This window comes from Sciurus vulgaris (assembly GCF_902686455.1).
Source record: "Sciurus vulgaris genome assembly, chromosome: 3".
Taxonomy (NCBI): domain Eukaryota; kingdom Metazoa; phylum Chordata; class Mammalia; order Rodentia; family Sciuridae; genus Sciurus; species Sciurus vulgaris.
In genome coordinates, this window is record NC_136463.1 from 115,564,267 (window position 1) to 116,140,982 (window position 576,716).

At 36.3% G+C, this 576,716-nt stretch overlaps 4 protein-coding genes, 2 long non-coding RNA genes and 1 pseudogene across 18 annotated transcripts; 4 read left to right on the forward strand and 3 right to left on the reverse strand.

The window, feature by feature from the left end:
• Positions 1-27,173: 27,173 nt before the first annotated feature.
• Positions 27,174-111,768, reverse strand: LOC306656537. The gene is made up of 3 exons (XR_013762555.1): positions 111,504-111,768; positions 111,071-111,190; positions 27,174-40,104 (listed from the first exon to the last, which is right to left on the reverse strand). It is a non-coding gene; the product is annotated as an uncharacterized lncRNA (long non-coding RNA).
• An 816-nt stretch (positions 111,769-112,584) lies between these two features.
• On the reverse strand, positions 112,585-191,944 carry LOC306656539. Its single transcript, XR_013762557.1, has 3 exons — positions 190,021-191,944; positions 159,471-159,587; positions 112,585-112,713 (listed from the first exon to the last, which is right to left on the reverse strand). It is a non-coding gene; the product is annotated as an uncharacterized lncRNA (long non-coding RNA).
• On the forward strand, positions 188,913-325,852 carry TANK (TRAF family member associated NFKB activator). 10 transcript variants are annotated; one of them, XR_013762530.1, is made up of 10 exons: positions 210,663-215,073; positions 217,442-217,589; positions 236,316-236,427; positions 237,163-237,281; positions 253,203-253,279; positions 253,911-254,026; positions 259,214-259,794; positions 285,642-285,844; positions 286,867-287,004; positions 325,322-325,852. XR_013762530.1 is itself a non-coding variant. In XM_079131806.1 (8 exons), the coding sequence occupies exons 2-8, from the start codon at positions 217,491-217,493 to the stop codon at positions 263,439-263,441; spliced, it is 1,281 nt and encodes a 426-aa protein (XP_078987932.1). In that variant the 5' UTR covers positions 188,913-189,141; positions 217,442-217,490; the 3' UTR covers positions 263,442-264,004. The 10 variants fall into 10 exon arrangements, 8 of the variants coding, with proteins under 8 accessions (XP_078987932.1, XP_078987931.1, XP_078987933.1 ...); XR_013762531.1 differs by lacking the exon at positions 325,322-325,852 and adding an exon at positions 293,210-293,574; XM_079131806.1 differs by lacking the exons at positions 210,663-215,073; positions 285,642-285,844; positions 286,867-287,004; positions 325,322-325,852 and adding exons at positions 188,913-189,141; positions 263,265-264,004.
• Positions 299,567-325,736, reverse strand: LOC306656521 (uncharacterized protein; the record flags this gene model as incomplete). 2 transcript variants are annotated; one of them, XR_013762532.1, is made up of 4 exons in its annotated part: positions 299,567-299,721; positions 301,495-301,558; positions 302,064-302,140; positions 325,318-325,454. XR_013762532.1 is itself a non-coding variant. In XM_079131835.1 (2 exons), 2 exons carry the CDS (start codon positions 325,734-325,736, stop codon positions 307,938-307,940), a joined length of 462 nt encoding a protein of 153 aa, XP_078987961.1. In that variant the 3' UTR covers positions 306,749-307,937. The 2 variants fall into 2 exon arrangements, 1 of the variants encoding a protein (XP_078987961.1); XM_079131835.1 differs by lacking the exons at positions 299,567-299,721; positions 301,495-301,558; positions 302,064-302,140 and adding an exon at positions 306,749-308,065 and having other exon boundaries at positions 325,403-325,736.
• Positions 325,687-439,543, forward strand: PSMD14 (proteasome 26S subunit, non-ATPase 14). 2 transcript variants are annotated; one of them, XM_079131827.1, is made up of 12 exons: positions 325,689-325,848; positions 332,197-332,326; positions 335,232-335,283; positions 396,261-396,332; positions 396,557-396,676; positions 398,876-398,946; positions 399,947-400,097; positions 413,004-413,111; positions 419,638-419,712; positions 423,332-423,457; positions 436,613-436,675; positions 439,126-439,543. In XM_079131827.1, exons 3-12 carry the CDS (start codon positions 335,236-335,238, stop codon positions 439,222-439,224), a joined length of 933 nt encoding a protein of 310 aa, XP_078987953.1. In that variant the 5' UTR covers positions 325,689-325,848; positions 332,197-332,326; positions 335,232-335,235; the 3' UTR covers positions 439,225-439,543. The 2 variants fall into 2 exon arrangements, with proteins under 2 accessions (XP_078987954.1, XP_078987953.1); XM_079131828.1 differs by lacking the exon at positions 332,197-332,326 and having other exon boundaries at positions 325,687-325,848.
• A 4,654-nt stretch (positions 439,544-444,197) lies between these two features.
• TBR1 (T-box brain transcription factor 1) lies at positions 444,198-452,098 on the forward strand (the record flags this gene model as incomplete). Its single annotated transcript, XM_079132708.1, has 6 exons — positions 444,198-444,889; positions 445,470-445,624; positions 446,009-446,130; positions 446,748-446,906; positions 448,109-448,170; positions 451,240-452,098. The coding sequence occupies 6 exons, from the start codon at positions 444,198-444,200 to the stop codon at positions 452,096-452,098; spliced, it is 2,049 nt and encodes a 682-aa protein (XP_078988834.1).
• Positions 452,099-489,303: 37,205 nt separating this feature from the next.
• LOC306655750 (putative gluconokinase) lies at positions 489,304-490,780 on the forward strand (annotated as a pseudogene). Its single transcript has 2 exons — positions 489,304-489,325; positions 490,209-490,780. The product of its transcript is annotated as a putative gluconokinase (transcript).
• The last annotated feature ends 85,936 nt before the right edge of the window (positions 490,781-576,716 follow it).

Genomic DNA, 576,716 nt, shown 5'->3' on the forward strand with positions numbered 1-576,716 from the left:
ACCAAAAGTAGTAGAAGACAGGAAATAGTTAAACTCAGAGCTGAAATCAATGAAATTGAAACAAAAGAAACAATACAAAAAATTGACAAAATAAATAGTTGGTTCTTTGAAAAAATAAACAAAATTGATAAACCCTTAGCCACTCTAACAAAGAGAAGACGAGAGAAAACCCAAATCACTAAAATTTGGAATGAACAAGGAAATATCACAACAGACAGGATTGAAATACAAAACATAATTAGAAGCTATTTTGAAAATCTATACTCCAACAAAATAGAAAATTTCGAAGACATCAACAGGTTTCTAGAGACATATGAATTGCCTAAACTGAATGAGGAGGACATACACAATTTAAATAGACCAATTTCAAGTACTAAAATAGAAGAAGTCATCAAAAGCCTACCAACAAAGAAAAGTCCGGGACCAGATGGGTTCTCAGCCGAGTTCTACAAAACCTTTAAAGAAGAGCTCATTCCAATACTTCTCAAAGTATTCCATAAAATAGAAGAGGAGGGAACCCTCCCAAACTCATTCTATGAAGCCAATATCACACTGATACCTAAACCAGACAGAGACTCATCAAGGAAAGAAAATTTCAGACCAATATCCTTAATGAACATCGACGCAAAAATTCTCAACAAAATTTTAGCAAATCGCATACAAAAACATATTAAAAAGATAGTGCACCATGATCAAGTGGGTTTTATCCCAGGGATGCAAGGTTGGTTCAACATCAGGAAATCAATAAATGTAATTCACCATATCAATAGACTTAAAGTCAAGAATCACATGATTATTTCAATAGATGCAGGAAAAGCATTTGATAAAATACAGCACCCCTTCATGCTCAAAACACTAGAAAAAATGGGGATCGTGGGAACATTCCTTAACATTGTAAAGGCCATTTATGCTAAGCCCATGGCTAATATCATTCTAAATGGTGAAAAACTGAAAGCATTCCCCCTAAAAACTGAAACAAGGCAGGGATGCCCTCTTTCACCACTTCTATTCAACATCGTTCTTGAGACTCTAGCCACAGCAATTAGACAAACCAAAGAAATAAAAGCGATACGAATTGGAAAAGAAGAACTCAAACTATCCCTGTTTGCTGATGACATGATTATATATTTAGAGGAACTTGGAAATTCCACCAGAAAACTCTTAGAACTCATAAGTGAATTCAGTAAAGTAGCAGGTTACAAGATCAATACCCATAAATCTAATGCATTTTTATACATAAGTGATGAATCTTCAGAAAGAGAAATTAGGAAAACTACCCCATTCACAATAGCCTCGAAAAAAATAAAATTCTTGGGAATCAATCTCACAAAAGAGGTGAAAGACCTCTACAATGAGAACTACAGAACACTAAAGAAAGAAATTAAAGAACACCTTAGAAGATGGAAAGATCTTCCATGTTCTTGGATAGGCAGAATTAATATTGTCAAAATGGCCATACGACCTAAAGTGCTATACAGATTCAATGCAATTCCAATTAAAATTCCAATGATGTACCTTACAGAAATAGAGCAAGCAATTATGAAATTCATCTAGAAGAATAAGAAACCCAGAATAGCTAAAGCAATCCTTAGCAGGAAGAGTGAAAGAGGGGGTATCGCAATACCAGATCTTCAACTCTACTACAAAGCAATAGTAACAAAAACGGGATGGTATTGGTACCAAAATAGACAGGTAGATCAATGGTACAGAATAGAGGACATGGACACAAACCCAAATAAATACAATTTTCTCATACTAGACAAAGGGGCCAAAAATATGCAATGGAGAAAAGATAGCCTCTTCAACAAATGGTGCTGGGAGAATTGGAAATCCATATGCAACAGAATGAAACTAAACCCATATCTCTCACCATTCACAAAACTAAACTCAAAATGGATTAAGGACTTTGGAATCAGACCAGAGACCCTGCAGATTATAGAAGAAAAAGTAGATCCAGATCTTCAACATGTCGGCTTAGGACCAGACTTCCTTAACAGGACTCCCATAGCACAAGAAATAAAAGCAAGAATCAATAACTGGGATAGAGTCAAACTAAAAAGCTTTCTCTCAGCAAAAGAAACTATCAGCAATGCGAAGAAAGAGCCTACAGAGTGGGAGAATATCTTTGCCAATCATACTTCAGATAGAGCACTAATCTCCAGAATCTATAAAGAACTCAAAAAACTCTACTCCAAGAATACAAATAATCCAGATGACAAATGGGCCAAGGAAATGAATAGACACATCACAGAAGAAGATCTACAAGCAATCAACAAACATATGGAAAAATGTTCAACATCTCTAGTAATAAGAGAAATGCAAATCAAAACCACCCTAAGATTCACCCCAATTAGAATGGCGATTATCAAGAATACTAGCAACAATAGGTGTTGGCGAGGATGTGGGAAGAAAGGTACACTCATACATTGCTGGTGGGACTGCAAATTAGTGCAGCCACTCTGGAAAGCAGTGTGGAGATTCCTTAGAAAACTTGGAATGGACCCGCCATTTGACCCAGCTATCCCACTCCTTGGCCTATACCCAAAGGACTTAAAATCAGCATACTACAGAGATACAGCCACATCAATGTTCATAGCTGCTCAATTCACAATAGCCAGACTGTGGAACCAACCTAGATGCCCTTCAATTGATGAATGGATAAAGAAACTGTGGTATATATATACAATGGAATATTACTCAGCCATAAAGAATGATAAAATGATGGCATTTGCAGGCAAATGGATGAAATTGGAGAATATCATTCTAAGTGAGATAAGCCAATCTCAAAAAGCCAAAGGACGAATGATATCGCTAATAAGTGGATGATGACACATAATGGGGGGAGGGAAGGGTTAGTGTTAGGGTTAGAGTTAGGGTTAGGAAGCGGGGCAAGTATGGAGGAAGGAAGGACTGAATAGAGGGAAAAGAGGGGTGGGAGGGTGGGGGAAGGGAAAAAATAACAGAATGAATCAAACAACATTGTTCTATGTAAATTTATGATTACACAAATGGTATGCCTTTACGCCATGTACAGAGAAACAACATGTATCCCATTTGTTTACAATAAAGAAAAATATATTATAAAAAAAAAAAAGACACTACTAAGACAATTTTGCCCCTTGAAAGAAAGCCCAAATGTGTTACTCTAGGTATTATGTAATGTCCTCCAGTTGAGAGAACTTGAGGTAATATCTGTGGGCATGTTTTCTGAACTGAAAAATGCTATCCACGTTTTGTTGCTGGTGTGTACTAAGGAAAGCTTTGTCATGAAAGGGGAATTGTGACTGAACTGCAATTCACAATTTCTGAAGCCCACTTCCATTTTTTCCACACTTTCATCAAATCTGCTATGTAATGGTTCTAAGTTATCCAAATACCAGGCGATATTCTTAAACTCTTTCTTCAATACAACATTAGAACAAAAACTTGAGTAGGTTTAATGCAAAAATTGACAAAGACAGAAGCTATATTTTTTGTTTGAGGCATTAAAAGACAGCTCTTTGGGGAAATGCCTATAGGGGTTTGGACTAAGCCTGAGTTCTTGGTTCTCACCAACCCCCACCCCCAGCTCCCAGCTTCTGCGCCCAGTGTTAGAGGCACTCACTCCTCACTACCTCCACTCTCCAGCAGCTTCCTCCCATGGGCAGGTCTCCAAGCCTTCAGAGGGGTCTATGGTCAATCTATGTTTAGACTCTTAGTAGCTTGAAAACTGATAAAATACCACAATAGGGTTAACAAAATTGTGGTATGTTGTCATTGTTTCCATCTAACTTAATCAACCCATTAATACACACAAATAGACAATATGACACCTCAAACTGCCCTTTTACATAGAGAATGTCAAAACTCTAAACTGAAGTTTCTTCCCATATACAAGTGAAGGCCACGTGGCCTTCACAACCCACTCCAGGTCCCTGAGCTTGCTAGTCTGTCTGCCTGACCTTCCCAAGGACTCACCATCCTGGTCATTGAGACTGTATATTGCAGCCACACTCTTTCCATTGTCATTTTCCAGGTGACAGTGTGAGTTACCAGTTTATAACTGGGAGAGCCCCATGGTCTCTTGGTCCATCACTGGCTGCTGTAGCTTTTTTCAAATTGGTTCACTCGCTTTAAAAGCTCTTTTCACTTTTCACAACACCAGAGCAAACAAACTGATGCTAAATTAGGCAATCTGCACAGCAATGCCTTGGACTAGAGAAGCTGGTGCTGCTATTTTGTCCCAGACTGTGCAGATAACACTCAACCTCCTAATGGAACGAAAACACATTGCTGTCTTAATTGGGGTGGAGGGGGACTATAATAACAAGTAGTCAGTTATCCCTCCCCAAAAACTCCATTTTGGGAAGATACATATTCTCCACAAACCCTGGTTCCTGCTTGCACATTGTAATGCCTTAATATACCTAAGAATTCTCTGACCTAACGAGATTCCTTCCAGCCCATGATTGACTCCACATGCCCTATATATCTCCTGTCTCACCATCAACTCAGCAATTTGAAGGGACTCAGAGATTAAATTCTGAAAAACAAGCCTCATCATAATGGAAAATCCAATTAACTCGAGATACAGTAGCCGCATACCAGCAACAGCACTGTAATTTTGCCTTCTATGAAAATGGTTTAGCTGTTCATTAGGTAGCATGTCAAAAATTAAACAATACCAATTATTTTCCTTGTCCTGATATCTAGCATTATCTGGGGAAATGTATTAGAAGACTGATTACTGATATACATTTTAATGAGATGTAATTCCTGGAATCTTTGTTTTTTCCTGTTTTATCTTTTCTTGTATGTCCTGGTGTGAAAGAAAATAATATCTCTGGGGAATGCAGGCTAAACCTCTTGTTCAATGGTTTGGGGATTGTGAAATGATGTTGTGGATAACGTTGATGTCATTTTTAGCTTTCCTAAGTGAAAAGTGATATTAAATAGTGATATTATCATGTTACTCTCTCAGCTGCTTTGTGAAAGAAGGAAGAAAGTGATTGTTATCCTTGCTTACAGACAGGGAAACCAAAAGGTCACATGATTTTCTCAGATTTTCATATGGGATTATTGATAGAGCTGAAAGCAAAAGCCCAGCTAAGCATTCAGCCCCTAGACTATACCTTGTCACACTGTCAAAGCTGACATTTCCTGGGTTCTTACTGCATGCCCTGTTTTTATTACTTTTTACAGATTTGACTTAGTCACATTCACTAAAAATATCTATTATTTCCCACAACATTATGAAGATAAAAATATGATTAAGACATAATCACAAAGGGTTAAAATAGCATCACAAATACAAAGCAGAGAAGTAATCAGGAGCACAGTAGACACTTCAAGAAAATTACAGTAAAGCTTTTTGCAAATAGGTAAAATCTAAATTACAGTGTGTGTATAGACATACCTTCAAGTGCATTAGAGGTATGGAAGTTAAAGATCTCATTTGGCTGGCCATAGAGGAAAACCAGGGAAAGCAAATGAGGAAAGAAGGGGAGGAAGTTTGGGCTACACTTTCCTCCCCTGAAACTTCTTTTGATTTGGTCATCATGTCCTTTCCCAGGTGGAATTACTCCAATTTAATGCTTTGTATAAGACTTAGGGAACTTCGTAAAAAGGCAGATTCCCACCCCACCCCGCCACCCCCCAACTCCCAATCAGCTTCCATGGATCTCCAGGGAGAGCCTGAAATCTGCATTTTTTTGGCAAGCTTTCCTGTGGCTTGGAGTCAAGCTATTGGATCACATATTGGGAAACAGCTTTATAATCACACCATTCATCAGTTTTAGGAAAAGAAGAACACTGACTTGGAAGATTTGGACAGTGCAGGAGTCCACAAACAGTGGTCTCTGTAATCTGTTCACATCGTGGTAGCATAGGACTGGAAGTGCAAAGGAAAGCGATGAAATGATGCAGCCTTCATATGGCTCAAGTGCACTGGGGCATAGCCTCATCTGAGTGCATCAGAGAAATCTGACTCCTAGCCATTCTTCAACTTTCCCTATCCATCTCTGACCCTCGTATTATGCTCCATCTGGGACATGGCTGCTCTCATTTTGCATGTATGAATAATATGAGGCTATATTTAGGTATTTCCAGTCATTAGGTGCCTACATTTCTGTATACAGCTTGTAAGGTTTTATTTTTTTAGAATTCAAGAAATTCATGAGAAAGAAAGCTCTTAATATTAGGTCACATAGTCAATTACCTCCTTTCCTGCCTAATGCAAGATTATTCCCCGTAGCCCTGTTTCTAGCGCTCTGTTGCCTATTTTTAAATGTACTAACTGATGGCGATTCTGCCACTCCCCTCAGGAGACCATTATCCTGGCTCACCATTTTCAGTGTCAAGGGGCTTTCCCTGGTAATTAGCTCCAACTTGCTATTTCTTCCCTTTCCCATTATCCTTAGTTATCAATTCCCTTGTAACAACATTATTTCTCTCACATTAGTTATATATTTTTAGATAATTTCCACAGTTTCATAAGCCGCTCTTTAAAGGAGCTGAGCTACTTAGTACCAACCCATATCTTAATTAGTCACATTGTTGGACGATGAAGATGGAGTTAATGGAACGGTCACTGGGTTCTTCTGTTTCTAGCAACATGTTGCATTATCTTGTGCCTGCATCTCTGTGCTTATCTACATTGATTTAATCAGTCTGAGGTCATCCTGCTCTACAAAGCCATGTCTTTTTAATCATACTATGTCTAGGTCATATGAAGGTGCATGAGAGAGAGTCTCTTCATTACCTGAAAAAAGTGGGGGGTGTAAGAATAACCAGTCTGTCATAGTGTTGAATGAGCTCAGGTTCGCAAATAACTTAGCAAAAAATCTAGAAGGCGATAAACATAATTTCTATACACCACAACAACAATAGATTTGGAAGTCAAATAAACCTCATTTTGTCTTCATCTCATCTCCTACTGGCTGTATGATCTTATCAACATTGCCTGCAATTATTTATTATTTAATATTTCAGTGTACTAGCCTGAGAATTCACTGAGGGCAGATATTTTGTCTTAGTCATCTTTATGCCCAGTGAATCAAACCTCAGTGCTGTCATCTGTGAAATGGCCATCCTGCCATCCCTTAAAGGACATCCCAGGAGCCTGGTTGCAGGAGGAAGCAGCCTTCCATCAACTAAGCAGGGGTTCTCACTAGAGAGATTTGATAATCCCAACTTGAGTGGGGATACTATTAGCATCTAATAAGTAGAGGCCATTGTAGGGTGGTGTTAACACTCTGCAATGCACAGAATAACTTCTCAGAACAAAGAATTATCCAACCCAAATGTCAATGGTACCATGTTGAGAAACCCTGACCTAAAGACTGCAAAAACCTCATCTGAGGAAGATGGCTCAGAAAACACACTCCTACCCCTCATGTTATACCTCCATCTCCTCTCATTGCCTAAAAGTGAACCCATCAGAAGGGTTATTTCTCTGATCTCTAAGTACACATTCTAAACAGCTAGCAGAAGCCTCCATTGACTATCCTGTGGTATAATAGCTATAATGATAGGAATATTTAGGTTACAGTGCCACTGCAGAGGGCATAGATGGTCCCTGCTGTGGAAGTAAACCAAATAATTGAAGTTCTGGTTTATATGGACGCAGCAGAAGCCTGGGAACAAGTATGAGAGTGATCTTGATGGTGCTCATATATGAGGTCACAGCAAAGGCTGGAGAGGGGAGGATTTGCTGACATTGGAACACTCTCCCATGACATGGGGCTTGATGTCTTAGCTAAGACACACAGAATTGGTCCTAATACACTGCTGAGATTGTTCCTTCAAAGCTTAGGTCTTATCAAAGTAATCAGATAAATCAGGCCTTGGCAGAGTATTAGGAAAGTGATCAGAATACTCAGGGAGTAAGAATGTTATTTGTTATGTTAGACCAAAGAGCCCACCACTTGACTACGTTGCCTGAGGGGTCCAAAGGACACTCTTTCACTCGGTCAATAAAGAATGCATAGTGAGGGAACTACCAAAATTTTGGAGAAGTTTGGTTGTGACTGTTGACTCTGGGAGAGGCTTTGTTTGAACTGGTTTCCCTGGTATTGGTGGAATTGATAAATTCTGAAATAGGAGAAATTAATTTGTCTTCACAGAAACAAAAACATCATAATTACTGAAATAGGCATCAAGGCCAGACTGACAGTCAGGGTGTCTTGACCCATAGAGATCTGTGGCAATTGTTAATAAATCATGAGGACAAGATGGATGGCAGTCATCTAGAGTCTTGCTTAATCAGTATGTTCGGAAGTCAAGATATGGCAAGCAAAATACTGATATCAGCCTCCACGGAAAATCACAGTTGCCCAGTTTCTAGGTCTAGGTCAATTCTCAGATCTGTAGCTCAGTCTCTGATCCAGAGCTTATTGACTAACAAAGGACTTAGTTCCCCTTCATGATGTATCCTGTAACAGCACTATAAATATATATAATAAATGTCACTTGATCCTTTGCCACAGGCACCTGGAGTTACTTGCCAGAATAACAGATGTGTACTGGGAAAGGAGGATACCCAGAAATTCAAGGAACATTATAGAGTCTGCACTAACTCTAATAGCAAGAAATCCAAGATGCAGTTGTAACCCTTCATTAGAGAGAGGCGTAGGGAAGCCAGGCAACGAGTGGTATCCTGGGCCCACTTCTATCTCACAGCAGTCCGATGGGTCCACAGACCTACTTTCTTGCTGCAATCAAGTTTGGTTCTTTGTCCAGTGGAATAAGAACCACCATGTGTTTGGAAGGGACAGAGAGACGTTCCTGAAACACCAGCACTACATCTCAGGGGAATTTCAGAAATTGGTACCACCATCAAAGACTTGAAGGACGAAGGAATACCCTCATTCGATTCACCTATTAGGCTTCTGCAAAAACCAGAGACATCATTATGAATGACAGTGACCAAAGTAAATATTCAAGTGGTAGCTACCAGTAGAATTGCTATGCCAGATGTGGCATTGTACTAGAATAGATTAGTATAGTTTCTAGCACTTAATATACAGTTTTTGAATGGGCAAATAGATTTTTCTCAATCTCCACAAATAATAAGGATCAAAAGCAGTTTGCTGTCATGTAGAAAAGGCAGTAGTATACATTTACTGACTTACCCCAGGACCAGGTCAAATCAACTACTGTCACAATAGAGACCAAAGAGGCCATTGTACTGATATTCCACAGAAAAGCAATCAACACTGATGACATCATGGTAATTGGACCTGGTAAGGAAAGGAGGAAGTTTCAAGGCCCTCAAAGTTTCAAGGCTCTACCACATGGGTGATGTTTATAAAAGTCCAATGAATAGGGCTGAGGCTGTGGCCCAGTGGCAGAGCGCTTGCCTAGCATGTGTGAGGCACTGGGTTCGAGTCTCAGCACCACATACAGATAAATAAAAATAAACGTCCATCTACAACTAAAAAAATAAAAAAAAAAAAAAAAGTCCAATGAACAGGTACATGTAGGAAAATACCCTTTAATCCACATGGCAATTTATTGCACCCACACCCCCTACTACTAAGAAAGAGGCACTACATTTAGTAAGCTTATTTGGATGCTGGAGTCAGCACGTGTGGTAACATGCTGTGTACCTCTTAATGAGTGACTTGTGAGCCTTCCATTTTTAAGTGTGACATACGTTGCCCAGAATAATAGAGGATCCCAGGACAGGTCCAAACCGTAGTGCAAACTATACTAAAGTTCAGGCAGTATGACTTAGAAGACAGATTGGAGCTAGGGGCACCTTAGTGGGTTAAGATGCTATGTAGAGTCCTTAAATCCCAACATGAAAGTTGCAGCACCAACCCCTGGGTTCTGAAGAAACATCGAACTTTCAAAGGCCATCCCAAAAGCAGCTCGTGGCATTTTTCTTGAGCCCTAGTAGGGTCTAGAACATCAAATATGACCATGCAATTGGAGCTGCCTATGATGAATTGGGATTATGAGATAATCCCAGCATAAGATACAGAAGATAATGTAGGCACAGCAGCAATCCATTGCAGAATATTGCTGCAGACTGAGTGATTTTACCTCTTTCAAATTTCACATTAAAATTCCATCCCCAATGCAACAGTACTGGGTGGTGTGGTCTTTGGGGCGTAGCTTGCCCTCATGAATGGGATTCAGTGGCTATTAGGATTGGGACTTGATGGAGGGAGTTTGATCCTCCTTTTCACCCCTTCCATCCCTTCCACCAAGGGGAAATAAGGCATTCCTCCCCTCTAAAGGATGAAGCAACAAGGTACCTTCTTGGAAGTAGAGAACAGCTCTCACCAGATAACTGAGCTTGCCAGTGGCTTGCTCTTGGATTCCCCAACCTCCAGATCTATGAGAAACAAATTTCTGTTCTTTACAAATTACCCAATTTCAACATTTTGCTATTCCAACACCAAAAGACTAAGACAGACTTAAATAATACATTTAGAATTGGGCTAAGCAGGTCCACAGAGCACAGGTAAGTCACGTAAGTAAGTGAGTCTGATTTTCATGTGTTTCTCCCCTGTGGCACTTCTGTCTCTCTTTTGACTATACTCATGTTCTCATGGGAGTTTCCCTATAACCAGGTCACAGGGGAGAAACCATTTGAGCATGGTTCACAGATAGGTTAGCTCAACATATGTATAATAGCCGAAAATGGACTCCCATCAAAACACAGTGCCTCTCAAAACTAGCCCTAAAGGGCAATAGAAAAAGGAAGTTTCCCCAGTGGACAAAAATGAGCAACACACTTGATCATACACAAGGGAGAAATTGTCTACAGCACAGATACACAAAGACTTCTAGGTTGACAAATGGCTTTGCTGATTGGTCAGGATTGTGAAGGAAGACGGAAGAGGGGAAGAGGAACTTGAAGATAAGGAGTCTGAGAAATATGTTTGTGGGTGAACCTTCAGTAAAGGGCCCAACGCAAGTATGAGTATTTGGGTCTTGTGTTAATGCCCACTGGAAAGCACTTAGAACATTCAGAAAGGCACTGGGCAGTCGGGTGGCTAAGAACAACTTCTTTAAGGGGGTGTCAGTTTCTGACCTCAGCCACTTCAGTACCTACCCAATAATCCCATTAATGAATATCCTTGGTGGCAGGAATACAGGCTGTGCACAGACTTGATAGCAAGAATTTCTCTCACTAAAGCTGATCTACCTACTGCCACTGCAGAATTTCCAAGCTGCCAGAGCAGACTCATATAGCGTGTCAATATGGAAACATCACTCAAGAAAGCAGAGAAATCTACATCAATGTTTATAGCAGCTCAGTTCACAATAGCTAGATTGTGGAACCAACCTAGATGCCCTTCAACAGATGAATGGATAAAGAAACTCTGATATATATATCAGATATATATATAGTGGAATACCATTCAGCCATAAAGAAGAATAATACTATGGCATTTGCAAATAAATGGATGCAATTGGAGAATATCATGCTAAGCGAAATAAGCCAATCCCAAAAAACCAAAAGTCAAATGTTTTCCCTGATAAGTGGAGGATGATATATAATGGGGGTGGGGGTGGGGAATGAGAGAATAATGGGAGAACTTCAGAATATGTAAAAAATGAGAGGGAGGGGGGTATGAAAAATGGTGGAATGAGACAGACATCATTACCCTATGTACATGTATGATTACACAAATGGTTTGAATCTACATCGTGTACAACCATAGAAACTAAATTATGTACCCCATTTGTGTACAATGAATCAAAATGTAGTCTATAAAAAATTAAAAGTCAAATAAAAAAAAACTATGAGAGCCCACAATTACTTATAACCATAATAAGTCAACAAAAAATAAGTAAAATAAAAAACACTGTGAGAAGTAAAAAAAAAAAAAGAAAAAAAGAAAGCCAAGAAATTATTGGTGACAGTTTAACTACATTGGATCCTTTCCATTCTAGAAGGGCAACAACATAGCCTTACCAGAATTCACACCTGCTTTAACTATTGGTTTGCCTTTCTTAACCAGGATGCCTCTGTAACTGTCATCGAAGGACTTAAGGACAATATAATTTACCAAACTAGGATGCCAATAAAATTGCCTGGAACCAATGAACACATTTTACAGTGGGGAAAGTGAGTCAATGAGTAGAGAATCTATAGATCCCACCATATACATCGGTCTGAAGAAGCCAGCCTCATATGCAAAATGAGAGAATAACCTATTAAAGGGCCAGCCAAGGAGTCAGCTTGAGGACCACATGCAAAAGTTTGGGTATTGTCCCCCAGGATTCTATACATGTACTGAACCTGTAGCCACTATGTGTTGGAGTGTCACGAGAGTATGTGGGCCTGAAAACCAGGGAAGGCTTGGTCCTCCTCATTATAGGTCCTAATGATTCACTTGCAGAATGTGTGTTTCCCATTCCTGGATCTCTAGACTGTGCAATATTGAATGTTCTGAATCCTGGCACCAGGGAGGTGAGGATGTGGAGTAGGGATAGAAGGAAGCTTCTACCAAGAACAAAGAAAAGCAGAAATAGTTCCACTGATTTAAATCCATGACTACTATTTTGTCATTTGGGGCTTCACATACTGATGGCTGAGATGGGCTATAATGACACTGTTATTAACTTGTATAGCAATTAAGAAAGATTCTTACAATAGAAGCGATCTCATATTAAAAACATGAGATTACATATTAAATACGCCTACCACAGTCCCGGGGCATTGTAGGTATTAAAACCAATTATCTCCCTTCTCTAGCTGTTATTTCTTATTGTCATCATGAAATGTACCATACATACAAAAGAATATATAGAACATGGGATGTATGGGTATAGTTTTTTGTTGTTGTTGTTTGTTTGTTTTTAATTATTTATTTATTTTTTAATTTTTTACAGACTGCATTTTGATTCATTGTACACAAATGGGGTACATCATTTTGTTTCTATGGTTGTGCACAATGTAGATTCATACCATTCATGTAATCATACATGTACATGGGGTAATGATGTCTGTCTCATTCCAAAGAAAAACAACAGAAAAAAATCTGTGCATCCTCCACTTAGCTTAAAATGCACCTGTCTACTTTTTTAATATGTTTAATTTCATAGAGAAAATTTCTGAGTTTCACAATGAGAAGGCTTTCAACTTATTTTTTATCTATTTCATTTTTTAAGTAGGAACAAATACCTGCTACCACTGCTACCCATATGAACTTGACCCAGGGACTCTATTTTCTTGAGCTTCAGTTTCTCCTTTTGATAAAAATCCTCACCTTCCCTACAAAGGGATCATGGGGATGGGAGCAGAAGGAGAATACACTGTGAAGGATGTTGTTTGAGTCAGCTTTTTTGCTGCTGTGACTAAATGACCTGACCAGCACAACTGTAGAGGAGGAAGAGTTTATTTAAGTGTTCATGGTTTCAGAGGTCTTAATCCACAGAAGGCTGGCTCTATCCCTTGGGGCTCAAGGTAAAGCTGAACATCATGGTGGCGGAGTGTGGCAGAGGGAAGCAGCTCACATCTTGATCAGGAAACAGAAAGAGAGACTCCACTCACCACTTACAAATATATACCCAAATCCACGCCCCAATTCCCACCTCCTCCAGTCACACCCTACCACTTCAGTTACCACTCAGTTAATCCCTATCAGGGGATTGAATCACTGATTAAGACTCTTACAACCCAATCATTTCTCCTCTGAACCTTCCTGCACTGTCTCACACATGAGATTTTGGGGGACATCTCATATCCAAACCATAACAGATGTGGTCAACAAATATTTAACTATTACTGTATGGTTTTACCTAAAGGAGACAACAAAAGTTCATACACTATGTTAGCTTTTCATTGCTATAATAAAATACCTGAGATAACTTAAAAAGAAGAAAGATTTTGGAAGTTTCGGTTCTATTGGTTTGAACCTGCAGTGAAGTAGAACATCATGGTGAGAGTGTGTGGTGGAAGAAGCTGCTCACCTCATGGCAGCCAGGAAGTAAAACAGAGAAAGAAGAGCAACCAGGGACCCGATATATCCCTTTCAAGGGCAAACCCCTATATGACCAATTTCCCTGTAGGCCCCACCTCTGGAAGTTTCCACCATCTCAGTAGCAACACAGGCTGGGAGCCAAGTCTTTAATACATGGGCCTTATTCACACCATAGTATATACCTAAGAGAAGCACATGGTATGTTGTCAATCCACATCAAGTGTATTCACATGGGCTAATGCCATTGATTCTGCTGAAAAGCTCAAGAAGGATCTGCTTTCTGTGAGTAACCTTTCTTTAGTTTCTATGATTGGCCCCTTTCTACTTCATTCTTTTCCCCATTAAAAACTGTGCTCATCAATACACTGTTAGACTCCTTCTGGCCTTTTCAAAATCCAGCACATGAATGAATCACCACTAAGTTTGAAAAAACTACTTAAAGGAAAAAGCAGAATAAACAAAGATATCCATTGCAAGAATCTGGTAGTAAATTTTCAAAATAGCTGTATGCAATGAACAAAATGGACTTTTCTTTATTCTTCTGGCAGTATGTCTCTGTAGAGCCTGGCAGAGACATTTAACAGAACAGGACAGAACTTTATTTTCTCCTTGCCCTGGTATGAGGCTGTCAGCCTGAGCATCTTTTGGAATGTCCCCCGTGCGCTCCGATTGTGCACTCTTTGAGCTCATGGGAGGCAGCAACAATGGCCTGCAGACTGCCTACGTGGGCAGCGCTGCGACCTGGAGCCCCACCAGCCCTGCTGGGAAGGAAGCCTGTCCGTTTATCAAGCTGACAGCGAGGCAGCAGAGGGAGCAGCTAAAGCATCCCTTGCCAAGGACAAGCATAATGCAGAAAAATACGTCACTGCTGTAGTGAATGAATATATTTTGGTTCCTTTGTTGGATCATATCACCAGTCATCTACAGGAATAGACAGTGAAGAATGACCAAGAGTTGCATCCTCCAAATAAAGCTGAAAATAGATTTATCTAAAGTGAGTTATTGGGTTGGAGTCAGACTTGCTGGCCTCACAGAAGGAATAGAATGTTTGTATCTTATTTCTAGCCTAGAATCTATTAAAGGTATCATCCCAAGAACATCCAGGGTACTGTGACCTTTTCCAGATCATGAGTCAAGTTTACCCAACTTTATATTAGAACTTGTCTTTTCCATATGCTTCAAACCATACCAGCAAAAGGCTATAACTGTTCCAATAAAATTTAGTTAAGCAAATTCTGCTAGACAATAGTGGTGATGCTAGTACTGCCTCTCTGAAAGGTAGCTTACAGTGTGGTTTTAAACAGGATTGCAAACATTGGAACTGTTTCTATCTCCTATTTCACCATCACTACAAAAAGCTATTTTGCTTGGGAAAGTCAGTATTACTACTGAACTATTAAAGGCAAAGTAACACATTTTCACATTCTACGATTTTTCCAAGTAACAGCATACTACTTAAGCATGCATCCACCCCACCCCAGAACACCCTATTCATTTCTTTCCTCTTGCATTCATTATTTTTTGTATAATTTGCTTTTTTATTTTAATTTTAATTATTTGAGGCTTCACTGGAATGTCAACTCCAGGAGGCAGGTGTTTTTCATGTTTTGTCCATTAAAGTCATCCCAGTTCATAATTATTCTAATCGATCATTCTTTCCTCTTTGAAAAACTTCTGTACCTCTTGAACTGACCACTTTTCCCTCCTTTGCTTCCTTCCTTCCTACTCTCTTTCTTACTCCATCCAGCCACATTCACCTCTTCATTGTTTTTCAATATGCCAGGGAGATCTGACCTCAGGGTCTTTGCACTTGCTGCCCCTTCTTAGTAAGATAATCTTCCACATCACTTCATGGCTCACTCCCTCACCTGCTTCAGACCTTTGCTCAGAAGTCACTCTCTCATTGAGATCTTTCCTGACAACTCTGTTTAAATTTGAATTCCAGACCACCCCACAATTCATGCATACTCCTAGAACTTGTCATGTTTCTTCCTGCCTTTTCTCCATAACACTCATCACAGTCCAGCTGCACAATATTAGCTGTATATTGGCCACCTCTCTCCTCCCTGCGCCCAGACACACGAGAATTCTAAGTTCCATGTAGATGAACATCATGTTCTTTGCTCACTGGACCTATCCCTAACATCTACAAAACCAGATTACATTTGGCACTCCATAATACTTTTTGAATAAATGAATTATCATAAAAACAATTTTTATTCACGAAACACCCAATTTTAGAATGTTCTACTTTAGTACAGAAAGCATACACATGATTATAATAAGATGTTTGAATTTCAAATAGGAAGTTGAATATGAAATAAAAAATATAATAAGAAGCAGGTGGCTTGGAAAGGTTAAGTAATACAAGGCATACATCTTTGCTTTTTGATGAATGCACTGCTACAGTTTAGGCTGTTGATAAATTTTGGCCTGAAAATCTCTTAGCAGTTGTTTGCTATCATTTGCTATTTTTTAAGGCAGCAATCAACACACACACACACACACACACACACACACATACACCCACACACACACACTAGACTTTGCATATGAGATTGCCTCTGGTGCCCAGGGAAAATGATAGGAAATGACTTTTAAATAGCTAAGGAAAGTATTCATGATTTATCAGTTCAGTGAAACGGAAGAGCAGGCGCCCATTTGACAAAACGGGCAAAACCAACCTTAACCAGGTAGACTCTGGAGAGGAGACGCATTGACCAAATGCCTGCAGTTTCAGCTGTGTGCTTGTGAATGACCCTGAGAAGCGGAAACCTCAGAGCATTTTCCTCTTCCCTTCCCCTCAGCTGGGAGACAGGAAATTCACAGGGAATAATTCTGTCCGTGTGAAAACCGTTTCAAAGTATGCATTCTCCCTTCCATCCCAGGACTCCTGGGTCTGACCAGGAAGCGTGGCAGCGGGCGCTTGCCCCCTCTGTGGTCAGTGTGGGATCACTGCCCTCATGGTGCTCTCTGAACACAGCCTAGAGGCGGGAGAAAAGAGAACTAAACTAAAACTTCCCCAGCAAATTTAAAGCAAAGATTCCAACCAAACCCAAGTCCTCTGAAGCCCCACACCAGCGTCTGCACCCACACTGGAGTGCCATTACTGATGTCGTAATTAGGTTTTCAGAGCAAGCACTTACTTCAACCCAAATTAATGCAGGTAATCACTCAAATCTAGAAAGACAGAGGGATAAACACAGATATACTAGACATGGAAAATCGATGTCATAAACATCTTTGACCTTGTTTTTTAATAAAAAGAAGAAATAAAGAAAAAAAATAAAAAGAGTCCCCATATTCTCATGGTTCCAGTCTACTGACATTTAAATCCTTATATTTTTAATTCCTTTATCTCTTTCATCACGATCATATAAATGTACTCATTTCTTGACCAGTTGTTATATATTAGGTCCCATCCTAGGTGATTTATTTATTTAAACTTCATAGTAACCCCATGACATAAGTATGATTAGTTCCATTTTATAGAGGAAGAGATGGGAGTTCAGGAAGTTTGCTCAGAAAGTAAGCAGCCTGGGTGTGGCTGGGTCAGTGTTGAAACCCAAACCTGGCAGCTCCAAGACTGGAGTTGTTTATCCTGTCCCACGCTGCATCCCCATCTTCCCTCTGGGAAATAAAACCCCAGTTTCCTTCCTTATTCAAGATAGATACTTCAGTTCTTCATGAGGACAGCTAATAATATCCCAATTAGAACTGCTCTATTTTGATAAAGATGAAATAACAATGTTAATATTTAAATAACAAACTTGATTGCAGTTTTAAACCATCTAAGATGATTTTATTTTCAACAAGCATTTAATGAGCCAGGCTCTTCAAGCAGGGAGATGTGCTTCTCCTGCTGCTAGTTGAAGATCTTAGCCTTGTGCAGAGGAGTGAGCACCTCAGTGGTTTTTCTTGTACATTGCCTGCCCAGAACAGAGGTGTGGGTTTGCAGGGGGTGGTGGGATAAACCAGGTGAGACATGGTGGCCCCTTTTGGAGTGAACAGGCAGAGCTGTGAGGCCAGTCCATGTGTTCTTACTGAGATGATGGGGTGAGCCACCAGGGCTTGGCCCAGAAATGTGGCCAGGATTCCAAGCACCACATCTCTCAGGAAAAGGGTTCTGGGGCAGGCAGAAATGTTCATACTCCTTCAGAACATTTATTTCTGTCTTCCATCTCCACCCTGGTCAAGACGAGATTTCTTAATCATGATCTTTGACAGACAAATATAAGACTTAAAGAGATCCACGGGCCCTGGCAGTTCCTGGATACTCTCCAGAAAAATAGCCCTTGGGCCCAAGTAGGACCACCAGTCAGCCAAGCTCAGAATGCCTGGAGATGGCTTTCAAAGCCCCACTTCCCCAGCTCTGGTTGGCTTCTGTATTCTCCTCTCTGGGAAATGTGTAGGGTGGAGGGACAGAGAAGGGAAGGAAGTCTCTGTGTCTGCTCTTTCGCCATCATCCCGGCGTCTGGCGATTGCCAGTCTTTATTTCATTAAACATTAAACATGTAAACAGCATTGCTTCAATTTTTTTTAACAGGATATAATGTTCCATTATTAAGGGAAAAGACTTGGTTGTTGCTTCGTTGTTTCTAAAGGAAACAACGTTTAGTTTGACTTCAAACTGGGAGATTTCAGAATGTGCAAATTGAGTTCTGCCTTTCTCGGTTAATGGACCCTGTTCTTCATTTTCCTGTTGACAAAGAATGCCATTATTGCCACACTTTTTTACTAGTTCACTGACTTTTTCTTCTGAAAATGTGAATTATAACTGGAAGAGGTACTCGGAAGGCCTGTCTATGGTGAGTACCTCCGTTGGTCACTAGAATGCTCCAGATAAGATTTCCTTGGAGCACTTTGTTGTCTATAGAAGCAATCTATTCAATGCTTCTATTGGGCTATATGGTGTCATTCATTCCAGGAGACTTCTTTTTTAATAGCGTTCACTTTGGCCCATCTTATTTCCATTAGTTATGCTCAAATGTACACACATATACAATTTGCTATTGACTCCTAGCAGCCAAAAAATCTTAAGAGGTAATATCACCATTATGTTTTTTTTTTTTTTTATTGTAAACAAATGGGATACATGTTGTTTCTCTGTTTGTACATGGCGTAAAGGCATACCATTTGTGTAATCATAAATTTACATACAGTAATGTTGTTTTATTCATTCTGTTATTTTTCCCTTCCCCCCCACCCCCCCACCCCTCTTTACCCTCTATACAGTACTTCCTTCCTCCATACTTGCCCCCCTCCCTAACCCTAACTCTAACCCTAACACTAACACTTCCCTCCCGCCCATTATGTGTCATCCTCCACTTATTAGCGATATCATTTGTCCTTTGGCTTTTTGAGATTGGCTTATCTCACTTAGCATGATATTCTCCAATTTCATCCATTTGCCGGCAAATGCCATAATTTTATCATTCTTTATGGCTGAGTAATATTCCATTGTATATATACCACAGTTTCTTTATCCATTCATCAATTGAAGGGCATCTAGGTTGGTTCCACAGTCTGGCTATTGTGAATTGAGCAGCTATGAACATTGATGTGGCTGTATCTCTGTAGTATGCTGATTTTAAATCCTTTGGGTATAGGCCAAGGAGTGAGATAGCTGGGTCAAATGGAGAGTCCATTTCAAGTTTTCTAAGGAATCTCCACACTGCTTTCCAGAGTGGCTGCACTAACTTGCAGCCCCACCAGCAATGTATGAGTGTACCTTTCTAGCCACATCCTCGCCAACACCTGTTGTTGCTCGTATTCTTGATAATCGCCATTCTAATTGGGGTGAGATGAAATCTTAGGGTGGTTTTGATTTGCATTTCTCTTATTACTAGAGATGTTGAACATTTTTCCATATGTTTGTTGATTGCTTGTAGATCTTCTTCTGTGAAGTGTCTATTCATTTCCTTAGCCCATTTGTCCACTGGATTATTTGAATTCTTGGAGTAGAGTTTTTTGAGTTCTTTATAGATTCTGGAGATTAGTGCTCTATCTGAAGAATGATTGGCAAAGACATTCTCCCACTCTGTAGGCTCTTTCTTCACATTGTTGATAGTTTCCTTTGCTGAGAGAAAGCTTTTTAGTTTGAATTTATCCCAGTGGTTGATTCTAGCTTTTATTTCTTGTGCTATGGGAATCCTGTTAAGGAAGTCTGATCCTAGACCAACAAGGTGAAGATTTGGACCTACTTTTTCTTCTATAATCTGCAGGGTCTCTGGTCTGATTCCGAGGTCCTTAATCCATTTTGAGTTTAGTTTCGTGCATGGTGAGAGATATGGGTTTAGTTTCATTCTGTTGCATATGGATTTCCAACTCTCCCAGCACCATTTGTTGAAGAGGCTATCTTTTTTCCATTGCATATTTTTGGCCCCTTTGTCTAGTATGAGAAAATTGTATTTATTTGGGTTTGTGTCCATGTCCTCTGTTCTGTACCATTGATCTACTTTTCTATTTTGGTACCAATACCATGCCGTTTTTGTTACTATTGCTTTGTAGTAGAGTTGAAGATCTGGTATTGCGATACCCCCTCTTTCACTCTTCCTGCTAAGGATTGCTTTAGCTATTCTGGGTTTCTTATTCTTCCAGATGAATTTCATAATATTTCTGTAAGGTACATCATTGGAATTTTAATTGGAATTGCATTGAATCTGTATAGCACTTTAGGTCGTATGGCCATTTTGACAATATTAATTCTGCCTATCCAAGAACATGGAAGATCTTTCCATCTTCTAAGGTGTTCTTTAATTTCTTTCTTTAGTGTTCTGTAGTTCTCATTGTAGAGGTCTTTCACCTCTTTTGTGAGATTGATTCCCAAGAATTTTATTTTTTTCGAGGCTATTGTGAATGGGGTAGTTTTCCTAATTTCTCTTTCTGAAGATTCATCACTTATGTATAAAAATGCGTTGGATTTATGGGCATTGATCTTGTAACCTGCTACTTTACTGAAATCACTTATGAGTTCTAAGTGTTTTCTGGTGGAATTTCCAGGTTCCTCTAAATATATAATCATGTCATCAGCGAACAGGGATAGTTTGAGTTCTTCTTTTCCAATTCGTATTCCTTTAATTTCTTTGGTTTGTCTAATTGCTCTGGCCAGAGTCTCAAGAACGATGTTGAATAGAAGTGGTGAAAGAGGGCATCCCTCCGAGTCGAAGTGACCCTCCTCGTTCCTCCTCCTTCTCCAGATAACCCCCCGAGTGTTCAGGAGCAGTCGCTCTGAGTGGCTCTGAATCCACGTGATCCGCAGCACGGGTCCTCTGGGCAACCGCCCGGAGCTCTGGTGCGGCCACTCAAGACCAAGCAACCCACCACGCTTCTCCTCCAGGCAGCCCTCCTGTGTTCAGGCGCTGTCACTTTAAGTCCAAACAACTCACCACTCGCCTTCTCCTCTGAGCAGCCGCCTGGAGCGCTAATGCAGTCACTGCGAGTCCAAACGACCTGCCACTCTCCTCCTCCTCCTCCTCCTACTCCTCCGGGCAGGCCCCAGTGTTCAGAAGTGGTCTGAGTCCAAACAGCTCGCCGCGCGGCTTCTCCTCTGGCAACCGCCTGTAGCTCTGGTGTAGTCACTCCGAATCCAAGCGGTCCCGCTCCTCCTCCTCCTCGTCCTCGTCCTCAGGGCAGGCCCCGGGGTTCAGAAGCAGTCGTTCTGAGTCCAAACAGCTCGCCGCGCAGCTTCTCCTCTGGCAACCGCCTGTAGCTCTGGTGTAGTCACTCCGAATCCAAGCGGCCACGCTCCTCCTCCTCCTCCTCAGGGCAGGCCCCGGTGTCCTGAGTCCACACAGCTCTCCTCTCCACTCCTCCCCTGGGCAGCCGCCGGAGCCCCAGTGGTTGCTCCGAGTCCCAGCACTGTGCCAAGCGGCCTCCTTTACGGCGCTCCCAGTTGTCCAAGTTCACTGCTCCAGCGGGGGGAGGGGCGTCTCGCCGGCAGCTCTACTTCACAAAGTTTCCTGCGTTCCGGGACCACTGTCCCATCCAGGACGCCTTCCCAACGGGTGAGAGTCACCCAGCTGCTTTGAGTTGGTCCCAAGTGTCTCAATATCTCCTCTTTTGAATCCTGAGTCCTGGAGCAACATGAAATGCAGCCACCCTCTAGGCCGCCATCTTGAAACCTCCACCATTATGTTTTTATATACATATATGCATGCATACTTATAGATCTGGTAAGGTTAGTGCACTTGATCATCTGGCATTAATGATGTATCATTGCTTTGGGGAATTCAAAATGTTATTTTTAGAAAATTTTCAGAATGCAAACATAGATGAAAGTTATGCTATATGTTATCCCTGTATTAATCAAGAGAACAACACAGATGCTAGTAAATGGAGTTCACTGTAGTTCAGCATTATTGATGTCCTTTGTTTCTTTGTTCAGCTTCTTTATCAAATTAAAATGTTTTGTTAAAGATGGTCTTGTTTAGCCACTTCTTTTCGCACTCATTTATAATATGTCCCTGTTTCCTGAATTTACTGAATTCCATCACAGGAATTTAAACATGTGTACAGGCTAAGAGAAGCATAGTGTGCTTAATACATTGTCTTCCTAGAACCATAGAATGATACTTTATCATCAAATAATGCTTAGAACATTGTGGAGCAGAAAGTATCCTCCTTATTACAGAGATAATGAGTCAAAAGAACTTGAGCAAGTTGTTCCACAGTCATTGATAAGATAGCAAATAGAACTCAAAAGTCCTATTACTGCTATATATTTCTTTCCTCATGCAGACAAATAGAAAACAATAGCAAACTTGCAACAAAAATGACTCTCGGAGAAGATCCCTTGTTCAGTCTACCACTATACTTAATGCTAAGAAGAAACAAAATGTTTCTCCATATAGATATGCCCACTTCACTCTAAATAGCTCAGACTCCTTGAGATACGTGTAGATTAAAATCTAACTTTTACTATAAAGTGCATGTGCTCCCAAAGCAAGTTTTCTGGCTTTGCGAGGCCACGAGAGCTTCTGGAGGATTTCCATCTGTGATACCTGCGTGCTATACTCAGTCATCTGGCAGTGTACCATTGCCGTGAAGATGTTTAGGAAAGACATCACTCCGTGGGCTTCCTGAACTCTTCTACATAGACTCACATCTGCTGGACCACTAGTGTGAAGAGAATAGATGCTGAATTCTAAAAAAAATCATTGAATCTGTACGTTTGAAGACATCTTGAATTTCATCTTATCCCATCACACCAAATTGACCTCCAAGCATTCTTTTTTTGTTTGTTTGTTTGTTTTTGGTACCAGAGATTGATCCCAGGGGCACTTAATCACTGGACCACATCCAGTCCTTTTTGTATTTTATTCAGAGACAGGTCTCACTGCGTTGCTAAGTGCCTCACTAAGCTGCTAGGCTGACTTAACTCTCAGTCCTCCTGCCTCAGCCTCCCAAGTCACTGGGATTACAGGTGCACCTGGCTCCCAAGCAGTCTTAGGAAGCATTTTAAAGTAAGACAATGTCACAAAATCAGGCAGCAAAATGGCAGAAACACCACCATGGCAACTATAAATAAGATGTTTTAAATATGCCAAAGAAAATGTGCTTGGAACTCAGAAAAGACACATGAAGTGGTGTTGTTTCCCTTTTCAATTTGAGCAGTTTTTAGTAATTTCCCCAATACTGTCTAGTACTTCTGTGACTCAAGGGCAGGTATTATAGATTTTGGATTGGTTCTTTATTGTCTGGTTAACCCTATTTATATAATGTTTACCATGTGAAAAATAATCTGTCAAAGTTAGTATTGACATTTAAAACCATCACTAAAGTAACTTCCATTCCCTTAAGACCTTCCACTCAAACCTTTTTTTTTCAAACCATATTTCACATGGAAGACATGGATATATTCTTTCACTTCTAAGAAAATAAAAATATTCCATAATAACAAATACTGAATAAGAATTTCTCAAAAATCATAGTAAATTGTAAAAACCCTTAATATCTCACTAGATATTGTTACCAAAATATGACAAATATCAGAGACAAGGATAAAATACCAGAGTATGGTTTAGGTGAGAATAAAGAGAATAGGGTCATGAAATCATGTGAAACTTCAAAGTAGGTGCCAAGGGAAGTTTACATTCTGTCTTACAGAAGATTATAAAAGGGCAAAGAGTGAAGAGAAGGAATTTTGTCGGAAGGTTTTCTCTGGAAATATCTGAGCTCTAAGTCCCCAGTACACCCTCCCCAGTGGGAAAGGTTGACATCACTTCTCTCCTGGGGGTTTCAGGAAGACCAGTTACAGATATCTGTCACTGAACTTGGAAGTCTTGGTCAACTGGAACCAGAGTGTTATGGTTTGGATGTAAGGAGTCTTCCCAAAATTCCCATGTTAATGCAGGAATATTCAGAGGTGATATGATTGGATTATGAGAGCCATAACATGATCAGTTCATTCTAGTTTGACTGGACTGGGTAGTAACTGTAGGCAGGTGGGATTGACTGGAGAATGCCGGTCACTGGGGGTGTGCCCGGGAAGGGTACATGTTCCCTGTGGCTTCCCCTTGCTTTCTCTGTTTCCCATGAGGCAAGTAGCTATCCTCCGTCACACCCTTCCACCATAATATGGGGCCCCGCCTTGGGCCCAGAACAATGGAGTTGACCCTCCGTGTTCTAAATCTCTGAAATCATGAGCCAAAATAAATTTTCCCTCTTCTAAGTTGTTCTTGTATATTTTGGTCACAGCAACGCACAGCTGACAACACACAGATTCACCCAGATAAACTTCAAGCAGTTCATGGCAGCACAGAGGAGGTTGCAGCTGGGATATTAATGCACTGCTCTCCGACTTCAGGTCAAAGGGGCATATCCACAGAACCAGATGTAGAGTCCATGATAGGATCTCCAGGCAGGTGCCATTCCAAATAGAAACCCGCTTAGGAAAGCAGGCTCCCAAGGTGAAGGGACCCCAGGAATAAGATCAGAATGCAAGAGGGTATCACGGGTGCTCTCAGCACTCTGAGTCTTGGATCTGTATTATAATGTCCATGTCTCTACCTTACAGACATTGAGAATCAAGTCAGTATGGTAAAAAGAAGGACTCTGCTTCACAGAAAAATAAACTAACAATAGCAAAATTTAGATATGCAGCCAAATTTCAAATCCAGAGTGTGAATCTCTAAGTATAAAAAGAGCAACCAAGTGAATAGAAGCTTAAGCCAAAGCAGTGCATGGTTTATACCTCTAATGCATGTAGAATAGGGGAAGGGGTTTTGGAGCCATGACAAGCAGAAGAGTTCAAAATTTTATTTCATGTGTGGAGAGGAACAACATGTACTGACAGAAGATGTTCCATGGGCAGCAATGGATGCTACAATGCAATGGAATGGAATTTTCAAAGCAGTAAAGGGAAGTAACTATCCATGAGTTAAGCTATGTCGAGTGAAGGAAGATAAATGCAGAGACTCAAAGAGTTTATTAGTCATGGAAGCTTACTAAAACATAGTACTAAATAACATTTTCAACAAGAATATTGGTAGACCTAGAAGAAAAGTATAGATGCAAGAAATAATGATGAGTAAAAGATTTATGTGGAAAAATGTAAGTAAATTTTGAATGTTGAATAATGATAACATTAACTAATTTGGAGAATTCCCTTCAAGAAAAATCTAAAATACTAGATGACAATTTGGAATCCAGGAAGAAATCACCATTCTAAATCCTAATGTTTTTAAGAGAAAAATACAGATTTTGGTTAATTTTACATTTTGTTAAATCAGATATACATGTTAGAAACTCAAAATGTTAAAACTGTAAGAAAGAAAAATCAAATGTATAATTATAAATTATTTGAGAGGAAGTAGAGAACATAAGATTTGACCCATTCAGTAAAAAACAAGAAGAGAGAAAATAAATGAAATCAATAGTACACATAAGCATTAATAGATGAGCATTAAATATTAAATTGGAATATTTAAAAAGGGAATAACAGGGTTTTTACATTTTAATAGACACAAATAAAAATGTGATACAGAAAGTGGTAGACAAACAACCAGGTAAATATCAATCAAAAGGCAGCTAGTGGTGCAATATTCAAATCAAACAGCAGAGAGTTTAAAGTCAAAAGGTAGACTAGAAACATAGCTATATAAGATATAAAGAACAACTCAACAAGAAAATTTAAAAATTAAGGGCGTGTATGTACTTAACAGCATAATATCAACATACATAAACTAAAAATCACAGAATCACAAGATGGAATTGACTGATCTACAATCATAGGAGAAGACTTTCATATACCTTTCGCAGAAACTTGATATATCAGGCAGACAAAACAACACAATTAAAGAGTTAATCTAAGACATACCATATGCTTGCACAGAATGAATTAAAAAGAGAAAATACACATTGTTTTTGAGCACAAGCAATATTATAAAAAAGAAAAAAAATGACTGCATACCAGGCAACACAGGAAACTTCAAAAACTATCAAAGAATATATATCATATCTATATTGTAAAAATAACCTAGTAAATCAAAAAGGAAACCACAATGAGGAAATCACCAAAAAAAAAAAAAAAAAAAACCCTAAACAATAAAACAAAAGTGTTATCTGCCAAAATTTGGAAATGCTTCTAAAGAAATACTTTAACCTTAAATGAATTTACTTAATGAGAAACAGTGAAAAAAGTGAACAAAGGATCCCACTGAAGGTTGGGAAGAAAATGAATAAGTCCAGACAAAGTAGAAAAAAGAAGGTAATAAGAATAGTAGCAAAAATGACTAAAATAAAAAACAAATCAAAATATTCCATCTGGGTCCAATAGAATCCCTCTCCATTGCTGATGAAAGATGATGCTGACCTCATTCCTCAGCGGCAGCTGGTATAGAGTAAGCACCTACAAGCACTGCCTGATAAATACACAATGTGAGCCATATATGCAATTTCAATTTTATATTAGTCCCATTAAAAGTAACAAGAAGTTGGGTGTGATGGCGCGCGCCTGCAATCCCAGTGACTCGGGAGGTGCAGGCAGGAGGATAGTAAGTTTAAGGCCAACCTCAGCAACTTAATGAGATCCTCAGCAACTTAAGGAGATTCTGTCTCAAAATAAAATATAAAATAGGACTGGGGATGTAGCTCAGTGGTAAAGTGCCCCCTAGGTTCAATTCTCAGTACCACCACCACCCCCAAAAAAATAAGAAAATAATTTTAATAATATATTTTATTTGCCAATGCATCAAAAGTAATGCCATTTCAACATATATTGATAGTAAAAATTGCAGAGATATTTTACATTCTTTTTCACATTGTCTTATATCTGGCTTATATTTTATACCCGGCACATCTCAGTGTGAACTAGCTACATTTCAATTGCTTGGTAGTCACATGCTGCTGCCCAGAGTCTATCAAATTGCACAGAGCAAACCTGTGTTCACATGGCATGCCATAAAATTTCAGACTTCTTTGGCATTTTGCAGTCAGTATTTTATTATATTTGTTTCTTAATCTGGGACAAGATAGACACCTATTGTTGTTTTAGCTGCGTTCTGGGCCTTGCAAGGTGGTCGAAGTCTTCAGCAAGTTACCTTGCAGCCGGTTTCTGAGTGTTTCTCAGTCAGATTGTCAAGTAGATTCAACAGCCAAACTAATAGGCACAAAGTTGATGGCATATCAGAAAGTTACCTAGTTCCTTTGCATATTAGTGTTTACACAACAGAGATTCTCTACAGGCATCTCTATTCCCCCACGAATTTCATGTTGAAATAACAAAATGGCCTAGATCTACCTGAAGATAAATTGCTTTAATTATTAGGCAGATTGTGAAGCACACTGTTTCAAATATCAGGTCAGGGCAGTGCCCAGCGTCCGCAGTGGTTTAGATGTGGTATTTCTCTAGGTGTTTCTACAGACCTTAATATCAATGAAACACTTCCCTTCAGGACTGACTTTATCTCTGCAATTTGTTCACTCCATTGGTAGAAGAAAACAGATCCGTTATTGTAGGATGAGATTATGCCTAACATTGCAAAGCTTGCTGTTTGACGTTTTAGTCCAAGTATCAGCATAATAATTATTATGTCAGCATAATAATAATTATGTCAGCATAATAATAATCACAGAAATTTTTTTTTAGTTCTTAGAATTGATAAAATCAAATTATATAGAGACCTATTAACTATTGTATTCTGACATGAGAGATTATACAAAAGAATATAGTGGTTAAGGCAGCAGCACATTGGACTTAACTTGGACTATGTAGGTTTGAATTCCAGCTTTACAGCTTACCAACTGTGTCTCTGAACCTCAACTCCTTAACTTTGAAATGGGTAAATATTAAAGTTACAATGAGAATTACACAAAATAACAAGATGAGCAACACAGTGCCCAGTGCTCAGAAGTCTTTATAAGTATTGGTTGGGTCATCCGCAGTTCCTAAGACCTTAAGGCATTGGTTAGATCATAAGCATTGGGTAGGTAATCAGTTAGTTCCTAAGTTTTTAAGGCAAATTGGAGCATATAAAAAAGTGACCATCTGATAGCATTTCTCCAGGTCCAAGGTCAATTCCTTTCAAAAGAAATTCCAGTTGACCTGCTTCTCTCTGAAACTTTCATCAGAAAGACTTCCAAAATTGTGACATCCTTAACTTCCTTTTTAGATAATTATTATGCAATAATTCTAATATTTTATTTTGGAAATTCTCCCATTCAGATCCCATTATCAAGAATCAAGCCAGATTAAAGCTTTCCAAACATACTTTACATCAGCTGGGGGAATAACCCAGTTTTGACGTCATTTAACTTAATCTTATCATTATGAATCAGGAGTGGGCTTTGGAAGGCCAAAGTTTTTTAAATTTTGTTTTTCTTAACTATATGATTATTTTTGCTCAGGGATAAGGGAGGCCTAGTGTGAATTGGGAAAAATGTAATAGTACGTTTATATAAGCAAAGCACTAGGATTGGAATTTGACCTAGAAGCATCTCCTCCTACCCCTCTACTATGAGGATGAAGCCCACTTTTTTGTTGTTGTTTTCTTTTAATCTCTTATTTTTTTCTTTTCACATTTTTATTGGTGCATTATAGTTGTACATAATGATGGGGTTCATTGTTACATATTCATATATGCAGACAATATAATTTGGCCAATATCACTCACCAGCACTTCCCTCCTCCCTCCCTACCTCCCCCTCTCTGTCCCTTTTCTCTAATGATCTTCCTTTGATTTTCATGAGATCCATGTCCAACCCCTTTCTTTTCCTTTTCCTCTCTCACTTCCATATATGAGAAAAAAATCATATGACCCTTGAGTTTGGCTTATTACGTTTAACATAATGTTCTCAAGTTCCAACCATTTTCCTGCAAATGACATAATTTCGTTTTTCTTTGTGGTTGAACAAAACTCTATTGTGTATATATACCACATTTTTTTTTAACCATTCATCTGTTGACATACAGCTAGACTGATTCTATAGTTTGGCTTTTGTGAATTGTGCTACTAAAAATGTGCGTATGTATGCATCACTATAATATTGTGACTTAAATTCCTTAAGATAAATATCAAGGAGTGGTATAGCTGGGCCAGATGGTTGTTCCTGTCCTAGTCTTTTTTGTTTGTTTGTTTGTTCTAACTAGTTGTCCATAATTGTTGTACTAATTTATAATCCTCCCAACAGTGTAAACTTGTTCCCTTTTTTCTGCATCCTCTCCAGCATTTATTATTATTTGTATTCTTGGTGTTTGCCAATCTGACTGGTGTGAGATGAAATCTCAGTGTAGTTTTGATTTGTATTTCTCTAAATGCTAGTGATGTTAAACATTTTTTCATATATTTGTTGGTCATTTGTATTTCTTCTTTTGAGAAGTGTCCGTTTAACTCATTTTCCCATTTATTAATTGGGTTATTTGATTTTTTTGGTGTTAATTTTTTAAAGTTTTTTATATACTCTAGATATTAATCTTCTGTCAGGAAAAACATCAAGGAATAAAACAACAGACCAATATCCCTGATGAAACTAGATGCAAAAATACTTAATAAAATATTAGCAAATCATTGTGCACCACAACCAAGTTAGTTTTATTTTAAAGATACCAGGATGGTTTACCATAAACAAATCAATAAATGTAATTCATCACATAAATATAAGTAAGGACAAAAATCAGTCATCTCAACAGATGCAGAGAAATCCTTCAACAAAATTCAGCATCCAATCATGATACAAACTCTGAAGAAACTAGGGATAGAAGGAACCTACCTCAACCCAATAAAGACTATGTGTGAAAAACCCAAAGTCAACCTCACAGTAAACGGGGAAAAATTGAAAGCAATTCCTTTAAAACATGGAACAAGGATGTCCATTCTCATCACTACTATTTAATATAGTACTAGAAATTCTAGCCAGAGCAATTAGGCAAGGAAATAAAGGGATAAAAGTAGGAAAAGAAGAAGTCAAATTTTCACTGTTTGCAGATGATATGATCCTATTCCCAGAAGGTCCAAAACCTCCACCAAAAGACTACTAGAGCTAATAAATTTGGCAAAGTAGCAGGTTACAATATCAACATATGAAAATCAATAATTTTCTTATATACCAACAATGAATCAGCTGAGAGAGAAATCAGAAAACAATTCACAATGGCCTCAAAATAAAATAATGTAAACTAAAATACCTAAGAATAAATCTAACCAAGGAGGAAAAAGATCTCTATCATGAAAACTATCAAACATTGAAGAAAAAAACTGAAGACCTCAGAAGATGGAAAGATCTTCAATATTCATGGATAGGCAGAATTAATATTATTAAAATGGCCATACTACCAAAAGCAATCTCTAATAAAATATTAGCAAATCATTGTGCACCACAACCAAGTTAGTTTTATTTTAGAGATACCAGGATGGTATACAGATTCAGTGCAATCTCTATCAAAAGAACAATGATATTCTTCACAGAACTAAATAACAGGCCTAAATTCATTGGAAGAATAAAAGATGCAGAATAGCCAAAGCAGTTCTAGGTCATAAAGCAATGCTGGGGGCATCACAATACCTGACTTCAAATGATACTACAGAGCTACTGTAACAAAAACTGCATGGTGCTGGGATAAAAACAGACACATAGACCAATGGTACAGAACAGAAGACACAGAGACAAACCCACACATCTACAGTCATATGATCCTTGACAAAGGTGCCAAAAATATACACTGGAGAAAAGACAGCCTTTTTAACAAATGGTGCAGGGAAAATTGGTCGTTCACATGTAGAAGAATGAAACTAGACCCTTATATTTCACCCTACACAAAAAATCAACTCAAAATGAATCAAATATCTAGGAATTAGATCAGAAGCTATGCAATTCCTAGAAGAAAATGTAGGGTCAACATTCCAGTATATAGTCATAGGCAATGACTTTCTCAATAGAACCCCTTAAGCTCAGGAAATAATGCCAAGAGTGAATAAATGAGATGGCATCTAATTAAAAAGCTTCTGCATAGCAAAGGAAACAATTAGGAATGTAAAGAAAGAACCTACAGAATGGGAGGAAAATCTTTGCTAGCTACTCTTATGAAGCTCATTTCTGGATACCCGTTGGGGTAGGCAGTTCTCCCCCATCTTGCTATTTAGATTTATAGCTCCTCTATTTAAGGTTCATGTTCATTAGAACCACAAACTTCATGCCCACATTATCCATCTGTTGAAATTATAGAATTCTAGAACCCAAATTTCCCTTTCAGAGACTTTTGTCAATTAATTAAGAATGCGATATAAAACTAGACAAGCTTTCACAACTTTTTCCAGTGGATCTACTTTAAGGTTAAAATATTTCACTTTGAAAATACTGGTTAATATTTAATATAGTGATGAGTATATGCTAGAAACCTTTCTATTTGCTTTACATAAATAATGATACTAATCCTCACTGTAGCCTAGGAGGGAGACATTATTATGAGTCCTACTTTATAGAGGAGAAAAGTCAGGCATCATAGTTGCCAAGTGATGAAGTCAGTATTTAAATGCAGATCTTATTCCAGAGTCTGCCTTTAACCACTAAAACCTATTGTCTCACACAAAAAAATGCACTAGTAGCATCTGAAAAATCAAAAAGAAGACTTTGTGCATTAAAAATTAAATTTGTCACATTTTAGCATATCTCTGGCACCAAAAATATTTAAATAACCCAATCTTAATTTACACATGGCTCGGAAACCATATGCTTTATAAACCACTAAGGGACACAAGCAAGACTATCAAATGCTTATGAAAATCAACAGAAAGGTCAGCGTAGCTTCCACTATGGTTACTGTGGTTTCAGTGCTCTTATTTATAAATTAGGAAATATTTTTCTTTCTCTCCTCATATACATACCCAAACTATGAAAAGGTTTAGAAAAGAACTTGGGCTTTGAGTGATGTTGAGTTGCAGTGTTTTTGTTGTTGGGGGGTTTTTTGTTGTTCTTGTTTTGTGTTTTGTTTTTTGTTTTTTGTCTTTAGCTTCAGCAGGAAATCATTATCCAAGCCCAGCCTCGTGAATATGTGCTATACACAAAACAATTTATCTACTAGAGTTCATGGGCAGCTGGATTGGGAAAAAACACATTAATTATCATTCAAGTGGAAATGCCCCCATAGACATACCATTTAATTAACAGAGAGGCCAGTATTGGAAATGAATAATTTGAGGCGAGACAGAGAGATGTGTGAGATAAACCCTTAGGTGATTTAAAGATATTATCAGTGCATAAACAGAAAAAAAAAAAAAAATGAACTATATCTCTACATTGTAAACTTCTTGCAAGCATAAAGATTCCTTAGAAAAAAGACCTTCCCCAGCCTCTTCCTTGCCAGTATTGAAAATCATCCCCTGTGAGCAGAAAGCTAGCTGTGTTCTGCAGGAACATCAATTCCTTTAGAGGCTGGAAAATCCCACTCCCTTGAATTCAAACTCTAAAGAGATGAGCGCTAAAATCAGTTCATGTAGCAGAGTTCCTCTGTCTTCGAAAACCCTTGAAATTTGTAGCTCTGCCAAGATTATAAATAGAAGCAGTATGGCAGCAGTGAATTGATCATCCTGCTAAATGTGCTCATCCCATTTGGGATGGTTTTATGAAGCATGGCGGCAGCTGGAACAGTGGGGGCTGCTCTGCCTCCAATGCTGCTGTTGCTACTACTGCAAAATGCCTTTCCACTTTTGATTTCTTTACGGAGAAAAGCCAGATTTTCCTAAAGTATTAAAAAATAAAATAAAATTTGAGCCCAAAAGTTGTTCTTTGGAGCAATCTAGGAGACCATCAAACTCTGAAATGAAATCGCACATTGACTTCCTAAAAAGAATCTCAAAATCAGGATTCTGGGACCCAGTTTGGCATTACAAGGTGGGCTGCAGTGGTCGTTGAGACATTACTGGATTTCGTGTTATGATCCTTGAAAATATCACTCTTAATAACATCTTGCTGTCAGGAAGGGAGAAGAGTGGATGGGAGGGGCCCAGTGTAGATTTTCACGTCTGACCTCTGAATTTCCTCGTGATTATCTATAAAGCAAGACAAGTTCTCTTCAATGACTTTTCCTTTTTTGCATTCTCCTTCTCCCACACACACTTTCAGCATCTCTTTAACAGTATCAAAGCTCTTAATTTAATTCAAATCAAAAAGCATTTACATTGGGAGAATAGAAATACATGCATATATAAAAAATATACACACACATGCACACAGCATCTTCATAATAAACTCTCATTACCACTGGAGGAAGAAATCAGGGTAGGAAACAGGCAGGGCATCTACATTCTGCCCCATCTTGCCAGGCATTACGTTCACCTTCGAGGCCTTTCCCTCAGGTTTTCTCCATCATCCCCTTGGTCACCTCTGGGAGTAACCTCCACACAGACAAAAGCCTTCCAACAGCTCAGCTGAGATATTTTCAGCCCAGTGTTTCAAAATTCTGTCAAAATTCTGAGAATTAATAAATGGAGATAAACTTAAAAATGCAGAAACCAAAAGAATTCACACTACAAAAAAGATCATTTGTGTCCCCCAATATTTTTGTCAGCAGGAAAACCTTTATTTCAAACAGAATTTTATACAAAGCTTTCACAGATCAAGCAGCAAATCCTGGAGCTGCTCTGTTAAGTGTAGAGGAAGGAAATTCCTCCAGGTTCTACTTTTCTATTGACCAGCTCTCCAAGGAGACCCAGAGACCCCTTGATGGAACCTGATGCAACCCTCCAGGAGTCCCCGAGCTTCACTTGAAAAGAACTTTAAGTAGAGACCTCTATGTCTTTAACACATCTTATGACCACCATATCCAGTCTCCCCGCCCCTCACACACACCTTAGTCATACCAACTCCTGCTAAAAGGTCATTCCATTCTTCTCTCCTGCACCATCAGACATGGTCTAATGCAAGTGCTCTTTCCCCTAGTGAAAGATTATAGACTTGACCCTCCTCTCAGCTGAGGCTGGATCCCTGATACAGGATGACCCAGGTCTCAAATACAGGTTCATAGTCAAACTCCTTCTTAATATAAAATAGTAGCCTCAGCATTCACATAATAATGAAGTGCTAGAGAGGAAGCAATTCCCCCACAAAACTGAAGATATTCTCATCCCCTGTAAGATGACAATGTTTTAGAGGAGACAAAAGATGTCTACCCATAAAGCAATCTGATTTGGAATAGAAAATAAAACAAGACAGTGTAAAAGAAGATTCTAAACTGAAGTGAACAAATTACTAAAAGTGCAAGTTGCTGTAGATGTTGAGAATGGGGAGGAGCAGTGATATTTGAAAGAATAATTTCAACTTAAGGTGGATGCTGAAGGAGGGACTTAGCTGGAAAGGAAAGAACATTCCCAGCATCTGGCAAACCAAGTTGTCTTCTCCAGGGAGAATGTTCGTTCCAAGGAATAAATGACCTCTTAGATCTCAACTTCACTGAGAACAAACTTCTAAGAAGAAATTTAAGTTACACGAGATCCTTGACAGAGGAGATATTTTCCCATTGGGAGGACGTAGGTGGAGCTTCTCAAATCATTTTCAGCAACCTCTAATTAGAGCTGCCTCTAATCTCTGTGTGATGAGATCTCTGCCCAAGGCATTTGGGGGAGAAATATGGAAACCTAGTAGCTTGCCTGCCAGTGTATTGCAATAATAATTTTGAAATACTAACTAGTATGTGTTCCTTCCTACTTTTACCTCTTTTTACCTTCCATCCTAGGTGTTATATGCTCACAGCTTGAGAGAAAGGATATGATTGCAGGAAGTAGAAAAGAGTCTTTTCCTGGTTGTTGACTTGTAAAAGCCTAAGTATAAGATTTGGATGAAAATGAGATTTTTCCTAAAAACTGTCCTCATCCATTCCTCCATCTTCCATCCTTCCATCTTCACAGTGCTAGAAAAGAATTCTCCAAGCTTGGGGAAGGGGTGGGAGAATAGAGGTGGGAAGCAATGTGAGCAAAAGTCCTGGAAGAGAGCATGGAGCCCAAGGAGACCAAGTTCAAAACCAGCTCAGCCTTCACCTAAGCAAGTATGTACATTATGGACTGTGCTACCTGTCCTTCCCACCAGTGAGGATGTCGCTTCCACAGCATTCAGCACTTTGGCCATTAACTCACTTGAGTTGCATCCCTGTCTTCCAAATGACACTAGATGCTGCATAGTCCAGTGACTTTTTAACATTAACGTGCATTACAATCACCTGAAGGGCTTGTTGAAGCAGATTTGGGGTTCTGCCTCCAGGGTTTCTAATTCCACAGGTCTGGTGATGGGGTCTGAGAATTTGCATTTCTAACAAGTTCTCAAATGAAGCTGATGATGCAGGTCTAGGGACCACACTTGGAGAATGACTGCCATTGGCAGTGTTGTAGGACAGTCATAAGCACCAAGAAGGGAAATCAAATTCTACAACACACTTATGACACAACAATAAACGAGAAAGTCCTCACATCTGAACTGGGAGTGTTGGTTAACAGAACAATCTTGAGATGTCCCCTGAGTTTGGGTGTAGTACAACCCACCATAAAAAAAATAAATAAATAAAAAATAAACTTTGATAAGATTTATTCTTTGGCTATCTGAAACCACATTCTCAACTATTCTCAACTGAATGTCCTTGGTCTCCCTAGTTTTTATAGCAAATCTTTGCTTCAGAAATTCTTGGAGTAGATCACTCTATATAAAGACATCTAAGGTCACCTAAGTACATGGTTCCATGTGGAGCTCTCTCTTCCAAAACAATGTGTGTGTTCACTGGGGCCTGGCTTCTTTACAACTGTGTAACACTCAGTAGAAGGAATATACTGAGACCTTGGTCTTCCCTCCTCTGCCTCCCTCAGTTTTTCAGCTGCTTCTCCCCAATTTGATCAAACTGCATAAAATGTGTTTTTCCTTTTTCCATTCTTTGCTTATTTCTTACGTGGGCGAGTGGCAGAATCTGGCCAGCTGGGATGGAGGCAGACTTCCTGGATGGGCTGCCCATGACACTTAAGTAAAACAAAATACAAAAAGGGGGGTGGGTAATGTATTCTCTACCTCATACTGTTATGGTGAAGAGTAAATGAGATGTTGCTAAAGCATTTGGCAAAGGACTTGGCTCATAGCACATAAACATTGCTGGTTATTATTATCATTTATAATAGCACTTAATAAGAGCTCCCATATCATTGTTTTCATTGTGTTCTGGCTAGTTGAATTGCCACAAAATTTGGACAGTCCTAAAAGTAAGTTGGGTATATCTATTTCTATATACATCCCCATGTCCCCAGTTCCCAAGTCCACACATTACAATGACAGGATCAAGAAATTGCCCTTCGGTTTATAATGCCTGAGGCCTGAGCTTGTATCCTTCCGAGGCTACTCTTCCAGACCCTGCTAATGAAATTTAAAGAATGTCAGGCGACAGGCCTCTGTTGTTAAGGAGAGGAAACAGGAGAAGCAGGCTCCCAGAGATGTGGTCCCAGTAGGCATTCAAAATCTCCAGTATTCTTAGCTCCTGCTTATCTTGGGTTGAGCCTTTGTTAGGATTTTTTTTTTTTTTTTTTTTTTTTTTAATTCAAGCAGTCTTGTGAAAACCAGCTTCTCAGTAAGCTATATAGATGCTTCCTGGTTACCCCTGATATGAGAATAACCTTTAAACTATTTCCATTTCTGATCCCTGCTGGAAACAGGAAACGCATGGGGTACCGCTTTAAACAAAAACAAAGGGACCAAAAGATAAACCAAATTGTCCCAGGGTTCAGAAGAGGTTTATGCTAAGTGTTAGAAGGTTCAGATCTAGTGAATCCTCCCCCACTTTCTGCCATTCCAGAAATTCCTTTTAGGGGAGGAAAAAAAAAAAAAAAAAAAAAAAAAAAGGCAAAGGACTGTACTAAATTGCACAGCACTGCCATCTTCAGGGCCAATGGGGAAAATTTCTCAGGGTCAGTCAGATAAATCCTCTTTCTGAACACTTCATTTAAATATAATCAGATGGTTAAAAATATGACAGCAGACAGTCTGGAACAGATTTTTCTACTGTTTCCAATGTTTGAAAAGTCAGTAGACACAGTTTTTTTGTGGTGTATGCACATTTTTAAAAAATATTTGCTGATTGAAAAGTCATTTACAATAAATAGGAAAGTTTAAATAGCTCAAACTGCATTGCCAAATGATGAGAGTAACACAGACGCAAACATATTGTTCTGGAAAAAAAATTCCTTAAGAAGAAAAGTATGAATCGAATGATTTAGAAGTACTGTTTGAACAGATGGTGTGATTAACAACTAGTGTGTTAGCCATCTCAGGAGCTTACAGAGAAGTAAACAAATGCAAGGGAAAATCACTTTATTCCCCCAAAGAGTTTTTAGTTCATTTCTTACAAAATTCAAAAGTCTATATTTTGAAAGTTGAATATCCTTTGGGGATAGCACCGATAAGGTGTGTTTTTTCCCCAAAAGATAATTTTATTTCTGATCAAGGCAAGTACTGAGGCTCCTAGCATGGCCTAGGATGAAAGGGAGACGTTTCGGCTGTCCCTGTCATCAAAATATTAGAGGAAGTTGATGCGGGGACAAATAGCCTTGGAGTAAGAAGACCAGATTTTCTTTCTGGCCATACCCCAGCTGCCTCCGCTGGCCTTGAGGCCATCCTTGCTCTCTGGACCTTAATTTCTTTGTTTGTAAAATAGGAGTGAGAACCAGATGAGCTGTACAGCTGTGCTTCAGAAACTTTAATATGCACCTGGGGATCTCATTAAAATGCAAATTCTAACCTGGGGTAGGACTGACAGTCTGAATTTCTTAAAGGCTCCCAGGTAATGCTGATATTGCTGATCCACAAACCACATGTTTACTACCAGGGCTCTAAACTCCCTTCCAGTGATGATACACTTATCATCCTCTGATATGCTAGGTGCTGCTCAGAGCTAGATCAAAAGAGGAAGTGCCTACCTTCCTAGGTTATAGGACTCAGAAATGTGAATGGATAAAAGTGCGTAATAATCATGCCAAATATTGCATTGATTTTCAAAAGCAAATCAAATATTTTATTTACATTATGTAATTAACAGGGATAATTAATTTTTGTAAGCAGGTCATGTTAGGGAGGAATCCTGGGGATCTGATGCAGACACCAAACATAGGGACGAGATGCGAGGGAAGTTGAGAGACTGAGTCATCAACCAGCATCCACACAGTGTTTAAGACTGATCCTGAAGTTTCATCAGAATTAAAACTTTGACTCTATTAAAAGAAACTGAAAAGAGGACAAAAAGGCTGGGAGAAAATATTTGCAAATCACATATCTGACAAAATGGACTTATAGCCAGAAAACATAAAGAATTCTCAAAACTCAATAGCAAGAAAACAAACCAATTTAAGACTGTAAAAGACTTGAACTGACATTAGCCAGAGGGGAGAGATAGATGGCAAATAAAACATGCTTCAACATCATCAGCTACTAGGGAAATTCAGATTAAAACCATGGTGAGAGGGCTGTGGCTGGGACTCAGAGGTAAAGCGCTTGCCTCACACAGGTGGGGCACCAGGTTCAATCCTCACACCACATTAAAAATAAATGAATAAACGAAGATATTGTGTCCATCTACAACTAAAAAAGTTTTTTAAAAAACATGTTAAATACCTCCCATAATGGCTAAAATTTTTTAAAAATTGACAATTCCAAGTGGTGACAAAGATGGAAAGAAACCAGATCATTCACAATATTGCTGGTGGGAAGATAAAATCATATGACACGCTTATGCAAAACTAAGTTGGCGGAGGGAGTGAGTTCCCAGGGCAGCATCAAGGAATTTGTAGGGAGGTGTAACTAGTCCACATCCTGATCCTAAAATTCATAGCATTATGTACCCCAAAAAACTCTTTTTCACTGTGTTAATTTTTTAAAAAAAGATCTGAAAAAAATTCAACAATTAGCATTTTCAAACTTTGAGAAGAGAAAATGTTTTTGAAAATAAAAGCAAATGTTTCCCTGCCACCCCCTTAACACCTGATCAGTGAACTTCTAGGTTTCCCTGCCACTTTCTCTCTTTTCACACACACATTTTTAATATTTTTTTTTAGATGTTGACAGACCTTTATTTCATTCATTTATTTATGTGTGGTGCTGAGGATGGAACCCAGTGTCCCACACATGCTAGGGAAGTGTGCTGCCACTGAGCCACAACGCCAGTCCCCACACACACTTTTGTCCTAGTCCCAGTCACTTATTTAGGTTCACAGTATCCTTTTTCTGATTATTTAAAAGATGTCAGGCCAGTGCTTACCTACAAGTGAAGGTACGATTCTTTCTGCAAGTCAGTGGTGAGCCCAGGAGTCCAGCTCATCTCTGAGGAGGCCTTGCCCTTCAAGAAACTTCAGGTTCTTATAAAAATAAACTAAGCCAGTTGATTCTGCCATTGTTTCCACAACATAATATTCCCCTAGAAATTTCACGAAAAGAACATGTACCAACAATTCTTTAAGGAAAAACAAAAAGGAATAAATAGCTGTAAGAAGGTACTCAACCTCATTAGCAAAGACCCGCAAATTAAAATGAGATAGCATTGTTTAACCTACCAGGTTTATAAAGATTAAATAAAACAAGAATACGTGGCATTGAGAAGTGTTTGGAAAAATGGAGCAAGATGCTAGACTAATTTACCTTTAAAGAGGCCAGCTTGGTAGCTTGGCAATAAGTAGCAAAAGGCTTAAAAATGTGCATCTTCTTTGGCCTGATAATTCAACTTCTAGAAGTTATCCTAAGAAATAATCAAGCAAGGATATTAGCATTGTTTTTAACAGTGAATTACTGAATGTCAGGGCTCCAAAAAAATCCCTTCAAGTGAATAAAGATTCTCTTTCATTCCCTGGCATGCTAGATCTGCACAGATTCAGAAATGGGTATGAATTAATGTGCATGAAGAACATACTTGAAGCCAAATATTGAAAGTCTTAAAGGTAAATAATTTGTGTAACTTAATATAGTCTAATCTAAAAAGATAAAAGATTATTTACATAGACAGAATACACAGACAATATATTAAAGGTAATATATTTAATATCAACATTAAAATATGTCTGTAGTTTTTGACATGGAAAGGTTTGCATGTCATGTTTTTAAGTGAAAAAAATGCAGAATGCAAAATGTCTTATTTTTAGGCAAAATTTACAAGAAGACTGAAAATGTTTTCATGGGGAAAAAAATCTGTAAGACTAAACTTCATGATGTTATTACAGTTATTGCCAGGTAGTGGATAATGATTTTTATTTTCTTCTTTATACTTTTCTTTATTTCCTAGTTGTTGTTACTTTTTTTTTTCCAATGAGGATATTCTACTTTAGGATTGAAAAGCATCCAACAAAACTATAGAAACAACTAGCAGATTAATCAGACACAATCTTCTTTATATTAACATTACTGCCCTTATCCTCTAAAAGACCATGCCTCTTGGTCTTTGGGATCCTGTCTTTCATCACAGACTGTGCAGGTTCATCAGGGGCTTCTAATCACTACCCTGTAGCATTTAGAGACACACCAGCAAGTCCCCAGTCTGTGGCACAGGGTCCCAATGTACGGATAGTATGTCTTAAACAATGGCCATAGCTACAGTCCACTCCACTTCCAGGGATTTTGCTGCCCTCTGATTTTGTCCTTCATAGCTCACAACTGTCTGCTTCCAGAGTTAATTTGGAAATGCGATTCAGCCTTCACATCTTCCTTTACAATAATTTTTTTTTAAAAAAAGGACTATGGAAATTTTTTCAAGCAGTTTTCCTTACAGCTGGTTTTCATTACAAATTTTGGAGTGTTTTTAAGGGAAGAGGGATGGAAATAGGAAAGACAGTAGAATAAATCAAATATAACTTTCCTATGTTCATGTATGAATAGACCACCAGTGAAATTCCACATCATAAATAACCACAAAAATGGGAAGTTATACTCCATGTATGTCAAAATACATTCTACTGCCATGTATAACTAAAAAGAACAAATAATTTTTTTAAATTGTAGTTTTTAATTTTTTTCAAGTAATAAAAAGACAGTAAAAGGGAGAAATCTCTTAATTCTTTTTTACTTTTTATGTGCTATTCACATTTATATTCAGGAAAAAAGAAGAAGAAATGAATTCATTGAATCTATATTTTTTCATTCATATATAAAACTTTTTCATAGTTCCACAACTTGCTGATATACTTTTTTAAATAATCATTATTATCAATCCAGAAAACTTTGTAATATGCTTCCAGAATTATTTTCTTCATCACTTAACTGCTCACCCCTAATATCTAGACCTCTTGTGGCAAACAATTTTCATGTGTTTGCCTTAGTGTCTTTAGTCAGATTTGGGGCTTTTTTAAAAAGTCATTTTAAAATCAGTCAAGATTTTCTGATCAGTGTTTGAACTTTATCCAAACTGATGTTTTTGACTTTACCCCTCTGCTAAAATGTTGGACTTAACTGTGCCATGAATACCTAAAGATTCCTTGTGAACACTTCATTAAACCAGCTCTTGTTCATGATGTGAACACTCTCTCTACTGTGAAATTATTCTACTTTGCTAGAGTTAGTCACTTGTCTCATCCTAAAACCTGACTTCTGCAATTCATCCTGAATTAGTAGCCTGACTACAGGCAGGTAGGTAACTGAAGTTTTTAACTTCTTACTTGACCTAACTTTTCAGTTTCCTCAGTTTCACTTGGAGACAAATTGTCAGCACACTGGCTAGGCACTTTTATTTTCTATTATTTTGTTTATAATCATAGTTTTTTTGTTGTTGGCGGTGCTGGTTTTTTTTTTTTTTTTTTTTTTTTTTTTTTTTTTTTTCCTGACAGAGATCTCAGAGAGAATATTTGATTAGAAAATTTTTGCTGTTGTTTCTACTGGTATTTTTCCTCACAAAGAATGATATGAGTCCCTGAACTCCAGCCGAGACATACCAGTTGTTACCCATCTTTCTCCATTTACACCAACACCACTTATTTCTCACTGCCCCTCCCTCACATACCACCAAGAATTCCATTTCATCCAGTCAATGGCTTCTGCATTTTTACATTTTGACCCATCTTTTCTCCAATTTCCCACAAATGTCAAATATCTTTCTACGGATAAATTGAACACCATTTTCCTCAAATAAATCATTGACTTCCTTTCAATGACTTAGTATCAAATTCCCTCCAGTGACTCTTATCATGTGCTTTTCTTAATGTATGGTTTTCTCCGTGGTTAGAAACTGCCTTATCAACTAAAAAAAAAGAAAAAAAATAAGAAAAAAAAAAAAAAACTTTTCTTTTTTTTTAAACCAACTTCCTGGTGTTCTTCCTCCATGACTCCAAAATCCCCTTGTAACAGCTACTATTTATCAACTATTACGTACCAATCATTTTTGTGAATTATGTCATCTTGTTAGAGCATTGGAAAATTTTTCATTTCAGTTTTACAAGATGAAGAAACTGAGGTTCAAGGGTTTAAGTAACTTTCTCAGGCAAGTTTGGCTAGGATGTGAAAGAGTTAGAATGCAAAATTATATCTTTGATACCAAGGCTGCTTCTCTAAGTCATGATGTCTTCCCTGAACCTAACACTCCCAGTCTGACCATCTTACCTGGTTCACAGATACTGCAGTATAGGTGTAAACTCTTAGCATCTTACCAGCAATGGTAACCCACACAAAATGGCATGGGACTAAAGTATATGTATGGCTGTCTACACTTCCTATTATGTGGAACCTTAAAGATCCTTCCATAGGCATTATTTTTTGTTTCCCAAGGGCTTACTTCCTTTTCAAAATTATGTGGTTCCTCAAGTTAACAACTTTTCCCTGCTTTCTAAACAAAGCTAATTATTGATTTATAACTTTTTCAATGTGGCAGCAAATCAATACACCAGAAAGCAGTTTGTCAGATGATCCAAAGAGTGCAGAACAATTATTTTCCTGGGAAAATGAGCACCAGAGCTTCCTGTGTGAGACTGATGGGTGATCCCATCTTCCTGGCCCTTTTGTTCTGGAAGAGAAAAAGCTGACTTGGTGATTACTCACATCACATTTCCAGCCTTGCCGTTCCCTTGAGCACTAACTTACTTTCTGGCATTTGAAAAGATAAACTTCCCCAGGGTTAAATTGCAATTAGAGGAACAGGTTGAAGACAACATCCAATTGCGTGCTAGGAACAAAAATTAAACATAAAAGTAATGTGGACGTAGTGAGATGGCAAGAAGGAAAAAGTTATTAATTTCCTAAGTACATCTTACAGAAACACAAAGCTAACAGTTTGTACTTGGTTTCCTTCTGTTTTTGTTACTTGACTCTAGTCAAGCAAATTTATTTACTACTTTCTGAACTGATCATCAAATCAAACTGCTGCTTGGCAGGTCCATATCCTCTGCAAATCGTCTTTGTCACTCCCTCCCCGCTGTCACTCCCTCCCCGCCACTGTGCAGGTTTAACCTACCCGGATTCCGGATCCTGCCAGTCTCCTCACCCCACCCTTTAGGAGTAGTGTTTCCACTTCCTCAGAACGTTGCTCCTTGCCCCAGGCACCTAACCTTTCCCTGAGGTCCCTTCAGCCTTTTGGGCTATGTTTTGAAGAAACCACTTTTAGGGAATCACTATTCTTTTAAGACATTTTAAACTAAGAGACTACTATTATTATAAAATATAAAGGAACTCTTTTTAACATACCAAAATTGAGATCTGACTCGTTACCCAAACACCTTAATAATAAGACTGAATCACAAATTGCTTGCTTACTCCTCACGTGTCTTAATTATCATCGCCTACATACCAGGTTCCTGGCTCCGTGGTCTCCTGTGTGTCTCATACTTCATACATTTTGTTTGTTTGTTCTGTTCTGCTACATTGTTTTGTTTTTTTTTTTTTAATATGACAAGTCACTTCAAATTGTCTTTGCAACAAAGGAAGGTATAAATATTAAATATCTGGAAACGGGCCTAGACCAGTAATTAAGATTTGGATGTTGGAATTAAGTTTGAAGGTTTTCAACAAAAAGAAATGAAAAATGCTAGAGAAGATAGATATTTTGAATCTGGTTTAAATATTATACAATGTGTACATATATCAATGTCTCATGGTATCCCATAAGTATATACAATTTTTGTTTTTATATGTCAAAAGATAAATTTTAAGTTTAGAAAAAAGATTTGCCACTAATGGCGGCAGGATCTGGAGCAGGTCACTTACATATTCTGAGTCTTGGTTTTCTCATCTGCAAAATTATAAGATTGGCAAAATGATCTCTAATCCACCCCCAACCTCCAGTTCTGACTTTGGTGTAATAAAACTGCCAGTCAAAGAAAACACATAAAAACAGAGGAAATATCTCAACTCCAGCAGGGCTGAATGCAGTCAATTGTCACCTAATATCCATTCCACTTCCTTTCACTGTGCATTTCTGTACCATAGAGGCTGCAAAGTCAAAAATTATATTCCCTAGAATCCTCACAGTAGGTCTTGTATGTCACAATAATGTTCTACAATTAGATGCACTAGCATGAAAGTTCAAAAATGGAAAATAAACTGAAACTATCTTGGTGACTTCCATTTTTTCAGTTGTTAGGAAACAATGGCATGGAAATGCCTGTGTCCAGTCTCCAGTTTCACGTGGCAGGAGGCAGCTTATAAGGGTGGTAGAAGTCAGACTCCATGTTCCAGGTCCAGCGCTCACATTTCATTAGGGGTTGTCAAGAAGCATTCGTGACAGCAGTGCTTGTGGCTACCAATTCTGGCTTTTTTAACCATCAACTTAACTTTTGTGATAGGGATTGCAGTACCTGAAGGGGTTCATATCTGTGGTGTTTTGGAAGTCACTGCTGGTCCTCTGCTAGATCCTGCTGCTCTGTTCTTCTAATGGTCTTATGAACCTCTAGTTCCTTGTATTAAATTCCTTTTCCACAGACAACACTACCCCAAAATATGCCACTGTGGCATAAGAATTAGTCATGGCTCCCTAGTTTCCCCCCATATGTTAACCTTCCCACAATTTACTACCCCAGGAGCCACCAGCCCTTTTCCTTTGTCTTGTTGCCTCTCCACAAATTAATTGCTCTTTGTTAGAACAGTATATAAACTCTCAGGCTTAACAGCTTTTGGGAATTTTTCACTTCCTAGGAGACCCTTGAACACATAGAAATAAAATATTAACATCAAATAAAACTTAATGCCTTTTCTCCTGTTAAATCTGTCTTAGCTACATTAATTTCCAGCGTGCCAGTGGCTAAACTTAAAAGGATAGAGGGGAATGTTTTTTGCCTCACCTATAATACCTAGAGCATATTTTGATTCCTTTCCTGAAACTTTTATTTATTTTTGATTTCTAGTTTCTTCTTTTTTGTTCTTGTTTTTTGTGTGTGTCCAAATATCTTTTATTTACATGATGCTAAACCTGACTAAAAAGTGAAAATGTAATCAATGTATTCTTTTGAAAGTTTCTTTTATTGTTCATTCCAGTTCAACTTTCTTATTTCTCCCAATAAAGCTAAATATTCCTTTAGGCTTGTTCAGCACTCAGTGTGATTATCCCTGACTAGAATTTTGTGCCGTGGCATGCATGACTCCAGGATTTTCTTAGGAAATTATATAAACTATTTCTATATTTTTTATTCTCTGGTTTCATGTGCTATTTTGAGTTTAGGTTTTTCCTTTTCAGATGATGAATGTATATAAATATATATATATATATATACATTCCTATATATATACATTCCTGAGGTAGGCTACTATATTTTTTAACTTTTTACTTTGAAAAGGTTATAGATTCACAGGAAGTAATAAAAAATAATATCGAGACACCCAGTGTACCCTCTATTTTAACAAATACTTTTTTATTATCATAAAGTTGTTGTTACTAACCTTCTAATTTTTCTCACATGCACCACATACATTACTTCCTTTCTCAAAAATCTGAAGCAGAAAGTAGCATCATCAAAACTGGGATAGTACTGAATTCCAGGTCTTCATCTTTTTATAAAAGCAACTAATAATGATAATTATACAATGAAAATAATTAATGCCAAAGAATTGTGCTCTTTCAAAGAGTTAAAATGGCAAGTTTTATACTATATACATATATGTAATTTTAAAAATTCTAAAGGATATATGAGATGAAAAAGCAGCTGAAAAACTGGCAAAAGTTGTCCTAATCCACATGAAGAACTCTGGAATCTAGTCAAAATGTACAACAGCCAGGGAAGAAGTAGCAGTGAAAGAAGCTGCTACATTGATATTCTGGGTTGCTCCTGTACCATCTCTTATTCCCCAGATCATTAGTGGTCACGAGGATGGTAGCATGCATTCCTGCTGCACAGGGAGCAAGATGGATATTATTCTCAAAGAATTGTGGTGTTTTGTTTTGGTCTCCCTGTAGATGCAAGGGTTTGTCTTTGTTTTACTCAACTGAGAATATTCCCAGGGCTTGGGAAGCTTTCTGGACAGCATTTTGCAACAACATTTAAAAACAAAGTAGTAGCTGGTAGAGCCTTGGGTGGGATGGTTGTCAAAACAAGCAATAGACTCGCTGAAAAACCAGGGAAGGCAGAGTTAGGGAAAGGGCATTAGTGGAAAGATAAAGGCTTCTCAGCCTGTTTAAAGCTCCTATATACTAGGGAATTGATAAGACTAGGCACTTGCCCGGATCAAGATAAATGCCTATGCAATTCCTGAAAAGACCCGGGGCTTTCACCTCTGACTGACCTTAGGACTCTGGACAGGCAGGAACTGAAAGCTAAGGCAGAGTGGAGCAATCGTCTACCTAAGCATTGAAGTTATACCCTCACACAGAGCCAATCTACAAAGACTAGAAGAATTTTTGGTTTTTTGTTTGTTTGCTGTTTTTCGTTTTCTTCCTATTTCCTTTTTCTTTTTTTTTCTTTTTTGGCTCCAGGCATTGGTGGAAATTCTTTCAAAACATTAGCCAATTGCTAAACTAACAGAACATGGATTTTGGAAGTCAAACATGACAAAGAATACAGGCTCTACAAAAACAATTTAGAAGAGTCACTGACTAAACAATAACCCAAAAGTGGCAACATTAAAACCCAAGAATGGGTGAGAATCTGATTTCCAGAGCTTCTATGCTATACTATTCAAAACATCTATTTTTAAACAAGAAAACATACACAAAGAAACAAGAAAGTGTGGCCTATTCACAAGAAAAGATATATATAAACTGTTCCTTAGGAAGCATAGACATTCGACTTACTAGATAAAAACTATAAAACAACTTTCTTAATAATGTTTAAAAAAAAAGATAAAAGACACAATTGACAAAGAACTAAGAGAAACCGGGAAAATAATCTCTCACCAAAGTCATCTGCAGATTCGATGCAATCCTTATCAAAATCCCAACAATCTTTTTTGCAAGCATGGAAAAGCAGATTCTAAAATTCATATGGAATTGTGCTAGCCAAAACAATCTTGAAAAAGAAAAGTGAAGTTAGAGGACTCACTTTCCAATTTCAAAAGTACTACAAAGCTTTGTGATTTAAACAGTTCAGTATTGTTATAGTTTAGAAATGAGGTATCCCCCCAAAACTCATATGTGAGACAATATTAGAAAGTTTAGAGGTGAAATGACTGGGTTATGAGAGCCTTAATCTAATCAGTGCATTAATTCCCTGATAGGTATTAATTGGGTGGTAACCTTAGGCTGGTAGGATGTGGCTTGGAGGAGGTGGGTCATTGGGGCAAGCCTTTATGAGTATATATTTCGTCTAGGGTGAGGGGAGCTTTCTCTCTGCTTCCCGGTACCACTTTCCTCTGCCATACTCTTCCACCACAATGTTCTGCTTCACCTGGGGCCCCAAAGAATGGAAGTGGCCATCTATGGACTAAGAGTTCTGAAACCATGAGCCCCCAAATAAACTTTTTCTCCTCTAATTGTTCTTGTCAGGTCTTTTGGTCACAGCAGCGAAAAAGCTGACTGAAACAAGTATTGAAATAAAGATAGACATATTTATCAATGGAATAGAATTGAGAGTAGAGAATAAAATCATACACATAAGGTCAGTGGATTTTCAACAAAAGTGCCAAGACCATTCAATGGGAAAAGAATAACCCCTTCAATGTGATGCTGGAGAACTGGATATCAACAGGCAAAATAATAAAATTGAACTCTGACCTCATAGCATATACAGGAACTAACTCAAAATGGATTAAAGAACTAAATGAAAGCTAAAACTATGAAATTCTTAAAAGAAGAAAACAGGTAAATCTTTATGAAAATGTACAAATAGTATACCTATTTCATAAATAAAAATTAATTTCTGTAAAAAAAAAAAAGAGAGAAAGAGAAAGCATAGGAGTAAATCTTAAAAACATTGGATTTAATAATGGATTTTAGATATGACACCAAAAGCCTAAGAACATCAAAAACAGAGAAACTGGACTTAATCAAACTTAAAAAAAATTGAACATCAAAGGATGCTATCAAGAAAAAGAAAACCTGGCTCACAGAAGGGGAGAACATATTTGCAAATTATATATTTGAAAAGAGTCTGTAACACAAAGCCAATCTCCTGCCCCTTCCGTTGCACCACAACCTAACTTGCCAGTCTGAAAGGTACTCTGCCCACCCCTTACGTTAGAGGAATTTCCGGCCTAGCTATAGCCATTTCCTGCTTCCCACGTTACATCCTAGCTTGTCAGTCTGAACATGCTAGCTAGCTATTGGTTCATCAGTGAGCTTGCAAGTATTCTCCTCTGCTATTGGTTCCCTCCAGCCTGGGAGATTCCAATATCTGGGAGAAGCGTCTGTGCCATCTTTCTCTTTCCCTTCTTTTCCAACCCCTGAGTGGGCCGCTAGTCCGCATAATAAAGTCTCTTGCGTGAGGTCCTGTGTCCCGTTGTGGATTTCTGGGAGCTCTTGTTGAGCCACAACTGAGACCCGGCATACAGAGCACCAGTTCCGTCAGAGGGGCTGGAACTATCACGGGTGGAGCTGAGCTGCATTTTTCCTTACAGAGTCTAGTACCCAGAACTTATAAAGAACTCTTACAACTCAACAGCAAAAAGACAATCCTATTGAAGAAGAGGTAAAAGACTTGAATAGACATTCCTCAAAAGAAGATACATATATAGCTAGCAAGTGCAGGAAAGGATACTCAACATTGGTAATCATTAAGGAAGGTCAAATTAAAATCACAATGAGAGACCACTTCATACGCACTAGGAATGGCTACGATTTTTTTAAAATGGAAAGTAAATGTTGGCAAGGCTGAGGATAAATTGGAACTAGTGTACATTGCTGATGAAAATGCAAAAACATCCTTCTCGTGGAAAATAGTTCGGCAATTTCTCAAAAAGTTAAACATTGAATTACTGTATGATCCAGCAATTCCACTCCTAATTACATACTCACCAAATCAAAAACAGATATTGAAACAAAACCTCGTACACAAATGTTCATGGAAATAGTATTCACCCTAGCCAAAAAGTAAAAACAACCAAATGTCCATAAACTCTTGAATGGACGAACAAAATGTGGTATATCTATATAAAAGAATATTATTTAGGCATAAAAAGGAATGAAGTATTGATAGACACTACAACATGAATGAACCTTCGAAATATACTAAGAGATGCAGACCATAAGGTCACATACTGTATGATTCCACTTACATGAAGTATCTTTAGTCACAGAAAATAACTTACCAGTCAGGAGTGAGGAGTGGTTGCCTCCTTTCAGGTGATGAAGTCTTTCAGAACTAGATAGGGTTGATGGTTGCACAACACTGAAAGCATTAAATGTAACTGAAATGTATACATGCTTTAAAATGGTTAATTTTATGCTATGTGAATTTTACCTCAATTTTAATTAAAAACAAAAAATCCTGAAGTTGTTCTCTCTTGTCTCTGGAATTAAGTATGAATGCCTTACTTGCTTTCACCATTTTCTGTTATCTGGCCCTGTCTCTTTCTAAACTCACCTCCTTGCACATCCTAATTCTACCAGCCATGTACTGTGATTGCTTGAGTTTTCTGTGCTCTCACTCATCCGAAGATTTTGTACATGAAATGTCCTTTTCTCCTTTGCTAGGCTAACGTCAACTCTTTCATGAGCTTTCCTCTCCGGAAAGCATTTCCAAGTTCCCTCCCCCAGGCTTATTCCCTAGCTCCAGCTGGAGTATAGATCTCTAACCATGGGATCCCACAACACCCTTTGCATATTACATTTGTCACACTGTCTTCTAATTTTCTCCCCCTCCAAACTGTGAGTTTCTCCAGAGCAGGAATTGTGCTTTTCACCTCTATTAATAGTTCCTGGCGGTGGTCCTGGCACACAGCACATGCTCATGAAGGGTGAATTGTTAAACTGGATCACAACTCTCTCCAGTATGATTTTTGCTCATGTGCTTCCTTGTTTGACCACCAGCATTACTCTGGGGGGTTTTTGTTCATTTGTTTGGGGATTTTTGGTTTGTTTGTAACCTCAGACCATAATCTAATATACTGTCCTCCTGCCACTGTGAGCCATTGATCACCAGGACACCAAGGGCAGTAAGTATATGACTGGATGTGACAAACACGTGACCTTTGCACAAAGTGCTCAGCATTCATGCCTTTCTCAGGAATGCCATGGACATAAAGGAAGACATGAGGGCCTTGAAGTCAAAAAATAAAATTCAAGTTCTTGTTGCACAATTCACTTGTGCAACCTTGGCCAAGTCACCTATGACCTATAGATACATTTTCTTCATTTATAAAATAGGATAAAAATAAATGCCTGGTCTTATTCATGAAATCACTTCAGGATGCATGAAATAAAACAATGTGGTCACATATTTTTGTATTTTTAATATTGTATTTTTATCATATGTTTTAATATTTAATGTTACAGCCCTTAAATTTTCTCCCACTGGTAATTTTTTGCAAAACACAAAGATGTGAATAAAATTTATAGCATGGAATGGATATGCGAATGATGATTCACCTCCTTAAAGCAGCATTATTGAGACTTATTCTTAGAAATCATAATGTTCTGGGGAGTTTCTGTCCCACATATGTGAGTTATTGAGGCAATTGCAACAAACTGGAGGATCTGGTTAATCCTGCTATCCTGGTACCTCATCAATGACTTCATTGTTGAGAAATGGTCTGGCATGAAAGAGCTAGGCCCGTGCTCATCACACAGGGAAGCTGCTTAACTCCTGCCCAGACAAGAAAAAAATTTTTTTTAAATTCTCAATAAATGCCTCCGTAGCTTGAAATTAGAGTTAAAAGTCTTTAGAGAACATATTTTACTATGATAGAGAAATGTTATTTTATACTTTCCCAATGAGTTACATTTTTTAAAACTCTATCCTTGCACTGAAATATTTTATAATTTCCATTTTGTGACTCTACCTACTGATGACTTAAGGGTCACTGTAACCTGTATATTGATCATTAAAAACTTAGTCAACCAAGATTGGCCACCTTTCCCAGCTATGGTCAGTAATTTTTTTTTCCCTCCCTGCTAATGGCTAATAAAATGGACACATTATTAAATAAGGACAATAATTAAATTTTATTATAAGGACAATAATTAAGTAGCTAATTTGGGCTTTTTTTGTATTTGTTAGCTATAAAATAAAAATTGAATCCAGTTTAAATTAAGTGATTCTTGTCATGACCTATCATGGGCACACGAAGCAGTCTAATAAAAAGTGCTAAGCCATGTGAGTCAGGAGAGCTTAATAAAGTAGAACCACTTCTACAAAGTAGGAGAAATATTGCCTTCTATTTCCAGGTACCAGTTTGAAAACTGTTCTCTTTTATCAAAACTAAGAGTTGCTTATATATCTTCCCACCTCTTCAGTCCCTATCCCTACCAACAAAGCAAAGCATAATCAGAGAGACAAAGGTAAGAAACCCAGAGGAAAATCTTTCTTGGTTTGCCAACAGCCGATTTCAATTGGCAGAGGATGTTCTGTAGGAAAGCTAACTTTAAGCCCCAGCTCTACCTGAATTTGTGAGGTAGTAAACTGATGATAGCAATATCTTGAGCAATGGAAATACAATGCGTTAGGATTCAATTAAATCTAAGTTTAGACACAAGTGTAAACGTTGAGCAGTTACTGACTCTCTGCAAAATTAATACTAAATCATTGTGTGAAACTGTACAGAGCAGGGAAGAACAATGAAGTAGAATGACCAAAGATGACAGATGTTTCTTTTGTGAATGAGGAGAAATTAGAAGTTAACATAAAAACTATATCACCTGTTATGTTTAAATAAAATGCTAAAGTAACAAAACTACGGCAGCTAAGGAAGGTTTTTCCAATTGATTCCACTTTTTTGCCTCTGACCTTCTCTCCTGGCACTCCATCCCAACCAATCTGAGTCACACTGCTGCAAAATGTGCTTTTACTCAGGGCATATCCTTAGCAAACCCCTACTTTTTCTTCACGATCCAGTTCATCTGTCATCTATTCTGTAATCCTTCTTTGATTCCTCAGACACTTCACTTAGCGGTATCCAGGACTTTAGTCACTTCTCTGTTAAAGCTCTTATTACATTGAATTGAATTTCCTTGGATTTCTTGACTTTCCCTTGTCTTTTATATCAGTGTGTTCCTTGGACTTAGCAAGCTGCTCAGGGCTGAGAAGTGTCCACAACGTTTTACCGAACAGATGAGTGACTCTCCCATTCCCCTTCTGAGCAGGCATCTACCTCCATGACAACCTTGAAATTTCAGTTCTTATTTCCTACACAAAGCTCAAGATTGTAATTCTCTCCGAGATACTAGCATAGGGGCCAGAAAGTGAGTTTGGGGTGGAAAATCTTAACAGCATCATGAACTGAGGTTAAAGAGAACATGTTAATTGTCTAGCCATTGGTAGATTTTTCTACCAGGGAATTTACATCAAACGAGACCAAAAGGTAGACAGGTAAGTCTGAAAATACATTTGTATAGGCCTTGCTCTACTCACTGATGATAAAAAACAAAGCAACTAGAAAAAACACAATACTACCCTGTATGTTTTAACATTCCTCAGTAGAATTTTATTGAAGATGTATTATAAGGGTTAATATAGAAAATGTGGAGAAGAGATAACAGATTTGTTACAAGTTCCTTTTTGAACAATGGCATGCACTCATTGCTGCACAATTGTGGTCCACTGTTGCTGAAGCACGCTCGTCCATTTCCTGCCCTACTCTCTGCCTTGCTCTCCGCCCTCGGAGGTTGACATAAATCACTGCCACCAGGTCGCCTTGCCTTCTGGCTTCTAGGTGGGTCTCACCAGCTAGGATAAAGGACAAGGACAGAGACTGGTGTCAGTTTCCACTGTGTGTTCCCACCCAGGGTGCCAGCAGTATTCTATAGTAGCCTCACTTCCATGGTTCTGGCTCTCTCCAGACCCAGAATCCTATTCCCAGCAAAGTGTGCCTTCTGTTTTCTTGGAAAAAGCCTGACTGATATACTGGTCACCCGCCCACAGCTGAAAAATATGTGAATAACAGAAATGCTGCCTGGGTGCTTCCACTTCTTGCTCTAGTATGTCTTCCACTGAGCAGTCCCTCTACTAAAACTTATGATACTAGGGGAAACTCTGAGGGTCGAGAAGGGCAATCAATAGCAAGATATTTCAGTTATAAGCCCATCGATTTTTGCCATTTTAGAAAGATCACAAGCTTTCGTAGAACAATAGACAATTCCTGCTGGTGATTGTTCTGAACATTGACGATTAGACTTCACCAGGGGCACTGTCTGAAGTCCACCTCTCACTCCTACCACTGACCTCCTCAGAGAGGAACTGTGTAACTGCAGCTCCCTTTGGTTCGACTCAATAAATCTGCTTTACACATCTTCAGTCGTTCATTATTGTCAAAAAACAAAAGCAAGAAAAGAGTGAATGTCTAGGGAGGCTTGGAGAGCCGTGTGTTTTCCGTGTCAGATTTTACTTGTGCTCTTTTGTTTGAAAACACTTAGGATTCCCTCAAGATTATTATGCTGCAGAACCATATTTTCAAAAAAAGATTCTTCACTTCTTGCCAGTAAGAGTAGCTCACCTGATCTCTGCTCATTTTCAAAATGGCTTGAGTTTCCTCGTTACTGGCACAATCCCGTCCCTCCCTCTCTGGTTGCCGAATGCTCATAGCAGATTCCGCAGGCGTAAGGAGAATGTTGTCTGTCACTTAGAAAAAGGCAGATTCTTCTGGGAGTTAAAGGCAATGAATTCCAGAAAATGTTTTTCAGATGTTTGGGATTTAATGAAACACAGGATGTGCACTGCCAGGTAGCACCAATGTTCATTTTCAAGCTTTCCTTATGTTACCATATATTTGCCCAAAACACTGCCTTCTGTTACTCTGCCTTTCTGTTTGCCTACATTTCTGTGCAGCATTCTTAAGACTACAGACTTTCCAAAACCCTTTTAAAAAATAGCCACTAACAAAAGATAGATTGGAGGGGAAAAGAAAAAAAAAAAAAAAAAGAGCCCTCAGGCAACTACATTCAGGTAGGAACAAAGAACTTAATTTGAGGCTCAGACATAATGAGGCTTATGGGAATTCCAAACATGACCCAGTATTGTGTGCTTAAGGATTCCTTTATACCAGTGATCTTGTTGTGTTAAAATAATAGTTTGAGATATAAGTGATATCTATAATATCACTTGTTTTCAGCGTCATAAACTCTGGTATTATTGCGCACAGCTGTTCTCAACTTTAAGCTTCTGAAAACCTGATTTTTCTGGAGGCTGATGTCTTCAGGTCAGCGGGTACTGTAGCAACCATTATTGCCCCAACTGCCTCCAAGGATCAGAAGACAGTTTCCTTAGCTCTTGGTCTCTCTTAAGTTTACCCTTAACAGTGCTATTAGTGTGATAAGAGGAGAAGAAGAAGTAGCACCCGCTGCCCTTGGGAACATTTAAGAAGTCAGGAGCCTTCCCAAGAGAGTCGGTGAAAGCTGGGTCCACATAAAGGCAATGTTTCCCAAAACCATTTAGAATTGTCAACCAAGAATGTGGCCTAAGGGCTCTATTGCATACTCCATACCACATGCCTGCGAATAAAGACTGGGATCAAAATAAATTTGAGTTCACTTTATCATGAAGCCCTTCTATACTACCACGGCTGGAATCATGTTAGTTTACTATCATGAGGTCCACTGGAGTCCATATTATTACCTTTCAACTACCTTACACTGTAAGTTAATTAAGCAGTTATTGAATCTATGAAATAATATCTACCGAGCCCTGTACTAGATGTCTGAGCGTAGGAATAGATATAAATAATCAAATATAGTTCCTGACCTCAAGTTTGCCACCTGGCTAAGAAAAGAAATCATAATCAAATGATCATGGGTTGGGGGGATAAATAAGTACACACCCCTACATACAAAATGACAGCACGTGTCAACTCCATTGGAGCTGAAGTAGACAACTACACTGTAGTGAGAGCGGGCTTGAGATCCAGTACCTCTGTCACTGAACCATTTGGTAGTATAAGTTGCAACTCTCAAGCAAAAGTTATCTGTGAAAATTATACCCAGACCTCTTCTAGGCCTTCCCAGAGAGGTGAATTAGTACAACTGTTCTTCATTCTTGCTGGGATGCTTAATTTAATATAAATGCTTTCTCTCTCTTTTTAAAATGATTCTATGTACTCAGAACCCAATGCCTTTAAAACCTGGTTCAAGATCTTCCAAAGCTAAGGAAATAGTTCTCAAAGTGTGTTTCAGTGACCTCTCGCAAAAAAAAAAAAAAAAATCAATTGGATGCATCCTAAAATTCAGTTTTCTGGGCTACCCCACCCCCAAGACCCATTATGATGATTAATTTTAGGAGTCAATTTGACAGGATTAAGAATTGGTAAAGCATTACTTCTAGGCGTGACTGTGAGGGTGTGTCCACAGACTGACATGTATCTATGGACTGAGTATGAAAGATCCACCCTCAGCTGGGCACCAGCTAATCAGCTGGGGCCCCAGATAGAACAAAAAAGGCAGAGAAAAATCTCCCCTCATACAGTTTTGGAGGTTGAGTTGTCCCATATGGAAATGCTGTTGTCTGGCAAGAGTCCTCTCGCTGTGTCATCCCACAGTGGAAAGTAAAGGGAGAAAGAAGGAGATGGAGAGCAAGAGAGGGCCAAACACACTTCTGTAAGAAAAACACCAAAGATAACAACTTCATCTCTCAACAGTGCTGTATAGGCAATCAATTCCCAGTGCATGAACTTAAGGGGCCACATTCAAACCATAGCACCTACTACTCTCAAATGTCTAGGGGGAATAGCTCAAGAATCTTAATCTTAATAGGTATCCTGAGTTATTAATGTGTTCCCACCATCATCAATTTAAGAAATACCAGGTTTTTGGTTTTTTTGGCGGTGCTGGGGATTGAACCCAGAGCCTTGTGCTTGCAAGACAAGCACTCTACCAACTGAGCTACATCCCCAGCCCAGAACTACCAGTTTAGAACTGCTGATTTCTGGAGTATGCTCCCAACCTTATTATTGACAATGAAGTCTGTAATAAGAATCATCTCTTCTAGTTATGTTCTTGTGTGTATGGCAGGAATTCTTAGCCCTGGGTCCATGGATTCCTATGGAATCCCTGGATGAGCTTTGTGGCATGCCTAAAGACTCTAGAATGTATGTGCACAATGGTCGACAGGTGTGTGCTCTTTTGAAGGGTAAGAATCCATAAATATCCCCATCCATATATTTGGTGGGGGGGGTACCTGGGATCGAACTCAGGGGCACTCGACCACTGAGCCACATCCCCAGTCCTATTTGTATTTTATTTAGAGACAGGGTCTCACTGATTTGCTTAGTGCCTCACTTTAGCTGAGACTGACTTTGAACTCTCTATCCTCCTGCCTCAGCCTCCTGAGTCACTGGGATTACAGGTGTGTGCCATCACACCCTGCTCTCCATCTATATTATCAGAAGCTCCAGAAGACAGAATTGCCAATCCATGCTCAACAGGACTGACAGTATACAAATTCTAGATGCCCACTGCCGAAATTAGGTTTCTCTCTGGAGTCAATACACACATGAATACTAAGTGACATAAGCAAGAGAATTCATAGGCAAAGTAATAGAATTGCCATTTTTTGACGATCCCGGTGAGTATGATGCACTGAATACATATTCATTCCCTACAACAACACTTTAGCCCTCTAGAGTGGAATGTATCATTATCTCCACTTAGGTTTCTATCCATAATAACAACAAATATGACCATTAACATTTATTGAACACTTACTATTTATCGGTACTATTCTAAACACTTTACATATAATAGCTCATCTAATTCTTACAACAACTCTATGAAGTGGATTCTACCATTACCCACCTGAAGAAACTGAAACTTTTCATAAAGTCCCCTTCTCTCTGCATTACAAATAGTAATAATAACTAGCCTTCATTGAGCTCATTATGTGCTCGACATTATTATAAGCACTCATTTTATTGAGGAGGAATCTAAGGTACAGAAAAGTAACTTGCCTAAAATCATTCAGCAAGCAGGAGGCAGAGCTAACACTCAAGCCCAGTCATGCTCATGTAGAGTTCCAGCTTCTACACTTTTTTTGATAATTCTTGATTCTATAGGCCTAAGTTGCTGTGGATACCTACCTTTAATCTACAGATTTCTTTTCTTTCCCTATTGTAAAGCTCTGTTTGCCTCACAGACTTCTGGGCATGGTACTCCATTTCCACATGCATTCCCATGGCCACCCTGTGCTGCATGTGGATCTTGGGTGACAGTTTGCCAGGCCACCCTTACTTAGCTCTGTTCCCGTTCCCAGACCACACAAGGTCAACCAGTCACTCAGAGATGTTGGAACTCTCAGTTGCCTTTTATGATCACAGACACAATAGGACCTGACAGCTCTGCTGGCTTGCAGGAGAACTGGGCAGTATCACATTTCAAATATTGCCTCTGTGTAATGTTCTGAGACCATTCAGAGCCCGGTTAAAAAAACACAGTCCTGACTCTCCTCTGTGCTGGGCTGTTGATTTTGTTAGGTGAGATCACTTGAGGAATATAAAACGCAAGAGAAAAAGTGGCAAAGAGGAAAAACAATAGACAGATATATAGGGTCAAACAAAAGTCACCAAGCAGTGAAGGAATTGCCTGACCACTGTGTTCCGCTCAGTTTAAAACTGGGGTTTCAGAACTTGAGGAATTAATCAGTTTCTACTTCTTTCAATTCCTTCCCAATCATAAAATGTTTACTTGCACAGTGGCTTTCTATTTATGGTATGTGTGTGCAAGCACGCATAAAAAAAGCTAAACTATGAATCTCTTTAAAAACCTGACAATAGCCGTGTTCCCCCACTCAGCACACACACATCACAAGGTTTTGTGTTCAAAGCTCACAGCATTTGTATGCCTAGCCATCGATTTATGCCGGGCTTTTAATGTTATGCAAGACTTCTTCCTTCCTTTACTCACCACCGAGTGACTGTGCTGATTCGACATTTTACAGATGCATCAATTTTCCTTTAGAAGCTGTGCCGAGAATGTGTGACTCCCTGGGCCAGTTTCTTATTGAAATCAGATGATGCAAAAAGCAATAGCTCACATTTCAGTGATAGACTGCCCCCTAGTGAAAATTTTCAGCTACACATTCAACCTTCAAATTTACTGTGACCACTGCAGAGGTTTCTTGATACAGAGGAGAAATGTCCTTCAGTTGAGAAAGACGTGAAAGTATTGTGTAACTCAAAACTGAACCTGTTTTCTGAGCCTTTCATTATTCTGTAGAATTTTCATTAATAAGGCAAAATGTCTCTGTTTTAAAAATACACATACAAGGGACTGGAGTTGTGGCTCAGTGGTAGAGCACTTGCCTGGCATGTTTGAGGCCCTGGGTTTGATATTTAGCACCACATATAAATAAATAAAATTAAACAAAAGATCCATTGACAGCTAAAAGTATTTTTTAAATTACATACACAAAATATATTCTTTCCTAAGGCTATAAAAATACCTTCATGGAACTCAGTGAAGGCCACAGATGACCAGTACCCTTCCCGAGTGAGTTGTGCTTTCTTTCCATTTGGACTTATTACATTTGACTATTTCATGGCAGTTTTTCCTATCCAGGAAAACTGCAAAAATGAGTAATTTTGCCTTGTCATCATTTTAAATATTTCAGTGTTCAGTGTCTCTATTTTCTGTAGATATCTGTCCTCATGCAGATCTATGAGATAAATTGTATGAAGCATTTTGCATAATCCCTTACTTGGGATTCATTCAAAATAGTCATTGCCATTATTACTATACAATTACTCATTTTAGACAAAGTTTGTGTTGTTTGTAAAACAAGAATGCAGTTGGTGTTTTGCTCACAGGTTATTCTACATTGTGTACAGAGATGAAATAATTTTCATGACAGAGTTAAACTTTGTCTTTCCATAAAAAGTTAATATTTAGACACTTGAAATCAGAGAAATTTATCCATCCCCCTCCCACCAATATAACATCAGTAGAAGATTCAGGATGTTGTCTGAATTAATCTTTTCCAAACTTGCATGATGTGTAAAGGTAAAAAATCAATAACTGTGAACAATTGTTATCAAATCTGTATGTTTGGAAACTCATTCCTCCCTTCTTTTTGCTATTTAATTTTCTATAGATGCCAACATTAGAATCAAAGGGTGCACTTCATTTTATTTTGATGATTGCTCACGAGTTTTAAGCTCTAGAATCAAAGTCTTCTTAGTTTCTCCTACTTGTGTACACTAATGAAGGTTTCCTATTTTATAGGTAGCTGAGAGCAAATTTGTATGAAACTCACGACACTGTGAGTTAGGTGTTAGTATATTCACTATAGAGATAATGAGATTTGGCTCAGAGAAGTTGGATCACTTTCCCAAGGACACACAGTTCATTATTAACCATCAAAATTGAAAATGTGGCCAATAGAGGCCAAGGCCCATGCTCTTTCTTGTCAAGGGTGCTCCATTTCTTGCCCTTGGCTTGATGTATGTTCATTCTTAGAGACACAGACTGTGTCGTCCTGATTTTAAGTAAGAATATTATGTGGAAAAAGATTAAAAAGCTAGGGAGTACATACAAGGGTCAGCATCTTGCCTCTATGTCTGTTCAAAGGCTCTAAATTAAGGGAAACTGCTATCCTTGACCCCTGGGAAGAATGGAAGAGTCTGTCTCTAAGGAAGTGAGAGAGCTGGCAGGGCCTCTCTCCAGTGAGCCTCCTCAAGAATGCACCCTTCTTCCAAGCCATGAATAAGTCATGAATGAAATTTCTCTACTTGTACAGAGTCATTGTCATAATGGAAGAAGAAGGGGACTTCAGATAGACATTGCTCGGAGCAGATGGTGTTCTCAGAAACAACAAACAAACTGCTCCTTGTGGGATTACTGTATCATGGGAACTCTTGGAAGCGGCTCAGAAGACAATATCCATAAACTGTGATTCAGAAGTGGGGAGGAAACTTCATGGCTGAAGGACTATTGGTAAGATTTTCTTCCTTTAGTTATTAAACCAGTGACTTGTTTTGTTTGGTTTTTGGTCCATTACCTACACTTCTAGGATGAATAACAAGCCAGAGTCCTTACTGCTCGAAGTTTTGATATCTTAACTGGAATGCATAATCTGCCTTCTTAAAAAACCATAGCAAGGAGATCTGTAATTACTTTTCTATTTTAAAAAATCTGAATTTACTTGTAAGAAGGAACAGTTTGTGGTCAATTAAGTAATTGTTCAGCAAATATTCACTTGCTCTCTTTGGGAAGAATATTCTTCCTTTCTCTGTGGTTGAACTTGACCATGTCATTTGCTGTGGCCAGTGGAAGGTGGGTGGAAGTAAGAACATGCCTGTGTCTAGTCTAGGCCTTTAGAGACAAAATGTTTCTCTGCTTAGCTTTCTTGTCCCTTACCTTTGCCTCAAACAGCCATTGGTCCAAGAGGACATGTTAGGCAGTCCTGTGTCCAATCCACAGTTTTCAGCCAAGCCCAACTAAACACACTTAAATTAGCAAAGGCTTAGCTGACCAACGGACAAAGAGAAATAAAGGCTTATTATTGCAAGTCACTTAGTTATGGGGTGGTTTGTTACATAGCATTATTGTGTCAATAGCTGCCTCATACAAAGCCTAACAGTACAGAGTGGAATTTGCATCCTAGTGAACTCTACTTTGTGTCAATAATACATTTACATCTCAACTGTTGGGGAATCAGCTTGGTCCCCAAGGCCACAAGTAAAGAACAGGAAGAAAGCAAAGTTGATCCCTGACTTACCAAGAGATGCTCCATAGTTTGTTCCAACATCTCATACTTTATTCATAGGAGGAACTGCTAAGAATCTACCTGCTAGTACTCTAACAGGTTTTGGTATTTAATTTTCCAGCTACTTTATCATAGGCAGGAAGAGACTGCTAGAAGCAAACTTGCAAGTAACAAGGGAAAAGATAGCCATCTCAGTGAAGGAGAAAACAGGACAAAACACAAAAAGGCAACACAAGAACCCAAAATGATAAGAATGAGTAGACTAATAAGAACACAATATGCCCAAAAGAGTTTCACAATTAATGATCAGTCAGAAGAAATTACTTCAATGGTTGCTGTAGCAGTAGTCCTCAGTGCTTTTAGATGATAGATGATTTTGGGGGGAAAAAAAATTATAAAAAATGTGGATTCCCTTATCAGAAAAATGCATGTGAGAAAAGCCAACAAAATTTTCCACGTAATTTTAGGCAGTTAAGAAACTTCTCTGAAACTAATTCTCAAACCTTGGGTCATAAACCACTCTTAAAATAATTTTTTAAAAATAGTCTTAGTTTTAGGAGGAATATAATTTGATTATCTGATTTTTTTTTTTTTTTTTTCTGGGAAATCGCTTATTCCTGTGGAACATCATTCCAGATAAATGAGGTGTCCTGGAATTCATGAAGCCATAAGAGGCTTTCCCCAATCACCACACTATGACTGGCTAGAATGACCCTGAGAGATTCATGATCTTTACTTCTCCAAAGACTCCATGGCATCCTTTACTTGTACATTCCCACATCTCTCAACTTTGTTTTTAATGAACTTTAAGTTTATGAGAGCTTGGTAATTAGATCATTCTTCTACATTCTTTTGATCCTAGCTATCATGTCACCATTTCATTGCTTGTTCGAAAAATGGAAAGTCATTGGATCCATTTTCTTCTTTTTGCTGACATAATAAGGGATTTTTTTCTCCCCACATCTGCTCCTTAGCTTCAATTCCCTCTGTGAAATATGAGATGTCCATCTCACTTTTGTTTATGGAGACCCCTAGTATATGAGTAGTTAAGTTTTTCATCTCAGATCCCTGAACATTTATTTTGACAGCCCCTTATTCCCTCATCCAAAAAGAAAGCAAAACAGCCCCCAAATGACAGTTATTGTTATAAATATCACAACAATTCAGTGTTCTGCTCCTGCAGCTGGTAGACCATAGGATCAAATTTATAGATTTTGAAGAAACAGTGTGGAAGTACAGCAATTACTCTTAATAAAACCTGATAACATGGTGCCATTACCAGTAATAATAATATCACATTGCTATCACATTTTTAAAAGTTATATTAAGAAAGATTATGAGCAATTATGACATTTTCAAAAAAAAAAACACAACATTGTGTATCTGCTCTGCAATTAACATTTAATTTGATTTCTTAAAAGACTTATTTCATTAAATCCCCACACCCCAAAGCATCTTACAAGGTAAGAATAATCATTCTCATTTTATGGATGATGAACCTAAAACCAAAACATAAAGTGACTTACCCAAGATTATACTGTATAAATAACTGTGCAAAAACTTAAATTCAGTTGTCCATTCTCACCATTATCATTATTTTTGAGAACAGAAGTGACAGGGACATTTTGACCTAAAAAGGTCAAAAAGATTGTTTTTGAAAAGGGGTTAGAATTATTCTTTGTAATCCAAAAGATGGGATTTATGACAATGTGTGAATATCATAGAAGGCAGATGTAGGTTCAATACTAGAATGTAGATGAGTCTCCTCAAATGGGAATATTATGCCCATCAAGTCCTGAAACTGATGAAAACCAACACTTCATACACAAATCTGGGCCTCTGAGACTGATAGGGTTGACTCATGATAACTATCTTCTCAGCGTCCCCACACCACCACGGCAACCGAAGGGATAGCAGACATCACAACACAACACTGGGCAGGAGAGGCAGACTCACAAGTTCCTAATGCCCCCATTAAATCGTGGAGAGCAGAACAAGGTCATCCCTCAAGGCCAACTGTTTGGACCCCGCTAAACGAGAACAGGACAGACTATGGGAACCTCACAGGCTGAAGAGAACTCTATGTTTAGGCAAGCAGGTCTCAGCTTCCCAGGCCTCCCAGGGACAACAACACCCCTTCAGGGTATCCATGAGGTTAAAATTATTTTCATAATAATACTAAGATGTTTCGTTTCAACCTGTTGATATTTTCACTGATGATGCAAAAGCAAAAGTGTATCAAGCTGCTGTCGCCTTGGTGTGGAGCAAGGTTGTGGCAGCAAAGGGTACTGGAGATTGTAGCATTCTTTCTCACTACCACATGCCCATGTTAAATCCATGGCTATTTCCCTGAAGAAGGACTATATGACACAGTACAAGTTATTAATTGCATCCATTCTGGTCTCTTGGGCATATTTTTAAATATTCCATGTGATTAAATGTATAGTTCACATAGAGCACTTAGTTGTTCAAAGAGCAGCACTTGCCTCAAGGAAAAGCAGGAGTACAGTCTTGAGTTTCAAGCTGAACCAGCTGCATTTTCCAAGGTATACCATTTTTATTCACGTGACAAAACAGACAATTGTGGTTATTCACACTTGGAGTCTTGGTAGTCTTCAGTATTTCCGTTTTCTTCAAAATGAACCAGTGAACTCCCTGGCTTGTCAAAGAAAGCAATTGACAGAACTATTTTTCCATGATTCAGTTTGACATCTCAAATCAAAAGTAGAATTCTAGAAAACTTGTATCCGCAGCTGTGAGTTTGACAGCAGCCTACTACTTAAAGCCTTTGCCCATGAAATAGATGATATTAATGAGTGTCATTTTTGGTGTTGTATAATGACATGTGTCAACACTTAAGAAGATCTACCAAACTCAACAAACCAATTTTTCAAATGACCAGTGTTATGAAATCATGCATGAATAAAAAAGTACAACAAAATCCAATACATTTTAATGTAACTGAATGTGAAAATTTTATTGCTTTGATTTCAGATTCCACATTGCAACTAACCTTTAAGAAACTAACACTTGTTGAGTTTTGGAGTAGATTGAAGAATAAATGCAGTCATCTTCAAAGCCTATTAAACATTTCTATTTCCAACTACATAATTGTATGAAGCCAGATTGTCTTTATATGCTTCAATCAAAAATAGTATTATCACAAGTTTGAATGTAGAAACAGGACAATTTACCTCTTTTCTACTAAGCCAAATATTAAAAAATTTACAGAAATGTTCTTTTAAAAGGTACTCTAGTCATTAATTTTTATTTCCAAAATAGTTGTTTTTATAAACAATGGTACTATGAGAACATTTAATAGTTCTTAGTTTTTAAATGAAGGAATAAATAAATGTTTCAAAATGCTCTGTTTTAACTTCTCACATGATAAATTTTGATAGAACACATGAAAAAAATTTATAGGGGTCCAGATGATTTTTAGGAGTGTGAAAAACTCCTGAGACTAAAACTTTTGAGACTTTCAGGTCTACATTGCTGATCTGAGATAAATGGGAACTTGGACATTATGGTGGGCGCCAGTGTGAAAGGGGCTGTGCCCAGGACCAGACAGGACTGTGTCATAGTAGGTGCCAGAGCAGTGCATTTCTCCAGCACCTGGCTCTGTGTAAGCATGCATGACCCTCAAGTCTGCCACCAGAAAGATAGAAATGGCTGAGTTTAAAACTTGAAATAACTAAGAAACCTGATTTGCTTGGTTATTTTTTCTGCCAATAGGTAGAAAGGGGACATAAGAGAGAATTTCCTATTCAATCATGGAGAAATGAAAAAAGCTATAGTATTTGCAGGCCTCAATTTACAACTTTACAATGTCTACTAGGAACCCCTTTTGCCCCTAAGCAGAAGCCAAATGACTACCCAGTAGAGATGCTGTAAGGGATTCCAGCCTGGGCGCAAGTCTACGAGTGTCCACAGTCCTTCCCCAACTCCTTAGAATTCTACATGTTTTCTTACTGGGTGTTACCAAAAGCCCTGTGAAGAAGATAAGACAGATATGATTATTACCAGAGAGATACTGAAAAAGTAAGAAAAAGCAAAGACCCAGGAGGTACAAATGTACCAGAAGCAGCCAAGACAACCAAAGTCCCCATTAATTAGACAGAAAATGTGTGATCCACTGGAGACTGCAAAGCCTGTGAAATAACTTAATTCCCTCTCACTTCAGCTCAACAAATGCTCACTCTCTACCTATCAAGAACAGAGAGAAAATTAAGATGGACCAGGATAGTCCCCAACTTGGGGAGACTCTCAGCACAGGTTAGACAAAGGATGAACCACAGAAATGGTAGAGTCTGGTGCTATAGGGACACAGGGAAAAGTGGAGTTCATTCTGACACTAAGCACTACACGTAGCTCTCTCCAGTCAGGGTTTTAACTCTCTGTTCTGGGTCAAACACAAACACATGATCACTGCTCCATAATCCTCTTCCCCATGGCTGGCCACAGAGTTGAACTGAAGATTCACACCAGTCTCATGGGATTTAGCAGAACAATGATCAGTCTACTGGTCTTCCCTGGGGGGCCCTCCACAGAACTTTACTGCAACCCATCATTCAAAGCCGCAATGACATTGGTGCCCAAGATATTTGGTGCAAGTAGTTATTTTTCTTTACATACCCATGAGAACTGGAGAAGTAACCAATTGTTAGATCAAATTGCCTCAGCAGGACATCTGTTTCTTAAGAGGACCTCAGGCTTTGTGACCCTGTGGCTGAGCAGTGTGTTCTTCTCTGAGATGAGTAACTGTTTCCTAAGTCCATCTCCCTACAAGAGGGTAACCCACTGCTTTGCATTCTGAAAATAAGTGGCCTGCCACCCGCTTGCCCACACAAAATTTGCTATTCTGTTACTTTTCCAAGTGCAATTAATATTAAAGCTATGTCATAGATGACTGATTGTATTAAGCCTTGTGTTTGGGTCTTGGACACACTAAATAAATCACAAATTTTTCTTTTGTTCACTAAGGCATAATTTGTGTTTGGAACTGAAGTCAGTCATATGAAAAATATATATGTATATATGTATTTTGCAACAGCTGTTATATATTATTTGTTGAATCACCCCACCCACCTCTACCTCTACCCCCCATGAAAGGAAAAAAAAAAAAAAACAAAAAAAACTCATGTGTCAGTAACACAGAGAAATGAAGAACATATGTCCACAGTTAATAGTATAGCAAAAGAGCACTATATATATCTGAAAAGAAAAGAAAAAAATAACACAAGCTATAGTATTTGACTTTAAATGAGTATTTGGTTCCCCAAAGGTGTGAACTATGGTTTAATTAAAAAAAAAAAAAAAAAAAAAAAAAAAACCTTCTGAGAATGGTAACTTCTTTCTCCTTCATATGTGTGAGAATCTAAATGGTTTATTTATACCAAGTGCTATGTAAATGTATTGGTTACATTATGTTGAATATTATGGGATGCAGTAAAACTTATTAACACATTCTGATTTAGTCAGGTTCTGTTTGGTGTCAAAATAATCTCTAATTTTTGAAATCGTGATGAAGAAATGTTTTCAAAGTTGAATTACATAATTGAACTATAATTGAATATTTAGATCCAACTCAGAAAGAAACTATCCAAAAGACTGTGGTAAATGACAATTGTGTGAGTGACAGTATCCTCATCCTATGGACAGACAGTACAAGAAATCAGGAGTCTTCTTTCTCCAGGTTGTGGTGACAACAGTATAATACCTTCATGGATCATCACTGAGCCCAATGCCTGAGACTCAGCACTCCCTTGGAAGGATCTGGAAACACTAATTCAGGAAGGAAGAGTAGGTGCTTATGAGGGTGGAGACCATGTTTGCATTATTTATCATTTCATCCCTAGAGTCTAACATAAATGTATACAGGGGTTGCCCAACAATTATCTGTTAAGAGAATGAATGAAAGGAACAATTCAAATGACAGAGCAACAAATCACAGCAGATCTTTGATTATGATGGTCCTAGAAGAACCAGAGATAAAGTGCTGTTAAACTCTGACCAGCAGGGACACGCTGCTATATACTGCAGTTGCCTCTTGTTAACCGTCATGAGCCAAATGTATCCATCTTTTCCCAGCTTTGCAATCAGTGACTTTAAATTGATAGCTTGAAATTAACCAAGAATAGGAGTATTTACACTATGGTTCATCCACATCGTAGTATATATCAGAACTTCATTTCTCTTTTATGAACTAATAATATTTATATATATACATATATATGCACACACACACACACATATATATGCAACAGTTTATCTATTCACCCACTGATGGACATTTGAGCAGTTTTTACGTTTTGGTTTTTGTGACTAATGCTGCTGCAGTGTACGCATGTTTTTGTTTGAATACCTATTTTCGATTCCTTTGGGTACATACCTAGGAGTGAAATTGTAGGGTTGTATGATAATTCTCTGTTTCACTTTTTTTGTGCAAGTGCGATGCCAGAGATCAAACCCACAGTCTCACACATGTTAGGCAAGGGCTCTACCACTGAGCTACCTCCCTGGTCCCTATGTTTTACTGTTTGAGGAAATGTTAAACTGTTATCCACAACATCTGAACAATTCCATAACCCCACAAGCAATATGCAAGGGCTCTGATTTCTCCACATCCTCACACATACTTGTTATTTTTTATTATTTTTTAATAGCCATCATAGTGGGTGCGAGTTTGTACCTCGCTGTGGTTTTGATTTGCATCTCGCTAATGACTAATGATGTTGAGCATCTTTTCATGTGATGATTAATATTTTAAGTCACTAAATTTTTGAGTTATTTATTATGTAACATTATTTGACCCTTGCTCCCCCAAAACAAAATCAGATGGCCCTTTCCTCATGGGGCTAATAGTCCAGACTAAATGAAACATTATAATTACACAAATAAAAGTGATAATAGAATTTAGTAAGTGCTGTGAAGGTGAGGTCTTCAGTCCTGTGAGAGCACAAATAAGACCTAAGATGGAATGTGGGGAAGGCTTCCCTGAAGGAGTAGCCACTGAAATAAGATCTAAGGATGAACAGGATTTAACCAGATCAAGAGGGAGTAAAAGGAGCATGTGAAAATGCTTACTCTGAAGGGACACTGGCAAATAGGAAGGGCTGAATGAAGGCCAGTATGACCCAAAGGTATAGGATGAGGCAAAACCACACTGAGGCCAGACTACGTGGGACTTTTAAAGTCAAGTTAAAGAATTTTACCTATAACCTGGAGAATCGGGGTACTATTAAAGGTTTTTAAACAGTGTGGTGATACAAAACAAATTTATGTTTTGAAAGAAATTGTTCACATTACAGAGTGAAAAATAGATTGGAGAGGGAAAAGAGTATAAGCTTGGAAGTTATTTAGGAGATTATTTTAGTAGCAGGAAAGAAAATCTGGGTTGTTGTGGTGAAAAACTCAGAAGATGTTTCCATAAAATCAAGTGGTCTTGGATATGGATTAACAAAAGACAGAAGAAAATATGAAAAATGACACCACAGAGTATGACTTGAGGAAAAAAGATGCAAGGTGATGTCCCTAATTGAAACTGAGGACACAGAGCAAGGATGAAGTATGGGACAGATCTATAATCTGGGTTTAGACACAATGAGTTCAAAGTCTCATGTAATTGGAACTATTAAGTAACACCTGGTGCTGAGATGAAAGCTTGTGTTAGAAATACAAATTTGTGAGTTATGTCCACGGTGGGGATAATCAAAGCCAAGGGTGGGATGAGCTCTCAAAGGAAGAGAATATGGAATACCAACAGAGAAAGGCCAAGACCGAACTTTGGGCTACCAAATATTCATTGACTATGTAGAGGAGGAGAAACCTGAAAACATCTGTTACAGAGCACTTGGAAAGATGAGTGTAAATCTGGGAGTCAGAGGGGACAGGAGAAAAAAGTGTTTGAGATGACATCAGTATTTATCGGCACAAAGGTAGATCTGAATTCAAGTCAAATAAGGGCAAAAATACGTCTATGGGTCTGTGATAATTAGGCATTAATAATCTCATCAAGAACATTCCTTGCAGGTGGTATGGTAGGACCCAGATGGGAATAAGTTGAGAAATGAATGGAAGGTGAGTAACAAACTCTCTAGAAGTATTGCTTAAGTAACTGCATCATCTTCCTGAGCACATGCATGCCAGCCACTCCCAAACCTACTGGTCAGGGTCTATTCTGAGATTTCATCTTCGAATCCAGACTGTCCTAGGCCTGTCCAGAAGACTGATGGATGATCCCACTCTTGTCCTGGGAGCAAGTAATTTTAGAATAAGAAGAGAACTGGCCTAAAAGTGAATTTCATCTAAATAGTATTTGGCTAGAAAGAGCACAGAACTCCTAAACAAAACATCATCAGTCAAATAAATTACCTTAGTATGCAAAAAATTATCTACACTAGGAAAAATTCTAGCCAAATATGAATTATCTCTATTCGTCGAATGAGCACTTTTTGTGTGTATGGTGTTGGGGATTGAACCCAGGACCTTGCTCATATGCTCTACCACTGAGCCACATCCCCAAACCCTCAACAAATACTTACAGAACATCATTACTCTATCTCCTAGGAGATAGGAATACTCATTAAATAAGACATGGACCCTTCCCCAAGGACATTATAACCTGGAGAGGAAGGCAGAACAGTAGACCAGGGGTTACAGTGTGGAGTCAGAACTTTTTTAGAGAGCAAACAAGGAAAAGCTAAATCAGTCTGAGGTTTCAGGGAGTTTCTGAAAACACATCATTCTTAGGTGGCATTTTGAATGGTGAATAGAATAAGATGGGAAGATAAAGGAGGAGAGCAGGATGGCAGCAATCTCTGCAGAAAGTACAGCTTATGCAAGGGCTCAGAGGCATAAACAGCAGGATGCATTGGGGAACTCAACATAGTAAATCAGCAGTACAGGAGATGAGTCAGAGAGGGAAGCCTGGGAAAAACATGAAGAATGTGGTAGGTACACCAGAGTGAGGCGAGAATTTTTCTGGTTTCAAGTCATAGAAAAACAACATGAATAACTTAAACAACAAAAATTGTGAGGCAATAACTTAATGACTAGAAGGCTTAAAAAGTAAATGAGTTCTCCGCTACGGCTGGATTCCTCTGATCACCAGAAATCTCTCCTCAACCCAGGCCTAACTTGTATTGACCAAACTTGGACCATCTGCCCTTCCCTGAATGGATCTCTAGTGATCTGAATACCCAGGCCTGGGTCATATGCCCATCCTTAGTTCCAAGAAATTCAGTCCAATTCACCAAATCTGGGAACTGATGATGGGACAGGAAGAGAGTACATGTCCAGCCTACCCAGCAAAGTGCTTCAAACTTTATCTTAAGGACAAAGAAAGTCAGAAGGTTTGTAAGCAGGGCAGTGGAATGATCAGATCTGCATTTTAGGGAAATCTATGTGGCAGCAGCAAAGAAAATGGGTCATAAGAATTCATAAGAATTCAGACTAGAGACAGTCATACTCCTGTGGTTGTCCAGAGGATACTGGTTAGCACCTGAGCAATGGCCATGAGAACTGGAAATTATTTGGTTACTTCCCATGGGTCACTAAAAAGCCCGTTAGCCAGACACAGTTTCCCTGCTTTTTCTATTTTCCAAATAAATTTTAGTCAGCAGGAGTCTAAGCAAGCAGAGACATAAATCAGAAATGGTTTATCTTTGCTGGCAGCCGCTTCAAAGAAATAAAACAGATTTTAAATCTTTCAGATTCCTTGACCCTGTGACATACGTGTGCCCAGGACAACTCAAGCACATACACATATGCTTTGTGTTACCAACGTGAGGATTCTTGACATATAAGACCATGGTGTTTCTCTGCACACATCTGAAGTGTTATCTTCTAATTTGTCCAATTGGAAATAGAAATTGGAGCAACTGAGAGTCATTGCATATCATCCAGTTTGCCTCCTGACTTTTGGTTTAGGGATCATCTCACACAATGCTGACTTAAATTTATGGAAAAGGCCCACACATGACGGTCTTAAATATGCACAGCATTTTCAGCCTACAAAAGTACTTTTTTTTTTTTTTGCAGTGCTGGGGATTGAACCCAGGGCACTGCATATGTGAGGCAAGCACTCTACCAACTGAGCTATATCCCCAGTTCCAAAAGTATAACTCATTGAATCTTCCCAGCGACTATATGAGACAGGCAACAGCACCCCACTTTAGACATGAAGAATCAGACAAAGGGGAAAGTGAGTTGCACAAGCTTGCACACAGTAAGTCTCTTAAGGAGGGAAGTGGGCAGTCATGTCTTTGGGCAAAAACCCTACTTCTTCCATGAAGCCTTACTTTTGAGAAATAATTGTGGGCAGACTCCAGAGTCAGATTCCTAAGTTTAAAATCACAGCTTTCTACTGGTTAGTTGGGTATTTAAAGCAATAAATTCCTATGCTTCTCTGGTCCTTAGCTTCCTCCATTGTAAATAGAAAGTTTTAAAAAATAATCTGATTCAGAGATTTGTTATGAGAAGTAAATAATTAAATATAAATAAAGAAGGTGGCCTTTCAATTTATTATCCAAAACAATATATCCCTGAAAATGAAAAGAAACACAAAAATAAGTAAAATATATACTATTTTTAAAATATTTATTTACTGACTAATAAATTTTATTAAAATTTGTTGGTGGATCTACAAAATAGTTCTATTCAAAAACTATTTCAGAAATATTTTTCTAAAACAATAGAATAATTCTTAGTTATATACATTAAAGTCTAAAATTTTTTAAACTTTATCTTCTGAACATTAAACCAATGTAAGTAGAATAATTCTTTAGGAACATATTCACATACTTTAATCACTTCCTTAGCCATACTTATCACTAATGTCTTTCTTGCAGACTGTGTCTTGCAGGTCTTGGCAGATCTAAATGGCCCTCTGAGTTGCCAGCAGAAATAACACTGTGGAGTACTTTTCCTAACACCATCCAACCAATCAGGAAGGAGTTAAGGATCCTAAATTGTTCCTGCTTGGAAACACTTTTTTAACAGTGAACATCCCAATGCAGACAATGAAAACCGTGTTATATTTTATCTTGAAGAAGATGGAAAAAAGAGATGGGTTATCTGCCAGCCGTGGTGACACATGCCTATAATCCCAGTGGCTCAGGAGGCTGAGGCAGGAGGATCTCAAGTTCAAAGCCAGCCTCAGCAACTTATCGAGGCCCTAAGTAACTGAGTGAGACCCTGTCTCTAAATATAATACAAAAAAAGGACTGGGGATGTGACTTAGTTGTTAAGTGCTCCCAGATTCACCCCGGTTTGTACCAAAAACGGACAAACAAGCAAACAAACAAAAAGAGATGGGTTATCTGGTCAATTCTATCACAGGATAGGCAAAACAATGACAGAAATACATTCTGACATACTCTCATATGATAATAGTAAAATTATTGTCAAAAACTTAAAAATTCAGGATCAATGCTAATCTGAACAGGATATATCTGGTCTTTACCAGAAAAACTACAGATGCAGTTTATTCACCTTAAGAACAAAGCTCTAGAACAGGTTAGGACATGCTTCTTTTATAGGTTTATCTTTCTTGTTGTTGTTGTTGCCATTAATATGGTACCACAATAGTACATTTATTGTAAATAATACCCTGAGCTTTTTAAATGCCATCTCGTTTCATTTTCCCCAACACCCACCTACTGTTTATTTACTCTTATATATATGTCCCTTGAAGGTTTATGGATGTATGAGTTGGCAATCCTTCATTTAGTCTGGTGTCTGAATCACTACACTATTTTCTCTTCCCTGTCTCTATTTTTGCAGTATTTTTGGTATACAGCATGATCTATTTGATGTAATCTGATGCACTAGCATATATATTCCAGCTGTTTTGTTTGTGTTACCTTGACACAAAGATTATAAATCCCTTGGGGATATGGGCCAACATGTTAATTTCCATTCTCATACCACCAACAGGAACCAATTCTGGCTAATTAAAGCAGAAAATTAATTCATTGAGATATATTACATAACTCAAAGAATGTCTAGGATGACCAAAGGACTAGGCTTAGAGTCTGTGCAACCAAGAATTAGGTCCCAGTTCCCAATAGAACTGGTTGATCCCCTGAAAACAAACTACCAGCATTAGTGGACATAGCTCTCCCAGCCTGCATCTCCATCAACCTCTTTGCTGGACACTGGACACTGCAAATAGAACTGTAATCACAACTACTTCAGAAACCTCTGATAAAACTTGAGAGTTCTGAGTTTCTTTGTTTCATTAGCTTCCATAAAAAGGTTGAATGCTCCATGTACAAATAGAGAAACAACATGTATCCCATTTGTTTACAATTTTAAAAAAAAGGTTGAATGCACCAGTTGGTAGAACCTAGTCGCATGCCCTGCTGTAGCTGCAAGGAAGGCCAGAAAAGCAAGTGTTTGGTTTTTCCAGCTTTGTTGGTGATGGGAAGCCTTGAAAATTCCTGCAAACATAGACAGGCTATGGGTACTCAAGAAATATGACCAACGTCTACCATATCCAAGATTTGCATCTCATTAGCATCCCTTTCAGAACTGAGCACCATCAAACCCTGGAGACTTACATCCCACTGACATTGTAAATCATTAAAGCAGGACTTCAGACAATGGGGGAAAATAATAAGGCAACTATTAGCACCATAGAGCTCCTTCCATTCAAGTCTCTTCGGCAATATGGGGATTCAACATAGTCTACAAAGTGATTGATAAACTGTGAACAAAAGGAGATGACTATAACTACTATAAATTGCTCTGGTCTCCCAATCTCAAGGCGATATGTGAAAAAATAATTAAAGAAGGGAAAAGATGTCTCCATATCCATTCATCAAGTGACTGCGTCCCAGTAGAACACTTGACACCTTAACAGTCATTGTTTGAGTAAGCTTCAAATCTTTCCTACCAAATCCCACTGATTTCAAGACAACAGAGTTTACAGAAGTAGATGTATGTCATCTTTAGTACCACAGTGCTGCACAAAAAACTGAAAGAAATAATGATTTAAAAAAAAAAAAACCCAAGGTCCACAAATCTAAAGAGAAGCTAGAAAAGAAGACAAACACACAAGTTGACCCAAATAACTTGAAATAAAAGGTTTCAACTTCTACTCATCAGGCCACCCACTGTTTCAATCCTGGCTGAAACATGAGAACTTGACAGGGAGTTGGGAATGGCTCCCAGACACCAGGCACCTGCTCTGAGGCAGATGCTGTTGGGTTGTTGTGATACCTGTGCTGGACTCCAAGAATCCAATTCCCCAGACATTTACGGGCCAGGCACCTTGATTGGTACTTCCATGCAAAACCAACATGAATAAAATGCCACCCCTGATGCCCCCAAATGTACAATCTTATAGGAGATGAGAAGTCAAGGCAGCACATGATGAACACCCTGAGACTGGATGAAGTGTGTACAGATTACCTGGAGGAAAAGAACAGAAAAGTCAAGAAAGGCAAATGGCAGGAAGAAGAGAACAGGAGGCCTGAAACCTCCTTCTCAACTGCAAACCGTTTTCACAGACTCTTAAAAACAGCTGAGGCTAAAACAGACTCTTCTATGGACCACCTAATGCAAACCCTGCTTTTCTGTACTTAAAGAAAGCCAGAATTGGAACCCAGGTTTCCAGACTTCAAAACCTGTGATATCCCTTTATAGTCATTAGACACTTAAGGAAAAGAAAATTTCCCCCTCCTTTCCTGTGCCCATTTACCAAGTATGTCTTACATCCCAAATATGGAGAAAGGCCATTTGATCTTGTCACTTGATGGTATGGCAGTGAAGTGTGTGTTTTGGGGAAGGAGAGGTCCCAAGGACACAGAGACTGTGAGGAAATGTGCTGGTATCCTGCAGAGACGACCGCTTAGCTTAGCTGACATGCTGACCAGACCCACTGTTCTAAAAAAGGTGCTAGGCACATAGGGCCTGGGGAGGGTCAGGAAAGGGAGAAAGACAGCCAATGTCCCATCCAGGGGACTGAACCTCCAAAGTGAGAACTGAAAAACTCAGAGCTGGCTTGACCGTAGCTCTGTCTGAGCAGGTGTGAACTCGGTGTCAGTTTTGGAGTGCTATCAGGTGGCACCTGAGGACACAGTGCAGCAGTGTGGAGTGAACAGGATGCCACACACTTTGTGCACAGCCAAGAAATCAGAGCAGTGGAAGCCTAATCAGGCTTTGAAATTAGCACTTTGTGAAGGAAAGATTGATTCTCCTTAGTTCTGTTTCCCCCCACTCTGGCAGCAGATTCCAACTAATAATTAGTTGGTAATAGTCCATATCAGTCCCTTCCCAGGAAGCTCCAAACTTGCATAAAGCCTTGATGGACTCATGCTAATTTTTCTTTTCTTCAACTTTCTGGGCATGGTGTTCTCGTTCTTGTTTTGGTTTGGTTTCTTGTTTATTATTGGTACCAAAAATGTTAGTTGGCCTCCTTAACTAATTTCATGAGGTCCTCTCTTGATTTTTAGATGTTGTCTTCCCTTCAATGTCAAGACAAAGAACCGCCTATGAGCAAGTACCTTGACCTCAGGATGGAGTCTCTCAGTCTTCATGCTATCTCTGAGCCACTTGTTGGAATCAGTAGATGCCAAAATGGTTTGCCACCCTTCGGCTTTCTGGTGGAACCTATCAAGGCTTTCTTGTGGGAACCTATTTTCTGCCAATAATGGGCCCACTGCAGTTAATTGCGACTAGTCTTCCTAGCACATTTGCTGCCCCCCAAACCACGAATGATTCTCAGAACATCATAACCTGCTCCAATTAACCCACCTGCCAGTTCCCACATCTTTAGCTACCATAAACTTTGTGAAGATGACTCTAATAATCTCTGCCCTGTGCTGATGTTCACAGGTCAAGCAAGTCTTTCTATGGAAGATCTTAACCAGGAATCACAATCGAGTTTCTTTCATGTTAATCAGATCGAGTTCAAGGAAAAAGGAAAAGCAGATTCTTTCTGAATCCTAAACATTCCTGAATTGTGATGACTGACTACAGTGAAAGAAGCAGCTTTCTGAGACAACAGTGGAACATCATGGCACCTTCTAGTTGCCAGTACTATGCTGGATGCCCTGGGAGCACCACATAATGAGATACATCCTTTGTCCTTGAACCTTGGAGGCAATCAAGAGGCAAACTGTTGGTATGACTGGTTCCGTGTCTGACAAAATGAGTGTGCCTCAGTTTCCTCTTTAATCAACTTCTCCGGGTGCAAATAAACTGAAAAATATCTTACCTTAGAAACGCTAGGGTATCTGCAAGTACAAGAACATTTCTCCTTTAGTCCATGGCAATGAATGCGTGTTCTCATGACTTTCAAAGGGAGATTGTCCAGGTTCATAGTAAAGAGGAGAATCACCAGGGTACTCCCTCCTGAGACCCTGCAGGCAAGGACAGCTTGTCTTGTTGGCAAAAGAGAGTGCACCAGCCATGTCCCTTCTCTGTATACGCTTTACGGTGCTTAGTCCCCACACTGATGCTTTTAGGGACAGCCTGATCAGAACAAGAACCAATGTTTTACAGAGTAAGTCTATGAAAGATTCTTTTTTTCAACTGCTTTGGGCCCCATTGGACACTCTTCCTTTTCATACCATTCTCAGGTTCTTCTGGGCGCTTTATCTCTTCCTACCTCCCCTCGTTCCCCATATTTCCCTTAACTCCATTTCCAACATTGTGAGTGTACTTAATAAGACAAGATGTTCTTAATCAGAGACACGGAAGAGCAAGTTCCCTTTTCCCTCCCAACTTGTACAGTCCTGCACTTGCAGAAGTTTTCAAGTCTAACATGCCATAGTCTTTCCAAAACCTACAAAGTCTCCAAGCCTCCTATTTCCTCTGCACTCTTTCTTGCAAGAGATGCCAATACCAGAAGCTATTTGGGCCTTGGCAACACCAACCACTTGGCATGACAGCAATTCTCAAATCCAAGAAGGGTTGGGGGCCATAAAAGTGCCAGGAAGTAGAAGAAATTATCATATTCATACAGATCTCAGTTCTATGTCACCCTTCCCCTTGCTCCTTGGCTTGTTCCTGGGAGTTGCCACAGAATTCTCCTGCAGGATATAGGGTAGAGGTCACACTGCAGAACACAACAATCATGACAATCCCTTGGTATTTGTTTTTTACCTCCTTCATGTAATATAGACTGGATTTAGTAGCTTTTTCTTCTTTCAATCATACATATATGAAATAAGTTAGTTTGTGTGTATACACACGTAGACACATACCCACTTCTCAAGATGAAATCACTTGTGTGGTAAGACTTGCTGCCTTCTTCCATGATTCATTTCCCCCTTTTCCATATGCTCTCTGCCTACATAATACCTTTAGCCTGTTCATTAATTCCCTGGTAAATGTATTCAATTCTTCCCTCTGTTCCTTTTTCCAACACTCCAGTTGCTTTTGAGAAGTTTTAGCTCTAACCTTATGCTCTCTGTCTCTCTAGCCCCGCAGTGATTGTCACTATCTTTCTGTGTTTCTCTTTCCTCAAAGTCTTGTAAAATATAACATACTGCAAAGCAGTGGTGTTCCTGGGATTTAGCATTTGGGATGGCAGATGGGGTGGTAACAAATCTGCTTGTGGGGGCTGGGTACATCCCCCAGCACTCCCAACCCATGGCTTACATTTCGAATTAAAAATATTAAAGATAATGGAATTAAAAACAAATTAATGTGCCATTTGATCTATTTAGGAGCAGTTGAGACAACAGATTCTTTATTAGTACTTAGTCCAACACAGCTAATATATAGCTAAACATAATCTCCTTGATTAACAAACAGATATGAGAAATTAAGCTTTCATGGCCTCACTAAACTCAGCCATTGAAGAAGAAGGCACTGGCAAAGAGGTAGCTCCAGTACAAGGAACTGAGGTTGCTGCCAACCAAATTTCTTTCAGCTCTCTTCTTGGGTCCTGGTTACCACTCCCTCTTTTTATCAAAACTTTCCACAGACTCATTATTCTAATAAGACCAGAACAGCTGTTGCTTAAGCTTAGTGCCATAACTATTCCTTTAATATACTCTCTTGAAGAACAGGACTATATAAATCTGCTCAATGGGATGCCAGTGTGCACAACAGGAAGGGAGTTATTTATGTTGACAGAGCATCTCCTATCAAGAAGCAAGATGCAGGTCAGGTCTTTCAGTGAAATGTCAATATGGAAGCTCATGAAGGTGAATTAATTTTATTGAGATCATGAAACTAGTAAGTGATAATGGATGCAAGGAGACTGTGTTCCTTACACCACACTGTGGCACTGGGTGCTGAATGAATGTACAATGACTGAGGAATAATCAAGCCAGCAAGTCTGGACCAAGGCACTTCAGATCTGCCAGCTCAGTTCTCTAATTAAACTAAAGTGTGGCCACTTAGCAGTGGATGTGAAAAATAAGAGTGTTCTGTGGAAAAAACAACATTGAGCTCTAAATTAAACTTTGCATCATTTAGATGTAAAAAATTAACAGCAACAATTCTCCATGTGAGACTTAGAAGCCACAATCCATTAAATGGAAACAGAGACTAAGAGAGACCTGGTTCAACATCATACAGACTATTGCTGTCAATCTGGAGTTTGAACCAAGAGCCTTTGAAGGCTGCATTATTTGTTCAGAAATCCATGATTTTTCAAATACTAATGTAGAATTCTTCATCCCGAGCCCTCTCATGGAAACAGTGCAAAAGGAGGAAAGCTTTATTATCAATCATCAAGTATTGAATACCTATTGCAAATAGACCATGTGTAGGTTCTATTGGGTGTTCTGGAGTAGAAAATCAGCCTACAGCTCCAAGCTTTTTTGTGATGTGACCATGGTGAAGCTAGAGAATTACATCAGACCCTACAGATGGTATAGAATATCCTGATTACAGTTTCAAATTGTACTAAATGCTTTTCTAAATTGGAAAAAAAAAAAAAAAGACAAATTAATCTAAAAGGACATATAAAATTGCTGTCATGGGGAGATAAATCTTTCATTAGTAAATCTTTCCTTTTTGCCTGACCACTGCTAAGTAACTTTTAAATTGCTAAGAACACACACACACACACACACACAATCTTCTATGGTTTATGAAAAAAGAAAAAGCATCTCCATTATGTTCTGTTTCTTTTGAAGAATTCCCTGAGGAATTCTTCTAAAGTTGAGGCAAATCAGCATACACAAATACATCCATTTACAATCTCCTTGGAAACCAGACTTGCTGGCAAATTTAGGCAGTAAGCAGCAAAATGTTTTCTCCAAGTTTACTTGAAAAGAGAAAAATATTGTGAAAAATTCAAAGGCAGGTATATATTGAGTTGTAGAGTCTGATGTGCTGTCCTCCAGGGGCCTACGTTTCCATGCACCAGGAAGACTGCTGCTTTCTGCCAAGACTACATGCTGTGCCATCAAAATGAAATAAGCCAGAGAAAACTGATAATGAAAGTGGCTACCATTTCTAGCACTTAGCAGGTACAGGCACTACACTAAGCACTTAACTTACATTGTCTCATGTCTCACAGCCACTGCTAGGAAGCCGTCTTCATTTTCCTCATTTTATCAAATGGGAAATGGAGGTCCAGAGAAGTTAAAGAACTCACCTAAGGTCACACAGCTAACACACGATGAGGCTTGGTGGACCGTAGTGCCTGTGTTCTGACACATTCCCACAGGCACAACTGTGGGGTCGACAAGGTCACCATGACTTTCCCTCTTCAGTTCAAAGTTATAGCTAAGGCCAAACTTCAGATAGATTGTCCACTGAAAATGCTTTAAAGGAACCACAGGTTTGCAGTAATGACACAGAATTGCTAAAATAAAAACACAGGAACTGTTCCCGCAATCTAATGGATCTAATGGCCATTCACTTGCCTATTCTCCATGAATCACTTCAGCACAAATTTATGCCATGAGGGAAAAATTCACGAGGAGGGTAAATTATTTGTGCTTTACCTCTAGATGGACAAAAAGATGGAGAGGCGTGCCGACACACTCACGCACACACAAGCAGAAAACACAGATTTGTTTTGACAGCCTATTACACTACAAAAATATTTATGAATGTAAGCTGCAGTGAAGTGCATCTATCTTCCAAAGGCACCTCCCGTCCCCCACCACAGGCTGCCTAGATTTGGGGAAGGTGAGAACACCCTCTCAAAATGAATTGCCCAGGGAACAAGGGGCACATGAGAGAGAAGCCTCCAGTTCTCTATTATTAGGATTTCTTGTGATGTCATTCTTTGAATTGAACACTTAGTTTTCACATCCACTGTTAAGTGACCACCCTTTATTTTGCAATCAGAGAGTCACGCTGGCAGAACTGAAGTGCCTTGGCAGCTGCAGAGATGAAACTCAACTGAACAAACAGATTCTTAAGTGATACTTAGATGGAAGAACTTGGACATGGTTCAGATTTTTTTAAAATTCATTTAAATGTGTGATTGAATCCTGCTCATTACCCTCTCGGCGGTATATTATATATTCAGCTTTTTATTGCATAATAATATTGAGAGTGGAAAATAAGAAAGGTACAATATTACCAACTCTTCTTATTATAGAAGAAGAGCAGCTTTGTTTATGTTATAAACAATAGTCAATAAATGCATATAACAAGTTAATTTTTCACAGCAATCTATACCCAGAACTCAAAATATGCTATTTCGTTCTTTGGTCCAAATTCTTTGAGACAAATAAATCCTTCTGTACGGCAATCACTAAAATCTTGGAGTCAACAGTGTATAAGAACTTGCAGATCCAGTGTTAGAATGTTGCTTAATGCAGACTGAGGCAGATGATTTTACTATGAGCTTGCCCACCACCTCTCTGACCTCGTTCCTAAGCATTTCCTTTCACTCACTGGCTCTGCTCCAACCACGTTCTGTCTTAGTCCATTTTCTGTTACTATAACTGAATATCTACAAACCGGGTAATTTCTAAGGAGGTTGTTTGACTTGTGGCTCTGAAAGTCCAAGGGATCTGTTTGGTGTCTGGTGAGGGCCTTTCTGCTGGGTCATGACATGGTGGACATGATGAGACAGAGAAAGTGGCTTTTTCAGACCTCTCTTCCTTCCTTATAAAGCCACTAATGCAATTATAGGGGCTTCACACCACAACCTCATCTAATCCTAATTTCCTCCCGTGGGCCCTGTTTCCAAACACTGCTAACATATGACTTTGGGGATTAAGTTTCTAACACAAGCAATATGGGAGACACATTCACATTTGGATCCATGATTTTCCATGAATTATTCCAAAGAATATCTGAAGGTCATTTTATTCATTATTTCCTCTGCCTAAAATACTCTGAGCCCAGAAAACCTCATGGCTTAAACTCTCTTTTTCAGATGTAAACCTCTGCTGGGATGTAAGCTTACATCTTCACCCATCATTCTCTCTCCTAACTTGCTTGAATTTTTTTCTTCATATCTTCATCATCTGATATGTATCTGGTCCTTGATCATCTTCTCCCACTCAGAGGTAACTCCTGAAAGAATGGACATTTTTTAAGCTGTCTGTTTTATCTCAACTCCCTAAGGTTTCCCTCCCAGTAATGGGAACAAAGCCCTTAAAGCTGTTCCAGGAAACAGCCCCAAACAGAGAGTAAAAGAGTAAATTGAGCCAGATAGCTAGATAGTGCTCAAACAGTAGGATTACCAGAAACTATTGACCAGAATCTACAGCCTGTTGTAAAACATTGTGAAACATTTTGTCAGCAAACCCAGACCCCCTTTGAAATTTCCTGGCAGCTTTGTTCCCCCTTTTCCCCCTTTCATGTGCGACCCCTCCCGATGTGTGGTCTCTGCCTTTATAAACCTACAAGATTTTCTGCTAGGGACTCGACTCCTGGAGTTGGGTCCCAGCGCGCTGGAATAAACACCTCTTGCGGTTTGCATCAAGTGACGCCTCCTGCGGTTGATTGGGGTTGCCGTCCATCTATGGGACAGAGTTGGGGTTTCCTTTTTGGGGGGCCTTACATTTGGGGGCTCGCCCGGGATAAGATGGCCCCCCCTCATCCGCGGAGTCGACCTTGGAGGTAAGAAGGGGTACCCCGAAGTTGTCTGTCTTTGTCTTGTGTTTTGTTAGTTGGTCTGGTTCTGTGAGCGCGCTTTCGGTTTCGGTGGCAGCCGTTCGGTGACTCGTGAGAGTGGCCGAACAGTGGCCGGCAGACGTGCCTGGGGGGCCACAGGTTGCAGCCCTGGGGGACGCCCTAAGGGTGGAGGAGAGCCAGGGACGCCTGGTAGTCTCCGTCGTTAAGGGCGCTGATGGGGTTCAATTGGTGGATCAGAGATTGGCGCCCGTCTGTATCTGGTTCTGTTGTGTGTTTGTGGCGGACAAGGTGGAGGAAGGGTTGGAACAACTGCGGGGTTCTCGGCCCGGGCTACTCTCGGGTGGACCCCAAAGGTTCCTTCTCTGGACTCCCCCTCCCGACAGCCCTGAAGGGTAACTTAGCAAAGTAGCTTCAGTCTCAAAAGTAATGAAAAATAAGGTCTCATAATTTTAACATCCAACCTGTCTGGATGAGATGGCTAAAATGCCTTAGACACAGAGTTTCTGTTCAAACCTGTTAGATCCTTCCAGATCTCAGTCAAGGCTTATATTGAAATATAAATAAAAGAAGCCTAAAGGCTCAGTAGGAGACCGGTCTCAAACCCAGGGAAAGAAAAGGTAAAAAGAGTCTTTAAAACTCCAGCAAAGTAAATGCTATATTTTTAATTATATGTTTTTTTGAGCTCATGATTTTTTGATCAGTTCTATTTTTTATTCAACTAGAGTTTTTGAACATCTGTTACACTGCAATGGAGATTCACCTATAAAGTTACAAGGGCTTGATTTTGTGTTATTTGTATGTTGTGCTGTCTGATGTCATGTTTTGTCTGTATCAAAACTGAGCGCTCCTAAAATTAAAATTTAAAAATGGATCCAGATACTTTTAATTCACGTGATTTAAAAAAGGTTCAAATTGGGTAAACTAATAAGAGTAAAATGTCTTTGAAAATAACTTGAAAGTCTCTAGGTGGTCAAGCTAATAAAATATTGATGTTAATAAAATGTCTAATATCAATTGTTTCTAGGACTTTTCAACAGGGAAGAGACAGCAAATACTGTTCAGGACACTTGTCTGATATCTTGGTTTTTTTTCAGAATAAGTGAATTAGAGTTAACATGTATGGGATTACTCTAATGTGTTTGTAGAGACATCTGATTAATTTACAAAGTTAAAATGCTAATTGTTAAATAACATCGAGTACTTTTAACTCCTTAAATTCCATGGGGTATCATACTTAAACATTATTGGTGTTTTCATAGGTTGGTAAATAAAAGGGTTTAAACTTGCTTTGTGTCATCACTAAACTAAAAACAAGGTTACTAAGAGTTATGTCCTAACAAGTGCAATTCTATATACAAAGGGTCCCAAAAGTTTCAACTGTGTTTCAATTAGAGTACTATAAACAACAGAATATTTAATCTTATTAAAATAGAGTAATTTATCTAAATTCAGAAATTTCATAAGAGTTGTTTCAGAATGTGAACAAAAAGGGGTCAACAAATAGGAAAGAAAAATAAAAGGTTCTGGGTATGGAAATATATTTAGTAAAAGGAAAAAGGAAATGTTTCTGGGTAAGAAAGTGCTTGTGTGATGAAATACATGAGGGTCTAAGTAAGTGCTAAGAAAGTCTGTGTAAGTAAAGGGCAAGTCTAAACAAGTTTGCGTGTAACTAAGTTGGTTGTATGTGTGTGAGACACCTAAAGCTATTAAGGTTTTCCTAGGGTGAAATATTAATGTTCTGATATAAACCAAAGTTTAATCTATATGGTAAAATGACAAGGATTTCTTAGAAACACTAATTTACTCTTAACTTTATGTCTATTAAGTTTTATTCTTTGGAACAATTAGTCTTAAAAATTAGGGGTTTATACAATTATGGTTAAACAACTGTTAGATTATTGTATTATGTTACAGAGTCTACATTTTTCTTTAAAAACTAAATTTGGTAAGATAAAAGTGTCAAGGTATTTGTGAAATGGTCACTAGTTGTATATTAAATGTGTTCATATTTTTCAGGACCACAAGTTTTTAAAGCAAGGAATTTTATTAAGCTTTGCTATCCTCCAGATTAAACTTGTCTGTAATGGTAATCTTAAACTTATAAAGAGTAAATTTTATTGGGGATTTATTTCTATCATTTAATGTTCTATTATAGGACCTGCTATCAATAGGGTATGTGTAAAATTTGTTATTTTTTACACTGAGATAAAGAATTTCAAATGTAAATGTATTTCTAAACATTAGAGTCTGATTTGTTTAAAGGTTAATATTGTGAAATATGAAAGAAACATGAAAACATTTTGCCACTTAATCACACAAAAGGAAAGTTAAAAGCTCTCTCAGCCTTTCTTTGATTCATGTTTTAGATACTATGTTAAATTGTGTTAATTATAAAGTTTATATAGACTCAGGAAACAGTATATGTAAACTACTTAATGGTATTTAAGGAAAAGAAGCAAAGATCAACATCAGAATTAGAACACTTAAGATCTGTAAAGAGCCACGCCTTACCTGAGATAAGGCTCTGCCTCCCACCTCACTGTGTGTAGAATAGCTCCAAAATAAGCCAGTCTTCAGCTTATTTAAAGTTATAGTCAAAAGATTGGTTCTTGTTGTAAAAGTACTGTGATCTCAAATAGGGGATAGAATGTAGTTCTCAATCAAAATTCAAGATAGCTATTATACAAGCTGAATATATTTTTACTCTTGCTAATTTCATTTTGTAAAACTGTTACCTGTTAATGTTTTGCAGAAGTAGCTGCTCCAAGAACAAACAACCTAGGTAACTTGTGATAATAAGCCATCACCTATAGAATAGATAGTGGTAACTTCTAGTACTAATGCAGACTCCAGTTAGATAAAAGGATAAATAACTGTAAAGTTATGGACATTAAAGTTAAAGCCCATTACTCTTAATTTATGACTGGTGAGACTGGCTTGCTGGATAATTAAGATCAAACTTAGAAATTGGAGTTAAATACAGAGGTCAAGAAAAGTCCATATTTGGGTCTTGCCCTCAACGTTAGCCTGAACCCAGGGAGTAAGAGAACTTCTCTAAGGAGCGTTGCAACTCTGGGTCACACAACCTCCTGATCAAGGAGATTGTTGAGACTAGAGGATGAAAAATTATCCAGTGCATCTGCTGCAGAGGAGGGTCATGGAAAAGGGGAAACATCCCTTGATGTTTCTAAAGGAAGTCACCTCATCAAGAGACCCTGCCTAATCAAAGTCACTGGTGGAGCTAAGGAGCCGCTCTTAAGTTCTGTACGAGTGACCCCTGTGGGAACTCAGCTGACTCTTTAACAAGACAGGAACTAGGTCAATTTGACCAGCTTGATCTTAGATACCCAGCAAAACAGTTAAAACCAAAATATAGCCATTCTTGGGCATTTAAAGGAAATAATAATTAAATGTAACTTAAGATGTACACTTGTATTAGCCCACTAGAATAAAGGCTGGAAGCTACAAATGAAAGAAAGATTCTTCAGCAAATGTGCCTGATAACTATCAAGAGAAACTGCCAGAGTCAGAAGTTTTTAGTCAGTTTAAGACCTTCCTAAGCTACACAGGTAGACTTAATCTATGTTTGCTAGTATGATTATCTATTCCTAAGTAACAGAAGTATAGAGATGTCTAGTAAACACAGGTTATACCAATAAAGGGATATTTTACAAAATCAGATGACCTTAAGTAGCTTAACTATATTTTCTGGGGACATCTATCACAATGTTAAAGTCCCCAAATAAAGGGTTCTCTCCAGCCTTTGCTAGGCCTAGTTATGGGAACAATTTCTCAGTTCTTCCACCTCCTGGTGAGAGATTAACTTCTGCCATTTTCATGATACTCAGTGGCATGTTTCAGATGCTGCAACATTTACTTTGTGCTAATCTCATTTCAGTACTCATGTCTTTTTGTTCTTCTATCATAGAAGCAGCCACCCCCAGATGACTTTACAACCTGCTCTTCCCCAACCAGGCTTCTTCCTGGGACCCCTTGATTTACCCGATTTTTCGAAAAGGAACTCCAAGCTGCTTGCCCCACGCCACCCACTTCCAGCTCGAAGAAGCTAGAGCGGTCATCGACCTCCTTCCCCAGCAGCATGGAGTTCCTGAGATTAGAGGGGGGAATGAAGCCAGAATTGGGAACAGGTAGTTAGTGTAGAAATAGGGGATCAGGTCAAATCGAGGAAATGGCCATAAAATCATCTGCCTCTGGAAGTTGGAGACTGCCCCTGGAAGAATGGAATGTCAAGGATCTCCGGAGCCCATTGATTACCAAATTTACCTGCCTTTATCAAGGACTGTTTATCAAGGACTGCAAACAAGGGGCTGCTAATTGGTGGCCCGCCCCCTGGGCTCTTGCCTGCCTGAAATCACCTAGTCACCTTCATCAGGGAAAGAGTAAGTGCTGTACAGGTACTAATGCTCAGGCAACAATACCAGTCCCTCTGCCAAGGAAATAGCTTTGGAGAAGAGTATATAGAGACAGAAGTTCCATGATTAGAACTTACCAGAAAAGAAAATGGGGAAATGAAAGAATGGACATTTTTTAAGCTGTCTGTTTTATCTCAACTCCCTAAGGTTTCCCTCCCAGTAATGGGAACAAAGCCCTTAAAGCTGTTCCAGGAAACAGCCCCAAACAGAGAGTAAAAGAGTAAATTGAGCCAGATAGCTAGATAGTGCTCAAACAGTAGGATTACCAGAAACTATTGACCAGAATCTACAGCCTGTTGTAAAACATTGTGAAACATTTTGTCAGCAAACCCAGACCCCCTTTGAAATTTCCTGGCAGCTTTGTTCCCCCTTTTCCCCCTTTCATGTGCGACCCCTCCCGATGTGTGGTCTCTGCCTTTATAAACCTACAAGATTTTCTGCTAGGGACTCGACTCCTCGAGTTGGGTCCCAGCGCGCTGGAATAAACACCTCTTGCGGTTTGCATCAAGTGACGCCTCCTGCGGTTGATTGGGGTTGCCGTCCATCCATGGGACAGAGTTGGGGTTTCCTTTTTGGGGGGCCTTACACTCCACTACAGTAACCCTAGCAGTACTGCAAATAATAAGTGTTCATGAGTAAAACTACAGAGGGGGTTTAGAGATGGGAGACAGAGTGGACACTGTCCAATATGTGAATCTACATAAGGGACTCAAACATCACTGGGAAGGCAATGACATTAAGAATATTTATTTTAGAACTGCTCTGAAGAAAAGTCTTACAGATGTTTAGAAAGAACACTTCAATAAACCACATGGTGCTGAGGGAAGATGAGAGTTGTACCCGGCAATGCCCCAATAGAGTAAGCTAAACTGCCTTCTAGCAAAGATGAACAGTTAGTTTTAAAGATTTTCTTTTATGGAGCAGGGTTTGCAAATTTGAGTCAAAGCACACTTGCTTGGGTCTAAGAGACAAAAACAGCCACTCGTGGTTTTCCTTCTCCCCCCTTCTCAGGAACAGTAATGAACAGTTCAGCAGCGCTGGTTTAAAGGGATGCCACATCACCAACCTTCGCCATGTGCTCACATACCACTCCTGTCCAAGAGCCGACAGTGCTTCTCAAATGCCTTTTGAAAGGCGTTCAATCTCAGCTTTGGCACTCACTTCCTGGAACTCGTGAATATGTGCCCTTACATATCAATAGGGACTTTACAGACAAAAGCGAGGTTGAGGGTGTTGGGAGAAATCCTAATTCTTGGCTGGCAGCAGTGAACTGAAAGGTCTCAAGTGTGTAAGGAAAACCTTCACGCATACAGGCCTGACAGAAAAACCTGCAGGAAGGAGCATTCTGCTTGGGCCATCTAGGAAAGTACACAACTTCCCCAAATTGACATCAGTGTTGCCAAGGGAACCAAAGGGCAGGGCTTGAGAGACCTAAAGAAAAGATGTCAATTCGGATAGGATGAAGGTATAACAGTGGCAAATGATGTTTGGTCAAGAGAACTATAAAAGTCTTGTGTACTTCCACAATAAGCAAGTTCGCAGGCTGCTCGCCACATGCCTGCTTCCTCCAACTCTTGGAGTCTGAGTCTTGACTCCACGCTGCTTACCCAGTGTCCGAGCTAGCCCAGCACAAGAAAAGCAAAATGAGGGCCTTAAAATAGGGAGTTAAGGAGATTAAGCTGGATTATCTGGTTGGGCTCAATGTTATCATCTGGATCCTAAAATGAAAGAGAAAGGGGAAAAAAAAAAAAAGAGAGTCACAAAGCTGAAGAGGAAGACATAGGAGTTACAGAAAGTGTAAGAAAGACACACCACCACTACGGGCTTTAAATGTGGAGCAGAGGGATGTGCCCAAAGAGTGAAGGTGGCCTCTAGAAGCTGAGAATAACAACCATGCTACAACCAGCAAGAAAAAAGGCATAAAACTTAGCCTATAACTGAATACAAGTCAATCCTACAAACAATCTGAATGAGCTGGAAGCAGATTTCCTCCCAAAGTCTGACTGCACTGGCACCTTAATCTCATGAGCTCAAACCAGAGAAACCAGTCGCACCCACAAAACATCTGACCTTCAGAACCGCAAGGTAATAAATGTGTGCTGTTCACTGCTACTTTTGTGGTAATTTTTATGGCAACAATAGAAAACTAATGCTATACCTTTAGCAATCTGGATTCAATTTATGTATCCAAAACATCCCATGTGAATTCTGAAGCACAAATCCACTACTCCAGCCACCCTGGTCTCCTTTCCATCCATAAACGTGCTTATTTGTTATTGAGCCCACACTGTCCCTTTACTCAGGATCTTTCTCCTACCACACCAATTCATCCCAGCCTTCTAAAATTGGGTCAGACCCAAGTCCCACCTCTTTCACCCTTTAACATGATTGTACAACAGAACTTTCCGTCTTCGGAATTCTAAGGGTCACAATATGCTTCAGAGAATTGTATAGTTTTGTCAAGTATCTTTATCATTTTATCTCCCAACAAAACTTGAAGCCCTTTATGAGCTGAAATCTTGTCTCCTTGTGTCTACCAAAACACAAAACAGTTGATGTACAGTAAACATTTCCTAAGTACTTGCTTACTTCACTTTAAAATGTCCCATTGGAATAGATTCAAACTAAAAAGCTTTCTCTCAGCAAAGGAAACTATCAGCAATGCGAAGAAAGAGCCTACAGAGTGGGAGAAAATCTTTGCCAGTCATACTTCAGATAGAGCACTAATCTCCAGAATCTATAAAGAACTCAAAAAACTCTACACCAAGAATGCAAATAACCCAATCAACAAATGGGCTAAGGAAATGAACAGACACTTCACAGAAGATCTACAAGCAATCAACAAACATATGGAAAAATGTTCAACATCTCTAGTAATTAGAGAAATGCAAATCAAAACTACCCTAAGATTCCATCTCACCCCAATTAGAATGGCGATTATCAAGAATACGAGCAACAACAGGTGTTGGCGAGGATGTGGCTAGAAAGGTACACTCATACATTGCTGGTGGGGCTGCAAGTTAGTGCAGCCACTCTGGAAAGCATTGTGGAGATTCCATAGAAAACTTGGAATGGAACCACCATTTGACCCAGCGATCCTACTCCTTGGCCTATACCCAAAGGACTTAAAATCAGCATACTACAGAAATACAGTCACATCAATGTTCATAGCTGCTCAATTCACAATAGCCAGATTGTGGAACCAACCTAGATGCCCTTCAATTGATGAGTGGATAAAGAAACTGTGGTATATATATACTATGGAATATTACTCAGCCATAAAGAATGATAAAATTATGACATTTGCAGGCAAATGGATGAAATTGGAGAATATCATGCTAAGTGAGATAAGTCAATCTCAAAAAGCCAAAGGACGAATGATATCGCTAATAAGTGGAGGTTGACACATAATGGGGGGGAGGGAAGGGTTAGAGTTAGGGTTAGGGAGGGGGGCAAGTATGGAGGAAGGAACTACTGTATAGAGGGTAAAGAGGGGTGGGAGGGGTGGGGGGAAGGGAAAAAATAACAGAATGAATCAAACAACATTGCTCTATGTAAATTTATGATTACACAAATGGTATGCCTTTACGCCATGTACAAACAGAGAAACAACATGTATCCCATTTGTTTACAATAAAAAAAAAAAAAGAATAATAAAATTATGGCATTTGCAGGCAAATGGATGAAATTGGAGAATATCATGCTAAGTGAGATAAGCCAATCTCAAAAAACCAAAGGAGGAATGATCTCGCTGATAAGTGGATGATGACTCATAATGGGGAGTGGGAGGGATTATTGTTAGGTTTAGAGTTAGGGTTAGGGAGAGGGGCAAGAATGGAGTAAGGACTGTATAGAGGGAAAAGAGGGGTGGGAGGGGTGGGGGGAAGGGAAAAAATAACAGAATGAATCAAACAACATTACCCAATGTAAATTTATGATTACACAAATGGTATGCCTTTACTCCATGTACAAACAGAGAAACAACATGTATCCCATTTGTTTACAATAAAAAATAAATAAATAAAAGATAAAATGTCCCATTGGAGATTTTCACATGTAGAATACTTTCTAATTTACTTCAGTGACAACTTTTTTTTTTTTCAGCACGGTTGATTTCAGCTCATATCACAGATTACATGAGCACAGTTCTTACAGATGTGACCCAGGGACAGGAGGCACTTAATTTCATTTATATCTATCAACTGGATAGGGAACAGGACAGAGTTCTCATCTATGCCTACTTTTCCACTTTATCCTGTTTCCATGGACTTCAGGGATAACATCAAAGTCATAATCACACCGTGTGGAGACAGTTCACTGACCAGAGAGACAGCAGCATTGTGTCTAATTGCCTAAATAACATCTCCAATTTTCATTGCAGTATAAAGACCAGAGAAACAATGACACCTGCTGTCTTCTCAAAAATAAGCTCTCACTTTTCATAATAAAGAGAATTTGAAGTTTTTACCTTGATACTAGGAGGATTTCATTTATTTTTTTAAAGGTCCAAAAAGAGTTATATTAAAACAATGGCATAAATTGGGTGGGGTAGTATTTAAAAATCAAAATATAGTATCATCATGACAAAGACCAAAAAATTTCTTGCTTTGCCCTTGAGCAACCAAGATAAATTGGAGTTTGTTTTATATCCCCCAAATTAAAAAGTGACTTACTGGAAATAACAGTGCTCAGTGCTTGCAATCCAAGTCAATATATAATTTTGTTGAATCAGTTCAAATTCAAAAACCTACAAAAATTCCTTTGTTAGAACAAGGCAAAAGAATTTATTTAAAGACAGTTATCTAAGAGGAAAGGAAGGTGTATCTTTAGTAAGAGAATTGCCCATTGTCACATGATTTCTTATGATTTTTTTTTTTTTTTTTTTGTACCAGGGATTGAACTCAAGGGCACTTAACCTCTGAGCTACATTCCCAGCCCTTTTTATTTTTCACTTTGAGACACTTTAAGTTGTTTAGGGCCTCACTAACTTGCTGAGACTGGCCTCTACCTTGTAATCCTCCTTCCTCAGTCTCCCACATTGCTAGGATTACAGGCATGTGCCACCATGCCCAGCTTGTGAATATCTTTAAAGATTGGACTTTTCAACTATTTTAGTTTTCTGGTAGCCAAATCCACTGCCTTCTCCTCTCTTTTGATGCCTGTCTTCATCGTTGTTCACGTTCATATCAACAAAAGAAGGTACCTTGAAGTGGAATGATAGCAACTTGTGGCAAATTCAAGTCATTCGTATTAAAGATCTGTTTCAGAGAAGGGGAATCTTGTACTGGTATATATGACTCATATTTTCTGGGCTGACATAGGAAGAAAGTAGTTCTTTTAGTCATTTTTTCAATCTGAGACTGAAGGTTGAAATTTTAGGCCAGGAAAACTCAAATTCACATAATGAAATCTTGAATGTCTTCAAGTAATGAAGGAAATCTAATTCTTTTGTATGCAATGAGCAAGGCATGCCCTCTTTTGTTTAAAACTCTATTTACTCACATGATGAATATATTCCTTAAGGTCATCAGGAATGTCATATTGACCCAGGAATATCCAGGCTTCCTGCTGCTACAACTAACTGAACACAATATTCCTGAATTTACATTGCAGAACTGAAAGAAAGTAGTTGTAAGCATATTTTGTTTCTGCTTTTCATGGTCAGCCAGGATGTGCAAATTAATGTTCAGCAGCAATTTATAGTGAGTGGTATTTCATGAGCTTTCAAGATGACCATCAATTTCTTCTTCTTCTTTTTTTTAAATGAATGTAAAGAACAGAAAGCAGCTCTTAAGAGCATTAACTGTTGCATTTGCTTTATCATAATCAGCATCAACATACATGGTGACTTGACTTTTCCCACAGAAATCATTACCAGGTCCTCAATTTTTCAAGTTTTTATGGCAGAAAAGAGAATGCTATGTAGGTTGGCAGAAGTTTCATAGTTTGCTGTAATTGTTCTTCAAACCCAATATCCAGTATATGATCAACTTCAGCAACGACCAGTCACGATAGGATTTTATACTGGAGTATTCTACAGCTAGTCCAGGAGTCAGCCTGGTATGGCCACCATGATGTCAACCCCATTTACAAGCCTTTGTGCTACAGCAGATCTGCTACCACCACCTACTACCAGCCCATGCGCGAACATGGGGAGTCACTGGCTCCACAAGAACACCCAAAGTCTGCAGGTCCAGCTCTCTAGAAGGTAAGCAAGCAAGAACTCCTGTTCCATTCCTGGGCATGAACTCTTAGTTAACAGTGAGTTCAACAATAGAGATGAGAAATGCCAGGGTTTGGGCACTGCTGATCTTCTCAATGCCACTAGTCAGAAGTGGGCTGACTTCCATTTCTTTTATTGCCCTTAAAATATTTTCATTGACAAAATTAGTCAGAGAAGCAAATGAAGCTTCCTCAAAAGCTCCTTTCAGCAGTAGACTGGGCACCTCATTGCCATTTTCCTCCCTGCTTCTTGGCTTCTCCATATTTTGTGTTCCTTCAGCTCTCTCTCTCTCCCCCACTGCCCGCCAGGTCCAGTATATCAGTATATTCACCATTTTCCCCTTCTTTTTTTCTCCTCTTCTTTCTCCTCCAGAGATTACACTGCTGCTTCTCTCTGGTTAAAATGGTGGATATCTGGGTTGCAATTTTTTTTTTTAACTTTCATGCTCTCCACTGTGTTTCTGGACACACCTCTATTGGGGATTTCTGACAAGCCCACATTCATCAGATACTAGGGATTTTTAACTTTTTCACCTCCCACTGTTTCTTCAGACACATCTCCACTTTGAGTTTCTGATAGACGCACATCAGAGGCACCCTGTAGCTTTAGGTTTCACTGCCACGATTTGTTCTGTTCTCCATCTTGACCAGGAGTTTCCTCAGTAGGTGAGGTGTGTTGGAGAAGCACCTCAACCTCAGAGCCACCACAGGGCTCCTCAGATGTCCAGGAGGCTTTTAATTAGTACACAAGGTACTCTGCAAGCCCACTCTATGGACCTCATGAAACAATCTGAAAGGGAGAAAGTAGTGAACTATCCTTTATACCATTCTGTATTTAAAAACATGTATCCATAATTTTATTATCTTTAGCATACTCTCACAGATGATAACCAACCAATTTAGACATCCACTCAGTATTACCTTCTTAATAGCAATGCTACTAGTTTTTATTATAAATAATGTCCATTTTAACACAGCAATTCAAGGAACATCTATGGAGTGCCTACTATATGGTTAGCACCTCCTATCAACTATGCATGATTTAATTAAGAGATTAAAATTGTGGGCTGTTACCTGTTTCCAAAAGTGGCTCCCATCAACCCCCATCACTGCCACCAGGGTTTGGCAACCCCAATTCTCTACCCAGGAAGCTCATCATGTGGTCTGACCTCTGTGACCTGGTCCATGCTGTCTTCCTAACCAAAAACAGTTTGGTCTTCTAACTCCTCAGCCTAGTTAGTTAACCCCAATTAATGTCTGGAACTCAATTCAATGTTGTCTCCTCCAGGAAGCTTCCTTGCCCCCACCCCTCTCTTATTCTTTCTTTTCTCCTCTAAAAACTATGACTTTCTTGAAGTCAGAAATGAGATCTTAACCATTTTAATAACCTTGAGGCCCAAAGCAGTACTGACACACCATTGAGTCTCAACAAATATCTGTTGAAAGAAAAAGTTTTCAAGCATCATGATGACTAAATCCTCAAGTTGCTCATGAGAAAGTCAAAACACAGTGCAAATATGAAACACCAGGATAAGCTGTGCTACAGGATGGGATAAGCGGTTTAGTTTCCTGGAGCAGCCATACAGATTGCCACAAGTGGACAGTTTAAAACAAGTCTCCAAGACCTGGGGGCTACAAGTCCAAAATCATTGTGTTGACAGGACCATGTTCCCTTTGGGGACTCCAGGGTAGGGTTATTTCCATGCCTTTCTCCCAGCTTCTGGTGGTGGGCAATGCTGGTGTTCTTTGTTTTATATCTCCATCATTCTGATTTCTGCTTCTATCTGCACATTGACTTTTCTGTGTGTCTGTCCTGAAAGGATATGCAATGGCATTTAGTGCCCACTCAGAAAATCTAGGACAAGCGCCTCCTCTCAGGATCCCACTACCTGACCATATCCTTTGCCATATAAGGTGTTGGTTTTCATTTACCATATTATCTTATATGATAAATGAAAAACACTAACCTTATGTTAGGTAAACGAGAATTAGAACGTGGACTTATGTTTTCAGGACTACCATTCCCTCCATTACAGTAGGTGTCAGTTGGTGGGAGTCCAAGGAAAGCCATGAGACATCAGAAGGTAGAGAGTACAGTGGGCCGAAGTGATGCCCACATGTTTGCAGCACTTTAAATTGTTGAGGTCATTTGTTACTACCTCCATGGCTCCTTTCAGGTAACATGGTAATACAGTTCCTTTGAAGAAGCAGTTGTGGAATGGAAAAGATGTAGGTATTTTACAGAAAGTCTCATGATGAGGACAAGATCAGATTTAACTCTCCTCTTCAAACTGACTTGTTTCCTATTCTCTTTTACCATCTAAAAAAAAAATTTAAGAAAAATTAAATGACACACAGCATCCAACCATGATTTAAATGACAGCTTTTCAGTTTTTTCATTTATTCCTGCTGCAGTTCTTTCAGTGAAGAGGTTAATCCAATTCATTGAACTAAAGACATGTGAAGCGTGGGGCATTCCTTAGTCAGCAAATACTGACTCAGCATCTATCCCAGGGAAATATTATGAGGAATATGGATAAGAATTGGATATACATTCATACTCAAGGGACTACCATCTCATAGGAGGCATGTGACCAAGTGACAAGCACAGAGCAGGGTGTCTCACAGTGGCCCTGATAGAATGCTGTGAGGGTTTAAAGCAGGAGAGATCGTCCCTAGCAGAAGTCCTCAGGACTGGCTTCATGGAGTAGGTGGCATGTAAATAGGGCATTGTAAACAAAGCACTTCAATAAATAGAACCGGAATTGAAGAAGGGGAAGTGGGCTAGGACAACTGAAGCACAAGAGAAAACATATTTTAAGAAAGGGTAGACATAAATGCCAATAAAGCATTCTAGGGAACAAAAAATATTGGGGCTTATGTAGGAGAACCATGGAAGATAAAAATGAAAAGAAAAAATTTTGTATGTGGTCCTTGACCATGAAGCCGTGATATGGACTTTATTAAATAGGCATGGAGTTGTCATTAAAGCCATTTTAAATAAGGAAAGACATAATCACATATAATCAGTTGCTTAAGATTATTCTGGCAGTGGTGTGAATAATGCATTAGAAGGTAGGGCAAGATCGATGCTCAAAAATTATTGCAACAGTCCAGACAAGAGCTAAATAAGCATCCTGATTAAGGAGGCAACCATGTGAAAGGAAAAGTGAGAACAATTTCAAAGGAAAAGCCAATAGTATGTAATGACTTCCTGGGAGTATGGGATTGAAGACACAGAGACATCAGAGATGAGTAAGATTGAAATATGGTAATGAGAAATAGCAATGCTATTGGAAGAGTTTGGAAAGTCAGGAGGAGGAACAAGTTTAATAGCAAAAGTGATTTAACTTAGTTTACAAGTGTTAAGTTTCAAGAATCAGCAGGATGCAGAGATGGTAAGAAGAAAGAACATGATTGAAATATAAATGGAAGAATCATTCCCAGGGAGAAAATAATTGGAGTCATAGAAATCTGTAACATTACAAAGGGAGAGAGAGAATGTCCTAAAGTATAAGGAATGACCCAAATTAATGAATGGTAGAGAGCAGAAGCTAGCCAAGACTAAGACACAATTTGATTAGAGAAGTAATCAGAGTGCAAATGCTGAAGTGAACAGATTGAAGGGAAAGGAGAATTTCCAGGAAGGATCATCAATATCAAATATGTGTTATCAAGCACTGACACTGCATTCGTGTTTAGAATCTTGTGTTTTTTCAATGGGCACAGAAGTCAAATTAAAAAGAAGGTCTAATTGGTAATGAATAAGGATTGTAGATAAAATCTGAAGAAGTTCAATGATGAAATATCAGAAGCAATATCAGAAAAGGAAATTGGGTCAAAAGGAAGTGTACATGTTTAGGTGTTTGTTGCTATTTTCTCCTTAGAATAAATGTTTTTTTGCCAATTGACATCTATTTAGTGTCTGTATGGTACCACTGCTCTAGGTGGTGAGATCCAGAGATAATTAGAACTTGATCCTTAATGTCAAGCAGTAAAAAGACAATTTAGTAGAGAAAATAGAAATAGAAATGCATTGGTCAGCATAGTGTAGTAATTATGGTGTAGAGGTGAGCAGAAGGCCACGGGAGAATACAGAGGAGAAATAGCTTCATCTGGGGCAAAGGGACAGGAGTGTGTTGCAGGGCCTCCTGGACCTGAGGTCCTATGGGTCTTAAAGGAACACTAGACGCTAGACTGCACAGTTAAACAAGGAGTCAGGGAGGAGAGCATTACATTGTTTCCTGGAGAGACAATGATTCTTACAGGAGGGAAAAAAACTGAAATTCATGACACAAAGAGTAAATGATAGCAGCTTAGTCCCATGTGAGTCGGGGGAGGATGAGACCCACAGACCTGTAAAGGAAATTAGCCTTTCCCAGGGGGAGACAAGAGGGAAGGAGACAAAACCTGACGAAGAAACAGGGCAATATTCAGGTAGTAAAGGAACAGGCTGAAGGAACCAGGTGTTCTGTCTCATTCCTTTGTAACAAATGGAAGGGTGACCATCTGCCTAGAGCACAGTCAGGGCTGCGGGGGCAGAGAAGTGAAGATTACTGGATTAATTGTCTTTCGTCTCTTTAATGAAAACATTTATTTAAATTAAAGGTGGTTTGGGGCTCCATCTCTTCCCAACACATCTATTGTAAGAAGCAAGAGATGCAAGGTTCAGGCTCTGGAAACAGACTGTGTTTGTCTTGTCTGTCCCGCATATTAAGGATGCTGTGCAAGTAACTTTGTGCTGTAAATAGGCTCTCTGTGCCTATGTCTGCTCAGATACAGCTCAGAAAAATAACAGTACTGACAAAATAAAACCTTTAGACAAATCAAATGTAGCAGAGTTTAATTGAGTCAAGAATCATCCACCCATCAGGCATTCCTCAGAGCCCAAAGAGGTTCTGAGAACCCTGCTCCACAATGATGGACAGCTCCTGCGTGGAGGAACAGGAAACAGACGCGAGGTACAGAAACTTATGGTGGCAGCTCTGTCTTTGCCTCCTTTGAACGTAGTTTGATCTTTGGCTGCCTGTAATTGACTAAGGCTCAGCTGCCATGGTTGGCTGAGAGTCAGTTATTTGCTACAAAATAACTTCCTGTGTTAGACTTTTAGTTAGCCTACACACTAAGATTGCATTTCATTACATAAGCTCAGTATGAGTAGGGAGGGATGAGTATGCAACTTATAGGTTTATTATAAGGAGTAAGAGAATTCATATGGGTCAAGTTCTGGAACAGTGCCTGGCACACCACAGGTACTCAAAAAAAAAAAAAAAAAATCATATAATTAATTAGACCAGTGCTATTCACTGGAGTTTTCTAAGATAATGAAAATTGTGTTGTCTAACACACCAATTACTAGCCACATATGGCTACTGAGCACTGGAACTGTGGCTAGTGTAACAGAAACTTTAGATTTTATTCATTTAAATTTAAAAAGTCACATGTTACTTCCACAGAAGATGGAGCAACCATTTTAAACAGGACTTTATTGGTACAAAAATAGACACTGAGTTCTAAACTCCAAGGACCTTGGTCTTAAAGAACTATAGAATAAGCCCAACCAATTAAATGTATGGCTGTAACTCTTAGGACACAACTTTATTTTGTTGGCACTGATAATCACAGATAGCATGGAGAAAAGATGTGCATACAATCTCTGTGCCTCCAGAGGAGGTTTCCATATCCAATAGGATATTTGTTTGATAAGACGCAAGTGGCTTCCCCCAAGAAAACAGAACAGAGGTCCAGCCAGTTCTGCTAAACTGGGTCAGTTGAGAGCCATTAAAAAGAATGGATGGAGTTCTAAGCAAAACCAAGAGCAGCAATACATCTGTTAATGTTGGATGATGAAGTGATTTCACATCCGGAGCCACAAAAATAGCCAATATCACAATCTGCAAAAACATGAAATTCACATAGTCTACAGACTGATAAAACACAAAGGGAGAGGGGATAAAGGTTACCTATGAATAATGCATTTCCTTTTGTGGAAGCAGGAGGAGAAGAAACAAATGGATCATTAATGGACTTAATGCGATTAAGTTCCACCATGGAAGGGGGACTAGCACCAGCTCCTGCCGGCAAGGCCACCAGTAAAGGTGGCTGCTATGCACTGCAGGGAAGACAGGAGCTTGTGGTGGTATTATTTGGAGTTGCAGCTTTTTCTTTCCAGCATTTCAAATCCTCTTCTTGAATCTAAGATTAGTTGTATTATCACTTTGTTTCTACAACAGAATAGTCTAGTGATGAAACAAAGTCCTAAGAATTTATGATAAAGTTTTATCACATTTGAAAAACTTAGTTAAGATGCTAGTGTGGGAAAATGAAGGATAAAGCAACCCAAATAAAAGAATGGAAAGTAATTAAATGAAGAAAAAAATTACTCTTGAACATTGCCCCAAAAAAACACATGCAAAAATTGCAAGCTGCAGTTTGCTTTATGCGGTAAAATGCATTACTGTAAAGTAGCTTGTTTTGATCTTTCCACTTAAACACTTAAAGTTCACTAATAGAAAATTAAACACTTAAAGTTCACTAATAGATTTCACCATGTAGGAAATTGTGTGTTGTATGTATATGTACATGAAAACAAACCTTTTTGATATAAATAATCATATCTGATCACCATCGCACTGCAGGTATTTCTCCTCCTGTTCTATAGAGTAGTTGCAGGCTTTGAAGTCCAGAAGAGCTGAGTTCAAACCAAACTCTACTTCTTATTGGTTTTATAGCTTGGATGGGTAAGTTTACCTCACTGAGCTTCAGTTTCCCTAATAGTAAAATGATGACAATGGTCCCTACTTACATACTTATAGGATGGAACATCAGGAGGTAGTGGATAGAAAACAGGGCTTCATAAGTGCTAGCTTCTTTCTCAGGAAGGGACTGAATTCCCTTCCTGTGCATTCTCTTTAGAGGATTCAGACTTCACAGAGGCTCGATGCAGTCAAAGGCAGAATTGACTCTAGTTCAGACACAGAAACCACAACCCTTGGTTCTAGAATTCCTGCTCCCAGGGACCCATACTTTTCCAAGTGGCTCTTTTAGATGTCTGGGATAAATTAAAGATCAAGGTGAATACAATAAAGGCTAAAACCCTAACTTCAAAGAATGCTCCCTAAGGTTATGACCCTGGCTCAAGCTGGCAATGACTGGCACAGACCTGGGACCTAAGTGACTTCATCTCCCTCCCATTCCTCCCTCCAGTGTCAGGCTAGTACCACTCACCTTGAATTCTAAGCCGGTCAACTAGGCTTATTGTTTGTCATCTAGAACAAGAGTACTGCCTAGTTCACCCAAGTTTGGGTTTTCGTTTTCAAATGTCATCTTTCCATTTTCATACTGAACAACGTGTGCTTTATACTATGAAAACAGAAATAGGTGCATGTTTTAGGGAGACAAATAGCTAGTTTTGCCTGAGGCAGGCAATGAAGATAGACAGGAGTCAGGGATGGCAGTAGGTGGCATTAAGGTTTGACATAGGTCAAAGAAGACTGGACACAGCTTGGAACAATGAGTTGCCCTGGGTAAGTGAAGTCAAGTAGGAACTGGGTTAGGACCTGACACCAGAGCAGACAGAAACCAGGGGGCAGATACTGGCCCACCAACCAAGGAAAGCTCCAGGCAGAAACAGCCCTAATTTCACCCTAGGTTTTGTTAGAGAAGTTGACCTGGAAGCTTGTCAGTCTAGACTTCTAACCACAGTCTCAACATTTTCCTGCATTAGCTCAGATTCCTCTTGTCACTCACTCTCTGGATCATAGAGGAACAATGACTGTGGTCTTTGTATTCCTGGTCTCCTGTCTGTGAAGCTGGAAGGCGGACATCTCCATGCCCCTGTGAGTTTCTGGTTTTTCGCTCAGTAGGAACAACCCTCTAGCCTTACTGAAGCCATTCAAAGAGAAACTGCATCTTCATGAAAACACATCTTCATCATTCTCAGAAGATTTATGAGCATTCAAATTTTCCCAAGCTCTCCTCTTCCTGAGGCATATTTCAGGCTAGAATTCCAACGATTTAGAAAATAGACGGTTAAAAGATGCTAAAAACTGGCTTTCTGATGTAAAACAATTGTTGGGATAAATATGGGGAGTGTTTGGGAAAGATACAGAAAGCAGAGCAGCCTTGAACATAAAAGAGGCTTCTGTAATTCAGCCATCAACATTTATCTGCGGTTAAGATGACATAACACAAGGGCACATTCTGGTTTTAGGATCTGGCCTTAACAGACAAGCACATTATCAGTGGTACAGATGGAGGGGAAGAAATTCCTCTGGTACTGATCTGTGAGGATGAAACACCGTCTTCCCATGAGAGTTCCATTAAGAAGGATTCTCTTATACTAATATAATTCACTTTAAAGTCTTGGAATTCAGTAAGAGATATAAAGACATTTGCAAGAGCTGATGTAATCATCTGAGAGTGATGTATTCCATTTCTATCCAGGGCTTCAGTATTCTTCATAAGTATCCAAAAGACCACCACCTTCCCCACAAGATAAATAAAAGAGATATTGAAGATCTAAGCTTTCTCCCATTCCCCACTTTCTGCCAGGACAATTTAATGAAAATTTGTGTCTTATGGTGATCCAACAATGAGTATCTGATCAGGCAAAAGACTCCCATCTCCCCTTTACTTTTACTATTGAAAATGCATACACAATCTCAGATGTCCTACCAACAACAACCAACAAGACCTGAGAATTGTTAAAACTCTCGAGCTCTTTGGATGAAGGCCCGCATTCCTGTGAAATACAAACAGCTAAGAAGAAATGTCCTAAACCATATCTTCTTTCCATTTCAAGAGAACTGGAACAAAAGATCACTACTTTGAAATGTTAGAGCAAGATAAGGGGGAGGGGGAAAATAACTGCCCGATGTTCTATTTCCCTTTCAGTTGTAAATGCTTACAGCCGCTCCCTAGTGCTGACTGCAGGTGAAGGCTGAATTACAATAACAGAAAACACCTGTGGGATGAAGCTTCTTAACTCTGGCCCCAGGTGGGCCTTTATGGGGGAAGCACTGGCTCTTCCCCTTTGCTATTAGAATAGCATAAGCAGATGTGGTCAAAATAATCTCCAAGATAAAATTAAAGCCTCAGGATTATTCCAAGGGTGCCTATCTGTCACCCCACCATGTCTGCAGCCTATAAATTCTTCTTTCCTCTCCTCTCTCTTTCCTGGTTTGGGTCTAAGCACAAAAGTGGACTTGTCTGGGAGGAAGAAGCCAATGACCTGGAGCTCAGAAAACATCAGTTGCTTCCCACACACTCTTCCCCAACAGAGACCATCTTTTCTCATCTGCATCTCAATCCCTACTTAATTGTATTAATCATAGGTGGTACACTTCACACACCACCTATAGGAGAGTTCCCTCAGAAAGAGCGCCTTTGATTCATTGCTCTAATTACACATTTGTTGAACATCTCTTATGACAAATCAATATATTAAAATGTTTTCTCCAAGTCTGGTTTTATAGCATACACACAAAATATGCCAGACCCACTGTCTGAATATTACTCATCTCTAAGCTAAAAGAACTCAAAACAGCTCCAAGGGCAAATGACAATTTCTTGTTCACATCTCACCTGAAAAATCTTTTTGTTTTAGAAATGAAACAGGCAATCTAGCCAGTCATTTATCTCTGAATTGAATTATGTGTTATTTACTAAAACTTGGCCCAAGTCCCCCTTCTTACATTTCTTGGCTTTGCTCTTTTATTCATTCATTCATTCATTCATTCATTTGCTCATTTTGGCATTTTCTTCTTGAAAATTATAGACACAGCAAATAGCTCACGATGCACTGAGAATCTTAATCTGGCAACAGCGTTACGGTAAATTGCTTCCCTTTAGCAAGAGATGGGGCAGCTTGCACTTGCTGCAATGGATAAAACATCCATTTTCATGCTTATTGACAATAATAAGCTGAAGCTTTTTTTTTTTTTTTTTTAACAAAACATGATGGTTTTTTCTTAGAATAACGAATGAAAACATGATGGCTTAATTTGGAGGTGGAAGAGAGAGAATCCCAACAAACCACCATAGAAAAGTACCCTGGTCAGTGTGAATATTGTGCTTGCAGAAGAGAATCATTACTTCTTCATTATCTCTCTATCAAATTATAACAATTCACTGACTAAATCCAAAAACCTTAAATTGTAATTGACGTTGAAAGACAGCCAGGGTGACTAAGTATCTGAAGACTTAAATAACAATTTTCCATATTAATTCTCTCTCTTCTGTTTCCTAATTATCTGGTAATGCCTACAGTTGAACAACTTCTTTCTGTCACTTACTATTCTCACTTAAGTGCCTGGTGGTTGCAATATTTTCTTGGCAATTGGTGATGGATTGTAAAAACCAGCCTCAGAGATCTGGATTCTTCTTGTCCTGTGCCTATTTGCCGTGAGTGTCTCTCATTTAGAGCAAGCTTCAGGAGCTGAACAAAGGACAAGACTCTTGTTCATCAAGAGCTGCACAATTTTTGAACTAAAGGTGTTCATAGCTGTGCCCATACAAAAACAAATTTGCTTTCTTTATGTGCCTAATGTAAGGACCTGGGTAACATCCTAGCAAAGGGTTCTATTGCTAGTATACACTGATTTTTAGCAGCCAGAATTTCAGCAGTAATATGCAGTTCAACAGACACATGTAGTATTTCATCCTGTTATTTTCCAAGTAGTTGATATTTTCAAGTGTGTAAGAGATCCACCTTCAAACCTTTCTGCTTGTCCTTTTTGATATTTTGATTCTGGCTATCAAATCCACAATTAGGCCACCAAAGATGAACTTGTTTCTGCTGTGGTCTCCCTTCATTTTGGGAGACCCTTGCCTGTTTTCGGCATTACTAACTGTAGATTTCCAGGTAGAAAACTGCTGGGATTTCCTCTGAAACAGACAATGCACCAACATGCAATCACTGTCCTTCTGCCCCTTTCCACAGACACTGTTTATTGCTGACCTAGTGGCACTCCCTTAGACTGCCTGTACCAGTTCTTATTCTGAAAACCAGAATCTTCACATTTCCGAGAGAAATGCCCCCTCTTGTGGTGATTGCTGCACACTGCAGTCCTAGCTTCCATCGGGAGAGCTCCAAGACTCCCAACAATTTCCTGTGGGAGATAATATGAATTCCAGCTGGCCCCATGTTGAAAACCTTGAGTTTCTTACTGTGAGAGCAGAATCCTTTCTAACTGCACCCATCTTTCAGAGATAGGCTGAAACGTGAAATTCCTGATAGCCATTTATTACCTGTAAAATGGCAATTTCATACAATTCAACATAATATCAGGCTGGGAAAACTTCATAGCCACACCCTGTGAATGCCAGCCCAACATGGAAATGCTTACCCTTCTAGTAACTCCAGTAAGAAGTTTTAAATACAATAAATAAATGTTTTCCAAGACCTAAATGCTACATACTTCACCAAGCTCTTACAATAATAATAATGCCGTCAGGTTTCTTGGTCAATTGGCAGTTATTTATAAAGAGCAGGCTTAGAAAGTTGACTTCCCTAGATCTGTCATTTACTTGTTAAAGAGCATTAGCAAATAAGTGACAGAAGTGCTCTTACTCTAGCACAAGTTGCTGGTGTCCAACAGGCTTATTTATCTGACACAAAACAAATAGAGCAATGCTTAAAGAAATGCTGTAATTCTTCTCATGGATGTAATTATTTTTGTAAGAGCTTTACTTGTTGTTTTGTAATAAGATCAATGATGTGTGATGAATTGTGTTGCTTTTCAGCAATTAGTTCATCATGCTATCAAAATTTAAAATAAAAATTTTATGTTTAATGTTCACTGTTTAAAATCATGATGTCAAATGGGAATGAACACCTGTAACTTCATATTACAGATCCTATAATAGATAAATAGCTTCTAGAAATCAATAAGAGAATCAACTCAGTATTGCAAAGGATACCATCAAACAATTCACATTTAAAACAATAGTTCTAAATACATGAAAAGAAGTTTGCACTCAGAATTAGAGCTTGGAAAATTATTTTCATCTCTCAAATTGGAAAAAAGGAAAAACCTGTTAACACATTCTTGATTAATTATGAAGATATGAAGGACAGAAACTCATAACATTTCTGTAGTAAATGTAAATGGGCATGCTTCCTAGTTAAGACAGTTTAACAAAACTGTCTGCATCACAAAAACATTCCTATAGGCCCCAACAAATTTCATGTCTGGTTATATATCCTATAAATATGTTTATACACATATTTACCACACAGATGCTATTAATCAAAGAATCATTTATAATAGCAAAAATTACAATAACCTAAAAGTCAGTCAATAAGAATATAGTTAAATAAAGTAAATTCATATAATGGAATATAATCCAGTTGTTAAGAAAAAAGCACACAGGAAGCTCTCCACGTACCAATAGAGAACACCTTCAAGACAAATTATTTGGGGGGAGAAAAGGACACAGAATATTGTGCATGGTATGCCACTTTCTAATTACAGTAGGAGAAAGAAAAATGTTTTAATTTTTATCTTATTATCAAAAAGAAACTTTAGAAGAAAGTCCAAGAAAACATAACGTTTGTCGGTGGAATGGGTGAGACCAAATACATTGTGGGAAGACAACATTTCACTATATTCTTATTTGAGGGAGGTGTGAAAGTATCACATACACAAAAGTTAAGTGGCTGGGCTTATGGTTCATTGGAGAGCACTTGCCTAGCATGTGTAAGGCCCTGGATTCAATCCCCAGCACCACAAATTAATCAATTTATTAAATGTAATAGAATAATGCACTTCAGTAAGTTTTAAAAATTCCCATTTTCTATCTTCAACAAATTTAATGAGTTACATGTTGATGTGTTGGAAAAGGGTAAGTGAAACTGTTTAAGGGCTTTATAATACTTATTTCTTAATTGTAATGTATAAAGCTGCTCTCCCGCCCCTCAGGTGCAGCCATTTTCCCCGCCTCCCAACCACTTGTCAATCTGTGAACATCCTAGCTATTGGTTCATCAGTCAGCTTGCAAGTATCCTTCTCCCATATTGGTCCCCTATTAGCCTGGCAGAATTTAACTGTTTTACTGTAGCTTCCCCGCCTTTTTTTTTTCCATTCTTCTGTCCTACTCACTTTTCTCTATCCTCCTGGCTTTCCACTCTCTAGCAGGCGCCCTTTTCCTTTCTCTTTTCCTCTCATTTTCTCTCTTACCCTGCAGGGAGACACTCTGTTTGCTTAATAAATTCCCTTATGTGATTTCTCGTGTCTGGCGTGGTTTCGTGGGAATTCCCTTACATTAATGGTGAACCTGCTGTCCAGCCCCAAACAAACTAAGGGAATCACTTATCACACTAATAGCAACAGCATTTGAAACCCAGTAGAGGACTTGACCCCAAAGTTCCACTAGGTATCTGACTTTACTTGCAGATCCCAGGCCACTTTTAGCCTGAGAACGGATGTCCCAACAGTCAGCAAATGAGTCACTATTGCTTGATTCCAGGTGGGATGAGTTTAACTAGTACTTAAATTATTTAAAAGACAGTTCTCAGTCCTTCTGAACCCCATTCTTCCTGTTACTGCTAATATTGATGCATTAATTCATTAGTATGAGCACCTAATTCTTCTTAGGTGCTATTCTAGGTGTACCCAGCTGGTCAGATCAGGAGCACCTCAGAACACAGCAACTTGAATGACAAATTCCAGGGTCAAAACTTAACCTCAGAGCTGGTTCACTCCCTGATATTGATCTTTAAGAAGTTGAAAGTTAATTATCACCAGGTACTCTGGGGCATGCCTGTAATCCCTGCAGCTCAGGAGGCTGAGGCAGGAGGATCACAAGTTCAAAGCCAGCCTCAGCAATTTAGCAAGACACTAAGCAACTCAGCGAGACCCTGTCTCTAAATTTATAAAAACACCAAAAAAGTGGGGGTGGGGCTGAGAATGTGGCTTAGTGGTCAAGTGCCCCTGAGTTCGATCTCCAGTACCAACAATAAAAAAAAGAAAGTTAATTATCTATGGATTAAGGATGAAAGGAGTGCATAAATAAACCCACCCACAGACCCAGAGAGAAATCAGATAAAAAGGAACACATCCTGAGATTACTGAGCTTGTCAAAGTGATAAATGGTTCTGGTGTCTTTTTGTCTCTAAAAATTGTAGATTTTTTTAAAGAGCACACGTGCGTATACACCACTATAGGAATGGGGCAGTCATGTCCACGCTCTGATTTTCCCTAAAAATTGAGGGAGTTGAGTTAGATCAGTGTATCTCAATATTTTCCCATTATCATCCTACTAGGCATCCTTCTTAGACTCTTCCCCCAATCACCTCCCACCCTAAGATGCTGATACTGCATATCTAGGGATATACTGCATCGATGTTTGTATTTAATGCATAAAGAGTATGTTTTTGCCCCACCCCCAACCAATGAGACTTAGTGAATCCTATCCCAAACAAACCTCAAAGAGACTTAGTGCATTCTATCCACAAGAAGGATACACAAAATTCCTTCTAGTTTAAAAATCAAGGGGATGGTGCAGTATTATGAGAACACACTCATATTTAGATTCCAAATAAGTTTGAGTGAAAATCCTGTCTGCTGCTTGCTTATAATATGATCTTGAATTAGCTATTTAACTTCTCTGATCCTGAGTATCCTCATGTATGGAACTGATGTAATGATAACGCTACAGGGTTGTCCTACAATTGACCTGAGGCAAAGTGGGCAAAACCCTGGTGCTGGACATGGTATGCAGCAAACCACCAGCAACTGGCATCTTTGCTTTTTCTCAATTTAAAGCAAATCTAGTGTGCATGTACAAGTACATAACAATAAATCTCATCAGTATGTGCAACTATAATACACCAATAAAAAATTTTCAAAAAGTGGATAAAAAACCAAATCAATACCTTACTCTGAATATTTAAAAAATAAAACACTGCTCCCAATAACATATATAATAATCAATGCTTCAACAACCTCTAGTACTTTCATTTGTGCCTATAATGTAGCCCTAAATGCCAACTCCTATTATCACTTTAAAATTCTTATGCCGCTTTCAAGATCATGATTAAATGTCCCTTGGTTCAATAAATCTTGCCTCAGTTTCACCAAATTTAAGTATCTCTATCCTTTCGACTCTCATATGTACTCTGCTTACAATACCATTCAGGTGTTAAACATATTCTGCTTTATGATTTACATAGATTTTTAAGTACCTTAAAGAACTGTTTTATTTCTCTAAACACCTCTCTCTCTCTCTCTCTCTCTCTCTCTCTCTCACACACACACACACACACACACACACTCACACACACACTCACACACACACTCAACATACTATATCTTCAGTAGATATTTTTTTGGATCAATGAATTAATGCTGCAAAGTTAGATCCCAAAGATATAATGCAACATCAGTGCTTAAAAACAAGAGAAAAAAGTAGTCTTAATTTAATATCTATGCTAGTATAATAATCTAGAAGAGTAATAACAATTCAGATAGAACTGAGTTGTCTTTCATTATTTATTCCTAAAATCATAAACAACAGTTCTAAATAAAAGTTCATCTTCTCGAATTTTAGAGGTTGGTTTTAAGAACACTTCTGGTGATGGTCAACTTAGGAGGCATGAATCTTTAAAAAGAGGCTCTTCAAGGGAGGGTTAGGCTGCTTCCTGATACACATCCAGCCTGAGCTCTGTTAAAAGTGTGTGGAATGTGTGTGTAGCTGCAGAACAGTCTGGATCTCCTACTCTGTTAACAATGGTCATTCTTTGTCATGCTTCTACCTCGATTGGGGAAATCTGTGATAAAAGAAGCACATACGTCAAATGTAATAGCAGAAAGCAAAGAAAAGCCAGAAAGAGAGTGACTATGTGAAGCATTTGTTTTTTAGACCCTATGATGTTTTAAGCATATACCTAATGCTTTTTACACATGCTGAATAACCAGGCTAATTAAAAAGCCTATACAGCTCTGGTTAAAAATCTGTTCAAATTTTTTGGAGCACCTGTTACAACAGAATGCCCACAGACTTGATAGTTTAGAGCCAAGACACCTGCTACCTTATGTCTCACAGTATGTTCAGTTTTATACTGTTAGCAAAAAAATAAACACTTTTTGACATTTAGCAATCTTATACTAGTGATGTGAAATTATCAGGAAGGAGTGATAGTTTAACCCTTCCTGTGCTGCTCTGGGAAACCACACCTTTTCTTCTCTAGAAGGAAATGTTTTCTAATATTGTCCCATGAAGCTACTGACAGTTTCTCTAATCATCCCCAACCATGCAAGGTTGGCTAAAGGGTATAGGTTATCTTTTTGGAAGTTAGAAACAGGAATTTCCTACTTTAAAGAAGTTCTCAGTGAGCTTATTTGGAAATAAGCATTTAAATGATGGCCATTTTACAAGTTAGTTTTTCAGTGAATCCATTAAAGAAGCATATTGTTGTTTTGACTTTTGTCAACTATTTATGAAACTCTACAAAAGGTTTGATATAATTATGCCTACTGATATTTTTACTAAAACTTTGCTTTCAAATGTGTCTAATTTTGAAAGAAAAATATTAGAATAATTTTCTATAGTTAAGGAATTTTCAGAATCCAGACATATGTACACAGGAACATTTGAATATATCTCATAGATTCAATGTTAGAATATATAAACAAATCTTATGAAAATGATATTAAAATGTTTTTCAAGGTATATCCTTCCTAAACAGCTGCTATTTTATCTATAATACATAAGTCCCCTGAGGTGTGGAATTATATTTTATTTAACTATGTTAACCTAGAGGTGAAAAATTGAATGAACAAATATATCAGCTCGGTTCTAAAAAAATTCTTCAATTTTATGCCATCATTCAGTTTTCAAAATTTAGCTCACGTTAATGACATTTTCATTAAGAAAATCTACCTTGGTGTGGCCACTCAACTTCCAAAATTGTGTCCAACAGCCAAGTTATGCATATACATAAAGGCTTAAATATAGGGATATAATTTCCAGGATTGTTTAAACAGCAAAATAATTTGAAACAATATAAACACCCTTTGATAGGTAATCAGGTAAATAAATTATGATAAATCAATACAGTAGATTGTGAATAAAGCAGTTCTGTATATGATAATATGAAGCCATCTCCAAGATTGGCTGTTAAATGAAAAACACAAAATGTAGGAACAGGTAGCTGAATACACACACACACACACACACACACACACACACACACACATACACACACACACACACGAAAATTCATAGCAATGTACGGTATCTCTGAAGGAAACTACAATAAATTGATAATAGTAGTTATCTCAGGGGTGGGGGGGCTCCAAGGAGAAGGGCACAGAGATAGGAAGAGTACTTATTTTTCACTAATTTTTTTTAATGTTAGCAATTTATTTCATATACATAGTAATTAGTCGAATTCTGCAAATTAAAATAGTGCTTAAATTTGGGAGGAAAAAAGAATATGTAACACATTATAAGCATACTTGAACATAGTATTCTAAAGTACCTCTGAATTTCCAGACTGTTACTGAGTTAACTCTAAATCAGTATTTAACAATATAAATCACTATTTAATGTCTAATTATCATGACGAAAACAGCTTTTGCATGTTGAATGTGTATAGCTGTATTCAAATACAAGCTGTTTTGACTTTTAACCAACATACCAGAACTAGGAGTGATTTTATTGCATAATTAGAAAACAACCTAGGATATATTTTTCTCAGATGTTTTTAAAGATAATGGGATGTATTTTTAAATGTTTAAGAGAAACATTTTAATTCCTGCACTTCTATTGGAAGAGAATTTCTATTTGTACTGGGAACCAGAGAAACTAAGGTTCAGCAGGCACTTTGTAATTCTGTGTTGGAAGCACCCCATACCTGAGACTCCCAAGGTCTAGCTCCTAAATGGACAAGCATGAACCATGTGACTTCTCCAGGATTTGCATGGTGGAGCCATATACCATGCACATTGCCCTCTAGTGGTTGTCAGGACCTACCCTGGAAAGGGGAATAGAGCAGATGACTTACCTTCACACCTCCTTTCTGCCCTGCATGACAGAAGGTTCTAGTCTTTCAGAAACAACTTTTCCATCCTCAAGAACAGTCACCCAACAACTCCCCCAAATCATTGGACGAACACTCTAAAATTAGAGTAGATTTAATGTGTATTTGTATTTTAAAGGTGAACATGAAATTATGACTAGCATTAGCACAAAGAATAAATTCTGCTGAGGAATAGCAGGCTTTAATAAGATTGGTTGGTGAGAGGGAGACTGAGACCAACTAAGCTGGATTGACTTTAAAGACTCACCTCACTACATCATGTAAACACAGTGGTATACCAATATTTCCAGATCTCCCTTTTTGGACCACACCAGGATTCTAATTTTGGCTCCCTTGCGAGATGGGATCATGTGACTATCCTCTTAAGTGGGAGAAGAGGTTATGGATGACACTTCTGGGCTGGAAGCATTCACTTGCTCTAAGCCGATGTGAGATCCTGCAGACCTCTCTTTCCCTCTGCCACAGACACCAGTAATCTTCCAAAAGCAGATGTTCTGTCAACTGGGTCCTGGAGAAGGAAATAAATTTATGTGAATGAAAAAATAAACCTGTGTGGCTTTAAGCCACTGACATTTGGGGATTATTTGTTACTACCATATAATTCACCCTCTCTTTACCCAACTTATTCTAACAGATACTTGTGAGAGACAGAGTAAGCCTCCAGAAATGACTGAAAATAGCCTTCAAGTTTACAAAGGTAGTAATTAATGACTGCTGGATTGTTAGAACTACAAGTGTAACACACACACACACACACACACAAATTGTATACAGTATTTTTCAATTGCTCATTAAAATTTTTTCAGATATTAATTTTGACTACTTCCTTATAAGGTGGTAGAATTACACAATTTAGAGAAAGAGGAAATGAGTCAGTTTCTTTCTCTCTCTCTCTACCTCTATATTTTATTTCTATTTCTTTCTTTCTCTTTCTCTCTTTATTTTTAATGAGGAATTCTCATTTTTAAAGAAGTAGATACCCAAATAATTTTTCACAGCAATATATCTTACTTATTTTTTTAACTTTCTTGTTTTAAAACAAGTCATCATTTCTTTTATTTAACAAGAACTTTAATACGGTATAATTTTTTAAAATTTATTTTTATTGTTAACAAATGGGATACATCTTATTTCTCTGTTTATACATGAAGTAGAGGCATACCATTTGTGTAATCATACATTTACATAGGTTAATGGTGCTTGATTCATTCTGTTACTTTTAATATATCTTATTTAATAGAAAATTTTCTGTTCACATGGAAAGGTTACATAATTCCGCAGTCCTGTAAATTGCTCTATTTGCCGTACTTACCTTATGAAGGAGGTCACACAACCTTGGGATGAAGTTTTGCAGTCAGAGAATGTCTAGGAAAAAATTTAGCTTGAGGTAGGACCTGGGAAGAGAAGGTTTTCCATGATGTTTGCATGTATTATCTCATTCAATTTCCACGAGAATTCTGGGGGAGAAAAATTGGTTAGTCACTTTACTTCCATTTTACAGATAAAGAAATGGAGGCCCTTGCCTGTTGCTAGAATTATAAAACTATGACTGGACTCTTGGACTCTGAAGTCCTTGCTAGGGCTCCATCTGTATATTACAGCCCCTCTGTTAGATCTGTCTTAAATGTCTTTCAGTACATAGTGAACTGTAACCCAACTTGATGTATCAACAGACTGTAACTTACTCTGTAACAAGTAACTGAATCTTAGCCAATCACAAGCAACTAACTATTCAAACTGTATTTAAATAGGAAAGCAGGTGATCTGTTCACAATCATGCTCTATCTATACCTCACTTCCATTTTTTGTATGTTATTTGATCCATGTGGTGGGATATGGAGCATTTTGAACCATTTTTGGTCCAATTTGTCTTTATTTGTAGAATCCCAAATAAAGTCAATTAAGATCTGGGAGGTGGGAAGGGCTTGATTCTAAGAGTGTCACCATCCCACATTTGCATAGCACTTTCCAATTTGAAGAGTTCTTTTTTAAATATGACCTTTCCCTGGCTCTTTATCATGCATGCAGCTCCTTTTTCTATGTATATGTCCATGCAACAACACTGTGCATTTTCTAGGACAAGTTCTCCATATTATTGGCATGGAAACCAGAACTCACTGAGTCTAAGTGAATAACATCCAAGATCTCATCAGCAATAAGTGACAGAATTAAGATTCAAAATCAGATTTTTCTGGCTAAGTCCAGGAATTCACTTACTGTTCTACTCTGCTCTGTGTAAATAAAGACAATTGAAAGAAAAGACCCAGAGGCTAAATCTACAGTCAAGGAAAGAAACTGTGTACCTGTCTGTCACTGTGTTTCAGGTTCCTATTTCTCCACTAGTGAGTGATTACCTTTAGATCTTTAGGATGGTGCTTTATGCTTGTTGAATGAGTAGGTAAATGTATTGATAAGTAAACTTGATGTTATTTTTAGATATACTTTGAATTTTTATTCACAAGAGAATGCACCTTTTCTTCCTGAACTCAGAGTCCCAGGCCTTGAGCCCAGGCTCACCCCTCCCATTTCAGAACCAAGGACAAAAATACAAATGGGAGCCCATATACAATATGACCAATTATTTTAAAAGTGGAAAGCAAGCTAACAAGCAGAGAAAATTTTATTCTATTTCCCTACCTTGATAAATACATCTTCATAATGATTTTTAAAATATTGAAGTATGTGAAAAGTTATGGACTTTTATCATTGAAATTTAGCAAAATACAAAAAATGAATGAATTGAATTTTTATCACACATATCTATGTGGAGGTCTGTGATATTGGGATAAGAAATAAAATAAATATATAATTTATAAATTATCATGTTGTTTAAAAAACTTTTTCTTGCTTTAATTTTAGTAGGATTACTAACAATGTTGTTATGAGATTTTCACATTACTTATGCTTTATTGACTGTAATGCTAAGTTAGACAAATCTCCATTCATTGTTGTTTTTAAGTAGCTTTTTATTAATTCCAGTTTGAAGAAACTGCTCTGCTGAGGCTATAAAGACAGAAATTGTCAAATTACCTAAGCAATAATTAGATTTAGAACTGAGTAAGATCTGCATATCTTGTTCAAATATTATAATAGTTATATATGATAATTTACTATCATTATAGAAAATATTTTAAAATATTTTTATTTCATCATATGCATAGCTATCGCTTTTATCACCACTTTACTATCTCTTAGGGCAATATGTGGATCATTTAATAATGTAAAGAATCAATATTCTTTACTTGCTTCATGAATTTTAAGCTTAGACCTGCATACATACAGGCCGAATATTCCTTGTCCAAAATGCTTGGGACCTGAAGTATTTTTTATTTCGATTTTTTTTTTTTTTCATATTTTGAAATATTTGGGGTTAGGACCCAGATCAAAACATGAAATTCATTCTGTTTCATATCCACCTCATACATATACCTGAAAGTCATTTCATACAATATTCTTAGTGCACCTACATTTTGACTGTAACCAATCATGTGAGTCAATATGTGGAATTTTCCATTTGAGGCATCATGCAAGATTCTAAAAATGGTTTGGGGTTTTAAAGCATTTTGGATTTTGATTTGCCAGATTAGGTATGCTCCACCTGTACAATTTGAGAAATATGAATTATTTAAAACCCAGACTTCTACAGCTTCGTGTAACTATTTCAAATGTTGCACCAGTCTACAAGTACCTCTGGAAACACAAATTAAAACATGAAGTGAAGCAAGAAAATAGACATTCAATACTACTGGGATACTTCATCATAACAAGAGTCTATTTCACTCATGTTAATTAAAAGAAAAAATTTGACAAGTTAATACATTTATATTTTCACTTCTCTAAGTGTTTACATTGCTTAAATTGTTGCCTGGATTCTAAGCAGTGTGCTTCTCCAATATCAGTGGTGACTCAACCCACACAACTCCATGCCATTTGAACAGTTGACTTTTGCTTTGAGACAATCAAGCAGATTTGAAGAAGCATTTCTTTGAGGCCTGAATGATGTTAATCTTGATCATCAGTGTTAAAGTTTACCATGTGACAGTGATATTCATGTGCTCTTTAATAAAGTTATTTAATGTGTGATATAATGGACCCTATAAAGTATGGGTCCTGGACAGGAATCCCTCTTTCAGGGACTAAGAACTGTACCCACTGAAACAATTCTGAAGGATATGCCAAATGTCACTTATTTTACTTTACCTGTTCACAAATTACTTACGGGTAAGGAAATGTAAGAAAAACAAAGTAGTATTTATTATTTAGCACATATTTTATTCTCAAGCATTGATGAAAGTATTTAAAATGTTATCATATTTTATCCTGTAAACAACCTAGGACATAGCTAATCTTACTCTTCCTCCTTTCATAAATGAGAAAACTGAGGCTTACAAAAGTTAGGTAACTTGCCTCAGGTCACAGATTTGGGAAGCAGGGAGCCAGGGGCCCCTAGAATCTTCACTCATAGAATGTAAATTGGTCACAATCTTTTCATCCCATGACTTCATCATTCATGTCTTAATTTTGACTTGCTTTTTAAAATGGTTTTTAACTTAAATTTATTTTGAACTAATAATATGAAACATAAAAATTGTACTTATTTCTGGGGTGCCATGTGATGTTTCAACACACAGATACACTGTGCAGTGTTCAGATGAAGGTAAACATATCTGTCTCTTCAAACATTTATTTCTTTATGAAGAAACCATTCACAGTCCTTTCTTCTACCTTTTTGAAATATACAGTACATAATTTTTATCTATAGCCACCCTACTCTCCAACAGCACACCGGAACTTGCTCTGGTTTAACTGTAGCTTAGTACCCAGGATCAGCCTCTCCCACCTCTCCCTCCTCCCTACAGGCCTCAGCCTTTGGCAACCACCATTCTATTCTCAACTTCTATGAGATCAACTTTTTTATATTCCACATATGAGTGAGATCCCTTAAAGGTTTTTCAAAAAATTACACATAAGGGAACAATAGAACAATGTGTTAAAACTCCTTGGCTTACAACCCCAGCTTCACCACTTCCTAAACGGGTCACTTTGGAATTCAGACTCCACGAAGTAGAAAGTCATAGTACCAACATTGTAGGTAAAATAAATATAAGAATAACTATAAAATTAATAGAAATATAACTCAAGATAAGTGAGTTAATAATGTAAAGCGCTCATAACACTAGGTATCATATAAATGTTTGCTTTTCTTGTTAAGTACAGTTGATTTTCTGAACTGCTCATTAGTACAGTATCTTTCAGAGCTTTGTTGAGCTGAACTGAGATATGGAAGACAGAACAACGCCAGACACAGAGAAAATGCTGTGTTAACTAACCACATCATCACCACCATCATTATTTTTAGCAGTAATAGTAGTAAGTGCTAGTAGTGTGCTTTCTGAGCCTCATGATGCATGAAAAAGTCCCATTTTCGTTTCTTTTACTCAGGAATGATAATTGAGCTTCATATAAGCAGCTAGGTCACTTTTTGTTTCTCAAAACTTTACACATTGGCGGGGTTCATCCCAACCTTGCTTCTACTCCTAGTGCACTGAGACCTGAGGCACACTTCCAGAAGTAGCAGTGTGTACTCCTGGGACATTTTGACACTGTAGATGATAAGAAGAAGGAACAAACATGAGAAGACAAAGAAAAGACAAAGTTAAAAATGAGAGAGAACCAAAATGGAGAAAATTTGAGGACTTGGAGGAACAGTGGAGAACAGAATTCCAAGGAATTAAAGAATTAACCTTAGAAAGAAACAGGAGCACATCACCCTTTGTAGCGCAGGGTAGCGAAGAAATGGTGAGAATGATGTGGGAAGAATACACTAAATTTACATGTTTGCTGATAGAATTTCTGGAAATTACTCACTAATGATCTCAATTTTTCCTATAAATAGGAAGTGAATTCATTTGCTCGTAGTGAGAGTTCACATGATGAGATCTGGGTTTTGCAGAAGAGAATAGAGGAAGTTTGAAGTAGCTGTAGAGAAGGTAGAGAGGCCGGGACGGCACCAAGAGCCTGAGCTGACTGTTGTGCAGTGCGTGACGTGGCCCTGTGGTTTCCTTCAGCAGTGCTCAGAAATGCCACGTGAGTGCAGGGAAGAGACAGGTGGGTGGGGCTTTGAGAGGCTGTTAAATGGAAGGAAATAGAAGTTTAAAGATATTAACAAGACAGAGGAAGAAGTGATAAGGGAGAAAGTAGGGGGAGTATGGGGATATGGGAGAAAGATGGGGAGAGTTGCCTGATGTGTCCTGTTATTGCAAAACAGGGCAACTATGGCAAGAGATTGGTAGATTGGAAGGTAACAGTTTAGAAAGTAGCCGGTCTGCATTGTGACAACATGAGAGACTACTCTGGGAGAGAAGCTGGAGAGGAAAAAATGAAGGTCCCTGGAGAACAGGAATTAGAGAAATGAGACATTAGGCAACTAGAAAGCGTATTCATTTGCTAGGACTTCTGCTTTAGTCAGCTTTTTCATCTCTGTACCCAAAACACCTGATGAGAACAACTTAAGGGCATCTTGTTGCTGGTGGGACTGCAAATTGGTGCAACCACTATGCAAAGCAGTGTGATGATTTCTCAGAAAACTTGGAATGGAACAACCGTTTGACCCAGTTATCCCACTCCTAGGTTTATACCCAAAGGACTTAAAATCAGCATACTACAGTGACACAGTCACATCATGTTTATAGTAGCTTAATTCAGAATAGCTAACCTATGGAAACAACCTAGGTGCCCTTCAACAGATGAATGGATAAAGAAGTTGTGATATATAAACACAATGGAATATTATTCGGCCATAAAGAAGAATGAAATTATGGAATTTGCTGGTAAATGGCTGGAACTGGAGATTATCAAGCTAAGTGAAATAAGCCAATCCAAAAAAATCAAAGACTGAATGTTTTCTCTGATGTGTGGATGCTAACAAACAATAAGTTGTGGGAAGTGAAGAATAGAAGTTCACTGGATTAGACAAAGGGAAGGGAAGGGGGATGGGAATAAGAAAGACAGTAGAATGAATTGGACATAACTTTCCTATGTTCATATATGAATACATGACCAGTGACACTTCACATCGTGTACAATCACAAGAATGGGACCTTAATTAGAATAAGTCATACTTCATGTGTACATAATATGTCAAAATATACTCTACTGTCATGTATATTGAAAAAGAACAAATAAAATAATTTAAAAGACAGAAGGAAATGTTTATTTGGAGATCATGGTTTTAGAGGTGTCAGTTGGGGTAGCCAACTCCATTGCTCTGAGCCCAACTGAGCAGCATGTCGTGGGGAAGAGCCCAGCAGAAGAGCACTGCTCTTCTCATGGTGGCCAGGAAGAGAGAGAGGCTGAGGAAAGGGGCCACAGGGAAGATGCACACTTCCAGGACAAGCTCCCAGTAACCGTCCTCTTCCAGCACCCCCACTGCCTCCAGTTACCACCAGGCAGTTCATTCCAATCAGGTTGGACTGATTAGGTTACAACTCTCATAATTCAATCACTTCACCTCTGAATATTCCTGCATTAACAGGAGTTTTGGGGGGACACCTCATATCCAAACCATGACAGCATCCATAATAAAATACCACACATGGGAAGGTTAAAATATAGTTCTTGTGGGTAAAACTCTGAAATCAAGGTGTCAGGAGGGTTGGTTCTCTCCTTGGCTTGTAAATTACCATATTCTTCTTGTGCCTTGCTTTTGCTGAGGCTGGCTTTGGACTTATGATCCTCCTGCCTCAGCCTCTCAAGTCAGTCTTTATTTCACAAGATGTATCTGTAAACTAATATCCTCATATAAGGACATCAGTCATATTCAATTCCAATAACCTCATTTCAACTTAATTACCTCTTTAAAGATCCTATCTACAAATACAGTCACATTCTGAGGCACCGGAGTTTTAAGACTTCAGCATGAGCTTGGGGTACACAATTCAACACACAACAGATGGGTCTTCCACAACAAGGTGGAGGGGACCCAGAAAAATGGTAGAACATAGAGATAGGGAAGGTGAATGCAGTACCACATTCTGCAGTAATTAAGGTCTAACCAGCTTTCTTCTGTTTCATAGAGGCCATGTCTTTTGCATATTATTTAAAATTCCAAACCATTTTCTTCTTGCAGCCTTTTTCTTCCATAGCCCCATGGAAAGTTCCATGTTGTTTTTCTGTTGTGGTATTAGCTTTTGTCCCCAAAAGACAGGATTTGTGGCTGGCACAAGTGTTCAGGTGTTGGGGTGATTTCTCATTTACTGTACAGCTGGAGATCTGGCTCATGGGGCGAGTTCCTGACCATGCCCTAGTCTCTGACTGACATCCATCTTATCTGACAGAGGAAGACAGGGAAAGGCCACTCCCACCCGACAGGTGGATTCTCTGACACACTGAACATAAACAGCATAAAACACAGCTGCAGTCTACACACCCACTGCTGGAACTGTTAGAACTTTCCCATTTTCTGCACTTCTTAGTCATAATAAAAATCGTGTCTACCATTTATTGAACAAAGCGTTGTTCTGTAAAGTACTATACTTTGTACTCTATATTCACTAACTCATTTAATACTAATGGCAACCCCAAATGAGGAAAATGAATAAAGATTGGATAACCTGCTTAGTCGTTCAGCTGTAAGTGGCAAGTCAATCTGTTTTTTGTTTGGTTGGTTGGGGTTTTTTTTGGTACCAGGGATTGAACTCTGGGACACTCAGTCATTGAACCACACCCCCAGCCCTCTTTGGTATTTTTATGTAGAGACAGAGTCTCACTCAGTTGCTTAGCACCTTGCTTTTACTGAGGCTGGCTTTGGACTTGTAATCCTCCTGCCTCAGCCTCCTGAGCCGCTGGGATTGCAGGCATGCACCAACACACGCAGAGCAAGTCAATTTGATTCTTAGGTCCTGTACTCAATTACAGTGCTTCATTTGGAGGGGCAGAATCTCTGTAGATACAATGACCTACCACCAATGCCACATCTTGTCAGGGTGTTTTTGACTTGTTTCAGAGTAGCTGTTCTATTCCATTACAGGAGACAAAGAATTATTTAGGCTACAAATTGTTTTTCTCCATCTACTTTTATTAAGCTTGAGAAAATGGGTAAGTTTCTCAGAAGTTTGAGCATTAGATTATCTGTTGGTTTTAGTTTTTAGTATAAGAGACTTTTGTCAATATTTCATCGACATTTTAATGGGAGATTGGGAGAAACGATATCAGGGACTGTTAATTAATTACATGCCATTAATCATAGACTCCCCCCTTCTTCCTCTTCTTCTTTTTTTTTTTTTTTTTTTTTTCCTTTTTGCAGGTGTGGTGCATGTGGTTGTTTTTTATTTTGCTTTGCAGTACTGGGGATGGAGGCCAGAGCCATGTGCATGCTAGGCAAGCACTCTACCACAGACCTTTTTATTTTGAAACAGGGTCTTGTCAGACTCCCTAGTCTGGCCTCAAACTTGTGATCCTCCTGCCTCAGTCTCCTGAGCAGCTGGGATTACAGACATGTGCCACCACACTCAGCACCCCTTTTTGTTTTCTATACGTCTTTATTTATTACCCTTTCTACCATCTCAGAAAATCACTAGAGTCAATGACAATTTGATGTTTAAATTTACTGAGCTGATTCCAGAAGGGACATTAATGTTAAGTTATAACTAGAATTCACCTGCCCATTTAAGTAGGTTTTTCCTCTTTGTTGACACTGGGCTCTGGAGATTGAGGGTAAGAAGGATTAAGGCAGAATACAGAGGATAATTTCTTTCTGTGGAAATCTGTCTTGTTAACACCTACTCTACTCATCTTGGGCTCATATTAAATAATCAAACTCACATGACACAAAAGACTTCACCAACTCCTAATTTACTCTGTTGAAATTCCTTTAAGATTCCTTTTCTTTTTTGCAAAGATTTTTAAAAATTGACTAACTGAAAACACTTTCATTTTATCTAATTTTCTACCAAATTAATTCCCAGAAATGCAGTAATGCAGTGAATTTGAAGGACTCTAACTGATCAAGAAAATCTACCAAAAATCAGACACATACATTTATCAATAACTCATTTGTGCTGTTTCACTGATATTTTTTACAAAGGAAGATATTGCCCGTGATGTGGATACTTAATTTTTGTACACATGTATTGTATGTGGGTATATACAATGTATATTAAATTGTTTAATCTATGAAGTGTGTAGCACTTTCTTTTATGGCCTCTTGTTCTCTACCATCTGTTATAGTTATTTATCTGGAAAAGTATAATAATTAAAATTTTATACATAAATAAATGCATAGAACCCAAATTTTAAAAAAATTGGGGAAAACTGTATTATGCCTTTTAAATCCTTAGTATTTTGACACATTTCATTGCTAAATAAAACTGTTTTTAATTTAAGCTAAGAAAACTAATTGGTATCAGATACTAAAAGTTCTTGTAAGTTGTTGAAAGTGTTAGTTCTGGGAATAGCATTTTTATATTTTTCATATTGATTTGCCTTTGAGACAAACTGCAACAAGAAAGCAGGTGATAAGCCTTTGTTAATGCCTCTGGGAAAAAATGCTGTAGCTACAGACTACTGTTGATAAACAGATTTTGAATTAATTAGTTCTGCATAATTATGTGAGACATCAAGTCTCTAAATCCAAATGCAACTGGTCTTATATTGTTTTACACATAAAAAAGAAAAGAAAAAATATTATCTTAAAACTTACCTCCCTTGTAGGTTTACTTTTATAAAAGAAAATGATCTAAAATTTTTAATGGTATATGTTTAAAGCATATATTAAATATTTATTCTTAGATTTATAAAATGTGATAGAAAGAAATTAGCTTTTTCTAAATTATTACCATTTGTGACAGAGTTGGGACTTGGAGAGAGCTGTCATTCCTGCCTCATACTTCCTGGAAGTTACGTTCTATTACCAGAAAATGCCAAAGTGAACATCTTAACAAAAATAGCCTGCCACTAAAAGGGCGGAACTTTTAAGAATTTTGCCCCTACATTGCAATAGTAACAACAATTAAAGAAAAGCGGAGGGGAAAATGCTTTAAAAGAACCAGCAAGGGAAACTACAATTTTTTTCTGAGAAACAAGAAAGAAGTCTTAATAAATGGAGAAATATACAAGGAAACAACATCAGATTCAATATGATGATGTTAATTATTATCAAGTCAATATATATGATTAATCCAATTTAATCAAAAGTTTGATTAGATTTTTTTAGAGTTGTTGAACAATTTTGAAATAAATTATCAAGGCGAATAAACACGAAGATAAGAAAGTTAATCTAAAGATAATTTGTTTGGAGCGACTTGCCCTATTAGAAACTGATATATTATAAAACTAATAATTTTCAAAACGTGATACTGACTAATGTAAGAAAATGTAAGAATAGCCAGAAGGTCAATGAAATAAAGCAGATGATCCAAAGACGGTCCAAACCTCTGAAATAGCCAATCAAAGAGAGTGGTTAAACAATGATGATATAATTAGTCAAGTAATGAGGTATTTTATAAACATTTAAGATCATAAATTTGAAAAAAAATAATTGTTAGGAAAAATGTTCATGAAAATATATGAAGTGAAAAATATGTGAGTCAAGGTTAAGTATGTACTTAAATGTTTTTATATCTCTATATTTTATGTATTTTTAAATATTTAAGAGAAAAACATCAAAGTATTAAAATTAAAATATTAATTTAGCTGTTTATGATATAATTGTGTTACTTTTTACTTTATTTTTTACATTAGTTTATATTTTCCAATTTTTCTGTACTCATTGGCATCTAAGAGACTTTATGTCACCTTTACCCCAATAAAAGAAAAGACTAGATTAAAATTTTTAAAACAGGTTTATTTTATTTCATTTTTATAGCTAATTTGTGGTTAACCAACTCTGTCGATACTGACTTCAGCAACTTTAAATGCAAAGTCAGATTTCTCTGCTACTTCAAATTCCAAAGAATTATAATGTCATGGTTTTCTTTAAGTACTTCATGAGTCACAAACAGCCCTTCAAGAGTGTACAGTAATTTGCCACTCCAGTTCTGATTATTGTACAATTATATTAAGCCTAGTGTTATACTTCTAAGCAGGAAAAAAGCCTACTATTTTATACCAGGATAATAATTTTCAATAAAACAAGGCCTATTTATAGTACATCTTTGTATAATTTCATAGTTATTTGGCTTGCAAAAAACAGAGATTCCCCAACTCAAATTTATTGAACTATGAGGAAATTTGTTATTCCACATAAGAAGCCTGGAGCTTTGGATGGTCTCCAAGTGGTATGCTCAATGACTCAACTATGCCAAAAGGGGCCTAAGGCCTTTCACCTCTCCATTCAGGCATTGTTAATACGTCAGCTTTATTCCCAGTTTGGTTCTCTTCCTTGGAATAAGAAGGTTTTAGTTATAAAAATGTCAAGAGGAATAAAATAGACCATCTCTCCCTGTGTCTCTTTCTTAGAAGACAAGAAGCTGCCATCAGGCTACTCAAACTTCTTTGGTCAGAACTAGATCACATGGTCCTTCTTAAACCATTACTGTCAAGCAGAAGTAAATTTACATAATCGCCATGGACAAATCAGCCTTGGGGTCAGCTTCCCCAGAAACACTTGATGGATGGCTAGGTGCACACTATCTGGCTTTGCTGTGCAAAAGGAAAGGGCAATGGAGAGAACAAGGAGGTCCATGTAGTATGAATGTTAGGTAGTCAGTCTTTCCTGCTCTAGTCCTCCATGTTGGACCTTCAGGACTGCAAAACAAGCAAGCCAGTTTATAGCTTAAGCAACTGAATGGACATTGGTACTATACACAGAGTTTAGTTTGGGACCTTGGTAGTTTGAATTACTAATGGAACATCTCAGTAGAAATGTACAATAAATAGAACTATTTTTTAAAGACTTTTTATGATTATTACCAACACTATTAAATTGGCATTAAATAGCTTCATGAAAATCTCAGCAAATAGTAGTGATTGCCAGAATATCCAAGCATTTTTTTCCTTTCTAGCTCTGACATGATTTGAGTGATACGATGAGAAAAAGTCATAGCAAATGTTTTACATGCTGACAATTTAAACTAATAGATATTTTTAGATGTTGTGTAAGAAAAGAGCTCTGGGCTAAAAATGCTGCTGACATTTAAAGGCTCTCTGTAAACTTCAGAAATGTGTAGCCTTAGACACCAAGACTAGTCATTTAGAAATAATGCTTAGCATCTAGACTTAATCCTTTTCCAACTCTGCTTTCTGTCTTGGTCTAAGACATCTGCATCCCCAAGCACTTCTAAGATACTTCTTTGGGCCCCAAAAGCCTCACTCTTGTTGGGCACAGGGTGTTTCTGGCAAGTCTATCCTTTTTAACAAGGTTCTTTGTCCCTATGTTCAAGCTCCTCCAAAAGAAAAGAGTTAAGCTCTTGTTCTCCATTAAGACAAAGGTTCCCGTCTGAAGAATATGGATAAAGATTCTTTTGATGGTTCATCCAAAAAACATTTATTTTTTTTCTGGTGTCGGGATTGAATCTTGAGTCTTGTGCACACTAGGCAAGTGTTTTACCACTGAGTCACATCCCCAGCTCGCCAAAATATATTTTCAATAATATGTTTTCTTTGCATATTTGTGTTTTAAAATTCCATGGTAGAAATTTGGAAAACATGGAAAAGTAAAATGGAATCCTAATGCTACCTCTCAGATACCAATGATTAATATTTTGGTATCTTTATAATCTTCTTTCTGTGTCTATATATAACATAAATACATGGTTTTCTTACAAATTTGAGACTATGCCCTAAATAATATTTTATAAACATGATTTTTGTTTGCCATTTATAATGATTATCTTTCTGTGTTTTTAAATATACCTCAAGAACATATTTTTAATGACTGAATTGTAATCCATCATATTGTATAACAGAAATGGTATTTACCAAGCAAATTTCCTTTCATGAACATTTAGGTGGTTTCCAATTTTGTATGATTTAAATAAAGGTTCTTTGAACTACCTTGAACAAAAATGTTTGTGGGAGTTGGGGTTGTGGCTCAATGGTACGGTGCTTGCCTAGCACATGTGATGCACTGGGTTCGATCCTCAGCACCACATAAAAATAAAATAAAGGTATTAAAAAAAAAAAGTTTGTGGCCATCTCTTTTAAGTTCCTTAGGAAATTTCCCCAAAGTTGAAATACTCGGTAAAAAGACTATGAATACTCTTAGTGCATGTTGTCAAACGCATATTGCCAGGAAGTTTTTACTGATTTATCATTCCACAATTATATAGCTTATAATACTGGTAATTCAGAGTAAATGACTGGTGTTTTCCTCTCATAAATATTGCAAGTGTTCTTTGCTATTTTATAATTCTTCATCAGCTTTCTGCAACATTGGCTAGTAAGTTCTCATGTCTTTCTTCTAAAACTACAACCATCTATAACCATTTTGGAGGAGGAAAGAGCCATTGATCTAGTACTGAAGGACCAGGTTTTAGTTCTTGCACTATTAGTCTCATAGAGTTGATTCTGGAAACTTAACTTCCCTGGCCCTCAGTTTTTTCTGTCCAAATAACAAGCCTGTAATAATAATCTCTACAGTCCCTTTTTCTAAGTAGAAGAAGAACAATAAAATTGTACAGTATCAGTAAATAATGTTGTAGAATCCGATGATCTTTTCAAAGTTCTTTCTTCAACAAGCTAACATTCTTCTTCTCAAACAAATTTTTAGGCTTAGATTAAGTCAACCCTGGAAGCAGTAGAGCGGTCAGCTACCTAGATGATCAGTTATGGACAGACCCACAAATCTGCACCTCACCTCATTTATGCCAATGTTGCAGATTTACTCTTCAAGTGCTAAGGATCCCAGGAGGAAAGTCATAGCCTTAGCCTTCAAGTAACAGAGTAGGAATCCTGAGTTCATATAAACTATTCTGAATACTGTCACAGGAAAAGGTCTGTCAATATTCAAGGGGATTTTGCAGTACAGTGAAAAGCTGCTTGATTTCATTTCTTTCCCTTTTCTTCACCATCACTCAAGCAAAAATGGTTTTCAGCCATTTTTCATCTTACTAAATTTTCAAACCTTGAACTTGTCCCCCATTTAAATCCAAAAGGCAATATCTATTGACCAAACTATCTCAGTTATGTTTATTTGAGAAATTTCATAATTTTCTTCTGGAAAAAGAAAAGCAAGTATTAATAATATGCCCACAAATGATTTAATGGTATCTCAAATGATCCTACACATAATAGGATACGAGAGAGGTTTTGTTCTGCCTTGATCACTATTAACTCATGATAAACAAGCAGAACGCAATCAAAGTCTCCTGTGACTCCTATAAGAGAATACAGGAAGAGTTTGAGGTGAAAGACAGGCAAGCATTATCATGCTGAGGCTACCCAGGCTGGATCCCTGAGATGAGCTGATCCTGGGACACTATTACATCTCAGATGTCTGCACTCGACTCAAATCTCAGTAGTTATTTAACTCTGACATAGTAGCACAAAGTTAAAGATTTTTGTTTTTTTTAAATTTCACAGTGAAAGTGAATTGTAATGTTTTTACCTAAATAGACTCAAGGAAGGTCATAGGTAGTATTGCTCAGTCTTGACTCAGTCTCTGGAATCACCTAGAGAACTCTCAAAAATCCCAAACCTGGCCCTGCATCCCCATTATGTTTTCAATATGAGATGTCCTCCAAAAACTCATGTGATAGTGCAGTGATGTTCAGAAGTAAAATGATTAGATGAGGAAAGGTGTAACCTAATTAGTATATTAACACATTTGATGAATTAATCATTTGAATGGACTACTGGGTGGTAACAGTAGGCAGGTGGGTGCGGCTGGAGGAAGTAGGTCACTGGAGGTATGCCCTTGGGAATTATATTTTGTCCCCAGCTCTTTCCTCTCTTTCTGTTTCCTGGCTGCCATGAGCTGAGCAGCTTTTCTTTACCATGTCATTCCACCATGATGTTCTGCCTCACTCAGACTCAAAGTAATGGAGTTAACCAACCATGAACTGAACCTCTGAAACTGTGAACCCGAAATAAATTTTTCCTCCTCTAAGTTGATCTTGTCAGGCATTTTGGTCACAGCAATGAACAGCTGACTGACTCAATTCCAAAACAATTGACTGACACAATTTCTAAATAATTAAATCAATATTTCTAAGAACAGGAATCAAGCATCCATTATTTTTAAGGCTCCCCAGGAGATTACAATATATAGCCAAAACTGAGGCCCACAATATCAAATTTAACTCAGGTAATTATTATATACATTTCAGTTTAATGTGCTTATTTGACCAACACAGAAGCAGAAATTATGGAAATAGTTATTAAAATTACTCCCTCTGGGAAAACCCATCTCTTTTGGCTCTTACCTTCTTCATGGGCTATCAGCTCTGGTGTTTGTCACATCACAGCCCCAGTTTCCTGCTTGGGAGTTCTGAGGTTACCCCAGGGGTTGTGAAGCATCTCACGGCACCTTTTACCTTTATCTCAGTGTGCTGTCAAATCATTAGAATTTGATTTGAGAGAGCCCCCAGTTAACACCTTCCCCTGTGACACTAAAGTCAGCTAAAATGGATAGATATAAATGGACATGAATTTTTTGAGTTCTGTTGGTTCTAGAAAGCCTTTATGGAAAATCTAGGACATGGCAACATCAAGGAATGACATGGGTTGGGGATTGATGAGGGAGAATCTCCAGACCCTCCTCAATCTTCATCTCCTTCCCTTCCCCATTCTTTGATGTAGACAATTAACCTTTATGTAATACATATAAAACATGTATCTTAATATATCTTATATGTGATGCCATTAAAACACAGTTTCAAAGTGCTAGAATGAGTCCCTTGGAGAAAAGACAAGCACTCACTTGAATCTTCCATCACCTACACCTTCTCCTTAGGTGTACATAGGTGTCACAGTATAATGTGTTGCATACTTGAATTATCCTGTTAGGATTTACCTTATGAACAATTTGAAAGTATTCATCATTATTTCTGCCCAACTGGCCTCTCAAATTCAAAGCCAGGAAAAAAAATGCTGTGGGTTATTTTTTGACTTAGAATGACTACAGCTACACCTACACATATAGGAAGCAGACAAATGTTGCTTGTGTGCTGCGATGGTGATGAGCATATTGATACAATGATTGTCAAACAAAATTTCCATGTGCAATTTTAGACAACAGACTCCAATATGTGAACATATATGACTACCTTTTTCCCACTGAGTTTTGACAAAGCAGGTAGTTAAAAACCATGTTTCACTCCTGTCCCTGTATCTCTAACAATGGGAATCTTAGCAAAACTGTTTTGCTTTAAGAACAACTTTAGATTCCTCACTCACTGAGCCCAGATTTGTAGTTGAAACTGAGTAACTCTCTATTTCTGTCTGGGCTTTCTTTTATCCTGTTAGCAAGCTGAAGTTACTGCAATTTGGGTCTCTTTGCTTTATCCCTTAATTCTATACACTGCATATACCCTGAATCTTCAAGAAATAGAAGACCAAGTTAGTCCAGTTTCTGACAATTTGCCTATTGTGCCTGTGTGCTAAATGTCATTATTTCTGGGACTGCTTGTGCTTCCATGATTATGACTTGATAAAATTACAGCTCAGTTCAGATCTTGACATGGAAAGAAGTTTTCAGGGTTTGTTTACAAGCTAAGGCTGCCATATGCTCCTCTATGAAAAAATATGCTAATTACCAAAGAAGAAATAAGACACAAAAACATGGAATTTCTGCAGACCTACTAAGTAAACAGGCAAGAAACTGTTCAATGAAAAAAAATGTGGTGAATCTATGTGTTTTTATGTCCAGTTGAGTCTACACAGAAAAGGTTAAAGAGCAAGAAAAGCACTTTCTAGTAGTGACAAATTAGATATGTAAATTGACATATTTCATATTTTAAATATAAATCCTTATTTTAGTCCTTGTTTATATAAGATCACATAATAAGATATTAAATTTTTAAAGCTGTATACAATAACAACCTGAACTGAGTAATTACAACTGCACAAGTGAAAGTAGGTTTTTCTTCTTTTTGCTGCTTGAACTTGCCGAGGTCTCATCTGGTACTTGTTGCTGTGGGAAAAACCAGTGTTTGAACTCAATTCTTCAGGGCTTTTTCTTTCCTGCAGCTGGTGTGTGCTTATAGATAAAGCTTTGTTTAAGAAAAGGGGGAAAAAAAAAAAAAGCAGAAGAAATCATACAGCTTTTTCACCCAACAACACACTGGCAGGAAATGCTGGCACGATAAGCTATGCCTTAAAGCATAGTTTTCATACCAAATCACCTTTCTCCATGCTGTGTGCACTACCCAAAGCTCTCCTCTCTTCATACACAGGCAACCACATGGAACTTCCTCAAGATGAAAACTCCAACAATATGTTGAATTAACCATTTATACCTTGGTATCCCACAAGCTGGGACGTGTGCTGGCAGTCTGTAACAAGGACCAGCCCTCCACAACATTGTCAAGTAGGAGAAGAGGCACATAGGTTTGTCCCCATTTTGCTGACAAAACTCAAACAAGGAAAATGCTAGCCTTTAACAAATGACCACTTAGTGAGGAAAAATTTCCAGGGGCTTTCTGCATTTTTTAGTCCCTTTTGCCTAATATTATAAGCAGACACTTAATGTTAACCATTAGTATTCCAAGAAGACAGAGAATTCTTCCCACCTCCTTGGGTCTCCATATTTTATCCACAGGGGAGTCAGGAGGATGCATCACTTTGGAACCACTTAGACTAATGTTTAAATCTCATTAGTTGTTAACGAAGTATAAGTCTCAGCTACAGTTTCTTCATCTTCTAAAGGGAGTTGATCATTTTGTAACAGCAGCATGATTACCTGGGAGCTATTTTCTCCCCATTTATTTTCCTCTACCCAGAAAGAGGACATAACACCCATCAAACTTTTTCTCTCCAAAAGACAGTGAGTTTGGGAAGGAACAAATATTGTTCTCATGCTGGCAAATCCAATGTGAACACTGTGTCTTCTGCATTTAAATTTTCAGTAAACTCAGTGACCCATCAAGAAGTAAAGCACAGAAGTAGACAACTGTGGCAGAGGGGAACTTGGTTTTATGTGGGGAATAGAGTAGAAATGTAAGGACTGCCATAAGGTCATCCATCAATGTTTTCTTAAATTAGGACAGAGAACTCACAGTTCTGGGCTACTTTAACCTGCCCAGATTATGAGATTACTAAACTTCAGGTGCACATCTCTTTGCTGGTCAGTTAGCAAAACAAAGCAATAGTGACCTTAAACGTGTCTAATTTACCATTCTTGACAATTCTCAAGTCTGAGTAAATTTTGTGATCAAAAATGACTCTCCATGAATTTCTCTGTCCCAGTAGTTAACAGTGTGGCCCTATAATTGACTCTTTCATGGAAGAATAATGTGATAGTGATAGAGAGGTCCAGAGAAGGTCTGATACTCTTTAGAATGTAAATTTTATTTACATGTGATTTTTACCACTGTATTCCCTGTGCATACCACAGTACCTGGCACATAGTAAATGTACAATAAATAGTTTTGAATGAACAAATTAATGGTTGGATGAACAAAACTGTCTCTGTTTTAGTCCATTTGTACTGCTGTAACAAAATACCATATACAGAGTGGCTTTATAAGCAATAGGTATGTCTTTTCCCACAGTTTCGGAAGCCAGGAAGTCCAAGATCAAAGCACCAACAAATTCAGCATCTGGTGTGGGCCTATTCCTCATAGACAAGGCCTTTTTGCTATGTCTTCACATGGTAAAAGATCAAGGAAGTTCTTTGGGACCCCTTTGTAAGGGTATTAATCCCATTACAAGGGCAAAGCCCTTGTGATTAATACTTGATAGGCTTCAAGAATTCTCCAAACCTGCCCCACATCTTAATACTATCACAGTGGGGTTAGGTTGCAATATATGAATTTTGTAGGAACATAAACATTCAGATCATAACATGGTTTCTCTTTTAATCTTGGGTAGGGTGAGTATTAGTAGCATTGAGATCAAAGTCTAAGGAAAAATTGCTAGATATCTATAGTTTCCAATATCTTTTTTTCAGCTTAATATCCAAAATGATGTAAAATGTCCTCTAAAGTAAAATAAATATACCTATCCTATGACCCCAAAATTCCATTTCTAGATATTTACCTGAGAGAATAAAATTAGGAGTCTACAAAAAGACATGCTGCAATGTTCATAGCCATTTTTGTGCAGACGTGTTCATAGTAATTTTATTTAAAATAACTAGAAAACAGAAAGAAGACAAATGTGCATCTGCAGGTGAATAGATAAACATTATGTGGCATATTCATACAAAAGAATACTACTCAGCACTAAAAAGGGATTATACTTCTGGAATGTGAAACACAATGTCTTGGACTTCCCTTAAATGGAACAGTGCAATATGCACTCTGGCTTCTCTGGCCTAACATAACAATTTGAGATCTGAGGATCATTTTCAACCACTCACATAAATAACTGTACACACCTCTTTCCAAATCCACATTCAGTGATGTCACATTGATCCTGTGAAATTGCAGGAATGTTTAGACCACGAAAATTGGCAAATACTACATAAACTGGGGCTTTATTTTTTAAAAGAATAAAGAATACTAATTGTTTATTTCCATTTTTTGAAAGTTAAAAAGAAAAAGGTACAGAAGCCCTGAGAGCTTGCACTCACTCATATTCTAATCTGAACCATCACTGAAAAGGCTGCATCTAGCCTGAGGTCCAGGGGCCACTCCTTAGGTGTCTTTTGCATGGTGGGCTTGATAGTCTTCACGAATTCTCCAAACCACCCACCCAGGATGTGTGCCTGGTTTGAGACCACAATGCTCCTAAAGACACCTAAAGACCTCAAGGAACAAAAGCCTCCGACACTATTTCCTAGCTTCACAAGCAGCATCTGTGTTTTGCCTCTAGCAGTGGAAACTTCTTGGTAATGGTGGAAATCACCTTCCCTCCCACCTTCCCCCTGCTTTGCCTTGTCTGCTTTCACTTCGATATATTTTCTTTTTTCTTCTTTTCCTTATTTCTAAGTTTTTTCAATGTGTGAAGTCAACCAATTCACATTATAAAGATCTGTAAAAATTGTCAGTTACAGCCAATATTTTATAATTGTCAAAAATCTTGCTCAAGAAATTTACAAAAAGCTTATAGTACAAACGAATTGACTGAATCAAGTATGATTTTTATCAGAAAGGGTGATTTGAATGGTCATTTGAAATAATAAACATTTTTCAGAAAAGTAAAATAGGTATTAATAAAACTTCAAATTCTAACAATGATAAAATCTACAAAAATAGTTTATTATTTGTTCTTATATATATATGACAGTAGAGTGTATTTTGACATATTACACATACATGGAGTATAACTTATTCTAATTAGAATCCCATTCTTGTGATTATACATAGAAAAAGCAGTCATGAAATTCATTTGAAAAAACAAGAGGCCCAGAATAGCCAGAGCAATTCTTAGCAATAAAAATGAAGCAGGAGGCATCACAATGCCAGAACTTAAATTATACTACAGAACTATAGTAACAAAAATAGCATGGTATTGCCACAAAACAAACATGAACACCAATGAAAAAGAATAGAAGACACAGAGACAGACCCACATAAATATATTTACCTCATAATAGACAAAGGAGAAAACCTATATCAGAGAAAAGATAACCTCTTCAACAAATGCTGCTGGGAAAACTGGAAATCCATATGTAGTTGAGTGAAATTTAACCCCTATCTCTTAACCTGCACGAAACTCAACTCAAAGTGGATCAAGGACCGAGGCATTAGACTAGAGACCCTGCGCCTACTAGAAGAAAAAGTAGGCCCAAATCTCCATCATATTGGCATAGAAACCAATTTCCTCAACAAGACTCCTAAAGAACAAGAAGTAAAATCAAGAATCAATAAATGGGATGCTATCAAACTAAAATCTTCTTCTCAGCAGAGGAAGCAAGAATGTAAAGAGAGATTCTACAGAATTGGAGAAAATCTTTACCACATCACCTCAGATACAGCATTAATCTCCAGGTTATACAAAGAGCTCAAAAACTTAGCACCAATAAACAAATAACCCAGTTGATAAATGGGCCAAGGAACTGAACAGGCACTTCAAGAAGAAGAAATATGATCAGTCAATACATACATGAAAAAATGTTCAACACCTCTAGTAATTAAATAAATGCAAATTAAAACTACACTGAGATTCCATCTTCTTCCCATTAGAATTATCAAGAATATAAGTAACAGCTGGGCACAGTGGTCCACACCTGTGATCCTAGCAGTTAGGGGAGCTGAGACAAGAAGATCTCGAGTTCAAAGCAAACCTCAGCAAAAGTGAGATGCTAAGCAATTCAGTGAGACCCTGTGTCTAAATAAAATACAAAATAGGGTGAGGGATATGGATCAGTGGTCAAGTGCCCCTGAGTTCAATCCCTAGAACCACCCCTGAAAAAGAATACAAGTAACAATAAATATTGGTGAGGATATAGGGGGAAAAGTTTCACTCATACATTACTGGTGGGACTGAAAATTGGTACAACCACTATGGAAAGCAGTATGGAGATTCCTCAGAAAACGTGGAATGGAACCACCATTTGACCCAGTTATCCCACTCCTTAGTATATACCCAAAGGACTTAAAATCATCATACTACAGTGACACAGCCACATCAATATTTATAGCAGCTCAATTCACAATAGCTAAGCTATGGAAACAACCTAAGTGTCCTTCAACAGATGAATGGATAAAGAAGTTGTGGTATATATACACAAAGGAATATTACTCATCCATAAAAAAGAATGAAATTATGGCTTTTGCCAGTATATGGACGGAACTGGAGACTATCATGCTAAGTGAAATAAGCCAGCCCCGCAAAACCAAAGGCTGAATGTTCTCTCTGATGTGTGGATGCTAATTTGATTAGACAAAGGGAAACGAAGGGAAGGGAATGGGGATGGGATTAGGAAAGGCAGTAGAACAAATGGGACATAACTTTTCTATATTCATATATGAATACATGACCAGTGAAACCCTACATCATGTATATCACTTCGATATCTTTTCACCTGGGTCCCCAGATTCTTGCTTCCATAACCTCAACCTGAATCCAAACTCTAGTCCTTGTACTCGATGCTTAACCCTTGATGTTTAACTTCAGCTGTTGTCCTTGGACTTGACTCACACTAAGAATGCACCTGAGGAGAGAGCATTCTTTTTTCTCTTGAATAATTCATCTAAGTCATATAATGAGGCCACAGTATAAGTTCCTACCCTATTGATCTAAATAATAAGAATAATTTTTACTTGTATCATCCCAATGGCATTATTTTTGTTAATGATTGGTAGTTAAGTATAAATTCACAGCTTACCTAATACTTCCTATATTATCTCCTCTAGTCCTTATAGCAACCTCAAGAAATAGGTGTTATTATTACTCTCCCTTAGGTGAGGAAAACTAGTCTGAAGAAAGGCTAGGTCACTGAATCATTCAACTAGCAGGATGTGGAACTGTCAGCAAGGCACTCACCCTGGTTCTAGTTACCATGTACCTAAACAGAAGACTGTATAACTGTTCCAACTTTGCCAAAAAAATAAATAAATAAAACGGCTTCGATTTAAGGTATCCTGTATGGTAGTTCAAGCTTATGACCTTGAAACATCTCCAAGGCTTCAAGACACCTAAATAATTAAGATCATCTGATGACAGATATTATATACTGCTGTGACAGTTCCTGAACTTTATTAAAATGGAATTGGAGGAAGAGGAAGGTTGTTGTTTTAACTATTTTGCTATAAAATAATGTATATTTGTTACTTTTAAATAAATGTAGAATTCTTCTACTTTAGTTCAATTTCCAAGTATCCTTCCAGAAAGTGTGTTTGTAATACCAAGGGTGCTGAATCACTGGCCATACCTGCTGAAATACACCTTCTAGTCTTTCCCTTTCTTACTTCCAGTATTCCTCTGAACAGCAAAGACTCTGTACTATATTTCTGAGAGAAGAAAAATCACATGGGGCAAACAGAAGGGGCTAGACAAAATACCAGGTCAGAGCTAAGGGGCAGCTTCTGTTGAACAAGCCACTTTCAATGCAAGATCCTGGCCATATTGAGAGTACAAAAATAGCCACATGGCCTCTCAAAATAGGCAACGAGCCATATTCTCTATATGGAAGAAGTGGTCTGCACCTGTTGGGCTCTCCTGGGGTTCCATGCTACCTGGCAATACTCTTCTGTTTTCAAATGGCAATTCTTCTACCTTCATAAGATTCCTCCAACCTGTTTTATTAATCCTTGTCCCACACTCTTCTTCCACCTCTACCATCCTTTAGCTGCTCTTGTACACTGCCTAGTTTTCTGTTTATCATTTTCTTATTAATTTGTAAGTATTCTTTCTATATTAAAGAAATTGTTACATTTGTAGAAGTTATTTTTTCCTAATGTTTGCTTATTAACTTTTAAACTTCTGTTCTATGCAGTTTTACTTCATTACTAGTCAAAGGTATACCTCTTTTCCTTTATGATTTCCAGATTTTGTGTCATGCTTAGAAAAGTCTTCCCTATTCTAAGATTTTTTAAATTGTCCATGTTTTTGTCAAGTGATTTTTTACTATTTCATTTTTTAATTCGTTTTAATTTGTCACAATTTATTTCATCTATAGAGGAAGTTAGTAATACAACTTTGTACTTTTCAAATGGCTAACCAGAACCCCCAAATCTTTGCCAAATAGTAGGAATTTGCTCCTATAACTTGAAATGCTAAATGTTAAATTTATTATATATTTGGATCTATCTCTGGACTCTCGTTTCTATTTCATTGGTCTGTATAGTTTCAAAAATTATTAATCAAAATAACCTTTTAATTTATTTTTGACATAGTTGTTCTCTTTATTTGTGACATACTCCATTATTATTCTTGTTTCACAATTGGATTTTTCTTCATCCCTACACTGTGTATAATCTTGCATGATGCTTGACCTCAGGAATGTAGCCATCTGGAATATGAGAGACTAATACCTGCCAATAAAGTAATACTATTTACCTTCAACCATGGACTCTAGTTTTGTTTATTTTTATAGTTTCTGAGGAATAGTAGGGTTGATATTCAGTATTGAACCTGGCTGATTATGCACTGGCTACTTCCAAGCATATTATCTAATTGTTCCTTCAATTCTTAGTAAGCAAGGCAACCATATTGAAATTAGGTCTTGGCTAAACTACATGTAGAGGAAAGTCTGAGTATATTGCTCTGCCACCACAATCCTGCTGGATAGCACATGTGGACTTGAGAAGGAACAGTTAACAGAAACTACATTTGCCACTCAAGAACTCGAGAAACATGGTATTAAGAGGAAACATAGGCATTTCGTGTTGCTCCAGGACTCAGGATTCAAGAGAGGAGATATTGGGACGCTTGGGACCAACTCAAAGTAGCCGGGTGACTCTCACCCCCTGGGGGGGCATCCCGGATGGGACGGGGGTCCCGGAAGGCAGGAAACTTTGTGAAGTAGAACTGCCGGCGAGACGCCCCTCCCCCCGCTGGAGCAGTGAACTCGGATAGCTGGGAGCGCCGAAAAGGAGGCCGCTCGGCACAGCGCTGGGACTCGGAGCAGCCACTGGGGCTCCGGCGGCTGCCCGGGGGAGGAGAGGCGGGGAGAACTGTGTGGACTCAGGACACCGGGGCCTGCCCTGAGGAGGAGGAGAGGAGCGTGGCCACTTGGATTCGGAGAGACTGCGCCAGAGCTGCAGGCGGTTGCCAGAGGAGAAGCCGCGCGGCGAGCTGTTTGGAATCAGAACGACGCTTCTGAACCCCGGGGCCTGCCCTGAGGACGAGGAGGAAGAGGAGCAGCCGCTTGGATTCGGGCGACTATACGGGAGCTACAGGCGGTTGCCAGAGAAGGGGCTGCGTGGCGAGCTGTTTGGACTCTGACCACTTCTGAACCCCGGGGCCTGCCTGGAGGAGTAGGAGAAGGAGGAGAAGGAGCGCGGCGGGTCCTTTGGACTCGCAGTGACTGCATTAGCGCTCCAGGCGGCTGCTCAGAGGAGAAGGCGAGTGGTGAGTTGCTTGGTCTTAAAGTGACAGCTCCTGAACACAGGAGGGCTGCCAGGAGGAGGAGCGTGGTGGGTCACTTGGTCTTGAGTGGCCGCACCAGAGCTCCGGGCGGTGCCCAGAGGACCCGTGCAGCGGGTCACGTGGATTCAGAGCCACTCAGAGGGACTGCTCCTGAACACCCGGGGGGTTATCTGGAGAAGGAGGAGGAACGGGGAGGGTCACTTCAACTCGGAGTGATTGATTGCCCCGGGCTACGGGTGGTTGGTGGGAGGAGGAGGCACGAAGTGAGTTTCTTGGACTCCTAGTGACCGCACCGGCATACTGGGCGGTTGTCTGGAGGAAGAGGCCTGTGGCGGGTCTCTGGGACTCAGAGCGATTGTTCGGGGCCACAGGTGGCTGCTCAGAGGAGGGGCCACGCAGCCAGGCGATTAGGTGCAGAACAGGGTCCCAGGATCTAGGAGGCTTCTGGGTGGAAGAGCCGCACAGAGACAGGCTTAGGGCGGAGCGAAGGTTCCAGGCCTATGGGCAAATTCTCTGAGGAGGGGCAGCCTAAGGAGATTCATCTGCGAAGGGTGAGGCTCCCAGGCCCAGGAGGTAGGGCCGGGCCCCTGGAAACTTTGCAGAGGAAGGCAGCCCAGCCCAGGCAGTAGCTGTAAATTGAGGGGAACCTTTAGGAGGAAACTGACTAGCGAGACCTCCCCACTGGGTGAGTCTTCCCTGCCTGGTGAGGTTTCCCCACAAGGACGGTAAAACCAGAGACACAGGCCCAAACAGGCCTTGCCTCAGCCCACAGCCTAGGTCCCCTTTGGATGACCATTGGTCAACAAGTGGAGGCACCTCTGCCCACTAGCAGGGAATATACCCCACCTGAAGGCCACCACTCCTAGAGAGGCAGCTTCCTTGTGGAGCACCGCATTATCAACTTCCTCCAAGACTTCAGCCTACTGAAGGCTAAGAGGGGATATATATAGAAATCTTCAGGGACATTGTAAATCAACAGAGGAAATCTGCAATATCTCAGCGGTCCACTGATATCTGAACAATATGAGAAAACAAGGAAAGAAAATGCTGCAAACAAATCTAGATGTTACATCAATAAAACCCAATGACAGCATGGCAGAAGAAATGACAGAAAAGGAGTTCAGAATGTACATAATTAAAATGATCAGAGAAGCAAACGATGAGATGAAAGAGCAAATGCACGCACTGAATGATGAGATGAAAGAGCAAATGCAAGCATTGATTGATCGCACCAATCGACAGTTAAAAGAGCAAATACAGGAAGCAAAAGATCATTTCAATAAAGAGTTAGAGATATTGAAAAAAAACCAAACAGAAATCCTTGACATGAAGGAAACAATAAACCAAATTAAGAACTCCATAGAAAGCATATCCAATAGGATAGAACACCTGGAAGACAGAACCTCAGACATTGAAGACAAAATATTTAACCTTGAAAACAAAGTTGAACAAACAGAGAAGATGGTAAGAAATCATGAACAGAATCTACAAGAACTATGGGATATCATGAAAAGGCCAAATTTAAGAATTATTGGGATTGAGGAAGGCCTAGAGAAACAAGCCAAAGGAATGAACAATTTATTCAATGAAATAATATCAGAAAATTTCCCAAATCTGAAGAATGAAATGGAAAATCAAGTTCAAGAGGCTTACAGGACTCCAAATACACAAAATTACAACAGACCCACACCAAGTCACATTTATAATGAAAATACCTAACATACAAAATAAAGACAGAATTTTAAAGGCTGTGAGAGAAAAGAACCAAATTACATTCAGGGGGAAACCAATACGCATATCAGCAGATTTTTCAATTCAGACCCTAAAAGCTAGAAGGTCCTGGAACAACATTTTTCAAGCCCTGAAAGAAAATGGATGCCAACCAAGAATCTTATACCCAGCAAAACTTACCTTCAAATTTGACGATGAAATAAAATCCTTCCATGATAAACAAAAGCTAAAAGAATTTACAAAAAGAAAGCCAGCATTACAGAACATTCTCAACAAAATATTCCATGAGGAAGAGATGAAAAACAAAGAAGCAAATCAGCAAAGGGAGGAATTATCCTAAAGGAATTGTCAAATAAAGGAGGAAACAAGTTGTGTCAAACAAATAAATAAACAAAATTTTAAAAATGAACCAAATGACCGGGAAACCAAATCATTTCTCTATAATAACCCTGAATGTTAATGGCCTGAATTCATCAATCAAAAGACATAGACTGGCAGACTGGATTAAAAAGAAAGATCCAACAATATGTTGCCTGCAAGAGACTCACCTCATAGAAAAAGATACCCATAGATTAAAGGTGAAAGGATGGGGAAAAACATACCATGCACATGGACTCAGCAAAAAAGCTGGAGTATCCATCCTCATTTCCGATAATGTGGACTTCAAGCCAAAGTTAGTCAGAAGGGATAAAGAAGGTCATTTCATACTGCTTAAGGGAAGCATAAATCAGCAAGATATAACAATCATAAACATCTATGCCCCAAACAGTGGCTCATCTATGTATGTCAAACAAATCCTTCTCAATTTCAGAAACCAAATAGACCACAACACAATAATACTAGGTGATTTTAACACGCCGCTCTCACCACTGGACAGATCTTCCAGACAAAAATTGAACAAAGAAACCATAGATCTCAACAACACAATCAATAATTTAGACTTAACGGACATTTATAGAATATTCCATCCAACCAAGAGTGAATACACTTTCTTCTCAGCAGCACATGGATCCTTCTCTAAAATAGACCATATATTATGCCACAAAGTTAATGTTAGCAAATACAAGAAGATAGAGACACTAGCATGTATTCTATCAGATCATAATGGATTGAAGTTAGAAATAAATGAAAGAGTAAAACACAGAAACTATTCCAACACCTGGAGATTAAACAATATGCTATTATATGATGAATGGATAACAGAAGATATTAGGAAGGAAATTAAAAAATTCTTAGAGGTAAATGAGAACAAAGAAACATCATATCAAAATCTCTGGGACACTATGAAAGCAGTACTTAGAGGGAAATTTATTTCATGGAGCGCATTTAATAAAAGAAGTAAAACTCAACAAATAAACAACCTAACACTACAGCTCAAAGCCTTAGAAAAAGAAGAACAGAACAGCACCAAAAGTAGTAGAAGACAGGAAATAGTTAAACTCAGAGCTGAAATCAATGAAATTGAAACAAAAGAAACAATACAAAAAATTGACAAAATAAATAGTTGGTTCTTCGAAAAAATAAACAAAATTGATAAACCTTTAGCCACACTAACAAAGAGAAGACGAGAGAAAACCCAAATCACTAAAATTCGGAATGAACAAGGAAATATCACAACAGACAGGATGGAAATACAAAACATAATTAGAAGCTATTTTGAAAATCTATACTCCAACAAAATAGAAAATTTCGAAGACATCAACAGGTTTCTAGAGACATATGAATTGCCTAAACTGAATGAGGAGGACATAAACAATTTAAATAGACCAATTTCAAGTACTGAAATAGAAGAAGTCATCAAAAGCCTACCAACAAAGAAAAGTCCGGGACCAGATGGGTTCTCAGCCGAGTTCTACAAAACTTTTAAGGAAGAGCTCATTCCAATACTTCTCAAAGTATTCCATAAAATAGAAGAGGAGGGAACCCTCCCAAACTCATTCTATGAAGCCAATATCACACTGATACCTAAACCAGACAGAGACTCATCAAGGAAAGAAAATTTCAGACCAATATCCTTAATGAACATCGACGCAAAAATTCTCAACAAAATTTTAGCAAATCGCATACAAAAACATATTAAAAAGATAGTGCACCATGATCAAGTGGGTTTCATCCCAGGGATGCAAGGTTGGTTCAACATCAGGAAATCAATAAACGTAATTCACCATATTAATAGACTTCAAGTCAAGAATCACATGATTATTTCAATAGATGCAGAAAAAGCATTTGATAAAATACAGCACCCCTTCATGCTCAAAACACTAGAAAAAATAGGGATAGTGGGAACATTCCTTAACATTGTAAAGGCCATTTATGCTAAGCCCATGGCTAATATCATTCTAAATGGTGAAAAACTGAAAGCATTCCCCATAAAAACTGGAACAAGGCAGGGATGCCCTCTTTCACCACTTCTATTCAACATCGTTCTTGAGACTCTGGCCAGAGCGATTAGACAAACCAAAGAAATTAAAGGGATATGAATTGGAAAAGAAGAACTCAAACTATCCCTGTTCGCTGATGACATGATTATGTATTTAGAGGAACCTGGAAATTCCACCAGAAAACTCTTAGAACTCATAAGTGATTTCAGTAAAGTAGCAGGTTACAAGATCAATGCCCATAAATCCAACGCATTTTTATACATAAGTGATGAATCTTCAGAAAGAGAAATTAGGAAAACTACCCCATTCACAATAGCCTCGAAAAAAATAAAACACTTGGGAATCAATCTCACAAAAGAGGTGAAAGACCTCTACAATGAGAACTATACAACACTAAAGAAAGAAATTAAAGAACACCTTAGAAGATGGAAAGATCTTCCATGTTCTTGGATAGGAAGAATTAATATTGTCAAAATGGCCATACTACCTAAAGTGCTATACAAATTCAATGCAATTCCAATTAAAATCCCAATTGTGTACCTTACAGAAATAGAGCAAGCAATTATGAAATTCATCTGGAAGAATAAGAAACCCAGAATAGCTAAAGCAATCCTTAGCAGGAAGAGTGAAACAGGGGGTATTGCAATACCAGATCTTCAACTCTACTACAAAGCAATAGTAACAAAAACGGCATGGTATTGGTACCAAAATAGAAAGGTAGATCAATGGTACAGAATAGAGGACACGGACACAAACCCAAATAAATACAATTTTCTCATACTAGACAAAGGGGCCAAAAATATGCAATGGAGAAAAGATAGCCTCTTCAACAAATGGTGCTGGGAGAATTGGAAATCCATATGCAACAGAATGAAACTAAACCCATATCTCTCACCATGCACGAAACTAAACTCAAAATGGATTAAGGACCTCGGAATCAGACCAGAGACCCTGCATCTTATAGAAGAAAAAGTAGGTCCAAATCTTCACCTTGTTGGTCTAGGACCAGACTTCCTTAACAGGACTCCCATAGCACAAGAAATAAAAGCTAGAATCAACCACTGGGATAGATTCAAACTAAAAAGCTTTCTCTCAGCAAAGGAAACTATCAGCAATGCGAAGAAAGAGCCTACAGAGTGGGAGAATATCTTTGCCAATCATGCTTCAGATAGAGCACTAATCTCCAGAATCTATAAAGAACTCAAAAAACTCTACTCCAAGAATTCAAATAGTCCAGTCAACAAATGGGCTAAGGAAATGAATAGACACTTCACAGAAGAAGATCTACAAGCAATCAACAAACATATGGAAAAATGTTCAACATCTCTAGTAATAAGAGAAATGCAAATCAAAACCACCCTAAGATTCCATCTCACCCCAATTAGAATGGCGATTATCAAGAATACGAGCAACAACAGGTGTTGGCGAGGATGTGGGGAGAAAGGTACACTCATACACTGCTGGTGGGGCTGCAAATTAGTGCAGCCACTATGGAAAGCAGTGTGGAGATTCCTTAGAAAACTTGGAATGGAACCACCATTTGACCCAGCTATCCCACTCCTTGGCCTATACCCAAAGGACTTAAAATCTGCATACTACAGAAATACAGCCACATCAATGTTCATAGCTGCTCAATTCACAATAGCCAGACTGTGGAACCAACCTAGATGCCCTTCAATTGATGAGTGGATAAAGAAACTGTGGTATATATATACTATGGAATATTACTCAGCCATAAAGAATGATAAAATTATGACATTTGCAGGCAAATGGATGAAATTGGAGAATATCATGCTAAGTGAGATAAGCCAATCTCAAAAAGCCAAAGGACGAATGATATCGCTAATAAGTGGAGGATGACACATAATGGGGGGGAGGGAAGGGTTAGAGTTAGGGTTAGGGAGGGGGGCAAGTATGGAGGAAGGAACTACTGTATAGAGGGTAAAGAGGGGTGGGAGGGGTGGGGGGAAGGGAAAAAATAACAGAATGAATCAAACAACATTGCTCTATGTAAATTTATGATTACACAAATGGTATGCCTTTACGCCATGTACAAACAGAGAAACAACATGTATCCCATTTGTTTACAATAAAAAAAAAAAAAGAAGAAATAAAAAAAAAGAGGAAACATATTTCTGTTCTTATTCCCAGGGAAAAAAACCAAAATTATTTCCTTGCTTCCTATAGAAAAGAATAAAGTAGATGAGCTATCCTATGAATTCAGAATAGTAAAAACCAAGGATGTGGAGAAGTTGATTTGCATACTACTATGTAGGTCTGGTGTACATTCCCTAGGACTTGGAACCATACTAGAAAGTTATTTCCTTGCTTTCTATGAATAGCATTTACAGTAATTGGAAAAGGTCAGTCTCACTAACCAAAACATTTTTTAAAATAAAGATGTAAAATTTGATTTATTTGTATAATCAGAAAATTTTATGAAATTCATGTCAAGGTAATCCTTCAAATTTTAATCTAAAATAGAAGAAACAATTTCAGAGTAGCAGCAAGTCGCACATCTGTGTAAAGGAGTTCAAAAGGCCTTTACCAGGATACTGATTTCATGCATTAAGACTGAAGCTTTGAGTCACTGGTGTTGTTATAAGCTACCAGAACTAAGACAGCTTTCCCTGCACTTAACTACGTTTTACTTGGGCTTTCTTATCACAGTGAAACAGATGGCACAATCAAAGAATTCTATTATGCCTTTATTCCCTAATAAAGACAACACTAAATAGAACTCCAGTAACACTTCACAACATCTAGGCCTCTGCTGAAGATGGAATACATACCATCTAGGATCCCCTTCTAGATTGCCTCTCATTTAAGCAATGGTTGCCAAGGAAGAATTTGCTCTCAGGCTATAGCTAGACTTTTAAGGTGACATGTAGGTATTGTTTCAAATTGAGAAAGATTCTATTCCCCTTTGTCACCTAAAGCAGAAATCAGTAGCCTGCACACATCTGAAGTTATTTAAGTCAAGATGCATGGTGATATAATCTCAAAATCTCAGTTTATTTAATACACTGAAAATCAAGTCATTCTCTATTCCGTCACAGAATCATTAAAGAGTAAACAAGCATAATTTCTTGATAATGAGGAACTTTTCATGATCTTTATGCAAGCATTCCATGGTCCCATCCCTTCCTGCCATATGTATAATTAATCTTTTGGGAAGAGACTCACAGATCCTTCCCTAGTACTTCACAGTTGTGGTCACAGTTTATTAACCCCAAAATATGTCAAGAGTCTTTAAAATACACATGCCCTATGATGCAATAATTTCACTTTTGGCATTTAATTCAAGGTACAAAATACTAAGTCTCAGTAAAATAGATTTAAATATTTGTGTATTGAAAATTTGAATATGTATGTATATATTTCATATATATGGTTTCATATATATTTCTATAAAAGAATTTTTATAGCTTTCTGCACAGAACCAGCTTCAAGTCCCTGAGCCAGCGCGGCGAGCTCCGGCCTGCAGGTTGCTTCAGGGACCAGGACTGGGCAGCCAGGGACTTCCCCAAGCAGCCCGGCTCCCTCTGGCGGGAAGCGCCTTTCTAGGCTAGCTTCTGGGAGCAGACCGCCCAGTGAGAGCCTTTCTACACAGAGCCAGCCACAAGTCCCCAAGCCAGCGGAGGGCTCCAACCCGCAAGCAGCCTCTGGGACCAGGGCAGGGCAGCCAGAGACGTCTCCAGGCGGCCCTGCCCCCTCCAGCCACAGGCTTTTTCCACGGGGCGATCCAAGATGGCAGACTAGAGGGTGACTGCATCTCCAGTTGCTCCAGAACCCAGGATTCAAGAAGGAGAGGCATTGAAAGACTCGGACTAAAATAGAGCCACGGGGTGAGTCTTCCCCACCCAGTGAAGCTCGGCCTGGGTGGCAGGCCTGGATAGGGGCGACTTATCAGAGTAGGGCAGGGCAGCTAGAGTCTTCCCCAGGCAGCCCTGCACACTCCGGCAGTGGCCTCCTCCCACACGGCCAGCTTCTCAGAGCAGGCCCCCCAGTGAGTGCCTTTCCACACAGAGCCAGCTCCAAGCCCTGAAAACAGTAGGGGGCTAGGGGCAGCTTTCTTTGGAAGCACTGCATTATCAAGTTACTCCAAGACTTCAGGCTACTGAAGACTGGGAGGTGATACACTGGAAATCTACAGGGACACTATAAGCCAATAGAGGAAATCTGCAATATCACAGAGTCCCACTGATATCTGACCAGTATGAGTAAACAAGGGAAGAAAATGTCCCAAACAAACCTAAATACTATATCAATAAAACCCAATGACAGCAAAGCAGAAGAAATGTCAGAAAAGGAGTTCAGAATGTACATACTTAAAACAATCAGGGAAGCAAACGAGGAGATGAAAGAGCAAATGCAGGCATTGAAAGAGGAGATGAAAGAGCAAATGCAGGCATTAAATGATCGCACCAATCAACAGTTAAAGGAGCAATACGGGAAGCAAGAGATCATTTCAATAAAGAGTTAGAGATACTGAAAAAAAAAACAAACAGAAATCCTTGAAAATGAAGGAAACAATAAACCAAGTTAAAAACTCCATAGAAAGCATAACCAATAGGATAGAACATTTGGAAGACAGAACCTCAGATATTGAAGAAAAAATATTTAATCTTGAAAACAAAGTTGACCAAACAGAGAAGATGGTAAGAAATCATGAACAGAATCTACAAGAATTATGGGATATCATGAAAAGGCCAAATTTAAGAATTATTGGGATTGAGGAAGGCTTAGAGAAACAAACCAAAGGAATGAACAATCTATTCAATGAAATAATATCAGAAAATTTCCCAAATCTGAAGAATGAAATAGAAAACCAAGTACAAGAGGCTTATAGGACTCCAAATATACAAAATTACAACAGACCCACACCAAGGCACATTATTATGAAAATACATAACATACAAAATAAAGACAGAATTTTAAAGGCTGAGAGAGAAAAGAATCAAAATTACATTCAGGGGGAAACCAATAAGAATATCAGCAGATTTTTTAATCCAGACCCTAAAAGCTAGAAGGACCTGGAACAACATTTACCAAGCCCTGAAAGAAAATGGATGCCAACCAAGAATCTCATACCCCGCAAAACTTACTTTCAGATTTGATGATGAAATAAGATCCTTCCATGATAAACAAAAGCTAAAGGAATTTACAAAAAGAAAGCTGGCATTACAGAACATTCTCAGCAAAATATTCCATGAGGAAGAGATGAAAAACAACGATGCAAATCAGCAACAGGATGAACTAGCCTAAAGCAATAGCCAAATAAAGGAGAAACCAAATCATGTCAAAAAACAAAAATGAGTCAAATGACTGGGAATACAAATCATATCACAATAATAACCCTGAATGTTAATGGCCTGAACTCATCAATCAAAAGACATAGACTGGCAGATTGGAGTAAAAAGAAAAATCCAACAATATGCTGCCTGCAAAAGACTCATCTCATAGAAAGAGAAACCCATAGACTAAAGATGAAAGGATGGGAAAAAACATACCATGCACACGAACACAGCAAAAAAGCTGGAGTATCCATCCTCATTTCAGATAATGTGGACTTCAAGCCAAAACTAGTCAGGAGGGATAAAGAAGGACATTACATACTGCTTAAGGGAAGCATAAATCACCAAGACATAACAATCATAAATATCTATGTCCCGAACATTGGCTCATCCATGTATGTCAAAAAAATCCTTCTGAATTCCAGAAATCAAATAGACCACAACACAATAATACTAGGCGATTTTAACACACCTCTCTGACCACTGGATAGATCTTCCGAACACAAATTGAATAAAGAAACCATAGATCTCAATAACACAATCAACAATTTAGACTTAACGGACATATATAGAATATACCATCCAACAAAGAACGAATACACTTTCTTCTCAGCAGCACATGGATCCTTCTCTAAAATAGACCATGTCTTATGCCACAAAGCTACTTAGCAAATACAAGAAGATAGAGATACTACCTTGTACTCTATCAGATCATAATGGATTGAAATTAGAAATAAATGACAGAATAAAAAACAGAAACTTCTCCAATACCTGGAGATTAAATAATACACTATTATATGATGAATGGATAACAGAAGACATCAGGAGGGAAATAAAAAATTCTTAGAAGTAAACAAGAACAAAGACACATCATATCAAAATCTCTGGGACACTATGAAAGCAGTACTTAGAGGAAGATTTATTTCATGGGGCGCATTCAACAAAAGAAGTAGAAATCAACAAATAAACGACTTAACACTGCAGCTCCAAGTACTAGAAAAAGAAGAGCAGACCAACACCAAATGTAGTAGAAGACAGGAAATAGTTAAAATCAGAGCCGAAATCAACGAAATTGAAACAAAAGAAACAATCGGAAAAATTAACACACTAAATAGTTGGTTCTTTGAAAAAATAAACAAAATTGATAAACCCTTAGCCACACTAACAAAGAGAAAGAGGGAGAAAACTCAAATTACTAAAATTCGGAATGAATAAGGAAATATCACAACAGACACGAGTGAAATACAAAACATAATTAGAAGCTATTTTGAAAATCTATACTCCAACAAAACAGAAAACCTCAAAGACATCAACAAGTTTCTAGAGACATATGAATTACCTGAACTGAACAAGGAGGACATAGACAACTTAAATAAATCAATTTCAAGCAATGAAATAGAAGAGGTCATCAAAAGCCTACCAACAAAGAAAAGTCCGGGACCAGATGGGTTCTTAGCTGAGTTCTACAAAACCTTTAAAGAAGAGCTCATTCCAATACTCCTCAAAGTATTTCATGAAATAGAAGAGGAGGGAACCCTCCCAAACTCATTTTATGAAGCCAATATCACCCTGATACTTAAACCAGACAGAGACACATCGAGGAAAGAAAATTTCAGACCAATGTCCTTAATGAACATTGACGCAAAAATTCTCAACAAAATTTTAGCAAATCGCATACAAAAATATAGTAAAAAGATAGTGCACCACGATCAAGTGGATTTTATCCCAGGATGCGAGTTTGGTTCAACATACAGAAATCAATAAATGTCATTCACCATATCAACAGACTAAAAGTTAAGAATCACATGATTATTTCAATAGATGCAGAAAAAGCATTTGATAAAATACAGCATCCCTTCATGCTCAAAACACTAGAAAAAATTGGGGTAGTGGGAACATTCCTTAACATTGTAAAGGCCATCTACGTTAAGCCCATGGCCAATATCATTCTAAATGGTGAAAAACTGAAAGCATTCCCCCTAAAAACTGGAACAAGGCAGGGATGCCCTCTTTCACCACTTCTATTCAACATCGTTCTTGAGACTCTAGCCAGAGCGATTAGACAAACCAAAGAAATTAAAGGGATATGAATAGGAAAAGAAGAACTCAAACTATCCCTGTTCACTGATGACATGATTATATATTTAGAGGAACCTGGAAATTCCACCAGAAAACTCTTAGAACTCATAAGTGAATTCAGTAAAGTAGCAGATTACAAGATCAATGCTCATAAATCCAACGCACTTTTATACATAATTGATGAATCTTCAAAAAGAGAAATTAGGAAAACTACCCCATTCACAATAGCATCGAAAAAAATAAAATACTTGGGTATCAATCTCACAAAAGAGGTGAAAGACCTCTACAATGAGACTACAGAACACTAAAGAAAGGAATTAAAGAAAACCTTAAAAGATGGAAAGATCTCCCATGTTCTTGGATAGGCAGAATTAATATTGTCAAAATGGCCATACTACCAAAAGTGCTATACAGATTCAATGCAATTCCAATTAAAATCCCAATGATGTACCTTACAGAAATAGAGCAAGCAATTATGAAATTCATCTGGAAGAATAAAAAACCCAAAATAGCTAAAGCAATCCTCAGTAGAAAGAGCGAAGCAGGGGGTATCGCAATACCAGATCTTCAACTCTATTACAAAGCAATAGTAACAAAAATGGCATAGTATTGGTACCAAAATAGACAGGTAGATCAATGGTACAGAATAGAGGACATGGACTCAAACCCAAATAAATACAATTTTCTCATACTAGACAAAGGGGCCAAATATGCAATGGAGAAAAGATAGCCTCTTCAACAAATGGTGCTGGGAAAACTGGAAAACCATATGCAACAGAATGAAATTAAACCCCTATATCTCACCCTGCACAAAACTCAACTCAAAATGTATCAAGGACCTCGGAATCAGACCAGAGACCCTGGATCTTACAGAAGAAAAAGTAGGTCCAAACCTTCAACTTGTTGCCTTAGGATCAGTCTTCCTTAACAGGACTCCCATAGCCCAAGAAATAAAAGCAAGAATCAACAACTGGGATAGATTCAAACTAAAAAGCTTTCTCCCAGCAAAGGAAACTATCAGTTATGTGAAGAGGGAGCCTACAGAGTGGGAGAATATCTTTGCCACTCATACTTCAGATAGAGCGCTAATTTCCAGAATCTATAAAGAACTCAAAAAACTCTACACCAAGAATACAAATAATCCAATCAACAAATGGGCTAAGGAAATGAACAGACACTTCACAGAAGAAGATGTACAAGCAATCAACAGATATATGAAAAAATGTTCAACATCTCTAGTAATAAGAGAAATGCAAATCAAAACTACCCTAAGATTTCATCTCACCCCAATTAGAATGGTGATTATCAAGAACACAAGCAACAATAGGTGTTGGCGAGGATGTGGGGAAAAAGGTACACTCATACATTGCTGGTGGGGTTGCACATTAGTGCAGCCACTCTGGAAAGCAGTATGGAGATTCCTCAGAAAGCTTGGAATGGAACCACCATTTGACCCAGCTATCCCACTCCTTGGCCTATACTCAAAGAACTTAAAATCAGCATACTACAGAGATACAGCCACATCAATATTTATAGCTGCTCAATTCACCATAGCCAGATTGTGGAACCAACCTAGATGCCCTTCAGTTGATGAATGGATAAAGAAACTGTGGCATATATATACAATGGAATATTACTCCGACATGAAGAATGATAAAATTATGGCATTTGCAGGCAAATGGATGCAGTTGGAGAATATCATGCTAAGTGAGATAAGCCAATCTCAAAAAACTAAAGGACAAATGATCTCGCTGATAAGCAGATGAGGACATATACTGGGGGGTAGGAGGGGTTAGCGTTAGAGTTAGGGTTAGGGATAAGGAGGGTGGTAAGAATGGAGGAAGGAAGGACTGTATAGAGGGAAAAGAGGGGTGGGAGGGGTGGGGGGAAGGGAAAAAAATAACAGAATGAATCAAACAACATTGCCCTATGTAAATTTATGATTACACAAATGGCATGCCTTGACTCCATGTACAAATAGAGAAACAACATGTATCCCATTTGTTTAAATAATAAAAAAAAGAATTTTTATAATAAAAATTAAAAACAGTGACAATGCCCAATAAGTAATATTTATTCATATGATAATTATACAACTCTTAAAAGATCATGTCTTCCAAGAACCCATATAGGGTTTTGTGCCAAAATGAATGCAGAGTATTTGTTAAAATATTTACAGAGTATTTAGGAATTTATAAAAGATGCATTAAAATATTAATATAAAATTCAAATTTCTCTAAGTCCCATCAGCTTATTTGTAAGGCCACTATATCCAAGGGATCTTTAGCTCTTGACTTCTGAATTACACATGTAGGATTTCTTCAGTTTAAGTTTGGATTCTCCAAGATGGCAAATTGATACTCCAAGATTTGGGCAGGTGTTTGTGCATTTATTGATCAGCCTGGAATTTCTATTTCCTCTTAACAATTAGCCCCTGTGAGTGGAAAGGAAACAGAAGAACAGGTCCAGGGCAATCACCCTAAAAAAATGACCACAAATTGCACATGTGAATTCTGTGCATGTCTCACTGGTGAAAACTTTGTCACATGACTACACCTAGCCACAGTGGAATCTGGGAAATGTAGTTTTTAATTGGGTCATTGGGTGTACAGGAAGAAAAGCAGAATGGATTCTGGGGACAAATCATTTGCCATAACACATGTATACAGATTTTTCTAAATACAGAAAGGAAATACACAAATGTTCTTGGTGACCCTCTCTTAAATTAGAATAGTTTTGGAAGACTTTTTCTCCTTGTGCCTTCTGAATTTAAATTTTCTGCAATGGTTAGTCCTTCACAATGTAATAGTTGGAAACTTCATTAATTTAACAGAAAAAAAATCTAAAAAATTATATGCAGTTGTCTTTGGAAGATAAACCTTTTTTCTTTTTTACCTTCTCATATTTTTTGAATTTTTTATAATTTATTTGAAATTTTAGAAAGTAGTTCACCAAATGTCTTAGTTTCTGCAGGGGCAGGTAGAAATATTGTTATGGCCTATATTTGGGATTCACGCATGGTCACAATTACAGGGTACTTCTGTCATAGCCCTCTGTTGTCTTTGTTTAAAAACAGAAAGTAAGCCTGTTTGTATGTGACTCTCAGAAAGATGATAAACAACAAAATTCTTCAAACAGCCCCCCAAAGCAACCATTTTAAGTAACTCATCTGTTCAATTCTAGAATGGAAGCGATATTCAACTGCTAACTAGTTTTCTTCAGAGCAAGTCATAACACTCCCCATCTAAGTAACAGTTCCTCACCTCCTGCTCAGCTATCCTCTTGTAACATGGATGTCACTTCTTCCATCCTTACAGTTAGCCTATGTTACATTCAAGCAGGGTTTATCTCACTAAAGTGAGCCTACCCACCTATCCACTCAGGCTTCAACTGAGGGAAACATTTACATTTTAGTGGGATAGTTTTGAAGACCTGAAGAAACTAATTCTGAATGGTTAAACCATAGGAACTGAAAGAATCAGAAACAAAAATATCTTGGAAGAAACAGGACTCTTCCAGTAACACTTAAATCATATCACAAACATAACACCTCACTCATAAGGAGAGCTGTGCTTAGAAGCATGTACAACAGGAAAAAATCAGTAGGCACCAACAGTCTGGAAATGGTACAAAATTGTAATATGTTTTTCCTGTATTTCACTCTTCTTATCTATCCATTCATCAATCTTTCTACCCTTGGAATACTCAGTACCTGAACATCACACTGAAGGCAAATATCATTGTAAACGGTGAGTAATAAAAACATTTATTATTTATTAGTATTGATAAGCATAAAAATCCCACCTTTACTTTCTCAAGGGACCAGTGATGTGATTCAGTTCATACCATGGCCTCTTAAATCTTACAATTCCCACTAAATGACTTAGTTGAAATGGGAGTGTTCATTTATTTAAGTACCTTTTTCAAGGTCACCCTGAATAAAGGAGAATGACATTCTGGGTGACTGGTATTCACCTTCAAGAGACATGGTCCATATTGACTCTTCTCACTGACTTCCAACCTGATGATTTGATGGGAAGCAAGGAAAGGAGGAGAGAGATTGACAGAAAAGAATACAAGTCTATTTCACTTCTTATCTTACATTAAGATTCCAAAGGCTTCTTTCTTTCTTATATACTTCAAATCTATTTACTGCTTTACATTCAGTAAATTACTTTCTCATTCAATTGTTCTGATACTAACAGTTCTTTTAGATTTTACAGTACTCTAATTGCTTGATCATCTGTTCAGGCACAGTCCTTTGTTCCTTTAGTTTTCCTTCTTTCTCCCCTGAGAAACAGAGAGTGTGTTGCTTCCTGGCAGCTGTTCTGAATTTCTCACTGTGAAGCCTGAGACAAAGAATTGGCTAGGTCTGATATAACTCTCAGTCAAATTACCATTGGATTTTATATTTATACCTCTATTTCACTTATGATATAAAAGAGGAAACTTTGTTTCCCTATTTCCAGTTTCCATTTTTCTGACCTACTACTATCACTTACAAAACACAACAGACAACCAAGACATAGGCAGATAATTTACTAATTTTAAAAAACAGGAAGAAGAGGAACAAAAGGAGGTGACACTTTCTAAAATATCCAGTATCTCACAGTTTTATAACATAATCCAAAAATTATCAATGTCATTGTAGACATAGCTTTTTCTAATCCTCAACCTCATATAAAATCCCCAGATCCTAGACCTTTTTGGCACTTTGAATTAGTAATTATTGTAATGTTTGTATCTACACCACTAAGCTCCCTTTAAAATGTTGGACTAAGTAGCTATGCTTAAGTCATCACTGTCTATAAAATGTTTCAAGAAGAGTTTTCATTAAAGTCTATTTCTATTGGTGCATTATAATTACATTTAATAGTTGGATTCATTATGCCATATTTGCACCTGCACATAACATAATTTGATCAATCTCGTTTCTAATATAAGTTGACATACCAGGTCACTGCCACTTTTTTACTAACTTGGAAACTTTTCTTCCTTCAAATGAGTCTTCTAGAACAGACTGTCACATCTAGAATAATGTATTTGATAATAAGTAGAGCCCATTTCCACTGTCTACCAAGGAGAATAGCCCCTATAGGTTACAGGCTACAAAAAGGCAGAGGACTAAGCATGGAACAAGGTTAAGTCATTAAGTGGGAGGCTCCTGTCTAAAATAGAAGACTTCATCGCTCTTTGTGAATAGTTGGGAGGAAGAGAATTCTTGATATAATTTTTACAAGTATGCTAAATGGTAATAAATTATTAATCAAGGATGAGAGGGGTTTTTTCCTATGAATCATGAATACAGAACATGTAGAGGAAATTCAGTTGCTACTGCCATCTGGAAGGCAAACTAGGAAGGTCAAAGACATCTAAGACCTAAAGAAATGTAGATGAGTTGATAGGATGAATAGCTGCTCCTTTTTCAAAAGCTGCTGACTTTCTTAACAGCTAGCAATTCTAGACTTTTTATTGGATGCTTTATTGATTATTGTTTATAGCAGCATATGATGGAAGGATATAAATGTGCAGACAGGTTTTGAACAGCGAATTGCAGGGGAAATGTCAAATTTTAAAAATAAATCTAAACAGAGAATAATAAATGAGATAAGTCATTTTGACATTCAAAATTAATTCCACAGTATAAAATACATGAAATTCACATTTGCTTCCATGTAACAAATACTGCCCAGATTTGCATAGCCCCAATATAATAAGATTAAGAACATTTTATCATTGTTTATTCTTTGTGATCAATTGTTTATCCCGTGTTAAACAAATATTGTGGGAAGAATAGATTGGAACAGGCTTCAAAACTATTCCTTGGATGCTCATCAACAGAAACACAGAGAGACAGCAGAGCTCAGAACTTGGACAGATAAAATCCAACAGGAAAACCAAAAGAAACTGACTAGAATTTTAAATCTTCAACAATGAATAGAGAATTGGGATTACTGGTATAAATGCAAACCTGATGCTGCAGAAAATAACTTTGAATTTTTGTTTCCAAAAAATAAATATATCAACTTGTCTTTCCAAGGAGATCCTTAATGATACATGTGCCAGGGTAATGTATGCATGCATATATATATATAATGTGTGTATTTTATATATAGTCTTTTTTGAAAAAAGCAGGAGAAAAAAAAGCATGAAGAACATATAACATATGGCACTCTCCATCGCCTCAGCTGGTGTTTGCCATTTCCTGCTTGTAACTTTCTTAATTTTACATCTTCCCCTCAATTTCAATATACCAGACATTTAAATCAGATTTGCAAGTTGGCCTTCCCACTTCTTCACTTGCTGCCCCTGCTCCTATTAATCTTTTTGTTTATTTGATAAGGTCTATTTAATTTAAAGAAGAGCTAATAATTGCAATGCCTTGGATGTCTTCATGAATAATAAATACTGTGCTTTTGTAATGTGGCTGTCCGGGTAAGAAGCACAGATGCAAGAGGCAATAAAATAAAAAACTATTCTAATATTTTAATTAAATTTTATAGGACTGATAAATGTTATCTTAGTGAGAGTGGAAATCATTGAGTGCCACAAAAGCAGCCTATGAAATCAAAAATAAAACTTACTTTGATTCTCTTAAGCATTGCCCCTCAAATTTGGGTCTCAGTTTTCCTAACTGCTATCCCTGACCAAAGCTAGGCTACCTAATGAAGCAGTCCTCTTTAGGAAAGTCAGGAAAACAAAACTTCTTTAATCTTCAGGCAAATAGGTTGAATATCTTCCTCAAAAAACTCACTAGGATTCCAGAGCATCAATATCCTATTCTTGGCTGACAAAACCTTCCTCACCAATTCCATAAGTCAAAAGTGAAAGCAAAAGTTGGGGAGAAAAAAGTGAAAGCCACTCCACAGATTCTAAAATAAATGCTGTCCTGTTCACGGTAACTGGGAAATGTTAGCAACTCAGGGTTATCCCCCATTCCAAGCTTCTTAGTACAGCCCAAAGAATGCTGCAGTCCCACAAGTTCTTCAGCAACTAACCCCTGTGTCTCCACACACTCCAAGAAGTACTCCTGGATCATGCAGAGTAACTCTTCGAAAACATGCTCTCACACTTTGGCAGTAATGCCTAAGATTAGACAATATCAGTTAAGAAATCGACATGACCAGGTAGGGCTCAATGCTGATGTTTCAGATGTTAAGCTGAGGGATCCTGAGCTAATTTCCCAAAAGTATATATACATATGCAGGGATCTCATCACATTTTCTCTGCATCACTAAGATAGTTAGCAGAGAGTGGGAACTTCACGTTATCTTAAATTTCCTATCACATGATAGCAGACTCACTCTAGAACGTTTCTTGTAACCTCACAAGGTAATGATCAGAAACAGAGAACTAGGATCTAGTCCCTTCCTTACCCTCCAACCGACAACCTGAAATGGAAAATCACATTTTAATTTTCATTTCATAGCCACGAAAATCACTAGTCCCTATTGCTAATCCATATTTCCTCCCTATGAAACAGCATAAACATACTTCATTGGTTTTAGAAATTAAAATTATTTTTGATGATCATAAATACCAGTTTAGAACTTTAAAATTTTACTCATATAAAAGACCAGTCATTACCTTATGTCAATGTAAAATTAATTTCTCTACAAAAGAAAATCAAGAAATTCAAAATTAAAACATCTCAGAATCTCACATGGATTGGAGTTCCAAAACTAGAGGTGTCAGAATGAAATTTTGTCAAGAGAATCTTTAAATCTGTGAGAAATCATGTCTAAATAATGCTAAATATAAGAATTTACATTAACAAATAAATTGGGCAAAAGGATAAAAATTATACAGTGAAGAAGGACCAAAATTTAGCCTGTCTTCACACAAAATTTAACATTCCCATTTTTTGCCCTCATGCCTTACTCTAGCTAGAGAATTCAGGCCTAAGGCCTAAGGCAATTAGGTATCACCATCTGCAATTCACACAGAAAATGACTGAAAATGTAGTATCAAAAGATGACAAGAAGGAAACTCTCATGATGAGCATTTACAGAATTCAAGAAAGAAAAAAAAAAAAAAACAGTGAAGCCAGATGTCAAAATATGTATTTAGTGACTCATAAAATTTCATTGCCCTAAAGTGAAAAAAAAAAAAAAAAAAGGAATACCACAGCTAGGCAACATTTTCAGCAGATGCCCCTAAAATACTTCTAACTTTAAAATAGTTCTTCAAATTTTCTTGAAGTACTTTATCTTTCTTCATATTTCTCTTGTTTTATCGACATTTTCTTACCACTGTCCTGCAGGATTAGGAGTGGATCCAAGAATAGAAGAAATCAGGATACACTGAATGTCAAATTCACTTGGACCCCACTTAGCCTTATCTACTCACATGTGCGGCGAATACGCAGTCAGATGGAAAAAGCTGAGGGATAAAACCAGGGAAGGAAATGGATCCCTTTTAATCATATTCCTCTCCTCCCTCTTTGTGAAAGGCAATTTACAAGACATATTTCTTACATTTAATGTTTTAACATTGTTTTATAAACCTTAAAAAGAAAATAGCAATGTGTGTTTCACACTGGAGAAGCTGAAGAAAACTTAAGCATGAGAAAAATTCCCCTTTCCCTCAGCCCCTGCCAACCTCTCTGGAAGACTTTTAACACTCCGGTAAAAGTAGAGACCAAAGGCCAGAATTGTCCACAGATACATTTTGTTAAATTAAATGCCTTTCAAGAGCTTCACTCTTGCTTTAGTACTTAGCAAAAATTGTTAATTCTTTTAAAATTTGTATCTGTCAAACTATTCTTGATAATAAGGCTGCTATTGATTATTTGCTGTTGTTATATCATAAAGGATGCCAGGAATTTAATAAAATGTTTTGTTTCATTTTAACTGATAATAGTAACACCATTAAATGGGAATTGGATCATTGTAAGGACATTGTAAATAAGGCAAAACAAGATTATGGAGGTTGGAATTTATTAGATTGGTTAGCCTCATGGCTACCAAAATTTATATGGATCAAACAGCTTTTCATTGGAGAATGTTCATTGACACTTGCCTTATTATGTTGTGCTTGTTTTTGCCAATGTTTGCCTTGCTTTCTCCCTCCACCTTCCTTAAACAGAAGACAAATCATGTCTACTCAAAAGGCCATACAAAATAAAAAAGGGGAGTTGTGGGGATTTCAGGTCAGCCAATGTACAGGGGAGTGAAAGTGCTTGATTTGAGCAAACACCTCAGGTTGACAATAGGTGCCCTGTTTGAATGGCTTAGAAATGCTCTGCAACTCTTCTGTCCTGGAGGCCTGGAGATATTATCTTATAATAAGAACATTTGGTACTAGTGAACTCTGAGAAGCAAGTTATGTGATCTGCACATGCACAAAGCTAACTACTATGTAACCTAATGTAACTTGATATGACACTGGAATAGATAATAAACTGTACTGGCTTTCCCATGGGAGTCACTTCTTGCTCTACAAAAAAAAAAAAAAAAAGAGCTTCACTCACTCTTCAACTTGCCACAATCCCTACCACTGCCTACTAAATTTCACAGGTCACATCACACATTTTACCTTGCCTATTAGATCCTGTATGTATTTCAGATGTTGGACAGGGAAGAACTATCTTCATATTGACTCATATAAACTCAGCATTAGGGAGGCCTTTAAGTACATCTTCTAGAACAATCATTCATTACCTAATTAGATTCTCTAATACATTTCCCTGTAGCTTTTTGCACATCAGAAAGAACTTAAAAGAACTTTTAAAAAATAGATGCCTGAGTCTCATCCGTCACCTACTGAATTAAAATATCGTAGGAATAGGTCTAAACACCTATTCAGGTAAACCTGAAGAGCACCGAGAAATACAAACTATTCCTTATCATATCTAATAAGAAAGAACTCACAACAGGTTCTCTTTTTTTCTAACAATGTAGGGAAGTTCTTTCCTCAGGCAAATCTTAGTGCTCAGACTAGAGATAGAGAGGAGCTACCTGCCTCTCAGCCCTGGGGTAGTTTGACAGTATATCAAAGAGTCTTGTCAAAACTCAGAGGGTTTGTTATAGAAACTAGTCTTCACTTCTTCCTCTTCCCGCCATATGCTTCATTCCCTGCTGGCTTGATGCTGAGAAAATTTTCTATCTCTATGCCCATGTGAAAGCTAAAGCTACCCATTCAGGTGTTGCAGCTGTCATCGACAATATCCTGGTGATGGGATGAAATAGACTTTGCTTCTGAAACTATGAAAGGAAAGTCAGTGTGCAGAAATGACACATTATGAAATGATGAAGTACAACATCTGGCTCAGAAGTGAGTCATACAGGTGCCATTAACAAGACAAACAGGAAGCTTATTTATTAAACAGCAAAGTTAAATTTCCAGGCTATTTTTGGACTTTCTCTATACAGGCCCATTAATCAATTCAGTAAAAATAATAGATTTGACTAGGCATTTGACCAAATTAGCTGAAATGACTGGTCACTTTAACAAAGCAGAAATTCATCCACATGATTGTCTATAGAAATTTAATCAATGTGGGTTAAAAAATACATCATTATTATACCAAGTCAACATTGAGCATTCACTCACAAATAATCTCATTGAAATGTTAATGAATTCATTTGTCAGGTGATAATAAACCCATATGATAGATGAAGAAACAGAAACTCCTGTCACATGACTTACCCAAATTCATTCAATCAGATTCAGGGCCTGCACAGATTTCTAGTTTCTCCAACTCTAAGGCCAATATTCAAGCTCTAAAGATCTTTAATCTTTAGGTTCTTAATTTACACTTGGAAGCTGGAAAGGAAAAAAAAAAAAAAACTTAACCAACCTATCAGTGATTCTGAAAAGCATGTGACTAAACAGGAAGAAATGCAGGAAAGAAAACAAATATGAGAAATATCTAGCCCTGGCAAACAAAGTGAGAAGCCTAACAGTCTTTGAATTGAGTCTTAAGGTACATAAACATCTGCAGTCGATTCCCAGGCCCATCAGGAGCCAGCTGTCAAAGTCACAAATGCAGGAGAGAGAGCAGAAGAATGAGACCGCCTTATGATTGTGCAGTACTTGCTATAGCTACATGGAAGAGATGAGACACATTTACCTATAAGATAGATACTTTGAGGAATACTGAGGCTTGGGAACACTTGTGGGCAAGAATACATGCAGTGTAGCCACATGAATTTTCTGAACCTCAGTAATTGTGATGCTTCCTGATTGTCAATCATGAAAGAGGGCGGAACTAAGGTCCCAGACAGATACTCTCAACTCAACAACGAAATGACTTCAAAAACATAGTACACAATGTGTTGTTTGATTTTGTCATATTTGGGTCAGTCCTGGTAAAATGAGGGAAAAAGTCCCTTAAACACCAAGAAGACTCAAATGCCCTGTATGATTAAACCCATATCACATAACTCTGCTATGGAATTGTTAGCAAACTCTAAATCTCTTTTAGGTTTGAACTACATGATTTCTTTTTAGTCCTAAATTTTACTAGTTTTCGGTATTGATTTTAAGGATGGGAGAACTTTCTCAAAATATTATGTATCCCTACACTAATATTTTAATATAATATACACTAAATATTTAATTATATATATGTGTGTATATATACACATATGCACACACACTTTAGGAAAAGTCAATTTAATTAAATACATATATATTGCAGCTTAAGGGAAAGACAATGTAATAAAATTCAAAATAATAAAATCAATAATTAGGAGTGATTATTTACTTTCATTACTTTAGCAAATATTTATTGGGTACTTATCAGAAACTATGTGAAACATAAGGATGCAAAGACGAGTCCAGTTTGAATACTGATTATCAGAAATGCTTGTGATAGAGTGTTTTAGATTTCTGACTTTTTCAGATTTTGGAATATTTGCATAGACTTTACTGGTTGAGCTTTCCTAATCTGAAAATCTGAAGTTTAAAATGCTCCAAAATCTGAAACTTTCTGAGAGTCATATGGGTACTCAACAATTTTCAGATTTTAGAGCATTTCAAATTTCAGATTTTTCAGATTAGGGATACTCAACATGTAACACAGGGCCTTTCTCTCAAGAAGTTTACTATGGGAGGAGAAGGAATTAAGTAGTTTAAGAAAAAATAAATGATACTCTGGGTTTGGTGGGGACACAAATCAGTTGTTAAATTTTGCGTGATAAGTAAACTTATATGCTTCCTGGAGGAATCTGGATTTTATATTATAGGCAAGGAGAATGATTGAAAAGTTTTAAACAATGAGTAATTATATTAAAATATAAATATATTAAAATCATACTTCGTAAATAGCATTTCTGCAATAGAGAACAAGAGAGATGAAAAGATGAACACCAAACATGAGGAAACCAAATAGAAAACTGTAGATGAGAAAGTTCTGGAGACCTGTTTCACAACAGTGTGAATATACTTAACAGTATTGAACTCTACATGTAAAAATAGTCAAGACAGTAAGGAGAAAGAAAGAAAGGCAAGAAATCAGACAAATGTACTCATTTCTCTCTTACCAACTTAGGATTAAACTTCAATGTGTTCTATGGTAGCAATACCTATACTGAATAAGGAAAATAAAGTCCCAAAGTAGGAGGTCAGTCTGCAAATTTCTCAGAACCCTCACAGCATCATGGAGCATTATCCAACATGGCACTGAGCAATAGAGAAGAAATAACCAATGAGGTTCATGACTAAATGGGCCCAGGAAAGCACCCTGTTCCCCAAGAATAGCATGGGACTAGGGTGGTCACAGAAAAGAGTTCAGAATGTTGGCGATCATACTCTGAGAGGTTCATCAATAGCATGGGTATGGTGACCTCTTCAGCAAAGAACCACAAAGCAACTCCTAAGCCAAAGACCATAGTCAGACCTCAGATTTTTCTCACTGCAGCTACTAAGTTGAGGGTCAAGTCAGCAAAAACCGTGATCCCCCAGAGTTCACAGGGACCACGGGCACTTCTGCAGCTCATTCAGCAAGAACCTAGAGTACTGTACAAAGGCAGACATTCCTCTACAATTGCCAAAAGGATGACTAACCTCCCCACTCAACTAGATGCCATCTTGAGAAGGAGAGAGAAAGGAATACATTGAGATGGGGGAAAGGAGAGGCAAAGCCACATTTTTTAATGCCTAAATCTTGCACAATTTCAGGAATCCTCTTTAAGAAAAAGGATACAAAATTATACTTAGAAATTGCTTTGAACTCTCTCAGGCCTTAAAAAGGGTCTAGGCAAAAGAGAGACCCAGAAGCTTCTCATAAGCTCGCCAATAGAAAGAGATTATGAAAAATTAAATCATTGCTGAAAAGAGATTGTTTTAAACAGTAGAGATGAAGGTATGTGTTACTGGCAAAGCCAGCACATTCTGACATCAGTGGAAATGAGGTCTCCAGAGCCTACTGAAATCAGTTGTAGAAAATAAAGTGAAAATATGAGACTTAGTGTATAAATTTCTACCACCTGCTACATTTTGTGCAAGTTGCACAAAAAGGAATAAACTGCTGTGAGTCATATTTGAGTTCTGTTTGCTATATGAATTTAACCCAATGCATGCCCATAACAATGAGAGGGAAACCACTTGACAGTAACATATGTGAAGATCATTAAGATCACCAGATATCCAGCTTCTTGTGAATATTTTTCACTTTTCACACATTACTATAAATGTGTACTGAGCCAAAAGCTACTCTATGACAGTGGGTTCTCAGAAAGGACATGAGGTCCTATCTTTTCCAACTACATAGCTGTGTGAAGCTGGATTTTTAAAAATATACACTTCAACCAAAACAGCATTTCACAACAGATTGAATGCAGGAGCAGACATGCAAATCCAGCTGTCTTCTATTAAGCCAGACATTAAAGAGATTTTGCAAAAAAATGTACAACAATGCCACTCTCCTCACCAATTATTTTTGTTTAAAAGTATGTTCATATATGAATCTATAATATATATAATTGTTGCTAAGCTAATCTAATAAGTTAAATGTTCACATTTCTTTGATTTCTAATATAGCAAATATTAATATAACCAACATAAATCACAGAATTTGGGAGGATCTTCAACAATTGTTAAGAATGTATCCTGCTACTAAAGTCTGAGAACTGCTGCCTATGAGAACTTAAATGTGTTTTGTACAGCAAGCTTTATTTCAAAGGAATTGGTAATAAAATACCATTTTACTTTCACAGCATATGGGACTGAGCAGAGATTAAGGAATACATCAATAGCATAGATATCATATTAATAGTGGCTGTAGGACTCAGCTTCAAGATCATCCTCTCAAAAATCTTCTTTGATCACTTCATCCAAAGGGGGTCTCTCTCTCTCTCTCTCTCTCTCTCTCTCTCTCTCTCTCTCTCTCTCTCTCTCTCTCTCTCTCTCTCTCTCTTTCTCTCTCCTACTCCCTCCTTCCATGACTTTTCCGCCTGACCCCAGTAACACACACACACACACAGTCTTATTCCTTTGGTTTCTATGTTTATTTTCTGTATTTGCTACTCCTTTGTTGCCAGGGACCGGGAGGTCTTGTTAAGCATTCTGTTCCTAGAACTTAGACAAAGATCTCACACATAGTAGAAGCTTAATTAAGCTTAATTAATATCTGATTAAATGAACTGAGTAAGTATATTAAGTACTTGCTTCCTAAGTTTAAAGTAAGCTAGGCTGAGAAATCTAGAGAACATTTTTTAAAAAAATACATTTGACCTTCTTTTCTGACATACATACAATTCTTGAATATTAAAGGACACTGTTCTCACTGTGGATTTTCTTGTGAGGTACCATGGTCTTGCCCACAGTCAATTCTTCTTGGACCTGCACTCGGAGTATTTTCCATTGGTAGAAGATGATGCCCAACTTCAGACTTGAGGGAAACTTGCTGGAGTGCATCAAAGTCTCACAGAACATAGGCTGTATGTTTGTCTCTGACCAGACTTACTGCTGATTTTTGTCTACATTTGTTCAAATAATAGTACTTTAGCTCAGATTTGAACAGAATATCAAAAAGTTCCACTCCTAAACATATACATACACACATGTGAACACACATACATACATGCATGTATATATACAACACATGTATGTGACTGACCCTGACAATTATAAACATATATTTGCATCAAAAGGACATACATGTGCTAGAGATAGACCTTTATGTACTTTCATCTAAGCAAAGGATCATCTAATGCATTTACAAAGAACTTATACTACATTCATGACCAGGATTCCCGTAAGCAGAGGATCTGATCTTTGCACATAAGGTCAGGAACAGTGCTTTTTAAATCATTAAGTTGTATCTGGGACTATTTCACTCTAGATCTGAACAGCATAGCTATTCAAAAAGTGTCCCATATTTACATTACCTAATACACATCTGTAAGCCATACTGGCTAGGAGTATGACCTTGCTTAAATTACTGAACCCTGGGCCAAGGTGTTGCTCTTTGTATAGATAATAACAGTTATTCTAGTCACTTACCCTAAAAGGATGTTGTAAAGACAGATGAGATTAGTGACAGCAGAGCTCTTTGTTTGAAAGGTGCTATTTAAATCTCAAGAGCTATTATTAGGGCTCTCTGCAATTTTTCAGCTAATGGATTATGCAACAGATGGTACCTAGAAGACGTTTAATATTATTGATATCTCCTTTGGATTTTTTTCTACTTCCCACCTCTCTTATTTATTATTTATTAAAATTCTATCTCTGATCTACATAACAACAAAAAACAGAAGGCTTCTGTGTTTGGGCTGAATTTGCGAAGATCACCTTATCCCAACAACTTAAAAAGAATTTTTCCTTCTATAAATTTGTAAATGCACTGAGGTCTTAACTGTTGGAACAAATGACACAGTTGAATTAGGCAGTTGTAAGTGTGCTAGGATTTGATGTAGATGAGGAGATGGATTGTAAGTTACTTTCCTTTAAAAACATCCTTTCTTAGAATTGGCAAGGATGTGGAGAAAAGGGAACCCTTAAATACTGCCGATGAGAATGTAAATTAGTACAGCCATTATGGAAAAAGCAAGTAGGTTCCTCAAATTATTAAAAATAGAACTACTGTATGATCCAGCAATCCCATTTCTGGATATATACTCAAAGGAAATGAAATCAATATATTGAAAAGACAACTGTACTCCCGCATTTATTGCAACATTATACACAATAGCCAAGACATGAAGTCAGCGAATGGATCAAGAAAATGTGATATATATACACAATGAAATACTCACCAGTCACAAAAGAATGAAATCTTGTCATTGGTGATGATGTGGATGAACCTGGAGGATATTATGTTGAATGAAATAAGATAGGCATAGAAAGACTAATACCCCAGTGATCTCATTCCATATGGAATCTAAAGTCAATCCCATGGAAGTAGAGAGTAGAATGGAGATCACCAGAGACTGGGGTAGTTGTGGGAGGAGAAAGAGTAGATACTGATCAAAGGCCATATAGTTACAGTAAGATATGAGGAATAAGTTCAAGAGCTATAATATACAGTATAATGTACACTTTGTGTTCTTGAAAAACAAAGAAAGTAAATATTAAGTGTTCTCATTGCAAAAATAGCCATGTGATGTAAATATTTGTTAATGAACTAGGTTTAAGTATTCCACAATGCATATATTATTCAAAATATCATATTTTACATGATAAATACATACAATTTAGTCTGTCATTTAAAAATAAATAAATGTTCTTTTTGATGATTGATGTTTGTGAAATAAAAAGGTGACAATATTAAAAGTCTTACCCATACACAAATCTTTATCTGGGATATCTAACACAAACACTATAGACAAAACTAGTAAAGTAGTAGTACCAGGCATATACCAGTCATTTACAATTTTTTGATAGAGGGAGATCAGGAAGGCCAAAAATGGGAGCATTGGCCAGCAGGAGGCAGAGGAGGTTTGGAGGTTTTAGATATGGCAGGTGGAGATATTACTGCAGGGATAAAAATGGTTTAAAAAAAAAAATAAAAGAAAAAGGATTGATAGACCTAACATAATCTCAATCTCATGCCCAGCATCCTTCACCATCAGTTTACTTTCTGCTTACGATTACCTCTGGCCAAACCAATTCCATTTTGAGAGTGATTTACTCTTCCTTTTAATGCAAGTTATTTATACAGTTAACCCATTGCTATAGTACAGCTCAACAATGAAGAATACACATAAGATTTGAGAGGGAAATGCCTTTACTTGGCTCTGATTTGGTTTAACCCAGTTGCGTAGAAGAGGATGCTGCTTCTGAAGCAAGCATCCAATGAGCAGCCTGCTGCTGGGCAGAATCTGAGGGAAAAGAACAGGTTGTGCCTGTTTATTGCTGCTTGGTGTTGTTCCCAAATAAATGGATGCTAATTGAGAGGGAGTGTGGCTTCATATTTTATGACACCCTGGGTATATGCTAGGAAGTCTCAGGAGAGGTGATTCAAATTAAAGCTAATGTTAAACTCTGCTTAATTAGCATTGCTGTAGAGGATTTCACTTTTCCCTGTTAAGGGAAGAATGTGCTATGTTACAGTTTTCCTGTTGTAAAAAACTAAACTATATGATAGAGGTGAAAAAGCAATTTGGGAACTGAATGACTTGCTGGCAAGGGAGAACCAGACAGGATGGCATTTTACTAATTAAGATGAGTGGTGAACTAACCAGATGGGAGAAATATAGAGTGGAACAATGAAAAGAAATCTTCAGAATGACACCATTATTTTGGAAACTATTATAAATCAACTGGGGTTAGGGACCTATAAGCAATTTTCATAAAAATGAGTCAGTGGCCCCTGAGCATTCTGTGGTAAAAATTATTAAGGATGTTGCATGCAAAAGCCATTGAACTCCATATAACTGATCTGTACCTGATGGAAAGATCAAAGTATAGCAGGAATGGGAATAGACACTACATTTGTGAAATACTGCCAAGCAGCACACTGAGTACTTTAATGTTGACATCCCTTAATCTCAAACTCTGACCCTGGCTTTTGTTTTGTTCTCATTTACACATTAATAGTGTAGCCTTACGCATTAGATCAAGTTCCTTCTTTGAATGCTAGGGCAAGAAATGCCATGTTGGCTGCCAGTCACCCAATCTGTTGGTGACTTCATCTCCAGTGAACTTGGAAGCACAAGATTAATTGTTTATGGAATGGCCACAAGACACTAATGTCTGACCATTGTATAAAGTACAGCCAGGCCAGAGGAGCTTCCATAGATAAATATAGAAACAACTTGACCAGAGACAGAAATTCAAACTTGTAATTATCCTACAAATGGTTAGCTAAGTGAACTGAACTCCTCAAAGAGTCTCAGGAGAAAAATTCTGAGGTTAACCAGTATTCAGCTGCCTACCTCTGCCATAGAGGACTACTGTCATCTCAGAATAAAAAGATGGTTATTCAGCTCCCTGATGCAAGTCAAAACACACTTACATCTCCTGCTCACAAGAAGCCAGCATAAAATGGGTACTGAACTGGGAGAACAGGTGTGTTTGTGCTTGGAGAAAGCAGCTAGGGATATGAAAATGACTTAGCAGCTGGTGAAAGAGAAGATTGAAGTTGTGCCAGGCAAAGGGTATTTTTTCTCTAATTATGCAAAAGCTTTAATTTCATTGATCAGTTGTTCTCTTCTTTCTCCATCTAAATAATATGAAATCTATGTAACATCCCTTTGGGGAAGTTAAAATCATTGCCAGAGGTTCTTATTAAGAGAATGAGGGTCAAGAAACAATGTTCAGTGGATAATCTTGCTATTCTCTGAGGATCTATGAACCATGGTAAGCTTAATTAGAAAAATAAATAAATAAATAAAAGATGCAATAAAATGAAATATAGTTATTAGAGCTGGAAAAAAAGTGTCAATAGAAAGAGTAACCTCAGAAAACAAGACCCAGGAAAACTGATATATATATATATATATATATATATATATACACACTATTATTCAATTGTTGACATTCATTCATTCATTTCCTCATTTAATTAAAATTTATCAAGCATGTATTTTGTACCAAGCACTAAGCTATCCTTTTAGAATGTGAGGGTTAAAATAAAAGTTTCTGCTTTCTGCAATGGCTCATGATATAGCAATGAAAATAAATCTTTCACCCTCAGTTGAAGTGTGGTTGGGGCAGCTGCTCAAATAGAACTTCATTCTAACAGAGGATGGTTAGTCTGTCCTTTCATTTTTAGGGAAAGTTTAATTTTCTACCTTGGGTCTTAATAGAATTCTTCTGAGGATGTGTGAGAAACGTGGTAGATGATTTGCATTTAGGGCAAAGACCTTGCTCACCCATGTATAACCATGTGACCCCAAAGGTCTGTGCCTTCTCATTGGATCTGGCATGAACATATTTTCAAGATATACTCACCAAATAAAGTGAATGGCAGAAAATAATAAAATCAGAAAATACCCCAACTTTTACATAAAAAAGAACAACTGTTTGAAAATGTGCTAATGACCTCACTGTCCTTAGCCTCAGTTCTCTCCCATTCAAGGAAACATGTGCCAAGCAACCAATGAGCTTAGGTTACCTTGTGACTCCACAGCTTGTGGTTGTGAACTAACATTACACATCTCTCTACACTGTCAAAAACTGTATCGACAGTCCTCAGAGCTGGAAACAGCAGTCACAGAATGAGGTTCCATGTCTCTCTGTTTGACTTATAAAATGTCAATCATTGTGTGGTCTCAAATACATTGACTTGCTCACTGTTTGGTAACATTGCAATGACAATGTGTTTTAAATATATGCTGGAAGGACAATTTAAACACTTGACAGCAGTGAGAGTCAAGACAGACCATATTTTCTTTTCTGAATCTAGTATGCAAGAGAATCTGCACATACTGCCAGAGTTTTATTGTCATTTACATAGTCTTTGAATGGAAAAGTGTTGGCTAAGCATGCATTTTGTTGGTTGCTTTTACCTTGAGAGCCTGACAGGGAGAGGTTACTAGCTGAAGAGAACAAAGAGGACCAGAGCATAAGGGACCACCCTAAAAGTTTCCTATTCATTTTGCTCATTCTCCATATACCACCTCTTTCCTTAAACTCCACACCAGACTGCTGTCTTGGAACTGAAATCCTTAAAATGATCCATGCAACACTCTAAAATTGGTCACCCATTTTTATTAGGGAACAGGATCCAAAGAGAACATAAAGATGGATGAGACATAAAACACAGTGTGATAGAATAATTTATTTAAATGTTAAATTGTGCTTTACTCTCAGATTATTTTCCCATTACAGCTCCCTTCCAGAAAAAGAGCCAAATGCTTTGAACTCCTGTGCTCCAGGTATTTCCTTCCTGACTTTGTTTTCAAAAAATTAGGAGCCCTTTGAAGATATTGTGCTATGAGGATGATGAGAAAGCAATTGGCCTTACAGAGAGAGAGGGTTCCCCCTAATCTGAAAAGAGTGAGTAGCTTGAGACCTTCACCTCCCTCCCAGGGTAGCTCCTCAGTAGAGAAGTCATGGCCAAGATTATCACCAAAGCATGAGGGTCGGCTGCTTCAAGGGGACAACATGACTTAGACAAAGTGCACGACAGGACGATAATGGGCCACACTGGTTCTGCCTTCGCTTCCTGGGAAAACTGAAATTTCTGTGAGGAAATAAAAGGAAAACAATGAAGATAAAGTTGGAGACCCACCACCTCAGCGACTTATAGAAAATAAATAAGACATTTCTTATTCACACAAGTTTATGACTCCGAATTCACAGTTTCAAATGCAAAGCAGATTAACCATATTCATTAGCAGTTAACTCAAAAACATATCTTTTTCTCCCAGAGAATATGTGGTTTCTCTTATTTATACTTTGACTCTACTTTGTGGGCCAAATGTCATAAATATTCAGTCAGAAGACCCGGCGTATACTGAGTAGTCATTGGTCAAGAACTAAGAACGCTATGATATTCCACCCTGTTGATTAAGTAACAAGTTAGGGTGGTGCATTTAATTGGACACTGGCTGATGACATAAGACTCTTGGGTCAAAGACAAAGGACTTTATAACTGATGGCACAGCAAGCAGCATGAGTAGCATGCTTTTTGTCAGTTCTTCCTTGTCCTCAAGTCCCACAGAGGTAACACAGGTGGGACCACAAAGATGCTACACTGCAGTGCAGGAAAGGAACCCTGAACTTAGGGAACTTGAATCTTTTATATTAGACAGAAAGTATGCTTGTCCTTTGCTACATAGAGAGTCACTATCTCTTCTGCCCCATTTTCTATAAATACCTCTTTGATATTTACAAAATATCAAAAAAGGAAGGTTTGAATTCCTCTCTGAAAACATATAGAATTATGAGGGACCCACAAAAAATTATCTTTCAGCAGGGCTAAGTCTGCTGTAGCACTTAAAAGGCTAAAAAAGCATGACACCAATCCCTCAACAATTCCATAAAAAAGCTCAGTCAGCTAAAGTGGGAGTGTAAGCAAAGAACTTCACTTTTCAGTGCTTCTCTTTCTGTGATTATAAAATGGGATGATACCCGCCCACTCATTGCTTATTTTGAGAAATAAAGGAAAAGAACAGTTTGACAAATGCTTTGAGTTTCATGATGGACACTCTAAAATAGGAGAACACCATATACAAACATACTGGGTTCTAATCACACATTTATTCTCTGATGCCTTTGGGGGAAGTGTGATAAACATACAGATATTTTATTCTGATAAGGTAGAAATACTGATTTTTAAAAAAATGCTGAATAAGTTTAAGCCATTAGTTCCACCAAATTATAAATCTGACTAGATATGTTTAAACACTCTTTTTATTGAAACCACTTTTTAGATTTCTTTAGAAGTCAAATAAGTTTGCTGTCTCCTTATCATATAACTTTGTGGCTAGAAAGTAGACTACAGTGTGGACCTTGAGTCCTGCTTATCACCTTCCCCCCACCCCTTGCCAACCCACACACATAGATGGCAGGTCTCCCCATCTTTTCTGTCTTCCAGATCAGAGGTATGAGCTCTCTTCTTTCTTTCAGCCTTGACTTCCTGTCTGCTGCCTGGTGAGTTTGAACATAAAGCCAAACTAGACTTGAAGTTTTATCGGTACAAAAATCACACAACTACACAAGTTGCCTCCAAAAGTTTACCTGAACGCAAGAACCTCCAGAATTCTATGGTTAATTCTACTAGCATTTTTGCTAAAAAGGTATCCTAAATTTTTCTGAAAAGTGTTTATCTACATGTGCTTTATAAACTTCTACATGAGAATGCCCACACCCCAGGTCAAATTAATCAGAACATCTGAAAACAGAGGCCAGAAATATACATTTAAACAAGCACCATAAGTGATCCCAATAGCCACCAAGGAGTGAAAAGCTCTCCTTTAATATTTAATCACCAATATAATTTTAGTAATTATATTCATTTTACAAATTTTAAGGCTGTAAGACAAAAGCATAGGCCATTAATTGAAAGGTAAAAAGCAGGAAAAAAATATTTTTAAATGAAATAGAATGATTTCCAAAGACCTAGGGTATCTTAATGAGATAGCCTTATTTCCTTTATTAAAAGGTAAAATATCTAGCTGGGTGTGGGGGTGCATGCCTGTAATCCTAGTGGCTCGGGAGGCTGAGACAGGAGGTTTACAAGTTCAAAGTCAGCCTCAGCAACTTAGTGAGGCCTTAAGCAATCTAATAAGACCTTCTCTTAAAATAAAAAGTAAAAAGGGCTGGGGATGTAGCTCAGTGGTTGTGCACCTCTGGGTTCAATCCCTAGAATAAACAAACAAACAAACAAATAAATAACAAAGAATCTAATAAACGGATTAAATATCCAACAATAAGAAAATAGTTAACTAAAGCATAGTTAACTAAAGTGTGCAGTGCAGTTACTAAAAGGAATATTTTGCAGTTGTTATAAGTGATATTTACAGAAACTATTGAGAAATATAAAAAAATACATGAGAAAAATAAACGGAAATGTAGAGCACAAAATTGCATATACATAATTGCAACTGAATATATTACATAATGGGGGAAAACTAAAAAGAAAATATCAGAGGTATAAGATTACAGATAAATCCCTTCCCCACCCCACGCTTTTTTTCCAAAACATATTTAATATATTTCTCTACCTTTAAGGTAAAGAAATAGACTATTACAGAGTTTGGGATTCCTAACAGCAGCCTCTGCCTGACAATTCGACTAAGTAGATTAACAACACTATTTTGCAAGCATGATGAAACAAGAGAATACATGAAGATGACTAATTCTGTTTACTTTGTTTTTGGATCAGGTATCGATTTCACATTAATGTATTAAGATATTTTCATTTCCCATGACCTAATATCCAGTCACTTATCAAGACTTCGTAACACACTTCTCAGACCAGAGATCATCATCTGTCCTTCTTCCTCTCCTGCTGGCCTTAAATACCTGCATTTGCCATTCAGTTTCCCCAGCAGTAGAACAAAAGTCTACCCTCCAAGACGTAGCTGCTCTTTCACCCTCTGAAAACTCTCAGGTCATTCTGGCCAAACCTTAGAGTTCACAATAAATTTTGCTGTGCAATTCAAAAGTCACTGGTTAACCTACCAAAAGTGGACATAGATTTGTTGTAGTTGTAGTTGATGCTCTTCTTAGGGATTCACATTAGGAAGAGAGAACTTTTTACTCCTACCCATGAGTTGCAACATCCAATGTAAAGACTCTCAAGGTGAAAAACACTTTCATCCCTTTATTTTATAAGCAGTACTGTACCTTGTATAAGCAGTGTCATGAACAGTTGTTTCAGGAGGTGTGCTACACAAAACTCAGGCAAAAGACTGAGTTGTGACCAACTCCAGCAGGAACTTTGCTTACCATATCTGTTCTTTTGTTGATGTAACACCTGGAAGGGATATACATTCCCTTGTTGGGAGACAAAAGTCTGCTTTAAGTTTGTGTATTTTTAAAGTTCCTGATTACTTGATAGGATAGTTTCCCCATCAAAAATACCTGCTCAGGAAATGCATCAATCTAATAGATGATCTGTGAACCAACATTGGTTCTTTGTGTGTGTGTGTGTGTGTGTGTGTGTGTGTGTTCGCGCGCATGCGTGCGCTTTTTTGACTATACCTGGAAGCAAAGGAACTGGGTCAGACCCTGCCAACACTACTTGTAGCACTTAGTCTTTTTGGTGTAGACTCCTAAACAGAGTATGGCTGTATTTCCCCATTCAAGGGTCACATCTTCAACTTCAGTAACTGTCCTACCCAAGTACAATTCTGAGAAAGCTTGGTAATAATGATGTTAGTGTCTCTGGAAATGACACATCTGCTTCAGGATATAAAGTAAAAGATGTAAGTTGGCACTATGTAGCCACAATAAGTCATTTTTTAATGAACTTTAAACTTTAGAGCTAATGTATACCAGAACATAACAAAATACCTAGAACATTTGTGTATCTAATGAATCACAAATATTATTATTGTCATTATTATTGTTTCATATAAACTCTGAATAAAGAGGAAATCAATGAATCTCGCTATTATGTATAATTACAATGCACCAATGAAAAAAAGAATAGATGAAAAAAATAAGTCAACAATTATGGTGACACAATTTTGCAGTCATTGGATATCTTATTTATTTCAATACATCTGAAAGGGGACCAAAGGAGCAAGTTATAAAATAAACACATACATTTCTTGCCATTGTGAAACAAGAGCAAAAATTTTCTCATCAGCCAGGCCCTGATCAGTCCCAACACTTTCCAGCCAACTTTTATCTTTCTAAGTTCCTAAGTTATGGATGATCTTGCTTTTTCCCAGATTTTTATCTTTTTGGCTCTAATTGGATGAAGTATGACTAGCAATATTGAGACTGGCGCAAAGGACAGGAAGCTGATTATCAAAGGAAAGGAAATGGGTAGATAGAACTTCCCCCATCAACCAGTTGCTAAGGTTGCTAACACCTTCAGGGGAAGGGAGGGATCACACTTTCCAACACAAGTGATTACCCCCTGGGGCTACTTTTTTCTGTCTTTTGGGCACGTCCTTAGGAAAGAAAGTAGGTGGTGGTCTATAAAAATGCAAGACACCCCCACTACCACCCACACCACCTCTAGATCCCTGGCTCCTCTCCTGAGGAGATTCTCTCTCTCTCTCTCTCTCTCTCTCCCTCTCCCTCTCCCTCTCCCTCTCCCTCTCCCTCTCTCTCTCTCTCTCTCTCCTGTCTCTTAAATAAAATTTGCTTTCTACTCTTACACCTTGGCATTCCTTGAGTGTTTAATCTTCAAGATTGGTATCAATATCACCAAACCCCTCTTGAGATTCTCCTTTATTGAAGGGACTTTGTTTAGCCCTGACCATAGAGAACTGGTTCTGGTTTGTGTTTGTGTCAAGACCTATGAGAAGATAGAGACCACCACCACAGCTGCAGAGGGCTATGGAAGAAATAGATGACAGCAAGTGATTTTAATGAATAGAAAGAATCCCTCTAATAGTGGAAAATACTCAAGTGTTTTTTAATGGTGATGAATGATAAACCAAGGAATTCCAGGTAGTCCAAAAGAAATAATAAAACATATTCCTCTCTTACTTATATGTATATGAGAGGAGGAAAATGCCTGTAGGTGATTGAGTGCAGTAATGTGGGATACCGTAAACACCACAGAGATCTGGACTTTGGAGAACTCTTCATGCTATTTGACAGTCAAGAAAAGAAGCAAAGGCTTTGAAGAGAAACTTGGGTTTCAATCCTACTTCTTAACACATTAGCTGTGCAACTCTGGGTAATTTGTTTAACTTCTCTGAGTGTTATCTACAAAATGGAAAGCCAACCACCAAAAATTTTAGGTTGACATAAAGATTAAACAAAATTGATATAGAAAAAAAAAAAAGAGGAAATAAGTCAAACATTAAACTGGAGGTGGAGGTGGGGAGAGCCCCAGGTTATGCACTGAACTTCAGACTAGTTACAAAACTGTATTTTCCACTTTTCTCACCCTTACCCGGATTAACAAATGCTCACACCATGTTCAGTATTGAAACCGTAGCTTGTGACTGTCATGTGTCCACACAGCTGTCCCAGACCACCACAAGACTGCTTCCATTACTGAATCCATCTTACAAATCCTGTCAACATCTTTAATCACTATATTTTATAGAATTTCTCATATTTAGAACTTTATCTAGTTCAGATCCAGCCAAACTATAACTTTTGTTTTAGGGTCCATTTCATGTAACTGCTGTCAAAAAGTTTTCCCCTAAGTCTGCCCTTAGTGATTTAAGCAGTCTTGAATACACCAAATCACAGGGAAGAGGAAGACCTAAAATGAACCTTTGAGAACAAGGTCCCATTAATAATTAAGAAATACAGAGTCTCAGGAATTCATGATGTTAACTATTGAGAGTTAAGCCTGAACTAACCTGTAAGTCAAATGTGATAGTTGTAGGGGTAAAGAATATTTCTCTTCTCACTCCTCATTAAGGTTCATGACTGACACCCCTATAACAGGAGACAGATTAACAAGGGGAAAATACACAAATTTATTTAATAAATGATTCATTAACACAGGAACTTTCAGAAATAAACATCTGGGGAAGTTTATGTCTTTTTATGGACACTCATGCAGAAATATGCTAGCGAACACAGGATCTAATCCAATGGCAATCAACTGAAGGTGGGGGCACTCAGAAAGGCTTATGCGTTCAGATTTTTCATGACTTTTTTGCCTGATATTCTTTCCCTTTAGGTGTAAGGCAGGACAACTGTCCTATAAGTGTCTTCCTTCCTACTTTTAGGGAAAGTGGGTCAAAGAATTCTTTTATGTTCAACTTTTAGAGGAAGAAGGCAGGAGAAGGCCAGTGTGATAGTTAATATTGGTTGTCAACTTGCCTGAATTGGGAGACGCCTAGAAATTTGGTAAAGAACATTTCCGGGTATGTCTGTAAGGGTGTTTCCAGAGACATTTGGCACATGACTCAGCAAACTGAGTGGGGAAGACCAGTCCTAAAAGTGGGCGGCAGCATCCAATTGCCTGGGGAACCAGATTGAACAGAAGGTGGAAGAAGGGGAAGCTCATACTCGCTCATACTTGCTCAACCCTTCTCAAGCAGGTACATTTTTTGGTTGTTGTTACTGCCTTTGTCTGAGAACATCAGACTCTAGATTCTTCAGCCTTTGCACATTGACTTGCACCAGCAACTCTCAGGGGATGAGAGTGGTTCAGCTTTGGCCTAGGCTGCATCATTCAGTCCTCTTTTTCTGAGGCTTTCAGTTTCTTGGAATAAACAGTTACTGATCTCCCCAGCTCTACAGTCTATAGACAGCCATTATGGGACTACTCAGTCTCTGATCATATAATCCAATCAAATAAATCCCCTCTTATGATCATATGTACTTCTACTCCTACAGGGAAACCTGACTGAAGGTCAATCAGCGAGTGACCTTCCTACTCCAGCTGTGATCTCAGTTTCCAGGGCACCCTATTTTGAGTTTTCATGTTCTGAGCCCCAACAGAGCCTACAATTCTATTCCAACTCCCCCTGGGTCTAACTTAAACCTCGGATAAAGAAAATGCCTCTTTTTGAACTCTTGGGTGTCTTCAGACCTGGGACCAATCTGACCCTCCACCTAAACTTCCAGAGATTACAAGGCCACGATTATAAACCAAGAAACTCCACAAGGATCTAGAAGTCAAACTAGCATTTGACATCTCAGCTGCACAGGGAAAGAAGAATGGGAATAGCCAAAGAAATAACAGAAGAAGAATGAAAGGAGATGAGAAGTGAGAAGAAACAAAGATGGCCAAAAGTGATTATATAAAACACAGCTTCTTAAAATATATTTCATACGCGATTCATGCTACAGCAAGTCCATCAGCCCTCATGAGATATGTATGAAGAATTATACACCCTGATCCTGACTTCAAACCTTGCATCTGCCCTTTATTATCTATGTCCAAATCTCTGAGCCCACATTATCTTTTGAAAAACACCTAATTCACAGAATAGTTGTGAAAAAGAAATGAGAAAGCCTAACCCAGCCCAGAATAGGCATCCAATAAAAGTTAGCTTCTTGCTCCTTTCCTTCATTGGGATTTGCAAACTAGGTGTTAAGGTAATAAAAAGAATCTCCACATTTCCAAGATTAGCCTTTTGTGGAGCTGTTCCACTTCAAGGCAGTCTAATTAACACCCATTCTTCACCTTCACCCACGCATTCATCAGTTTCAACAACAGTTAATCACTAGCAGGAGGTCGCAGAGCAGAGCAGATCCAGGCCTTAATCCCAATTTATACTTCTGAGTATCTGTTTGCTATAGGAAATTTCAACAACATGACAACACACAATACCTCATTTGTAGTTTTAAATATATATATGACCTTCAAATTCATGCTCCCCTTCATTATGGTTCCTAGCAGTAAAATATATATACATATATATTTCTAATTAAATATTTACTGTAGTTTTCATATTCATTTATATAGCATATACTTATGCAATAATAGAAATGATTTTTGTAGATTGTAAATACTTATTTTTCCTCTTCATATCTTAAAAGAAATAAAATACTGCAGAATTTGCAATGCTGATTGTACATAACAATGAACAGAAGAAAAATTTTAAATGCTGATTCTTGAAGCAGCACATCATAGCAGAAGTGTGTGGCAAGGCAAAGCCATTCACCTTATGACTAGGAAGCAAAGAAGAGAAATTGACCAGGGTCCCACAATCCTTTTTAAGGACAGGCCCTCATTGACCCGAGAACCTTCCCCTAGGTTCCATCTCCTAAAGGTTCTACTACCTCCCAATAGTGCCACCCTGGGGACAAAGCTTTTTTATACATGGGCCTTTGGGGATATATAAGATCCAAACTACAGCATCAAGTTTGAAAATTGATACCTACCTAAACCACCTCATGCATATCTTCCTTTTTAAGCTCAGTGCAGTAGATACACATGTAGATACACGGGAAGGCCAGTTTCTATGTCTTTTTGCACCATCTCATCTTCTTTCTCCTACCTGTGGCTAACATTGATAGGTTCTGTTATGTCCAAGTTATGCCAATCCTCTCTCCTATCTATAGAGGAAATGCCAGACTGAACAAAAAGAGCTTTTTATTTTTTCTGTTTTTCCAGAATATGAATCTCTGATCTCTATCAAGTTGCTACAGACAGCTTTATTCAGAGTAGGCTGCATTTGTAAGCAGCCCACACAGTATAAGCACCTAGAAGAAGAGCAAATGTCTGAGTCTCTGTCAGATCTAATTCTGCCATCTTTTAAGAAATTATGTTGACTTTGTAGAGAAGGCAAAACTGCTTTTCCCCATGTTTTAAAACTGCTTCAATGACAGTTGAGATGAAACCAAAGAAAAGTCTTTTGGAATTAAATTTGTAGATTAACTTTTGAATTGTTTACTGTTAGGCAAGCTGTGAAAGCAGAGGCAGGGTCCTTCCGGCTGAGTCATGATGGTGAGTTGAATCATAGGAGTCAAGCAATCACAAGGCCACAAACTATACAAGTCAAGCAAGGGAGGAGCAGCAATCAAGCCCAGATGATACATTCATGATCAGAAGCATGATCATTAAAATCAGGAGTAAAGCAGAAATAGCTCAGGAGCATAGGCTGTTTGAGTCTGGCAACCATAGCAAAATCAGGAAAATAGTAGATCAGAATGCCATTGTTTGGGGATCAAGAACACAAAAGATCAGAGGTAGATACAGTGCCCTTTGAGTCAGATTTCTCTGAAAGAAAGCTTAAGAAACTTTAAATCTTCTCTATCAGCCCTAGTCTGCAAAATAGCTCCCATTTCCCCAATCTATCCATTTCCCTGCCTGTGGGAAACACCCTGAAAGACTGATGAAAATGATGAGACATATTCTATTCACCAAACTAGTCCAACTGTATGAACTGAAGCAATACCTGAAGAAACAAATCCATATATCAAACTGTCTTGTTCTACTTACACATATAGCCAAAGTCTAAACTTTGTTCTTAAATTGTCTCAATAATAAAATTACTGATGTGTATAAGGATATTAGCAGGATTTTCCTGTTGCTTCTGTTTGTCATCTGAAGGCCTAGAGCAGAGAACAGTATTAAGAACCCACCTTGTCCATGAATTTTCAAAGAGATCATCCAAAAAGGCTGGTCCAGAAATTCAACCCCCAAAATAGAAGGAGGCAAAATGATGACTCCAACAGGATTATAGTGGGGGCGGAGGTTGTTTAGAGAGAACACTGTGCATTTTCCCTACCTGTCTCATGCTAGGTTTCAGAAGCGTACTCAGCATACTCACAACCCATCAGCTGAATGAAAGGAAGGGCTGTGAGAGAACCTCTGACCAGTATTTACTATCCACTCAAGTTAGTAGGGTAGAGAGACTCCTACGTAGAAAAGTTTAAAGGCAAGAAGCTGGCCTGGAGCTGATGCTGAAAACAGAGCAAAGAGAAGAGGGTTATCACAGAAATGACCCACATTGTTGAGTGCAGCAGAGCAAATTAACACATGTGTTGAAGCTCTAATCCCTACTACTTCAGAATATGACTGTATGTAAAGAAAGGGCCTTTAAAGAGGTGATCAAGTTAAAATGAGTTCATTTAAGTGGTTATAATCCAATTAGACTGGTGTCCTCCTAAGAAGAGTAAATCTAGACAGACGAAGAGGTAGGGATGGGCCTGCACAGAAGCAGCAAAAAGACATTCATCTGCAAGCCAAGGAAAGAAGCCTGGACAGGTTCTTCATTTATGGCCTTCTGTGGAAACCAACCTGCTGGCACCTAGATTTTGGATTTCCAGACTACAGAACTGTGAGAAATAAATTCATGTTGTTTAAGCTGCCCTGCCTGTGGTATTTTGGTACAGTGGCACTACCAAACCAAAACATCTAATAAGCTGGTTAATTGGTAGGAAAGAGGAATCTACTGCTTATTAATTTAAATGCTATATATCATAATTGCACAAACTTCATGAACCCTACCTCTAACAAACTATAAATTAACCTTAAAAGTCAATTTGTCATCTTTTTAAATTTTTTACTATTTTTCTAGAGGAAGAAATGAACTTCTCTATCTTCAATCTTCCATTATAAAACATCTGAAGTTTTGTAGCTTCTTATTGTATCTTAACATGTCAGAAATATAAACAAATTTTCTCTTTACATAAAGACAAGTAAACTCTTCTAGTTAACATAAATGTATGTTTTAGTCAGTTTTTTTTTTTTTTTTTCAGCTTTAATTAAAAGATCTCACCAGAACAATTTTAGAGGAGGAACAATTTTGGGGGGTTCCTGGTTTTAGAGGTCTCAATCCATAGACAGTGAACTCCATTTCTTGGGGCTCAAGATGAGACAGAACCATCATGGCAGAGGAGTGTGGCAGAGGAAAGCAGTTCACAGGATGATCAGAGACTCCTTCAGTCAGATACAAAATATATATCTCAAAGGCACACCCCCAATGACCCACCTCCTTCAACCACACCTTACCCACCTTTAGTAAATCCAATCTGGGGAATTAATTCACTGAGTAGGTTAAGGATGTTATAACCCAATCATTTCTCCTCTAAACCTTCTTGCATTGTCTCACATATGAGCTTTTGGGGGACACCTCACATCCAAAGCATAACAATATATGTTCAAATAGGAGTACTGCATTCAAGGCCTTAGCTACGTTTCTGTGGCCAGAAGAGAGAGTAATCTGGAAGTTCACCAAAATGGTTTGAAATGATGTGTAATAAGTTTTGAAAGGAAACGGTGATTAAGATACAGAGTGTCAGTTAAAGACTTCTCAATCTCTGGGAAGGATTTGCTATCTCCAATCATCTTAAGGTTCAATGGTCAATAGTTCAATAGTTATCCTTCATGAAGTAGTTACATTTTAAGTGGGGTCAAATTCTTATATTACAAAAAAAAAAAGACTAACCTATTTTAGATATTAGTCAAAGAGTATTGGGGAGTGCTAAGACTTTGGTGGGCACTAAACTCAGAAAGATATTTTACAGTTAGAACCTGCTTCACCAACCTTCAAATAATAAAGTTACTATACTTGAATAAAAACTACTATTGAGAGACATACATTATTACCCTATATTACATGTGTGACTACACTACCGGTGTGTCTCTGCACCATGTACAACCAGAGGAATGAGAAGTTGTGCTCCTCTTGTGTAAAATGTGTGAAAATACATTCTACTGTGATGTATAACTAATTAGAACAAATTTTAAAATACATAAATAAATAAATTAAATAAATTTAGGTGGAAAAAAACCTACCATGGAATGTTAATGTAGCAGATATAATGAAAACTAACACTGCATTCAAAAGTGTACCATCTAAATATATATTTCCTCCCTAATCCAAAATCATTTTTATTGTCTGCTCTGTAAAAATTGCACTGGAACAACAAAATATTTCTATTTTCTAGTGAGCACAATGTCAAGCTTTGTCAGTACAGGGAACCAAAAAGGCACTACAACTAGAATGGGCTTTTCTTCCTAGTCCTACTGTTTTCCATTTGGTTCTTGTTCCTATCTCATGGCTGCCATATGCAAGTGTGGAGTTTATTCAGCAACATTCACCCCCAACTTGCTGTGGCATGTGTATGGATGGTTTCTCATCAAATCTCAGGGGCATCCCTATTGACAGTTTTCCAATGAACCCCACAAGTACCCCCAACGTCAGCTTCTCAGCCTCAGTCCCCTTGCACTTTGAGGTAGTGTTTATTTTTTGCTCAGCCTCTATGGACCAGTTCTGGCCTGGGCAACCAAACAAACTTCTTTGCAATCTAGTGGTCCACAACCATACCTTTTCTTGAGTGATTTAAATTCCAGTCTTGAGGACAAGGGTTCTTTCTCACATTTGTTCCTTACTTGGATATCCTCTTAGGGCCCAAGAGTATTCTTTTGAGTTATCTTAATCTTTTTTATAGAACACCATCTGATATAGTTAATAACTCTTTATGTTAAACTTTTCCTCTTCAAATAACTATATGGTTTCTACCTCTTGATTGGACCCTGTCTGATGTGGGTAATTATAATTATTAGTAACTATAATTATTAGTGTTTATTAATTGTAAAAATGTATGGCTTTCAGTGTGATATTTCCATATGTGCATATATCATGCTTTGATCATGTCAAGAGTAAGTTTTAATTCATTTGTTTAAAAAACCAAAGTACACAAAGAACCAGAAAAATGGTTTGACAGTCTGCCAGTTATCTACTTCAGTATCTTGAAGCCTAATATCTTGATCACAATAAATGAAAAAGAAGACAAAAAGGCAGTAAGCATTCAAATTCTAGAAAGATAGGCTCTCATACTAATTCTTCAACCAAAAATAAAATAAAACCCTCAAGCAAACTAAAAATTCAAATCTAAGTATACAAAAGCCTTAAACAACTGTCAAGTTTAAATATTGTTGTGCCCAAATGAATACCTTCTGCATTTAGTTTTAAAAATATCTGGGGAAAGAAGGAAAGAGGAGCATTTGCTTTCTGCAAGAATATTAACCACACAGAAGATGTTGGAAGTCTTATGTCTTCAGTCATGCTTTGCACATGGTATGCGAAGTCCCACACTTAAAATGGTAGGAATGAGAATCATAATGCCAGTCTCACAGTTGTATATATCAATACTTAGGGCCAGTGCTCGACACATAGCAACTTCTCCATAAAGACTGTTTGCTTTGTATTCATGACTTCTTTTTCATTATATTGAATATTATGACATGAAGATTACAGCTGCCTATAATAGAAAATGCAAGTCAAAGAAAGCCAGTCCTGCCCACCTATGGATAGTGGGTGAAACTAGCTTTCCAAGCCGTACATAGGAAATGAAGGAAAGGAGGTAGAGGCAGTATGGAGATTACATAGACATAAAAGATATTATCTAAATAATTTAATTTCCCTTCATTTCATTTCCCTGCAAAACTTGCATGAATTCACCATATGATTTTACAAAGTCAGTGAAGAAAAATATAGCAAGGAATAAACAATAACAACAAAAACCCATTTATGTGATTTCATCATGTGCTTAGGGTTTTAAATGCTTTACGCATGTTAATTCATTCAGTTCACAAAACTACCAAAGATTTAGGCAAGTTAGTCAAGGGTACAGTCAGGATTTGTACTGTACAGCATACGGTTCCTGTACCCCTATGCCTAAGACTTCTGCTAGACAATCTCTCAACAAAGAGGTAATTTTTAATTCCTCTGACAAGCTACAGAAAGCAACACGGAGTTCAGATCTATGGCTCCATTCCCCCAAATTGATCAACATATAGCAACTGATGAATAAAGAATTAATGATTAAATAAATGACGGGAAAGAGGTATTCCTAAAAACGCTTTTTTCCCATTTGAACAATATATTAAAATTTGAAATTCAGTGACAAGAGAGACAAAGCACCCAGGCCTTTCACCAACAGAATAATTAGAAAACATTCTCCAATCACATCCCACTCAGCTTTTAAACCTTAATAGCATCTTTAGATTATAAAGCCAGAGATGATCAAGTACTTTGGAGCTAGGGTCCAACGCCACTGGAAATCTGTCAACACCATCAGTCAACTGTTTGATACTGAGAAAATCAATTAATCTCTTTTATGTTTCAGTTTCTTTCTTCTCAAAGTAAAGGAATTCAACCTGGTTATCTACAGAATAACATGCCCCCATACAAAATTGCCCCTACGCTTTTAACACTACCTCAATCTTTCCCCCCCAAACAATAGCTTGTGGTTTTAATAATGGAACCCATGTTTATTGAATCTCCCATTGTGGTTCTAGCATCCTGTTAAATATGATCAAATTAAAAGGGAACTTAACTGGTGAACCAAGAAATAAAATAACACACAAAGAACCTTGAAATCACTCTGCAAGCCTCAGCTAGTTAATCCTCTCGACATCCCCCTGGAGTCAAGCTAACAATTTCCAAAGGTCAGATCTCATCGAGAGTCTGACTTATTTTATTAAAGTCATAGAAAAACCCTGAGTTCGTGGATTATCCTTTCTGTCTCTCCCACTTTTCTCTTTTCCTAATTTCTGTCTCACTATCACTGTGCCTTAGAGGTTACAGAAGGGCTAACATTTTTTTTAATCTTCCCATTTGTGGAGAATTACAAGTATGAACTATTAATCCTGTTAATATTAGAAACTGTATCCATACTAAATCATTGTACTGTGTGTGCTCACATAGAAAATTATTGATGACCTTAGACATCTCACAGCAATTTCAATTTCATGAATTTATAAATCCAGAAGAAATATGTTTCAGATATCACAGATTTGCTTTCTATCTTTTATAAGTGCTGAAACTCTGTAAAGGGAGTTCAGTAATTTCTATTTCATACTAATATCTAAACTACTTTTCTAGGTTTCTCAGTTTAGAATAAAAATGCCTATGAGACATATTATTATGGTTGGTGGTTCTCATTAACATTATAAAGGAGAAATCTCAGTTCATAGATCAAAATAAAGTGGCTATTTGGCAATAAACTGAATGTATTGCTACCTTGTCCACTAAAAGAGAAAGTAGAATTTGTAATGCCTGGAACAGACCATTCTATCATGAGACATCTCATTCCCTGAGGAAATTCTGTCAACTTACAGAGATTTTTTATGGAAATTTGAATATTTCACCTTGTATCCTGTAGAAAGTATCATGGATTTTTTTATAAGACTTACTAAGCTATACATAATGGACTAGAAAGGAAAAGATTGAAGGATGAGTAAACCTGCAGAAACAAAATGCACACTGTCCTGTTCCCTAACAAATGGAAAGGAATCTGCTCCAAGACTGTCATATTTTCTGAAATTGACACTTGAGAAAAGGCAACAAGCCCAATTTGCTCCCTGTTTTCAATAAGAGCACCTCTTCAGCATCCCACTCCTTTTTCCTTACCATCCCCTGGCTGTCTTCAGTTGTACTACATGCTTGTTCCAAGACCAAAATGGAAGTGGTGAGAAGGAACTAACAGTGGATAACCTCTGGTCATTAATTTCTTATCAGACTGGAAGCATCTAAAACTGGGCATTAAAAGTAATCAAAGTGGTAGAGAAAATATCTGAACTTCCTATCAACTCCCTTGAAATTCTATGCTATCAGTGAATGAGATTCTGTATCCAAGTACATAATAGTAAGCATGCTAGATGCACTGTATTAAAGTTGTTAAGAGCATGAATCTTGGAGACAGATGCCAAAGGGGGGTTGTATCCATGAAAGAGCTCTACCTTTATATGGTACTTATAAAGATTGAATGAAGTAATACATGTAAAGTATTTAGAATTGTGCCAGGGCCACAGTAAATGCTATACAGGTATTAGTCATTGCTACTTCATCTGAGACTTTGTCTTTCAAAGTTCCCAAACAATGCTCATTCGTCATATTTGTCCCACAGTACAGGAAGAGGGAACTCATTACCTCCCAAGGTGATATATCTCATCTTCTGACTATTGGAATGTTGAGCTTTCTATAATGAACCAAAATTTGTTTTCCATATTGTTCCTGCTTGCTGGTCTGAGGCTTACCTTGAAGCTATAAAGAATACAATTGATATTTGAATACAGTTATTTCATACCTATTTGCTCTAGGCTAAATATTCTCTATTCCTGGAGAGACATACATAAAACATGGGTGAGTATTTGATAATAAATGATTTGTTTACAGTTTTAAATAAAGGTACCCAGAAAAGATGGATCAGAAAGCAAGACTAGTGCTTCCCTCATTCTAGTGGGAATCCTAAGGTCCTGTTGGTTTGGAGATTTTTTTTTTTTTTTTTTTTTAGCATACCTATATTACTGCCTCAAGTAAAATGCAAGTCGATTTTATGTGACTGCTGCTAAATTGCACCTCATCAACCTATTCTGCGCTCACAAATTATTTTCTGATTTTTGTTTGTTTGTGGGATAGTGGTCGGGAGGGGAGAAGAAGTAATTAGACAACTTTATCTCCATTAAATTCCATGTTGGCATCAGTCTATTATTTGAGTTGGTCAAAATATTTTTGGATTTTGATTCCACCAACCTTTGTTTCAATATATATCACTAAGTGTCCTTTTCCCTTTCAGCAAAAATACATAGTTGTCATATAGTGAGGAGGACAGAGTGCTGGGGAACCCAGTGCCACACTTTGATTCCTATTCTCAAAAGTAATAGACTTAAAGTACTTCCTAATTGCTCAGTCTGTGTACCTCATAGATTTAGATTTATTTCTTAAGCATAGATGCTGAGAGCCTTAAAATGGTGTCTATTATCAAGAATATAAATAATCAAAAAAAAGAATATAAATAATCATCTTCAATGTTAAAAAGCAAATTGAGATTTTTAGAAAAAAATTTACTTATAAAACTATGGAAACAAGCAAAAAACCATATGTTCAGCCTAAAAAACATAGTTAATTCATTAAAAATATAGGAAAAGGTGTAAAATAAATTTTTAACTCTTGATCCTTTTGCTTATTCAGTTCCTGGGCATTTCTGCATGTATAGTTCTAGCCTGGAGAACTGTTTCTCTGCCTACACAGCAACTTTTTACTCTGTACATCAGTAAGCAGAGTAAAATGTTGCTTGGCTGTGTCTTTTCCTTAAGATTGTGAACTCTTCAAGGAAAGCAAAGCATTTTAATAACCCTTCCATCCTACACATAATAAGTAATAAAGGTTTATTAAACAAATAATAGGACAAGAATACCAACTGCATGTCCCTACTAATAATATAAGGTCAATCATTATCTTAGGTTACTTGAGGAATAGATATAGTTTCCCTACTCTGCCTCCCTCCTTTCTTCCATGAAGTGGGGACACTTTTAATTCTATAATTAAGACACAAATTGTGAGTATCCCCACTAAGGAAGCAATACTTTGGCATAAATTTGTGTTAAGTCACTAATTAGTAATATTAGCTACTCTTCCCAGGGCACAGTTTATAGAGGCTGAAGAAGTAGCAGAAAAAGACTATCCATCATTTCTGCTGATCCCAACCCTCAATATAGAATAGGATCTTACATCTTAGGATCAACCCTACTGTGGTCATGGGCCAACAAAATATTGGCACAGTAGCCAACCAGCAAATAGAGCCTAGAAAATTTTGAGTTCCCATTAATACCATGCCTGGATCATGGATTCATCCTGTAGGTGCCCATTTGATCATCTGAACCAAGTTTCTCAAACACCCACCCCATACAGCCTAGCTGCACAACTCACTTCAGGGCTAGAGTCATAGGCTATAATTGCACCCCAGTCAGCAATTAAGAGGCATGGCTTCCTTGTCCTCCGCTTTCTCCAGGGAAGAGTCTGCTGTGGAGGATTCTTCTTAGGGAGGCCTTCCACCTAAGAACCCCGTTGCCCCTTAGCAGTGCTATTCTCATTGTTTGATTAGTAACCCCCGTGACATTCTTCGTTGCCTGAATGGGAACTTGACTTGCCTTCCACCCTCCACCTTGGCTTGGCACCCTTCATCCCCTTCCTGCCCTGGTCACTTTCCTCTAAACCATGCCATTCTGACTTGATGCCATTTCTCCTTCCTCTCCTCTAGGAATTTCTGCATTTCTGTCAGCTCTGGTCACATGGTTTATGACTCTGAGAGGAAATAAAGGGTAGATAGGGGGCAGGGAGTCGGAAAGGGAACCACTGGGAATAACAAAGATAAAAATTTCCAACTGCCTTACATTCTTTGCATAGAGGCTAAACTGGTCAGTGGCCTAGGTTTTACATTTCATATACTCTGGCAGAATTTCTTCAATAAGCATCTCTAACTTTAGCTTCTTTGTCATGACCTCAAGAGCCTCTCTCAGGCAATACCCCAGGAGGCTAGGGCCAACATCCCCAGGAATAGCCAGCTCTATAGGTGCTTGGATGTCAGCCAAGCCCAATTGCCAACACAAATAGCAGAGGGAGGGGACTCAGGATGAAGAGACAAAGAAAGTGGCATGGAAGTTAAGACAGGAGTACTAGTTTTTTAAAAAACTGTGCTTTTAAGATCTTGTTTATTCAAAAATGTAAACTCTTGAGAAATAAATTTTCCTTTCACCAGTGGCAACCTCATTTTTTTGTTTTGTTTTGGGATATTTACAGCGGCTTTTATTTTTTCATCTCACCTGAGAACATTTAACATTCATCAGTAAGATAGCTATAAAGCATGAAGTGATAAAGGAAATTTAATACTTCATTATATATTCGATGAGTAAATGAAACATTTAAATATATTACTCAGCATTTTAGATACTTTCAAAATTATTTTTATAGAATAATTCCGTAATAATTAGCAATAGTTCAGATTTACTTACTATATCATCAAAGAGAGGACAGTGTTTTAAAATAGAAAAGAAACTAGACTAAGAATCAGAAGTTGCAAATTCTAGTCCTTTTACTAACTGGAACTGTGGGTAAGGCCTCCTCAGACTTCTTATCTGGACCAGGCAGGAGCTGAACATAGAGAGCACTCAATTGATTGTCTTTTTCCATTTTGATGATGAGATGAGAGTGTCATACAGTAAAAAAGAAAATTGTACTTCTATTCAAAAGACTCTAATTTTAATCTAAATGTTGGTTCTGACTTCCTTTGTGACCTTAAGCATTTACCTTCTTCTGTTTCCTCATCTGGCATAAAAAGTAAGAGGAACAGAAGTGTCTAGGGATATTTCCAGCTCTAAAATTTCATAACAGAAAAATGACTGTGGGGCATATGTTGCCTTCCATTTGTATGTAAAACCTGTTGCTCTGTTCCAAATAGCCTGTGAGAAATACACGCTTTGGTAAAGCATTTCCCCAGTATGCTAGAACATGCACTCTTCTACATGAACAGTGAACCTGAGTTTTCAAAACAGAAAAGCTGCCTGCAGAGACTTCTTTGCTTCTCCCTTCTTCTGAGTACTTGAGCTCAGGCTGTGGAATCCAGTAGAAGCCTTATTTTATTAGGTTTATCCAATAAATGAAACAAGAACAACTATACTCAAATTTGGTATTTACCTGTTGCTTATAAGCATATTATTTAGTTCAAAAAGTGACTTCTTAAAGGCTAAAAAAGGCAATTATCAAATAAACTTTTCCAATTTCTTACATGAAAATGTGCTTTATCAAAAAGCATTTTTATGTTTACAGTTTCTAGCTTTTTGTTAAAATATCAGGTAGAGGGTCTTCACTTCAAAAGGAAGTCAGAGTTACAGTCACGAGTGGCTTACAGAATATTTTCTGGTAGTTGTGCTTCATTTCAATATCTTGCCATGATTGGCTGTTGATAGCTACAAATAAGGAAGTCTTGAAGTCAGGGGATTTCTCAGTGGAAGTTCCCAATTCAACACCGGGAAAGCTCAGGACAATTTAAGCAGCATTGGTAAATCCTGTGCAAACAGCTTCCAGAATGTGTAACTGCCTACATCTTTAAAGAGAAATACCCTGTGATGGAAGATTTGTAACCTGGAGAAGAGGTAACCAAATTTTATTATTCTATCAATTCTCAACCTTAGCAAGGTGGCCTGAATGTCTTCTTATGTATTGCAAGTTTATTCTACTCCTGTATTTGTTGAAAAATTTGTATGATTCAGAATTGCCTTTGTATTCATTGTCACAGTTGGAAAATTAGCCTTTAAAAAAGCCAAAACCAGAGGAAAGCTTAAAATACTGCTTTTTGTTTTCTTTCTAACTTTAAGATAAAAATTATTATGCCTCTAACTGAAATGAGTTTTTAAAATTTACATCTAGAATAAAAGCCTTATTCAATGAGTGATTTTTAAAACACAATGTAAGACTGAAAGTTGTTTGGCTTCAGTTGTATTTAGCTTGCTAGTTTGAAAAATCAATTAATACTGGATGTATTCATACTTTCTTTGGGTTATTTTTTTAGAAACCAACTCCTGCCTGATCCAGCATATCTGTTGAAACATTAACTCATTTAGCACTTTCTACTTCATAAGAAACACAAGATAATGAATATTTCATTATACTAAAGTATTAACCTTATACACAACCTGCAATACCTATTTTAGAATATTCAAACTTCTAGAATTTATAGTAATCTGATCTTATTCTGACCCTTTTATTTTCACAATAAAAATGAATGTTAAAGATTGTGTAGTATTTTCTTATTTCCTTAAGAATAACCTTGGAAATAGTGATAGTTCAAAAACATTAAGCATCAAGAACTATTATCAGTATTATATTAATAGCTATCGTTTATTGAGTACCTGCTGGAGGAAAATAGTTATAATAGCTCTTAAGTAACAGAGAGCACTTTTTCAATGAGTTTCTTTTACCACTGCCCTGCTGCCTTCTTATAATATTAAAACAGTATTTAAGGGATGTCTTACCCAAGTTACAAGGTGATGGAGAAAAAGGAAACTGACTTCATCAGGTCACAGAATAGTTACATCGTTGCTAGCAGCCATCTCCCTTCACTCTCTCACTTGTCCACTCTATCCCCTCACCCCTTCAGGGTGTACTTATATGTGTGCACAGGTGGACACACTGTCTGCCTCCGGGATGACATGGAGCTGTCCCAACCTGCCTGATATTCCTGTCCAACAGCCACTGGAGCCCTAGGGCAATGTCCAGTTATTTCTCTTAAACACGTGATCACAAAAGAGATGGATAACTGGATGATTCAAAATAAATCTGTTAAATCCCCCTGAAATAAAGTTCTGGTTGGAATTTCATGAACTTTGTACACTAACTTGAAGAAAATGATCACTCTTATAGTAGAGAACCTTTCTGTCTGTAAATATTCTATGTCTTTCCACGTGTTAAGTTTTCAGCAAACATTAGGGTTCCTTGTTTATTGTAAAACATATTCCCGTATATTTGGTTTCGTCTTCTTGTGTGGGCAGTAGGAGTGTTATCTTGATAAGGATATTCTTTCCACTCTATTTTCTAACTAATTACTGCTAACATCTTGGTTTCACAATTTTATCTTTCATCTACCATGTTATTGCTCTCTTACTTTTTCTAAATTAAGTCATTCCTATGTGATGTTAAAATAGATTAAAAATACATAAATGTATCTCCTCCCCTTTTTCTCCTCATCATATTGGCCAGAATTTCTGAAAGGGTACTTAATAACAGAGGAGAGAGCAGTCAACCTTGTCTTGTTCCTGATCTCAGTGGGAATTTCCCTTCGTGGTTAACATTAAGAATGACGTTGGTTGTTGGTTTGAAATAAACACATTAATCATTAAAAAAATAGCTATCAAATATCCTAGTTTATTAAGGATATGTTTTAAAAAGAAAATAATATTCCAGGTTAAAGTATATTTGACATCTGTATAGTTTTTCTACTTCAAACTAAATAGTGCTCTGCTGTGATACAAAACAGTAATTGCATTTTTTAAAACTCCATGTTACCAAAAATCATATTATTAATTTGATTGCTTATGTAATAAAGGTAGATTTATAGTTATAAACTGCATTTTATTTTTGCCTTGTTGAAAATAATCAATCAAACCAAACCTACACATTTCCTCTTTTTCTCTTCAATCCACATGCTTAGACGCCTCTTCTCTATTATTTTGGTTTCACAATTCAGTTCAAAACTCAAACTAACATAAAAGAATGAAAACAATGTGGCATAAGCCAAGGAACCCTATCCAAGCAGAGCAACCAGATACATAAACAAAGCAGCTGTTCCTCCGCTATGTGAAAACAGCTTTCTTCTTATTATTACAGTGTTAATTGCAGACCCCAATTCAGTTACAACCAACAATGGTATGCAAAATGTATGTCCAAATTGATTAATCTTATATCTAACTTATATTAAGAAAAGGCGTACTGAAAAAGAAATGTTTGTAATTCACTGGGAATTTCTGCATTATATTCACAAGTTAAATTAACCTGTATATCCACTTTCCAGAACCTATCATTGATGGGTTTCCATGTTAATATTTGGCTAACTACATAAAGTAAAATGCTAAAAATGCCAAAATGTTTTTTACAAGTTTAACGAAAGTTATCTGTTTCTTGAAATGTATAAAGGATAAATCCATAACACCACCTAGCCTTGAGACCCCTTTTTGGAGGGGAATTTCCAGTGTCTTCTATTTTTATTGATCTGTTCGAGTTTTATGCCACTTTTCACACAATTTATTTGTACTTTAAAATTTTTCTATCAAATTTTTTTAAATGTATTGGCACACATGGTATTGTCTTGTACTTTGTCATCTATATAACTATATGGATAACCCTTTGTTATTGCTCATTTTGTCCTTTTATGTATTCTCTCCCCACCCCCACCCCACCCCCAATGTGATGTCACAAAGTAAATCTCTTGGGTGTATCACTTTTATAGTTGACTGATTTTTAAAGAATTAAGTTTTTAATTTTTATTAATATTTTCTTAATACCTTTTCAGACTAACTTACTTTTTACTTTTCTCAGTTGGTGGGTTGAATGCTTATTTTATTTACTTTTAATTTTTTTGTTTTGTAATGAAAATATTTAAGGCTAGGAAATGTTTAGTACCATTTTAACTACATCTTATAACTTTTGACATGTCATTCTTACATTATCACTTTACTGTTTTGGTTTTCTGGGGCTTGGGAGGTTATTGTTGGTTTGTTTGGTTTTGTTTGTTTGTTTCATTTTAGGTGCTCAGGATTGAACCCACAGCCTTACACAGGCTAAGCATGCATTGTACCACTCAGCTACACTCCAACCTCTATTGGATATTTTTTAATTGCAGTTTTATTTTCTCTTTGACCAAAAAGTTATTTAGAGGGCTGGGATGTAACTCAGTGATAAAGCCCTTACCAGCATGCATGAGGCCCTATGTTTGATCCCCAGTACTACAAAAAAAAAAGTAATTAGGACAGTAAAGATATTTTTTTGTATTTGTTTTTATTAGTGGCCTTTCTGAGTAGCTTTAGATTTAAAGAAAAATTAAGCTAATACTCATGAGTGTTTCCATATATCACCATAATTCCTCCAACTAGTAGCAACGTCTATTATTAACATCTGCACTAGTATGGTATAATTGTTATAATTAATCCAAAACTTTTAGTTTCATTGATTCTTTTTGCTTTATTTTATTTATCTCTGCTTTAATCTTTATCAGTTCCTTTTTCTTACTAACTTGATTTGGTGTGCTCTTCTTTTTCTTGTTCCTTAAGATATGAATTTAGGTCATTGAGGTCATATCTTACTAGGATTCACTGTATCCTATTAAGTTTTAGTATGTTGCAATTTTGTTTTCATTCATTCTAACCAAATCTAATTCCTTCTTTGACCCATTTTTAAAGACTGTGTTGTTTAATTTTCACATATTTATGAATTTTCCAGTTTTCCTTCAGTTATTGATTCAAGTTTCATTCCATTTTGGCTGGAGAAAATACTTTGTATGATTTTGACCTTTTTTCCCCTCTATCACGCTCTGCTGGGGATTTGAACCGCGGTCTTTCTGCCTGCAAAGCAAGCGCCCTACCATTCTGGCTAATTTTGACCTTTTTAAGTGTATTAAAATTAGTGACCTACACCTTTGATCTCTCTTGGAGAAGATTCATGTCCACTTGATAACAGTTTGCATTCTGCTTTAGTTTGATGGAGTGCTGTATTTATGTCTATCATATCTACTTGGGTAACAGTATTGTTCAAGTTGTTTCTTCCTTTTTTGATCTTCTGTTTTCCTATCCTTTGTTAAATGTGGCATAATGAAACTTCCAATGATTATTCTAGTATTGTCCATTTCTCCTTTCCATTCTGTCAGTGTGTGATTCATATATTTTAAGGAACTGTTGTTTGGTAAGTAGTATAATTGTTATATTTCCCTGACAAATGATCCCTTTGTTAATATATATAGTTCTTGTTGTCTCCCGAAACAGTGTTTGACTTAGAGTCTAATTTTAGGATAGCCACTCATCTCTCTTTTGGTTAATATTTGCATGGAAAAATATTTTTTCATCTTTTCACTTTCATCTCTTTGTGTCTTTGAACCCAAAGTAAGTCACTTCTAGATAGCATATATGGTTTGATCATTTGATTATGGTGTACAAATATTAAGGTTTCACAAAACATGTCATAACCCTGTGCTACAATCATCCACAGTAATCCAACTGCCTTTGCTTTTGGCAATCACATTCATCATACAAGTGAATTTGTTCATGATTATCAAAATTACAAAATGAATCAAGGTCACTTAATCAAGAATCACAAGACCAAAGAAACTCTAGCATTGCAGGTCTAGACAAGAGGTTGCAGCTGTCCAGACATGATAACATTTGCTTAATTTATTTATAAATTTGGTACAAAAAATAAAATAAGTATCTCCTTTTGACTAGAAAACAACATTAGTAATAACTTACCATTCTGTAACATAGAATCTTCCAATAGTGCCATATTTTGAGTTGCATATCCTTGCAGCTGCTTGGTGAACCTACAGGTGTTCACCTTCTTCCAAAAAAAGTCCCTTCATACTAACTGAATCATGCCTGGAAATCTGGTGACCCAGTCACCATCCCCTTAACTAGCGAAAGCTTCTGCATGCTCTTATACCATTCTGTTCCTCACTTCCTCCCGTACCAACTTCTTTTGCACTTAATTCCTTGCAGTGTACTGTTTTATTTCCTTCTCATTTTTTCTTGTGTATTTTCAAAATGTATTTGCTTTGGTGCCTGGTCACCACAGGGATTAAGATTAATGGACTAAATTTATAACAACTTAAATTGAATTGATACCAACTTAGTTTTAGTAACATTCAAAAACTCTGTCCTATATAGTTTAATCCCTTCCTTATGTGTTGTCACAAATTATGTATGTCCATTAACATAGATTTATAATTATTATTTAGGTATTTTTTTAAGTCATGTAGGAAATAAAAAGAACAAAAAATATGATCATGCTGGCATTGATATTTACCTATGTAGTTGCCTTTACTAAAGTCCTTTATCTCTTCATATAACTACATACTATTTCCTAGTGCCCCCCCCTTTTTTTTTTCAGCTTTAAGGACCCTTTTGTCATTTCTCTAGGGTAAGTCTACTAACAACAAATTCCTTCTGTTTTTGATCAGTGTCAAATGTTTTAATTTCTTCTTCATTTTTGAAGGATAATTTTGATGGATATAGAGTTCTTGGTTGACACTTTTTCTCCAGCACTTTAAATATGTCATCCCACTTTCTTCTGGTTTCCACAGTGTCAAAGAAAAATTGACTGTTAATCTTATTGAGGACCCATTGTGCATAACGTATTACTTTCATCTTGCTATTTTCACAATTCTTTCTTTTGTCTTCCTCAATGTGAATCTCTTTGAGCTGGTCCTATTTGGAGTTTTTTGAGCTCCTCAAATGTGCAGATTCAGTCTTTTAACAAACTGAAAGATTTTTATCCATTTCTCTAAAATTTTTTTCCTGTTCCTTCTCACTTCTTCAAAAATTCCATAATGCCCATGTTGGCAAACTTGATGGTGTCCCACAAGTCCACTGGATTATGTTCACTTTTCTTCATCTTTTTTTTCTACTTCTCCAATCAGATTATTTCAATTGTCCCATCGTCACATTCTCTCTTTCTTCTGCCTGCTCAGATTCTATTGTTGGACCTCTCTAATGAATTTTTCATTTGTTTGTCTCCTCTTCAGCTCCAGAATTTCCATTTTGTTTTATAATTCCTGTCTCTAATATTCTCATTTCCTTCATACATCATTTTCCTGATTTCCTTTAGTTCTTTGTCCATGGGTTTTCTTTCACTCTTAAAACATACTTATGACAACGGATTGAAAGGTTTTTCTAGTAAGTTCATTATCTGTACTTTTACCATGTGAACTTTAAAAGACATTTTAATTGATTAAAAAGGATTGCCCATTAAATTAAAAATCAATTGTATACAAAACAGTCTGTGAGTTATAGAAATTCTCTATATTAGTCAATATTGTTTGAGTTCCTCCTATAAGTCAAACTCTATTCATGTATTATTTCATTGTCTAAATACAACCTTTGAGGCAAGTATTATTATTCCCTGACAGATGAAGATACTGAGGTACAGGGTTAGTAAAGTCATATGGTTAGTAAATGACAATCCAACAAAAAAAAAAATGAGATGATTTCAATACACAAATCTTACTTATAAAGCATTGTTTTAGCCTCTCTTATTTTTGCACTTTTGGGGGCATTGACCACCCAGGCCTCTGCTTAGTGGCTGTAAGTTTCTTTAAGATCAGTGGTAATATCTATCCTAACTTCAGAAAATCCAAATGCATATCTTGGAATTTTAAGTGTAATGCATATCATAAAGGAGACACAACACAGTGAAGTAGGATCCCATTGCTGAACCTTCAGTCCTAACCTAAAAGGGGAATCAAATGAGACCTTGCATAGAACTAGACCTTTCAGCAGAGTTTCTACAGACCAGGAAAAATGTACTGGAAACATGGCAAGGCCATCTACAAACATCTGAAAAGGACAAAAGAGGAAACATTCCAGGTTTCAAAAGAAGTTCAAAATCACTAGAAAGAAGAATCTCTGATTCTAGAGATGTAGGAAGAAAGTTCATTTCAGGTTTAGAATTTGGATGTCATACAAACCTAATGGGAAAAAAATTGAGTGATTTTTAGGTAATAAAGGGACATAATAACATTAAAATGCAAGAAAAGGATGCTGGGGGTGTAGTTCAGTGGTGGAGCATTTGTCTGGCATGTGCCACCCCTTGGATTTGATCCCCAGCCTGGCAAGAGAGAGAGAGAGAGAGAGAGAGATAATATGAGAATTTGAGAACAGTTAGGAGGCCAATATAAAAATTATGAATTGATGGTAACTTGAACAAGGAGTAGCAAAGGAGACAGAGTGGTAATGGAGACCACCAATCGTGACAACAGAGATCTAAGTATGCATCAAAATGTTGCAGAAAAGTACTCTCACATGATTTACCTGATTTGGTGACTGATTTTAAATGTTGGTAATTAAGAATTTTATATCTTTGTTATAAAGGCAATATTGTCCTTTCTTTCTTCCTTTTAACATTAAAACATACAATTTTAATACTACTTGTAGTTATTTACCTTTACATTTTAAAAAACCTAAAATAATACTTCTTTGGGTTTTATAGTTAGAATGAAATTCAATCATTTCCTTATCTCCATATATAGAGAATATGAGGAAAAGAGTAAATAGTAGAATATTTTTACATTTTGACACTTCCCTCTTACCACTTGAGTTTTGTTGCTATAATCAGAAAGTTTATACCATATTACTATCAAATTATTAAATAATTATTTTTATCTTGTATCTCAATACTTATAGTATTGTAAAACCACTATGTAGTAACTGCCTGTTTCTTGTATACATGTAATTCACTACAAATTCTAGGTTCCTTTAAGGTAGAGCTGTGTCTTGGTCATCCTTCTATCGCTAACTCTTGGCACATAGCAAGCATTCACAGTAATTTGCTGAATAAATGAAGTAACTGACGTGACATTTAATATTGGATTTTTATTAGGATAGACCAAGATGTTTGACCTCTTTTCATTGAGCCATTTTCTTCTCTAATGAAATTATTACAATGGATCAAAGTATTGCTTCAGATCTCTTCTGACATATCTTGGGTTGCTATTTCTTATCTTGACCTCTTCTTCAGAAAGAAGTTGGAACATGATCTTGCCATTATTTCATTTAATGGTTAGCATTAGTTTCCTTTCCATTCCCATTTTGGGAGAATTTTTCAAGCTTTTACTCTAATCTTTGATTTAATATTATGCAGTATTGATTTGAATCCTTATGTCTAAGTAATATTCTAATTTTGCTATTTCATGCTCTGAGTCCTTAAAACCTTAACTTATCCAACTTTGTTTTTATTTTTCCCAGTATCTAGGTCCCTCCTTATTTTAGTCTAATATCTTATCTTATATTTCATCTCTTTTTTCATGGAAAACACAAAAAAGATTCTTTATATTTACCTCTGCTTCTAGTAAATCATTTTCCAAAGTGTTCACTTTCTTTGCACTTTGAAGACTCTCTTTTATGCAGCATAGTCTTTCTTTTTTTTTTTTTTTTTTTTTTTTGGTACCAGGAATTGAACCCAGGACACTTAACCACTGAGTCACATCCCCAGGCCTTTTTTGTATTTTATTTTGAGACAGGGTCTCACTGACTTACTTAGGGCCTGTAAGTTGCTGAGGCTGGCTTTGAACTCATGATCCTCCTGCCTCGACCTCCAGAGCAGCTGGGATTACAGGCATACACCACCACGCCCTGCAGCATAACTTTTTAAAAGGATATTTTGCCTCATATTTACTAATTACAAGGCTTATATTGCCCTTACTAATTGAATGTATGGATTCTCCTTGGTTCTTCTCATTAGCTATCTGATTGCCATTATTTCCTCAGCACAGATCTTGAGCTAGCAGACAAACAGACACACAGTTCACAGTGAACATTTTGGCTTGAAGCTGGTATTTATCAGCTTTGCATGTGGGTGTTAGATTGAGGTGAGATCCCTTACCCTTACTCACTAGTTATCTTACTATGAAGAGGACAACTCTTGGTTAACCAGAAACAATTATTGGTTTTTTCCTTGATAGAAAGTAGGTATGAAAAAATTAAACTTCAAGAGAGTTAAACATCTGTCTGCCAAATCCCTTTCATTATCCATGCTTGAATACAGAGCAACACATCTATCCACTCCCATTGGGATATGTTGTTATTCTCCAAATCATACCTCCAAAGTAGGTAATAGAGGTACTAGTGGGGGACACTGAGTCACAGAGATGCAAAATACTTCTTACAGGTCCTAAATAGTAATACAGTATGATTCACTGATATATACCACAATACAGGTAGACCTCTTGCTATCCTTCAGACCACCAAGTTTTATTGCTTTCAAACAACAAAGAGCATGTTCCATTCAGCTACACTATTTTTGTGCTTGATGTAAAATCCTATCAAATTCTGGCACTAAGCTTCTTGGCAAGAAGGCCATAGCTACTCGTGTGGGACCTTTCTGTGAAGTAGAAAAAAACATTCCTCTAGGAAGACCCAGGCTGAAGGGAGCAAGCCTTGGCAAGTGAACACAGCCTGCTCAAATGCACAGTAGCCGTGGTCATCAATCCTGCCTTCTGATTTCATGGTATTATGAGTGCTCACATTATTTCACTTTTTCATAGCATTGTGGATGAAGAGTACAAGACACAAACAGCTAGGTCAGATGTCATCTTATATCAAAGGTCAAACATCTTCTATTAATAGTGTCATTTCACATCCAAGATTTGACTGAGATCATTCCTGATATTCCAAATTGTAAGTGTAAATAGTGGTAAATTTCTTTGTCCTTAGATTTATATTCAGAACCCTTAAAAATATTAGTCAGTTTTAAAAATAGGTCCCAAAATATTTTTAATAAGCCTACAGTTCCCCATTTTCATCCCAACCGCTCCAATACTGATGCTACATCTTTGTTCACTAACAAGAATTATATGTACTAATGAGTGATGAAAAATAGGAATAAAATTATGTCACTCTTTTAAGGAATTATTTGTTCAATAAATGTCTGAACCCTATTCCCAGTCTTCATTAAACACTGTATGTCAACTCTAGAAAATTAAATCACCATTTTCAGAAAAGGAAAATACAACACCATTTCAACCAAAAACTCATCCATCTAAAATAATTCTACCAGCATTCATGCATGTTTCATATTTTCCCCCTCTTCTCATCGTGACAATATCATCATGGGGATAGAAAATGCAAAAATATATATATATTTAAGAAAGTTACAGATTTTCCTTTCCTTATTAAAGGCTTTGGTGCTCTCATATTTCAAAATACCTGTGCATTCAGCCTTAGATTCTGAGTATATTATTAAATTCTATAATTTCAATCAGAAATCTTCAAAAACCTTCCTCAAATATTCAAGCATGACTAGGGAATGGAATAATGAGGAAATTTTAATTCACGGGAAATCTAATAAAGTTCTACTTCCATTCACCAACCATGCAACCTTAGCAAGTGCATTTATTGAAATTTATTGAAAAGTCTTACTAGTTGAGCAAAAAAAAAAAAAAAAAAAAAAAGAGTGCATGTTTCCCAAACAAATGGATAATGCTTCTCAAACTGCTGCTCTTAACGCCCCAATCACATTCACTTGAAGATCTATTGAAAATAGGCTTCATCACCCTGGTTCCTCTGAATCACAATCTGAGGGTTAGTTGATGGAACTACACGTTGACCTTCTCGGGTGATTCTTGTGTACTCTCATTTACAGGGTGTCAGACCTGGTTACTTATTTTAATCAAAATTCTAGCAAGACCCTAAAGAGACCTTCAAACTTGACATTGGGTTCCCTTCCACGGCTGCCGTGTTTCTTGTAGAGGAGACCGGGCGGGGCTGCGCTGGGTGGCGGGGCGGGGCCGGGTGGCGAGGCGGGGTCGGGGTAGGGGGGGGCTGGCCTGGCCTGGGGAGAGGGTGCAGTGTTAATGGCTCCGCGCGCAGGCGCTGCCCTCTGAACTGGAACGGAAAACAACTTCCGGTTGCGGTCACTAGATCAGGTACCGGCGACCTGTGGCGTGAGAGAGCGTCGCGGAAACCCTGAACTGTGAGTAAAAAGTTCGTGAGCTAGTTGGTGTGTCCGGATCCGTCGAGCATGCCGACGGAGAACTTTGTGTGCGCTAAAGGGGCGCGCTGACAGTTTGGGCGCCGCAGGGAGAAAAGCCGGAGTTGCGGAGGCAACCAGTTTGCAAGAGTGGGGAGGGATTTTGTACGAGAGAAACCATGCCGATTGGTGTTCCGGAGCCGACCCGAGGGACTTTCCGGGCCCAAGACCTCGGCGCAGCAACGGCCCCAGCCTCCCAGGCTGCAGGGGAGAAACGTGGCCCCGCCCTTTGGACCGGGAGGTGGGGACGGCAGGGCATTTGGTGTCGGGATGAGCAGTGGACCAGGTCCAGAGGGTCCCCAATCCTCGGGAAAGGGACTGCCTCTCAGAAGCAAGTACGAGAGTGGTTACTCTTTTGAAGGCGTCTCAATAGGTTCCATCTGTTGTTTTTCCCAAGGTAGTTGCACAATTTCGCTCTCTGCCTTCCTGTGGGGTGTCATCATAGCCTTGTCAATGAGAAGTTGGGTAACTTGCCAAAGGGTCACGGAGAGAATGGGCGGCTGAGGCGGAAAGAGCGGAAGCAAACCCTGTCCGTAGTGGAACCCTGACGTTAGTTAGGTGAAGTCCCCACCCGGGTGAAAACTGACTAGCAAGGAGCTACAGAAGCAAAAGGCTGCACTCGTCAAAGAAGTAAAAAGAGGGACGATACCAAACCCAAGAGGAATTGTGCTGTCCTAGGTGCTCTTGATGTTATATCAAGCAAAAGTAAAGCAGCCTTTCTGTCATTTAGCTCTTGGGAGAAGTCTTTTGACAAGTTATAAGGGAAATATGGCAATAAAGGAAGTGAAGTGATGTGAAGTAGAAGAAAAAGAAAGTGATCTTCCTCCCTACCGGGGTTGGAATACACATTTAAAGGAAAGGTAGCAGAGATGCAAATTCTGTATTCTGTTGAAGAATTGTTTCGTTCCCCCCTTTGTAAGGAGTCGTGAACTCTCAAACAATACAGCCATGTCCAGAAAGTCAAACCCTTCTAAGTGCTTTTCCCAACTATATGTAATCCAAAGCCTTCCACATCTCTCATATGTGCACTTATGTTATTTCACTTTCTTATGAACGTGAGATTTTCTGTGCATACAGTTCTGTGATCTGCTGTTTCAGAGAAAAAGATGCATAGCAGAAGTCTTGGAATATGTAGCTCTCTTTATTGTAATATTAGAGTGCTGTTCCTTTGTCTAGGTGTACCATAATGTAGTTAACCGTCACTTAATATGCCCTATTCATGCATTTTCCCCATTTTTTCACAATTATTTTTCTGTTTCTCATTAAGATATAGATATATTAACCCATTGTGAAATATGTGGTGAATATTTTTAAAGACCTAAGTCTTTTGGTTTAAAATTTCCAGGATTTTTATCTCTTATAAGAAAGCCTCCCTCCTGTCTTCTATTTTGTGTGTTAATTACTTTTTAAGCCTTACTCATTTAAACAACTAAAAGTTCTTTCTATACATTGTATAATGTAGGAATTTAATTTTTTATGAATGAATAACCATTTTTCCTGAAATAATTTGTCAAAAATCAGTTCTTTACCAACTGACTAGAAATACCTCCTTAATATAGTAAATTCCCATGTATACATGTCTTTTTTTAAGATTCATCTGTTGCTTTGATCTATTTGTTGCTTCCTGTACAAATACCAGTCTGCTTTGATTATGACATTTTTTTAGTAATTCATAGGGCAAGTCCCTCTTCACTTTCTTCAAAATTGTCTTAAATATTATTGCACTCACATTCCATTAAAATAATCTTTTGGGGATTTTAGCCATTATGTTCCGTAATATTTTACAACTAGAATTAAATGAGAGTTAGTTTATCTGTCCAACATTCTAACTATTGATTTCGATAAATTCTCTTGAATTTTTAAGAAAACAATTATTTAAATATAGTAATCTTATCTCTTCCTTTGTATTTCTTTTCTTTAGAGAATTGCTACCGTCCCTAGAACAGTGATAAATAACAAGAATGATTCTGGCTATCCTTACGTTGTTTCTTAGTTTGTAGATATTTTTACTTTGTCATAATTAAATATGAGGCATACTATTAGTTTCTAACAAACTATTTTTCAAGTAATTTTCCTTTAATATTTCTGGTGTATTAGAATTTTTACGGAGAACAGATTTTGGATTATGACCAAAGTAATTTTTTGGCAGGCATGGGAGTCTGCATTGGCTAGCACTTTGAGAACAGTTTTAAATAATAGTTGTTGGGTGCTCGTTTGGTGCATATATATTTTTTTTTTTGCATTAAGACAATGTCTTTTCATTACTCCTTAAATAAATATTTTTATCAGGAATGAAAGTTGAATTTTTTAAAATGTTTTTTTTGGCATCTGTCATAACCTATCATAATGTTTTTCTTAGTGGCCCTCTTTGAATGTTGAAATAATTTTGCATGTTTTCAATTTGAACCAGCTTTACACCTGGTCCTAGTAAAATATTTAAGTATACACTGATTCCTTTTGGCAACTTTTTATTTAAAATCAGTTATTAAGTTTCATATTTTTCTGTTATCTTTGCCATGTTTTAATAATTAAGGTAATGCTGGCTTCCTAAAAAGAACTTGGAAGAGTTCCTTCTTATTTTGCTCTAAAGTAGTTTTAAGTAGCATGAGGACTCTCCTCTTTGAAGATCTGAAAGAATTCATTCATGAAGCCACCAGAGTTTGAGAGTATGTTGTTCTTAAGATATCAACAACATTTAGCAAAGTGATTCAGAACTTAAACAAAAAACTCCTTGGAGTAAATCCAAATAAATGAAAGGGTCAGACACCAGTACTGTCAAGAACAAAGCTGTTTTACTGATCCTGGTCAAAACCACACACACACACACACACACACACACACACACACACACACACACGTAACTTTTTTATTTCAAGGAGAAATGCTGTAGGTAACTGAGACTGATAAGTAAAATGCATTGCTATTCTTTTTCTCCTCTTCTCCAGTTACACTACAGAAGAAAAGGTATTGCTTCTACATGGGCAAGTTTTTCCATACTGTGAAAGAAATCAGGAGTGAATCTTAACTAGCATTCCATCAGTTTCACTTTGTTGTCACTAGCTTCCTGATTTTGCTAGGAAATTTCTTACTTGAAAAGTAATAGCTATGCTGACATTCTATTCTAGCCAGATACCACAGGGGATTTCAAAATGAGCAGGAAAGAAAATACACAGGCTCAACATGTTTTTATTTATTTAATATGAAGTGAAAATCATTAGGACAGTTCAGGATGTGTATGGGTATGCATGTATGTGGAGTGAGATGATTTCTAAAGAATACAAGCCAAACATCTAAAAGACCACCTCTATGCTCAATGAGTAGCTTATTTTTAATACATAATTAATATTGTTAAGTAATATTTGGTGGAATTTTTAACTTTTTAAAATGATGATTCCAAACACTTTTTGGTCACTTTCAAGAGTTTGAACTTAAGCAGGAAGTATAACTTAGCAATATGTATCTGTGAACTATGAAAGCTACCTCACAACACTCAAGTTTTTGTCAGGATGCAGGCAGTATGTGAATGTTTATATATTTGATTATTTTACTTTATGGTCTATTAATGTAGCAAGTAATAGCCAAGGTGACCTGACTGGGAGTTTGCCCTATAACAAAGAAAGATTACATGTTTTTAAAAATGTTATCCATTATACAAAGGTAGATGATAGCCTTTGATTAAAAAAAAAAAAAAAAACTTTATTCTTATACAGTACATGAGCTTGTTGTCCATTTTGCCTTTCTGTTTTCCAGCACTTTATAAACATAAATATTATTGTGTAATTTAACTCATTTGTGTTCAGTTATGCTGTCAAATTTGTTTCTATTTCTTATAGGGGTTGTGCTGTGGCTGCCATTTCTCCCCTGTTATCTCCTCTGCTTGCTGCCATGATTTTGAATCATGAGTAGAGGTAAAGAGGAGGTTGTTACTCAGAATAGGTAATGAAAATCTCTTTTCAACCAAGATTATGCATTATCTTCAGGAAGAGAGGTGGTCAGTTAGTATGCAAAGTTTTTTGAACCAGGTGCTGTATTTGACAGCTGTTTAAATAAATTGAAGGGGATTGGAACAGGCAATTTATGCAATCTACGCAACTAAACAATAAGCCTTTCGGACCTACATGGTACATGTGTCATGTTTTTGAATCCCTAATCTATTGTTTTATATTGTTTTGTAGATTATAATTTACCATCTTAACCATTTTTAAGTATATAGTTCAATAGTGTTAACTGTTACATTATTGTGCAAAAAAGAAAAATGATTTTTAAAGGATTGTTTTTAAAGGAAAAGAATTTGAGGAAGTAAGTAATGGTATTTGTCTCATGGGACAATATCCTGGACAGTAAGCTGACTTTTCTTCCTCAGAGATAAACTCTCCATAATGGTACTTATCAATAGTGAGTAATGAAAGTAAACAGTTTGATTATGAGGAAACTGCAATATTTTTACTTACCTCCAGTATTTTTTCCTGTATAAGAAAGAATAGCCTACTGAAAATTGTTAACAATGAAAACAAAGTCTGTCTTTTTAGACATTAAGAAAATACCTTAAGTTGAGTGAACTAAGAAAACTAATGTGAGTTCCATTTAAATGGTTATTTAGTAAGTTGAAAGTATGAGTTCTTGAATTGTTTCCAGTAGGATGATAGGAAAATTGTTCTATTGAGAAGCAGAACAAATATAGTTGGGTAATTGTGCTGTGGAGTGTTACTGATGTAAGGACAAAAATCAAGACTTAGGTCCTTCCAAGTTAAAGGTTGTATTTTTAAATTACTAGAAGAAATTTTACTGGAATCATGTTATATAACTCTCCTGAAAGTGGGATATAATCATAAATAAATATTAGGGGTGACAGTTCTCTTCCATTTTCTTTCTTCAAGTAAGAAAAAACACACTTATGTTTTCAAATTTCTTTAAAGGTCTGTCTTAACCATCCAAGATAAAGGATGTATTATTTATGTACATGTACTATGTTATTGACTAATTCTCTGCTTTTTGTCCCTGATGATTTGGATAAGTGAAAAGGCAAACATATAGTTAAGAAAAAATATGTTTCTTTCATTCATTTGCCTTTTCCTTTGCTAATGTGCCAACTTTTCTGGTACAGAATATGAATTTTTATTATTATCATACCCCAAGAGGCTGGGAAAGGCTGATGCCTTTCTTTTCTGAGACAGAGTGGAGAGGGTAGCAATTATTCAAGGTGATTTCCTTTCCCCATCCTGAAACTACTTTAGATTTGAGTTGGCCTCTCACCACAAGTGTGAACCCTAACAGAACATTGACCCAGAAGTAGAATTGGCTTAGCAGTGGGGAAAACCCAGCAGAGGGGCCTTTCCCACCTCCCAAATCACCCCTACTTATCTCTCAGCCCACCAAAAAAAAAAAAAAAAAAAAAATAGACTTTCTTAAAGAATTACAAATCATACTGGGGTAGAGATGGTAGAAACCTTTCTTTAAAGCCTGTGGCTTTCTTCTGGCTCCCAATACATGTAACTGATCAAAGTTCAACTGTTCTGGTTGAAATGGGCGATTAGAGGTGGAACATTGTTTGGCTTCAATACCTCCAGTCTTGATGGAGCTCCTGAAGCAACACTGCTTACCCTTGATTATTACTTTCTTTACCTAGGATTGGTTGACTGTCATTTTGCAGGTTAATACTGACTTAAAAGGCAACAGAGTGAGCTAATAGCTCCTCTTGTAGAGCACTTGTGAAGCGTTTGCAGGGACCCGGATTCGGATCCCCGGCACCTTGGAAAAGAACAGAAAAATAAATAAATAAATAAAGGCAACAGAACTTAAGACACTGGGTCTATGAAATAAGAACAGTCCATTTTAAAAAGCAGGAAAGATTGGGAAAGTTAAGAGTACGAATTTAGATGATTCAGTGTCCATATAATAGGAATACCAGAAAGGGATGCAAAAATAAGAAGTGTGTGTGTGTGTTTCAAGAAAATTCTCAAGAACTGAAGGATGACTTTTCATATTGAAAGGACCCACCAAACACCCATTGCAATGAATCTAAATTTCAGAATATTCTGGGGAAAGGCAGGAAGTAGGTAGGAACCCATTAGTTTCCAAAGGGGGAAAGATAGTGCAGTATCAGGAATCAAGATGGGTCTGGCTTCACCAAAAACAAATGGAAGCTAGAAAATAGCATAGCAAAGCCTTCAAAATTCTGAGGAAAAATTAATTCCAACCTAGAACTCTTTCTCTGGTCAAACTGTCAGATCTGAAGGTAAAGATTTTCAATTATGCAAAGTTTCAAAATTTTTACTTCTCTAACACTCTATCTCAGGAAGCTGCTGAAGATTTGGGCCATCAAGTGAAAATGGAAAACAAGAAGAATTAGGATACTGAAAATGAAGGATTTGATTAGAGATAGATGGGCAAAGGAAATTCCCAAATACAAAATGAAAGTAAGTCCCAAGATTAGAGGACTTTCCATCAGACTTAGAGAGCAACTAATCTAGGTTAATCAGAAAACTCAAGGAGAGATTCATCAAAGATGAAATTGATAGGAATGTCTGAAGTGTCTTAATATACTGAGGAGTTTTACTACTGATAATAGGAAGTAAAGCAAATTAAAAATTTGGTGGGGGATAGTTTTCAGGAAGGGAAAAGCAGTCATAGGCTTATATGGCTCAGCTGTAAGCATTACGTAGTAATAAACAAGTACAGTAAAAGCCAGATGTTAATCAAAATGGGATATAGCTATTGGAAGAATGAGGAGAGTAGGAAGGAGTAGGTGTTGTGAGACAACTGAATTCTTATTTTGCATGGTAGAAAGACAAAACTGAAAAATCATTGGTGAGAATGCTACATATTATTTAGAGATACGAAGATAAATTCAAAAAAGAATCAGCCAAAAAATTGTTGCTAAAGTGAAGCAGGAAATGGGGAGGGGAAAACAGTGCTATTGTTTTTCTTAAGTCTTGAAGAGCTATTTGTCTCATTAAGATATAACTATTTGTAGCATCGGTAAAAATAAAAACTAAATTAGGCCCTATGTGCATGTATGATTATACTAATGGTGTAATTCTACATCACATACAATCAGAAGGATGAAAAGTTATACTGTTTTTGTATATGTCAAAATCCATTCTACTGTCATGTATAACTAATTACAACAAATTTTTTAATAAGAAACTAAATTGGGGCAAGATCTAAAGATTGTGATTTCACATCAGAGGGACCTGGATTTATCCCGTTTTTCCATTTTCTAATTCTAGAACCTTAGGCAACTTATTCACCCTTTTGAAGCTGTTTCCTCATCTGTAAAAGGAAGACCAAGTATGCTTCCACAGAGGGAAGATTAAATATGAGGTGGTTTATGTAAAGCACCTGGCAAATAGGCGTCACTTCCTACTCTTCCCCTTCCTGTTTCCCATGAGGAAGTAAGGAACCACTCTCTTCATTGTTGGGATACTTGCTGTTCAAACAAAAGATTTAAATTGTCCTGGTCAATGACCTTGTGCCTCTTCAAATTGAGGGCATGTCAATGAGATCTATGACCTCTCTCAGTTCTATATTAGTTTGAGAATTTAAATGGAATTGGGATGATTAATTATTGATAAGGGGAACTTCATTGCTGCTTAGGAGAAAGACTGTGGTCACACTCAAACTCTTCCACTAGACTGTCATTATTAGTGAAGAAAAAAATTTTCTATACACTGATGAGTTATGGGAATTTCATGGAAACAAAATAAAGTGCTGTTGTTCTGGGCCATCTGCCAAAATACCAAAATACTTTTTTTTTTTTTTTTAAAGAGAAGGTCTACCTTAGCAACTGCTATTTTATTTCCATAGTCTATCCTGATCTTCTGGAACAATTCAAAAACCAAATCACTGTGAAAAAAGCCATTTTATGAAAGCCTGATTTCCTGTGTTGGTACATGTTTCTGTAGTATTACAGAACTTTCCCAGCTATGTTTACATCCCCGCTTCCAACCTTTGGCACTGATTTTAAATGTCTCATAAATCCCCACACATAAAATTTTTTATCCAAAAAGTTGGAGACAGGATTTGCTGATCTAGTTTTTAAAACCACCCCAGGTGATTCCAATGTACTGACCAGTTGGGAAGCAATATCCTATAGCATGATTCTACTCCAAAAATTCTAAACCAGAGTTGATGAACTGAAGTCCATGGAAAGGATAAATGACTTGTTTACTTTCACCATAGCATCTCTAAACTGGACATGTATTCTGCATGCAGCTGATTTTACTTTTGGTTGACTAGGTTTTTTTAAATTAGACTTGAGGACTGGAGATATAGCTCATTTGGTAGGGTGCTTGCCTCACCTGTACATGGCCCTGGGTTTTTATTCCCCAGCACCACCAAAAAAAATAAATAAGACTGTAATCTGCAAGTTGTCTTAAAGAAATTAATGCATTTTACACAAAATGTAGTTTAGCTAAAAATTAAGTTTTCAGTATTTATTTTATAGCATCTTTTTAGATTTTTTCCCCCAGAGACAAAGGGAATAAAACAGCATATCAAAAATTTTAACTCTTGCATCCCCACAGTAGGATGGCATAGCAAATGTTAGAATTTATTAGATTCGAGTGTTCACATTTAAGAAACACTGGCATGGCCCTACAAAGGGTGAAAAGTCGGGTATTTCTGGCACAGACAGATATTTAAAAGGTTGTTTGTCAGGCTACCAGGGATTTGGGGTCTTGTCTTCAGGAATATTCAACAGAGCGAGGGAGTATATTGCACAGTATTAAAATATTGGATCTAGTTTTAATATAAAATTATGCTTTTAAAGTCACATCTTAAACATCCTGGGACTGATCGGAAGTAGAGATCTAGAAATCTCTGCAACCGTATTTATTGTTTCATTTGAGTTCTCACAATTACATCTAACGAAACAAGTTGTGACTTGCAAACATTTGTCCAGCAGCCTCTAAGGTGTCCTCAGGGAAATTAAAAGCAGAGGTATGAAGATCTGTGCCATTGGTCAAGAGCAGGGAGTACATACAGCTTTATAATTATGAGGCTTTTGCCTGGTCCTGTTTATCAGTGGTAATATTCTTGACCGCTCAGTAATTTATAACTGTACTTTAAAGAGAAAATAGGCTTTTTTGAAAAAAGATCCTCTATCTACTGATACATCAGTTTTTATAGAAGAACTGTCTTCTTTCAGATTCTGTCCCTTCATGATATTGTTTCTTTGTTGTTGTTTTTATTTTTACAGACTGCATTTCGATTCATTGTACACAAATGGGGTACAAATTTTCATTTCTATGGTTATACACAATGTAGATTCACACCTTTTGTATAATCATACATGTACATAGGGTAATGATGTCTGTTTCAGTTCATGATATTGTTTTGATACAGTAAATGACTCAGGAATGCTGGAGAGTCAGCTAATCTGCTAACTTAAAAGATTTTAACTACCGTTTCAAAAAAAGCTTTGCCTTTTATTAATCTTGTGCAGTCTGTGCATCTCTTCCATTATTTTCTTGTGTTTGGGGGCACTTTTCTAAGAAAAAAAAATGTTTTTTTTAACTTTTCTGGTCAAGACCAGAAGATAGATACAAATGCTACTACTCTTGAAAAATCAGTAGTGTCATAAAGTTGGTAGTGTAGAAGAGAGACTTAAGAAAAAACATAATCACCCTGATGTGACCTACTTTTCAAGTTATTTAGCAGTGTATAAAGCACAGACCAGACTGTTAGATAACATTCCTACCTATTTGATTAATTAGAGAAAAAGGAAAAAACTGTGACTGTTTGTCTCTTTCTCAGTGTTTTAGTCAGCTTTTTCCCTGCTGTAACTAAATGACCTGACCAGCACAGCTGTATAGGAGGAAAAATTTATTTGGGGGTTCATGGTTTCAGAGGTCTCAATCCACAGACTGCAGACTCCATTTCTTAGGTCTCAAAGTAAAGCAGAACATTATGGCAAAGAGTGTGGCAAAAGGAAACAGTTCACATGATGATCAGAAAGTAGACAGAGACACACTCCACTCTCCAGATACAAAATATATACCCCATAGTCACACCCCCAATGAGCCACTTCCTGTAGCCACACCCCACCTACCTCCAGTTACCACCCAGTTAATCCCATCAGGAATTGATTCCCTGATTAGGTTAAGGATATAGTCCGATCATTTCTCCACCCAACCTTCTTGCATTGTCTCACATGAACTTTTGGGAGATACCTCACATCCAAACCATAACATCCAGGGAGAAAAACAGTGCTACTGTATGTTTAGCACTGAACCAGCCAAGATAAAGATCTTCTCTTTTAGAACACCGTTTTGTGGGTTTCTAAAAGAAAACAGAACTTTTTTGGATTTTGTTTTGTGTGTGTGTGTGTGTGTGTGTGTGTGTGTGTGTGTGTGTTTTATATATATATATATATATATATATATAAATCAATTCAAACTATAAGATGTCCATAGCTGATCAGGCAGCTCCACAAAAATCAAGAACCCATGCTTCTTCATTCTTGTTGTTCCATCATATCTGAAATGTTGCCCTCACTAGGGTAATACAGGTGGTTTACCACTACAATATTCCATCCGGCTGAGAAATTAAAAAGGCGAAAGAGAGAGCTTGTTTAGGAAGTTACATCCATTTGCCAATTTGAGCATATAACCATCTGACCATACCAACTAAAAATAATTAGTACTTGTACATTAAAGAGCAAAGGGAGGACTAGGGATGCAGCTCAGTGGTATAGCACTTGCCTAGCATGAGCAAGATCTTGGGTTCAATCGCCAGCACTGCCAGAATTTTTTAAATTTAATTTTTTAAAAAAGAGCCAAGGAGAATGAATATTGTAGAACAAATACCATATTATTCATACCTGGTTTCTTTAATCTTTATAGCTCTACAGACTATGAAATGACTGATATGAAAACTGATGCTCAGTGAAGCTAAGTAAATGGCTAGAAAATTACAGATCTGGGATCTGAATTTAAAGCCGTTACTTTTTTCATCATACCTACTAAAGTACCTACTACCCTTTGGGGGCTCATACCCATCTCACAATGCAAAATGCTTTAATCCCTCTCCAGGAGCTCACATGTTCTTAATAGTTCCAACATTGCTCAAAAGTCCAAACTCTCCTGCAAGACTCAAGGAAAACTCTTAGCTGCGAGCCCTTGTAAAAGTCAAAAGCAGTTACATACATCCAGTATAAAATGACACAGAGTAAATATTCCCATTCTAAAAAGAAAGAATAAGATCATAGAGGGAATGGGACCAAAACAAGACAGAAAGCTAGTAGGGAAAACATTATGTTCTGTAGATCCACATCTGTCATCTGGGGCACATAGTGATGAGATGTGGGACCCAAAGGACCCTATGACCTTGGTTGCCAGCCACATGGCATCTTTTTTGGGCTGGCTCTGCTTGCTGCCTGCAGCTTTCCTGGCAATTGTTCCTGGCATCTCTAACTTCTTGGGATCTCCATTACATCTTCAGTTTCACATGTCACCCTCCCAGAGACTGCCCACAGGGATTCTGGCCCTGCTATACATTGTCTATTCTTGCGGGCCTTCCCCTGAAATCTCAGTGGAAGCCTCCATGACTCCCTGACCCCCGCATTTTTTCATTCCTGCTCAACCAGCACCACGTAGATGACACCAAGATCTGCTACCAGTAGGAGCAGTAACAGGGACCATTTGGAACATAGGGCTGCAGTGACCTCTAAGTGCCTGGGAAACTAAGCATTAAATCCCAAGGAAACAATTTCTTAACCCTGTGGGAGCAGGGTGCCCATGTGCTATCTTCAAAGGCTTTCAAACGAGTTTTCACTTTTATACCCTTGAACTTTTAGTGAGTGAGGTCTTGGTGATTCCTGAAGTGCCCTCAAGTCATCTTTTCTATTGTCTCTGTACAAAGTATGTGGTTCTTCTTTAATGGCACTAATTTCTTCAACAGCTACACTTTTCTGGCCCCAGTTTTAAATGTGCTCCTTTTCAGGCCATCTGCAAGTTTTTCAAGACTTTCTACTCTGCTTTTTGTTCCCAATTCTTACAGGAAGTGGCTTGTTGCTTAGGGATTTTCTTGATGCTTCCCCCGAGCAGCCACTCACTTAGCTGGAAACCTGGAATGGGAATCTGCTGCCCTCCGTTTTGCTTTCTTGCTGAAACCACTTGGTCTCTGGGTGGAAACAGAAGTAGTGATTGCTAGAGGGGAAAAGATGAGTGGGTGAATGAGCATCCAGGCTTCAGGAGAATTGCAGGGGGTGAGCCAGGGAGCTAGGGAAGGAGGTACACCCATCTAACCCAGCAACCTTCTAGAATATCAAGAGTGTCTTAATCTTTTTCTCATGTAGTAAAAGGAAACCAAATCAAACCAAGAGATGAAGTAAAATTCTAAATAGAGTGTTTCCAAGAGATTGTTCTAACTTCAGCTTCCTGGGGTTGGGGAAAGGGACTAGCCATGAGATTTGGATTTGAGCATGTGTATTGTCCATAAAAATTTGCCCTGGAGCCTGGCAAATTTTGCAGAAGACATACCAAAATGTAATTGAAATGTAACTGCTTCCATTTTGAAATTAATTTTATACTAACGAATGCTTTAAGAAAAAATGAACAAGTGGCTTAAAGATTAGGGTGTTAATATTTGAAATCTGGCTAATTAAATTAGCTGGGTCCCAGAGACTCCTTTTTTTTCTGTTCAGTGTCATTGATCTAACACCTGATTCTGTTTTTTTTTTTTTTTTTTAATTTTTGAAATGGAAATTAAGTCTATCATTTATTTATTTGTATCAACTGAAACTTATTTCCTCAGTATATATTCTTATTTCAGGAAATAGTATGCATCCATGTGGAATTTACTCAGCAGCTCCTCTTAGTGACATTTGTGTGATCTAATTCAAGGACCTGAAGTGAAGACTACACATGATTTGCTTGCATATGATGCGGCTATATTTAATGCAGCATTTACATTTTTAAAAAGAATGCACCTTCTTGATGGAACAGACATGCATTTTTAACTCACAGACTTAAGAAGTGTAGAACAAGGCAATTCCTTAAAAATCAAGTCCAAACATCTTTTTTTATACTGGAGAGAAAGAAACATGGGTCACAAAATATTTAGTGGACTTTAACTAAGGGTCAATCAGTAATAGAATAATAGAATAGAATAATAGTAATAGAATAGATGGAGTCCCAATCTTTAATTTGTCCCATATTTTAAAACCCAGGTATGATTTATATGTTCTTTGCCATGACACGTGTGGTTTTTTTTTTTTTTTTTTCTTTGCGGTATTGGGGATCGAACTCAGGGCCTTGTGCTTGCAAGGCAAGCACTCTACCAGCTGAGCTATCTCCCCAGCCCATGTGTAGCTTTTTAAAAAATATTTTTAGTTGTAGATGGACACATTACCTTTATTTATTTATTTTTTTCTGTGGTTATGAGGATAGAACTCAGTGCCTCACACCTGCCATGTCAGTGCTCTACCACTGAGCTATAACCCCAGCCTCATTTGTAGCTTTTTAAGATGATAGATCATCTAGCCACTTCAAACCTCTAATTTCTATATTAGCCTATTTTGGTATATTGTAGTCCCTATGAATACCTGTAGTTCTGTTTTCTTCCCCTCCTTGCATACTTATTTTTAATCTCTTTTATTTTTTCTAAATGACCTTACTTTTTTTTGAATGAGAAAGTAAATAAATTACTCAAAATGACACTTTGTATTACTGCTAATTGCTTGTTTCCATAGTGTCTATGACTAGGCAGAAGTTCCAACCATGTTAATTATCTTAACAGTATTTTGTCGTTTTCATTTATCAGAGGTAGCAGTGAGAACCATCTTCCCAAGTGAAATGACCAAAGAATTATTATTCCTTCAGTTCTTCAGAAAGTAATGATACTGTGATACCTATAATAAAAGACTTGAAATTCTCTTTTTTATTAAGTCTGATACACAAGTTAGAAACACATTTAAATGAAAGACTTTGCTGTGATTGAAATATTACTTTTAGCTATGTCTTTAAAATAGCATTGAGCATTGTAGGGGCTGAGGTTGTAGCTCAGTGGTAGAGCATGTACTTAGCATATGCAGGGCCCTGGGTACAATCTCCAGCATCACAAATAAAGAGAAAAAAGTTTTTGATTTATGGTCAGTCAGGTTTTGACAAGAGTGCCAAGATCATTCAGACGGAAAAGAATAACCCTTTGAACAAAGAGTGCTGGATCACCTGGATAGCCTCCTACAGAGGAATGAATCTGCTACCTCATTCATATGCAAAATTAATTTGATGTGAATCTAAGACCTAATATAAATATCAAGATTATGAAACTCTTAAAGGAAACTTATGTGAAAATCTACATGACCTTGGATTAGGTAACATTTCCTTAGAAATGGCAACAAAAAACCACAAGCAACCAAAGAAAAATATAGGTAACTTGAACTTCATCAAAATTTAAAATGTTGTTAAAGAACAATATCAAGAAAGTTAAAAGAGCTTTGTCCAGCAGTGAAGAATTTGCCATGAGAACATGCCTTTCACAGAAGATCTCCTTTTTCCCTATCCAGAAGAAACAAAAAGGAAATAAAAGAAATATCTGGTGCCAAGCCCCCTGTGAAATGCCCAGTATGCTATAAAATCACCAGTCTTTTTAGCCATGTGCAAATGGTAGTTTTGTGTGTTGATTGTTCCACTGACCTCTACCAACCTGCAACAGAGCTTACAGAAGGATGTTCCTTCAGTAGGAAGCAGCACTAAAAGCACCCTGAATCAAGATGGGAAACCATCCCAATGAACACATTTGGATATTTTTTAAAAAATGAAAGAGGACTGGAGATCAGTGGAAGATCACTTGCCTAAGATGTGAGTCGCTGAATTTGAATTATTTGATCCCCAGTACCACCAAAAAGTAAAATAAAATAAAGAAAATGAAAAAAAAAAAATACATCCTCAAAGTGGGATAAAATACTTGTAGGTTATATCAGATAAGAACCTAGTTTTTAGAATATATAAAGAACTTTTACACCTTAATAAAAAGACAACTTGGTATAAAAAATGGATAGAGGATTTGAATAGACATTTCTCAAAGATATATAAATTACCGACTAGCACATGGAAAGATGCTTGATATCATTAGTCATTAGGGAAACGTAAATCAAAACCACAATTTGGTACTGCTTCACACCCACTAGGACAGCTATGATTTTAAAAATGGACTATAAGAAGTGTTGGCGAGGATGTGGAGAAATTGGAACTGTTGTGCATTGCTAGTGGATATGTAAAATGGTATAGCTACTATGGAAACAGTTTGGCAGTCCCTCAAAAAGTTAAACATAGAATTACCATCTGACCCAGTAGTTCTACTCCTAGGCATGTATCTGAGAGAATTAAAAACATATGTTCACACAAAAATGTGTACACAAATGTTCATAGTAACTTTATTTATAATAGCCAAGAAGAAAAAGCAACTCAAATGTCCATCAACTGAGGAATGGAAAAACAAAATGTTGTATATCCATACAATGGAATATTATTCAGCCACATAAAGGAATGAATGCTGTTACGTGCTACAATATGAATAAGCCTCAGAAATAATATCTTGTGTGAAAGGAGCCATACGTAAAGGCCATATATTATATGATTCCATCTATATGAAATGTTAAAAAGAGGCAAATCCATAGAGAGAAAAACAGATTAGTCGTTGCTAGGAGATGGGAGGAGATGAGGAGAATTGGTACAAACTTTTGATAAGTTCAGAGTTTCTTTTTGGGGTGATGAAAATTCTGAAATTAGATAATGGTGATAATTGTACAATGTGGTAGGCGAAACCCGGGGCCCAGGGTTACGCCACGTGCATCTAAAGATGGTGACTGGCAGAGAGCAAACGGCATCCTGATTTTGCCTGGAGAGAGGCAGGAAGCATTTACAATTGGCTGTATGATAATCAGTTCAGCCGCCTAGCGCGTGGACAGATATACTTTACATGTATGCTTGAGCGAGTGATCGCTTGACCTTTAACAGGATTGGATGGACATATCTGGTTACAATTGCTTATGCATGAGACTGCTTATATATTGAAGGTGTTATTTGAATAAAGGGAAGCTGCTTCATGAACCTCTGAAGTGTACGTGTCTTTCGTCCAGCTGGTTGGGTCGTAAGAGAAGCGGCTGCAGAGCCGCTTGGAGCAACCCAGCTAGAAGCAGCGGTTTTCCATAAGAGCGGTGCGAGCCGCTTGCAGCAAGCCGGGCAAAGAAGCGGCAGTTCTCCATAGTACAACATAGTGAAGATATTTAAAAGTACTGAAATGCTTGCTTGAAAATTGTGGGGTTTATTTTATCTGAATTATATCTTAAATGAAAATGCTGAAATTTTAAAAAAACATTGTGTGCCTAAATATGAAATGAAAAATGTGACAGATTAGAGGCTGAGTACAAAATATTTCCCAAAAGACAAAGTAATTTGCTACCCTCCATACCAGTAGAGTACGACTGGACAGGAAGAATCAGTCAGTAGGCAGCTTTCTGCACAGAGCCAAGGAATGTGGTTAGAGATATTATGCAAACTGAGATGATAAAACCAAATTACCTCCTTTGAGCAAATCACCTGTGTTCAGAAACAGCAGGGAAGTTGGAAAACTAATAGGTAATGGAGGTAGGACAGAAGAGAAGTGATTTTTATTTTTTAATGTACAATCCAACAGCAGCTCTCCCTAGATTTTGTGCTAAAATAAGAGCATTTTCACACATTTTAATTGCTCTGTGATAACAACAGTATGAACTCCATCCACAAACATTTATTATCTATTTAATTTTGCTCTAATTTCAGTGTAGCAAGAATTCACCTTGTAAGTGGGAGTAACTGTCCATTTAGTGAAAAGAAATCCCTTCCTGTACTGCTTATCCTGTTGTATATTTCTATAGTAAAGTAGTAATAAAAAACATACCCTTTTTATCTCTATATATTTAGGTTGCATTTGTAGATTATTCTCAAAGTAGCATTTTTATGAACTAGAACCTCACTTTCTGAACTGTAGCATTATTAGATAATATTTAAAACTTCCTTATTTCCTTATTAAAGATTCCTTATTTCTGGTCAGGATTTTAGATGAAATTTCATGGTTTTTATAAACCTTGGTTTATGTTAAACCAGGAAAGACTGTTTTTAAGATACATTTCTAAAATGAGATTTGTGTAACTTAGTGACTATCTAAATTATTCCGATTATTTTCCAGACCTGCCATTTATTCCATCCTTTATAGTGATGCTACAGGACAAGAGGGAATGGATAAAAACATTGGCGAACAACTCAATAAAGCATATGAAGCCTTCCGACAGGCATGCATGGATAGAGATTCTGCAGTAAAGGAACTACAGCAAAAGGTGTGTGGTTCTTGTTTTGAAATTCGTTGTTAATCCCAGTAAATGAAATTTGAGAGCCTTTTGTACCTGAAAAATATTATATTGATAGAAACTGGAAAACTGTAATTACTGAAATACAGGGATGTATTAATTGATTAAATTATCTGTTTGTTTCATATACCTGTTTGTTATCTTTTTAAAAAATTATTATAACCTGTGATAAGAATTGATTTGATGGGCTTTGTATTAAGATGATTGTGTTCAGGAAAGATAAAGAATGGTTTGTTTCCACATACAATTTTTAAATACCAGTGCTTACTTTGTATATAAGGAATAAATTAATGTAAAAACAATTTTATGACAGATTAGAAGTTAAAAGTAACACTGTCTCTCAGCTAGTTTTGTTTTTTGGTTTTGTCTTTTACCTTCTTGTTTGGATGACAGGAAGATTGCAAATCTTAAAATATCCCGGAACTTAATGTGTTAGTCATTTATAATAGTCTTCCATTCTTTATGACAGTTAAAATAGACTATTTCAGTGGAATCTTTACTGTTTTACTATAAGTTTCAGGCTTTAAATTATTGCTGTACATACAACTTTTCTGTTTAGTACTTTCAGTGTCAGAAGAAAGTAATTTGGAAGACAAAAATCATTTAACCTAGTAGTTCCTAAGCACATGTCTATCACTGATCCATGAGGAGGGTTTTCACTGATCTGTAGCAAAATGAGAGAAGTAAGGATAATGTAATGAACTTCTTAAAATACTAAATTTATTCCATTTAAAATTCTGTCCTCTAATCTGACATTATGTTCCATATTTCTGCCTTATTAAAGATCAGAATTTTGTAAACATGCACTTGTGAAGTGATGATGAGAGGGTCATTTCCTTGGTTAGTGTCTTTATTTGGTTGTATTTCAGAGGTCCCCAGTTCTATCCACATGTTTTGTAATTCACTAGAACTCACAGGTCACAGCATACAGTCACACTCATAGCTAAGATCTACTATGGTGTCATGGTAAAGATACATACCCAGATCATTCATGGAAAAAGACATCAGGAAGAGTCTAAAAGAAGCCATGTTCCATCTTTCTGTGCACTTTCCTTCCAGTTTCACAAATTCTGTCACATTTGTAAAACATAAGGAACTTCATTTGAGATTCAGAGTTTAGGGGGTTTTGTTTTGTTTTGTTTTGTTTTTTATTTGAGGGCCGGTCACATAGATTTCCTGTATCAACCAAAATCCCAAATTCAAAAGGAAAGTATGTGTTCACCACAAATTTCATTGTGCAGTTGAATTAGGCTGGCATAATAGTCACAAACTTATCACTTAGCAAATGTTTTCAGAATTCAGGTTCTCAATGCCATTCAAGGGCCAGCCTTACAAAATAATACCTTTTTGAAGATAACATCCTGAAGATGAGCATGGTAGTAATCCCAGCTACTCAGGAAGCTGAGACAGGAAGATTGCAAGTTTAAGGCCAACTTGAGCAATTTAGCAAAACTCTGTCTCAAAATAAAATTAATAAGAGTATGAGAAATAGTTAAGTGGTAGAGCATTTGCAAAGTCCTGTGTTCAATTTCTAGTTCTGCCAAAAAAAAGTGGGGAGGACAACATCAATCCTGCCATGTTAAATGATGCAAACACTGGCTGTTGAAAGTAGGTACTCTTACATTGGTTCCCTCGTGTTAAAAAACAAAAAAGAAGAAGAAGAAGAGAAAAAAAGGATTTTTACTAGCCTACAACATTTGGAAGTCTAAGAAATATACTATTTCTTACTTGTTTCATAATTATAGTATAAAACTACACAGTTACCTTTCTCCTTTCTAGTTGATAATATACTGTTAAATGCTTATATCATATGTGCTTGCATTCCTTAGAAACCATCATTTTTCTTTGTGATTCTCCTCTTGGTTTACAAAAGAATACACATTATATTAATAAGTGGACTTATGGACTGTCACTCTTCATTACAAGTGAATAGGAGAAAGAGGGGTGTGGATACGATGAGACTTTTGAAAATTATTGCAATGAAGTTTAGAATTTGGATTTCTGTTTCTACAAGTATAAGGCATAATCACTTGTAAAAAAAAAAAAACTAAACAAACAAAAAAAGCTTTTATTCTTCTGTTTTGCAATTAGGTTAAAAAACGCAGTTCTACATGTGTCCTAGGAAAATTTTAGAAATGTCAGATTAGAAAAATAGAACATTGAGATATCTTCGGTTAAGGAAGAAAAAGAAATTTCTCTTCTTGCACTGGCCAGTGTTGTAAGCAGCTAGTAATTTAACCCCTTATCATGCCATGGAAGAAACTTTACACATATTAGCACATACCCCAAAAAAAGGAAAAGGGAAGTTTTAAATTGAAGTTTGTCATGTACTCAAGAGTGAACGAAGAAGAAAAATGTATATGCTGTCTGTTCATTTATAGTAAAGTCAAGGTAGTAGCCTTAGGTATGGTCCCAAAGAAAGAAAGAGAGAGAAAGGAAGTGGGGAGGAAGGGAGGGAGGGAAGGAACAATTATTGAGTACCTACTATGTAGTGGGACTTTGATGAAGTTTTGAAAATACTAAAACAAAAAATAATTTATGCCCTTAAGAATTGTTAAAAGTTCAAATAAATGATGAAAAATAGATATTTTATTTTATAATAAAGGATAGAAAAGATGATCAGTAGTAATTACTGAAGTGAAAATATAACAATAAAGATCAGTGCAGGATAATATATGAACATAGAGAAGAGGCACCTAATTCATTCTTTGTAGATCAGGTCATAAGCTCAATATGAGTTAATATTTGGACTAAGATTAAGAAAAGTTTAGGAAACTAGGGGACAAGGGTCCTGCAAGTGGTGGGAGCAATATGTGTGATCACTTGCATGTACCACAAGGTGGCCCAATGGCTCCAAAATGAATATGAGTATTGCAGGCAAAGAAGCTAAAGGGATAGATTATGGCCTGATCATGAGGCTATGGCTAAGTAGTTTATACTGTATCCTATTCAATCAAAAGATACTTAAAGATTAATATGTTCTTTAGAAAAGTCTGTCAGTGTAATAGACATGGATAGGATACAGAACAATGTTGAATTCAGCTCAACAAAGGTATTCACAGATTTCATGCTAATTGTTGTTCCAAGAGTAAGAAATATAAAAATATGTGGCAACCATCCATTTGTACTCTAAGCACTCTAATAATTATATTTACACAAAATTATGTCTTAATACACAATTACATATAAAATATCCATTGATACATAATAAGTATATGTACTACATAATATACTTTGGTTTGAAAAAGGAAAAAAATGGACAATCATTTCAATCAATCAAAATAAGGACCTAAATTAATTAAGCATTTTAGGAGTAAATTGGGGAGGAGCTCTAAAATTTCTTTAGGAGATACATTGAAAAGCAGGTGGCACCGGAATATAAGCCATTTCTGAGGGTGATGGCATAGACTGTAGAATGATACCTAGGAATCTAGAATTAAAGGTGGTGCTGATGACTGAAATCAGGAGTACAGAAGAAGGTGAAGATTTGGGGATGGGGAAACAACATGTATATTTAGGTTTTAGTTAATAAATTTAATTACCTGTGGGGTATACAGATGAAAATGTCCTGTGGATGGTTTAAACATGGATCTGGACGCCTAGAAAGAGTTCTGAGTTGGAGATTATAGTTGTAGTAATAAATGAATTTTTTTTGTAGCTTTAAATGTGAATAACATTTCCAGTATATAGGTTGAAGGTATATCTGAAGGACAGAAATGGAGGAGGATAAAAGGAAGGAAAGAAAGCAAACCAGTTGGCCTTCTGAATCTAGAGATTCAGAACATTAAACAGTTGAGAGGCATGGGAATAGAAGCCTAGAGAACACTAATATTTTAAATAATAGACATTTAGAAAGGGGAATCATTAAGGAGACTAGCAAAAAAAAAAAACCTAAAACATAGGAAACAAATTAGTGAAGAAGAGAGTGATATTATAGAAGCTATTAAAAAAGAATTTCAAGGATACAGTAATTAGCAGTACTAGAAAGCTAAAGAATATAGTAAGATGATGCCTAATAAGCATACATTGCATTTGACTTTATTGAGGTTATTGACATTTATGAGGAGCAGAGAAGACCGATTGCAGTAGGCTGAGAAGAATTAGGAAATGAAGGAGTAAATACACTACATACTACATAGTCAAAAGATTTGACTGTTAAGAAGATAAACAAGTTGATAACTAGGTAGAATTTTTGCTTTTTTTTTTTTTTTTCTTTAAGGATGAGTGAAAAGATGTTGGAGACCAACACAGTAAACAGAAAGTTTGAAAATAGAAGAGGAGAAAAAATAATTCATGCCGTCCTACAGTCAGTTCCCTACACTAGAGCCAGTGATTTTTTTTTTTCCCCTTTCACTACTAGCAGTTAAACCCAGGGGTGCTCTGTCACTGAGATATATCCTCTCCCTTTTTTTTTTTTTTTTTTTTTTAATTTTTTTTAAATTTTTTTTATTTTGAGACAGGGTCTCTCTAAGTTGCCCAGGCTGGGCTCACACTTGAAATCTACCTTCCTTAGCCTCCCAAGTAGTTGGCATTACAGATGCGAGCCACCATACACAGCCAGAGTGATTCTTAAAAAAGATTACTTGAATGTTAATAATATCAGTCTCCTACACAAACTTTGCATTATTTCTATAAAATAAAATTCAAAATCCCTACTTAGATTACTGTGGAAGAACAAAATTAGACCCTTGCCTGGCACTTTTTCTTTTTCTCTATGCTTTTCACAGTTTTCCACACATTAATTTCCTGCTATTATTCAAATACATTCTTTCTTCAGGGCCTTTGTGTTTGCTATTCCATTTGTCTGGAGTGGTTTTCCTTTAGATATTTCCGTGGTTTCCTCCCTTACTGCTTTCAAGTTGCTCCTCAGATACCACCTCTTCGAAGAAGCTTTTTCTAATCACCTTTTAAATGTTAAGAGCAGCCTCTGTTGCTGTCTTCCAACCCTACTTGCTATTTTCCCTCAAAGCATTTATTACTTTAACATTATATTTATTTTTAAAAATCTATTTGCCTCCTGAATAAGAAAGTAAGCCCCTATAAGGCTTGAGTCCCTGTCTTGTTCACTGTTATGAGCCCAGTACCTAGCAGGTAGGTGCTCAAATATTTGTAGGATAGAAGAGAGGATGAGTAAGAGGCAGGAAAAGAGGGTAGTCAACTGGCCTCTGCAGATTCAGAAAAGAGATTAGAAATTGACCGTGAACAAGGAAATAAACACCTATTCCTCTTAGGACTGGAGGGAACAAGAGAAAAAAAATCATAAATGAATATAAGTTTGTAGAGGTAGGGGCAGGAAATTAGAGGCGTTTTCTGTGAAGTGTAAGATGTGGTCATTTACCATCAACATGGTAGGAAATGTTGTGCCTTCCCCGCCCCCCCCTTGTTCTTTCCCCAGCATCTCAGCATAGCTGAGATATGGTTGGGAGAAGATGGCTCAGTTTCCTGGTTCTCTTCCTGAGAAAATGAAGCATAGTAGAACTTGTTTGCAGTGTTCTACTTTATCCATGGGCTGCCCAAAGAACTATTTTCTGCCTTGCCTCACTCTGAACTCAAAGATCGGAGAATGGTGGCATAGTTTGGCTCTCATCTCAGGCTAGACAGTAGTGTGCAAGAAAACAGAAGAAGTAACTCAGGCCTGCAAACACCTGGGTGTAAACAATTACCGGAGAATAAAGGATTACCATAGAATATATAAGACCTCAAGACAAAGGGAGGGTAAGATTTAGGGGAAATTAATGCCTTTATAAGAAGCAGGGACAATCCGAAGTTTAAAAAAAAGGTGTACACTTAGGTCCAAATAGGACCATGCTAGAAAAGGCCTGAGAAGACCTTAAGTCTTCATCTTGGGCTGACTTCAAGGGACAGGGACCTGCTAGTTAATGAAGGCCTGTCACATCAGACTGCAAAGACTAGGGTAGAAGAATTGACTCTTTTTCCAAATGCTCAGTTTTCCGTAGAAGATCCCAAGAAATACTCAAAACAGGGAAACAGCCCATTCACAGATTAAGAATAAATTTCCAGAAACAGTACCTGAAGAAAATCATATATTAGACTTATTAGACAAAAACCTCAAAACAACTGTATTAAATATACTTAAAATTTAAAAGAATGCATGAAGAAAGAACTAAAGGAAAGCAATGATGAAAAATGAGAACATCAACGAGATAAAAATTAATTTTAAAAAAGAACTAAAATTCTGGAGCTAAAAAGTACAATAACTGAATTGGAAGTTTCACTACATGGATTCAATAGCAGATTCAAACAGGTAAGAAAGAAGCAATGAAATTGAAAGGAGGTCATTTGAAATTATGGAATCTGAGAAGAAAAAGAACAAAAAAAAGTAAGCAGAGCCTGTAGGACTTTTGAAGCACCATCAAGTGGACTAATATACACATTTTAGGAGTCTCAGGAGAAAAAGGAGAGATAGGGTCACAGAGGTTATTTGAAAACATAATGATTGGAAACTTCCCAAATTGAGCAATAATGTGGATATAAAAGTCACTGAAAAAGCCAAAAACACTACAAGAATAAAACACCTCAGACTAACATCCCTTATTAATATTTGTCATGATTTGACTATTTGTCCACTATAAAACTCATTGTTATAATTTATTTTATAATATAACTGTTATGATTTGGATCTAAAAAAGCCCCCAAAGGCTCATGTGTTGGAAGTTTTAATCCCCTATGCAGCAATGTTCAGAGGCAGGGCTTTGGGAAACAATTGGATCATGAATACTCTTACCTCATCAGTGGATTAATCCTTGGAGTCGTAGCTGAGTGGACTAGTGGGAGGTGGGGAACTGTAGAAGGTGGGACCTAGATGAAGGGAGTGGGTCCTTGGGAGCGTGCCTTTGGGGAGTATATCTTCCCCTTCTGTTCTCTCTGCTTCCCAGCATCATGAGATGAGCAAAAGGGTTGTTCTGCCACACCCTTCCACCATGATATATTGCTTTATCATAGGCAGTTAAACAATGGAGCCAAATGACCATGAACTGAAACCTCTACAAGTGTGAGCCAAAATAAATCTTCCCTCCTTTAAGAAGTTCTTCTCAGATGTTTTGTTACAGTGACAAAAAGATAACACAATAAAAGGATTAAGAGCCAAGGCCTTTAAGAGTTAACTAATGACCTTGAAAGGGTGAGGTTGATGCCTCTTACTCACCTCTTTGCCCTTCACCACATGCTGATGCAGCAAGAAGACCCTCACCAGATGCTGGCATCTTAATCTTGGATTTCGCAGCCTCCAGAACTGTGAGAAAATATATTTCTGTTCTTTGTAAATTATCTGGTCTCAGATTTTCTGTTATAACAGAACCAAAGCAAATTGAGATAATATTTGTTATAGTTTAGATATGAGGTATCTCCCAAAAGCTCTTATGTGAGATAATGCAGGAAAATTCAGAGGTGAAATGATTGAGTTAGGAGAGCCCACATCTTAATCAGTGTGTTGATCCACAGATGGAGGTAACTTGGCAGTAATTATAAGCAGATAGGGTGTAGATGGAGGAGATAGGTCACTGGGAGCGTGCTTTTGAGGTATATTTTTTGTCCCTGGTGAGCAAAACTCTTTCTCTCTCTCTCTCCCTCTCTGCTTCTTTGTTGCTTGGTCCTAAACCACTTTTCTCCACCACACCCTTCTGCTTTGATGTTCTGCCTCACCTTGGGCCCATAACAATGGAGTTAGCCATCTGTAGATTGAATCTCTAAAACCATGAGCCCCAAATAAACTTTTCCTCCATGTTGTTCTTTTCAGGCCTTTTGGTCACAGTGAAAAAGGAGCTAACTAAATCAATATTGATGGGAAAATCCTCAACAAATTACTAGAATACTAAATTCATAGCATAGTAAAAAGATTATTCACTAAGAATATGTGGGATTGATTTCTGCAATGCTAAGATGATTGAACATCCAAAATTAGCCAATGCAGTATGCCACATTAACAGAATTAAAGAAAAAAAAAGACATAGTCATCTCAATTGGTTAAAGTGCATTTGAAATTTAACACTGTTTTATGGTGAAAAACACATAAAGTAGGAGGAGAAGGAAATGACCTCAACATAATAAAAGCCATGTATGAAAAACCCTAAGATCATATTTCAGTATGAAAGACTAAAATGTTTTTATCTCAGATTGGAAATAAAATAAGGGATATGTATCTGCATCACTTCTTTCTTTTTAATTTTTTTAGGATGTTGACAGACCTTTATTTTTATTTATATGTAGTGCTGAGAATCAAACCCAGTGCCTCACACATGCTAGACAAGTGCTCTACCACTGAGCCACAGCCACAGCCCCTTGCTTCACTTCTTATTCAGCATGGTACTAGAATTCCTAGTCAGAGCTTAAATAAATTTATTTATTTACTTACCTGTTGAAAATCCTAGAGTCCACATGCATACATGCACACCCACAAAGAGATGTACACACACATTAAAAATAAATAAACCTGTTATAATAAGTTCAGTAAAGTTGCAGGATACAATATCAACATGGAAAAATTCAGGATATCAGCAGTGAACAATCTGAAAAGGAAATCTACATTTATAATAGCATCAGAAAGAATAAAATCTTAGTAACCTTAACCAAATATGTGGCAGACTTGTGTACTGAAAACCACAAAACATTGTTTAAAAAAAAAAATAATGACACCAGTCTATAAAAAGAAATCCCATGTTGTTGAATTAGCCTACTACTTTTCTTCTTTTTACAAAAATTAATTCAAAACAGTTCAAAGACCTAAATGTAAGAACTAAAGCAATGAAATTCTTAGAAGAAATCATAGGGAGAAAGCCTCATAACACTGAATTGGCAGTGATTTCTTGGGTGTAGTACCAAAAGCAGAGGCAACTAAAGAATAAAATAGATTAACGAGATACCACTGCATATCCATTGGTATGACTGTTATGCAAAAACAAAACAAAAGTGTTGGCAAGGAGGTAGAAAAATTGGACTTCCTGTGTATTGCTGGTATAAAATGTAATATAAAATGGTATGACTACTGTGGAAATTTTTTAGAAAATGACCATACAGTGCCCCAATTCCACTCTGGAGTAGATGACCAAAAGAAGTGAAAGCAGAAGACTGGGGATATAGCTCAGTGATAGAGCACTAGCCTAGCATGCACAAGACCCTGGGTTCCATCCCCAGTGCTGGGGGGGAAAAAAAGTGAAAGTATGAACTTACACAAATGTTTATACATCCACATTCATTGCAATAATAGACAAAAAGTAGAAGCTGCCTAACTGTTCATCAGTGGATAAACAAAAAGTGGTATGTACATCAACAGAATATTATTCTGTTATAAAATGGAAGGAAATTCCTACATATGCTGCAATATGAAACTTTGAAGATACTATGCTAAGTGAAATAAGCCCAGTCACAAAAGGACAAATATCATATAATTCTGCTTATGTGAAGTATCAACAGTAGTCTGATTCATAAAGACAGTGTAAAAGGGTCGTTGCAGGGGCAGAGGGGGAGAGAGGAATGGAGAGTTGATGTTTAATGGGCACAGAATTTCAATTAGGAAAGATAAAAAAGTTCTGGAGATAGATGGTGATGATGGTTCCACAACAATCAGAATGTATTTATTGCCATGGAAGTGTATGCTTAAAAAATGGTAAATTTTATGTAATGTGTATCTTACCACAATTTTTTAAAAAAACTATTATTAAAAAATAAATCATTATTCTGGTTCATATTCTCTTATTAGCTGTGTTTTATTGTTCTTCATCTTTCATTTTTCAGTTACAAACGCATCAACTTTTACCATTAGCTGTGAATACTCCCCATCAGTTCTGCTCTTAGTTTTTCCTAGTCTACTACAATTTTAGACTCAGTCTCCTCTTAGAGTTAGTATGCTATGTCCATTCAAGAGCATTCTGTCAAGTAAAGGCACCCAAGTGTTCTAAATTGATATGAGATGTGAAGATAGGCCAATAAGTGATTGTTACAATATTGTTGGGTTTAATTTCAAAAGCATTTCATTATGCTTATTCAAAAAAAAAGTAAGTAATTCAAGATGTACAGATATAAAATAATAGTTCTCTCTCCTCAGGACTAACTTTTTTTTTTTTTTTTTTTTTACCATTCTTAGCAGTTTGGTGTATATCCTTTTGAGTATGTGAGTCATAATTTTTCAAAAATGGAATCAAGATCTGGGAATGTAACTCAATGGTAGAATTATTTCAATGGTAACTCTAACATACATGAGGACCTGGGTTTGATTTCCAGTACTAGGGGGAAAATAAAAAGCTCATAGTCTAATACAGTTTATTCCGTTAGTTTTGTTTTTATTATTGTTGTTTCTATGTTGCCTAGGCTAGTCTCAAAATTCCTGGGCTTAAGTTATCAGCCTGCCTCAACCTCCTGAGTAGCTGGAATTATGGGCACGCATCACCACATCCAGTTACTTATTCTGTTTCTTGCACTGTGTGAGCATTCATATGTGTCTACACTAAGAGGTCTTCTGTCTGTTCCAAAGTAGAGGAATCTTGCAATCTAAGTAAGCCCTGACTTAGACAACTTTTAATATGCTTACAGAATAAAAGATTATTACATACGGTATTGAGTATAGAGTAGTACAGTTGACTTAACCTCAGAATCAATTTTTGTACAGAATAAGTTGCTGTTACAAGGAGTCCAAGAAATATAGTGATGAAATAATGTAAAAATGAACTCTCTCTCTCATGTAACAGTCCAAAAATGAGTAGACCAGGGCTATTAAGGCAGCTCTACCATCTTCAAAATATGATTTCCCTCTCTGAAATCACAGTAGCTACTCTACTTGTTACCACTTCCTTTCCAGTGAGAAGGGTGAAAGAAGAAGCTAAAAGCAGCTTTCTATTAATGACATTGTCCAGTTTTTATACAGATAACTTCCATTCACATTCTGTTAGCCAGAATTTAGTCACATGAGAACACCTAGTAGTGAGGAAGGCTGGTGAATGTATCCCCTTGAGTGATCAGGTTCTCAGCTAAAGCTCTGTATTGCTAAAAGAAAGATAGTAAATATGGGAAATAATTAGCAATCCTTGCCATATCTTTAGGGTAATGAGGCTAAGTTGCCTGGAGAGTTTCAAACATCATAAGAATCCACAATGTACAATTAAATATTTAATCATTTTAATTACTCATACCACTCATTCACTGTTCTATGGGAGAAATCAAATATATTTAACAGAAACAGTAACTTCTGTTGTTTCTTTGACAATTTTTTTCAGAGAAGAATCATTAATAAAATAATATAAAACCTGAAATTTTTAAAACTTATGGCCATTAGCCAGGCGCAGAGACACTTGCCTATAATTCCAACAGCTCAGAATGGGGCTGAGGCAGGAAGATCACAAGTTTAAAGCCAGCCTCAGCAACTCAACAAGACTCTAATCAACTCAGAAAAACTCTGTCTCAATAAAAATTAAAAAGGGCTGGGGATGTGGGGATGGTGATATAGCTCAGTTGGTCAAGTGCTTGCCTCTCATGCACAAGGCCCATTTATAAGTCAACAGATTAGGTTATAGAAAACTTCCTGCTCCTGACTTCTCTTGCTGTCCCAAGGTCCTTTGCATTATGTAATCAGAAAAATATAATTCTCTTTGTTGAAAAGAAACATGAAGTTTTCTGTTCTTGCCCAGTCTTGATTAAAGGAAAAAAATTGGCATTCCTATGTAGAAAAGAAACAATCTTCTTAATTCTAGAGTAGTTCAGGTCCTGTGTATTAAGTTGCTTCCTCTTTTTTTTTTTTTTTTTGGTACCTGTAAGAAAGACAAAGGATGCATAATCAATTTGCTGAACAAGGAGCCTTATTGAACAACCAGTGAAGCTGAGACAAAGGCTTTAAATTTGGCTGTGCTCTTTTTTATCATAGGCCCTCTCTAATATTTATTTTTATTCTGACAATAAATATAAAGCAGTAAGGACTGCTTTGTTGTCAGACTGCTTTTATTCAAGAATTTTTATTGACCCACCTGAAGTATAAATTCTTAGCCTGAAGGGTTATTTTAACTAAAAGCTTTAAACATGTTTTAAAGGAAGGCATAAAGGCACAAAATACCTTTATTGAGGATACCACTTTAAAAAACTTCATGATCACTGGAGTGTAATTGACCTCATTATTGTCTACCTCCCTTCATCTTTTTCTTTATTTGTTCCCACAAAATATGTGCTATGTAAATGTTAATGGGGATAAAGCATTTTATTCTGTTTTATTTTTTTTATTTTTTAGCACATTATGGTTCTGCATATTAGTGGGGCTCATTTTGATATTTATAAATTCACATAACATAGTTTTCTTCATATCAGTTCCCAACACTTTGTCTTTCCCTCCCCTCTTTCTTCCCCCTGGACCAATTCCTCTATTCTGTTTGTCTTCCTTCTATATATTTTTAATTGATGCATTATATTTATATATAAAATAGGAATAAATTATGCAATATTTGTTCATGCACGTAGCATGATTTGCTTAACTTCATTCTCCAGTTCTCCTTTCCCTTCCTTCCTCCCTTCATTCCCTGATTCTACTTTACTGATCTCCCTTTTGTTTTTTCAAGATCCCCCTTTTTATTCTTTTCTTCTCTCTTTTTAAGGTATAGGTAGTAGATGAAGGTACTTTTGGTAGTTTCTGATTAAAGTCTTTTTTCTTTTATACTGCATTGTTAGTACTTAGCAGAACTCATTTTCTATCCATCAGAATTTAAATATTTGTATCTCTTTTTCCCAGATTTTTATTTCCATAAATTTGGGTTGTCAGAACTTTTAAACAGATGTGTAGTATATATGTCCAAGGATATTTGTTATTTAAAAATTTACATTATGACATTTATTTGAAAACATAATTGCACTAAGTTCTTAATCTACAATGATAAGCAAGTAGACACGCTCTCCTTCATAGATTGGTAGTAGTCTAGCAAAGTAGAGACTAATCAAGCAATCTCACAAATACAGTTTCAAACTTTTTTTTTAATTTTCAGTTGTAGGTGGACACAATACCTTTCGTTTATTTATTTTTACTGGTGCTGAGGATTGAACCCAGTGCCTCACATGTGCAGAACAAGTGTTCCACCACTAAGCCACAACCCCAGCCCAGTTTCAAACTCTTACAAGAATCAAGAAGAATGGTAAACTGCTATTGTAATGTCTAGTGGGGACTTGACATACACTGGGGATTGAACCCAGGGGTGCTTTACACACTGAGCTACATCCCCAATTCTTTTTATTTTTATTTTGAGATGAGGTTTCATTGAATTGCTGAGGCTGGCATCCAACTTTCTATCTTTCTGACTCAGCCTCCCGAGTTGTTGAAATTATAGGCATGCACCACCATGTCTAACAGTAATCAGAGCTTTTGTTGATTTATGATATATTACTTCTAAGTATCTTAGACTGGAGACTAGAAAGATTAAGGAACCAGCAGGCTTGGTCACTGGGTGAGGACCCAATCTCCACTTTCAAAATGCTTTTTTCTTGCTACATCCTTTAAAGGGTTATGAACACCATGTCCTCACATGGCAGAAGTGATAGAAGGGCAAAAAGAACTGAACTCTATGCAAATAGTTCTTTTTTAAGTCCTTAATCCCATTCACAAGGGAGGAGCCTCATGACCTTATCACCTCTTAATAATGCCACAATGGGAATTAAGTTTCAACATGAATTTTGGAGGGTATACATTCAAACCATGGTGTTCTGCTCTGGCCCCCCAAATTCATGTCTTTCTCAAAAAAAAAAAAAATGTGTCGGATATTTATATGTGGTTGTATATTCATTCTATCCCAAAAGTCTTAACTTATTCCAGCATCAACTTTAAAATCTTAAGTCCAAAGTCCCATCTTAATATCATCTAAATCAGTTATGGTTGCAACTCAAGGTACAGTTAGTTCATCCTGTGGCATGTACCTCTCCAGCTATGAGCTTGTGAAATTAAACAAGGGATCCCCTGTGCTTCCAAAATACAATTGTGGAACAGGCATAGCACAGACATTCCCATTCCAAAAGGGAACGGCAGGAAAGAAGAAAGGGACAATAGGTTATTACCAAATCTAAAACCCAGCAGGGCAAATACTGAATCTTGAGACTTGAGAATAATCTTGAGTCCATGTCCTATCTTCTCTACACACCGAAGTGAGAGTGGGCTCTCAAGGCTCTGGGCCACCTGATACCCACAGCCTTTGCTGCATGCAGCTCTCCCAGTTTGGAGTCACATACCTTTGACTCTTCCAGGGTGGTGTTGCACACTGGTAGCATTAACAGTGTAGAGTCTTGGTGGCAACTCTGCCCCCACAGCTCCACTAGACATTGCCCTCTCAGGAGCTCTCTGAAGTAGCTCAAACCTCAGAGCTCTTTTAAACATTGACATAGTGGGAATTCTATAAACTTTGCTCATTATTAAAGGAAAGAAACAAACATTTGCAAAAAGCTAAATGTATAACAGATATTTTATGTGTCATCTCCTTTTAATCCTTCAAATAACAAGTATTTTCATTTCAAAAATAAAGAAGTCAAAGGCTCAAAGAGGCAAATACATGAGGATCAAAACAGAATTATAGAATAAAAATAGTTGGGCATTGTTTATCACTTGGCATGCTGAGAAGTTGATGGTGGTACTGTCATGTAATAGTAAATATTCAAATCTGATATCTGTCAAATTGCAGATCGCTATTTTAGTCTTGATCTGAAGGGCAGGGATGTGCAGGGCTTAGAACCTATTAAGCAGAGGATGGTTGAAGAAGGAGATGTGTAAGTCAGGGTATATGATCTCATACTTTTTTTAAAAACTTAAAATTGAAGTTGATGATTAGCATACCAGTGTTTAGGCTGCATCTAAATTATTAGTTTTGTCTAAACTAAAATTATTAGTTTCTTTCTGTACTGGGAATAATTAATATTTATCTTCCTTAATGAATTGAGAACATTTGTAGCCAAGCAGATCCTTCAATGAACCTTTCATTCCCTTTGTTAATCTTGGAATAGTTTGAAAGATTTTTAAATTGAGTCTGTTTTTTTGATCCACTCATCATTTATTAAATTCCTTAGTAAATCATTGGAGAAAGGCCATGGTATTTTTCAGACAATTGGAATTAGTTGTTAAGGATAAGAATAAATAATATTTGAGCTATTTAGGGTATTACCAGGTGACTAAAGGACACAAACTTTTTTTCCCTATTTAGGTTATTTATAGCACTTTATAACATGAAAAATGAGAACATTCAGTGTCAGCAATAGGAAAAAAATTCAATTTATAGAACTCTATTTTAATATTATGAAACTCATGAAAACTTGAACAGCTGTATGTCCAAAATTACAGGAAATATGTTGCCTTAGTTTTGAAGAGGAAGGATTGAAATTTTGCTTTTGGTAAAAGGGCAATTCTTAAGATAAAGTTTTTGCTTATTTATGATAGTCTAGAGTATATATGGACAACCATTTTTAATAAATTTAAGGTGTATACTTCATTTGATCACCATTCTTAAGTTTTGCTTTTGAACACTAAGAAAGAATACAATGTGTCTTATGACACAAGTACCTAAGTACCTGTTTAGCTCCATAGATGCTGGTAAGACCACTTGTTTTGCTAGTCTTTGGAATTAGAAGGAGTGTCAAGTACACAGAAGCCAGAGTCATCTTGGCCAGATGGTGTTTGATACAGATGGATGGTTAGTTGTCATGCAGATCTCCTAGTTGGTAACTTGTTGCTGCCATCTGACTCAAAGAATCATTCACACACAGTGGCTGTCAAAAGCATCTTCTCTTCTGTCTGTTTTAGCTGTCATGTCTGTGCTCTGTACAGAAGTGTTGACAAGACATTGCTGTTGTACATTTTCAATGTGGTTGTTAGTGATTTTTCTGTTTTGTGGGGTCTTTGATAGTATTGGAATGCACTTGCTTCGTAATTGTATTGTTTTTCAAAAATACTGTGACCATGTAACAATTATTTGACTTTTAAGGATTTTTCAAGTTACATGTTTATTCAGATTTGTTCAGTAAACAAAATAATTTAGCAAAAATAAGATAAAACTTGTTTCACTTAGTTTCCAAACCTAGCAAATAAACTGAATTCTATTGTTTCCCCCCACCCCCCAATTTGATATAATAGCCTCTTCCAGACTTTTCATAGCCTGTGGTCAAAATCTTTATATACTTTTCTGAATATGTATTTTCTCTCCTCAAAGTACTTCCTTTATCTCCAATAATATAAGCTATCTTCCCCTGCCCCCAAATAAAAGCCTTCAGACATTGTCTATCTTTTTTATCCACTTTCTCAAACTTCATTTCTCTTTGTCTTATTTACCTACTGACCTTGTTTCTAATTTTCCTGTTTTCCTGATTGAAATATAGGCAAAGCCATTTCTCCCTCCATTCCTTCAGGTCATATCTGAAGGCATATCTGTTTCTCTTATATTTCATTAACAATTAAGTTTATTCAGTTAATATTTTGCTAAGCATTTCAATATATGCCAGGCATTGTGTGTTACTCTGGAGATATCAGGAGGAAATAGTCTGTGCCCATGAGGATTTTTGAGGGAAGTCAGACTTAGACAGATTCTAACTTCTTTATGAAAGTATATGAAAACTACAGTGGGAGAATATAGATCATTGCTATTCTATTTCCCCTACTAGCAACTTCGTTTGATTTTTTTTTAATTATTGCAGAATTAATTTGAGCTTTATAGTATATTGTCAAGGAGTTTAAGAAATAGTTAAAGTCTTCAACTTGAAATTACTGTTGATCTATTAATTTTCTCAGCTATACTAAATACATTTTTAGGATTATTCATTTATTATAATGTTACATGCCGATGTCATAAAGTATGTTTTTAAGTCAGAGTAGATGAAGAAAATTGACTGGCAGAAGCTTTCTGAGTAGGTTACAAGAGAAAATATATGATCATTTGGGTTCTTCATTAAAGTGTAAAAAAACCCATAGTAGGTTAAAAATGAACTGAGACTTGAATAACTTTAATAACGTTTATTATGGGCCTGTCTCTAACTCATTAAGTTTTTTGTACAGGTAACTTAATCTCTGGATAATAGAATGCATATCCAAGTATAGTTAAGCACAGGTACTTATTGGATGTTTCTGAAGAACTTTTGAGTTCGTTGGAGAAAGTTCTAAATGCATAGAAGTACAGAAGATTAATGTGTTTGCTGATTGTTCTGTGTAGCCTCAATAATTTTAAGGTATTAAGAATTTGCTATAATGTTTGAATCCTTTCAGCCAATTTACCCAGTCTTTCTAGCAGCTTGAATATAAATTTGTTTAGGAATAAGATGTCTTATCCTGGAAAATTTGGCCCTGGATTTGACTTGCGTAACTAAGGATCCATTCTGAGGCTCTTAATTGTTGAACGTGTGGTCCATATGGACTTAGAAGATTCATTCTTGTGTTTGTAATGATAAAATGTATTTGAATTCTTTATCTCCTTCCCCACCCCCCGTAAGCATGTATTTAACATGCTTTGCAGAGTTCTATGGGAAATGTCAAGTTATATAAGACTTCACTCAGACATGTAAAGACAACACACTACTTAGGTTACTTATCTCTGTCACTCATTTTTGAAGTGTGATACTTATAAAAGTTCACCTCCTATTTTAGTAGATGTATTTTGCTTTAATCTCTTGAATTAACCTGTATTTGAAAATCTAGGAATAGCCATGTAATTTATACTTTAGATTTATTGGTCTCTGAAAATAAAAGAGCTTCACTAATTGTGAATTTTGATTGAGTCATTTTAAAATCAAATATTTAGTACATACTGAAGGACACTTCAAATTTATTAGAACCCCTTTCATATTTCAAGGAATTTACAATTTAGTCATTTATTTATTTGTTTCTCCAATGATAGAAATTAGTAAGGATCCTCTATCATGTTTTGCTAATATATTTTTTATTTTTATTTTTTGTATAGATGGACAACAGCATCCCTTTATTTTATTCGTTTATTTTTATGAGGTGCTAAGGATCAAACCCATTGCCTCACATGTGCTAAGCAAGTGCTTTGCCACTGAGCTACAGCCCCAGCCCTTGCTAATATATTTTTAAACTACTAATTTGGGAATTAATGCAGCATTTTCAACATTGAAGACTTACAATGTCTGTTTTCTCAATACACACTTGTGTCATTTTTCATTACTTATTTTTCATAACCATTGCAATAAAATAGTAAAATGGATAGACAAGGGAAACTATGGTATTTAAAACATACAGTAATGATTAGCCCTGGTGTCGAATTACCATCACTTAGAAAAGAAGTTTCTGGTCAGTTTTATAGCACTTCTTTTGTGTTTTTGTATTCTAGAAACAGATTCAGAACTATTTGTTTGAAAGGCCTGAAATTTTAATTTTTGTAAGTTAGTGTGTATTTTTAAAGAATCACTTTAATATAACATGTTTTATCATTCATGTAAATTCAAATTACTATTAGGATTTTTATCCTAACTGAAAGATCAAAAGACACTAACATCAAATCTTGATCAAAATCTCTTTAAAGAAGATGATTTTTTAAAATTTTATGTGTTTTAAGTATCTTAAATCACTGATGTTTGTAACAATTGTGAAAGCATTCCTGGAGCCAATTTGTAACTAAATTTTTTCAATACCTGGGAAATGCAATATGGGCAATTCTTATCTATTTATTAGTAGACAGTAAATGTATGTTCATATCTGTCAGTAAGTATCAGGCTAACTGGTTTTCATGTCAGCAGACTGAGAACTATGAGCAGAGAATACGTGAGCAACAGGAACAGCTGTCACTTCAACAAACTATTATTGACAAGCTAAAATCACAGTTACTTCTTGTGAATTCCAGTCGAGGTATGTTTGTGTAGTTTTTGAACCTCTTAGAGAAAAGAAAGGTGAAAGTTGAATTTTTCTATTTTACTTTTCCATTGTCTCTCAGTAGTTGTGATATAATAAGTGTAGTGCAGCTATATGTTATGTTCTTCTAAATGAATACTTGCAGAATGTGGGGGAATGAACTCTCACATTATACTGTATGATAAGACTCAGGTTAATAGAACTTCCATGAAGATACTTTGCCACTAATAGCAAAAGTGTTTTAAAATGTCTATTTTTGAACTAAAACTTAGTTCAAAATTCCTAAGAATATGTCATTAGAAAATAATTCACAGGTGATAAAACTTGTGGGTAGCTTTTATTTTTTTTTATTTATGGCATGCCTGCATTTTCTAATTTGCCTGCAATAAGCATGGAGTAGTTATATAAATAATTACATTAAACAAGAAAATATGATTTATATAAAAGTTTAAGTGTTGATAAGAGAAAAATACAGAAAGTGTATTTCTAGTTTTCTGAGTTCTACATGTTTTACCTCTGACCTTGGAAGAGTAAGGGTTTTTGTGTTTAGTGGGAAAGAAAATCTCTAAATGGCAATTTCTCAAGGTAACTGTTATCTAAATAATTTTTAAAGATTAAAGCTTAAAATCTGTTCTTTTAAAGTTTTTATTTAGTTTTTTTTATTTTTACTTTTTTAAGTGATACCAAAAGTAAAAGTTTTCTACTGATGTTCAAGAGGTTTTTGTCTTGCAGATAACAGTTATGACTGTGTTCCCCTGCTTGAAGATGGTGAAACAAGAAAGGATAATTTGACCTTTGATCAGCCACATGATAAAGTGAAATCTGGAATACCAAGAGAAAAACAGTCAAAGGTAGACATCACTGTTAGACTTATTCCTGAAAGAAAATAAGAAATGAGAAACTGGGTTCCACAGATTTCTCGAATTAGTCAGTATACTATTATAGTTTGGGTGGGTAGGACATGGGTAGGAAGTGGACAAGATTCTTTTCAACCCTAACATTCCTTCTGCAAAAAAGAAGCGTTTCAATGCTGATATACAGTACATCTTTCTCATTTTATTTTCCTGAGGTGATCCACTATTAGAATTCTAAACAGAAGTTCAGTGTATGATATGATACATATGATACATAGGTTACTAAATAGAAAAACTGTTTTCAAGTAAATTAAAGGCTTATGTTTAATATTGCCTAATGTTTTATTTTTCTGTATCACAGGCATTTAACAAAGCATAAAAGTTTAAGGTAGATAGTAAGATACAGGTGATACTAAATTAGAAAATAACTTTCTAATTTTTCTTCTATTTCAGTGCTCAGTTTAAAAAAAGAAACTCTACCTAACAAACATAAGCAAAAGTCTTCTTCATTGAAACAGTACAGAAATACTTCTATCTGCATGTAGACATATGCAAGGATGATCTTGCTACATTGGTTAGAAACAAGCTAAACATCCCATTAAGAGCAGAAAAGTGTATCTTTAGAAGCAGTTTAGAAAATTTAAATAAACCGATGTTTATATCTTTCCTTCTAAATAAAGTAAGAGATTTTATTTAATTTGTCGGGACTTTTCAATTACTGATCCCTCAACTAAGACTATTTTAGTTATTATTTAACATCAAATCTGAGAAATCCAATTTTGAGATCTTTTTCAATAAACAAATATTTTAGAATGAGAAATTCTCTATGATATCTTTCACTTCTTTATTCTTTATTAGAAATGAGTTATTAAATGCTTCAGGATGAGGAGTATTAAATATATTTTAAAAGCATCACAGGCATTATAGATTATTGGCAGTAAATAGAAGAGGGTGCAAAGATTAAGTGATAAGGTAGGAGAGGGCTGGTATTTAATTCACCATCTGATAAATGTTAATGAAAAGTAAAGGCATTTGGCAGAATTTAGTAGTAAATTCAGGAACTTGGATATAATGGTAAAGTGAATGATAGACCATGGATTTAATCCCCAACACAAGAAAAAAAATACACATTAAGTGAATTCAGCTTCCTGAATTCTGTCATGAGAGCTGGAGATGTAGCTCACTAGTAGAGCACAGCACTTGCCTAGCATGAGTTCAATCCCCACCATCACCAAAAAATAAAAATAAATAGTTCTATCGTTAATTTGAAAGGAAGCAAATATCGTAGCCTATTATATTAAGAAAAAATTTTAAAATTCTATTATGAATATAAACTTTCCAAAGGAGAATAATAACTGAGCAGGGTTAAAAGAACCAAGAAACTGTTGCATGTTGTTACTAATTTTTTTTTTTTTTTTGTAACCAGTTTTAAAAATTGGAAATATTTGGCCAGGCTCAGTCTCAGTGGTGCATGCCTATAATCCCAGTGACTCAGGAGGCTGAGGCAGAAGGATTATAGGTTTGAGGCCAGCCTCAGCAATTTAAAGAGACCGTGTCTCAAAATAAAAAAATAAAAAGGGATAGGGTTATAGCTCAGTGGTAAAGCACCCCTAGGTTCAATCAAAACAAATTGAAAATATTTGCAGATAAGAAATAAAATTATATAAAAATGCATACCCTTATTCTTGACAAGCATTATTCATGTCTTGTTTGCAGGATAATATTTTCAGAAATAGTAACCTGTGTATATGATAGCAGTGAATTATTTTAAGTAACAAATTTTGTTCTTTACATATAAAATATTATTTTTAAATCATTTTTTAATATACTGCATCATTTTTATGATCTCAGAAATGAAATTTTTATGTTTGCTTCTGGGAGGTATTTCAGTTGATGAACTAAATACTATCTAGGTGTCTAAAGGTTTGACCAAAATTGTTTGCACTCATCGTTCTATCTGACTTTCTATCTGATTTTTATACAATATTCTAGAGTGTTTTGATGCAAGAAAATATTTAGGGAACAATAATAAGGACACATAAAAGAATTTGGTGATATTGGTAAATTGTCTTTCTTCATTCAATAATTCTGACTTCTGGTTATATACCTGACATTGCCAACCATTGGAGAACAAGAAAATACTATCCCCATCTTTTTCCATAAAGTCTTGATAAGCAAAATTGACATTACTGAATATTGTAAAAGTATTTCAGATTCTAGAATCCAAAATATGAGGTAAACATAGTATTAGTTAATTTGAATGTTTAACTGCTTAAAGATATTATGTGTTCTTGTATCCAAATAGCTGATTTTGTGCTTCATTTCTGATTATATATGTATGTGTATATTATATATATTACAAATGTACATATATTTCTAATTTATTCTTTATATATGTATTTGGTTTTTCTTCTGAGTTAATCAAAAGCTTAAAAATAGGATGAGTACAGTTGTTACTGAAAGATGCCAGTTAGACAGTTTGCAAATTTCTAATACAGCTACATTGTGATTAGATCAGCAAATTAGGTAGCTTTGAGAAACAAGATTTTGTAGGTTTAGTAAAAAAAATGATGTAGCTAGGGAGCTGTCATCAATACTAACATTAAGGAAATATGATATGCTGTACCTGGCAATTGCAAATAAATATAGACACTGACATATTTGAAGAAAGCTGATGTCTAAAAATTCACTTGTCAGTTACTTAGAGAAGTATTTATTGAACTTCTATGGCCCAGCCTTGCTAGTCATTGATAGCAATATAAAAAAAGAGTAACAACATGCAAATTGAAGATTTAGAGACCCAAAGCAATTAGTAAGCATTATAAAACAATGTGATAGGAAATTTAATCTTATATAATTTAATCCTATAACTTAATTCTGTCACATAATTAAGGCTAATATTACAAAAGGAAATCCTAATTATAATTTTATGGCACTGATAAAAGATATGGAGGACTTTAATTTAAAAAATTAATATTCCTAGTGAGCTGAAGTTAGGCTTGAGCAGGGGCAGCTCAAAATTGAGTTCAAGTAGGGAAAAGAAAACAAAACCTTATCCCAGTGAGTTGACGGTAGGTTTGAGCAGAGGCTTGAATCTTAGTTTAGGAAAAAGAAGAAAAATTCTCCTTTAACTATTTTGGTTAGCATGCATGGATATGTACATAAACTTAAATTGTCTACAAGATTTTGATAGAAAAAGCATAATCTCTAGACTAGAACCAGAATTAGTCCAGACCATTTTGGATAACAGCATAAGCCAAAAGCTAAAACTGAAGGTTTTTTAATAAGTTTCATTTATATATACATAACCATTTTAAAAATATCATGGCTTCATAGGCATTTTCCTAGTGTGTTCCTTCAGTTATGTATCCTTGTTTTATCACACAGTGTGAACTTGAACCCTTTTCTGCTTTCTGGCCTTCTGTGATTTATAAAATTCTAGTCTCAGATTTGAATCTCAGACGGTATCCTCATCCTTGGGCTGTTCATATTTCTTATGCGCTGGACTTCTGAGACAACTTCCATTTAGGGATATCCATCTGAGTTTTGGGCCACCATTGCTTCTCTCAGCACAACTCAACAGAGTCACTTTTTTCTGTTGTGAGACTCTTAAACTATATTTATTTGTTAAAGTTCGTCCATCTTGTTCAGATTCCAGGTTTTATGTACATTGTAAAAGCTTTAAAATAAAAATAGTATACAGGTATTTGATAAGTATGTTTTCCATCATTTGAACAAAGTTTAAAATTAGGCCTTTAATCAGGATATCTAACAACCAAGTGAATTCCCTAAGACAGTTAAATCTGATTCATATCATCTTAACACATTGTTCTGTATCCTTTTCTAAGAGAGGAACTTGAAATAATTTGACTGCTGAGGTTCATTACTCAACTTTTTTTTTTTAAGTTTGTACATCCCTTTAATGCTCAATTTTTTTCTTTTCATCATGTATGAGACAGAAATAGCTCTCATACACATTATCTTAACCTGAGGCTTATAGAGAACTAGAGAAAAATGTGTTTTTTGGGAATAGCACCTCAGGATCCTTGGCTTCTCAGTCGTATCTAATGTCCCATTTTCTCTAGTTTTGTTTCTAGAAACTGGATCAAATATACTCTTTTTACATATAACACTTGTATATTATTTATTATTCATCTCTTTGTAGACTAGTTTTTTATTTATAGACTCAATAATTAGAAGAGAAAAATTGTCTTCATCCAGTTATTTACTTACTAAAGATCAGAATTTGGGGTGTTTGGCTTTTTCTTCTTTTCTTTTCTTTGTTGGCAGTGCTGGAGATTGAATCCAAGATCTCTCCTAGCTAGGCAAGTGTTTTACCACTGAGCTATATCTCTAGTCTCTAGAGTTGTTGCTAAAGTGAAATATTAAAGATGAAAAAAAATGTGATACCAAAGTATTTTAATATTTACATTGAAATTTCTCTTGTAGAAATTTTGTTTTCAAATCTGAATTATTAATTCATTTTAAACTTTTCCCGCTATTATATGTCTCTGTTTTTCATTCAGTAAATGATTTTAGGGTTTTCGTTTTATTATACTGTAAATAATTCTAGGAAAGAGAAAAAAGTGAGAAGCAGCAGGTCACTTTTTTAATTTTTTCCCTAACTTACATGTAAATTTGAGTGTCTCTGATGTGACTGGTTTTTCTCCCCTTATTTTCCCCTGTTAAACCCTTTCTCACAATTCCCTTTTTTTTTTTAACTCTTTTTCAAAGTTCACAAAATAAAGTTGGTATATTCTGTTCAGCCCTGATTCCTCTTGACCAAGGCATGAAAAGCTGTATGAGAAAAATGCAGCCTCACATAAATAGTGTAGTTGGAAAGGGGAACCCTCTTTAACAACTGGATATTTTTCTTTGATACTAGACCAAAACTTGATAAGAAGTAGTTTATTAAATGTTAACTGCAGTCTGGTATCTAAAACCATGTCAATGAGGTAAATTCTCTGCTACATTAAAAGCCATTGATCTTCTTGTGCTTTGAATTTCTTTTACAACATTGTGAATTCATCATTTGGAAAATACTGGTTTAGTGAGTTTACAGATTATAGATCTTCCAAGTGTCAACTTAGTTTATTGTATAATATTTAAAAATCACATTCAACATCATTACTGATCTCATTTGAAAAGTCTTCAAGCACTGGGCAGCTGTCAAGTTTACTGTGACAGGTACAAGTTTTCCAAAATTTTAATTTTCACTTGAAAGCTCAAATTTTATCATTGGCAAAAAATTTTGTCACTTGTTTTCCTTAAAGTGACAGGCTAACTTCATTTACTTTTGAGAAAATGTCTGAATAACCATAGTCCATGTCAGTCATTCTTTCAAGTGAAAATGGCATTCTATTAAAAAAGTGACTAGTTCACCTTGCAACTCAAAGAATTACACAAGTTCTCTTCCCCAGGACAACTTCAGTATGAAGCAGCATTTTTTGTGCATACTTCCTGTTTTGTCACACCAAATATTAAAAAGATGTTAACTTGAGATCAAAAGTCAATAAAAGTAATTTTGAGTTTTATTAAGAACAGTCTTAGGTGAAACCAACCTTTTCTGTTTGTGTATTTTTTACTGAGTTTGTGGAATTAAAGAATACAGTGAATACAGTTGGATACCATGACCTTGGTAGTACTCTGGCATTGACAGTTTTATACACCATTGCTTTTGCAATGTAAATGATTTGTAAATGCCAAGTCAGTAAAAAATGCAAAAAAACATTTTAATAGTATTAAGAAAGTAGTTAACCTCTTGAATGTGAGGATCCAGAACTTCATTTTACCCTACTTAAAAACTAGTAAGTTATCAGTTATTCTTTTATGGATTCTGAATGGAAAGCAGGGACTGGATCAAAGAAAAAGGACTTTATTAGTTACAGCACAACCAGCAAAAAGAATATCATGTTTGCATTGTTCCCACCTTAGAATGACACACATGGTCCCAGATAGATGCATGCACATGCAGTGAGTTACAATGCAGTAGAGGAACCCTTCATTTTATAGCTAGAACTAAACTAGCTTGTTCTTTGTCCCAGGGTAATATTACCTCATCTTTCAAGTTTGCTCTCTGCAAGCACAACCCCAAGAAATGTCCAGGTAAAGATTAGTCAGAATCTTATGTTATTAATATGTGAAGCAAAAATGTGCAGAGACACTGAGGACCATCTCAGATATTCTTCTCCCACCATACGTCCCTTGATACAATCTTGGGACCCCCAGGGATCCTGAACTATATATTTTTAAACATTTTATACATTTATATATGTATATTTTTAGTTATTGGTGAACACAATTACTTTATTTTACTTTTATGTGATGCTGAGGATCAAACCCAGGGCCTCACTTGTGCTAAGTGAGCACATTGCCACTGAGCCACAACCCCAGCGCCTGGACTATATTTTGAGAACCACTGGTTTAACTATAATTTCCTGTTAGAAAAATCATGTTGCCTTTTTCTCAGTAAGATATTAACTCTCACCCTACTGAAAAAAAATGCACTAAGAACACCCTAGCATCTTCTCAGGGCCTTTATTTATGCAGAAGATTATAATGCTCACTTACCAGTTCTTTTCACGTTTATTGGATAATTTATTGTTTTACACATTTATACTTTAAATTATGATACTTTAACTTACTAACAGTTACTTATTGCATCTATTACATTAAATCCAGAGCAAGCTCTGAATTTTGACTAATCTGTTAAAAGACAGTGTGGAGGCTGGGAATGTAACTCCATAGTAGAGCACCTGCTTAGTATGCACAGGCCCCAGGTTTGCCCTCAGCATCACCTACAAAAAAAGACAAGCTAAAACAGGTATCTGTCTGGTACATTTCCTAATATGTTCCGCGAAACCAGAGACCTATGAAATGCTGCATACTGTGTTCTCTGGTAATTTTTTAAAGCATGAGAATTATATGTAGAATCCAAAATCAGCAGTAAGAAAGCCACTTAGCTTTGTTTAACCACAGAATCTCTAACTAATGCTTTTCCCAGTGTTATATTTTAATATCTTCTTACTGGATTTGTAGTCCCTTCAAAAGCATTGCTAGAATTTGAGAGTGGGAGAAGACTCCTTTAATTTTTCAGTTGCACCTAATATGTTTCACTTTTTGAACTTTCTTTCTTGCTTATACTTGTTATGTTACGAAAGTTGATTTTTTCCCTGGAATTTTTTTTTTTTTTTTTTTGGCCAGTCATCTTTCCATTTCCTAGAATCATAATAAAACTATTATAAACTAGTTTCCACTCATTACATGTCATTAACCTGTGATTTTTTTTTCTTCCCTGATCAGTCCCTTTTAGAAACACCATAATTCTAAAATGGTATCTTGTTTTCTTTCTTCTGTTGTGTTTATCTATAATAGTATGATTTTTGCCTTCCCAACTCAGTTTCATATAAGTAATTCCATATCTGATATATTTGTCCACTGTCCTTCTACCCCTAAGGGTTTTCACTATTTAACCTTAAGGACAGCACATTTCCCTCTACATTTCATCCTAATAATACCGAAGGGGCCACTGACTTGTCTATATCCCTTAGTAAGAGCATCTGGACAATAGTACTGCTGCTGAATGGTCAAGAGGCCATTGTAGATCTCCTTGTTTTCCTTCTTACTGCTACTAATTGAATATTTTCCTCTCCCTCCTCTTTATCTGTGCTACAGCCTGAGAATCTTCATTGCTGCCCCCAGCTCTTGTTTCTTATGTTGCTCTAAGGATAAAATGACAGCTTTTATATAAAGCTGAATCTAAAACTCCTTCCTACTTTTTGATAAATGTCCATTCCTTTTGAAATTGAAGATAAAGTTGGTGAGACCCTCAGTTTTGTTTTAAATTTTACCTTCTCAAGAACCTAATCTGTGTTTTAGGATTTCTCTTGCCCTGCATTATTGTTGTTGTTTTGTTTTTGTTTTTGTTTTCATTTTAATGCAAAAAAATGGCCTTACATTAAAGCAGAAATTAGAAGTATAAACCAGAGTTGAAGAAAGGGTGGTAATGTGGTTATATGTGTCTTAAAACTTGGTGTTCCTGGGCCAAGGATGTAGCTTGGTGGTAAAACACTTGCCTAGCATGTACAATCCCCATTTCAGTCCCTATTACCACACATACACACTCAGTTCTGGAATAGACACCAGAAGTAGTGAATATAATGTACTAGACAGATTGAAATTTAAAATGGCTATTAAGAGAGACTGGGCCTGACCATAGAGTTGATATGAGAATAGATCATATAGAGATCATAAGAAAGATCACAAAGAAAGGTAGGAGAAGGGAAGAGCAACTTACCCAGATCTGAACCTTAGAGATTTGTCATATTTATAACCTAGGAAGAAGAGGGACCAATGAAAATACCAAAACTTAAGAAGAAATGTCATGTAATTCTGGTAACCAAAAATAGTTTCAAGGAGGAGCTGGTTGGTCATGTAAAATGCTTCCAAATGAGATTCCAAATTATGCAGAATGAGAACTTTAAAAAAAATTGTTAGATTAGTGTATAAAACATCTCTAGAAAATCATGGAGAAATCTCAGAAGAATGGAAGAATAAAAAACAATTTCGGAGTTAAACTTCCATTATGGAGGGGTAAGCACCTAACAAACCCATTCTCTACTGATAACATTTACAAATCAGACAACATACAAGAAAACAACCACCTGAAAACTTTGGAAACCAAACTTGGCATATTTTTTGGAGGGGAGTAAAAAATGTGAATCAGGTAATTGGCTAAGAATGAATTTCCAGTTTTCCACGCTTCTGTCCTGATAGTGGCCATAGCTGCAGTGAAGGGACAGCAGGGCTGAAATTCCAGCAGAAAGCCAACTGTAATTCTTGCTAGAAGAACCAGGAAGGAGAATGAAACCAGAGTAACCATGGTCACTAGAAAGTGAAGGAAGGAATGAACCCCAGAGAAAGAGAACCCTAAATTCTGTTTAAACTCATTCCAAACATCTGACTCCCCCAGAGTTAACAAGACTAACTGTAGTTAAGGTTAAAGGTCTGATCTGAATTGCTGCTCACCATAGAAGTGAGTTTGGAGTCAACTAACCAAGTTTTTTGACTATAAAAACAAACATGCCTATATCATCAGCACAATGTAACATAATAATTACAGTGTTTAAGATATGATCCAAAAATACTCAATATATGAAGAACCCAGAAAATGTAACCCATTCACCAGGGAACAGATACCAATCCTGATAGAAATTGAAAGTATCAGGCAAGATCTTTATCAGCTATTATATCTGTCCAATCCTTTATTTAAACAGATAGTTGAGTAAGAATAGAATTAACAGTAAGATACTCCATTTTTGTGCTTTTTTGTGTGTGACAGGCAGGTCTTAGAATCTTAGAGCTAGTTTGCCTTGGTGCAGTATATAAATGTTACCATTCTTTGTTTCCCTTCTGGTGCTGGATAGCTAACTGTAACACTTAGCTTCTCTAGCAGCCAACGACCATGGCTGAGTAAAGACAGGCAAAAGACTTATGTTCCAGTCAAAACTACTCCATGTGCTAGACTTCCGACAAATTATTTGATCTCTCCAAAGCAAGCTAAGTTTGTAAGCAAATTTTAAAATCATATTAAGTACTTAATCTGTGAGGTTATGTTGATTGAGTTAAATAATGCATGCAGATTGATTAATAATAGCTATTTTCAAGGAGATATCTTCTATTTATCATGGTAATGGTATAACTTTAATTTTGTACTTATCTCTGGAAAGCAGTATGGAGATCCCTCAGAAAACTAAAAATGGAATCATCATATGACCCAGCTGTCCCATTCCTTGCTATTTATCCAAAAGAATTAAAATCATCATACTATAGCGACATAGTTACTTTAGTAGCACAATTCATGAGAGCCAAATTATGGAATCAGCCCAAATGCCCATCAGTAGATGAATAGATTAAGAAAATATGATATATATATACAATGGAGTTTTACTCAGTCATAAACAAGAAGAAAATAATGGCATTTGCCAGTAAATGGATAGAACATCATGCTAAATGAAATAAGCCAGATTCAGAAAATCAGTGTTGATCTTTTCTCTCACGTGGAAGCAAAGTAAGGAAAAGAAGATGGGGGGAGTGCACTATTACAAATATATAGGGAAGATGAGTGGAGTAAAACATAGAGAATGGGAGGGAGGGCAAAAGGATGGGGAAGGGAAAATATTAAATGAATGCAACAAAATTATGTTATATGCATATAATGTGCCAAAGGGATTTCATCTTTATGCATATGTAGAAAGTACCAGTCAGAAATAAATAAATGAGTGAAAGGAAGATCAGTAGAGTAGAGGAAGGAATAGAGGCAGGGTGGAGGAGTGGAAAAGTGGGGGTAATAGGGATTGAAATCAAATTCCTTGTGTGTATGATTTTGTCAGAAGGAACCCAACTACTATGTATAACTGTAATGCTCTACTTAAAAAAAAAAATCTTTTGTGGTTAAAGAAAAAAAATTTTCCCAAATCAGTTCTGTTTAAGCATAGTGTTTGGGGAAAAATGAAAGGAGTATGAGAAGCCTTACTTAAGTTGGTCACTTGAGTTATGCAATTTCTATGGAAAGCCATCCCCACAATCAATATCTATCCCTTAAGAAAATAAATTCAAAATGATATATGCAGAAGTATATGTACTTAGTACAAAGTGAAAGACTTAAAAAACATAATTTCAAAAGTATTAATCTGGGGCTGGGGATATAGCTCAGTTGGTAGAGTGTTTGCCTCGCAAGCACAAGGCCTTGGGTTCAAATCCCCAGCACCACAAAAAAAAAAAAAAAAAAAGTATTAATCTTATTCCAAATTAATGTCAGAATTAAAATCATAATAATTGAGATAGTACTGGTAAAAGATTTTACCTTTTTTAAAAAGCATATTTTATTGTATCATTGAATTGGTAGAGATTTGGGGGATACATTAAATCAGAACTCTGTAAAAAACTTGGAAGTAATTGGGGTGTTTAATTTTATTTTTATATTGTTTATTTTTTTGCCACTTCCTTCAGAACTCTGGGATGAATCCCATTTTGCCCTGGAGTTGTTCCCACACTGGCAGTGGGTTTGCCTAGCACACTGTGTCATGCAGAACAGATTTTGTTCCATGCAGAAGAGGATTTTGTTCCTCTTGCTTTGCTAGGTTTTCAGGAATGTTTAGGAGGGTGTGAGAACCAAAGATTTTGCCTGTCCATAAATTCTTATACATTAAATACAGTTTCCTTGTATTTTTTTACCTTTTGTCTTCACTTATGTTACTATGCTTTTATATTTATTCTTATTAAATTTCCTTTCATAATGTCTTTCTAGTTCTGTTTTATACCTTAATCTTTTCCTTTTCTCATTCTCCTTAATCTAGCCAAATCCAATGCTTGACTTCACCATAGCACCTTACCTCAGTGTGTGTGTGTGTGTGTGTGTATATATATATATATAACTGGTAAGAAAATATTCAACTTCAGTTTGGCCTTTATCATTTCATTCTCAAGTTTCAAAAATGTAGGTGATAAGTGAATCCTTACTTCCAGTTTATTTTTTCACTATTTATTTTAACTTTTCTGTAGTGAATTATAGCAAACTAGTTAGTTATACTCTAAGTGTTCTCAGTTTATATTTCCTTTACCAATCCATCCCTTGTTACCTTGGCTTATTTCTTGGTTTACATTGTCTAAAGTAAGAGCATAGTTCTCTTTTTTGTTTTAAGCACATAATTCTGTTGAGTATCATCCAGAATCTAAATTAAAAAATTGACTATGCTTATTTGCCTGAGCCACCAATAAGTAAGTATTCCTTTTGCATTTAAGGATCCCAACTAAAGTTAAGAGAGAGTCTTTGATATGAGCTCTGGAATAAAGTGATACGCATTGCTATAGATAGAATATGTGCCATTGAGAACTTAACTTCTTTATTTAAAATTAGCCTCTTAAGGATGGGAAAGTAGCTCAGTGACACAGTGCTTGCCTAGCAGGCACAAGGCCTTGGGTTCAGTCCCCAGCAATGTGAAAATAAGTAACTGTGGTTTTTTCAAGGTTAAGTTCTTTATATATGAGAAAATGTACATTATATTAATGAGTTTAGTCAAATCATTTTTAAAAGTTCCATAAGTCAATATAATTTTACTTTCACTTTTAGTATCAACTATAACAAAGAAAATGTAAGGGGAAATATACCTTTCTTTTTTTTGAGAGGTTGATATATACCAAACCCTGGAAGGCAACCCAAAACATTTTTTTTCCTTGTAGTGTTGGGGATAAAACTCAGGGTTTTGCACATGCTAGGCAAGTGGTCTTCCACTGAGTCATATCCCCAGCTCATTTTCCTACTGTGTTTTCCTTAACAATAAACCTGAAGTTGTGTGCAGTGGCACACACCTATAATCCGAGCAACTTAGGAAGGTGATGTGGGAAGATTGCAAGTTTGAGGCAAGGCTGAGAAACTTAGTGAGATCCTGTCTCAAAATAAAAATTTTTTAAAAGGGAGTAGGAGGACTGAAGATATAGCTCAGTGATAAAGCACCCTGGATTCAATCCACAGTATCAAACAAACAAACCTGAGCCTGCATGGTAATCTCAGCTACTCAGAAGTCTGAGGCAAGAGGATCATAAATTTAAGGCCAGCCTGGGCAACTTAGAGAGAACCTGTCTCAAAATAAAAACATAACTCAGTAGTAGAGAGCTTGCCTAGTATGCATGAGGCCTTGGATTCAATGCCCAGCGCAGAAAAAAAAAAAAGTAAATCTAGCAAAATGTTAGCTAGTCACTTTTCTCCTTTTAAATATCATTTCATATTAAACATTTATTTTATAATACTTAACACTGAAGTTTAAATTGATTTACACTAAATCAAAATTCTCTCAATTCACATAAGAGGAAATTTAAGGAAACATTTCACAACATCTTCCAACTGTTTCAGATGGGTTTATCTTAATGGATTTAGTTGAATGACTTATCCAGTGCCATACTGGAAGTGTATTTGACATGTAAAACTCATTTCAGTATTCATTCTACAAGATCCACATTTCCAAACTAGTACTTGGAACAGCTTATGATGTTAAGTATTTTGAGTTTTAGTATCTCAAAATAAATTCATTTGTTGAATGATTTAGTGCTTAAAATCTAAAATAATATTCAAAATTCTCTTGCATTCTTACTCAAAGTTAAAATAACCTCATCTTCCTGAAGTATAGGATCCACTTGGATAATATTTGAGAATAGAAAGAAAAAATTTGATTTCCTTCTATTGTTTACTTACTCTGAGATGCTCACCAAACTGAGAAATCTTCATTAAGGAAGGTAACAGCATTGAAAAGAAAGTGAATTTCTAAAAAAAGCGTTCAAGTCAACATTTACTTTATCAGTCCTAAATCCTTTGAAAAATAAATTGTTGTCTTCAGAAAGTTGTATAAGACTGCTACAATGGAAAATAACATTAATATGCTGTACCCATGCTAAATAAACACTACTTAAAAACATCTGTCAGGAAACTGCTTGCCTGTTTTTTCGGTTTGCGTTTTGGTTTTTTCCCAACTAGCTTGTTAAGAAGCCCCTTTCTAAAATTTTTTCTTGGATACCAGGTGCTCAAATTTTTCATTTGACATACATGAACAGATTAATTTGGTATGAATGATAGAAGGTGTAGGTATTGCTTAGTATAACCAGTAATGTTTTTGTTAAGTAATAGAACAAAAGTAATAGTAAGTAGAGCTATGTTCTTTATCCCCAAGAAACTGAATTTAGCCTGGCATGGTGGCCCACGCCTGTAATCCCACAACGCGGGAGGCTGAAGCAGGAGGATCTCGAGTTCAAAGCCAGCCTCAATAATTTAGCAAGGACCTAAGTAACTCAGTGAGACCCTGTCTCTAAGTAAAATACAAAAAAGGGCTAAGGATGTGGCTCAGTGGTTAAGTGCCCCTGGATTCATTCCCCAGTACTAAAAAAGAAAAAACAAAACTGAATTTAGATACTTCATAGAAATTCCTAAGTGAGTCCTGCCTTTATCCCCTGCCTGAACACCCAGGGCATCTTTTTGCAACAAATTCACCCACACTAGTTATCAAATCTAAACATCACAGAAGTAAGTTGGCACCAATTAATTTACTAAGTCAAACAAAAGTTTATTATTCTTTTCCTGGCTTTTCTTTCACCTCTCTCCATCTGCACTAGATTTTAATGATTCTTTAACTTCAGAAGCAATCATTCCTAGATTCTGTCAAAATCAGAATTGGAACCTAGGATATTATCTTTACCACTTTCTGTAATGCATCTTTAGTTTTAGGCTAAAATTACAAAGTAATTCCTTTTGGTTCTGTCTAGGTTCTAATAAAATATGGAGAATTTCCAATAGTAATTTTTCAAAGGAAGCCATTTCATTTAATATAAGCACTTTATTATAATTTAACATATAAAGTTGTCAATTATTTTTATTCTCCTAATATCTCCTTTGATTTTGTTGATGTAGATTTAGTAATATAATCGTTTTAAAAGTTTGTTTTGTTGTAGTATTCTAAGTGAATGGCTAACTTTAAAATGTTATCTTTCTTCCTTGTCCATACTAAACTCTGTTAAGTGTTCTAATTCACTTAACACCAAAGAAAAACCTTGTCTGCCACTTTTAAAAACAAACTATGATTGTGAAAATGTCTTCTGACTACTTTTATAAAATTCAGTAAAGCAGTTTTAGTCCAGAAGGCATGACCTAAATGTTTACTAGACAAAGAGTATATAGCAACAAAATGATCTTTATCTTACCTTAATATCGTGATATAATATATAAAATCACAAATTACATTGCCAAGATTTTATTTTACTAATTCTGCATGACTACAAAATAATACTCTATATATGGTGTAGGGTATTCATTTAGGAAACAGCTAGGAAATGAGAGCAATGAATATATAGCAGAATATGTTAATTTTAAGAAAAAAAAACTGAAATCAAGTCCTTGTCTAAAAGAACAAGTAGGACTCCTCTAAGAAATCAAAAGCAAAATTAAAGGGAGAGATACTCAGGTGATCAAAACAATGAAGTAAAAATTGTCTTCTTACTAATAGCAACAGTGACCTTAATTGAATAAGATCAAAAGTCACCAAAGATATGTCCTCGTTTGGATTTGAATCTTAATTATACAGTTCGGGCTGAATTATAATTTATGATTATATAATAGGAATTCTTCAAATCTCAGAATTTGTCAGTTCATAGCTTCAGAAAGTATACAAATTTCTATATACAGTTAAAGGTTTTTTTAAAATCTGAACATAGATTATAGAGTATTAACAACATGTTCTTTAATGTTGACTTTTAAAAGCTCAAAACAAATGTAATACCAGTGTAAGCCACAGGGTGGGAGTGAAAGGCAAGAACTCGTACTGAAGCAGCTTAAATATATTTTTACATGATCTTTATAAACCTTAAAAATGCTTGTTAAATAATAAGTAGCTATAGCTTGGATTTCTTTTTTCTTCCTCTATTACAGCTGCATTTCTTAGCAAAAAAATTAAAACAAAGATTAATTAATATATATAGGCCATTATTAGTATTATCAAAAGGCATTACCACACAGAGGTTTTTGGTTTTGTTTCAGTTTCTAGTCACATGAAGTGCTTGGTGTCAGAGTAGCAATTTTGACCAATAATTGAATTTGTAAAATTCCTTGAATTACCAGTCCTGAAGATAGTAATTGAAAAAGTCACCAAAATGCTTCATGTTTTATACTTCCTATCTTTATTTTCATTTCTCCTTTATCTCATTTAATGGAAAAAATTCTATTGAACATCACAATCTATTATACATTTTGTATATATCTGTAAACTGATTCAATTTGTTTTTCAATGGAGAAGATAAATGTTCTTTTGTGTTTTCTGTTAACTGAGTCTCATTTGAGTTGGAAGCAATTTAAAGTGTGATCATTTTTGTATCTTTAAGGGAAGAAGACAAGAGGTTTCTTCTCCTAGAAAAGAAACTTCACCAAGGAGTCTTGGCATTCCTTTATTCCATGAAAGGTAGTTCTGTATCCTGTTTTTGCCAACTCTTAAAAATTATAAATATTGAAATACATAATATTTTATACATATATATTTTTTTAAATTTTAGCAGTTGTAAGAAAACAACTCCCTCTTTTAGAACTGGAAGGAACCAACCCAAAGCTCCTACATGTTATAATGACCTAAATAAGTCATATAGTTGAAAGCAGAGCTAGATGTAAAAACTGAATTTTCTAAAGCTCTACTATTTCAATAGACTATGTATTATGACCACATTATTTTATATGGATAAATCCTATTGTGAACCTTATCAAAGTGAGGACAATTTCATAATTCTATTTGTGATGTTTATGGAGAAAGGAAAATACATCAAAGTTAATGTGTGAATAAACCAGCAGCACTGTGATGTATGAATAAGTAGATAGTCTGGTCTGCACTACATTTATGTATTAGAACTTTTAATTTAGCACTTATTTTGTACCTGGTTCTCCAAACATTGGAGTTGCTTTTTGGGACATTTTCTACAAATTTAAAATAACTTTCACCATTTCATTAATTTTGTGGTACTTAAAACAGTGCTATATAAATTTAATTGTGATAAAAAATATTTGAAGTTAGCTTACATTTTAAAATATTCATTTGTTTTTAGGGATAATATAGAGAAGACTTTCTGGGATCTCAAAGAAGAATTTCATAGAATATGCATGCTAGCAAAAGTGCAAAAGGACCACTTAAGCAAACTTAACATACCAGACACTGCAAGTGGTAAGATTTGATTTAACTTTCAGTTATTTTGATTTTGTTGGTTGAAATTGAATTCTTTTTGAATGTGAAATATTTGTAAATGCTTCTTAAGTGCAAAGGATCTCTATCTTGCCCCACATTCATTTGTACTTGAATTATGTGCTATTTTAAGTTCTTTAATATATTATATGATGTAATTATTGGCTTTTTTACCTCCTCTGTCTTCATTATATATGGTACTATATGGACTGAATTGAATGACCTAATTACTAGTCAACTTGATTAGAAGTCCCATCTCAAAAAAAAACAAAATAAAATATGTCCCTCAAAAGTTTTTAGTTGCTATTTGGGGGCATATTGAACTTTAACTCATATGTTAGTAAGCCACCTTCAAGGAACAGTACCATATATGAGCTAAGTAAAGTTATAGCCTCAGGTTTGTTTTTAACTTCTAACTGAAATTACATTGAACTCTATGGGTAGTTTCTGATCATTTGGTTCATGATTGAAAATGCAGTATACACATTTCTGAGGACCATTTCTATTGGAGGCACAAAATACAAATTTAGTATTAAATTCAACTTAGAAGGCATATTATTATATGTATGTGTTACAGTATGTTTTTTAAAAGCTCCAGCCTTTCCTACAATCCCAGACTGACTTCCTGGTGTTTGCTTCAGTAATTAAATATTAATAGCAAAATATCAGGGATTGAGTCTGGTAACAAGGACTTTTGGATTGAGCCTGGTAATGAGCACTTCTGTAAACAAAAGAAAAGTAAACTAATCATTTGTAATGATAAATTCTCTTTTACCCTTGTGATTTGAGTTATTCTGCAGCTAATTCCTAAGCAAAGTGATTTACAATTTTCACTCTGAACGATACTGCAGAAGTATCGACTAGCACTCCTTTAATTAAAGATCACATTCCATTTCTTATAACTCTTACATCTAAGCTGTTTAAAAATCATATTATGGTCAAAGTTTACTTTTTGCAACTACTACATTTTGTTTTCAGAAAAGCTATACAGTGTAGTGAGGAAGAAACAAAACAATCTCTATATAAATAGGCATAATTTGTTTCATCCCCTTACTTCCCCTTGTCTCCAAAAGAACTCTTAATTTCTCCATCTTAATTTTTGACGTTGTCATAAGAAATTGATCTTTTGTACAGACTAAAGATACAGTGTCTGAAGAAAACATTTTTATTTAAAATATGCTAGCTATATGGAGATCTATCTAGAATTCATAAATATGCTTTGTGAACATCAACATCTTATCAAAACATTGTAATGGTGATATATTCTTTGTTACACAGAGAACATACCCCATTATCAATGGCTTAATACTTTGACCATTTCTAAATTGCACAGGTCTAAATCTGAGTATGTATCTGTCAACTAGAATACTGGGTGTTTAACTTCAATTTCTTTCCTTCTAAAACTGCTTCCTAACATTATGCTTTATATTAGCTGTGTCACAAATAATAGATACAACATTATTCTTGCAATATTTATTTTAGATCTTTTATGCTAGAGACTCCATTGAGGTCTTGTTTGGTCCAAATAAAAACCACAATATCAGATATTATACCCTAAGAGCAAGATCAAAAGGAAGAAGAAAAAGGCATTAAAGATACCTATTTAGGATTTTCAAATATGTTTTCTACCTTGAATGAAAATATAGGGAAGGTATTCCAATATGATTTATGTAACATAGCTAGAAAAAAGTATATTTAACAGTATTGTCCCTGGGTTTTTTTTGTTAAAATTTGATTTTTACTTTAAAAGAACTGAATATAATTCATTTTTAAATGATGAGTTAATAGAACTGTACATTTCCTGTTTATTACTTTATTTTTTCTATTCATCCACATATGGCAATAGCCTTGTGAAAGGATAAAGATAGAAATGAATGTTTAAGCAAATATGTCTTCAGGAAAAATTACTGTTTGATTCAAAAGGAGTATCCTATTTCGTTGGCAATTGGGAAAGAACATAGGATTAGAGATTACGATTAGTTAATTTTTTTGCCAGTATTCATGGTAATTAGACTGAGAAGTAATCTAATGGATAGCCTGTACTCAAAATTTGGAAATTTCTTTCATCTTACTTGCTTTCCTTGAAAAAAAAAAAGTATTCCTGAAGAAATTATTTGCTCACCTTAAAGTGGTTCTCTGTATGGTGTCAGGCTGACAGATATTTTCATGCAACTCATTTGACTTTTAAGTTTTCTAAGCTTAGATTTCTAGTAGCCTTAGGAATCCTAGGTTTAAATCTCCTTTCAGTAGATATTTACTCTCATCACATGAACAGATTAACTCAAATTATTTTAATGTGTCTGAAGTTGCATACCATCTAGTTGTACTAAAAGAAAATATCTGCTTTATTACAGCTGTTAGATTTCTCCATGTTTTCTTTGCAAGGGGGGATAGGTCAACTGCTAGGAAAGTAATTCCAAGCACATTTCTGTCAATTTGAGGACTCCTTTCTATATATAGAAACCAACATGTTCAATTTAGCATAATGGTTCCGAGTGAGCACAGACTCGAGTAAAGACTGCTTGGGTTCCAGTGCCAGCTATACCACTCACTAGCTGTGTAGCCTTAGAATTAACCTCTCCATCTCCCAGTTTGTTCCCACATGAAAAAAAAAAATGAATTGGGGATAATAATAGTGCCTACCTTGAGATTATTCTGAGTACTAAATGAATTAATACAAATGTAACAATTTTAACAGTGCTTGGCACATGAAAGGACAACTAGTGTTAATAGAAATTGCCATTAGCAGCAACAGCAGATTCTAAAGCATTCACCCTGATCTTGTGAAGATCATTTGGTAAGTCTTTCCTCCTCCTCAGGTGTTGTAGAATTTGATTATTGTTTCCTAGAATTTCTTGCCACCCTCAAGTCTACTGCCAGGAAAAATGACTACTTGAGAGTTAATGGACTTTTTAAGAACCTCAGAGGTCAGAGAAGTCCAACTAAACAATCAGGCTTGCTCTTAATTACTGTACCAGTCCTAGTCACAGAGTATCCAGTAAAGTAGGTTATTATCTTAGACTCTGTGAAGAAAAGAATACAGATCCATTCAGAATTCATTTATGGAGGGCATACTATGTGCCAGGCACAGAGCAGGATACTGGGCAGGTAAGTGGGGAACAGAACATAGGTTAGGCCCTCAAAAAAATCTACTTTAGTGGGAGAAAGAAAGGCATGCCTAGAAATATAACACACAGTGTTCAGTCCTCAGGGCATCTAAGAGTCATGGGAGAACCATCCAGAGAAACTAATGTCTAAACCAAGATATGAAGAGCAAATTAAGAGTTAGGCAAAGAGTAATGGGAAAGGACAGGGAACATATCGGGCAATTTGCACAGCATGTCAAAGGTCCAAAGACAAAGAGTATGATTATTTTGGAAAACTGCACAAAGTTCATTACATCTGCAGTATGAAGTAAAGCAGGTATGGCGAAAGGTAAGAATGGAAAGGTGACCAACGGGCCAATTTTGAATAGTTATATATGCCCCTCTAAGGACTAAGGTCTTGGAGAGCTTAATTAGAAAGATAAGATGACAAGATTTGTACTTTAGAAAAACTACTCTGAGAAAGAGGATAGAAGGGAAAGTTGCAATGTAGAGAACAGTTTGGAGATGAGACAACTTTAGTGGCATGGAAGCATCCATCTCAAAGGTTGTAATAATCCAATAAGAGGCGATAGTGTGGACTGAAGAAAAGTAGTAGGTATATGACAGGATGACTAAAGAAGTTAGTTGCATATCATATCCAAACACAAGATATCCGGTGTCAGAATGTGCTTTAGCAAAGGATAGGGAGGTGTCATGAGACAAAAAGATCAGAGGAATACAGAGGAACTGACATTTGTTAGATGGCTACTAACATGGATAGACACCTCACAAGGTGCTCTCTGCAACCTGTTCATTTAAACTCACATCATTGGTCAAATCTCCATTTGTGAATGTACAACCTCCCTGGTACAATCTTTTTTTAAAATGCTAATTTTTTAAATTTTTACTATTTATCCATTGAGTAAGAATACTTACATTACCAACTTCACTGCCTTCTTAAAGTGACATTGTGGAACATAAGTTAACTTTTTCTAGTATCTGAGTTATCATTAACATGGCGAGTGCTTTGATCATTTTTCTTTTTTATACTGCAAAATAAAACTTTTTGATCCTACGTTATTAGTAGTGCTTTCTGAGATCTCGCATCTGCATTTTTGTTTTTCTTGCCTCCCATGCTTTCAGCTCTTATTGATTTCTTGTCTGCTTTAACAACTCACACCCCCCTTTAATTTGCTGTTTCAAACCATCTATGAACTAAAGAAACATCAAGCTCATTTGAATAAATCTAAAGTGAGAATAGAACTTAATTCATTTGTCTATGGAACTTGTATCTCTTGACTCCTCAGAAGTTCTTTCTTTCTACCTTTTGACTATGTCCTATGTAGCTGAATTTGTTGGATAAGTGGGTTTCTATTTAGAACTATATTAGCCTTGGTGCCTACCTGATATCTACTGTTATCCACAAACTATACTCCCCCCCCCCCGTTTTTGTATGAGAAAATCATATATTCTCATGCAGTTTTCTTAACATGCATCCCAAAATTGCATCTTTTGCCTCCATCCTCTTCCCTCTTCCTAGCCTCCACCACTACTCCCTCACATTATTGAGAGGATTATTGAGAGTAGACAAAGGCTAAACTTATTAGTCAGATACTTAGTTACACACTGATATTGGAGGGAATAACTCATCTAATTCATGTAGTAAATAATAAATATATATATATATATGGTAAGGATTTTCCCTTTTAACAACTTAGCTGTCCAAGCAAGCTCACAGTTGCGGTTTCTATTATTGACAAAATGTTTAAATGTACGCACTATAAGCAATTTTTTTTTAAGTGTGGAGCAGTGTAAAACAAAATGCAAAGCTTATAGCAAAAGACCTAGGGAAAGACAAAGTAGTTAAACTGTGACTAATAAGCTATGTTCTACTTCACCTGCTGCATGCTGCTAATATTCCTGTGCAAGCTGGTAGCAATGTAAAAACCCCAGTGGTTTTCAGATGCCATAATAACCAATTAAAAAAAAAAAAAAAATACTCATCAGTCCAAAGCTGATGGAACAAATTTTTAAGAATGATTTGAATGTAACTCTTTGCTTTTGTGTTCTTTTTTTCCCACAGAAACACAGTGTTCTGTGCCTATACAGTGTACAGATAAAACAGATAAACAAGAAGGGCTGTTTAAGCCTCAGGCTAAAGATGATATAAATAGAGGTGCACCATGCATCACATCTGTCACACCAAGAGGACTGGGCCGAGATGAGGAAGACACCTCTTTTGAATCACTTTCTAAATTCAATGTCAAGTTCCCACCTACAGACAGTGACTCTACTTTCTTGCATAGCACTCCAGAGAGACCCAACATCTTTGGTCCTATCACATCTGAGGCAATGTGCCAAGATAAATTTAATATGGAGCTCAGAGACAACACGGGAAACTTTCTTAAGACAGAAGAAACTTTATTCGAAATTCAGGGAATTGACCCCATAGCTTCAGCTATACAAAACCTTAAAACAACTGACAAAACAAAACCCTCAAATCTTGTAAACACTTGTATCAGGACAACTCTGGATAGAGCTCCGTGCTTTCCTCCTGGAGACCAAAATGCGTTATATATAAATACATTCCCACTTCAGGACCCATCCGACACACCTTTTCCCTCACTGGATTCCCCAGGAAAAGCTATCCGAGGACCACAGCAGGTAACTGTTTCGAATTAACATATTTTATTATGTGTGAACACACATTTTGCCACACGTGCACAGATATGCCTCTCTTTTAGTTTATCAGACATCCTTTTGAAATTAATAATTAGCAAAAGTTAAAGCTTTCAGTAAAACATACAAGTCTGGTGATAAACAACATGAAATTTAAAAATATGAATATGATAAAGCTCTATTATAAAATTTATGACTTGATTTTAAAATGCATGTAAACCTTGTCCATATCTAGCATGGTGTCAGTTTCTTAGTCCCTTATTTGAAATTACTCGTATCATAATAACAGAATTCATCATTAAATTTCATAGTGTGAAATGTGTTTGTCTATTTAAAAGTTTGTATGTATCATACTCATCTTTATAGAAACACAATTACCTATAAGTAAATTATTGCATAATATAGTCCTATTTATCAAAATATGTAATTGTCATTTAATACTTCTATTATATTCTCAGTTTTACAGTACATAGATCTGTAAGGTTTAGTGTTTGTTTTGGTTGCTAATCTGGCACTAAACATGCCGCCTAATACATTTTTTAAATAGTATCTGCATATGTATGGTTTTAGTCAAATATTTTCAATGTTTCCAACAAGCTTGAAGACTACTTATAGCCTACCAGTCCACTTTTACTCTCCCTTGTAGGTTCACATTCTATAACAGAATGATTTTCTTTGTTTAAAAAATAAAAGTTCTAATGCCTGAAGGCAAATGAAAGCTACATAATTGTTACAGTAAACAGAAGCTTGTAAAAATACATTTTAAAGTAAATATCTGTATAACTTGCAAACATTTGTTTGATGGTCCCTGCTTTGAGATATTTATTTTTTAAGCACTTGATTAAATATCCTTTGGTTTTAAATACTCCTATAGGTTATATACTTTTTCATCAACATGCAAAGGAAGCAATATACAAGCTGTAGTATATTTTAGTAGTGGGAAAAACTAGGCATTGCTGACAACAAGCCTTAATTTTAAACTCACTTATGTTCTACATTGTACCTTATTTCACATCAGTCTCAGTTATAGTTGCTGCTAAATGAAACAAATTAAACAATTTCATTTATTGCAAGTAGAATTCCTGCAGAGCTGTGAACTGTATCAGTTCTAATGCTTGTTACTCTTTTCTCCTTCCTCTCTCTTGCCTGTTCTTTAACTAGTTAGTCTGTGCATGCTTTTTCAGTAGATGGCACCCTGCATTGTACATTTGCTTTCTATACTGCAGCAAGGGAAACAGCTGGTATGTGATTACAACTTGATGGAAAAGTATTCAACTTAAAAAATGCAGGAGAATTGGTGTTGAGCTGTCACAAGACATGGGGCATAAGGTTAGACAATTGATATTTTGGCAGAAAAAGCAAAGAAATTAGTATGATTTGAAGGCCATGTTACAGCTTAGGATTAAAAGAATATTTCTTAAAATGGGCTTTTAAAACATTTTAATATTTCATTAGTATTAATAAAGTTCATGTGATGAATGCAAAATTCTTGAGTTGTTCATAGTAACAGAAGTGAAATTTTGGTTACATATTATAAGTTTTTACTTTATATCAACCATTACTATTAAACACCTATTTTATACATTCAGTTATCATAGCAAAGATTTTTTAAAATATCAGCTTATTTTTGTTCCATGTGATATTTCTTTCTAACTTTTGTTGAGTCAATGATTGGGCTCCTGACTAAACTCTTATGAAGAGACTAAATCTAAATTAATAGATCCTTCTGGAGAAGGACTTTGAAAATAAATTGGCAGTAGAAGATTGGCTTATCAAATTTAGAAACTAAATTACTACTAGTTAATTTCTTACTACAAAGTAATAATCTATTTGTAACCATATCAGTTTCTCATTAAACCTTTTTTGTTTAAAATTAGCTTTTTTTTTTAATTAACTCAACTAAATTTTTGCTTATATATTCATAATTATGACTATTTTTTAATCATGGAAAATGTTTTTCTAAAAAAATTATTTTGCAGGCTGGGGATATAGCTCAGTTGGTAGAGTACTTGCCTTGCAAGCACAAGGCCCTGGGTTCAATCCCCAGCACCGCAAAAAAAAAAAAAAAAAAAAAAAAAAATTATTTTGCCCCAAATTTCACATAATCTCTATTTTAAATATTACTATTCTTATAAAAAGAATTGAGCCCATGTTATTATAAGCCCTTTATACTGAATCTTGCTGCATAGACAGATTTTCTGTGTTTACATAAAGTGTGCATCTGTCCAGTAAGATGTTTATAAGAAGACAGGTCATGCTTCATTCAGTAATATACTATTTATGTAAATGATTGTTTAATTGAAATGAAGTTAAGGGAATGAAAACTATCAGATGCTGGACTATGCTGTGTTTCTTTAGAAATATATTAGTAATAGGAGCATAAAGGAGTCTTTTTAAATTGGCTTCATGGGGTGATTCTCCTCAAAGTATTAGAATTTAGCTATGTCCAGGTAATGCACCTATGTCAAGGTAAGAAAGAAGATTTTTCTAAATAATCTATATAGTTAAGGAAAGTAAGAAATTTTTTAGTCAACAACTACTATTAAGCTAAATCTTCTCTTTCTAGAAGTTTAAAAAGAAATAAATGTCGTTTTTGAAAGGCATTTAATTGCTGGTGGTTGTAATGGAAGTTGTTCTATTAAATTACATTTTCCCATAATTCTTTAACTGGACAACTATTGATAAGTTTCACTTTCTTTAGAAAGAATAAAACCAAACTATATATTAACTAACAGAAGCAAAATAAGAAGCCAAAAGAATATATCCGATGATAGATTTTGTTGAATAATTAATTTAAATATTTAAGTTTTCCCCAAAAACAGAACCATGGAATCGGTTTAGTAGTTAAAAAGAAAAAAATTTTCTTTTTGAAAATCAAAATGCTGATTCACATACATAATGTATATTTACTTATCAAAGTGCGAAATGTACATTGCTTTTGATTAAGAGCAATGTAATCACACATGTAATGTGCCATGAAAGCCTTTTTACTCAAGATTTTTGTTATAGAATATAGAATTTAATTAAAATGTCTTAAATATTGACTTGTCCCCAAACTACTGCTGTTGAGATAATTATTAAAAATTACTGGTGCTAAAGTTGCAGTGTTTTTAAATAAGTAAAGATAAAATTTGGAAGCATGTCCCCAGTTTTATTTTTTGTTCTTTGGGGTTGTTTTGTTTTGTTTTTCATGGTACTGGGGATGGAGGCTACTCTACCATTAAGATACACCCCCAGCCCAAGTGATTTTTAATTAGTTTGGTTTTGTCCTCTATGAAAAAGAATTGAGTCACGTCTTCATGCTATCTCTATGGAAAGGTAATTTGTTTTCATAATAGGGAATTTTGTATATAAAGTCATGTATACATAACTCATTCAAATACTTAAATTTGAAATTCAATGCAAGTTGATTTTGAATACAAGTAACAGAAGATATTTTTGTTTGTTTCCTGCAGCCCCTTTGGAAGCCCTTTTCTAATCAAGACAGTGACTTAATGGTACTAAGTGGCTCAGACTCAGAACTGCAAATACCCCGAGTATGTGAATTCTGTCAAGCAGTTTTCCCACCATCCATTACATCCAGGGGGGATTTCCTCCGGCATCTTAATTCACACTTTAATGGGGAGACTTAAGGCACACTTGAAAACAGACATGTCAAGTTGTGTGATGATTTCAGGTTACTAATACTATAAATACTTGATTGTAAATTAAATTCAGGATCATTTGTAGAAAAATCTAGTGTCACAGCTATTTGAATTTTTTTATTATTTTTTAAAAGATCATCTTGTATAAAACTGTAATTCATTGTATTCGTTTACAGTGTTCTTACCATAATTCAAAGTGATGTGGCTCACAGAGGTGTATAATCATAATTTATGTTTGCATCAGATATCTAAGCTTATTGCTTGGATTTCTAGTGAGAGCTATTGAATTTGATGATGTTTTGAGCCTATAGAGGGTTTTGTTTTGTTTTCATTTAAAATTTTAGATTATTTATGCTACAAGTAATGTTCTTTTTAAATAAATCTGTAAGAGAATAGTAGTCAACACAAAAATATAAGTAAATGCCAAATTCAAGAAGTTCGATGCCCAGTAATAATTATTTAAATACTTTATAGTGTTTCTAATAACGTGTTTTTAATTTTTGCTCTGTGTATAGCTACACAATGAAATGAATTAAATATTAAAAGAGTTACTTATGTTGTGATCATTAAAGTGTTCTTTGTTCCTGTGGTAAATAAATCACATTTGGGGGAAGTTTATAAAAAATCCTGTTTTCTTTTTATTAACCTAAAAGAAGGGTGATAACCGGAAATTTTATTACAATTACATCACTTTGAATTTATAAATCATTTTTCAAACTAAACTTTCTAAAAAAACATTTGCTTGTAATGGAAGCTAATATAAAAGCCTGTGAGGACTATCCATATTTATTAATTTAGATTAGAAACGTTAACATTCTTGTTGAGAAAATTGTTATTCATTGTTAGCAGCCTGATTGATGGCCACTGGAAGACATTTGAAAGAACGGATACCAAAATCAGAAATTTTATAAAATTGTTTAAAATAAGGCTTCCTTTCCTTTTTCTTCCCTATGATTCTTGCATTGAGTGTTTCTCTTTTCCCCTGATTTTTAAAAGTACTTGAGGCATAGCTTCCATTTTATGAAGCAAACATCGATTTGCAGCTCTCAAATAGAAATTTGAGCCTTCATGAAGGAAATGTTTTAACTGGAGAGTTTGGAATGGGGGGGCGGGATTGAGCAGGCCCCTATGCTACCGTGAAGAGCCTTAACTTGTGGAAGAATGAGAATGGTGCCTCGACTTCTCAGGGTGTCAAGCACATCACATTGACATCTTCCTCACCAAGGTGACATGGCGATTATTAGGTATTCACTGTGAAGGGTTCTGAGGCATGTACATCTCTTCCCTTGCCACTGGGACTGAATGGAAATGCCTAGACAATTATCCAAGCTCTTCCCTTCCCCCCTTCCTCCTGCCTCCCTCTCTCTCTCTCTACACACACACACACATACACAAAATTTAAACTAAAAACTTCCCAGTGTGTACCACTGTACCCATCTGGGGAAAAGGGGATTCTTTTTACCTCCCTTCTAGAAGGGACAATTTCCCCTCACATAGTTAAAATCTACTAGCTTGCCGATTAAAAAAAAAAAAAAAATGGCCCAAAAAAAGACTCACTGACCCCTCTTCTCCGGTCCATCCTTTCCCCACCTCCACCACTTTCAGTAAGAACTGGGAACTGTGTTTTCTTTTGGGTTCCTGCAGTACCCTAAGTTCCAACTTATAAGGCAGGCCCTTTTGGGCCAAAGAAGAGGAGTCTCCTGTCCGCTCTGCAGAGGTGGCACTGGTCGCAGCTCAAAGAGGTGGAGTGGGTACCGACCAGGTTTCTCCCTCTGTCTCTTTATTACTGAGTCGTGCAGGGGCTGCCTCTTGGCATCTGCTAAGCGTGGCCGGGTAAGAACAGCTCCCAGGTAAAAAAGCTGCACACGCAAAACGCTGAGTCTGAAAAAACCACCCCCGCCGAGGCGAGGCAGTTGTGAGCGGGATGCCTGAGAAGTGGGAGGTGAATGTCCTCGGGAGGGCCCCCCCGGTGCAGCTTTCCCCGGAGGCTGAGGCTGCTGCCAGCGGGGACATCTGCTTTCTTACACTCCAGCCTGGCTCACCCCGCCCCCTCAGCCCGGGTTGCGTGGTTATTTTACCAACACGGGAGGTGGGGGGAGCTCGAGGAGGTAGAAAAGGGGTGGCTGGAAGCTTAGAAGATTTGCTTCCCACTCCCCCCAAGTCCCCTCCTTTCTTCTTCACATCTTTTAACCTTCAAGGTAAAGACTTCATAAATATGAAACAATAAGCAAGTCCGCTGGCTCCCAGGCCCGCCTTGGGCTCTCCGGGGCTGTCGGGGGCCAGGCCTTGCCCTTTCTCCATCCACCGGGAGTTGGGCCGGGGTTCGCCTGGTTCGGCTAGGTTCGGGGGCCGGCCGGGTGCGCTCAGCCTGTGGCGCCTTCTCTCCCGGGCTGCTGCCTCGACAGCTGCTTGTAGCTACAGTAATTAGACTGTCAGTGCTTGTTAGAGGAGAGAGGGGGAAACACGCTTCTGACAGCAGATTCCGAGACTCCCCAGTTTGTTAATTTCTAAGAGATCTTTAAAGCATTAATTGAGGTCTCCCCAACTCTTCCCTCCAGTCCCTCTCCCCAGCTCCTCCCTTCCCAAAAATATCTGTAGGAGAAAATTCGCTCCGCGTGGAAGCAGTATTTCCCGCAAACTGCCAGCCCGCGTCCGACTCCCGCGCGTGCACCCTAGTGTACGTATACATATATAGGCACACGCGTATACGCGGAAGGTTAAGTCCGCCGAGGGCTCGTCCAAATAGGCACCGGGATTGCTTTTAAAATAATAGTAATAAATAAATAAATCAACTACGAAGGAAAGGGGGGGAGGGAAGCAGAAGTCGGGAAGAAAAGAGAAAAGCAGCAGGCTGATTACGAGGTGTCAAAACTGCCAGGAGCAAGAAGGTGATAGCAATCAGGGGTGAGAAGAGTGCGGCATTCGTGCGGGGCAACTAATTATCCGTCTCATTTGAGAAGAGCAGCATTTGAGGCAGCAGCGTTCGCCTGCTGAACGGTGACAGATTGGCGCGGAGGAGAGGGGAGGTGTTAAAACAATGGAGCCGGGCGCGCGAGCGCTGCTGCATGCTAATCAGCCCTCCCTCCGCCTGCCTGCCGCACTCCCTCCTTCCTCCCGGCCTCCCTCCTCCGCGCCCCCTCCTCCCGCCTGCGGCGCTCCCTCCTTTCCAGCGGGCCCGCGGCCGCCGCCACCCGCTTCCTGCTCCCTCGCTTTCCCGCGCGTCCTTCCCGCCGCTGGCGAGTGGAACTTAGCCATCGCCACCGCGTGCTTCGCGGACCGGGAGCCCCCAAGCGGCCCCCTGCGGCACCCTCCGCGGGTCCTGCCGAGTGTAGCCCGGCACCTGTGCACCCTAGGGCCCGGCCTGCGCCAAGCGCCCACTCCCCGAGAGCTTCTCGGGGCTGGGACTAGGGTCCGCGTTCTCGGTTCCACGCCTTAGAGAAGTGGCCGAGGAGCCTGCATTCTTGGGCCCACTCGCTTTCTGCTGAGGGGACCGAAGCGAATTCAGGAAGGTCACAGGACAGTCAGTGGTGGGAAGAAGTCGAAGCCAGAAAGACCCCTGAACCGACTATAGAGCCCGGCCCGGCCTGGCCCTAGTGGGGCTGCCACCCTAAAGGCTCCCTCCCGCTTCCCGCGCGCGGGGAGCTGCAGGCCCCGCCGGCCTGCAATGAATCTGCGTGGTCAGCCCCCACAAAACCTCCATGTTGCTACCCTCAGACCCAATAACCCCACCTTCCCCACCACAACCCAGTTCAATAAGCACAGAAAGGCCTTAGTATTGGTTGTGCTTCCAAAAGCCTGACCTCCTGACCCCAAGCCTAGATTAAGGGGCTCTCTGGACCTTCAGAGATAACACCATACGACTGTCGCGACTGTCGCGGGTGAGAGAGACGCCTTTAGAGAAGCGGGTCAATCTACCCCTTGCCGCAGAGACTGTGGGGCAGTTGGGACTGGGACTTTCTAGCAGCACCGCTCCCCACCTGGTTGCTGCGCCCAACCCACTAGGCAGAGAAAAGCTAGTCACCACAGTAACACCATGGCTGTCCCTTGACAAAGAATCCACCAAAACCTGGTCTACGCTGGAAAGGTCTTATAAACCTGTTGAGGCAGGCCGACCCAGTACCTGGGGTTTTCATACAATATCTTCTACTTTTTTTTAGCTTAAAAACTGATAGTTGAACTTAAAATACATTTTTATTTCTACCATTATAATATTTTTACTATTACCTATTTACATAACTATCATTAGTGATTTTAAAACGTTGATGTTCTTACTACTTGAGTGGGTTACAGAGAACCCACCTATAGACCGGTTTCGAATTTGGACCAAATGAGAGTGCAGTTTCTTCTAATGTGCTCAGTGCTATTTAGCAAACCAGGTGCCTAAATTTACATCATAAAACCCCCTTCCCTCTAACCATAGATGGAAAATGAAAGTGGCTGAAAGATAATCTATGCAGTATAACTTTTTTCTGCTTTTACCTTTGCATAATTTTACACACATAATTGCTCATTTTTTAAAATCAAATGTGAAGGTTTGATAAAGCTCAGTCATACATACACAAAGGTTTCATTTATAGTATTCTCTCTGCCCTTGGCTGGTAATATTTCACAATAAAAGTATACAGATATAAAATTAAAATGACTTCAGTGAAGTTTGACATTTTATATTGTCATCATTGGTCCTGTTCATATGAAAAACTACACAGTGCACAGAGGGAATCCTGTGCATGAGTATTAGCTGGCACTTGGAAAATTCCCTAGTGTCTGAATCTGTTAAAATAGCAACCTAACAGCAAGAAAAAATTACCTTTACATGTATTAATGTAAATTTGAGATTCAAGAACCCCATCAACATTGAAATTAAGCAATTTATTAACTATTCATCCATCTTTTCTTCATTAACCAGTTCAATTGAAGCAATGTACCTGAAGCTGTGAACCTATGGAGTTCAAATAAATTTACTGCAACTCACTCTTGTGTTGTATATTTCTAATATCTAACAAAATTCTTCACCTTCCCACAACTTGATTTTTATGAACTCAGTGTAAGTTTTTATCCATCTGTAGACCTCACAAATTTGCATTACTGTTTTAATGGTGTATTTACAGATAAGTTTTTTATTTGCACATAAGGACAAAAAGGTGAAGTGAAATTTGGTCCCAATGGAAACCTGTTAGGTTCCCTGAACATATGGCTCATTGGGCTGTTACTTCCTTTTTGAGATCATTTTCCAAGATTTTTTAATATATACATCAATTTGACACCAGTTATAAAGAAAATATATTGGCTTTGAAGATGTCTCCACCTGGGGCATATCTCTTAATAACAAACCATGTAAGTCAGGTGTACCTCTGAATTTACAGGTTTCCAATCTCAGAGAATAGAGCATAATTTGAAACCAGTCAGAACTGACAGTTGATTTACAATCTTTGAAATTAGGTGGTTCGTTGGATTCTTAGTACACTACAATGATTTGTTTAATGCAGTTTAGGGGTGACTGCCTAAAACTCTTTCAGAAGGCTGTGCTTTTGGAATCCACAGAATTACAATGATTTCTCTCAGTAGATACAAATGATGTAAGTCTTATTTGTTGAAAGTGTGTGGTGCCAGCTTAAGACTTAAGGGGAAAATCACAGTACTGAAAAAGATGTAAATGTTCAATTGGTAAAAAAGAAAGGGGGGGAGGCTACTGTGCTAAAACATGTTCCTATTTCCATTATGCTTAATTTGCTATTCAAAACAAGTTTTTCCTAATAAGCTCTATTGTTTCTTTCTGTTTTGTAAAATTTAATATGTGTGAGACAAAAACCAGATTCAGAATGTGAATGAAGTCTGTTTAGCAAAAGATTGGTGGAGCTTATGGTTCAAGAAGAGCCTCAAATCAAAAGGAACATCACCTCATATCACTGATCAAGTATAAAGAAGCAAGTTTCTGAGATCCTTTCTAGAATCAGTTACAACTATATTGCCAACTTCCTCCAGCGTCAGAGGTCCTCATGGATGAAATACTAAGTGTTCAAGTGCTAGAATATTTAAAATGATGATGCTTTGTATATTTACTAAATAGCTTTAACTTTCATTTTATTGCAGTTTTCTCTCTGAGGCCAAAATCCTCAAATAGGACTGAAGTAAATTCTTAAACATGTTACCACCTGTCCTGTGTACAGGGCTGTTCATCACATCTCTCCAGGGAATCTGCACCTGATCCTGCAATCCCTCCATTTTTAACCAGTCTCCCATGTTCGAATGTTCCCTTGAAATCTAGGATGCCTGGATAACCTGAAATGTGCCCATGTGCCCTTTGTTGTTTAGGACTCTACCATGAATACATTCGTACATTTTTGAATTCTTTGGAACAAGAGTACAAAAGATGAGTTATCACATTAATTCAAAGAATAGTCATTTTTTTTAAAAAGTCTTCAAGATGGCCCAATTTAATTTTCTTTTTGTGAGGACAAAACAAAACAAAAAAATAAATAAAGGAGAAGGAATGAGTCTCTCAAACCTACTGAAATAGCTGGCATTGAACTCAGGCTCCCATGACCATCAATCTACTGTTTCTTCTATAATAATCCCTCACCTCCAAAAATACAAACTTTTCCCCTGACTTTGTCTTTGGTTTTGTAAGAAACTTAAATCATATCCAAAGTCTGTTAACACAAAGGCACCATTATGCTAAACTACAGAATGAATTAGGGAGCCTGACCTTACCTGACAATGCATTAGGGTTTACTATTTAGCAATTGCCAGTTTATCACCACCCTTAAAAGACTCCCAGGACATTTCTGTTGGGAGGAAGAACCACCTTAATCATTGAGTGCTGAACTTTCCTCAGGCTTGCTCAGATAAGGGTATAGCAAGTATTAGAATATATATTTGTAGTTGGAGACACAAAGTAAGATAAGAGAGAAGATAAAAAGAGTTTGTACTTCTAAAGTACTTACACAGCACCATGACCCTTCAAGCCACAATGCTAACTTTTTGATAGTTCAAATTTTAAACTGAAGGATAGTGTTTGTGAAAGAAAAAACTCAAAACTGTATGGACTGAAAGTAAGCATATGTATTTTCTAAAACTATTGATCTTAATTTTTAAAAATTCTCTAAACCAAACCAAACCAAACATTGCATTTGGCTCCAGAACTGGCCTTCTCCCATATGAGATGGCCCTGCAGCTCAGAGAGAGATATCAGCATTAGATTATCTTTCTCCCATGTTGGTGAATGAACTCTGAAAACAGCTCTCATTAAACACATAATTTCTCCATTTGCAGTTGTTAAACAACACTAAGTGTTAGTGATAAAGTGGCGTCCTGTGTAGGTGCATTTGTACATCTTAAAACAATTGACTTAAAAGGCAGACCATCTCACTAGGAATCCAAAGTATCCAGAAGAGTGATAAAGCGTGCTTGAAAAATCTGTAACTGGGATTGGGGATGAAATGCAAGCAGCAGGCTTCTTCCATAAAGCAGCTCTGTGAATTTCCCTTTACCCCTACACACACAAACTTCAATACACAAAGAGACACATACACTTGAAATGCCCACTGTTTTGTACTGTTTTTTCCTGAGGTTTTACCATTGGCATTTTGAAAATCTTTTCTTTTAGCATCCTGGAGACCCTGGATGAGATTTGTTTCTAGGTTAAAACTTTAATGACTTTCAAAACAGAATTTTTCTTGACCCATCCCTTTAATGTTTTGAAGCCCTGACTTAAGAATAAACTAAAGACTAACCAGTAAAGTGACTGTAGACTGAAGATTTAGTAACAGTACATGGGTACCTTGATAACTGCTTGCAGATATGCTAAGTATGATACCCTCTACTGGCCAGGATGGGGAGGAAAGGGACTGCTCTTCTGTCGATGAGACCCTTAGGGAATGAATCTTGGCTCATTTCTTTGAGAAAAGGCACCAATGACACTGCTACTTCCTGCTAAAGATGAGGACATTTCCAAGTAGTTTCACTCATTTCGTCCTCTTCTACCCTACAATGTGCCTGGGAAAATATGCTATCGAGGCAACTCATTTTCTTTTTCAAAGCAAGGATCCAATAAAAATATACTGAATAGAATGAGCCTTGTTTCTTAGCAATTGCCAGTTTATCACCACCCTTAAAAGACTCCCAGGACATTTCATGATTTCTTCAATAAAGTATTTTTTAGTTAGAATTGCAGATTTGGCTAATAAAAATACAGGAGGCTGGGTTAATTTGAAATTCAGATAAACAAATAATTTTTTTAGTATAAGTATGCCCCATGCAATAGTTGGCAGCCCTATTTTTAACATCACATTGATGGTAAAGATATGAAATCAAGCCTTAACAGATTCTTCCCTAGTTTGGGGGTTGGGAAGTAGTTAGGTGTGGAACTAATATCCTTTTTTTCAGGCTGAAAACTGTTCTTCCTTTCTCATTCCACAGGCAGTGTCTCAGGACCTCTTAAGTATCTCTCAGCATTTGCTGTCCATACCATTCCTCTCGTTTTGGTTCATGTAAAGTTTGGTGTTGTGTTTAACTGTGTTTTTATACCGTCTCCTCCCTGACTGAGCTTTTAAACAAGAGAGAATGAGTCTCCTCCCCCTTCCAGAGTTTCTGGCATCTTTCTCACCTCTGCTTCCATGCTGCCTCAGGGGGGTTAGCAGGTACACTTTAGAATCTTGACTCTCTGACCCAGCGGTCAGGGAAACAGAGTGGGGAATAGGGCCCCTAGAGGCCTAAGGAAAGGGAAAGTAGAAGGCAAGAAGGACACTTAAGTCCCTTTCAGTTCTGCAGTGCACATTAAGGGTCACCGCAGGCCCTTCCCTGAGGCCCGGGGCTGGAGGCCTCCTCCCCTGCTCCGGGAGGGCCCTGGAGGCCAGGTACGCCCGCCCGGACTCTCGGGGCCTGCAGGTACAGTCGAAGGCCCAGAGCACGGACGACTCCAGGAACCCGGGTCCCGGCAGGCGGGAAACCCTCGCTCAGGGGCGGGAGGCGCCCAGGCCTTTGCCCGCCCTGCTGCGGCCGCCCGGTGCCTCGCTTCAGCGGGGCGATTCTTCCCCTTATTTGTTGCATTGTTTGCATTAATATGAATATCTTGTTCTGTTTGTTTTGTCTCCTGGGAGCCAATAAAGCTGTGAGTTTTTTCTTTACACCAAATGCAGCTCTACGGGCGATCAATCAATGGGTAGTCTTCGGATAATCTGTGAGAGTGAGAAATCTAATAAAGCTAGCAACTAAAAAAAGGAAAACAAAATCTATTTTTCTCTTAGGTTAACTACGTCAGGATTAGTGTGTTCCACTTCTGCTGCTTGAGGTGGGTTTAACTTGTTTTATTTATTTATTTTTTTCCAAATGGATTTGAATGTCAAGATGGGAGGGAGAAGAGCTGAGGGGAGACTGAGAAGAAAGAGGATGTTTAGGAGTCTTACATTTTCTGATATTGGCTGATTCTTGAAGAGGAAAGACAGTAATTTCTAAACTCCCAGAAAATGAAAGAGCTATCAGATTCTAATATAAAATGGACTTTGGTAAAGAGGGCCTCACTCAGTTTTCCAAACTGTCAGGAAATGTAAATTAAAGATGAAGTGAGCTAAGCAATGATAATAAATCAAGTTTTTATGAGTGTCCCTTACTACCATCACTTGCTAAACTTAGCTCCCCAAATACATTCTCTGGAAGGCCCCTCAGCTCTCCTTGGCAATGCAAGAAAGATGAGGAAGATCTGCTTGAGCTGCTGCTGTGCTCCTTACAGCACAATGCAACCTAAATCATTTATAAACAGATCAAAATAACAATCTGAATTATCTAACATTAACAGCTGAACTGAAGAGCCCAAGATTATGTGATGAATTGTTAAATTGCAGTAGCATTGTTTTGGATTGCTAATTAAAAAAAATAAGCAAACCCCATGACTCTAGATATGACAACTGAAAATACCCACAAATTATTTAATAAATGAAGCGTCTAACAACTTTAACACTTCCTGGTCGCCTTGTTAATAAATGTAATTTGAGGTAGATTTTAAAAATCTTCAATCTAAACAGTGAATTCATTACGCGCCATTCAGATCTCTGGATGCCTATGGACTTCTTGGAATTAGGTGTTAAATAGACAAAAGTGAACCAAACTGCCTTTAAAAGCACAGCATGACCATGTAATTCTTTTTCCAGTTTGTGGTAAAAAATGATGAAACTTCTTTCCAAGTAGCTATCACCCAGATTTAGTGTGAAAAGTAGTGTAATTGTAATTCACGCCATCAGGGTCTATCGCTGATAGACGATCAGCTGTTCTGTGGTGGGGAGAGGCTTTCTTTTCAAATAGGAAAGCTGCCAAGTGCTCTGCGATACCTCCAGCAAGCTTATCGGATTGAGTTCAGAGCCAAAACAGCAGCTGCACACATATGCAAATTGGCAATTAATAGTATAACATTCTGAAAAAAATGTTTAAAAAAATTTTAAAGAAAATAGAAAAGAAGCTACCTGAACATTAACCTTCACTGTAACTGGGACTTCTAAGATGAATGACTAAGGATTAATTACCCTCTGGAGAGGGCTTGCTCTTTATTACCTTCTCTTCTGCAGATCAGGTCTTTGTTGTCTTGCTGAGTTTTGTCTGTTTCATGGAACACAACAATGGGTTCTATAAGAAGTAGTTTAAAAATAATGAAAAAGACCTTATATTTTGATTACAGAAAAGGAGGAAATTAAGTCTTTTTCATCCATCATTCTTTCTGTACACAAAGATCACAAAGCTTTCGCGTCTTCATGAATAAAGACATTTTGTTCTGGGTGTCATCATCTTCCACTACAGCTTGCAATGGGAACAAACTCTACATCCTGGGGTGCTGCTTGTCTCTGTCTTCATTTCTGTCTGTGTATTCCTCCCATTGACAGGAATGCCATTTGTATGCTTCATGAAGCAGTTTGCAGAAATGCAGCAAGGTTTATGGTTTATGTTGCCCAGCGTGTATAAACATAACACTCTCAAATGGTTTTTTTTTTTAATCATATGTATTTGCTAAATTTCTTAACATCTTGGTCCCCCACTCCACCCCAATTCTCTCTCTCTCTCACACACACACAATACATTGTTATCTCTGACATAACAGTAGTTGTGACTAGGACTAGGTCGACTACCTAAGCACCAAGGACCTGGCATGTTCACAGCAGGTTCCCTCCCCCTCCCTCCATGCTTTGATTCTTCCTCTCTTCCTCCCTTTTTCTCCTTCCCTCTAACATGGGGGTGGGGAGACTAGCAAATGTTTCAGATTATCTGTGAAATCCTAATAGTCATATTTCCATGATTGAAGGCCTCCCTGTTCCTGTGATGTGGCAGGTTTCTGAAACCTTGATATTGGGGTTTTTATAGACATTCCCAAGTTCCAGGAGTTTGGAACTTGGATCAGGATCCTGATTCCCTCTAATATGTGAAGGTGGAGGAGGTTTTATTTTTCCTTATTCTTCTGGGTGTTATAGGGTGAGATTGTATCCACACTTGCTATAAAAAAATCATTCTTTTTCTTATACCTTAGGGACACTTCTCTTATAAGCTAAGTTTTTGATAATTAATGTTCCAATCATAAAGATACTGTATATCTTATTACCAATATTGGCTTTGAATCTTGGCTATTGACATTTTTACAGAAAATACACCCATGTAGACTTTAAATATGTTTGTTTATATTCCTTGGGAAAAAAAGATCTTTGGATAGCTGGTCAATTAAGCATCCAATTCAATTTGGGGTGCAGAAAATTTTGAGACCCTGATAAGATGGAAACAATTTTCTCTAAATAAATAATCATGGAACAGTAGCTTGCAATTTTCAAAATATTTATGATTAACAAAAAAAAAAGTGTTTGGGTCTGATTCCAATCAAAGCATTCTATGTCCTCAAAATCATAAAAGTATGGAAAGAAAAATATCAAGTCTAAATTTTATTCATAAGAATTGTTTTTCTTGATTTGTAATCCAACTTGAATGCATTGTTAGACTTTTCCATTTTCTTATGATTAAATGAAGAATGGTTTTAAAAGATAGAGCAAGTCAATTGAAAAGTTGCTTTTGAATAAAACAGAAAAATGGGAATGCCAACTTTCTTTCTCTATAACTTCATTAACATGGTTGTATAGACATTTGCATGTAAAATGTAGTTAACAAAAATTACACAGAAGTAAATTTAGTCATCTAGTGCCTACCTCTATGGTGAAATCAGACCATTTGGCATAGTCTGAAGTCTTCCAAGAAGCCTGGTTTCCACCTGGAAAATAAATTACTAAATTTGAATGTGTTACTTATACTATGGTGAGTTGTCTATCTGTTACATTTTATTTTAGTGCATATAGTAGAAATTGTATTTAAAGTGTTCTAAAATTGTCATCTGTCAAGGTAGAGAATTATAATAATATAATTATACCCAGAAAAAAAGTGTTCTGACTTTAGATTATTTTGGTGCTGTTACAAATATGATGCATTTTTGAAATTCAGAATGTTTATCATAAATTCATATGTTTAATTGTCAAATTTTGACATTAATTTAGATTAGCTATAGCAGAATTTATTTTCTTCCCCTTTTTGGGGGAGGAGGCTGGGATTGAACCCAGAACTTCACACATGCTAAGCATGAGCTTTGCCATTGAGCAATACCAGCAGCTCTCTTTGCATTTATTGATACATAGATAATGCTTTTACACAGGCTTCAATATAGCCTGTGTACACTATTGCAACATCTAATGGGACATAATTTTTTAATCATTAAGTGGTACTTAAAATTTTCATGTAAAATTTTTCTAAGAGTTTGATAAAAATTTATCCATCAAATCATCATTGCATTCTCATCAATCTATGCTACTGTTTTGATTCATGAATAGTATGACTCAGCATTGTAAGGATTATTTTGAGTAATCAAAGATTCTGTGTTGTCTGACTTAAAATATCATAATCACATTATTGGTAAGAAGTCATTCTCAATGAACTGATCTAGGAAAAAACAATGATTTAAAATGCCGTGGGTATACACAGGGAGGAGATGAAGAAAGGGATCATGGCTCAGTAAAAACTCATTACTACAGCTATTGAGAAGAGGATGTATCTTTTAAAAATGTGTTTGTGAGTTTTTCTTCACTGAAAGGACAGTGAGGGACTGGGGATGTAGCTCAGTGGGAAAGTACTTACTTAGCACATGTGAGGCCCTGGGTTTGATCCCCAACACCACAAAAAAACAGAAAGTCAAATCAAAGAATAGTGAATTAAAGAAAGCAATTTTTTTCTTTCTGTAATATACATTTGCTAAGTTGGGTTAACCAGAACAGATGTGAATAGAACTCTGTACTTCCAAGCTCAGAAACTTTATAGTTCACTACAATATACCCAAATATGTCTAGTTACTATATTACCTTTGTAATGAATATAATTTTTATGTTTGTCATTTATAAGATTATGAAGTGCCTTGTAAATATAGGTGAATAAATAAAAGATTCAACTTTCTATGTGAGTGAAAAAAAGAAAAACTTGATTCTTACTTAAAAGTGCTCTGAGTGATAAGATGTTAAAATATTTTCTTTTAGCACAAACTGAATGAGGAGCCATTATTTAATATGATAAAGGAGGATTAATTTTAGAAAATCATGCCTACAGGAAATCTTCATAGTTCTTGGATTAAAAATCCAAGAAATGATGATGAAAGAATAAAAATAAAATTTTTATTAAGTCTTTTCTCTATGTTAGATATTCACAAACATTCCCTCATTTGATTGTGATAACTACCTATGAGACCGACATTACTATTTTCCACTGTGTTCATGAAAATGATGCTAATTTAAGTCGCATAACTAGAAATGGATGAGCCCCTAGAGGAGTAGGACTCCTAAGTCCATGGTCTTATCATGTGATGCAGTTCGCTCTGGTGACTGAAAGATAAAGGAGTAGAGGAGTTCTGAACACTATCGCTTTCCCCTCTTAAAATTCTACTTTTCCTTTACTAAATCCAAAAGAGCCAATGAAATGGTCCAAGAATTTAGCAATGTAGTCAAGGTCCATTTGATTAGGAAGTTTTTATATGACTAGTAACAGCATTGCTTTGGCACATGCATAAAGACGGGCAATCTACACATCCATCCTCAAATTTAGCAATTCGAAGCAGTTAGCTACACGGACAGTTTTGTATGCATTGCTAAATGCAGACACAAAAACTGCATTTGCAAAAAGAGGAAACCCAGTTAAACTAGGTTGCAAATTTGGCCCTAATTTAGCGTAGCATTTGTGATACATATAGGTTAGAGTGACATTTATATAATGGTGTGAAATATGAGAAAGTTCCAATGCTAGACACAAAGACTTTTTTAAATTGCTTTTGCCTACTTTGGTTAGTTTAAGAAACAGGAGGAAGAATTTGGTTTTTCAAGTGATGGGAAGCCTTTAAGGATGTTGGAACACTGTTCAGTCCCCTGGGGTTCTGCCTGCTGTACAATTTTAAATGTCTTTTAGCTAAAAAATTGGCCAACAAGGGAAACATAAAGATGAAATCTTTTCTTCCTTATCCGGGAAGTGAGAAACTATAGGGGGCTAGCATAATCCAATTGTGATAGTCAAATAAGTGGTCAGCTTTTAGGGTCAAAAAGTCGTAATCCTCCTAGTTAATATTTCTGTCTAACTGAAGCAACTACGTACATGTTAGAATTAGTTTTGAAAATTGTGTCCGTATGCTCAGTTGTAGACATAAGTTTCAGCTTAAGAATATAGCCAGAAACAAGGCTAGATAAATACATCATGTTTCATATAAATGCCACAATCATGGTACCTGAAACTATTTTCATTTCCTCGTTGAAGACCACTGGAGGGCAGTGTTTTCTCCTTTGGGAACAGCACCTGGTGTGAGAGGGAAACTGCTTTGGTGTGTTATGCACCTTGGTTAAAGAAATGAGTTACACTTCTCATTTCAGCTGTTTGGAATTTATCTCCTGTATACATGTCACAGAGGTTATTAGTTGTGCCTAAAATCAGATTTCAAAGAAAAGATTTTGTACAAAACTTGTTATTTAAGAGTTTTTAAAGAAAACTTTCTATTAATCATTTGAGAATTTCACAAAAGTTATTTTGCTATTAGAAATGGGAAATGAAGGAAAGATATATAAATAAAAGTATGTAATTTTAACTAGTTGTTTTGCACTTAACAATTTCAATATTTCATTAAGTTTACATTAATTTTAACTTTATTTTCAGGATAATTTTATTACATATAATATGCATATGTCTTCATATCAAACCAAGTCAGCATTTTCTAGAAATAAAAAATGAAGACTTTTCCTAGATTATTTGCCATATTTTATGATATGGTTTATTTCCCTATCTTTAGAATAATAATATGGACAAAGATTTAGATTTTTTAATACCTTTATTTTATTTGTTTATTTTTATGTGGTGCTGAGGATCGGTCCCTGTGCCTTATACACACCAGGCAAGCACTCTACCACTGAGCTTTGTTGCTGAGCATTAAATTATGAAATTATACTTCTTTGTGTTCCTCTAACTTAGAAAATGAAGTTAGATAACCTGCTATAATTTAGTGGAAGGAGTTCATTTAATCCTTATTTAAAGGCATATAATGATAATTAAATTTCTAATTAAAAGAATTTGTCTTAGGCTGGGATTGTGGCTCAGTGGTGGAGTGTTTGCCTCACACATGTTAATGCACTGGGTTTGATTCTCTGCATCACATAAAATAAATAAATGAAATAAAGCTATTGTGTCCATCTACAACTAAAAATATTTAAAAGATTTTTTAAAAAAGAATTTGTCTCATTTTTAAAATGAAAATGTCATACAGTTTAGCTTTGTGACTTTAATAAAATTGCTATTTTTGCAAAATTAACAAATAATTTTAGTCTGATGATTATTTGATTAATTTTTAAAATAAAATGCCTAGAAGCTTTCTTGGGACTTTGCCAAAATAATGCAAAGAAACCAATCACTTGAGGAAAAACATAAATATCAATGTCTGTATCATAAACATTTTAAACATTTTATTTTTATAATATTATTTATGATTACAAAAGTAATACATTTTCATTGTGGAAATCATAGAAATAATTAATAAAATATATCAAAATATCACATGGTACCCCATAAATATGTTCAATTTTTATGTACTAATTAAAATTTTAAAATAATAAAAATAGTTATAGTAAAGCAAAAATCACCCATAATTCTATTATAGCCACTGTCAATCACCCCCACCACCACCGTGTACTAGTGCTGGATCCCAGGTATCCTTTGCTACTGAGTTATATTCCCAGACTTTTTAATGTTCTGTTTTGAGAGAGGATTTATTTCAGTCAAGCCTCACAAAAGTAATACTCCTGCCTCAGTCTTCCAAGTAGCTGGGATTATAGGCATGCATCTCTGAGTCCAACTACCACTGTTAATCTTTTAGACTATATACCCTGATAGCACATTTTCTTTTCTTTTTTCCTTCACTGGGGATTGAACATGCTATGCAAGCACTTTACATTGAGCTACATTCCCAGTCCATTACTGCACATTTTCTATGCATTAGTACATATTTAAAACAGGATGGTAGCATTACTTATTGTCACTTAAAACATATCACATTTTCCCATGTCATTAAATATTTTTCAACAGAGTAATTTTGAACAACTATATATTATTGTATAGTATAGATGCTCTCTGTAGTTTACCTAACAGATTCTCTGATGTTATTTTTTGGTGGTTTCTAATTTTTCTGCATTATAATGCTATGATGAGCATTTCTCCAGACATATTTGCATACATCTATAATTATCTCCTCTAGTAAATTTCTAAAAGGAGAATTTCAAGCTGAAAAAACTTTTCATAAGTTTTGATACATAAACCAAAGTGTCTTCTGAAAATGGAAATGAATGAGAATGTCCATTTACCCATGTCTTCACCAACACTAAATGTTACCAGGCTTTTAACCTTCTCCAATTTGATGTATTAAAAGTTGTTCTTTTACTTTTTGTTACTTTTTCTCATTTGAAAATTTTAAATATTTAGTAAGTTTATTTCCCATTTATGCTATTGCTTTATAGCTTGCTGATTCCAGTATATCACCCACTATTTTCTACTGGGTTGTTTATATTTTTTAAATTGATTTGTAAAAGTTCTTTATATAATAAGGATAGTAACACTGTACTACACATTATACAAGTATCTTTCCAGTATAATCTTGATCATAATTTTCTTTTATTATTAATATTTTTTTCTTCTTTTAGATATACATGACAGTAGAGTGTATTTTGACATATTATACATACATGGAATATAATTTCCCATTCTTTTTTAAAAACTTTTTTGCTATCCCCAGCACCCCCCCCAAAAAAAAAAAAAACTTTTTTAGTCATCAATGGATCTTTTTAAAAATTTATTTATTTATTTATTTGCTGTGCTGAGTCTTGAACCTAGAGCTTCACACATGTTAGGCAAGCACTCTACCACTGAGCCACAACCCCAGCCCCTAATTTCCCATTTTGGTTGTTGTACATGATATGGCGTTATACTGGTTGTGAATTCATATATAATCATAAGAAAGTTATGTCTGATTCATTCTACTGTCTTTCCTGTTCCCATCCTTCCCCACTTCCCTTCACCTTTGTCTAATCCAATAAACTTCTGTGCTCTCTCCATCCCCTTTATTGTGTGTTAGCTTATCAGAGAGAACATTTTTTTTTTTTTTTTTTTTGGCGGTACTGGGGATCAAACTCAGGACCTTGTGCATTCGAGGCAAGCACTCTACCAGCTGAGCTATCTCCCCAGCCCAAGAACATTTTTTAAATTGTCAATTTCTCAAGGGTTTTCATTAAAATTTCTACCTTTGCTTGTATATTTAAAGAACCTTCCTCTCAAAATTCAGATAAATATTCAGTTATATTTTCTACTACATATTTGATGACTGCTTTGTTTTTCTTTTTGTTTTCATTTTATACATTTAATGGTTTAATAAATCTGCCATTTATTTGGGCTTATCATGTAAGAGTTAAATCATTTTTTTCAGTCATTAAGCAATTATCCATGCATCTTTATGAATTATACACTTTTTCCTACTGATTCAAAAAGACTTCTGAATCCAGCTGAAACTTTTATGTTCCAAGATCTGCTCATGAGATTAATTTTTGCTCCACTAATTTCTCTATTCTTCCACATTTATCACAATATTGTAATTATACACTCTTAAACCTGCTATTGAGTCCTTCTTCAGTAGTTTTTTTTTTTTTCAAAAATTTCTTTGTCATTCTTGACTATTTTTTCATACACTTCAAAATTACTTTATTAAATTAAAAAGATTCACTTGAGAACATATGTTTTACTATGGAAAAATGCCCAAGATATATTAAGTGAAGAACAGTATGTGTAATATTATCCCTCTTACAAATTAAAAAAGACACAAAAAGCAGAGTGTGTGCATACTCTGTGTATATGCCTTAGAGATACATGCAAAATTTCTGGAAAAAAAATAGCCAAAAAATGTATTAACAATGATTACATTTGGTGTGAAGGCATGGAGATTATAGGCAAGAGCAACTTTTGCTTTTTACTATAAAGGATCTTTTTATGCTGTTTGGGTTTTCTACCATGAAGGAGCATTATTCTTACAATTTCAATCAAGAAAAGTCTTTTTAAAACATCTTCCCAAAAAGATATTTTAAAAGCTAACTACACTCAAAAGGTCAAATACTATATAATTCATTTACTCATTTGAAGTACTTGGAATAGTCAAATTCATTGAACCAGAAAGTGAAATGATGGTTTCCGGGGTGGGGTAAGAGAAGAGTGTAGAGTTATTGTTTAACAGTTTTGCAAGATGAAAAACATTCTGGACATGGATGGTGCTGACAGTTGCACAACAATGCAAAGGTACTTAACGCCACTGTACTGTACATTTAGAAATGGTTAAAAATGGTAAATTTCATTTTATGTGTATTTTACCATAATTTTAAGCTAATTTGATTTACCTCTGGGGAGGTAAATCTTCATGGCCTAAATTTTTCATGAGAAGCCTGTTATTTTCATAATTAAAAAAATTAATGTCATTGCTCTTTAGAAATTAATTGGAAAGAGGCTAAGGATGTTGCTCAGTCGCCTAATATGTGTGAGTAAGTACAACACCCTGGGCATCCCAAGCACCTCACACAAAAATCATTGGAAATTCAAAGTAGAATTTTCTTTACATTTACAAATGAATTCAGACATCCTTATAATATTACCATTTACCCCTATAGAAATACACTTCAAAAATTTTTATGCAAAATGCATTCTACTGTCATGTATAACTAGCACAAATTAAAAAAGAAAAACAAAAAAAATTTATGTACCTCAATAAAGTTTCAGAATTTTCTTCCTATCAGTCTCTACATAAGTTCTGTAGTTTGTTACTTTATCCTTGTATTTTATATACTTGTATCTGTATCTATAATTTGACAGAGATATAAACATACATAATGTCAATATACATATTACATAATTACTTTCATTTCTAAAGTTAGTTTCATTGAAGACTATTTTCTAGTTTTTTTCTAAAAAGTTGAAAACAACTTTCTAGGCATTGCTTCTTTACTTTTTAAAAATTTTTTTGCAGGATTGGGAATTGCCAGGCAATTGCTCTACCATTGAACCATACTCCCAGCCCTTTTTATTATTTATTTTGAAACAGGGCTAGGTAGTCAGGCTGACCTTGAACTTGTTATTCTCGTGCCTCAGTCTACAGAGTAACTGGGATTACAGGTGTATTGCACCACAGCTGGAAATTTTCTGGACTTTAACCTTTAAAAAAAATCCTAAAGTAATCAGCATTTCAAGTTCAGAATAAAATTTCTGGTTTATGTAAAACTACTCTAAGTTTAGTCAATGTAACTGCTTTCATCCAAGTGAATTTTTTTGAATCATGTAATCATGTTCTAAAAAATAGCTTTTATGAGGAATATTCTATAATATAAATGACTGCAGAATATAATGTCATTTTCTGAAAAGTAAAGCAAAGGAGTAATGAATAAAAAATAATTATTAGTATAGATAGGATTCCATGAATAATTTATGAGAACCTAGACAAGGAAGAAACAATAGACATGACCTATTTTGAGTCCTGTAGACTTTCTCATATTTGCAGAAGATGTTACTTGCTTGTATCCTTCCAAAAAGGAAAGTGTTTTATTGCTATTATTTCTGACTATAAATATATTCTTATTATAAAAAACATTAATATTATGTTGGAAAGTACTTTCTTATATGAAGATCAACAACACAAACTTTTATTTTTTATTATAAAGGACAAAAAATGACCATAAATTAAATTCAGTTTATTAAGAATTAATTTTATTAATATTTATATCACATATTTATAAAAAGGAAACTATACAGTTTTATAGACTCCCTTTTTTCTGAATTGTAATCATTACTTTTTTTTTTTTTATACTGGGGATTAAATCTAGGGGAGCTTAATCACTGAGTCACATTTCTAGCCCTTTTTTATCTTTTATTCAGAGACAGAATCTTGCTGAGTTTCTTAGAGCCTCCCTAAATTGCTGACGCTGGCTTTGAACTTGCTATCCTGCCTCAGCCTCCTAAACTGCTGGGATTGCAGGCGTGCACCACTGCGCTGGGCTCTTTGCTGTCTTTTAATGTTATAGATGACCATGATTCTGAATGGCTACCATTAAAATAAGTTTTTTTTTTTAATTTTATGGATGTTCTATAATTTATTTGGTCAATTTTCTATGATTAATATTTAGATAGCTTCAAAATTTTTACAATAAATATTGTACTATATCTTTCCACATTTGACACATTTCTTCTTTAAGAAATGTAATCCCAGTGACTAGGGAAGACTGAGGCAGAATTGTGAGTTCAAAGCCAGCCTCAGCAATTTAGTGAGGCCCTAAGCAATTCAATGAGACCCTGTCTCAAAAAATAAAAAGGGTCGGGGATGTGACTCTGTGGTTAAGCCCCATCCTATCCCCCACCCCCGCCACCAGGGGCCAGTAAATCCCATACCAAAAAAAAAAAAAAAAAAAAGGACCGAAGGAAGAAAGAAAATAAATGAAAATGCCATGCTAGATCAACGAATCTGCATATTTTGTCTTAAAATTAAAATATGTGTTATTGTCAATTGTCCTCCCCCCCCAAAAAAATAATGATTTTACTCTCAATCATTTCCTATATGGAGCATTAATATTATTTTCCTAAATTTATTACATTCTGTTGGGAAAGAAATGATATTTCACTATCCTTTTAATTTCTAGAATTTGATTACTAATGAGACTTATCATGTCTTCATATTTAAAGTCTATCACTATTCTCTAATTTGTGAATTAACTATTATTCTTGCTATTCTTTTGGAGTCTCCATCTTACTAGTATTGACTTTAAAGATTAAAAATATTAATCTTCTGTTTGTGTTATATATGTTTTTAGTGTGTCTTCAGTCTTTCTACCTTTTTATGACATTTGTCCATAGTTTTTTATGTAATCAAATTTTTAAGTTGTCACTGTATCTAATAACTCTGCTATCACTCTTAGAAACACATTCTTTATATTCATCTAGATTTTTCTAACTATCTTTCATATCTTTATATTTTTAATCTATTTAAAGTTATTTTTAAGGTATAAAAACTTAACCATTGGACTGGGGTTGTGGCCCAGTGGTGGAGTGCTTGCCTAGCATGCGTGAGGCGCTGGGTCTGATTCTCAGCACCACATATAAATACATTAATAAAATAAAGGTCTATCAGCATCTAAAAATATATTTTAATATATATTATATATATTAATATGTTTATATATTATATATATATTTATATACATATTTATCTATTTATATTTATATTTTATATAAATATTTTATTTATATATATTACATACATACATATATATGTATATATTTTCCCCAATGGTTAGTTAATATTCCTACACCATTTTTGAGTAATCCTTATTTTCTCTACTACATTCCTAGATATAAAGATATAATATGGTTCCAGATTTTATATCCTGTTCATTGACCTCTATGAGCCATCTAATTCTGAGATATTTTTCAGGTTTTGCTGCAATAGTGCTGCAAAACACCACTCCCAAATCTCAATGATTTAGAACGATTATCTATTCTAATCTAGTCAGTTGTTACACTGTAGTTTTTTCCTGAACACAATGGGCTCAAGCCAGGTTTATGAGGGCTCCATGTGTCTTTTTTTAGGGTGACATAACATCAGCTCCCTAGAACATGGTGTTCTCCTGATGGATGGCAGGAGTGCATGAGGGCTGGCTGAGACTTGGCACAATTCTTATACCTCACCTGAGCACATTCTCTTTACCATCCACATGGCGTTGGTGTGAGAAAGATCACATGGATAACCCTATGTGAATGAGGATGTAAAGTCTATTGCCTCTGCAGGGAAGGTATGGTATGGACTTAGAAAGACCAAAGACCTACAAACAAATAATACAAACTACTACCCTGAGCTAGATTTCTAAATCTCAGGTTCCTCCATGTAAAAATGAGACAATTCTGAAGATTTACTAATATAGATGGCAAACATCAAACACATTGTACCCAGCATTTGCTAATGCAATAACTGTTTATCTGCTTCCTAACAGTTTAACACTTAAGATATCTTTGCAAGACATATTAATATGTGGAAAGGTAGATTAGCTCCTGTACCTATCACTCTTTCTTTTAAAGGACTTTCTTAAACCAGCTATAGTGACTCATGCTTTTAATCTCACCTACTAGTGAAACTGAGGCAAGAGGAACACAAATTTGAGGCCAACCTGGACAACTTAGTGAGACCCTGTTCCAAAATAAAATTTTAAAATGGGTGGGCAAATGCTCAGTGGTACAGCACATGCCTCACATGCATGGGGCCTGGTTTGATTCTCAGTACTACAACATAAAATAAAAATAAAGAACTTTTCTGACTATGCTCTTCCAATTTTTCCTTCAGGTAACATTTGATTACAAAATAAGTACACTTTGGATTATATAGCACTTGTTTATCTCTTTAATAATCTGAGGAAAAGATCTTCTTGGTCATACTTTTTAGACTACTAAGCAATTTGTTCCAAAGCGTTTCCCCAGAAGGTGGAAGGATGACTCTTGGAACCCATCAACATATTTTCTGTATATTTGAAAAAGCCAAAACTATACTGTACCAATTTGCAAATTATATTAAGTGGGGGTGGTTAATATTCTGAAAAAAAAAACTGATTCAAATGAGGACAATGGTTTTATATATATACATATATATATGTATATATATATATTTATATGCTTGTAAGAAGTAAATGCAATTTACATTCATAAATACTCAATAAAAAATACTCAATGAAATATAGATGGCTCCTGACTTATGGTTTGACTTATGATTTTTTGATTTTACATATTCAGTTCCTTCAAATTTTGAATTTTGATCTTTTCCCAGGCTGTGGTGTGATGATCTTCCACAATGCTGGGCAGCAGCTGTGAGAGGAAGCTCCCAATTAGTCATGTGATCATGAGAGGAAACAACTGACACTCTACCATGTACTATAGTGCAAAGCCATGATGTCTGGCAAGTTAGGTATATTAAGTTCATTTTTGGCAACAATGTTGGTGAAAACAAATAATCTTAAATAAGCAAGGGACAATTTCTCCTCTGTATCATGTATTATTTACACTTCCATTTGACAAATATTTCCTGTTTTGGATCACATTTTTAAAGAATGTAGAGAAACTGTTGGACATTCAAAGAATAGAAACATAACGAAATAGATCTAATTTAGGTCCTTGAAGCAAGCTAAGGGAATTGGCATTATTCCATTTGAAAAAGCCAAGGTGTTAGGCTGTGGGGTACAGCGCAGTCATAGAGCATGTGGTTACCATGAAGCAGGCTCTGGGTTCAACACCAACACAACAACAAAAGCTAAGGCATGGCAATTAACATTCAATTGTAATATAGTTTCAGAGAAAAGATGCTGAAGTGTGGTTATCTATTCTAAAGAAGAAGCAAAAATTGTTGTTAATACAACAATTTATATCATATGGAAATATTGATTATTAGTAGGACCAAGGAAACACTAGAGATAAATATTAAGAAAGGTTTTAAAATTTCTATTTTCTGGGTCAGGCACCGAGGCATACACCTGTATTCCCAGAGGCTAGGGAGGCTGAGGCAGGAGGATCAAGAGTTTAAAGCTAGTCTCAGCAAGAAGTGAAGCGCTAAGCAACTCTAAATAAAATACAAAATAGGACTGGGGGTGTGGCTCAGTGGTTGAATGCCCCTGAGTTCAATCATCAGTACCTCTCCCCCACCAAAAAAACCCCTTCTATCTCTGGAAAGAGAAATATTTGATTTTATAAATAAGAGAATTAACAATTATCAGTCTGGTTAAAACTATCACTGAAGATCACTGACAGCCAGAGAACCTAACACTATGAGCCTCTGATTTTACCTCAGTCTTAATCTGCAATATTCATTAATAATTTAACTGAAGTTACCTCAAGATAAGTTGCCTAATATTTTAATCTGCAATTTCATTAATAATTTAACTGAAGTATTTATTATGTAGCTTCATCATAGCAATACATGACATGTTTATATACTTTTGCATGTGAAATAAAATTACACAGGTGCCTGACTCTAATTTCTTTTCAACAAATGACCATAGCTACATTAGGAACACATTTGGTCAGTGATTTCTATGGATCATTTGGGGCTATTATTCAAATGCATCCAACAAATGTTACTCAAATTATTCAAATTCTTTTGAGTGTTATTGTGTGTGTATGTGTGTGGTACTGGTGACTAAACCCAGAACTCTACCACTGAGTTACATACCCAGCCTTTTTTTACTTTTTATTTTGAGACAGGGTCTTGTTAAGTTGTGATCTTCCTGCCTCAGCTTCCCTAGTAGCTAGAGTTACAGACATGCACCACCATGCCCAGCCCACATTTGTTCTTGATTGTAACAGAAATTTGGGGTTATTTTTAAGCACTATTTTGATGCTTAATTTTATAGTCATATATTTTAAATTGTCCCCCAAAGACAAATTTAAAACTAAAATGTCCTTTCAAATATTATTAGTTCTAAAAAATTGAATTTTGAAAGGAGATATTCAATGCACTTAAAAAAGGGGTCTGTAATTTACAAAAAAAAAATTCTCAAAGGACAGTTGGGAGGAACTGTGACACCCTTTGCTTTCAGTCATCTGAAGCACTATTTCTTCTGTGTGTTTGTGTAGGAGAAAGAAAGAAAGGGAGAGAGAAGAGAATTAAGAAAAAATAAATGTTGGTTTTCAAAAATATAATATAAACCTGTCAATGAATCTAGAGAACATCATAAGAAATGTGTTTTGGTAGAAAGCAAGAATGAAGGGGTCTTGTTTGTGTTTAATTATCTGTCTGTGGTTCGGTGAAATGCATGTATATATATGGAAAGTTCACTCAAACTAGCTTATTCACAACTCACAATCCACTGTGTAAGTTTCATGTAAGAAAGCAGTGCATTTGTAATTATAAATGGTCAATTAATCCTTCCAAAAACAAAAAATATCCTTTCTAAACCACTGATACTATTCACAGATTTTATTTTGACCAACTGAAGGCCTGCTCCTTCTTTGTTTTATTCATCTTTACCTGATTAAACATCCTTCACTGCTTAGAAGTCTTCCAATAGTTTCTACACTTTTTATTATATTACTCCAACCATTAATAACTTCAGATCGGTGTGGTTGCCACGCCTATAATCCCAGTGACTTAGGAGGCTGAGACAGGAGGATCACAAGTTCAAGGCCAACCTCAGCAACTTAGCAAGGCCCTAAGCAACTTCGTGAGACCCTGTCTAAAAATAAGAAATATAAAGGGTTGGGGATGTTGCTCAGTGGTTAAACACCCCTAGGTTCAATCCCCAGTACCAAAACAAACAAAAAACTTCATTGCAAGACCAATAGGTTGTCAAAGTGTATTGATTACTATGTTCATTTTGAATACCCCTTGAAGTGTTCTTCCCATTGAAGCAAGAGAGATCAACCAATTTATTAATAATTTTTTTATTTACTTATTCATTTGAGAATTCAGAGTACATCACTTGACAACTTTTTTTTTTGGCCATGATCTTCTGCTAATTCCATTGTAGTGTCATCTTCTTCAACTGTGAGCAGGGCCTTGTTGCACACTACATTACAGCTGTCCTCTGGAGGCTAGCCTTGGGACACACCCACCTTCATTTGTGAGTGTCAGAGCAATCCATTTAGAGGAGAGTATAAACAAAAATGACAACTTTGCTTTCATGGCCATAGAAACACCAGTGCATGTAGAAGTATGAACAATGTGGAAATAATGTAGGATGTCTTCTATTTCAAAAGCCAGTTTAGTTTTATATTATTTTATCATTTGTGCAAGCTTTCACTACTTTTTCTAAAACAAATAAAAAATGGTATCAATGGACTCCACAGTGAGAATTGACAATGACTCCTTTCAACCCCATCTATGAGGAGAGAATCCTTATGATTCACTCACTTCCCAAAAGGATCCACCTTTTAACATTATGAATTTTGGGGGTACACCAGAATTCAACCATCACAAACCAACAAGCTTTTAGTGGTATTTACCTCTGAGACAGAGGAGGTATATTGGTGATTGTCTTTTAAGATGTGGGAAAGAGCTTTCATTTTTTCCTCTAATAAATTGGGATATTGTTTTGATTTTTAGCAAGCATACATTTTTACATTTAATAGTTAAATAAATCTGATTTTACCACAATACTTCTTTACATAGAGGAAAAATTTCCTGACAATTTTTAAAGTAAAACAAAGAATCTTTACTATCTGTCTTATTTTGCTATTCCTCCCTTTACACATTCCATTACAAAGTAATATAAAGCAAAACAACAACAACAACAAAAAAAAACTCTTAAAAACAGAAAGAGGAAAATAAATAAAGATATGCTGAGATATGTTTCACTTAGATTATGTCCCTCTCTTTGTTCAGGGACAAAAGAGCAACTTTCTATTTATCCCAGTGATAGATACTATTTTAAAAGAAGAAGGAGAAGGAGGAGGAGGGGGAGAGGGGGTGGAGGAGGAATAAAGAGGGAAGGAAAGAGGAAGAGGAGGGGAAGGAGGAAGACAGAAAGAAAGAAAAAAGAAAAACCAATGAGAAGAACCTGGAGTGTTGGTTCTCTTACTAAGGTTATAGGTGGATACAGTTGACCATTCATTTCAGCCAAAAAGGTAAAGATGAAATGCATTCAAATGTGTTTGAATTAGCAAATACATCTCATGTTAACATTTTATCTGTTGTTTTATATTGAATAATATATGGCTGGATTAATTTTCTTTTTAAGTATATCTTATTTGAATGTCAGTAGATATTGATACATATAAATGTTTGCTCTGTCTTTTTTCTCCTTTGTGGTACTGGGGATAGAACCCAGGGCCTCATATGTACATTCCCAGTCTTGTTTCCAATTTGTAATTGCAGCTCTCATACAATGTATTCTTTATCGCTGAAATTAAGTCTTATCCATGCCTTTGCATTTACAATATAAGAACTACAAAAGATATGACTGGGCAAGGTGTTGCAAACCTGTATGTAATCCCAGCAGCTCAGGAGGCTGAGACAGGAGAAACTCGAGTTCAAAACCAGCCTCAGAAACTCAGTGAGACCCTGTCTCTAAATTAAATACAAAAATATGCCTGGGGATGTGGCTAAGTAGTTGAGTGCCCCTGAGTTCAATCTCCAGTACTCACCAAAAACAAAAACAAAAACAAAAAAACAACTACAAAAGACATAACTTATCTCTTATTTCTTACCCTCTACCTTCCCATATACTTGTATATAGCCTAAAACTTAGCTTAAAATTATTTTTGTATCTATTTTATTGTGAGAAATAGTGAATAAGAAATGCTGATACATAGTAAGAAATTGCCCTCCAAAGAAAGTAAATTATTAAAAAGTTACAAAGGCTTGAATGTACTGGTTCTATGTAAACTCTCACTAGATTTTAGGTACAGGTTTTGATCTCCATTTTAAAAAATTCCGAATATCTAAGCCAAATCTGTCATTATTGTCTCTGAAGCACAAGTTACTGTTAACAGAGTTCTTTCTTAAAAAGAGGAAAGTTTTTCTTGTTTGTTTATTATGATTGAAGGGCCCCCACTTAAGATCATTTTAAGCTGACATCTAACATAGACTATTAAGAAGAAAATTCAGGCATCACCTAACCCATTTAACCTCTACAGAATCTGTTCTGGTCAGCCCAAGAACTAAATAATAACCAAGTAATCATTTCCTAAAACTTACTTCTATTTTATAAATGTAAAGGTATTTTGCTAATAAGATGGAACCAATGATAGTTAATGATAGTTCCAGCTAATGATAGTTACCCCCTTTTGCTCTAATGACTTAGAAATAGCCACCTATTTTCCCAGCAAGGAAAATTTTTAACTAAACGAAGTAGAAAATAAAGCTTCTTTCATGCATTTTTCTGTAAAAGCATTCCAAGGGAAAAAGTAAGCAAACCAAAACCTTAAAGCAGGGAAAATGCATTGAGAATTGAGAAATTTTTGTGTGTTTTTAATCATTCAAGTTATTTCTTCATTCTTTAAATCTAACCCTCTTTTACTTCTAAAAGAGTTGCATTTCTAAAGTCTATGGAAAATGGAGACATTGTTGCAGAATAAGCAATAAAAAACGCTAATGATACACAAAATGTGAAAAAGCCTACTTAGGTCTTAATAGTCTAAGGACATTGCTCTCTTCTTACATTCTGTTTTCTCACCACCCACCACCTCCTTGTTCCTTGTTTAATCAGTAAAGCCATCCTTTTTTTATTTTTTATTTTTTTATTTTATTTTATTTTATTTTTTTAGTTGCAGACAGACACAATACCTTTGTTTTATTCATTTATTTATTTTTTAATGTGGTGCTGAGGATTGAACCTAGTGCCTCACATGTGCCAGGCAAGGGCTCTACCCCACCCCACCCCACCCTTTTTTTTTTTCTTTTTTTCTTCCTGGTACTGGGATTTGAGCCCAGGGCTTTATGCATACCAGGTAAGTGTTCTAGCATTGAACATTTGCCCAATCCTTTTAAAATTTTTATTTTGAAATAGGGTCTTGCTAAATTGCTGAGGCCTTGAACTTGTGATCATTCTGCCTCCATTTCCTAAGCAGCTGGCATTACCGGCACTGGTCATCTCACCCAGTCAGTACTACCATCTTTATTGAGCACCAACAAAATAAGTGATGCTTGTAAGTGAGTTTAAGTATAGTTCAAATTTTTAAATAATTTATGGTCTTATAGGAGAGGCAAGATGATCTAAAAATGACTTCACTTAAAATAAGCTAATAGGATTATTTATTCTAGATATTTACTTGTAGGTCTGTTAACAATATAGATATTTGTGAGCATCTATTACACATTTACATATGAACACATTTGCATGAAAGGGAGGAAGTGATCAATTTTTCTGTATTAATTAAAGATGGCTTCTGAAGAAAATGTAGTTGGCTGAAAATTCCATGCTTGTAATGAACCAAAGGACTACTTGAACATTTTATTTCCAGAAACTGCAGTGTTGTCATAAGAATGTATGTTCTCTAAGAAACAACTAAATAAATACATGGATAGTATGTAACATATATAATACACTCATGATTATAGTCTGTTCACCTGAAAAGAAATTTTTCTTTTGAGTTTTTTTTTTCCAAACTGAATTCTGATGAACTAGAAGTAAGTTAATATATAAAGAAAAATTCTTTCTGTTTTCCACTTTCTTATACAGTTTGATAACTGACTTATACTTTAGGACTATTTTTCACACAAACATAAGCAATGCGTACTGAAGGAAATGTCTGTGCTGTCAGCAGGAACAGAATTTTAAATTACTAGCATAACCAGTGCTCATGTCACCTTCACTCAAAGGAGGTAAGAGCAGGATAAATGCATCCAGTTTCTTGAAGCCTACATTTATCTTTCTTTGATGACTTTGGAAATGTTATAGTTTTTAAAAATTAATAGAGTAAAAGGCTTATATTTACTTGTATGTATCATAAGAAAGAATGAGACTGAAGCTATTTTTGCTTATTTGTTTGTTAGACTTTGTTTTTGTAGCAATCGAGCTCCAATAAATCTTCTCCAAATGATTCACTTCCTGTCTTTGGTGAAGTGTGTTGGGATACCATTTTGATATTACTTCTACTGAAGATATGTCCATAGTACTTAAAAGTTCAAATGCTCTTGAAGGAGCTATCTAGCACAACTGTGGTTTAGGATATGTAAACTACCTGCAATTAAATAAGAAAAAAAAATTTTTTTAATAACAAAGTGGGAAAAGTATTCTGAGTTCCATCTGAAAGTTAGTCCATTTCTCTTCAGAATAGGATGGACAATTAACACTTTTTTTTTTTTTTTTTCAATTTTTCTGGATTAAATTAGTAACAAGCCAAGCCACCAAAGTGGTTTTCCTTTGAGAAGTTCTGTAAAGACATTGGGTTATTTTGCCCAACACTTTTGGCTGTGGTCAACTCATGGTTATACTCTGAACTTGGCTGTTACATGACCTTCATGGTCTAATTTTTAAGGTTCTGAGGACTGGAGCTTTCTCTACGTTCCAGGGAAGACAGTTCTGTAGGGTAGCCCCTCTAATTATTTAAGGTAGGTCTTCCTTTCTTTAAAATAGCTAGAATTCAAGTTTGAAAAGCAGCTACTGCGTAAGCAGGCTGACTTAAACTGACAAAAGCAAGGAAATTCTGGATCCATACTTCACCTTCCACCCCTTGACCCCACAAACCGCCATATTAGCGTGATCACACCAAAATACCAGCTTGTGTTTACAGTTGCAGTCCTCCTGATGGCGGACGGGCGCGTGTACACGAGCACTCGCTCTGTGTGCACTGAATAGGATCACGATCCGGAGAGCTGAAAATGTAAACACAAGCTGGTATTATGGTGTGACTGGCGGTTTGTGGTTCTTTGTTTGAATACTTTAAAAATGGGCACCCTGGCAAGAACAAAAGAGGCAGAAAGCAGAACTGCTCTTAAATGGCTTCTCTCGTCTTTGTCCCTCCTCAGGTAGACCCAAAATAACTTATGCATTTGATGGGGTCCCGCGGAACCATGTGTTTTTGCTTGTTTGGCTACACTTCAACGCAACAGTTTTGTTTTCAAATGCAGGTCGTTAGTACTCTGCCTTTGGTAGTTTAAAATGATTTCCTGAGTACCCTCAAGCACTGAACTTCTCCAGTTATTTGTATCAATATCGCCCATGTTGCAAATTCATTGCAAGGTTTGATGTGTTTAAGCAATAACCTAAACACCTTGTGTGGTCCATTAAGAATATTTGCAAACTAGCAATGATTCTTTTAAACAAAATGAAGATTAGTGCCAACAAAACCCTTATCAGACAACATATCTACCTACAGCTCTTACACTACTCCGGTCATTGATTTTTAAAGTGAAAATGTTGAACTCCAGAGAATTGTAAAGGGTAAAGGAGTAAAAACTAAAATTATTATTTAGTCCACTTGTTTCCTCTGCAGTGATTGTCATTACTCCATGTTAACACTAAATGAATTTGATTGTCGGCCTCTCCACTGTGAACTTTGATTCTGAAATCAATTTATCTGTAGGTTGTGTATATTCCCATATTATTTCAGGGGAAAAATTAAGATATATAAAGAAGGAGGTCAATACAGTTGTGATTACACTTGGTGGTTAACACATCGTCTTTTTTTTTTTTTTCAATACTGGGGATTGAACCCAGAGGTGCTCTGTCACTGAGCGCCTTCCCATCCCTTTTTAATTTTTTCTCACAAAGTTGTCCAGGCTAGCCTTGAGCTTTCAACAATCTGCTTTAACCTCCTGGGTAGCTGGATTAAAGGGTGCCCCACTGCACCTTGCATGTTGTCTTGTTTCTTAAAACAGAATTCTCCCTTTGGAATTAGGAATATTATGGCTACTAAAAATCAGTAGCTAAAGGAACAGTGAGTAGTTTGGCAAATCTCTTTTCTTAAATAAAAGTTACAAATTGATTTTGCACCTAGCAAAGCAACCATTCACTACTGTAAACTTATTTCTGACAACTGTTTCTTTTAGAATCAAATAAGTAATTGAAAAACAAAAGTGATTTTCTCAATACAGTTGAAAAGTAGTTAATGTAAAGACATACATACAAACAACTCAATGGCCGTAGACAGTTTTGATGTAGACTGCAGATTTAATAAAGGAATAAGAGGAATCTTAGCTTGGGACATTTTAATGAAATGCCACTCAAATAGAAGCAAGTGATTCAAAAAGTGTTGTCAGTCACTTTAGACTGAAAAGAAATAACAGGAAATAGCTTTTAAGATATCAAATAATTTGCACTAAAATGCTATACTATAGCACCTTGCCTTTGAATAGGCCTTGTTTGTTTAAAACATACGTACTTGATCACTTCATGAAACTGCACAACTTCCTTGACCTTTACCATCTTGCATCTTGATTATCTCTCCCCATGTGAGATCTCTCACCAAGACAGCTTGCACACATTTCACAAATATATAATAAAAGAACCACCTGTATATATCAATACTGACAGATCCAGATCATCTTATTTTCACATAAGATATTTTCAGGCTCAATTGAAAAAAAAAATTAAGGAATAAGTAGATTTCCTGGAAGGGTGATTCTTACACTTAAACATTTTAAGAACAACCATATGAAACTTTTAGAGATTCAGTATCTGATAATATGTTCAGATATACAAATAATTAATGTATAAAGAATTGACATTTTCCAAGGTTTATCCCCAATATAAACTCATATCTTGTGAGCTATATTTCATCTTTTGGAGAAAAAAAATCTAAGCTACAGGAATTCATAGTTGTAACCTTTAGCTTTTAGTTTTAGAGATTCTTAAAAAGTTCTTCATTTCAGATATGTGATTGAAATTTTGCAGGATGATTCAAAACCCCTATGACCCTGCATGTATCCTTATTATTCCTTGTAATTTGCATTGGTTCATCTGCTTTCCTTAGCTACCTCATCCTATTATAATCTGTTGATAATAAAATAATATAAACATGGTCTTTTAGGTTAGAAGTTCTTTGGCAAATTTATCTTGTGGAAATCCTCCAAGAGAAGTAAAATGAAAGTCATGAAAACTGCAGCAATGCTCCAACTTTACATCTCTAAACAGTAACAGTTTAAAAAAAGATGAAAAAGTTCAAGAGCTATGTAGGTGGTGATGACTGGACAACAATACAAATGGCTAAATGGTCAGTTTGACCTTATAACTATTTTATCAAACTAAAATGGGTTAAGATTAATTTGAATGAGAAATTAGGGACAAACTTTAAGAACTTGTCCTGCAAAAAGGAAAAAAAAAAAAAACAAAGAAAGAAAGTATAATACCAATGCAAACATTCTTCCCAAATCATTGGAGCAAATACTTAGGAATGTTTGCCACTGGAGCTCATTCAAACAAAATTATCATGTAAAGTAGTCAAAAGACAATATTACAATAAGATAAGATCCATTAAATATGCCTTATTCCCTCCTTCCTATTTTTTTTTTCCAAAGTGACCGACTTTTTTTTCTAGGTTGTATTTTTTTAAAAAGCCCATGCACAGAACATGTAACTTATCTGTATGACTATAAAAGTGAGAAGGAATAAAGTAAAAAGAAGTGAAAATAACAGTGCCTTAAATACTAATGAATTTTAAGTAGTTGAATTTTTAAAAGTAAACTCTAAGTCATACTTTCGGGCCTACTTTCCCACTTTTTAATAGCTTTCTAAAAAAACTCCAACCTTGAAGAGCATGCGGTTAGAAACATGGAACAGTGAGGCTAGGCTTAGTCACAGAACTATTTCAATGCGAGCTGCTTCTATTTTTGGTGTCCTACGGAGAAACAGAATTAGAATGTTCTAACCTCTGTTCATTCTGTAGGTGAGAGTATTAAGCTGACTATTTAAAAAATTGGGGGAGTGGTTCCTTTCTAGTCAGTATTTCTCATGTTTTAGTTATTAGGTGGTTATTTTACTGAACTACAGAGTATTGAGGACAATTAATTTCATATTCATAATTCACTCCAAATTCCCCAAGACAGGTTACCATGGATGTAGCCACATGTAAACCACATCAAGGATGTGGTTTCTGTCTTGTACTCATACTGTACTGCTAGGTTTGTGTCCTGGTTGCATGGTGTTTATACCTTTTCATTATCTAAGAGCACCATTACATAAATTTATAGAATCTCAGAGCCAGAAGAATTTTTAATTCACTGGTTCAAGAACCAAATGCTTGGATTTCTTCAGGTACTTACATAGCCTTAAGCATCAGTAACCCTTTTGATAACAATACTATTACTACTGTAGTACATATACTTGGGAAAAGGAGAACTAATAAGCCAGGAATAAATTATTACTTCTTCATCTTCAAAATATGCATCCTATTGAGGACGTAAAGAAATAACCCATATAAGGACACTTAGCATAGTGCTAGAAATACAATGTGTACTTAAAAAGTATTATATTTAAATCCACTTCTATCATCTTCCTTTTCTTTTTGTTTAAAGTGTCCAGTGCTACTTCATGTCATGTAGTTGTTTTGTATCTGGTTGTTGTTATTATGTTAAGCTTGGGGTTGCTGTAGTGTCCTTAGTCTAACCTTATGGCATATACCTAATTCACGTTTTTTTAAATAAAAGAAAACTGATGATTCTTCTATTATATGCTAGATTCTTGTGGTGTTAGGGATTTGGCTATGTCAATGTAAATTTGCATAACTATTTACTAGTTCATTTAGTCACCCTTACTTGCTCTAATGCTAAAGCTCAGTCAGAAACTGTAAATATCACCAGAAATTTTAGAATAAATTCTTATGTTTTCAAATGCAAGGTTCCTTTTCTAGTTCCTGCATACCTCTTGATTGACTAGATACTGGGGAGTAGGAAACACTATGAACTTGTATACCTAAAATATCCCACATCTATTTTATAATTTCATATTTTGATACCAAAACCCAAAACAAATGTTTTCTCTTGTAAAACTGCATTCACATAGGTATAGTCTTTGAGTTATGTTTTCAAATGTTCTTAAAGATTTCCAGTTCTTGCGATTGTGATTATTAAAGCAATCTGATCAAAAACAGTTTTGTTGAAGATAAATTAATTCAAATTTTGAATATGTGGCCTAAATTTTTTTTAAGTAATTAGCACTCTGGTTTACCTGAAAGATGTAGTTATCAGGAGCATGTAATTTAGTATCAGCAAATCTCTAATATCGATGTTATTTAAAGCCATACATTAAGAGTCATAAGCATCTGTAGTGACAGAAGAAGCATGCAGCAAAGTACTGAAAAACTGGAATAGAATTAATTGGTTTTGGTCTACCCACTTCAAATTAGAAAATAGCAACAGAAAAAAATTAAACACTAAATGTATTCGTTAGGCAGGATCAGCAATCATGCTGCCCACACATGATCTGCAATTAATTTGTAAATAAGAAAATTCATCACCTGGAGGATAATAAACTCTAGTTTTATGGCCCAAAAGACTAGACAAGTAAAAACCACTAATGAAGGCACTGTATAAACACAGGGGCAAAAATGTACATTGGTTGAGCAAGTGAAGATAACAAGGAGACTCTTTTTTGTTATTAAAGTAGACCAAAAGATACGTGACACATATCTGGAGATTTTTCTGAAGTGTTAACACTGCTCAAAACAGGGTCATTTAAAAGGCATGGAAAAGTGTTACTACAAGGTAAGGAGGGCAAAAGTTGATTTTTTTAGAAAGAGCATTTTTAAAAAGTAAGGATCAGTGTAAAAAAAAAAAAGCCTGAGATAGCTACCTTAATTTAAATTAATTTTTACAATTGCATATTATAAAGTCTCACTAATAAATAATAATATGAAATGACTTTAGTTTACTGCCTTCAGATGTGACTTGAACTATGAAGAGATATCCTCATGTAAGAGTTATTGAGAAAATAATATTAAATGGAATTTCAAGCATTGTTTTGCTTTGGAAGAGTCTTTCATGTGAAAAACTACATTCTTTCTTATAAATTATAGTTGTATAACACTCCTTAATTTAGAATTCAAAATAAAGCATTAAACATTTATTTAAGGAAGAATTTCTTCTTTTGTGTCAGCCCTGAGAAGCAGAGGTAAAATCTACTGAGATGTTTATTTAGAATACAGTCTTCTGAGTCAGGCATGGTGATACCCCTTATTAGTCCAGCTACCCAGGAGGCTGAAGCAGGAGGATGGCAAGTTTGAGACCACTCTGGCCAACTTAAAAAGATCCTGTCTGAAAAAAAGAAAAAGAAAAGAAATATAAAGGGTCTAGAGATATACCTCAGAGGTAGAACACTTGCCCAGCATGTGCAAGGTTCTGAGTTCAATCTCCAGTACTAAAGGAACACACACACACACACACACACACACACACACACACACGCACAAAGAAAAAACACTAATTGAAATGCAATCTCCAGAAGTGGGACCTAGGAGTATGTACACAAATGTAATAAAATCTCCTCTTGATTTGTAAGCATACTTAAGATCAAGAATGACTTTATTGGTTAATATTAATGCTTATCAGAAATTTATTCAAGTATTTCCATTTTAGAAACAAAATCATTCTTCAATAGTCATATGAAAATACTTCTGCAAAGTTTAAAAAAATTTTTAAATTATTTACATGAACTGTTCTCAGATCCAGAGTCACCTTAATGGGATCAATAATATCATTACTGATCAAATTAAAAGGAAAAAGAATGTTTTAGAATTTAATGCAGTAAATAACATTCAATTTTTTGAATGCTCCAGAAATAAGTTATGAATTACAAGTAAAACAAATATATTAAAATATATTACTTTAAAATAATTTTAACAATTAAAACATTTCAGTACTCAAAACAGATGTCATAAGGTACTTGAAACATGACATTAAAACATACAAAAGATTATACAATTCAGCAACAGGACTTGTATTAGACCCAATTCTAATAACATTATTTATTTATATTATTTGATCATAGTATTTTAGAGGTAGCAATATTTCAAAACAGTAATTGGGAAAAAATTTTCTACTAGAAATTATTTTTAAGAAGTAATATCTGGAAAAAAGGATAAATGCTTATTAAAAAGCAAGCCCCAAATACTACATTACTAAAATACTGTAAAGAAGGGGTTCAGAAAGCACAGCTATCAGGAGTTTGTTTGTTTGTTTTTTGGTGGTGCTGGAGATCAAATCCAGTGCCTTGCCTATGCTAGGCAAATGGTGTACTATCTACTAATCTACTACTCATCTGTATCCCCCTCACTTTTAAATTTTTATTTTGACACAGGGCCTCAAGAAATTGCCCAGGCTGGCTTCAAATTTGTGATCCTCCTACCTCAGCCTCACAAGTAACTGAGATTACAGGAGTGGTCTCCACACCCAAGTAGGAGCCATTTAAGGTAGGATCAAACTTTGAAATAATCTGTATGTACTTGTGTAGTAATGTAATTTGTTTTTGTTTTTGTTGTTGATTATTATTAATCATCAGGAAAAATCATTTTTCTTTCTTTTTTTGAGACAGGATCATGCTATATTTCCCAGACTGGTCTCTTACTCATGGGCTCCAGGAATCCTCCTGTCTCAGCCTCCTGGTTAGATGGTACTACAGGTCCATGTCACCTCACTGGGCTCAGGAAATAGGTTTACATTCCCTGGTTTAAGAAGTGAGAGACATGAATAGCCTATATTAGTATGATTTTAATACAAATGGTTTATAATGAATGATTCTTTAAGCATTAATAATTCTTTAATTCTTAAGAGATATGTGTCACATATCATGAAAAGTTAGTTGGATTTACATCAAAGGAAGACAACAGTTTTCCCAAATAGTTTAACTTAAATAGATTGTCTTACTTAGACATAGGCACCATCTAGTGGCAAAAAGTAATAGTTTTGGGGTAACTTTTGTTATTTCCATTTAGACAATAGGGAACTGGCTAAATTCAGAGATTTTGCTCAAAACTTTAAAATAATACCTGTTTTAAACTGCACAGATTAAACTGAAAATTGTTCACTTACCTTAAAAAATGTAGAGGACAATGAAGATCACAAAGTGAGAAAAGAGTTGAAGATAATGAAGGTCCTGTCAACATAAATAGTGATATAGGACATATAAAACAAAAATCAATACCAAGAGACTTTAAGAAAAAACTTCAGTGAATGTTGATACTTGATATATATTACAAGTAGATATTTTGAAGGGAATTGTTTTCTTACATTTTATTAATATTCCCTTATATTTTAGTAAAACAGAACAGAATTCTCTCTGATGAGGGTGGTTACATAAAACGTTATTATACATTGGCAAGTTAGCTTGTCATGAAGAAAACTGTTTTTCTGATTAATTATAGCTTATCAAAATATTGATTAAATAACTAGTCTGTGTAACTAGACAGGTTCCAAGGAACTAACAAGATTGAAAGAAAACAATTTTTTCTTATAATCTAACAAAACAGTTGAAATGAAAAAATAATAGTTATAGCAAATAACATTTAATATCTAATAGGAAAAATAATTTTTAAAACATATAACCACCAATTAATCAAAGCTCAAGAAAGTGTGTTCTGAATGGGTACAGTGGCACTCACCTGTAATCCCAACTACTCAGGAGGCTGAGGCAGGAGAATCACAAGTTTGTGTCCAACTTCAGCAACTTATTGAGACCCTGTCAAAATAAAAAAAAATTAGAAAAGTCTGGGGACATAACTCAGTGACTAGATTCAATCCCCAGCACTGCAAATAAATAAATAATGTTTTTGCTTATCCTGTGACTTGAACCCACCAAAAGAAAATAATTCTCTTAAAAGTTTACAGTGTATGCTCAGTATTTAATTTGACACATATTTATGTAATTTCTGATGCCTCTGTGTTCAAACATAAATATAAAACTAAATTTTTTCTAAAGTCAAATAGGAATTCTTTTTTAATCAGTCAACATTTTGGATTAGGAGGCAGTATATGAAATGGGAGATCTTGGAGATAGATGGTCATAGGTTAAATTCCTGTTCTTCCAATTTTTAGTTTTGAGACTCTTTGCAAACTCTGTGAGCCAAAATATTCTTCTCTAAAAAATTAATAGTGACAGTTAGGTGAAATTGTTACAGAGCTCTGGCCTTCTGGAGCAACTGAGGAAGCACAAAGACCCACTCTTCAAACCCCGATTTCTTATTATCAAGTCAAAAAGATTTCAGACATGTCACTCAGAGTGATAGGCAGGAGTTTATTGAAAAGATAGAAAAAGGGTAAGGGGATACTCTCAAGGGAGAGCGTGGGTCCTCTCAGACAGGAAAGGGACAACATGCCTCTCCTGCACTCCAGTTTTACTGGGGATCCCAGACAAGTTTCCAGAGAGTTCCACCAAGGTCCACCTCTTGACTTTTGACTGACAGGAAGATAACATCAGACTTTTAAGTATCCACTGCCATGGCAACTTTAGGTCACCTTGGGCCCATCCTGACAGATTCTAATTGGATTTTTTTTTTTTTTTTTTTTTTTTGAGTTGTAGGTGAACACAATACCTTTATTTTATTTATGTGGTACCAAGGATCGAACGCAGTGCCTCACACATGCCAGGCAAGCATTCTACCACTGAGCCATAACTCCAGTCCCTCTAATTGTATTTTTTTTTTTTTTTTTTTTTTTGTGGTGCTGGGGATCAAACTCATGGCCTTGTGCTTGCAAGGCAAGCACTCTACCAACTGAGCTATCTCCCTAGCCCTCTAATTGTATTTTTAACCATACATTCTTACAGATTTTATTGTTAGGAGGAATTATCCTTATCTCCCTGAGTTTCAGGATCTGGGTTCCCTTCCATCAACATTATCTTCTCCTGCAATAATAGGTAGTTTGCTGAGGAATGTGACATATCCTGTCCGCTTAGGCCAGGCACGGCTGCACGTAAATTGCTTCTTGGAAAAGAAAGCATGAAAGGACCGTTTTATAGAATTGTTCTCTTAACCTCATGTTCCCACCATCTTCATCTGTCTGCCCCCTAAAAAAACCATAAATAGCAATGTCTGGCTGTGGTTGGAATCAATAAGCATTGGTTCTTTTAATTCTTTGGCTTTTACATTAATATAGAAAAGCAAAGCTAGTTAATAGTAAAAAGTAAACAAGTACTGAAGGGAAATATTTCAGATGCAATATGATCAGACAAGAGAAGGATTTAAGATATTTTTAGCAAGATCTAAAAGAGAATGACAGATATAAAATGACAAAGAGAGAGCAAAAAGGCATATAAGCCAGGAGCATAAAATCAAAATTAACATGCAATATTGATGCAGAGACCAAGGTGGAGAGTAAGGAAAAAATAACATGAGAATGGCATTAGGGTTATGTAAGAAATCATCTCCTACATAAAGATTTATTATTTAAAGATTTATTTTGTATGATAGACAACAGAGAACTATGGTATTTTCTCAAAAAACAATGAAGTACATCAGTAGCTTGTTTTCCACCTTATGTTGCCATTAAACAATCTAAATGCACAGTGATTTATGATTCTAAACAAGAAAAAAAGTTAGAGGGTCAAGTATTTCCTGTCCATATGTGATCAGAAAACTTGAAGGAAACTCTTTCTAAAAGATTTCCTAAAATAGTGTTTTTCGAGACACCCACAGTACTTGACATATATTTGTAGCATTTTCTTCTCCCCATTCATTTCTTTCTAAACTTAAATCTCTATATCTTTCTTAGCTTAAATCCCTCTCTCTCTCTCCATATATATATATATATGTATATATATAATAAAATTCTTCAATCGACCTGCATATGGCCATACCTTTAAAACATTAAAACAAGAAATAAACTATCTCTAGATAAATATTATATAATTTGACTCCTATAGTTTATAATTAAACTATAGTAAATCCTGTAAAAAAGTATTCGATTCTAGTTTGTCTTCAGCAGAACACAGACATAGTTGATAATTCGTATCATTTCCTACCCTCCACAGCTGCTCTTCACACTCTTCACTCTGCTTTTTGCCCTGGGAGGCTGGTCTCTAAGAACTCCTGTGCTTGGTCTTCCTTGTCTTCTGCCTTCCAGTGAGGTTTGACCAGTTGAAGGAAAAGGAGAGAAATTGGGATATTCATTTCCCTGGCTCCCTCCCTAACAATCTCAGTTTTAAAATGTCTGAATTCCAATTAGGTCATATCTCCTATTTGATGGCCCATGTGTGACAACAGATCCCATCTCAGTTCTGGTAATTACTACTTCCTCTTGTTCCTTCAAGCCTAGGGGTAATAATGGCTTCCTGTTCGCACCATATTCTTCCCCATCCCTTGCTGAGTCCCCTTAAACTCGACCATGTCTCTTCATGAAGTCCTCAGTAAACTTTTTTTTTTTTTTAATTGACATCTTCTGAATGTGTGTTTCCTGCTGGGATTCTGACTGATATAAAACTCCGACTCAGAGTTCTAGCAAGAAGATTATGGAAAAGGAAGCTGTCCTAAGCAGGAAAGACTACACAGGAGAGGCTGAGTTTGCTATTATAATAAACAAGTCCAACATCTTAGTTATTTAACACATAAGAGATCATTTTATACATTTGCAAACATAAGATTTACATAAGGTTTTATAAATATATTTGTAAAAAATTTATTTTTTACTTTTTATAAGCCTGAGGCATTTGAAACTCTTGTATTTAAAAATTATAAGATTATTTATAGCTTTTTTTTTTAAGGTACGTCAATCCATCCAGGATGACCTTGAACTTCTGAATTCAATTGATCCCCTGGCCTCAGCCTCCAGAGTAGCAAGGATTAGAGGTGTGCACCACCACACCTGGATTATAGCTATTTATTATAGTTGTTTATAATACCCAACAGCTTGATATTATAGTTAAAAAAATTCCTTTATGCTTTGCCTCTTCCCCCATTTATTACATAAATTCATAGAAACTTCTAATGCAAGAAAAATGTTTTTTTGAACACAAAACTATGTTTGAAGGGGAAAAAAAGGAAAATCTAGAAGTTCTTGAAGTAAATAAGGAATTCATAGCCAAAACAGTAAGCCTGTAAAGTTAAATAATGGCCCCCTAGAGATGTCCGTGTCCTAGTTGCAAGAATCTATGTTCTTTTTCATGGCAAAAGGAACTTTCCAGATATTAAATTCAGGTTCCTGAGATGAGGATAAGATCCTAGATTATTTGTGTGGCCTGACATAATCATGGGGGTTCTTACAAGAGAGGCAAGAGGTCAGAGAGAAAAGGTGATGTGACAGAGGCAGATTGGAGTCATGTAGCCATGACTCTAGATACTAGAAGAGATGAGAAAAAGATGCTCTCCTGAAGCATCCAGAGGGAATCAGCCCTCCCAACACTTTGATTTCATCCCATAGAACTCACTTTGGGCTTTAGAACTCCAGAATAATAAGAGAATAAATGTGTTTTGTTTCGAGCCACTAAATTTGTGGTAATCTGTTACAGCAGCAATTGGAAACTAGTACAGATGCCAGTGTGATTGAGGGAAATAATCAGACATGAACATGGTAATATAGGATAAGAAATAGAACTCTAACTCCCTAATGGATACCAGAGACTTGGACCTGATCCCTTCCAAAGAGAGGGAAAAAAATTGAAACCATGTCTTAAAGCAGGGAATCTGAATTGCTACCCCTCCTGAATCATGCATAGTTATGTAGTCTGAATTTACATAGCTGGAATGGTGCCAGACACCATGAAGAAAGGAAACTAACACATATGAAAGATTAGAATCTGAAGAAGGAATTAGAGAACTGAAAGATAGGTATGATAAAATTAGCTAGAATCCATCACAGAGGGATTAAAACATGGAAATATAAAAAGAGATTAAAAGACTGCTATAGTTTTAAGGTGTCCCTCAAATTTCATATGCTAGAAACTTGTTCACCAGTGCAGCAGAATTGAGAGATGGGACTTTGGGGAGGTAATCCCTTTGTCCATTCATAGATTAATGGGTTCATGGGTTATTGTGTTTGTAGGTGGGTTATTTTATAATCTGGCATTTCTGTCTCACCACAAGATGGCCTCTGCAATGTTATGATGTAACAAAAGACACTCACCAGATGCCAGCACCATGCTCTTGGACTTTCTGGCCTCCAGGACCATGAACCAACTAAACCTCTGTTCTTTTAAATTACCCAGTCTCAGGTATTTTGCTACAGCAACAGAAAATGGATGAAGACATAATACTAGGTACTTTACACATATTAAGTCACTTAATCCTCACAACAACAGAATAAGAATAAGTAACAGAATAAATTACAGAATAAGTAACACCTTTGTCCTTGCTCTGGGTCCAGAACTGATGATTTAATCATTAAGTAAATATATTATGCATGTTTTATTCTATTGCAAATACAGTATATTACTATTTTTTTTTTTTTTGCAGATTGCAATAAAGACTGGAAAATGTGGCATGCAAAAGTAAACAAAAACCAAACAATTAATGTACAGAACTGAAAGTCTTTACAATTAAAAAAACAAAACAAGAAGCAGAACTGTTTGTCCTTCTTGGCCATTGGTGAATAGCAGAATGGGAAAGAAATAGATGCAACCCTAAAACTCAACTACCAGAAACTAGGAATAGATTTGATATGTGAGAATTTATAATATGGGAAAGGTGACATTTTAAATCAGTAGAATACAGACAAATTACTAGTAATAGAGGAATAACTAGGTAGTGATCTTAACAAATGAGCATTTGGATCCCTTACTTAATTTTTTATATCAAAATAAAATTCAAATACATAAAGGTTTTGGATGTAAAAGTCTTTGAAGAAGGAAAAGATGAATATTTTTAAAAATTTACATTGTGAGTCAGCTTTCCATCACTGTAACAAATACCTGAGATAATCACTTTATAAAGAGAAAAGGTTTATTTTGGCTCACAGTTTTGGAGGGTCCAGTTCATGACCAGTTGATTCCATTGCTTTGGGCCTGCAGCAAGTCAGCACATCATGGTGGAAGTATATATGTTATAGTTTGCCTCTGGAATATCCCCAAAAGCACATGTGTTGAAGGCTTTGTTCACAGCCAATAGCTGTATTTGGAAGTGATGGAAAGGTTAGGAGGTAGGGCCTAGTTGGAGGAAATAGGTCACTAGAAGTGTGTTTGATGGATATATATTGTACCTGGCCTCTCCCCAATCCCATTCTGTTTCCCAGGTACAGGTTTGTTTCACCACACACTCCCCACTGTGATGTTTAGCCTCACCTTGAGCCCAAAGTGATGGGAGCAGGTGCTCATGGGCTGAAACCTCTGAATCTGTGAGTTAAAATAAAAAATTTTCTCCTTTAAGTTGCTTTTCTCACATATATTGTCACAATGGAAAGCTAGTTATACCATGGAAGAGTAGAACTGCTTACTTCGTAGCCAGGAAGTAAAGGAGGAGAAAGGAAGGAGATGGTGTCCCAGAATTCCCTTCAAGGGCACACCTACAATTATCTTAACACCCCCCACTCGGTTCTACCTCTTATAGGTTTCACGACCTCCCAGTAGCTCTACTCTGGTCCCTGGGGATCAGGTCTATCCCTAACACATCAAACTTTGGGTGGCATTCAATATTCAAATTGTAGCATGCAAGAAAATCCTCTTCTGAATATATACAACCTAGAAGCAAAAGTAAAGGATTAATGTTTTTTAAAATTTTTACCTAGAAAAAGAAAAGGGGAAAAAAAGCATAAACATATCAGAGGGATCCAGGTTTTCCCAACTCTCTACCTCAACAAAGTAACTCTATATCTATCTGTTTCATAGATGGGTGCCCTATTAAGGTTCCATTTCACAAAATGTTTCATTGTTAGATAAGGATAGGAAGAGGAAGCCAGGTGCAGTGAGTTCAAAGCCAGCCTCAGCAAAAGCGAAGCGCTAAGCAACTCAGTGAGGCCCTGTCTCTAAATAAGATACAAAACAGGGCTGGGGATGTGGCTCAGTGTTTGAGTGCCCCTGAGTTCAATCCCCTGTATCCCCCGATACCAAAAAAAAAAAAAAAAAAAAAAAAAAAAAGACGAGGAAGAAGTGGAAAACCACTTTCTATTCCTGCACACCAAAGCCCAGAGCAGTTAAATGGCTTAAAGTAAAAAATTCAACAGCATAAGGTGATTCAGACATCTTGTGCTATTTTTTTAAATTTTTACTATCACTTTGTTAAGATTAAATGAAACTCTAGACTAGCAATAGTAACTAAGTGAATATCCTACTGATATTTTTCACTTTCTAAGTTCTAAGTGGTTTTCACCATAATTTTCCCCCTGTAGAACTGGGGATGGAACCCCAAACCCTCAGCACCCACATACACTAGGCAACAGCTCTACCACTGAGTCTCATCATTAACTCTTGGTTCTTAGTAGTTTTGATTGATTTTTAAATCTTTTGCATGTGTCTCATTATTGATTATTTAATTATATACCATAACTCTGTAGAATTGAAATATGCACAGGTTAAAAAAACTGAATAGATGTTTCAAAGAAATATACAATATGTTTTGTTGGAAGTTATTTTTAAATTCCTCTAAATGATTATAAATTCATTAGATTTCAAAGTTGAAATCTGTCATAATGTATTAAGTTCATCTTAATTTCTAAAGCATCTTATTGTAAGGTGTCTCCCTTGAAGAAATCCCATAGCACAGATCTAATGGTTAGTATTACAACTCCAGAAAGCTTTTTTGTATTCTAGTCTCATACAGTTATTTCATGAAGAAATTCACATGTATAAAATTATATATATAGTTTTGATGTTGCATTGTGTTAACATTATTTTAAAATATTTTAGTTAGGGAGCTGGGGCTGTAGTTCAGTGGTAGAGCACTTGCCTAGCATGTGTGAGGCACTGGGTTTGATCCTCAGCACCACATAAAAATTAATAAATAAAATAAAGGTATTGTATCCATCTATTACTAAAAATTTTTTTAAAAATTTAAAACAGTTTTAGTTAGACTAATACCTTAATTGCTCTTGTTAAGCATCAATAACCCAATTTTGTTTGAAAATATAAAATAATTATCTAAGTAAGAAAATAATTTATCTTTATTTATTCTTAATCAAGTGATATGTACTCTCAGAATTATGACTTTCAATCTTATCATTGAACAATGGAGATATATTTTAAAGTAACCACCTATCTGTAAGGAATTTTTTGTCATTTTATGAACACATATTTAACTCTTCTCCAGGAGTAAGCTCGTTTCACCCCAATTGTTAGGAAATTCACCTATTACACTAACATTTTCAGGTGTTAAGGTTATTGCCTAATTTATTATATCCACAATAATTACACAAAGAAATCACAAAATGCAAAGAAAATTAATATAAAGATTAGGTTTATAGTGAACAAGTCTGCATATCAATAAGTTCATTACAAAAATAGTTATACTCTAATAATAGGATTCTTTATAGACCTAATTAATATCTTTCAACAAAGATGATTTTGTTTAAACTACCTCATTAGAGGCTAAGAAAGCCTTTGAAGTTTAACTGGAGCTACATTTTCTGAGACTTAACACATTTTGATTTAATCCACATGCTTTTAAGTGGATCAAGTTTATTTTATAAAAGGATTGGAAACTTTAAGTCCTAACCAATGACTCACTAATATTTTCACTCTTAAAATAGGAACAAAGTGTCAGTTTGAAGATTTTGTAAAATTAAGAAAAATAATTTCTACTCCAACTCTTAAGAGAGTAAAATTTTATGCAAACAGTATTTTGCATATTAAAAAAAAGCAAATGATATCATACTTCTTTGAATCCTGAAATTAAAGAATTAAAGTCAGTTGGTTGGGTCCTTCAATAGACATTTGATGTAGTCAATTATCTTAAGCAGGAAGACACATAAATGGTGTCTCCAAATGATCACTTGTGTACATTCACAAAATGTCATAGTCCTGAGATACTAGGTTGTTAGATCTTCCCTCTTCTCCTTTCTTTTGACTATTCTGTACCCTAATAATTTTTGTTTTTTTCACCTACAAATTCCCCACATCATAAGTGAAAGATAAGACATTATCACTCCAAAAATTGGCTACCCCCACCCCATTCATCTTACTTATTTCAAAGCAGTTAAGAGCCAAAATACTTTATTCTATCCTTACAGTTGATACAAGCCTGTATTTATAATTAATAAGCTGTTCAAAATTATTATACTCCTTCCTCTATGGGGTAAAGAATATTCAACATTTTGGGGGGAACAACTTAGCATTCCCTTGACTACTTTTCTAGTTTTATTTTCTAGGTTAAGGGAAAAAAACAAATCATTCTCATCTTTATTCATGTGTTCTATTATTAAAACAATTATTGTTGCTTTTTCTTTCTCTTAAAATATGAAGATAAAAGTTAGATAAAAGATTCTAAAAGGGACCTAGTTAAACGCCACAAATAGGAAGAGATTACATCCCTGCACATGTCTATTAGAAAAAGAATGGGGGTTTTTCAGTAAATATGCAAATGAAAAACATGGATATTCTGGTGAGCTTCATAATTGTAGGTAGATGTAATAGGATGGAAATACATTACATACATTGGATGTGGCCATGAAAATTTCAGAAGTAGAACATTATACAGACAAGACTAACTCTTTGGAATGAGCAGAGACAATGTCATGAATCTTACCTAGCAAAATGGAATTTGATTTTTTTAAAGATTAAAATTAAATTTATTATTTATTAGCTCCTGTGTATTTGGAGTCAATCTATAGTTGTGGATTATCAATCATTATTCTCCTGACTACACTGGAAGAATTAAATTAGTTTCAACTTCATTGTAAAAACAGTTGAAATTAGAAATATTTATGGCAAAATTAGCTCAAAACTGGAACTGAATATTTTCAAATAAAAACAAACAAAATCTACCAACAGTGGGGAGGTTTTTAAATTGATCTAGTACTTTGTAACACCAGTAAAAGGGGATTAGGTGATTTTTAAATGGTTTTAAGGATTTGTTAGGGAATATTTATGTTGGGTTTTGAAACATGATAAGCAGGATCCAGTCTCACTGCAAAGTGAAAGGAGTAGATTCTGGAGAGAGTGTGAAATAGTAATCATCAGATAATTTAATTTGAAATTCTTATGAACAAAATTCTATGCAAAGGACCCAATATTATGTTAAATGGCATTTTTCACATATCTGTATATTCCAGATAATAGGCTGCCACGACTTTTATAACTATTCTGTTATGAAATTTGAACTTTACCTCATAGTTAACACCATCTATCACTTGAAATTTGGGTTATTAGGAGTAAATTTTAAATCGTTAGATCAGTTCTGCTTGTCACATTATACTTTTTGAAATATTTTTCAAGCTGAATATGCTTAATTCTAAATACTATCCTATGCACACTGCTTTTTATAAACTGTTTTTTAAATCCTCCACAAATAAACATGTAAGGTATTCCAAAGTCAAGGCAGAAGTATATAAGAATAAAAGAGGAAATGTGCTATTTTAGGAAACAGTGACCTGGGATTCAGACCTCAGTTCTCTGAATTCATTTTCATCATTTGAAAAGTGGTTCTGTTGAACTTTTAGATAATAGCTTAAGTTCCTTAACTATATATGTAACTGGTCTATTGCAAGTTCTTTGGTTAAGATAGTTGAACCCAAATTTCCTTCTAAGGTCCTAAGAATATGATGATAATGAAGACAGACACAGCCCATACTCTACGGAGCCTGTGTCTAGTACATAATAAAAATTGGCATATAGTATAGTATCATATTGAATGTTTCTGTTTTAGCCAGCTTTTTCGCTGCTGTGACTAAATGATCTGACCAGAACAATTTTAAAGGAAGAAAGGTTTACTTGAGGGCTCACAGTTTCAGAGATCTTAGTCCATAGAAGTCCGGCTCCATAGAAGGTGAAGCAGAACATCAAAGCAGAAGAGCATTGCAGGGGGAAGCAATTCACATCATTAGGAAGCAGAAACTCTACTCTCCATATACAAAATATATACCCCATAGCTGCTCCCCAATTCCCACCTCCTTTAGCCACACCCTACCACTTCAATTAATCCCATCAGGGATTGATTCACTGATTGGGTTAAGATTCTTGCATCCCAGTCATTTCTCCTCTTAACCTTCTTGCATTGTCTCACATGTGAGCTTTTGGGGACACCTCACATCCAAACCGTTTAACAGTTTCATATATGCTATTTCACTTAGTCACAGAACCCTGTGAGATTGTTAACATTATTATTTTGATTTTAAAGATGATAAAACTGAAAAAAAAAAAAAAAAAAAAAGGAGATTAAATGATTTGCCTGAGAAAAACAAGAGAAGAAACTGGGATTTGATCCTAGAACTGTCAGTACCACAGTGTGGATTATTGTTGTTTTGAGTCTTGGAGTCAGGTAGTATAAGTCCTTCAATTTCATTCTTTTTCAGAGCATTTTGGTTATTCTAAGTCCTTTACATTTCCATATAAATTTCCATATGAATCAGCTTGTGGGGAATTGATAACAGTGAGTCTGATTCAGTCACTTGCAAACAGTTTGATTAATTTTGATTAATAAAATCATGTTGAGGGGCTGGGGAGATAGCTCAGTCGGTAGAGTGCTTGCCTTGTAAGCACAAGGCCCTGGGTTCGATCACCAGCACCCGCCCCCACAAAAAAAAAAAAAAAAAAAAAAAAAAATCATGTCGATCCACAGTTTGATTCATAAAAAAAAGTTCTTGCTTTTAAGCTTTTTAAGTAGCAATAGATTTGTGTTTGGTCTAGGACTAATTATTCCCCATTCCTGAAGCATTTACCCTTGTTGGAGCTCTATCTGATTTATTACTACTAATTCATTACAAGTTTTTCTGAAGTCTAGCTGCAGGAACAGGCATTATTCCTTGGCTGCTGTTCCCCCTAATCCTTTCACATAGTTCTTTCCCCAGCCACATCCACGTACCACTCAACTAAATGCACTAGGGAGCCTCTCTGCTGATTCACTCTCAGATCTCCCAGTGCATCTCTCTCCTTTCTATAAACTGTCCTGCATACACTGCCCTGCCTCCTTGCCTTCCCCAGCCCCACCTGTCTCTTCAACACAGGTAGACCTCTGTCTAGGCTCTTTGTGAGCTCTTCCTTCTGTGCTGAGGCCTGGAAACTTTCCCCACACAGTAAACTGGGACAACTAGAGGAACTAGGAGCTCTCTTCATTTGTTTTCCATCTCTCTCTAATCTTTGTCCTTTGTTGCTTGATGTCCGAAGTCGAGTGCCCACTATAGATGAGTTTCTTTTGCAGTAAACCATTAGAATGCAAACAGAAGTGATATGTATAAGTTCTAGCTCCTGCTTTTAATATCTCCTCTTTTTCTCTTTCTACATACTACAGTGTGAGAAGATAATGGTGCACCTAGGTAGGACCCCGACTCCTGGATGACCTCATGGAACAGTGCCACCCTAATTCTCACCACCTTAAATTTTAAGATTTCATAGGAGAAAGAAACGTTGTAACTTGTTTACTAGTCGTTACTATTTTGTTCTTTGCTAGAACAACTAATGTACTAATCAATATAGCCAATGAAAGTAAATAATTTGGCCAAATTCACATAAATAGGAAGCAGTAGAGTCAATTTATGAACCCAGGTCTATCTACTATCAAAATCATTGTATAGTGTTTCCTAAATTTTCATCATTTATGTACCTTTATCATAATTTTTTCCTATCTATATACCAATTGTGTTATTTAGTTTAAAAATAAAAGTTTTTAAAAGTTATTGAGCATTGTCTCCAGCAATAATAACTGTGAAATCACAGATTGGCTATATTCTTTATATATTTTTCTATAATATATAAAAATAAATGTATCACTATTGATATAAAAAGTGTCCTTGAACCATCTAAAATTATCTTTTGTACCATCTGTGGTACTCATGACAAACAATGAGAAATACATTGTATTTTGCTTTATTTAAAAATGTTTCTATAGGTGCATTATAACTACACATAATAGTGAGATTCATTGTGACATATTCATACATGCACATAACATTTGCTCAATTTCATTCCCTGTACTTTCCCTGATCCTCCCTTCCTTCTTCTCCCTGAACCTCTTCCTCTACTCTACTTGAATTCCCTTCAATTTATTTCATATTTTGTTTTTACCTCTCTCTTCAGACAGTGAGTAGATAGATCAGAATGAGTAGAAAGATCAAGTTCATCTGTAAATCTTTTTACACATTTCTCCACTGCAGAAACTCAAGTTTCCAGGATTGTTGTTCATACATTTTCTTTATTATTTGCAAATATAATGTATGGATCTGTGATTTCTCAAAGTTCACCATAGTTGCAGTCTCCCTGAAATAACTTTCCAGTATTATTACTAGCAGCAGTAGTAGTATTACTACTACAATTTTGCAATACTGGGGATTGAATTCAGGGTTGTTCTACCACTGAACTACATCCCCAGTCCTTTTTATTTTATTTTTAAAATTTTGAATATGTTAGGGTTTAGAAATGAAGTGTCCTCCAAAAGCCCATGTGTTAGATAATGTAAAAAAAAAGTTTAGATGTGAAATGATCTGGTTATAAGAATTTTATCCTAATCAGTGAATTAACCCTCTGATCTGATAGGGATTAACTAGACGGTTTCTGTAGGTAGGTAGTGTGTGACTAGAGGAGGTGGGTCATTGGGGTGTGCTTTCGGGGTGCATATTATGTCCCTTATGAGTAGAACACACTCTCTGTTGCCTGATTGTCATGTCCTGAGCTGCTTTCCTCTGCCATTCCCTCTGCCATGATGTTCTCCCTCACTTCAGGCACACAGCAATGGAGATGGCCACCTATGCACTGAGACCTCTAAAACTGTGAGCCTCCCAAGAACTTTTTCATCCTCTGTTTTTGTTAACTCTTTTGATCACAGCTGTAAACAGCTATCTAAAACATTCTGGCTAAATTATCCAGGTTGGCCTTAAACTTGGGATCCTCCTTGTCTCAGTCCACCATGTTGTAGGGATTACAGGTATGCACCATGTGCCCAGCCAGAATACAATCTTGAGTGTCACTGAAATCTAATCTTTTACTTTTTTTTCACTTTAGAAAAATAAAATTATAACATAGAAGGAAATGACATTGTTTGCACATAAATTGTTTTCCCACACACAAAATATCACTGGTTACTATTAATTTTGACTCTATCACATTTTTGCTAATAAACTGTTTAACTGTATGACCTTTCCCATGTCACGTATCTTCTTTAGGTTTCATCTTACTGTGGTGAAAAATAAAGAGATTGAGAGTATGCAAAAAAGGACAAATAACTCCAAAGGAGAAAAAAATACTAAAGTCATGAATTGGCACTTTAAAAAAAGAAAAAAATATGAATAGCGCACAAATATATGAAAGGTGCTCAACCCCATTAGTAATAAAGAACTTGCAAATTAAAGTAACATATCATTCTATTGCCGTTAGATTGGCAAAAATTAGCAGTACAACAGCATTGATTATTGCAATATGGAATCATTTTGAACATTATATTGGAATTCAATTTGTTATTATCTAGTAAAACTGACATGTATTAAAATGCAACGATTTTGCTTCTAGGCATATATGCTTGAGAATCTCTTGGTCAGATCATCAGGGGACACCTAGAATATTCATAGCAGTATTGTTTATAACAGGAAAAACTTGGAAAGAACCCAAATGTCCATCAACTGGAGAATGGATAAATAATGACACAGTTCTACAACACTGAAAAGGCCTGGAGAAGAAATATGTACAGAAAATAGAAATGTGCAAGCCTTCATCATGTAGATGGTAATTCAGACTCTAATCCTGCCAGAAAGAAATCATCCATGGAGCCCTGTAGCATGAGAAGAGAAATAAGTGGAGGAGTGCAGAGTAAGGGTGCCTATCAAATTCTCTTTTCAAAAAAGTGGAGGAAACAAAGGCACATACCACCTTTGTTTTAATAATTATCAAATATTAGTTTCATTTTTCATTATAGATTGAACATGATTTCTGGGTCTTCCATAAGATTTCTTTCATTAAAAAAGTGGAAAGTATTTTTGCAATATAAATAATCTCTCTCAATCTTAAAACTCTACTGGGTTTCTGAATTTCAGGCAAAATAAATATGTAATCATTTGTTACTCTCTATATTCTGTGTAGTTTACTAGAATACAATAAATTAAGTTCTACAGCATCCTTGAAAACAGAGGCTTATGCTTCTTACCCAGTTGTAACTTGAATATATACTTGAATGTATACTCTTTATGGAGTCTTTTCCTTGCAGATGCTAAGGCAATTCTTCATTGAATTATTTGCTCAAACTGTTAAAAAGAACTAAGGAAATTACTCGAAATTTTATTGACATCAAGGATACTTATATCACATTGCTCCCCCACCCCAAAATTGTGGCAAAATCAGTAGTGCCTTTTAAATTAAATGACAAATTGGAAGTGTTTAACAACATATGGTCGCTTTTCCTTGACATATATGATTAAGAATATATCTTTTTATCAAAATGTAAAATACCATCTGGCAGAAGTAACCATTATTCTATTGGCTTTATACACTAAATTAATTCACTGTACTTCAGAATGTAAATATTTTCCTATTTTTTTCTTTCTCTTGTGCTGGATCTATATTTATTTATAATACTCAAAAACTGCATAACTCAAAAACTATAATTAGGTTTAACAATTATAACCAATTTTGAATTTTGAACAGAAAACAATGTGTTTCTCAAATTCTTTACAAACATATCTTAAAAATTCAAATAGCAACAGTCCTTTTTTGATATTCATAATTATAAAGCTGGGTTAACTAAAAATTTACCATAATAACTTATTAGACATGTAGTCAGACTTTGTATGTGAAAGGAGTTATCCTTAGAGCTCTTTATAATAGTTATTTTAGTAATAAACTTGATGCATTTTAAGGTTTTAAACAGGTATGTAGTTTTAATGCTACTAGCCAGAGTCATTCATTCATTTAATAAACTTGCCAGGTTCACAGAATAACAACAAATGAGCAGGCAAGTTTCTCTCTGGCAGTTCACATTATTATACAATTAGTAATGTGACCTTTTGGCAATTTGTGATTTTAGGAAATATATTAAATATTTTACAATTCTGTATGCTGTAGTTCTTTTAAGAAGACTTTGTAACTAAGAAAACAATGAATGCTTTAAGCATTATCAGTAATATTCATATCAAACACATAGCCATATAAAATTTGATACATTTTGTTATTTGTTCTTAAAGAACTGATTATTTCAAGAGGAGCTATATCTGGCAGTAAAATATTCATCTTTTAAAGTATTCTTTGTAAGCAAAATACTTTGTAAACAAAACACAAAAATATCTCCAATATTCAACATTAATTTTTAGCACCCATTATGACCAACTCATGCTCTTGGTTTTTAAGAAGTTTCAAGGTTAGATGAGAAGGCAGATAAGTAAGTTAAGGATAATAGAATAGGATTACAGGATAGGATTACATGAGCGTGAAGGAGATATAGAAGGGCTTAGGCAGCCCAGGCAAGATGGCAAGTGAGGAAGTTGGGGGCAGGTTCAGATCAGAGGAACATGAAGGTCCTCCACTGAGGTCAACTTCCTGGTTTACAAAAGTGCTCATTTACACAAGTGGGGAATGTGATAGATACTTCTGTATTTGTACACTTAAGTGGGGGAGCCAATATAGAAACGAAAATAGATGCATGAACATGGGGAATATCAATGAACAATAGAAAGGAGAGCATTGAAAGGAGAGAAGATAAGAAAAGGAAGAATTCCAGAGACCATCAAAAGAATAATCCAAAAATGTTCTAATGGACTCTAAGCTCTGGGGCTCCTTCTCTTTGGGGAAGTCTGTTGCTTTCACTTGCAATAAATCTCTGTCCTTCTGTGCCCTAGTCTTCAATTCTTTGCTGAATGGAGACAATGAACCCAAGACCTCTATAGGGAAATAAGTGTTATTGACTGACCCCTTCCCCCCCAAGTGACAGGTACAGTTTGAGGCTTGGAGATGAGAGGAAGAATGGAATCGATTTGAAGACTAAGGCACAAAAAGCGTGGTTTAACTGCTAAGTATGGCTGAAGGAAAAGGGGAAAATAACAAATTCGAGTTTTTCTTCTTTTTAAGCAACTTTATAGAGGAATAAATTATGATAAAAGGCAACCATTTTTCTCATGCAGTTTAATGGATTTTGACAAACCATTACTACAATAAAGATATTGTAAAATAATAAAAATATTAATAAATACAAAGATATTTATAACAACTCAAAAATTTCTCTCATGCCAGGCATAGTGGTGCATGCTTGTAATTCTAAACACTTTGGAGGCTTGAGACTGAGGTAGGAGGATCACAAATTGGAGGCTAGCCTCAACAATTTAGCAAGACCCTGGCTCAAAATTCAAAATGGGTGGTGATGTAGCTCAGTGTAGAGTGACTGCCTAGAATGAGAAGGGTTCCAAGTTTGATTCCTAATGGGAGGATGGGTGTCTCACCTGTTGCAGAGAAGCTCCTTCTGGAAGCTTAGCACAATTACTTTCAACTCCTAACTAATCTTTTAACAACCCATTCCTTTTGCCCAGTATTCTAAATTCTAAAGAGAGGCCTCTATAACGTCCCCCTCTGTTCTTTAGTCCTCTTTTTCTTTTTTGCAGTTCTGGGAATTGAGCACAGGGCCACATGCATGATAGGAAGTACTCCATATCCCCAGCCATTTTAAAATTTTATTATGAGACAGGGTCTCACTAAATTGTCCAGGCTGATCTGGTGATCCTCCTGCCTCAGTATTCTGAGTGGCTGGAACTTTCTTCATCCTGAAAGTTCTATGGTAAATAGCCTCCGTCCTATCATCAACTATTGCAAAGCATATGAATTAACTTGCAGAAAGTAAAGTGACAATGTGAAAAAAAGAAAAAATTCAGGTGTTGGTCCCAGGTGGCCAAAGTCTTCTGTGATGTTTCCAAGTGGATGAAAAGGAGACAAGTTATTCTAGAGAGGAAGGTCCTGGGTGTAGATTTCCTGTCAGGTGTACACCATTTTTCTTCAATAAAAGCCCTTTTCACCTTGAGCTTCTCACTAAGATAGAGATTTGAGGTAAAATGTCCCATCTTCCTCAGGGTCAGGTTTGAATGAAACTGATTCCTTCCACCACCTGTGTCTCCCAAATATGTGGTCACTCCTAGCAGCAGGCAGCACACTCATTTGATTCCAGTAATAATGCCTCTGTGCTGTCAATTTTCCCACATAACTCCACTGTGAATCACCAAGACATCTGAGGCACTGTCATTATATATATTTGATTTGTTTAGAGTTCCATTGAAGTGGTATTTTATAGTGTGTACTCTTAAGTCTCACTTCATTTTCTTAGCATGATATTTTTGAAATTCATCCATGTTGTTGCATGTATAAGAAGTTTCCTTTTTATTGCTGAGTAAGATTACATACTAAAGATCTACCACACTTTATCCACTTACCAGTTCACAAACATTTGGATTGTTTTCCATCTGGGGCTTTTATTAATAAAGTTACTATAAACTATCACATTCAATTATTGGTGTACACATATATTTTTATTTTTTGGTAAATATTTAAAATGGAGTTGGTCAAATAGTAATTGTTTCTTAAAGGTTATTTTGAAAAATGCTAGAACAACTTCTAAAGTGGTTTTTCTGATATGTATATTTTTCTTTTTTTTTTTTTTTGGGTGCTGGGGATCAAACCGAGGGCCTTGTGCTTACAAGGCAAGCACTCTACCGACTGAGCTATCTCCCCAGCCCCTGATATGTATATTTTTCTATCTTTTAAATTTCTAACTATTTGTGACTGAGTCTAAATTTTTGTCTCCTGTGGACTGAATATAGTTGGATCATTTCTTCCTAGTCCATTCTGCCTTTTCTGCCTTATAAAGGGAGTGTTTGTCCCATTTATATTTAATATGATTATATTTGCCATTTTGCTGTTGTCTTCTTTATGCCACCGTTTTTTGTTCCTCTATTCCTTCATTACTGTTGGTTTTTGTTACATTAAATACATACTTTCTAATATGCCATTTTAATTTCCATCCTTATTTCTGCCTTATAATTGGAATGTTTATTCCATTTACATTTAATGTAGTTACTGATAAGGTAGAACATTTACATTTGCCAATTTGCTATTCTTTTCCTTCCTTCTTTCAACTTCCAGTAAGTCTTTATTTTTTTTAATTTCTTTTAGATATTGATAGACCTTTATTTTATTCATTTATTTACATGTGGTGCTGAGAATCGAACCCAGTGCCTCACACATGCTAGGCAAGTGCTCTATCACTGAGCCACGACCCCTGCCCCAAGTCTTTATTTTAATACAAACCCATGACCTGAAAGGCAGTAAGCTTGAAAGTCCTTAAACATTTCTATGATTTATCCAACAAGTTTAATGAACAAATATATATTGAGATGACCCCCCAACCACCTACACACACTTAGGTCAGGTACTGCTAAGGAGATGGCAGTGAACTAACAGAAATGAACCTGTCTTCATGGGCATCTGAGTATAAATATGATGAATTTCACAAAAGCAAAAACCACAGGTAGCTTGGGGAGAAGCTGGCCTGGTGAACTTTTTGGAAACTTGAAGAAAAGAGGACTAAGCTAAGTGAAAGATCAGTAGGAAAAGGGAGAGTGGGTGTCAGAGTGCCCTGGCCAGAGGAAAAGGAATATACTTAGTTGAGTATAATGGAAGTAGAACAAGGAAGAAGGGTGGCCAGAGATGAGGGAGTCATAGCAAGGAGGGGCAGGTCCCAAATGGCGTTGTAGCTGTGGTTAGAAGGTAAAAAATTTAGACTCCATCACAAGGGCAAGTCTTTGTTTTCTTTATGTCATATATATAATCTCTTCCCTGAATTCCTTCATTAATGCTGACTTTTGTTTTAAGTACATATTTTCTAGTGTGTCATTTAAATTCCTTTGTCTTTTTTCCCATCTTTTAAAAAAATATTTTCTCAGTGGTTGTTTGGCGATTATAAAAAAGTTATAACAATCTAGTTTAAATTAATACAATTTAAGTTCAGTAGTATACAAGACTTTGCTCCTCTATAGCTTAATGTCCTTTCTCTTCCTTAGTCCTCATTCCTCTTCCCTTTGTTATTGTCTTACAAATTACGTTTTTACATACAATATACCTGTCATTTTTTTTGAAGGGGGGTACTAGGGATTGAACCCAGGGACACGTTACCACTGAGCTATATCCTCAGTCCTTTGTATTTTTAAAAATTTTGAGACAAGTTGCTGAGGCTGACCTCAAACTTGCAATCCTTCTGCCTCAGCCTCCTGAATTACTGGGATTATAAGTGTGTACCACTGGGGCCAGAAAGACTTATAATTGTTTTATGCAGTTGTCTTTTAAGTCAAATAGGAGAAAACTTATTTACAAATAAAAATATTTATATTGCCTTTTATATTTACTTATGTAATTACCTTTATCGATGTTCTTTAATTAAAAAATGTTTTTAGATATATATGAGTATTTTTTTGTTTTTAGATATACATGAGAGTGTATTTTGACATATTATACATACATGGGATATTAACTTGCCATTCTTGTGTTTGCATGATGTGGAGTTATGCTGGTTGTGTATTCATATATGAACATACAAAAGTTATGTCTGTTTCATTCTACTTTTTTTCTTTTTCTTTTTTCTTGTGGTGTGGGGATTAAACCCAGAGCCTCGGGCTTGTGAGGAAAGCACGCCATCAACTGAGCTATATCCCCAGCCCTCTACTGTCTTTCTTAGTCCCATTCCCAGTCCCATCCCTTCATTCCCCTATGTCTAATTCAGACTAATGTTGCTTATTTCACTTAGCACGATAGTCTACAATTACTGGTCAATGCCATAATTTCCTTCTTCTTTATGGTTGAGTAATATTCCATCATGTATATATACACATTTTCTTCATTCATTCATGTTGAAGGACACCTAGGTTTGTTCCATAGCTTAGCTATTGTGAATTGAGCTGCTATAAACACTGATGTGGCTGCATCACCATTGTATGCTGATTTTTAAGTCCTTTTGTTATATACCGAGGAGTGAGATAATTGGGTCAAATGGTGGGTCCATTCCAAGTTTTCCGAGGAATCTCCATACTGCTTTCTAAAGTGGTTCCACCAATTTGCATTCCCACTAGCAACTAGGTACACTAGTATGAGTGTACCTTTTCCCCCACATCCTTGCCAACATTTATTGTTACTTGTATTCTTTGAGTTGGCATTCAGTGTAATTTTAAGTTGCATCTAGTTGCTAGAGATGTTGAACATTTTTTCCACATATTTGTTGACTGATCTCATTTTCTTTTATGAAATGCCTGTTCAGTTCCTTTGCCCATTTATTGATTGGGTTAAGATATTCTTTATTCTTTCATCTAGATTTCAATTACTGTCTAGTGTCCACTCATTTTGGCCTAAAGGACTCTCCACAGTATTTCTTGTAGGGAAGATTTCCTAGTGACAAATCCTCTCTTTGTTTATACAAATATTTTGGGAATGTATCTTCTTTATTTTTGAAGTTAGTATTACTGGAACAAGAATTCTTGTTTGACAGTCTTTTTTCCCCAGCATTTTTATTGAATCATTCCACTGTCTTGGCTTTCACAGTTTCTGTTTCAAATCTCATTGAGGTTTATGCGATGAGTAGATACTCTGACTGCTGTCAAGATTCTCTTTGCCTTTGGTTTTCAAGATTCAACAGGTTGATTATAATGTGTTTAGGCATGGATATATTTGTTTGTCCTGCTTGGCATTTATTGGGCTCCCTGGATGTGGAGATTAACGGTTTTCATTAAATTTAAGGAGTTTTGGCTCCATGTGGTGGTGAATAGTTGGGAAGCCGATGCAAAAGGATCTCAAGTTTGAAGTTAGCCTGGATAATGTAGTGAGACCCTTCTCAAAAAAAAAAAAAAAAAAAAAAAGGAAGTTTTGGGGCCTTTATTCCTTCAAGTATTATGTCTGTTGCATTCTCTTTTCCTTCTCCTTTTGAGCTTCTAGTTGTGCATATTCCTCAGAAGATCGCCAACAATCCATATTGAAATTTGCTGATTTTTCTATCTGCTCAAATCTGTTCTTCAGACCCTCTGAAGTAAAGATTTCCCAGTAGTTATTCCATCTTTCAACAGCAGAATTGTTCAGGTTTTTTAAAAGTAATTTCTCATTATTATTATTATTGGTGAAACATCTTTCTCATATTTTCTTTAGACATGGCTTCTATTTGTTTTGTGAACATATTTAAAATATCTGATTTAAAGTCATTTTTTCTCTCTTGTGGTAGTGGGGATTGAACCCAGGGCCTCACACATGCTAGGTAAAAATTCTACCCCTTAGCCACATTCCCTTTAAGATTTAAAGACTTAATCTAATAAATCCAATGTGTAGACTTCCTCGGGGATAGCTTCTTATCAATTGATTTTTGTCTTGGTCCCATACTTTTATTCATTTTGAAAATTGGATATTTTAGATAATATGTGGTAACTCTGGAAATCAGATTCTTCCCTCTCCCCAGGGTTTGCTGTTGTTCATACTTGTTACAGTAGTGGGTTTAGTGACTTTTCTGAACTCATGTTTTAAAAAAGTTTGTGTTCTTTATCATGTGTGACTACTGCACAGTTAGCTTTGTGGTTAGTTAATGACTGGACAGAGGTTTTCCTAAATACTTTCAAATGAGAAGGTCTCCTAGTTTTTGTTTAGGAGCTTACTATGTGTATCTTCAAAAGTCAGCCAAGCAGTTTGCAATTTAGAGTCTGAGCCTTCATTGCTTGCTTGAAGAGCCACAAGGTGAGAACCTCGGGCCCTCTCAGGGCTTTCTTGAGTATTCAAATAGCCCTAGGAATGTGCATACCCTAAGCATGCATCTAAAGAGTATCTGCCTTCCAGGTTTCCAGGAATGTGTCATTTTTTCCAAAACCTGTATGAAATCTTATTTTACAGCTAAATACTTCAGTGTGGCTGGAAAAAAGTGTGTTCTAAATAAAGTTGAGGGTTTTTTAATCTTAAACTGAATGTTATAGGGAGCTACAGTGAATTTTAAGAAAAGAGGCATTAGTATGTATGTATAGCCCAAAAAGTTTGTCAGTGAGGTGGAAAATGGATCGAATGGGGACAGAATAAAGGTGGGGAGAACAAGATTAGTACAGTAGTAATCTAAGAAAAAGAGGAAGAAAGTATGAGTTAAGACTGAAGTGGGAGCTGGGTGTTGTGACCTACACCTGTAATCCCAGGACTGGGGAGGCTGAGGCAGGTGGATGGAAGTTCCAGGCCAGCTTTAGCAATTTAGCAAGGCCCTGTGTCAAAAAATAAAGACAGCGGGGATGCAGCTCAATGCTAAAAAGCCCTGGGTTCAAATCCTGGTACCCGCCCCCCCTCCCAAGCCCTGACACAAAAAAGTAACCAGTAGGCACACGTTTTGGGGGAAATCATAAAGACATGGATCCAAATATAACTATTATTAATGAGTAAAATAATCTACATATTTTTAGGTAGAGATATGCCTGAGAGGAGAAATTCTATGTGATCGTGTGATTCAACACAGCTTTATATCTCGACACTGTCGTTTCTCCTCACCTTCTATCCATTAGATTAATAACCATTCTTCATTTAGGAATATTTTAAACATGGCTTGTTTGTGATCTGGTACACATTTGAGAAAGGGGGCAGTCATTGGTAAACACGGCGCCCTGAACAGAGACTATATCTAGACCTAGGGTGTTGGGAGGATGAGTTAGGAGGATCCCAAGTTCCAGACCAGCTTGGGTAAGTTAGTGAGACCGGTTCAAAGGAAAAACAAAAACGAAAAAAAAAAAAAAAAAAAAAAAACCAAAGTGCGCCAACTGTACTACGGGAAAGAGGATGACTGGTTCCCTCTAATCACATCACCCCTCTCCCCTTTCCCCTTCTCTGGTCACCAAGTTAAGTGCAGTCCAAGTGAAGCTCTCCGTTTTTGAGGTCGGTGAACCGAGACGATAGGGGTTCTGGACTCCGAATACTAACAGCTCCATTTCCAAGCCAGGCTGCTTGCGCCACTTTCCAGATCTCGGCGACAGCACCGGAACGCGGAGGTGAAGAAGAGAAAAAGGATATCCGTGGGGCGGGAGCAGCCAAATTCCGCCTCGCACTCCCCTCCGCTCCGCCCCGCCCCCCAATAAAGGGACGCGGGGCGGCGGGACCGTCTGCACTGCGCGCTGCTGCCCGGACACCCGACCGACGCCCGCGCCACCTCCAATTGGCCGTCGGGGGAACGGAAGCCGAAGTAGAGTAGTGAACCCGGAAGTGCTTCACGGCAGAGGCCCGGGCGACTCTTTTGAATGGAATCGGGCTGATTCATCGCCGGTTCGCCGAGCCAGAGCCGGACCGAGTCTGAACTGCTGCAGCCGCCGCGTCACCGCAGAGGCTAGACAAACGTCCAGACCGCGACCTCCCGCCCCGTCAGCCTTCAGGTGAGGCCGAGAAGCCAGGCCCGGCACGTCCGGGGAGGCAGCCACTCTAGGCCGCCGCCAGCCCGGTGCTTTCCTGAGTCACGTTGCCCAGCCAAGTTGCCACCACAGGCCCGGGCCCTGAGGCAGGATCCGGGCTCGTTCGTACTCTTCGCTAGCTCCGCAGAGTCTCTGGCAGGGTCTGGTCTGGGTTTAGTCTCCTTGCTCCAACAGTTTCTGTTTTACCTAATTCTGCATAGCTTTCAACAGCTCTCCCCATACAGAGAAGATCCTGTTTATGGCCTCTTTGTGCTGTATCGATAGTTGCTCCTGTTTTGAAAAACTTTAAAGTACTCAGGGGAGCAAGGGCGAGAGGGTAAACTTTGCTGTATCACTTGTCCCTTCTATAGACTCTAACCCTTTCCCTTGCGTGTTAGCTTTTAAATTCTCTACAAAGCCCAGAAACCCTCAGAGACTTAGTATCTTCAAAATAAAGTTATTCCTACTGTGCCTGTAACCTATTTTTTAATGTTCTTATTGCGTAGTTGTTGGTGAAGTGATTACATTTCCTGTTTTCGGTAAAGTAGTAATCAGCTGTGTGTTACCTCTTGGAACTTAATTTTTCTGGGAACTCAGCTCAATGTCTGTCAAAGGAGTCTAAATACAAATCCAGTGATCGAACGAAGAATTCTAAAAATTAAAATGATAACCAAACATTAATAAAAATTTCATGGACAAAGACAGGAGAGACTTTAAAAATTAACTCAGAAAAATATGGTTTTAGTGTGAAAATGATTTTTTTATGTACAAAAATATGTTTTTACTGATGCTGACTTAATGCGAATAAAGCCAACACTGATATTGTTGAAATAAAAAACTGAACACAGTTTCAGGAGAGATAATTAACATTGTGGTGGCCTTCTTGATGTAAGGCTACCAAGTGGTTCATTTAACGTTTACATTACATGTTTTAAACAAATCGCACGGGTTCTTGTGCATTTGTAGACATTAAGGTATATAGTGACCTAGAATTAATTATAGTTGTGTTTAGCGAAGTGGTATTAAGTGAAAAACCTAACTATTGTCTTGAATTTGTCCCAGAACAAAATTAAATCTTGCCAAAAGAAGAAAGCTTTAGGTCTTCTTTTCCCTCCAAGGTTCTTGTAAATACTTCATTGCCATTCTAATCAAAAAACTATTGTTGATGAATCTCTGACATGGGTTCATCCCATTTTTATACTTGCTATATAAACCTTGTACTTAATATCTGTGTTCAGAATCACTTGTCTGAAAATTAGTAAGGAGAAGCAATTGTGCTTTTTTGGTTTTTAATTTTATAAGAATGTTCTTTTCATAAGTCATTGTCCACCTGTGAAAGCCTTCCCTGAATACGCATGTGAATTCTTGCTCATGAATTTCTCCTATATCTTTGTTAAACTCATTTGACATTTTATTTTGTTTTTTTGCTACCAGGGATTGAACCCAGGGGCACTTAACCACTGATCCACATCCCCAACCCTTTTTTGTGTTTTATTTAGAGACGGTCTCACTGAGTTTCTTAGGGCCTTGCTAAATTGCTAAGGGTGTCTTCTCCTGCCTCAGCCTCCTGAGCCGCTGGGATTACAGGGTTGCCTGGCTCATTTGACATTTTGTATTCTTTGTGTTATGTTGGTGACCTCTCTTGTAAAATGAGTGAATTGGTTTGAATAATCTCTTCCAGTTTTAAGACAATAAAAATAATAGTAATAACAGTAGCAACATTTATTGGGTACCTGGGAAAGTTCCACGCAGTATATTAGATAACTTTTGGATTTATTCTATGAACTTGCAAGGAGGTCTTTTATAGGTGAGATCTAGAATGTAGAGAAAGGTAACTTGATCCCGATAATATAATGAGTAGGTGATGAAACCTGGATTCAACTGTAGGTTGAGTGTTTCCAGTGCCTTTCTTACTATACACTGCTATATTTTTACTTTAAGTATTTTTATAATGTAAGAGATTATCAATGATACATTCTTTCAACTCAAACCACTAAATTTCTTGGGTGTACAAGCTCGTACTCAATAAATGTTTTACTTGAATGCTGTAATTAGACATTTAGATATTTTAATTCTATCCTCATTCTTCTAAACTGGGGAATAATCTTGCTTTAAAACCCTATTTATGTAGTTAAGTTTAATGTTAACTCTAATTTTTCCACTGAAAAAAGTTTTTAAGAGTGATAACAAAGTTTTTAATCCTTTTTACAAATCAGAACAGAGGAATTAGAAATACAGTGAGATTATAAATATGGGATAGTTTTAAAAGGATTTAGCATTAGTCAAGAGGAATAATCATATTTAACTGCAGAATGGATTGGGGAGTGAAAAATAAACAGTGAATTAGGAAACAGTGATAAGCCTGAACAGCTAAGGACATCATGATTTTGTATTATACATTTTTGGGATATTAGTATCCCTGGTAAAGAGTTTAAAAACTGAAAAATGCAGATTAATGTAATTTTGAAGCATCTGCTTTTTAGAGTTCCATAAATTATCTATAAATATTTAAGTGACTTATTTTAAACCTAGCATGAACATGAGCTAAATTAGGTTCTAATTAGATATTAATTTGAGAGATTAAGAAAAAGTGAAGAGTCATCAACATTTGAAAGTACTAATACTTATTGTGTACTATTTTTGCCAATTAGGATTCTAAATATTACCATATGTATGATGTTATATTAGGTATAAACACTTCATTCCTACTGTCTAACATTTTAAATAAAGGTCATCATATCATGAGTGATCTTTTGAGTCTTTTTTTTTTGGTGGTGCTGGGGATTAAACCCTGAGCCTCTTGCACCTCGGGTGCTCTGTTACTGAGCTATGTCTCCAGCCCAAGTTCTCAGCTTTTGGTAGATATAAAAATCTATACTTTTGTATTGCTTTTATTTCTAAGAATTGAAAGTATTCTCTTTTAGGTTATGGTGTAACATTTTGTGAACTGGTCTTTGCTAAATTCTGCAAAATGCAATTTATTGTTTCCAGTGTGACTAATTTAGTATTATGAAACATGCCTGTGTGTTTTCACATCCATTAATTGGCTAACTGTGTGAGGAAGGAGGGTCTGTCTGTACTGGTAGCTATGCTTATTGCATACTCGTGGTGCTAATGAGAGCAAGCTAATATTCACTATTCTTTTTTTTTTTTGCCAGAGATTTTGTTAAATGTTTTTCTATGTCCATTGTCTTCTTTAATCTTTTAAACAACTCTATAAGGTGATTTATTTATTTCCCTTTTGTAGATGAGAAAACTGAGGCTGAGAAAGGTTAACAGAGCTAATAAGTATTAGAGCCAATGTTTGAATCCTGGCCTTGTAAATGCAGAGTTGTAGCACCAGGGAAAATAGTCATCACCATTTCCCATTTGGGTCCAGTGGATCTTTTTTAGTCATTGTACCTTTAGGTCATTTTACAAAATACAGAAAGAAACATAAGGGAATAGTGAAAAAGTTATATTAGGAATGTTAAAAAAAAACCTTACACCTAGCAAATACAAATGTTTATTCTGTATTTTTCTGGTTTTGAAGGCATACATACTTCCAAAGGCAATATCCTTTGAATGTAATTAACTGCTTATCACTCATCGTGTATAAAATCTGGAACATATCTTTCTGGTAAAGATCAGTTCTTTATTTCAAATATATCTCTAATGTCTGGAGTAATTGCTCAGTGCTAGTGTGATTGCCTAGCATGTGTTCAAATTCCCACCAAAAAACAAACTGAAGTTCATACACATATCTGATGACCCCTAGCTTATTAATTCTGGTTTTTCTTCTTACACTTACTATACTTCATGTATGGTAGGGTGTGAGGTGTGAAACATACATCACATAAAATTTATTTTAATCATTTTTTGTGTACATTTTGGTGGCATAAAGTATATTTTCATTGTTGAATTGCCACCATCTATAAACATCATCATCACTACCATCCATCTCCAGAGCTTTTTCATTTTTCCAATTACAGTACTTTTGAAAACATTGACAGCTCATAATTTTGTTCAGTATAGAATAGCCATCATCTTTGCTCTGTAATTGCAACATTTTTATTTTTAGATTTATAAACACCAGTTAGAATTAGTCCAGTGACTATTTTCTTTTCTACATTATTTCTTTTTATTCACCTTTGTGTTACCTTCAGCATTTGTCCACACTTCAGCATTTGTCATGTGTGAACTGTAAACATTCTAAAAGATCAAAGAATACATTACCTATCTTTTTAGCAAAATAGGGGCTTGTTGCAAAATAGCGAGTGGTGAACTCTTTATTGAATGACTGACTAGGTAAGACTGTCATGTTTTCATTTTTGGTCTTAGAAATCTATTAGTGAGGGGAAATTCACATAAGATTAACTATTTTAATTCAGTATCATTTAGTTCATTCACAGTGTTGTACGATTACAACCTCAATTTAGTTTCAGAATATTTCCATAATTCCTGGTAAAATTCTGTATCATTAAGTAGTTTCTCCATTTTCCTATCTTCTCCTAGCCTCTGGCAACCACCAGTCTGCATTTTATCTCTGGATTAATTGAATATTTTATGTAAATGGGATCACATGATAAGTGGCCTTTCGTGCCTGATTTTTTATACATAGCAGAATGTTGAAGTTTCACCAAGTTGTAACATGTAGTGTTTTGATTAGTACTTCATTCCTTTTTATGGCAGAATAGTATTCCATGTATTCTATTGTATATTTATAGTAGAATTTGTTTTCCATTTATCCTTTGGTGCACATTTGGACTGTTTCCATCTTTTTTCCCTTCTGTGTTGGGAACCTAACCAAAGGTTTTGAGCATGCTAGGCAGGTGCTGTACTTCTGAGTTATACCCCCCAGCCCTATTTCTACCCTTTGGCTATTTCAAATAGTAATGCTATAAACGTGCATGTACACGTACTTGTTTTAAGAACCTATTTTCAGTTCTTTGGGGTATATTCCTAGGAGTGGAATTGGTCTGTCATATGATAATTCTGTGTTTTAACTTTTGGAGGAACTGCCAAACTGTTTCCAGCACTTTTTGGTTCTTAAGTTTGAGAAAATTAATCTAGGACATTGTCTTCTTAAAATGCATAGTTTGAGCTTTTGTTTATATCACTGGTTCTCTGTTGAAAGTGATTTGGAAATATTTGGATACTTTTTTTTTTTAATGGTATTTGGGATTGAACCCAGGTCACTTTACTGCTGAGCTTTATCCCCAGACCTTACTATTTTTTATTTTGAGACAGGTTCTTGCTAAGTTTTCCAGGCTAGGCATAAATTTGTGGTTCTCCTGCCTCAGCCTGCAAGTCCCTGGCATTATAGACTGTGCCTTTATGCTCGGAATTTGGAGACATTTTTGATTGTCACAACTGTGTGGATACTACTGGTCGTTTATAGAGATCCATGGATCCTGTATTGTGCCAAACTCTCCACAGCAAAGAAGTACTGGTTTTGAATGTCAGTAGTAACCGTTAATAAACTGTCATGTACCAACCATTTTATTGTTGTTAGTAGAAACTAGAGTGCTTTTAACCTGTTTCTGTGCCTTCACTTTGTGGTTCTTTAGTAATTGTGAACCTTTTTCTCTGTTCTCTTGCCATTATGGGTGGAGAATGAAAAAATTTGAATTCTTAACTGTTTAGTAAAAGCTAAAAGGTTACAAAATAATGTCTCTATAAAGTCTTATATCTCTTAAAAAGATGAATCAATACTTTGGGCAAACAACTAAAGGATGATTCAGTTGCTCTAATTTGTTTCCCTTTGCTTTATTGTTTTTTTTTTTTTTTTAATTTTAAACTTTTTGAGCATAGTCATGAATAATTAAGAAAATGAACTAATTCCAGTAATGATGAATAACAAGTTTTCAAGGTATAAGAAATATGACATCACTAAGTTCCCATAATACATCATAGATTTGTAATGTATATTTAACAAGTTAATTGCATGATGGAATGAATTTTGTTCTGTTTAAAAATATAAATTTTGTTCTTTGAAAGACCTCTAGAAAGACTAAAGCCATAAAATATCAATCCCTAAAGGTAATGCTCAAAAATTAAATATACAAGTAGAATTTGGATGCAGGGTTCATCACTATGTTCTGTAGCTGCTTGGGATAGTGAATCATTCCATGCTCTCAGGAAATGCTGATTAAACAATATTAGGGCTGGGGATGTAACTTAATGTTGAGTGCTTGCCCAGCATGGGTGAAGCCCTGGGTTCCATGCCTAGCACCAGGGGAAAAAATTATTTCCATTTCATTTTTAGGAATTTCGCTTCTTTCAAAGATTGTGGTATAAAATGGCTTCCTTAATTCTCAAAATAATCATATCTTTTTTTTTTTTTTTTTTTAGGAGAAAAATAGAATAAAAACTTGGGGGAAATTATACCTGCTAGAATTAGCAACGAGTTTGAAGTAAGAAGAAATTTGTCAAACTCAAGAAATTATAGCTTAACACCTTAAGAGTTATAGTTACTGAACAGGTGAGGTTTAAGAATGTATTTTCTTTTAATTATTGCAGGATATGATAAATACTATGGAAATGTGTTATTTTTAACAAATATCAAATTATGAGTATGTGATAAACAGATTTTAAAAAGTAGTATGCTTTGGAATATTGATCAATATGTTTCATTTCCAGATGTTTGTATTTTTATTAAATGTGATCATCCTTTCTTAAATGTTTTGTTAAAATTTTTTTTGTTTGTTGAGACATCTAATTTTTCTCAAAACACAAATTTGACCTGCCAGATTTTCTTTTCCTCTGCGCCCCATATGGCTCATATCTATTTACAGCATCTGGAGTTTGTGTAAAGTCATCAGAAACAACACAGAGGGAATAGATAAACTGAACACATCTGGGAATCAACTTTGGCCTCTATCGAATATATTTATTCTAAAGTTTATTGTACTTTTCTTTCCATTGGTTCTCTAATTTTATAAGCTTGTAGTAGTCCAAAAGAATTTCCTTCTTTGGTAATATATTCTAGAGAAAATGTCTTTAATTTTAAAACGTATAGAACTTTTTTGTCTTGACTGCAAGCTTTCAAAAGTGCTACATACTGTTAAGTGTGGTGGCACATCCCTCCCTGTAATTTCAGTTACTTTGGAGCCTGAGGCAGGAGGATCCCAGGGTTGAGGCCAGCATGGGCAACTTAATGAGACCCTGACTCAAAGTAAAATTTTAGAGGGCTGGAGATGTTGCTCAAGCTTGCCTAGCATGTGTGATGCCCTGGGTACTATACACATGCACACAGAAGTGCTGTGAATTGAATGCTGTATTTGAATTGAGGAATCTTAATAAGAATTTAATGGAGATTTTATTTGTATATGTTGTTGGGGAGATAAAAGTTGGGAAGAAGAAATTTTGTCTGGACTATCAAGTGTTCTTCACTTTTCATTTTTAAAAATGAATTTATCTGTTGTGAATCTCAAAAACATGCTCAATGGAAAAAGCCAGACACGAAAGTATATGTTGATTCTGGTTATGTGAAATTTAAAAACGAGAAGTAATCTGTGCTATTAGAAGTTGGAATCCCACCTTTGCAGAGTGATAAAGACTGGAAGGGGGCTTGAGAGGCATTTCTGAAGTTTAGGTAATGTTTTTTTCTTTATCTGTGTGATCCTTACATGAGTATACACTTTGTGAAGAGTCCAGGGCTGTGCCATTTGTCCACCTTCCTATATGTGGAATTTGTGAACAAAGTTTGCAGTATTATCATTGTTAAATATTAGCAAGATTAAATTGTTACTGGTTTAACAAACATGATTAGGCAGAAATATAAAAATCATAAGTACATTACTTAGTTTTAGTTTGTATAGTAGTTCCAACTAATAGAACAACATGGATAAATGACTAATCCTTTAGTACTTAATTTGAAATATAGTTCATGGTAAGACCATTTTATAAAGCATATACTTGGGAAAAAAGGAATTTTAAGGCATGATAGCAGTTTTCAAGCAGAAAAATGCTTTTATTTTTTAAAGAAAGTTGTATTGCTAGTAATTTTTATGTTTAAAAAAAAAAGTTTTTATTTTCCAGTGCTGAAGATTAAACCAGGGCCTTTTCTTTTTGGTGCTGGGGATTGAACCCAGAGTGCTAAACCTCTGAGCCACATCCCCAACCCTTTTTTTGTATTTTTTAAATTTAGAGACAGAATCTTGCTGAGTTGCTTAGGACCTCACTAAGTTGCTGAGACTGGCTTTGAACTCACAGTCCTCCCAAGCCACTGGGATTATAGGTGTGTGCCACCATGCCCAGCTCCAGGTCCTTTAAAAAACAATTTGAAAGAAATAAAGATGTGTAAGTGATAGAAATTAGTTACTGTAATAAAATGTTACTTAGGTCAGATTTATGCAGATAGAGAAACTAATGTTCACTTTGATTTTGGCCTACACCATAGTTGTTAAATAACTATGGAAAATCAGTACATAAATCTTGATTTAACAGTGCAGCTATCAGTAAAATTAGTGTTTTTCTTCCAAAGGTATTTTCTTATAGTTACTCAAAAAGACAACATAACCAAAGAAATGATAGTAATTTGATTACTTTTTGTGTATTTGAGGTTGTATAACACTTGCATTTTTTTATTGTTAATTTCTCAAGTTTATAAGAGTATCTTCTGTATTCTAAACATTGAAAATAAGTCAGATTGATATTTCAAAATTAATCTTAGTATTGATTAACTTTGAAAAAATAATTCAGAAGAGCAGCTGAATTTCCTTAGTGAAAAATATGTATATCACTACATTTGAAATAACAGAAAATATCTATGTAGGTTCTAGAACACTTATCTTAATGCACTTAATGTTTACTCTTTATTTCTTTCAGTATAATGAGTTCATTTAAAAAAAGCCTTTGATGCTAATTCAGAGATCCATAATCTGCTCACAATGTCTTTCACATGTAGTTTTGATGATAACTGACAAGCTGTAAGTTAATTAGCACAGAACTTACTAATGAGGATGTTAAAATTTAATTTAAAAGTGAGGATTTTTATTTGTACACTCTGGACAAATTGAAGGAAATTCAATCATACATATGATAAGCATTTCAGGCACTTTTTCCTCATTCAGGCACTTTATTAGATAACAATAAGAAAATATAATTAACTTAATGATAGCAAAGTTTTGAAAGTATGCTAAGATTGCTTGTCTTTAAAACTGGGGATAACCCAAAACCAAAGCAGTGAAATAAGGTCTGTTAATTAGCATGGAAGACAGCTTCTTGAATTAATATGTGGTGTTAATTAACAGGAAGTCTGATGTTGTGTTGTAATTACCACCAATATTTTTGACATACTGAGTGACTGAAGGTGAATTATATAGATAGCAATTGAGCAAACACTTTTGTGCTTAGAAACGTTTTCCTTTGTTTCTGTTTTCTAGAAATATGGACAGACTTCTTAGACTTGGAGGAGGTATGCCTGGACTGGGCCAGGTTAGTATATAGACTCTGAGTATTTCTTTGTTTGTAAACTATAAGCTTTTCTGTAGATTCAAAGGGAAAGAAACTGCCCCAAAGAAAATCACTCAACAGATAACTTCGTGGTAAGATCACCTTATTAGTGACTGCTGTATTGCAACACTAAATAACATGTGGGAAACATTTTTTACTACCTTAATTTACTTTTCTCCTAGAAATAAGAGTTTTTCAGAATTTTTGGGATATATGAGATTATAAATTTGCCTTTTAGTAAAAAAGAACTCAAAACATCTTTTTCCAAATTTACAGTGTAAACTTTAGATGTGACACATGAAAAAGTAAACATGTCAATTCTAGAGAATTGACCCATAGATTTTATATGTAGAGTCTTAACTCTGATAAATTCCTGCTGGTAATTATTATACCTAGATGAATTGATGAGTAATATCTCTTTTTTCCTTTAAATTTGGTGTATATATGATTTCTTTTATATTTTCATTAAATAAGTTTTCATATGATCATGTATTTTGTTCCATACTCTTAGGAGAGTGGCCTGTAGATTAATTTCTATCTCAGAATATTCTGTCCTCAGCTAAAGAAGAATTTTTTCTAACTTAAGTTCTAATTATCTTTCTGTTCATCCATTTCCCTAATGTTAATTGACAGAAAAATTTATATATTGTTCCTTTTCTGAAACTTTTAAGTAATTATTATTTTATGACCAAATATTAGAACTATTTATCACCCACCTTTACAGTCCTTTTTAGTTACCAGCTTTCTCTCCTTTTTGTATCACTAATTGATGACTTTATCTTCCTTTATTCTAAATGAACTATATTTACTGTAAGAAACACAATTTTATTTGAGACTTAATGAAATTTTCTGTATTTTAGAAGCACTTTTACAAGATTCTTTGATTAGGTCTATTCGTGGTGTATCAAATTGTTCCTTTTAGAAAGATGAAATCTTTTTGTGAGTCTATAATCTGCTTGAGTAGACTTTGTATTGTTTACTTTGGTTTTAAATATTCTCTCTTGCTGTCAATTTCTTCATGATTCTTCATTTTTGTAATCCATTCTCTGGCATATAAAAATGTTAGACGTGAGCTGAAGTGGCATGTAGATACTGCAAATTTACCTTCAAGTTATAGGTAAAGATAATGCTTTAGTAAAATTCTTAACAGAAGTTGTGGCATATTTAAATACCAAAATAACTTTCCTTAAGCCTAAAATCCAATAAATTATGTATTCGTCTTATAAATCTATGCTGGAAAATCCTTGACATGAAGTAACAACTACAAATTAAGCAATATTACATCTGGATGAACGTTGCAAACCTTTGTTATTAAATGGAAAACTAAATGGTTGTTCAATTATCTCTAATCAGTTTCTGATTGTTAATTGGCCCTTATAATCCTCAGTTTGTATTTTTTTTAATTAAATTTTTTTTTTTTTTTTTTTTTTTTTTTTGTGGTTGTAGATGGACAGCATGCCTTTGTTTACTTTTTTTTCTTTTTTTTTAATGTGCTGAGGATCAGACCCAGTGCCTCACACATGCTAGACAAGGGCTCTGCCACTGAGCTACAGTCCTAGCCCCCTCAGTTTGTATTCTTATTGGAACTTACAAATAAGTTGCTTAAGAACCTGACATTTCATGTATGTATTTCATCTCCCCAATTAGATGACAAACTGAAAGGAATAATTTGTGGAGTTTTTATATTTGTGGCATCTCCCGAATCAAAAATAGATGATCAATTTTTTCCCTAAAATTTGATTTTACTCTTGTGTAGAACTAACTTGACAAACGCTTAGTTTTACTTCTGTAACATGAAATGTTGTGTATTGTTTTTGAATAGAAATGAAATATTAAGTGTGTTGTTAATAAGTCAAAGATCTTTCTCTCTCTCTCTCTCTCTCTCTCTTTTTTTTTTTTACTGGTAATCTATCACCAGCACAGGTGATCTTCAGAATGCTCTATCACTGAACTACCCTTCTTAAGAACTCAAAGATCTTTGAACTAATAATAGTTTTTTGTTTTTTGTTTTTTTTTCCCCATTAGGAATACTAGGAGAAAAGGAGACACAAGTTGTTCTAACCCCTCAAAAATCACTGGGCAGTGTAATTGTCTTGCCATTTAAAGGAAAAGGCAAAAATTCTCTCACAAGGAGGGACAAGTTGCCTATCATGGTCGCGCACACCTGTAATCCTACCACTTGGGAGGCTGAGTCAGGAGGATCACAAGTTCAAGAATAGCCTCAGAAACTTGGGGAGGCCCTAAGCAACTTAATGAGACCCTGTCTCAAAATAAAAAATAAAAAGGGCTGGGGAAGTTTAAGTACCGCTGGGTTCAATTCCCAGTACCAGAAAACAATAACAACAACAACAACAAAAAAAACCACACAGAAACAAGTGAAGAACTGGGGGTATAGCTCAGTGTAGAGAGCACTTGCTTAGCATGTACAAGGCCCTGGGTTCAATCCCCATACCAGGAAATGAAAAATGGGATCATTTACCAATTACTTCGTAAATATGCAGGTTTTCCCTTCCCATTGTGGTTGTCCTCTTTTTTTTAATTTGGAGACAGTGTCTTACACTGTGATGACCAGGCCTCTCCTGAGTAGCTGGGATTACAGTTGTGCACCCTCATACCTGATTCTTCAGGTGGCCCCTTTAAAACATGGGACTAGATAGGAGCAGAATAGGTAAGGGCCTTATATAATTTCTTGAGTCCCTTAACTGTAAGAGAGTTGAGTAGACTTCTGTCCCATTTCAAGAATTATTTCCTTGATTAAAGTACAAGAACCATGGACATTACATGAGCGAATGGGCCTTATTAAATCATTATCTATATGAATAACCTAAGTTTGAGGAATAAAATGTCCAAGACTAATTTTTCAAAACAATTGGTAGAATTGTGTTTCACGCCAATTGGGAATTCTGCAATGTAGTCCTCAGGGTAATCAGAATATAACATAAACCTCCACAGAGTAAAGGCTTAGTCCTCCACAAAATTGCCCTTACTTCATATACCAGCAACACTTGAGATGTCTTCATGCCATCCACAGTTTGGACTGATAGGCTATGAATTTGGAAGTGAATACCGCTCCCCCTTGGATAATCAAGAGAAGTTTACAGAACTCAAAGAAAGTGCTGTGCTTATGATTAGTTTCAGCTAAATAAAAAGATTCAGAACATGGAAGGTCTGGGAGGAAATTCAGGGTTTCTGTGCCTTTCCCTTCTATTATCAGGATCTGTTGCCCTCTCTGGACATCAATGTGTTCACTAGCCAGGAAGCTTCACCTGCTGTAGTGAAGCCTTAGTATCCAAAGTTTTTATTGGGACCTAATTGCATGGGTATGGTTGATTAAATCATTGGCTGTGATTGAGCATAGTATTCAGCTTTTTTTTCCCTCTTGGGATATTGGGTCTACCTTAGAGTCCCAACCTTTAAAATCTCTGGTAGGTCTTTTTGGTAAGTACCTCCATCCTGAGCCACCTAGGGGCCCACAGTGAATCATTCATTAGCATAACAAATGTACTATTATTAAGGAAATTCCAAAGGTTTTTGAGACCTTGGGCCAAGAATCCAGAGTAAGGACTGCCGTAACTTATACAACAAACACTTTTGCTTTTAGCCTTGACTCCCATTATTTGTGTGGAAGTAATTCAATATTTTCTTTGAATTTTTCTTTCTTTTTTAATATTTTTTAGTTGTCAGTAGGCCATATGTGGTTCTGAGGATTGAACCCAGTGCCTTACACATGCCAGGGGAGCGCTCTTCCACTGAGCCACAACCCCAGGCCTTTTCTTCTTTTTTTTAATTGCTGGAGATTGAACCCAGAGGCACTTTACCACTGAGCTCCATCCCCAGCCCTTTTTATTTTTTAATTTTTTTTCCTTTTTATTTTTTATTTAGAGGCAGAATCTTCCTAAGATGCTTAGGGCCTTGCTGAGTTGCTGAAGCTGGCTTTGAACTTGGATCCTCCTGCCTCAGCCTCCAAAGTCACTGGGATTACAGGCTTGCACCATGAAGTCTAGTTTGTTTTATTTTTCTTATTTCCTTTATTTGGTGCTTGCTTCCTGATTGGTTGTTTGGTCAGTTGATTGATTGTGGGGTGGGGATTGAGCCCAGGGCCTCCCGGCATGCTAGGAAAAACTCTTACCACTGAGCGGCAACTAGGTTTAATACCTTTAATATAATCCAGTGATAATAAGACATTTGGATTCTTCTCTGTATGCTAATTTGTTGCATTTATTTTAAACGGAGGAATTCATAAAATACAGAAATATCAGTATTATAATCATAGTTGATACTGATATTTCCTTGTATTTGAGGTCACTTGGCCTTGATTGTTTTATTTGGGCACTATTCTTGGGTTAGAAGATAAAATGTTTTATTTGGGCACTATTCTTGGGTTAGAACTTAAATAATCAAAGTCTATCCTTTATAGTCTCCTGATGTTTTTTAAAGAGGAGGCTGCTGGTTTCTTCCAGTGCTAATCCCTTTATATCCTCTGATCCTGTCCTCTTGAAACTTTGCTTATCTCTACTGACCCCTTTCTTTTTTTATAGTTGATCAAGTGAACAAGTCTTATATTTAAAAGCTCATCCCTAAATATTTTGTTTTTCAGCGTTATTAGAGGAGTTTTTTATTTGTTCTAATTTGTTGTACGTGACAGTAGAATGCATTAATACATTTTGATAGATCATACATAAATGGAGTGTAATCTCTCATTTTTCTGATTATACATATTGTAGGATCACATCAGTCATGCAGTCATATATGTATGAAGTAATCATGTCTGTTTCACTCTACTGTTATTCCTGTCCTAATACCCTTTCCCCTTCCTTCACTCCCCTCTACCTAATATAAAGTAACTCTATTCTTTGCTATCACTCCCACCCCCTTATTGTGAGTTAGCATCGAGTATCAGAGAAAACATTTGAACTTTGGTTTTTTGGGTTTGGTTTATTTCATTTAGCAAGATATTCTCTAACTCCATCCATTTTACCAGCAAATGCCAGAATTTCATTCTTCTTTAAAGCTAAGTAATGTTTTATTGTATATATATATGTGTGTGTGTGTGTGTGTGTGTGTGTGTGTGTGTATATATACATACACACACACACACCATATTTTCTTTATCCATTCATCTGTTGAAGGGTGTCTAGGTTGGTTCCATATTTTAGCTATAGTGAATTGAGCACTATAAACATTGATTCCATTGGTCCCTTTCTCTGCCTACAGATACCCCTTGTCTAAAAAACAGAACTCTAGGACATCCTGCCAGTCATGACAGTGCTGTCATTAATATAGATCAAACACAAACTTATAATCACATTTGTGTCTTTCCACAGTGTTAGAATTTATTGACTAATAATAAATTCACAGGCTACACCACTTCCATCAGTGACAATTCACTAAATACTTGTGGGTCATCTGATAACCATAAGCTAGATAATCACATGTTCTTTTATTCCAATCTTAATTTAAAATATCTATATTAAGTCCCATACCACATTTTATACTATTGTATATATATATAGGTTACAGAAAGGCTAAGAAACTGTTAAGGCCACAAGAGTTCAGAAGGTTGAACTGAAAACAAACAGCAGAGAGCAGATATGGATGCAGAGTCACTCTAGGTGGTGAGGTAAGATTATGAAGAACTTCAGTTGAAGAACGTATTCAGGACTTCAGGGCATAGACCTGTCAAAGCATAGGAACTTATTCTAAGCCAAGGTTTAGATCATGGGCAGTTTCACAGTGTCAGCTTGAGATGTCAGCTGAGAGTGGGACTTTGATGATTATTACAGGCAAGAGTAACTATACGCTGCTAATAATTGAGGACAGAGATCCAGAGGTTTGTCACAGTGGCTATTTTCCTGAGCAAGGCTTGTGATGAGTGACCAGGTGATGGGGTCAGGATGCTGCCATGTGTAGTCTTGGCATGCCTCTCCTTTTATGGGTCTTAAGGATTGCATCATTTAGTGGATCTGGTTTTTCCTATATGAGTTTGATGTGCCCATATATCCATGTGTTTCTGATTAATTTGATAAGTGGATGATCATTCTTACTAGTATGATAAATTTTATCATTTCATGCCTACATTTGTGCCAGGCAGATGGTGGTAGTTTACTTGTACAAACAGGGTGTGGAGTTATTCCACCTCAGTCCTTAAATTCAAGATGGAGTAGCTTATGGCAAACTAGTGCTTTACAAAATGTAGTAACAAAGGTTTGGGCACAGTCTGAAAACTACTGTTTTGTATATACATCATGAAATGCACAGCCTGCTTTCCACGCTGCCATTAAACTTTTTTTCCCATTTATTTTTAGGTATTTTAAAATAACTTAAACTCATATATTACTTCCTTACCTCCATTCACTCATGAAACTCCTCCTCTTTTTTTTTTTCTTCTTTCTAGTTCTTGTTTTTGTTTGTTTGTTTTATTGTTGGTAGTATTATTAAATGCTGATCCCACAACTTCTATATAGGTGGCACATAGTGTCATAGCTCTCCAAGTAGACACCAGACATTTATTATAAAGTTGTACATCTGTTGCTGACATTAGGGCCACTCCTGGTTCCCCAGTGTGGCCAAAAATAGATTGGGATATTTCACAATCAGAGGCAGATTCTGGAGCTAGGAAATACATTTCAACCAAGCAGCAGGCACTTTCATTGCATACACAGATCTGCTCCACTTGAGCCCTATATGTTCTCCAAATCAAATAATTAAGGAGTCAAATCCCCAATCTAAAACAAGGACCCAAGGAGAAACAGAGAGGGACCTCAGGTCAAACACCTTGGCTTCTGTGAGCATATCACAAACAGAGAGAAGTTCCAAAACAAATAAGGCCAGTACCCACAAAATGACATATATAGAAAAGAGGTGAGGAATCCATCCCAATTGATTCTCAAGTCCAAGACCTTCAAAATCATCAGGAAACAAACAAACAAATACTCCCCACAATCCATAATACCATAATAAAAGATCCCACTCATAGTGTTGTGGACAAAATCTAAGAGGATTATAAAAATCTGATTAATATAAGGTTTAATGAACTAAATGAAGATGTAAGGAAGGAATTAAGAGAGCAAATACAGGAGATGAAAACCACTTTAATAAATAGAAACAATGAAAAGAAACCAAGTAGAACTCCTAGAAATGAAAGAACAATCAAATTTAAAAATTTATCTGAATGTAACAAAGACCAAAACTGAGAACCATTTGAATAGAAGAGAACATGGATATATAAACTAAAACCATAAAGAATGTTTTTCAGTGAGATAGTTACAGAAAACTTTTCCCATATCAGAAATGGGTCTTTTACTGTGTTGATATTGTTCAAATTGCCATGTCTGTTGGCTGACTTTTAGTTCTTTGACTTCAGTATTCCTTAATATCTTAAACTGTTTTCTTCTGTTCGCTTTTGTCATGTTTCTTTTTCCTAGTTCTTTATTATGGTGGTCCATTCCTCTGGAACAACTCAAAGTTTCATTTTTTGTGATACCACATTTTTTAATTTAGTACTTGAGTAGTGCTACGCTAAAATAATTAAATCTGTCTACAGTCTTATTCTTCATTATAATTTATCAGTATTTTGAAGCAGAGATGTTTTGTTAAACTATGCAAAATAACTTTAAATTTCAAATGTGTTATTTAAATTTGATTTGCCAAAGTGCTTGAATTACTAAAAAGTGAGAGACAATTGCATTAGAAACATGTATTGCTATGGTGTGGCTTTTCCATTGTCTTTTAACCACCCCATCCTAGATTGTGGCAATTAAACTAATTCTAAAAACAGAAAAAACAGCCCAAGAGGTGAGACTGGTCCAAACATAGTCTCTAGCATCTAAAAGTTTTTGTTTTAAGTCTCTGGGTCTTGTTTTAGTATTGGAAATCAGTCAAGGTAAGTTTAAAAGTAGATGAAGCTTAAGTAAAATGTTAATAATATTTGTCACCTTGTCTTCAAATTTAATTTGCTAGTAGTTTTTCTGCTTTGGGTGTTAGGCTATAGGGAATACCAAGATGAACAAGAATAGTACTTCTACCCAGGACTCTTACATTCAAGTAATATATAAGCAACTATGTTTTAAGTACCTGGCACATATTAACTACTTTCAGTGGAAACTAGTGATCATTATAAGAAAATGTGATTTGTAAGTATAGTAGAAATAGGGTTTATTTATTCCTAAAAAAGGAGGAAACAAGACTAAATGGAGATGATATTTGAGCTCTGATTTGAAATATATGTCATGGCTTATTCAGAAAGGCCAGAAAATAGTTGAAATAAAAGGAAATACTAGGAAAAGAAACAGATTAAGATTGGAGTAGATTATGAAAGGCATTAAATGCCATTCTTAGTGATTTTTTTTTTATGGCATTGTGGTTTCATGAATATTTTTTCTTATATAGTTGTGAGATAATTCAATCATGTGGTTTTTGAAAAGTAATTCTAATGGTAGTTTGAAGTAGAGGGGAAGAGATTAAAGGCAAAATCATCCATTATATGAAATATTTCTGGCTTCCAACCTTTCAGGCATATGGTAGGATTATGCTTTTCCATCATTGATGTTAGCTTTGTCATGATCTTGCCAATGGATTGTGATTGGAAATAATAGGTCATTTTTATTGGAAGCTGTAACAATCTGAGAGTTACCTGTATGGTAATCAATAAAGCATGGACATCAAACCTCTTTTAGTTGAGTCTTTGAGTGAGGATGACGTAACCTATAAGGTTTAAGGCAGATTCAGAAATCCTGTGATTTTTATGTGAAAAGCCTAGGTTTTGTTTCTCAATTACTTATTTATTTATTTAATTTTTTGCAGTGCCAGGGATTAGAACCCAGGGCCTTGTGCTTGCAAGGCGAGCACTCTACCAACTGAGCTATATCCCCAGCCCTCTCAATTTTTAAGACTCATAATGTAGGCCAAGTTAAACATGCAACAAGCCTATATATACTGCCTATATATATATATACAGGGTTGTCAGGGTGGATTTTTTGGTGGTACTGAAGTTTTTTGGTGGAGTTTCATGCATGCTAGACAAATGCTTTACCACTGAGCTATATCCCCAGCCCTTTTAAAATTTTATTTTGAACAGGGTCTCCCTAAGTTGCCAGGCTGGCTTCCAATTTGTGATTCTCCTGCCTTAGCCTCCTGAGCAGCTAGTATTATAGGTGTGTGCTAAACATCTGACTTCAGTTATGTTTTAAGTGGCCAAAATATAGAACTTTATGGTCTATGATGTAGACAGTTTATTTCAGGATTCAAAAATATGGGGAAATGCTGTGGGAGAATGATGAAAAAAGGCTCTCTGAATGTGATGAGATAAAACCTACATTTTAAGAAATTATTTTGATGGCTACACTTAAAAAATAATTCCATGAATTGAATATGACATTTTCTTTGTTATAACTCCCAGATCTCACAGTATATGGGTTTTATGAGATAGAAAGTAGTATGGTTGTTGCCAGGGGCTGAAGAGAGGGTAATGGGGAGTTATTGTTTAATGGGTACAGTGTTTCAATTTGAAAAACGTGCTGAAAATGAATTAGTGGTGATAGTTACACAATAATGTAAATATACCTAATGCCATTGAATTGTTCACTTTAAATTAGGTTGAAATGGCAATTTATGTTGTGTTTTCACCATAAGAAAGAATAAAAATTCAGTTACTATATCTTTGAAATGAAATTGACTTTCCTTACATGGTCTTTAGGATTTAATAAACTAATGTGAACATGCCAAGCACACTATAGATACCCTTCCCTGTTCCAGTTTTGTTTGAAGAAAATTTTATGTCTTTATGACCTTAGGATAGGAAAGCACAACGCAAAAGATTCATAATTTGACTTGTATTAGTAATACAAGAAAAAGACATTCATAATTTGATTTGTATTAGTAATACATCAATAAGACAAAAAAGACAACATAGAAAAAGAATGAGAAATAGGTTAGATTAGAACAGCCAATGAAAAGATACTCAGCCTCACTATGTATCTGGGAAATAAAAAGTTAAACAATTACTAGATTTTTCTTTTTTCTGGTACTGGAGAATGAACCCAGATGGGGCTTCCCACTGAGCCACAACCCCAGCCCTTTTTATTTTTCCAGCCTATGGTATTTTATGTAATGAAAATTTAGGCAAACAGAAATTCTTTTTATTTATTTTATTTTTTTTGCGGTGCTGGGGATTGAACCCAGGGCCTTAGTGCTTGTGAGGCAACTCTACCAACTGAGCAATATCCCTAGCCCGCCAAGCAACAATTCTTGTGTAGACTTTTTTTCTCATGAGAAGATGGTTATGTAGAGGTGAGAGGAATAGGTTAAGGATTGTAACTCAGTGCTTAGGACACTACCTAGCAAAGAATAGATAATAAACATATATGTTAAGTGAACACATGGAATATAAATGTTAAAATCACTTTGGAGAGCAATTGGACAACATTTAGTAAAGTTGAAAATATCCAGACATCTATGATTCAGCAGTTCCATTTATTTACTTTGGAGAAACCCATGGATTATTAGAAGACATGTTTAAGGATACTTGTCATAATAGTATTTTGAATATTCAAAAATTGCAGAATACTTAAATCTCTCCCTGTGGTAAAATGTATAATGCAATGTTATGCAGCAATGAAAATTAATTGCATTATATGTAGCAATATATAAAATAGACCATATAAACATAAAGAGAAAAATTCAGGTTAAAATTCAGAAAAATTCAGTATAAAGCATTAGTATAAATTAAAAAAAAATTTTTTTAGATGTTGATGGACCTTTATTTTATTCATTTGTTCATATGCAGTGCTGAGAATCTAACCTAGTGCCTCACACATACTAGGCCAGTGCTCTACCACTGAGCCACGACCCCAGCCCTAGTATAAATTTTAAACACACAAAGTAACACTTTTTTCAAGGGCACATAATTCTTGAGTAAACATACAGGGTCTAGAGAAGCACTGTCCAATTCAACCTTCTGCAGTGATGGAAACATTCTATATCTATACTGCCAATACCATTGGCCACGTTAACTGCTTGAAATGTGACTGGAGCAGCTAAAGAACTAAGTTTTGTATTCTATTTAATTTAACCCACATGTACCTATTAAGCCCATGTCGCTATACTTAACAGAATTGAAGAACTGGATTTGTAAATTTTATTTTAAATAGTCACCTGTAGCTACCATACATGATGGATACCATAGTGCACAGCACAGATGTAGGTAAGACACCTCAAATTCATGAGCAGGGAGGCAGGCAAAAGGGCTTCAACTTGATATATAATTTTTTTTCTCTTTTTACACAAACAAAAAACTAAAGCAAAAGAGCCAGTCATGGGATAAAACTAAATGAGGTTAAATAATAAGTTTTTCTTCTGTACATTTTTTTTTTCCCCTTTTTGTGCCATACTGGGAATTGAACTCAGGTAATTACACATGCTATGCAAGTGCTGTACCACTGAGCTACATCTGCAGCACTTTTGAAATTTTTATTTTAAGTCAGGGTCTCATGAAATTGACCATTTTTAAAGAAAAATTTTTAAAGAACCTAGGTAATCTGGAGATGAGACAAAAGAACACCAAGAATGAACAGAGACAAACAGCTATTACAGTGTTGGTGGTCTTTTTTTTTTGGACACAGGGTCTCCCCTAAGTTGTCCAGGCTGCCCTTGGACTTGCAGTACTTCTGCCTCAGGCTCCCAAGTAACTAGGATTACAGGTGTGTGCTGTGCCTGTCATGGTTAATCTTTAAACTGGTCATGTTTGAAAAAAGCTTAATTTTGCTATAAGTTTGGTGCTGTAGCATGAAAATGAGCAGGTCTTTACAAAACATTTTTATGAATTAATATTCCTTGAGTTTTTTATCTTGCCTATATTGACAGTATATTTGAACTGATGAATGTTTTTGCTTACCCTTTTTTTTTTTTAACTCTTGTTTTTCTTTAAGTATCTGATGCAGTCCCTTGTACAAAGAGCCTTTCTAAGCATTGTTTGATTAATTTGGCCATTTTCCTTCTTATTAAGTAGGGAAGGGTAAAGAAATTTTGGTAGTTTTATTCCTGTACTTCACTACAAATAACACTAATTTTGCTTTAGAAACAAAAAATACAAGAATGCTTTTAATAGTTTTTCATTTGGTACTCTTGTCTGAGCAATAATTATTTTATAATTATTTTATAAAGCAGAGTTTCTAATCGTTCTACTCATGTACTTTATCTGATGTTTCTACTGTAGAAAACAAAGAGGTCAGGTCAAAAGTAAGCTAATTAGAGAATTGTCTTTCAGGTTGCCACTGTAGTCTGAATTGATATGCTTTATGAAAAATGTGGTGCTCTTGAGATGTCTCAAATCTGTTTTAAAGGTTTCTCAAATAAATCAGAAACAAAATCTTTGGATGCATTTTAGTTAATCCGTGTCATTTTACTTGAACACTCTAGTGACAGGTCTTTCAAGGGAAACTTATGAATGTTAAATTTCACATTTGATATGAAATTACAATAAATGATTTTTTTCTAGTTTTTTAGGAGCGGTGATATATTTTTAATTACAGTGAAACTAAGAATTAATCATATTCTGATGAAATAAAATCAAAATTACAAGGAAAACTGAAATGATTAAGATTTTAATGAAGTAAAGGCTATGAAAAATATGACTTCTGATAATTTTTGGTAGAAAGAATATGTAGGCTGGTCAATAAGGGAAGATATCCGTGTTTAACATAGGAAACTAGGACATGGAATTATAATCTTAATATTCCCAATGTATGGGTGTAATGATTCTAAAATATCTAGCCTGTGTCTTTTCCTTACCCTCCATTTTTTAAAATTCTTTTTAGTTATACATGACAGTATTTTGGCAGATTACACATACATAGAGTATAACTTATTTCCTTTAGGATCCCACTTTTGTGGTTGTACTTGATGTGGAGTTTACCCTGGTTGTGTGTACAAGCTAAGAAAGTTATGACTGGTTAATTCTACTGTCTTTCCTGTTCCCCTCCCCAACCTCCCTTGTTTTGGGTGAGCAGCCACAAATCAAAAAGAACATTCGGCTGTTGATTTTTTTGGGGGGTGGGGGAGTTGACTTACTTCACTTAGCATGATAGCCTCAAGTTCCATCCATTTACCAGAAAATGCCATAATTTCATTCTTCTTTATGGCCGAGTAATATTCCATTGTGTATATATGCCCCTTTTCTCTATCCATTCATCCCTTGAAGGACATCTAGGTTGTTTCCATAGCTTGGCTATTGTGGGTGAGCTGGTATAATCATGGACGTGGCTGTAACACTTTAGTATCGTGTTTGTAAATCCTTTGGGTATATACCAAAGAGTGGAATAACTGTTACCCTCCATCTTTGACTTACTGGTTAAACTGCTGATTTGGCACACCAATTTTGGGTTTCTTATCTTAGAAGTGAATAACACACCTTCTAATTAATTTTTCAGTTCATATTACCATTTAGATAATTGTCTTTATAGCATACCCATTTAAAACTTGGACATAGAGGACTGGAGTTCTCTTGCCATAACACACATTCAAGGCGGTTCTTTGTGAGATGTTGACTGTGTTGATACCCTGAAAGCATGCTTCCAGAGCTGGGCAGTGGTCTCCACAGGGTAACCTCCCACTGATACTTTTCAAAGTACATTGATTTCACAGGCTTTTCCCTGCAGAAGGCTGAATGCCCATAAAGGGCACAGTGGAAAGGGTTAGGAACAATAAAAAGTAAATGAATGATTATCATAGTTTTACTTTTCTCTTGCTTATTGTCCCTTTTTGTATTGGCATATATTTTTACTGATATACATTCTTACCTGCCTGTGGTAGCTCCCTGTTTATTAGTTCCCTAATCCCTAGAGTTGTAAATACCAGAGTTTGAATAATTAGAAGTGAGATGTTTATCAAAAGTATATAATAGGGCTACGATGTAGCTCTGGTAGATTGCTCAACTGGCATGCATGATTATTCGGGTTTGACCCCTAGTACCACCAATAACAGGAAAACCAAAAAATAGTAGAATTAACAAAACCTAATTTTGGAAAAGTGCCCATTTTGTTTTATAGAAAGGTGACATTTCTTTTATATCATGGAAGATCACTTATTTCATTTCCTAGTAGAATATATTTCTGTAACCATAATATAGCTAGCTATATTACTATAGGGAGATGATTTTGATTTTACTTTAATTTATACGTGATTCCACTGTTTGGTTACTATTCCTTTCCCATCTGCAGATTCTGGTTATTATACACATTTTCTAATTCCTGTCTTGTAGGCTAAGTGTGGTCTTTGGATATTTAGCCCAGTTTTTCTACAAGGCTCTTCCTTGAAGCCTTTCAATTGAAATGTTAGGAGAATTTTAGACATGTAGGGAGACAGCTGAATAGGGAATGCCATGGCCATTGGAATCTAGAGCAAATGTATGACTTTATAAAGAGAAAACTATGCAAGGGTTACCCTTCAGAACTTAATAGAGGAGGTCGGGGAACCAGAGGAGAGCCAATGAACTTACACTGTGTACCTTGCATGTTCTAATGTGAGATGTTTTATGTGCTTAGTCTTCTTATTCATTCCACACAATAGTCCTGCCATAGGTAGGAATAATTATTTCCATTTCATAGGGTTCAGTCAAGAAGTGGAACTAGAGTTGAAAACAAGTCTTTGTGATAGCAAAACCTGTTTTACTTGAACAACATTTCCTCAGCTAGATAAACTTTGTAGTGTTTGCTTCACAAATTGATAAAACACGCATAGTTTTGTAATTTTTATTGAAAATGAAGATGAAGAGTATGAAGCTTACTTTTTAAATTTTCAGGAAACAAAATATTAAGAGGTTTTTTTTTTATTTTGACATGAAATACTTGGTCCATGTTTTAAGAATATTTAGGGAGTGAGTGAATATTTCATTCATTATTCCCTGTGGTAATTTATGTCTTGACATATTGATAAAGGTAGATGTTACAAACAGTAAAACCTTTAAAAGAAGGTTTGCATTTATGAATCCTTAAAACATCTTTCTTACTATTCAGAAACAGATTAGTGCTCTAATTGCCAAAATATGTTGTTTCACTAAAAAATTATTTTGGGAAAGAGGCTTCTCTTATTAAACTAATTTCACTGACCCGTCTTGTTGTACCTTGACTTGTAATAATGAAAAAAGAGGTACAGAGAGCTGTTTTATTTGAATAATAGACTTGCCAATTAGCCATCAAGTGCTTCCATCTGTGAAATTGTTGATCAGATGGGTTAGCTGGGATGTTTCCAGACTAGGGCATCATAAATGGCACTTGAAAACTGTCACTTTGATGGTGAGGTTTCAAGTATTACACTGCTTGATGCTGTGGAACCTTTTTTTTTTCCTTTTGCAGTACCATGTTTTTTTAGAACATACTGATCCCACTTATGAATTCTGTGGCATCAAGAGAACTTGGGAGACCTGCCACTGATGTAAAGTTCTGTTTAATCTGCTGCTCTGGCCTGTGCTGGGTTTAAACCAGAGTGGTAACAGCTTCTTTCATGGCCTTCAAAGTAATGTCGGTTGGTAATCTGACTGGCACAGACAGGCAGTGCTCATTGCCTGTGGGACATGGAGCTGACACACTTTGGCAAGTTTCTTTATGTGTTCCCATTAATACAAACTCATTTTCAAATGTCTCACTCCTTTATATGAATGTATAGCAGGGGCTGGGGATGTGGATTAGTGGTAGAGTACTTGCCTATGATATGTGAAGCGCTGGTTTCAATCCCCAGTGCTGCCCCCATAGTATAGTAGCCTAAGGCCGCTAAGCGTTGAGATTTTTACATGTAGTACTTGTGTGACATGATCTTGACATCTGTTTTATCCCTTTTAAATGATTTTAATTATTTATTGATAATTATTACATTTTACACCTGTTACTAATAACTTGAGTATACAAAATTCTGTAATTTTTTTTTTCTTGCAGTTCTGGGGATTGAACCCAGGACCTTGTGTGTGCTAGGCAAGTATGTGATTTACCACTGAGCTACAACCTCAGCCCTTGTCAACATTTGTTAGATACCTTTTCTCACTTTTCCTTAGTAGGTTGACTTCCTTAAATGCCTGTGGATATGATTAATTACGAGAGTCTCTGAATGACATTCCTCTGTGGTAGGACCATACTGGGCTTTTCTTCTTTTCCCATAAACCCAGATTCTTGAAATTTGGCAGATTTCCTGGTCACTGGTCTGTGTGAGGACAAATTCATGATCCTTATCACTTTGTGGACATCACTTTGGCCTTCTGCCTGAACTGGGACAGAACTCTGACCTGCCAAAATCACTGTGAAAGGCAGTATATATTGGGTAGTGATGAAAAAGAACAGGGCTCTGACGCTAGGCTAGATGTGAACAGTGGCTGGAATCCATGGAAGAGGAAATGAAAATTCAGTGTAAACGTGTAGAAAAACAGGCTGGAATCCCGTTCCTGTTCTACTATAATAGTTTCTCATATGTTAACATCACCCCCAGGTCACTTAACATTCCCAAACAGACAATCTCCTAGTGAGAGAAACTATCATTTCAAATGTAATTTGGGCCGTCTGGTGACTATTTTGTTCTGGAAAGTTTGGGTGTTGTTCCCCCATCCTCAGTAAAAATATAGTAAGTAGATTACATTGATTAAGCAACAGGTTTCCTTTTCAGTAAGGAAATTTAGGCATACAAATAACTTGTTCTATTATAAAATTTGAAAAACTCCAACATTTGGGGAAAATGTGGCTTCAGAGCAAAACTGAAACTTTTTTTTTTTTTTTTCTTTTTGAGTGCTTCTCTGTAAAACTTAAATGGAAATATAAGATAAGGAGAAGAAAAATAGATGTGACAGCATGACCTGTGTGTTGTTCCAGGGAGAAAAGGACATTCCCCAGTGTCTTTGACCATTGTCACTCTCATGCTTTCCAAGCATTTTTTTTTCTATGTTTTTCTGTTCCTTTTCCCTTAATTCCTCAGAAGTATGAACTGTGTAATATTTTTTATGGAATTCCAAACAGTTTTGTGAATAAATGAATAATTTGTGAAGTTCAGGTAGTGTTCAGCAGTATTTCTAGGAAGTTTTGGAGAGATGATTTCTGTCCATTGACTTCTACTATGCCTCAGAATTTCTAAGCCTTCTATGTTTCAGATTAACATAAGTTAGGTGGGGTTTTTGTTGTTGTTCTTGGGAAACAAATATAACACGGTACAGACTTTGGAAGTTATAAATGGGTATATGTAGTAAAAGCACATAGCGCACAAATGATGGAGGCAGCAGGTGGGAAGCAGACCTAGGATCAGCAAGCTCTTCTTGATTCAGCAGTGGAGTGAACCGGTTGAACACCTGATGTGGCTCATTTTTGGGAGTGGGGGCGGATGGGGAATGGCTGTTGTCTGCCACAAGGGTCTGGGTTTTATAAGTAGCCTCAGCAGATCCAGGTCATGGGAGGAATTAGTTTTGGCCTGCCCTTTCCATGGGCCCTCTTGGTGGAGAGCGGGCAGGGCCAGGTCGTGGGAAGAGTTTTGGTGGCAGGATTATTTAGGGCCGAGTGGAAGGACAGGTAGGTAACCATATCCTTTAGTATAATACTAAATGTACTTGCCATTCTGTTCCCTTCTCTGGAAACAACACAACCTCTGTTAAGATTTTGTCCTTATAAAGACATTCTTTATCTGTGATCTGAGGGAACATTCTGTGAGGGTATGTGTTATATCTAGCTGCTCAAAGTAGTAGCCATTAGACACATGTGACTATCAAGTCCTTGAAATAAGGCTGGTGACTGAAGAACTAAATGTTTAAACTTTATTTCATTTTAGAATAAGTTTAAATAATGCATGTGGCCACTGGCTGCTGTATTTTACAGTGCAGTATATAATACCTAATGTTTCCTGGTGATGATTTTATATATATATTTATATATATGATTTTATATAGATATATTTATATATATAAGCTATTCTGTAGTTTCAGCCACAAGTCAACATTAAACATATTTTATATATATAAAAATTATGTATTTATGAATTATATATATAAAGCTTATTTTTCTGAAATGATGGCTTGCTTTTCTGTTTCATCAAGAACTGTGATTTATTTAACTAGCCCTGTTAATAAACACTTGATTTATTTCTTATCTTTTGATTTATAATGTTGTAGTAAATGTTTCTTTGAAAACATTATTTCATTTGCATCTTCCAGAGGATAAATTTCTTTTTTTTTTTTTTTTTTTGGGTGCTGGGGCCTTGTGCTTACAAAGCAAGCACTCTACCAACTGAGCTATCTCCCCAGCCCCCAGAGGATAAATTTCTGAAAGTGTAATTATTGTGTTTGATCAGAATAGGTTTACCTTGATGTGGTAGAAAAAGTACAGTCTTGTATTTAGACCTCACCACTTAACCTTGGTTGTGTAGAATACTCTGGTTAACTACTTTGAACTTCTTCATTTATAAATAGTTACAGTAGTGTGTTAGTTTGCTTTTTGTCACAATGACCAAAATACCTGACAAGAACAACTTAGAGGAGGAAAAGTTTATTTTGTGTTCATGATTTCCAAGGTTCATTTCATGATCCAATTACTCCATTGCAAGTGAGGCAGAGCATCCTGATGGAAGGACATGAGGAGGAGCACTGCTCTGCTTATGTGGGAGACAGGAAGATGAACCCTTTTGGGGCAAACCCTGGTGACCCACCTCCTCCAGCCATGCCCCACTTGCCTATAATTACCACCCAGTTAGTCCATTCAAACTAGGATGGACTGATTAGATTACAACCCTTGTAACTAATCGTTTCAGCTCTGAATATTCTTATATTAACACAGGAGCTTTGGGTATACCTCATATCCAAACAATAACAAGTATATCCACTTTGCAGTATTAAGTTATTAGAAGTAATATATGTAATGGACCTCTCACGGTGCTAGGAGCTCATATTTGGAGAGAGGTAAGGATAGCTTCATTGTTTCTTACTTTAATGGTAATGAGTATATAACAAGCCCAGAAGCTATGTTTAATGTTGACTTGTGGCTGAAACTACAGAATAGCTTTTGTTAACTCTATTTAAGTTTATAATTATAGATGGTCTCCACCTTTTATTCATTTGACTTCTCTGAATTACATATAGCCATCTGTAAATTATTTTCCATATGTTAACTGTTAACTTCAGTTTTTTTTTTTTTTTTTTTTTTTTGTGGTGCTAGGAATCGAACCCATGGCCCTGTGCTTGCAAGGCAAGCACTTTACCAATTGAGTTATCTCCCCAGCCCTAACTTCAAATTTTTGTGTACCAACTGGCAAAACTATACTTTCAGGTTCGAATGGTACCTAGCCTGTTGAATAGTAGTTAAGTTTAAGCAGTCATACAGCACTATTTGTGTGTGAATATTTTATGACCTGTTGTTAGAAAACAGGAAAATACAAATATACTATTTAGAAGCAGCTGTAGGTCCTAAAATTATATGGATTATGGAAACATATTAGGAGCTTGGTATAATTTTTCTCTTTAGTACTTTTCAGTGATGTTGCCTAGTTGAAATAAAGCCCTTAGAATCATATGGAAGAATTAAAGTTTGCAGTCTGATTACTTAACCACAGGTGATTTTTATATTCTTAACATATAGGCAACTATTAGCTTATTTTAAGTTTTCTTGACTTTTCATTGTTTTTTTTTTTTTTTTTAGTAAACTTTAAGATCCATTTTTATTTTTTTGGCAGTGCTGGGGATTTGAACCCAGGGCATTGTGCTTACAAGGCAGGCACTGTACCAACTGAGCTATATCCCCAGCCCTTTAGTAAACTTTAAAGTCCATCGTAAGCACTTTTGATGTCATACAAGTGGTTAACTTTAGAAATAAAGAAAAATTAGATTAAAAACTTAAAATTAGTAACCTAAATTTTCACAAGTATATAGATTAAGACTCAGTTTCAAGCATGCTCTTTACATGAGCAAGAGGAAAATGTGCTCTTTCTTAAAATTTGAGTACCTAAAAAGTGTATTTGTATATGAAAGTCAAGAGAAAACAAAATATTAAACTTTCATATCTAAGGTTAGTATTTACTTCTAGAGCATATATATTATAATGAAATTAGAATTGCTATTTTTTGGTAGACATCAGTAATTAAGTTTTAAAAGTTTATTGTTAGAAGTAGTAGAAGTAAAGCTGGGCTTGGTGGCGCACACCTGTAATCCCAGTGGCTCTGGAGGTTGAGACATGAGTATCTCGAGTTCACAGTCAGCCTCAGCAATGGCGAGATGCTAAACAACTCAGTGAGACTCTGTCTCTAAATAAAATACAAAATAGGACTGGGGATGTGATTTGATGGTTTGAGTGCCCCTGAGTCAATCCCCAGTAACCACCCCCCGCAACCCTCAAAAGTAGAATTAGTAGGAGTTGTGTGCCAGGTTCTATATCAAATGCATTCCATATGTTTTCTTATTTAAGGCTCACATTAACTACTACATTGTGGTTTTTGCTTTTACTTTTTGGTACTGGGGATTGAACCCATGAATACTCTGCTACTTGGCTACATTCCTTGCCCTTTTTATTTTTTATTTGGGCTAAGGTTCCTTAAGTTGCCCAGGCCGGCCTTGAACTTGCAATCTTCCTGTCTCAGCCTCCTAAGTCCCTTGGGTTATAGGCTACCACACCTGGCACCATGGTGTGCATTAGCCCTCTTCCCAAGGAAAGGTAAGACTTAACTTTAAGCAGGAAAGATATAATCTCGTTTAGTATTTGTGATTCCATAACATCTATATCTCTCATAAATATTTTACTTTGGAAAGGGATTAATAATTTTGTTTATAGACATTATCAATTTCCTTACATACTGAATTTACAGCAATTATTCAGTGCAAATGACTGTTTCCTCTTTTTTTTTTTTTTTTTTTTTGTACCAAGGATTGAACCTCAGTACTTAACCACTGAGCAACATCCTCGACCCCTTTTTTTTTAAATTTTGAGACAGGATCTACCTAAGTTGCTTAGGGTCTTACAGAGTTGTTAAGGCTGGCTTTGAACTTGCAATCCTTCTGCCTCAGCCTCTGAGGATGCTGGGATTACAGACATGTGCCATGGCCCCCAGTTTAAATGGCTATTCTTAGTTCATGGCAATGGTCTCACAATTGCCAGTGCAAATGACTTTGAGCAGTAAGTAATGTATTTTTCAAATGTGTAAACAGCAAAATATATTTGCAGGTGATTGAGATGATGTACTGTAGCAGAAAGGGAATTGAACTGTGAATCAGGAGACACAAATTCTAGTTCTAAATGTACCTCAACCTGTAGCTTGCACAAATTGTTTATCTACGTTTATTTCCATGTATGTGTTTAAAGTATGATCGTCTCTGACTACTTAATTGTTGTAAGAATCAATGAAAAATGGTGAGACATTCTAAAAATGTTTTGTAAACCATAATACTACTCAGTAGTTCATTTGACCTAAAAGAGTGATCTCTAAGCACACAGCATCTTAGAGAGTTGTAGAACCTAACTGAAGTATCCCTAACTGGATTTGTCTTTTTAATTTTTATTATTATTATTTTTAATACTGGGGATTGAACCTAGGAGAGTGTTTAAACACTGAGTTCTTTTTATATGTGTCTCTTTCTCTCTCTCTCTCTCTCTCTCTCTCTCTCTCTCTCTCTCTATATATATATATATATAGTCATACACACACACACACACATATATTTTGAGATAGGATTTTTGCTAAGTTGCTGAGGCTGATCTCAAACTTGTGATCCTCCTGCCTCACTCAGCCTCCTGAGTCACTGGGATTACAGGCCTGTACCACCATGTTTAGCTGAATTTGTCTTTTTTTTTTTTTTTTTTGTACCAGGGATTGAACCCAAGGGCACTAAACCACCAAGCCATATCCTCAGCCCTTTATTATATTTTATTAGAGACAGGGTCTTGCTGAGTTGCTTAGTGCTTCACTAAGTTGTAAGGCTGACTTTGAACTTGCAATTCTCCTGCCTCAGCTTCCTTAGCTGCTGGGGTTACAGGCCTGGCTGTAATTACTGTGCCTGGCTGTCTTTTTGACCAGAATTTTTGTCAAAAAATTCATGGAACTATCTTTGGAATTATAACTTACAAGAAATGAAATTTTGGAAACTGCCGTGTGTGTGTATGTGTGAGTGAGTCAGTGTGTGTGTGTGAATACAGGTTCTATAATCCAGGCACATTGTAGGTAGGGCCAAGAGATTTTTGTTTGAAATCTAAAAAAACTGCTCTTAAAATTTTTTTTAACTTGGCATTTCTGAATGCATGTATTTTTGACCATGATAACTTGAATGAGCTGTTATAACAAATCATTTTATTTACTTTATATAAGCCTTTTCTCCCACTTTTTCATGTTTGCAAAAACATTTATTTTGTAATTGCTGTATTTAAGAATGATCATAAGAGATACTAAAAGCATTAAATTAAATGTATGGTATTTTTTGAATTATAAGAATTTGTAGGAATATTTTGTTTTTAATAGTTATTTTAAGATACAATTGACATAAAGTATACATATTTTAAGTGTATAATTTGATAAGTTTTAATGAAAGTTAGGCCTCTGTATCTGTGGGTTCCATTTTCATGTATGCTCCCAACCACAGATCAAAAAAATATTTGGAAAAAATTATGTCTCTACTGATTTTTTTCTTATCATTATTCTCTAAACAATATAGTATAATGACTACTAATAGTATTTACTTTTTATTAGGTATAAGTAATCTAGAGTTACACAGGAGAATGTGCATATATGCAATATATTATACCATTTTATGTAAGGAACTTGGGCATGTACAGATTTGGATGGGGGTGGTTTTCTAGAACCTACCCCCCATAGATACTGAAAGACAAATGTATGCACTTGTGAAATCATAACTACAATCAAGACAATGAATATTCATCTCCCTCAAAATTTATTATGCTCCTTGGTAGTACTTTTGCTTGCATTCCTCCCTCCCCGACAACTTCTGATCTGCTGGCACTGTTCATTAGTTTGCATTTTCTAGAATGTTAGTAAATGGAAACATATGGTAGATACTCTTTACCTGGCTTTCATTGCTATGCAGATGGTCCCCGATTTACAATGGTTCAATTTAGGAGTTTTCAACTCTACCATGGACATTTATGATAGGCATTCAGTTGAAACCATACTGCAGATTTAGAATGTTGATTTTTAAAATTTTCTGGAGCTAGCAATATGTAGTATGATACTGCTTTGAGATGCTCACCAGTGGCAGTAACCAGCAGCTCTCAGTGAACCTCCTCATCATGAGTATAAACACAGGGGCAAATAATGGATATTTTATAGTATACTGTATTGATAAATGCTGGCATTTGGTAGATTGGTGTATTAAATGCATTTTCTTTTTCTTAAGTTTGTTTGTTTATTTATAGTACCGGGGATTGAACTTAGGGGCACTAAACCTCTGAGCCACAACCCTAGCCTTCAGGGCCTCACTGAGTTGCTTAGTGCCTCACTGTTGCTGAGGCTGGCTTTGAACTTGCAATCCTCCTGTCTCAGTCTCCTGAGCTGCTGGGATTACATCCACTGCGCCCTGCAAGTTTAATTTTATTTTTGATTGACACAATAATTGTACATATTTATGGGGTATAAAATGATGCTACAGTATGCACATGTCTTGTGTAATGGTCATACAGGGATAATGAACATATTCATCACCTTAACATTAATCATTTCTTTGTGGTGTGTATATTTCAAAATCTTCGCTTTTAGCTGTTTTGAAATACACATTATTAATTATAGTCACCCTGCTGTGCAAGGGAATACCAGGACTTATTTTTCCTATAACATTCAGCGGTTAACATTCTCTCCCCAGCCTCCCTCCTGCCTCCATCCCTCCCCTCCTCTTCCCAAACTTTGGTAACCACTATTTGCTCTCTACTTCTCTTAGATCAGTTTAGCTTCCATATGTAAATGAGATCATGTCATATTTGTCTTTCTCTTCCTGACTTATTTCACTTAACACAATGTCCTTCAGTTTTGTCCATATTGTTGCAAATGACAGGATTTCGTCCTTTTCTATGATTGAATAATACTTCATTCTGTATATGTACTAGATTTTCTTTATTCATCCATTGATGATTCTTAGATTGATTCCATATTGTCTTAGTCCTTTTCTGTTGTTACAAAATACCTGGGACTGGTTGATTTATAAAGAAAAGAGGAGTATTTAACTTACAGTTCTTGAGGCCCAGGAGCATGGTACCAGTTGCTCCACTTTTGGTGGAGGCCTTACAGCAGATGGTATCACATGGTGTGAGATTGTGTGCAAGGGTGGCAAGTGTTCATGTGTTGAAGAGCCATGTGTGTGTGAGATGCTGAGAGGAGGTGTCAGGGTGACTGAATAACAACTCACTTTCAGGGTAACCAATTCAGTCAGTGAGACCTGAGAGTGGAGCCCCCATGACCTAATTGTCTCTTAAAGATCTCACCACTTCTCAATATTACATCAGAGATTCAACTTCCAGCATTTGAACCTTTGAGGGATAAACTGTCCAACCATAGCATATATCTTGGTTATTGTGAATAGTACTGCAATAAACATGGGACTACAGATATGTCTTTAACATACTGATGTCATTTTCTTGAGCGTATTACCATTGTTGGAATTGTCAGTGTTTGTGACTTAATATTTTGGTTATAATGAATTTAATAAAATATAACCTATTGTAGTCAAGGAGCATTTGTAATTATGTTGAGACTCTTCTAAGTTTATATCAATAGTTTATTACTTTTTATCACTGATCACTATTTTCATTGGATGGATAATACAGTAGAATGTACATTCACCTTTTCATGGTTATTTTGGTATTTTCTGCTTTTTGATTATTACAAATAAAGCCACTGAGAACATTGTGTACTTGTCTTTGTACAGATATTTGTTTTCATTTCTCTTTGTTAAACAACAAGGATTGGAGTGGCTGGGTCAGTAGTAGGTATATATTTGACTTATTTAAAAACTCCTAAATTGGGCTTGCCATGTAGCCAGAGTAATTCCCTAGCATATAGGAGTCCCTTGGGTTCAATTGCCAGCAGTAGGGAAAAATAGGTACAAAAAAACTGCTAAATTATTTTCTAAAGTGATTGTGCCAGTTTATATTCCCAACAGTAGTATGTGAGAGTTCTAGTTCCTTCACTTTCTTGCCGTATAGTCTTTATAATTTTAGCCATTTTAGTAGGCAGTAGAATTTGAATGGTTTTAATTTCTGTTGTCCTAATGACTTAATCTTTTCCTGTGTTTGTCATCCATGTATTTTATAAATGATCTTTACTTGTTGCTTAGTTTATTTTGGGTAGTTTATTAATGGGTTCTGTGGATTCTTTATTCTAGATACATTTTTAAATTAAATACATCATTTGTAGATTTTTTTTTACCAGTCCATTGCTTATCTTTCTACATGTTTTTGGGGGTGGGGAGACTGGGGATTGAACCACAGAATACCATCCCCAGCCCTTTTTATTTTGAGACAGGGTCTAGCTAACTTGTTGAGGGTCTCATTGAGCTCCTGAGGTTGGCCTTTAACTTGTGATCCTCCTGCTTCACTTTCCTGAGTTGGTTGAATTACAGGTGTGTGCCACTGCACTGCCTTTTTACTCTTTTAATGGTGACTTTGAAGACTAAAATTTTAAATTTTGATAAAGTCTTAATTTACAAAAATATTGTGTTCTTAATTGTGCTTTGGTGTGAGAATTATGAAATCTGTGCTTAATCCAAGATCACAAGATATTCTTCTATTTTTTTTCTTGAAGTTTTATCGTTTAGGTTTGTGATTCTTTTTGAATTAATTTTTGTATATGGTGCAAGGTATGGATCATATCGGTTTTTACTATTTACATAATTATTAAATAATAAAATGATGGGTTTCTTTGTGATTTTTTTTTTTTCCACTTGAATTTTTTTTTCAAATTGTAAACAAATGGGGTACAAGTTGTTTCTCTGGTTGTACATGAAGTAGAGGCATACCATTTGTGTAATCATACATTTACATAGGGTAATGGTGTTTGATTCATTCTGTTATTTTTTCCTTCTCCCCCACCCCTCTTTTCCCTCTATACAGTCCCTCCTTCCTCCATTCTTGCCTCCCTTCCACCCCCCATTATGTATCATCATTCGCTTATCAGCGAGATCATTCGTCCTTTGTTTTTTTGAGATTGTCTTATCTCACTTAGCATGAGATTCTCCAGTTGCATCCATTTGCTGCAAATGCCATGATTTTATTATTCTTTATGGTTGAGTAATACTCCATTGTGTGTGTGTGTGTGTGTGTGTGTGCGTGTGTATATATATCACAGTTTCTTTATCCATTCATCAATTGAAGGGCATCTAGGTTGGTTCCACAATCTGGCTGTTGTGAATTGAGCAGCTATGAACATTGATGTGGCTGCATCACTGTAGTATGCTGATTTTAAGTCTTTTGGGTATAAACTGAGGAGTGGGATTGCTGGGTCAAATGGTGGTTTCATTCCAAGTTTTCTAAGGAATCTCCACACTGCTTTCCAGAGTGACTGCACTAATTTGCAACCCCACCAGCAATGTATGAGTGTACCTTTTTCCCCACATCCTCACCAACACCTATTGTTGCTTGTATTCTTGATAATCGCCATTCTAATTGGGGTGAAATGGAATCTTAGGGAAGTTTCGATTTGCATTTCTCTTTTTACCAGAGATGTTGAACATTTTTTCATATATCTGTTGATTGCTTGTAGATCTTCTTCTGTGAAGTGTCTGTTCATTTCCTTAGCTCATTTGTTGATTGGGTTATTTGTATTCTTGGTGTAGAGTTTTTTGAGTTCTTTATAGATTCTGGAAATTAGTGCTCCATCTGAAGTATGTGTGCCAAAGATATTCTCCCACTCTGTAGGCTCTCTTCACATTGCTGATGGTTTTCCTTTGCTGAGAGGAAGCTTTTTAGTTTTAGTTTAAATCTCTCCCAGTTATTGATTCTTGCTTTTATTTCTTGTGCTATGGAAGTCCTGTTAAGGAAGTCTGATCCTAAGCCGACATGTTGAAGATTTGAACCTACTTTTTCTTTTTTAAGATGCAGGGTCTCTGGTCTGATTCCAAGGTCCTTGATCTATTTTGAGTTGAGTTTTGTGCAGGGTGAGAGATAGGGGTTTAGTTTCATTTTGCTGCATATGGTTTTCCAGTTTTCCTAGCACCATTTGCTTAACAGGCTGTCTTTTCTCCATTGCATGTTTTTGGCCCCTTTGTCTAGTATGAGAAAACTGTTTATTTGGGTATGTATCTGTGTCCTCTATTGTGTACAATTGATCTACCTGTCTATTTTGGTGCCAATACCATGCCGTTTTTGTTACTGTTGCTTTGTAGTGTAGTTGAAGTTCTGGTGTTGTGATAGCCCCTGCTTCACTCTTCCTGCTAAGGATTGCTTTAGCTATTCTGGATCTCTTTTTTCCAAATGAATTTCATGATTGCTTGCTCTATTTCTTTGAGGTACGTCATTGGGATTTTAATTGCAATTGCAGTGAATCTGTATAGTACTTTTGGTAGTATGGCCATTTTGACAGTATTCTCTATCCAAGAACATGGGAGATCTTTCCATCTTCTAAGGTTTTCTTTAATTTCTTTCTTTAGTGTTCTGTAGTTCTCATTGTAGAGGTCTTTCACCTCTTTTGTTAGTTTAATTCCCAAATATATATATTTTTTCGAGGCTATTGTGAATGGGGTAGTTTTCCTAACTTCTCTTTTTGAGGATTCATCACTTATGTATAAAAATGCATTAGATTTATGAGCATTGATCTTATATCCTGCTACTTTACTGAATTCACTTATGAGTTCTAAAAGTTTTCTGGTGGAATTTCCTGGTTCCTCTAAATATATAATCATGTCATCAGCAAATAGGGATAGTTTGAGCTCTTCTTTTCCTATTCGTATCCCTTTAATTTCTTTGGTCTGTCTAATTGCTGTGGCTAGAGTCTCAAGAACGATGTTGAATAGAAGTGGTGAAAGAGGGCATCTCTACCTTGTTTCAGTTTTTAGGGGGAATGCTTTCAGTTTTTCACCATTTAGAATGATATTGGCCATGGACTTAGCATAGATGGCCTTTACAATGTTAAGGAATGTTCCTACTATCCCTGTCTTTTCTAGTGTTTTGAACATGAAAGGGTGCTGTATTTTATCAAATGCTTTTTCTGCATCTGTCGAAATAATCATGTGATTCTTGACTTTGTTGATATGGTGAATTACAGTTATTGATTTCTGAATGTTGAACCAACCTTGCATCCCTGGGATAAAACCCACTTGATCGTGGTGCACTATCTTTTTAATATATTTTTGTATGCGATTTGCTAAAATTTGGTCAAGAAGTTTTGCATCAGTGTTCATTAAGGATATTGGTCTGAAATTTTCTTTCCTTGATGTATCTTTGTCTGGTGTAGGTATCAGGGTGATATTGGCTTCATAGAATGAGTTTGGAAGGGTTGCCTCCTCTTCTATTTCATGGAATACTTTTGAGGAGCAATGGAATGAACTCTTCTTTAAAGGTTTTGTAGAACTCCGCTGAGAACCCATCTGGTCCCAGACTTTTCTTTGTTGGCAGGCTTTTGATGACTTCATTTATTTCATTACTTGAAATTGATCTATTTAAATTGTGTATGTCCTCCTGGTGCAGTTTAGGTAATTCATATGTCTCTAGAAACCTGTTGATGTCTTCAAGATTTTCTGTTGTTGGAGTATAGATTTTCAAAATAGCTTCTAATTAGTTTTTTTATTTCAGGTGAGTCTGTTGTGATATATCTTTGTTCATCCTGAATTTTAGTAATTTGAGTTTTTCCTCCCTCCTTCTCTTTTTAGTGTGGCTCAGGGTTTACCGATTTGTTTATTTTTTCAAAGAACCAACTATTTATTTTGTGAACTTTTTCGATTATTTCTTTTGTTTCAGTTTCATTGATTTCAGCTCTGATTTTAACTGTTTTCTGTGTTCTATGTTTGGTGTTGCTCTGTTCTTTTTCTAGGGCTTTGAGCTGTAGTGTTAGGTTGTTTTTTTGTTGATTTTTTTCCTTCTTTTATTGAATATGCTCCATGAAATAAATTTTCCTCTAAGAACTGCTTTCATAGTGTCCCAGAGATTTTGATATGATGTATCTTTGTTCTCGTTTACCTCTAAGAATTTTTTTATTCCCCCCCCATGTCTTCTGTTATCCATTCATCATTCAGTAGCATATTATTTAATCTCCAGGTGTTGGAGTAGTTTCTGTTTTTTATTGTCATGTATTTCTAATTTCAATCCATTATGATCTGATAGAATACATGGTAGTATCTCTATCTTGTATTTGCTAACAGTAGCTTTGTGGCATAATATATGGTCTATTTTAGAGAAGGATTCATGTACTGCTGAGAAGAAAGTGTATTTGCTTTTTGTTGGATAGTATATTCTATATATGTCTGTTATGTCTAAATTATTGATTGTGTTATTGAGAACTATGGTTTCTTTGTTCAATTTTTGTTTGGATGATCTGTCCAGTGGTGAGAGAGGTGTGTTAAAGTCCCCTAGTATTATTGTGTTATCATCTATTTGATTCCTGGAATTGAGAAGTATTTGTTTGACGTACATGGATGAGCCACTGTTTGGGGCATAGATATTTCTGATTATTATGTCTTGCTGCTTGATGCTTCCTCAAGCTGTATGAAATGTCCTTCTTTATCCCTTCTGACTAACTTTGGCTTCAATCCACATTATCTGATATGAGGATAGGTACTCTGGCTTTTTTGCTGAGTCCATGGGCATGGTATGTTTTTTCCTATTCTTTCACCTTTAGTTTGTGGGTATCTCTTTCTATGAAATGAGTCTTTTGCAGGCAGCAAATTGTTGGATCTTTCTTTTTAATCCAATCTGCCAGTCTATGTCTTTTGATTGATGATTTCAGGCCATTAACATTAAGGGGTTATTATTGAGATATACTTTGTATTCCCGGTCATTTGGCCCTTTTTTTTTTTTTTTTTTTTTTGACATGACTTGGTTTCGCCTTTATTTGGCTATTCCTTTAGGGTAGTTCCTCCCTTTGCTGATTTACATCATTCTTTTTCATTTCTTCCTCATGGAATATTTTGCTGAGAATGTTCTGTAGTGCCAGCTTTCTTTTGGTAAATTTTTTTAGCTTTTGTTTAGAAGGATTTTTTCTTGTTGTCAAGTCTGAAGGTAAGTTTTGCTGGGTATAAGATTCTTGTTTGGATCCATTTTCATTCAGAGCTTGAAAAATGTTGTTCTAGGCCCTTCTAGCTTTTAGGGTCTGGGTTGAAAAATCTGCTGATATTCTTATTGGTTTCCCCCTGAACTTTATTTGATTTTTTTCTCTCATAGCCTTTAAAATTTTGTCTTTATTTTGTGTGTTAGGTATTTTCATTATAATATGCCTTGATGTGGGTCTGTTGTAATTTTGTGTATTTGGAGTCCTGTAAGCCTCTTGTACTTGATTTTCCATTTCATTCTTAAATTTGGGAAATTTTCTGATATTATTTCATTGAATAGATTGTTCATTCCTTTGGTTTCTCTCTCTGTGCCTTCCTCAATCCCAATAATTCTTAAATTTGGCCTTTTCATGATTTTCCATAATTCTTGGAGATTCTCTTCATGATTTCTTACCATCTTCTCTGTTTGATCAACTTTGTTTTCAAGATTAAATGGTTTGTATTCAGTGTCTGAGGTTCTGTCTTCCAGGTGTTCTATCTTATTGGTTATGCTTTCAGTGGAGTTTTTAATTTGGTTTGTTGTTTCATTCATTTCAAGGATTTCTGTTTTTTTTTTTTTTTTCAGTATCTCTAACTCTTTATTGAAATGATCTTTTGCTTCCCACATTTGCTCTTTTAACTGTTGATTGGTGCGATCATTCAAAGCCTGCATTTACTCTTTCATCTCATTATTTGCTTCTCTGATCATTTTAATTATGTACATTCTGAAGTCCCTTTCTGACATTTTTTTCTGCCATGCTGTGATTGGATTTTATTGACGTAGTATCTAGGTTTTTTTAGGACATTTACTTCCCTTGTTTTCTCATATTGCTCAGATATCTTCCTGTCTAGTAGTGAAATCTGAGATATTGCAGATTACCTCTATTGACTTATAGTCCCTGTAGATTTCCAATAACTCAACTCCTAGCCTACAGTGGCCTGAAGTCTTGGAGGAACTTGATAATGCAGTTATCCACAAGGAAGCTGCTCCTCTAGGGGTGGTGGTCTTCATGTGGGGTATATTCCCTGCTAGTGGGCAGAGGTGCCTGCACTTGTTGACCGATGGTCAGCCAAAGGGAACTAGAATATTTGCTGGGGCACAGCTGGTCTCATCCTGGGTCTCTGGTTATACTGCCCTGGTGGGAAAGCGCACCCGGTGGGGAAAACTCACCCCTTGGGGAACCTTGCCCTATGATTGAGTCTCTTGCTGGGCAGCCCTCCTCCGAGAAGCTGCCTGTGGTTCGGTCCTGCTGTCCGGGCCTGGGAATCTTGCTCTGTGACAAAGTCTCTCTGTGGGTGGCCCTCCTCTGTGATCTGGCTCTCAGGGTTCACTGCTCCAGCAGGGGAGTCTTGCTGGGCAACTCTTCTCCACAAATTTCCCTTCGTTCCAGGACTGCCACCCTGGCCGGGTTGCCTTGTCCAGTGGGAAAGACTCACCTGGCAGCTCTGAGTTGGTCCCGAATCTCTCAGTACCTCCTCTTCTTGAATCCTGAGTCTGGAGCGACATGAAATGCAGTCACCCTCTAGTCCGCCATCTCGAAAACCCAGTGTGATGTTTTCATGCATGCATATGTGCAACAAACTTTGTCATATTCACCCTCCTTGTTACCTTCTCTTACTACCCCTTATGCTGGTCCCATTCCCTTAATGTCCCCCCTTTAATTTAATGTCTTTTTCTTTTCCATTCTGTTTTTTTTTTTTTTAAATCTGTAGATTCCACTTAGGAGAAAACATGATACTTTTCTTTCTGGGCGTGACTTATTTTCGTTGGCATCATGATCTCTAGTTCTGTACATTTTGTGTTTGGCTTTTAAAAAATTTCTTTTACGTATAGATGACCAGTTGTTTCAACAGTGTTTAAAAAGCTTATTATTTTTCTCTTGTGTTTCTGCTTTTGTTGAAAATCAGTTGTCCCTCTAAGTATGATTCTTTCTGCAATCTGTATTCTGTTCCATTAACTGTTTGTTCATTGTGTGTATGTGTGTTACTGAGTTTTGAACCAGGCCTTGCTCATGCTAAGCAAGTGCTCTACCATTTGAGCTACACCCCCAGCCCAATTTGTCTATCTTTTTAACCCAATGCTACACTCTTTTCAGTATGGTAATTTTATAATAAATGTTGAAATCACATTGATTAGTCTTTTTAACTGTTCTTTTTAGAAGTATTGGTTTTGGCAGTTTTAGATCCTTGCATATTCATTAGAATGTCAGTTTTTGCAAAAAACCTGGGATTTTGATTGATGATGTTTCTGATCTGCAGGTCAGTTTGGGAAAAATTAACATATTAGCAGTGAACTCTCCATTTATTTAGATTTTCTTTATTTCAATATTTTTTGTAGTCTTCACAGTACAGGATTTATACATCTTGTCAAATTTATTTCTAATTTTTATATTTTTGATACTATCATAAGTAATTTTTTCCCTTTTAATTCCCTTAATTTAAAATAATACAGTTTATTTAATAAAGAGAAATCGGTCTCATCAGCAGTGGGAGTTAGAAAGTTTAGTTAGTAAGGACTTTCAGTAACATTTGAGAGATTTGGATATATGCTAAAGTCTCTACCATATGTCTAATTCTTGGTTGGATCCAACACTGTAAAAATCAATGCCATCCATTTCACCAAAGAGTCCAAGCAATATTTCAAAATAAATAATATTTTAATTCAGTAACCTGAAGGATAAAACTTCACATTAGGGTTAAATCTGCTTCCAATGTCTGAGCATAGGAGATGAACTTAGGATAAAAATAGAAAGTCTGTGTTGCCTTATACTATCAGTTTTCTTTAACTGATTGTTTTGCCTTTTTTTTAAATTTATTTTTATTGTAAACAAATGGGATACATGTTGTTTCTGATTGTACATGGAGTAACACCATACCATTTGTGTAATCATACATTTACATAGGGTAATGATGTTTGATTCATTCTGTTATTTTTTCCTTCCCCCCAACCCCTCCCACCCCTCTTTCCCCTCTATGCAGTCCCTCCTTCCTCCATTCTTGCCCCCCTCCACCCCCATTATGTGTGATCATCCGCTTATCAGTGAGATCATTCGCCTTTTGGATTTTTGAGATTGCCTTATCTCACTTAGCATGATATTCTCTAATTTCATCCATTTGCCTGCAAATGCCATAATTTTATTATTCTTTATAGCTGAGTAATATTCCATTGTGTGTGTGTATACACACCACAGTTTCTTTATCCATTCATCAATTGAAGGATATCTAGGTTGTTTCCACAATCTGGCTATTGTGAATTGAGCAGCTATGAACATCGATGTGGCTGTACCTCTGTAGTATGCTGATTTTAAGTCATTTGGGTATAGGCCGAGGAGTGGGATAGCTGGGTCAAATGGTGGTTCCATTCTAAGTTTTCTAAGGAATCTCCACACTGCTTTCCAGAGTGGCTGCACTAATTTGCATCCCCACCAGCAATGTATGAGTGTACCTTTTTCCCCACATCCTCTGCAACACCTATTGTTGCTTGTATTCTTGATAATCGCCATTCTAATTGGGGTGAGATGGAATCTTAGGGTAGTTTTGATTTGCATTTCTCTTATTACCAGAGATGTTGAACATTTTTCATATATCTGTTGATTGCTTGTAGATCTTCTTCTGTGAAGTGTCTGTTCATTTCCTTAGCTCATTTGTTGATTGGGTTATTTGTATTCTTGGTGTAGAGTTTTTTGAGTTCTTTATAGATTCTGGAAATTAGTGCTCTATCTGAAGTATGAGTGGCAAAGATATTCTCCCACTCTGTAGGCTCTCTCCTCACATTGCTGATAGTTTCCTTTGCTGAGAGAAAGCTATTTAGTTTGAATCTATCCCAGTTGTTGATTCTTCCGTTTATTTCTTGTGCTATGGGAGTCCTATTAAGGAAGTCTGAGCCTAGGCCAATAAGGTGAAGATTTGGACCTACTTTTTCTTCTATAAGATGCAAGGTCTCTGGTCTGATTTTGAGGTCCTTGGTCCATTGTGAGTTGATTTTTGTGCAGGGTGAGAGATAGGGGTTTTGTTTCATTCTGTTGCATATGGATTTCCAGTTTTCCCAGCACCATTTGTTGAAGAGGCTATCTTTTCTCCATTGCATATTTTTGGCCCCTTTGTCTAGTATGAAAAAATTGTATTTATTTGGGTTTGTGTCTGTGTCCTCAATTCTGTACCATTGATCTACCTGTCTGTTTTGGTGCCAATACCATGCTGTTTTTGTTACTATTGCTTTGTATAGTTGAAGTTCTAGTATTGCGATACCCCCTACTTCATTCTTCCTGCTAAGGATTGTTTTAGCTATTCTGGGTTTCTTATTCTTCCAGATGAATTTCATAATTGCTTGTTCTATTTCTGTAAGGTATATCATTGGGATTTTAATTGGAGTTGCATTGAGTCTGTATAGCACTTTTGGTAGTATGGCCATTTTGACAATATTAATTCTGCCTATCGAAGAACATGGGAGATCTTTCCATCTTCTAAGGTCTTCCTCAATTTCTTTCTTCAGTGTTTTGTAGTTTTCATCGTAGAGATCTTTTACCACTTTGATGCCCAAATATTTTATTTTATTTTTTTGAGGCTATTGCAAATGGAGTTGTTTTCCTCATTTCCCTTTCAGTTGTTTGTTGCTTGCGTATAAAAATGCTTTAGATTTATGCGTGTTGATTTTATAGCCTGCTATTTTGCTGAATTCATTGATGAGGTCTAGAAGTTTTCTGGAGGAGATTTTTGAATCCTCTAAATATAGAATCATATCATCCTCAAACAGTGACAGCTTAAGTTTCTCTTTTCCTATTTGTATCCCTTTAATTTCTTTAGTTTGCCTAATTGCTTTGGCTAGAGTTTCCAGGACAATGTTGAAAAGAAGTGGTGAAAGAGAACATCCCTGTCTTGTTCCCGTTTTTAAAGGGAATGGTTTCAGTTTTTCTCCATTAGGAATGATGTTGGCCATGGGCTTAGCATAAATAGCCTTTACAATGTTCAGGTATGTTCCTACTTTCCCTATTTTAGTGTTTTGAGCATGAAGGGGTGTTGTATTTTGTCGAACGCTTTTTCTGCATCAATTGAAATAACCATATGATTCTTATCCTTAAGTCTATTGACATGATGGATTACGTTTATTGATTTACACATGTTAAACCATCCTTGCATGCCAGGGATGAACCCCACTTGATCGTGGTGCACGATTTTCTTAACATGCTTTTGGATACGGTTTGCCAATATTTTGTGAAGGATCTTTGCATCTATATTCATCAAGGATATTGGTCTAAAATTTTCTTTCCTTGATGTGTCTTTTCCTGATTTGGGTATGAGGGTGATATTAGCTTCATAGAATGAGTTTGGTAGCATAAGTAATTTTTTTAATATTGCATGTGAATATGGAATTTTACTTCTTGCCAATCTGGATGCCCTTTATCTGACTAGAACTTTTTGTTAAAATGCTGAATAGAAGTATCGAAGTGGACATTCCTGTCTTGTTCTTTATCTTTGGGATAAAATATTAATTTTCACCATCAAGCATATTAACATGTAACTAAACATGTTTTTAATACATGTTCTTTATTGGGTTTAAGAAGTTGTCTACTGTTTCTACTTTGTTGAAAGTTCAGGATTTTTGGTTTTTTTTTTTTGGTGGTACTAGGTATTGAACCTAGGGACACTCCCCAAGCTACATTCTCCAGCCCCCCCCCCCTTTTTTTTTTTAATTTGTGACAGGATCTTGCTAAGTTGCTCAGGCTGAACTAGAACTTGCAGTCTTCTTTTCTCAGCATCCCAAGTAGCTGGGCTTACAGGCATGCACCACTGCACCTGAGTTTGGATAATTTTCATCAGGAATGGGTGTTAGAGTCAGTCAGATTTCTTCTGCATATTGATCATATTGCCCCCATTATCATAAAAAGACTTACTTTATTCCTTTTAATATTCTTTGCTTTGACATTGTTCGATATTAATGTAGGCATTTCAGCTTTCTTTTGCTTAGTGTTAATGTGTATCTTCCGTTTAACATCTTTGATTCCTTGATTATCCTATTTGAAGTATGCTTCTTGTGGGCAGTGTATAGGTAGATCTTGAGATTTTTTTGTTGATGTTGTTTAATTCAGTCTGATAATCTCAGCTTTTTAATTGAATTACTTAGGTCCTTTACATTTAAGTGCAATTATTTATTGGTGTGGTTAATTTTAAATCTAATTATATTGCCATTTACTTAATATTTCTTTCATTTCTTCTTTTGTCAATTTTTCTTTTTCTGCCACCTTTTAGATTAGTTCAATGTTTTATTCCTTTATATCTTTGCTGGATTTATGACTGTGACCTGTTGTTTTGTTAGTTTATTTTTTAGAGTTTTTAGTATACATTTTGAAGTTATATAACCTGTTAATTATATAACTTATATAACATTATTTCAGTTATATGAATATTACAAAGTTATAGTTTTATCTCCCCTCTGGACCTTCTTAACTGTAGTTGAAATGCCAAACCATATTTTTATTGTTTGCCTAGTCTAGTTTTTTTTATTGATGTAAAATATACGTAAAATAAAAATATATCATTTTAATAATTATCAGTGAGCAGTTCGGTGGCATTAGATATACATTGTTTTGCAGCCATCACCACCATCTATCTTCAAAACTTTGTAATCTTCCTTAACTGAAACTCTGTACCTATTCAGCAATTCCCCCCGCCATTGGCCCCTCATCACTGTCCCTGACAACTACCATTCTACTTTCTGTCTCTTGACTATTCTTGGTACTTCATGTAAGTAGAAACATAAAATATTTGTTCTTTTATGATTGGTTTTTATTCCTAGAATAATGTCTTCAAGGTTCATCTATGTTATAGTATAAACTAAAATTTCTGTTTTTAGGCTGAATAATATTCTTTTGTATGTTTATACTACCTTTTGTTTCTCCACCATCTCTTGAGATATAGTTGGGCTATTTCTACCTTTTGGCTGTTAGTAAATAATGGGTCTATGAACATTAATGTAGACGTATCTGTTTGAGTCTTTACTTTCCTTTTGGATATATACTCAGTAGTGGAAATGCTGGATCATATAGTGTTTTAGTTAATTTGGGCTTCTTTAACAAATTACCATAGATTGAAAGGTTTATACAATAAATATTTTTTTGTTACAGTTCTGCAAAGTGGGATCAGGCTACCAGTGTGATTGGATTCTGGTGAGGTCCCACTTCTAGGTTGACTTCTGATTGTATCCTCACATGGCAGAAAGAGCTAGAGAACTCTCGATTTCCTTTTGTAAGGACACTAATGATATTCATGAAGGTTTCATTCTCATGATCTAATTACCTCCCTAGGCAGTGAGATTTCAATATATGAATTCAGGGTCAGAGACAGTAAATCCATAATATACGGTAAGTATATTTAGTGTTTTGAGAAACTGCCATACTGTTTACTGTAGTCTCTTTTAAAGAGATTTAAGTAAGAAAAAATAATTTTAATCTATGTATTTATCTTTTCCAGTGTTGGTTTTTCCTTTGTGTAGATCCATATTTCTATCTGGTATCATTTTCCTTCAGTCTGAAGGACATAACATTTTTGTAATGTAGGTGTGCATTACAATTCTGACTTTAAGAATTCTTTATCCCTTAGGATTTGCAGATATTTTTCCCAAACAGCGACTTGTTTTTTCACTTTGTTAATGGTGACTTTTTTGGGGGTGTGGAGGGAGAGTACTGGGGATTGAATTCCCCAACACTCCCCCGCCTTTTTTTTTCCAGTTTTTAAAAATTTCGTGACAGGGTCTTGCTCAGTTGTTTAGGTTCTTGCTAAGTTGCTGAAACTGACCTTGAACTTGTGATCCTCCTGACTGAGCTTCCTGAGACACATGGAGGCATGGTGTATGCCACCATGCCTGGCTAATGGTGACTTTCGAAGCACAAAAGCTGTTTATTTTGATGGAGTCTAATACATCAACCTTCTCTTTTATGATATCTGCTTTTCATATCATACTAAGAAATAGTCTAATGGACATTTATGAAGATTTACTTTTTCTCCTAGAGTTTTATGGTTTTAGCTTTTATATTGAGTTCTGTGATAACTGTGCATGGTGTGAGGTGGGGATGCAAATTTATGCTTTTGCATATAGATATTCAGTTGTCTCAGCACCATTTGTTGAAAAGACTGGTCTTTCTCCCTTTGAATATCTTGGTCCCTTTGTTAAAGATAAGTTGACTGTTTCAGTCAGCTTTTTCACTGCTGTGACTAAAAGGATTTGACCAGTACAATTGTACAGGAGGATAAGTTTATTTGAGGGCTCATGGTTTCAGAGGTCGTAGTCCATAGAAGACCAGCTTCATTCCTGGGGACTCGAGGTGAGGTAGAACATCGTGGCAGAAGAGGGTGGCAAAGGGAAGCAGCTCACATCATCAGAAAACAGAGAGAAACTGTGCTTTCCAGATTCAAAATACATACCCCATAGCCATGCCCCAATTCCCACCTCCTCCAGGCACTCTCTGCCACTTCAGTTAATCTCATCAGGGATTCATTGATTGGTTTAAGACTGTTACAACTCCATCATTTCTCCTCTGAACCTTCCCGAATTGTCTCACATGCGAGCCTTTGGGGGACACCTCGCATCCAAACTATAACAGTTGACTTTAAATGTTAGAGTTTATTTCTGGAATGTTCAGTTCTGCTCTGTTGAACCCCCTACATATGATGCTATTTTGGTTACAATGTGCATGGATATAGTTTTCTTTATGTTTCGTTTTATAGTATTGTTTCTTCTGGCCACTGGCAGTCCTAGAGTACCAAGTCCCTCTCAGTTCACCCTCTGCTTTATCATATGACCACTAATGTTTTCATCTCAAAAAGTTTAATTTGGGTTGTGTTCATACTTTCCATGTCTCTGCTTAACTTTTTGACAGTCTTAATAACTTTAAAATGTCTTATCTGCTATTTTTAATATCTGTGCCAATGCTTGGTTTCAGTTGATTTATCTTCTCACCTTGGGTCATATTTTCTTACTGGTTTGCATGAATGGTAATTTTTTACTAGATGCCTGAAATTGCGCATTTTACCTTGCATACTATTTTTTTATTCTTATAAATGTTCTTCATGTTTGCTGTGAAATGAAGTTGACTTATTTAGATGCTCTTTCTAGCTATAGTTTTACTCTTTTTAGGTGAGATTAGAACAGTACCTTGTCTAGGACTCATTTTTCATTATTGAAGCAGTACCTCTATTCTAATTGTTGTCTTGAAGATTTTGAAAATTTCTGTTTTGGCTGGTGGAAACAAATACTGTTTCCGTTGCTATAGGAGATACATATTCTTTCCTTTAATCTTTTTTGTTTGATTCCCTAGATTTGGTTATTTCTGGGTATTTCCTTACATATGCACAATACTCAGGATCTGAAGAACTCTAGGGTTTTTCTCTTTGTAGCTCATTTATCTCTATGACTCTGTCCAGATATCTCTAGCAGTTTTGCTCTCCCAATAGTCTCATTTCTTTCTCCTCAACTCAGAGAATCTGCTAAATTCTGCCTGGATTCTTCTTCCCTCTACTTGAGCCTGGCAGGTGTTTCAAGGTAGGTAAGCTAGAAGAGTAGTAGGGCTAACCTCAGTTGTTCCCCAGTTCTCAGAGATCAATCACAGTTTTTTGTTGCCTCATCACAGTGTCTTACACACTATTTTTAATATAGTTTTGTCCATTTTTAACTTGTTTTGGGTGGGAATATAAACTTAATCCCTGTTGCTCTCTCTTGTACTTAAGCAGATGTCCTTTTTATTTACTTTTTCATTGGAAAAATTCATTCTAGATGAAGTTTTCTGTTTGGACTTCACAGAGATCAATTTTAAAATAGTAGATAGATTTTAAGAAATTTTATTCATATTGAAATAGTTAATTGAAGCCAAGTTAATAGAAAATGCTCAAAATAAAAAGAACTGGGGACATAGCCCAGTGGTAGAACATCCCTGGGTTCAATCCCCAGTATTCCTTCCACCCCGCCTCCCTCCACAAAAGCAGTCAGCTACAGATTAAAAAGATTATTAAGATTATGTAACACAATTCAAAAAGCATTAATTATCACTATATATATTGAGCTTCTGCAACTGAACAAGAAAAAGATACCTATTTGGAAACGGGCAAAAGAGCCTTGCAAGATGGTGCATGCCTGTAATCCCAGCTACTTGGGAGGCTAAGGCAGAAGGACTGCAAGCTCCAGGCCAGCCTGAGCAACTTAGTGAGAACCTATCTCAAGATTAAAAACAAAACAAAACAAAAAACTGGAGATGTAGCTCATGGGTAGAATGTCCCTAGGTTCAATTCCCATTCCTGCCACCTCCACCTCCCCCCAAAAATATAAGAATCAAAATGTTCTATAAGCATGTATAAGCTAATGGTAGTATATAACCCCTTGGAAAACATTTGGGCGGAATCTTGTTATAATAAAGATCTGCCTTTCTTACAACTGAGCAAATCTCTTCCTAATTATATTCTCCAAAGAAAGTGACCCACATAGATTTTGGAATATGCACAACAGCATTGTTTATAACAGGGCTTGGTAATCTTTTTAAAGGGTCAGATAGTAAATACTTTAGGCTTATGGACCATGCGATCTATGTCTCAGTGAAAACTACTCAATTCTACTATCATTATAGGGCTAAAGCAGCCAGAATACAAAAATGAATGGATCTGCCAGTCCAGTCAGTTGTAGTATGCTATAGATTAAAGATTGTGGTTTGCTGATCCCTAGTTTATAATATCAAAAAATCAAAAACGTTAATTGCCTATTGTTAGGAGAATGTGTGTATAATTGTGCTCAACAGTAGGATTTTGTAATGTGTTGAAAATGAATGAACTTCACATTAGCAGGATTAGTTCATACTAACCTAATGAAGTAAAAAGCAAATGGAGGAATAATAAGTTCTATATGAATGTTTTAAAATCCAGTATACATACAGGTAATGCTAATATGTGTGTAATTATGTAGTAAAAGTATAAAGAAATGAATGATAGGACTGGGAATATAGCTCAGTTGGTAGAGTGCTTGCCTTGCAAACACAAGGCCCTGGGTTCAATCCCCAGCACCACCAAAATAAATAAATATATAAATAAATAATTAAAATGCATGGTATCACCAAAATCAGAGTAGTGACTATATCTGGGGGTATGGAGTGAGGATCTAACCCATCAAGTTTGGAAAAGGATACAGTTGCTTTTGTGATACTTTATTTCATAAGCTGGGTAATGAGTTTTTTTTTATTTTTTTGAGTTTTATAAGTATTTTATAACAAATTTTAAAAGAAATAAAAGCATATAACATTGGTGAGAAAAAAGATTTGTTCACTCTAAGGTTGATTCTCATTTAACATGCTCTTTCTCTTTCCCACTGACATACCTAGCTCATTGACCTCTCAATCCCTGAGAGGCAGCTTTATACTCTTAGACCTAAGAAAGATCAGATCTCTAGGTGGATGACCCCTGTACCCAGTCTGCCACCTGATTAGTTTTCTGTCCAGTTCCTTTCTCTTTAACCTCTCATTTATTTTGTATTTTGGAGTATACTTAACTTTTCTGAGAGAAAGACTCTGAAGGTCTTAATGGAGGCCACAGAAGCAAAGGATTTTCATTCTAAGACAGTTCATATATGCCTGGCTTACAGAAGCATCAGAATGCCTGCTTGGCATGTTTGTGGTTGAGATAGTGGTCAAAAAGAAAAACTCAAACTGCATTTATTTTTAAAGAGATTGGAGAGTTATTTATTGAGCATCTTTTTTTCATGTGTTTGGTAAATTTTTTCAATTATATCCTCCTCTAAACTTTTTGACTTTTCTACTAAGTTATTCCACAAGGTAACAATTGTTGTATGCAGAGCACTGACCTAGTTGCCATGTGAAGTTACAAACAAGTAAATGCCAAACCCTTATGGAGTGTTTGGTTTAATGGAGACTTAAAGATAGGATGAGAGGAGTGTATAGTACAAAAATCTAGTGAATGATTATTTTAGCATTTGGAGAGTTTTCAAAGTAGATACTGACTTACAAGAATGAAGATATCTATATTATTAAGATGTAAATTTAGTTTTCTTTTTATACAAAGGAACTATGGGCTTCCATTTCCTTTAGTCTTAAAGGTATTGCTTATTTAAAGACAAAGAGGTGGTAACAGATTTTGAGAAAGGTGTTGGTATATATGGTAGTAGAAAATTGCTTCTGGCTTAAGCTGGTCAGAACAATTAAAATTTGAAAGGATCTTAGAACAGAAAGGACCTGTAGTTGTTTGTAAACAAGAATGCTAGATTTAGCAAATAAAAATACTAGATGCCTAGGTAAATTTGAATTTTGTTTTAATTAGCTTTTTTGTCACTGTGACCAAAAGGCCTGACAAGAACAATTAGAGGAGGAAAAGTTTATTTGGCCTATGGTTTCAGAGGTTTCAGTCTGTAGAAGGCCAACTCTACAACTCTGGGCCTGAGATGAGGCAGAAAGCAGCTCAGGACATGGCAGTTAAGAAGCAGAGAGCTCTGCTGCCCAGAGACAAAATATAAACCTCAAAGACATGCCACCAGTGATCTACTTCCTCCATTCAGTCCCTACTTGCCTACATTTACTGGCAGTTAATCCATTACAATGGATTAATGGACTGATTAGTGTAAGGCTCACAACTTAGTCATTTCACTTATAAACTTTCTTGCACTGTCTTACACATGAGCTTTTGGGGGACACGTCATACCCAAACCATAACAAATTTCAAATAAACAATAAATTTTTAATGCACATATGTTCCAAATATTGCATGAAATATACTTATTAAAATATTTGTTTATCTGAAATACAGATTTAACTCAGTATCATGTATTATCATCTGGTGATAAAACTTGAGTAATTTATACCAAGAAGGAAATAAACTAGCCCCAGTAAGACTAGATGTTACAGTGTTTAATTTTGAGGAAATAACTGTTACTCTTTTTTTTTTTTTTTGGACAGCCTTAAATTGTTCCTCTGGGTGGGCCTAAACAGCCATTTGCAGACTAGATAATGTTGATAGCTGTGTTAATTTATCTTTGAACTTTTGGGTCTTTATTAGTCAAGGTAATGGGAAGTAAGATCTCATATAATTTCTAATAAGTGTAAAAACAAAATTATTTAAAATATAAATGGATTTCATGTTCACCAGAGTGCTGTATTACAGGTGTGGTAAAGAAGCAGCCAGATTCTGGAGATTTTGGGTATGACCTGACAAGAAATCTCTGTCTTATTTAATGGTCTCAGTATTTACCTAGTCCAACAAGGCAGAATCTGCAACCATATTGTATTTCTCCATTTCCCTCACATAATTAGCCCCCAAATATTTTAGGAAGCTTTTGCTTCCTAAGACTGTCTTGAGTGTGCTGCTTCTCATTGCCTCTTCTTAATTTAGCCTTTACATAATCTCATCTGTACCCACCTTGTTGCCAGTCTCCCTTAATAATTCTTTCTACCAGCAGAAATTCTGGAGTCTTTTCCAAACTGTGGTACTGATTTTTTTTTTTTTTTAAACCAGGAATTGAACCTATGGCTCTTAACCTTTGAGCCACATCCCCAACCCTTTTTAAAAGTTTTTTTTTTCTTTTTTAAAAATTTGAGACAGGGTCTCACTTTGCTTAGTGCCTCACTAAGTTGCTGAAATTATCTTTGACCTTGTAATCCTCTTGCCTCAGCCTCCTGAGCTGCTGGAATTAGAGGTGTGTGCCACCATACCTGGAACTGGTACTGATTATTTTATTCATTTATTTGAACAACCATAAGTCCTCAGTAAGCTTTCCTGTTGTATAAAAATTATAGTCCTCAGGTCAAAGTATAATGAGTCTTAAAGAAATGGGGGAAAGAGGGTCCCCATCTTAAACTGTGTGATCAGAATCATCTGGGAATTTTCAAAAATGATGTGTGGAAGAGTGCCATTATGAAGGTGAGAGCAGTCTTATCACTTAGGTATACTAGGGCAGAAAGGTGGTCAAGGATTAGTATATCTTCACAGAATGGCCCTGTTGGCCTTTTTGTGAGTTGATTTTCTGTTTAGATTTTAGAGAAATCCTTCATGATTTCTGAGTTTTATCTCCTGCTTCAACCTCCTCATATCCAAAACTAGCCGTATTATAATACTGTATTTATAATTCCTGATAAGTCCCAAGCCATTCTGCTCATCTGTTACAGGATTTTGTATAAGGTATTTTAAATAGATGCCCTTTGTCTCTATTGTTTGTTTAATGAATTTACTACTAACTTTCCTTCCATACTCTTTAAATGATCCCTTTCTCCTCCCTTCACTAGAAGGGTCAGTGATGCTTTAGGAACAACCCTTAAATTTCAGTGACTTAGAAACACAAACTTTTCTTTTTTACTCATGCTACATGAGTAGCATGGGTCAGTTGGGTGTTTTGTTCTGTGGTATCATTAGTTTAGGATAGTGTTGACAGAACACTATCACTCAGCAGTGACTCTTGAAAAACTTTCACTGGAATGCCACAGTGAAAATTTCTATTTCATTGGCTAAAGCAAGTCACATATTCACACCTGGCTTTAAGAGGTCAGGGAAGTGCAGTCCTATTATGTGCCTGAGAGAAGGACCAGAAATATTTTGTAGATGGCAGGAATTATCACATATGGCCCAACATAGTGATTCATATCTGCAATCCCAGCTACATGGGAGACTGAAGCTAGGGGATTTTAAGTTTGAAGCTAGCTTGGGCAACCTAGTGAGACCCTGTTCCAAAGTAAAACACACAAAGAGCTGTGGATATAGCTCAGTGATAGAACACCTCTGAGTTTTAATTTCTAGTAACACACACACACACACACACACACACACACACACGGGCATTACCATGTGTCTTCAAATTTGACTAATCTATCCCTACTTCATATTTCTTTTTCCTCTCCATCTTAGTGAGTTTAAAATAAAACTCCATAGTAATTTAGAATTTGATGTGTTTGTCAGTCAGCTGTGGACCTCTGAAATTTCAAGCCAGCTAGTTGGGTGAAGTCATTCCAGTTAATTTCTTAGTCTCACAATAAAGATATCTTTTGTTTGTTTTTATTTTATAAGTCTACCTTAAAATCTGCTTGAAGTTCAGATGCTTGAACTTCACCTTAGAGTAGTTAAATCTGAGAGTGTGCCCAGGCATCAGAATTTTTTAAGTTTGCCATTCAATTCTGCGGTACAAACAGGGTCAAGAACCAACAGTTTACTTGTTCATTATTTATTTGTTTCCTGGAGTGCGCCTTTGCAAAACTGGACCTTGTTTTTATTATTTCCCTGAGGCTTATTTTTGTTCCTATTATTTTGGTTCTAAACCTGAGTTTTATATTTATTTTTATATTTACTGTGTTTTGTCTGTCTCCTGTACTACATTTAAGGACTGGCACCACATCTGATTGGTTCATCATATACCTTGTACATGTTGTAGTGTCTCTTATACAGGTTTCCCATCTTTTTTCTTTTTTTTTTTTTCGGAACCCATTCCAACATTAACCCAATATTTTGAATTCCCTCTTATCTGTATAATGTTCTCTTTTTATCTGCTTTTCCTTTATCTTCATCTTCTTTCATTAGATGAGATAAATAATATTTGAAAAATAAAGCAAAATACAAATATAACATATTTGAAAAATATACAGCAAGATAAGCACAAACAGGCAAGATTATTAGTATTCATGTTAGCACCTCTAGGGCCTGGCTTTTATGACTGCTTAGTGGCTCTAATAGCTGATCACAGTAGCATCCATTTAACCTTCAGTTCCTTTGATCATTGATCCAACTAATCCTAGTTGGAAACTCTGTCTTCTCTTCCAGTGGTACCCATTACTTGGATAACTGATAATCAACTTTTTATAAATATTATTTATTGAAAGAATATTTTGTTCTGGGAGTTATATGTTAGAACTATATTTTAAAGAGGAATGATCCTAATTCAAGATTTGAGTCAGATGTAATATTTATATAAATTCTATAAGCAGGAGAGGTACTTCATGTCACAATAATGACATCCTATTATGTTACAGACTGACATTTTGTGTGGAATAACATACCATCTTATCCTTCCAGAATTATCTTGTGACTTTATTTCTTTCAGGCATGTCATAGAACTCCAGACTGTTTGATTTATATTCTTAAGTGCTGAATATTTTTTTATAAATGCTAAGTTGTAGGTAAGGTCCATTAACTCTTACTGTCTTTAAGAGGTCTACTTTTTTTGGGGGGGGGTTGGGGGATTGAACCCAGGGGCACTCAATTACTGAGCCATATCCTCAGCCTTTTTATGTATTTTATTTAGAGACAAGGTCTTGTTGAGTTGCTTAGGGCCTCACTGAGTTATTAAGGCTGGCTTTGAACTCATGATTAAGAGGTCTACTTTTAAAGGTGACCTTTTAAAAAAAAAAAAGCCACATCTTCAAAAAAAACACCCATGAAAATTTATATTATTCATGTTTACTTCTTAGTAGCTATGATTTAGATATCCCATTTTGGAAATCTCTTAATGATAATGTATAGGTCGATTGTTATTTGTTGACTCTGCTTTTCAGTTTGTCATTTTGTTTTCTTGGAATGTCTTACTCTGCTCTCCCACAACTTTTGCTTGGAAAAGACCTGCATATTCTTCAATTCTTAGCATAAAAGGAGATTATATTAAATAGATTGCAATGAATTCTGTGCTTTATATATGCTTCTGTTTTTGTATTTTTTCTAATGTGTTACAGTTATAGTTTTACTATTTCTTGCCTGCCTTCTATATTTTTAAACTTTTAAGGGCAGAAAACTACCTACCTTTATATAGCCAGTACCTGGCACGTGGGGAGTTTTTTGTTTTTGTTTGCGGTACTGGGGATTGAACTCAGGGTCTTGTGCATACTAGACAACCATTCTACCACTGAGATACATTCCTAGCATTGGGCTTTTAAGCCTGTGATTATTGAATGAATTAAGTAAAAGTTTGCATACTGTCTCTGTGTGTATGTATCAGTGGGTATAGCATTCCATACATGGCTTTGCACAGAATGATTTAGAGGATGAGCTAATTAATGAATTATGAATTATGGAAACTTCCCAAAATAACCCAATTCATTTGTGGAAGAGTATATTTTACATTTTTTATAATTTAAATACTTAAATAAATAGTACTATATTTGAACAGTAGTTTTAAAGTGGGGGAGAACTGTGCGACTAAAAGAACTGAAACTAGTTGTAGTGTCTTAGGGAACAGATCTGATACCTTAATTTTCTATTGTAATACATTCGAGTTTCTGCTTGATTGTGGGCCCCTATTTCTAGTTATAAAAGATAGTATATTTTTGCTACTCCTAAATGTTTATAGTTATCTTATGATTCCTGAGATTTCAACGGATTCTCTGTAAAAAAAAAAAAAAAAAAAAATCCCTTAAAACAGAAGTAGTCAAATATTACACTTCTCCTTTGTTATAGTTAGAGAAGACTGCTAATCACTAAGAATGGAGTCATTTTTCTGGTGAGACAGATTTCATACGTGTCTAGAATGATTGGTCCTCATGGTATATTTCTTTTTCTCTCTCTCTCTCTCTCTCCCCCCCCTTTCCCCCACCACACATTTTTTAAGTAGGTGAAAATTGTTTCAAAGTGACTATCAGGGTTGGTCTTACAGGGAAAGAATGTCACAGTTGGGCATGGTGTACTAGACCATCAGCCCTTATGTTTCTTTGATTAGGTCTCCTTATAACCAGGTAATGGTATCATTTCCCCTTCATCCCTTCTATTACATCATCTCACCCCACTGTCTGTATCCCAATGAAATTTTTATATTCTCAAAACATTGGCTCTAGGGCAGCCACTTAGGTTTGCTGTAGTAGAGGAGTTCAGTATAACAAGGGAAAGTTCTCAGAGAAGCAAGAACTGATTTTGTCAAATAATTAGAGGACTCTAATTATTTAATATATAAATTATTATATATTATATAATATAATATATATAAATTATAATTATTTAATATAAATAGAGGAGGTGGGTGAGATGGGGAAAGGGACATTGAGAATATGGTGTAGGAATATAGTATAATTTCTGTTTCTGTCCCTTACTGATGAAGTTTCTAATGAATAAGCATATTGTTGGTCATAGTTACTCAGGAGCCCAGCTAAATTTCAACAGTGGATGAAGTTATGTCTCTACTCTCATGTTGGTAATTATTGACTGACTTATCACAAGTATAGCATTCGGTGTAGTAGGTTTTCAGATGTTTATTTCTTAACGCTGATATTGTGAATTTTTATTAAAGTCAATACTTTCAAGATTACTCAGATGAAAGATTCAGCATGTTAATTTTAATTGTAATGTTTAGAATATTGTTTATATAGTTGAGTTTTATTTTAAATTCCTATGATTAAAATACCTGGGGATATTAGTATTGATAAATGTGGCATTTGAAAAGCAGTGCACCATTATTTTGACATTTCCCTTCTTATTTTCTTTCCTTTTTGTCTTTTTTTTTTTTTTTTTTAAAGAATTAATGTGCCATCTGGAAACCTGAGATCATGCCATAAAAGGAATTTTGGCTTTTTTGGCAACCAGTCATTAGGATATGCTGTGACTGAGCACCTTATCAGAATAATGAAACATAATTAGGAAGGTGTATTAACTCATACATTTCAAAACATTTTTACATTGAGAATTCTTGTATGGATGTTGTGGGAATAAATTACTACTGTTACTGTATCCCAGTGTTAAGATATATTAGAGGTACAGTTGTTGAATCCTTATGCATAAATGTAAATCAAAATTCTATATGACTAAATGATTCTGAGCTATTTCTAAACACTATACTTTAGATCTTCTTTACAGTGTTCAAGTAAGCAAATACACTTAGTTTTTATGTTTTTGGAAGGGAGAGTTGCAGTATTACCTTGCAATTAACTTACTGTATTCTTTCTTCCAAATAAGTCATTGGAACTATCAGCCAAAGGACTTTTGGCCGGGGGGGGGGGGGGGGGGGGGGGGTGTTGTAATTCTAAAAAGTAGCAAGTTTTTTTTTTTTTTTTTTTTTAAATTAATTGAGAGAGAACAACTGAAATCATGCACTGAAAGGGTTAAGTCGACATGAAAGAATTCATTTCCACTTTAATGACCTAGCCTTGCTGGGTTAGGACGATGGGGAACATGCTTCTGACTTGTACTCCTATTGCCAATTAACACCTCCTATAACAGGTTGCCTCAGCTAGTCATTGAAGCTCAGGCAGTAGAAATAGTTTACATGCAGCTTGTTTTTCACACTAGTTGTTTAATACTCACAAAATTAAAGTATTAAAAGGTTGTTTCTTACCTTGCTGGGTAAAAGATAAACAGTACAGTGATAGTTATTTGTATGTTTGAATTCACTTATTTTGTGTTCAGTCTTTGTTTTTAAGGGGTTTTTAGCTGAGGAAACTGAAGGTGGTTATTTCATCAGATGTTTTAATTTTACGATAGAATTTATTGAGGATTATATTGGCTACCATACATTTTTTTTCTGCCAGCTGTTCAACATATTTTATGTTTAGGTTTTATGTTGTTTTTCTCTTTGTTAAAAAAAAATTTGGACTTAAAAATAATTCTAAGATGTAAAACCAAATAGGCACCTTTCAATAGTCGTGATAAAATTAAATCCTGTGTAATATTTAAATACTAGAACAACTTTATTAATGAATCTTGAAGTATTCATTGTCAGTTCTCAAGATAATTATATTTTTAAGTGTTTTGGGGGTGTTGTAGTCCAGTGATACTATTTTACATTTGTCTTAAGTGACACTTAGGTTTGTGTTAAATCATCAGGCATTAAATAGCATAATAAAATTGTCTAAATAATTGATATCAGTTCACACTAAGAGAAAGGTGGAGTAATATAACTAATAGTGTTAACAAATTTGTTAAAAGGCTTGAGTAGGTAACACTTTGAGATGTTAGTTTTTATGCTGTTATAATGGCAAATATGTCCTTTTTTTTTTTTTTTTTTTTTTAAAGCACTTAGTCAACAAGGGCTGCCCAAGTAAAAGTCACAGCTTTTTTTGCTGGATCAGATTTAACCTTCTAAGTGGAGGGAGAAAAACAAAACAACAACAAAGTTGTCTCATTCATTTAATTTAACAACGTTTACAATTTTTTGACCTGGATGATAATTTCTTTTGCCCAATGTAGCAGTTCAAAACTCATTGTGCATAGGTGAGTTTGATACCTTTTTGCAATCCATAGTAGGTTTTTTTGTCATTGGTTAGTTTGATTTCCATGTCTAAATAAAGACTGGTCACACAGCCTGTGTTTGTGGCTTAGTTACTTACTTTTTATTTGTGTAGGGAGCTGATTTATATATTTCGTTTTTTTAAAGGTATGAGTTGTGTCCCCCACCCCTTTAAAACAAACTTACTTTAAAAAGTCAGACTTCCATTATTTCAGAGTTGCCTGTAGGAATTGAGTATTGAGGATTTATATAGCAAAAGTAATTTTTTAAGTTTCTGGTTTTTGTGAGGGGTGTGTGCATTTTAGTGCCGTAGTTTTGTTTGTTTGTTTTTGTTTGTGTACCAGGGATTGAACCCAGGGGCGCTTAGCAACTAAGCCACATCCCCAACCCTTACTTTTTTATTTTAGAGACAGAGTCTCACTAAGTTGCTTAGGTCCTCACTAAATTGCTGAGGCTGACTTTGAACTTATGATTCTCCTGCCTCAGCCCTCCTAGCCTCTGGGATTATAGCCATGCACCACTGTACCTGGCAATTTCATAGTCTTTGCAGCAATGTATAATTTTAAGTCGTATTTCAGTTTTCAAATGCTAATCTTCCCTTAACAGTAGAATATAAAGCTGGAGAACAGTCAGATGCGTCTTATTTTACTTACCCGTCATCAGTGATACGTGTTTTTATTTCATAGTGGCATTGTATAAAATATAGACTAGTTTAATTTATATTTATTTATTCTGGTTAAGTACGTCTTAATACTTGTGCCTTTAGTTACTGTAATAATTATTATTAAAGGACATTGACATTTAACTTACATTCATGTTCAATCTCCAAAAGGTGACTTTCTGTTCTTTTTTTATTGTGGTGGTGAAATAGTTGTTACAAGGTCAGCAGAGTTAACTTGAATAGTTCACACACTATAGAAGCTGATAATTTTATAGCTATGCTGTTGATGAAGCACCAGAAAGAAGACATTTTCCCCTTACTATTTTTTATATTAATAGCCTAAGCCAGTTTTTAAAATTCAAACATTGTTTGGGAACCAGATTTTCATTTGATTTAAAACATAATACAGTTTTTTTTTTCTTTTTTGCCCTCAGATTATTCAGCATTTAGCTTAGCTTCTTAAACATAGTAAGTTCTTAATAAATGAAGGATGATTTAAGTGGTTTACATTCTGTTCATTTGTTCAGGATTTTTAAAAGTCCTATAATGGGATATATATAACTTGCCCTTATGTGTGATCACATATGTCTATTTTAGTTGAATATAAACATAGCCTAACAATAGTTAGTTTGAGAAAATAGTTTGTATCAATTTCTACTTGTGAAACCATTGGTTTCTCATTAAAGTCATAGGATTGGAAATACCAAGCATGAGAGCAGGAAAAGTTCAAGGGTCTTAAAACTTTCTGTAGGTGAGGGCTAAAAACATTGGCTGGTGGTTCCTCCATGATGCTAATCCCAAGACACTTTCTTTGGCCATTATCATCTCATTATCCTGACTACTCCTACTCTCCTCACTGACTCTTGTGACCCATATATTTTATTTAAGTTATTTAATTATATTTGAAATCTCTACTTCTATCATGAATTAGTACCTAGTTATTTAGTTCTTTAGAATAGGTTTGATTAATACTCAAATAATTTTATATGTTAACGTATATATAACCATGATTTAATTCTTGAATAATTTCAAAAACTATTCTGGCTTTGTTTTTATCTATTATTTGTATACTCCGATTTTTTTAAAAAATTACTAATGTTTTGTGTGACTTAAATTTCCCATGGTAGATTTCAATAAAGATTTTGTTGTTTTTGCTTTCATATTAGCATAAATCCTGTGTTACAGGTACACCCAGAACTGCATTTTGCTCTGATATCTGATATCTCACTGTGCCCTCTAGATTTTAGAAAACATAGGGAGACCCTGTTGTATGTGTGTTCTTTTCTCAGTAAGCATGTTAACTGCTTTTGAATAAGAAGGACATCCCAAGTTTTCTTTCCATTTTCCTTAATAGGAAATGGATACAGGTGGTGGAGGTTTCTAAAATTATTAACAATGAAAAGGAACTAAGCTCTCAAAATAAAAGTAGTCTTGGGCATCTGAAAGTGGGATAATATAATGTTGCTAGAAATCAGAAATTATATTTTAGTCCTGGTTGTGATACTTTTTAGCCTTGAATCTATGTGGATGTATATTTTGACTGCCTCACAAGCTTCTTGAAGCCTTCGTTTATCCACATAGCTACAGCAATTACTTAACTGTTATTTGTAGCCTGGTCACACGTTTGAAAAAAATGATGTATTTTTTCAGAGCCTGAAACAAACTCCAGGTTTTTTGATAGTACTGTATGACCCGTGGAACAATTTAGAAAACTTCAGGTTAAACAAAGGTAAACAGATTTTTTTTCCAACCCAGGATTTTACTTAGAGCCTTTACTATCCTAGTATACAACATAAATTTGAGAATCGAGTGGATAGATACAAAATATACTCCAAACTTCCTTGACTAGCAGTGAACTCTTTGTGTAATATTTTCTTGCAAGTACTTCCTCAGAAATGAGCATTTTTCAAACTTCTCTGCCACTGCAGAAAAATAAAGAATTGATAAAACTTGGCAATATATTAAATATAGGAACTAAAGAAGAGGCCACAAAAATTTTGCTTAAGTATCTAGTTTGAGAGAGTTAAATTATTAATTAGAATAAGCTGGGCATATGGTTTATAGAGAAACATGGTGAGCTTAATTTTTGAAGACATTGAATTTGAGATGTCTTCCTTGGGAGATAATAGGATAGTTGATAGGAGCTAGGAGGGAACCTGAAAATATCATCTTATTTGATCAGTCAACAAAATGTTTGATCCTTTGTATGACATTTTTACCAATCTAAACAACTGTGTTTGATTAACTTCCGGTACAGAAAACTCATTAACTTTTCTTTAGAGAACTTGGATCCATATGTTTCTTACATTGAATCCCAGTCTACTATCCCTACTGCTGCTTTCCATTAGTCTACAGTTCTACACACTATAATATAGTCTACCTCAGTGGTTCTCAAACTTCACCAAACATCAGACACAGTAGGTGAGCTTCTTTGAAACCCTTATATCTAGATTGTGCCCCACAATTTCTGATTTGATAAGAAGGTACATTGTTAACAAGTTCCCAAGTGATGCTGATGGACTGTTCAGGGACTATATTTTGAGAACTATTAGTTTAAACATCTTCTGATAACTTTTCAGTTATTTACTTAAACAGAGCTCTTCTGTACCTTGGTTCTTTTCCAAACTTCATCAAGTTCTTTTTCACATTTCCTGTATATCATGACTTTTAAGTCATGTTCCAGTTTTGGGCAACTCAGATTTTTTAGAGTGAAGGACTCTGGAAAAGTGGAATCCTTTACTTAGTGTCCAGAACCAACCAAAAAAAGGCTGCATCTTAAGTCACTAAAATACTTTGCACTGGTAATCATTTAAAGCCTAACAGGTTGTTTCACGGGTTAATTCTTCATTTACCTCCCTTTCTTATCAAAGCCACCAAGAAAGGATAGAAGCTAGGTGCAGGAGCAACAAGACTAATCCCAGCAGCTGGGAAGATTGAGGCAGGAAGATCAAAAGTTCAAAGCTAGCCTCAGCAACTTAGTGAGGCCCTCAATAACTTTGTGAGACTCTCTCTCAAAATAAAAACTAAAAAGGACTGTGGATTTGACTCAGTGGTTCAGTTCTCTGGGTTCAATCCCTGCTGCCAAAAGAAAAAAAAAAGGGAGAGAAATCTGCTTCAATATGAATGTATTTGGCAACCACACCTTTTTCTTAGCTTTCCTTTTTGTTCCCTGTTTTAGGTAGCTGTTTTGCTGCTGTGACTAAAAGATCTGACCAAAACAATTGTAGAGGAGGAAAAGTTTATTTGGGGGCTCACAGTTTCAGAGGTGTCTTGGTCCACAGAAGGCCGACTCCATTCCTTGGGGCTTACGGTGAAGCTGAACATCATGGTGGGTGAGGGTGATGGAAGGAAGCATCTCACATCTTAGTGATCAGGAAGCAGAGAGATTCCATTCTCCAGTTACAAAATATATACCCTATAGCCACGTCCCCAGTGAACCACTCCCTCCATCCACACCCCACTTACCTCTAGCTACCACTTGGTTAATCCCATCAGGGACTAATTCATTGATTAGGTTAAGACTCTCACAACCCAAACATTTCTCTTGAACCTTTTTGCATTGTCTTGTGCGCTTTTGGGGGACACCTCACATCCAAACGATAACATTCCCACTTCACTGATATATAATTGACAAATAAAATTGTATGATCTTAAGGTGTACAATGTGATGAGTTCACATATATACATTTTGTGAAATGATTACCACAATCAGGTTCATTTACATATGTCACCTCACCTGAACTTATTAACTGAAAGTTTGTACTCTGAGATCTCCCTTCTTCCTCACCTTCCTACCTCTGATAACTACCACTCAGCTGTTTTTATGAGTTCATTTTTTTAGAGTCCACATATAAGTGAGATCATGTCTTTCTTTGTAAGACTTTTTTCACTTAGTATAGTATCCTACATTTTATACATGTTTCAAATAGCAGGATTTCTTTCTTTTTATGGTTGAGTAATACTCCACTGTGTATAAATTCCACACTTTATTTGTTCTTCTGTCAGCAGACGCTTAGGTTGTTTCCATATCTTGCTATTGTGAATAGTGCTGCAGTGAACATGGGAGTACAGAAAACTTTTCATGATGCTGATTTCATTTCTTCTGGGCATAATACCCAGAAGAGGAATTGCTAGGTTATGTGATTGTTCTGTTTATTTTACTTTATTTTATTTTATTGGTTCTTCTTAGTTATACATTATAGTAGAATCCATTTTGATAAAATTATACAAGCAGGGAATATATCTTGTTCTAGTTAGAACCCCACTCCTGTGGTGGGGTTAACTTAGAAGTATTTTCATGTGTACCCAGGAAAATTATGTTAGATTTATTCTACTGTCTTTCTTATTCCTCCTCCCTTCCCTTTATTGGTTTGAAGTAGTACTTCCATACTCTTTTTCATAGTGACTATACCAATTTATTCCCAACAGCATGCAGGGTTGTTTTGTTTTGTTTTTCCTACAGCCTTGCCTCTTTCTTTCTAATTTAGCAGACAGTTCTTTCAAGATTGTAAGTTAAAATACAGCAACAGATTGTGGTACTTGGTTTTAACTTAAGTTTATAGTTAGATCATTAGGGCCATTGGAGGAGGGGGCTTTTGATAATACTCTTTAATTATAGGTTAAGTTACTTGGCTTATTTTTATTATTAAAAGAACTATCATGAACAACTTGGTTACTGCAAACATCTCTGCTAATTTACTTAAATAATTTCTAAGAGTTAAAAAGTAGGTCACAAAGTTTGTATATTGTAAGGCTTTTGTATACATTGTTCAGTTGCCGATTCACAATCCTCCCAGCAGCACTGAGTGTCTCTTTTATTATACTCTCCAGAATTGGGCATTGTGAAGTTTGGTTGGGGGGAAAACACACTGTCTTAATGTGTTAATTGGTATTTCTTTAATTAAAGAAGATCAGCTAGGGAAGTTGAACATTTTTTTGTATTTTTTAGCATGTATTTCTTATATAATTAGTCCCTCTATATTCTTTGTCCATGTTTCCATTAAGGTTTTAGTGTTGTTTTAATATACTTATATACTGACATAATAAATGGGACAGTTTTTTTGGGAAGGTGTTTGTTTCACTATGCTTTTTCATTCTGTTAGTATTAAGAAATTTTAGATTGTGTCAATTTTACATTCTTTTATTTGTTTGTACACTGGTTTTGTGTTTCTTCATTCTGATCAGATAGTCATTTTTCTAGTATTTAGCATAGTTTTTGTTATGACTTGATTTTTTTTTTAAATGTAACTCTAATGTATGTGGGTTTGTAATAAAATGACACAAAGAAGCAAATTTAGTTTTAAATGTTTGCAGTATTAAAAAAGAAAAAATGAAAAAATGTTCAATTTTATGGTTATAGCTTTGAAATATAAATAAAATGAAAATTTCTGCAACAGTATAGTAGTTCATTCCATCTCGATAAACTGAATTTATCAATACCACTGAAGGTTATAGTAATTAGCACCAAAAGCAGCCTCAAAGCCAAATGTTTTATTTATTAAGTAATTTTTCATTTTTGTTTTTTTGGTGGGTTTTGTTTGTTTTTTTAAACTCAGGGCCTCATACGTGCTAACAAGCACTCTACCACTGAGCCACATCCCCAGCCCAAATGTTTTAATAACAAACTGTTTTGAATATTAAAGACATAGATAAATTTAGCAGAAACATGGCCAGACCAATCTAGTCTCACTTCTGAACAGAAAAATGAAAACCATAAGTAAAAATTATTAAACCAAACTTGAATAATTTAATCCCTACAAAGATGATTTAATATTGGGAAATAATGGTGTAATACATAACTTGAAGAATGGAAGATGAGTGAACCATAGTGGCCATCGTTGTTTCTTTTACACAAGAAATCCACATATAGGTTGAACATTCCTAATCAAAATCCAAAATGCTTGGATTCAAATCCAAAATGTTCGTTCAACTGTTCAGTTTCAGAGTTTGGAGATGTATACATTTTGGATTTTCAGAATAGGCATGTTCAACTGGTAAAATCTATGTAAATATTCCAAATTTCAAAAAACACTAAAATCTGAAACACTTCTGATCCCAAGCATTTTAGGGAAGAGATACTCATTCTATATCTCACTGACTCTTGCTCATAAATACACAAATTACCATTTTAAACCCATTTTGAGATGCCTTTTTTTTTTTTGTGGTGGTGGTAGTGGTGGTGGTGGTGGTGCTGGGTATTGAACTTGGGGCCTTATGCATGCTAGGCTAGCACTCTACCAACTGAGCTGTATCCCCAGCCCCTGCGTTTATCTTTTAACAAGGGATTTTAATCCATTTGTATTTTTTTCATAACCAGTATATTTGATCTTACCTTATATTGTTTTATTTTTGTTTTTCTCCTTTCTTGGCTTCCTACAGTTGTTTAATTGACAGTGTGGTGTTTCTCTCTCTACCTTCTTTCCTTTTATTCTTTTCTTTTTTCTCTCTTTTCTTTCTTTTTCCAGTGTTTTAATTTTTATAGTGGTTACATTCAAGTTGTTTAAAACACTTTTAAATTCATATTCCTAGAATCGTCAAACCAGCACGGCTCTGTTGTCCCCTCTCTGTGTAAAAACAATTTTGTATTCTATATCTCTAAATTAAACTTGTCTTAGTTATTTTACACTTGTTTCTCCCAGCATAATTTGAATTCTTAATTATTTTTCATCTTTTTCTATCCTCCAAATTTATATTTCATAGAAATGAAACTTTCTTAGCTGGGCAAGGTGGTGTATTCCTGTAATCCTAGCTACTTGGTAGGCTGAGGCAGAGGATCTCAAGTTTGAGGCCAGCCTGGGCAACTTAGACCCTGTCTTAAAAATAAAAATTTTTTTTAAAGGGCTATGGATGTAGCTCAACGGTAGGGTGCATGCCTGACCTACACGAGGTCCTGGGTTCAATCACCAGTGTGGAAGAAAGAGAAGAGAAACCTTCTTTCTTGTATTTTATGTACACCAAGTAGTTTTCCAAAATTTTGTTGATGTTTCCCACTTTGGGGTGTCTTTTTTCTCTTTGAATCATCAGAATGGTGTTCTGCAGTAGGGTTTACCACAAACAGTGAATATAATTGTAGCTACACATTTTTTTTTTTTTTCTTCATCTTCAGGGCTTTTCAGGTCACCTTTGATATGTATCCACACAAGTTCTCACATACCTTTCTGAGCTCAGTTTCCAGAATCTTTAGTGGGTTTTTTCCTACCTTACTTATGTGCTTTCCTGAACAAGTGAACATGTGTAAATAACAGTAGCCTCAGATATTCACTGGTAGTCAAGATCTGTCCCACAGAGACATGCTACCTCTTGTTGCATTTCACTGCTACACACTCTTCTTTACTTCTTGCTAGGTTTTTATCTGGGAAATACAGTCTGACCAGATCAGGAAACAGAATAGGACAGTAATGAGATTGAGAATGTGAGAGGGACAACAGAAAGTACCATGACTGCTGTCTTAAAAACAGCACTCATAGACTTACAAGAAACAATTGCATTGTTTCCCCCGGTATATGGCTCTCTGTTAGTAAGATTCCGAACCAGAAGAAAATAATTGGTGGCAATTTTTCTTTCCTGTTCTGTTGGTTTATGCTGCCTTAACTCACCTTCCTTTCTCCCTCCCTCCCTTCTTCTGTTTGTCTCTCTGTCTCTTTCTCTCTCTCTTTCTTTTGACAAATATTTACTGAGTTTTTACTATGTGCCAGGCACTTTGCTAGGAGCTGATTATTTAGAATGTGCAAAACAAGTTTTCTTCCTTCATTTTTGGCAGTAATAGTTTCTGGATTTTGTCTGTAACACATTTGGTGATGATGTGATGTTTTAATCCTCTCTTTTTCCTAAATATTTTCTGACAAATTGAGAAAAGACTATTAATATCTATAGTTAAGACACCAGTGTAACTTTGTTTTTCCATATGCTTTTTTTTGTGGGGAGTGTGGTAGCAGGGATTGAACCTAGGTGCATTTAACCACTGAGCCACATCCCCAGCTCTTTTTAATTTTTTTTATTTTGAGATAGGGTCTCCTAAATTGCTTAGGGCCTCACCAAGTTACTGAGGCTGGCCTTGAAATTTGATCCTCCTGCCTGAACCTCCTAAGCTACTGGGATTATAGGTGTGCATTACTGTGCCAGGCCTTCCACATGCAATATTAACATTTGCTACAGATCCAGGAAATAATGCTTTGAATACTCTGTTCATCATCCTAACCTTATAGTGTTATTTTCCCAAACCTCTCATTGTGTCTAACTTGCTATTGTTCTCAAATTTTTCTTAGTTTTCTTATCTTTTTTATTTAAATGAATAAGAGTATATTGCTGAAATTATGACTTCAGCCAATGTTTTGGCCTCCTAGGACTTCAACTTTGCACTAAGTTTTCATTCTGAAACAGATTCTTGTCTGTTTAAAAGATAAGCAATAAATCTGCATTAAAACCAGGCATGGTAGGACACACCTGTAATCCCAGCAATTTGGGAGACTGAAGCAGGAGTGTCAAAAGTTTGAGGACAGCCTCAGCAATTTAGAGAGGATCTAAGCAACCTTGTGAGACCCTGTCTTAAAAAGGACTAGGATGTGGCTTATTGGTAAATCACCTCCAGGTTAAATCCCCAGCACCCCACCCCTCACCCCCACCCCACCAAAACAACAACAACAACAACAACAAACTACATTTGATGATAAATGAAAAGTTTGGTCATTTTTAAAGTTTACTGTTTGGCATTTGTTATTAAAATACAAATTTTCGGGGCTTGACTTTTTTTTTTTTACTACTTTGCACAAAAGTAAATGCAAACCGGATATTCTTCTATTTAGAGAAAACTTACTCTAGAACCTTTTATACTTAATGCTTTCAGTAATTATTATGAGCATTTCAACAAAACAAATTGCAGAATTCAGTATATAATAAATAGAAGAAATACATGTAGACCTGTAAGTGTGGAATGTAAAGAGTAAAGCAATTGTCGAATTTCAGTAAGTGAAAGAGAGATCATTGAGTTACAATTTGAATAGCTACATGTTTATTATGTAATTTGTAGAAGAGTTATTGTCAGGGTGAGGACTTTATTAAATAAAGCAGGACCTGGCAGTTACAAATCACATCTCAGGATAGTTTCCCAGCCTACCCAGCACTAAAAAAGCAAGATTTTTTTTAGGTGTCCGTTAATTGGGGACAGAATCGCTTAAGATTTTAAGGTTGTAGGCATCTTGAAGGTAAGGACTGTAAGTTGCTTTGTGCACCTGAAAGTTATAGTCAAAAGAGATTTGTTTCTTTTCATGAATAAGGTAGAATTTTCCAAAGAAACTTGGTATCTTCCTTAGCCTATAATAAGATTAATAATATTTGTTTTTAAGCAGTAGTCAGGATTTTGGAGGTATTTTCATAACTTAACCAGTTTATTCACGCTTGAGGCAATTGTGTTAAATTTGTTGTGCGGGGGAGGGGAGCAACTTCATTAGGTGAAGTGCAGAGTATGTTGTTCACAGCTATTTCATCTAGGGATTAGAAGTCTTCTTTCCCTTTCCCTCCCACTGTATCTATGAATCGGCAAAGCAATTCCATATCCCTAATCTATGTGCTATCTTTAGCTAAAAATCAAGAAGCTCAGAGGATTTGCTGTTTCTCCTCTTCCTTCAGTTAATCATGCTAGTCTAACAGCATTTTGTAGTCACGTTGCAATAGAAACTGTGGCTTCTTTGTGCTTTAGAGTTATTTTGTAGCATGAATAGGTTAGCATTGCTGAAAAATAGATGCTTTAGGTCCATTGGAAACTTGTCTGAGTGCTAAATTTGTATTTTCTTCAGATTTGATATTTGTTATAAACCAGGTTATTTGCATTGTAACCGAATGAAAAGATTGGACATTTTTTTTTCTTTTAAAACTCTTTTAAAACAATCAAATTTATATTACACGTAACTTTTATTTTCTACACCTGTACTCATTGTGTTTATAATACCTGTTGTACTTATTTCTAGGGGCCTCCTACAGATGCTCCTGCAGTGGACACAGCAGAACAAGTTTATATCTCTTCCCTGGCTCTGTTAAAAGTAAGTTATGAATGGAGTTACTTCGATTGGAGACCTCTGTTGCTTTTACTATAATCTACTTTGGTATATTTGCCATCTTAATCCCCTCAGACTTTAGGTATTATTTTAGGCCCATCTATAAAATATTTTTATTTCCACTGAAGCAAAATTAGGTTATTTTTTCAAACAAAAAGAGACCAAAAATCTTAAATACGCTTTGTGTCTGCCTATCTTCCTGTTTACAGATGTTAAAACATGGCCGTGCTGGAGTTCCAATGGAAGTTATGGGTCTCATGCTTGGAGAATTTGTTGATGATTACACGGTCAGAGTGATTGATGTGTTTGCTATGCCACAGTCAGGAACAGTGAGTACTTTTATGTTTGCCTACTGCAAGAAAATCTTTTCTGTTTTCTTTTCCTATGCAAAATAACTTTCATCTTTTTGTATTCTCTTTCCAATAGGAAAACCTAATTATGATATTAGTGATATGTTTCTCCATTATATATTATTAATCTTTAAATGCATCATGAATTCTGATAGGTCTACAACTGGATGATGGTAATGCTAAAATCCCTTTATTTGTTCCTTCAGCTTTAATTAGCAAAACATATTGGATTTAAAAGTTAGCTACTAGATTAAAACAGGGTACTAGTTTGATTAGTTTGAACACTTGGTTCAATATATTTTAGAGATTCTCTTATTTAAAACTTTAATGCTTGTACATTAACTAGTCCTCGTATCTTGTTTCCATGGTTTCGAAATCTGTCCTTATTTTTACTGTTCCGTACATGGTGATGAATGACTTTTAAGCTTTTCCTGTTAAAAATATTAGTAAAAATTAGTAAGTAAAACCAAAAACCCTAGATGATCTTAGTTTCTTTTATCTAGGTATGATAATTTGTTTATATGAGCCACACTGTATATAAATTTTGAAAGTTACCTACTGTACCTATTTAGAATGTTATTCTTTCTAAAGGTTTTTTGTTGTTTCACTTTTTTGTTTAATGCATTAGACTTATGTAGATACATGTGCATTTAGATTTTAAAATAGCAATCCATAACCATCTACCTACCTTCCATAAAATAACACATGTATTCTTCTCACCTTTTTGCTAAAAAAGTTTATTTTTCTGATGAACTTTTTCTCTGCTCTGAAATACTTCTCTTATTGAGCCTTGTAAAATATCGATTTTAAAAATGTTATAAAGCTGTTTGCTCTATTTGAGGATTCTCACTGAGTTTCCTTTGATAAGGTACATACTAGAGAACAAATTATATTTTTAAGTGATGCATTATGCAAGCATGTATAAAGCAAACATTTTAAATAGTTATTTGCTACAAGTGCAATATACATTTAATATAATATAAAATAATAGAAAAATATACAAAATTTTCTTTGGATTAACTTGTTGAAGTAAACTAATTTGAATTTTATTCATCTGGATGTCCACTGTATTTGTTTTGTTCATTTGGACTTAGAGAAACACTACATATTAACTAAATATTTATATTTAAACCACAGATTATTATTACTTGTTTCTATCTTTTCATGTTCGAATATATGAAACACATAATAAAATTATTTCTGTTATATGTGGTCCTTATATAGACACCCATTATGGTAAATGGTTCTTACCCTTTAATGTAATCATTTCCATGTAAATGCTTATATGACAATATAAAATAGAATATTTTGATCCCCATATTTGCTTAATGTAGTAGTATTAGAAAGTTTTTCTTCTGGCCCAAGAGTCAGCAAACTTTTATGTAAAGAGGTATTTCTCTGTTATGTATTCCTCCTAGTCCTCTCCTCTTCCTCCTCCCCACTTCTTCCTTCTCCAACCCTTTTCTTCCCCCTCTTTCTCTCCTTCCCCTTGTTCGTCATCTTCTCCCTTTTCAACTGTTAAAGAATGCATTCTTGACCCAGCAGCAGATTGTTTTCAAAGGATGCACTCTGTTGGAATTCAGTATACTGTATGCTTGGGGTTGGTGCTTATATGAATGTTTGTTTAGCTAGATTTAGATGCCCAATGTTAGAAGACAACCTTGTGGGAGCTATAACGGCAGTCAACTAGATAATATGAACCCTCTTTATTCTTTCATGTGCTAAAACCTTGTTTTGGTTGAAATACCAAAATGCAACATTTAAGAGACTTGGGGAGTGGGGAGTTTTGTGATTACTTTTACTGAGGTAATAAGTTATTCTTCAAAGTGTTTATAATATTGAAAACTATTTTATTAGAAGAACTGAATACTTGTAGTCTTTTTCAGTTATCAGAGGATGACATTAGGAAGATGTTTGCCTATATAGGTCTAACTAAAGTTGGTTCAATTATTTGTTATTTTTGATAAATGTATACGTATAAATAGTCATAAACTCTTAAAGGATCCTGAATGTTCTTAACTCATTAACTAACAATAGTTTGGTACTTGGCGTTTTTAGAAACTTTATCAAAACCATTATTTTTTGGTGAGGTTTTTGTTCATTTACTTTATAGCATAAAGTTTCATTTTTTTCAAAGTTATAAAAAAGTAATTTTTTTTTTTTTTCTTTTCAAACTAGGGTGTCAGTGTAGAAGCGGTTGATCCAGTATTCCAAGCCAAAATGTTGGATATGTTGAAGCAAACAGGAAGGTAAGTAGTTTAAGTGATCATATTTTTTTATGATGGGAAATAATCTTTAGAAACATACACTGAAGTTACGGATGTTTATTAGTACCATTCCTAGAAAAAAACCGTGTGGTTGATATAAAAGTATCTTTCAGTATCAGGGTAATATACTGCTTGTATGTTATTTCTTCCCTCTAGAATGCAAGAAATCTGCTAGTCAGATAACTGCCTCATATTAAAATTCTCAACTGTCATATAGTAATATTTGGTGTACCTTCGCTCTGTTTAGCATGTGGAGTTACTGTCTAGTTACTTGTAATTGAAGGAGCTTAAATTTTGTATATATTTCATAGTTGTAACTAAATAAGATTCTGAATATTTCAGTGTATTTGTAGACATGAGATTAAAAACAGAGAAAGTAGAACCCAGGTATTCTTAAGTTTTTTTTTCCTCAGACTGAATCTCTCAGTAGTTGCCATTCTCTTGCTCAAATTCTTCTACTGTGGAAAAAACTTCAAAATTAATGTTAGCAAAAGGCTCAGCAGCTGAGCAGAACAGTGCAAATTGGTTTTTGACTGAGTTCCTAGTTCTACTGCTGGTTTAATTGATATTTAATCCTTTCACAACAGTGGATCCTGGTGTCCATTGTTAAAAATGTACTCTGTGCCTGGAAAATCCAACTCCTAGAGCTAAGGAGTTAAAGAGTAGATATTTACTTGAATGCTGAAAGGGTAAAAACTGGCTCTGAGAAAGTGTGGTAACAAGGTGAAAAACTGAAAGCCTTATCTACCACTGCTAATGTGCATCTCTTAATGATAGCACTCCTTTGTCACACTTATTCATTTCCATGTTTTCTGGATAATATGGTGTAGGATTTCAGAGTTTCTAATGGTGCTTTTTCACACCTGTGTGTTTTTCATCTCTTCTTAATTTATACCCTGTTAGTGTGTTGTTTCTTTTCATATTATATTATAAAAGTATTCCTTGCTCCGTTCTGAGCATCTGAATGCCCTCTTTGTTTCAGGCCTGAGATGGTTGTTGGTTGGTATCACAGTCACCCTGGCTTTGGTTGTTGGCTTTCTGGTGTGGATATCAACACTCAGCAGAGCTTTGAAGCCTTGTCAGAGAGAGCTGTGGCAGTGGTTGTGGATCCCATTCAGAGTGTTAAAGGAAAGGTAGAGTCATTTCTATCTTTATTGCCATCTCCTGCCACATTCTGTTTACACATACGTTAAATAAAAATCCATTTTGTTTTAAAACAGGAGTCTTAATTACACAGAAGACCACTGTCTGTTTACTCAAATAGCCAGACAAGTGTACAAGTCCATAAATATGCCTTGGTATTATTAGCAATTTACTAGGGATTTGTTTTTACTTTAATTACCTACTATTGTGAATAGTATTTATCTTTAAATATTTTTAATTTCCTAAAATTGGAAGTGTTAACCATACTAAAAGTCTGCTATATACATTTTATTAATGTCTTAGTAAGCATTGCTCTACCTTTGTTTTCTGGTGAATTTGGAATCAGTACATCTTTAAACTGATTATTAAGGGCTTTGTATCATAGATGTTGTGAGGGATACACTCTGGAGTTGTGTTTTCCAAATGTTTTTGACAATGAAACTTGCCCTAAAGACTTGGTGTCAACCATTCACATGTTTGGAATGAGGATGCAGATAAATGATTAAATATGCTAAATGATTCTGAAAAGAGATTAACTTGCAAAGCATATTAGGTTATAGTTCTTTGTTAAAATCTCTTTTGTTCTTATTTAGTTCTTTTTGTGGTTTGTGCTTTCTCTTTTTTCTTTTCTTTTTCTTTTTTCTTTTCTTTCTTTCTTTCTTTCTTTTTTTTTTTTTTTTTTTTTTTTTTATTTCTTTCTAGCCCCATATGCCATTTTCCTATTTCCTGCCTCATGACAGCAGGGAGCAGCTCTATTATCACCTTCACAGAGCTGTCTGCAAATGTGAGAGGCAATTCGATTTTGCTCAACCACAGGGAGAGTGGATTAGAAAAACTACAGAACATACAGAAATTGGCTAGGTGGTTACTGCTTTAAAATACTGCTGAGGTGTCTTGTTTGAGCATGTACTTCCATTGTAGTGTAGAATAATTGTTAAAATAAAATCACAATACATTTATGGAATCCTTTTTATGCTGGTTTTACAAATAATTTTTAAAGTACTTATAAATAAATATTAGCTTGATATCTATCAGACCTGGAGTTTGATAGTAGTGTAGATTACATTTACATCTGCTCACCAGCTCAAACTATACATAGCTCTTAAAATGTGGTATTTTTATCTGTTATGAATTTGAAGTGGACTGTTTTCTGACATTTTATTAGGATATATAAAAATTGAGGTCTTCTCTAAAACATTATACTATTAGATATGATTTAGCTTTTCAGAGACAGAAACGATCCACAAAAATAATAATAGAAACTGATACACTAGACAATTCAGAATTGGGTAACTTCTGATACTTCTGTATGCTTACATTCCAATTTATTTACTTTCTTTTTCCAAGTATATTGCTACTTAACTGATACAAATAAAAGGAATTGAAAAAACTTGATTTTTATTAGTTTTGTGAATTACAGTATAATACCTCTTATACTTTATTCTTTGATATTCAAGGTACCTTTTTAATAACTCAAGTAGTAATTCAAATAACAAACAATATTTTAGAAATATTAAATTATCTCATAAAACCCCTCTACTATAGTAATTTACAAGTAATAATTGAAGCTTAATTTTAAATATAATTTTAAATGGCAATTTCAGTTTCATAACCTAGTTTTAAATATTGTATAATATTGGAATTTACATTATTTTAATTAGTTATAGTTCATATTGAGTGAATTTCATTTGAATTACACTTGTATCATACACTGTCAAATGTTAGTTAAGTCTAGTTTTTAAAAGTTCTAAAATTTATGAAATCATAAATATCTAGTTTTATGTCATGAAAAAACAGTTTAAAAATTTATTATAGCACCAATCTATATGTTATAACTAACATATGTCACCCCAACTAAAGATCCAATTCTTTGTTAATAATGCAGTTTCATCTATATGGTATATGAGTTTGGTGGTAATTTATGATTCTTTCAGTGTCAGAACTTCTCAACACTGTTTGTGAGTCAGATTAAATGCTAGAAAGTCTATAACCAGAGTTTTTGTTAAAATTATTAAAGTTAAGAATATAAACTTATAAAAATGGAAAATAGCATAGGACACTGCCTCTCCCTTCCCTGCATGTGATTTATCAAGTCTGTCTAAATATTTAGAAAGATAATGATTAGATCAGTAGTTAAGATGAAAATCTGTGTAAATGATTTAAGTTGGGTATCAATGTTCTGTAAAATTTTTTGTGTGTGTTTTTGTATTTCTGTTTTTATAAATTCTGCTGCCTCTTTTTGAGTGGTAAGATAAACATGGATTTTTTTCTTTGTAATTTCAGTTCATTCACAATAAATTTTGACTTGTTTTAGAGGGACTTAATTGTGTTTTATTGAATAATCGCTTTTGCCATGTATTGTAGTAATAACCATTTGAACTTATTTAATATAGCAATCCTTCAGATGGGCATTATTACATTTTATCAAAGAAATAGCTAAAAAAAATTAGAGTCAAGGGAATTACTTTGCCAAAATCAGACAAGAATGAAGCAGGAAAATAAGGATACAAATTCAAGTTTATAAAATTTCAGAGCTCAACCTTCTTTACTGGCTCTTTAATATTATACTATTATGAATTATATAATCAAATAACTCAGGAATGAAAAATGAATACTAGACGTTATTTCAGGGCCTTTCCTTAAGTTATTGGGCTAGGCTTCGTTCCCCCCAGCATAAGCCAGAGGAAAGAGCTATACATTTTATCTAAGTTCTCAGTAGTTATTTGTGTTATTTATAGTATTGTGTATTAATTGACATTTTTCCATGTGGTTTGTGTTCTACCAATCTTATGAAACAATGTAGACAGACTGATCCCTGTCAGCTTTTGTGACTTCCCTAGGATCAGTGAGACCAAACAGTATAAGAAAATATACCATATGATTTAAAAATTATTAAAAATTTAAATCATGCCACCTTGTATGTTATACAGTACTATTACTGTTTTTAAATGTTATATGTGAAAATCATTGCAGTCATAGTTTAAATGGAGGATAAGCTTAAATTACCAGCAAGTTCTGCTCTCAGATAATTCAGTGAAATAGTTTTCAATATTCTGCTTCGGATTTTGACTTGCAGAATACATATGATCAGATGTTTTAAACTTTAGTTCTTAAATAGCACAGTTGCAACTTCTTGCTTAATGTTTTGTTATCATATATTCAACCCACAACTGGACTTCATTCATCCAGAAAATTAGGAAGTTAATTCAACCTATAATGTGTCTGACTTCTTCCGTAGGGCAAGAAGAATGATTACTTTGGACAAAATGATAAAGTTAGCATATAACTTGGTTGTGATATTTATATATGTTTATTAAAATGTATTTCTGCTTTAGAGAAGTTATTTTCCTTAACAGGATTCCTGTTAGTAAAATGTTCAGATATTACCTGCTAACTCCCAGCAATCAATTTTTTCTTATTTTGAAATAAATAAAATCTGTCTCTTTAAGAAGACAATTCATATACATTTAGTGTCACTAGTGAGCAGGATAATATTATACCAATTATATACTGATATCCTACATTGCATACAAATACAGCGTAAAGTATACTGATAATGCTTGTTTCCGTTGCTATTAAATTGATGGCTAGAGACAGAATAATTCAGCAAGTACTCATAATCTTGTTTGTGCCAATATGCAATAAAGTATTTGTAGCAATAAAGTATTAAATTTGTCAAATGTGGTAAGTGCAAATAGAAAATAGTATGTGTTGGACTAAGGAGATGAAGCTGGGGCTGAATTTGATGAATGATCCCAGCAATTTGGGAGGCTGAGGCAGGATGTTGCAAGTTTGAATCCAGCCTCAGCAACCTAGCAAGGCCCTACACAACTCAGTGAGACCCTGTCTCAAAATAAAATATAAAAAGGGCTGGGAATGTGGCTCGGTGGTTAAGTGTCCCTGGGTTCAATTCCTGTTATCAAAAAAAGAAAAAGAAAAGAAGGGCTTGTATCATATGAGAAGAATGAAGAAATAATACCATTCCAGGTCATACTTACCTTTTTATTATATTTTCTTTCATGGATATTGGAATGTAAAATGAATGGTGTTATTATTTTTTAATTGGTATTTTACCAAATATGGATCTTTGGACAGTAAATACAAATAATAGGAGGAATGAGTTAGGGAACAAATGTTCTAAGACCTTACGTTTTATTTTCAGACATCCAGAAGGTTGTCTTTTTTAGGAATTAGGGAGCAAATGTTTTATTTTTTCATGAAATTTTGTATTAGAGAGTTTTAAGATGGTAGAGGTTTAAAAAATGCTCAAATAATAGTTTAACCATTTTGTATTCTGCTCATCTGCATACTGTCTCCTCCACAAGATTGGAACCTCTTTGAGGGGAGAAACAGTTTCATATCTTGGAATTTACATTGTATCTGGCAGGACTGTGGATGTAACTCAGTGACAGAGCACTAGCCTAGCATGTGCAAGGCCCTGGGTTTCTTCCCCAGTACCAAAAAATGAGAAACAAAACAGTGTCTTGCAAAGAGTACTTTGACCACACATACAGTCAAGAAATCAATGTGTGTGTCAGTGTTCAACTGTTAGTGATTCTCCCCCCCCAGCTTTCAGCATATTAAAAAATTACATTTGTGAGTTTTAGTAATTTTTATGTTAACAGTCAGTCATTTATTAAATGATTGAAACAAGAGATTGAGAAAATCAGTTAAACAGTTTGCTAATGGATGTTAGTCTTGATGAATTTGAACATTGTATAATCAGAATTCAAGTTCAACATGTTATAGCATCTACAAGTAGTGAAAGATATTTAACATATCTTTTGTTTGCTTCTTGTTAATTATCAGTTTGAAGTTTTATAAAATTCTCAGATCTTGTTAGATTACCTATAAAAATATTATAAATTCTAATGTGCCTTTACTTCTGATTTTTAAATTCTTACTAGTTTATAGCATTTATTTAGTGGGTAGAATCAGAATATTTCAGATAGAAAGGTAAAAGCCATTTTATATTTAAAATTCTAAGAGAATGAATCTCATGTAAAGGTAACAGTTCTAAGTGGAATTCTTTTAGTCTAAAATTTCTTTATTGATATCTCTGAACTAATTTATTTTGCCTTAGGACTTGCTGTAAATTTCAAATTATATAAATGTGCTCCAAGTTAGTTTGAATCTGTTTCAGTAAAAATCGTAAAACCTTTAAAACAATATCCCATTATGTATAAGAATATTATTTATCGACTAGTTTATTGAATGCCATTTCATTAATTGTCTAATTATTCCTTGCCATTCAGACACTTGTTGATCACTACTGTGTGCCAGGGATTCACTGGAGATACAGAAAAGAATATTTATTCCCTTTTCCTTAATGCCAGTTTTATACCAGGAAGCTATGATTTTGATACAGATGCCTTTTCAGAGATGTTATATATATTAAAGAGTGCATCTTAGATGATTTGACATTAGTCATCATTAATTAGGATTTTTCTGGACCTGGGATTTGGTTTTGACAGGTTTAATGTATTATCGTCATAATTTTCTAAGGAGGGTAGAATTGGTATGGTGGTAAAGTTTCTTCAGGGTGCTTCTTCAGTGATTATTGTTAAGCTACTAGTAAGCTGATTAATAGGTGCTCACTCCTACTTTTTCCATTTGCTATAGTTTGACTTACACAGTTTTTATTCCAAATTAAGCACCAGTCAGTGCTTTTTAATGCTTGAGTTTTCAATTTAGCATGCCATGGAAGTGTGCTTCATGAATTAAAAAAACTAAGCATTGAAAAGAAAAATGGGAATATAAATTGTTAAAGTTAATGATTAGATTTTTACAGATAATTGATTTTTTTCTTTTCCTTTTCTTGAATTTTTCATAGGAAAAATAAACCTGAATGATAAAACCTTACAGAAAATAGTAACCAAAATTGCTTTCTTGCAGTTTTTCATTGCAATTGATATTTATTTTGCAATATATATATATATATATTTTTTTTGGGGAGGGGGGCCACAAAAATGTGGAATGGATTTACTTACATTTTCTAAATCTTGGTTTCTTCATCCATAAATTGATATTTTATTATTGTTAATAATAGCCTACCTCTTGATCATTGAGTGGATTAGGCAAGACAGTTTTTATATAGTATTTAATTGATAAATACATAAAGATATATAAGTGAGTTAATTGATCATTACACATTTTTCATACTTAATGCCTTTGCCTTGAAAGATGATAATTTGAAGGACATAATCTACCTTTTTCTTTGAAAGTGATGTTATAGCACAAGAAGTATAAATCCTTTATTCCTCTCATCTACCTGCCCTACTGCCATGTTAACATGATTGAGCTGTAGTCTTTGGTTATCAGGGCCTTTTAATCCTTAACTTTATGCAGAACTATCAACAGGCATACCAGTTGTGTTGCCCTAGTTTATGTACTAGAAAGTGATCTGAAGTCACTTGTTCATTTTATGTAGGTTGACTGAGTATCCATCAGTTAGAATTGGCACTCTGAGTTGGTATCAGACCAGTGACTCATAGGTGATAGTTCTTTGAAGCTCATTAGTAGGCCCCTGAGGAGCTCAATTTTAAGTTCACTGTTTATTTGTCACATAAGATTCTAGAAACACCTATCATGCAGGAGTGTCAAGATTCTAGGCATATTAAGTCATTTTTAAAAAGATATTATTTTGTATACCTTGCTACTTTTATTTTAATTTGAGTTGTTTATAAGAAACTGTATCTTCCTGATTTCCTGTTGATTTTTTTTTTCATATACCAAATACCTCTGAATGCCAAGTTTATAGTTTAGTTTTAGGGTAATTTTTTTTCTAATTCACACTATTTTCAAATGCAGTATTCTTTGTTTTATTTGGTGGATACTCATAATGAATAAAGGAGAGAGTGTATAAACAGCTATACAAGTTTGACTGTGGAAGGTGAGAAAGGGAAGGTAGGATTGGGTAGAAAAAACCTCATAGTGCAGTAAAATTGTGAGAAAGTTTCAGCTACATTGATGGGGAGTCTGTGAGCCAAGTTGCTTTTCAGAAAAATCCCTATTTTGGGGCAGGAATGATTAGGTTCTAGTACCACTGTTGTGGCTTAAATCATTTGCTGGGATCTGCCTAGGGATTCAGGACCTGGTGTCATTTCCCAGTGGATCCAAAAGTGTAACATCTGGAGTTTGTGAGACTGTTGTTCTCTCAACAGCATGTTCTTTTTTGAAAGGAGATCTGAACTGGGTATCTCCATGATCACCATAGTTACATATATTATTTTATTTAATCTTATCACATACATTATTTAATCTTATAACCAACTCTCACCACTCATTCTTCTCCTAGGTCACTTAACTAACAGGTAATACACCCAGAAAGAATTCTGACTCCCCAGTGTCTCAGCACTTAAACCCCTACACTATAGTGAATGTATGCATATACTGTAAAAAATTCTGCTAAACTTCATTTTGTAACTTAAGTAAATTCCTTTCACAATGTTTCATGAATCTAAGAATGTCTAATTACCTTTTGTCATATTACTTTCTAGAGATTGATTTGTTTTTATTAAGGCATATATGTTTAAAACTTGTGACTTTAATTTTGATGCATGTCTTCACTTGTCAAAAAAGTACATTACTCTAATTTAACCCCATCCCCCTTTTCTCCCAATATATTAAAGTGGTACCACAGATCTCTAGCTACAGTAAGCAATTCTCTGAGGATGAAGAAAGAAAATGTACATACACATAGGAATTTCTTTTCCAGAGCTAAAATTGACATTTTATAAATAATTTCCGTGTTGCAAACTTGAGACTAAGAAATCACAGCAATTCAGTGATATGCATTTGGCATGAGTCAGTTTTAGTTCTTAGAGCTTTTCATTGGAAATGGCATAAAAAGTAAGATATCTCTGAATTTTTTATGCTGTGGGCTTACAAGAGACATAAGATGTTTTTCTTTTATAGATGTGTGGCAGTGCATGGCAGCAGAAGTAATGAAACGGTCACAAACCCCAGTAGTACTTCCCAGGTCACATGCACTCTTAATTTTTAAAGAATCCAGGAACAACCTAAGCAGTTGATAACAGGTCATTTCTAGGTGATAAAGGGTATTTGATATGGGGTGTTGCCTTTCTTTCCACACCTCTCATTTTTAGAGACTTTTTATGCTGGCAAACTGCAGCCTAACTGGTAACTGAATTTTATTTCACTTTTCTCTCCCCACCCCCTTCTTTTTAGTGTTTGACATTGATTTTTCAGGTCTTGAAATTTTTCTGCCAAGCTTTATGTTTTTCTGATAATTTCAGTTCATTTCACATATATTTATGGTGAGCTAACCTGTAAGGCTATGGAAAATTCAGATTGTTTATGCTGCTTTAAGCTCAAGAAAATGAATGCACTATAATTTCTTTAAACTTTGGTGCTACTGTATTTTATACACTTCTCATGATCATTGACTTCAATATAAGTAGAACTGGAAATACCACAGGAGCCAACTAGTGGGGAGATTGGAGAGGGAGGGAGAAAGAGACAGAGAAATATTATAGTAACTACTGCCAGAAGTGTTTATGCATTTTTTCTTTTAAAATCTTTGTATTAAACTAATTTGAAGAGCTTTGCTTTAAAAATTGCTTCCTTTGAATGTGAAAATAGGAAACTATAGATTGATGCTTTAGAAATGTAGTGTTTTAGTGACCTAGCAGTTGATAAAAATACATGAATTTAAAAATAAATAGCATATTGGATGAAATTATACTAGTGAAAGAAGCCAAAAAAATTATAGATTAAACTAAATTTGAAAATAATTAAAGTTTTAAGCCTTAAATCAGATTTGTCATTGACATGAAATGATAGGTTTTTGTCTCTTGGGTATGCTTGGAATAAACATGGAACTCAGTATTGTTTTTAAAACTATTTTGCTTTTATAAGCTAAGACAGATGTACAAAAAAGATGCAGTTTTTATTTTGTATTGGCAGCTTCCAAATATTTAGTATCTATTTCCAAGAGTTGCAATTAGTAAAGCAACCATGGTACTGAAATCTGCACATCCCACAAGCTAATTATATTTGCAAGGTCAGAGTGAATACATATTTTCAGAAAAATAAAGGGTTATATAAATATGTGTCTTCTACTTGGCTGTTATATCACAGTTTGTTGATCTGGAGTATAATGTGTACAATTCACAAATTTGTCTGATAACAGAAAGTGGTGTGTGATTGTGTTTATTTTACTAACCAGTATATTCACAGCAATCACTTCCAAATATCTCTCCAGTAAAGATGTGTTAATTACAAAACAGACAAGGTCTTCTATTATATTAAAGCTACTAACAAGAAGACAGCAGGAATCACACATGTAAATAGCATCATCAACCCCTATTTTAGTCCTCTGTTTTGATCTGTGAGTTGCGCATAGACCAAAGGTGCTATTAAAGACTGAGTGTATGAAATAGGCAGCATTATATGAACAAAATTTATTCAACAAGAAAACAGACCTTTAACATGAATTTAACAAGCCTGAGAAATTATAAACTATCATATGCTGCAGATTCATGCAGTGATAATAAACAAAAAAGGAAAGTAAGAGGTTTCCCTAAGCTAGCCAAACTGCTAATGGTTTTGTTATAAGCTGTCTACTGTTGCAGTGACCTCTGAAAAGTCTCAAGGCACTTGTACCAGAAAAAATTAAATGGTCAGGCTGGTAAATAGAGATTCAATGTGGTGTGCAGGACTTCAGCATGGGAAAGAATTTTTAAAGTATTGGATCACATTCCAGAAATTATTTTTCATAGTTTAACTTGGAGGTTTCTGTTATTACATAATAAGGAGATAATCTTTGTGTAGAGCATTTGATTGAATTACTATTTGAGGTTTACAAGACATAAACTGGACTAGTTTAATGTATATAAACTTCAAATGAACTACTTGGGAAATTCATAAAGCTCTAAGAAATGGATTATTCCTCCTTCCTCCCCATATCTTAATTAATTCTTGGAGATTGTTTAGTATGTTGCATCTAAGATTTCTGTTTCTAACTATGGAGTGACCACTTTGCTCTCATTCTGTTGCATCATGCTGTAAATACACAAACATGGAGAAATGCCTTCAGCTTATATATACCTCCAAGTGCTCACAAGGGCTCTTTTTGAATCTTTCTTACTGTGGCATAATTAACACCTTCTTCACCCATTGCTCATTAGTGCACTGGACATTAATGAGTCTATTTTGATAGGTTGCTCTAAAGGAGAAACCCACTTACTCTCACAGCAGAAGCAGCAATTATAAAATTGTAGAAAAATTAAAATGTAGACTATATTGCCATATTTATATTTTTATTGCATGCTAAATCTAATTTTGGTCTGCAGGTTGTTGAACACGTTAGTTTCCTTAAGACAGTTGCCATAGTGATGGCAGCAAATTTCTTTCATCTTCATGTATCATTTCTGTTGGCTATCATATTGCTACTCAGGAATTGTCCATCTAAACATGTCATGTCCCATAGGCCATCATTTATTAGTTGAACAGTATATTAAGTCCTTTTTTTTTCTAATTTGTAGGATTTTTAAATTTTCAGGTTTTTTTTTTAACAGATCATGATATCTACTTAACTAGTATTTTCATTCTTTGTTCAAAAAGTTTCACACCTGCTTATAATATTCCAGAAAAATACAAGATACTTTTGCATATAAAATAGCTCTCTGCTGTTTTAATTTGAAAACATTCAGTATTAAAAAGTATATAAACATTTTATTGTGATACACAATGAAATTTTCATAGATTGTATAAATTTTTCCCCTACAAATGATTTAACTGAAATATTAAAATCATAAAACAATTGGACCAAAATGATATTTACCATTAATAGTTAGGAGTGCCAGTTTTTAATAATATATTTGTTTACAGTGTATACCTGCCAAAATGGTAGCTTTTCCCCTCCTTTGCTCACATTTTAACTTGATCTTATGTGTTTTTTAGGACAAAATATGAGAAAATTTTACTTCTGCTTTCTTTAAAACAATTGCTTGATGTTATTTATTTATGGTACTGGGGATTGAACCCAGGGTTCATTTAACCACTGAGCTACATCCCCAGCTCTTTTTTATATTTTAGAGGCAGGGTCTTGTCAAGTTGCTTAAGGGCCTTGCTAAGTTGCTGAGACTGGCTTTGAACTTCCGATCATCCTGCCTTAGTTCCTAAGTTGCTGATTACAGACATGCATCACCATGCCCAGCCTGATGTTATTTATAATAATATCTGATTAAAGTATGTCTAATATTAGTACTTGTTTTGATTATTGCATTATTAAAAAAGAAAATGATTTAAAAAATTAAATATAATAAATTTAGACCACAATCACATATATAAATGTGAAAGTTAATTCTAGATGAAGGTTATTGTATTAAAAGGAAAAAGTTTACAAACTATTAAATCATTCATGTTCTGGAAATGCTTGCTTTTATTTTGAGGCAGGAGAAATCTTTGGGAAATTTTGAACTCTTAGAAAGAAAAGCAAAATTCAGAGTTGACTTTTTAGGCCAACTGGGCAGAGATCTTAGACTGATTCATCTGTCATAGTTTTTGGTGTAAGTTTATATCTTTGTAAGTGTAATATTTAGACCCTTCACTTCAGAAGGTTAGAAATGGTGATTTTCTTTCTTTAAATCTTATTCTTTAGCCTACAGCATGTAGAAATACTTACTATATGATTTTTAGATTTTACTTGCCTCAATCTGAAATGTTGTTTTTAGTCTTGGTATGTTCAAACAATAATTGTAGAAATGAGAATAAATCTAGTTGATAATAAATTTTAAAACATTAGCCTGTCTCACTGGGCCTGGTGGCACATGTCTGTAATCCCAGCTACTTGAGAAGCTGAGGCAGGAGAATTGCAAGTTTCAAGGCCACCTTGGGGATGTAGCCCCATGATAGAGTGCCTCTGGATTCAATCCCCAGTACCCTGGGGCAGGGGGCAGGTTGGCATATCTCAGTTATTCAACATTTTTAAAAGTGAATCTGGAAATAATGTCCCGCTTTAAGATTGTGCTATGTGACAAATGTATTGAGTTAAATTCTATTAAAGAGGCAATCTATCCTAAAGTCATATGTGTTCACCTAAGATTTCATACTGTTTAAAAGTTTTAAGAAGTTCTTTGGAATCAATAATAATGACTACAACATGACAGTATAGTATGTGATTCTATCCCTTATTGTTTAAGAACATATGATATCATGTAGGAATTTCTATGCACAAAGAAGTTACCAATTATTAATTTCTATACTGTGAATTTACAGCCATATTATTTAATACCATGTTCCTAGCTTAAAATGGTGATGACCTTGGTTTTCTTATCTTGTGCCTCCTGTGTTGACAGTGGCCTGGACATATAAGGCCATCAGACAAGGTATAAAGTCTTTCATAGTCAAGAAAAGTGAAAGGTATCTGACTAGAAGAGAATACATGGGCAAGTGCCTGGCTGGCTGTAATTTTGTTGTCATTTCAAGTACTGTGGTAGTATAATTGATGTGACAGGGCTGGGCTTTAGATGTAGTCCCTTAGCTTGTGCTCACTTTCAGTTTTAGTTTCTCTGTCATTCATTTTGATTAGTTAAAATTTAGGTGACAAACATGCACATCCATGAAGGCTGTTTGGTGTAAGTTTAGTTAATGACGTATTTTAATAATAAAGATGCAAAGTTAACATTTTTCTTTACTGCTTCATGAAAATTGCAATAATTGGTGTCATCTTACATTACAAGATAGAGGGTGGTGTGCTGATGGCACAATCAGCAGGAGGTTCTTTTTTATTAATATTATAATTAAATGATTTTCTGGAAATAGGCCAGAAACAGATGCAAGTTGATCATGCCTTGTCCACTGTTGCTTGGCATCATCACTTGTTTTTTTTTTTTTTTTTAAAGAATTGACTTGACACCTTGTTTTTACAGGTTGTTATTGATGCCTTCAGATTGATCAATGCTAATATGATGGTCTTAGGACATGAACCAAGACAAACAACTTCAAATCTGGGTCACTTAAACAAGCCATCTATCCAGGTAATGGCTGTATTTGATAATGGGAAATGTATGTAAAATGATAAAGTATTTTAAAAATGTAAAAACTGCTTTACATTTTTAAGATTTGTAATCATTTTAAGATCTTAATTCTTAGCATTTTTACTTTGCAATTAATTTTTGTTTTAAAAGAGAATTATAGAAATATTATCCCAAAAATTATATTTGTTCACACATAAGTCAACTTTTAGTAAAGTCTTTAAATTTTACCATATGTAGGGACACCCTTTTTGGGAGCATAGCAGAACCTTTAGTTTAAGATTATCTTCGATACGGTTAACATTATAGAGAAGAATTCATAGAACTTTAGGTGGAAGGTATTGACCACCATAATTGATTGGCTTGTATACATTTCTCACAGCAGAAATAATGGGAAAACTGATACATATTTAAACAAACCTCTAGAAAAGAGTTTTTAATTGTTTATATTGCAGGTGTGGTACTGGGTATTGAACCCAGGGCCTCATACATGCTACGCAAAGCACTTTACCACTAAGTTACATCCCTCAGCCTTTCTGTAAATTCTAATTTGAGACATAGTCTCCCTAAGTTATCCAGACTGTCCTCAAACTTGGAATCCTCCTACCTCAGCTTCTGAGTTGCTGAGATTGCATTGATGTATCACCATACCCAGACCCAGTAACAGTTCTTAAGTAATACTTAAAATTTCCTACATTTTTGGCTTAATTTTCACCTTAAAGATAACTGCTGCCAAACACAATATTACTTTTTATGAGAGTTTATATCTTATTTTATCTAATGATATCAACCACTGTTATTGGAGTTATTGGTATTCAGGCATTTAATATCCTCTTGAGTGATTAATGTTTTCTTTGTATCATTTACATGCCTCATTGTTTGAATACAAATTTTCATTGTCTCCAAAAATTATTATAATGTGCGATAGCTTGTGTCTGTATAGTTAATTACTTCTCTAAAGATTAATTAAAAGAACAAAAATAACATGGTTGGTTAAACAGAACACATAAGACTAAGACATTATAGTAGCTATTGCTGTTCCCCTTCTGACATCTCGTTTTTCTATAAGGTTGTCTGGGGAATTGTGGCTTTGACAGTTAACCATGGTTAAGTGTTGGTTACACTTTGATAACTTTGTACTTTCAAATGCTTGATTTTGCAGCAGCAACTCATCTGAAATCTTCATCAAAGTGAAATGTTTTGTTTCAAAGGATTGAGGTGTGTTGCTTTTGGAAAAAAAAATAATTTTTATAACTCAGGAAGATTACAGAATATAATGAGTATGTAATAAGCTACCAGTGATTTTGATTGGGCATAGACAAGCCCATACTTGTATGTTCCAAGAGAATATATTATTGGACCTGTTTAGCTTGTGATAATGACCTTTCTTATAAACTCCCATCGCGTCATACTGCTTCATTATTTTTTGTAAAAGGTTAAGTATCTCACAATCCAAGATCATTGTGATTACTAGTATTTTCTGCCAGAAGTTTTTCCTATTTGTAAGTCAGTAGCCACCTGTTGCAGATTTCAATTTTTAAAATTAAAACACTGCTTTTTAACCTTAAAAATTGAGTTTAGGGCTGGGGGAGATAGCTCAGTTGGTAGAGTGCTTGCCTCACAACCACAAGGCCCTGGGTTCAATCCCCAGCACCGCAAAAAAATAAAAAATAAAAAAATTGAGTAATCAATTTTAAAATCTGTTTCATTCTATATCAGTCCATTTGTATTTTTTAACCCTCGGTTATAGTCTTAATTTAAGATGGACTTTATGAAACAGATTCCAAATGTGAGTTAAACGACCTATGTGTATAACAGCTACAGTATCAATATTTTTCCTTTCATTTTAGTTTGTTTTGCCTTCCAATTACAATCTGTAAATATATTTATTTCACAGTTTATATAGCGCCCATCAGAATGACATCTATCTGGGTGCTTTACAGTTTTAAGACTATTTCAATACTAGAACACACAAATAGTATCAAGCCAGAAAGTGACTCAACAAAGTCATACCTTAAAACACTTTTTCTAACACTGATTTCTTTACTATTATTCTTTAAAAAGTAAGGGAGTGTTATAAATACATTGTAGACTACTTAATTTGAGGAAAGTTCAAAATAAGAGATTATAAAATAAGATATACAAGTTCTCCATTTTATAAATACATAGTTTGATAAACTGTGCCTACATATTTACACCAAAATGTTTGTATTGATTATCTTTAGGTGGTAGAATTATAGAATTTTGTTTTCTTGTTTTACCTTGTCCATATTTCTTAAACTTTCTATAGTGAAACACATGATATATTTAGAATTTTTTTTTCTCTTTTGTTATACTGGGGATGGAACACCAGGGCACTCTACCACTAGGCTCCAATCTCCAAGCCTTTTTATTTTTTATTTTGACACAGGGTCTCACTAAGTTGTCCAGGCTGGCCTCAAACTAGCATTACTCCTGCCACTGCCTGGGCATTACAGGCATACGTAACCACATGTGGCTCAAATATTCTTTAAAAAAGCTTCTTCCTTTAAAATATTATAATTTTGTTTTGAGGTGGTCTCACCAAGTTGCCCAGGCTGGCCTCAAATATGTAATCCTCCTACCTCACCTTCCTGAGTAGCTGGGATTACGTGTGTATGCCACCAAGCTTGGCTAGAAATTTTTATTTTAAAAATACTAGTGATAGGTCTTTTTTTTTGGTGGTGGTGGTGCTGGAAATCAAACCCACGGCCTTGTGCTTTCTAGGCAAGCACTTTACCGACTGAGCTATCTCCCCATCCCCTGATAATGTTGAAGTAGCTAATAGTCAAATTTTATTTTCACTTTCATGTGTTATATAGGGAAAGCCATTAATCCTGGTAAAGAGGGAAAAATATAGCACATATAGTACTGTAGGCTTTTATGTAAATGTGTTAAGACCATATTGTTTTATATTATCTTAGAATATTTATTTTTATTGAATGTTTAGAATTGAGAGCTAATAAGTATTTATTTTAGCAACTTAATTTGTAGAACTATTCCATTAAAAACTGCTCAGACATTTCAGATAAAAGTGTCACAATAAATCCAAAGATTGATTGTCAGCCTCACATAATTTAGAGAATGTGTATGTATAGATGCATGTGCTAGGGCTCTGAGCTTGTAAGTACAGGGCTTTTACTTTTGAGTACAGTTGCAATTAGTAGAGGAGTTAAGCTATTTGGAATACATTATTTTGATAATTATTGGACACACAATTACAAGACAGTTACGCTAGAAACTCTTGTCATTTTGTAGGCAGAGCAACTAAGGCCCCCAAATTGAGTTGTTCCTAATTCAGTGATTTATTATAGGAACTGATGGTCATAACCACATCTTTTAATTATTTTGTATTATAGTTGAAAATCTAATTAATTAATTTTGGCATAGATAATATATGTATGTCATATAGTTTAAGATTCAAAAGATACAAAAAAGTATTTAGTGAAAACTTTCCCTTCTGATTTTACCTTCTGCAACCCAGTTCTCTACTCTGGAGGCAACCACAAAACACGTTTTGTTTCTTTTCAGAGTTGTTCTATTTATACAGAGAAAGCTTCATTTTAGAATGTGATTTAATGGATATCATTTAGTACATATCCAGTTTATTAATGTAAAATAAGACAGATTTATCTTTAGATGAAGCACATATTTTTAAGAGTATGCAGTGTTTTAAATCTATCAAAGACCTATGAATAGCTTATATATAATTCATAAGCTGTGTGTTTTATAATGCTTTTCCACAGCAGTGAATATATAGAGGCATAATTAGAGGTAAACTGCCCATGTGCAGTTTTCCTTCTACATGAGACCAAAAAGCTCACAATCGTTTTCTGTGATTTGGGATGAATGCACTGGGGTATACAGCAGATGAGCAAATAAAATTAGAAGACTGCTTGAGTATATCATTTGATTTAAAGTTAAATTTTTATCTTTAGAATTGTTAATTCTGTCCACCTTATTACTTTTATCTAAATGTAATTGAAAACCAAGAAGATAGTGTCTTCAAATACCAAAATGTTTACTTTAGCAGTGTAATTACTATCTAAAATGTTTGTGGGCCCACCATGTTGGCTGCAGTGTATATTTTGGTCACAACTGTTACTTGATACATCACCATGTGGAATTATGCAGATAATGCATTGCCCAGAGATGCTTGGATAAATGGACATTCAACCCGAGCTTCACTCTTCAGCCAAACTGTTTGCTTAGAGAACTGGGCACATGTTTCTAAATCTCTACCCAGAAGATACCCCTCCTCTAAAATGCAAAGATGAGTACAGACTAAAGATCTGCACACTATAATATTTTTATGCGTTGAAACTTAATTCACTTTGAAATGAATAAGGAATTAATAGTTACTATTATTACTTCCTCCTCTTCCTTCTCCTCCTCCTTTAAAAAAATTTACTAAACACTTGAAAAAAACTCCACAACCTAATAGCCCAATTAATAAATGAACAAATGAACTAAATAGATACTTCTCAAAAGGAGAAATACAAATGGCCAATAAATATGTGAAAAAATGTTCAACTTTGTTAGTAATTAGGGAAATGCAAATCAAAACTACACAGATTTCATCTCACTCCAGTTAGAATGGCAGCCATTGAGAATATCAACAATAATAGTGCTAGAGAGTATGTGGAGATAAAAAGGAACACTTTCACTCTATTGGTGGGATTATAAATTAGTACAACCACTATGGAAATCAACGTGAAGGTTGCTTAAAAGACTGGGAATGGACCTACCATATGAACCATTTATAGCACTTCTTGGTGTTTATCCTAAAGAATTAAAGTCATCACACTGTAGCAATACATGCATATCTATTTTTATATTAGCACAATTCACAATAGCTAAACTATAGAACCAGACTATGTTTCCATCAGTGGGTGATGGATAATGAAAATGTGTATATGCACAATGGAGTTTTACTCAGCCATAAAGAAGAATGAAATTCTGTCATTTGTAAGAAAACAGATGGAACCTTAAGACCATTATGTTAAATGAAATAAACCAAACTCAGAAAATCATGGATAGCATGTTTTCTCTCATTGTGGGAGCTAAAGAGGAAAAAGGAAAAGAAAGTTTGGGGCGGGGAAATCTCATGAAAATTGAAGGGAGAACAATAGAGTAGAGGAGATGGTCTAGGAGGGAGGAGGGGAGGGAAAAGGGAAATAATGGCAATGATATGGGCCAAATTATATTGTTACACTGTGCACATGTACAATGTGTATGACAGTGAATCCCACCATTATATATAGCTATAATGTACCCATAAAAAATGTGGGAAAAAATGGGGAATCTACATTAAATGTAATAAAATGTAAAACCTTTTCCTTAAGAAAAAATACACATGGAATCAGCCTACCTTATTGGATTTTTATGAGGATTAGAAGATGTGATATGTAAAGCAGATGCTGGGTACTCATTAAACATTCACTTCCCCACTCCTTCTTTCTCTGTCTCACCACCTTAATATCTACACTGCAAAAATCCATTAATCAAAGACTGGTGGTGATTTTGGTTAGCTTTGTCTTTAGATTCTTCACTGTTTCCCAAAGCCATTTTTGTTTTTTACACTTGTTAAAAATACTCCTATATTGTATTTCTGTATTTTCATGTCTTTCTAGACTGATAGAGTGTCCTTTAGGTCCTCCAGGATACTGTTTGGAATCACATTTGATCACTGTTGCTAGAGTTATTTGGGCAATTGTGGAATGATTTTAGCACATCCAGTGTTATTGTTTTTTAATAAAGCCATGTCATTAGCTTACATTTTTATTATAATTGATTGGCCTGTTTGTCTTAGGGATTGAGTATGGTAAAAAATTTCTAGTTAATATAGATATGTCACTATAGAAGAGCATGAGCAAGAAACACAGTAAAGAATAAAATCTACACTGTTAATTTGGAGATGTGCCTGGATATAATAATTATTTGAATTGATAAAAGCTGAATGAGGAAATAAAACCCAGATTTATGTAAAGAGACCCATGTATTATTATACCTTTTTAAACTTTTGAAATACAAAAGAACCTCCAAAGTATCACATCAAACTTAATAAATTATAAATAGTTAATTTGTAGCTTAGATTTTGATGAGATGAAACCTTATCTTTAAACCTCACAAGGCTATTGAACAGGTGGAATTTCTGAGACTTTGTATCATGCTTTAAAGAATATGTCACCCATACCATTAAGTTTCACTTTACTTCTAAGCCATAGATGGTGGTGCAAGCATGTAATCCCAGCTACTGGGGAGGCTGAGGCAAAATGATTGCAAGTTTGAGGCCAGTCTTGGCAACTTAGTGAGGCCCTGTCTCAAAAACTAACAAAAAACTTTCCTCAACTTGTAGTTGAGAAAAATTCTGTAATTTAATCATAATTTAAGATAAAATTTCCTTTTTAGAAGATGGTAAGAGTATTGTGTATAGGATATATCAATAATTTCAAACATTTTTATTATATGCAAAATATTAAGTTATCCTTTTTTAAAATCATTTATGTAGGCATTAATTCATGGACTAAACAGACATTATTACTCCATCACTATTAACTATCGGAAAAATGAATTGGAACAGAAGGTAAGTTTAATTTTTTTGTCTTAGAAGAGTAATCCGTCTTTTTCACATCATTTAGACTATTCCCTGGTATATGATTTAAGTTTGAATTCTTGACCTCTCCTGTTTCCAAATATTTTTTGATTCCTGATAATTGAAACATAAAATAAAGAAATATTTTATTGAAAGACTTGTTTTCCCTTAATTGGTAGATGCTGAAGAGAGAGAAGTAGGAAATGAAATCTTTCAGTTTTGTTTCATGATTAATTATAAAAATACTTGCCCCAGTTTTGTGGGGTTTCTGATTAATTTGTCATCTGCATTAGTATTACTTTTTATAATTCTCTTACTAAAGATATATAGCTTTTCAAATTTGATAAGACTAAATTGTCATTGTGTAGTTTTTAAAATATGTTTATGGTAAATTAAGGAGAGTAAAGAGAAACAGTTTAAAGTTTTCAAATATTTCAAGCTAGATTCTTATCCCTTTTAATACAATTTTCAAATGTGATACTTTTGAAAAATGCTAACATCTTTGTGGTTTGCATTCTTCTGTTTATGTCTACCATTAGAATTATTTCTAGTGTAAGTTTTCTCCCAATTAATATCAAAATTTAATTCTGCTTATTATTTCTTGAAATTATAATCTGAACTACTTCCCCCTTTACTCTTACAGTTAATCTTGCACTAAAGTAGCTTCTTATATTTCTTTTTGGGAAAGACAAAAAAAAAAAAATTGTTTTTAAGGACACTGAATTTCCTATGGATAACTAGTGAGTTTTGGTAATTACAGCCATTTTGAAGTACAAACACGATAAGAATTCAGTAATAAATAAGACCATTAGTATTTGAAGCTGTTTCTCACAAAGGTGTTTACTTAGGGGGGCTTCTGGTTTATGGCAAGTGGAAGGGGAAGTCAATTGGGCTTTCCATATACCTACCCTCTCTTAGAGTGTATCACTTCCATCTTTAATTCCATTTCTAGATTGGTGGGAAAGAATATCCTATATTAGATTCCTTTGAAAGAAAAATTCCATTTTGGTGTTTTTTTGTTGTTGTTTTGTTTTTGTTTAAGTTTGACAATCAAAGGTTCAAAGCCACCCATAAATTTACCTGAAGGGCCCAGGTGCTTGAGCATAGTGATGAATGAGGGGAACAAGAGACCAGTTCCCCTTGGACAGGAGGAGACCCTATAAAACTCTTCAAACTGCTTGCGTATGTCCCAAAGATGTCTTGTGATGTGATAGATTTATTTGATTGCATGAAGTATTTTTTTAACACTTATTATCAATTTTAAGGAATGATTACATGTTGTGAAAAAAGGATACCACTTAGATTCAAAGTGAAAAATTCACTTAGACACTTAAATATTTTATCAATATAATATCTGACATCCGTCTGTGTGGTAATATCCAGTTAATTACATCAACTTTTATATATATATATATATATATATATATAAACATATCTAAGTATATATTTATATATACTTAGATAAATAATTACTGCCATCTTTATATTATTAATAATGCAGATCAGCTCTTTTCATGGTAATAATAGCCTACCTTTATTCTTATCCAGCCAACCTATATACTTAACCTCAAGCCTTACTGACTATCCTTCTACTGCATGGAAACTTTGTTTGCTTTTGTAGGGATAACAAATCCAGTTCTCAACATTAGTTATAGTTCACTTTATAGCATACATAGTTGTAGCTATAAAAAATATTCCTAAGTATCAAATAAATGAAAGTAAAGAACTCATGATGGAAGAAGACTGGTGGTGAATACTAGAATAAACAATGATTCATGTTAATTGTATAAAAACAAATGAAAATATTTTGTTTAGGGGAAAACATTTTCCTAAGTATCTATTTTATAGAACAGTATTAGTGGAGAAGATGGGAACTAATTCAAGAAATTGGAGTTACCTTTGTGGGATTTGCTCAGATTTACTGCATTCTTCTCTTAACTCTGGGAACATAAGAAGGAAATGGGGGAGGTTTCTGTCTTAAAAACCTCATAGGTGCTTTTGTCATACACGTTGTTTTCCAGTGTAAGATAAACTATCATAAATAGCGGAAGACCTGTATACAAGTTAGGGTAATTTTCCTAAATTAAGCCCATACATTTCTAAAAGTATGTCTTTGGATCTCTTGGGGTACTAGGGATTGAAATCAGGGGCACTTTACCACTGAACTACATCCCAGTCCTTTTTAAATCTTAATTTTGAAACAGGATCTTACTGAGTTGCCTAGGCTGCCCTCAAACTTGTGATACTGCCTCATTTCTGTTTTCCTCTCTTTTATTGTTGTTGTGGTGGTGGTGGCGGAGGTGGTGCTTTGAACCAAATCTAGGACTTTAAACATACTAGGCAATTTGTCCTACCACTGAATTATGTCCTTGACTCTAAAGTATACTAGTTCTAATGACAAAACAATGAGTTATTGTGTAGCTACCATTTTTTCACATTTCATAGTTTTTTTAGTCATCAAAAGAAAAATAAAATCACCTTATAACAACAATAGTCTTTAATTAAAGAAAATTTATAAAGACTTTAAGAAAAACTGTCATAAAAATATAAACTTGAAAACTTAATGAACTTCCCAAGAATATGTTCTCAGAACTTGAGTTCAATCCAGGTGCGATGGCACACACCTGTAATCCCAGCAGCTCAGGAGGCTAAGGGCAGGAGGATCACAAGTTCAAAGCCAGCCTCAACACCTTAGTGAGGCCCTATCTCAAAATAAAAAATTTGAAAATTTGCAGGGGATGTGACTCAGTGGTTAAATAGCCCTGGGTTCAATCCCTGGCACCAAAAAAAGAAAGAAAGAAAGAACATGAGTCTAGTTTGAGAAGCATTGAAATTAGGTGTTTAATTTTATGATCACTTATATAGAGCTTAGCCCCAATTTGTTGATGCGATTGCAAACTGGACAAATCTTATGATTTATCTCCCAGACTTTACATTCTGAAAGTTAAATGTTATATTTTTAAATTATAGATGGAATGTTAGAATTTGAAGAAACCTTTGAGATTAGTACAAACTCTTAATTCATTGATATATAAACTGAAGCTAAGCAACTTAGTGAGACTCTGTCTCAAAATTAAAAAACAAAAAACCAAAAAGGACTTGGAGTTAGAGTAAAGTGTCCCTGGCTTAAATCTCCAGTAGCCACCGCCCCCCCCCAAAAGATTGACACAAAGTCACTTAGTAAGTGGGACATTTTATTTATCTTGGCATTTGAAAACCTGACTATATAAAAAATTAGCAATCCTGTGTATAAAATAAAAAATTAATTCATCCATTCAAACAAGATACCTATTGTTTGCTGTTATTTGATATTGTTTTAGAATTTTGACCCTGATGACCTTGAAAAGGTCAACTTTAGGAAGAAAGGAAAGTAAGCTCTGCAAAGATGAGAATCACCTTCTAGGTAGGACAGAAAAAGCCAGAGGTTGGAATACTCCTTAACTTTTATTAATATAAATTTGGGAGAATTCTAATAGGAATTTATTTGAATAACAATTAAATTTAAATTCATTAATTTAAAAAGATTTTTGTGAAGTTTTTCTCAAGTCAAGTGAAGGGGGCATATCCTTCAATCAGGAAGATTAATTACTTTTTCCTTTATACTTTTTAGATGTTGCTAAATTTGCATAAGAAGAGTTGGATGGAAGGTTTGACACTTCAGGACTACAGTGAACATTGTAAACACAATGAGTCGGTGGTAAAAGAGATGTTGGAATTAGCCAAGAATTACAATAAGGTAAAAGTTACTTCCAACATTAGTTTTTTTAAATATATATATAATTTTTGAAATATGTATGATCAGATGCCTAATAATTGTATAAATATAAATAATTAAAATACAGAGGACTGTTTTGTAGATCAGAGAGTAAATATTTGACTTTCAGGTCATCTAGTCTTTCCTAATACCCACTGCAATTGTGCAAAAGCAGCCATACATAATATGTAAACAAATGAAGGTGCCATGATCATTAAAATAGGCAACGGGCCAGGTTTGGCCCATGGGCTCTCTAGTTTGCCAGTCCCTGTTATAGAACATGTTATATAGTTGCATATTTGAAATGTCTTCATTATTCAGAGAAGGAGAGTAAGGGAATATAGAACAGAAATGACAGCACCAAAACAAGAAAGAACATGAGTTCAGTTTGAAAAGCATTGAAATAAGGTGTTTAATTTTATGATCACTTATATGGAGCTCAGCCCCAATTTGTTGATGTGATTGCAAACTGGACAGCTACATATAATTTATCTTATAAATTTTCCTGTTTTCTATTTAGTTTAAAAAATCTACTTTTTATTGGAAACATACTTTGTGCTAGGTACCAGGGATATGGTAAAAATCAAGACATACTAAATCTCTGCTAATCAAGAAACTTACTTTCTTTCTATCTTTTGGAATCTCAATTCAACCCAAAACATATTTTCCAACTTTTTAGACCAAAATCAACATGAAAAATAGTTTCCATTTGTGACCCAGTAAATGTAAATGCATATAGATGTGTAACTTATGTTATATGAAAGTCTTTACTTTATTACATCTGATACATTGTGTTCTTTCTCATCCGACTCCATGTTGTTCTGTTTTAATTGTATACATATATATAATACATTCATAGATATAGATACAGATTGTAATTCACTAATGGATTGAAAACCTGCAGTTTAAAAAAAAACTCTTATACACTGTGCAGTGTTACATTTGCAAATATTTATTGAATATCTCCTCTACAAGTTGAAGTGAAAAACTGAGATCCTTGTTTCATTATAGGAAAACAGGGACAGTAAGAGAAAATTATAAGTAACCAGAGCACTAGGCAAAAATCTGTCTGTTCCATAACACCTTAGTATTCAAATTGTCCACAGACCAGCTGGATCAGCATCTTATGGGATCTTGTTAGAAATACAGAGTCTCAGACTTACTGATTTAGAATTTATATTTTAACAAAGGTATCCAAAAGATTTATATGTTAGAATATTATGTCAGAAATTATAGAAACTACTGTAGAGAAACACATGAGCCAGGTGCATTGACATACGTGCTGGTAATCCCAGTGGCTCAGGAGGCTGAGGCAGGAGGATACTGAGTTCAAAGCCAGCCTCAGCAACTTAATGAGACCCTTTCTCTAAATAAAACGCAAAAAAAGGCTTGGGGTGTGGCTCAGTGGTTAAGTACCCCTGGGTTCAATCCCTGGTACCAAGGGGGTTGGGGCGGGAGGAATAGAAATACATGAGAACTCTTGTAGGAATTCAGAGGCTCTGACTTTCAATGGGGATACTGTTCCAGGTTTCTCTCTTAGAGGAGAACAACATTTGAACAAGACTTTAAAGGATGAGTAAGTTCGGACACATGTAAGACTGTCCCCCTAGGCAAAATAAATATGGGCAATGCCTAGTAGATAGAAAGGGCATAGGACAAGAAGAAAAAAAAGAAAGAAAGAAAGAAAGAGAGAAAGAGAGAGAGAGAGAGAAAGAAAGAGAGAGAGAGAGAGAGAGAGAGAGAGAGAGAGAGAAAGAGAGAGAGAAAGAAAGAGAAAGAAAGAAAGAAAGAAAGAAAGAAAGAAAAGAAAAGAAAAGAAAAGAAAAGAAAAGAAAAGAAAAGAAAAGAGAAAAGAAAAGAAAAGAAAAGAAAAGAAAAGAAAAGAAAAGGCATAGGACATATCCCACAACTCTAATACTTGATATGTATCCAAAGGAAATGAAATCATATGTCAAAGAGATATCTATACTCCAGTGCTTAGTGGAGCAGTATTCACAATAGCCAAAATATGACATCAACCTAAATGTGCTTCAACAGAGAGTAGAAAAAATATAGCATATACGTAATGGAATACTGTTCAGTCTTTAAGAAGGGAATCCCATCATTTGCAACAACACAGATAAATCTGAAAGACATGATAAATGGAATAACCAAGGCACAGACAAATACCACATATGATTTCACTTGTATGTGGAACTCATAAGTAGAGTATATAATTGTGATTAACTAGGATCTTGAGGCAAATGGTGGGAAGGATTGGAGAAATGTTGGGGGTAAAAGGTACATGAAGTGTTTATGAAGCAGTGTCCTTGGCTAGAGTGCATAGTCCATGAGGGTGAATAATGGGGAGTTTAGTTTTTTAAAGTTCTTAAAATCTTAATAATAGTCCTTGGAATATGAGGATATGAATTACTTTTGATAAGAGGCATGATACACCTAGAACCTGACTTTACAAACATAACTTTACAATAGTGTAGAAGGAATTCTTTGAGGAGATTTGAATTCTATTTAAGAGGAGTTTACTATTTAGTAATCTTGTTTTGTTAGTACCCAAACATAAGGTACTAAGTGTCTACATTACCCTAGTGGCAGTAGTAATGAAGGCATTAATAGGCAGATAAACAAAACATGGTACTGGTTGGATAAATCAAGTGAAAGAAGTGGGAGGAATCAAGATATACTGAAGATTTCCTGTCTAAGTGACTACAAGTATGTTGGTACCATTAATATTTTCAATTTAGGTTGGAGTGAGGAAGGAGAAAGTTAATTTTTAAAATAAGCAGTCAGAAATGTGGGGCTAAAATTTAATAGTAAGGGCTAGAACTCAAACTTTCAGGGTCATAGTTAAGAATGATAGTGAATGTTATACCAAAATAATATTTTCCTTTTATAATTAAACACATCTTACAAAAAAAAAAAAAAAAAATGAAAACCTATTATCCAAGAGACAATGTAAGATTCACAGAAGTGTAACAATAAGTCTTTGGAGAGAATTCAGTTTTGAAATAAAGCTAATAGGTGTTTTTTATTTTGTTTCATTTTGGGTTTTTTTTGGTACCAGCTATTGAACTCGGGGAGCACTTAACTACTGAGACACATCCCCAGCACGCCCACGCCTGCCCTTTTGTATTTTATTTTGTGACAGGGTCTCACTGAGTTGCTTGGTGCTGAGGTTGGCTTTGAACTCACTATTTTCCTACCTCAGCCTTCCAAGCCACTGGGATTACAGGCTTACACTACTGTGCCCAGTGTTAATAAAACTAAATTTTGGCAGAATTAGGTTTGACTTTGAAGAACATACCCTTATTTATAGATACAGTATTTCAACTGGAAATACTCAGTGCTAGATTGTAGGTAAATTATTTTATATCTCTCCGTATTTTTCATGCTGTGAAGACTAGATAGAAGTAGTTTATTATTTAAAATAATTAAACTTTTAAAAATAGATTGTTATACTTATTATTCAGCAGACTGTAGGAATGATTTTTATTACAGTACACATTTAAGTAAATTTGTATTGGTACCACTGCCAGGAAGTAACCTATTTATGGTTACTGCTGCCCATCCACAGAAGTTTTTCCTATTTTACAGTTTTAAAAAATCACTGTAGTACTCAAAAACTTGTAAGGTTTGGTTAAAAAATGAAAACAATGTGTAAGCTGTGATATGAAAGAGTCCAAATTTGGGAATGTAATTCCCTCTTTGATTGAAAGAAATACGGTGGATTTTTTTAGTAACACTTAAAATATAAAATGAAAGGCCCATGCTACCAGTTCTTCATAGTATTCTTTTTAATTGGCTGGTGTTTTAAACTAAGGTAATTACTGTTTGATGCCAGTTAGGTCCTAAAGTGAAAGGTTAGAAAATAATTAAATTCCTGTGTTCCAAGTTTTTAATTTCAAGTCTAAATTCACCACACAGAAATTCTACTGGGTTACTACTAATTCGATTTTTCTCATTACTGAATTACAACACCCATAGCTCTGTTTTTCTAAACCTCCTAATTTTGTACATGCCAAGATGCATCTGCTATATTTTAAAATTTTGGTAATATTTGATTGTATTATTTCTAAATGAATGTGCAGGTGAAAAATGAATTACAAGAGCATTTTAAGAATAGCATTGAAGCAAAACTTGCCTTTTTCCCAAACATGTAACTCTATAAATTCTGATATTTAACAGTTTGCTTTTTAGATGGGTGTCTGGGTATATTGACCTACTTAGTAACCTGAAAGAAAGCTTGAATTTTTTATATGATTTCATATAAAACATGTAAATGTAATTATATTTGGTTTACTGCAGTAAACATAGGAAAATCTTGTTTTGTGTTAGTGTAATAAGATAAGAAAAACAAAAGGGATATGAATATTGGGGAAAACAAGCCAAATCATCATTATTTGAATGTTTGTAATCAAACAGAAATCCAAGAGAATAAGCTAGAAAACTTTTAGAACTATTGCAATTAATGTAGAAAAGTATACCCCATTTGCATACAGTGAATCAAAATGCATTCTGCTGTCATGTATAACTAAATAGAACAAACAATTAAAAATTTTAGAAATAAAAAAAGAATTGACATAGGTGGTAAAAATATTAATCAGTTGGGCAAATGAGTTAGAAAACTCACTGAAGAAAGATGGCATTGACAACCTTATTAAGTAGTCAGAGAAAAAGTTAAAGTAGATAATACCCTTTCCTTTTAAATTAAAAATTTTATAAAAATGCACTATTACTGGGTAATTAAGTTGATAATATTTTTGGAGGCTCTCTTTTAAATGCATATAACTGTTGAGACCAATATGCTCTCTTTGACAGGTTTAGTATGAAAAATAAAATTCCACTAGATCCAGAACCTCCTGCTAGGCATAAAAAAATTAAACAACATAAAAAGAAAGCCTTACCCTATTTCCTTCCTTCCCTCTTTTCAAAGTGATCTCTGTCTCGAATATGGGTCAATATGTTGTGTTGGTAGCAGTGTCACCTCTAAGGTGGAAGATAGGGAATTCTGTACTTAGTGTAACTCCTGAATTTTTATATTTTTTGCCTTCAGCCGGTGTTACTCATATCTAGGGTCGTGTTAGCACAAAATGGCAATGTCTTAAAATAGAAAGTGATATCTCTTATACTTCATGGGCAATATAAAACTTCAAAGTCATGAGAGACCCAGGTTCCTTCTTTCTGCTCCAGTTGCCTTGAATTAGCTTTCATCCTTTAGGTCATCTCTTGCTTCATGACTAGAGTTTAGCTATCCCATCCAAGTTTTACATTACTGGTCCTGGGGGTGCAGTTCAGTGGTAGATCACTTGCCTACCAGGCATGAGGGTCTGGGTTCAGTCCCTAGCACTGCTCCCACCCCAGATCTCTAAATTTGACATAGCTGTAAAAGAAAGAAAGGCAAAAGAGTGATGAATTAGTTCCCTTTCAGGATTCTTCCCATAAATCCACCCAGAAATTTCGATTATCTTTCACTGGCAGAATTTAGTCAAAAGGACACACCTAGCAGCAAGACAGTCTTCATAATGTGGTCTTTTTAGCTGAAAGAAAGTCCTTTAGTAAAATCAGTTTATGTTACAAAAGAAGTAGAAGATAGTTATTGGATAGGTAATTACCAGACTCTACCCTAGAAATTTTTCTCAAAAAGCCAAACCACAATTTCTGTTAAACGTGTACACACACACACACACACGCGCGCGTGCGATCTTTATTTTACATCCCTATGTCATATCATTACATTTTAAAGTTGAATTCCCTATAAGATTTGCTTTTTTGTTTTTGTTTTGATTTTGCCCACACTGCTAGGGATCAAACCCAGGGCTTTGTGTGTGCTTCTACCACTTTTAAATTAAATCAGATCTTGATTGGTTTTAGCCCTCAGTTAATTTTTGTTTTTATTAGCACATCATAGTTATACGTAATAGTGGGGTTCACTTTGACACAATCATATATTCATAAAAAATAATTTGCTCCTTTTTAGTCCTCTGTGCTTCCTTTTTTCCTCCCCTCTTCTCTCCTCCTTTTCCCCTTCCTCTACTGTACTGATTTTCTATTTGTTTTTTTTTAAATGTTGCTTTAAAGATATACATTCACTGTGGTATATTCTTATGTATATAGCATGATTTTGTCAATTCCAATTCCCTTCCTCTACTCCACTGATAGCTCTTCTATTTTCATTGTATCTGCTCTGCTCCCTTTTTCCCCCTTACTGTGCTATGGTTTTTATGTATGAGAAAAAACATTCAACCTTTGACTTTCTGAGTCTGACTTATTTCAATCCCCCTATAAGATTTTTGTAAAGAATCTGTGCTGTTCAATGCCACCTAATAAATCTTGGGCTTCGCTTTATGATTATTATTATTCAGAGTGCATCACTTAAAGTAATGATTTCCCCTAATTGCCACAAAAATTGCTTTGAGGTCTGGATAGGATTGTGTTTAATCCACAGTTTCATTGCTTGTTGCCAGTTTGTCTAGAGGCAAGTCAGCCTCTCTGAACCTTATTCTCTTCCTAAAAACAAGGTTAAGAATTGCAAATAGTATGTGTGAAGCATATGGCACATGATAAAACTCTTAATAAAATGATGGCTACAACCAGTTCTGTTGTTACTAATATCATTCTTGACTCCTCTCTCTTTCCCCTACATCTGTCTAGTCAGCCAGCAAGACATCCTACTTACCAAATTAATCCATGAGCTAAATTGCTTTTTTACAATCAACATCACTGGTCCCGAGGGTAAAGCAAATCAAAACCATCATGAGCTATCACTTCTTACCCCCTTCATGGCTGTGATTGAAATAATGGAAAATAACAAGTGTTGCTGAGGTGGTAGAGAAATTGGAACTCATGTACATTCCATGTAGGGATGTAAAATGGTGCAGCCACTGTGAAACACAGTTGTGGTTCCTTGAAAAGTTACACAGAAACTTCTACTCCTGCATATGTGCACAAAAGTGAAAACAACAGGAATTCATACAAAAATTGGTATATGAATATTTAAAGTGGCAATATTCATAATAGCCCTAAGGTAGAGATAACTTAAATGTCTATGAATAGATGAATGAATAAACAAATCATGATATAAAGACACACGTATATTACACATATAATGTAATATTACTCCGCTATTAGTAGGAATAAACTATATAAACATGCTACAATATGGATGAACCTCTAAAACATGGGTGGCAAAATGAAAGAAGCCAGGGATAAAAGATCACATTATGTGATCCATTTATGTGAAGTATCCAGAATGGGTAAATCCAGAGACAGAAAGCAGATTACGGATTGCTAGGGTCTTGAGCAAGGGAAGAGTAGGAAATAACAGCCTAAGTAGGTAATGAGATGTTTAGGAATAAAGGTGATTACAAAGGTACTAAATGTCTTTGAATTTGTGCATTCTAAAATGGTTAAAATTTATGTTATGTAAAATTTAATTTTTAAAACACAAATTGGTTCATGCCACTACCTTGCTTTTAAAAAGCTTTGATGACTGACATCTGTTTTCCCTAGAATGAACTTCAAACCTCTGTAGTTTTATCTCTTAACCACTGTTGTATTGTTGTAATACTGAATAATTTGCAGTTTTTTGAACTTAAAATATTCTATCTTGCTTCCTGGCTTAATGCACTCCTTGTCACTATAGTGCTTTCTCAACTTCTAGTTTGCATTCAGGTCTCAGTTTAACACTCTTGCACTATTGAAACCCTCACCATATCAACAATTGAATGCTTATTTATACTCCAAAAGATCTCTCAAACTAATTCTGATTTTTAAATTTTCTAGTTTTGACTTTAAGCCCTTTGAATTCAGCTATCAAGTCTCATTTTGCTTCTGACACTGACATCTAAATGGTAGATGCTCAATACACACTTGAATGGAATGATGCAATACTCGTATTATTTTACCAAAAATTTAACTTTATTAAGAAATGAATCATCAGTATTAAGTAGTCATTAACTGATATTAATATAAACATCAAAATTTGGGGGAGAGTATTAGGGGTTGAACTCAGGGGCACTCAACCACTGAGCAACATCCTGAGCCCTATTTTGTATTTTATTTAGAGACGGAGTCTCACTATCTTAGCACCTCGCCATTGCTGAGGCTGACTTTGAACTCAAAATCCTCCTGCCTTAGCCTCCCAAGCTGCTGGGATTACAGGCATGAGCCTGGCTTAAATTTTAAGGAACTGCTGTGTGCTATGCCCTCTAAAGGGCACCTTTTTTTCTTTTTAATCTTCTTGTACCATGGGTTGAACCCACTGGCACTTAACCACTGAGCTACATCCCACCCCTTTTTATTTTGAGATAAGAGTCTCAGTAAGTTGCTTAGGGCCTCACTAAATTGTTGAGGCTGGCTTTGAACTTGTGATTCTCCTACCTCAGCCTACTGAGTTGCTGGGATTACAGGTGTTGCACCACCACACCTGACCTCAGCTGTTTTTCATTGTGGCATACTTTGCACCTGTCCTTCTGTAAGGCTGAACCTCCAGTCATTCATCTTTTTCTGAAATTGGCCTCCAGTGTCCTTAGAGTTATAGCCTTTTCATGATGGAGTGGAGTACTCATGATACTTTCTACTATTTCCACCTTGTTAAAAGAGGTAATTAATTTACTTTTTTAGTACATATGATTTTCCATTTTTTTTTCAGTGTTTTCCCTTTCCTCCTTGCCTGTACTTCATACCTTTGAACTTAAGTCTCTTTTCTTTACTTCCATGGCAATACATATTACCCTGCTTTTCCTAACTCTTCCATTCTACTGCCTTTGCTTTTCTATTTTTATACTTTTCTTTAAGAAAAGTATACAAGCATGCACAAGGTCCTGGGTTTGATTCCTAGCAGTACCAGTGGCAGGGGTGGGGAGGGATTGTTTTCATGGTTTAGCCATGCTAACCTTTGAAATGCCTTTTTCTCTCTCATTTGGTATTTATTATCATCTCCACCATCTCTGAGACTTTTTTTTCTCCTTGTACTGGGCTTTGAACCCAGGGGCGCTTAACCACTAAGCCACATCCCAGTTCTTTTTTGTATTTTATGTAGAGACAGGATCTCACTGAGTTGCTTAGGGCCTCGCTAAGTTGCTAAAACTGGCTTTGAACTCGAACTCCTCCTGCTTCAGCCTCCTGAGCTACTGGGATTACAGGCATGTGACACCACACCCACTCTGAGATCTTTCCACCTGCCTTTCCCAGCTTCTTCGAGTGCTAATGTTTAAGAGTAAATGTTGGTATCTGTTCTGCCTTCTCCTCATCACAGCAGTTCCTCTACCAGTTTTGTTGTCAGGGATATTCTCATTTTTCTACTCATTGTGTTTGCTTTAAAATTGGTACTTACCTCTGGGATTTAACCCCTTTCTCTTCTCCTGCAGCCATTCATTCTCCAGGGTTTCTTTCCCTGTTACCAGTAAGTGTCATGTGATTTTTCTTCCCTAGAGAATTCTGCATACTCTTACCCTCTTTTTTCCCTAAGTGATCCACAAGGAAAAGTTAGGTACATTTATTTATCCCTGTGTTCCCATTGTTCCTTTTGGACACTCTTTTTGGGTTTCATACTGCATTATAATTTGAAATTTAGAGACAGATAAAACCCAGATGTGAGCTCCTTGAGAGCAAAAAGAATTTGAAAAAAATCCTTTTATGGTAGAAATATCGCTGAATTAGTATATGGTACCCAAAGGAGATAATGCCTAATGTCTTTAAATGTCAAATGTTGATTAACATCCTTGAGTTGTTTTCAGAATTCAGTAAGTTAATATTTGTACAAACACATATATATTTAGTTAGTGATAGTAGTAGAAAAAAAATTTAATGTAATTATACTCAAACCTCTTGTACCTTCTCAGATAGTTTTCAGATTGCCTCGTGTTGTTTATTTTACTTTCCCAAGTTTTTTATAAAAAGCCATTTCTTTAAAATGCATTCTCTACCCCCACTGCAACCCATAGTATTGTTCTCAGCTATAGACTCAATATAAAAAAATATATATTAAAATCACAAAAGAAGTAAAATATTTTGTCTTGAAATCCACTGGCAATTATGCAGAGGTTGTTTACTGGTGAAAAAATAAGCATATTCCATTTAGCAGTTTGTGTCGTATTTTACATTAAAATTGCCATATTGGCAATATTAGAAAGCATGTGCTTAAGTGGGATCATGGCATGTTATAGAATGAAAAAAGCATGTCATTAGAGAAAAAAAGAAGCCAACAGAATAATCAGAGAAGTATGTGGAATAAGATGGTATCAAAAGCAAAGGTTAAGGAATAGAAAAACAGGTGGAATAATCCAAAGGTGTTGAAAAAACTGGAATTGGCCTAGTGGAGGGCCTTAAAAAAGTGACAGTGAAATACCAAGGATCCAAGCTACATTTGTCAAAGGGAAAATAAAATGGTGAAGTTTGAGATATAGATTTTTCCGTTTCAGAAGCTTGAATATTAGCAGAAAAAAAGAAGAATGAGGTTAATGAGTTTAGTAAAAGCCTGTTTAAGATAGGGGGTACGTCTGAGGGTATTATGATCACTTAACAGACCAAATTCCAAGAATTTCTTAGAACTGTGCAGACCGTGCGTGATGGGATAGCCATCTGGGGGTCTTTGTTGATAAACTGTTAACAACGTTTCTAGTGTGAATAGCCACAAACATTTTCAGTGCTTTTTTGTTGGTTGAGTAAACCGAAGAGCACGAATGCAAAAGCAAAATTTGAAGCCAAATCACAGAAGTTGCCATAAACACAGAAGTTCCCTAGTGAGGACACTGCCTGTGCCTGAATTTCATTTGTTTCTGCTGCTACCATTTCTTAATTTTTCCTGGTGACTAGCCAGATTAGAACTGTGAATGAAGACAAACTGGTCTTGCCCAGATGGTAGATATAGGTGACTTAGGTAGATGGAGAAAATATTTAGGGGTTTGATGTAATGATCTGGTCTGTCTTAATGGAAGAGATGTGCTTACTCCTTTTGTCATGGGGGTTTGCAACCTTAGTATATGCCTAAATCTACAGCTGCTCCTCATTTCCCAGATGGCATCTATGGCTGGGAGTACTTTTTACCATCTGCACTTCTCAAAAGAGTTTGTGAACTCTCTCTTGTAATTATTGGGAATGGAAAAACTAATTGGTAAAGTGGTTAAATGATGTAAAAGATTTAAAAATTTTGTTAGAGCGCTTTATGTTGTATTTATCTTTTCAAATAAGATTAGTACTTTAAATGCTTTTTGACCTTCATCTTTGTATATCTGCCACCTTTGATATTTACAATTATCTAAAATACTTCCTAATAACTAATTTTTTATGTGGATTGTTATTTTGAGCCAAATTCCAAAACTCTTCCAGTACTGTAGTAAGTACTATTATTGGCATGTGCATTGGACAACTAACACTGAATGGGTATGTAGTACAAACTTATGTGAATTGTTCCATTCATCTAATATGCTTTTAAGCCGATAAAGTCTAATGTCAAAATTTGTAAAAGAATTTTAGAAAGACAAACACTTAATGCATTTCATTGTTTCTGTTAATGTAAAACATTGAAAAGTAGAAGCAATTCCCCAGTTAGGAAATACTTTCATAACTAGCTGAGAATAATAGAGTGACATCTGACTCTGAAAATGAACATATTCTCTGTCTAGGGAATTCTAGATTTGGAGTGTTATTAAATTTTGTTTTTCCTTCTCTCAGGTTTATGAGTCATAAATGTAATTTCTAATGATGCATCCTCTAGTAGTCAGTAGATACAATACTTATTCACCATCTTTTCCATTTAGTCAGGTTCTATTGGGAAAAATTCTCTAGATAGTTTGTCCATTTATAAAATTAGACACTTGCCATCTTTGCTCATTTTCAAGTTCTCTGTTTACAAAACTATTAAGAAGGTGTGAAATGCAGCCAAACTTCCCAGTTTATGGGAAATGTCTGATGATTGCGTTTCCTACATGTTCATTGTTCACACATGAAGAAATTTGGCAGCTGTGAGATTATTAAGTTTAGAGTATCCAAATCTAACCCTCACTGGGATTTTGGTTTTCTGCTTTCTGCCACTACTATTTCACCCCCTTTTGTAACCATCTTTGTGGTAAATGCTGAGATAGCGTTTCTTGAGGTTGGTGATCATTAAGTTTTTTTTTGTTTTCCAGTTATCAGATGCTATGAATAAATCATACACCATAAGTTCTCCTGATGTATATAGTCCTATCTTCAGGACTTTAGGACCCAAACTGTTAAAAAGAAGATTCCTTAAGCTTAGGATTCTCAATAAAGATTTAGTATTTAGTGCCATGATTAGGTGAAGAAGGATAATATGAATGTTGTAAATGTTTTATTATGCTAGGATGCTTGTGATCATACACATGAGAGTTTACGGCTGACTCTGAAAGTAGTAGAAAGTAGTTTACATAATTCAAATAATTTTTTTTTTTTCCCCAATGCTGAGGATCAAACTTAGGGCCTTGCACATGCTAGGCAAACACTCTACCATGAAGCTACATCTCAAATCCCCTAATTATTTTGATGTCAAAAACTTCAGGTTTCTTTATGGTTACTAAAGATCTCTCATGTGGAGTGTGCAATTCCTTTTTTTTTTTTTTTCCTGAAGAGATTTAAAGATGTGACAAGATTAACATGTGATTTGTTAAGTAAATCCAAAGTCAGCAGCTCTTTTGATCTTAAGTGCTATTAAATAGGTACTGGATATGTACAGGCTGGATTGACAAGAATAAAAGAGATAGAGAAATGAGAATTTGGGGGAGAACTGTGAAAGTAGGAAAAGCATAATCAGTACCATAGTGCCATAAAGAAGCTATACTTCCACCTTCCTCTACCTCTCTAAGAATTCAGTAATGGTCTCCATGTGGTTAGTACTACGAATTAGTGATGAGGTTTGATATTTTCAGTACCATTTACATATTTTCCTGAGTCTGTTTTCAAATAATTGTTTGAAATCATTGTTTTCAAATAATAGCATTAATAACTTTCATTACCCTGAAAGTTATTCTGAAGATTAGCAGAATTAGTTTTTTTGTTCACAAATTTTTTTGAATAAAAGGTTTTATGAATGAAAATTATGATCCCCATTATTTAGGTGGTTATTTTTCAGAGGGAAATGTAAATGAAGAATTTGAAGCTCTGTCCTTTGTGTTTTATTCACAGGCTGTAGAAGAAGAAGATAAGATGACACCTGAACAGCTGGCAATAAAAAATGTTGGCAAGCAGGTGAGGTGTACTGTAATAGGTTATACAGTTATACAGTTATACAGTTGCATAGTAACCTGCTCTTACAAAGTAAAAACTATTTTAGGGCCTGTGCAATTCTTTTTCCTCTGTCCATTCTACATTTTTCTTCTGTCATGTAAATATGATATCAATTTTAAAGGTCATTGAGTTTGTTTGATGTCAGATGCTCTTTACTATCTGTAGAGAATAAGTCATAGATCTATACCTATGATATACTATCTTTAGTGAATTTACTAGAAATTAATTAGGACACTTTTGTACTGAATTAATTATTCAAGTATTATTTTTTACTATTGATCAGGTAAGATAATAGAATGGTAGGGTTGTTTTATATTTAACAGTTTTTAATAAATTATTTTATCAATATGTAGGTAATGTACCTGAGAAAACTTAGAACTGTATTGGTTATAATGCATGAAAAGAAAGGGTTTTAAATATTTGTTATTTGACTTTTCTATGATGAAAGATATGTTTTAGTTGCTATTATCTAAGGGTGGGGGGAAAACACCAACCAATTAAAGGAATCTACAGATTAATTAGACTGTTTTTAAAAGAATGTTGATTACATTTTTTTCCCCATTTCATGGAACATGGTTATCATATTGCTGATGTTGGCAGAATCTTGATATTTCAGATGCAAGACACTAAGCTGTCTTTGCTTTCAGCCATCCTACCATATGCTCTGATCCCATCACATCTCACAAGCTATGTAGGTTTGGGCCAGGACCATTCTTGGATGGGAAATCTCTAAGAATCACCCAGCTGCCACAAGAAGTAATGTAGATAACTGATAAATGAGTTACCAATTCACTATAAAACCAATTACTCCTAACAGAGTAGAAGGGGCTATGGTCTGATTTTATCATATATCATAAATCAGGAAATAAAATCTTAGTACATTCTGTACTAATTTAAAAATAGATACCCCCCCAAATGAAATATAGTTCATCGTATTTTCTTGTCTTTTGTGATATCAGCTTTGTTGTCTTTTTTCACTATCTTAACCTATTATATAATATTAGATCACCATTTGGAGCCTTTACCCTTAATGGAATTCATTATTCAAATAAATTACTCTTGGAGGTTATAGTTTCATGATATGAATTTTGTTTTATTTTATAGTTAACACAAAATAAAGAACTAAAAAGTGAAACTGAAAAATGTGTAATTGACAAAGTTTAATAGTCATCAGAACCATTTTTTAAAATGTAGTGTATCTCACTGGTTGTCTGTTTTATGGCACAAGAAAACTGCCTATAGTGGAATCAAACCAATATCCTTTTCTCTTGCCAGTCTCTCTCAGAATCTTCCACCTAAAATGAATCAAGACTCATTTCTGAATTAAATAACAATAATATCATCATGTAGTTGCTTGAAATTATTTGTGGCACATTGTATCTCTGGGTTCTTTAAAGAAACCAATGTGTTGAAATTGTAGATAGAAAAGCAGAGCCAAAAAATAATTCCAATGGTGACCCTTTATTTAAAATTTAAGAATCTTGGGTATTTTGAAAATACCCATAAGAAAATAATGCTTTAAAGTTTTTGAAAAATTTTGTACTATATATATATATGCTTTATTTCAAAGCTTTCAAATCTAGCTGGAATAGTTCATTCACCATTAAACATTAATATAAATGAAATACTTCAAATTCCTTTATATCAAGCAATTTTAAGCCTCATTTCTAACTTGATCTTTTTTAAAAATTTTTTTTGATTAGGTTTAAGTTAAAGGGATTGCACCTATATAATTTTCTAGTGTATTTTTCCAAAATATCTGCATGAAAACATTCTTAACATTTTAGAATCAATCCAAATTGTTTTTAAATTTTCAACTATGGTGACTTCTGATCCAAGAATATTTTCTGAATCATTTAAAGCTCAGCTCTTGAGGTATTAAAATTATGCAGAATTCTTATTTTTACTAAAATTTGGAGAAAAAATCATGAGCATTCACATTGAACTTTTACCTATTGATATGTCTGTTTTAAATAAAGCATTCCCTCACACTCTTAAAATAACCTGAACTGGGGCTCTAGCTTGCCTAGAGTGTTTGCATGGTATTCATGAAGCCCTGGGTTGATCCATAACTCCACGAAAACTGACAAAAAAAAATGTGACCAGCAGAGAATACACATATACTCAGGCATATTCACACACATAAAAGGCATTCTTTTTTGAATCAGATGATAGTGCTTTATAGAATTCCTTGGTACTCTTTATAAAAATATCTAGCACTGATTGTAAAAATCAATTTTTCATCTTAGTGTTATTTTATTAAATTCTTACCTTTTAAACAGATTTTAAAACCCTAAGAATATAGCAGTATATTAAGGAAGCTTAGGTTATTAATTTCATCAGCTACTGAAAAAAATTTAAGTAATTTATCTTTTTTCTTTTTCTTTCTCTCTTTCTTTTTTCCCTTTTAGGATCCCAAACGTCATTTGGAAGAACATGTGGATGTACTTATGACTTCAAATATTGTCCAGTGTTTAGCAGCTATGTTGGATACTGTCGTATTTAAATAAAGCAACACAAAAAGCTACTCGTGATACTTTCAGTGTATCTTCCTCTGCTGTTCCTAATGCTCTAAATCAAGGGGACCACTGAAGGTGTATTTGGTTAAATGTAAGACATCTGGCATCATTTGCAGCACTGTAACACTTCTAGTCTCAGTTGTGCAATTACTTCTGTTTTCTTTAGTCAGGGTCTTTGCAGATTCCAAAGTTGAACAAGAATACATCAAAGTGGACAAATTTTGTTAAGATCCCATTTAATATTTGAAGAAATCAGTAGCACAAATATATTTTGATTGTTGCTTACAAAATAAAATACATTTACAATTCATGTCTCCTGAGGTCTTTTTGGCACTAGGTGGAATTGACAGAATAACATTTGACAGTGCTTTGGAAATCTTACACAGAGATGTTTCCCTTTACATTTTAAGATCTTATAAAACATCAGTGTGATAACAAAACTTCACAAATGAAAAATGATTACCATTAATGAGTGGCTACATCATGATTGAGTAACCCCCCCAAAAATGTTGACATTTTTTTGAAAGCATTTCATACAAGCTAATATTGTATATTTGATATCTTAATATACTTTCAGGATTTCAGAGGAGTATATTTGAGAAAAAGGCAATTTTAATTTAAAATTTTTCATATTTTAAGAGTACACTCCATCAACAATTTTGAAATTTCTAGGATCTAGCTACTAGAAACTCTTCTAGATTTTCATCTAAGATAGCCACAGAAGATATATAATGCCTTCAAAGCCAAATGAAGAAAGTAGCCATGGTGTGAGTTTAGAACCATGAGTTTATAAGCAATAATTTTTTTCCCCCTCTCATCTTTCCCAAACTAACTTTGAAATACTCTTTTCTGATGGAGAAAAACATTTTGACTACTGGCAGTTTTCATAAATGGCTTCAACCCTCAACCTTCTAACCTCATGTGCAAAGGTAACTGCCCTTTTTAAGACTCATACAGCACCATACTGGCTCCCCCAAGCAGAATGAAAAAAAAGATAGGGAGATATACAAAGGTTTAATTCTAGTCTGCACCCTCCCTTGGGAGAGTATTTCTAAGACTTGATGAAAGCAAGGTTTTATTTGGGGACTTAAGATTTAGACTTTACCTACTCTAGGTATTATAAATGTGGTGGACCAATTATTGTCCTACTTGAACAATTCTAGGCTCTTATTGTTTATCTAATGAAGTTACCTAAAACAAAGAAATGGCTTAAATTCCCAGTGTGTTTCATAGTATCATTTTTGGTCAAATAAGAGGAATTCTAAGCACTTCTTGCTCCACCGGTAGTTTCTTCTTTTAGATAGATGTATTTTATATAAAACATGTAATATATATTAATTCAGGTTGTTGGGGTTACCTAGCCATTTACAACTAAACTAAGGTAGAATTTTTCCTTTTGCTTAATCTGTGCAAGTTTTTTGGACATGATTTTTCCCTTTATAAGTAGAGTTCTATAATTTCACAGATATTAAAAGCTAGTTTTTTTGTAGAGTATGCCCTCAGAAGAAAGCCTGAATATTTCAAGGGCTCTGGTCTTGATATTCAGATTGGAAGATGTTGGGGGAAAATCATTTCTGCCATTTATTTTTTATTTACTTAAGTAAACTTCGAAGAAAGTGTGCAATTATTTGTTTACATCTGATTAAAAACCTGAAAGGGTTTACATAGTGCTTCTCTTTTTGCCCTTGTTTGATCACCTGATCTTCCTGATTTCCCATAGCCACATACCACTTCCTTCCCCTTGGTTCATATTGGCGACAATTCCAATTTCAGAAACTTGTTAAAATCCCTGCTAACAGAAAACCTGTTTTCTTTATAGACTGAGTCCAGTTGATCAAGAATCAGGATGTTCTGAGGGGAGAACTCAGGGAATGCCTTTGTTTTGAAATGTGCAACTGTTTCAGCAGTAGCCTGATGCCCAGTTAGACACTGAAACAACTTTAGTCACAAGCTTTGTGGTTGTGTGCACACACTTGCCCACACAGGGGTGCACGTGTACCAGGTGTGCTTATGTGAGAACTTACCCACCATGTAGAGCCAAAGCAGTTCTGGAAGCAAACCTCCAGCACAGAGATGGCCTTGCTTTCCCTCAGACTAGTGTAGAGCACTGAAAACTCCAGCCACTCTGTTCAAGTGTTGATCTGCCTTGACTAATGGCATCTGGACCTTACAGAAACATACTCCACCCCAGACCTACCATCAAGAATCCTGGGTTGGTTTATATGCAGTGGTCTACAGAAGTATGGGTCATAAATAGTTATGATCTTGAAAGTCTTCCTTTTCCTTCTTGAGCATATATCAACTCAAGACAAAGACTACATGTGATGAATCATTGAATTTAGTACTGATAGCCCAAAGTGGGTCAGAGTGCAGTTCATCTTAATTCAATTTCTTAAAAATTCAGAAGGTGCACACCATGCCTTTTCTCTCCTTTTAACACCTTAACGTGTCACTTTTGCACTCCTAATTTAAAAAAAAAAAAAAAAAAAAAAAGGCAGTTCAGGGTGCCAGGAATGGCAAAGCTGTGTATCATACTTAAGGATCTGTGTCCCATTGAGGACAGAGGAAGATACCGTTAGGAGCAGTAGAGGGAGAGGCACAGAGGAACAGGGAAGTTAATGATGGAAGAGGGGAGGAAATATAGGTGGCCAACATGGGACAAAAGCCTCTCAGGAGAACACATGGCGGTGGAAGGTCAAGAGTAGGAAAACACCCGAGTCAAATGGTGTCATAGCTCTTCTCCCCCTTCCCCGCGCCCCAATACCTCACCGGCTAAGACCCTGCTTGTTTATGAAGCCTCCTCGCCAGGAGCCGAGGTTTGCTTTCGAAGGGAAAAATGAGTCTGGCTTTATTTTTTTCTCCCAGAAAATTGCCTCGGCTCGAATCTGAGACATCTGGTCATCAACCTGTCCAGCCGAGGACCGCCCGCGCCGAGCTTTGCTCTCGGCGCCCTGCTGGAGGCCGCAGCTGGTGCCCTGTGCAGCCAAGGCGCCCAGCTCGAGTCGCGAGGCTGCGCAGTCTGGGCTCAGCGCTGACCACTCAGTCTACCGCGCTGCTTTAAATTACACCATAGCCGCAAAGCTGCGAATCTCATTAACCCCTCTTCGCCCAAGGACCCACCCAATTTGCCCAGAGCCTGTGTCCCTGAGGAAGCTGCTCCGACCCAGGGAGGCGGACACGCCTGCTCGAAAACGGCCTCCATTAGACGAGATGCCAAGGCCTCGCCTGTGGCACGGAAAGAGTGTGTGCCCCTGGGGTCTCCGCCAGAGGCGGTCACCCGGCCCTCCCTGACTCTCCCGGGCGGAGTCAACCCTGGAACCCACAGAACTGGGCCAAGCTGAGCTCGGATGCTGCGCTCCTCATTCCCGCGCGGCTCCGAGAGTGCGGGAGGAAAGCCGCGGGAGGACAGATTGATGAGTGCGGGCCACGGGAAGCAGCTTTGGACAGTTAAAGCCTCTGCTGCTCTTGGCACTCTGGTTCATATTGGCGGCTGGTCTCATCTGTAGAACAGGTACTGGGAGATCTCTTCTCCCAACACCTCGGAATTGCTTTGGGCCTCGTGCTATTTATTTGTGCCAACATCCTTTCAAATTGGTTCTTTTCTCTATTCCTCTTTAGATTCTTCTTCCTTTTAAAATTACTGGCATGGATTCTTTTTCTCCCCTCCAGATTATATAAACAGCGCGCGCGCGCGCGCGCGCGCGCATACACACACACACACACACACACGAATGTGCAGTAAGATCATTGCGTTGACACCACTTCCACTCTGTCTCCCCAGATCAGCGCTCCTGGCTAACCCATTTGCACCGGGACTCAGACTTCTCTTCTGGCGAGGCTTTTGAACCTGTCGCCAAGCCAGTACCTCGGAGAGAAGGAAGTGCAGTGAAACTGGAAGGATGCATGGTGCCTGCCCCCTGTTAGATGTTCCTCAGATAATCTGCAACCAACTTGGCTTATAAAATATTTAGTAAAGACCCGGTAAACATCACTGCAAATACATTAAGGCACTTCAGCCTGACAGCTTATGATTATTTCAAAACTTAAAAAGGAGATCATAGATAGTCACTGTTTCTATGCTCCACCAAGAAACCGAACCTTCCCGAGGTGGGTGGATGGGTGGGTGAGTTGCTGCTTTTCGTCCCCACTTCTCCCTCTTCCTCCAGCTCATCACTGTGGATCTCAGCCGCAGCGACTTATTTACGTATATAGTTTAAAAGGTGGGGGATGGGGTGGGGGCACCAAGGACACGCAGGATCTGCTCACAATGCACGGCTCAGGTGTTGTGTGCTTCTGTATTAACTGGAAAAGGCAGACTCTGGAACTTTTACAGGGCGAGAAGAGGCCACCGGCTCGCGCTTTGTATACTTTGCACTTGAAATCGTTACATTCAACTGAATATTTGGCTCATTCAGATCCGAAAAGTCTCCTAGCATCATCGAATTCCCTCCTCCGCCCCTCCGCTCTAAAGGGGGGAAGCGGGGGGAAGGTAGAAAATGTTTAGTAAATTGCACATCTTTGAATCTTCCTAAAGCAGTGGTCACAAAGCTTAAAGGTGACACAACAGTGCTCACGTAAACCAACACACATTCCCCACCCCCCCCCCAAGCCAACAATAAAATCATCCCCTTAAATTTGCCATGATCGTCGCGACCAGGAGCCAGGTGATTATCCTAATTAATGTCTATCTAATTAAATTACTGTCAGCAGTTAACCAATGGCAGGAGCCGTTTCATCGGCTGCACAAGCAGCAAGATCAAAAGTGAGCCTTTTCTGATTGCTGCATAGTGTCAATTGGCCAATCTCTTCTCCCAGGGAAAAAAAAAAAGTAAATCAAACCTTTGAGAAGCATTTGCTGGTTGAAGTGCTTTCTGTCTAGTGAGGGGGTCTGTGGATTTCTAGTTTATGATAAATAGGACTTTAAAAACGAGGGACAGGAGGGCAAGTGTTCAGGTTCTAGAGCTATGCAGCTGGAGCATTGCCTTTCTCCTTCTATCATGCTCTCCAAGAAATTTCTCAATGTGAGCAGCAGCTACCCACATTCAGGCGGATCTGAGCTTGTCTTGCACGATCATCCCATTATCTCGACCACTGACAACCTGGAGAGAAGTTCACCTTTGAAAAAAATTACCAGGGGGATGACGAATCAGTCAGATACAGACAATTTTCCTGACTCCAAGGACTCACCAGGGGACGTCCAGAGAAGTAAACTCTCTCCTGTCTTGGACGGGGTCTCTGAGCTTCGTCACAGTTTCGATGGCTCTGCTGCAGATCGCTACCTCCTATCTCAGTCCAGCCAGCCACAGTCTGCGGCCACTGCTCCCAGTGCCATGTTCCCGTACCCCGGCCAGCACGGACCGGCGCACCCCGCCTTCTCCATCGGCAGCCCCAGCCGCTACATGGCCCACCACCCGGTCATCACCAACGGAGCATACAACAGCCTCCTGTCCAACTCATCACCGCAGGGCTACCCCACCGCCGGCTACCCCTATCCACAGCAATACGGCCACTCCTACCAAGGAGCCCCGTTCTACCAGTTCTCCTCCACTCAGCCGGGGTTGGTGCCCGGCAAAGCACAGGTGTACTTGTGCAACAGGCCCCTTTGGCTGAAATTTCACCGGCACCAAACCGAGATGATCATCACCAAACAGGGAAGGTAAAGCTATATTCTTGGCTGCCGCTGTTCCAGGCGTGGCCAGGGGGCAAGCGCACCCAGGTTGTGACCGCCGCTGCAGCGACTATTTGGGGTCGGGACAGAATGGAAGGCGCTCTGGTGCGCCCTGGAGTTGGCTGGTTTTGGAAAAGGGGAAAGTGGAAGGGATGACCACCATAGTGATGTTGATAGGGGGGAGACAGCTGTAGGAACGCGGTCGGAGAGCCAGTCAATGGCTGGAGAAAGGCGAGAAAGAGGAAGAGCCCCGGCGGGCTGCCGGGTTATGGGAGGGACGCATCAACGCCTGCCTGTACCGAGAGGTGGAGGGGCAGGTCGCCAACCTTGCTCTCTACCTGAGCAGTGATACCTGTCGACTCCCCCACCCCAGCTGACTCGCTGCTCTTCCCGACTTCGGTCCCACTTCTTTCCTTTCCCACCACCCCGTTTCTAGATCCGTTAATCTACCCTTGGAGAACAAGTTTTTCTTTGCTATCTGGCGCCCCGCTTCTTGCATTTAATCTTTAACACTTATTTTCTTTTTTCCTTGTTTTCTCTCCCCCCACCCCCCGCTTAATTTAAATAGGCGCATGTTTCCTTTTTTAAGTTTTAACATTTCTGGTCTCGATCCCACGGCTCATTACAATATTTTTGTGGATGTGATTTTGGCGGATCCCAATCACTGGAGGTTTCAAGGAGGCAAATGGGTTCCTTGCGGCAAAGCGGACACCAATGTGCAAGGCAAGTCCTTCCAATTAACACTTTTTCTTGACACTTATTTAGGTGAGAATGATTAATTAAAGCCTTTGTGGACTGGCGAGCGACTTTTAAAACGATCGGCCAATGACTTCTTAAAGGAGACGAGAGGACAAGGGGGACAGACTGAGCGGCGAGAGGGGGAGGATTATGCAAAAGCTATTTTAATCATCCCCAGTTAATAGGAAGAAAGCACGGCCTTAAAAAGCCCAACTAATGGGCTTCACAGAGGAGTGAGGTGTGCGTGTGTGTGTGTGTGTGTGTGTGTGTGTGTGTGTGTACACGCGCACGCGCTCGCGCGCTGTGTAGTGAGGAGTTAGGACTGGGCAGTGCCCCGGGCATATGTAAACAACGTATTTCTTTCTCTAGGAAATCGGGTCTATATGCATCCAGATTCCCCGAACACTGGGGCTCATTGGATGCGCCAAGAAATCTCTTTTGGAAAATTAAAACTAACGAACAACAAAGGAGCTTCAAACAACAATGGGCAGGTCAGTGGCTGAAGTGCTCCTCTCTCTCTCTCTCTCTCTCTCTCTCTCTCTCTCTCTCTCTCTCTCACACACACACACACACACACACGCACACGCCCCCCCCCCCCCACACACCGTTTGACAGTATAAAACAGCAAGCGAAACTGGATGGTTGTTTGCTTCGTTAAATACTAAAAAATTGTATTTCCACCCCTCAACACCATATTAGGTCTATAAAGTTGTTCTTTTTGCTCCCCAACCCTGGCCGAATTCCGGAGTTCCCAACCTTCCCAAGTACAAATACTGATTGATTTTGAGAAGGGAACCCAACAGATCTGCAGGTTGTGAAAAATCTTTGTTCCTCCTCAGAGAAGGTCTAGGAGAAGGGATCTGAGTATCCGCGGTCGGGTTTGGTTTTTGCCAGTGCCCAGGAGGATTCTCGCTCCCAGAGGCGCGAGGGCCCATCTGCTGCAGCTAGCCGGTCACTAGCTGGGCGGGTCCCGCGGACAGTTATTTGGGGTGGCGGGGTCCAGTTTGTCCTCGCCCGGCTGTGGAGTAGCGGCCGGGCGCACACAGCCACCCGCAGGACCACCGAGTTAACACGCCGCTCGGCGCTCTCCTTTTTCTTCGCCGGACAGATGGTGGTTTTACAGTCCTTGCACAAGTACCAGCCCCGCCTGCATGTGGTGGAAGTGAACGAGGACGGCACGGAGGACACCAGCCAGCCCGGTCGCGTGCAAACATTCACTTTTCCCGAGACCCAGTTCATCGCTGTCACCGCCTACCAGAACACCGATGTAAGGAGGCCTAGAGTCTTTGCGAGCGGCTGGCGTCGCTGACATTTCCCGCACCCTCCGTAAACCCCGGCTCTTGTGGGCTCTGACGCTAACAGCACTAACATCAGCAACAGCTGGCTCTGCTGCGCCTTTTAGGTTAGGGTTAGGGGCCTGGTAGGCACTTCCCTAAATACCAAGTCGGGGACAATGCTTCCTATTTCTCTCAGACTCGGGTCACCTATGAGGTGGCCAGGATTTCTAGGGCCTCTTCTTTCGGGAGTTTTAATTTGTTCCTTAAACTAGAACAGATTAAAATCTCTCTCTCTCTCTCTCTCTCTCTCTCTCTCTCTCTCTCTCTCTCTCTCTCTCTCTCTCTCTCTCTCTCTCCCTTTTCTTTGTTTCTTTTCCTTCTTTCCTTTAGGAAACAAGCAGATCTTCCTCTGTTTTATTCTCGGCAAGCATTGGCATCTAAAAAAAGAATTTAAAAAATTTCAGAATTGATGGCTGAAATGAACAAACATCACAAGACAAGACTGGGGCTCTCCTTCAAAACAGTCTGTTCTGGGATATTAAAAAAAAACATACATTCCTATATGTGAAAATAAAATAAATCAAATTATTGGGAGCTACAGAGTTTTCTAGCACTTGAACCTCTTCAGAATTTGCATGTTTGCAAAAACTGATTTTAGTGGCTGATTTGACTACTAGGAATGATAGGGCTTTTAAATGAAAATATCAGAAATGAAAACATGTTTTTATTTTATATCAAATCCGATTTTGAGATGCAATTTGCTTGTTCCTCAGGTTGTGAATCAAAAGTGACCAACTTTTTAAAATACGGGCAAAACACTTAAAATAGGCAACATTTGGTGATGAATTCAAGGTCTCTTTAGAGATTTTTGTGCAAGTGCATTTATGTGTAACAAGCATTTTAAAAAAGTGAGTTTGAACCAACTCAGAACACACAAGAGAGTTAATTGAAAGCAATACCTCAGTTATAGAGGTCACTAATTTAAACATGTCCTTCATAACTTTCATGATACTTGCTGTTTTTTGTCTTTCCATCTACTGTCTCAAAATTTGCAGCTAGGGAAATCTTGTTATCTAATAAAGTTGTAGGCCTTAAGTCCTTGTAATAAGTGTCAGATGATATGTTCTTAAGCATGCAATCTTCCTTTATGAGAAGGTGAAGTCTCAATCATTCCCCCCTTTTCTTCCCCCAGATTACACAACTGAAAATAGATCACAACCCCTTTGCAAAAGGATTTCGGGATAATTATGACACGTAAGTGATTTTGCATGTTCCTTCTCAAATAGTGGAATTGGCCTTTAGGTCAAGGGTGGATCGTCGTGTACAAGGATTTTGGAAGTTAGAATGTGTGAGGACCGAGTTAATTGAGGTTTTTCTCTCTCTCTCTTTTTGGTTGGTTCTCCTGCTCTCTGGTGATTGTGTGGCTTGGTATTTGTGTGATTTGGGTCAGTTTTCCTCTACCTATTTTTAGCTTTCCTGGGGATTACTAAGTTGGCGGCCTCTGGGTTTGGCTGGCTGAGGAAGCTGCCCTTGTTCCTGGGTGCGGGTGTTGTATGTGGCACTGCAGATGCTCAGCTCAGATTGTCTGTGTCTGAAACGGGCAATTCTGCCTGAAAGTGCATGTGGCTCTGGCAGTTGTTACAGTCTCCTTGGCATATGTGACTTTTATTTACCCATTTCCAAGTTTTGTGTAATAGCATTTCCTATGCAAGTTTACTATGGACTGAAAAAAGAAATGTGCACCCATCACAGGCGAGTTCATAAGTAGAATTGGTTTAGTCAATTCAGACCTTGGGAAAGACTAAGATGCTGTTGCTGTGTATTATTTATAAACTTCAAAATCAAATATTTCCTCATATTTTGTATCTAAGCATGTCTCAATTAAATGCGTTGGTTCCCTTTTTTCCAGGTCTCTCTTACCTATCTGTTTTCTTCTAGCAAAAAGCTGTTCTCTGGTGGTAGAAGTAGGTGTAAACTAAATGCTTTCTGGGGGTTGTTTTGGGATTCCCACTCAGGGGCCAGTCATAGTGCTTAAGAATTCAGATAGCATTATGTAGCAAAATCTAAATCTGTATTGCAAGATCCCCCACTTTTTCTGTCTGTAGGAGAGAAGGGTACATACATCTTAGTTTCATGGTTTGGATTGAGAGCTTGGGATAGAGCTTAAAAGTTGAAGGTGTTTTTGACTAGGAATAGATTAAATGTGTGGAGAAAGAGGCAGGTGGCTGCCCCTATTCAATTTCCAGGCAGTTACCCATCTTCTCCCTTGATATTTTATAACAAATTTAAAAGAGAGTCATTGACATCACTGTCTATAACCTTCTTATGTTTCCCTCAAAAGTAGTTCAAAGGAAGCAGGTCTCATCAGTGATTCCCCAGAATAAAAACTTGACTACCCAAGTTCTCAGAACCTGAAAAGGTGGGGCCTGCACAGTGGAAAGAATGTGGCCCAGGAGACCAGGGATATTGGAGGAGAGTCCTATAGATTTTGAGCTTTTAATTCTGTTGTGAACATCTGTTCAAAAGCATTTTATTTTTCACAAATCAATCCAGTAATCCCAAGTGGTTTGGAACCTGGATGGGCATCTAAACTGTATCTTTTGCAGACTGCTTTTTTTTTTTTTTCTTTTTAAAGTATTGTGATGGTAAACAGAGAAAATATTTGTACCTTCGTAGTTATGTTCCCTTCCTGCCTCCCTCTTTTTCTCTTATTTGAAATTGGAATTAAATTTCAGGAGGGAGATTATGTGTAGTAACCAGAATGCACTTGAGCAGCCATTGCCACTCTCACCTGTCCCTCATCCTCTGTCTTCTGTTGGAAAAGCCACTTCCCTTTCTTAAATCATTATAAATTTTTCATAAATTTAAAAAATCTATATAAAAAGATACCTTGGGCTTTTAGGAGGATAGTGAAGAACTGAATGGTTTATAACATTCTCTTTCCCCTCTTATGTTAGTTATTTGGGCAGGCTTCATTTTGGAGAAATAGGGAGAGGCACAAGAGTTCCTGGGGTACTAGGAGGTTACTTGGCCACTCACCAGGGAATCTCCTCCCCAAAGGATTAAGGTCTGACAAGACTGGGGCTTTCCTTCAAAACAGTCTGTTGACTAAAGACTAAAAGACTCATGTGTGAGCTAAATAAAAAGGGAGGCATGTGTGTATGTGTATGAGCAAACACTTCTAATCTTCATCCAATCCCTGGTTCCCCCTCAATTCTAATGGGATTTCCTAGGCCCAGGGCCTAAAGTTAATTTTCATTTTATCTAAGGTAATTCCCAACAATACAAACTCTGTCTGTGATTAAGGCAAGTTATTTAGCTTCCCTTTGCCTTAGTTTACTCACCAGTAAAGTGGGGTTGTTGTAAGTTAAATAAGTTACTATCTGTACAATCTAGAGAAAACTGCCTGGCACATACAGGCTGAGTAAGGGTTAGCAATTATTAGTCGTTGATTGTTTGAGGGAGGTTGATAACTGTACTGTACGAGTTTGCCCTAAAGTTTTTGCCAAGGATGGATCAAAAACTGGGTAGAAAAGGTCGGACTAAAAAACACTTTTACTTTTTAAAGAATTTTATTGATTGAGGATGGTTGTTTCCAAATAGTCATTCTCGTTTGTTGCATTGGTAGAGGTGGGGGTTAAAGATTCACACAAGGGAAACAAGAGGCAAAAAATACATTGGAGGTTTCCATCAGCAATCCTCAGAGTCTTAGAAGACCAGTGAAGGCCAGTCTTTGGTGATTACTACCCGGATGTATGTGTTCCCCTCATCCCCCACGTAATATTCTCCCCAGGACTTTCTTAGACTATCTAGAAAATGGAGGAGCAAAATCATCTGCACAATCAAATGGACACAAAGAGGTGTTAAAATGGTGACGGGAGTGGGTATCTTGTTTAGGAATTTCGCTCAGAAACTCGCCCGCAGAGTAGAGGCCCACTGGGCAAATGCCTTAGTCCCAGTGTAACTCTGGCTCACTGTGCATACATCAGGTGGAGAAAGGGGACGAAAGCCCCCAGCGGTGCCCTTCTTGGAGTCCCCTGTATCCTTAGCAGGAGAAAGTAGGGGAAGAGGGAAGACTTCCTCTAGGTGCTCTTCGTCCTGCTCAGGTTTCTGCATAGACAAATGATCTCCTTATAAACCCACGACTTAATTTTGGGAGGATGCAGGTCCTGTGACCTTCTGTTGCATCCATTCAGTATGGCAAGGGCAAATTACAGGCGGAAGGTGTAGAGGTGGGCGAAAAGTGGAGGTATCCTTCCCTTCAGCATCCTAAAGGGACCTCCGCGCCACCCGTCGGTTCTCTCTTTCTCCCTTCCCCCGCAGGATCTACACGGGCTGCGACATGGACCGCCTGACCCCCTCGCCCAACGATTCTCCGCGCTCGCAGATTGTGCCCGGCGCTCGCTATGCCATGGCCGGCTCTTTCCTGCAGGACCAGTTCGTGAGCAACTACGCCAAGGCCCGTTTCCACCCGGGTGCAGGCGCGGGCCCCGGGCCGGGGACGGACCGCAGCGTGCCGCACACCAATGGGTTGCTGTCCCCGCAGCAGGCCGAGGACCCCGGCGCGCCATCGCCGCAGCGCTGGTTTGTGACGCCTGCAAACAACCGGCTGGACTTCGCGGCCTCGGCCTACGACACCGCCACGGACTTCGCGGGTAACGCGGCCACGCTGCTCTCCTACGCGGCAGCGGGCGTGAAGGCGCTGCCACTACAGGCAGCCGGCTGCACCGGCCGTCCGCTCGGCTACTACGCCGATCCGTCGGGCTGGGGCGCACGTAGCCCCCCGCAGTACTGCGGCGCCAAGTCGGGCTCTGTGCTGCCTTGCTGGCCCAACAGCGCCGCGGCCGCCGCGCGCATGGCGGGCGCCAACCCCTACCTGGGCGAGGAGGCCGAGGGCCTGGCCGCAGAGCGCTCGCCGCTTCCTCCCGGGACCGCCGAGGACGCCAAGCCCAAGGACCTGTCCGACTCCAGCTGGATCGAGACGCCCTCCTCCATCAAGTCCATCGACTCCAGCGACTCGGGGATTTACGAGCAGGCCAAGCGGAGGCGGATCTCGCCAGCAGACACGCCGGTGTCCGAGAGCTCGTCCCCACTCAAGAGCGAGGTGCTGGCCCAGCGGGACTGCGAGAAGAACTGCGCCAAGGACATAGGAGGCTACTACGGCTTCTACTCTCACAGCTAGGCCGCCCCTGTCTGCCAGGGGCCGCGTGCCGTCGCGGCTCGACCCCCCAGCCAGCCCCTCACAGCTCTTCCCTAGCTCCTCTTCCCCAGGCCCTACTTTGAGCACCCTCTCATTTTACCTGACCCTCGATGACCGTCTGCAGCGAATAAGTGCAGGTCTCCCACTATGATTTAACCCTGCCCCACTTTTTTTTGCACAGCCGTCTCTGCAATTAGCGCACCGATCTTCAACTTTGCTGTAAACCTTTTGGTTTTCCAACTTCATATCCTTCTGTGAAGTTATCCTTCTAATAATCCTCCTCCCCCTCGTCTTTTTGTCACCTCCTCCTCTTTTTCTTGTAATGCAACTCTTCACCTTTAGGAGACCTGGGCAATCCTGTCAGGCAGCAGCGATTCCGACTCGCCATGTCTCGGCCTCCCCATTAACCATAGGATGTTGACTCTAGAACCTGGACCCACCCAGCGCGTCCTTTCTTATCCCCGAGTGGATGGATGGATGGATGGATGGATGGATGGATGGATGGATGGATGGTAGGGATGTTAATAATTTTAGTGGAACAAAGCCTGTGAAATGATTGTACATAGTGTTAATTTATTGTAACGAATGGCTAGTTTTTATTCTCATCGTCAAGGCACAAAACCAGTTCATGCTTAACCTTTTTATTCCGTTTCCTTCCTTTTCTTTTTCTTCTCTCATTCTTCCTTTCTCTCTTTTCTCTCTATTTTCTTGTGAGATAATTAAAAACATTCTAAGAGGCTCTGGAATCATGAAATACTCGATAGTCATGGGTTTCTCACTTCTCCTCAATTCGTTGCATGAAATAATTACTCTGTGCCCTAAAGCACACAAATAGCTAAGGAGAATCTGCCCAAACACCTGTAAAGGATAGGTGTCTGTTCATAGGCAAGTAGATTAAGTGGCATGATGCCTGCAAAGCAAAGTTAACTGGAGTTGTGTTTTCCTTCCTTCCTTCTAAATAGAATAGCTCGACATCAGCAATATTATTTTGCCTTATTTGTTTTCCCCAAAGTGCCAAATCCATTACTGGTCTGTGCAGGTGCCAAATATGCTGACAAACTGTTTCTGAATATCTCTTCAGCCCCCCTCCACCTTTATATGCTGTAAATCTTTGTAATGAATACTCTACTAATGATATAGATGACTGAATTGTTGGTAACTATAGTGTAGTCTAGTGAAGATGAATTGTGTGAGTTGTATATTTTACTGCATTTTAGTTTTAAAAATGATTTCCCCCCACCACTTAGAAACAGCTGAAATTTGACTTCCTTGGGAAAACACTAGCATAATGCAAGTAAAACTGATTTCCCCCTCTAAGTCTTGTTATATTTGATAAGGAACATTAATCCCCCTGGAAATAGATTAGTAAGATTTCTAATGTTGTGTAGCAAACCTATACTTTTTTGTATTTTAAAATTAATGTGAAATATGCATCATACACAATATTCAATCTAGATTCCAGTCCATGGGGGGATTTTTTTCCTAATAGGAATTCAGGGTCTAAACGTGTGTATATTTTGGCTCTTCTGTAAATCAAATGTTGTGATTTTTATATTTGTTTCGTTTTGTCTGTGAACTGAATAATTTATACAAGTACACACTCCACTGAGAAACGTTTTGTTTTTTGCTCGTTTGTATCGTCTGTGTATACAAGTAAAATAAACCTGGTAAAACGCTAACTATGGTGTTTGAAAGCAGTTTACAGTTTGAAAATAATTATTATAGGTAATTACTTTTAAGGGTTAAGGAAGATTAGCCTGTTCCTATTGATAAGGAGTAGTATGTTCATTTGGGACCACCTCTTATTTCCTCCCTAAATTTGCTTTATAGTACTCTCAGGAATTGCTTTTTCCTTTTTTATTTACAGTTATTTAGTTCCCTGTGAGTCAAGTTTCTCTTTATTGCGCTCATCTCCCTTATCCCCCTCAGGAAAATATACGTACTTTCTTCATCATACCTCTCTGATTTTCTCTGAAGTTGAAAATGAGGCGAACAGGAAAAGTAGATCTTTAAATAAGGAGTTAAGACTTTCTTTAAATTTCACAAAGTAAGGTGGGAAGCACTGGCTGAGAGTAGGCTGTCATTTAAAGCATGGTAAGATTGGTTGTTGACGACAGGTGTCAAAAATTTCGGTCTTACTAAGAGGCCTTGGAGGTGAACGCAAACACAGAATGGACTACATTTCTTGAGTGAATGGTTTTGGGGGGTGGGATGGAGAAGGACCCATAGAACAAATCCATGGAAGGGCCATTTGTAAGCACTGAGTTTACAACTTGTTTTGGGAGGTGTCTGGAGACTATTGCTATGTCACTTCTTTAGTGGCGTTCCTGTGCCAGTTCCCACCCAGACCAGATTCCCATCCCTTGAGAACAAATACAAAAATGAGAAATTTCCGCCTGGGGGCCGCTGCGCCTTAGGCAAGGAGTTCTCAGAGTTCCACCTTCACCTCGTGGAGAAGTGATTTTTTGGACTTTGGTCTCCAAAGAGAGGTGATTCAGGAAAGTCAGAAAATGGTTTAACATTCTTGCTTAGTCTGGGCCGGCCTCAGGTTACTGGACAACATCGAGAGATTGTCCTGTGTCCCCTTTGCAGTCTGACAGAAGTAAAGAGCCTTCAAAATTCCAATTAAAAAGAAAATCTGAGGGAGGTTGAAACTGACTTGCCTTCCCTGGACAATTCCGCCACTAGACGGCGTTCCGTGGAGTTTTGTCTGCCACACAGAAAAGCGATAACTGATTCTCCTTTGTGTTTCCTTCTCCTTTCCACATCTAAGAACTAAAGAAGAGGACGAAAAGTACAAAGCATGGTGCATGTGTGGCCAGTGAAGTGGAGTAATGCACTCACTCCCCAGACCAGGGCTCGGCAGCCCAGTCGCTCTGAGGAGCAGGCGCACGTGCGGTCGCGGGGTCGCTGGGCGGCTGGGGCCAGGCCGCTGAGGCCGGGGTGGTAAGAATTCGAGGCTGCCGGGACCGCACTCAGCTCTGGGTTCCCGAGGCCTGGTCGCCGGAGAGCGCGCGCGCCGGGTGCGGCCCTTCGCCCTCGGGGCAGAGTCCCTGTGAGCCAAGGAGTGGTGTCAAGTGCGTAAACGAAGCTCTTAGGAGCTGAGGATAGATTTCACAGGAACGTAGTGCCTTGTACTGAAAGACGCGCTTTAGCTGCTATTAGGAAGTTCTTTAAAAAATTGGGGAGGTCGTTTCCCTTGCAGCTCTGCCACCATCTGCTGTGTGGACTGAGTCAGCGTGAGGTAAATTTGCCGCCACGCGCTCGGAGGCAGTGTGCTTTTTTGTCCCTTTAAAGAATCATCATTTCTCCTCGCTTCCAAGAAGTCTTGGGTGTTTAGTGAAGTGATACTGTCAATGTGTCTGAGAAGCTGCCTCTGTTCAAAGGAAACCAAGAGTTCGGGTCTGGGAGGCCTGGTGGGAATCAAAGTTCGCGTCCCAGCTTGCAATTCACATTGCCTTTTACGTCCGTGAGAGTAGTGATCAGGGTAAGGGCCGAGAGGGATGGCGAATCCTCTCTGCAAACTCGGATTTCCTCAGTTTTCAACGGTATTTTTGCAACACAGAGGAAGGAAGAAGAAAGAAGGCGAACGTGTGGTTCTTGCCTTCCCGCCACTCACAACCCCCGCCATTTTAACTCAGTTTCAGTCTCACGCGGAGCTGAGCGCGGCGGCCGGCAGGTGCCCAGAGCTGCTGCGCCCTGGTTCCTAATCTTCCAGGCGGACGCAGCCTGTCGGGGTGGACCCAGACGGATCAGAGCGCTCTGGGCGAGGGCGGCTGCAGTGGTCCTGTTCTGGCAGGCGAGGTCGCAGCTTGGCCCTGCCACGCGCGAGCCCAGGCCCGAGGGTTGAGAGTCCTGGTCCCCGCCGCGGAGCCAGGGCTGGGGCTCCCCCTGCTTCGCTGTTGGGCGTGCGTGCTGCGGCGACCCGGCTTTCCAAGACTTGGGTCCAGGTCCGGATCTAGACCCAGGTTCAGGCCGCGGGGCCGAGCGGGGGACCAGGTGGGACGCTGAGTAACCGCTCCCTTTACCCCACCGGTTGGGAAGGGCGCGCGGCCTAGGCGCTGGCCTGCAGGTGCCGCCTCCCTAGCTGTTCCTGGAAAGCCAGGCCTGGCAACTGAAGAGCAGTTAGGACTTGAGCAGCCTTTTTAGGACTAGCTGAGACTTACTGACCAGTTTGTTTTAGAAAACTAGGTTGTTTCTGTCTTTTTAGAACCGCCTTATATCACCGGAGTTTTGGAAAAGTAGTATCTTAGGGTCTATGGAGGACTTCCTGAAGCCCCTTTACCTCTTGAGTTATATTTTCTTATAAATCCCACTGCTAAAACTCTTTGTGACTCAGCTCTTTTTGTCATTCATATATATATATATATTATCTCTTTAGCTTTGAGGTTTTGGAGGATGTTCTACTTTCTGTTTAGGATGCAAATTAGGAACAAAAGCTTTGTTGAACATAGAGGCCATTTACATTCCCAGAAAATTTAAAATGCTTCATGGTGGTATTTTAACAATGTGAATATGTTTGTAAAGGAGTTTATGAAAGGGTTAGCCTGTCCTCGGTACAGCACCTTTTTTTGTGTGGCTACTGAGTTATCATGAGGCATTTGGCCATGGAATAGGGGGAAAAAAGTAGAACGTGTGATCCTGTAATAATCAAGCTTATCTGGATTCCCTTGAAAGAAACAACAACAATAAACTTATGCATAAAGAACTCAGCAACTTATAAGCCTACTGAGTCAATTCGGTTTTTAAAATATTTAATTTATTCTGGTATGTTGGCAATTGGTTGGCAAATTTTGATATCTGAAAAAATAATAGTTTAGACTAATAGCAGTGAAATCAGTTTTTACAAAGGTACCCAAGACTTTTTAAGCAAGTTGAATCTATGTGAATTATTGAAGTGATGGTCAGAGGTTTTCTTCTGTCAGAACAAGGGTCTCTAAAAGGTGACAGACAAACCAGGCAAAATTATAGGCATTGCATTATACTTGGTTTAATTCAGCTACTTTGAGACTTATGTGTCTTCCCATTTCCTGTCTTCCGCTTGCATGTTAGGTTGCCACACACTTAAAAATATATTCACTTGAAAGAAAACCCCACTGCTTTCACAATAAAGTAAACTTGATGGTGTACAAGTCACTGGTCTCATCTGAGCTGATTATATCTGCCTTGCGTGTATTTTACACCCACAGTATGGTTTGCAGCGGTGTTCAAGGCATGGCGTGAAAAATTTGATTTGAATAGTTCCATTAAAGCAATGAAAAAAGAATCCATGGCTTAATAGAGCTTCTAGTGATAGCTCCCCTTCTTACTATGCTAACTCTGAAATAAATATGTAATCTAGTATTAGGAACATGGCATTTAGAAGACCCTTGCTGGTAATATTTAATTTAATAAACATGCTAACTGTGACATTGTTAATGCAATGAAGCTTGTACCACAAGCTGATTCTTTCAGGTTGTTTGACCTATTCCTTATTACTAGATTCCTCATAAACATATCCTGAAATTTATAACTTGAATTATGCTTTAAATTATTTTGGACTTCAACTCTTTAAAAATACCTGCATGGTGGGGCACTTGTTTTATATACAAAGCTTTTATACTTGTATATCATGGCACACCTTTTACAAGGAGGAAGAGGGAAGTTTAGGAGGGAAGAGAATCTCTAGGAATATGCCCCTGATGTTTTAACCAATATAGATATTTACTCCAATACTAGTAGGAAAAAATATATGATTGTTTGGGGGCAAGAGTTGGCTCTATATTTTGATGGTTATATTGGATTTTAATACATGTCCAATTAATTGCACTTTCTTGTTAAAAAGTAAAACAAAGCTTGCCTTATATATTAGATATACAGACTTTATTAGGTTTACTTAGGTTTAGATTTAGTACATCTCTTTTTGGTGAAAGTATACTGTATTTGAAAAAGCCATTTCAATTCAATCTTACCATTTGAGGTGCCTAAAAAAAGAAGTTGACAATGTTGTTCTCAAATCACAGGGTCTTTCTAACTCACATTTAAACTTTCAAGATGTATTTGTCATTTATTTTGCCATTCCTAGTATGAAAGGAAAGGCATTTTTCAATCTTGGGAAAATTCAGAAGCAATTTTTTGGTTCTCAGTTAATTCAGTTTCATCTTAAAAGTTCAAATTTAGCAAAGCACATGTTCCCTTGTTCATGCCAAGTGTGATAAAAACTAGTCGAAAAATAAAACCATTGCAAACAAGTAGAGCACTGCACTTCACTGCACACTATACAGGCCACATCGTTTGTAGGTCTGATGTCACTGCCTGCTGGGCTGCCATTTGTGAGCACATGTAAGTCAGCCTTCAAAAGTTGATAGAAGACCCACTATTTCAGATATGTGTGTTCATATTGTGTTTGAAATATTTTCTCTGAATAGTGATATGCACACTCATGAACATTCAGCCATTTGCCATCTTCTATCAATTAAAGGTTATGCATTAGAAGGTATTTTTTTCAATGTATCTAAAATTTGAATAGCAAAGTCCCCTCTCTCCTTTGTAATACAGTCAAATTATAGGCCTCTGTGGAATTATAACTTTCTTCATTAGTTTAATCAGAGTACTGATAGTATTAATCTATAACATTTAGTTTAATATTCTTGAACTTCATTGAATAAAATATACATGCAATTTATTTAAATTCAATTAGGCATTCTGCAATCAACACAGTCATTTTATGGGAACTTTTCAGTTATTGTATAGATTTCTATTACTTTAAATTGCTTGCTCAGTTGGGAATTTACTGAAGGCCAAAGCATTATTTCTGATTAAAATTGTTTCAAAGGTGGCTAGTACTTTTATAACCTGATGTGCTTTTGAATTGAAAAATTAAAATTTTGAATATAGTTTTACCAAATAATAGCAATGTTTACTACTTAGTACCTTCCTTTGAGAAAACAGAAAATATAATGAGGACTTTAATCTTTTCAGTTTACTTATCATTGAATGCTATATATTTGTTCAAATAAAATCTTTTTTCTACCTTTGTCTTAATTTGCTATTTTTAAAATGACTGAGTTCTTAATAATTCTTAGAGCTTATTCACCTTTGGGATTCACTCTTAATTTATGCTCACATTCTGCTTTGTTCCTGTGGAGAAAGTCAAAGAAACATACTGACTTCCTCCTCAACGAATTTGTTCCTTCTTCCTCCAACTTGCTCTCTCCGACATTCATTTTGCCCTTGTTGACTCTCTTGCCAACAACTTTTTTTTAAATCTACTCTTTTTTTTTTCCCCTCACACTACTACCCTCAACCTGAATCTTTATCAAAAAATTTATGTCTGATTCATCAGTTTGCTTATTTCAGGTCAGAACTTTTATGCTTTCCCCAAAAAGCAATTGTGAAGTTTTGGGGACAAACATCAGACAAACATGTCTTTTTATTAGCTCTTCCCACTCATTTAAAAAAAATTTGTGCTTTCTCCCCTAAATGTCTCTATAATTTCACCATCTCTCTGTACTCACTTTTCTATTGTCTCATTTCTCTTTGTATTTGTGAAAGGACAACCTAATATTTTTGTATCTTTTTGGTATTTCTGTTCTCTTTACACATAATATTCTTAGCTATGTGAGGTACTTCATTTATCTCTGGTTTCTTTTGTATTTGGGATCCATCTGTCAATGCTTTCTTTGATTTGTTTTGATTCAGCTTTCTGGTTTGCACAGAGATTACAATCTTTCTTACTACATTCACCTGTGCAATGGCCTTATTGTGGACTAATCTTTATTCTCTTAGCTATTTTAAGTCATAATTAGTCCTTTGGATGATTCAGAATCACAGATTCTACAACTCTTTCATTTTCCCCTTCCTTCCAGCTTTTCTTTCATTGCTGTCTGCTTGCTTGCTCATTAATTCATTCACTTATAGTTTCTATAGGATTTGCTTTTCACAGGGTATGTCCTGATGTATGTCTCTTCTAGAAAAATTTGCTAGACATATTATATGTAATATGGAAGAATAGGTGGGAGAAAGAAGATCTAGTAGTGTTTTTCTTAATGCATATTTTCGACCTATTGCCTGATGCTCTTCATCTTGATTTTTATTTCTTGTAGCCTGATAAATTGACTCTGTTTTCCTACTTGTACTTCCTTGAGTCATCTCATACCGAGTCGTGTTCTTTTTCTTCTTAATCTAAGTTTAACATGATGAAGACTAAAATGGACTTTTAAAAGGTTAATTTTTCTTAGTACTAAAGAAGATTGCAATATGAAGTATACATGCCAACATCATTAAGGCAGGAATTTTATGGCCATACGACTGTATATAGTCGATGTTATTAGCTAAATGCATCACTAATAGCTCTTTCTCTACATAACCACAAAGGAAGGGAAGGGAAGGGAAGGGAAGGGAAGGGAAGGAAGGAAGGAAGGAAGGAAGGAAGGAAGGAAGGAAGGAAGGAAGGAAGGAAGGAAGGAGAAAAAGAAAGAACCAAACCTATAGATGCAGGCCTTGAAGATCATGAGAAGTAGTTTTACTTGAATCATTACTTCTTTAGGAAACTCTTAGTTCCTAAATTTAAACCTAAAGCTACAAACATTTTGAAATTTCATTTTCAATTCTTTTTACTTTAGAGTTAACTTTCAAAATATAGGTTGTGTGTGTGTTTGTGTGGCAACATTATGAGTCTGGAACATAAAATCAAGAAAAGCAAGCGGGAGATTTTTGACACTTCTTGTGTTCTGCTGCCCTAGATACAGCACTCTTTGGGGATACGGGACCCTGAAGAAGTACCCCTTTAACAATGTCTCACTTATGAAAACAAGTCTCTACTTCCTAACATTAGAATCAGGAGCCTTTAAATTCATAGTAACTTAATTTGCATGCAATATAATTTTCATTTGAGTAAGAAATTGGTGAAAATCTAAGATCAAAGAAATGTTCATATAATGTGGCTGAAAATTTGTAGTTGGAAATTTAGTATCTAAGATGCCTATATTAAATCTGTTTTAAAAATATAAAGAACTGTGCTTTTCATGGATTTTTCTATGTAGTTTGAATTCAGATGTTTTGAGCTAGGGCAGAACTAACGCTAGAGAAATGGCTTTCAAAGTTTTTTTTTTTTTTTTTTTTTTTTTTAAACTGGAACTGAGTATTATGTGCACACATACACAAGTTTTACAAAGTAATATATTTTTAACCATATTCATTATACTCTGTTATTTTTTATTTTATGTTAAGTTTCATTGGAAAGGAAATCCTGATTAAGGCCTAGTGAATTTATTTCGTGATTCTCTAAAGGACAGTGACTCAAAGTTTGAAATATATTGCTATAATGATACTGCTAATTCGACTAGACTAGAATATACACAGTTTCCTCTTATATATCTCGACATATGAATTTAATATTTATTTTCTAGAATGGTAGAATATATAAGCAAAAGTGAGTGAATCATTCATTTAATAATTTGCTTGAGTGTATAAAGTCATGAAGAGTAAATGGGTGTAAAGATGGAGAGATGGTCCTTTATAATGTTCTTTCCATTATGATCTGCAAGCTTTTCTTTTTAATTTGTTTTTTAAGGCATCCTTCTTTGAGACTACTGTAATTAATTTAGGATTTAACTTTTTTTTTTTTTTTTTTTGTATTTCATCTCTCTCTCTGTCTCTCAGGCATTGCATCTTTGTCTCTGTCTGTCTCTCTCCCGCACACACTCCAAGCATATTGACTTATTGAAAATCAAGGTCACTTCTGTCTTGGGCATAAACAGGCCCAAACTTGCTAGTGTGGCTTTTTTCATGAACTGCCTTTTTCCTTCCTGACACTAACGCACAGCTGGATGGAGGGAAGAAGATGGCAGCTCTTCTCATACCCTCTAGGTCAGTGGCTTCACATCAGAATCACTGGGGGAGTTTTAAGAATTCTGAGACCCAGATTTGCACCTCATACCAACTACATCAAGATGAGACTATCTGGTGGTGAGATCTGGGCATCAGTACTTTCTAAAGATTTCTAAGTAATTCTAATGTGCTGCAAAGGGGGGGAACTATTCTTCCAGATCTTTCGTTTCGTTTGCTTTTATTTTTGTAGTGAAAAGGTTGAGTTTTTTTCTTTTTTGTTTGTTACAATTTTAATAGCTGGTAATGGTGGCAAATTGTATCTGTCCATTACAATTTTATACTTAGAAACTATGGTAATGACAACTTTCTTAAAAATAAACACATAGACTTAAAAATAATTATTTTCAAATAACTTTCTATTTTTTCAAGCAGAACAGGCAGTCTATCCTCTTGACTGTAAGGAAAAAGTGACCTGAAGTATTCTGTCTTCTCACTTTCTGGGTGGAAGAAAGCATCTATATTCTGCCCCCAGTTTATGATGATGAAATATGATGATGATTGCAGTTTCTTGAAACCCTACAATCATCCATAAGGTAGCCTTTATCTGGATAAGCCAAAATTGGAAAGTTTTCTGGAAATGTTGCAAGTTGAAATCTCATGGCATTCTCTACAGAATAAATAACAGATTATCTAGAATAGTCTAATTCACAGAACAAATACAGAGTTCTAAGGGTGGAAATCAGTTTGGGTAATGCCAGCCATGTACCATATTTCAATTCAATTATAGAGGGATACCTCTAAATATGTCAGATGGAAAAATTTCTTCTCCTCAATACAGGCCAGATACAAGCAGCTTACTTACTCAGATAGTTCTATAGTCCATGGCATCCTCCCAAGTCATTCATTTTTAAGTGGTTGCATCCATTTGAGTCATGATATGAACATCACCCAGCAAACTGAGTCACAAATTAATTTACATATTTGAGAAATTGTATTCAGTATATTGTAACAGAAATATCAGAGAAACTTTTCATTTTTGTTTTGTTCAGATTCAGAATCCACCTAATTGTGGAAGATTATCCCTAGGAACAAAAGTTAATATAGTTGATTACATATTACATAATATTAATATTTGGAAGCATTATAACAACTAGAAGGGAGGATGAAATGATATCTGTGTTCTGAGACATATGATGAAGAACATGAAAATTCACCAGCTGTAGGTCTCAAAATGGCTACAACTCAAGAGGTTAAAAGGAAAAGGCTTGGTTAACTATGTTTTGGGAGTTGCTAAGCTTAAGTTATTGGAAAAGTCTTATAGTTTTTGTTACATACAAACAATTTAGCTTGTATAATCTTTAGAAACTGCAGATTCTGGGATTTAAAAATAGAAGAGAACCAACTAGAAGAAAAGTTAAAGTTAACTAATTTTACTTATTTCTTACACTGCTTACTACCCACTTCTCCAAATTTCATCTTACTACCCACTTTCTCCAACTATTTCATCTGTGCTGGAATTAAGTATTTATTAATGTTCAAGAAACTAGGCAGTCATATGACCGTGCCTTATTATAGCTCACTCCTAAATTTAGAAGTGTTCCCAGATTGAAAAATGGTAAAAGGATTAGAGAACAAATGCACAGTTTTTAATTTATGCCTTGTTTTGGATTTTATGTATATTTTGAAACTAGATTTCATTAGCCCAATCATTCTGTTCAGAACCTTTTAAAAGAGCGAAATTGTGTTAGAATTTTTTGAGGTCCCCAAATTTTATTTGAATAAATTATACTTCTTTTGTTTGTTCAATTAGCATTCTTCCTAGAAATGATGTATAGGAATTTTTTTTAATATTCAGGCATTTCCTATTTCTGAATTATCTGTGTACATCGTCTGCCAATCTTTTCATTACTTTTACTTATTTTTACTTGGGAAATTTATGATAAAAATGAAATTTGTTTATTGTGAATACAATTTAGTAAGAAAGAGGATAAAACAACTTCTAATATGAAATCTTTGGACTGATGGATTTTATTTATCCTTGTTCTTTTTGCAGTCTTAAACTGTAATTAAGTTAAAAGGTTTTATTTTATATATTTTTATTTTGTTTGTTTTTTGCAAACCAAAAGCAACATTGTGATAGTTCATTTCATAGAAATTCTAATAAATATATCCTTACCATGGTGAACTGTTTAAGACAGAAATGTCTGGACCAAAACTTAGGATTTCTCTGCAATTAGTTCAAAAGCCTCTCAAGTAGTTCCAAACTGAATGTCCCACCAATTTTCTCCTGTGAATTTCCAGTTGAGAGAAGAGTAATAAGACAGTGTTACATCCCTGTTTTATGTCTTTTTTGAGGGTTATTGTAGCTTAGGTGAATTTTTTTTTCTCTTCTACCTCTTTTGCTTTCACAATTTTGAGAAATGAAAAGTAGCTTTTCTTTACAGAAAGAGAAAAGATTGGGGATTCTTTATCTAAGATGAACTGATATAACAAGAACCTCCATATGGATTTGGTTACTATTTTAATTTAGTGAGCCTTTGTTGATTGCAGATCATGACTGAGACATTATATAAGGCACCAAGGAGATTGCAGGATGAATTAAATACAGATTCTCTGTGATTTGTGGAAACACCACACTATAAGATCAAAAGTGATGAGCCTTGAGTTCTAGAAATAAGCACAGGAGAAATCCTTTGGGGAGCATAGGGGAGGGTTTGATTAAATTCTGTGAGGAATCAAGGAAGGTTTTATGGATGGAATACTTGTTGAGGCAGGGCTTTCAGAAGTCCAGGAGGTAAAAAGTCTTTCTTTCCAAAAAAAAAGTCATAAAAAAATAAACAAAAATCTGGGAGATAGGGGAGTGGGGGAGCAAAGGCCTACTTAAGAAACAGATGTTTTTGATGCTTGGGAAATAGAATATGTAGAGAAGGTAAAAGGAAGCTAAGATTAGAAAGGCTACATGCCATGTAATGGAATATTTTGCATATTAAGATGAATTTGGTCTCTAATTAAATGGAAATAATTGATTAAATTTAATTGACTCTCAACTATAAATTCTATTGGAAGAAGTCATATTACAGTGCAACTTACATATTCCACTTAACAATATATTTAGACTATGTTCTTCAATACACATTGAGCTTATTCTTTTTAACATCTTTACTATTAGGTTATATGAATAAACCATACCTAACATAACCAGTCCCTTTTTATGTGCATGTAGCTATTCCTAGGTATTTGCTATTATAAAAATTGATACAGTGTACATTTATCTTTCTATACTTGTATTAGACGTTGTGTTAACTTTTCATTGCTGTGACAAAATACCTGAGAAAATCAACTTCAAGAATGAAAGATTTGTTTTAGCTCAAGGTTTCAGTTCGTAGTTGCTTGCCCCATTGCTTTGAGCCTTTGGCAACACAGAGCATCATGGTGGGGAGCACATGGTGGAGCAAGGCTGCTCACCTCTTGGCCATGGTGAAGTGAAGAGAGAGAATGAGGAAGGGGCTGGGGACAAGATGTACCTTTCCAGGGCATGCCCCAAGTGACCTATTTCCTCCAACTAGGCTCTACCTCCTACAGTTTCCACCACCTCCCAAGAGGCCATTCAATTATGAACCCATCAATGGATTAACCCAGTGATAAGATCAGAGCCCTCCTGATCCAATCACTTCCCTCTGAACACTGCTGCATTGGGGATCAAGTCCTCCACACATGAACCTTTGAGGGACATTCCAGATCCAAACTCGTACAGATATCTATAGGATAAGTTCTAAAAGTGGAATTTCTGGGCTATGGGCTGTATCAATTTATAGTTACTCCATAAGTATATGAAAATTTGTTCCCCCACCCTCTCACCAGTTCCAACTATGTCAGTCTTGACATAATTAAAAAGTTGATCTTATTGATAAAATTAGAAATTGGCATCTAAAATAGGAAGGTATCTACTAACTAGGGAACATATAACTCTGGAGAATGTGTAATCTTGGGATGGGATGGTATAAGTGAAAATGTATAGGAATAATGTGACATGCCTTTCTAGATTGTTAATTTTTCTTAAGAATTTGGCAGGAGTACATGTTATTTTCATTTTAAAACAAGCTGAAAAATTTTAAGGTAGAAAGTAGAATTTATATGATTTCTTTTTTATTAATAAAAATGAACATTTATTCTACTTTATTATTAAATTATATATAATAATAGCAGCTTGCATACTGGAAATTGCTTTACAAATTTTATTGCTGTATTATCCAACAACCTGTTATAAAACATAAAATCTCACTTCATTGCTCAACCCATATTACCAATATATAATAAGAAAAAGGAATGGCGAATTTCTTATTTATTTTAATATTCTGATAGAATTGTTGCATACACAAATCAAAAGGTGCCATAGAGTAGAATTTAATTATCACCTACTTTTCCTTCTTTTTCCCTTTCAAGTTGGAAGCAAACTATTACATTGCCTTAAATAAACTTCATTATAATATGTTCCCTATACATTTCACTTTTAATTTAAAAAGAAACTTTTTATTTATTTTATTTTCTGTGGTATTAGGGATTGAACCTAGGGGCATTTTATCACTGAGATAAAATTTCATTTTTATTTTTTATTTTGAGACAGCATCTTGCTAAGTTGCTGAGGTTGGCCTCAAACTTGCTGTCCTCCTGCTTCAGCCTCCTGAGTGGCTGGGACTACAGGCATGCACCATTACACCTGATAAAAAGTAATTTTTAAACTCTAAGATGTCAAATTTTTTCTGTTACTTCATGATTCACACTACTTTCTTAAGTGGTAGATGAACTGAGGGGAACAGAGGCTAATTCAGATTTAAGATATATTCAAAAGAAAGAACCAATAACAGATAATTATCAATTTTTTGTCAGTTATTCCCAAGGAGGATGGTGATCATCAGACTTTAAATATTTTTAGCAACAAAACTCTTAAAAATCATTGACATGCAGAATATAAAATAGGTAAATGTGGATCTGTTCTACTGGAACAGGGGAAGGACCCTGGCTCTTGTTCACTGGGCCTCTTCTTCTGTTCTTCCATTGACTCCTAATATTGTTGTCACCAACAATACCTGGGTTATTCTTCTGCTTTTCATGAGACACTAGATGAAAATCTTTAGACTGCTTGATGGATTGATCTATATTCTATTTTATCCTAGGAAGACAATAAATCCAGAATTTGTTATGTGAAATTATAAAGGCTCAAGGTTTCAGGTTCCAAATTTCTTGGCTGAAGCAGACAGGTCTTGGAACTTAATTTTTTTTTTCATATTCTTTATTGATTTATGTCATCAGGGCAAGCATAATAATAAATTAAGCTACCTCTGTGACCCTCAGGAAATCTTCTTATTGTGATTCATAGATCCTTTCACTATGAATTTTTGTTTTAAAAAATGAGACTTTAAAGAAATGTTACACTTGGGTTAGATGCTTTGGGTCTGCTCCTGACTTCCAGGATTTCCTAAGCCAAAATAGTCATTCTGATGGAAAACTTAAAAAAGAACTCACTAAATTTTATGATAATGTTTGCCTTTGTAATAATCATGTGTTTCTGAGATACGTTAAGTCTGCTCTGGTGATTCTAAAGGTAGATTTATTCCAGACATTCTGCCTTAAATAGTGTCTGATAATAATAATGTATTATATGATCATGCTGCAGATAGATCTGGCAATAAGGTTGTAAAGTAATGGCATGAGGTGAGAGCCATTAATGCCAGTTTTGCACAATGGGTCACATCTATAATCCAGCTACTTGGGTAACTGAGGCAGGAGGATCATAAGTTTGAGACCAGTCTGGGTAACTTAGGGAAACGCTGTCTCAAAATAAAAAGCTGGGGATGTAGCTCAGTGATAGAGCATTTGTTTAGCATATGTGAGGTTACTACCTCACAAAACAGACAGACAAACAAAACTTGTCATTAAACCCAGAAGGAGATTGGAGGTGTCATAATGTGCTCCTGTGGATGTTCAGAAACTACATCTAAGAAGTATGAACCCAGACAGAATTGAAAAGATAAAAATGTTATAGAGATTTAATTTTCTTATTTTTTTGGTCAACATTTAGTACTTTAAATTGTAGTAGATTTTAACAACGATGAAAAGAGGACTCTAAACCTTGAATGTCTGGGATAATCCTCCATGACAGTGTGCACATCTACTGACTTTCTTACATAATGCCATGTCTCACAAAGGTATTAACTATTAAATTATGAATTTAATTAAAATTTTTATTTTTTAATGTTTTTTTCACTTTCAACTAATGAACAGAGGAAAGAATTAGATGTTCTTCATTTTATAATGAATTTCATAGCTTCTATAGTTCTGATCAGCAGCATATGAATCCTCTGACCATTTAAATCATATTTTTCTTAAAGAAAATATTTATGAAATGCTAATAAACTATTAAGTGAACAAGTAATACAATATGTGATAATTTTTACACCCTTCCTGCAGTGTGTAAAATTTTAATACAAACTTGGTGTATACTTGATAACAATTTACATGTTTATTTTACCATCTGGTAAATGTGTAAACGATATTTTGAGAAGCACATTTCATATTCACTTTAACAACTTATCCTTGACAATATGTGCCCTATCTTATGTATCGACTGGAAAGATCTTGGAATTTTTTGAAAAGACGAATCCAGGAAAAAAAATTCCTGTCCTCGTTTGTTTGTTTTAAAAATTATGGAAATTTAAGATTTAGGTTTTTGTACCAAACTGAGGAATTGTGTTGTTTGCTGACTTTTACCAGACATCCTGCTAATTAGGGTAGAATAATCAGAGCTGCTTCCAAATATTATATCATGTACATCAAGCCAGGTTTCCCTACTAACACTACAGGCCATGTAGGTAGCAATAATAAAATAAATATGATTGTGTGTGTTGTGTATAACAGTATCACGTCTTTTCCAGAGTGTTTGGCTTGCTATCACTTGTGTCTAAATATGGGAAAATCATTTTTTCCAATGTGCTGCAGTGAACCTCAAGTGGATAGCTTTTATCAAATACTTTAACAGCATTTACGACATTTTGGCCTTCTGCCTTTTTTATTTCATTCTTTTTTGCTTATTGGTCTCACTGGAATAAATCTCAGGGACTTACACAAAACAAGCAAACAGATGATTCCCCATTTAGTTTTTGTTTTAATGCACTCTTTCTTAGCTGGTAATAATCTGAGAACCTTTGTAAAATTTCATGGACTACCTCTACATACTAATTACCATCTGCCCATCTATAATAAGGGGCCGATAAGCAAATTGTAAATGCTAACTTATTCCTCATCAAAAAATCTTTATGTTGAGATCAAAATACAATTTGAAACCACATTTTTAATTATTAGGTTTAGAAATCAAATTACAGGATCATCTTAGAATATTTCTGTAAATGAATCATATCATCTATTGTTTTTAAAATTCTAAATAGCAGTTTGGAACTCCTCAGATTCGTTTCCCTTATCATTTGTCTCCTTATAGAATGCCTACCTCAGTGTTAATGATCATGTAACATAATTCTGAGAAATATTTGAGTACATCTTTATCTACAGCTGGTTTGAGTGAGCTGTATTGTTCTTGATGCTTTATAAAGCTTATAACCTACTTTCTGCAACAACCATGCAAGATGAACAGCAGCTTTGCTTTCAGATAAAAAGACTGAGGCAAAGGAAGTTTGAACCATGTAAGCCTTATGGTTATACAACTAGTAAATGTTAGAGCAAGAATTTAACCCCAGTTTAGTTTGCCTGAAACCATGCTTCACCATTGCCTCAAATTTATTAGTAAGGAGGATATAGAATCTGATTTTAGTGAAGTAATTTAAATGTGCAGCATAGTGCCAATGTGACTTGGAAGGTGAAGTTGCCAGATACAGGCATGAAATGGTGAGGTAGACTGGGATGACAGAGGAAATGGAGATCTTAGAATCCACACAGCACTTTGACTTGTCTAAAATCTGCTTCTGTTTGAGCTATTATTCCATGCATTTAAACCTTACCTCAAGCCAATGTGCTTAGGTTTACTTTGTCATGAAATGGATTTGAAATTCAAATCAAGTATTTAAGAGTCAACTAATATTTGATTAAAAAAACAAACAAAAATAGTATCTCAGACACTATGGTAACTCTGGAAAATAGTTGATTATTTTTTAATAACAAGTATTATAATGATAATATTATTAACAAATACTTATTGAATGCTTCCTTTATGATATTCTTCTAGTTTCTTAAACATATACTAACAATACCATAAGATACAGGCTATTATTATTTCCATTTTGCAGATGAAGGAACTGAAACACAGAGAGATTAAGTAACTTGTCTAAAGACACAATAAATACTAGTTGAACCAGAATTTGAACTCAGACAATCTTGTTTCAGAATAATGACTCTTAGTAGTGTGGTATTAAGTATTAAGATAAATGAAATGGTAACTGATCTATTTCTTATTCAGGACTATTACTACAAAAATGGATATGAAGAAAAACAATTGTATCAAATAGGAATTAAAAACTCAGGAAAGATAGAAATCTGCAATGATTCTTTAGTCCTTTAGTTTATTTAATTATGTAAAGTAAGAGCAAACCAAATAAATAATTTGCTTTTCACTTTTCAAAACAGAATTTGGGTTTTATTTAGGTATATAATATTCATTATTTCTTCCAAATGGAATAATAGGAAAATATGTTGTTTGTGAGTCTGCCAAACATTCCTCTTTATTCATGTCTTATGACTCTTTATTGTTCTCAGATGGAATTATTTCAGAATTAAACATAGTTTCGGTGGGTAAGCTTCTTTTATGGCCAATGAACTGAAAAGGTTTCACCTTTTGTTCAGAATTATCAGTGTCTCGGTGATATTTTTGTTGTACAACTTCTTTTATATAATAGAAATAAAGTATATCTGATAGTTATTACTTTAAATTAGAGAAAAGCATTTTTACCAATAAAATTGCATTACGCTTTGAAGTTATCAGATTTTATTTAGCATGCCCATATAATTTATCGTGGTAATAAATTAATATGTACAGTTATAAAAAATGTTTGGTGCTATCCAAGAAAAATGCTTCTGAATGTGTAAAGTATATGCAGAATTCTTTAAACAGCTGACTTAATTTTTAAACTTCAGAAGTGTGGTAACGTCAAGTTACTGAAGAAAACTGGAGTTTTCATTCCCTGTAATTTACGATTCAGACAGTTTTGAGTTTATAAAGGTTTCAGTTTCCCTTTCAGTTCTGGCAAGCTCCCACACCTGAAATGAGAACTGACAGCTGAAAACCTCCTGACTGAATCTCTTACCTGTACAGGTGAGGAATCCACTGGCCTGGCCTCATACTCCAGAGCTAATCATAAACAGCCTGAGTTAAATCAGTTCTCAGAGTGCTCCACAAATGGCTGTGGGGCTAAATAAGGCACAGACATCACTCACGACTCCAGTCATACCTGAAAAACCATGACTTTATGTTCTTAATATAGGATTAATTCCTGGTATGTTCTTTTGTCACTTTTGTCACTTAAGTGATGCAGTTGCTTTAAAACAAAATCATTCCCATTAATGCAATATATCAACAACTACTGACTGCCAGTGCTGTTTATATTTCTTTTCCCATGGGATGCGTGAACTTGGGTAGCTTTTCTTCTTATATATTTTTTAAAGAAAGGACAATATTTGTGGAATTAATCAGAAGCTTGTTAAATTTATATGGGGTCATCTGGTTACTCATTTGGTCAGAACCTTTGACAGAGATTGTTAAAATAAAAAAAGTTAATAGTTTTCAGTTTTTCTTTTTTAAACAGTATCAACTAAAATACTTACATAGGGCAAACATATGGTAGGCCTAATCATTGGGTACTTAAGCTTACAGATCAAGTTGCTTTGTGTCTGTGTGTATGATAGCTTTTGCTCAAAAGTTGAATATCTACTTTATATGCTTTATATTATTATTATTTTCCTGCAAGAAATATCTATTTAAAAATAAAAGTCTTTTGGTACAGTTTATTTGTTTGTTTGGTGCAGTTTGTTGCACTATGGTACCAAAAACACTTTACCACTGAGCTAAATCCCTAGCCCTTTTTATTTTTCACTTTGAGACAGAATCTAAGTTGGTTAGGGCCTCACTAAGTTACTGACACTGGCTCTGACCTGGAGATCCTCCCGCCTCAGCCTTTGGAGTTGCTAAGATTAAAGGTATGCACTAAGATTACAGTTATTAACCAAATGTGTATATTTATATCAATATTGAAATATGAAATCAAATATCAAAAGCAAATGTGTATTTTCTTATCCAATAATGAAATTTGCCAAATAACTTCCCATTGAATATGCCCTCTCATGAGTCTTTTTTTTATTATTGTTAATCTCAAAATGCAAATTTACTTCCTCTTTCTTAAAGAAGGTACAATTTCTGTAAAAAATAGGACATGTAAAAAATAGTAATAGAATTTCTTTTATGTTTAAGAGGCTTATTTTTATAATTTCAAATAAATATAACTGTGCAAACTGAGAAAAATTTCCTCCCATAGTTTAAAGATATTTATTTTGTCACTGCAGGTTTATCTTGGGGCAGAATGTTTGCCTCACATGCATAAGGCCGTGGGTTCAATCTACAGCACCACAAAATAAAATACAAAACCAAAATTGTCTGTGTGTTTTTATGAATGCCCTTTTTATTTCGTGGTCTCAGTTTTCAAATAAGACATCTATAAAAAGGAGTGAATACTTCTGAATACTTGTTTTTGATGGTTTATTTCATCCCTTATTATGAAAAAAAAATTGAGCCTATTTATGAGACAAAATCTTCAAAATTCATTTCTGTGTCTATGGTGGTAAAATTATCTGAAATTGGATCACATTTTTTTTTCTGGCAGCGCTGTTCCTTCTCCTCCATCACAAGATTGTCCTTCTGAATAAACTGTAGGTTTGCCTACAGGCTAAAGGTTGAATTGCGACTCTTGTTCTTGACAGTCCCAGGCTCCTCAAACTTGTGTCTTTGACAAACTGCTTCTCTAGTCCTTTCTGAATAATCTCAACCTCTTCTTTTTTTCCCCATATCTATTGAACTTTATTTGAATATCTTACCAGTTGTTCTTAGCCATAGCTGCTCATTAGAATCACTTGTTATGCTTCAAAGCGAAACAAAACAAAACAAAACAACAACAGATGCCCAGGCTAAAATAAGAATCTTTGGAGCAGAAGCTAGGGCATTAGTGTGTTTAAGAAGTATCCCAGATAATTCTAATGATTAACCAGGGTTGAGCACACTGAGCTAAAAGGAGGAAATGCTTGCTTCAGAGGTCAGCACATAGGTTGGGCAGATATTTGGGCCTGGAATCCTTCTGGTAACCCTAAACTCACTATGTGTAGATAATGTCTCCTTTGCTTATTCAGAAGGCTACATGGTGTTGTTGGTAACCCAGGAAGGAGAAGCTGTTTAGAAGTGTGTATCTACTAAAGGTCTGTAGAATTTAATTCATGTTTATCATCTCCAAGTAGGAGAAAAGAGGTCAGATTTAACATCCTGTATCCTGAATTATGTTAATATTTGGCATTTTAAATAAAAGTTATTCTGATTTACTCGATATCTGCTTAGTGTTTGCAAAAATTTCAATACATTATGTAATGGGAATTGATGCCGGCTTTGACAGCTTATTCATTATTTGAGAACCTTTATAGAAGAAAATAAAAACAACTCCCCCTTTTTGGATAGGTCAATAAATAATAGCCAGAGCTTGATTAAATCCAGTCACAAGTGCTGGTATTTAGATTAGGTGCTATCTGAAACTTGCATGGATTAATCGATTTTTTTCTTTTAAAGATCTTACACTGAGTTGCACCATAGTGGATCAAATACTTTTAATTAACTCAAATGAAAGCAGTATCCAGCACCTACCTATGGTTTCAGAAATTGTTTTGTTGTTTGGTGGAACTAAAATAGTACAGACTATTTGATGGAACCTGTTCAAACTGGTTCTTAAGGAATTAAGATAATTTGAAGAGTCTTTAAAGCTTATATTACTTTGGATTAAGTAGATTTTCATGGGAAAACTTTTACATTGGAATGAAGTGTGGCACTGGAACTCCCTTAGGGGTCTGAAAGTTATTTAATTTTGTAGAGTCATTATTTCTCCCTCAACAATTTGAGTATGTTTCCCTGTATGTATTATAGAGAAATTTGGGGAAAGAAGATCCTGCAAAAAATGAAATATTACTGAGCCCTCAGTAAAGCTATGTTGAAGTCATTTAATAAAATATGTTATAAAATAATGGATTATAGCACTAAAATTGCTAATGTTATTAAGAACCCAACACAAAAGGTATAACGTATCCCCACAGCACTTTGTATTACCTTTTCTATATCATACAGTTGACTGTACTTAATGAGTGACTTGATTTCTTCTACTAGACTTTGCTGATCTTGAAAGCAGGGTCTCTATTTGTCTTCGTGTTAAGTCCAGTATAGACCTTGGCATGTAATGAATTCAATAAATGTCTGCTCAATGAATGTTACTTATATCTCTTAGATTAACAATTTCATCAACCTACAAAAATTAGTACATATATTTTTTCTTTTTTGGGAGGAATACTATTTGAAAACATAATTTTCTATGTCTGAAAATGCAAACATAAATTTGTAGAAGATTCATTGCTTTTGAAGTGGTGCATTGAATCTGGAAGTGAGTAATATTAAGACATAGCAACTATTGGAGGATCGAGGCCTGCTGTTTGGTAGTAGGCAGTGAGGTATTTGGGAAGGACCGTGGGCTTTAGAATTAGACAGACCTGGATTTTACTTTGCCACTTTCAAGCTGGGTGATCCTGGGCAAATCAATGTTTAATTTCAATTTCTTTGTCTGTGAAATAGGGATAATGTTACTTACTTTGTAAACTAGTTGTCATGATTAAGTAGAATCCTTGGTAAAGCCTCTGATAGATGTCTAGACATAGTGTGGACTATGATAGCTGTTATTAAATAAGTTAGCAAACAGATTCCTTTCAGGTGGGAAATGATTTTAAAATGTGCTTCTATTTTCCAGATAGTCTTTTCAATTGAATAGGAATCTCTGGTTTTTCTCCTTTTCTTTTACTTTAACTTTCTGGAAATGAATTTCTAAGTGTTTTCATTAAGTGTTACAAAATTTGCATAAAATATATTTTACTCTTTGCTGATAAGGGATTGTGTACTATCAGAGGATTACAAGATGAAGATAAACTGGTGGTTTTCATACTAGCCCCTGTTAGTCTGTCACCAAACTACCATACAATTTGGAGCATTTGCTGGTGTTGGCTCAAGAGAGGCCAATCGAGACACTAATAGCTGCATTTTCTCCATGAATACACCCTTGGATCACACATAGAATTCCTATTAATAGCAATGTGAGTTAAACTTGTAAATCCCTTATGCATTGATGGGAGAATAGACCTTTTAGTTTACTTAGCCATCTTCCAGTTATTTGGCACTTTCCCCATCCCTTGTGAGTTCTCCAACATTTTCATTAAAGGCTTTTCTATTTTCTATTCTGCTTCATTCAGTTTGGGTTGTAATTCATGTTGGCCTGATGCCTTGGCAGCAATGAATGATTCTAATTGCCTCACTATCTATCTAGTCTGGCCTACTCATAAAGCCTTTCAACTTTTCATTCAAGCTTCCTGCAGTATCAACTTCATGGGTCACAAACTTCCCACTCATATCTTTTCATTGCATCTTAGCTGCTTACCTCTTATGTATTTAAGAAACTCAAGAGAGTTCATCATTATTTCATTCCTTTTCTGTTACACCAACTTATCCTTTTTGTAAAATTAAAGCAGTACTGCAGAAACCTAAGGATGCAATGACGACTTTTGTCCAGATAGTGTATCAGAAAAGCTAGATACCCCAGTTCATATTTACTCCAGTTAGCTGTAGTAAAGCATTAGAAATGAGAAAGAACATTTTTAAGTGTTCTTCTATATTTATTCAGATACCTCTTTCACTTAGTTCCAATTTTTTGCCCACCCACTGAAATACACCGTTTTCCTTTTCTGATCACGAAGATAGGCATAGTATGAGGATCATAATGATAAACTAAAAACAAAGGACCTGCTTTGAACTCGTGATTTTCTGGCACACAGGGAGGCTGCTCCTGTACTCTGTATAGCATGGGTGTTCTGTTTGATTCTGTGTGGCAATGATTATTTTGGAGATTTTATGGGAAACTTTCTTATATGACAAAAAAATGTAAACAACCCCATAACATTTTTTTAAAAAACATTTCATATTAACAGATTATGAAGTATTTAATTTTGCCTTATTATCCTACCTTTAAAAATTCTTAACATTTAAAAACTTTTTAGTTTAGAAAATTTCAAATACTATGTACTATTACTATGCCTCCCCCACACCCCCACTTATCCATCCACTGCTAGATTTAGAGAATTTGCCAGAATCAGGTTTTGTTTTTTTATTTGGTGGCAAGACTACTTTATTGTATATTTCTATAATATCTGAAGTATTTTTTATAATATCTGAAGTCTTTATTTCTCAGCAAAGAGATATGTCTCTTTCATCTCCATCAGCCAAGATGATTATTGTCAAGAATTGTTTAAACTTTGCAAAGTGATGTTTAAAAATCAACCATTTCTTCATTTATTATCTAGGATATTTACAAAAAGTATTACCCTCCTTATTTGGCTAAAACAAGGTATTTTAAAACCTTTCCCTTTATTGCCAATTTTCAAAAGAATACATTGGTACAGCCAATCACTGTATTTAAAAAAAAATACATTTTTTGTAGTTGTAGGTGGACACAATACCTCTATTTTTATGTGGTGCTGAGTATTGAACCCAGGGTTTCATGTGTGCTAGGTGAGCAAGCTACCATTGAGCCACAACCCCAGTCCCAATCACTGTGTTTTAAGGAATGTGGAATGTTTCATTTTTTGTGGCTGTGCCATCAACTAGTGTGGTAAGAAAATAATGGCCTCCATAAAGTGTCCATGTCTTAATCCCTAGAACCTGTGAATGTTACCTTACATGACAAAGGGATTTTTGAAAATATGGTTAAATTTAGCAGGTGACTGGGGAGATTTTCTTAGGCTGTTCAGGTTGGCTCAGTGTAATTGCATGGATTCTTAAAAATTCAAGAAGGAGGCAGACTAGGAGGTTGGAGTGATGTGATATGAGGACTCAACCCAGCATTGCTGGCTTTGAAGATGGAAGGGGGCCATTGACAATGCATGTTGTACTGTTTTTTTGTCCCCCTCCCCCATAACTAGAATACACAGATCTGGCAACCAAAGACTTGAAAACAAGGTGAGCCTTGTGCTTACTGCAAGTATGTGCAATGATCTATTGTAAATATTTAACTGTGCTTATAATTCTAATGTTCAGTAGTAAGAAAAGATTGTTCATCAGAGGTAGGTGTCTGTCTCTTCACTTTTAGCGTGGGCAGTTGATTGTTAAAAAAATATTGATAAAATATTGGTAGTTTTGACTAGTAGTCAGTGGGCACTGAATCTTCTGCTTACAAGTTTGTTTCCATTAGACTAGATTCAGGCTCTGAGTGTCATTCATTTTTTTCCCCTCTGTTCACCAGATGTTGTCAGTGTAGGATGCACTCATGATGCAATGTGATTTCTGCTTTGTGTGTTCATTGGGTGAGTTGGTATAGGGCAGCACAGAATTAGTTGTTCTGAGAGCCATTCTGATAGTTAACAATGGCTTGTGGAAATGATCACATATGTCTCCCAGTGAACCAAAACTAAAATATGTCCCTGACTCAATTCTCTCTTGGCAGAATCCCCAAAATTCCCGAAGCCATCCTGCACCACCCAATGTGAGAAAAGTTTGGAGAGGTTGGAGTGAAAAGAGGCTGTTGTCTTAATTTAGTGTGGCTACACTATATTTCTTCTGTAAATCTTTTGAATCACCACAAACTTGGTTGTTAAGTCAACAGATTTATTATCATACAGTTCTAGAAGTCAGAGGTCTGAAGTGGACTAATATCAAGGTGTCATCAGGATTATATTTCTAATGGAGGCTCTCTATGGAAGAATGTGGTTTTTTTCCCCCCCTTCTTTTCTAGTTTCTAGAAGCCGTCTGTATTCTTGACTAGTAGTTCCCTTCTCCCATCTTCACAGTCACTGGATAGCATCTTCAAATCTTTCTGACTGATTCTCTGCATCCTTTTGCAGAGGTCCTTGTGATAACAAATGGGTTACAGGATAATTCCTCATCTCAAGATCCTTCATTTTGTCACATTTTCAAAACAATTTTTACCAGATATATTAGTCAGGATTCTCTAGTCATATATCATGTATATGATTATAAATACTTATAATCAAATTTTTGTTATTTGGCTATTATCTAAATAAATAATCATAAACCATACCGGTGGTTCTTGAGGTTGGTTTTGCCCCTAGGAAACATACATCAGTGTCTGGAGATATTTCAGACTTTCACATCTGGGGAGGAATGTAGTGGTTAGAAGACAGGGATGTGTTTGAACATCCCATAATTCACAGACAAATAATAATCTGAATGATAATGGTAAGGCTGAGAAGCCTTGAACTAAACGTATTACAACGTTTATTATTAACCTGTGCTGCTCATTTCTTCGTTCTCTCCTCTCTTAAGTCAGTATTCTGATGCATGTGCTGCTTCCTCAGATGGCTTAGGTTGGTGATATAATCTCTGTGTTCTTATGTCTGTAAACATCTTTATTGTACTTGGCAAGTGAATGGTATATATTTTTTCATTGTAAAATAGATTTTTTTGAATGATATCTTGGCTAGGTATAGGATTTTTGAATCGCATCATACTTCTAAGTATTCTGTCAATGTTATTTTTCTTTCTATTTTCTAAAGTTGTGGTGCCAATTTGATTTTTTCTTTTTCCTTTATAAATAATTTATTCTTTAGTTCTAAAGTTTGTTATATTTTGGTCTTTGAAACTTGGGACTTTTTACTAGGATATGCTTAGGTTTCCCTCCCTCCCTCTCTTCCTTCCATCCATCAGGGAACTATTTCAAATATAGGCTTCAATGTTTTCATATTCTCTCTCTCTCTCTCTCTCTCTTTCTCTCTCTCATTCTCTCCCCCTTCCTCCTTTCTCCTCCTCCTCCTCCTCCTTCTTCTTCCTCTTCTCCGCCCCTGCTCCTCCTCCTCCTTTTTTTTTTTTTGTGCTAGGGATGGAACCCACAGCCTGGCACATGCTAGGCAAAGGCTCTGCTACTGAGCTACATCCCTAGTTGCTTCACTGTTTTCTTATCCCAGGGAAGTTCATTCTTTTATTTCTTGAATTATTACATATCTTCTATGATTAGATATAGAATATTTTTTGTCATCCCCAAAACATTCCTTTTGTCCTTCTCAGACATTTTCAAGGCCCCCCTTTTGTCAACCACCCTTTAGATTTTCTTCACCTTTGATTAGTTTTGCTGGTGCCAGAATTTCATACAAAAAGACTCACACTTTTGTAACTTACTTCTTTCACTAAGCATGATTTTTTTTTTGAGGTTCATTCATGTGAGCTGCCTGTATCAGGACTTGGCTTCTTTTTATTATTGAGTGACTGAGTGGTATTTCACTCTATTGATATGTCACAATTTGTTTATCATTTGTCTTGACATTGGATATTTATTTCCATTTTTGAACTATCATAAATACATTTTCTACAAACATTATTGTGCAAGACTTTTTGTGTACATATGATTTCACTTTTTTGGAGGTAAAAATGTAGTCATGGAATTGCTAGGCCATAGGATAGCCACATATTTAATTTTATGGAAAACATCCAGACTGATTTTCAAAGTAGTTAGTGGGAACATAAATTGGTATGACCACTTTGGAAATTGCATTGGCAACTTGGTTAAGCATCAGTTGATCATATCAGCGTGGGTCAATTTCAAGATTCACTATTCCATTTCATTAATCTATTTCTCTAGTTTAACATCATTTCCACATGGTTTTGATTACTGCAGCTTTACAATAAGACATCTAATCAGGATTGTTAAGTTCCCCAACTTTGTTCTTTTTCAAGATTGCTTGGCTATTTAGGTCGTTTATGTTTCCAAATGAATTTGAGAACCAGCTGTCAATTTCTAGAAAAGCTTGCTATAAATCCATGGATAGAGATGGATGTAATAATACTGAGTCTTTCAATTCATGATCATGATATAAACCCGCATTTATAGGTTTCTTTTAGTTTCTACTGTTTTGTATTTTTCAAAGTAGAAGTCTTGAACATACTGTGTTAAATTTGTCCTTCTATATTTTTTCTTTTGTAAGTGATATTTCCTTTAAAATTTCATTTTCCAATGATTTATTTCAAGTAGAGAGTAAACTGTGATCCCAAACTTTTGTTTTGTGGTCTTGCTAGCTTTTATTTTTAAGATGGCTTTGGATTTTCTATAAACACAATGGAATGGCAAAAACTACAGTTTTACTTCTTCTTTTATACCTTTTACTTACTTATTTATTTATTTATTTTTTGTCTTATTGCACTTGCAAGGATATCAGTACTATGTTTTTAGAAAAAGGTGACTACAGCAGAAGACTTTATTTTTGATCTTAGGACAAAATCATCCTATCTTTTATTAAACAATGTTACACACTTTTTATAAATGTTGTTTAGTAGTCAGATGAGGAAGTTTTCTTCTAGTTTGCATAGATATTTTTCTTTTTTAAAAAGTGTTTTCGTTAGTGTAGATTTTTAAAACAAAACATGAATGGGTATTAAGTGTTGTCACTTTTTCCCCGCATCTATTGAAATGATTGTGTACTTTTTCTTCTTTATTCTGTTAATGTAATGGATTACATGAATTGATTTTCAAATATTGAACTGATCTTGCATTCCTGGGAAAATCATACTTATTTTAAATTTCTGGGTTCAATTTGCTAATATTTTGCTAATGTTCTTTGTGTCTTCACAAATGATATTAGTTTATGGGTCTTTCTCTTGTAATATTTTTATTTCATACTGGTACTGGGGAAATGCTAACTTCTTAAAATGTTTTAGAAGTGCTCTTTTCTAATTTTTGAAGCGTCTGTGTTGATAATATGTCCTCAGATGTTTCATAGCACTTACCAATGAAATAATGTAGGATGTAGGACTGGAATTATCTTTGTGGAGAGCTGTTTAGTAATAAATTAAATTCTTTTGAATATAGGGCTAAGCAGATTTCAAAATTTGTAGCTTTGGTGATTTGTGTCTTTCAAAGAATTTGTCCTTTTCAATTAAATTTTAAAATTTATTATTACAATAGAAATTGTATGTGGCATTCCATTATTATTCTAATTATGTAATATCTATAATAATATCCCTTTCTTTGTTTCTAATATTGGTGTTTGCTTTCTCTTTCTTTTAGTCTTGCTGGTGATATATCAATTTTATTGATGTTTCAAAAATCAGTTTTAGGTTCAGTTGACTTTTATATTGTTTGTACATTTTCTATTTTTTAGGATTTTGATGTGCTGTCTTTTTAAGTTGACATTTTAACCACTTATGTGTCCTTCTTATTTTATTTTATTTTTTGGCACTGGGGATTGAACCCAGAGATTCTTAACCATTAAGCCACATCCTCAGCCATTTTTATTTTTTATTTTGAGAGAGGGTCTTGCTAAGTTATCTATTGCCTTGCTAAATTGCTGAGGCTGGCTTTGAACATGTGATCTCCTGTTTCAGCCTCCCAAGTTACAGGGATTATAGTGTGTGCCTCCATGTCTGGTCCTTTTTAATTTTTATTTATTTATTTTTGATGCTGGGAATAGAATCCAGAGCCTCATACTTATTACTAGGCAAGTGCTCTTACCACCGAGCTATTCCCCAGTCCCTATATATCTCTTTATCCTTGACTGTATGTCTTGTTCTGAAGAACAAGAATATTGTATGATATTCAATAGACACTGTAGATATGTTTAGATTAATATTAGCATTGTGCATCTTCTTCTATCCTTTTACTTTTAATCTATCAACATGTTTAAATTTAAGCTGAGTCTTGTTACCCTGTGTCCTGCAAAGTATTATATATATGATAATCTATATCCTTTAAGTGATGTGTTTATACCATTTATATTTAATGCAATTATTGATTCATTAAGATATACATCTACCATTTTTTATGTGTTTTTAGTTTGCTACTTCTGTATTATTCCTCAGTTTTCTTTCCCTGCCATTTTTTTGGTTATTTGGAAATTTCCATTTTAATTCATCTGATGACTTTTCATTATATTTGTTTTGTTAATTTTTTTGTTGGTCGATCTTTGGTTTATTTTATACATACTTAAACTTCCTGAATTTATGTAGTATTGTACCACTTCAAGTAAAATGTAGATATTTAAAATATTTTCTCAGGTATCTATCATTTTGTTGTTCATCTATTATTGAAATCCAGATTTCCATTTGGAATCATTTCCCTTTGGTCTGAAGAACTTCTTTTGACATTATCTTATAGCAGGTCTATTGGTGAAAATTCTTTTAATTTTCCTTCATTTCAGAATGTCTTTATTTCAACTTGGCTCCAAAAGAGTATAGAATTTTGAATTAATAGTTCATTTCTTTTATCACTTTTAAGTGGTTATTCTATATCCTAGCTTCCATGATTTCTGATGAGAAATTTATGATTCTTAAGTTGTTGTTTTGCTACATTATGACCCTGTATAACTCCTGTGGGCCACAGTTTCAATCTAAGTCCAATTTTCAAAAAAAATTTTTTTTTTGTATTGGAGATTGAACCCAGGGTTACCACTGAGCTCCATCTCTAGTCCTTCTTTACGTTTTTTATTTTGAGACAGGGTCTTGCTAAGTTGCTTAGGACTTTGCTAAGTTGCTGAGGCTGGCCTAGAACTTGCAATTCTCTGGCCTAAACCTTTTGAGTTGCTGGGATTACAGGCCTGTACCATGGAACCAGTCTTGTATGTGAATCATTCTGTAAGTAGATTAGATGTTATTTCAGTTCTCAATGCCTTCGTTATAGTACCGTTGGTTTCCCCTTCTACATGCACATATCAAAAGTGAGCCCATGACTTTTTGGGTTTGTGCACAGAGTTTGAGAACCCATTTCTCCAGCTGTTTCATTCTGGAAATCTCCTCACATTCTTTGACCAATAAGGGCCTTGTTGTATGCCTGATCAGAAAGATGGAATTTATTTTGGAGCTGTAATTAGGAAGCTTGCCCTGTTGAAGGTTCTCACTTTTGATGTTTTTTCTTTTTTTTACAATCAGCCTGTGTTTTTATAGTTAATTTTTTTGAAAATTTAAAATTGTGGTAAAAAATGAATAAGATAAAATTTACTATTTTAAACATTTCTAAGTGTACAGTTCTGTAATGTTAAGCATATTCACATTATTGTGCAACCAATCACCAGAACCTTTTCATTTTGCAAAATCGAAACTATATATCTATGAAACAGTAACTTCCTACTATTCCCTCTCCTAAGACCTTGGAAATCACCATGTGCTTTCTGATTCTATGAATTCGAGTACTCTAGTCAGCTCATATAATGGAATCATACAGTATTTGTCTTTTTTCTGACTGGCTTATTTTATTTGTCATAATGTCTTTAAGGCCTCAAGGTTCATGTTGTATGTGTCAGACTTCTATTCCTTTTCAAAGCTAAATAATGTTCCATTGTATGTATATACCACATTTTCTTTACCCACTTATCCTTTGATGGATACTTGGGTTGCTTCCAGCTCTTGACTGTTTTGAACAGTATTGCTATGAACATAGGAGGTACAAACATCTCTTTAATATCTTCCTTTCATTTCTTTTAGGTATATATCCAGAATTGGAATTGTTATATCAGATGATAATTCTATTTTTAGTATTTTGAGGCACCACTATAGTATTTTCCATGGCAGCTATACCATTTTATGTTTTCACAACAGTACACAGATCCCAATTTCTTTATGTTCTGGTCAATAATTGTTCTTGTTGGTTTTTTATTTTTATTTTTTTGTGGTGCTGGGGATTGAACCCAGGGCCTTATGCTTGTGAGGCAAGCACTCTACCAACTGAGCTACATCCCCAGTCCCTCATTGTGGTTTTATTTACATTCCCTAATGACAACTTGTCCACTTTTGTTCACTTTTCACGGTTGACAGATTTTTTTTTTTTTGTCTTTTGTCTAATTTTTAAAAATTGTAGCAATAGAAAAGATAAGCTTTAAAGGGTTCACTTTGCCACAGCAAATTTTTAACTGGATTTTTGGACATTGTCAATTTTATATTTTGAGTAATAGATTTTATTGCATTTTTTTTTTTTTTTTAAGTATTGAACTTTGTTCCAGAAGGCAAGTAAGTAATTTAGGACTAGTTTGACTAGGGAAGGAGTCTTGTTTTAAAATCTTAATAAGGTTAATCTTGAGTCACCTCTACTCTAGGGCCACTCTAGCCTCAGTACTCAGGCATAGTCATCTAGCATCTCTGAGACAGAATGCCTTTTGTTTTCAATAAGATCTCTTTACTCTGGTTGGTGAGAATTTGAGAAGTCCCTAGTCTTGATTGAACTCTGGGAATTATTCATCTTACAGTTATCTAGAAAAATATTATTTTCTTGGAAGTTATTCTTCGCCTGGCATTGTGGAATTTCACACTCTGGGCACAAAGATTAGCATTCAACCAGAAACTTAAAGGGAGCATTAATGGTTTCTGGAGCTCTTTCTTGGTGTTACTTTCTTCTCTATGGTTTTATCTCACAGCTTCATTCATCTCTGCTCACTTGAGCTCCAGCCTCTGCCTCCCCAACTCAGTGGCACTCCTGGGCTGCTCAGGTTCCATCTCTTGTGCTGTAGGGATGCCCCAGGGATTGCTTTATTTGTTTCCTCTCTCTCAGGGCTCATAGTCCTGATGCTTGAAATTAGTTGTTTCATATGTTTTGTTCTTTCTTTGAGTTTATAGTAGAAGCCTAAGTCCAAAAGCAGTTAATCCTTTGTGGATAAAAACAGAAGACTGTCTCTATGTTTTTGCTCTGTGTTTTAAGCTGTTTCTTCCACATAGGCTACTAATATGATTTTCAGTAGTGAAAGTCCTTCTTTTCAATCCATCTACTGAATTTTGGAATCAGAAAAATGTTGCTTAATTCCAAAATGTCTTTTTATGCTGTAAACGAATCTTGTATATTCTTTTTCACCTTTATGTGGGAATTTGTTATTTATCTTCACCTTTCTGTTTCTTTTATTTGGTGATTTTTAAAAATTTATTGTTCTTTTTAGTTATACATGACAGCAGAATCCATTTGGATGTAATTATACAAGCATGGAATATATCTTATTCTAGTTAGGATTCCATCCTTATGGATGTACATGATGGTGGGATTCACTGTGTTGTTTTCATATATGTATAGAGGAAAATTATGTTAGATTCATTCCACTGTCTTTCCTTTTCCTACCCCCCCCCCCCTCCATTCCCCATTGTCTAATCAACTGAACTTCTATTCTTCCCCTCACCCTTCCACCCCCTTATTGTGAGTTGCTTCCACGTATCAGTGAGAACAATCAACCTTTGGTTTTTTGGGACTGGTTTATTTCATTTTCTTTAGTAACTTCTTAAATTTTGGGGTAATTCTTCATGGGGGATTTAGGTTCCCTTAAATACATTAAAATTTTTTTTCATATTCACTGTCAAAGATTTTATTTTCGGTGGTAACTTCAGTAGTAGTAAGAAACATATGAATAGAAGGAGGGACACAGTGTTTCCTTTTGTGTACTGTTGATGTATCAGCTGAAAGTCTGTCACTTTTGTCTTCAGAAGATAAAGTCCAAAAATTTTAGCATAGTATAATTTCCCCATTATTCCACTAACTTCCCTTGCCACCTGTCCAAATGTATCCTGTGTTCAAGGCATTCTATTTGGGATCTACATACACGGAATTTTCTTAAGCATTTGTACTTTGGTAACTGCCACTATATATATCTTCTGTGTTTTATAAGTATGACAAAATATCTGAAGCTGGGTACATTTATAAAGAAAAGAGATTTCATTTTGTTCACAGTTTGGGAGGATTTAGGGGCATGGCACTGGCAACATCTTGGCTCTGTTGAAGTCCTCATAGTGGATGGCATCACAATGGTGAGAGCTCCACACAGGAAGCCACAGAGAGACTGGGGTCCCTTAATCCCTTCTGAGAGCACTTCCACAATTGATCCAGGGACTATCAGTAGGCTCCACCTCTTAAAGCATGCCATCTCCTGACACCACCACCCTTGATACCAAGCTTCTAAGAACACATGAAGCCTTGGAAGATAAGCTCAAGTTAAATCCAAACCACGCTTTTCCCCACACTTGTCCTCCAAATACATTGTTTCTTATTCATACTTTCAGACAACCAGGGAGGGCTTTCACCCCACGAGGGATAGGCTTTCTTCACTGTGTGTGTGTGTGTGTGTGTGTGTATGTGTGTGTCTGTGCACAATGATCACACAGATCATTCAAAGCTTGGAGATCAGGCTTGATAAATGGATATGAATCAAGGAAAGAAAGACCGAGGAATAATTTCCAAATGCTGCTAATCGACACTGGCCCTTACTTTACTGAGTTTCACTTCTGTTACTACCACTGTGACAACTAATTTCTCATTGTCCCCACATCTTTGCTCAACTTTTCCATGATACAAAGTCCCAGGACAATAGCTCATCCAAATGATCAGTCTAGATCACATGTATACTTCTGGCTTCTAGGGAGTAGGGAGAGGGGATATTTGCTTTTTCCTAGGTATTTTTAAAGAAAATCAATATCCTGCCTCCCCCTTATCTTGAGATTTCCCCAATAAAGGATGAGTGTTTGGATGTTGAGTTGCCAAAAATAGCAAATGTCCACTCTATTTTTTAAGCAATCTTTCCTAAATATTTTTTATCTTGGCCAAGATTTTGATTGGTATTGGACAGCGTGAGTTCAAGATTGTATTTGCTGACAACTACCTGGAGTGCTGCTACTCTATGTTGCCAATTAAATAAGGACCCATATGCTTTAACAGACAGTTGAAATGGGAGTAGGACTGATATCCTCTTGTGAAAGTTAAGTTGCCTAATATAGACACAGGGCTGAGTAGAAAGCCACCCCTGGTGCAAAGTAAGCTGTGGGAGTACCTGTAAGCATGGCCAAAAGTCTACTCTTAATCATTTAATAAATGATTAAAAAACTGATCCAGTGTACAAATGAAAAGAACATTTATGACCTAGCAAAACTATAATAATATTAACTGGAAAAACTTTAAGACCATTGTAGTCAATGTCTCTTTATTCATTAAACATTGATGAAGATCTCACAATGCCTAGCTTTGAAAATTGCTGCTGAGTATTGCTGCAATTTTGTATAATTTTTGAAAGAAGATATTTGAGAAATATGCTTCTAAATAACAGAAAGAGGAAAGTTTCATGTGATTTTTTTTCTTTCAAAAAAATGAATGTAAAAATTTGATGTTAAAATTTGATTTTGAGGGGCTGGGGATATAACTCAGTGGGTAGAATGCTTGCCTTGCAAGCACAAGGCCCTGGGTTCAATCCCCAGCACCAAAAAAAAAAAAAAAAAAAAAATTGATTTTGAATAGACAATATGTCACACATTAAAATGCTACTGATTGTGAAATCTTTTTGTATCTCATTGGTTCATTGCTTTCTCTACTATAATTAATCACTTAGATTTGTTTTGTAATATTTCAGTTACTTATGTGCAAATAAAAGCAAATAAGTGTATGTAGTTTTGTTTGTGCCTTATAAAACACACACACACACACACACACACATATCATACTATATTCACTTTTTTGCACCTTACATTTAATTTTTTAATTTAAAAATTTTTTTTGTGAGTTGTATTTTTTGTGGGGTTTGAGCCAAAGACCTCAAAGATGTAAGGCAAGTGCTCTGCCACTGACTTACACCCCCATACCCTTGCTTTGCTTTTAAAAAAACTTAATGGATTTTAGAGGTTGTTCCATAGAAGTTAATAAAAATTTTTTTCATTTTTTTTCTTTTCAATGATACTCCATTATGTGAATTTAAAAAAACCATTTTCCTATTGAAGGAGACTTAAGTCGATTCCTGTTAAATGATATAGTATATTTTAGGATTTAGCATCAAATATTCTTTGGTGTCTTTGGATAGTGTTTTTTTTTTTTTTTTTTTGGATAGTGTTTTAAAGTTTTCTTTTTATAAGTCTTGACTATTGTTATTAGGTGTTATATTTTGGGAAGGGGTATTGAAAGTGGAATCCTTTCTTCCTTTATATTTTCTACCAGTTATTTTATATATATACAACATAGAAAGGTAATTATTTTGTATGATATTAATTAACTGAATTATTTTTATCAATTTTGGCAGTTCTGTGGTTATTTTTTTCAGGTTTTGCATTTATTCAGCCAAATCATCTGCTTCTCCCACCCCCTTTTTGGTGGTTCTTGGAGTTGAACCCAAATTCAGTGCTTTGAGTATCCTAGAAAAAGGCTCTACCCCTGAACCACATCTCTGGCCTTCATCTTTATATTTACACAATTGCATTAAGTAATACATTAGCTTCATGTTAAAGAACAGTGGTGATAGTGACTACTCACTTGTTCCTGACTGTAGTCTGACTTTAATGTCATTGCTGCTAATGTTAAAACCTGTTGCAGGGGACACACTGGGAAAATATTTTATTAAGGAAGTAGCTCCATATTTTGATTTTGTTAATTTTCTTTTTCTTTAAAAATTGTTGGACTTTTCAAATTCTCTTTAGCATGTTGGAGATCAACTTTTTTTGTTGTCATTAGAACTACTAATACAATGTCAATTAATAGTTTTGAACCAATATTGCATTTCTGAAGCAAATCTCACTTGGTCACTATCCACCATCCTTGCATTTCTAGAACAAGTCATACTAGGTTATCATGCATTCATCTTTTAATATATTGCTGGGTTATGTTTATTAATAATTTATTTAGCCAGGCATGGTGGTGCACATTCATAATCCCAATATTTGGGAGGCTGAGCTGGAAAATCACAAGTTCGAGATCAGCCTCAGCAAATTAGCAAGACCCTCAGCAACTTGGTGAGATCCTGTCTCAAAAAATAAACAGGGCTGGAATTGTACATAGTGCAGTGATAAAACATTCCTAGGTTCAATTTCTAATACAAAAAGAATTTACTTGAAGATATCTGTGTTAATTTTTGCAGTGATATTGGTTTGTGGTTATTTGTGCAATCTTTGTCAGTTTTGGTATTAATATTTTTTGTTACAAATGTATGAAAATTTTGTATTTCTATATAGTTGAACAGTTTAAATTGCATTGGTACCACCTTTAATATTTTCATATACTTCTTCTTGAATCTTATTTTAAGGGATTGGGAAAGAGGAATGTGTTGTTCTATAGCAATTTCCCCAGTTGCTTCTGTGGAAGTTGGACTGTTATGACTCTATGGTTTTTGAGTTCAGTGTTGGTAAATTATACTTTAATGCATAGTGTTATCATTATTATTATTTTCTAAAATTTTGGCTATTTTGGTTTGTATTTTTTCTTTGATCTGACACCTATTTTGGAAAGGCAGTTTAAAATTTCCAGATGAAAGAAACTTTTAAATTTCCAATTTTATTGATTTCTAGTTTTATTACATAATAGTCAGATTTGTTTGTTTTATTTTTGCTTTCTGGAATTTACAGATTTAATACAAAGCATGTGTGAGAACCTAGCTATTCTCTCAAGCTAGATGTTAATGAGATGAACTAAATACATAGCACAATCTTACTGTGCTCACTAAATTTTTATTTCTTTTGGAAAATGTAGCTTTTTCCATAATGTTATTTATGTCAAGATACAGTGGGCTTGCTCTCTCTGCTTTCTGATCAACATGTGAGCTGCTTCCCTCTGCCAACTTTTCTGCCATGAGACCTGTCGGGTCCTCTCTGTTACATCCTGCGTGGAGGAGGAAAGGGTTAACTGACAGAGGATGTTGGCAATTTTTCTATCTCTTACCCAAAAGACTTATTTACTCAATAAACACATTAGAGCCAATAATCTTTTTATGAGAGTGGGTGTGACAGGTCTGGCCATACCAACTCTGGCCTCTTTACAACAACTGAGTCGCCCAACTCTCCTTTATTTATAATATGCAGGTAAAAGGGGGCAAGGGCCGGGGAGCTTGTTCCTTGATGGACAGGATAGGGTGGAGTTAGGGGAGCCATCCTCGTAGGGGAAAATTCTAGGAGACAGGAAACCACTCTCACCCAGCACCACATATTTTTCAGCAGGTCCTAGAAGCCAGGCCTTTGTGTCACATGGCTCAACCTAGGCTGATTCTGCTAAATAAGGACGGCTTCCCACAGAGCCCCAAGGAAAGGAATCTGCTGTCTATGGATTTAGACCTCTGAAACCATCTAATGTGGTCGCCCTGCTAGCATCTGAAATGGGATGGATTCTATGATGCAGATGACTATCATCCAAAGGAAAATTGATTGAAGATTGAGAAAGGGATACAACTGAGTGATCAGGACAGGATTCCATGGCTTTGCAACTTGCATGACATTTTACTGAGGGATGTAGTCTCAGGACAGCATGTTGTTCTAGCCTGTTCCGCTTTGAAGAAAACATACAGAGACATCTTAATTCAAAGAAAAGAGTGTGCTTCTGAAATGTGGGAAGTCAAGAAAGGAAGAAAAGCTGGCTGAGGTGCAGCTCCTGGTGGTCCAACTAAGCAGGTCGTTTGAGGATCTCTGGATGCTTACTCCAAAGTAAAGAACATTTGATGTCTTTGTTGTTATTACAGTCCCAGTTTAGTACTCTGCAGCCCCCATCACCACCCGAAAACTTCATCCAAATCAGTGTAGACAAAAATCTGTCAGAGATCATTGCTATAATTTCATCTGAAAATGAAATGAGAATCATTTCACATCAGTGATCCAGAACAGAATCAGTCATAGATCTCTATCCCATTCCAAACCTTGTTCCAGTCTCTTCACACATACCGTATTATAAATTCTTCTTAAGGTTGAACCAACCATGGTGTGTCAAGATACATGTGTTTGTATTTGTAGGAATTTGTGATGTGCTTGGCATCATGGTTTGGCACAGTTTAAAATCAAGCTTAAATTGAAGTTTAAATTCATCAGTGATGCCATTAAATGATCACAGGAAATTCTGTAATTAATGATAGAAATCATTACTTTGTTTAGAACATTTTTCACTAATGCCTATATTTTACAATAAATGAAATGGCTATAAAATATACAATAGGCTTATTATTATTTTAGAGAAATTAATAATGATTAAAAAGTATACATTTCAGTTTTAATCTCCCAAACAGTAATTATCAATAGAAGTGATCTACACAAGTAGACACTCTTTGTGGTTCTCTATAATTTTTAAGTATTTTAAGGGCCAAAATTTTTGAGAATCAATGCATTGTAGAATTGTGTTTTACTTTGTGATCCATTTTGAAAATCTTTTTCTTCTAACAATTGAATTAAACTCCTTACACTTATTGATATTCCAGATGTTCTTAACTATGGCTATTATTTTCATCTTATGTGTTCTACTTTAATAATTTTCAAGTTCTTAGTCTGCATTTTTCTTCTCCTTTTTTAAGATACAATTTTTCTCGTATCATATGAGTTTTATATTTTTACCCTAATGGTTCCTTTTATAATTACACCTTTACGTAATATGCTTAGTTCTCTTTTACTTCATCGCTCGATTCCCTACCCTGAGAAATGATAGCATGCACATGTTACCTCTTTCTTCTTTCACACTCTTTTATCACCTGATTTAGTTAATGTTGGGGGCTGTGCCATGTTGACCCCACCAGAATGGCGCCTGATCACATCGGCAGTGAGGAGGTTAATTGACATAAGCACACTCATGTGATTTATCGTCCATGCACACAATGTATGTGCATGTGTTCTCAAGCACTCCTAACTGTGCCTGCTGGGACTTCTAGCGTCTGGCCTAATCTTTGCGTAAGAGGCGTGGCCCTGCTCTCCGCCTCCTGGAGGTGATATAAGGGTAGGCAGAGCGAGACAGAAGAACACAGCAGCTAGTAGAAAGAAGAACAGCAGCTAGTAGAAAGAAGCGGGACACAGCAGCGAGCAGAAGAAGTGGCAAACAGAAAGAAAAGACAGCGAAACAGCAGCTAGCAGAAAGAAGCGCAGAGAAGCCATTAGCAGAAAGGACTCAGGAGCAGCAGCTAGTAGAAAGCAGAACAGCAGCTAGCAGAAAGTGGCGGAAGGCAGATCGCAGAGCGGAGAACTGAGATGCATCATTAAAGCACCTTAGGTAGACGCACCCTTAGTTCACAGGATGCAGGACACACCAGTAAGAAGCAGCAGACCTTAAGTAAGGCGTAGCAAGTCTCTCTTCCTCTAAGCTCTAAGCAAAGCCTGTCCTTCTCTCAAAGACTCTTTTAAGCAGTCTCTCTCTCTCTCCTCTCAAAACAAGTAAACCTCATTTCCTCTATCCTCTATAAACAAACAAGTAAGAAAGCAGCGCACTAAAGAGAAAGATAGAAGTAGCTCAGTTTCCACTCCACCACCCATAAGACCCGTGCAAGTTGTTGCTGCAAGCTGTGACAAATATCCACGGATTTGGTATCGCTAAGAGCCAGCGACAAGTTAATTATATAATCTTTCTTAGGTTTTACTCATGTTATTAAATATGCTTATACTTAAATTGCAATGTGTCATCCCAATGATTATAGGTTGAGGCAATCAATAATGATTCCTGCAGCTTACTATCCTTCATGGAATTTATTTCCTTTTAGATTTATTTTAAGCATTAATCTTTTATCTCAAAAAACTATTCATTTGGTCTGGGGAGATAGCTCAGTTAGTAGAGTGCTTGCCTCTTAAGCATTAAGGCCCTGGGTTCAATCCCCAGCACCGCAAGAAAAAAAAAAGCTGTCCATTCTTTTTCCCTCTGTGCTTTGAATCCAATCATCTCCCTTCCTACTGAGGTACTGGTCATTTTCTATTCTTTATCTTCAGCCTCTTTCTGTAGCCATTTCTCTTTTATTATATGTTCATTCTCAAGTCTTTATCATCTTAAAAACTTTAAAATCTTTTCCCCTCTCACTTGCAGAAGTTTGAGACCCTTGGTTTTTTTTTTTTTTTTTTTTTCCAGTACTGGGGATCAAACTCAGGGCCTTGTGCTTGTGAGGCAAGTACTCTACCAGCTGAGCTATCTCCCGAGCCCATGACCCTTTCTTAAATAAAGAAGAATAAGCTTCTTCAGTAGCTATTTGCTCATACACCACTGCAGTCTGACTTACACCCTCAGTCATGCTATTGAAAACATTTTGCTCATGATTACTAGTAATTTCTTGCTTATGATTTTCAGTTAGTGCCTTACATGACCTCTCTGTAGCATTTGACAATGCTGGTCACTGCATCTTCTCATGGTTTTTATGATAGTATAGTTTCTGATTCTCTTCTCATCACTCAACTATTTTTTTTGGCTCTTAAGATTGAATCCAGGGGAGCTTCACCACTGAGCTACATCCCCAGTTCTTTTTCTTTTTAGTTTTTTGAGACATGGTCTTGCTAAGTTGCTGAGGCTGGTCTTGAACTTGTGATTCTCCTGCATCAGCCTCCTGAGTTGCTGGGATTACAGGCATACGCCATCATGCCTGGCTTCATCACGTAACCTCTGATTTTTTTCATGGTTTCTTTTCTTTGTACCTGCTGTATAGGAATAAAAAACTATGTCAGTACTTTTCCTGATTTTCTTGGAAGAGTTCACCAACTCTTATAGTTTTAATTTCTACCTTAAAATATTCAAGACCTTTAGTCTTCACAGATTTATAAAAAAATTTAACTTTAGCATAAATTTATATTTTAGTTATCTAGCCTTTGCTTCCTTTCATTATTGCTTTTGGAAAATTATATTTGCTTATTGTAAATAATCCAAAAAATGTAGAAAAGTGTAAAAATAAAATTTAAAAAATAGCCTAAATTCTACTATTTATAAATCACCATCATTAACATAAGGTGAATATTGTTTCATATATAATTTTATGAAAAACACACATCTAGAACTGCAGAAATAAAAAATAGTTTAGGTTGGAATCTAGGAAAAATTGTTTTACAAAAGAGGGTCATATTGTGAATGCATTTTATTTTATTTTTTTTTATTTTTATTTTTTTTCAATTTTTACCAAAGTTTATTTGATCTGGAATTCAGATTTAAAGAAACATTAAGGTGAAAAGGCATTTTGAATATTAAAACAATTATCAGGTGAATGCATTTTAAATAAAATATTAAATTTAATGTGATGTAAAGTAATAGATATAAAAGAGACTGAAGTTAAAGAAATGTTGAACTTCAAATAAATGCCTCTTCATCACAGGATTTATTTCTTTGTGATTCTTCTTATGATTAAAAAGTATGGAGACACCCCTCCCCCTGCTGGAGCAGTGAACTCGGACAACTGGGAGCGCCGTAAAGGAGGCCGCTCGGCACAGCGCTGGGACTCGGAGCAACCACTGGGGCTCCAGAGGCTGCCCAGGGGAGGAGTGGCGAGGAGAGCTGTGTGGACTCAGAACACCGGGGCCTGCCCTGAGGAGGAGGAGGAGGAACGTGGCCGCTTGGGTTCGGAGTGACTGCACCAGAGCTACAGGCGGTTGCCAGAGGAGAAGCTGCGCAGTGAGCTGTTTGGACTCAGAACGACTGCTTCTGAACACCGGGGCCTGCCCTGAGGAAGAAGAGGAGGAGGAGCGTGGCCGCTTGGATTCGGGTGACTACACCAGAGCTACAGGCGGTTGCCAGAGGAGGGGCTGCGTGGTGAGCTGTTTGGACTCGGACCACTTCTGAACACCGAGGCCTGCCCGGAAGAGTAGGACGAGGAGGAGGAGGAGCGCGGTGGGTCATTTGGACTCGCAGTGACTGCATTAGCGCTCCAGGCGGCTGCTCAGAGGAGAAGGCGAGTGGTGAGTTGTTTGGACTTAAAGTGACAGCTCCTGAACACAGGGGGCTGCCTGGAGGAGAAGCGTGGTGGGTCGCTTGGTCTTGAGTGGCCGCACCAGAGCTCCGGGCGGTTGCCCAAAGGACCCGTGCAGCGGGTCACGTGGATTCAGAGCCACTCAGAGTGACCGCTCCTGAACACTCGGGGGGTTATCTGGAGAAGGAGGAGGAACGGGGAGGGTCACTTCGACTCGGAGTGATTGATTGCCCAGGGCTACGGGTGGTTGGTGGGAGGAGGAGGCACGCAGTGAATTTCTTGGACTCCTAGTGACCGCACCGGAGTACTGGGCGGCTGTCTGGAGGAAGAGGCGTGTGGCGGGTCTCTGGGACTCAGAGCGATTGTACGGGGCCCCAGGTGGCTGCTCAGAGGAGGAGCTGCATAGCCAGGCAATTAGGTGCAGAGCAGGGTCCCAGGATCTAGGAGGCTTCTTGGTGGAAGAGCCGCACAGAGACAGGCTTAGGGCGGAGCGAAGGTTCCAGACCTGCGGGCAGATTCTCTGAGGAGGGGCAGCCTAAGGAGATTCATCTGCGAAGGGTGAGGCTCCCAGGCCCAGGAGGTAGGGCCGGGCCCCTGGGAACTTTGCAGAGGAAGGCAGCTCAGCCCAGGCGGTAGCTGTAAATTGAGGGGAACCTCTAGGAAGGAACTGACCAGCGAGACCTCCCCACCAGGTGAGTCTTCCCTGCCGGGTGAGGTTTCCCCACAAGGACGGTAAAACCAGAGACTCAGGCCCAAATAGGCCTTGCCTCAGCCCGCAGCCTAGGTCCCCTTTGGATGACCATTGATCAACAAGTGGAGGCACCTCTGCCCACTAGCAGGGATTATACCCCACCTGAAGGCCACCACTCCTAGAGAGGCAGCTTCCTTGTGGAGCACCGCATTATCAACTTCCTCCAAGACTTCAGCCTACTGAAGGCTAAGGGGGGATATATATAGAAATCTTCAGGGACATTGTTAGTCAATAGAGGAACTCTGCAATATCTCAGCGGTCCACTGAAACCTGAACAATATGAGAAAACAAGGAAAGAAAATGCTGCAAACAAATCTAGATGTTACATCAATAAAACCCAATGACAGCATGGCAGAAGAAATGACAGAAAAGGAGTTCAGAATGTACATAATTAAAATGATCAGAGAAGCAAACGATGAGATGAAAGAGCAAATGCAAGCATTGAATGATTGCACCAATCGACAGTTAAAAGAGCAAATACAGGAAGCAAAAGATCATTTCAATAAAGAGTTAGAGATATTGAAAAAAAAAACAAACAGAAATCCTTGACATGAAGGAAACCATAAACCAAATTAAGAACTCCATAGAAAGCATATCCAATAGGATAGAACACCTGGAAGACAGAACCTCAGACATTGAAGACAAAATATTTAACCTTGAAAACAAAGTTGAACAAACAGAGAAGATGGTAAGAAATCATGAACAGAATCTCCAAGAACTATGGGATATCATGAAAAGGCCAAATTTAAGAATTATTGGGATTGAGGAAGGCCTAGAGAAACAAGCCAAAGGAATGAACAATTTATTCAATGAAATAATATCAGAAAATTTCCCAAATGTGAAGAATGAAATGGAAAATCAAGTTCAAGAGGCTTATAGGACTCCAAATACACAAAATTACAACAGACCCACACCAAGGCACATTATAATGAAAAAACATACAAAATAAAGACAGAATTTTAAAGGCTGTGAGAGAAAAGAACCAAATTACATTCAGGGGGAAACCAATACGGATATCAGCAGATTTTTCAAGCCAGACCCTAAAAGCTAGAAGGGCCTGGAACAACATTTTTCAAGCCCTGAAAGAAAATGGATGCCAACCAAGAATCTTATACCCAGCAAAACTGACCTTCAAATTTGACGATGAAATAAAATCCTTCCATGATAAACAAAAGCTAAAAGAATTTACAAAAAGAAAGCCAGCATTACAGAACATTCTCAGCAAAATATTCCATGAGGAAGAGATGAAAAACAAAGAAGCAAATCAGCAAAGGGAGGAATTATCCTAAAGGAATTGTCAAATAAAGGAGGAAACAAGTCGTGTCAAATAAATAATAAATAAAATTTAAAAAATGAACCAAGTGACCGGGAAACCAAATCATATCTCTATAATAACCCTGAATGTTAATGGCCTGAATTCATCAATCAAAAGACATAGACTGGCAAATTGGATTAAAAAGAAAGATCCAACAATATGTTGCCTGCAAGAGACTCACCTCATAGAAAAAGATACCCATAGACTAAAGGTGAAAGGATGGGGAAAAACATACCATGCACATGGACTCAGCAAAAAAGCTGGAGTATCCATCCTCATTTCCGATAATGTGGACTTCAAGCCAAAGTTAGTCAGAAGGGATAAAGAAGGTCATTTCATACTGCTTAAGGGAAGCATAAATCAGCAAGATATAACAATCATAAACATCTATGCCCCAAACAGTGGCTCATCCATGTATGTCAAACAAATCCTTCTCAATTTCAGAAACCAAATAGACCATAACACAATAATACTAGGTGATTTTAACACGCCTCTCTCACCACTGGACAGATCTTTCAGACAAAAATTGAACAAAGAAACCATAGATCTCAATAACACAATCAATAATCTAGACTTAACAGACATTTATAGAATATACCATCCAACCAAGAGCGAATACACTTTCTTCTCAGCAGCACATGGATCCTTCTCTAAAATAGACCATATATTATGCCACAAAGTTAATGTTAGCAAATACAAGAAGATAGAGACACTAGCATGTATTCTATCAGATCATAATGGATTGAAGTTGGAAATAAATGAAAGAGTAAAACACAGAAACTATTCCAACATCTGGAGATTAAACAATATGCTATTATATGATGAAGGGATAACAGAAGATATTAGGAAGGAAATTAAAAAATTCTTAGAGGTAAATGAGAACAAAGAAACATCATATCAAAATCTCTGGGACACTATGAAAGCAGTACTTAGAGGGAAATTTATTTCATGGAGTGCATTTAATAAAAGAAGTAAAACTCAACAAATAAACGACCTAACACTACAGCTCAAAGCCCTAGAAAAAGAAGAACAGAACAGCACCAAAAGTAGTAGAAGACAGGAAATAGTTAAACTCAGAGCTGAAATCAATGAAATTGAAACAAAAGAAACAATACAAAAAATTGACAAAATAAATAGTTGGTTCTTCAAAAAAATAAAAAAAATTGATAAACCTTTAGCCACACTAACAAAGAGAAGACGAGAGAAAACCCAAATCACTAAAATTCGGAATGAACAAGGAAATATCACAACAGACAAGATTGAAATACAAAACATAATTAGAAGCTATTTTGAAAATCTATACTCCAACAAAATAGAAAATTTTGAAGACATCAACAGATTTCTAGAGACATATGAATTGCCTAAACTGAACGAGGAGGACATAAACAATTTAAATAGACCAATTTCAAGTACTGAAATAGAAGAAGTCATCAAAAGCCTACCAACAAAGAAAAGTCCAGGACCAGATGGGTTCTCAGCTGAGTTCTACAAAACCTTTAAAGAAGAGCTCATTCCAATACTTCTCAAAATATTCCATAAAATAGAAGAGGAGGGAACCCTCCCAAACTCATTCTATGAAGCCAATATCACACTGATACCTAAACCAGACAGAGACTCATCAAGGAAAGAAAATTTCAGACCAATATCCTTAATGAACATCGACGCAAAAATTCTCAACAAAATTTTAGCAAATCGCATACAAAAATATAGTAAAAAGATAGTGCACCATGATCAAGTGAGTTTCATCCCAGGGATGCAAGGTTGGTTCAACATCAGGAAATCAATAAACGTAATTCACCATATTAATAGACTTAAAGTCAAGAATCACATGATTATTTCAATAGATGCAGAAAAAGCATTTGATAAAATACAGCACCCCTTCATGCTCAAAACACTAGAAAAAATAGGGATAGTGGGAACATTCTTTAACATTGTAAAGGCCATTTATGCTAAGCCCATGGCTAATATCATTCTAAATGGTGAAAAACTGAAAGCATTCCCCCTAAAAACTGGAACAAGGCAGGGATGCCCTCTTTCACCACTTCTATTCAACATCGTTCTTGAGACTCTGGCCAGAGCAATTAGACAAACCAAAGAAATTAAAGGGATACGAATTGGAAAAGAAGAACTCAAACTATCCCTATTTGCTGATGACATGATTATATATTTAGAGGAACCTGGAAATTCCACCAGAAAACTCTTAGAACTCATAAGTGAATTCAGTAAAGTAGCAGGTTACAAGATCAATGCCCATAAATCCAACACATTTTTATACATAAGTGATGAATCTTCAGAAAGAGAAATTAGGAAAACTACCCCATTCACAATAGCCTCGAAAAAAATAAAATACTTGGGAATCAATCTCACAAAAGAGGTGAAAGACCTCTACAATGAGAACTATACAACACTAAAGAAAGAAATTAAAGAACACCTTAGAAGATGGGAAAATCTTCCATGTTCTTGGATAGGAAGAATTAATATTGTCAAAATGGCCATACTACCTAAAGTGCTATACAAATTCAATGCAATTCCAATTAAAATCCCAATTGTGTACCTTACAGAAATAGAGCAAGCAATTATGAAATTCATCTGGAAGAATAAGAAACCCAGAATAGCTAAAGCAATCCTTAGCAGGAAGAGTGAAAGAGGGGTATTGCAATACCAGATCTTCAACTCTACTACAAAGCAATAGTAACAAAAACGGCATGGTATTGGTACCAAAGTAGAAAGGTAGATCAATGGTACAGAATAGAGGACACGGACACAAACCCAAATAAATACAATCTTCTCATACTAGACAAAGGTGCCAAAAATATGCAATGGAGAAAAGATAGCCTCTTCAACAAATGGTGCTGGAAGAATTGGAAATCCATATGCAACAGAATGAAACTAAACCCATATCTCTCACCATGCACGAAACTAAACTCAAAATGGATTAAGGACCTCAGAATCAGACCAGAGAACCTGCATCTTATAGAAGAAAAAGTAGGTCCAAATCTTCACCTTGTTGGCCTAGGATCAGACTTCCTTAACAGGACTCCCATAGCACAAGAAATAAAAGCTAGAATCAACCACTGGGATAGATTCAAACTAAAAAGCTTTCTCTCAGCAAAGGAAACTATCAGCAATGCGAAGAAAGAGCCTACAGAGTGGGAGAATATCTTTGCCAATCATACTTCAGATAGAGCACTAATCTCCAGAATCTATAAAGTACTCAAAAAACTCTACTCCAAGAATTCAAATAATCCAGTCGACAAATGGGCTAAGGAAATGAATAGACACCTCACAGAAGAAGATCTACAAGCAATCAACAAACATATGGAAAAATGCTCAACATCTCTAGTAATAAGAGAAATGCAAATCAAAACCACCCTAAGATTCCATCTCACCCCAATTAGAATGGCGATTATCAAGAATACGAGCAACAACAGGTGTTGGCGAGGATGTGGGGAGAAAGGTACACTCATACATTGCTGGTGGGGCTGCAAATTAGTGCAGCCACTCTGGAAAGCAGTGTGGAGATTCCTTAGAAAACTTGGAATGGACCCTCCATTTGACCCAGCTATCCCACTCCTTGGCCTATACCCAAAGGACTTAAAATCAGCATACTACAGAGATACAGCCACATCAATGTTCATAGCTGCTCAATTCACAATAGCCAGACTGTGGAACCAACCTAGATGCCCTTCAATGGATGAGTGGATAAAGAAACTGTGGTATATATATATACAATGGAATATTACTCAGCCATAAAGAATGATAAAATGATGGCATTTGCAGGCAAATGGATGAAATTGGAGAATATCATGCTAAGTGAGATAAGCCAATCTCAAAAAGCCAAAGGACGAATGATATCGCTAATAAGTGGAGGATGACACATAATGGGGGGGAGGGAAGGGTTAGTGTTAGGGTTAGAGTTAGGGTTAGGGAGGGGGGCAAGTATGGAGGAAGGAACTACTGTATAGAGGGTAAAGAGGGGTGGGAGGGGTGGGGGAAGGGAAAAAATAACAGAATGAATCAAACAACATTACTCTATGTAAATTTATGATTACACAAATGGTATGCCTTTACGCCATGTACAAACAGAGAAACAACATGTATCCCATTTGTTTACAATAAAAAAAAAAAAAGAAAAACATGGGGAAATCAGTGAAAAAAAAAAAAAAAGAAATGGAAAATATGGTCTCAAAGACGTTTCTGCACTCAACTCCATAGCTGCATTATCCATGATATCTAAAACACGGAACCAACAAGTGTGCACAGATGGATAAATGGAAAAAATATAATGTGATATATACATACAAGGAAATATGAGCCTTTAAAAATGAAGGAATTGGAGGCACATTCTCAGCATTAAGAAGCATTGAGAACACTAGGCTAAGTAAAATAAACCAATCACGAATACTATGATTCCACTGATAGGACTATTTAGAATATCCAGGATCACAGTGACAGAAAGTAAAAGAGGAATTGCCAATGACTGAGGAGTGGGTAGGTTGGAGAGTTATTGTTTAATGGTTAGAGATTCTGTTTTATCATAAGAAAAGAGTTATAGAGATGGATGGGGCTTATGGCTGAACATTATGAATGAACTTTATACCCCTGAAATGTACATTTAAAAATGATTAATATGTTACAATTTATATCAAGGGAATTTTATCATGATTTAAGAAAATAAAATATCTGAAATATAGCAAAATTAATTGCTTGAATTTTTATATAAAAATTTAAAGCAAGGTTTATTTTGAAAACATTGAGACAATTCTTACCAAATGATGTATTATGGAACAAAATGTATTGGGAATGAGTTGCTTAAATAATATAAATCAGAATTACAAAAAAAAAAAAGTATGCAAATCTAAGATGTTGGAATATGATATTTTATTAAATGAATGTTTAATTTTAGACATTGGTTGATAGTCTGGTATAAAAATGTGAATATTAGCATTCTTTTATATCCTGCTGGCTTACCATTCTTCAACTTTTGTGTTTGTATTATTATTGTATTCTTGGTATTTATGGTATTCACAGTTTATTTATTAATCATAATTCCTACAGTTTTTATTTTGTTCTTTACTAGTATAATATGTAAGTGAATTCACTGTTTCCACTAGTCTTATTATTATTTTTTAATATGACTTCTTAATTCCTTACTTATTTTTAAAATTTTGCAAGGTATGGGATTGAACCCAGGGCCTTATACATGCAGGCAAGCACTCTGGTACTAAGCTACACCCCAAGTTCTCCTGAATTCTTTAGTTCGATTAATCTCATAGATGACTAATTTCATTGCAAGGATGAGTTATTGTTTTGTATTCTGTTTTTTAATATTTGAATATGTCTTCCTGTTGTCTTTGTATATGAACAATATCTTGACTCTATTATGTCCCCTGGTAAAGTGTGCCTGTTTGGGGGATCAAGAATTCTTTCTCTGTTAAGCACAGAACTGCAATGATGGGAAACACAGTCCTCCAATGGGGCATTGAAGATTAAAGTAAATGGGGCCACTCCTGCCTCTCCCTTTAGTTCCCAGGCCACATATTCTTTCAGTTGCGTGGCACTGAAATGGTAGATGACAGAATAGGTGGCATCAACTGACAGTCATTTGCTTACTTGGTGGTTTTGTGTCTTTTCTGTGGTGAATGCACTCTGATGCTTGTTTACATCTGATACACAGATGATATACTTTGTGCCCATGCTAATATGTTCCTCTGTAGGTCTCTGTCCTAGACTTCCCAGTTTCTGATATTCTAATATTTTTACTTTTAGGCACCTGACCAACCAACCAGGCCATTCATGAAATGCCCATTAGTACCTACATATTTTAACCTTGGGCTTCTTCTTTCACACAAAGTAGGTGACCTGGTACATCAACTAAATCTCTGAGGATTGGGAGCATTATTCTTCACCACTATCTTTTAGGCTTTTTTTTTTTTTTTTTTTTTTTTTTTTTTTTGGTGCTGGGGATTGAACCCAGGGCCTTATGCTTACAAGGCAAGCACTCTACCAACTGAGCTATCTCCCCAGCCCCTAGGCTATTCTTGAGTGATGCTACAATGTAGATTTCATCCATTTTTACATAGAGTGTTCCTTCCATAAGCCAGGCTCAGACATTTTCCTATTCCTTTAACTGGTTTAATGGGATGTCCTATATAGTCATATTTGTGAGTCAATGAAATAGCACTGATAGAGGAGAGGTGAATGCCATGGGGGTCTGCACAACTTGCTCATGCAACTTACTTGTGCCTTCTACACTTCCTTGTGCTTTATTTTGGAATCGATTTTTGCTGGGCTCATTTGACCTTAAGATTTTGTGGATCTGACGTGACTCATTGTATGATGAGCAGATTTAGCCACATGATAACTTGTTGGTCCAAAAATCAGGTATTTTATCTCTATTAGGGGCCAGTAGCATACAGGTGTTATTTTTTTTCAGTGCATATAATTCTCCACTTCAGTTGTTAAGCCCTTACTCTAGTATTTCAAAGGATTCCAATTGTTACTTCTTGAGAGTATCATAAACTTGCGATGGTACCTTTTCCTTCTACTGATACACTATCATGCACAGTCTGATTGAATAGTATGAACATACAGTAGGGGCTTATTGTAGGTACTGCAGTCTATACTTATTGTAGAGATCTTTCCTGCTTGGGCCCTACCCCAAACTCTCACCCAGCATCACCCAGCATGTAGATTCATACAATATTCCTAAACTATGGATACCCCCAGAATCCAACGAGGCCCACCAAGTGCTATGATTTCTTTTTAGCACAAGGTACAAGATTTACTATTTTGTCTTTTACTTGGATTACACCCCTAACCACTTGTCTAAAAATATACTGGTGTTTTAGACTTCTAAGTCTTAGGATTTATTTCCTTCTCTCTGGAGTATGTGGTTTCCCAAGGGACTACAATATTCTAGTTAGTTCTTGCTCATCTGACCCAATCAATATAATGTCATTGCTATAATGGACTGACATGATATTCTTTGGGATGTCCAAAGATCTGATACAAAGATCTTCACACTTTGTGCCCATCCAAATGTCTATACTCCAGACTTATTCGTTTCTGATATTCTAATATTTTTAACTTTTGGGCACCTGACCAACCAACCAGGCCATCCACAAAATGCCCATTAGTACATACATATTTTAACCCTGGGCTTCTTTTCCATGCAAAGTAGGTGACCTGGTACACTGCCTAACTCTCTGAAGATTGGGAGAATTTTTCCTCATACTTTGGGAAGCCCAAAGAATCTTTTGGGCTACAAAGATTTCTTTGGACTATATTATGATAGAAAACATGAGTTAATATTGCCTTGGAATGAAACCATAAATGTATAATGTATGGTTCTATGAATGAGAATTGTTCTGACCCTCTTTTCTGACTGAGATAGAAAAGAACATACTTATCATATCAATGGCTTATTCATGTATCTCAGGCCATATTACCTCTAGCAAATACATCACATCTTGCATACTGGTTGTGATTAGGGCTATTTGTTGGTTGAATTGTTGACAGTCTATAGTCATCATTTAAGATTCATTTATTTTCTGCAGGGCTAAAATTGTCAATTAAGTGGGATATGTGGCATATGATGGGACCAACATTCTTGTGTCTTTTAGATCCTTAAAAGTTCTATCCTTTTTGGGTTATGATATAATTTTTTGATTTACCATTCTGACTATGGGAAGAGAATAGTTTCAGGAACTCCCACTTGGTTTTCTTCCCCATACTGCTTCTTTACACCAAGGGGTTTAGATCAATTGCTGAATATTTCCAATCCTAATTATACATTGGAAAACTAGGGAAATGTCCTTGGATGGGTCTGCAGACCTAGTGAATGTACTCTAAGCTGGACCCTGCCTAGGACTACATTTATTGCCTAATCCCTCTATGCTCTTTTTCTCTTATATGACATATCTCTTTCTGATGATGTGTTAGTTTTGTGGGTATTAATGTTCATTCACAATCTGTGTTCAGTAGTTCTCAAAATATCTGAATGTGCCCTTTTTCTCAGTGAATAGTTTTCAAAGTAAATGCCTGTAATTCCCTATGTACAAGGAACAGGGAAATCAATACCATGAAAAACTTGGCATGGTAGGATTGTTCATTCAGTGGGCCTGACCATCTCTTTCAGGGTGCTAGCTCTGAAAATTGGATCAGATCCTGAAACTGGGTTAGGAATTATCAACATTTTTGTGCACATCCATTTCTGCCTCCAGTTATCTATCTTTCACTTACTTTGTGCAAGGTGAATGTACCCTTCTTGGCTATCTAGGTAGTATCCATCTTGACTGTTTCTAGGGACTCCATGTTCTAATAGCCATCCCTATAACTCTCTGCACAACAGGATCCTTTTGGTGATCATTGGGACAATCATGATTCACTGCCTTTTGTTAGTAAAATGCCATCATGTAGCTTCAGTTTTGAGGGGATCCTATTATTCCCATTGCTATATTCAAACCAAGTTCTCCTACTGTCATTTTTGGTCTACAGAGGAGAGTCATCACTAAATATATTAGTGATGCTGGTGCGTTCCTTGTGATCTTATAAATTGAATTGTGTCTCCTGTTGGCTTCCAATGGAACACAATCATTTGACTGATCTTTTAGTGAGTCTATTTCAGTGTATTTACTTCCTTGAGCCTTTTAATCCTATCCCTTTGTCTACCACAGCCATTCTATACTTCAGCTTCACTCGGTGTGGACCATCATTTTTTCCATGTTTCTAGGAGCCATCCTAGTAATGAGTTCACATTCCCTCTTAGGGGTCCTCACCAGGCTGTTAAATTCTGCATCTTTGCAAAGTGTTACTTCACCAAATTTATTATCTGGTGCCTTAAAATTTTAAGCACCTTAAAATTCCCATGTGAACTCCCAGGTTCTTGTTGGTCTATACTTCCTAGATTTTGCAGCTTAAGTATGGTTATTTTTCTTCCTTATAAGAGCCAGCAGCTCCTCAGCTGGTTTAAGTTGCAATTTAATACTAATTATAGGTCTAGTAACTTAGAGGGGAATTGAGGCCCAATGGAGGGCACAAGGTGCCCTGAGGAACGGAGACCTCTGAATTATTTCCTATTAACACCTGGGATAGGGATGGGTAGAGAATGGTTGGGAGCTGGGTGAAAGATGGAGGTCAGGGTATTAGCTCTTAGTAAAGAGGAAGCCAATTCTATAGACTCAGTAGGTTAAGAGGAACTTAGTCAAATTGGGGAATTGGGGGAATATCCTCCAAGATGTTTGCATTTCATGTGTTCCAGTTGCAGGTTTCTTTTTTCTTTCTTTTTTTTGGGGGGTACTAGGGATTGAACTCAAGGACACTTGTCTACTGAATCACATCCCTAGCCCTACTTTGCATTTTACTTAGATGGGTTTTCACTGATTTGCTTAGCACCTCACTTTAGCTGAGGCTGGCTTTGAACCTGAGCCACTGGGATTACAGGCATGTGCCACTGTGCCCAGCACCAGTTGCAGATTTTCTGAACCAAGTTCCTAATATTTGTATATAAACTTGCTTCAAAGAGAAAAAATAAACGTGGGCACTGAAATCACATAAAAATATTATTGGGAGGCAAACATTCAAATGATAAGTAAAATACTGATAATAATTTCTAAAAATTAACATGAAAATGAGGATCTAAGATAAAAAAAACTCATAGAAAATATATGCTTAGGTTTCCTGGGGCCATTGACCCATTCTCTTCCTCCCCCACAGGACTCTATGTTTAATGATAATCAACTGTAATAAGGGAGCCATTCTATACAAAGTTTTGAATTCAACCCACAACAAAGTCCCAAGAAATTGAGGTTACCCAGTCCATCTTTTAAAGAAAATTATCCTTATTAATTTTATAAATTAATGGGTTTGACTGTGACATTTCCACACATGCATCTAATGTACTTCAATTGTATCCACTCTCCTATTGCACCTCCTTTCCCTCTTTTTGTCCCCTCACACCGTCCCCTTCTCCTTTCTTAATAGTTCTCCTTCTACTTTCATGTCAGTCACTCTGAGATTAAATCCTGAACTTGCTCTCCGCTTTCTCTGTCCTTCTGTAGACATATAGTCGCTATGAAATCAGTACAGAGGTTTCTCAAAATGCTAAAAATGGAATGACTGTCTGATTCAGCTATACTTCTTCATGGTATATACAAAAGGAATTAAAATCAGCATATTATAGAGAACCTACATACTCATGTTCATGACAGCACAATTCATAATAGCCAAACTATCAAACCAGCCTAGGTCCCTGTCAATAGATGAATGGATAAAGAAAAATATGGTATATATACACAAAGGACTAATATTCAGCCTTAAAAAAGAATAAAATAATGCAGGAAAATGGATGGAAATAGAGATCATAATACTACGCAAAATGAACAAGACTCAAAGACAAATATAACATGTTTTCCTTACATGTGGAATCTAGGGGTAAAAAAGACAGTATGAAAGAGAGAATAGGAGAATTAAAAAATAGGAGGGGGATCAGGGAGGAAGAAAAGGGGAAAGCAAAGGAGGATAATGGAGGGAATGTATATGATCAAATTATGTTACATACATGTATGAATATACTACGATGAAACCCATTATTCTGTGTAATTAAAATGTGCTAATAAAAAAGTGTGGTAAAATTCAGCAGAGAATCCATCCAGCCCTAGCCTTTTTTTTTTTTTTTAAATTTTGTACATCTATTTAACACAATACATAGAATGCTGAGTACTTTTCTTCATATTTTACAGAGAGGCTTGCAACAGACTTTCTATTAATATTCATACCCATAGTACATCCAAATCTAACTCTTAAATAGATACATTACAATTTGTTTAGAATTTAAAGGTTTAATGGCAAAAATTGGGGGGTGGGAGAAAAAGTCTGTAAGTTTATTTTTACATAACTTGTTGAAAAACCAATTTGAGAGATAGTAAAAAGAATTTTATACCATTTCATATGCCCTGAAGGTGGTGGTGCCTGATTTGGAGAGGTAATTGCCATGTCCAAATCATGCCTGGTTGGAACTTCTGTGACTGCAAGGTCATGTGCTGCAGCAGCAGTCGTATCATCTGGTGGTCAATCAGTTTCTCTATTTCTTAATTTCCTCCTGGGTAAAATTCCACTGCTGTCTACCACCTTAGGCCAGAGATGCTCGCTCTGATCTCTGGCCCCCCAAGTGACCATGAACATGAAATCCTAGTCTTTTCTTTGATAGGAGATTTAAAAAAAATTACTGCTTCAATCTCATTACTCGTAACAGATATATTTAGGTTTTAATATCTTCTTGGTTCAATTTTGGTAGGTCACCTGTGTCTAGAAATTTGTCTGTTATGCATTTTCACAATTGTCCCATTTTGCAGGACACCGTTATATTTGTAACTTCGGCCTGGCATAATATCTAAATCATAGTAAAGTCTCCAAAAATATGAAGGAATATATTCCTCTGTGCTTACCTTTATTAATATTGACTTGAATTTCTTGGAAAATTGCTCATTGGTTACCTTTCCAGTCTTTACCACCCTTTGTTACAAATACGGATTTAAATATTGCCATTTGGAACAGAAAGGAGAATTAGGAACCAGGTTAGTCTCATAAATTCCAGTCCAGTTGTCTTTCTACTAGGCTATGCTACAGATCTATTCTGTGGTAGTTCTGTCCCATCTCCTTAATTATAAGTGTAAGTACCTGTTGATAGGAATGCTATACGAATTAATTACTTTTATGTTGTTAATATTATGTAACATTTATATACATAGTATATGCTGTCTTGAGCATGTGGAGTTGATAGTATTGATCTAGTGTTAATAGGACATATCTGTGAATGAATTGCTTTTCAAGTATAGTATGATACTATTTGGTAATCTCTATACCTTGATTTCTTCCTCTGATAGTGTGGAAATGGTTGGCCTTTTACTTACCATTGAAAGATAGTCTGTAGCCCTAAAGAAGAATTTTGGGTTTTTTTTGTTCATAATTGGTTATTACAGTATTCGAACTCACACCCTTGGCTTAGTATAATGTTTCTCAATTGAGTTAAATGGCTTGATATTTGATCTTTGTAGTGTTGTTGCAGGAGAAGCTAAGAATGTCATGGAGCTTTGAAAAAGTCTGTGAACATAGGGATATTTTGGCTATGTGTTCAATATGCCTGTGAAGAATCAAAGTAAAGCATAGCAATCATTTATTTGGAGGAGTAGAGGCACAGAGTTTATCAATGTCATCCCACTGATGGCATGATAAGAAAGGTCTTATGCAGTTAGCTGGCTGGAATTGAAGGCCACATTGCCAGAATAAGAAAATTTGCTGAAAATTATGGTGTGTGAGATGAAATGATCATCTCCTTTTTACAATTATGAAGAAAGGATAGACAGTGTGGGAGTAGTAAGGGTTACAAAGAGGATTAGGTGTAAGAATAACAAGGCAGAGTGGGAGGACAGCATGTAGTGCAGATGGTAATATACTGTATTGTGGCTATATTGTAGGGCGTATTAAAACTGACTAAAGAGATGATGTTAAAGCTAGTAAAATGAAGATTTCCCAAATAATCTTTATAAAGAACAGACATTGGCTTTTTATTAAAATTAAGAATGGGTGATCCATTATGAAATAAAACATGTTTTAACTAAATTAATAAAATGAATGAATGGCATGGAGATTTATGGAAGCCTCAGTGAAGTGTCTGTACTTGTGATCAAATTTGTATAAATAATATATGCCTAGGCATGGTACATACTCTCTTTTGGTAAATATTGCTTGGAACAGCCATGAGTCCCCTCCAGAAAAAAAAGTTGTAGACCATTGAGCAAGTTGGGTACAGTGCAGAAGAGAATAAAACTTTCTTAAATAAACCGGCAGTGACACATAGCCAATGGATTTATACACTAGAACGTTTCCTCTGTAAATTTCACAATTCATAATACATCTGTACTGCCTACAGTGAACCTGCAAACAAATGCTCATAGTAAAGAAGCCTGAGTAGTCTGCACTGATTGATGCTTGTGAAACATGCTTCAGCAATGTATTTATTCCAAGAAACATAGCAAAGTCCTGGGGAGGATAACTTTCTGCTGAGATGAAAGCTTGCTCTCCTGTGAGGAACACAGCGTGGTGTTTTGCCAGCAGTCGACACGCACTACTATTTTTAATTGAATGAATTGAGAGTTGCCCACAGGAAGGGGTAATTTCATACGTAGGGTAGCAATGGTCATGTAAATAATGTCATTTTAGGGATTGTAGGAAGGTCATTCTGCTCCAATTCATTATCCCTCAGATCATAATATTGCCTAAAATTGAATATTACAGGTTCTTATCGTTAAGGCATTACTTTCTGTAGGATTTCTTATTGAAAAGAAAAAAAAAACACACTTCATAAAAAGATAACAAATTACCTGTAACACCTATAGCACATGGATTTATAGATAAGAAAACTTCTCCCGAAAAATGATGGCTACTTGTTTGGTACCGTGACCTGAATAGACACTATTGCATGGTGATTAACCCATGAAAAGAAAGTCTTTCTCAGGAGTTTTGAATTCAGGACAAATACAGAGAAAGGTAGGCAGAGGGGCACAAAAATTAATTAAGTTTGTTATTCAGACACAGAATATCTATTATACACCAGACACTTATCTAAGGTGCTTAAGGTACAGTACTGAAAATACCCTTGCCTTCATGGGCTGACATGCTAGTTACAAAGAAAAATTATATAATATTATTTCAAGTTGTGGCAGGTCCAGGAAGAAAACAAATCAGAGAAGAAATAGAGTTGTTTTTTGGTTTTGGTGGTCAAAAGAGTTCTCTTGCCAGGTGACTCTGTCTCTAAGTGAAATACAAAATAGGCTGGGGGGTATGACTCAGTGGTCCAGTTCAATACCTGGTACCAAAAAAAAAAAAAAAAAGTTCTCTTTTATTTGCTAAATAGAAGGAGACTTGGATAATGTGAGAGAGGAAGTCTTGAGGATATCTAGGGAAGAGTATTTCTAGGCAGGGAAAGTAGCATGTGGAAAACCCTCTAGGCAGGAGTATGCTTATCATCTTTGAAAAACAAGTAGAGCCCCAAGGCTGTTGGAGCAGTGGGAAGTAACTAACGGGATTCATATTAATGGGTAGTATTCAGGTGCCACATTAAATAAAGCCTGATAAGCCATGGTAAAGAACTTTTATTTTATTTTAAATGTGATGCGAAGCCATTGGAGGGTTTTTTTAAAATAATAAAATAGATGTATTATAAATTGATTTATTACATAATGTGATTTATTTTCTTTTTTTATTGTAAACAAATGGGATACATGTTGTCTATCTGTTTGTACATGGAGTCAAGGCATACCATTTGTGTAATCATAAATTTACATAGGGTAATGTTGTTTGATTCATTCTGTTATTTTTTCCTTCCCCCCACCCGTCCCACCCCTCTTTCCCCTCTATACAGTCCTTCCTTCCTCCATTCTTGCCCCCCCTCCCTAACCCTAATCCTAACCCTAACCCTAACACTAACCCCTCCCACCCCCCATTATGAGTCATCATCCACTTATCAGTGAGATCATTCATCCTTTGGTTTTTTGAGATTGGCTTATCTCACTTAGCATGATATTCTCCAATTTCATCCATTTACCTGTAAATGCCATAATTATCATTCTTTATAGCTGAGTAATTTTTCATTGTATATATATACCACAGTTTCTTTATCCATTCATCAATTGAAGGGCATCTAGGTTGTTTCCACAATCTGGCTATTGTGAGTTGAGCAGCTATGAACATTGATGTGGCTGCATCTCTGTAGTATGCTGATTTTAAGTCCTTTGGGTATAGGCCAAGGATGGGATAGCTGGGTCAAATGGTGGGTCCATTTCAAGTTTTCTAAGGAATCTCCACATTATTTTCCAGAGTGGCTGCACTAATTTGCAACTTCACCAGCAATGTATGAGTGTACCTTTTTCTCCACATCCTTGCCAACACCTGTTGTTGCTTGTATTCTTGATAATCGCCATTCTAATTGGGGTGAGATGGAATCTTAGTGTAGTTTTGATTTGCATTTCTCTTATTACTAGAGATGTTGAACATTTTTCCATATGTTTGTTGATTGCTTGTAGATCTTCTTCTGTGAAGTGTCTGTTCATTTCCTTAGCTCATTTGTTGATTGGGTTATTTGTATTCTTGGTGTAGAGTTTTTTGAGTTCTTTATATATTCTGGAAATCAGTGCTCTATCTGAAGTATGAGTGGCAAAAATTTTCTCCCACTCTGTAGGCTCTCTCTTCACATTGCTGATCGTTTCTTTTGCTGAGAAAAAGCTTTTTAGTTTGAATCTATCCCAGTTATTGATTCTTGCTTTTATTTCTTGTACTATGGGAGCCCTGTTAAGGAAGTCTGATCCTAAGCCGACATGGTGAAGATCTGGTCCTATTTTTTCTTCTATAATTTGCAGGGTCTCTGGTCTGATTCTGAAGTCCTTAATCCATTTTGAGTTGAGTTTCATGCACGGTGAGAGATAGGGGTTTAGTTTCATTCTGTTGCATATGGATTTCCAGTTTTCCCAGCACCATTTGTTGAAGAGGCTATCTTTTCTCCATTGCATATTTTTGGCACCTTTGTCTAGTATGAGAAAATTGTATTTATTTGAGTTTGTGTCCATGTCCTCTATTCTGTACCATTGATCTACCTGTCTATTTTGGTACCAACACCATGCTGTTTTTGTTACTATTGCTTTGTAGTATAGTTGAAGTTCTGGTATTGTTATAGCCCCAGCTTTATTTTTCCTGAGAAGGGTTGTTTTAGCTATTCTGGGTTTTTTATTCTTCCAGATGAATTTCATGATTGCTTGCTCTATTTCTGTAAGGTACATCATTGGGATTTTAATTGGAATTGCAGTGAACCTGTGTAGCACTTTTGGTAGTATGGCCATTTTGACAATATTAATTCTGCCTATCCAAGAACATGGGAGATCTTTCCATCTTCTAAGGTTTTCTTTAATTTCTTTCTTTAGTGTTCTGTAGTTCTCATTGTAGAGGTCTTTCACCTCTTTTGTTAGATTGATTCCCAAGTATTTTATTTTTTTCAAAGCTATTGTGAATGGGGTAATTTTCCTAATTTTTCATTGGAGGGTTTTGAATAGGAAAGTGACATATGATACCTATTTTAATAAGATTACTTGGGCTGCTGTGTGGAGAACTGACTGAAGGGGAAAGAGTGGAGATAGGAAGATGGATTAGGAGGAAATTGTACTCCAGGAGAGAGATGTTTGGTGGCTTGGATTAGGGTATTAGCTGTGAAGGTCATGAGAAGTGGCTGGATTCAGGATGTATGTTAAGGCTAGAGCAGATAGGATTTGGTAATGGTTCTGTCGTAGTGTGTGAGGGAAGGAGAGGGCACAGAGTAATTTCAAAAATGACAGTGTAAGACAGATAACACATACTTGAGACAGATCAATAGGTGAACAAGTTTTCAGAGTTTCTAGCTGGTTCATAGAGTTACTAGTTGGGCTTAAAACTTGTGTTGCATCCCAGACAACAAGGATGTTGCTGCACTTCTCCATGTTGTCTGATTATGTAATAGCTGAGTCAGTTTCCTGCATTTTTTCTTCCCTCTGTATTCTTACAGTAAATCTGCATCCTTTTAGTGCACCCATATTCCATGCAACATAAAAGACCTTAATTAATGTAATTTGGCACTCTTCAGGTTCACATAAATATTCTTGAGGTTTATAATTCTTAATCTAAAGGTTTGGCAGCATCATTAAATATGATGAGGCTCTAATCTTAAAATTCTGGTAGCTCTGTTTAATCCTAATGCTACAGGTTTTAGTAGGAATTTTATAAAGCAGTTAAAAAACACCTTAAAAATAGATGTGCCATGACCTTTTCCAAGGTTATTTTATTGTTTGAGCAGTAAAAATATGCTGACAACAGGTTAACATTAGAGTAGAAAATGTGTTTGTGCCTTGCCTGGTGATTTGCCTGACAAGCTGTAGAAATTCATTGTTTAATTTATACATACACAGCACATGACTTTTACTTATTAATTTGTATTTTATTTATTTCTTTTTGGATACTGGGGATTGAACCCAGGGAGCCTTTACCACTGAGCTTCAGCCCCAGCCCCCTTTTTAAATTTTTTTTTTTTTTTATTTTGAAGTAGGTTTTACTAAGTTGCTTAGGCCCTTGCTAGGTTGCTATATTGCTGAGGCTGGCTTAGAGCTCTCTATCCTTCTTCCTCAGTCTCCCAAGCCACTCAGATTATAGATGTGTGCCACTGTGCCCAACTTATTTATTTTTGAGACTGGGGTCTTACTGTTTGGCCTACATTGTCCTTGAACTCGTGATCCTCTTACTTGTCTCTTGAATAGCTGGGATTACAGATGCTTGCCACAGTGCCTGGCTAAGCCTATCACTTTTTTTTTTCAAACTCCCTCTGGGTATTCCAAGAAGATTAGTGGTTTGGTATAAAACTTCTTACACTCAATGCAGTCACAGATCTAAAGAGGAGATATAACTTCAAAGGGTAGATTTTTAACTTGTTGGAGTTTAGCCAGAAACTTATTTGGATTTAAAATATAGATGTCATTTCCTTACTTGAAAAAAATTTCCCAATTTTATGTGTTACATAAAAATAAGCAACACTAGAATAATAAGAGCTTTTTTGGTAACATCTGTGTGCAAATTATTATTAGCACTGCTAATCCAAGAGCTTAATCATTGGCATGATACCTGTATCACCACCAGATGCAAGCTTTCTGAACCTAACAGTAAATAAATGAGTTTGAATAATTTTAGTATAATTTTAAAATAAAACAAAAATGTAAATATCTTTTTCCGAAGCTAGCTCATTGGTCCAAAGCTAGCCCATTTATAAATGAATATTTAAAAAATGTGCCATTGTGTTTCTAAATTACAGTTTTCCTTTCATATAAAACAGAAATAGAAATCCATGAATAGTAGTTGTTATGAAAACAGAATTTTAGTAGATGTATCAACATAATTAGAAAAAAAATACAAAAAAAGTCTAGAACTCAATTCTCAAGAAAAGAAACTAACTTTTGTTAAAAATGGAAACCCATCACCAGCCACATCTGTCAATGAATTGTTTTGTAGATAGGCTTGGGATAAAGTAGGTTTGAGGCCTCAAATTGAACTTGTAGAAATATAGTAAATCACGAATATAAAAACTACTAAATGGAGTTGGTCCACAGTTTTTCTTGCCTAATATTTAGTTGCTACTAGAAGAACCAAGGGATATGTTATAGGAGGGAAGCATTTCTCTTCGTCATATTAATCTCAAAAGTTTAGGCTTGAAGCAAACCGAACTATTATAAATTTTCCTTTTATAATTCAATTATATTTCACTTTAAATATTTTGAAGATATTTACGTAATCAATCTGTAGTTCCTTGGGAGTAATGAGTTCTGTGTATTTTATTATAATTTTCTTTTTTAAAAATTACAGTTATTCATTGTGTCTGTGTGCTATGGTTCTTATGTGTCCCCCAAAAGATCTATATCTGAAAGGTGTGGCCCTCAGCTGTACTAATGGGAAGTGGTGGAACCTTCAGGAGGTGGGCCTAGTGAGAAGTTTTAGGTCATTGTGGGCATGTCTTCAAAGGGAATTATAAGATCCCATTTTCATGCTCTGTCTTCCAATTCCCAACCATGAGCTAAATGGGTCTCTTTGGCACTGCACTCCTGCCATGACATACTGTACTCCCACAGGCCCAAACCAATAGAGTTAATTAGTCAAGGACTGCAACCTCTGAAACTGTGAACCAAAAGGAACTTTTCCTCTTTATAAGTTGATTATTTCAGGTGTTTGCTGAAGTGATGGAAAAATGAAGAATACACCTTGAAAGGAAAGTCCAGACTATTTTATACTTTGCCCTCCTTGAATCTTGGCAGTAAATTTAGTACTTGGCATTAACATTAGGAGGTTTTGTAAGTGGATTACCAATTTTCCTATTTGTGAAAATAGGAAATTTGTGAAAATTATCATCTGAAAAGTTGGTATTACTGATTTATACCACTTGAACATGGTTATTGTTTTCATAGAAATACAGTATTTTTTGGCCAGATATGTAAGGTTCACAATTTTAACTATCTAAAGCATTCAACAATTCAACAAAATCAGCATACTACAGAGATACAGCCACATCAATGTTCATAGCGGCTCAATTCACAATAGCCAGACTATGGAACCAACCTAGATGCCCTTCAATTGATGAATGGATAAAGAAACTGTGGTATATATATATATATAAACTGTGGTATATATATATATATATATAGCTGAGTAATATTCCATTGTATGTATATATATATATACATACAATGGAATATTACTCAGCTATAAAGAATAATAAAATTATGGCATTTGCAGGCAAATAGATGAAATTGGAGAATATCATGTTAAGTGAGATAAGCCAATCTCAAAAATCCAAAAGAGGAATGATCTCACTGATAAGCGGATGATGACACTTAATGAGGGGTGGGAGAGGGGCAAGAATGGAGGAAGGAGGGACTGTATAGAGGGAAAAGAGAGGTGGGAGGGGTGGGGGGAAGGAAAAAAATAATGGAATGAATCAAACATCATTACTCTATGTAAATATATGAATATGCAAATGTTTTGCTGTTACTCCATGTACAAACTGAAACAACATGTATCCCATTTGTTTACAATAAAAAAAAACCAATTCTTATATAATGGGATAATTTTTATTATTCCAAAGGGGACCCTACACTCATTAAGTAGTAACTCTTCATTTCTACTCCCCACAAGCCATTAGTCTGGTAACCATTAGTCTGCTATCTGAATAGACTACCTGTTCTGGATATTTATTTATTTATTTATTTATTTTTATTTTATTTTGGTACTGGGGATTGAACCTGGGGGCACTCAAGCACTGAGTCACATCCCCAGCCCTTTTTATCTTTTATTTTGAGACAGGGTCTTGCTAAGTTGCTTAGGGCCTTGCTAAGTTGCTAAGATTGTCTTTGAACTCACAATCCTCCTGCTAGGTTTACAGGCATGTGAAACCATGCCTGGTTCTGGATATTTTATATAAATGTTATCATACAATATGTGACTTTAGTTTCTGGCTTCTTTCTCTTACTGTGTTTTGAAGCCTCATTCATATTGTAGCACAGATCAGTATTTTGTTCCTTTTTATGAATGAGTAATATTGCATGATCTGCATGTATCACATTTTGTTTACCTACTCAGGTGTTGATGGACATTGGAATTATTTCTACTTTTGGCTATTGTGAATAGGCCTGCTACAAACACTCATGACATGATTTATTTGAACACATTTTTAGATTGTTTGGTTATATATCTAGGAGTGAAATTGCAGTTTCATATGGTGATTTAACTTTTTGAGGAGTTGACAAATTGTTTTCCAAAGTTAGGGCAGCATTTTATATTCTCACCAGCTACAATTAGGGTTCCATTTTCGTATCCTTGTCAGCACTTATTTTCTGTTTATTGTTTTCTATGCTAACTCAATGAATTTGAAGTGGCATCTTATTGTGATTTTGATTTATATTTCCCTGATGACTAATGGTATTAAGCATCTATCCACATGCTTGTTGATTATTTATATATCTTCTTAAGCAAAATGTTTATTCAAATCCTTTTCCCATTTTTAAAAAATTTTAATTTTTATTGTAAACAAATGGGATACAATGTTGTTTCTGTTTGTACGTGGAGTAACAGCATACCATTTGCGTAATAATATATTTACATAGGGTAATGATGTTTGATTCATTCTGTTATTTTTTCCTTCCCCCTACCCCTCCCACCCCTCTTTTCCCTCTATACAGTCCCTCCTTCCTCCATTCTTGCCCCCCTCCCACTCCCCATTAAGTGTCATCATCCGCTTATCAGTGAGATCATTTGCCTTTTGGATTTTTGAAATTGGCTTATCTCACTTAGCATGATATACTCCAACTTCATCCATTTGCCTGCAAATGCCATAATTTTATTCTTCTTTATAACTGAGTAATATTCCACAGTTTCTTTATCCATTCATCAGTTGGAGGACATCTAGGTTGGTTCCACAGTCTGGCTATTGTGAACTGAGCAGCTATGAACATTGATGTGGCTGTATCTCTCTAGTATGCTGATTTTAAGTCCTTTGGGTATAGGCCGAGGAGTGGGATAGCTGGGTCAAATGGTGGGTCCATTTCAAGTTTTCTAAGGAATCTCCACACTGCTTTCCAGAGTGGCTGCACTAATTTGCAACTTCACCAGCAATGTATGAGTGTACCTTTTTCCCCACATCCTTGCCAACACTTATTGTTGCTTGTATTCTTGATAATCGCCATTCTAATTGGGGTGAGATGGAGTCTTAGTGTAGTTTTGATTTGCATTTCTCTTATTACTAAAGATGGTGAACATTTTTTCATGTTTGTTGATTGCTTGTAGATCTTCTGTGAAGCGTCTGTTCATATCCTTAGCCCATTTGTTGATTGGGTTATTTGTATTCTTGGTGTAGAGTTTTTTGAGTTCTTTATAGATTCTGGAAATTAGTGCTCTATCTGAAGTATGAGTGGCAAAGATTTTCTCCCACTCTGTAGGCTCTCTCTTCACATTTCTGACAGTTTCCTTTGCTGAGAGAAAGTTAGTTTGATCTATCCCAGTTGTTGATTCTTGCTTTTATTTCTTATGCTATGGGAGTCCTGTTAAGGAAGTCTGATCCTAAGCCAACAAGGTGAAGGTTTGGACCTACTTTTTCTTCTGGAAGATGCAAGGTCTCTGGTCTGATTTTGAGGTCCTTGATCCATTGTGAGTTGATTTTTGTGCAGGGTGAGAGATAGGGGTTTAGTTTCATTCTGTTGCATGTGGATTTCCAGTTTTCCCAGCACCATTTGTTGAAGAGGCTATCTTTTCTCCATTGCATATTTTTGGCACCTTTGTCTAGTATGAGAAAATTGTATTTATTTGAGTTTGTGTCCATGTCCTCTATTCTGTACCATTGATCTACTTGTCTATTTTGGTACCAATACCATGTCGTTTTTGTTACTATTGTTTTGTAATAGAGTTGAAGATCTGGTATTGCGATAGCCCCTGCTTCGCTCTTTCTACTGAGGATTGCTTTAGCTATTCTGGGTTTTTTATTCTTCCAGATGAATTTCATAATTGCTTGCTCTATTTCTGTAAGGTACATCATTGGAATTTTAATTAGAATTGCATTGAATCTGTATAGCACTTTTGGTAGTATGGCCATTTTGACAATATTAATTCTGCCTATCCAAGAACATGGGGGATCTTTCCGTCTTCTAAGGTCTTCCTCAATTTCTTTCTCCAGTGTTTTGTAGTTGTCTTTGTAGAGATCTTTTACCTCTTTGGTTAGATTGATGCCCAAGTATTTTATTTTTTTTGAGGCTATTGCAAATGGAATTGTTTTCCTCATTTCCCTTTCAGCTGTTTCATTGCTTGTGTATAAAAATGCTTTAGATTTATGCGTGTTGATTTTATAGCCTGCTATTTTGCTGAATTCATTGATGAGGTCTAGAAGTTTTCTGGAGGAGTTTTTTGGATCCTCTAAATATAGAATCATGTCATCAGCAAATAGTGACAGCTTAAGTTCCTCTTTTCCTATTCGTATCCCTTTAATTTCTTTAGTCTGCTTAATTGCTTTGGCTAGAGTTTCGAGGACAATGTTGAATAGAAGTGGTGAAAGAGGACATCCCTGTCTTGTTCCCGTTTTTAAAGGGAATGGTTTCAGTTTTTCTCCATTAAGAATGATGTGGGCCATGGGCTTAGCATAAATAGCCTTTACAATGTTCAGGTATGTTCCTACTATCCCTATTTTTTCTAGTGTTTTGAGCATGAAAGGGTGTTGTATTTTGTCAAACGCTTTTTCTGCATCAATTGAAATAACCATATGATTCTTATCCTTAAGTCTATTGACATGATGGATTACATTTATTGATTTATGGATGTTAAACCATCTTTGCATTCCAAGGATGAACCCCACTTGATCGTGGTGCACGATTTTCTTAATATGCTTTTGGATACGGTTTGCCAATATTTTGTAAGGATCTTCACATTTATATTCATCAAGGATATTGGTCTAAAATTTTCTTTCCTTGATGTGTCTTTTCCTGGTTTGGGTGTGAGGGTGATATTAGCTTCATAGAATGAGTTCGGTAGGGTACCCTCTTTTTCTATTTCCTGGAATACTTTGAGAAGTATTGGAATGAGATCTTTGAAGGTCTTGTAGAACTCGGCTGAGAATCTGTCTGGTCCTGGGCTTTTCTTGGATGGTAGGTTTTTAATGGCTTCTTCTATTTCATTGCTTGATATTGATCTGTTTAAATTGTGTATGTCCTTCTGGTTCAGTTCGGGAGGAGCATATGTCTCTAGAAATTTGTCAATGTCTTTGGTAGATTCTATTTTGTTGGAATACAGATTTTCAAAGCAACTTCTCATTATGTTCTGTATCTCAGTGGTGTCTGTCATGATATTTCCTTCTTCATCACGAATTTTAGTAATTTGAGTTTTCTCTTTCCTTCTCTTTGTTAGTGTGGCTAAGGGTTTGTCTATTTTGTTTACTTTCTCAAAGAACCAACCTTTTGTTTTGTCAATTTTTTGAATTGTTTCTTTTGTTTCAATTTCATTGATTTAAGCTCTGATTTTAATTATTTCCTGTCTTCTACTACTTTTGCTGTTATTCTGTTCTTTCTCTAGGGCTTTGAGCTGTAATATTAGGTCATTTAATTGTTGACTTTTCATTCTTTTCTGGAATGTGCTCCATGCAATGAATTTTCCTCTTAGTACCACTTTCATAGTGTCCCAGAGATTTTCATATGTTGTATCATCATTCTCATTGACCTCTAAGAATTTTTTTATCTCCTCCCTGATGTTTTCTATTATCCATGTTTCATTCAATAGCATATTATTTAGTCTCCAGGTGTTGGAGTAATTTCTCTTTTTTATTTTGTCATTGATTTCTACTCTCAGTCCATTATGATCTGATAGAACACAAGGCAGTATCTCTATTTTTTTGCATTTCCTAAGGGCTGCTTTGTGGCATAACATATGGTCTATTTTCGAGAAGGTTCCATGTGCTGCTGAGAAGAAAATGATTATGCTTGTTGATGGATGGAATATTCTATATATGTCTATTAAGTCTAGGTTCTTGATTGTGTTATTGAATTCTATGGTTTCTTTGTTCAGTTTTTGTTTGGAAGATCTATCTAGTGGTGACAGCAGTACGTTAAAGTCACCCAGAATTATTGTGTTGTGGTCTATGTGATTCCTGAAATTGAGAAGGATTTGTTTGATGTACAGGGATGCACCATTGTTTGGGGCATATATATTTACTATCATTATGTCTTCCTGATTTATGGTTCCTTTAAGCAGTATGAAATGTCCTTCTTTATCCCTTCTGACTAACTTTGGCTTGAAGTCCACTTTATCTGCTATAAGGGTGGAACCCCCCACTTTTTTACTGAGTCCATGTGCATGGTAGGTTTGTCCCCATCCTTTCACCTTTAGTCTGTGGATGTCTTTTTCTATGAGATGACTCTCTTGCAGGCAGCATATTGCTGGATATTTCTTTTTAATCCATTCTGCCAGTCTATGTCTTTTGATTGATGAGTTTAGGCCATTAACGTTCAGGGTTATTATCGACATATGATTTGTATCCTCAGTAATTAGGCTTATTTTTGTTTTTTAAGTTGGCTTGGTTTCTCCTTTGAGTGGTTTTTCTCTAAGGTAGTTCCTCCCTTTGCTGACCTACATTGTTGCATTTCCTTTTCATGGAATATTTTGTTGAGAACATTCTGTAGTGCAGGCTTTCTATTTGTAAATTCTTTTAACTTTTGTTTATCATGGAAGGATTTTATTTCATCTTCAAATCTGAAGGTTAGTTTTGCCGGGTATAGGATTCTTGGTTGGCAATCATGTTCTTTCAGAGCTTGAAATATGTTGTTCCAGGCCCTTCTAGCTTTTAAAGTCTGGGTTGAGAAGTTGGCTGCTATCCTTATGGGTCTCCCCCTATATGTAATCTGATGCTTTTCTCTCGTGGCCTTCAAAATCCTATCTTTATTTTGAATGTTAGGCATTTTCATTATAATGTGCCTTGGTGTGGATCTGTTGTGATTTTGTGCATTTGGTGTTCTGTAAGCCTGTTGTATTTGATTTTCCATTTCATTCTTCAGGCTTAGGAAATTTTCTGATATTATTTCATTGAATAGGTTGTTCATTCCTTTGGTTTGTATCTCTGTGCCTTCCTCGATCCCAATAATTTTTAAATTTGGTCTTTTCATGATGTCCCATAGTTCTTGGAGATTCTGTTCATGATTTCTTACCATCTTCTCTGTTTGGCCAACTTTATTTTCAAGATTAAATATTTTGTCTTCATTGTCTGAGGTTCTGTCTTCCAAGTGGTCTAGTCTTTTGGTGATGCTTTCCATTGAGTTTTTTATTTGGTTTATTGTTTCCTTCATTTCAAGCATTTCTGTTTGTTTTTTTCCCAGAATCTCTATCTCTTTGTTGAAATGATCTTTTGCTTCCTGCAGGTGCTCGTTCAGCTTATTGGTATTATCATTCATTGCCTGCATTTGCTCTCTTATTGCATCCTTTGCTTCGCGAATCATCTTAATCATGTATAATCTGAAGTTGTTTTCTGACATTTCTTCTAACATACTGTCATTGGGTTCTATTAATATAGAATCTAGATTTGTTTGGATCATTTTCTTCCCTTGTTTTTTCATGTTGTTCATGTATCTTCCCCTCTAGCTGTGCAGATCTGGGGTATTGCAGATTTCCCCCTATAGGCTTATAGTGGCCCTATAGGTTTCCAAAACCCTTTCTTTAAGGGGAGATCAATATTAGCATTGCCCATTTCAGACACTATACAATCCTAGACCAAATAGCCCCTATGAGGACAATAACAAAATTGTCATAATAAACAGAATGAGTTCAAATATATCTTCAATAAAACAAACAGATTTGCAATAAGGTCTGCAGTTTCTAATGGGGGACAAAGAGGATGCAGAGGGATGTAGAATGTGGCTGTTAATGGGATAAGAAAAAATTATACAGAAGTTCTAGATAATAGAAAGGGTGAGAGTGTAATCAAAAGAAATTGGATGTTAGCATGCAAAAAAGGGAGAAAGAGACTCTATGGAAACAGGTAAACAAAAGGAAAAGAGAGCAAGAAAAGTAAAGAAATAAAAAGTTAATTTTTTTCTATAAGAAGAAAAAAGAAAATCTACAATATAACAGTCATATAGTAATGAAACCTCCCAGTGTTCAGTAGCCTGATGCATGAGAGGTACCTGATAATGAGCTTCAATCCTCCAGCAGGCATCTCAGGATGGGATTTGCCCCACCTAAAGATCAGAGCTATGGCTTCCAGGATTATCTAAGATGTCCACTCTGGCTTCGAAATGTGGTGGCAAATGGGGAGCTGCAGCTCAGGGTATGGACGTGGTCAGCTGGAGGTCCTGGAGGCGGGATGTGGTTGGTCAGGCAGGGGTCCTGGAGGTCCAGTGTGTTTGGTGTGGTTGTGGGATCCTGGAGGCCGGGTGCAATCAGTCGGTCTGGGGTCTGGGTGATAGGGCACAGTCAGTTGGTCTGGAGGTCCTGGCGGCAGGGAGCAGTCAGTCAATGTGAGGGCCCCAGAGGCAGGGAGTGATCTGTTGGGCTGAGGGATCCTGGAGACGGGGCTCAGTCAGTCCGGCCAGGGGTCCTACAGGGCCTGGCTGTTGTCTCAAAATGGCGGCAGCCACGTGTAATCAAACCTGCAGGTACTGTGACAGAGAACTTCCAGGCAACAGCAGGCAGCTGGTGCTCCACTGGCGGTCGGTGATCAGTTTGCTGACTGTTGTCGGACGATTGGGATGTGAACCTTGTGCGTTGGGTGATGGATAGGTGTAAGGCAGGCGATGGGCCGGCCAGAGGCAGGCAAATGGTGGATGATAGGCGCCTGACAGTGAGCAATCTGCACTCAAAAAAGGTGTCAATATGCTGGCAGACTGCAGGTCATCACAGCAGACAAATGAAGTAAACACCAGGGAATTGATAAGCAGCAAAAACTGCCTCACCAAGAAACAGATATCCTCTGCTTGAAACCGGAGTTACGGAGTGACAAGGAACGCAGCCTCCCTCTAGTCTGCCATCTTGGATCCCCCTCCTTTTCCCATTTTGTAAATTAGGTTTTTTTTTTTTTCTTTTTGTTGTTGAATTGTAAGAGTTCTTTAAATATTCTGGGTACTAGACCTTTATCAGATATATGATTTTCAAATATTTTCTTCCATTCTGTTGATTGTCTTTTTACTTTGTTGATAGTGTCTTTTAATCAACCAACATTTAAAAACTTTATAAAGTCCAACTTGCCTATTAGTTCTTTTGTTCTTGTGCTTCTGTTGTCCTGTCTAAGAATTTATTGCCAAATTCAGGGTTTAATTTATCCCTGTTTTTTTTTTCCAAGGGCTCTATAGTTGCAACTCTTATATTTGGACTTGGAGTTAATTAAGTACATATTGTGAATTTGGGTCCACCTTTGTTCTGTTGCATGAGGATACCTAATTGTCTCTGCACCATTTGTTGAAAGACTGTACTTTTTCCATCGAATGGTCCTGGTACCTTTGGAAAAGGTGAGTTGACTGTAGATTTGGGGTTTATTTGTGAGAACATAAATTTAATTACATTGATATGTATGTGTATTTTTATGCCTGTATCACCTCTTTTCATATTGCCTGTTTTCATTATGGCAGCTTTGTATGAAGTTTTGAATTCAGAGAATCTGCATCTTCCAACTTTTTCTTTTTTGAGATTGGTTTGCTGGTTAAAGTTCCATGGAATTCCATATGAATTTTAGGACTAACTTTTCCACTTTTGAAAAAAAAAAAAAAAAAAGGTTGTTGGGTTTTTATAGAGAGTGCATGGAAGCTGTAGATCACTTTAGGGAGTATTGTCATCTAGTACTATTAAATCTTCCAATACATGGACACAGATGTATTTTTCCTCCATGGCATTATAGAGGTGCAGTTGACAAAAATAGTGTATAGTTGAGATATACAATATAATATTTTGATACACTTATAAATTATGAAATGATTACCACAGCCAAGCTAAATTCATATATCCATCATCTTATATCTTACATCTCACTTTCTTTTCTCATGAGAGTACTTAGGTTGTATTTTTTTTTACAAATTTTAAGTATACCACAAATGATTATTAACTATAGTCACCATGCTGTATATTAGATCTCTAGAACATATTCGTCCTGGTCCTGCCTTACTGGAACTTTGTGACTTTTGATCTATGTCTTTCCCACATTTCAGCTCCTAGCAACCAAAATTCTACTATCTGCTTTTATGGATTTGACCTTTTTAGAATTCCATATATAAGTGAGATCACACAGTATTTGTCTTTCTGTGTTTGGTTTGTTTAATATAGCACAATATCCTATAAGCTCATGTATGTTGTTGCTAATAGTAGGATTTTATTCTTTTCTTAAGTCTGAATAATATTGCATTCTGAATATTCCATTTGTGTTGTCTTTATCCATTCATCTGTAGATAGATGCTTGGGATGTTTCCATATTTTGGTTATTGTGAATAATGCTACAATGAACGAGAGAGTACAGTACAGATATCTCTTAAAGATAGGAGTTTTATGTCTTTTGGATATTAGAAGTGAGATTACACTATTCTGTTATGTTAGAATGCTTTTTCTTTTTTTTTTTTTTTATTGTAAACAAATGGGATACATGTTGTTTCTCTGTTTGTACATGGCGTAAAGGCATACCATTTGTGTAATCATAAATTTACATAGAGCAATGTTGTTTGATTCATTCTGTTATTTTTTCCCTTCCCCCCACCCTTCCCACCCCTCTTTACCCTCTATACAGTAGTTCCTTCCTCCATACTTGCCCCCCTCCCTAACCCTAACTCTAACCCTTCCCTCCCCCCCATTATGTGTCATCCTCCACTTATCAGCGATATCATTCGTCCGTTGGCTTTTTGAGATCGGCCTATCTCACTTAGCATGATATTCTCCAATTTCATCCATTTGCCTGCAAATGTCATAATTTTATCATTCTTTATGGCTGAGTAATATTCCATTGCATATATATACCACAGTTTCTTTATCCACTCATCAATTGAAGGGCATCTAGGTTGGTTCCACAGTCTGGCTATTGTGAATTGAGCAGCTATGAACATTGATGTGGCTGTATTTCTGTAGTATGCAGATTTTAAGTCCTTTGGGTATAGGCCAAGGAGTGGGATAGCTGGGTCAAATGGTGGTTCCATTCCAAGTTTTCTAAGGAATCTCCACACTGCTTTCCATAGTGGCTGCACTAATTTGCAGCCCCACCAGCAGTGTATGAGTGTACCTTTCTCCCCACATCCTCGCCAACACCTGTTGTTGCTCATATTCTTGATAATCGCCATTCTAATTGGGGTGAGATGGAATCTTAGGGTGGTTTTGATTTGCATTTCTCTTATTACTAGAGATGTTGAACATTTTTCCATATGTTTGTTGATTGCTTGTAGATCTTCTTCTGTGAAGTGTCTATTCATTTCCTTAGCCCATTTGTTGACTGGACTGTTTGAATTCTTGGAGTAGAGTTTTTTGAGTTCTTTATAGATTCTGGAGATTAGTGCTCTATCTGAAGTATGATTGGCAAAGATATTCTCCCACTCTGTAGGCTCTTTCTTCGCATTGCTGATAGTTTCCTTTGCTGAGAGAAAGCTTTTTAGTTTGAATCTATCCCAGTGGTTGATTCTAGCTTTTATTTCTTGTGCTATGGGAGTCCTGTTAAGGAAGTCTGGTCCTAGACCAACAAGGTGAAGATTTGGACCTACTTTTTCTTCTATAATCTGCAGGGTCTCTGGTCTGATTCCGAGGTCCTTAATCCATTTTGAGTTTAGTTTCGTGCATGGTGAGAGATATGGGTTTAGTTTCATTCTGTTGCATATGGATTTCCAATTCTCCCAGCACCATTTGTTGAAGAGGCTATCTTTTTTCCATTGCATATTTTTGGCCCCTTTGTCTAGTATGAGAAAATTGTATTTATTTGGGTTTGTGTCCGTGTCCTCTATTCTGTACCATTGATCTACCTTTCTATTTTGGTACCAATACCATGCCGTTTTTGTTACTATTGCTTTGTAGTAGAGTTGAAGATCTGGTATTGCAATACCCCCTGTTTCACTCTTCCTGCTAAGGATTGCTTTAGCTATTCTGGGTTTCTTATTCTTCCAGATGAATTTCATAATTGCTTGCTCTATTTCTGTAAGGTACACAATTGGGATTTTAATTGGAATTGCATTGAATTTGTATAGCACTTTAGGTAGTATGGCCATTTTGACAATATTAATTCTTCCTATCCAAGAACATGGAAGATCTTTCCATCTTCTAAGGTGTTCTTTAATTTCTTTCTTTAGTGTTGTATAGTTCTCATTGTAGAGGTCTTTCACCTCTTTTGTGAGATTGATTCCCAAGTATTTTATTTTTTTCGAGGCTATTGTGAATGGGGTAGTTTTCCTAATTTCTCTTTCTGAAGATTCATCACTTATGTATAAAAATGCGTTGGATTTATGGGCATTGATCTTGTAACCTGCTACTTCACTGAAATCACTTATGAGTTCTAAGAGTTTTCTGGTGGAATTTCCAGGTTCCTCTAAATATATAATCATGTCATCAGCGAACAGGGATAGTTTGAGTTCTTCTTTTCCAATTCGTATCCCTTTAATTTCTTTGGTTTGTCTAATTGCTCTGGCCAGAGTCTCAAGAACGATGTTGAATAGAAGTGGTGAAAGAGGGCATCCCTGCCTTGTTCCAGTTTTTAGGGGGAATGCTTTCAGTTTTTCACCATTTAGAATGATATTAGCCATGGGCTTAGCATAAATGGCCTTTACAATGTTAAGGAATGTTCCCACTATCCCTATTTTTTCTAGTGTTTTGAGCATGAAGGGGTGCTGTATTTTATCAAATGCTTTTTCTGCATCTATTGAAATAATCATGTGATTCTTGACTTTAAGTCTATTAATATGGTGAATTACGTTTATTGATTTCCTGATGTTGAACCAACCTTGCATCCCTGGGATGAAACCCACTTGATCATGGTGCACTATCTTTTAAATATGTTTTTGTATGCGATTTGCTAAAATTTTGTTGAGAATTTTTGCGTCGATGTTCATTAAGGATATTGGTCTGAAATTTTCTTTCCTTGATGAGTCTCTGTCTGGTTTAGGTATCAGTGTGATATTGGCTTCATAGAATGAGTTTGGGAGGGTTCCCTCCTCTTCTATTTTATGGAATACTTTGAGAAGTATTGGAATGAGCTCTTCCTTAAAGGTTTTGTAGAACTCGGCTGAGAACCCATCTGGTCCCGGACTTTTCTTTGTTGGTAGGCTTTTGATGACTTCTTCTATTTCAGTACTTGAAATTGGTCTATTTAAATTGTTTATGTCCTCCTCGTTCAGTTTAGGCAATTCATATGTCTCTAGAAATCTGTTGATGTCTTCGAAATTTTCTATTTTGTTGGAGTATAGATTTTCAAAATAGCTTCTAATTATGTTTTGTATTTCCATCCTGTCTGTTGTGATATTTCCTTGTTCATTCCGAATTTTAGTGATTTGGGTTTTCTCTCGTCTTCTCTTTGTTAGTGTGGCTAAAGGTTTATCAATTTTTTTTATTTTTTTGAAGAACCAACTATTTATTTTGTCAATTTTTTGTATTGTTTCTTTTGTTTCAATTTCATTGATTTCAGCTCTGAGTTTAACTATTTCCTGTCTTCTACTACTTTTGGTGCTGTTCTGTTCTTCTTTTTCTAGGGCTTTGAGCTGTAGTGTTAGGTCATTTATTTGTTGAGTTTTACTTCTTTTATTAAATGCGCTCCATGAAATAAATTTCCCTCTAAGTACTGCTTTCATAGTGTCCCAGAGATTTTGATATGATGTTTCTTTGTTCTCATTTACCTCTAAGAATTTTTTAATTTCCTTCCTAATATCTTCTGTTATCCATTCATCATATAATAGCATATTGTTTAATCTCCAGATGTTGGAATAGTTTCTGTGTTTTACTCTTTCATTTATTTCTAACTTCAATCCATTATGATCTGATAGAATACATGCTAGTGTCTCTATCTTCTTGTATTTGCTAACATTAGCTTTGTGGCATAATATATGGTCTATTTTAGAGAAGGATCCATGTGCTGCTGAGAAGAAAGTGTATTCACTCTTGGTTGGATGGTATATTCTATAAATGTCCGTTAAGTCTAAATTATTGATTGTGTTGTTGAGATCTATGGTTTCTTTGTTCAATTTTTGTCTGGAAGATCTGTCCAGTGGTGAGAGCGGCGTGTTAAAATCACCTAGTATTATTGTGTTGTGGTCTATTTGGTTTCTGAAATTGAGAAGGATTTGTTTGACACACATAGATGAGCCACTGTTTGGGGCATAGATGTTTATGATTGTTATATCTTGCTGATTTATGCTTCCCTTAAGCAGTATGAAATGACCTTCTTTATCCCTTCTGACTAACTTTGGCTTGAAGTCCACATTATCGGAAATGAGGATGGATACTCCAGCTTTTTTGCTGAGTCCATGTGCATGGTATGTTTTTCCCCATCCTTTCACCTTTAATCTATGGGTATCTTTTTCTATGAGGTGAGTCTCTTGCAGGCAACATATTGTTGGATCTTTCTTTTTAATCCAATCTGCCAGTCTATGTCTTTTGATTGATGAATTCAGGCCATTAACATTCAGGGTTATTATAGAGAAATGATTTGGTTTCCCGGTCATTTGGTTCATTTTTAAAATTTTGTTTATTTATTTGTTTGACACAACTTGTTTCCTCCTTTATTTGACAATTCCTTTAGGATAATTCCTCCCTTTGCTGATTTGCTTCTTTGTTTTTCATCTCTTCCTCATAGAATATTTTGTTGAGAATGTTCTGTAATGCTGGCTTTCTTTTTGTAAATTCTTTTAGCTTTTGTTTATCATGGAAGGATTTTATTTCATCGTCTAATTTGAAGGTAAGTTTTGCTGGGTATAAGATTCTTGGTTGGCATCCATTTTCTTTCAGGGCTTGAAAAATGTTGTTCCAGGACCTTCTAGCTTTTAGGGTCTGGATTGAAAAATCTGCTGATATCCGTATTGGTTTCCCCCTGAATGTAATTTGGTTCTTTTCTCTCACAGCCTTTAAAATTCTGTCTTTATTTTGTATGTTAGGTATTTTCATTATAATGTGCCTTGGTGTGGGTCTGTTGTAATTTTGTGTATTTGGAGTCCTGTAAGCCTCTTGAACTTGATTTTCCATTTCATTCTTCAGATTTGGGAAATTTTCTGATATTATTTCATTGAATAGGTTGTTCATTCCTTTGGCTTGTTTCTCTAGGCCTTCCTCAATCCCAATAATTCTTAAATTTGGCCTTTTCATGATATCCCATAGTTCTTGGAGATTCTGTTCATGATTTCTTACCATCTTCTCTGTTTGTTCAACTTTGTTTTCAAGGTTAAATATTTTGTCTTCAATGTCTGAGGTTCTGTCTTCCAGGTGTTCTATCCTATTGGATATGCTTTCTATGGAGTTCTTAATTTGGTTTATTGTTTCCTTCATGTCAAGGATTTCTGTTTGTTTTTTTTTCAATATCTCTAACTCTTTATTGAAATGATCTTTTGCTTCCTGTATTTGCTCTTTTAACTGTCGATTGGTGCGATCATTCAATGCTTGCATTTGCTCTTTCATCTCATCGTTTGCTTCTCTGATCATTTTAATTATGTACATTCTGAACTCCTTTTCTGTCATTTCTTTTTTTTTTTTTTTTTTTTTTTGGTGGTGGTGCTGGAGATTGAACCCAGGGCCTTGTGCATTTTTGGTGGTAGTGCTGGGGATTGAACCCAGGGCCTTGTGCATGCTAGGCAAGCACTCTACCAACTGAGCTACATCCCCAGCCCCCCCTTTTCTGTCATTTCTTCTGCCATGCTGTCATTGGGTTTTATTGATGTAACATCTAGATTTGTTTGCATCATTTTCTTTCCTTGTTTTCTCATATTGTTCAGGTATCAGTGGACCGCTGAGATATTGCAGATTTCCTCTGTTGATTTACAATGTCCCTGAAGATTTCTATATATATCCCCTCTTAGCCTTCAGTAGGCTGAAGTCTTGGAGGAAGTTGATAATGCGGTGCTCCACAAGGAAGCTGCCTCTCTAGGAGTGGTGGCCTTTAGGTGGGGTATATTCCCTGCTAGTGGGCAGAGGTGCCTCCACTTGTTGACCAATGGTCATCCAAAGGGGACCTAGGCTGTGGGCTGAGGCAAGGCCTGTTTGGGCCTGTGTCTCTGGTTTTACCGTCCTTGTGGGGAAACCTCACCAGGCAGGGAAGACTCACCCAGTGGGGAGGTCTCGCTGGTCAGTTTCCTCCTAGAGGTTCCCCTCAATTTACAGCTACCGCCTGGGCTGGGCTGCCTTCCTCTGCAAAGTTTCCAGGGGCCCGGCCCTACCTCCTGGGCCTGGGAGCCTCACCCTTCGCAGATGAATCTCCTTAGGCTGCCCCTCCTCAGAGAATTTGCCCACAGGCCTGGAACCTTCGCTCCGCCCTAAGCCTGTCTCTGTGCGGCTCTTCCACCCAGAAGCCTCCTAGATCCTGGGACCCTGTTCTGCACCTAATCGCCTGGCTGCGTGGCCCCTCCTCTGAGCAGCCACCTGTGGCCCCGAACAATCGCTCTGAGTCCCAGAGACCCGCCACAGGCCTCTTCCTCCAGACAGCCGCCCAGTATTCCGGTGCGGTCACTAGGAGTCCAAGAAACTCACTTCGTGCCTCCTCTTCCCACCAACCACCCGTAGCCCGGGGCAATCAATCACTCCGAGTCGAAGTGACCCTCCCCGTTCCTCCTCCTTCTCCAGATAACTCCCCGGGTGTTCAGGAGCAGTCCCTCTGAGTGGCTCTGAATCCACGTGACCCGCTGCACGGGTCCTCTGGGCACCGCCCGGAGCTCAGGTGCGGCCACTCAAGACCAAGCGTCCCACCACGCTTCTCCTCCAGGCAGCCCCCCTGTGTTCAGGAGCTGTCACTTTAAGACCAAACAACTCACCACTCGCCTTCTCCTCTGAGCAGCCGCCTGGAGCGCTAATGCAGTCACTGCGAGTCCAAAGGACCCCCCGCGCTCCTCCTCCTCCTTCTCCTACTCCTCCGGGCAGGCCCCGGGGTTCAGAAGTGGTCAGAGTCCAAACAGCTTGCCACGCAGCCCCTTCTCTGGCAACCACCTGTAGCTCTGGTGTAGTCACCCGAATCCAAGCGGCCGCTCTTCTTCCTCCTCGTCCTCAGGGCAGGCCCCGGTGTTCAGAAGCGTCGTTCTGATTCCAAACAGCTCGCCGCACAGCTTCTCCTCTGGCAACCGCCTGTAGCTCTGGTGCAGTCTCTCCGAATCCAAGTGGCCACGCTCCTCTCCTCCTCCTCAGGGCAGGCCCCGGTGTCCTGAGTCCACACAGTTCTCCTCGCCACTCTTCCCCTGGGCAGCCGCCGGAGCCCCAGTGGCTGCTCCGAGTCCCAGCGCTGTGCCGAGCGGCCTCCTTTACTGCGCTCCCAGCTATCCGAGTTCACTGCTCCAGCGGGGGGAGGGGTGTCTCGCCGTCAGTTCTACTTCACAAAGTTTCCTGCGTTCCGGGACCCCCGTCCCATCCGGGATGCCCCCCCCAGGGGGTGAGAGTCACCCGGCTGCTTTGAGTTGGTCCCAAGCGTCTCAATATCTCCTCTTTTGAATCCTGAGTCCTGGAGCAACATGAAATGCAGCCACCCTCTAGGCCGCCATCTTGAAAACCCCCTAGAATGCTTTTTCAACTTGATACCCTATCTCTTTTTTGGGACTCTAATGACATTGGAGTTCTGTTAATTTTTTTTTTTCAATCTATTCTGCTGTTCAGATTGGGCAATTTTTTGGTTTTATTTTTAGGTTCATAGATTTTTTTTTTTTTTTTTTTTTTTTTTTTTACTGGGGATTGAAACCAGGTGTGTTTTACCACTGAGCTACATCTCTTGGCCTTTCAATTTTTTTATTTTGAGACAGGGTTTTACTACGTTGCTTAGGACTTTGCTAAGTTGTTAAGGTTGGCCTCAAACTTACAATCCTTCTGCCTCTGCCTCCCAGGTTGCTGGGATTACAGGCATGTGCCAATGTGCCTGTCTAGGTCTATAGATTCTTTCTGTTATATTCATTCTGATATTGAGCCTACTCAATGAGTATTTTATTTCAGTTATTGTATTTTTCAAGATAATAAACATTTGATTCATTTTTATATGTTCACTTTCTTTGTTGAGGCTATTTTAAAATTTGTTTCAAGCATGTTTGTAATTGCTTGCTGAAGTATTTTTATGGTGATTGCTTCAAAATTCTCTTAAGGCAATTCTAACATTTATGTCTTCTCAGTTTGAGCATGCTTCAGCCATCATTTTTCATTCGAGTTAAGATTTTCCTGGTTCTCAGTAGGATGAATGATTTTTAGATTGTGTCCTAGATATTTAAAATATTATTTTATAAGAGTTTGCTTTCTATTTAAGAGGCAATCATCAATTCAGATAAAATGTACAGGTCCAGGTGGTAGTGGATGTATAGCACCCTGCTGCACCAACTGACAAAAGCAGAGAACTGCCTCACTATCTCACTGCGGTTAGGTGTGGGTGAAAGTTCAATTCTGTTCTTGGTCCTCTGACATCTGCCCAGTGGAAGTGGAGTACCACTGCATTGCAGCTTGTGGGGGGTTTTATGTTTATGTTTATCCTGATATGCTTCACTGACACTGGTAAAGAAGTGCAGTGCCAACATGTACCACATCACATCTCTTCATTCCGTTACATTGTTACTTGGAGGGGGTGAAAGTTCAGTTCCCCACTGGGCCCTACTGACATCTGGGGGTGGAAAGTAGGATGCCAACTAATATTGCTTCACAGCACTTCATTCTCTCATGATGAGATTTGAAGTTTCACTCCATCTTGGGCCCTATTGACATCAGTGAGGGTGGATTGGAGTACTGATTAGCACTGTTTCATAACATCTTGTTAGGCCTAATTATTGTTATGTGGAGTTGGAAGTCATTGCCCTGCTGGTCTAACTGATGCCCATAGGAGGAAGCAGGACACCAGCCATCACTACCTAGTACCTGTCCCTTATATCTTGTTGCTGCCAGGTAGGGCAGAATGTAGTATTTCACTGTGCCGTTCATCAAATTCCAAGATCCCTAGTCAACTTTTCCCATCCACCCCACGGAGTCTTCCTATGTTTGTTTCATATACCATGTCTGGGATTTTTATTTGCTGAAGAGAGTACTAGGAGGGATTGGAACTATTCCATTTTGATTGGAATTGAAAGGTGGTGGGTAATTTGTTTTTGTGTTCTTTATTCATTTTTTTCAGAACAAATTATTATGTTTTTACAAAATCTTTTTTATTCCTTATTCTGAAATTTAATTCATCTTTCTACAAATTTGAAATACTAGTATAGACTTGGAAGCAGAAAGTCTTCCCTTTCTTTTCAAAACCTTAAATTCATCAAAGTGTCATGGGGAATAAATTCTCCAGGAAACAAACTTCTCAGAAGCAAGTGAGTTCACCAGAAAAATATTGCTAATAAAGAGTGAATAATTACAAGACAATATTCCAACATAAATTTTAAAAATTCTTGAAGTAATTGCAGTTATGAAAGTATATCATGAAGTAGACAAATGACTTAGGAAACAGATTACCGTACCACAAGAGAAGGAGAGCTGTATTAGTTTTCTATTGCTGCCATAACAAATTAATACAAAATTAATAGCTTACAACCACACAAAGTTAACTTACATTTTTGTATGTCAAAAATCTAGTTCAAATTTCACATGATTGAAGCCATGGTTTTGGCAGTCTGTGATCTTTGTAGGAGATTCTAGGGAAGATTCCATTTCTTGCTCGTTTGAACCACTTGTGGAATTTACTTCTTTGGGACTGTGGTGTTGAGGTGTTTGTTTTCTTTCTGAGTATAGGAGAAAGACAGTTTACACCTTCTAGAACTATCTGCATTCCTTGGCTTTGTGTCTCCCTTCTTCCATCCTTTGATGCTGTAATAACAGGTCAAATTTTTCTCACATTGCATCTCTGTGATCCATTTTTTTCTTTTGTACAGATGCTCCTCAACTTATGTTAGGTTATATCTTGATAAATCCCTCACTAGTTGAAAATACTGTAAATTAAAAATGTGTAGGTTGAATATACCTAACGTGCCAAATGTTATAACAGCAACACAATGAACTATAGAGTATAGGTTGCTTACTGTTGTGGTCATGTGAGTGAGAACTGTGGTCCAGCATTGTGAGAGCTTCATACAATGCATAATTTGCCTGGAAAAAGTGCAAAACTCAAAATTCAAAATACAATTTATGTTGAATGCCTATTGCTTTCATGTTATTGTAAAATCGAAAATTTGTAAGCCAAACCATCATAAACAGAGAACTTTATGCATTCTAGTTTTAAGGACTCATGTCTTTAATTGGGTCCACCCAGGAAATCTAAAACAGCCTCTCCACCTCAGTACATTTGACATTCATTACACCTACAAAGTGCCTTTCCCCATATTAGGTAACATATTTATAGCTTCCACACATCAGGGTATGGAAATCTTTGGAATATCATTACTTTGCCTTACCACAAGAAGTCTAAAGAAAGAAAGGTAGAAGGGTCTTATATAAAAGAATCAGTTTAAAAGATAAAAACTAGAGAAAAATACTAACATTCCTAAATATCAAAAAAGTTAAAAAAGTAGTAAAGATAATCATGAAATATTTTAAAAAATATATTATTTTCTCAAACAAAAAAGCTGTACATGGACACATCCTAATTTCAGAAATGTTCAAGGGGAAGATGTCTAGTTTTCTCCCAAATTTCCAGTGCCCAACAATGATTGTAAAACTTAAATCATAAAACAAAAACCAATATTAGAGATCTTAAAATGTTTCTAGGTATATATATGTATATAACATATATACATATGTAGTACATGTCTGGGTATATATATATATGTATTTACATACATACATAGTATATGTAGATAGTAAATAAAACATAAAAAACCATGTGACAGAACTAAGTGCAGATAAATTATATCAATAAATGTAAAATGGCTTGCCTCAACTATTAAAAGACAAGATTTAAAGATTTCACAAAGCAAAAAACTACTATCCAAGCAATGTATAAGAGACAAAGTGATTAAGAAGGAGAAAAATAAAACATTGAGTGAAAGTATTAAAATTTTTTTCTTTTTTTCTATTTTATAGACTACATTTTGATTTTCATTGTACACAAATGGGATACATAATTTCGTTTCTATGGTTGTGCATGATGTAGATTCATACCTTTTGTGTAATCATATGTGTACATAGGGTAATGATGTCTGTCTCGTTCCATGATTTTACATACCCCCTCCCTCTCATTTCCCTCTACATAATCCAAAGTTCCTTCATTCTTCTCTCACCCCCCACTCCCCACCACCATTATATATCATCATCCAGTTATCAGGGAAAACATTCGGCCTTTGGTTTTTTGGGATTGGCTTATTTTACTTAGCATGATATTCTCCAATTCCATCCATTTATTTGCAAATGCCATAATATTATTATTCTTTATGGCTGAATAATATTCCATTGTGCATATATACCAGTTTCTTTATCTATTCATCTATTGAGGGGCATCTAGGTTTGTTCCACAATCTAGCTATTGTGAATTGAGCTGCTATAAACATTGATGTGGCTGCGTTAGTGTAGTATGCTAATTTTAAGTCCTTTGGGTATTAACTGAGGAGTGGGATAACTGGGTCAAAAGGTGGGTCCATTCCAAGTTTTCTGAGGATGATCCACACTGCTTTCCAGAGTGGATGCACCAATTTGCAACTAAGTGATGAATCCTCTGAAAGAGAAATTAGGAAAACCACTCCATTCACAATAGCCTAAAAAAAAAAAAAAAAAAAAACTTGGGAATCAATCTAACAAAAGAGGTGAAAGACCTCTACAATGAGAACTAGAGAACACTAAAGAAAGAAATTGAAGAAAACCTTAGAAGATGGAAAGATCTCCCATTTCTTTTCTTTTTTCTTTTTTAATTGTAAACAAATGGGGTACACCTTGTTTCTCTGGTTGTACATGAAATAGAGGCATACAATTTGTGTAATCATACATTTACGTAGGGTAATGATGTTTGATTCATTCTCTTATTTTCCTTCCCCTCACCCCTCACCCCTCTTTTTCCTCTATATAGTCCCTCCTTCCTCCATTCTTGCCTCCCTCCCACCCCCCCCATTATGTATCATCATCTGCTTATCAGCGAGATCGTTCGTCCTTTGATTTTTTGGGATTGGCTTATCTCACTTAGCATGATATACTCCAACTTCATCCATTTGCCTGCAAATGCCATAATTTTATTCTTCTTTATAACTGAGTAATATTCCACAGTTTCTTTATCCATTCATCAGTTGGAGGACATCTAGGTTGGTTCCACAATCTGGCTATTGTGAATTGAGCAGCTATGAACATTGAAGTGGCTGCATTACTGTAGTATGCTGATTTTAAGTCCTTTGGGTATAGCCCAAGGAGTGGGGTAGCTGGGTCAAATGGTGGTTCCATTCCAAGTTTTCTAAGGCATCTCCACACTATTTTCCAGAGTGGCTGCACTAATTTATAGCCCCACCAGCAATGTATGAGTGTACCTTTCCCCCCACATCCTCACCAACACCTATTGTTGCTTGTGTTCTTGATAATCTCCATTCTAATTGGGGTGAGATGGAATCTTAGGGTAATTTTGATTTGTATTTCTCTTATTACTAGAGATGTTGAACATTTTTTTCATATATCTGTTGATTGCTTGTAGATCTTCTTCTGTGAAGTGGTGAAGTGTCTGTTCATTTCCTTAGCCCATTTGTTGATTGGGTTATTTGTATTCTTGGTGTAGAGTTTTTTGAGTTTTTTGAGTTTTTTTTTTTTTTTTTTGATTTCTTTATAGATTCTGGAAATTAGTGCTCTATCTAAAGTTTGAGTGGCAAAAATTTTCTCCTACTCTGTAGACTCTCTCTTCACATTGCTGATCATTTCCTTTGCTGAGAAAAAGCTTTTTAGTTTGAATCTATCTTGCTTTTATTTCTTATGCTTTGGGGGTCATGTTAAGGAAGTTTGATCCTAAGTCAACATGATAAAGATTTGGACCTACTTTTTCTTCTATAAGGTTTAGGTTCTGTGGTTTGATTCCAAGGTCCTTGATCCATTTTGAGTTGAGTTTTGTGCAGGTTGAGAGATAGGGGTTTAGTTTCATTCTTCTGCATACAGATTTCCAGTTTTCCTAGCACCATTGTTGAACAGTCTGTCTTTTATCCATTGCATGTTTTTTGCACCTTTGTCTAGTATGAGAAAACTGTATTTATTTGGGTTTGTATCTCTGTCCTCTATTCTGTATCATTGATCTATCTGCCTATTTTGGTGCCCATACCATGCCGTTTTTGTTACTATTGCTCTGTAGTATAGTTGAAGTTCTGGTATTGCAATAGCCCCTGCTTTGCTCTTTCTGCTAAGGATTGCTTTAGCTATTCTGGGTCTCTTATTTTTCCAAATGAATTTCATGATTGCTTGCTCTATTACTGTGAGGTACGTTATTGGGATTAATTGCAATTGCATTGAATCTGAGCACTTTTGGTAGTATGGCAATTTTGACAATATTAATTCTGCCTATCCAAGAACATGGGAGATCTTTCCATCTTCTAAGGTTTTCTTTAATTTCTTTCTTTAGTGTTCTGTAGTTCTCATTGTAGAGGTCTTTCACCTCTTTTGTTAGATTGATTCCCAAGTATTTTATTTTTTTTTTGAGGTTATTGTGAATGGGGTAGTTTTCCTAAATTCTCTTTCTGAGATTCATCACATATGAATAAAAATGCATTAGATTTATGAACATTGATTTTATATCCTGTTACTTAACTGAATTCATTTATGAGTTCTAGAAGTTTTCAGGTGGAACTTCCCGGTTCCTCTAAATACAGAATCATGTCATCAGCAAATAGGGATAGTTTGAGTTCTTCTTTTCCTATTTATATCCCTTTAATTTATTTGGTCTGTCTAATTGCTCAGGCTAGAGTTTCGAGGACAATGTTGAATAGAAGTGGTGAAAGAGGGCATCCCTGCCTTGTTCCAGTTTTTAGGGGGAATGCTTTCAGTTTTTCACCCTTTAGAATGATATTGGCCATGGGCTTAACATAGATAGCCTTTACAATGTTAAGGAATGTTCTTAGTATCTCTATTTTTTCTAGTGTTTTCAGCATGAAGGGATGCTGTATTTTATCAAATGCTTTTTCTGCATCTATTGAAATAATCATGTGATTCTTGACTTTTAGTCTGTTGATATGGTGAATGACATTTATTGATTTCCGGATGTTGAACCAACCTTGCATCCCTGGGATAAAACCCACTTGATCGTGGTGCACTATCTTTTAAATATGTTTTTGTATGTGATTTGCTAAACTTTTGTTGAGAATTTTTGCATAAATGTTCATTAAGGATATTGGTCTGAAATTTTCTTTCCTTGATGTGTTACTGTCTGGTTTAGGTATCAGGGTGATATTGGCTTCATAGAATGAGTTTGGAAGGGTTCCCTCCTCTTCTGTTTCATGGAATACTTTGAGGAATATTGGAATGAATTCTTTTTTAAAGGTTTTGTAGAATTCGTCTGAGAATCCATCTGGTCCCGGATTTTTCTTTGTTGTTGACTTTTGATTACTTCTTCTATTTTATTACTTGAAATTGATCTATTTAAATTGTGTATGTCCTCCTGATTCAGTTAGGATGAATCATAGTCTCTAGAGACCTACTGATGTCTTCGAGATTTTCTATTTTGTTGGAGTACAGATTTTCAAAATAGCTTCTAATTATGTTTTGTATTTCAATCATGTCTGCAGTGATATTTCCTTTTTCATCCCGAATTTTAGTAATTTAAGTTTTCTCTCTCCTTCTCTTTGTTAGTGTGGCTAAGGGTTTATCAATTTTGTTTATTTTTTTCAAAGAACCAATTTTTTATTTTGTCACTTTTTTTGATTATTTCTTTTGTTTAAATTTCATTGATTTCAGCTCTGATTTTAACTATTTTCTGTCTTCTACTGCTTTTGGTGTTGATCTCTTCTTCATTTTCTAGGGCTTTGACCTGTAGTGTTAGGTCATTTATTTGTTGATATTTTTCTTCTTTTATTGAATGCACTCCATGAAATAAATTTTCCTCTAAGTACTGCTTTCATAGTGTCCCAGAGATTTTTATATGTTGTATCTTTGTTCTCGTTTACCTCTAAGAATTTTTTTATTTCCCCCCTGATGTCTTCTGTTATCCGTTCATCATTCAATATCATATTATTTAATCTCCAGGTGTTGGAGTAGTTTCTGTTTTTTATTCTGTCATTTATTTCTAATTTCAATCCATTATGATCTTATAGAATACAAGGTAGTATCTCTATCTTCTTGTATTTGCTAACAGTAGCTTTGTGGCATAGAATATGGTCTATTTTAGAAAAGGATACATGTGCTGCTGAGAAGAAAGTGTATTCGTTCTTTGTTGGATGGTATATTCTATATATGTCCATTAAGTCTAAATTATCAATTGTTATTGAGAACTATGGTTTCTTTGTTCAATTTTTGATTGCAAGATCTGTCCAGTGGTGAGAGAGGTGTGTTAAAGTCCCCTAGTATTATTGTGTTGTGGTCTATTTGGTTCCTGGAATTGAGAAGGATTTGTTTGATGTATATGGATGAGCCACTATTTGGGGCATAGATATTTCTCATTGTTATGTCTTGCTGATTTATGCTTCTCTTAAGCAGTATGAAATGTCCTTCTTTATCCCTTCTGACTAACTTTGGCTTGAAGTCCACTTTATCTGATATGAGGATGGATACTCCAGCTTTTTTGCTGAGTCCATGTACATGGTATTTTTTTCCCCATCTTTTCACTTTTAGTTCGTGGTTATCTCTTTCTATGAGATGATTCTCTTGAAGGCAGCATATTGTTGGGTCTTTCTTTTTAATCCAATCTTCCAGTGTATGTCTTTTGATTGACAAGTTCAGGTCGTTAACATTCAGGGTTACTATTGAGACATGATTTGTATTTCCGGTCATTTGGCTATTTTTGTTTTTAACATGACTTGGTTTCTCCTTTATTTGGTTATTCCTTTAGGGTAGTTCCTCCCTTTCCTGATTTACATTGTTATTTTTCATCTCTTCCTCATGGAACATTTTGCTGAGAATGATCTGTAGTGCTGGCATTCTATTTGTAAATTCTTTTAGCTTTTGTTTATCATGGAAGGATTTTATTTCATCATCAAATCTGAAGGTAAGTTTTGCTGGGTATAAGTGTCTTGGTTGGCACCCATTTTCTTTTGGGGCTTGAAAAATGTTGTTCCAGGCCCTTCTAGCTTTTAGGGTCTGGGCTGAAATATCTGCTGATATCCATATTGGTTTCCCCCTGAATGTAATTTGATTCTTTTCTCTTACAGCCTTTAAAATTCTATCTTTATTTTGTATGTTAGGTATTTTCATTATAATGTGCCTTGGTGTGGGTCTGTTGTAATTTTGTACATTTGGAGTTCTATAAGCCTCTTGTACTTGATTTTCCATTTCATTCTTCAGATTTGGGAAACTTTCTGATATTATTTCATTGAATAGATTGTTCATTCCTTTGGTTTGGTTCTGTGTGCTTTCCTCAATCCCAATAATTCTTAAATTTGGCCTTTTCATGATATCCCATAATTCTTGTAGATTCTGTTCATGATTTCTTACCATCTTCTCTGTTTGGCCAACTTTGTTTCAAGATTAAATATTTTGTCTTCATTGTCTGAGGTTCTGTCTTCCAAGCGTTCTATCCTATTGGTTATGTTTTCTATGGAGTTTTTAATTTGGTTTATTCTTTCCTTCATTTCAAGGATTTCTGTTTGTTTTTTTCCCAGAATCGCTATCTCTTTATTGAAATGATCTTTTGCTTTCCACATTTGCTCTTTTAACTGTTGATTGGTGTGATCATTCAATGCCCACATTTGCTCTCTCATCTCATCATTTGCTTCTCTGATCATTTTAATTATGTACATTCTGAACTCCCTTTCTGACATTTCTTCTGCCATGCTGTCATTAGATTTTATTGATGTAGAATCTAGGTTTGTTTGGGACATTTACTTCCCTTGTTTTCTTATATCGCTCAGGTATTTTCCCCTGTAGTAGTGAAACTCTGAGATATTGCAGATTTCCCCTATTAACTTAGTGTCCCTGTAGGTTTCCAATAACTCACCTCCTAGGCTTCAGTAGCCTGAAGTTTGGAGGAACTTGATAATGCAGTGCTCCACAAAGGAAGCTGCCCTTCTAGGAGTGTTGGCCTCCCAGTGGGGTATATTCCCTGCTAGTGGGCAGAGGCACCTCCACTTGTTGACATATGGTCAGCCGAAGGGGCACTAGACTTCAGGCTGGGGCCTGGCTGATCTGGGCCTGGGTCTCTGATTCTATCTCTCTAGTGGGGAAGCCTCATTGGGCAGCTCTCTTCCGTGAAGTTCCTGGCTGTCTGGATCCACCACCCCAGCAGGGGAAGTCTCACCTGGCAGAGAAGACTCACCCGGTGGCTCTGAGCTGGTCTTGAGTCTCTCAATACCTCCTCTTCTTGAATCCTGAATCCTGGAGTGACATGGAGTGCAGTCACCCTCTAGTCCGCCATCTTGAAAACCTGCCATGTTCTTGAATAGGCAGAATTAATGTTGTCAAAATGACTATTCTACCAAAGACACTATATAGATTCAATGCAATTGCAATTAAAATTCCAATGACATTCCTCATAGAATAGAGCAATCATGAACTTTATCTGGAAGAATAAGAGACCTCAAATAGCCAAAACAATCCTGAGCAGGAAAAGTGAAGCAGGAGGTATCATAATACCAGACCTTAAATTATACTACAGAGCAATAGTAACAAAGACAACAGGGTATTGGCATCAAAATAGACAGGCAGACCAATGGTACAGAATAGAAGACACAGAGATGAACCCACATAAATACAGTTACATCATACTAGACAAAGGAACCAAGAATATACAATGGAGAAAAGATATTCTGTTCAACAAATGGTGCTGGGAAAACTGGAATTCCATATGCAGTAAAATGAAATTTATCCTCTATCTCTCACTCTGCATAAAACTCAACTCAAAATAAATCAAGGACTTAGGATTAGACCAGAGACCCTGCACCAAATAGAAGACAAAGTAGGCCTGAATCTTCATCATGTTGGCTTAGGATCAGACTTCCTTAACAAGACTCCCAAAGGACAAGAAATCAAAGCAAGAATCAATAAAAATTTTTAAAAGGTTGAATTAAAATTAAGTAAACATTAAAAATGGAATTAAAAAAGCAGAATTTTGATGTTATGTAAGGACATTTCAGACCAAAACCTCACTAAGTAAGACAGGGAAGGGTCCTTTGTAATATTAAAGTCTACACTTCACAATGAAGACATTACAGTTTTGAATATCTACTCACCAAATGACGAGTAACAAGTTTTATGAGGCAAATTACAGAAGATACAGGAAGAAACAAATAGAAATATGTTAAAAGTGGGAGTGTTTAACATACTTCTTTTATCCCAAGACTGATAAAAAACATTTTAAAAATTAAGACATAAATAACCAGTAAAATATTAGGTTATATATTTGATATATTGTCCTTTTTGTTCTTAAAATAGAAAATATGTCTTATTTTCAATGAAAGTTAACCATATATTAAGCTGTGGAGGAAACTTTAATAAAATTTAATCATAGAAATTTTACCAACATTATCTGACCCCTGTGCAATAAAGCTAGAAAGTAACAGCAAAATTATAAAGTATGAAGACATTTAATTGTAAAAAAGCAAGGTGTATAATAAAATATGTAGTATTTTGTGAAAGAATAATAAAAAAAATACACATATTTAGAGCAAGATGGGAGAATAGGAGGTCTCAGATCTTACTATCCCCCACAAGAAGTTCAAGTAGCAACTATCCAGAGACAAGAATATCTTGGTACAAACTCCTAAAACTGGAAATAAGTCTGAGTCACCTGCATGGTCCACAGAATGGAATAAAAAACCCTGAGGAAAGAGTAGGAGAGCAGTCTAATTGACAACTGTAAGGTATTTTGAGAGAAGTTTGGGGTGAGGGTGGGTTAATGAAATGAATATTAAATGATAGTAAGGAATTTCTATTATATTTGAGAAAATGTTTATCGGTTATATAGAAAGGTCTAATCATATTAAGATAGTGTGTCACAGCAAGAGAGAATTGACTGATAGAATAAATTAGAGAATTTAGAAACAGAATGAGGCCTGATAATAAGAATAATATGTTATTGCAGATTATTGGAAATGAGTGTTTATTCAATTAATAATTCTGAGACAACTAGTTCATATAGGAAAAAATTTTTGAAAAATGAAACATTTTTACTTAACATATAAAAATCAATTATAGTTGCATAAATGACTTAAGTGTGAAAGCCATAAGTTCAAAACTTTCAGGGGGATTGAGGTTTAGCTCAGTGATTCAGTGCATACTTAGCACTCTGCCAAGAAGTGTTTTGAGTGCTATGGGTACAATCCGCAGCACCAAGAAAAAAACAAACCAACCAGCCAAACAAACAAAAACTGCAACTTTTAAAATATAAGGTAATGTCTTCATTAATTTTATGTAGGCAAGAATTTCTCAAACATTACCACCAATTTTTATATAAAAAATGTTATATATTATATAACCTTATATAACAATTAATAAATTTGATTACATTAAGATTAAGAATATAAAGAGAAACTGAAAAGACAATATCCTCAGAGAAGATATTCACAAGACATAAAATTGATTTAGTGTTAGTATACAGAATATGTAAAGAATTTTTATAATTTAATAGTAAAGCCAGTCATTTGAAAAAAAAAAGCGAGTATTTTAGGAGGAGATATGAATGACAAACTTATGGAAAAGAGTCTAAACCTCATTCTAGCAATATCTCATTAATCACAATTGATTACAATGAGATAGTTATTACTTTTTATCTATTAGTTTTGTACAATCAAGTCTAGCAATCCAAAATCTTAAAATGAATATGGAAGAACAAGAACTTTTATGTACAACCATGGGACTATGAATTGGGAATTTTTGGGGGAAAAACTTTTAAACTCAAAATTATACACATACCTACCTTATAGCCCAGCAACAATTCTTTGTAGGTATATGTTTTAGATACTCTCTTGAACAAGTACACTATACATGTGAACAAAATTATTTATAGTAATGTTGTTTGTAAAACCAAAAAAACTAAAAATAAGTTAATTACTACTTGACCAGAGAAAGGATTAAGAAACTCTTATGGTCATACAAGAAAAACGAATGTAGTAGGGCTTCACCCAACAACGTAAATGGATCCTAGGAACAATGTTAAGTGAAGAAATAAGTCATAGAAGACTACGTACACTGTGACACCACTTTTATAATACTTTTAAGAAGAAAAAACTAAAGAAGCCATGGTTTAGGGATTTATATACATCTAGGAAAAATATTTTTTAAAGTAAGAGAATAGTAGTATTCAGGAGAGCAGTTACTCCAAGGGAGACTTGGAAAGGATCAGAGGAATACAGATAATTTTAATGCTGTTGGTAATGTTCTCATTTTAAAAGTAGGTAGTAGATAAACATATTTTGATTTGTATCAGTTATTTTACAATAATAATTGAAATAGAATTTATAAAATTTTTGGTGAATGCTGGATTGCATTCTTCTGCATGAATATTTACTAACTAATGAGAAAATAACAACAGCATTTCTTTTTTTCTTTTTTTTTTTTTTTTCTGGTGGTAGTGCTGGGAATTGAACCCAGGGCTTTGTGCCTGGAGGCAAGCACTCTACCAACTGAGCTATATCTTCAGCCCAACAAGACCAGTCTTACTTTAAGACTGCTTTTCTTTAATGATAGAAGTAGTTTAACAGCTAAACAGCTGAAATGGCACCATTTTATTAGGTCTTTAATGGGGTGGGGGAGGTGTTCTTTTTTTCCATGGTAGCTTAACATATGTTTCCAAATTCTTTTTTCTTAGTGGCATCTAAAATGGCAATTTCTTTTTTCTGCCTGTTTGAAACTTTTTTTTTTTTTTTTTGGTACCACATCTTAGACAAGCACTCTACCACTGAGCTACATCCCCAGCTCTTTTCCTAATTTGTTTTGAGATAGGGGTTCACTAAGTTGCCCAGACTGATCTTGAATTTGAAATTCTTCTGCTTCAGTTTCCTGAGTCAGTTTCCTGGGATTACAGGCCACCATGCCTGGTATGATTTAAAATTTTTAATGGTCAGTGAAATGAGCCCTGGTACAAAATGAAATAAATCGGTACCAGGGCTCACTTCACTGACCATTAAAAATTAACTGAGTTAAGACTCTTACAACCCAATCATTTCTCCTCTTGCATTGTCTCACACATGATCTTTAGGGGGACACCTCACATCCAAACCATAAGATTCTGCCCCTGACCCCCAAAACTCACAATCATCTCATAATGCAAAATACATTTAGTCCATTCCCAGGAGTCCCCGTAGTCCCAACAGTTCTGAGATTGCTCAAAGTTCAAGTCCGAAGTCTTCTCTGAGGTTCAAGGCAATCTCACATTGTGAGCTCCTGTAAAATTAAAAGCAATTTACAAATATCCAATATATAAAAGTACTGAGTAAACATTTCCATTTACAAAAATAGGGGCATTGAAAGAAGGGATGGGACCAAAGCAAGACCTTAATCCAGTGGGCAAACAAATCCTGTAGCTCTATGTCTGGCATCTGGGGCACATGGCATTGTAATGTTCTCTCCAAAGGGCATGTGTAGCTCCAGCCCTGTGGCCTTGTTGGTTGCAGCCCAAGTGATCTTTCTCTTGGCTTGTCGCTGCTCAATTCCTGCAGCTTTCCTAGGATGATGTCCTATGTACTGGTATTTCTTAATCTCAAGGGTCTTCACTGCAGCTTTGGCTTCCTCCTCACATCTCCACACTTTGACTTCTCAGGAGGTGCCTGCAGGGATTCTGACTCTGCTGCACCATGCCTGGCCTCCCAGACCTTCCTTTGAAATCTTAGTAGAAGCCTCCATGAACCCCTAACTCCAACATCCTGCATTCCTGCAGAACCAGCACCATGTGATTGACACCAAGGTCTGCTGCCTTCTTGAGCAGTCAGGCCTCCAGGGACCTTTGTTGCAGTAGCTTCTGAGGGTCTTGACGGCTGAGCATGTTGAAAAAAACCTCCTAGACCCTTTTGTGCAAGAAGGGTGCCCCACTGGTTTCCTCTCAAGAGAAATTTCACTTTACTCCCTGGAGCTTGGGATGGATGTGATCTTACCAGCTGCTTAGATGTTCCCAAGCCATCTTTCCTATAGTCTTTGCGCAGAGTCTTTAGCATTTCTTTAGTGGTGGTAATGTATTTAACAACTGCAATATCCTTAGCCTCAGTTTTACTCCTGCCTTTCAAGTTTAAGTTTTTCAAATCTTTCTGCTTTGCTTTCTTCTCCTGATTATCACAATAAATTTGACTGAAAGCCGCCAGCAATACCCATGCCACTGCCTGGATGCTATGCTGCCTAGAAATTGCTTCCACCAGACTGAGAAGTTCATTGCTTTTAAAATAAACCTTACAGAAAGTCTCAGAACATGGGCAAAATGCAGATAATTTCTCAGGTAGAACATAACATGAATGGCCTCTAATCCAATTACCGATAGTGTCCACCTTTTCTTCTAAACCCTTTTGAGCCCTCTCTTCACTGTTCACAATCCTATTGGCATTCTGGTCTTCTGAGCTCCCATGAGAATTGGTCATTAATCTCCATTTACAACAACCTAAAGCATTTTCCAGTTTGCATTGCTAAATATCTTGAAATTCCTCCCACCAATTCCAAAATGCTCCAAAAACTTATGAACCACATGGTCAGATTAATCACAGCAATGACCCCATTTCTTGGCACCAATTTCTGTTTTAGTCACTTTTTTTGCTGCTGGAACTAAAAAAGACCTGACCAGAACAATTTTAAAGGAGGAAAAAATTTATTTGAGGACTCACAGTTTCAGAGGTCTCAGTCCTTAGAAGTGGAACACCATTCCTTGGGGCTCCAGGTGAGGCTGAACATCATGGTGGAAGAGTGTTGCAGAGGGAAGGAGCTTACATAGTGATCAGGAAGCAGAGAGAGAAAGGGAGTCTTCACTTGCCAGATACAAATACATTACCCAAAACCATACCCCCAACTCCCACCTCCTCCAGCCACATCCGACCACTTCAGTTATCACTCAGTTAATCCCTATCAGAAAATTAATTCACTGATTGGGTTAAGATTCTTACAACACAATCATTTCTCCTCTGAACCTTCTTGCATTGTCTCACACATGATCTTTTGGGGGACACCTTACATCCAAATAATAACCCCTAGCATCATTTATTAAAAATTCTTTTCCTCAATCAGTTGAGATGCTACTTTTATCATGTATGAAGTTTTGATATGTATGTGAATTTATTTCTAAACTTAGGTCAGAATTTGTCCCCCCCTCCCCCCATTTTTTTCTTTTGTAAAAGCTTCTCATCTTCTTCTATGCTCAGCAGTCCTGGACAGTGTCTTTGCTACTACCAGGTCTTTCTCACCCATCTTCTTAGCCTTCTATTTATATGTCATAATGGAGATTTTATATGTAGTGTTGAGATCCAGTAAGGCTAACTGACACCCCATTAGTTTTGCTATGGTTTTTATGCCTAGTTTTACTTTTACATAGAAACTTTAGACCCAAGAACTTCTTGGCATTTTTATTGTTGCTGAGATTCTAAACTGATCTTTGGGAAAATTATATTATCAAGGACATAATACTATTTCTGTTGTTCATATTTATTTTCATGTATTTAACCAGAGTTTTATAACTTTTTATATATAGATTTGAACATTTCAACTTAGGGGTCTTCTGTTATCTTCTAATTTTTTTATAGCTTGTATATGAAAACTTGATTTATAGGTTAATTTTTTGTCCTGTAACCCTACCAGACTGCTTTATTACTGCAGTTTTTCTGTTGATTTTCTTGGGTTTTTTAGGAATTTCATAATGCCATCTGAAAATAGTGGTCTTCTTTCTAATTTTATTTTTATTTGATGAGTTGCTAAAAGAAATACAATAAAAGTAGCAGAGCTTTATTCCCCACTTTAGTTAGAAGTTGTTCATCTTTTTTTTTTTTTTTTTTCTCCTTTCTTTTTAAAAGCTTCTCCATGTCTTCTTCTATTCTCACCAGGCCTGGGCAGTATCTTTGCTTCTCCCAGGTCTTTTTCATCCATCTTCTTAGTCTTTATTGAAAAAAAAAAAAAAATGCTTTTCTTTGGCACACTTACCAAGGGTCCTGTTTCCCCTTCTGATTTGCAATTTTGAAAATGAGGAAAATTCCCTTTGTATTTAGTCTTTCATCAGAAGCTTGAACTCAATTCCTATTGTTAGCTTTTCAGTAGAAGTGGACAATGGAACAATCTTTTTAAGTGTGAAAACTTTTCCCATGTTTTCAGACTGCTATTAAAATATCACTCAGTTTCTACCATAAAGTAAGATAATATGTATTTTCTATGGGCAATTAAGATACAACTAAAAAAACAGAATTACTATCTTTCATGGCTCTTGGCTAAGCTTTTGTCACTTTCTTCTGTTTTGTTCCAAGTCGTGTGCCAGCTGGCTATGTGCCCTTAATCTCTGAAGTGGTCATGCTGTACCACTGGTGTGAACTTCTTTAGGATAAAGAGGATTGAAGAGGATGCAAAATTACAGTACAGATTTTAGAAAGGTTGAAAAAAACGATGAGTATTACTACTGGGAAATTTAAATAATTAAGATCAAAACAATTTTCTCTTGAATTTTTCAACTCAAGCCTAATGTGAATGTGAACAGCATAACATCTTTACTCTTCATCAGTTTTTCAGAAAAAAATGTTTTTTTTTTTTTTTTTTTTTTTTTAGTACTAGGGGTGTAGCTCAGTGGTAGAACTTGTGCCTGGCATGAACAGGTCCTGAGTTTGATCCCTAGCAATCAAAAAATAATTTTTTTTTTTAACTTAGAAATTTCATCACAGTACATTATGTCAAATAAGATCAAGTCAAAATGACACTTTTAAAAAGACTATGAGGGCTGGGGAGATAGCTCCGCTGGTAGAGTGCTTGCCTCACAAGCACAAGGCCCTGAGTTCGATCCCCAGTACCGCAAAAAAAAAAAAAAAAAAAAAAAAAGACTATGAAATATCAATTCCAGACATGTCTATACCAGAGGTGGCAAATAGTTTTCTTCTTATGCCAATGTTATTGCCTATCTGCTGAGGCTGCCACTAGGTTCAGAAGGAAGAGTGTTGTGACGTCTGCCATGGACAGGGATGGGAAAGAAATGATGTGGGTGCTTGTTGAAATACCCCATTACTTCAGAACTCTAAACATACGGATGGGAATTTATAAATTACATTTGCTGTGTTTAAGAAAGTAGCATTTTTATGTTTAAAAATAACTCTATTGTCAGTAATGAAATTTCAAATGTATTTTAATGCGTCTCAGTCTGAATTTCTAAGGGTCATCTTTTTCTATGGCTTAAATATAAAAATCACTAAACAGTTATGGAACACCTTAAAGGGGTTTCCACTAAGTCACTTGTATAAATGATAGTACAGTTGATCTCTGTGACATGAGAATGATGTCAAGCTATCGTTCAAAGTTTTCAGAAACTGGAATTCATCATCTTGGGATCAGTTCTTTTTTTTTTTTTTTAATTTAATCCATATATCATGGGTGCACTCACATTAACAAAATTTGTTAAGTGTATTTATTGATTTATACTGAGAACCTTAAGTGGAATAGGGACCAAAAAATTCCAGTTGCTCCTGATTTTGTAGGTGAGCTATTTGAGAAGCCAAATCTCCATTCAAACAGCAACTTACTGATTTATAATAAGAAATATAACAGCCATTAGAACTAAAATACTGAAATCTATGTGACTTGGCCTTCTCATTAGAGGCACACCTACATGGAAGTAAAGTCATAATGTCTTTTGTGGAGCATTAATTAGAACAAGGAATATTAGATTAATGAACTTAATAACAGCCTTTTCAGTGGGTTTCATTTTGGCCCAGATTCTCCTGTGTGCAAGGGCTTGCATGAGCACTGCCAAAGTGCAGCTCTCGGAAGCTCCTTTTCTTATTTGCATTTGATTGGCTAGTTTCCCTTTTGACTGACACATTTAATAACACATGGTAATATAATTAGTCAAATAGCAGCCATTCTTCAGGCTTGACTTCCATTTGTCTTTTAAGGTGACTTTGCATCTGTACTCTGGTCCAGTAGAAATAAGAGTTTTACTCTCACAGGGCCGTCTTATTTCTCTAATTTCCAGGTTTTGTGGGAAGCCTCTCTACTCCTAAGTGTGTAGACTACATCTTACTAAAGAATTGTGGTAAGCTTATTTTTAGTGACTAACCTGAGAACTATTTAGTTATATTGATTGTTTAAAATGCATACAGATAATTCAGAGTGAGGAAGGGGAAAGATGGGAAAGGTCATGAATAGTATACAACATAAAGAAAGTTTTTAATGGATGTTAATATTCAGTAAAACATTACAGAAGTACATTGCTTTTCGCACATTTTTTGCTGCATGCTCTAGCTTTAGCCCTCAGACCTCCCATGCAGACAGCACATATGTTCCATGGGGCTGTGCTGTTAAAGTTAGTATCTAATGAAGTGTGCGATTAGTCTGTGGTAATGGTCTGAGGGAGGGTGAATTGGGCTCAGGATGTTATCACACAGGACTGTAATGCTTACTAAAGATGTATTTTTGTTTGTTTCCCACGTCAAGATTATGTTTCTAAGATTTTTCCTCCTGTAAGTTACATTTATCAAATTTTATTCTACTCCACCCTGGAAAACAAAAACTGGACCCATTACTATAATTTCATAGTAAATGCACATTATTAAGGTTCATAGCAACACTTGGTCTTCTGTAGCAATTACCAATTGAGGTGTTCTAAACACTTTTCCAAAACAGCTTTCTAGACTTTCATTTAATCAGGATTGAGGGAGAAGGGAAAGAGGTAGGCTTTAAACTTACTCCAATTCTGAAGTTTTTATATATATAAAGGGGGCATATAATGTAAGTCATTTTGTGTAACTGATTATAGTGACAGCATTTCCAAGAGACAGGAGTCCTTTTGTATGAAACTGTTAACATTGGGCTGAATTCGCAGACATGATTTTGGGACTTACTGCTTCTTTTATGTAAAGTTGGGGATATTTACAAATAATTTCTGTCTTGACTAGGACAACATCTTATGGTTTCATAGTAAGATAAAACAATATAAAACAAAACCCAACTATTTAAAAAATTAGTGAGTTCCAGGTTTTAAAAATTCTGAGTTTTGAGTTGGGAAGTGTTTTTAAAAAGACCCCACTTGCCCTTGGATCATATTCATTGTGCACCTGAAGACTCTTGGAATATTTCAAGAAGATGAGAAAATGAAAATATTATTCCCTGTGATTTGAAGGTAGGGAACACTTTCAGGGATAGGGAAGGGATCTCTTACTTGAGCAGGTTGGAGAAGGAATTGGGACTGGTGGACAGAGTGAGCCAGAGTGGGAGGGTGAGGGTGAATGAAAGAAATGGTCATAGTTCTGAATTTTTGAGATAGTGTATCCTGGAATTGGTTTCAATGCTTTGGGAACAAGTTTTAACAATGGGAAGAGGTTGTGAGCAAAGATGAAGCTGGGCCCTGAAGACTGCGCTATCTGGCACGTGGGTTCTACTTATGCTCTTTTGAGCACGACTGGCGACACATTCCGGTTCTCCCAAAGGAGGAGTCAGGCTAAAATTCTATGTTTAGGGTTAGCGTTTCAACCAAGGAAACGTATTTCTAAGCGTATCCAGCGTTTTGCGTCCTTGAAGTTTGTTTCAGTTCAGAGATTTCTTCCAGCCATTTTCTTTTAACTGATTATTAAGTTGGACTTTTCCTGCTGACTAGGAACCTAATGACAAGGTTAGGCATAAAGGCGACCTTTTAAGTTTTAAGGCATAAAACAATTGGGGGATAGCATCACACCTGACGGGGGCTTATTAAGAGGTAAATGGGCTCCACTGTTCCTAATCATCTCCCCAGCACCAACCTTATCATTCTCTCCCCTCTCTTCCTTCTCAGCTATCTTAAGCAGAAGACTAGGATGGAAAAAAAGGGAAGCACTGGAGCTGTGGGCTATTAGCCTAGAGGAAGAGGGCTTTGGTTTTCTCTTCTGTCCTTCAAAGGATGTTTAGCACCCCTAAGACAAGCAGGCGGGCTTACTTGTGAAGACTTCTGAGACCCCCCTGGATTGATGTATTCTGGTCCTGTAGATTCGGTGATCTGCATGGTTCCTATTTGAGCAGGAGGATGGAGAACTGGAGAGAAGTGTATGATGAGTGGGGCAGCGGGGAGCAGACTATACTCCACGTTAGGCTTAGAAGGGATTGTGTTTCCTGAGAGCAAGTGGAAAGGTAGCTGGGTCTTAGCCATCTTGACTGAAGGCTATTCCTTTTTACTGGTCGTTTAGCTAAATGCATGTTGCTCTCTTGGGACATTTTTTTCCTCTCCATGTTGTGGTTAGTAATATTCTGTTTATATTTCTTATTTTTCCATGTAATTTACATAGACTTCATAATTATGAAACTACTACATAAGAACTACTATTAAGAATATGTGTCATGCCAGGGATGGTGGTACATGCCTGTAATCCTAGTGACTCCGGGACTCTGAGGCAGGAGGATCGAAAGTTCAAGGCCAGTCTCAGCAACTTAGTGGGGTACTAAGCATCTTAGTGAGACCCTGTCTCAAAATAAGAAATAAAAAGGGTTGGGGATGTGACTCAATGGTAAAGCAACCCTGGATTCAATCCCTGACACAACAACAACAATAAAGTGTCATAATGACCCTAATTGTGGGCATGGAGTTATTTTTTAAAAATTAGAATTGTTCCTGCAATTTTTATGGATTTAAAATTTATTTTATTTTTGTTTCAACAAAAGAATTGATCAAATGTGAACATTAAACACTTTCGAGAATCTTAAAATACCTAAAATATTCAAAAATTGTAATTTGCTACCTTCAAACTTTTTTGCACACTCCTATCTGATTACTCTTATGAATCCACTATTTTAGAAATATTGGGCTGTGATTATGGCTCAGTGGTAGAGCGTTTGCCTAGCATGCGTGAGGCACTGGATTTGATCCTCAGCACCACATAAAAATAAATAAAATAAAGGTATTGTGTCTACGTACAACTAAAAAATTTAAACAAAACAAATAAAAAATGTACTTATTGTCTTTGAAACTTAATGGTTCCCATAGTCTCTTAGTTTGTATAGTTAAAACTTATTACCTTATGTTTTTCATTCCAGTCTGGTTCCAAAAGTTCCTTTAATATTTGCACCTACTACTTCTTATGTGAAATCCATGATCCAGTCAAACTGTCCTACTCACTGTCTCCAAAATACATTGCTTCAGCATCTTTGCTCATACCATCCCATCTGCATGGAATGCTCTCTCTCTCTCTCTCTCTCTCTCTCTCTCTCTCTCTCTCTCCTTTTAGATCTAATGAGATTCCATACTCTTATGCTATGGCTGAAAATCTTGTCCTTTTGAACTCTTTCTATTTAGAAAGTACCTGTGAGGGGTGGAGTGCTATGCTGCTGTGTAAGATTTAGGCATACCTAGGAAATGAAGTCTATAACTTGTAAGCTTTGGGGGAAATTCTTACATTAACCTAAATCTTTGAATGCAGGGTGGAGGGAAGTCTGCCTTACTTTTTTCCTTCAAATGTTCAAGCCTGAATGGAACCTTTCTGGCATTGGCATTTTGTGCAGTTTCAGCTCAGCTTGAAACAATGAAAGTAGCATATCTGATCACAAGCAGTTGATCCCCAGACATGTTTATTGATGGCACTATCAAGGAAAACAGCATACTGACATACAATACAAAGAAACTTGGCAGACTTTATAGTGGCAATTCAGTTTTGGCATTTATATTGGTAAAAACAGATTACAAGGCTTAGTGTAGCTCAAACCTTATTTAAGCTTGCAAAATGTCTGATTTGATCAGTTGGCATTCCACTGAGAGCAACACCTCTATCTCTAGGAATTCCTCTTATGCAGTTTACTGGTGGAATGCCTGCGCTTTGCTTAGAGTGTGTGTTATATAATTTCAGATTTTTTTTCCTGATTGACCCCATTCAAAAGATTGTACTGAGTCACCATGCCCCTGTCAGTACAGTTTAAAAAAAATTTTAAATGAACAGTGACACTTAGTGGCTAGAAATACTCATTACAGTGTTCTTCTGTAAGAATCTCTATTAACATGTCCCATGGTAATAAAGTAAATGATACCAGAATTTAGTCTTCTTGGCAAAGTAATATATACTATTTGAAGTGTTGTTGGTTTTGCAGCAGCTGTCATTCCATACCAATCCATTTAGTTAAAAAGCAAACAGGTGGCTCACACATATTGTTTTTACTACATAAATTTTAAAATTTTCTTCAATCTTACTGAAATAAATGGGGCATTTTTGCTGTTGATTTCAATTTACCAAAAGAATATATAACAATATAGTAAAGATATTAATTAAGAGTACTGTTTAAGGTGCTTGCTTTCTTTTAAGCATATATCTATTGACCTGAGATATGAACAAGTTCCTTAAGTTAAATGACTTAAACCTGTGAGACAAGGGGGAAAAAAAGACACATAATTAATGTATCCTTAATTAACCCCTTTGTTTTGATACTCTGGCACACAGAAGTAAAATTAGTGAGGTTTTTAAATGCTTCATCCAAGATCAAGAGTTTTTTTTTTTTTTGCTTTAAGGTTAAAATTTTCCTCAATTTTTTACATTTATGAATTTATTGTTAACCTTTATGGAAGGATTTGGGGCAATAATTGATGTTTTATTTTCCTGCAAAATGAAAACATGCTATTTTGCCTGAGGTTAATGTGTTTTTAAAGTTTCTTGAGGTACTGTGATTGGAAAGCAATTTAGAATATTGTCTTCTGCCAGCTTCACATACAACAGAGATGAGTGGAAAATATCTGATTAGTGGGTGTGACAAAATATGGCAAGACAGTTATGGAAATAAATGTAAACCATGTTGTTTGACTTACATATTGGTTTTTTTTTAAGTACCAAAACAAATATAATGAAAAAAAATTTGACAGAACTTAATTAGGGAGTGGGGAGGGGGAAGTGATATAGTACTTTTGTGTAAGTGTAGTGAGGAGTCTCTTTTAAGTAAATCCAGTATGTAAAAAACTGACTCTACAAAACAAGTTAGAGAATAATTATGAGGCTTATTAAAGCATGTACTAAAGACTCAATGTAAACCACATATCTTCCAAAACAGTCAAAGCAATTGTTTTGTTTAGATACTTTCCCAGTTGAGTAAATTAAGGAATCAATTAATTTAATTCTCCACTCACTGGTTACATTGAACTCTCTCCTTTTTTCCACCAACTGCTTCACATTTGTACCCTCTCTCCCTGCCCAGTGGGGAATGACGCCCCTCCTGTGTTCTCAGGGTATTGTGGATGTGCTCCTGACCCTTAGTGTACTCTAAGTGTCTGTAGCTGTCTGTCTCAGAGATGGAAAACATCTGAGGTTTAGAATTGTATATTTTATCCATTATCTAGAATTAGCACAATGCCTATCTCCTAATAGGTGCTTATTATATATTTAGTGTTTGTAGGTGCCAGAAAGTTAGACTACAACTAGAGAAAGAGAAATAGTGAAATTCGTTCCTTGTCCTTGAGGGGCAGGGAGATGCCCCCACCCTTTGTGGAGCTCTCTTTTGTGCTTGTCCAGGAGGGGTGATGAGCTCCCAGGCAACTGATACTTCCTTTGAGAAGTATCAGTGATAGATTTGAGATATGGGTTGGGAGGCAAGTCATCCTTTATAAAAGAGACAATTTTATCCAGATAGGGTATCCTTGGAATTCAGTTTCAGCTGGTGTATAGCAGGTAATTTAAATAATTTCCTGTTTAAAGGCAGACATTGTGATGCATGTCTATATTCCCAGCTTCTCTACAGGCTGAGGCAGGAGGATTGTTTGAGGTCAGGAGTTGGAAGCCAGCCTGAGTAACATAGCATGATTCTATTTCAAAAAAGGCAGGGAGGGGGATACAGCTCAGAGTCAGCATGTTGCCTTAGCATGTATGAGGTCCTTGCTTGGATCTCAGGATCAGAAAGAGAGAGAGAGAGAGAGAGAGAGAGAGAGAGAGAGAGAGAGAGAGAGAGAGAGAGAGAGAGAGAGAGAGAGAGAGGGAGGGAGGGAGGGAGGGAGGGAGGGAGAGAGAGAGGGAGAAGAAGAAGAAGAAGAAGAAGAAGAAGAAGAAGAAGAAGAAGAAGAAGAAGAAGAAGAAAGGAGAGGAGAAGAGAGAATTAACATGAGAGAAGGAACCATGTGTCATTTAGCCATAAAGAAAAATGGAATCAGATCATTTGTGGCAATATGGTTGGAATTGGAGGTCGTCATGTTAAGCAAGATAAGCAAGGTACAGAAAGACAAGTATCATGTATTTTTTCATATGTGGAAAAAAATTCGACCTGAAAATAGAAAAGTGATTACTAAAGGACTGAAGATGTCCTTCATGGAAATATCACAGAGAATCCCATTAATTTGTACGGTTAATGTACGTCAAAATTCTTGGGAATATATAAATCAAGTACTATCATGAAAAGAATGTCGCTGAATTAAAACTTAGTCCTAGTTCCTCTATCATTCTGTGTTTAACTGGGATCTTATTTCATCGTTTCAGCCCTCAATTTCTTCTACAAGATGGGAGAATTGGATTAGATGATCTATCTAAGGTTTCTTCTGACCTTAAATATTACGCTTGCTGTGTAAATTGGATTTTCATTGCTGTGAACAAAGCACCTGATGTAAACAACATAGAAGAGAAAAGATTTATTTTGGCTTGTGGTTTCAGAGGTATAATCCATGGCTGTATGACTCTATTGCTTTGGTCCTGAATTGAGGTAGAACAACATGGTGGAAGAGATCAGGGACAAGATACAGACCCCAAGGGCAAGCATCCAGCAAGCTGCTTCCTCCAACTATGCCCCACCTGCCTACCATTTCTACCACTTCTCCATAGACCATTCAAATTACTAATTCACTGATGAGGTTACTTGCCTCATGATCCAATCACTTTCCAAAAGCCCCACACCTGGACATTGCTGCATTGGGGACCAAATCTTCAACACATGAACTTTTGGGGGATATTCCAGATCCAAACTGTAACACTTTCACTACTCAACAGGACACAAAACAAAGATGTTGAATTGGATTTTAATTACTGTCAAGGTCAAAACAGTGCTGTCCACAGATAAAACACAGGCCAAGAGGAATTGCCTACTCATTTTGACATTCTTGGTCAATCTTCATTTTAACACAGATGTTAACTAGTGAGATAATCATTTTTGGTTTTTTTTCCTAGTTCTTTAAACAAAAAGAAAATGCTTAAAATTACTTCAAAGTTTGATTTTATTATAGATTCATATATAGTTACAAGAAGTAATATAGTTTTAAGAAACTGCCAGATTGTGTTTCAGAGTGACCATACCATTTTACATTTCTTCCAGCATTGTATAAGTGATATAGTTCCTTTGCATCCTCATCGGTATTGTGTTTTGCCACTGTTTTTTAAGTCATTCTGATAGCTGTGTAGTAGTATCTTGTGGTTTGAATTTGCCATTTCACTAATTGCAAATGGTATGAGACACCTTTTATTGTGCTTATTTGCCGTCTGTATATCTTCTTCAGTAAAATTCTCTTTATGTCTTTTGCCCATTTTCTAATTAATTTTTTAAATGACTGAGTTTTTAGAGTTCTTTATGTATTCTATATACTAGTCCCTTGTCAAATATGTGGTTTGAGAATATTTCCTCCCAGTCTGTAGTTTGTCTTTTTATCCTATTAATAGTTTTCCACTAGAGTGAACATTTTTAAATTTTGAAGTATAGTTTATTAATTTTTCCTTTTATGGAGTGTGCTTTCTATATCAAATCTTAGAATGTTTCCTAGCTCTAGATTCTGAAGATTTTCTCCTATTTTTTCTAAAAATTTTACTACATAACATTTTATTTTCAATTCTATGGCTCATTTTGTGTTAATTTTTGTGTAAGGTGTGAGATTTGATTGAAGTTCATTTTATTGCCTATGGATTTCTAATTATTCCAGTACCATTTGTTGAAAAGTTTATTTTTCTTCCATTGGATTGCTTTGGTACTTTGCGTGTGTGTGTGTGTGTGTGTGTGTGTGTGTGTGTGTGTGTGTGTGTTGGGGGTCAAACCTAGGGCCTTGCACATGTGCTCCACCAATCAGCTATACCCTCAGCCCCTCATTTTTCTTTTACGAGACAGTTTTGATTATGTTGCCCAGGTTGGCCTGGAACTCAAAATCTTCTTTCTTTAGTTCAGACTATAGGTACATGCCACCATACCTGGCTGTTTTGGTACTTTTGTCAGAAATAATTTGGGCATATTTGCCTAGCTCTGTTTCTATGTTCTCTGTTTTATTGCATTGATCTATGTGTTTACAGACCTATACCACATAATATTGATTATTATAGCTCTGTAACAAAGTCATGAGATCAGGGAGATGGCTAATTGTTGCTTAATTTTTCTGTTTCAAAATTTTTTGAACTATTTCAGTTCTTTGTTTTTCTACATACATTTGAAAATAATCTTGTCTGTATTAAAAAAAAAAAAAAACCTTAGAGATGCTGATAGGAATTACATTAAACCCACATATCAATTTGGGGAGATTTAATACCTTTAATGTATTATTAACCTTTTAATCCATGACCATGGTAGTTTTTATTTCCTTTTTTTATCTTGGGCTTTGGCAACAGTGTAATACTAGCTTCATAAAATGAATTGGGAAGTGTTTCTTCCTTTTCTATTTTCTGGAAGAGATTGTGTAGAATTGGTGTTAATTCTTCCTCAAATATTTGGTGGAATTCTCCAGTGAAACCATCTGGGCCTAAAGATTTCTTTTAATTAAAATTCAATTTCTTTCATAGTTATAGGAATATTCAAATTATGTATTTCATATTGGGAGAGTTGTGGTACTTACAGTTTTTGGGGAAATTAGTTCATTTTATCTAAGTTGTCAAATTTACTTTAGTACAGTTGTTCACGGTATTGCTTTATTATTCTTTGATGTTTGCAGTGTCTGTTGTGATATCTCCAGTTTTATTCCTGACATAGGTGATGTGTATTTTTTTTTCTCTTTCATTGTTAGTCCTGCTTGACATTTGAAATTACATAATTTTTTTTTAAAAACAACAGCCTCTTTTTTCCCATTAGTTTTGTCGTCTTATTTTTCCATTGTGTTCTTTATTATTCTGTTCTTAATTGATTCTGTTCTTTATTATTCTTTCCTTCTGCATTCTTTGTGTTTGGTTTTTTCCTTCTTTTTCTAGGCTCTTGAGGTTGGAACTTAGATGATTGATTTGAGATTGTTCCCTTTCTCTAATATATGCATCTGGAGATAAAAATTTCTTTTTCAGAATGATTTTATTACAGTTGCCAATAAATGGATGGATCTGGAGACTATCATGCTAAGTGAAATAAACCAATCCCCCAAACCACAGGTCAAATGTTCTCTTGATATGTGGTTATTAATACACAACGAAGGGAGGGGAGGGGAAGAGAAGTAATTCATTGGATTAGACAAAGGGGAATGAAGGGAAGAGAGGCGGGATAGGAATAGGAAAGACAGTGGAGTGAATCTAACATGACTTTCCTGTGTACATATATGAATACACCTCAGTGAATCTGCATACATCTACATCCACAAGACTGGGATCCTAATTAAAATAAGTCATACTTCATGTTTGTATGAATATGTCAAAAATACTCTATGGTCATGTATAACTAAAAAAAACCAAATAAAATAAAAAAATAAATTTCTCTTTCATCACTATTTAGCTATGTTCGACTAATAGATATGTTGTATTTCCATTTTAATTTATTTCCATGTATTAGGATTTTTTTCCTTGAGATGTACTTTTTTACCCAGAGATTATGTAGAAGCCTGTAGTTTGATTTCCACAGTTTTGGAAATTTTACTATTATCATGTTTTTGGTTTCTAATTTGATCCTATTGCAGTCAGAGAACATACTCTGCATGATTTTAGTTCTTTTAAATTTTTTGAGATTTGTTTAATCATCAAATATGTCATCTGTCATATATGTTCCTTGGGTATTTGAGAATGCATATTCTGCTTTTATTGGGTGGAGTCTTCTGTAAGTATTGATTAGATCCTATGGGTTTGTAGTATTGAATTATTCTTTCACATAATGTTAGTTTTCTAATTAGTCTATCAAATTTTCAGAGGGGATGTTGGAGTCTCATAATTGCAGATTTTTCTGTTCCTCCTGTGAGCTCTGTTGTTTAGTGTATGACCATTTAGGATTTCTGTTCTTTGTGGATTGACTCCCCCTCCTTTTTAAAATCATATCTATCTTTCATAATCATTTCCTCTCTCTTTTTGATAATTTACCCTGTTTTGAAATTCACTACTTTATTGGATGTTAATATAACTGTTCCTGTTTTTCTTTGATTATTTGTATGATGTATTTTCCCTTGATTTTATTTTTAATCTGCCCATATTTTTTTTGAAGTGATTTTCTTATAGACATAATATAATTGGGTCATGTTTTAAAATGAACTCTGAAATTCTCTTTTAATTTGTATATTTATCATTTACATTTGATGTCATTTTTGATATGTTAGAAAGAGCTTCCATTTTAACATTTACTTTTTCTTTTTTCAGTACTGGGGATTAAACTTAGAACTTTGTGCTTGCTAGGCAAGTGCCCTACCACCGAGCTATGCCCCCAGTCCTTTTTTTATTTTTATTTTGAGAAAAGGTCTTGCTGAGTTTCCCAGGCTGGTCTTCAACTTGTGATTCTCTTGCCCCAGCTTCCCAGGTAGCTGGGATTAAAGGTGAGTGCCACTGTTTCTGTCTCCCAAGTTGCTGGAATTACATCTGTGCACCACCATGCCCAGCATAATCCAGCATGGTCTCCACTCACAGTGTGGTGGGGGTGGCCTCATTACTTGTGGATGATGGTGAAGGGCCCGATTCTCTGTTAGACCTCCTCTAACAATAAATATCCTGCAGGGTGGGGAGGGTACCTCCTTATTTCTAGTGAAAGTCCTGGATACTCATGGGGTCTCTACTCACACTTCAGGGAAGATCACATTATTGGCCAGCAGGGATGAAAGTCCCATCTCCCTCCTTGGCCTTCTCTGACACCATTCTGCTGAGGGTGTTGGAATGCCTCTTTACTGTCTCCTGAGGGTGGAAGTCTAGGCTCCCACTTGGCCTTTGTTGACATGGAAAGGAATGGAGCTATAGTATTTTTTCCCCCTTCTATTACTACATGGTTAGAATAGAGCAACTCTTTTTCTATCTCGCTAGACGGTCTTTTTCCTGGGCTTTTAGCTAGAGAGAGAAAGCATCTGTTAGGGCCATTACTCTTTATCTATTGATATTTTTCATATTTCTGGCTTTTTTAGCTGTCAGTTTGGTCTATATGAAGCAAAAGAAACCCAAGGAATATACACTATGTGATCCCTTGGGTTTTGATATTTCTAACCAGTCTGCTTTCTTCTGTCCACCTTTTAGAATCTGTTTGCTTTATATATTGTCCAGGTTTTTTTTTTTTTTTTTTAACATGTATTTAGTGGGAGAAAAAGGACATTAACTCCCTCTTCCTTGAATAATGTGTCTTTTAAGGTCTTAAAATAGAAAAGATCTGCTAAGGTTAAGAGTTCTCATGGACAAGGATGGGGTAGAGGAGAAAAGAAAGGAGAGAACCGGGAAACAGATTTTGTCATTATTAAAAAGGAAGAAAGAAGAAATCTGAGTTCTGATTGAGTCGTTCATTCATTCAACATTTAGCCAACATGTATAACTCAACACTGTAGTAGTGCTAAGAATACAAGGAAAAATAAGATGACTTTTGCCTATTAGCAGCTCAAAAATTTAGTCTACTGGAGGATAAACCCAAATAAGGAAACAATTGTAACATGATAGGTGAACTGAGTCCTAAAGGATTAGTAGAAATTCTCTAGGTTAACTGGGAGAAGATATCTAGGAAAAAGAAGGGGTTTGATAAAGGCAGATTATCATACATTTTTTTTTAAGTTTAGGGGAATGGCAAGATCGATGCCAAAAGAGTAAGGAGTTTCTGTGTGTGACTGATAGAGCAGGCTGAAGATATTACTTAGGGCCAGAGTGTGGAAGTCTTTAGTATGTTTTGTCAGGCCGAGGAGGTTTTACGCTTCTGCAGGTAATGCAGAGTAATCTTTAAGCTATTTGAGTGAGCATTTAAAAATAAAGGCCTTTCTTGTTTGTATCTACGACTATCTATATTCTGTAATATTCTTTTACATAGGTTGGATGTAAGACCTGCTGCTCCACTTTATCTGTCTTTTCTACCTTTTCCTATGTGATCATCTGTGGTTAGAAGCAGGGGGAGAGATATGTTTGCTTAAACATCCTGAGTTACTAGATAGAAATGTGTAAATGTAACAGATGCACTAGAGCAGCTCAGGATGAAGCTATTGTTGCAAATCTGTTCTCACAGACAGTTTGTCTTCACTAGCCATGAGAATGTGTGTGTGCTTGAATACAGTAGCACCCAGTTAATCTTCATGGTCATCTCATCATCCACTCACCCTTTTACAATCATTTTAGCCTATTTGACAACAGTGGTTTGTCATAGAATCTAGAATCATGCAGTATGGGGGATATATTAATTTTGAGAAACATAATATTCATATTTTTCCCAAGAAATGGAAATGTATGGTTCTAGCTCATTATGTTAGATACAATTATCTTTTATCATGACAAGTGTTACACTGATTTTTTTACTGTGTTCTTCCTCATCCTCTATGCCTGTGGTCACTATCTCCCCTTGTCCGTAGGTATTCTATTAGTATTGGTTAACTCTTCCCCTCTTCTATAATAGCACATATCTAAACCTTATGGTATCTCTAATGTATTGGTATATTTTTAAAAAGCCCATATACAATAACACTTTATTTTTATGCTGTCTAAATCTTTTATTTAAAGACATCTGGTATGTTTGGCTCAGCGGACAAAATATGACAGTGCTGAAAAGTAGTATTAGCAATTCTTATGACTTTCTACATATTTTAAGATGTTTATGGCAGAAATTATATACTGTGGTGGATAGAGTAGCAGACTAAGAAAAAATTTTATCACTGATATGCTGTTGCTTACTTGTTTGTGACTTTGAGAAAACCAGTAGCCTTGTCAATGATTCTGAGTTTTAAACGATTTTGTAACTATGAAAGAGGGAAAATATCATATTATCACCTCTAATATCATATGATAAGAAAAATAATATTTTAAATGCAATACTTTGGTTTTTTATTGTAGCATAATATATTGCTGCTGTTAATGTTTCCAAAGTGGCTCACTTGAATTTAGTTCCTCATAAAAATTAAAACATGATCTCTATATGGTTACTGGTAACTTTTTGGTTTGAACTTCTGTATGAATGATAACTGAAAGCATAATATTGAACTGAACATTTACTTATAAAGTGCCTTAGATATTAAAATATTTTAGATATTAAAATAGTTGGTATTAATTTAAATTTGAAAAATTGTTATAAAATTTCAATGATATTTTTCTGCTTACTGTTTTAATTCAGATCTATTTGTTGACTTCGTACTGTCTGTATAACAAGACCATGATAAATAATGGCATCATGTGAGACATTTGTAAAAGCTGGTTCATAGTTTGGAATGTAAACTTGTGTGTACTGTCCTCTGCTGGATGGAAAATGTCATCCTAGTTCAAATGATCAGCATCTTGCTAACTTATTCGTGATTTACTTTGTTTAAAGTAAACTTGAAAGTCTTCATGTTACAGCCACTGAAGGAACTTGAACTCACAAGCCAAATTCCCTAAGATATGAGTGATTCTGTAAACTCCTGGATTTGTAGAATAAAATTTCACAGTCATGTGGGGAATTGGTGAAAAATTAATTTTCGTTTACTATAGCATGTCTATAATTATGTATACTTATAATTTCTTACTTAAGTCAAAGATCAAGACCCAGACAAACCAAGGAAGTCTACAGTCCATAACATTGGAAGTTTTTCATTATGACCTAGCATTGTGATTTGTGTGCATTTGTTTTCAGATGAAGTTACTTAAAAGTGGTGTGTGCTTAGTAGAGGTGCATAAGGAGAGGAATGTTGGATTTTGTTCTTGTTCATAACACACTTGCCAGATATATTTTGCTTTCCTGAAAAAGTTGTACTATCTTTACTCCTTCTTTAAATCTGTTGCCTTTCTAAGCATGATACCAAAGGCAAATATCCTGAAGAAAAGAGTGATAGATTTACTACAAAAAAAAATCTTAAAGTTTCTGTCTGCCAAAATCTACTAGAAACAAGATTAAAAGGTGACTGACAACTGGGAGCAATGGTGTAACACATATGGTGAACCTAAGGTGAAGATCTTCTTCCAAAGAACCCTTAAAAAATAAAAGAGAACACAGTATGTGCCAGGCCACATTTCTTCCACAAAACTAGGTACCATTATTATGTTTATTTTGCAAATAAATTGAGGCATAGAGCCGTTGTACAGTTAGTGATAAACCAAAGCTTTAAACTTGGTGGTATGACCTGTGCTCTTAACCTCTAACCTGCACTGCCCTTCATTCTCATAGATGGAAAGGTTTATACTAGAGTATTAACAGCAATTTTCTCTGTTACTGGGAGTATTAGTAGAGTTTATTTAAATTTTCTACAATATAGATATTTGAACTTTTCCAAGAAAAGTTAGTATAAAATTTCCTCTTGCTGCATATAGGTTTTTTTTTTTTTTTTTTTTTTAAAGCACTATTACAGGTTCACAAAGAAGAAATTTTGATCCTTGAATACATCTCTAACTTCTAATGAATGGAACACAGTGGATGATTATTTTGGCCCCAATAATATTATTTTCAGGTAAACTTTTTTTTTATATTTGAAGAACTTTTATTATTTGCATATGGTTGAAAGAAGTTGCCATTGAATGAACAAACATCATTTTGTGTCAGGCAAACTTTTGAATGGTTGTTTTACTCATAATTTCTGTGTCAATTTTCTCATCTCACTTTGTCCAATTTTATAATTTTTGCTTTTTAATCTATCCACACTAATATTTGCCTATTTGTTATTTCTGATGGATTTCCTTTACTTTCTTCTTTTGCAAAATGCTTCTCTTGTTTTTTATTCATTCTTTTGAAACATAATCATCCAGTGTTCATCTTTCAATTCTTTCTTTTTTCTTTTTTCCACCCAATGAAAATTTTAGCACTCTACTATAATCTACTGGTATAGATTAGTTGTGAGAAATGGAATATACCAATTTTTAAATTTTATCTTATGTTATTTAACAATTAAGATTATATAACCTAGTTCTCAATAACTGATAATTTAGTTTCAGTATTTGTTTATAACCTTCCACTAGTAGTTTTTATTTTATGCAAGTTGGGGGACTTACAGTTAGGATATTTTTCCTTGGTGGTTGGCCTTTTCTCTTCCTCTGCAAGTCAATTTATATTTGGAGACATGGCACAGGACTAGATGATTCAAACTTGGAAAGAACAAAAACAGATTTATGGCATTCATTCACCACGCTTCCTTACGTGAAGTCCCAATAGGTATGCAGTGTATGGTGAATTCCCCATCTTGCTCATGTCAGGCGGAGTAAAGCAGTTGGGGATCAGAGACTTCACATTCATCTCTTTAAATCCTGAGGAAATATTTTGAGGATGCAATAGACTAAACTGTGACATATTTGGTGGTTTGACTTGCTGCAGTTCTTTGATTTGAACACTGAGTGGCACTAAAACCTAGGTCACAGATGTAATATTGATCCAAAATTTGAGATTCAGGGGTCTATTGATGGGCAAATGGTTTTGGAAAGTGCAAAAAAGATCAGCCAAAAGTATTCTGAACCAAAGGGGGGAAAAAAAAAAAGGAAAAAGAGAAAAACAAGACAGAAAAGTTAGTTTGATGCCCAATTTTTGGGGGCCACTGATATTAAACCAAACTCCACTGCTTTCTATTTGCAAATTATTTGCAAGCAAGAAATAAACTACTCTTGAAATGACCAAAATAATTAACCTCATTATAATCTATTTTTTAATATTTCCCCTTGTCCTTTGCAAGGAGGAAATATCTATTCTTAGAAAAAGGTTTGTAGATAGAATGCACCAATAAGTAAGTCGATCCTTAAACTCCTGTGCACTTAGTAAACATTACTTCTGAACTCATGAATCCTTAGAGACTGTTTAATTATACATGTAAATGTGTGCTTATGCATTTTCTGAATTTGGGAGGTATCAGTGTCATTTAAGTCTGAAACAAATTAGAATTTGGTTATTTTGGAGGAGAGAGAAAAATCACTCTTATTTTTAAAACTTTTTTTAATTTAAAAATTCTCAGTCTTTATTGAGATATAAATGATAAATAATAATTATAAGGCATAATAATTTTAAGGTACACATGTGATGATTTGATATACAGGACACATACATTGTGAAAAAATCCCTTTGATCAAGCTCATTAACCCACTATCACCTCGCATAGTTACCTTTTTTGCTTGTTTCATTGAGGCACAGTTGACAAATAACAATCAAATATATGTACAGTATAACAACATACTTTAATGTATGTATATATCATGAAACAATTACCATGATTAAGATAATTAACCCTTCCATCACTTCTGGTTATCCTTTGTTTTGTTCATTTGTGGTGAGAACATTTAAGATCTTTCATAGCAACTTTTTCTTTCTTTTTTTTTTTTTTGGTACCGGGGCACTAGACTAGTGAGCCACATCCCCAGCCCTATTTTGTATTTTATTTAGAGACAGGGTCTCACTGAGTTGCTTAGCACCTCACTTTTGCTGAGGCTGGCTTTGAACTTGCAATCCTCCTGCCTCAGCCTCCTGAGCCACTGGGATTACAGGCATGCACCACCTCGCCTGACTTCTCCTTTATTTTTGAAGGATGGTTTTGCACGGTATTATATTCTTGGTTGGGATTTCCCCCCAGAGTTTGAATATTGTCCTACTGTCTACAGGACTCCAGGTTTTCTATTAAGAAATCTTCTGAAAGCTGGATTAGGGCTCTCTTGCATGTGATATAGTTTTATTTCTTACTGTTTCAAGTATTCTTTCTTCATCTTGTCTAATAGTCTCTAATTTATTTCTGCTCTGAACTTTTTCTCTTTCCTTCTCTTTACTGTTATTTTTCTAGTTCTTTGAAGTATAATGTTACATTATTTACTTGAGAGCTTTCTTTTTTCTTTTTTGGGGGGGTACTAGGGACCAGGGGTACTTAACCACTGAGTCACATCCCCAGACCTTTTTTTTGTATTTTATTTAGAGACAGGGTCTCGCTGAGTTGCTTAGGGCCTTTCTAATTTGCTCAAGCTAGCTTTGTACTGTGACCCTCCTGCATTAGCCTCCCAAGCTTCTGGGATTATAGGCATGTGCCTGGCCTTCTTTCTTTTTTGATACAAGCATTTATTCCTATGAATTTCCCTCTTAGGTCTGCTTTTGCTGCATCACATGTGTTTTGGTATATTTTCATTTTTGCTTGGTGAATTCCTCTTTGGTTTGAACTTGACTGGTGACCTCTGTGCTTCCTGCAAGTGGACACTGTCATCTTTTCTCAGATTTGGGGAGTTTTCAGTCACTATTTCCTTAAATATACTCTTTAGGCCTTTTTCTTTCTTTTTCTGTAATACCTATTGTGTAGACGACAATTTGATGGTGTCTTGTGATTCTTATAGGCCTTGTAATTTTTTTCATTTTGCTTCAGTGATTAGGAATTTCAAATGTCCCACATATATTAGGTAATTTCAAAATTTCTACTTTGAGCTCATTGATTTTGTTTTCTTCTGCTTGTTCAAATCTGCTGTTGAAGGTTTCTATTGATTTTTTTCTCATTTGGTATTGTATTATCTCTAGGTATTTTTTATTGTTTATATTTATTTGTCAAATGTCTCATTTTATTCACAAATTGTTTCCCAGATATCATTCAGTTTTCTATTCATATGTTCTTAGATTTCCTTGAACTTCTTTAAGAGGATTAATCTGAATAATTTGTCAGTCATTTCATAGATCTTCATTTCTACCAGATCAATTATTGAAGGTTTTTAGTTTCTTTTGCTGGAGTCATATGTCCTTGATTTTTTTTCATAATCCTTATTTGCTTGTTGATGTCTGTGTATTTGAGGAAATGACCACCTCTTCCAGCCTTTGCAAGTGTTCTTTGGTGTTGATGGACCTTTACTATCAATTTAACCTAGGATTCTGGATGGACCATTGGATGGTAATACTGTAATTGCAGACCTTGGTGTTGGGTTTTCTAGTTGGGCTGGATTGGGTTTTCGAGTTGAGCTGGGGTTGAATGATACTGCTAGCTGTGTTCCACGGTCTGGTAAGGCCACTGTTTGTAATTCTGTCAGCCAGAGTTGCTGACTGGGCTCTGTAATTGTCTCTGGCCATGGTTGCAGGTTGTCTTCCCTGGTTGGGTGGTACTGTTGTTTTCAATCTGTAGTTGGGCAGGCCTGTGTGCTTGTGTCTGAGGCTGACTGAGTTCCTCTGGCATTGCTGCTTGACTGCACAGGGTAGGCAGGGCTGGAAGCTATCCTCCACAGGTATACATGGACTGGGGCTTGCTTCCTGGCCTGTGGTAGTGTAAGCAGAGCATAAAGGCTTGTGGACTCACTGTTCAGCAACTGGGATTGGGTGGGGACAGATTCAACTTCTGTAGGTAATTGCTTACTTGCAGTTGCCTCCTGACCTGGGGAAGACAACATGAGCCCTTAGGCTGTGTGGGAAAACTGGCCAGGGACTTGAACTTAGCAGACATGTGGACCTTGCTTCCTGTAGCACAGTACTGTTGACATCTCTCTGGTATGGCATCTTCATTAGCCAGCATGTAGAAAAATAATTAAGATCTGTGTGCTTGTTCCCTTTCTTAGTTTCTAATTGACCCCAGATAATCTAGCCCAGCTTGTATTACCACTGTTTCTCTAAGGAGTGAGTTTCCTGTTAAAGCCCAAGAATAGTGGGGAGGGTAAATGTCCGTTTCCTACTTTTTCCACTGTAGAAATCATGGGTTCGGTCTGGGAGAATCTTTTGTGTGTGGCACTGTGCTCGCTTGTGGGAGGGGTGGCACAGTAGATGAGAACTGTTCCTCTTACCCTCTGAACTCAGCTTTTTCTGTCTTGTACTTCAGAGGAATGTCTCAGCCCCACTGTCAAGTTCTGGAGAATTCATGTAGAGATTCTTTCCTAGTGTGATTTCTGTGGTTGTGGCCAGTGAGAACTTCGGTCCTTCCATATTGATCCATGCTACCATTTTTATTTTTTAAAGAGTAAAACTTATAGAAGAGGGATTAGAGTCATCTTTTACAGTTGATGAAATTTTATACTCATTTAAAATATTAGGAATTTTTCTTCTCTCCCATACTTAAAGGGCATAGTATATTTCGGTTTTCATGATTCTTGAAGAATACAGGGTGAAAAAGAGCTACTTTGTCAAGAGCTAATTTAAAAATTCACTGTGAGTGACCAGGCAGACAGTGGATGAAGGATTTATTTTGGACTTGAGTGATGGAGATGAAATAAGAACCTTAAGAAGGAGAATGGATCTCATAAAATGGCAGTCAGTACTCCAGGGAAGAGGCAGATAGTAGTACATCTGTGGTTGAAGTTGATGAAGTATTGTAATCATTTTATATCTGACATTCAAATTCAGTTTATTTAGTAGGCAATTATACTTTATGATATTCAGAACATCAATATCAACCTGTTACCATGCTTTTGAAAGCAAAGGCATTGTGGTTATACACTTTCTCATGGAAGATCAGGGTGAAAAGACAACAGCAGTTGTAAGAGATAAGATAGAAAGAATTCAGAAGGTCAGAGCAAAATGTGATTAAAGGTGGAAGGAAGGTTTTCTTAGTCACCACTGGTAATCTTTGAGAATATTAGGGTGGGAGTAGGGTACTGGACTTCCCAGGATTATTTGGGAATGGGAACTTGAATTATTTCATTTGGCTACCAAAGGTAAGGCCATAGGAAGTTAGCAAATTTAGAGCCATCTTAATTATAATAATGAATTACTGATTGGAGTAGGTCCATGAAATCATCTGGGCTGATTGTATGTATGTGGAGGGTTGTGGAGAAAGCACTGAGTACAACTTGAAGTTAATGGTGAATGACAGCTGATTATGAGTATTCTACTTATAGATTTGAGCTGAAGGTAGAGATAAAGGGAAAGGGTTCTCAGTCTTGCAGATATTTGTTTAGGAAACTCTTTAGGGGGAGGTCAGAGTATAACCTGCTGAAAATTGATAGTTATCTTAATGTCATAATGACTGATTCCTCTTCTATGGGCAAGTGTTATGATTTTTACCCTTCATATAAATATTTTACATTTTTATGTATTCAAATGAATCAGTCTTTTCATTTATGGCTTTTGTGTTTTACACAGGCATTATAAACAAATTCACTCCTCAGTTTTTCTCTTCTTTGTGCATAAATGGCATTATTAATATTTTTATTTTTTAAATCTTTGTTTCATTTGAAATATGTATTGGTGTAAGAAGTGAAATAAGAATTCAACTTTATTATTATAAATTAAAAAAATAGCTAGCCAGTTGACTCATCATTATTTAGTAAATACACCTCTCTCCTATTTGGAATGACTACTTCTTTTTCATATTGTAAATCCTGGTATATTCTAGTGGTTCTCAAACTTCACTGTGCAATGGAATCACTTGGAGGGTTTCTATTAAAATAGAAATTGCTGGTTTCCACCTTTTTCTAGCAGGTTCCCAGGCGATGCTAATGATGTTGGTGTGGTGGTGGTGGTGGTTGCACTATGAAAACAGCTGCTAATTCTAGGTTGGCATCCATTTTCTTTCAGAAAATGTTGAAAAATGTTGTTCCAGGACCTTCTAGCTTTTAGGGTCTGGATTGAAAAATCTGCTGATATCCGTATTGGTTTCCCCCTGAATGTAATTTGGTTTTTTTCTCTCACAGCCTTTAAAATTCTGTCTTTATTTTGTATGTTAGGTATTTTCATTATAATATGCCTTGGTGTGGGTCTGTTGTAATTTTGTGTATTTGGAGTCCTATAAGCCTCTTGAACTTGATTTTCCATTTCATTCTTCAGATTTGGGAAATTTTCTGATATTATTTCATTGAATAGATTGTTCATTCCTTTGGTTTGTTTCTCTTTGTTTCTCTAAGCCTTCCTCAATCCCAATAATTCTTAAATTTGGCCTTTTCATGATATCCCATAGTTCTTGTAGATTCTGTTCATGATTTCTTACCATCTTCTCTGTTCAACTTTGTTTTCAAGGTTAAATATTTTGTCTTCAATGTCTGAGGTTCTGTCTTCCAGGTGTTCTATCCTATTGGATATGCTTTCTATGGAGTTCTTAATTTGGTTTATTGTTTCCTTCATTTCAAGGATTTCTGTTTGGTTTTTTTTCAATATATCTAACTCTTTATTGAAGTGATCTTTTGCTTCCTGTATTTGCTCTTTTAATTGTCGATTGGTGCGATCATTCAATGCCTGCATTTGCTCTTTCATCTCATCATTCAGTGCCTGCATTTGCTCTTTCATCTCATCATTTGCTTCTCTGATCATTTTAATTATGTACATTCTGAACTCCTTTTCTGTCATTTCTTCTGCCATGCTGTCATTGGGTTTTATTGATGTAACATCTAGATTTGTTTGGGGCATTTTCTTCCCTTTTCTCATATTGTTCAGGTATCAGTGGACCGCTGAGATATTGCAGATTTCCTCTATTGACTTATAATGTCCCTGAAGATTTCTAGTATATCCTCTCTTAGCCTTCAGTAGGCTGAAGTCTTGGAGGAAGTTGATAATGCGGTGCTCCACAAGGAAGCTGCCTCTCTAGGGGTGGTGGCCTTCAGGTGGGGTATATTCCCTGCTAGTGGGCAGAGGTACCTCCACTTGTTGACCAATGGTCATCCAAAGGGGAATTAGGCTGCGGCTGAGGCAAGGCCTGTTTGGGCCTATGTCTCTGGTTTTACCATCCTTGTGGGAAAACCTCACCCTGCAGGGAAGACTCACCCGGTGGGGTGGTCTAGCTGGTCAGTTCCCCTCCTAGAGGTTCCCCTCAATCTACAGCTACCACCGGGGCTGGGCTGCCTTCCTCTGCAATGTTCCCAGGGGCCTGGACCTACCTCCTGGGCCTGGGAGCCTCACCCTTCCCAGACGAGTCTCCTCAGGCTGCCTCTCCTCAGAGAATCTGCCCGCAGTCCTGGAACCTTCGCTCCTCCCCTAAGCGTGTCTCTGTGCAGCTCTTCCACCAAGAAGCCTCCTAGATCCTGGGACCCTGCTCTGCACCTAATCGCCTGGCTATGCGGCCCCTCTTCTGAGCAGCCACCTGGAGCCCCGCACAATCGCTCCGAGTCCCAGAGACCCGCCGCACGGCTCTTCCTCCAGACAGCCGCCCAATATTCTGGTGCGGTCACTAGGAGTCCAAGCAACTCACTGCGTGCCTCCTCCTCCCGCCAACCGCCCGTAGCCCTGGGCAGTCACTCCGAGTCCAAGTGACCCGCCCCTTCCTCCTCCTCCTCCAGGTAGCCCCCCAGGTGTTTAGGAGCGGTCACTCTGAGTCGCTCTGAGTCCACGTGACCCGCTGCACACCTCCTCCGGGCAGCCGCCCGGAGCTCTGGTGCGGCCACTTGAGACCAAGCGACCCACCGCGCTCCTCCTCCAGGCAGCCCCCTGGTGTTCAGGAGCGGTTGCTTTGCGTCCAAACAACTCACCACTCGCCTCCTCTTCTGAGCAGCCACCTGGACCTTCAACGCAGTCACTGCGAGTCCAAGCGATCCGCCGCACTCCTCCTCCTCCACCTCCTCCTCCTCCTCCTCTGGGCAGGACCTGGTGTTCAGGAACGGTCGCTTTGAGTCCAAACAGCTCGCCATGCAGCTCCTCCTCCGGCAACCGCCCGTAGCTGTGGTATAGTCACTCTGAATCCAAGTGGTCACGCTCCTCCTCCTCCTCCTCCTCCTCCTCAGGGCAGGCCCCGGCGTCAGGAGTGGTCGCTCTGAGTCCAAACAGCTCTCCTCGCATCCCCTACTCTGGGCCGCCGCCCGGAGCCCCAGTGGTTGCTCCGAGTCCCAGCGCTGTGCTGAGCGGCCTCCTCTACAACGCTCCCAGTTGTCCGAGTTCACTGCTCCAGTGGGGGAGGGGTGTCTCGCCAGGCAGCTCTACTTCACAAAGTTCCCTGCGTTCCGGGACTACTGCCCCATCCAGGACGCCTCCCCAATGGGAGAGACTCACCTGGCTGCTTTGAGTTGGTCCCAAGTCTCTCAATATCTCCTCTTTTGAATCCTGAGTCCTAGAGGAACATGAAATGCAGCCACCCTCTAGTCTGCCGTCTTGAAACCTCAACAGCTGCTAATTCTAATCCATTACTTTGTGAGTGAAAGCTCAGGCTTGGGCTTAAATGGTGACTACCTGGTTTATGCTTTAAGCATACCTGTAATTCTCTTTCAACTTCAGTTTTCTCATTTTAAAAGGAAGATAATAATGGTACCTGTATCATGGAGTTGTGAAAATAGGTTAAAAATACACACACACACACAAACACACAAACACACACACACACACTAGAGTATTGCTGGGCAAATAATAATAGCTTCACAGCTATTTATTATTATTGCTATTTTTATTTTATTCTATCAATAGATATAAAGGTTTTTTCCAGTTTCTGCTTTTATGAATTTTGCTGCTATAAACATTTTTGTATATTTCTCCTGATACTCTTATACAAAAGTTTCTCTACTGCATATTCTTTTTCTTTTTCTTTTTTTCTTTTTTTTGTACTGGGGATTGAACTCAGGGCACTCAACCACTGAGCCACATCCCCAGCCTTATTTTGTATTTTATATTTAGAGACAGGGTTTCACTGAGTTGCTTAGCTCCTTGCTGTTGCTGAGGCTGTCTTTGAACTCACCATCTTCCTGCCTCAACCTCCCTGAGCCTCTGGGATTACAGGCATGAGCCATTGCGCCCATCTCTACTGCATATTCTTACTGATAAGCAGTATCTAATTCAAATTCCTGTTTTCCAAAGTGATTGTTCTACCTCCACAGTCAATAGTTAAGGATGAAAATTCTTGTTGCTCTATATTCTTCTCAACACTTGATAATTTCCATTAATTTTTTTCTTGCCAATCTGTGGATATGAAATTGCATCTTATAGTTTTAATTTGCATTTACTTGATTATTAACAGGGTTGAACAGCTTATATTTATGGATTTTGTTTCATGTTTGGAAAAATTCCTGTTTGTGCCTTTTGCTCATTTTCAATAATTGTTTTTTCCTTTTTTAGGATTTTAAAAATATTTTTTGAGTATTAATTTCTTTTGTCAGTAATTTGTTACAAATATTTTCATAGGGTTAATTGCAGTCACATATGTGAATAGAATGTGAGCAAAGATGTATTAGTTGAGGAAGGTTTGTCTTTGGAGATGAAGCACTTTTAGGTCTTTCATTTCTGGGTTAAGTGCCTCCTTCCAAAACCCTGTTGTGATTTGGAACCACTTTCCTTAGCTTCTGTTTAGGTTCTCTCTGCAGCTCTGTGTATGCGCTGGGAGCCATGTCTCCCTTTCTTCTTGTTAGTGATGACAGGGTGGATCTCCAGTTTGTGTAAAGAATAACCACAGTTTTGTCACATGAAAATGTCCTAAACAGCTGCCTTGAGTTCAAAGAAGAGTGGGTGGCTGGGTGAGAGGGGTGTATCTTAGTTATCATAGATCATACAGTCTTTTAATTTACCATTGATTTGTCTAGTGGTTCCCAAACTTTTATGAACTTTGAAATAAACTTGGATCTTTGAGAAATACTTACGCCTGATTTCTGCGCTTCTGTATTTCTGCAGTTCTATATTGTGATTTAAATGGTAAGGGCTGGTACCTGTAGAATTTGTAAAAGCTCCCGTGGCGATTATTTGTTTATTTTTGTGGTGCTTGGGACCAAATCTAAGACCTTGTGCAAGCTAGGCAAGTGCCCTATTTTTGATCTATACTCCCAGGGGAATTTTAATGTGCACTGAACTATTCCTTGAGATTCAAAGTGTGTTTATACATGGATCAGGAGTATTGATATCACCAGGGAGCTTGTTAAGAGTGCAGGGCCTCAGGACTCATCTCAGAATTTCTATTTTTATAAGAATCCTATATGATTTGAGTGATTAGGGTCTGAGATGTTCTGGCTTGTCCAAGGTCAGTTTTTGCTCTGATTGTTAATCTGGAATTCTTTTTTAAAAGTTGTGATCATTTTTAATATTTAAATACAAAATGTGGGTACTGAATTTTTTACAGACACACAAGTCTAATAGCCAAAATGTGCAGAGAAAATAGCTCTTGCTCTGTCCTCCACTGTCCCAGTCATCACCAACTTCTATCTGAAGCTGCTGCCAACCTCCCTCCTCTTTAGCATACACAGTGGCACTTTACACTATAGCTGTAGTGCAGTTTTTTAGTTTTATGTTGTGTGCATGTCCCTCCAGGGTACCTCCATTTAAAAAAGAAGCAAAAATCATAACAGTGATTGATGGTCAGGGGTCCATCTCTCTCCCACTGGCATTAGCTTCTATACCATGACAAGACAAGAGAGGAGATATTCTGGTTGTTGTGAGTGATTTATGTCTTTTAACAGACC

Coding starts and splice junctions, on each gene's coding strand:
- TANK (XM_079131802.1), top strand. CDS start 215,030: ATGAAAGAGGACTGGAGATCAGTGGAAGATCACTTGCCTAAGAT. Junction 253,280..253,910: donor ATTCCTTTATTCCATGAAAG/GTAGTTCTGTAT, acceptor ATTTGTTTTTAG/GGATAATATAGAGAAGACTT. Junction 254,027..259,213: donor CATACCAGACACTGCAAGTG/GTAAGATTTGAT, acceptor TTTTTCCCACAG/AAACACAGTGTTCTGTGCCT.
- PSMD14 (XM_079131828.1), top strand. CDS start 335,236: ATGGACAGACTTCTTAGACTTGGAGGAGGTATGCCTGGACTGGGCCAG. Junction 400,098..413,003: donor TTCAGAGTGTTAAAGGAAAG/GTAGAGTCATTT, acceptor TTGTTTTTACAG/GTTGTTATTGATGCCTTCAG. Junction 423,458..436,612: donor TAGCCAAGAATTACAATAAG/GTAAAAGTTACT, acceptor TTTTATTCACAG/GCTGTAGAAGAAGAAGATAA.